This window comes from Neofelis nebulosa, chromosome 2 (assembly GCF_028018385.1).
Source record: "Neofelis nebulosa isolate mNeoNeb1 chromosome 2, mNeoNeb1.pri, whole genome shotgun sequence".
NCBI classification, from domain to species: domain Eukaryota; kingdom Metazoa; phylum Chordata; class Mammalia; order Carnivora; family Felidae; genus Neofelis; species Neofelis nebulosa.
Genome location: NC_080783.1, coordinates 187,151,719 through 187,602,691, shown reverse-complemented (window position 1 = coordinate 187,602,691; position 450,973 = coordinate 187,151,719). Strand labels below are relative to the sequence as shown.

Sequence of the window (450,973 nt, the reverse complement as noted above, 5' to 3'; positions counted from 1 at the left end):
CACCAGATCCAATCATGTTGATATCACCATGCTGATGGAGCAAGCCCAGAAGGAACATTGCAGAAGAAGCCCCTGGGATTTATGAAGAAAGCTGTGCACTGTTTGGCAAATAACTGATCTTCCTTGGAGAAACAGCTTTATCTTACTATGGGGTCCTGATAGACACTGAATGCTTGTCCATGGAACAATCAGGTGACCTTGCAAACTGAACTGCCCAACACGGCCTGCAAACTATTTGGTCCACTATAAAGTCCTTAGTGTCCATAGCATTCATCCTCAAGAAGAAAGGATATAAATGAGTCCAGATCTAAGCTCGTTCTTTTTTGCTACCCATCTTTTGGCCAACACCTATGGTCTCAGGAGGCAGAGATTGTCTGAATGGATGAAAAAGAGCAAAACTCAAATATCTGCTATGTATAAGAGATGCACTTAAAATGTAAACAAACTGGGGTGCCCGGCTGACTCAGTTGGTAGAACATGTGACTCAATCTCAGGGTCATGAGTTCAAGCCCCACATTGGGCGTGGAGTCTATTGAGGAAAAAATTAAAATGTAAACATACCAAAAAGATGAAAGAAAACAGAAGGAAAAGATATACCATGAAACAGCAAGCTTGTGAAGGCTGGAGTGGCTATAATATCAAATAAAGTATAAGACAAAGACTCTTACCAGAGATAAAGATATTTCATAATAATAAATGGGTCAATTCACCAGAGAGATATAACAATTATAAATGTGTATATGCCTAATAACAGAGATTCAAAATACATGGAACAAAAAAAGGACAGAATTAAAGGAAGAAACAGATGATTCCACAATCATAGTTAGAGATTTTAATCCCCTCTCAGCAACTGATACAATAGACAAAAAAATCAATAAAAGCAGATTATTTAAACAATACTGTCAATCATCTTGACCTAATTAATATTTACAGAACTCTATACCAAACTGTGAGACACACGTTTTTTAAGGTATACATGGTATGTTCACCAATGGACCATATGCTGGGCCATAAAACAAATCTCAATAAATTTAAAAGGATTAAAATTATATAGAACATGTTCTCTGGCCACTGTGGAATTAAATTAGATATCAATGATCATAAGAGACCTAGAAAACTCTCCAATATTTGGAAATATAGTAAGCCACAGAGTTCTAAATAATCCATGGATCAAAGAAGCAATCAAAGGGAAATTAGAATGATAATGAAAATGGAACATAATTTGCAGGATGCAGCTAAAGCAATATTATGGTGAAACTTACAACATCAGGTATTAAGAATGGAAAACCCCTTACATTTTATCATGGAATGCTGACTTGCATCCCCACCTTTATGGTTCAGGGAATGGGATCATTCTCAGTTCATGTCAGGCAGTTCCAGTCTCATAGTTAGGTTTCGTGGTCAGGCATTCAGTTTCTACGAGGCCCAGGTGTAAGCCAGAAACTTCTTCGCAAGTGGCGGCCAGTCATTTGCAGTCGGGATCACAGCCTTACTTCAGAATCCTGGGTGCCCAGGCTCTGATTCTCCTACTGGGATTGCTTGAAGGTATATATAAGATCTTTGTCACAAAATACTTCCCAGACCATTGGGTCTGTTGAATAGTCAGGCCCAATTGCTCACACAGCTTGCACTGCAAACTGGATCCACTGGAGAACCCCCTTTTTGAGCCAGGATCCTCTCTAAACTTCCAGGTTACCTGGTAAATGAGCCAGAGCAACATGCCCAAATGTCGTACATGTGGCCTCCAAACCCAAAGAGGACTGCCGAGCTTTGTAACCCTTTCTTTGAGGTGGGTGGTACAAGGTGTGATGTCTTGCCTCTGACTTTGATTCTGATTTTTTTATTTAGTTAATTTAGAAAAGCAAAAGAGTTGACTCGCAAAGAAGTTTGTAAAGGACTCCAGACTTTAGAAGGACTGGCTCGCCAATACAAACATCTATCTATCTATCTATCTATCTATCTATGTACTTTTAAGTTTTATTTTATTTATTTTGAGAGAGAGAAAGAGAGAAAGTGGGGGAGAGGCAGAGAGAAGGAGAGAGAGAATCCCAAGCAGGGATTCAGGGCTTGATCTCATGACCATGGGATCATGACCTGAGCCGAAATCAAGAGTCAGACACTTAACCCACTGTGCCACCCAGGCACCCCCAAACATGTATTTAAAAGAATAAAAATGTCTTAGATTGAGCGGTTATAGCAGAACTACTACAGACTTGGTGGTTTAAACAGAAACTTATTTTATCACAGTTCTGGGAAGACTGCTTTGCCAAAAAACAAAAAACAAAAAACACACAAAAAAACCAGAACCTTATCATAGTTGTGGGAAGACTGCTCTGCCAAAAAAAAAAAAAAAAAAAAAAAAAAGAATTAGAAGCCAAATGGCATCAAACAGTCTGGAGTGACAGAGTGAGAGTGGAGTGAGGGAAGGAGCCAGGAATACACTCTGGAAAGCTGATAACTGTCGGTAGGAAACCCGCCAGGGAAGGAGAAGAGAGATGCATGCAAGAGTGAGAATTCCAAAAAAGTTGAAATGGTGAGGGGAGAGAACTCCCGAGAGACCTGGAGTATGTGGAGGTGAGGGGGCCAACAGCAGTCTTTTCCTTTGTGGCAGATGGGGCAGGAGTGCCCACTCAGCTGCAGGTCTGGAGACTCAGTGCTGGGGATTTGGGGGCTGCCCAGAGAGCCCCCCAAGAAGGCCTCACTCCAGAATCAGACTGCTTGGTGTTGGTGTGGCTTGTGTCCTTCAGCCATTCTCAGAAGAAGTCTTCATCTTTCTTGATCACAAAACTGGTCAGGGACCACACAGTCTCCATCACAGCCCCTGTCCCCCAGCTTCTTGCCCCAGACTTCCTGGTCCCAGCCAGTTCCCCACGGGCTTCCCCCCCCAGTGGCTCTGCCTGAAGTCTTGGTGCCTTAGGAAGGCAGCATCTTGATCAGGCCTAAATGCCAGCTCCAGTTCCTATCTACTTTGTTTCTTCTTATTGAGGAATAACTTTCGTACAACAAAGTGCACAGTTTTGTTTTGTTTTGTTTTGTTTTTTTGAGAGAGAGAAAGAGAGAGAGAGAGAGAGAGAGAGAGAGAGAGAGAGAGAGAGAGAGCTGGTGCGTGCAAGCACCCAAGGAATGGGGTTGGAGGGAGGGGAAGATTCAGAGGGAGAGAGAGAATCCCAAGCAGACTCTGAGATGTCAGCGCAGAACCTGAACAGGGCTCAATCTCACAAACCACGAGATGATGACCTGAGCCGAAATCAAGAGTCAGATGCTTAACTGACTGAGCCACCCAGGCATGCCCAGGCGTGCCCAGGCTCACCGAAGTGCTCAATTCTTAAAGGTACCAGCTGAAGGCAGCAATTACGTTTGTCTTTACTGTAGTATACTCAGGGCTAGCACAGGGCCTGGCTAGAGGGCTGCACTTCTTCCTTTTCTTTTTCTTTTTTTTTAAGTTTTATTTATTTGAGTCATCTCTACACCCAACATGGGGCTCAAACTCACAACCCTGAGATCAAGAGTCGCATGCTCTTCCGCCTGAGCCAGCCACGCACCTCGAGTACCACACTTCTAAGTGGCTTACAGTAAGCACTAAACAATTTGTTGAGTGAATTAATGAACAAAGCTGAATCAATTTACATTCTCATCAACAGGGTAGGCTGGTGGCCATTTCAGTAATACCCTTGTCAAGAACAGGTATCACAAGTATTATTTTATGGTTTTACCCTACCTAATAGGCAAAAACTGGGTATCTCATTACAGTTTTTGATTTTTCATTTATTTGAATACCAGTGATAATGCATGTTTAGCTGTCCATTTATTGGCGGTAGCACTTCTGTGACTTTCCTAATCACGTTCTTTGCCCATTTTAAAAAGTGGAAAATTTTTTAATGAAAAAGACTGAAATCTTACCATTTGCAACAAGGTGGATGGAACTAGAACGTATTATGCTAAGCGAAATAAGTCAGTCAGAGAAAGACAAATATATGATTTCACTCATATGTGGAATTTAAGAAACAAAACAGATGAACCTAGGGAAAGGGAAGCAAAAATAAGTTAAAAACAGAGGAGAAAAACCCTAAGAGACTCTTGAATACAGAGAATGAACTGAGGGTTGCTTGTGGGGTATTGGGTGGGAGGGTGGGCTAAATGGGCGATGGCCATTAAGAAAGGCACTTGTTGGGGCGCCTGGGTGGCTCAGTCGGTTAAGCGTCCGACTTTTCAGCTCAGGTCACCATCTCGCGGTCCGTGAGTTTGAGCCCCGAGTCAGGCTCTGGGCTGATGGCTCAGAGCCTGGAGCCTGCTTCGGATTCTGTGTCTCCCTCTCTCTCTGCCCCTCCCCCATTCATGCTCTGTCTCTCTCTGTCTCAAAAACAAATAAACGTTAAAAAAAATTAAAAAGAAGGGCACTAGTTGGGATGAGCACTGGGTGTTATATGTAAGTGATGAATCACTGGGTTCTACTCCTGAAATTATTATTACACTATATGTTAACCAACTTGGATTTAAATTTTTTAAAAAGTGGGAAAGTTTGTCCTTATAATAAAATATATTATATATAACATATTATATGTAATAATATAATAAAACTGGGAAGATATTCTTTATAATTAACCTGAGCAAGACCAGGCCAGATTGAGATGTTCTGGATCTTGATCACATCACATACAGACTGCCTCCCCTCTCCCAGTTTCTTTTGTTTGTTTGTCTGAAGTTTATTTTATTTTGAGAGAGAGAGAGAGAAAGAGAGAGAATCCCAAGCAGGCTCTGCATTAAAAAAAAAAAAAAAAATCTAGGCTGTGGCCAAGAAAGGATGATATTTGATTGCCCATAGGATAAAACCTAAACTCCTTTCTATGGACCACGATGCTTACCTCTGATTTCAAGTCTTCCTATTCTCCCACTCCTCACTCATCACCCAACACAGCGGACTTTTTTGTTTTTTCTTTTTAAGTTTATTTATTTTGAGAGAGACAGCACGAGTGGGGGAGGGGCAGAGAGAGAGAGAGGGAGAGAGAGAATCCCCAGCAGGCTCCATGTTGTCAGTGCAGAGCCCGACACAGGGCTCTAATTCACGAAGCCACAAGATCATGACCTGAACAAAAACCAAGAGTCAGAGGCTTAACTGACCGAGCCACCCAGGCACCCCTGGACTTTTTTATGGGCTTTTTACATATAGAGTTCCTTCCATTTTAGGGATGCGAGACTTGTTATTCCTCCTGTCTGAAACATTCCTTCCCCAGGTATGCTGTGGCTATTTCCATCATTTAAACCTCAGCTCAGATTTCAAGTTTCCAGAGGAACCTTCCCTGACCGTACTACATAAAGTAGTCCCTCATCCTATTACCCTATTTTATTTTTTTCATAGCTCCTGTCACCATCAAAATTTACACCGTTTCATTGTTTATATGCTCAGTGTTTCTCTTCTTTCACTAGATATAAGCCCTACCATGAGCCATTTGTATCTCATTCACCCACTGCATCCCTAGAGCCTAGAACAATGCCTGATACATACATACATTTATGTACCACGATTCTCATAGAAATAAATCTATCAGAGGAGCTAGATATTAAACAAATAATTACACAACCAACTACAAGCAGAGTCAAGTGAGGCAGAGGTGTAGGACTCCTTCCCATTGCTCTTTCCACTTCTGGCTCCAAGGGCTATTCCCTTCCCTGTGGGCAATTTCTGCAGCAGGACCCTGGCTTCTTCTAGACACTGTTTAGAGCCCAGAGGATTCACCCAGAAATCAGGTCTCAGGAAAAGGGTAAAGTTTCTACCTCCAGACCCAGTTCTCCATAGTTCTGGGGTCTAGGTAGGCTTGAGGCTGCAACTGCTACACCCCTGTCCCCTCCAAGCCAGAACAGGCTACCACACTGATAGCTAACTTGTGCAGGCTGTCTGCTCCTCTAGTCCCTGCTGGGTTCTTTGTCAGGCCTTGGCTTGGAGTTTGGTTTCCTTAATGTCTTACCAGGCCCTGACTCCACCCTCCATGCTCATTGGCCACGTGTCTTCCATGTTTGCAGGCTGGTTTGCAGAGGCTGAAGTTGGGAGCTGTTTACCCTGTCCCTTCCGCCCTTCCTGAGGGCCTCCAGTTCTAGATGTCTCTCTCTCCAGGGAGATTAGTAAGTTTCTTACTTTGAGAGAGAATTCTTCCAGCTGCTCCCTGCTCAGGGCCATATTCTTGGGCCTTTTGGTAACCCAGTCTAGTGCAGTTAGCTCCCGGGCTGGTGATGTTCTAGGGAGTTGGCTCCAGGAAATCCCCACGAGAGGGGAGCTCCATCAGAGGAGGTGCAAGTGAGGGTCCAGACCTCACTCCATCTTGGAAGCCATCCTGGGATGCTCCACCTTGACTAGTTTATCTCTTCATCTCCGACGTTTAGCACAGTGCCTGGTGTGTACTTAGGAACAAGGGCCATTAATACCACTAATTAATTTAATACAAAAAAATTAAACGTGCCAGGCAATTTGCTGTTCTGCAAGGGTTATCGGTGCTTCATTTAAGCAGGTCCCATTACAATTTCCATTTTACAAATGAAGAAATGGGTTCAAAGGAATTAAGCGACTTCCAAGGGACAAAGCTCTGCGCTGTTTTTATAGCCCGAGATGCAACAGAGCAACATAGAGGGCAAATGCCAGAATGCAGGCAGCATCCGAACACTGGCCACCCCGTGGGAGCCAAGGCCGGTGATGAACCACCCCCTTCCCCGGGCTTTCACACTGGGATGCCAGCCGGCTCCATTTCTGCTCAGCACATACCGGAAGTGTTCCTGCCGGCCGCGTTTCGAATGCGCACGACCGGAAGTTTCTGTCCGCGGCTCATCGGGGCTAGGGGAGCAGCGGCAGCGGCAGCTGGGGAATCCGGGTGTGGAGGTGCTGGGGCTTAGGAGGCAGACGGGGCCGTAAGGGAGACCCAGGTGGCAGGACGCAGGCGGAACCCCGATCGGACCCGGACTACTTTCCTCCTAGCGGCCCGCCCCTTCACCCCGCCCTGCTTGGGGCTGGAGTGGCTCCGCCTCCTGATCTGAGCTGTGTCCCTTCTCAGGCACTGACCCTTGACCTCGGGGCGCTCCTCCATCTCTCAGACACGATGGCTACAGGCGCGGATGTGCGGGACATTCTAGAACTTGGGGGTCCAGAGGGGGATGCAGCCTCCGGGACCATCAGCAAGAAGGACATTATCAACCCGGACAAGGTAGCAGGGGCGCCTGAGAGCCTTGGGTATTGCGAGTGAAGTGGTGGGGAGGAGTGACAATGGGAGAGAGATGAGGGAGATGGTGGGGTGCTGCACTTCTAGTGAGATGGGCGGTAAAAGGTGTGACATAGGGGGCAGAGACTTTATGACATGGGGCAGAGATGGTAGGACACCCATGGGAAATGGTGGGGACCAAGAGAGTGTGGCACTTATAAGAGATGGGAGACCACACAAGAGTGTGACGCTTGTAGGATACTGGGGGGGGGGGGGCAGTGGCACCAAGTCAGCGTGACATTCTGAGAGATGATGGGAAAGTATTTTCTATTCTGACAGATCGGGGATCTACTCAGGTGAGGAGGTGGGGTTGGGGACAGGAATGACTTGCTCCAACTAAGGGTGCCCCTGTGAGTGGGTTTCTCTGCTTTCATAGTGTGTCATTGTACCTGTAGGTGCTGTTTGGTTCAGGGATTGAGCTGAGCTAAGGAATTTTAAGGGAAGGGAGTCTAGGTTGTGGTTTCTATCTTGTGGTTTCCATTCTCAGAAAAAGTCCAAGAAGTCCTCTGAGACACTGACGTTCAAGAGACCCGAGGGCATGCACCGAGAGGTCTATGCACTGCTCTACTCTGACAAGAAGCAAGTATTAGAATCCCAAGTCCCCCAGGCTCTGGTTCCCGACCTATCTGCATGTCCCGATCCGTCTGCATGGTTTTCTCTGCCAGTTCTCTCTCCAGCTGCCCTCCCCAGCCAGGGCTCCTGCTTACTTAGTAGGATGCAGGATTTGCTCCGACTGGTCATTCTAGGACGTGACTTCCTTGCTGTAGGGTAGATCAGCTTGGTCCCAAAGGCTCTCTACACACTTTCTTACTCTGACTTCTCATCTCTCTGAACCTTGCTGCAGGGATGCACCCCCACTGCTACCCAGTGACACTGGTCAAGGTTACCGCACAGTGAAAGCCAAGTTGGGCTCTAAGAAGGTGCGGCCCTGGAAGTGGATGCCCTTCACCAACCCAGCCCGCAAGGATGGAGCTATGTTCTTCCACTGGCGACGGGCAGCTGAGGAGGGCAAGGATTACCCCTTTGCCAGGTTCAATAAGGTGAGCCACCACCATATGGACATAGGCCAAGATTGCTCACCCACTCTGAGCTACTCACATGACCTTTCAGCCTCCTGGGGTTGGCTCCAGAGGCACATTCAGTCTTTGTTTCAACCATCGTTACCCACTCAGTCCACGTGGCAAATACCTGCAGGGTGAGATTTCGTGGGTCTCTTCTGCCTGTGGGATCCTGTCCCTTCCTGGACCTGATCTGGTTTTTGGTGGCTGCTCTTGGCCCTTCAAATGTCACTGTTCCTCAGCTGTGTCCTTGTCTCTCTATACTTTCTCCCTAGTGTATCTCATTTTCTTTGAGGCTCCAGTTGCCTGCTGTATACCATTGATCCCACTTAATATCTCCAGTTCAGAGCGATATCCAATCATTTACTTAACGTCTCTCCCTGAAAGCCCCACAGGTACTTCAGATCAAGTAGGTACCCTTGAGCAGAACTCATCTATTTCCTGTCTTTCTCACCCCAAACCCATATCAGTTAATGGCACCACTATCCACCCAGTTGCTTGGGAATGGGAAGTTTCCCACCCAGAAACTTGGGAATCATCCTTGACTTCCCCTGTATATTCTCCAATTATTTCAGTCAACAATAGGACAGGGAGGTAGGGAAAGACAGATAGCGAACATGTAAGCAAATAAATTCGATTCTTTCAGATTTGGGCCATCAGTAAATTGAAACCAGGATATGAATGGGGTATGAAATGAATTAAAGAGTGAACTTATAGGCATAGGGGAGGCCTAATTTAGATAAGGTGGTCAGGTTGGGCCTCTCTGAGAAGGTGACATTTGAACTAGATCTCAGTGATACATTTAATCATTGAGTCCTGCTGATTTTGTTTCCATAATAAACCACGTTTGCCTTTGTTCTTCATCCTCTGTGCTAGCACCCTAGTCCAAGCTGAATCATCTGTGGTCTAGATTACTGAAGCTCAGAGCAGGGCCTTACCCACACTCCACCGGCCAGTGAGAGGCAGCCGGGATAGGCTAGGATTTCCTAAGCTGTTATTCAGGCCAGTATACAATATAGTGTCACAGTCCCTGCAGCCTGGAGCAGCCTAGATTTGGGGCCTAAAAGCACTAAGGGCCTAATCCCAGGACTTCAAGTCCCAGCTTCTTCCCCCTCAGCCCAGTGTAGCCAACTGTACCTGGACAACTCTGCCTGAATGGCTCACAGGCTTCTTAGACTGAGCACATCTGGGTGTGACCTATCATTCTTGCTTCCCCCTTCCCCCCAGGAGATCTGATTTTCTTCCATCTCACCAACATCTCAGCCCCCCGCCTCCCCCTCCCAACCCCCCACCCCAGGTCTGGTGGAGAGAGAGGCTGGAAGTGTAGGATTGAGAAGGGACAACCAAGAGGTGAGGTGTTGAGGTGATGGGTGGGAAGGTTGGATGAGATAATTTGAGGAGAAGACAAGAATGTTCATTTTGTATTTGATAAATGCTGCTCCATGCCAAGTTAAGCCCTGCGCATTGAGGACACAGAAATGCACCAGAAACCATATCTGCCCTCAGGAAACTCTGCATATTGTTGGGGAGGACATGAGGAGAGGCACAGGCAGTTACAGTTTGGTGGGATATGTGCTATTTTGGGAGGACCTGAAGGCCATGGAAACTTCCTGGAGAACTTAGAGCTGGAATTGAGTCTTAAAGGACGTCACCAGGCAATATTAGGAAAGGAGTGCAGTGACTTTTTCAGGCAGAGGGGCCAGCATGAGCAAAGGCATATATAAAAAACCAGTGATATGCATGGCATGCTGTAGGCATTTCCCTGTTGGTGAAGCCCAAAGCCCAGGGTAGGACATGGTGGAAGGTGAGGCCTGAGAGGTCAGCAGGGCCAGGCCAGGCAGGGCTTGGCAGCCAGGCTCAGGACTCTGGGCTTTGCCCTGATATCTTTGAGTAGCTGCTGACAGGGACAGAATGCAAGTTGGGGAAAGGGGCAAAGGGGGAGAAAGAGAATCCCAAGTAGGCTCCATGCTCAGTGAGGAGCCTGATGTGGGGCTCGATCACAGAACTCTGGGATCATGACCTGAGCTGAAATCCAGAATTGGACACTCAACTGACTGGCAACCCAGGTGCCCTGATACTGACAAAGTTTTAAGTAGAGTAGTGTGAGGATCTGATTTGATGCTTAGAAAGATCATGGTGACTACAGATGGAGAGGGAAGCAGAGTAAGGTGAACTAATGGTGTTCCCTCCAGTACTGCCAGTTGCTGGGGTCCACTCTCAGTCCGTGGCTCTCCAGCTGCTCTCTTACTCACGCCCAAAACAGGAGTGAGCGTCTTTCCTCATCCCTCACATCCAGTTGCCGAGTCCTGTGGTTTTTAACCTAAAATTACATCTGTGCCCTTTTCTTTACCTTCCACTGGTGCTGTTTTAGTTCAGTCCTCTTCACTTCTCACCTGGATTATTTCCAAAACCTGTCAGCAGGTCTTTCAGGCTCTTGTTTAATCCTGTCTGTCCTAAATGCTGCAAGAGTGGTCTTTATAAAAGAGAATCGTGGTCATTTCACTGTTCTCTTTCAAAGTAACCTTATTGTCTCCTGTGACCTCTTCCCTGACCAGTGTTTGTCCCCACGCTGGATCAGATGTCACTCACTACATTCTAGGCATATCTTTGTCATCAAACTCTCCACACTGGACTAAATTATTTTTTTCAGCTGAACTGTGAGCGCTGAGAAGGTAAGGCCACTGTCTATCTTATTCAGCACTGTGTTCCCAGCATAGGTCTAGCGGGCCCATGATAAATATTTATTGAATGAATGAATGTCTCCCTCACTTGACTGTGAGCTCCTTGGAAGCAGGCCTGCATACACAGTTCCTACGGATTTTTTTCTTTTTTTAATTAAATGTAATTAAAATACATAGGAGAGATATACTTAAGCAAGCCTGGGAAATGAGAGAGACTTCCCAGAGGAAAAGATCGAAAGGATGAGAAGTTATCTTCATAGAGGAAGGAATGTGGAACTGGGGATGCATTTCAGGCAAGAACAGCAAAGACTGAGGGGGAGAGCCTAGCAATGTTCCTGACATTGCTAGTCACTTATTTGAAACTTTGGATGCATGAGGGACAGTAGCTGCAGAGAGAGGCCGGGTCATCTACATGTGTTTATTGGTTGATTCTGTAAATATTCATTGATACTTAACAGTGTGCCTGGCCCTGTGCTGAACCCCAAAGATAGGAAATAAACCAGACAACCCTTGTTCTTGAGGAGTTTGTGACTTATCTAGAAGGCATTTTTATCTTAGTTTATGGAGAGCTTTTGAGAGGCTTAGTACGAGGTAGTTGGGTGACATGATTGATACATATTCTAGAATAGTGCTTCTCAAATTATCTGTGATGAAGAACTTTAAGAAAATATTTACAATCCATCAGAGTCTGATAAAGATAGTAAAATTACAAGAAAAGACAAAATACAAGTCCACGTTTCTTCATACTAGGTTCAGTAGCATGTGACTTCTGTGAAATTGTTATAAAGGTTTCTAAATGCCGACTCTTGATTTCCATACTTACATAGACTAGTGGGACCAGTTTGCAAACAGCACAGGTTTGCAGGCTGTCCTCTAAGCAGTATTGGTCAGAGAGATCACATCTTGGCTGCTGATGGAGAATTGCTTGGGGGAGGATTGAATAGAGGCAGAGAGGTCAGCGGGGAGGCTGTTTTTCTGATTCAGGCAGTGGTAGTGGTGGTCTAGACTGCGATCTGGCTGTGAAGATAGAGATTCTGGAGGTAAAATCCACAGATTTGTGGAAGGGGAGGGGTCAAGGGTAAAGATGGGAATTAAAAATGCTTTCTAGGCTTCTGGCTTGGACACCTGTGTTGGCTGATGGTGACATTGACTGAGAACTGAACTGGAAGAGATAGGAGTTTGAGGGAAGGTGATGAGCTCGGTACTGAACACATGTATATATTTTTATTGAGTTATAATCAATATGTACTGTTCATTTCAGGTGTACAACATGGTTCATATTTGTATATACTGCAAAATGATCACCACAATTAGTCTGGCTAACACCCATCACCCGAACATATTCAGTTTGAGGTGTATGTGGGACATCCAGTAGGATAAGTGCAAGAGGCAGCTGCATATAGTGTCTTGAGAGCAGGTTCAGAGCCAGTGTGGTTTTTGATTAGAGAAAAGGGACTTCCCTAGTCCAGCCTAACATTGACTCCTTCCTGGGGAAGGAGTGGCGGTGGTCCTTTTTGTCCCTGAAAAAGGTCTGGAGGTTGGGCTATGGCAGAGGGGAGGCAGGGGCATGTACAGGGGTGCATCTGTTGGGAGAAAGATTCAGGCCCCTTTTCCTAGAGGTAAGTGACCTTTGGCCTGCTCTGGGGGAGCTGCAAGTCTCATTGTCACCACTGGGTGGCAGGAATGCTTCAGACAAATGTTCCAGTGGACCAGGGGATCCTGGGCCTTTCTCCGTAGCTCTCTGCTCTACTCCAAAGTTAACCTTTGGACTCCACAGAAGCACTTACATGTGGGCCCCTCCCCTTAACCATGAGGACAGGAACATGCATCCTGTTACCGGGGCTCTGGTGCTGAAGGCATGGTGAAGCTGCTTTGGGACTGAATCCAGAGGTAGGCTGCCATCTTAGAGCCTGGCGAGTTCTAGTCGAGCAGTTTGTTTCCTCACTTGGAAACATCATTTCCAGGCTGCCCTGTGCAGGGGCCTAGGAAGAGTGTTTTGCTTCGGTCCAGCTTAGAGACTGGCAATAAACAGGAGGGGCTGTGGCAATAAACAGGAGGGGCTGTGACCACAGGAGGCTGGAGCCCACTGGACGTGACATGACGTGTCCTCCCTCTGTCCCTCTGTGCCAGTAGACTGTGCAGGTTCCTGTGTATTCAGAGCAGGAGTACCAGCTCTACCTTCACGATGACGCTTGGACTAAGGCAGAAACGGATCACCTCTTTGACCTCAGCCGCCGCTTTGACTTACGTTTTGTAGTTATCCATGACCGGTATGACCACCAGCAGTTCAAGGTGAGCTGGTGTCATGCATTTGCATGTGTGTCCAGACCCTGGGCCTGGAAGGCCCACTGCCTTTATGCTACGCCTTCCATATGCTTCTGGGTCTTCATCCTCCCTTCCTGCCATGTCTTTATCCTCAGAAGCGTTCTGTGGAGGACTTGAAGGAGCGGTACTACCACATCTGTGCCAAGCTTGCCAACGTGCGGGCTGTGCCAGGCACAGACCTCAAGATACCAGTATTTGATGCTGGGCATGAGCGGCGGAGGAAGGAACAGCTAGAGCGCCTCTACAACCGGACCCCTGAGCAGGTCGGCCCTGAGCCTCACTGCCTCTCTTCCAGGTCCTGAAGCCCTTTGCCTCTGTCCTGCATGCCCTCATTTCCCTCTTCTGCAGGTTCCCTGCTTCCTCACCTATCCTCCCTCAGGAGCCTCTGTCCCTGCTTTTATAGCTTTTCCCCTCCCTCATGGTCCCTTTCCTCTCAGAGTCCCTTACAGACAGCTCAGTGCCCCTGCGCCTCACTCCCCTGGGCACCTGCACACACTTCACGGCATCTCGCTTTCCCAGGTGGCAGAGGAGGAGTATCTGCTGCAGGAGCTACGCAAGATCGAAGCCCGGAAGAAGGAGCGGGAGAAGCGCAGCCAGGACCTGCAGAAGCTGATAACAGCAGCAGACACCACTGCAGAGCAGCGGCGCACGGAACGCAAGGCCCCCAAGAAGAAGCTACCCCAGAAAAAGGAGGCCGAGAAACCGGTATGGAGATGGAGTCCAGCCCAGGGTGGGAGGGCTCTGAGAGCACCTAGAGCTAGCAGGGTGTTGGGACTAACACTGGGCCCTTTCCCTGCCACGCCTTGGTCTCCATGACTTCTTCTCTCCCAGGCTGTTCCTGAGACCGCAGGCATCAAGTTTCCAGACTTCAAGTCCGCAGGCGTCACGCTGCGGAGCCAGCGGGTACGTGCCACTTCCATCATGGTGCTTGGGCCCTGGGCTCTCCACAGCCCACTTGCTGCAGCCATGGGGCTGGAGCACCAGGCGGGGCTGTGCCATGTGCTGCGGAGAGAGATCGCGGGGACGTGGCCGGGCTGAGGTCAAAGCACTTGCGCCCTTGCTATATTCCACTTGCCAGCTATTTCCTTTTCTGATGCAGAGCTCCCTTCCCGGGGTTAACTTCTCTTCCACTCCCCTTTGCCTTTGGTTCTCCCTCATCCTTAGCTACTTGTGGGGGAGAGGGCTTAGCAGTCTGGGTCATTGCAGATGAAACTGCCAAGCTCTGTGGGACAGAAGAAGATCAAGGCCCTGGAGCAGATGCTGCTGGAGCTTGGTGTGGGTGAGTGGGGGCTGAGCCTGCAGGACCTACCCACCCAAGGCTGCCAATCAAGGCTGGGCAGGGGAGGGCATTTTCTGTTGCTGGCCTTCCCGCCGCACACACTGGCTCTGCCTGTGCCTTCTACCCACCGCCTGCAGAGCTGAGCCCGACACCCACGGAGGAGCTGGTGCACATGTTCAACGAGCTACGGAGCGACCTGGTGCTGCTCTATGAGCTCAAGCAGGCCTGCGCCAACTGCGAGTATGAGCTACAGATGCTGAGGCACCGGCATGAGGCCCTGGCCCGGGCTGGCGTCCTAGGGGGCCCTGCCACGCCAGCATCAGGCCCGGCCCCAGCCTCTGCTGAGCCAGCAGTAGCTGAACCTGGTCTTGGCCCCGACCCCACCAAGGACACCATCATTGATGTGGTGGGCGCACCCCTCACGCCCAACTCGGTAAGAGCCTAGATGGGCAGTGGGGAGCATGAACAGGCCCTGCACGTGAGCGAACACACGAGTGTGTACAGACCTGCTCCCTCTAGTGCCCGCAATGGGAGTGGTTACTCCGATGGGTTCTGAGACTGAGGGTAGGAGTGGGTGGCCAGTGGGCATCGCCTTCCCTGAGAGTGTGAAACACATGCACCGAGTGTGAATAGAGACTTGGGAGCCATTGACCCCAACACCTTCTGTGTCTTCTCAGAGGAAGCGACGGGAATCGGCCTCCAGCTCCTCTTCTGTGAAGAAAGCCAAGAAGCCATGAGAGGCCACACGGGGTGTGGGTGATGCTGCTGTGTAAATAGAGCTGCTGAGTTGGACTGGGCTGCTTCCTTTTCCTTCCCACCACTTGTGATGCCCCTGGTTGGGAGGGTGGGCAGGAGGGGTCACCTCACCCACTCCACGGAGTGGCATTGGGACTTGCCACTATTGAGGCCCTTAGCAGCCCTCTAACCACTGCGGTTTTATCCCAACAAATGTACTTGGTTCTCTACTCAAGATGGTTCACACACAGCAGTGGCCTCAGATACCAGCAACTTCAAACATTGTCGTGTGCTCAGACAGCCCCTGTAGCCCTGTGACTATTCAGTGAGGGTCTCACAGGTGCTCCAGTGATTGCCATCCACACTGGTGGCCTTGAGCAGAGCAGCCCAGAACATGCTCTAACCTTTGTACGTATTTTGACAGCATCAGGCACAGCAGCACCTGGTCCACACACACCCAGAGCCTCGTTTCCCCGACTTTATTCAGTGGCACGTTCACAGCGGGGATGGGGGTAGACACAAGGTGGGGCCTGATCTGTCCTGGAGCCCTGGGGGCACCACACACCATGCACTACAGATGGGAGGGGGCACAGGGGGGCTTGGTGGCCCCGGCAGAAGCCTGTGTACCAGGGAGGAGGCGGTGAGTGCCTGGGTCCCCCTAGCCCAGGCCCACAATGGGAGGGGCTAATACTGGGCTGAGGTTGGGGGGTTGGGGTGGGGGCCACAAAGTGTCTGCTCCAGAGGGGCCAAGTGGCCAAGCCCTTACCCCGGGCACAAGCCCACAGGGCAGGCTGGGGGACACTCTGGATGTAGAGCTGTGCCACTCTCCCTTTTCCCCTCTGGTGAGGGAAAGGAGGGTTCTGGGCTGGGCCAAGCAGCTACCCTGTCCTGCCCCATCCCGTCCTCGGCCAATCAGAACGGCTTCGATGTCTGCTTGAAGATGAAGCCTTGATACGCAAGTGTCTTCATGATGTTGGCAATGTTCTTGCAGTCATCTAAGAAGAAGAAGAGAAGACATTTAGATGGGCTTCAGGTCATTTCCCTCTGTGCCCATAGGTGCCCTTACATGGGTGGCGATGGGGAGCAGGGTCAGACTCAAGAGCCACAGGCTCCAAAAGAGGGAGGGGGGTCCTGTCCCCTGGTGGCAGCATCTCCAGCCTCAGGCTGGGCTGGGTGATACTGGGCCGGCGGGAAGCCTGGTCTCAATGCTGCTCAGTCCCATAATTCATGCTGGAAATTGGCCGGCATGTCCCGCCCCGGCCCCAGCGGTGATGTATGGGCGCCGTCGCAGTAAGAAAAAGGCAGAGTAAATGTGTAATTTCTCCCTTGACGGCCCCCGGCCGCTGGGCGATCCTTCTTGTTGCCGCCGCGTGGGGACGGCCCGTCCGCCACACTCCGTCTTCCCGCCACCCGCCTTGATGTCTCCATTTCATTACTGTGCGGCCATTCATCACGCCCACGGCCAGGGTGACTTTGCCGGCACTTGCGTGTGTGAGAGAGATGTGGCCTGGGCCATAATCACTGGTAACAAGGCACAAGTCTTGGCACTTTTGAGCTGGGGCCCTGGGAGACCTGCTCTGGGGCCCAGGCTTGTGTGCTCCAACAGCAACTTGCCTGGGCACTTGCTCCTGTGCAGCCAGTGGAGAGGGCCAGCTTTGTGGTCCTTTGATACTCTGGCCAGCGATCTTCTACTAGACATGCATGTGTACTCAATCTAAACCCTGCCTCTAGCTGTATCTAAATGTCTGCACCTGCCAGACCCTGTCACAGCAGTTTCTCCAGTACTGGTCCCTGTAAGAAACTCCATGCTCAAAACTCCTAGAACCGTGGCAGCTGCAGGAGCAGGTACTCCAGGGCTTCAGGATCATGGACATGGGCCAGGACTTGTTTTAACACCACCAGCAGGAGGTGCAGCTGCCCAACACTTGTCCCTCTACATAAAGCCAAGGACACAAATGGCCCAAGTTGCCCAGGGTTTTTCTGTTCCATTGCTCAGAGCAGCAGCCAGATCCCCATCCCTTCCACCTGCTTCTCCCCGCATACTTCTCCCACCTCCCATAGATGCTCCTGGGCCATAACCAGGACCTCAGCCGCTACCAGCCCTCATGGGATCGATGCTGTGATTGCAGAAACATACTTCGATGTCATCATCAGGTGTGGGGCTGTGATAAGGTCAAGGTGGGGTCAGAAGGCCTCAGCATCTGTCAAGGGCCAACCCCTTTCATTAAGCACCTCCAGCCTGCCTTTACTAGAACCTTAGACTAGGAAATGGGGCCCAAAAAAGCTAGAAAAGGACTGTGGGAATGGGAGTCTTGGTCAGCCTGGGGCCTGTGTCACTAGTCAGACATGACTCTGTAGGCCCTATTTAGAGCAGAGAAGTCACACAGGGTCCCATCACATAAGACCTCAACATGAATGTACCCATGGGGGATGTGGGCATGGAAAGGTGACACAGGCCTCAGACACCTTTTCCCTCCAGGGACTCAGGAAACCATGAGGGCTGGTCTGAGGCAGGACAGTGGGAAGACGGATGGGTGGATAGTGGCGGCCATGGCAACTCCAGACGTGACCCATCCCCGTGGTTTATGGGCCGGACACGCACCCCGCTCTGCTGAGGCCCCGTCATTTGTCTCCCTTAGTGTGTATGCCTGTGCTGGGGGGGGGGGGGGGGGGGGGGGAGGGGCTGTGATAGGAGGAGTGAGGCAGCTGACAGAAGGGGAAGGGGGCAGGAAGATCTGGATAGGAGGGGCAGGGTGGAGATGGGGCAGGAAGGGCCCCAGGAACAGGAGGGTTTATGATAGGGTCCAGAGGCTATGACGGTACTGTCAAAAGGGCTATGATAGGGTGCTTTTCTTTCCAAAGAAGTCTGGCCTTGTCAGGGCACCTCCAATCCTTCCTGTCTCCTGCACTCTGGGGACCATGGCCGCTGTGCATATTAAGAATAAGTCCCCTCGTTATCTGCAATTACCCAGCGGCCACACACCTCATTTCTTCCAGCAGAAAAGAAAATTAGTTTTCTATTGACTTCATCTGGCTCCTCCCTCATTGCTGGACAAATTGCTCAATCTGCCTCCCCTGGCCCAAGTGATGTGCCCAGCCCCTCCCCCCAGGCCACCAGCCATACAGTGGGCAAGCACTAACCTCCCACCTGTGCTGGGCCCCAGTCTGTCCTTGACCTCCCCACACTTGACACACTCACTGGCTGGCTTCATCCACCCCTGAAGATCGCTGTTTCCAGCCTACACCTCTCCTGAGTTCTGGAACATCTCTTTCTAGATATCCATACAAACTCAAAATGTTCAGTAATGAACGAATTTCCTTCACCACATGTCTTCACTATCCCAAGAAACCTGAAAATCAGGCTTGACACTTTGCCCTCTCTCTCCCCAAATCTCAAGTATAAACTGTGGATTTTATCTTCTTGTTCTGTCTAATCATCTACTTCCCTTCATTCTGGCAGCCACCCCCCAGTGTAGACCCCCTCCATCTCTTGCTCTTGCACAGCCTGTCTTCTTTTTTCCCCCTCTAATCCATCCGCTTGTAGCCCAAGTGATCTTTCTTACACAAATCTGATCACATCCTTGTCTCTTTAAATCCCTTCAGTGGCTCCCCCTGCCCTCAGGTTCAAAGCTCTACTCTTTAATATGACTTAAAGGTAAAGGCCCTGTAAAAACGGGTCCCTGCTCTCGCTGGTCTTACCCCTGCCATTCTCTACCCCCAATCCCTGTTCCAATCTCAAGGAACCACTGTTGTCTGAACATGACAAAGTGGGTTTTGGAATCAGAGACCTGTTTCTAGTCTAAACTTTGCTCACTGGTTGTGTGCCTGCGGCAAGTGCTTAGTTTCTTTGAACTTCAGGTTCCCCTTACTAGGGGTGATCATGGGCTACCTTTGTTAATTGTGAGTACTGAGCAGGTGATACTCACCCCCCCCCCCCCCACGTCTTTGTACATGCTTTATGTTTGGAATATCTCCTCTTCTTGAAGGGAAGGCAAGGATGCTAGTTTCCTGGATGACCCAATGGTGAGAAGGTATACACTGTACAATCTATGGCACAGATGACATAGGAGCCAGCGCACTTGATGAAAGCAATTGTCATTCACTCCACAGACTCTGACTGACTACTGACCCTGTTTACTGAGGATTCTGGAGTCTAACTTGTTGTAACTGGTCCACTACAACAAAGAAAAAGAGATCCAGATTGGGGAGGACGCTTGTTTCAGTTCACCAAGTCAGTAGTATGGCAGTTATTGGCTTCCAGCCCAGGCTCTTTTTCTAGCCCTTGAAGCCTTTCTAAGAGCCAGTGCAACCTCCTGATCAGTTTAAAAAGTCAGTAGTACAGGTAGAAAATGAGGAAATGGGGCAGAAGCTAAGAGACAGATCTGGGGTTTTTGTTTTTAGAGAGAGAGGGGGCACAAGTGAGCAAAGGCAGAGAAAGAAAGAGAGAGAATCCCAGAAGGGGCAGAGAGAGACAAGTGAGGCTTGCGCTCACCTGATGAGGGATTCGAACTCACGAACTGTGAGATCATGACCTGAGCTGAAGTCAGATGTGTAACCGATTGAGCCACCCAGATGCCCAAGTCTGGTGCTTTTAACAGGCCAGGAGTTCAGCAAGAGACAGCAGCAGGGTGAGGCTGATGACAACATGGCCTCTAGGAGAGTCCTTAGCTTGAAGCCCTGGGGCCACCTGGGTCAGCAGCACCCCCTTCTGGCTCCTCTCACTGAGGTGAGCTAATGAGGCCAGCCTAAAGCTGTTATGATAAGGGGTTGGGGTGGAGGGGACACAGTCTTGTGCCCACAGTGGAGGCCTCCAAAGTAGGTTTTCCTTACCTCCAAATTCTAGAAGCCTAACCTGTTTTTATGTTCCTGTGAGATCATCAGCTTGTGACAAGATGATCTTCTGTTTTGGGCATTAACATTCCTTTTTTTTTTTTTTTTTTTTTGAAGTTTATTTTTGAGAGAGATTGAGAGAGAGAGAGAGAAGTGAATAGAGAGGGGGGCAGAGAGAGAGGGAGAGAGAATCCCAAGCAGGCTCTGAGCTGTCAGCGCACAGCCTGACATGCGACTCAGTCTCACAAATGGTGAGGCTGTGACCTGAGCCGAAATCAAGAAGAGTCAGACACTTAACCGAATGAGTCACCTAGGAGCCCCTTGGGCATTAATATTCTTAATTTTTTAAATGTTTATTTATTTTTGAGATAGAGACAGAGCATGAGCAGGGGAGGGGCAGAGAGGGAGACACAGAATCCAAAGCAGGCTCCAGGCTCTGAGCTGTCAGCACAGAGCCTGACACAGGGCTCGAACCCACGAACCATGAGATCCTGACCTGAGCTGAAGTCGAATGCTTAACCGACTGAGCCACCCAGGCACCCCAGACATTAATATTCTTAATGCTGGAAATACTTTTATATTTCCAAGACTATAAGGTGAGATGTGCAGCAGCTTAAATCCCTCAGGGAGGTGAGTGGGCGAGTACCTAACAAAGGATAAGCTTGCTGCCTGGGCTCAAAGGTAGTCAAATATCTGCTTGGCAAAGCTGCTAGTGGAAGGGTGGCTCAGATGATTTAGGACATCTAGTGAGAGCTTACACAGGGCAATGACCTGAGGCTGACATGCTCCAGTTAGCTGCAGTTGTCTGGGAATTGAACAGTAGAGGGCAGGAAGTAGGGCCTGGGCCAGGGCCACCCTCAGGAGGGAAGGGGCCCTGTTCAAGGAGTTTATTCATATACTCATTCGTTCAGCAAATACACACTGACATTTCTGTGTGCTGGGCACACACAGGCCATGCTGAGTCACAGGACTGGCTGCACAGACTCACTTGCTCCCTGCCCTCAAGGAGCTCAGAGACAGACCTGTAAGTGGTGGGGTGTGAGCAGTGCTAAGGGAAAGGCAGCACAGAAAAGGCACTAAGAATCAAGAAAGGGTTCCTGGGAGGATAAAGCTAGGCAGAAGTAGGAGGCATGTGGGAGGCACTTGCCAGCAACCTGGGGTTGAAGTGGGGAGGTAGTCTTGAATAGTGAATAGCACGGGCACACTGCTGGAGGGGAAACATAGAGTGTCCCAAAAAACTTAAGTGGGCAGGTGGGGATGACGAAGAATAAGAGGCAGGAGAATGGCAAGAGCTGAAGCTGGCAAGGTTAGCAGTGACTGGCCAGAAGAGACCCTGGAGACTAGATGGCAAGCTAAAGAGCTTGAGTTTATTATTCTGGGAATGATGGGGAAATACTAACATGCTTGAGGAAGAGGAAGACAGGGTTAACTCTGAAGGCATAGACACCAATTAGCAGACTGTACTATGTCCAGACCAGAAATGGTGGCCCAGAGTCAGGCCAGCAGCAGTGGAGATAGAGGTGGGGATATATCCATGATATGGAGAAGTGGACAGAGGCAAGAGAGTTTTAGGAAACAGAATGAATGAGCAAGCCTTGATGAGGGAATCAGGATGTAGGGGTGCAGGGGGGTGAGTCTAGGATCTTAGTGCCATTCATGGAGAGAAGGCAAACCAGAAGTGGTATAGGTTTAGAACAGTGATGACTTTAGTGTTAAATCTTGAGATTCCTATGGGACATCTAAATGTACTGGGCATTTCCTTTACAGCTTCTAGGCTTTGTATCTCGCTTAAAAAGGCCTTCCCTATCCCAGTGCTATTAGAAAACTATCATATATTTTCTTCTAATACTTTGTTTTTATATTTAACTTTTTAATCTGTCTGGAATTTACTTTCGTATATGGTGAGAAATAGAAGATCTAACTTTACTTTTTTCCCTAGTGGTCAGCCGCTGTCCTATCACCATTGATTGAACTGTCTACACTTTCCCCACCCTTCTGAAATGATGCCTCTATTATATATACAATTCCCATACGTGAGTCTGTTGGAGCTAGGAAAGAGAATGAACACGAAATGATCAAAGAGGCAAAATGGAGTGGGAGACATCAGGGGCAACAGGGTGACAAGCTGCTGACCTTATAAGGCTGCAATGCAGTGTGGCCTAAAGGAAGATTCAGACAAACCTGAGGCCTCCTGTCTAAAAAGCTCAGCCTGGTAACACACTTTATTAGTGATCTCCAGGAGCTGGTGAGGAATGGGGCCAGAGACCATGGAGCAGGGACCAACAAAGACAGGGTGGGGAGAATAGAACTGGGAGCAGGAATCTTGGTAAGGATGAGAGAGCAAGAACCCTGGTGTATTGATCTTCTAGAACCTCATTTTGCCACGACATCCTTCTGTTTGGACATCTTGGCAAGCATCATGCCTGGCAAGCATCAAGCAAAGGGCTAATGGGGTCAATGCTGGGCCTGCTTGACACAGGACTGTGAGATTAATAAGTCCTCAGCCCCAGATGGGACATACTTATACTAAAAAAGTATTTGTTGTTTGCCTGAAATTCAAATTTAATTGGTGTCCTATATTTTTATTTGCTAACTGGGCAACTCTATGCTGGGGGCCAGCATCTCAAGCTACAGCTGGGTACAATTCAGGTTACAACAGCAAATGGTAGTTTAGAAGGAAGATAGGAGCCAAGGCAGTGAATTTAGGACTGAACCAGAAGAGGGCCCCTGAATATCCTTAGATTCTGGGTTCGAATTCAAACTCCATCACTTTAAAACTATGAACTTGAGGGGTGCATGGATGGCTATTGGTTAAGTGTCCGAGTCTTGGTTTTGGCTCAGGTCATGATCTCACAGTTTGTGGGTTTGAGCCTCCCGTCTGGCTCTGTGCTGACAGTGCAGGGCCTGCTTGGGATTCTCTCTCTCCCCCTCTCTTGCTTGTGCTATCTCCCCACTCCCCCCAAATAAATAAATAAACCCCCAAAAAAGTAACTGTGAACTTGAGCAAGTTACCATACTTTTATTTCACCTCTCTGTGTCTTGGTTTCTTCTTTTCTAAAATGGGAACAATAATGATAATTATAGTAACTACGTCCCTCAAAGGGTTGTTGAAAAGATGAAATGAGTTTTTATTTGTGAAGTACTTAAAACAGTGGCTGGGTTAGTGATTATTATTGTGGTTGCTATTCCAATAATACCCAATAATAATGTTATTCCAGCAGTAATACTGATATCCCACAACCCCCTGTTCCTTGTCCCAGACATGGCCCACATAGTCCCCTGGGAGCCCAGACAGGGCTACCTTGGCCCACCCGACACCACTCCCAGATATATACTCCTCTCCCCACAGACACGGCTCCCATACCTCCCTCTGCTTCCCGCAAGGCAGGGCCCTTATAGCCTCAACTCCAAAGTGACCCCTTCTTCCAGCCCCTCCCTGCTGCCCCCTCCACCCCACCGAGGTGCCTGGAGGTGCCACAGGGCTGATGGTGAAGGATGACGGTGGTTCCACAATAAGGGGAAAAGGCAATTTCATCTTGATTAGCAGGCGATTTCTCTCTCCGTAATAAGCGCGCTCCAAATAATTAGCGTGTTTTACGTAATAATGAAATTACAGAAATGCAGTCCACTTATTCAAACAACTCACCATTACCATATTTTTAAATATTAGACTTAATTAGAGTTTATCACTTCAGAGAAGTATGCGGACCGAAGATGTTTTTAAAAAAATCCTCATAAAGTGTTTATTAAGCGCTGGTAAAGCTGGGATAATGATGTGTTTGGAAATTAAGGCAATCAAACACTTACCGCCGCTCCTGGAGGCCGGGCATGGAAATGAGGCCATTACACGCCCATTACCCGCCAGCTCACAGCCACTTGGGGGGCGGGGAGAGGATGCGCCTGGCCGAGAGGGCATAGTGCCCGGAAATGCTTGTGCCAACATCCCACAACAGCCTGGCCAGTAAGCAGGCATCAAAGCCCTTATGTCACTTACATCACATTTGGCTACTAGGAGCCCAACTCACACTTGGCCAGGCAAATGGACTGGATTGATTCCAAATGCCAAAGAAGACACCCAAGACCAAATCTTATCCAGACTCCCGGGCCAGGCAGGACCTGTCACCTCCATTCAAACCCTAGTGCAGAGTGGGGACAGGGCCAGCTTGGGTAGCCAAGACAGGTCAGTGAGAGGCAGAGCCTGAGGAAGCTACAGATCCAAAGCAGTTGACCACTCCCAACTATGGGCCACACAGGAAAGGGTAGCTATAGTCCACGGTCTAGGAGGGAGCTAGGGAAATGTGTCAGGAGCCAAAGATACAGAGGAGCAGGGGTCAGGCCCAGGAACACACCTGGGGACAGACCTTCATCAGGGAAAGCAGGCAAGAAGGGTGGTGGGAGAGGGGCTGGTGGCTCTAGGCCCCATTTATCGCAGTGAATAACTAATTCCAGAATTTATAGTGCTGGGTTTTTGTTCTGTGGCCATTTATATCTGCGAGGGGAGGAAATGAAGAGGCAGCACGGACGCCACATCTTTCTGTGTTATTGCTTGTCTGCCATTTGCAAATCATTATTAATTGTGGGCCCTGGTGGCGGGCTGGGTGGGGGCCGGGCTGGGTACATCCACATAGCTCTTCATCAAGGACCCCAGCCGCTGCCCCAGAGAGCCAATTACCCCGCCCTGATTGGGATCAGATAAAGAGGGAATTTTTACAAATTAGGGAATAAATAGAATTTCCACACAGGGCGCGGGCAGGACCTGAGAGGCTGTAATGAAAAACCATCCGTCACCATCAGCGCGGCCTGGGCACGCAGCCCCGGCACTCCCTCCCCTTGTGGGCCCGCCCTAATGCTCAGGGGCCTGGGCGTACAGGTCTAAGGACATCGCTACTCCCCTACCCCGGGCCCAGAAGCAAGGAGAGGACTTCTCTGTTGGGGCGTCTCTACATGCTTTGGGCTGAAGAGGCCTAGGCCCCAGCTCTGACACTGTCCCTACTGCCTCCTCTTCCTTTCCCTGTCTGCCTCTCCCTCTGGATCTTAACAAGGAAGAGTCTCAGGTGGTCATGAGACAGGCCAGAGTTGGGGACCACAGGGCAGAGACCACGTCCATGCCCCTACAGCTATGGCAGCCCTAGGGCAGAGCCCCAGCCCTGTGGACCACTCACTCTGGGCTCCCATTAGCGCTCCTCCCCTTGGATCATTAAATATGTATATCTTATTACACGCCTTGTTAGAGTATCGAGCTCTATTGACTGATGATAAATCCTGAGCCTCGTCCTGGCCATAAATTTATCTGGAGATGATGAAGACTCAATAATCTAGTCAGGCAGATAATATCATCGGGCCTTAAAAAAGATCATTACATTATATGTCAGAATTAAAAGTGAAATACGCCAGAGTAACAGGGCGGCTGTTCTGGCCATGACAACGGGTGCCCGCCTCCCCCACTCATTCCCAGCCAAGGCCCCATCCAGACAGAGGGGCTGAGAAGCCTCACCCTCCTTCTGACTCTGGAATACTACAGCTGGAAGTGCCAGAGGGTAGTCAGATAACAGCCAAGTGAAGGGGACCTGGATGGGGAGGGGCAAGGAGAAGAGGCAGCTACTGAGAATAGTTGAGCACATCTGCCATTACTGGCAGCCATCTCTGCCCCAACCAAGCTTCCATCTTACCCTGTCCCTAGGGGTCTCCTGAGGGACTATCTTCTGAAGGTCCCTGAGTGGCTTTAATAGGAAGGTGATGGCCTTACCCCTTTCCAGAGTGGCCTGACCAACCAGGGTAGATTTTTTTTTTTCCAAAATGGGAACATTGGGATACAGAGAGGTTAGGCTATTTGCCAGTATTGCCCCAGGCACCTGTGACCTGGCCCCAGACCTGTGTGCCAGCAGCCTATGTGAAACCTTACTTGTGAGCATGTGCTATCAATCCAGACCCTGGCTACCTCCTTCCCAAGAGACCTGCTTGTCCTAGCCTCTATAACCTGTCATTTGAGAAACTTGCTGCCAGTCTCTTGGTTCTTTGACCTCAGCACTAATGACCATTTCTACTGTATCTTATTTCCACTCATTTCCACAGTTACACCCTCTACCTTTTTAACATCCTCCACTGCTCGTCCTTTGAAATATTAAATTCAAATCTTCCTAGTTACTGGCAATAATACACTTTTCTTTCATCTCACTGGAACCTTGAAACATTAATACCTCTACTCTTTCCAGATAAACCACCCACCTCCTCTCTTCACTTTCTTCCCTACTTTTGACTGCTCACCCAATAGCATTCCCTTTCTGCCAACCTGGCAGAACTCACTCCTCCCTCACACGACCAGGGTGAATCTTCTGTGTCTGAGCCACTTGTGGAGATCCTATCCCTCTTGCCGGTCATTGGTTTAGGGGTGGCCTTGGGTTCTGGCTACTGAGATGTGAGGGTAAGTTTGCTGAAAGACCTTCAAGGAAAACTTCACTCTTATGAAGAGAAACATGAGGAGGAAATAGTCCTTTATATTCTGCTGGATGTTTTCATGTCTGCACATAATGTCTGGGACTGCAGAAGCCATCTTCCAACCGTGAGGGGAGTTAGCCTGCGAAGAACATGTTGAAGATAAAAGAACAGAAAAATGGAAAAAATCTGGGTCCTTTATGACATTGCTGAGATGCTGAATTAACTAACCCTAGCATCACCTTATGTCTAAACTTTTGTGAGGTAATAAATCCTATTATTTAAGGTATCTTGCACTGGGTTTTCTTTTTCTTGTAGCCAGAAGCATAGTAACTGATATAGAAGGTACAGACAGGAAAGAGAATGATATAACAAATGCACCTTATAACATAAACTTAGCTAAAGGGAGGAGGGAGGGCAAAGGGCAATGAGGGCGCTGTCATTTCAAGCCAGGAAGTTGGTTACTCCTGTTATGCTCTCTTGAAACATATGACCAAATTGTTTCCTGTTATATCTCAAGACACAGGCCATGTTACTACTAAAAAGGCTAAAAGAGTCAAGTTTTGATGGGAACCCACGTGAAAACAGAGAGGCGAAGAACATACAACTCAATGAAGAAAAATTTTTTATGTCTGTGGCTTGAAATCTAAGGTGACTAAAAGTCCTACAGCTCCACAGAGTCATCAGGGGCTCAGACTTCTTTCTGCCCCTTTCAGCATGTTGCTTCCAATTTCTAGGTTATCATATGGTCCAAAATGGTTGCAGGTGCTCCAAGCATCACATCCACATTTTAGGAAAGAGGAGGAAGGAAACAGCAAGAATAATGTACTTCCTGACTGAGTCACTTCCTCTTAAGTACTGTTCCTGAAGGTCCCACACAACGCTTTTCCTTCTATCTCACTGGCCAGAACTCAGGGACATAACCCTATCTAGCTGTATGAGGAATTAAAAAAATAGCGTTTTAACTGGGTACACACTACTGCCCCTACAAGGGCTCCTTCATTCAGTGAGGAAGGAACACAACGGATATTAGGTATGTACTAAGCAGTTTCTGTCCTAGCAATGTAACTGACACACCTCACGCAGGACCTTGGAGTCCATGGTCCGTCATCTCAATCCTTTCTTTCTCCCTTTTCCTTCCATCACTCTTGCCTGGAAAAAACTCAAACCACCTTCTCTATGTTTGCACTGGGCTAAATGTGACTAGAGAACACTGCAACCATATAGAGTAGGGACACTCATAAAATCATAGTCCTCAACCTCAACTGGGTATATAAAACTGCCCAGCCGATCTCCTATGTTCCTGATCAGTGTGCATTCTCTTTCTCTCCATTCTCTACTTTCTGCCATTCTCAAGTCCCCCTCCCCTTCCCTTCCCCCACTCCCATCCCTCTCCTGCCTTTGTGCCTTACTTCACAGGAAACACAGGAGGCGCTCTCCTCTCACCTGTTAAGAGAGAGGGTACCTCCCAGCCAGCACTTCTAAAGCCCACCCTCACTCCACCTGGGTTCTCCACTCCTCTTCCTTTTCGGGGGCCTTATGTGATGAGCAATCCCCTTTCTCTCTGATATAGTCTCTACTGTTTTTCTGCACTGCTTTCTTCACATAAGCATGAAAATATACCAAATCTCCCCCATCTTTAAAATTTTTTTTAAGTTTATTCATTTATTTTCAGAGAGACAGAGACAGTAAGAGTGGGGGAGGGGCAGAGAGAGAGAGAGAGAGAGAGAGAGAGAGAATCCCAAGCAGGCTCTGCACTGGTAGTGCAGAGCCCGATGCGGGGCTTGAACCCATGAAGCCGTGAGATCACGACCTGAGCTGAAACCAAGAGTCGGTTGCTTAACTGACCGAGCCACTCAGGCGTCCCAAATCTCTCCCATCTTTAAAAACAACTTTGCCTTAACTCCTTTTTCCACGTGGCTGGTACCCAATCTCTCCTCCTTTTCACAACCAAAGTTTCCAGTTAAGCCTCAAGGTCTCATTACCCAATCTCTCCTCCTTTTCATGGCCAAACTTTCTGGCTAACCAGGTTAACCACCGCTCAAAGTCTTCCTCATTTCCCACCCTGCAAATCTGATTTCCCCACCTGAGTCTTACTGAACCGCTTTCTCTAATGATCCTTACGACCTCACAGGGCTGAAGTCCAATAGCAGCTTTTCAGGTTTCAACTGCCCCTTACTCACACCCTGAAACTCTTCTCCCTTGGCTTTAGCGATAGCACCTTCCCTCTCTATCCAACTCCTCCCGCTTCTCTGTACTCCTCTTTCGTCTGATCATCCCTACAAAGTGGGTGTTAGAGCTGCCACTGGCCCTCTTCTCTTGCCACTTTCTACTCTCAACCTGGGCAAACTTATCCAGCCCTAAGCTTTATCCACCATATATTTCCCAGTGATTTCTAAACCTATATTCCCACTACCACCACCGTGGTCCAGGGTACCACCACCTCTCACCTAGGAGACAGCAGTGCCCCCGCCAATCTCCTCCATGGTGTCCTTCTAAGCCACAAATCTGGTCATTTCACTCCCTGTCTTAAAACCCTTCAATGATCCTGGAACAGAAAAAGGACAGCATTGGAAACACTGGTGAAATCCAAGTAAGACCTTCAGTTTAGCTAACAGTATAGTACACATGTTCATCTCCTGGTGCTAGTAATTGTACTGTGATTATGTAAGCTAGTTAACATTAGGGGAAACTAGGTAAGAGATGCACAGAAACTTTCTGTAATGTAAAATCAGTTCAAAGTAAAAAGTTCAAGAGTTCATAATTAAAACAACAACTACCTCCAACAGCAGCACCTCTCAGCTCTCAGGACAGTGTCCCAACTTCTTTATAAAGTTCCAGAGGAAAAAAAAAAAAAAAATAAAGTTCCAGAGATCTGCCCAGGTTTCCCTCTAAGGCCTCATCTTACCCACTCTCCTGCTCGACCCCCAAGTTCAGGCTCTTTTGCTTCTCAGCTTTTTCACATGCTCTTCCTTTTGTCTGGAAAGCCCCAACCCCTGCTATCATTTTCTGAAGTGCCTTACCTGGGCCCTCATGTTTGTGTTAGGAATCCTTCTATGTGTTTTCACAGCACCCAATGTTCCTCCACTGTGATAGCCTGTCACCTCCTGCTAGACCACAAACCCAAGGGCACTGATGTTTCCTGTGCAGAGGCCCTCAGTAAACATGTATTAAGTGGAAGAAAGGAAGAACTGGAAGAAAAAGAGGGAAGCTGGGAGACAAGATCACAGGTGAACCTACTCCAGCCCTGACATGTTGCCTGAGGCCTCGACATGCCCAGGTCCTGAAAACTAGTCAAGGTTTTTGTTCCCAGCTTCCAAAGTGCTGAGGGCTTCAGCCTCTTCCCCACTGCCACTCCTTCCAAGTATCTTGCTTTCCTTAAGACCTGCTGGGCCAGGAGACTGGCTGGGACCTGAGTTCTCAGCAGTCCAGCCACCAGTCTGTTCAGCAAACCAAGGCATCTGGGGGTGGTAGTAGTGGTGTTGGGGCTCCCCAGTCCTAGCCAATGATGCCCTGGAGAAGGGCCTGGCTGTGCCTGGGGACTCTGAAAGGGGGGCTGTCCTCCCTAAGCCCAGTCCCACCTGGTAAATATTTCATCCTCAAGCTGCTCAGCTAATCCCTATTAATTTCAATACCGCCGCCTTGCCTGGCTCAGCTCCCAATGCATTATTTATCCCCTTTGTTTGTTTGTCGCTAACAGGTGGGCCCCAGCGGAGGCGCTGACTGGGGACAAGCCCACTCCATCACAGTGTGGCTGTGAATTAATCATGAGGACTAATGGGAAGCACCTCGGCTCCAGGCACTGCCCTAGCTGCCTCCCCCTGCCCTGGCACCCAGGGGTGGGCCAGGGCCACCCCAGCTCTACTTAATTCAAAACAACACATTTTATTTACTATCTGCCTACATGAGTCAGACTCAAGGTTACCCTTTGGGGATATAAGCTGAACAAACAGATATAAATTCCTGCCCTCAGGAAACTTACAATCCAGTTGGGGAGAGAGGCGTTAAACGACTATTTATTTGGACTGTGAGGAAATGCTGTGCAGGGAGAGTGCTAGGTGTTAGGAAGCTGTGCACAGGGGAGGACCTGACCAAGTCTAGGGGTCAGGGAAGGCTTCCCTGGGGAAGCAAACTTTGAGCTGTGCTCTGAAGGATGAGCAGGAGTTAATCAAGACAAGGGATGGGAATGAGGGGCTCCCAAGGACAAAAAAGCCATGTGGGAAGGCCCTGAGGTGAGAGAAGGAATGGCAGTTTCCAGAAAGTGGGGGAGGACCTTGTGCTGGAGTGCGGGGGCATGAGGAAAGTGGCCTGAGAATGGCCAACAAGGCCCAGCTTGGGATGCTCTTCTCCCTAAATGACCAGCGTTTGTCCTGGTGGATTACCATGGACTCATCCTGAACACTTGATACATGCACTCACACCACCTCTGCTGACTTGAGCAACATCTGATTTCTTGACCTTCTGCTTATGGCTCCTGAGAGACGGTCAAGATCATTAATGCTCAATTGCATAGACTAGGAAACTCAGGTGAGCATTCACCCTGGGGCTTATAAGAAGGCCTGTATGGGCATCACAGCTCAGGTGTGCCCATGGCAGGACAGGGCTGGATCTGGCCTATTGACTTTGTGTGGGGACCAGGTACAGGGCTGGGAACACTGACCTGCCTCAGCCACAAGTGCTCACATCACCTCCCTCACCTCTGAAACCCAGCACTGGACTGGGTACCCAGACCTCAGCAAGTATCTTCCGAATGAATGGCTGATCAAAAGTAAACACCCCACCATCCCCCACAAAGATCTTTTTCCCAGACACTCCCTTTTAAACTTTTCCAGAGATTTAAAATAGACTCAGGCTTTATAGTAAGCCTGGGAGGTAGAAGCCATCATCAATCCCGTTTTAAAGAGGAAGAGACAGAGGGCTGGGGTAGTGAATGTCTTACCCAGGACCACCCAGCCAGGAAGTGATAAGCCCAAACTAGAACAAGGTCATCCTGTTTCCAGGCTCCTGGCTCCAGCACATCCATAGGTCTGCCCCTCTGTGGGCATCTCCCCAGGAATCTTCCTTGGTGGCTCCAGGAATCCTAGCTCTCAAGAATGACCTCAAAAGGCACCTTGTTTATGAACCAAGTGTAGCTCTGCCAGGGCAGAGCCCTCACTATGCACATGGTCAGGGTTTGTAATTCTATTCAAAGTGGCCGCTTTGAAAATCCATATGTCTCCAGGCTCCCTGTACATCATGGTGTCAAGTCCCGGAGCAGAGGCATCCATCAGCACCTCCCGATGCCATGGTCTGTGTGCCCACATACCTGTTCCCACCCACGTGCCTGTCCTTGGCTCCTGGCTGCTCTGGCGGCACTGCCCCACTCCGTGCAAAGGCTCATGCTGGCCTGCCTGCTTGGCCTAGCCATACCATTACCTTCAGACTAGTCTGGCTAGCTGCTGGGCCCCACCCCAGCCCTAAATGTGTCCTCTGCTCTGCCTGGTTCTCTGCTCTCTTGGAGCCAGGCAGCCAGCACGGAGGCAGCCTCGATAACTCGCTAACGTGCTGCCCATGCTGTTCTTAAAAATTTATGACTGTGCAACATGAAAAATCCGGCTGAGGAGCCGTCATTAGCGGCGCTGCCTCCTTCCCCCACCAGAGCCGCCCTCGTAAATTGAGATTTATGGCTGCAGCAGGCGGGGTGGGGGCGTGTGCAGGCGGTGAGGATGTTGTGGGGTAGACAGGGAGACCGATGGATGAGACAGTGGTGGGGCCAGGGGCTCCCCCCTGCGGCAGCTCCAGTTTATCACAGTCTGCGGTGATACCCACGGAGAGTAAGGTCTGGCCTGGGGTGTCAGCCTGGCACTGATGCTGGAATCAGCTTAGCAGTGGGACTGGAGGGGGAGGGGCCTATCCTGTGCCAATCACTGGCTCCTTCAGGTATAGGACCAGATCCTGAGGTCCAGGTGCCAAGCAAAGGCCTCACAGGAAGATATTTGAGGAGGGTCATCCTTGCTGGAGTCACAAGACTGGGGCCCCCAGAGCCAGCTTCTCCAACTGTAAGCATGTAGGTTGGGCAATGATTGTGGCATCCCAACCAGAGAACTGGAGGAGAGGTAGGAAGGGAGCAGAAGGGTGCCAGCAGTCTTCCCTTCCCTCTCCTCTCTCTGGTAAGAAGGGCCAGTGGAGAGGACGTTAGAGTTGGGAGTGCAAGTACCAGACCCTGTCACAGAGTGTCCCCAGACAGAGGCCAGACTGGGGCTGAAGAGAAAAGGTGATCCCACAAGCCCCCCCACCCCAAACCCCCCGCATATCCCCCCACAGGCCCTCCCTATTACCTCCCTGCTGCCTCCTCCCCTGCTCACTTAGCCCTGTCAGCCAGGCCATTATGAAATTGGGGTTTCATTTACAGACTAATTAAACATTACAGCTTGTTCACAATTACAACGCGGGGATGAGGGAGTAACTAATTACGGAAGAAATGAGCTAACATTTATCTCTGCTCCCACCCTCCCTCTCCCTACTGCCCCCCCCCCCCCAATCTGGCTTCCTCCTACTCTCTGGTCAGTACCTACTCTCTAGGCTTATTTTCAGGATGGGGGACTGGAAGGGCTCAGCACCCACCCACCCACCCTGGACACAAATTCCGACTGCTGCTCCCAGACACTCTGGGGAGGGGTGAAGTTCCCAGGGCCCTGATGCAGGAGACAGGGCTTTTGTGCAAGACCTTGGGTGTGACTAAAGTATGGAACCCTGTGATGGTATGTGTGACTATTACATGGGGGGTGGGGGGAACACTCCACTGTGGTGTGTGAGTGTGACAGTTCTGTAAGGCTGTGTGGCTCTCTGTATCTTTATCTTGCAGGGCAAGGTTTTGGTGTGATTGCTGCAGACAACTATTTATGAGACGGGGTATGTGTGTGAATGAACCACACCTTCACCCTCAAGCCCTAGACACAAAAGAAAAGAACTGGGTGGCTGCAGGAGGTGATGGTCAAAGCAGCCCTGGGCCCAAATCTCCACTGCGCAGCCCTACTCATTCCTGCCTCCCAAGCAAGAAAGGGAGCAAGGTTACCCTGTTCTGGGGGCTCAGCTCATCCCTGCCCTCAGGTTGGTCTTGGCTTCTGGCCAGATGCCCCTGGGGCCCAAGAAGCCTCCTGGGGGCCTGGGGTGCCCCCTGTGGGCAGGAGTCCTGGGGTCTGGCTGGCCTGCTGCAGAGTTTAATAATAGTAACAGTGAGAGTAAGCGTTTCCATCCTTCCTGCCTTTGGGCAGAAGAAGAAAGGAAAGAGGAGGGAGAGGAGGGAGTGGAGGGAGCGGGCTGAAGGGAGGCTTTGAGGCCTCAGAACTCACATCAAACGGCCGGATCTGGGCCTAATTGTCTGACCCCTGCCCCTGCCTTCAATCAGCTCTGCGGCTCCCCGCCCGCCCCTCGCCTAACTAGCAGCCATGTTCTCCTCATTAGGACAAGCTCCCCTTGCACACGTGTCCCCGGACATGTCCCTAGCACTCCCAGCTCCCAACCCTGCCTGGTGGGAGGGTACAATGGGGACCCAGTTTTGGAGGGGCCCCTGGGACAGCTATACCCTCTGCCACCACAGCTGCCTGGACTGAGCTGATCAGCCCCTCTCCTTGAGCTGCAGGGGCCTGGATGCCACATGTGGTGACATATTCCTGGGCTGGCTCAGCCGCTGGGTGCGTTCTGTCCTCTGTGCGTCCTTCTTGCTACAGCCCGACTGTCTGAGACACACTGCTCCTGAGGGTGGATGTGTTTGAACCCTCCCTTTTGGTCTGGCTCAGCCAGGCAGGGGGCCTGGTCTGGGTCAGGGTCTGTGTTGAGAGGCCAGGAGCGGAAGGAACGTGTCTGCCCGCTGTACAAGGGTGGTTCCTTTCAACGGACCCAGGCATGCTGAGGTGTGAGTGGCTGCGGCTGCAGCCACTGCAGTGAAGCAGCAGAGCTTGGTGGTGAAGAGCTCTGACCTTAGAGAGATGTATGTTTAAATTCCAGCTCTCCCACATCCTTCTCTGCAGCCTTGGGTGAACGATAATCTTCTTGAGCTTCAGCTTCCTCACACACAGTAGTGGTGACAGCCCCTGTCTCACAGGGTTTGGGAAGTCAATGAGATAACACATGTAAACTCCTCTGTGCTACATGTGGCACTCAGCAAATGTGGACAGATGCTGGTGTTGATGGGCAATTCAGACCAAGTTGCCCTCTCCACAGGCCATAGCCCAACTTTGCTCTGGTGGGGTCTGGGCCCTGGGCCCTGGTCAACAGTGTCAAGGACAGAAGGAGCTGTGGGGAAGGCTCCAGAGCCCTGTAGAAGAGGAGAGCAGCTCCCAGGGGCACAGCTAATATCAGGGGCAGAAGCACCTAGGCTGGAGCCTACGCTTAGGGGCAGGGATGTTACACAGCAGCTTCAGGTGGCAAGGGCAGGGCCCAGCTGAAAGACTGCCAGGTAGCCTTAGGTCAGCTGAGTGGGTCTGGGGCTGGTCCATGAGGCGGGGCCCATCCCAGGAGTGTTCTGGGTCTGGGAGGAGGAATGCTGTGAACACCACAAGAGTGAAGGCTGTCTGGCTACTCATGGCGCTCATTTTCAGGATACCAGACCTGTATGTGATTGGGGGAGGGGCTGGCCTGGTCTGGGCCCTGACATTGTCTCTCACCTTAAACCAGTGGTAATGACTTGCAAATATTGATGAAAACGCAAACTACAGAGATTGTGTTTTTCGGGGAGTGAAGGTGGGGAGCCGGGATAAGGAGGAAAATAAACTGAAATGAAGTCCAGTTATCTCTCATCTGTGGCTGCTCCTAATCCCCCAGCCCAAAGGAATCCAATGCAGCCCCTTATCTGCCCTGTCAATCACTCCATCACCGCCCAGTGCTTGGTGGGCACCACACACCCTCACACACTCAAGCACATGCTCACACATGCACATACACGCACACACTCACTCCACCGACTCTTGCTCTAACACTCCCGTGCACCCCCAGCCCATTACTCCTCTGAGTAGAAACAGCCAGCACGCAGGTCCTGCCAGATGGATGCAATTTGCATAATATCAGCAGTGGAGGCTGCAAGATCACCAGGGGTCAGGGCGCTGACATCCCCGCACAGTCTATCTGCAAGTGCTAATTTGGCCGGCATTGATCTGTCTTTCTGATTTCTTTGTCATTTACGTCTGCGATGGTTTGACAGGAGATACAGAGAGAGACAAGGGGAGGCCAGGCCGGGGCCCGGGGCTAGGAAGGTAGGGAAACAAAGATTGTACTTCCCAGTGCATCACACACACAGAACATATACATACATACACCAGAACCTTCCCCCTTCCATCCATCAGTTCACTTGTCCATCTGTCTACCCGTTTTTCCATCTGTGGTTGTTACGGAAGACTAGAGCCTGGTGTCTGGCAAGGACCAATTCCTCAGATGTCCTGGGGGCTCTAGAGTGTCAGCTCAGGAAGGAAGGAGTGAGTACCCCTCCAGGTAAATACTACCTCCAGGCAGGCCAGTGGAGCCCCTGTCAATGCCTGGAGAGTTATCATCCCTTCTCATGGCCATCCATGCCCCATCTGCTCACTTTCTCTGGGCCGTACCAGAAAGAACCAGACAGGAGTGGGGGGTGGGGGTGGGGGTAGTGCCAAGGAAGCACATACTCCAGCTGTCTCTGGCCCCCTCTCTATAAAGCAGCTGTGCTAACTCCTCCTGTCCCAGCCCTGAAGATGGCCAGAGAGGGCAGGTGTGTGTGTGTGTGTGTGTGTGTGTGTGTGTGTGTGTGTGTGTATGCAGCACCCCTCTCTGCCTCTCTGGGACAGCCAGGGAGAGAGCTACTAGGTCTGCAGGGGACTTATATCAGTACTTCACTACCCTCAGGTCATCCGAAGCCCAGACTGGCCTCTAGCTGATTCTGAAGCCCTCTAGCTCAGCCAGAAAGTCTTAAATTAGATCTAAATGTTACCCACTGAACCCTTGGCCACTGTCCCCACATTCTGCCATGCTGTGGGAGAAGCATTCCGGATAGGGATGGGGACACTGCCTGGGTAGATGTCACGGGGAAAGGGAAAGGGAGGATAAGATCACAACTCTGGAAAGAAAGAGCCCACTGCAGAGAAGTAGACATGGTCACTCTGTCAAGAGAGGCAGAGGGGCTTGAGCCTTCCAAGGGTGAAAGCCCCCTCCCTGCCAGCCACAGTGGCTCTGTCTTGGCCCCACCTCCTTTCCCTTGCTGATGGTAGCAGAGCAGGGTGATCAGAAGGAACTCCCTGCTGGGCAAGAGGGGGGCTGGCGTTTGGTGTGTGCTAATCCCGGGCCTGAGGTCTTCAGAGGGACCTGGGGAACTTCAAGGAGGGGAAGGCAAAGCTGTACTGTAGACGAGCTCATTAGCCAGCACCCCCACCCCCCCACGAGGAGGAGGGCGGGCGGCCCAGGGAGCGTGGCGGCAGAGGCGGCAGAGAAAAGGCTGTCACTGTCCTTTCTTCCTTTTGGTACAAGCGTCTCCCTGAGCCGACGATTCTCCTGCAGTGACACCTCTCACGGGAGCTAATGAGATCCGTGTCACAGAGCTAATGCGCTCTGACTGGACTCTTGATAGACACCCTACTCCTTCAGGGGAGACCACAGGCCAGTACTGCCCCCCTGGGCCAGATCCCCACCTTGCCACCTGCCAGCCCAGCTCTTTTGCCAAACCCTACTGGGCAACAAGCTCCTGAGAGTCCACTTGATGTCTGGCCATCCCTCTTTACCATGAGCCTCACAGGGACCCTCCTCAGGCCCTGAACAGAGGGGCTATGGAACTAGGAAGACAGGACCACCCAGCCAGGCATCAGGGAAGGTCCAGTTATTCTCCTAGCCAGCTGAAACCACCAATCTGTGGGGCCTCCATATCCCAACAACAGGTGAAATTTTACTGACATTTCCTGTGCAGATTTCCAAAAAGGAAAAAGGGAAGAAGGCCTGGGTCCTGCTGTTAGGGAGATCAAGTATGTAGGGCCTGAACATCACCCCCAACAAACCAGAAGAGAGGTCCAAGGGTGTATTCTGTACATTCACACTAGGAAGGCCAGGCAAGATTCTCAGAAAAGGTGGCCCCTGGAAAATGGGTGGGATTCCCCTGGTCCATGAAGTAGAGAGCAAACAAATCAGAGTAAGAACTGTCAGAGTCTGAAGGAGGTCAAAAGCCAAGAGTTGCTGGGCTCTGGCTCTGATGGCGACTGTAGCAGGGGTGAAAGGGTGGCAATGTCTCCTTTCCTTTCTTCCTCAGCTGCTGCTACCAAGGCTTTGTCAAGGCCTGCATGTTCCACATTAACTGAGGGAAATGATGGAAGTGAGCTTGTATTCTTCCTCAACATCTCTGTTGAGAGCACAAAGCCTGACACCAAAAAGGTGCTTCCTGGTTCAACATAGTGGTAAGAACACAGACTCTGCACTCAGATGGACCCGGGTTTGAGTCCTGGCTCTCCAATTCAACTGGCTGTGAGACCTCAGGTGAGTCACTTAACTGAGTCTCAGCTTCCTAATCTATAAAATGGGAATGATAATGCCTGTCTTCCATAAAACTGGTGGGAAAATTATATTAATAAAAAGTACCCCCAAATAATGTGAGTCCCCTGTTGACCCTTTCTATGTACATGCAGTCCCTCTTCGCCCACAACCCGCCCCACACCACCCTGTTCACCAGGCTCCCAAGGCCAAATCCACCACCCCTGAAGGAAGTATCCATCTCCCGACTAAGAGGCCGTGCTGACAGCCCCCCACACCCTCTTTCTGCCTGGAGCTCTACTGCCTCCATCCCTGAACCTACCTCTCCCTTAGTTGCCAGGGCCAACTGTATCTGTATTGACGACAGTACCTGTGAGCTCTGTGGGGGGACAGGCACTCTGTCATCTTCACCAATACGTCTATCACAGTTCCTGACATATAATAGGTGCAAAGTAAACATACACTGACCTGGTCCTCTACTTCCATTCCCATGGCTACTGCTGGCTCTGAATTAACCATCACCTCCATGCACTTTACTGAACCTTCCCCTCTGCAGTTTCTCCTTGCTAGTCCTCCCTGTACAAACTCTCAGTCTGCTCTAATTGAAGCCCAACTCTGACCAGGTCACTCCTCTGCCAGGAGGCTCTCACAGCTCCTCCTCAAATAGCTCAGCCACAAACATCCATCCCAGTGGGCCCTCTCCCCTCCTACAGCCTACCCCACAGCTCCAGGCCATCTGCGTCACCCTCCAGCATACCTGCCCCTTGCTCTCTCAGGGCCACCACCACCCAGAACTCAGCAGGAGTCCCCACCAGGTAGGTCCAACAAACTCTCCCTACCACACGTACCTTAGAAAGAGGCTCAGGAGATCTCTCTAGGGCTAGAGAAAAATTGGCGATTTGCACACAGAGACATTGCCCGCCCCCCTCCCCCTAACACAGCACTGTGGGAGAGCCAAACACATCCCAGAGATGACTGAGCTCTGGGTTCTGAGGGACCCTTGCCCAGCATCACCAATGCTGCCCCCCCCCCCACCAATATGCATACCACTCCCCACTCCAGGCTGGCAGCTCCTCACGCAGTTAATTAGCACTATGTCACTGAGGACCAGCCTGAGTGGCCAGTGACAGGAGCTGACCCTTGACCCCAGGGCTGGGAAACAGTCCACATCAAACTCTTACAGCGCGACCCTTTTAGCACGCACAGTAACTCGGGGCACCGCCAGCTGAAGCTCATTAAAGCTGTCTCTTTGGCGCGAGGGCCATTAACCTCACTGCTTAAAACCAACGCCTCCCCTCCCCGCCTCTCCCAGCCCAATTAATGCCCTGCATCCTCCCTCCCCTCCAAGCACCCTCACCCACACCTCAGAGCCAGCTAGGAGCTGGCAGGGCAGCCCTCTACATTCAAAGATACAAAGACCCTGTGCCAGGAACCCCTGGCACCCTAGGGAGGCCCTGGTGTTGTCAGGGCCACAGATGAGGGGGCTCCTTGAGCACCCACTGTGTGCCAGGCCAGGCACTGCATGAGTCCTTTACACTGACAGCTTTACTGAACCTCTCCAATAGCCCTGAGAGGCACTGGCATTATCCCTTGTCTAAGGGCACAGGGCTCTGGTTGGTAGAGCCAGAACTTCCTTTGGCTCCAAAGCCCTTAGTCCATTATGACTCGTATCTTTGGACTGTCCCGTGTGGCCCAACCAGATAGAAAAACCTTCTTTCCTGAAGAGGGAAGGAACATCTCAGGAGTTGTAATAACAGAGTGGGAAGAAGGAACTTCTTCCTCTCACAAATACACCCTGGAACACATCCACAGAAGCAGGGCAATCCCACTGACCCAGTCCCACTGGTCCCTCCTACCACCCAGACTCCATTATTTGTAGCCCCTCCCTGCCTGGGCCAGCACAAGTCTTCTTACTGATCCTCATTCCCTGGTTCCTCCCTTTCCCATCCCATTGATTCATCTACTCACTTGTTCATTCAGCACCCCCCCCCCCAAAGAGTTTACTAAGCATCTACTAAGAAATAGTTTGTGCAGCACATACTGCCTCATCAATTCTGAGTAAGAGCTTTGATAGTGTTGTTCTCTCACAAACCTCCTGTCTCCTCAAAACCTCATGAAAGAGCCAACCCTTTAACCTGGCATTCAAGACCTGCTTATTTCCCCATTTCTTTTCCAGCTGTTCCCTAACCCAAATGTCCCTCCTGCTCCAATCACAGGAAACTGCTTGTAGGTGTCTAACTTGTTTTCAACATGCCTTTTTATGCTTTTGTACGTACAGTTGCTCCTAAGTAGAAAACCCTTCCCCCATTTTTCTACCTATAAAACTCCTATTCATCCTTCAAGGATCTCCTGACTCAAATGTTTTCTTCTTTAGGAAACTCCCTGCTGGCCTCCCAAGCATATCACCTTGCTAGGTTTGGGGTCTTCTCTAGGTTGTATGGAATAGCTCTTATGGAAGGGAACAGCAGCTGCTGTGGGGAATCCCCAATTCTCTAGGTGTGTTGACTGCTTCCTCTTTCCCTCAGGACCCACAAGAGCCTTGGGGTGTCCCAGCAAGAATGATAAGGAGTATCCCTGAAGTCAGTGAGATGTAAATAAAGAAGTAGAAGTCACTTTGGCACCTGAGGACAGGGGAATCCTCCTTTGGGGCAGCCTAAGTGTTCCTATCACATCCCTCAGTACCCTGGGTACCCAGTTCAATCTCTGTCTCCTCCTTGGATATGACCTCCTTGAGGACAAGCACTTCCACTCAGCATGCCCAGCACCCACTAGGCACCAGTGATGTCCGTGGAAAGGATGAAGGGCTAGTCTGTAACAGGTGACTGGGTCCTTTTGGTATACCTTACCAGTCCCCTCCACCACCATAGCTCCCCAAAGGTATACAGGTTATGATAATGTCATAGCACCTCCCAGGAATACTCCCCCATCCCCCGCCACTCCTCCCCACTTGGAACAAAGCCTATGCTTGTCAAATACCCTGCTTGAGGGGCGCCTGGGTGGCTCAGTCGGTTAAGCGGCCGACTTCGGCTCAGGTCATGATCTCGTGGTCTGTGAGTTCGAGCCCCGTGTCGGGCTCTGTGCTGACAGCTCAGAGCCTGGAGCCTGTTTCAGATTCTGTGTCTCCCTCTCTCTGACCCTCCCCCGTTCATGCTTTGTCTCTCTCTGTCTCAAAAATAAATAAACGTTAAAAAAAAATTAAAAAAAAAATACCCTGCTTGAAAGCATTTGCATGACGTGTGCTCACACACACAAAATCAGATACACAGAAATGAACGGACTTTCTGGTGGATACACACACAGGCTGATGGTTACTTCCATATACAGACACATGCCCTCAGGAAAATGTACAGATATATTGTTACACACACACACACACACACACACACACACACACATACACACCAAACCCATACTGATATATCAGAAGCAGAGCCTCCAATGCTTAGAACCAGAGTCACTCCAGCTCCTTCCCAGGCAGGAATCCCTCTGAGGGTGCACACACGCTTGGTACCCCAAGTGGCCCCTCCCAACCCAGGCAGCGCTCAATGGAGGCTGCTGCTCCTGCGGGGGAGTCAATACCCTGTGGACGGAGCCATCGGTCAGAAGGACCCCGACTAATTAAAAGCTGGTGAGGTTTAAATAATTCATCTCCTTAACTCCCATTGATCGCCCAGTTTAGTAGCCACAGACTTGAAACAATATTAAACAGTCTCCTCTAGCTCCATGGGGGGTGGGTAAGCTGACATGTGCCCACCCCTCTGAGGACATCACCCACCAGAGATGCAGGAGGGGTCAGGGATATCTCGGCCTGAATCCAAGGACACCTGTGACCCACCCAAAGACCAGATCCCAGTCTCCTCCTGAATAGTGTTTTGAGAGATTTTTTCCAATGGTCTGGTTCCACTCTCCCCTCACTCCACCCTCCTTCCCCACTCCCCCCAGCTATGGAAAGCACCCCATTAGAGCACAGAATGAGCCAAAGAACCCCTCTGTGTGCCAAGGGACTGGGGCATGCGGGCACGGGACTGACTGAGCTGCCAGGGGTATATGTGGAGGGACTGACCAATGCCGCTGTGGGGCCGGCCTATGTGTTGCAGGCTGAGGCCCTTGTTCATGTCTAGAAGTCCATTCTTGGGCCAGCAGCCCATGGCGAAGCTGTAAGCCTGGAAGACAGGAGGCAAGAATGGTTAACAGAGGCCCTGGTCCCGGATACTTACCACCTCCACCCTCCAGCCAAATCGTCCCACTAAGGGCTTACTCTCATCATGTCACTTCATGAGAGTCCCCTCATGGAGGCCCCTTTCCTCCAGGACCCCCACCAGAAAACCCCTTCTTCTTTCAGAGCTCCTTTTGTCCTAGGTATCTCCCATCAGAGACTCCCAACCCCCACTGGGTGCCCCCTTGCCAGGCTCCTCTAGAGAGCTCCCATTTACTAAGACCCTCCTTTATCAGGACCATCCTGGGGCACCTGGGTGGCTCAGTCGGTTAAGTGTCCGAGTTCGGCTCAGGTCATGATCTCACAGTTTGTGAGTTCGAGCCCCACATCGGGCTCTGTGCTGACAGCTTAGAGCCTGGAGCCTGCTTCAAATTCTGTGTCTCCCTCTCTGTCTGCTCCTCCCCCGCTCACTCTCTGTCTCTCTCCTTCAAAAAAAAAAAAAACGTTAAAGAAAAAAATTTATCAGGACCATCCTGTCAACAGGGCACCCCCTTCACCAGGCAGCCCTATTAGATTCTGCCTTTCCAGACTACCCAGCACTCTGCTGGGCCCCTCCCCACAGTATTGCTGGTCATAAAGCCTGGTGTCAGAAAGGACCTAGGAGACTAACATATCTAAACTTCACTCTACAGATAGGAACACTGAAGTGAGAGGGGGCCAACCACCTGCCCATGGTCTAATTGCTTTAGACTGAGAGGCAGGCCAGGTTATGGAAGGCTAGGTTCCATGTGTGGGCTCAACTGAGGAGGGGTAAGGTCTCAAGCAGCTGTGATGGGAATATATGAAGAGACTGTGTGTGTGTGTGTGTGTGTGTGTGTGTGTGTGTGTGTGAGAGAGAGAGAGAGAGAGAGAGAGAGAGAGAGAGAGACAGAGAGAGAGACAGAGAGAGAGAGAGACAGAGAGACAGAGAGAGAGAGAGAGAGAGAGAGAGAGACTGTGTGTGGTTGGGGGAACAGATCTCTGCTGAAGGTCAAGTGCTCACTTATGCATATTCAAAGCGGCCACCCATCGATCTGTACTTAATTGTTTTCCTGGGGTTGGGGAAGGAAGTGCTGGGGGCATCGATCTGCTCAGGCCCCTAGCACTTCATTGCCCCCCTCCGTCCCCTACTCTGCGCCACCTGGCCGCACCAACCTCCGTGGTGGGGGGTGGTACATGGTAGAACAGGGATGGCACTTTTTCTCACAGCCCCTTACAGGCACAACTGACTCGATAGCACAGATGAGGAAACTGAGGCCCAGAAAGAAGAGACTTACAAGGGTTAGAATGTTATTAAGTGACCCAGTGGGAATTTAATTCCTGCTCAGCCCAACAAGGGGGTACCCACTGGGGGTTGGGAGTCTCTGATGGGAAGCAAAGTCCTGGGCTTCTATCAGAGGGCTGTATAGCTGGATGGCCCTTCAAACATTACCCATCCCTCACCTTTGAAGTCCTGGAACCCTAGGCTGCCCTTCTCCCAGGGGCAGAAAGCAAATGGGATGTGGTCATTGGGAATGTAGCTTGGCTGAGTTGCCAGAAGCTAGGTGGTGGAGCCACTGGTGGAATGGAACTAAGGTGAAGGCAGCCACGGTCAGACAGGCACTGTAGTGTGCCCACCCATCCCTGGGCCCAGAGGTCCCCATCCCATCACAGACCCCCTCATGGTGAGGAAGGTCCAACACGGGGTCAGGAGGCTGGACAGAGTCGGTGCTAAGGCCAAGGGGCTGGGCAGAGGGCAGGTACCTTTCCTTCTCAGCTGCAGGAACCAAGCTTCAGCCCTGTGGGTGCTTCAACCTCAGCACCCTCCCGAAGCCATTTTCCTTGACATGGAGGTACCAGCCACAACTCAACTTCCCAGTCAACCCTCCCACGTTTTCCCAGGCCACAGCTGAACCCACAAATCGGGGGCTGAGTGTGAGGCACAAGGACAGGGGAGAGAACGCTGGCTTGGAGCCAGGGCAGAGCCGGGGGAACGCAGGCAGAAGCGAGGGAAAGCAGCCAGTGGGTGGTGCACAGCTGGAAGAGCTGCTGAGCGTGGTCAGGGCCATGGCTGGAGCGCAGTGGGCCAGAGAGCAGTGGCGGGCCGGCTTTCAAGTACTTTAAAATCACTTACAAAGGCCGGATTAAACGATCAGAAATTCCATTTAATAGGACAAATAAAGAAATAACAATCTACCCTATCAGCCTGGAGAAGGCGAGCTGGATGGGTTTTTTTTCCCCTCTAAAAAGGAAAAAGGGAAGGAAGGGGGAAAAAAGAAGGATAATGTGTGTTTACTCAAGCAAAGAAAAAAATATTTAAGTGATGTCGGGGAGAAGATTGCAGTAACTAGTGAAGAATAACATCGTCTACTTTGCTGTCAAATCACACCCGAATTTCAGTAATAGATTCTCGGCTGACACTCAATTCAATTCGAAGGTGATCCTGCTTTATCCCAGCCCATCAAATATTAAACACTTGCATTAGCAGGTGCTGCCGCTTCCCGGCTTAAAGCGGCGGGCGGGCAGCGGGCTGCTGAGGCCCCTCTGCTCTGCTCACGGCTTGGGGACAGGGCAGCTCAACGTTATCTGCACGTCATCCCGAGTCTTATCGCAGCTAAGCGGGAAGACCACTTCAGATAACATTAGACGCTTGCCCTGACGCGTCACCGTGATTAGATTATTATTATAATTATGACTCCCCAAGATCTTCCCTAGACTGGGACATGTGGAAAGGGGGCGGTGGGTGGCAGAGCCCAGGAGGGCCGGGCTGGGCCTGGCTGGACCAGGGCAAGCTGGAGCCCAGGCAGGAAAACAGAGGCAGCAGGCAAGGCAGAGGCCCCGGTCCCGCCTGACGGATGCCTTTCAGGAAGGGCAGTCTGGCTTGTCAGAGCGAGGGCGAGATGAATTGGCGTCTCCAGCGTGGCCGCGGGTGTCATGCGCACAGTTTCCTATTCCTAGATAAGGCATGATAACCAATTGCTGCCGTGACATGGCCTCATCCAGTTCTTCCTCAGGGGGGCACGGGCGGGGGAGGGGGGCAGCACGTGCACATGGGTCTGCCAAGCTCCTAATAAGAGGGATTTAATTTTTACAAATGCTGCTTCCAGCGGGGCCTTCACATACCAGCCAAAGTCCAAAATGATATTAAAAATGGTTAATTAAAACTGCTCTCCTTCAGCCTGGGCTCTCCCCCTGCTGCCCCTGCTGAGAACCCTGGCATGTCTCCCCCAGGCACTACCATACACCCCTGCAGAGCTGAACCTTCCGAAGTGACCACCAGCCTCAAGGAATCCCCACAGGCACAGCACCACAAGCTCCCTCCGGCTCCTACATCTAAGGTACCCCTCAGCCACAGACAACAGACAGAGCCACCCAGAGAACACAGGTCCTACAGCAATCTGTGTTCCTACCAACGTGTGGTCTGGATCCTCACACCTGCTGGCCCTCTATGTCTGTACGCACATGCCCACCACCCCCAGCACTAACTTCTTAAGTCCCTCCCCATCAGATACATAACCATCAAGTGTGCATACCCACACAGGCACCAAACTCCCCCTCGGCACATCCTTCCACTCCCGACTCCTTCCAGACATCCTCTGGGAGATTACATCCCTCTATGAACCTGAACAGAGCCTGCCCAGGAACCCAGCTTAGAACAAGGTGACATGGGCTGTGTCTCAGAGATTCTGGCTGAGAAGTCAAGGCTGGGACCTAGGGAACCATTAGAATAGGAGGATCAGGGAGGCTGTCCCCTGTGGTTGCCCACAGGGACAATGGAGACAAGCAGGCCTGTGTGGGTTTGGAGGCAGCTAGGAAAGCTTCCTGGACAGAGTGGTAGTGGAGGGCTGGAGCGGGGGTGGGGGGGGGGGGGGCGCTAGGTTTGACAACATTCCAGGCGGGAGACACAGCAAGGACAAAGGAGAACGGCAGGAGCAAGCTTGGTGAGAGCACAGGCAAGGGCTTGGGTGTGGCTGGGGAAGCCAACAAGGACAGAAAGAGCCATATCTTGAGGTGCTGCTTCCCAGCTCTGTGTTCCAATGGCAACACTGGCATCAATCAAGGGGCCTAATTATCGTCCATCCCCTTTCTCCCGCCTGCATCCTATCCCCACTTCCTCCCTCTTTCCTGCCAGCCTGCAGCATGCGGAGGTAAAGGACCCAGAAGCTTTCTGACTTTGCTGGGGCAGGAATGTGTCATAAGAGCTCTCACCAACAGCCTATGCCCAAGTCCCTTTCCAAATTCTTGGGGTGCCACTTCTCCAGCTGTACCTGCCCAGCTGTGGCTTCCTGGCCAAAGAGTGGGGCAGATGGAACGATGACTGAGGAGCCCCTGAGTCTATCCAAAGCAGGTGGAGCTGGGGTGAAAGATGCCGGGTCTACCAAACCACAACATCGCAGCCCTGTGCCAGGAAGGCACACACACTTCCCTTCCCCTGGGCTGCTGTAATTTCCATGCGCGGGGAAGCAGGTGCCGAGCTGTTCCCGGCTGGCTCTCCTCTCTCGCGGCTCTGCCCGCCTTGGCTGCTGCCCCATTAGCTTAGTGGCCAGCCATCTGCGACGGGCCTGCCGCGCAGCCCTGCTGTAGGCGCGGCGGGTGGCCCCCTGTGTAACAGGGAGCTTTGCCATTAGCGCCTTTAATATTCTGACACCTCAGCACAGCCTGCTATTACATGCAAACGCTGATCGCCCTGTGAAATTACATTGCTGGGCCTGCGAAATGGAATCGTGTATAATCAGCCTCCTCCATGCACTGTCAGTCCCATCACAAACACGGCGCCCGGCGGCTTACAGGGGCTTAGCAGCTGCGACAAGTGTATTGGGTTTAATAGATGAAGTAGCCCTCATCGGCAGCAGCATCAGATCCTTCAAAAAGGAAGGAAGAGGCATTGATGGCTGCTAGGGTGTCTCTGCCCACCCATTCACTACCTGCGAGGTCCCTGAGGGTGGGGTGGCTACTGAGTGGGCAGGGCAGTGGTTGGTGTTAGAACCCAGCTCAGAGTGCAGACAGAAGCACAGACTGCTCTGTAACTTCCAGAAAACCCAGATCTTCCAAGCTAGAACCAGCACATCAAACCTATCCAGCTTCCCCATGAAGTGGGGAGGAGCAGACCTTTAACCAGACCTGTAGGTGACATGTCACCTGGTGGACCTAAACCCAATGGGTCATTTCCCAAGAGGAGCAACCAAATCAAATCACCCGCCATCTCCACAAACACCCAATGGATGAAGTTGTAAAGGTGATACTCTGAAGGATGGGGGAGAGAAAGCCTGACACACATAACTACCTAATTCTTTATTTAATTGGCCAACACTTCCATAGCTGGTGAACCAAGTACTAAGGACACAGGTAAACATGAGGATGGCAGATCCAGCAGCCCAGGCTTCAGAGGAAGGCAGTGTGGTCAGGCTCAGGAGTCAGACAAACACGGATTTCGTTCCCAGTTCTGCCAGTTATTAGCACTATCACTTTGGAGGAGTTATCAAAGCTCTCTGAGCCTCAGTCTCCCACACTACAAAATGGGATGATCGTTCTTTCCCCAGGTATACCTGAGGTCACTCAGGAGCACCCACTCCCATTATTATCTCCAGATATTCTTGGTGCCATCACCCAAAATGCACACTGACTTTGAGGATGCTGCTCCCTCTCCTTTTCTGGGCTCAGCCTAGCACCAATTGTGGCAGACTGTATTTTTCAGTGATGGCTGCAACACTATCTCCCATCTCACATGTTCTTCTTACAATGTGACTTTGATATACCTCTTATCTACAGAGGGAGTCTATGTCCCTCTCTTTGAAACAGAGTAGGCTTTTGTGACTATTCTAACTAACAGAGTAATGCAGAAGTGATGCTGTCTGACTTCAAGGCTATTTCAGAAACGCTGAGGCAGCTTCCTCCTCATTCACTGGAACACTTTCCCTGGAGCCTGAGCTGTTCTGTTAGTAGTCAGACTGTTCCAAGGCAGCCATCTTGCTAGGAAGCCCAAACTAGTCCATGCAGGGACCACAAACAGAAGCCACTGAACCAGGCAAAGAAAGAGCCAGCCAGCTGCTGCTATTCCAGTCACACCCTGTGCCAGCTTCAAGGACTAACTACAAACGAATGAGAGAAGCTGAGCTAGAAACACCTTACTGAGCCCTTCCTGAATTCCTGACCCACAGAAACCATGAGATATAATAAGATAGCTGCTGTTAAGTCACTAAATTTTGGGGTGATTAATTATGTAGTAATACTAACTAGGAAACGAAAACCTACTCACTTCTGGATATACTCTGCCAATACCTTCAACTTCTTGCTGCTTGGAGACTATTCTTCCTCTCTCTCTCTGGGACTGCATTCCAGGTCATCATCACACTGGGTAACTTCAGTATCTACAGGATAGCCCACCCATGAACCTTGCCTTTCAGTTTCTCAACTTCCTGTGCTCTAATGACCTTCTCCTCCTCTACCTATTTCAGCCATCCATCCCTATGGCCACACCCGGGGCCTTATTATCACCCAGAACTGCTCTCTCTCAGAAATCTTAACAAAGACACATTCCACTCTGACCCCAGCCTCCTATCCTTCAGCTTTTGTACCCTTTACTCTTGCTCTTTTCTCAGCCTGCCCATCCCCTTCTGGCCTCAATCCTTTCTCTACCTGGCCTGTGGCCCTGGGGTCTATCATTTCAACCACTCATTCCCCAGTCTTCAACTCCTTGCCCACTTACCCTACTACACCTTCCCTGAAAAAAACCCAACCATGACTCCATCCCTCTACACCTGTGCTTGAGCTGAGTGATGCTGGAAAGTCACTCTTCTGCATAGGAAGTGGATACTGTGGGTACCACCTGAGCAATTCTCAGTGGTATGCAACAATCCTACTCTTCTCTTTCATAAAGATAATAAAGCTGTGGCACAGAATTCTTTCAACTACATGCCCCTCATCTACACATGCATCTGTATCCTTCCCCGCCTGCTCCTCTGCCAATGTTGTTCTAACAGAAGGGACACCTCACTTCTTGTCTAAGACCAATACTGTACCTGTGCTTTACACCTCGCCTTTCTCCCACCTGCTTAGTTCTGCTCCATCTGGGACCCCCTTTCTTTCTAAATTCTTAACCTCCCCCTCTCTGCAGGTTCCTTTCCACCAGCATTCTAGCAAATGCTTGACTCTCTATCAACTTCACACTACTTCTTATGTCTCAGGTTCCTCTTTGTAAAATAGAGGTAACAGTTCCTACTGAAGAGAGTTGATGTGAGCGTTAAATGAATTATTATGTGTAAAGCGTTTAAAACAGGGGCGCCTGGGTGGCTCAGTTGGTTGCGTGTCCGACTTCAGCCTAGGTCATGATCTCATTGTTCCTGAGTTCGAGCCCCACATCAGGGTCTCTCTGCGGACAGCTCAGAGCCTGGAGCCTGTTTAGGATTCTGTGTGTCTCTTTCTCTCTCTGCCCCTCCCCGACTCGTGCTCGGTCTCTCAAAAATAAATAAAGCATTAAAAAAAAATTTTTTTTTTAAATAAAGTGTTTAAAACAATGCCTGGCCCTCTAAAAATTATGACAGTGTTAGATTATTATTTTTAAAGCCCTCCCTTCACTCCACATCCCCATTGGGTGACTGTTCTCCTATTAATAATAACCAAACTTCCCAAGTTTGTCTTCACTCGGCTCCACTTACCTCCCCCATCACTCCTTAGCCCTTTGCAGTCTGGTTTCTGGCCTTACCGCGGTGCTCTGCTTCTGTTAAAGTCTATGGTCCTCACCACACCACCCACACCTAGGGACACTTTCAGGGTCTTGCTGTCTCCTCTACTCTGTGGCCTGCTTCAGCTTTGAAACCCTTCTCCTTTGGTTATGTTTGAGTTTTCTTATCTCTCTGCCCTGCCATTTTCCTCACAATCTCCCTGCAATCTTTTCTGTGTATTGCCATCCTCTGCATGCGCTCAGGTGCTTTTCGCTTCCTGTTTTGGTCTACACTCAACCACTCTCCCTGGGTGCCTTTTTCAACTTCCTTGTCTTCCAACTCTCCAAGTTCCGATTTGATACTCTTTGCCACTACTTGAGTATCAAACATATATACTCTATTGCCTACCTGACATTTCCACCTGGATTTCACTCAGGTACTTCATCTCAAACTTAAAAAACAAAAAACAAAAAACCCGTTTCAACATCTCCTCTCCAAAGTGCTCCTTCTCTTGGGTTCCCAAATCCCAGTGAAAGCCATTACCATCTCTGTGGTAGATCAGAAATGTTGGTTCAACTGTGCTTCCCTTCCTTCTTCTTTACTGCCCCCTGAGTCCTGGGATTGCTGTTTCATGCCTCCAAGACTTGAGCAGTTCCTTCAGCCTGCCTAGAATGCCCTCTGCCTTCTCCCACTTTTTGTCCTAGTGAACACATACTCTTCTTTCACCACGAACTCAAAGTACCTTCCTTTCCCAAGATTTCCCCGACTCATCCCTTTTTTAACTCCCCCCCACCCCATACTCTGAATAGCATCTGTAACACCAGATTTGTTTACATAACTGTTACCACGATGCTGGGAGATTCTTAAGGGGAGGGGCTGTATCTGCTTTTTCTCTAAATGGTCTCCATTGAGGGAAGGGAAAACCAAACATCTCTTTGGGTCTCATTTTGCCAAGGAGGAAGGCCTGGTTTTCAGAGTTACTACTCCTGTTGACCCTATCCAGTCTCCTTCTAGAATCACTGTTATTCTTGCCCAGCAGACCAGCAATCCCCCCACAGCCAACCTTACAACTGGGGTCTCAGCTGCCTGTTTTAGGAGAGAAGAGGAGATGGTTTCTGCCCCCCTTCTCTTTTTCTGAGCTCTTTGGCTTTATGGATAGCTCCCCCTCCATTCCTGTGGCCCAGCAGCGGCTTGGCCAGCACAAGTATAGTAGCAAAAGGACGGACACTCATATCAGGTGACAAAATCCATCCTCTCTACCCCTAGCGGATAGTTCTACAAGTTCATTAGTGTTCCCCAGCTACCAACACACTTGAGGGTCCCCAGAGCTGCTGCTGCTTCTTTTTCCATCAACAGAACTTGAGCGGGATAATTACGGTCTCTGTGTGCTTAGTCTTCCTGCTCACGGCCCACAACAGGACGGCTGCCTCTACTGTACTGGACCATCATTACAGCAAAGGCAGGAGCTACACCACAGGTCCAGGGTCCACAACATTTGGAGGATAGCTGCCAAGTCAGTTGGATCTCATGAGGGGCCTGAGTCTATTCTCAGGTGGAGTAATCCAGAGCCCTTGCTTCATTGCTGAGTCAGAGGGGATGTGGAGGCACCAAGGCTTCTGAGGTGAGAACCAGACAAGAGGAGCTCCTGAGCCATGCTGCCTGAAACCCCACAGAAGAGGATGGCCTCTCTGGGGCTCCACCTGCACTGTCACAGAGTTGAAGGTCTCAGCCAGCTGCCCAGGGTGAGAGCTACCTTGTGAGTTTTCTTTGTTTTCATTACAATTTCCTCTCCCATTGCTTCTTTTTAGCCAGCCCTTTCCTCCCCGGGGTGCTGGGGATTGAATGAAACACCACCCCCGGCTCCAATAAGTGTATTTCAATTACATCTGTCACTGCATAACGATATAATGATATATCATGTGATATTAAATCCATGGTAATCATATCAGGGATTTTTTTTAATCGTGCACTAATCGCATTATTACATCTCTATAATTAACAACAGGAGGTATGGAAATTCAGTTAAGGCAGAGGCTCAATGTACTCCCCTCACCCCATCCCGCCCTAGCTTCCCCAGATTAGGGCCCGAGTAGGAGTTGGGAACTGCAGGGCACTAGCAGGATGGGCCAAAGCTCCCACCTCCCAGTGCCTCAGCCATGGGCAGAGCCTTCAGCATCCAGGGCTAGCAAAGAGAGGCCAGACTGAGACCAGGGTGCTGTTTTGTGGATGCTCAGGAAAGAGCCTGGGATAGAGACCACACAGAGAGGCCCAATGACAAGGCTGAGCTGGGCCTTCCAGACCTCCTGTCATTACAGCACTAAATCTTCTCCATGGGGAGGGGAGTTTCCTTTTCTTCAAACCAGCAAGGCCAATGCTTTTAAAGCGTAAGGCAAATTCCTGCCTCATAGTCTCCTGATCAGAATTCTTCTTGCTACTGCTACACATATTCCCTCTCTCTGACCTAGCCCTCTGTGGTGGCAGCTCTTAACATCACCAGGTCCAGCAGCCGTGATGTCTCTGCTTCTTGGTCCTAAAATCCCTGAGCTGAACAAACCCAATGGTTCCTGGGTCCCTTCCTCCCCAGTTCTCTCTCTGAAGTCTGGTCCTTCATATTGCATGACAAGTGGGTTTTTGATAACCACTGGAGTTGTTCCCCTTTCCCCCCAAATGGTCCAAGTTGTTATGTCCTCCTACTCAGACCTATATGGAGATGGGAGGGGCCTGGGACTGCAGCCTGAACTATGTCAAATGACCCTGTCTCTCCCACCCCCCTTCCTGATACTGAGCTGTTAGGGCTAATCCCCTCAGGGGTGTCAGAACCAGTCTGCAAAGCAGAATTTTGTGTTTCAAGTCCAAAGCTTTGAACTTGGCATGTAACTAGTCCTCAGTGAGGGGCAGGCATTTTGCTAAGTTTGACTCTCAGAAGTTGGACAGGCCTGAAGATAAAAGAGAAAAATCATGTCCTTTTTCCTAATAAAAAGGAGACACTAATAGCAGTCAGCACTTAGGCAAAGCACTTTAAGTTTCTAAAGTGCTTTCCAAATTAAAATATAATCCTTTATTGAACATGTGACACCACCAACCCCACACACACACACACGAAAGCATGTGCCTGCTTGTACACAGCACATACACCTTCACTTTCTTTCTCCCTGGGAAAAATGAAAAGGCTGTTCAAAACCTTCACCCCAGACCTCCCTCCATCTTCATTGGCTTGCTCATGTAACACACACTTATTATTGAGCAACTACCACGTGCCAAGCTCTGTGCTAAGTTGTAGAGACACACAAATCAAGTAGACTAGGCCACTGCCTTCAAGGAGCTTCCAAGCTAGAAGAAGAAACACATAAACTCACATGCAGTGGGGGGCTGAGATCCTGCCAGAAGGGCCCTGAGGCAGAAACCCTAACCAGGTCTGGAGGGAAATCACCAAGAAGACTGAGGTCGGCTTCAGTAGGACACCGAAGGGGGGCGGTGGCGGGGCGGGGTGCCTGGGGAAGGTGGATATGTGTGCCAGGAGCTCAGTTCAGAGGTCTGAGCTGAGACAATAAAGTCCTAAAAATGTGTATGAGTGGCACATGAACAGGGAAGATCACCCAGAAAGAGAATAAAAAAGCCGTTAGGGTCAGAAGAGGCCCTTCTCTTTTCTGATGTTTGGAGGGAAAAGAGAAAAGCCAAGAGATGGAAGGCTGAAACACTACAGCCTCTAGAACCAAGGCCCAAAGAGCCTCCTGTCTGGGCACACCCACCATCCTGGCCCCCGTACCGCCCTTGTCACAGCCACCTTTACTCCACTTAGATGTGGTACGATGGAAGAGCAGGCTTTGTAATCATACTGACTCACTCATGACAAACATACTGACAGCCTATTACATGCCAGGCCACATGCACACGTTAGCAATACAGACACAGTACTGTCCTCAGACAGCTTCATAGTCTATTGGAGAAAGCGGATATTAAATAAACAGCAACATAAATAATCACTAAGTTATACCTATAGTAGGGGCTCAAAGAAGAAATGTAGGCTGTTAGGACAGGACAGGAGAGAGGAACCCGACCTGGTTGGGGAATGGTTCCCTGAGGACAGGTAAGCAGAAACCGATGGACTAAGAGGGGGAGAGGTTTGGGGTCAATGAAATGATGCATGCTAAGGCCTTTAGGCAAACTACAACAGTACTTGGAAGGAGTCAAGCCAAGGCTGGTATCCTTGGAGCACAGGAGGCAAATATGAGATGTGGCTAATGAGGAAGGCAGGAGATGCCAGACCATGTAGGGCCTCAGAGAACACAATAAAGGGTTTCATATTGTTTCCTAAGGCAATGGGAAGCCATGCAAGGGTCTACCACTGTCAGGCAATGTGAACTTACGGTGCTGTATGAAAGTCACCTTTGCACACCTACCCCTCCCTGTTCCTAAGGGTAGTCAGGCCTGGGAAATGCTAATAGAGGACCAAGGCCATTTTCTTCTGGAAGGAGAGAGAGAAACTGCACAAGCAGCTGAACTCATTCATTCATTCATTCATTGAAGACTCACATATTTGGGGAAGGCCTGCCAGACCCTGGCAACTCAACTGAATTACATGTAGACGTTGCCCTCAAGAACTCACAGCCCTTTGTAGGGAAATGAATACAGATGCTAGGAAGTGCCCAGTCACCGTATCAAAGCCATCAGTGAGAACTGTAGCAGCATTCATTATGAAGGAGAAAAGTGCTCAGGCCCAGAGGCATATGGAGCCCGGGATAGGTGTGCTGCCTCCTGGTCCCCTCCTCACTGCTCAAGCAGCAATGGGCTGGCTGGAACAAACACTCTGACACAGACTGCGGACTGGGCTGGGGGTAGGGTGTGAGGAGGACCCTGAGCCAGGGCTCCTGGGAAAGGGCTGGAGACCAAGCAGCAATGAACTCGAGCCAGGATCTCCTAATGGTAAAGATGAAGGTTGGAAGGATGTGACCAAAGCTACAGAAGGCAGAAGAGGGAAAGGCTCACTGTATCATCCCAGGATGACGGAAGGGGCACCTTTAGAACAACTAACAGGACTTAAATAGGAAATCAGTTCAGGAAATGGCAAATCTAGTCCCCAGGCCTGTTTCCTCTTTGGAAAGTGAAGGGCTTAATTACTTGACTTCTTAGGTCTCTTCCTGATCTGAAATTCACTGGAACTGAGGTGAATTTCCCACAAGAAAGAGTCCAGCTTATTTCTGATTCCACACCTTTGCTTATGCTATTTCACCCCTGAAACACTAGCCTTCCTCCACCCTCTCCAAATCCTACTTGTCTGCCAGGATACCACTTTCAGGAAGCCTTTCCTGATTTCTCTTCCTCCCTCCCCTAAGTCCCATCCAGACCTCCATGGTTCATACTATGGTTCTCCCTATAGCACTTTGTTTAATTACATATTACACAGGGTCTGGTTCTCTTACCTGATTGGTCTGGGGACTGTCTTATCTCTCCCTGACCCCTGACATCCATTTCAGGGGCAGGAGGGGAGCTCCACTCTCTCAGGCCCTAGAAGCAGGCAGAAGTCTGGGTCCCCACTCCCTCTGCCCACAGTCCTTTGAGAACTCAACAGGGCTCTACTTGAAAAGGGTGCTAAAAGCAATGATGTCTCCAAGTGCGATGGGAGATATTTGTGTCTGCTTTACCCTTGGCTTTTTGCTCCGGTTCAGGTAGGAGCGGGGTGGGCCGGCTGGCAGATCTGAGAGCGCGGCACGCCCCAGCGGGCAGGGCGCACAGCGCGGGGAAGGCGCGAGTCAGTCTGGAGTGCTCCCCATTTATCAAGCTCACGCAGGCCGCCAGCCGAGCGAGTCTTTCTATCATTACACCTCTCAAAATCCGATTCATACCACTAATCCTGCCTTCATTCTCCCAGATTAATAACATCTCTTTCAACCTTCACAGTGTGATAAATAGACAAAGAGAGAACAAAAGGAGAGACAGAAGAGAGAGAAAGAGCTGGAGCAAGTCCCCATAATAGAGAGAGCCGAGAAAGAGGAGAGGGAAAAAAGGAGAGCGAGCGAGAGCAGGCAGCGGCCGGAGACTACAGCTACCTCAGAGAGCCGCTGAGGAGAGCGGGCCGCTGCGCCCCGCTATGCGCTCCGCTCCGTCCCTGAAGAGAAAGAAAGGCTCGTTAACAGCTCCTTCCTGCCTGCACTTTTGTTCAGATTCTTTTCTTCCCTTCCAATCCTGCTTTAGGTCAAATTCCAGTGAAAATGAGTTCCCGGTTTCATGGGCTCCTCCCAGCCTCCCTACCAGGCTCAGGAACCAATTGGGCCCCTGGCAGCCGGGCTGGATCTAGGCCCAGGCAGGGCTGGAAACAGGTTTACCAAGGGTGGGGCAAGCTGGCCTAAAGCTTCCTCAGAGCTGGTTCCTTAGCCTGGTCCCCTGCCTTGCTCTTTAGGCTGAACAGAAGAGGAAACAGAGCAGAGGGAGGGCTTGGGGTCTATTTCCTAAGGCTCTGTCCTGTACATCTCTCTGACTTAAAGCCCTGGCAGGTGCAATCCAAGGCCCTTAGCACCCAGCAGCCTAGCTAGCTGGTGAAAGTAGGCACCACCCAGGCTTGCTAAAACTGAGGTGTGCCCCATACCATCAAATTATGATGGAGAAGTGTGCCCGGGAAAATAAATCCCACTGGGTCCCAGCCCTAGCCTTAACACAACTGATCTGTGACTCTTCTCCTTGTTCTCTCTGCCCAGAGGCTCACCCATGCTTGTCTCCATAGCATACTCCCTATCCTCCTCACAGACTCAGTTTGAGGCCCCACTTCTGGATGCCTGTCTGAGCTCTTCCAGAAGAATTCAGGCACTCCCTCTTCTGGGCTTTGGAAAGCAACATCATTTACATCACCCTGTAGTGACGATCTGTGTCTCTTACTCCACTGGGAGTCTATCAGAATTCTGAGTTCTCTATTCCCAGGCCCACACGGCCAAGGTACTTCCATTCTTGCCCACACTAGCCCTAGAAGAAGACTAAGCCAAACAAGGGTGGACCCTCCCTCCTAACTGCAAAGAACTCCTACGCAGCCAGCAAGCCTAGCTCAGTGGCAGAGGCAGAGGCACTCTGCCCTGGGAAGCCCTCTTCTGGGTGCCTACTCCCTTCACAATCCATCACAATGGGGCAAAGTGGATTTTTTTTTTTTTTAATATTCTAAAAACTTTATTGACTTGAACCTGATTTGAATATGTCAGATGAGGGGCACTGGGATAGCTCAGTTGGTTGAGCATCTGACTCTTGATTTCAGCTCAGGTCATGATCCCAGAGTCATGGGATTGCGCCCTAGATCAGACTCCACGCTGAGCATGGAGCCTACTTAAGATTCTTTCTCTCTCTCTCTCTCTCTCTCTGCCCTTCTCCCCAGCTTGTGCATGCTCTCTCTCTCTGAAAAAAGAAAAGAAGAGAAAAAAAAAAAAGAATATGTCAGATGAGAATATTGTACAGCAAGTTGTACAGAATTTCTTACATAGAAAACTTTACATCTGTAAAGAACACAGCCCTCCTTTTTGATCAAAATGGCTGCTACCAACTCCCACCACTCATTCCTAAGAGATCCCATCGCTTCCAGCCCCAATCCTCACATTTGGTGAAACCCTCTGCTTAGGGAAGGAACTTGAAAGCTCAAGAGAAATGGAAGCTTCATAGGGCCAAGTAAAAGAGTAAAGTGGGTAGAGGGTAGTCCTTGGGATCCTATCCCCTCTCACAAAAAATCCAGAAAATCTGTTAACCTTCCTTCAGCACTGTATCAGAACTCTCCACCCTCACCTGCTCCACCAGGCCTCCAATATCAGACACCTACAATAGAGAGGGTGAAAGAATGACAGCAACTGACATTTGTCCATGAGTCCAAGTGACCCAAGGGCATGGGTAAGAGAGAGAATGATACAGTCTCAGTGAAGGACAATGGTCCTCCTTACAACCAACCTAGCCCACTGGTACTCTGATCTTCAGGGCAGGCTAGGTGCAACTGGCACATAGGCCCATACTGCTTTCAAGCCCACAGCCACAGGAGAATTCCAGAAGCATGGATCCCAGCCCCTTCCTTCCCTAAGAGCACACATTATTGGCAGATCAGACAGCCTCAGCCAGTCGACCCTGCAGCCCTCTAGACACAGGCAGCCAGCAGGCCCAGACACCCTAAAACTTGCTCTAACCAGCTTCCATGCTCTAAACTCCCAGGTAACTTCCTTGACAACTTCCCCAGGGGTTCAGAGAGATGCTCTAGCCCTTGTAGCCCCATGCGAGACAGGAGGACAATCCTAGGCTCTGAGAAGAGAAGTCATGGCAGCCCTTCCATCCTCTGCCTCTATTGCCAATCTTTACTCAATGCATAGACTCAGCGCCCACCCCTTAGGTAAGCCTCCACCAAGTCATCCAACTCTGAGGGATGAACCTCATGCCTTCAGGGGTTTGACGCCTCAATTAAGAGGGACCACCTAGACCCCAGTAAGGGACCTGTCTGGTGAGTAGATAGAAGGAAGTCAGCCAGACACAACAGGGTCTCTGTCAGGTCATGAAGCCAGATTCCAGTGATGTTTTCCCCCTAAATCAGACTCTGAAAGCTCGCTCCCTGAGTATCTAGTTCTAGAGCCCACTCCTCCAGGCAGCCAGTGGCATAGAGCGGGGAAGAAGTTGGGTCCTAATGTGTAAAAAGCTCCAGCAAAGCAAAATCATTTACTCTTCGGTGTGACTGCTCAGCAGAGCTAATAAATCTTGCATGAGCAGGGCCGATTCTAATTTCCTAATATGAAAAGGCATTTGGATTGAGAGAGAGGGGGAGATAAAAGTGATTGAATCTCCAATAGTCCAGGTTACTGACAAGAAACATCCTGCTCAGCCCTGAGAGAAGGATGGCAGCGCCCGCCCGCCTGCACACACCCATCCGTTCTGCCCCCCTCTTGGCGCGATACATCTCAGTCTCGTCTATTGACAGGACGTGGCTTTAAACACAGTTACACAAGTTATCATTTCTGCCTTCTGATCAATCTGAATTTTCAGGACAATTACCCTCTTAATCAATGATTGCTATCAGCAGCCCTGCGCCTGGACGGATTTCTCAGCAAGGTAATCATGCCGCCAGGCTGGACGGCGCGTGCATAGGCAATGAAGCTCCGGGTGGGGTCTCCTCCCTCCCTCCTGAGTCCCCCATATCCCAGTGCTGCCGCCAGTATCGAGGACAAGGACGGCAAAGTGTGAAGGCCACTTCAAGGAGTGATGGGAATAGAAGGAAGGGAGGGGAGGGGGCCCAGCCACCCAGTCAGTCTTTCAGACCACCTGATTATGGAACAAACCTATTAAAACCCTAGATTTACTGCCCACCACCCTGATGCATCTCCACATGTCCTCCTGCCATCATTCCTACCTCCTAATTAGCCTAATAAAGCCCAATTCTAATTATGGGCTCAAACTATTAGGGTGAGTAAGTGCAAAGAAAAGAGAAATATTGGTTTTACTAATCTCTCAGAGGCTACTGGTTCTAGAAATTCCTTTTTCTTTTACAGACCTGGTTCATATGGACTACTAACTGGAATGGTAGGGGCAACCTCTTCTCCTTCTCTGATGCCTAGGTGTCTGGAGCTATCACAAAGCCAGCCTGGCCTAGAGCCAGGAAGCCACCCATTTCAACATTTCCCCCAGGGCCTTTCTGCCCTCTTTGTATAAGTTTTTCCCTCCTTGTATAAAACAATCCAGGGTCTCTCAGGAGAAGAGGGAAGCGGGGGTGGGGGTGGGGGGTTAGGGTAGAGTTAGTCTCTGCCTCAGTGTTGAGTTAGCCAGAAACCTTACTGACCTTACTTGCCATCAAGGGGGCAACTCAGGAAAGCTTCTCAGATCAGTTATTGTTGGGCTAAGGACTTACACCAGAGAGGCCAATAGTGGAATGGGAAGGGCATGGTCCAGAACACTGATGAATGAACTTACACCTCAGCATGGGTGGCAGATATATGAATAGTTATACTGGGGGCAGAGTGGCTTGGGGGATTTGCTATTATATCCCAAGGGGAAGAGAATTAGAAAGCATGCATGTATTCATTCACTGACACTTACTGAGTGCTAACCATGAGCTAAGTGGTGGGAATATAGCAATGAACAGTATAGAAGTGACGCTTACTCTCAGGAGCTCACAATCTACTCAGAAAGACAGACAGGTGTAAAACAAACAAAATATATGCAAAAATAGTAAGTGAACTTGTACACAAATATTCATAGCAGCATTATTCATAACAAACAGCCAAAAAGAGGATGCAATCCAAATGTCCACCAATCAATGAGTGGATAAATAAAATGTGGTATATCCATACAATGGAGTATTATTCAGCAATGAAAAGAAATGAAGTGTTGATTTATGGTACCACATGGATGAACCTTGGAAATGATGCGAAGTGAAAGAAGCCCATCACAAAAGACCACATACAAGAAATTCACAGGAGTATAAGAATAGGCATATTTATAGAGCCCAAAAGTAGATTAGCGGTTGGTTAGGGCTGGGGCACTTTGGAGAAACGGGAAGCGACTGCTAACAGAGTTTCTTTTAGTGGGAGACAAAAATGTGCTAAACTCAGATGGTGATGATGGTTGCACTACCCCAGGAATATACTAAGAAATACTGAAAATGGTACACTTTAAATGGGTAAATTATATGATATGTGAATTATAGGTCAACAACACTACCACAGAAGTGCAGAGAGCCCACACAGCAGGCCCACCTAAGTGAACAAAGCCAGGAAGCTCTACCACGGTACATAGGCACTTAATATAGGTGTCTGAAGGAGAAGGAAGTTCCCAATGGGAAACTCAAAGTCATCACAGAGGACGCAGAGTTAAGTCTTGAAGGGTAAGTAGTTCACTAGGCAAGAATGCAGCAAAGGGCATTCCCGGTAAATGGAACAAATGTGAATAAGGCCTGGGGGTGACCATGCAGGCTATCTTGGTATAGTTGAAAACCCACAGGGGTTTCAAGACACAGGCTAGAGAGCTTGGATTTCACACAGCAGACATCAAGATTTTTCAAGTAGAGAAGTTAGATAATCAGTACAGGATAGCTTGGGGTTTGACAGCTTAGGCACGGGAAACAACATGCCACAGTTGAAAGGCCATGGTCTTTGGAGTTACAAAGCCAGGGTTTAAATCCTTCAATTTTTCTTCCAATAAACTTGAATGACCAATGAGGGCTGGAATTTTTTCTTTTGCTCCCTATCTTATCCTCAGTGCTTGGCGGAGTGCCTTATCTAGTAGGTGGTCAACAACCATTTACCGAATGAAAATGAAGGAATGAATGACCACGTTGAATTCAGTCCCCTTTGACAAACCTTGATTTAACATCTACTGTGAAGCAGGCATTCTGGTTACATAGCACCAGTTCTTGATGGGCAGGGTCCCTGTCCGATCTCTGATTTCTGTCTCAGTGACTTATGTAGGTTCTGTTTGGCACAGGGCAAGTGTTTGAATTGTATTAATTCCCTTCCCTCTCCTGGTCTAGGAGGTTTCCCTAAGTGAATCTTGGATAGGTGTGGCATGAGCAAGTTGTAGTGACTAGCAAGAAAAGGGGAGCTGAAGCCATAGGGGCGGGGGGCTTCAGGAGCAGGTGGTAGTATCCAAGGTATTTGTCCCAAAGAAAGTCATGGTGCTCCAGGAAGCCAGCAAGCAATTCCAGTTATCAAAGCCGGTGAAGACCTGAGTGGGAATGAGAGACGATTCCCACAGCCCACTCACAGAACCCTCTGCAGACTGCCTTGCACCCAAGGCAGTGGGCCTACCTGCAGGGAGGAGGCCAGCATAGAGGTAGGGTGGGAACACAAGCTACAGGATGTACAGGTAGATGAAGAGGGGAAGGTCTGGGCCTTACTTCCTAAGCACCCTGTCCTGGCTCCAGAGACCTGTCATTTCCACTTCTCTCCTCTGGTCAAGAGAGACCTTCAGCTCACAGCTGACCACCATACAAAGGGGGCTCCTCAGTCTCCCAGCCCCCAATTCCTGTAGGGCCTCCTCTCCCCTCCCTCATCTTCCCTCCCTTTCCTTCCTGCAGAGCTTCCCTTGAGCCATAAAAATAAAATAAAACACAAACACCCACAGTCCAGGAGGAGGGCGTCAGACAGATAATGGGCATTTTATATCTTTTTATGACACTCCCCATAGGCAGCTTGGCAATCACAGCGCAATAAAGGCAGGCATGCAGCTTGCATAGTTAAACAACTGCCGGGTAATTAGGCACAGCAAACACACCATTGGGGAGGCCTCAGGGTTGCCCTGGGATCTGCCTGCAGCCTGTCCTCCTGCCAGCAGCCAAGTAGGTGCAAAGCCCAGGTCTAGCACCGTAAGACCTGGTCATGGTGCTGAAGACAGACCACTGGCTGCTGCCCTATGCACACTTGGGCTCATGCCTATGCACACTCACAGGCACACCTATCTACACTGACATATAAGCACTTCCCAAGCAGCTAGCCTGGATCTCATCTTCCCAGAAGGACCACTCATCTTTACCAAGTAGGGCAGCCTAGTGTCTCTTGAGGGCCCTGCTTTAAGGCTCTTGAAAAAGTCACTGGCCTGGCTACAGCCAGGACTAGCTCATCTGAGTAGCTCTGAGCTTATCAAATCACACAGGCAGGGGACATATAAGCACAAAAACATGCTTACAGGGACTCTTCTCTTTTGTGAATTCTAACTCAGGACAAAGCTGAATTCAAAATAAATTATGTTTAAAAACACAACTAAACACACAAGTCCTATTACTATACCTAATTACCTCTATTGTACTTTTTCCCATTTGCCTTGACCCACCCATCTTCCCTGCTAGACCCGGAGCTCTGTATAGGTAGACTAGACCTGATTCATCTCGGAGTCTAAACGTCCCGATGCACAGGGCTTTACTGAGTGACTGGTGGTTGAATGTGAATTTAGAGGTCCTGGTACAGGCAGAGCACAAGTCACTGGCTACCTGAGGCCTAGGTCCAGGCTGATCAACCTACAGACAGATGTCCTAACCAGCACTAAGGACACTGCACTATGAGTCCACACAGTGCCCATTCCCTCTCTAGTGACCCCAGCCAAATTGAGAAATTTCAGGGAACTGACGGCTAATTCATGGGACAGAATAGACAAAACCTTGGCTATAACTCCATCTGAAGACTGAGACAGCCAAAGGTCCCATATCTGGGAGCCACCCAAATCAGCTTTGAGGAATCAGCCAGGGAAAATTAGCATCCAACCCTAAGCCACTCTTCCCCCAAGAGAGCTGACAGCAGGCCAACAGAGCTAACACAAAGACCTTGGGCTGAACCAGCACAGTCCCATATGAATGTGAACATATGTCCACATTCTTGTCCACCATACTTGTTCTGGTCTCCAGGTGACCTTCACTCTGCACCTGCCTTGACAATCAACAGAGGGGACTTAAGGCCAAAAGAAGGGTCTGTGCTTCACCCTGCCTTTAGGATAGTGAGAGGCCTAAAGAAGCTGTGAGACAACAAGTTTTGCCTCACCCCATATTCTCACGGAGAAGCCCAAAGCCTCAAGGCCATTCAATCTAGTCCAGGCCACCCCAAACTGTGACAGGACCAGCTATCCAAACCCTTCTTCATTATCTGAGCCCCAGTTCTCCTGACCTGATGCCAGGCAATGCTCTGCATTCCCCAGACCTTTAACTTTTCCCAATGGGATAGTGGAGTAGTCCCAAGGCTCAAGATCAAAGTAGATAAAGGTTTAAGGGGAACTTCTCTCACCTTCCTTACATCTGTCTCATTTTCTCCTGAGAACAAACAAGAGGATACCTAAGGTACCATGAGTGCTCTCAGAATGGCAAAGGTAGAAGAGATGGCCTTGTCCAGCTCCCTTATTTGTTAGATGAGGAAACCTAAGGCTCAGAAAAGGCAAGTGACCCAACACCAGAGCCCGTATCTTTTATTTTCCAGCTTCAAGTTCAGCCCAGGTTCTTTGTATTGTACTGTGCTGTTCTCTGGAGATGAGGGTCTCATCTGCCCACCTCCAGGTAGGTACATATTTCCACAGACTCCATACATACACCCTTACCCATATTCCTAGATGTGGGCATGTGCAAATACCTGAGTGGACACAGAAAGCTCCCACATGGAGAAATACACTTCATTTTTTTTTTTTTAAGTTTATTTATTTATTTATTTTGAGAGAAAGAGAGAAAGAGGGAGAGAAAGAATCCCAAGCAGGCTCTGCACTGTTAGCGCAGAGCCCAAAGTGGGGCTCCATCTCAGGACTATCACATCATGACCTGAGCAGAAATCAAGACTCAGATGCTTAACCAACTGAGCCACCCAGGATCTCCTGAAATACACTTTTTAAAACACAAATAGACATCCATTTACACCTGGTGCACCCTCGTACACACACAGACAGATCCCCATTAAATAGGTGTCACTCCCAAGAGACCTGGAGTGTGAGGCCAATCCCTATCCTTCCCCCATCACTGACTTTCATTGACCATACAACTAGTAATGGCTGGTATGTGTTTGCCTCAGCCTCCTGCTCCAACCAGGCCAGACCAGAGGAACTGCCTTCAGGTGGTATCTGCTATGGGACAAGTGACAAGAAAGAAGCCAGGAAAGGAGAAAACCTGAATTTACATCCTGGTCATGTGGCCTTGAGCAAGCTTCTTAGTCTCCATTTCAGCACCCATAAAACAGGGACAACAGCTCCCTCCTTGCTGAGTAGCTGTGAAGATGAAATGTAATAAGTGTGTAAAGCACCTAGCACAGAGACTGGCACCAAGTGGGGCTCAAAATGCTGGTGCTCTATTATAGATACTGACAGATGAGGTCTGCTTCCCAGAGTGGCAGCAGGGCAATGTGGGAAGGAGAAGGGAGGCAGGGCTGTGACTCCTGCCTTCAAACAAGTCTCTTTGTCCTTTCCTCTCCTTTTCTGTAACTCCTTCTGGGTTCCGGGGTCCAGAGAAGCAGTAACAATAACAACAACAAAACAAAACAAAACACAAAAAGAAAAAAATGAAACAAAACAAAAGCCTGGGAGAAGGCAGAGTAACTCATGGTTCCTTTACTTCTCTCAGACTTAACACTGAGTGTTAACGGGTCAACCTCTCCCTTGCCTCGCCTCTCTCCCCAACTGCCCTCAGCTCTTCCACAGTATCTCTATGCCTCTACTTATTCCTGACATCCCCTCTGCTCGTCTGACTCTGTGGATTGGGAATTCTGGTGGATTCAAGAATGAGATCTAGTCCCTATTCTCAAGTGGCTCGTGGTCCTGCACAAGGACAGACCAGGCCACACAAAATAACCAAGAGGTGTGGACCTTGGGCTACTCTGGGCCCTAGAAGCTAGCCCAAGGGTTAGAGTATAGGCTCTAGGGGTGCCTGGGTGGCTCAGTCAATTAAACATCCAACTTCAGCTCAGGTCATGATCTCATGGTTCCTGAGTTCAAGCCCCACGTCGGGCTCTGTGTTGACAACTTAGAGCCTGGAGCCTGCTTTGGATTCTGTTTCTCCCCCTCTCTCTGCTCTTCCTTTGCTCTCTCTCTCTCTCTCTCTCAAAAATAAATAAACATTAAAAAAATATAAAAAAAGAGAGTACCGGCTCTATAGTCAGGATGCCTAGGCTTAAATCCAAGCCCCAAACAGACCCAGGAGAGCTCACACACTCTCTTGTTCTCAGAATCCACTTCCTCAAGGACACAAGAGAAAGACAGAGGAAGGCCCACGGTGGGACCAGGAGAAAGAGGCAGCCTCACTTGACAGGGCGCAGACTCTGAGCAGCAATCAGCAAGAGGCAGACAGATCACGCAGCGGGCCTTGTTGCAAAGACCTGCCATGAAGGACACTGCAAGCATTCCAGAGTAGAGGTCGACTTGAAGCAGCGGCAGGGAACTTCACGGAGGACCCCAGCTGCCATGAGCTGAATGCTTCATCTGCTCCATTTCCCCTTGTGGCCACTCTTACCAGGGATGCAGAACAAGGTGGGCTAGCTCCCTGGCCAAGAGGGTGCTAGGTTACCCACCCACACATCAAGTGTCAGCACTTGACAGCTAAAAGCTTTACAAACATGACCTAATGGATTCTTCACATTTGCAATTTGCCACGTTTTGCCGTAAGGATGTGGAGGTCTTCTGGCACAGCAGTGTTGGACTGCCCAGTGCCAAAAATGCTACAAGGCATGGTGCCCTCTTTCCCTCCCTGCTATCCTGGGCCCATAGGTTCTTTCTTCCCTCACATGGACACGAACATGGCAGTTTTCTGGAGTGACTGCCCCATTCTTAGAAGGCAGCTTAGGCTGTATCCATCTAGCATCGGGCAATGGTACCTTACTGTGCTAGCTTGCTGTCATTTCTCTGGGAGAAGGCATACACATGGTGGGCCCACATCAGTAGCTTAAAAAACCTGAAAACTACGGTACACAGTTCTCCAATCCAGCAAGCTGCCGCACCCCTCCCAGCCTTTGTTTATACTGCTCCCTCCGCCTGGAGTGCCCTTCCCACCCTGTCTCCTGAAAACTCTCATGGCCCAAGTCAAATGTTTCAGTGACATCTTTGTTGACTTTCTCTCCTACACCCCAGAGGAGATACACCTCCCTCCTCTGCACTGGAGGCAACAAGAGCAATAAGAGCACTGTATCTGGAGTCTACTGCCTAGACTCGGGTACCTGTTCCATCACTCACTAGCTGCTGAACCTTGTGAAAGGTACTTTACCTGTCTGGATGTCAGTTTCCTCATCTGTAAGATGCTAATAATACTACTTATCTCACAGAACTGAGAATTAGTGAGTGACTTCCTATAAAGCATTTAGAGCAGTTACTACTTCATTATTGTTAATTATCTCTACTGTACAAAGGAGGAAACCAAGGTTCTGAAAAAGCAAGTAGCTTGTCTAAGGTCATACAGAGCCAAGAACTGTCTGAAGGTAAGTGTGACTTTGCACTCCACTGGACAGCAGCCATGCTGATGGCAGCTGGAGTCAAGAACATGAGATGGTCAACTCTGCTCACTACCTTCACACTAAGGGTAAGCTAGTCCACAGATGGCATGAGGCTCTTCCTCGCTGGTGCTCACGCGAATTCTGCTGGGGGAGCCTCTTTTTCCTAGCTCCTACACACAAAGTCTTCTATATCTACCTTGCACTCCTCTCTCCTTCACCCCTATAGCCTAGTCACATCAGTCCTGGTGGTCAGTACGAGGACAGGGGAAGAGCAGAGGCCCAAGACAACTCTAAGAATGGGTACTGTTTTTCCTGTTCTACAAAGAATGATACTGAAGCTGAAAGAAGTAACTTTCCCAAAACCCCACAGCCAGTTAAATGCAGTCAAGATTCTAAATCATACCTCCTGGACTCCAGAGTCTACATTCTGTGTGTCAGGTATTAGTCAGATCTTTTGTAGGTTCAGAGAGGTTAAGGAATTTGCTCCAGGTCACACAGCTTAGTTGGTAGCAATGTTAGAAGTTTGAGCCAGACTCGTCTGGTTCTAAAGTTCTCTCTCTTGCATTAATGGTCTCCAGCCTATGAGCTACATCCCCAGGGGCCGGTGGACACACCAAGCACCACCTGAAGACTAAGTGAAGGGCATATCTCACATATAGCCATACCACTAATTTATGCAGGTTTATGCAGATAGTGTTGTAATTAACAAAATACAAATCCACTTGAAAGCCAACCAAATTCACTGCAGCTTTTCTATTATGTACTTCCCTTATCTTACCTCTAAACACCCAAACCCAAGTTCCACCAAGTGCTGAAGGGGAAAGGGAATGTCTGTGAAGTTTTCTGACATAACTAAGAGCTCCATGTACTCTGCCTGCCTACCTCCCTAAGAGCTCTCCGAAACCACAAGTAGGCACCTTTCTTAAGGTACTTTCCTGATCCTTAGTTACAAATGCACAGTAGAGAAGTGTCTTTGTGTGGAATAATTGTCCAAAGGTCATTAGCAGTAACAGGAGGCACAATACCCCAGGACTTGTGACACATGAATGTTAAGAACCAATGCCATCTCTAGCAAAGAGGACTCAAGTCTTGAGCTATGAAAGGAAGGAGTCAGGTTAGTGGGTTTCTGTCTTTCCAACCTTGGCCTCCAACTCCTTCACTGCCCACCTGCCTAAGATATATGGTCTGGCGAAAAGAATACTCCTAGTAGGGTTCAAATCCTAGCTTTACCTCTTCCTGGCTACGTGCCCTTGGGCAAGTTACTTAACTTCCTTAAGCCTATTTGTTTGAGAAATCTGGCAGGGGAATAGGCATCTGGACTCTGGAGCTCATTAGTCCAGCCCTGTATTCAGTGTGAGTTCAGTTGGTTCTTGTTGATACCTAGTGTGTGCCAAGTCCAGTGCTGAGTACTCGAAATACAGAGATAGATGCCATGTAGACCCCAAAGAGTTCACTCTAGCAGGAAATACAAACATGGAAGCAGATAATTACAAGTGGATGTGATACACTCATTATAAAAAGTACTGAAACCATACAAAGGTGATTGACTATTTCTACCAGGGGTGGGAGAACGTCAGAGAAGCCTTCACAGAAGAGGGTTTTGAAGGATGAACAGGAGTTTTCCCAACACACCAAAAAAAGGGGGGGAAGGCAATGTAAGCAAAGGCAACAGAATGAGCAAAGGGAAGCGAAACAGTCCCTTTGAAGAGTATACTTGAAGAATGGCAAGAAGTTTGATATGGCCAGAATGTTAAGAGGGACAGGAGATACAAAGATAGGGATGCTGCAGTGAGATAAACTTCATCCAGGGCCTTGGGTACTTTGCTCAAGAGAAGGGATGGGCCACAGCCTTCCATACCTACCCACTTGGCTCCAGTGCTCTTCCTGTCAAAACAAGCACACTGCAATCCCACCCTTTCCTGTGCCTTTGATTTAAGAGTTCCTCTCCTGGCCCTGACAGTAAGGCATTTCTGTCCCACAGATTATAACTCACTCTGGGCTATTATTCAGCTCCCCAGCCCTGGCCCTGCTGCAGTTAGTCCAAACATAATATCCTTCATGCATATATTATCTGTCTCCCTATTATCTGGAATCATTTCGGAATTAAATTTCAGTCCTGCAATATTGGCTTCAGGAGCGGCGCGCTTTATGGGCTAGTCAAAGGTTAGAATACCAATCAAAATAACAGTGCCGATGCAGCGAGACATTTTAATATTCCAAAACCCGGTAATTGTAAAAGGACATAATATTTTTTCCCTGATTACCCCAAAGGCAACACATGTTAACAAGGCGAGGGAAGGAGTGAAAGAAATTTCAGAGTTCAGACAGCTGTAAGACATATTTAAAGGAAAAGCCAGGCAGGGCACTACACCATGGGGGCAGGGAGATAAGAAAGGAGACATTCTCTCTAGCTCCAGCTGCCCCTGATTCCAAATACAGCACTATTCCCCCTGCTACCCTAACTATATCCCAAGAGCTCATTCCCAAGGGCAGATGTTGCAGAGGGGAGGAAGAAAGGAGAAAGAGCTCAGGATGTGAAGTCTTGAGGCCTGGGTTCTAGTTTTGGCTCTACAATCTAGGTGCCTCTAGCCCCCAAGACCAGCCCCTCCAGGACCTGAGCATCAAATCCAGCAGCAAGCACTCCAGGCTGCTCTCCCACTCACCTCTCTTTGTCCCATGCTTGTGTCCTCACCTCTCCCTCATTTATACCTGGTGCTCTGTGTCCTGTCTTCTGTACACATATTTCTTCCCAAAGACAGCTAGAGGCCCTGATCTACCTGGCTGAGAGCGGGCTCTCCCACTAGGATAGCGGCCCATAATTGTCCCATGGACAATGCTCTGTACTTTGGATGATGCCAAAGACCTGGCCATGGTCTGTCTGGTTCTGACCATTACTGGTCCGGAAGCATGTGTCTTGTTACAGCCCTCTCGCCCTCCAAAATAAAAACAAACACCTTGTAGGGACTCCAGACCTCCACACCCCTCTCTTGGTTTTCGGGGGTTTTTTGTTCTTGTTTTTTGCAAATTACCTTTGAATAGCCCCAATGGAGGGGTTCTGCAGCTGGCACCATGTAGCCACCATTCCATAAAGAGTCCTAGCCTCTGTCAAGCTGCCTATAACTTGACCAGCTTTATCCCCTTGGCTCCAAAATAGTGACCTGACCAACAGACTTTCAGATCTGTTCACTCCTGATGGCTTCCCAGCTGACTGAGCCCACTCGCTGGAGCCTCCAATCTGCATCATCCCGACCTGCTGACCTGCCTATGGCCCCCAGCAAAGAACTTCATTAAGGCCAAGAATTTATTCCTCCATAAGCCCTTAATTTATTACTGCACTGATTGGGACTCTGAATGCTCCAAGGTCAGGAAAAGTCGCACTCAATCGTAGACACCAACCTTCCCTTCAGCAGTTTTTCCTGCTGTCTGCTCTCAGGGGAGGGGGGTGGGGGAGACAGAAATGCTTCTTGGAGGAATGCTTCTCCTTTTTGGAGGGATCCAAGAAGGTCTCCTCCTCCTTATTCTCTCTTTCACAGCTGGTCCCCACCCCATCCTCTTCAGAGCACCCAGAAATGACAACCAGGTAGATAGCACAGATGGCAGAGGAAAAGTAGAGCAGCAAGCACCATACCTGGTATATCCGAGTCTGTTAAATTCTAGGTGACGCCTCCCTACAACTTCTGAGCATGACTGCCTGGGCCCTGTCTGCCAGGACTGACTCAGAATCCTCCTAAGACTGTCTGCCTGCTTTCCCAAAAGCCCACCTGAACAGGCCCGGGGGGAATTCCAGACCAAATGTGACTGTATGTATATGCATGCACTTGCATGGTTTGGTCTGAATGCACATGAACTACATATGTATACGTGGAGGCATATATTTGTATATATACTTATCCCTATGTGTCCATGCATATGCAGTGAGAATGTATACATTATGCGTGCACGTGTGTATACACATACTCACTTCCTTATGGAAGTCTCATCTGAGTTACCCATTTCTTGACCTCTTATTTGCACTAACATTTTCCTCCACCCAATCTTAGTTACTCACTCCCACGGGCACACCTTGGAACCTGCCAACACCAAGAACTGCCCCATCTCTGAAATCACTAATTCAGATAGCCTACTCTAATCATAATCTCCTATCTTTCCATGTGGCATGCTCGACTACACCTGATACACCTTTCCTCGTCGTCATACAGGGACCCAGCTACTTTTTCCATATCCGTCAGGCCCCCTGCTATTTTCTCTTTCCTCGGCATCCAGCTGAGATCTCATAGTTCATCCTGGCAGTATCTTCAACAACTCCTTTGTTCCTTTCATCACACTTCTTGGGAAAGTCTCCACCCTGGATGAATCTAAATGTATGCTCTCGGCATCCCTACAGACAGGCAGCGGAGCTCTGCTAAAGAAAAGTCCTACAACTGAATGGAGTGGTTCCACTAGGAATTAATGCCATCAACCTAGACGGGACTCTCAACACTGCCTAGAAATCCTACTATACTTCTCAAGTCGGCTCACACTTCTTTCCTTTACTAAAACTACAGCAATCCTTCTGACTTTCTACAAACCTTCCCAGTCCTCTGTTATTAGTTACCAGCAAATGACTCATCTACTTCACAGAGAAAAATAAAAGCCATCAGATGGGAACTACTTCAACTTGCCATCAAATCTGCCAACCTTCTGCATCTACCGCATCCATCTTCTCCTTCCCCCTCACAAGACAAGGGGGTCCTTCCTCCTGCAGACAGGCAGTTTCCATACCACCGTTTTCTCCATCCCATCTTCTCTCAACATCTCTCACTCCTATATCTTCAAACTTTCCTAATAGTGCCTACAAACAAGCACATGTCTCCCATCTTAAAACGTGTCACCTGCCTCAACCCCACACTTGCCCCCTCGTGGTTCTTGTCCTTTCTCTCTCCTTCAAAGCCACATTTCTAAAAAGGTTAAAATTTCTCTGTCACCTCATTTACTCCCCAATTCACTCCAATTTGGCTCCTGTCCCTCTTACACCATCAAGCGTTTTCACCAAGGTCACCAAGGTCCTTGTGTCTCAGTCTGGTGCTTGTATTTCAGTCTTTGTTATGCGGCTCTCCGAGAGATGACCAGTCCCCTTGTCCTGAAAATTCTTTCTTTCTGTGGTTTCTGTGGCACCACACTCTCCTGGTCTACCTCTTCTCTATCACTCTTTACTCTCTCCTTTTTACCCTGTTTACTCTCCTTAGCACAAAGAGTCAGGCAAAACTAAATTTAAGTTCTACCTCTGCCATGTCGTGGGACACTGAGCAAGTTTCATCAACACTACCTGCCTGTTTTCTCAACCTTAAACGTGAAAAATAGAGATATGCAAATACCAGATAATCATTTCAACAAGTAATCAGTATAAAAATTAATGAACTGTTGTGTATTTAAGTGTGCAATTGACACTTACAATACATCTCAATTCAAATGCTAAATCATTATCAGAAATACTAGATCTGTATTTAGATTTTAAACAGTTAACAGTTGAAAACGTAAATTCACCAACCCAGGTTGTTCTAAATATACTTCAAAGTACTTCAAGAAAGTGTAGTTACATTTAAGTTAATGAAACTGAAATAAAATGAAAAATGTGGCAATTATACCGGACAATACAGGTCTAGCACACAAGACGCGATCAATAAACAAGAACTTTTACCACTGCTATCGGTGACCACTCCTTCTTCTCTATGTCTGATTCTTCCTCCTCTATCTATCAAGTGTAGGTATCTCTCAGTGCTCATTCTTGGCTTTGCTCTCTTCTCACTCTGTATACTCCACTCCCATGGCTTCAATGATCACTCATCCACCAAGAGATCCCCTGAATCTGTACCTCTTAGCCAGACCTTATCCCTGAATCCCGTATCTTTATATTCAACTACCTCCTCAACAGCTTCACAAGAATGTCTGAAAAGCATCTAAACTCTGCATGTCCCAATTCATCTTCTCTTTTAATCTATAAACTTCTCCTTCTTCCATGACATCAGTACATTCATTCCAATTCATCCAGTTCCTCAAATCATAAACCTTAGAGTCACTGTGGTTTCCTCCTCCATCATCAACCTTCACAGCCAATCAATCACCATTCTGCATCTATTGTATAGTCAGTTTTGCTATAATACTAGTTTTAAAAGAGCAAATTCACTCCAATGCAATGTATTAGTAAACAGTTGAGCATAATGCAAATTTTGCATTTGTTTATGTGTGATTTTGTCCATATGCTATAAACACAGGAAAGTATACCCAACTAAAGAGAGCTGTGTAAGAATATGCAAAATATTGGGGCGCCTGGGTGGCGCAGTCGGTTAAGCGTCCGACTTCAGCCAGGTCACGATCTCGCGGTCCGTGAGTTCGAGCCCCGCGTCAGGCTCTGGGCTGATGCTCGGAGCCTGGAGCCTGTTTCCGATTCTGTGTCTCCCTCTCTCTCTGCCCCTCCCCCGTTCATGCTCTGTTTCTCTCTGTCCCAAAAATAAATAAAAAACGTTGAAAAAAAAAATTAAAAAAAAAAAAAGAATATGCAAAATATACACATGCTTACACTTCAAACAGATAGCAGCTTCCTAGATTGCCACATGTATTATACACTGCATCCATCTGGCTACAACTTTCCAACTGATTCCAGAGAACTCTCTTTCCACCACTTCATAATAACTCCCAAGTTGCAACCTTTCTCATGCCCACTGCCAAGCAAACCTCAGGGTTTTTTCAAAGTAGAGTGCCATATTTATTGTAGTATTTATGTATTCCTTAACCACGTAACATGTGTAAAATTATGCTACCATTTTTTTTAGATTCCTATCTTTTTCATATGTCACTGATGAAGTTTCTGAGTATTATGCTCCTAACCCCATTTTTATTGCAACTTTTTCTTACAACTTTTCATAACATGGTGATTCTTAAAAAGGTCTATGTTGCACTATAGCAGAACTGACTATACCATTTAACACTGTAAAATCAATCCATGTCTCTACATTTCCACTGCTATAAGTTTAATCCCAATAATTATCAACTTTCACCTGGACTATATAGCAATGGTCTAATTCTGTGGTTCTCAACTAGGGGACAGTGCCTCCCCATTCCCACCCCTGTCTAGGCCCCTGGAAATGTATGTGTACATGGCAGGGAGGGAATGTTTTTGGTTGTCACAATGACTTGGTGAAAGGCACTACTAGCATTCAGTGAACTGGGGGAACAGAGATGCTATAAGCTCAGCAATGTTGCCCATACAATGATTTGCCATCCTAACATGCCAACTATAACCCCATTAAGAGAAACCAGTACTAATCCCCCCATATCAACTCTTAGCGCTCTCTATACTGTATCCAGAAAGAGCTTTTTCAAAATGCAAATCAGATGATACCTTTCTTATGTTTAGTGTCCTTTAATAGTTTCCCATTACCCTAAGGATAAGGATCAAAATCTAAAGTGTGACCTACAAGCCCCTGCCTCCTCCTCTAGTTTCATCCCATGCAGCTCTCCTCTCTTCCTCACACTCACTATGCTCCAGACTATCATTCATTCAAAAAATAATGATTAAACATCTACTGTGTGCCAGGAACTTTTCAAAGTGATGAGGACAGGGGTGCCTGAGTGGCTCAGTTGGTTAAGCATCCGACTCCTGACTTCAGCTCAGGTCACGATCTCACAGTTTGTGGATTCGAGCCCTATGTTGGGCACTGTGCTGATAGCACAGAGCCTGTTGGGATTCTCTCTCTGACCCACCACCACTTGCGTGCACTCTCTCTCTCTCAAAATAAATAAATAAACATTAAAAAAAGTGATCAGGACAGAACAGTGAACAGAGGAGACAAAAATTCTCCATTCTCATGGCACTTACATTCTAGTCCCATGAAGCTGCCAGGCTTCTCCTTATCTCAGGGCCTTGCCACATGCTTAGCTAATTCCTACTCATCCTTCAGATCTCAGCTGAGACACCCTTCCTCAGGAAACCATTCTCTGACTGTGACCCCCTAAATCAGGCCCCCTTATCAAATGATAACACGACTCAGGACTTACAACACAATTAGAATTATTTAATATCCATCTTTTCTGTTATATCTCCAGGCCTGGTACAGTACCTAGAACACAGAGGGCACTCAAGAATATGTGTTTACTGATGAAGATGGGTATGTTTATATATACATATGCATGTGTCTTAATGCTTTATGAATAGGAATGTATAAGTGTATTTGTACCTGTGTATATTGCCATGTATTTCTGAAGGTGACTATGTGAATATATATACACACCCATTTGTATGAATGGAAACATACATACAATTTTGGGTATGCCTCCTTGGGTATATTCATCCACGAGTAAACATGTGTATGTTTATGCATGCGTGCATGCGTGTTTGTGTATGTGTGTGTGTATTCTTCTGGCTCCTCAGTGACAGCTCTGACCTCCTGGAGGGAGCTGGGAGCAGGGCCCCAAGTCTTCTCTAAGCTGACAGTTCAATAAGAGTATAAGATCATTCAATGACACTCCAAATGTCAGCAAACATTGGCTTGCTCCACTCTGCTACAGGGGAAGTAGGTGGAGGAGGGAGATGTGGAAACCTGGCTGCTGAAAAACTGTTCTTTCCTGATGCAATGCACACCATTTCTGGACAGGAGAGGCCTTTGGAAATGGGGATAGTGAATTCAGTCCCAGTTCACTCACTGGGCAAGTCTTGGTGACCAAGACCGTCCCTACTTTTTCCATGAGCAAAGTTCTGCTATTGGGAGTTGAGCAGGAGAGGGGAAGGAAGGAAAGTAGGGAGGAAAGAGTAAGATCAAGTACAGGAGAGGGCCCTGTAGACAGCCAGGGCCTGGGTCACACAGGGGGAAAGAAAGCATAGAATAATACACTGCATAGTACCCATACAACCCTGGCAATGCCCTCTCTGGCTTACTCTTATTGTTACTCTTTTTAAGGGAGCAGGAATCTTTGTGTGGCCTGTACTAACTCATGTAGTATAAAGGTCAGACATGCAGCCTCTCTGTCCTGAATGGCCGCTCACAAGGACTGGCCCAGAGTTTGTAATTAAGTCATCTTTCCTGCTGGATCCTGTGGCACAGCTGGAACATGATATGGCTAGAGGGCTGAGAAGAAGGGGTTAGACCCCTCTATTGCCACTCTCCTCATGCCACTCTTATTTTTCCTAGACCTGCTCAGTTGACCTACCAAGAAGCAATCACAAGGCCAACTGGGAACAGAGTCCAGTTTCCACTTGTACCCATTTCCCCCTCTATGGCTCAGCACAGTCTGGCAGAGAACCAAGCGGAACAGGCTCAGGACAGCCTGCCTCCAACCCCAGCAGCATCAAGGTAGCCCTGAGTGGCAATGTTAACACACGGGTCGGCTGTTTTCCTGCCTCTCTGCCAAGGAACCTGGAGGCAGGGAGCTATCCAGACACCAAAAAGTCTAGTGAACTTCACAGAGCAATTGTTCAGGTCAGCGCCTGCCTCGCCTGGCCGGGCCTTCACATTGCATTTGCTGAGGCCAGCAAGCAGCCTCAGATGCACTCTGACAGCTGGCATGCTATCTTCAGGAGCACAGGCCTAGCCACACCTTCATGCATAGCCCGCCAAGCCCTGCATGAGAGGGCCTCTGTGGAGCCAGCTCTCAAAGATCAGTCAGCCAGCCAGCAACTATTCACTGAGCACATACTCTGTACCCACCACTGACCTGGCTACTGCAGACACAGAAAGGAGCCAGCCTCAGTCTCTATGCTCCAGACGGACATGTCTACAAGGAAACATATTTGGACTCAGTTTCAACACTCAAAGATCACAGGTATCCAAAGGGTCAAGGAGTCTCAAGATAAAAGACTGACTGCTGAGCTTCCCAGAAGAGGTGATACCTGAGCTGAATCTTCAAGAAGAGGGAATGTGCCCAATGAAAATGACTAAGGGGCACTTCAGACAAAGATAAGGCCACAGGCCAAGACCTGAAGGTAGGACAGAGCCTGGTCCCCTCAGCCAAAGATGGAAGTTAGTAAGTAGCTGCTGCTCAGGCCCAAGAGACATCAGCTGGAGAGGTGGGTAAGTGTCAAAATACAAACAAGCCAAGGACCAGGTGTAAAGGACCTGAGTACCAGGGGAAAGCAAAGGAGTTCACAATGTTGCCACAAAGAATGGCTGCCCTGAGACCTATGGAACTAAGTCCAAGGTCATTCTCTTCTACTGTTCCTCCACATGCTCACTTAGCTCCAGCCCATACACACACCAAAAGAATGCTGTTCCTCCTGCTGGAAAGTCTTCTCTCCTCTTCAGACCCATATTCCACCTTCCTTGAATGCCCAGTTCAAGACCCAAATCCTCACAACACCTAGTTTTACCCTTCACTGGCTTCTCTCTTCTCTAAGGCCCCCTGGGAGCCACTACTCTGATCTCTGGTGTGTTCTCTCTTCTCTGATTTCCTGGGAGTCACTAAGCTAACCAGCAACATGGGGTCCCTGAGGCGTTCAGGGCTGTTGTCCTTACTTCAGAAGGATTTATGGGTGTGAGTCTCCCTAGTGGACTGGGCCTCCTGGAGAAAGGATGCCAACAGAGCAGAGATCTTGGGAGTCTATTCCTGTACCTTCTTTCTTCTGCTTACCTAGTGTAGCACACACTAGGAAAGTAGTTTTCTGGGTAATTCAACCTCTGCCAGGCCCCCAACTTCATAGCTACACAGGGTTTCTCCCAGCCCACAGCCCCAGCACCCACTCCCCAGATACTTGGTGTTGTATTAGTGTCAGTCTCCTTCCTCAAATTCAAAGGGAACTGGGCTCTGTTGTGCACAGTCCTTCTCACATGACCAAGGCTCTGCCAGGGCTAGGCAGGACCACAGCCAGCCTGAACCAACTCTACCTCTCAACCACATGGAGATACCAGGGCCAGTCAGGAGGGTCAGAGACCATACTCATGACCACATCAAATACGTATACTTTCCCAAAGGCTTAGCTAGTGCCACATCTCTCCTAAAGGAAATGTAGCTCATCTCAGTGATTTAGTTTTGAGCAAGAATCTAGAAAATTCCCTTCACTGGGACTTCTCTGCATACCTGGATGACACCACATAGGGCAGTATCATACTCTACCCCTCGGCCTGGTCCCCAAGCAACTCCCCACTCCCAGAAAGGGCCCACAACCTTACAGTGCATGTTAACTAGGGAAGAGGAAGGAAGGACGTTGAGAAAAGAGAAGAACAGAAAGAAAAGGAAAGCGATGACAACAAAAAGAGAAGAATAGAGATGTGTAAAGAAAGCAAGAGGGGACAGGATCTGATGCACAGGAAATCCAGAGGAAGCACCAGAGTGGGGCTCAGACACAGTACCTTTTTCAGATTAATCCACTGCTTGAAGTAGTCCGCCACTGGCAAGCCCAAGTACTGGCACTGACCTGGGAGCCTACAAGAAAGGGAAAAGAGAACAAGTTGGGCACACCCATTGTCCCAGGCATGGAGTCTGAATCTAGGAAATGCAAATAGACCTCAGAAGGCTACCCCATTAGTCACGGGTCCTACCCTGCCCAAGAAAGGCTCCCCACCTCTAGCACCCTAGACACTGGGCTCCAGATCTAAATGTGAAAACTTGGGAGACTCTATTCAAAATACAAGCAGCTACTATTTTCTGATGGCCTACAATATGCTAAGGATCTTACTTACAGTTTCACATGATTCTTCAGAACGACGTTATGAGGTAGCTATTGTTGCCTACATTTTACAGATGAGAAAATGAGATTCAGAGGGGTTACCTAAGGTCCCAAAGCTAAAAAATGACAGTGCCAAGAAACGAACCCAGGTCTGTCTCACCCCAAAGCCTATGTTCTTTCCAATGCACCAGTTTGTAGCTGTTTTGTTACAACAGAGAGGCAGGGATATAAGACAAGAGGAAAGAGAAAAGGAACACGTGGAGCTGGCTACACAGGGGCTTCAGTTCACCCTTAAGTCTCTAGCAATAGGCTTTCTGCAGATAGAGCAAACCATGCAAAAGGATAAGAGCTCAGAATTTAACCCAAGAGCCTGTTATTTTTTCTTTAAATTATAATTTATAAATGGTCTTTCCCTCTAGATATAATGTTTACCCACATAAATCCATTCAACCATTTACTGATGTTTAATAATAAACAGGCACTTAAAGCTCAAAAAGTTAAGAATTAGCCACTGCCTGTAAGGGGCTCACAATTTGTTCAATGGAATGGACAATAAAAGAAATAGACTAAACAGCCTTAAGTTGGAGCACTGGGGTACGTGAAAAGATGGAGGAAGATACCAAAAATATTAGCTGGGAAAGATCACAGAACTTTCTTGCTAAGCTTGGCCATAGGCAATAGAGAGGCTCTGAATAGTTGCGATTTACATAGATTTTTCTGGGGCCAGCAAAAACAATACACTAAAAAAGCTGGGTAGTAACTCAGAGACTAGACAACAGCTGTAGAGGTAATAAGCAAGGAACAGATAGAAGAGACGTAAAGGAGGCCTTGGCCATCAAGTGGGATGCAAGGCCCAATGAGAAGTGGTAGAGCCCAATTCAAAGGCTTATGGCTTGGCTGGTTTCATTCTACTCAGAATCAGACAAAAAGAATGAGGCAGGGGCATAGAGAGGATATCTGACACCCAGAGCAGACCAGTATTTAGTCATCATTTTTATTACTGTTTTTAAATTCTCTGCCTAAATCACAGTGACTGCTTACTACTTCACCTCCAAATACCACAGAAGGAGGCACAAGTTTGGGAATGCAGTTTTACATACATGCATGGCACATGGCAAGCACTCAATATCTACTGAGTTCAAAGTGTTCAGGAGACATGTGGCAGTGGGATGACATCTAAAGGGGCAGCTGGATATCCACTTTGAGGAGAGGTCTGGATTGGAGATATAAATTGCTGAATCATTAATGTAATTTAAATGAAATTAAAGCCATGAGAGTAGATGAGAGAGCAGGGAAGAGTATGGTGGGAGATGGCCCAGATTAATGTCTCATAAGTTCTACTGAGCTAAAATGGAAATCAAGACCACTGTCACACACATGGAACCCACTACACGCACCAGCCAGCTCTAATTTTGGACTCCCTCAATTCTAAAATTTTTTAATGTTTGTTTATTTTTGAGAGAGAGAGAGAGAGAGAGAGAGAGAGAGACCAAACATGAGTGGGGGACGGTCAGAGAGAGAGGGAGACACAGAATTCGAAGCAGGCTCCAGCCTCCGAACTGTCAGCACAGAGCCTGACGTGGGGCTTGAACTCACAGACCACGAGATCATGACCCAAGCCGAAGTCGGATGCCCAACTGACTGAGCCACCCAGGCGCCCCAGCAAGGTTTTTGAAAGATGAAAGATAGCCTTAGGAGCTAAAATGTGGTTGCCTAAGGAGAACTATATTGTTTGGATAACTTTCTTATTTCCTTCAATTTTTCTTTTGTGTTCTTATCTTGTTATTTGTGAAAATGCTTGCTGAGCTCAGCTATTTTTGAAAAATCACATTAAGGCCTGTGAGTGAAGGGGGGGCAACCAGAAGCAGCAGAATCTGCAAAGGAACAGGTCAAGAGGTCTGGCCAGGAAAAAGCAAGAATCGGGCCACCTATCATATTCACCCTTAGCCATTCCCAGTGTCCCCATTCTTTTAGATGACATGGATCAGGAGTCCTATTGGCTGGGCTAGCCCTGGCAGCAGGGTGGGTAGGAGGCTCCCTCTTCAGCAAGATTTCAAAGGTAGACATTTCTACCCAGGTAGGAAGGGTCTAGCACAGTAGGATCTTGCCTGATCTTCTAGGGGGAGGATCTGTACCAGAGGGGCTACATCTAAGACAGACTAGACAGACTGTCAGGCTGGATAGTCAGCCTCAGATATGGCTCAGCAGCAACCCTGAGTGCTATCTGTACCCCATGACTGACTAAAGCAGAGGAGGATGGGACTATAATTCTCACCCAGGCTCTAGTCACTTGCAGATACACATGAAGTTTGCAGACTCACAGGCATTCAGGTTGTTGAGTCCTCCAGTTTGTGGGTGGTCCTAGCCCTGTGACTCCAGGACATGAGCAGTAGAAATGTAGCAGGTCCAGGCCCATCTTCACAGAGCCACAGAGCCATATGCCAGAACTTGAAATTCCAGATGGGAGTTTCACGGGAAGACAGCTACACATTTCTAAGACAGAACCCTACCCAGCTTAGAGAACACCAAGAGAAACCCTGTGAGAAAGGTAGGTCAGAGTAGTAGCCATCTCCTACATAAAATAGGACACTGATGTCCAAAGAAGAAAAGGATTTGCTCGATCACACAACAATCCAAGGGAGAACTAGAAATGGGATCTCAGCCTTCTGACTGTACAAGGCATCAGTCATGCACATGCGCTCAGAGTTCTTTACAGTCCCTGGAAAGGAAAGGTTTGGGGCTTTAGAGAGGCAGACAGCATGGTGGTTACTGCTCAAGGTCACACCTGGGTCCAAGGTTCTTAGGAGCCTAAGGCTAGGATCAGTGGGTACCAGTGGGTACACGGTTCCACTAATTTGGAAAGTAAAAGGGCAAAAGTCCCCCTGGCACAAAGGGTCTGAATACTGAGTTCCCACCAGATACTGATCCCAGGAAAAGAGCCACTGGCAGTGGGCCCTGGACTAGCCTGCGGGCATGAACGTGCAGGCAGGTTTATGGTGCCCAGGTCTCCATGCAGCTGGAATCACTGGGCACAGAGCTCCTCAACTGCCCAAACATCATCTGGCCATGCTTATTACTGTTGCCCAATGAAATTTTATGCACCGAGTCCACAGGTGTGATTTCCCCTTCTTTATGAGGGTCGGAATGACATCACCGATGGCCAATAGAAAAGAGCCAATTATGTCCAGGCCATAAAAAGGAATGAGATTTTTTCAACCAAATCAAAACTTCCTTCAGCTTCACGAACGTAAGGGGCCCCCTTTAAGGAAGGGCCCCCAGCCCTGCCATGGGCTCTAAACTGAGGGATATAATCAGTTTCCAAGTACTATCAGACCTAGGGCTAGAGAGGGGCTCCGTCTTCAGCATTCACCATGTGACACTGCTCTCATCACACTGGGCCCCTAGGGTCATCAAAACAGAACATCAAACCCTCCTCAAAGATGCCTGACTAGCTCCTTGCTACTCCATCCAGGCAGGAGTTAGAAAAGATGGGGTATTTCTCAAGTTCCCTTCCTACTCCTTCTAAATAACAAAAAAGAAAGCAGAGAGCCTTCCTCCACTTAGAAAGAAAAGAGTGTGGGAGGAAGAGGGGTGCAGGAAACTCCCCCCTCCCACCCCCCCCGCAAAAGCATAGGGCACAAAGCATAAGGAACCCGGCCCTCCCTACCCACCCCTCATCCAGCCCCACCACCTGCAGCCCAGTGCTTGGGCTGGGCCCAGACAGCCCTGATGGCAAACAGGTGTGACCAGCTCGGCGCCAGCCAAGGCAGGGGACTAGCTCATTAAGGGAACACCACCCTCGCTAATGGGTAGGGGCAGGATGAAGCCATTGTGAACAGGAGCTCAGCTTTGAAGATTAGCTGGAGCAGAGCTGGGGGGCTCTACTAGAACTGCTAGGCTTGAGTTGAGGAGGCCAGCAGCATCCACGGAGGTCTGAGCGACAGACTGACAGACACCATCAGCCAGGAGCAGCAGGAGTGCAGGCACCAGTGCTGGCAAAGGTTATGCACACTCTTCCTTCTGTGCTTTTCTCTCTCTGTAAATCTTAGGGGCAACTCCAAATCAGGGAGATATATGTCACTCTCAGTTTTAGCACACTCGAGCCCTTAAAGAGCAGGAGGCCAGCTGAATCTGGAGCCATATGTGATCCCTTTCTGCCTCTCTGTGAAAGCCATGAGACCCGGATCTTGAAGTGATGTAGGCTGTCAATCCTGGTACCCAAAAGCTTGAGGATGCACATACAGCTCACCTGCAAGGGCGAACTATTTTGCCCCATCTGATATGTAGAAAAAGGAGAGTACTAAGGAGCAAAGGAAAGAGTAGGGAGAAAGGTTCGGTCTTCTTCAAAGTCACAGTTACACCATGGAGGGATAGAAGGCCCAGTATGGGGAAGGAGTAGGCCAACAGACCCAGCCAATCAGCCAGATGTATGCTCCTGCCAAAGGGACACCTATAAGGGGCAGTGAGGCTCATGGTCATGTTGGGTTTCTATGCTTGTCCATTCCGAAACGAACACGCGTGCACAATGTTGTTGCTGGCTGTCCTGTGTTTCAGAACTGCCAGGTTTCCTAGACCTCAGGAAAGGTCCCATTCCCACTGGGTCCCAGCCTGGGAGGTGCACCTAGTCAGAGACTCCACAGCCAGTGTGATGAGTCTGCACCCAGCATCAGCAGACTATCCCAGCCAAGGCAGCACTTGGCTGGGGACACAGCTCTTTGTCTCTCCTGTTTCCGTTCCCCCCACCAGAGGAGATAAACAGACCCTGGGTGATAAACGGCCCGCCTTTCAAGATCACTTTTCCTCAAGTTGAGGAGAGTAGCTAGTGATGGATGGGCTGGAATTTGGTTATCGGGAAGGGCTGTCAGCCAGAGGTGCCTATCTCCTCCCCCACTACGCAGGGCATCATTACACTGTGGCATCGAGGTAAAATATGAGCAAGGGGAGGGAAGGAAGAAAGAAGGGAAGGCTGGGCTTCCACACGGAGCAAATTGAGCTACAATGAGAGCGGGTGTAAGGCTGGGACGTTAGTTATCTGCCGCGACACCTTTATCTCTGCGCAAATTGGTCCTTCCTCCCCCACCACATCCTCTTGTACAAACAGAGGCAGGCACAATGTGTCACCACTGCAATAGCGTGGCAATTTAACCCGAATTAGTGAGGGGGTCAAGCTAGGAAATAGGGGTTTCTCATTTCAACAGGTTCCTTAGTCTCTGCTGTGAACCACCACACTGGGGGGAGGAGGGTGGACAGAAAGCAGACTCATAATTGAATTCACTCACTTGGCCACCGCTGATGTATAAAAAATTAATGCTCAAGCCTCCTACTTATTAAAGCTGGTTAGTTTCTGTCTCACCTGCAAGATGCACCATGGCAGAAGACACGGCCTGGGCCACCCCGGGCAGGCTGAGCCCTCAGTGCTTTCAGGCAATGCAGGGATCAGTAAGGTCAGGAAGAGAGACAAAGGTGCTGCCTGAGACAGCAGCCCCACGCCAGCAACCCCTCCTAGAAGCCTACAGGATAGAGTGTAGGGTGGGGTTAAGGATGGAGGCCAGGGGGAGGGGTTGTAGAAGGTGATCACATTAGAGATGATCCTGGTCAGTTCAAGAATACACTTCAGTCTACAGATAGAAGCAGCATTCTGGCTTTACTCTCTACCCTGAGATGTCCAGGGTTTTTAGAGGGGTGTCCAGTAACCCCTCTCTGCCGCCCAGACAGGCAGACAGACACACACACACAGTTGTGCTGAAACTGAGGAAGCCAATGGCAGCACTGATGACAATGACAAGGCTAAAAAAGCCAGGTGTAGAGGAGTCAGGCCCATTCCCCAATGGCTCCCCCACTGCAGACCCCGGAGCTAGAAGGGCCCTGATGGTGGAGGGGAGAGGGAGAGTACAGTAGAACCCCCCATCCAGCACACAGCTCTGCTGTACTAAGAGACAACTTGGTCAAGTGCCCATGTGTCCTTGGGCAAGTTACGTCACCTCCGTGCCCTGCTCTGTGAAGGTTGCAGGAGCCAGCCAAGGGAAACATATTCATACATAAACACTCACAGAAGGGATTCTGGCTAAAAGGAGATCAGCTGTGACCAATGCTGCAACAGCCTTTGGAGAGGCTTCCAGGCCACCTGCCTTGAGAAGACAGTGCCTTAGGCATGAAAAATATACTGGAGAAGCTTTGCTGGGGATGACACAGAAAGGGGAAGTTCCAAAAACACTCATCAACTACAGAAAATGAATTCCAAGAAGCTTTGGGGTAAGAAGAAGAGTTGTGCATGGAAGAGGCACTTGGGATTCATTCTCCAAATCTAAAGAATCAGCGCACAAATAGGAGGGAGGGAGCAAAAGTCAAGGCCCCAGTCTAGACACAAAATGGGAAAACTTTCTACCTCAATTGCCAACACATACTTTGGGTATCACTGAGACTCAGGACCCTCAGGGACAGAGGCCAATCAAACCTGATTCCTAGACTCAGGGAGCTTCCAAGGCCACCCAGAAGATAATCACAGCATGAAACATAATGATCACTCCAGGAGAGAAGACTAAGAAAGGGCCATCCCATTTCTGGTGATGGGAAAGCACTGCTGGGGAGCACTTACGCTCTGCTTCGGTCCTCTCTGCTTGAACACGCGTGCGCGCGCGCGCACACACACACACACACACACACACACACACACACTCTGTCCCTCCATTCTTCTCTGCCTGCCCACAACCCTGAGAGAGTGCCGACTTCTCAGCCCATTTTGCTCCCACACTTGCCCCCATCCTCTGGGACAGCTGCAGGTTACAATTCCAACCACAGACTTCAGAAAGATGATACACTTGCTGGAGCCTGCAAAGGGTCAGGAGAGAGTACTGTTTGAAATACCAGCGTGACAGCTGGCTCCTTGTCTGTCTCTTCCTCCCCCACTCCCCTCCCCAAACTTGTCATGGTACAAGAAGTCTATAAGCAGCCCATCAGCTTTAAATATCAGTGTGCGTGAAGCAGGAGCACGAGAGCGAGGGAGCGGGAAGCAGACAGCGAGTGCCTCTGTCGCCACTGCCTGTCAGGGAACACTAATGAATTTCACCACCAGCAGCCATGCTTCAGATGGGGTGGGGGGTGGTGGTGGTGGGGGTAGGGAGTTTTCTAGGGAGAACCTTACAGTATTAAAACATCTTTTCCCAAAGCCCTGTTAATAAATGTCATTGCAGAGCTGAGAACTACGGCCCACAGCTAGGACTTCAAGGCAAGGGAGGGGTTGGGACAAGCCCCAAGGTCCTCCCAACACAAGGAGAGTGCAAGTGTGAGGCTGGAGGGGGCCCCCTCTGAGCCCTGCAATTGGGAGGGTGACCACCATGACCCATGCTCATCTCATAAAGGCCGTGGGCTGCCTAGCTCAGCCGACCAGGACCAGAAGGAAAGGCCTCTGATGAGGGGAGATCACCAGCTGTGCCTTCTGGGCCAGACTTAAGTCCACCCCACTTCCCATCAACTTCAGCCATCTCACTTCACAGGGAGGCCCACAGGCAAGGGGCTCCAGGCCATCCTTCCAGATCTAGGGCGAAAGCAGTGGTGAGGAAACTCTGACACCAGTCCAAAAGGAAGTACTTCCCCACAGATGGCAGGAGTCAGAGCTTATCATAATCTCCGTTGTACAGATGAGGACATGGAGGTAGAGTAGGAATGTGACTTTCCCAAATCCTACAACTAGTAAGTAGTGGAGTCAGGATTGGAACCCAAGTCTCTTAATTCTAAACAGCATGCAGCTTCTCTCAGGAAGGGCTGATCACCTCACTGTCTCCTGTGTGTCCTCTACTGTCAGGCCCTGCCCCTCCCCTCCATTCTCTCCCACTGGTACACACACACCTCTGGTCTGGCATAGGCCACAGCTGCCATGTAGCACAGGGCTGGGCTCCAGGCCAGGGTGAACCCAGCCTGGCAGAGAAAGCCCTGGGAATGAGCCAGGCCATCACCTGGGAGTCTCCACAGCTCAGAGGGCATGGTTGCAGGCATAAGCTTTCCCTGGGGTACCCTCTGCACAGCTCTGATCAGCAGTGTCTGATCTGGCAGCGACCTGCTGTGCAGGGGGCAAATGACATTTAATTTCCTCTTGGTTTCCCTATGGTACAGACGAAAGGCCGTCACCTGCGTCTGGGTCTGGCGGCACAGCTGGAAGTGTTCCCAGACATGCTGCTCTGGAGAGTTCCCAAACAGAAACCAGAATACAGGCAGAGCAGAGGGATGCCCCATAGGCCAGGCTGCCAGTCCTCCCTGAGAGAACCAACCTCAAATCCCCATTGCCGAGCAGTTGCTCAAAGCCTCTGAAAGGTACTGATATGTAAACAGCACTTCCCTGCTCCACTGCTTGCTGGTCCACTTGCCAACCATTTGTCCCCCACAGAGCCCACAAAAATGACCACAAGAAGCACACCAGGTGTCCTGATCAGCTGGTGCCACAAACACCCTGTGGAACAGTAGAATATGCACTTTCCCAATGCTGCAAATAGTTTAGGAAGTCAAATACCTTCTATCTCCCCAGACCCTCTCCAGTGAAACAATAAGACAAGCATCTCTCCGGAGTCTCCCCAATGACAATTTGTCCAAGGAAAGGGCACAGTGCCCCACCTGTGGTGACTGTGGGAAGTGTCGGAGCTGCCACCAGGACCTGGCTAGAGCTCTTTCCCAGAGGGAATGGCAGAGGCAGCAGCAGGGAGTAGGGTAGGGGGAGGAGGGGGAGCTGCTGACAAGAGGTTCTCAGAGCACTTTGGCCAGTGTCTCAGCTGATGAGCTATTCTTTTTGGCCAAGGAAATCAAGAGCTCCTTAGCAATTTGAGCTGTTTCCAAGATAGCTCACTCATCCCCCCAATTATAGTCTCCACCTGGCCTATGGCCATCTTGACCCTTTGCCTGAGCTGCCTTTGTGTGGCCTACGATGCCCTCTGGAGGCTCCACAGAGAGGCATCCTGCAAGCGGTCAGGTTCTGGGATGTAGACTGCTCTCTGCTCCAGTATACTCAAGGACACAACTGTTCCCCTTACCCTGTCTGTGACCGATCTCCTCTGCCCTGATCCCAGCTCCCTTGACTCCTTCAAGACATGTACGCACTTGGCCTACACAAAGTCACCCTTCGGGGTAGGCATTAGAACGGGCTAGTGGTTTTTAAACTGAGCTCAGTGGGGTTCTGGGGTTCTAGGATTCTAGAAGGGACATCAGGCTACTTTGAGGACTGGGGGAACAGGAGGAAGAATGGCAGGGCCTCACCCCAGCTTCAACCAGAGCAGCTCAACCCTTATATACTTTGTAATATTGGGCTTTCTTTAGTATTTTTTAAAACAAAATTTCCTGCTAAAAAATACTCCCCATTCAGTCTCTCTACTGTGCTCCTCTGGGTTCTCATGGCATTTGTTTTGTATCTTCTCTGTAGCCTTCTCAGACTCCACCTTACTCAGCCTGTAGTTAGTTATGCACGTGCTGCTCTTTCTGTCCTGATCACTTGGTGCTCCTTATAGTCCCGAGCATAGGACTTCCTGGCCCAGAGCAGCTCTCAACAGGGGCTAACTTTAGGCTACTGCTGGAATACCAGCACTTCCAGCATACACAGTGGTCAGCACCTTCGATGGCAGTTTCCATAAGAATTCCTTGGAAGAGAAGAGTTGCAGTGAAGCATAACTGACGTTTACAAGAAGGTCCTAGTGAGGACATGTGGCATATGCCACTCTTAAGTCACCAAATGAGGTACACCTGCTACCATCATCAATCACTTAAATCGACCTCCAAGGGACCAAAGAGACTTTTCCATCTGGCCAATCTCTGGGCAAAATGCAGATATTCCAACAGGAAATATCACTCATTAGAAGTTTCCAAACCCTGCACGTAAGACCATTCATGGCAACACAAGATGATGCTCATCAGATGAGTACTCAAGGGTCTGTTGCCTTGCAGAAGAGTCACCAGTCCCACAATTCTGCTCAAAGGACTCAAAATGGGTGCAGCTCCATAAACCAAGCCCACTGCCTGGCTTCCTTCTCCAGCCAGCTCTGGGGAAGGAGCAAAAGGGAGGCAGGGGTCTGTGCTCCTCCTAGCTAAAGCCACTTGTTAGTAGGCCCCAGATTCCTTTATCCCCAGGGAAAGGAAGGTAGCAATGAGCCCTATCCCTCCCCACCCTCCCCACCCCCAGTATGCCTCCCAACAGGGCCAGGGAAGAGAGCCATTAGTGTGTGCCTCAGCAGACAATGGGGAGGAGAAGTCTCCAGAGCAAAGGACAACTGCAGCAATTAGAATGCAGGGAGGTTCAGAAGCTATTTAACTGGGTGACCCCTGAGGTCGCTGCATCTGACTCCCATCCCTGGATAAATATTGTATGAGAGGGGAGGGGGGAGGGTGAGGGAGCCCTCAGAGTGCTGCTCCTCCTTCCACTCCATTCCCCACCCCACACGGCTGCCTCCAGCCACACACACCAGGAACATTATTTACAGCCCTGACAGTCAGAGCAATCACTCTGCTAACCAAGAGGGAATGGACAAAGTCGACTTACCAAAAATTGACTATGGCAATTGAAGAAGAAACCAGAGCTGTGGGGGAGGGGAGCTGAGCCAACACTGAGATGCAAGGCTTCCCCCACATTCTGGGCCTAGCTGGAGCAAATATTTCCCATCACCCCAAAACTACTAGTAGGTGAAACTGGTCCCAACTGGCAGAGTAAATCAGGAATGGTGCATCTCTCCACCTTTTGGGGGCTCCATGATCAAAAAACTCCTGGATCTCATCACTACCCAGGTGTTCCTTAGCAAAGATGGGAGTCCTAGCTACCTGCCCAGAGGAAGTGGGACTAGCCACATGTCACTTATCCAGCTGGTTCCTCAAGCCACAAGCAGGAGAGTCAGCCATAGCAGAAAGGGGTCAGGCTGAGGGAAGAAGAGGAGAGCGTCTGAGTGCAGGCTGCGTCTCGGCCCCCACATGTGCCGCTCCTCCAGTCCTGCTCTAATGCACCCTGACATGCCTCTGAAGACAGAGAGCTGTTTGCAGTCAGCACCGTGATTTGTTAGTAATTATTTCCATGGTGTCACATTGCTGTCACTCTGTTAACAAAGAGACAGGCTGCCTCGGGCTGCCTGCAAGAAAGAATCGCAGAGAAAAAGGCCTGTCAGGCTCCCGGGATTCTCTGGGCTGGCTGGCTTTCTTCCCCAAACCAAAATCCTTGCAGGCTTTGGAAGAAACAGTTTTACAGAACTATCAAGTCTGAGTATGTCACCCTTTAGCCAGGGACACTGAAAATTTATCCCACCCACTCACAGCCATCCTTCCCGAGTTCTACTGAGCTAAGCCCCCAAAGTCCATAGATCATTCAGGCATGGGCCACTACGCCAGCTGCAGCCCTGAGTTCTCCAGCCCTCACCTTCCAAGACCGCTGCTTCCTGACTCCTCTTCCTCACTGGGGTGTTTGCAGCCTCTCATGCGCTCTTAGGAGTCTAACATAGGAAACCTATTTCAGACCAAACTGAAGCAGCCGCCCCGCTGGCACAGATGGTGGTCAAAGAGAATATGATGGCAGGGCATCTTCTCTTCTTGAATCTGCCAACCGCAGTTCAGGGCCAAAGCTGCTCAGGTGTGGATGCCCCTGTAGTCTCTCGATGCCTGTGCACCTGTGAGGAGATCATCAGACTGCTCCGTCGTTCCCAGTGCCTGGATTGGTACAACATCCACTGTGGTTTGCTTTAGCACAAAGTAATGTCTCCATTACCCTGGCTGGGAGTGAGAGGACAGATTGGCAACGCTGACAAAACAGAGGTCACTCACCTTACAGGCACGGAAAGTTGGAGATTAATTCTCTCCTCTCATGGAGGGAATCAGACTCCTGGATAGTGGAAGGGAAGCACCAATATCGAGACACCCTTTCATTGCCAAGCAGCAGCAGCAAGAGAGGGACACTAAAGCCCATAAGCCCTACAGAGGCCTTGTCAATGTGGCAACGGCCACTGGCACCCAGTTCCTGCAGAATCCCACAGGACAGAGGAGCCTGGACAAAACCAAGATTCTTCTGGCATCAGGGTCCAAGGGGCCAGAGGGCAGTGCTGGCTATATGAACTGGAATGTAAAGTCCATGAAGGCAGGAGGTTTTAGAAGTTTTATCTCTTTGTTCACTGCTATGTCCTCAATACCTAGAATAGTGTGAGACACACGGTGGGTATTCAATCAACATCTGATGAAAATATAATTAAATGGGTCGGTATGGCTCAAAGGCCACTTCCACAGGCCTGGGGCCAGGCTCTCCCTATCACAGGAGTTCAGAGAAAAGGGAAGCCAGTGCAGGTTCCAGAAAAGACAGGTAGACCACATATCCAAAGGACTGGAATTAGGTTTTAAAGGATGAGGGAGATTCTCATATCAGACTGAACATTTACATACTCATTTGACAAACATGTATCGGAGAGGTAAAGAAAAACTGTAGTCCAACAAAAGGAGAAGAGATAAAGCACAGTATGGAAATACAATGGAAAACTATACAGCAATGAAAAGGCCAACTACTAATATACACAACAACCATGGAGGACTCTCTCATATGTCATGTTGAGCAAAGGAAGGCAGACATAAAAGAGTACATTTTGTATGGTTCTACGTATTAAAAGTCCAGAACAGGCAAAGTGAACCAAAAGTAATAGAAGTCAGAACAGTGGTCATCTGGTAGGCAGAGGGCATTACTGACTGAGAAGGGACACAAAACGTTTTCTAGGATGATGGAAAAGGTTCTTGACCTTGATCTGGGTGGTGGCTGCACACGTGCATGCTTGTATAAAAATATATGAAGCTATACACTTCACATCTGTATACTTTATGTACCCTAACATGCCTACTTCATACCTTGGTTTCTAAAAAAAATAGAAAAAAAAAGTTGGGTCTCAAGAGTCACACAAAGAGGTTTTTTTTCAAAAAAAAAAACACAAAACTATCTCACCCAAAGTAAAATATTTTCCAGGAGCAAACTCCTTCTCCTTGGAGTTCAGGGGACAAGCCCTCCAATCTTCAGTCCCTATCTGCCAGAGGACAGAGGAGCCCAAATAAGTGGCCAAGGCCTGGGAAGGTCCAGAAATGTTCAAAACACAAAGGAGTGCAGACTGAGTCCCAGGTCTAGGAAGCAGTGACAGCCTTTATTCTGTACCAGGTGAGCTGTGGGGAAGCAGAGATGGAACATATGGTCAAGCCATGCCACCAGCTCGTTCTGAGGCCCTCTGAAGCAGCCTGTCAGATTCTGCCATAGAATCAGACTTCCAGAGACGGTCCTGAAGAGCCATAGGACCAATTTGTCTTCCTGACAAGCTAGACAGACATTGGCTGAGCTACCCCAACTCTGGGCTATGCAAAGGTCTCAGTGCCTACAGCCCCTCCTGCCAGCAAACAGGAGACAATAAGACCCTCACAGAGGGTCAAGGGGAGTATAAGAGTATAACTCCAGGGGCTACTACTTAGGCAGCAACACTTGCCTCACAATGAAGCAGTAAAGAGACATCCATCTAGTCAGTGGCTCTATAGCAGGCCAAAACATGAGACTCCCACCACTGCCATAAACATCTCAAAGCCTGATCAGTTACTACACAAACGTCTTGATCTTTTATCGGGATTTTAACGAAGCAAAACTTCCATTCCAGGAGTTCCAAAAATCACTAAAGTGCTTTAGACTCTGTTACCTTCCTAGTGGATGAGATGAAGCCAACGTTATAGCCCCCCATTCAGGCTCAAAAGTACCCAGAATGTGGAACACCAGAGGCTCTGCCTACCAAGGAGGGACTGTACTTACTGATCAGATAACAGAGCTTCTCCCCAGTGCCCCCCAGGTCCAAAGTCCTTCCAGAGCAGACCAACTACCCCAAACCCAGGCTCCAAGGCAAGGACACAAGCTGAGTTGTCTGCTGACCTGCGGCTCCAGGACCACAAGCAGAAGAGAGGAAAAGGGATGCAGGCAGGGACCTAGGAGTCCCCATGGACTCCACGGAAACCTGTTCTTGCTCTAGGGTCTGCCCACAGGAAATGGATTATCCCACCAGGCCCATACTCAGGAGCCCTTTACCACTAGTGCCAGGCCCCAGGACGTGTGTCGGAAGGAACTCTCAGGTCTCTGTGAGTAGGCTGGCCCCAGAGACCTGCAAGCTCTGGGGGGAGGCGGGGCACCCCTCGCTCCTCAGAGCCCAAGAACTCTCGGCCCAAGGAGCTGTCAGGCTAACGAGGCTACCCCACCGCCACTCCATCTGAGCGTGGCAGCCTGCACTGCACGACTGGCTTCAGGTGGCTCTTCTTTAATTAATGGCATCCCAGGCTCTGCAGGGAGCTTCACCCTACAATGAATGGCCCTCTCTCATTAGAGGCAGGCCTGCCATGATGTATTCAGGGCGAGGGCCAGGATTCATTTCCCTGTCTGTGGGTTGGGGATGGGAGGGAGGGGAGAGGCAGCAGGGAGAGATTTATATCGAGTGACTTGGATTAGCTGCAGCTGAAACATGACCCCATCAACTCAAGCTGCCTTCTTGGGGCTAACCCGATGCACCTCTGCTGACGAGAGGGCTCTAGGGAAGCTGAAGGGAGGGCAGAAGGTCTGGTTCTTGTTCTCTCTGGGCTTAGGCTACAGCTCAAAGGCCCAGAATTCCTATACAACCTCCAGAATCCCCTCCCCACCTGCCACACACACTCAGTGTGCACTGGCAGCCTGGTCTGGACTCTGAGCCAATCTTGCCCACCGAGAGCCTCTTCATGGCCAGGAAGCTGACCCACTGTCCTCCAAGCTATAGGACTGACCATGGCTGGCAGCTGGCTTTCGTCACTACTTTCTTTGGGAAGTACCCTCCCTCCCTACCTCAGGGAAGGAGTCCATACCATAGTAATGCCTCCATATCTGCTGTCTGGAGAGGACAGCACCCAAGTACATTCTGCCACAGAGCATCTCAGACCACAGACTACCCGGCGCTAGGGAAAAGGCAGGCATTAGTCTGACATGAAAACACCCTGTCAGCTATCACCTCACTAGACTGAGTCATTAGACTGAACCCCTACCTCTACGGTGGGGAGATTCTGTGTAATACTACTTCTTCCCTCCACCTCCCCTTGAGGCCATCTCATAGGGATCACAAGACTGAACAGGGGAAACTGGGGTCTTTGGGCAAAAAGTTGTCTTAGAAAGAAAGCTGCTCTGGCACCTTGCTAGCCACACAGGTGATTTTAGGCCTGGGGGCTAGGTAGGATCAGGCTGGCAGCAAATAGCACACAGCCCTACAAACTCCCTCTGTAGACCCCAGTGAATTAGACATTCAGTTTTGCTTGTGCTTGGGATAAGAATCATACATCAGAGTCTATCTTCTATCCATCCTCAACCCTCTTAGAATGCCCAATTCACTAAGAGAGCTGGAGAGTCGGCCTTCACCTACCCCTGCCAGCCAATCAGAAGGCTGCTCTGCAGGCTTCCTGTGTCCCTAAGAGGGCCAGGGCAGAATGCCTATCATGTGTACACACACCCACTCCATGTCATCCACGCTTCTCCCTGGCCCTTGTGGAAGAGCATTCATTTACCCTTCCTTCCCTACTCAGAAAGAGATGTAGCTCAGTTCCGCTTTGCTAAGCCCTATTTGGCAATGTGTCTAAACACATGCAAACTTAATTAGTTCAGGAGGGGAGCCCAAGCACTTGCAGTGACAGATAAAAGTATCAGGGAAATGAGACAAGTCAGGACTGCCAGGGAGTTCTTAGTCAAGCCCCTTCCCCCAGCAGGCTGCTAATCAAAGGTGATGCAGCTCAGAGCTGGGACCAACTGGCACACCCATGGGCAAGGGCAAGGCTTTCATAAGCTTAGTGACATGATGAGATTCCCCCACGTGCTTCCAAACATACTATAGGATAGAGTATCCAAAATGATACTGGCAGTGGTTTCCTTAAAACAGATCTGAGGACTCATTCATTTGTAGCTCATCAAGGAGGCTCTCAGCCCCAAATCATCCTTTACCACACCTCCTGGCCAACTACGCCCGCACAGCAAAACAAAAATAACAGTACAGACCTCCACCAACACCAGATCAGGTACCAGCAGCCTAGGGTGTCAGAGAACATCTGCCACTCAGTGCAAACAAAGGAAAGAAAGGCATTCCCACCATATCACAAAGCCATGGGCCATGAAAGACAAAAGCAGATGGTCAGATGGCATAGTGGTTAAACACATGGTTTCTAGAGTCAGAATGCCTAGGTTCAAATCCCTGCCACAAACTTGTATGAGGCCTTGACAAATAACTTACCTCTCTGGGCTGCAGTTTCCTCATCATTTATTTAAGGGAAAAAAAAAAGGGTTATAAAAAGAATTTATTCCTTAAGATTGTGGTAGAATTAAATGAGATTGTGTAAATAGCAGAGCAGAACTTCTGGTATATAATAAGTGCTCAATAAATGCTGACTATCTTTATTATCTAATATAAAACTTCCGGAGCAATCCCAGCCCTCAGTCTTGGAAGGCACAAATCTCTCAGAGAAAGCCCTTCACCCTGCTCCTAAGACCAAACTCCTCCATGGCCCAGGCCTATGGGCCATCTTACCCAGTACCCACCATGGAGGGAGGACCCAACACCCACTACTGGCAGTGAGAAAATCCAGGAACAACTTGCATTAACAGCACAGTTCAACCCTTCACACTGCAGGAAGGCCCAAGATTTCTTCTTCTGTTCCATTCTCCCTGAATCTACCTTCCATCGATCCTCTGTCATTCTTCCTAAGTACGGATTCCATAGGCCCACTCCATTACTTAGCTGTCATTTATTCAACAAATATTTATTGAAATACTACATGTCAAACATTGTCCAAAGTTATAATGGTGCCCACAATCTAGTGAAAGATACAGATAAGTAGAATTTATACAATTCCATGTATAAGTAAATACATTCCAGAAACACACAGGAAGGCACCTAGAAAATGTCGTTAAGATGGATCCTACGGGGGATGCCTGGTGGCTCAGTCGGTTAAGCGTCCAACTTCGGCTCAGGTCATGATCTCACAGTTCGTGGGTTTGAGCCCCGTGTTGGGCTCTGTGCTGACAGTTCAGAGCCTGGAGCCTGCTTTTGATTCTGTGTCTCCCTTTCTCTCTGTCCCTCCCCTGCTCATGCTCTCTCTCTCTCTCTCTCTCTCTTAAAAATAAATAAACATTAAAAAAATTTTTTTAAAGATGGATCCTAAGGAACTGGCTAGCTAGAGCATCTGACTGGGGTCAGGGAGATGAGGTTAGAGAAGTAAGCAAGAGCCTTGAGGCCTCAATAAACTGTGTGACTTTGCCGTAAGGGCAAGAGGAAGCCTTGAAGGTATTGCGCGGAGGCGTGACATAATTTGCTGCAATTAGGAGAATGGCACAAAAGAAGTAAAACTGGGGTCAGAAAGACTAGAGCACTTTTGTATTCCAAAAAGAATATGATGACCTGAACTAGGGCAGTGGTAGCAGGGATGGAAAGAAGGCAATGACTTTGAGAAACCTCTGGCAAGAAGAATCAACAAGAGTTGGCAATTAATTGGTTGTGACTAGAGAAAAGGAATCAAGGATGAGTCTCGGGTTTCTGACAGAAATACCAGGTAGAGGTTCCAGTCACAACTTGAGAGCAAGTTGGAGGACTAGGTGTTGGGAGAAAGATGACACCTGAGCTTTAAGGGGACTGTGGGCACCTAGGTGGAGAAACGGAATCAGTAGCTGGATGTGAAAGCTTGGAGTTCAGATGGCAGATAAAGCAGATTGCTTTTCTCCAGCAGGATCTCTGCTGCCATGTCAAAGCTGGAACCTACAGAGGCATTCCCTGCCTGGGTAGGCAGAGAAGACAGAAAATTGGTGAAAGAACACTAAACCCCATGAGGAGCTTCAAGAACCATGAGGTAAGGCAAAGGAAAGGTAGGTCAGGTAGGGAGGCAAGCTGACCAAGGGTCGAAGCCATAACAAGTGTCATTTCTTAAACAAGTTGAGAAGGAAAATTAAATCCATGCCCACTAAATTAAAACCCACCTCGGCAGGATCTGTGACTACAGCATCAAAGCCCACAGAGTATCAACTCATCTGGCTTTGACAAAAGATGGACACAAAATGATTCTGTCGGGACAGGAGCAGATTTCTTTTCTCCAGTGGGATTTCCGCTGCCACTTCAGTTCCCATTTCTCAGTGCCTCACTAATCAGGCCCTTTCCAACAAAAGTGATGTGAAGCTGGTTGGGGGTGGGTGCTGGGAGAGAGGGGAAGGGCAGCAATGAGAAGGAGCCATGGCTCCAGAAAACTAGAGTGGGAAATGAAAATATTTTCTGAATTCCTTAGACTTAGTTAAGTCTGAAAATGGATGTCAAAATAAGAAGTAAGCCACATACTAACAAGTTGCGGGTGTCAATTTAACACCACCCTTGTCAGGCTCATCAGCAGCCTTTACCAGGCGCATAAAAAGGTGATGGCTCTGATGAGAGCCATCTGACGAGAGGTTCCAGGAACACCGATAAGCTGTGCACTGTCACGCAGCACTACTTAGGTTTCCTCTCTGGCTGTTTTTATTTTGTTACACATTTAATTAAGAGCCTTCCCAGCAGTTATGCGGAGTCCTGCTTCTAAAAGGCAGCCACAAAGCTCTCCTCCCCCCAACTCCTGCCACCTGACATCTGCTTCCCTCTTGCACATTCTTTTTCAGAGCTTCACTGGCCTTTTCAATACAAACCCAAACCAGCTACCAAAGTCTCCGCAACCCATCTCTTTTAGAAGCAACATGGCCTTAGAGTTCAATTCTGTGTAGCTATGAATCTCTACCATTTTGGGCCTCAGGTGTAAATACTATTTTGTGTTTTGCCTCTATAAAAGGGAGATACCACCTTCTACCAGGGAAGATAGTTAGAAGGACTGAATGAGATATGGTACATGCTCATTAAAATTTGGTTTGTTTTCCTGTATGTTTGGATTCAATAACCCAATCCCTCTTCTTGATTATATCATTTTTTGTGAAGATTCAAAGCAGCCTCCTGAGACACCAAAATCTGTTCTGGGCCCACTGGGCTAAACTGGTGCTGCAGGCCAGAATGGGCCAAAGAAGACAACATCCTCTGAAATTCCCTCTTCTTCTTATGGAGAAACCAACTCCAAGCTTAGGAGGGCCGGCCAGATAGTCCCTGCATGCATGCACAGGGAAGTTTTCATATACACATGTATGCACGTGCCATTCACAGTTAATGCAGAACATTCTGAAATGAAATGTGGGTGCCTGGGATATGAACACACCAAAGAGTGAAAACCACTGGAAGAGTGGGAGTCCTGGGAGGTTATCTGGAGAAACTAGGCCTCTGGACTAGGCTACATGAGCCCCAGATGCTAGGTATCAGCCTGAACCTTGCCACCCCAAATAGCTTCTCTTGTGCTGCTGAAATCCACCTAAATCCCTTCTCTGCTTCAAGTGCTCAGAGCTTTCCAAGATGCCATAAATAAGAACAACAGCCTTCCTCCTCCTCACCTTCTCCATGGAACCCTCCCCTCATTCATATCTGCTTCCAGATCCAGCCTCCATAATTTCCCTGACACATGAGTGTCATCTGGGAGCACAAAGATCCTTTGGAGCTCTGGGAGTCATGTGCACACACCTAGACGTATGCGGTCAATGTGTGTACATGACCTAAAGGATATGGAGATGAGGTGTGTGGGTGTATATGTGATCTGGGCTTGTTCCTCTTCCTGTCTCACTTAGGGAGTTGGTGTCCTGTAGCAGTCTTGACATCCACCTGAATGCATAACTTCACCTCAATACCTAGCATCCAAAAGGCATAAAGAAGGACCTAGTTAAGAGGATAATACCTAATTTGCTAGGAAATGTTACTCCAGAGCCACTATTCCCCACCCCCCACCAATACCCCACCCTATGCACGAAGCTTGTGTGCACACGCGTACACACACATGCATGCGCGCGCGCACACACACACACACACACACACCCAGAATGCTTGCTATTGCCTTCGGTCACAAAGAACACAGAGGTATCGATTCTATCAATCCTCAGCAAACAGTACCCCCACCACCTCCACCCCGCTTTAGCTCCCTGGGGGCTGTCTGAAGCCAGGTATCCATAAGGATAGACAAGAGGCAAAAGTGTCAACCCGGCAAAGGAACCAGTTCTGTCTTCTATAACCAGGGCAGGACTGAGAGACAAAGGATAAAAAGCAGTGAGGACAAAGGAGGGACAAGGAGGCTGGGGACTTGGAGAGCTCCCTATAAGCAGCCCTCTCTCATTCCACCACTGGGCCCTCAGTTGAATCATCAGGGCTTTGTATTCCAGATAAAAGGGTAGGATGGCATAATGGCTAAAAGAAAGGACCCTGGAGTCAGGTTGCCTGGGTTTGAATCCTGGCTCTGTGTGTTCTTGGGTAAGTTACTTAACCACTCTGTGCCTTAATTTTCTTATCCATAAAACAGGAATAAGAGTACCAGCGTTTATTAATGAGTTACTATTTCTAAAGCACTAAGAGTAGTAAATGCTATATATTTGGTTTAAAAAAAAAAAAGGATCTGGGGCACCTTGATGGCTCAGTCAGTTAAGCACCTAATTCTTGATTTCAGCTCAGGTCATGATCTCATGGTTGTGAGATTGAGCCCCACATTGGGCTCCATGCTGGACCTAAGGCCTGCTTAAGATTCTCTCTCTCTCTCTCTCTCTCTCTCAAAAAAAAAAAGAAAAGAAAAAGAATCTTCTTTTAACCCCTTCCTCTCCTCCCCTTCCTTCCTTCCTTCCTTCCTTCCTTCCTTCCTGGACAATAAGTAACCCCACAACTGGAAGGGCTGTCCTGAGCAGTGGGACCTGGCAAAGGCCAGAAGGCCCCGACAACAGCAATCCCAGTAGGGTCCTTGACTTGTCTACTATTCCTTGTTCCAGAGGCAGAAGGCATGGCTCCCAGCCATCTTCCCACCTTGGCAGCCCCAAAGATCCAGACACTCCCTGACTCAGCTGCCCTGTAGGCTTGGATGTGTAAGCCTGTGAAAGGAAGACCTGGCCCCACAGATTCCAAGCCCTGACAGCAAAGTAGTCCTTCTTGTACTCACATGACTTTCAAGTCCCAGTCTCCACAGGTGACAAAAATTGACTTGACGTTTGGATCTAAGAGGCCTTCCTTCGCCATCCACTCATCGACCCTCTGAAAAGTACACAACAAGAACAGATGAGATTTCCCTCTTTTTTTCTTCCTGAGTCTGTGAAGAGCCACAACAGTGAAACGCAGATAAGCTGCTTGTAATCAGAGCAGGAAAAATCTGTAATCTTATCCAGCCATGGCTCTGCTCTGGGCTCTCAGCCTTGGCTCAGGGCTGTGGGGGCACAGGGAGGACAATCCCTGCAGGAAGATCCACAAGCCCAAGTGGGGGGAAGAGGGAGTCTCTCCACTGTCCCACTGCCTGCTCCAGACAGGATAAGGACATATCCCAGTAGGCTGGTCCTCAAAAGCAGAGCCTAGCACAGACACAGGTTGCCCTGGGCCATGAGAACAGGCTGGAAGGAGGCCTCAAGGAGGGACTCCAATCCACAGGTTTCTTCATTCACTCACTCATTTCATCCTCCTACCAAACGTTCATTAACCACATTTATGAATTTGGTGATTCCCCCCAATGAAAGTAAAGTTAATCTTCACCGTGAGTCTAGCAAAAAAAGCTCCCTTGCTGGGCTGGAACCCCTTCTTGATCTCTGGGATAGCACTGCCTGCTTTAGTTACTAAAAGCTCATAAACTGGCCCCAGACTTCATGTTTCTCCTCTCCTGGTTGAGGATTCAGATTCAGATTCAAATTCAAATTCGGTGGACTCTACTGAAGGCTGAGCTCAATTCCTAGACAGAGATAAAAACTGTTCCTAAACATGCTATAAGTATTTCTTTCCCTTCATCCCTTTGATCAGTTTTATTATTTGCACTCACATTGCAAGTACAAACATTAAAATCAGTATATAATGAGAGAATTATCATAAAGAATTCATGAAATACTGCCTATTTTTCAGAAGATCCCAGGCATGGGGTGAGAGTATAGCAGATCACCATTGCTCCACTCATGCAGAAGGATTAGTTTTTAAAGGCAAAGAAGCTAGAAACATAGGATTGAAAGTCAGACACATCTGGGTTCTAACCCCGACTCTTCCATATCCTGGCTGTGTCACTGATGGGAAGTCATTTAAAAGTCATTTAATCTCTCTGAACTTCAGTTTCCTTCATCTATAAAATGAAGCAGATGACTAACCTTACAGGGTTGTTTTGAGAATTAAATGTAATAAGGTATTAAGTGCCTACCACAAAACAGACAGTAGGCTGAGAAGGCAAGAAAGGCAGATCATCATAATACAATATAATAGATGCAACCATGGAGAAGTGAACAGAATGCTATAGGACCAAGAGGACGAAGTGGCTAGCTCTATCTTTTACAGGGTAAAGAGTCAGAAAGGAAGGCTTCACAAAGAAGACAACTGAACTTGGGATTCTGTGGTTGGGTTTGCTTGACAGGATGGAACACAGGAAAAGATGCTACAGGCAGAGGCAAAGGCACACGCACAATCATTTTGTATTTGAGAAGCAATTATGTGCTTAATGTCTGCCCTCCCCACCAGACTATAAACACCATGAAGGCAGGGACTCTTATTTGTCTTATTCACTGTCTTAATCCCTAATCTACTGCAGTACCTTCTCACAAGATACCTACTGATTTACTGAAATATGAGTAGGGAATAGTGTGACCAATTTCTACAGTGTGTAGAAAGAATGGACAGGAAATGAGGCTGGGGGCTAGGTTAAGCCAGACTGTGAAGACTCCAGCAAGTAATGGAGAGTCCATGGAAATCTTGAAGTAAGATGACTTCTAGCAGGTATAGGCTGGCTCCCCAGACATCTCAGAGATCCTGGAGGCCTGGTCCACACTGACACAGTCTTTGAGTAGGGCCAAGGATCCTATGTGGTTCCATGGCTAGAGCAGTCCCACTCCCAGGAGGTCAGAGCTGCTCCCTGAGCCAGACTGTGCTGATCCTCTTCATAGTCTGTACACCAGAGAATCCCTCTCGGGCCAAGAGTCTCTGCAGCAAGCTACATTCTGGACCTTCCACTGCTGAATGGCTTGTCTCCCCATCCAGTATGGCCCACTTGCACAGATGAACACGCACACTTGTATACCCTTTCCCAAGACTTTACAGAAGAGGTAAGGCAAACCTGGAGCTCCCTATGTCAGCTAACCTTGTTCCAGCTCACTGGCCTTAAATCCCCAAGGGAAGTGCCCCATCTTCCAGGGGGGCTCTCCAATGCCCCAACTCCTGCACAGTGCTCTTAGATAAGAGCAAGACAGGACTGTCAGGAGCCAATGCTCAGCAAGACCAAGCCTTCCCCATGAGAAGCACTTAATACTCACAGGGGGTCCTTCAGAAGCTTAGGACGTAGGCCATTCACTCATGTGATAGATACTTAGTGAAAACATTCCACTGTGAGCCTGTCCAGGGAAGAGATACTACATTTGGAATAAAGTCTGCCCTTTTCCTTCCCCCTATGCTTGAATGGATAAAGAGCTAGAGGAACCACTGAGAAGACCCCCAATCAGCTGGGCTAGCCCTCCCAGCTACAGAAGGTCTAGCTTGAGTCCTACTTGGACCAAATTAGTCAGGCAAACATCTAGCTGGCCACCTGCTCAGGGACTTGGTTAGGACAAGAAGTTAGCTTTTTAGCTGTGTGACCAACTCAGGGCTAGTGGGACAAAGCAGAGCCTATTCTAGTCTCCTTGCCAGAGACTCCCTATTCAGGCTGATGCCAGGAATCTTCCCTCTTTACCCACACAGTGTGCTGAAGTAGCTTCCTGGGTGAGACTCAGAATCCTCTGAGCACCCTGCTCCAGGCTGGCCTGGGGTTAGCAGGAAGAAGCCTCCTGAAGACCACAGGTCCCTGGCAACCAGCACCACTGAAGAAAAAAAATCCCGTAATTTCAACAGCCCTAGTTTGGTGCTGGCCTACAGCAGGCATCTTCCTTTTAGGATCCTGGCCAGAGACATTCCAAGAAAAAAAAGCTGCCTGCTCTCTGGCCTCCGTCAGATGCTAGGCCCTGGCTGGGACACAGGAAAGGATGGGTCCCCTTTTTCTCCTTGAATCCGGTCTTACAGGGTGCAATCCATGCTAAGGGGCCCCCTCAATCATAGGAGTTAATCTCTCCTGAAAAAAAGAGGGTCAGTGGGGCTGGGGGACACCTCAGAGCTCATCTTATTTTCTCCCAATCTATTGCAGGTACCCTAATGCTGACCCTACCCAGAGCTTGACCAGTCACAGAGCCTAGGCTTATACACTCCCAGGAACAGAGAGCACACCTGCCAGTAGGTAAGCCTAAATCTGACTCCATCCTGAGGAGCCCCAGGAAATTCAGTCTGCATTTCTCTTTCCCATGGGGCAGAATCTCTTGGCTAAATAAAGAGATCTTCCTCCCTCTCCCTGCCACCATCCAACTTCCTCTAGGCTGCCTACCTCCAATGCAGATGTGCCCTGCTATCCCCCCAACACTCTGCTTTCTCTTGTGCTTTGATAGGGGCTAAGCTTTGGGTTTATTGGTCTTAAAGATAAATAAAGCACCAAATGAGATCCACAGGCTTTTTCTCTTCTCCCCTCCCTCTAGAGAGGAGGGAGGGGGAGGGGGACCTTCTCCCTTGGTGAAAACCCCCAGGCCAGAAGGGGTGGGAGACTAGCTGAGGCCAAGCATAGCCCTTCTTTATTCCCTCAGGCTGGAGCACAAGAAGCAGCATCTTAACCTTTTCCAGCTCCCCGAGGAGAACATCCTAGAAGTGTGGTCTCTGCCAAGGGTTCTAAAGCCTTTAATTTGATTTCCCTCACATAGGCAATTGTTGTAATTATTCTGATTAGGAATCATTACCCAGTGCAGCCTCTGCACCCCTGACAGGCACAACGCATCCAGCGGCAAGCTGCAGTGGGGCAGGCGGGCCCAGCCGCACCTCCTGGAGGAGCTGACAGCAAACAAAAGCCATCGATGGGGAGTTCTGGGTGAGTTAATGAAGTGCTCACATGCCACAGGAAGCCCACACTAAAGCTAAACAAAAACACCTCCAGTCCCCAGGGCTAGTCCTGCAGTGCCACAGCTCAGCCCCCCCACTCCCTGACCCGCCCAGCACAGGCTGCCAATGCCGCCCAGCAGAGGGCCAGGGACCAGGAGGGGGTGGGGAGCCCTGTGAGGATCTCAGGGCAGCACTCGGACATCTTGCCAGTAACCCTGATGGGAACAGCTGGAGATGACAGATCAATGGTTCAATACTCTCAACAGCATGTCACTGATGTGACAGCAAATGTTATTCTAATCAAGCCATAATCATAGTCAAATTACACGGCTATATTCTCAGGAGGGGAGGGAGAGAAAGGCAGCAGGAAAGGGTCAGAGGTCAGGAATTAAAGGTCATTCAACCTACCTCCAGTACTTGCTGCAGGCTTGGCTGACCATCCACCATAGCTTGAATAATCCCGGTGAGCTGAAAGGAAAGAGAAATAGCCAATAGGTGGAACTGGAGGGCATAGGGTTTCAAAACTGGACTGGATCCTTTCTTTCTGTTTTTCTCCTTCTACTGTAAAAGATTCTGGTGTGCACTGCTTTAGGCTCAGAATCTGACAGAAGCCTTGGGAATAAAGTCCCAGGATACAAGGTGAATTCCCCCTGCCCTGAGAGGGGGATACACACCTACATACTGACCACAGGGCGTGTTTCATACCTATTTCAGCTTTTACTTTGAAAAAAACCTGATTTTATATATCTTTTGTATTCAATAGGCTCAATAACTCCCTACAAATTACAGTCTAAAGTCAATTCACCTCCAAGCTTCACAGAAGTTCCCAGAGAACTTGGAGAATACTTGCACAGGACAGCCATACTTGGGTTCTGATGTCCAGCATTTCCCCCTGTAACATCAGTGAAGAGCCAGGGGAGCCCCACAGGCATCTACCCTTCACCCTAAATACCTGGGCCCTCAACACCAACTAGGCAAGTAAGAAATAGACACCTTTAACTTAATGCAGATGAAAAGGCCTAATGTATGAATCTGCTCTAGAGAATTTCTGACTCACGAGCCTATGCTACACCCAGGTCAGGCCTAGCTTCAAACAAGCTTGTTGCTTTGCATTGTTTGGAAGTGAAAATATCCCTCGGACACAGACTAGGACAGACTGCCTCAGGGATCTGAGGCAGGAGGCCCCTATCCATAGACTTGGATCCAGCAGGAAATCACCATGCCCAATGTGCCCCTGGCTACTTCCACAGAGAGCAGCATCTCAGGCTTGCTTGGGAACTTCTTTTTTTTTTTTTTTGTAAGTGTTGGGGGGGGGGGGATTAAACTCCAATTAAACTATAATTACGTTTAATGAATATCAAATACCCAAATCACAGGAACCGCTGGCTCTAAGAGGGAAGGTTATTTTCTCGTAGCGACTTACATGGAATGGTAATACACACCTTTTAGGGAAGAAATTTTCATTTTAAGAACGCTGAGTTCCTCTAGGTGGGTTTCTGTAGTTCATCAAGTCATTATTAGGTGGTATTTTAAGGAAGTGTAAGGACACAGCCACTCTATTTTATATTCCAGAAACTGTTTTTATATTAATCTGTATTTTAATTGGGTAACAGCTGCTGCCTACAGACTTCCCATGGTCTAAAAGGAAAATAAATTAGAAAGATTAACTACACTGTTGTTTCGCAAGGCTTTAACCCACAGCATGCCCACCCGGCTGGCACCTCCACACCCTTTCCTTGCTTGGGAGACCAAAGAACTGCCCAGCAGAGGGAGGGCCTGAGCCAAAAACAAGAAGAGTTGGTCTGCTGAGGGGTGAGAGTGGAGGGTTAGGGTGAGGAAGAGCTCTGGGTCAGCAGCTTTCATCTTAGAGTGCCAAGACTCCTCCATTTATTTAGTCAACAGCTATTCATGGACAGCCTACAATGTGCCAGACTCCATTCTAAGAACTAGGAATCCAGCCATGAGGAAAAACATGAAAACCCTGCCCTCATGGAATCTGTGTTCTTCTTGGCAGCCCCTCCTCTTCCCAGTCCAGCCAGCACCCAGAGCCACACATTCAGCAGGCAGTTGCCCTGTGTTTTGCCTCAGGCACACAGGGGCCAGAGCCCAGAGTAGGCTTGTTGCCAACTCCAGGTCCAACATCCAGATGACTGACTAGCACCCATGCATCCACTGCTCTTCTTTCTGGTCCAGCTTCTCTCCTGCTTGGTTCTTCTAGAGCCAAGTCACGTCCTCAAGCTTGGAGCTGGGACTTAGGGTCAGGACTATCCTGGAAAACCTACAGCCACTCTTACTTCTTGGAAAGCTCTGGGGTCTGTGTGCCAGTCTCATGTCTAGTCTGAGTCTTCTGGGACAAGGTTAGGTCTACGACTTCTGACTCCTACCAAGGGTCACTCAGATGAGGTGAATACTGAAGGGCTTCCAGAAGGACTCGCAGAAGAAACCAATGGGTACCCTTGCCAAGAGCCCTCCCTCCTTGGAAATGGGATTTAGGTCAGCATCTATGTACTCTACAAGCACCTGCTCTGGGCCCAGGAAAATCACTAATGCGGAGAGAGAAAATCACTCTACTATAAAGGAAAACCAGGGCACTGCTCTCCAGGATCTCCCTCTATAGGCTAGGCCCGCCTCTTCAACCCTGGTGGTAGTGGGTAGGGCTCCAGGGTCCTGGGGCTTTCTCACACTCCTATCCGGTGGTCAGTAGTCCTAGAATCATCAGCCTGAGGGGGGCCTAGTGAGCTCAGCTCCCTCTCTATCTGGGTGTTTCTAGAGCACTTGTGGTTCAGCAAGACATGGCTTACAGCTGAATTCCTAAAGGGCATGAACTCACCCCCAGAGACACAGGGTCTTGAGCTATTGGTTCAGCTAGAGGCATCTTTCCAGGAGGAGGCCTCACTCCTCTGTATTAATGCTTCTAAGGATGGACTACATCTTATCAGCTCTACCAAGGCACTAGATGAAGAGACTGTGGAATTAGGAACATTAGTCCATGCACCTGACAACCTATAAGACATCTCTAAGACCTACACGAGAAGCCATGAGGGAGAGAGCCAATTTAATACAAATAAATATTGGAAAGTTCTACCTTAGGCATAACTTAAATCCTTCCTGTTGCAGTTTAAACCCAATCTCACTTGGGTTAATATATATTTGTAAAAAGCTTTCACATCCTCACAATGAAAGGTACTAGAGCAAAGCCAAGTATTATTAAGCTGAGAACCAGGGCTCACAGGCTAAACAGAGCTCAGAGACCTTAACCACTTAAAGCTGGAGAGGTGAGAGGAAGAATTAATGTGTGCTCTGTGGCTCCTTTCACCAAGGGATTACAGATTAACTCCCGCTTCTCCAGACTCGGAAACCACAAGGCGAGGGCTTTTGACCCTGACTGATAACATGACTGGTTACTGAGATCCCCTACCACACAAGGGCTTTGTCCAGGAACAAGCTGGCTTCATCATAAACACTGGCAACTACAGGAAGCAGCCCAGGCCACTCAGTGCCAATAGAATGTCAGCATCCAGCCTTTCTCCTTTCACAGTTTATCTCCAACACAATCGTATTCTGACACCAAGACAGTTTGTTGATTACATAAGCACTTGTCTCTGGTGTGCAATCTGATAATCAAACCCACTCTTTCTCCTCAGACAAAGAGACCAATAAATCTCAGCCTTTATAAGTACAGGTGCAAGACAAAGCCCTTTACTGGCATTTAGCAAAATGGGTATTTTTTCTAGTTGTTTTTTTTTTTTTTTTTTTCTTTCCCAAGACAATGACAACAACAACAAAAAAGACTACACATGGTCAGGGACTGTGCAGCAGCCCAGCTGCTAGAGGCAGAGATCTGATGAACTGGAGCAGATTTTAGAGGTGGCAGGGAAAGGGCTTGGGAAGGAATGAAACATGTCTCATCCTGTCTCTATCAGAAATAAGTCTCCAGGCAGACTATCAACGGGTACTAAGAAAGAATCTCAAGCAGGCTAATAACATGTCCATTACACAGAGCAGTAAGAGTGTCTATATGTGGGCTACAGACCCACTCAAAGCAGAATGCCTCTTCCTGCCGAGCCTGTCTCTCCCCCCACACAAGCATGTGCTCATGTGTACTCACGTGTCACAGGCATGCATGCATGCACACACACATGCACACAGACCAGGGTTCTTAAGAACTTCTTGTGCACAAGAGAAAATCCTACTAGAGGAACTGCTGAGGCACAATCCACAGGTTTTGAGTTGTTCCTTACACTTACTAAGGAAAAAATTTCCTCTGATTATGATGATCTCTATCTCTACCCCAAAGGCAGCTACTGCCATGCTGGATTAGGCCCCACAATGATGGCTCCCATCCTTTGTCCATGCCTCTCTCTACATTACAACTCCATCTGGTATGGAGACAGAGCAACATTTGGATGATCTGAGGTTTTCCAAAGAAGACTTCACTTACTCAAAAGAGAGTCAGCAGTACAGTTACTTGGGGTCAGGGGTGGCAGGGAGAAAGGTGTGGCTGAATAGCTCTTTAATAATATTCATTCATTTAAGGAACATGTGTCAAGTGTTTACTTGGCACCAGGCCCTAATGATGGGACAGAGATGGATCAGATCTGGTTCTTGCCCTCAAGGAACTCACAACCTAGTGGGGAGACAGATAAGTATATACAGTTTAATGCATCTGATCAGCACTTTGTGTAGTGGGATCAGCCAGGGGCTCAGGGGAGGCTCCCCAGAGAAGGTGACCCTGAGCAAAGTCCTAGAGGACAAGAAGGGGGGTGGGTGGAGAGTGGGAGCAGCATACAGGCAGGAGGAGCATCATGTGCAGAGGCACACTGTGAGGGGGTAACCTTGAGTGAGGGAAGTGAGGGGGTGTGAAGCAGGGAGATGTGAGACTGGACAAAAAGGCAGGGACCAGGTCAGGGAGAATTGGGGGCTCTGGAGGCCTGAGGTGAAATGGTACACTTGTTGCCACAGCACAGCCATATCTTCATTTTCAGATAAGGCTTCAGAACAATGGTCCCAACCCACCGTGCTTTCTGCCCTCCAAATTACGTATTTGTGTCTTGGGGTGAAACTTTCTAGAAAAAAGAAAAATATCTCCCATCACAATCTCACAATCCCCCCTCCCTTACCTCCCCAAAGAAGCAGTAGCAGTCCTGATTCCAAAAGATCCCTTTTTCCATTACTCTCAAGCATCCACTCCTGCCCAGAGATGAGCTTCCACAGTGCTGTTCCATCCCTAAACAGCCAGCAACCTTTCTCAAATTTGGGCCTGCCCCACTGCACCAGGCAGCCTAGCTGCAGCTGAAGCCCCCAAGGGGCAATCTGCACACAGAGAGGAGGAAGAGAAGGACAAGAGGACACTGCACTTTCAGGCTAGTGGAGGCTCAGGTAACTGGCTTGTTTTAGGAAACTCTTCCCTTCCCATATGGAATGGGATTTTTGCCATCATTAAAATTTGATTTTTTTCCAAAAGGGGCAAAAAGAACAGATTAGCGCCCCTTGGTGGTACAGGTAATTCCCAGGGGCAAGGGTTGTGGGGGCGGGGATGTAGATCCCAGAGGGAGTAAGAATCTCAACATCATTACTGGAAACAACAAAAGGCATGAGAGACTAGACACCTTGGCAGATGGATACCTGCACCAAAAGGCCCACCTGGGTTGGGCGGCAAACACTGGCATCAAGCCCAGGAGCGACCCTCAGACTTTGTATCTGGGCTGAGTCAACCTCAGAGCCCATGCGGCCTTCCCACCAGTGGCAGGCAGGCCCTTTCCCAGCATTCTCCACACCAAGACGATTGTTTTGGGATCACTTAAGAACTCCTTTCCTCATGTTTCACTCATACTTAGCAAGTAGATCTCTAAAAGAAGGCACAAAGTCTCGAATATACCCTAGCCCCCAAATTCTTAAAAAGATTCCAGGAACACTCATGTTTTCCCGTTACCTTCTGCTGCCATACATACTTGGCCCATGATTCCACCACAGCCTGTGGCTACCGCAGAGTTTATAACACAACACATCACAGAGGAAAGCAGCCACAGGAAGCTTTTCCATACAGGCCGGAGAATGAGAATTCTTCAGGGGTACCTCCTCTCTGTTCCTAGCAGCTCTTTTGAGCTGCATCAAGCATCAAGATCTCAGTTAGTCCCAGTTTCACAATCTGTAAAATGGGGCAAATACTAACCTGCTGGCAAGGTGGTGGAATATAACACCAGCACAGGGTAAGGATAAGGATAAGAATATTTCAGCCTTGTCCAGGCTGTCCTCATACCCCACTTGGACTGCCCTTCTCTTTCCTTGATGATACAGTTTTGCTTCCCACTAAACCAACACTTCACACAGGACCACTTTGCTCAAGGACAGAAAAGCATCACCAGAAAGCTAAGACAGCCTGAATACAACCTCTCCCTCCAAGAAGCTGAAATCTTCACATCTTGTCAAGCGGCCCCAACGGAAATGGAACTGAAAAGAAGCTGAATCCCAAGGGGCGCCTGCGTGGCTCAGTCAGTTAAGCACCCACTTTGGCTCAGGACATGATCTCATAGTTCGTGAGTTTGAGCCCCGTGTTGGGCTCTGTGCTAACAGCTCAGAGCCTGGAGCCTGCTTTGGATACTGTGTCTCCCTCTCTCTCTGCCCCTCTTTGCTCACTCTCTCTCTCTCTCTCTCTCAAAAATAAAAGAAACACTAAAATAATTTTAAAATTTAAAAAAAAAAGCCGAATCCCAAAAGCACCACCCTAGAGTGGCATACCACTCCAAATGCCTCAACACCAGGAGGAGTAGGGATGATAAGGAAGAGAAAATATTAGGGAAGCTGGGATAGATTGTGCCCTCCTTGGGTCCCCAATGACCACAGTTGTGCAAGTGGAGTGGCAGACTTTATAAAAACTGCTGAATCCAATATGCACCTGCCTTAGCCACTGATAAAACTTAAGCTGTCCCTAAGCGGCATGTACAGAGCACCAGTGACCCATAAGCTCCCGTCCCAGCAGCCCCTGCTGCCCAGCTCCAGGGCCCTTACCTCTGTACAGAAGGGAGTAAGCTGTGGATGGACTACAGGCTGGACATACATGTGAAAGGTAGACTCAATCTCCATGGTTCGACCATTTAGCTTCAGGATGGGGAACTCGATAATTTCCTGGAATGGCAAAGATACAGAAAAAAAAGAATATGTTTTTTTAACCAACCATTTCATAACTCAGAGTCAAGAATGAGGGAATGTTTTGGACTCATTAGCTCCTGCCAGGCCAGACCCAAGACTGAGTGTAACGGTGCCAGCTCAGTTCTTATTCTAACCTTCCCACTGTTAACACCCTCACAGGTGGCCAGGACTAGACACATGCCCCATCCCTGCTGTCTCTGGAAAGGGGAAAGAAGACAGTAGTATAAGCTGCCCAGTTTCCCCAACTGGTTCTCTGCCAGAGGCTTGTTCACTGGAGGCCATGAAAATAGCCCCACTCCTCCCCCTTGCCTAGGCCTCTGCCCTGATGGGCCTGGATCTCCAGCCACAGGACCAATCACAGCCCTCTACATTTAAAGTTAAGCAGAACCGATGAGTTTCTTCATTCATTAAAAAAAAAAAAAAAAAAGAAAAGATAAATAATAAATAAAGCCAAAGGGGATACTAAAGAGAAGAAGAAAACTGAGTAAGAGTAATAGGAGCTAGTGCCTCCCACCTTTCTTTCAGGCAGTACACCCTCCCCCAGCCTGCTCCCCCCAATCACTTAGCCAGCCCTTCCCAGTCCACTGGAACGTAATGGAAGAGAAGGAGGAGGAGTGACAATTTGTTTGGTGTCTCTAAGATTAATTTGTCTCCGTTATTTAATAGAGATGCACAGCACCAAGGTCCTGGTGTGCAAACAGGCTTGCAGAACGCTGGCTGTGCAGCACGCCTCATACATCGCTCCTGGGAAGGGAGGAATGCACCAGAGGGGGGAGAGGGCAGGAGAGCACACACGCACCAGAGAGAAGAGGGAAAGCGAGGAGAGAGAATAAAAAAAATTATTGCTTTTTAATATTCAAAAACAGTTTGCAAAATTTAATCAAAGCAGAGGAAAAGCTAACATTTTTACCACTTTGACATTTTTATTAGCGCTTTCATAAATTTTTAAAACATGAATGGAATTAGTTTACAACACAAAAAAACTGCCCTGAAAACATCTGGAAGAGACAAATAGGAAATAATAAAAAAAATAAATAAAAAGCAAAATCCTCCGAGTAAAATTAGCATGTGGAAAAGACCTCCACTGCAGAGAGAGAAGGGGAGCTTTGCCCCCTCCGTGGTCCCAGCAGTCAGCTCCAGCAGCATCCCTACCCCAGGTCCCCAGTTTTGGAGGGGACCTTTCTCGTATCACTAAAATCAAGGCAAACTGGTTCTCTCCGGGGACAGCCTGGAGGAGCAGCACAGAAGCTGTGGACACCTGACTGCATGCAGGACAAGGACGAGATGGAAGATGGAAGAAATGGCCGATCTCCTTGATATCCCAGGGCAGCCAGGTAGCCTCTTCCTCAAACACACGTAATACCACCACGCTTGTTTTTAAAGCATCTATTTTTATCCAACACATAAAAGCAGGACTGAAGACCAAATCAAGGCAGTCAGATTTCATAACAGAGAAATTCAAAGGTTCTGCTTGCCTGGTCTCCCCGCGCTGATCCCCAAAGATGGGGAAGCTAACAGGAGCCCCTGGAGATAGGAAGGGCAGCAAGGCTGAGGCAGAGGGGGCACAGCAAGGAGGCCCTAGCTGCTGCTCAGATTAGGTGGTATCTTTCCTCCCAACTCGAAGAGAGGGGGGTACTCATCCCAATTCCCCGGGCCTCTCATTCCTCACAAAGCACTACTAAGCAGAGATGGGAGAGGAGAATTTCGTGCTGAAAAATAAAACTGAGGCACACATACAAGCAAAATACACATTGGTTCCCCTGAAAAATCAGAAATCAAAGATTTCCAAGCGCTAACTCTGAGGTGGGGCTCATCTGACACCCGAATTTCTGATCTATCCTCCCACTGTGTGGGAGCAGCACTTCCCCAACAGGGGCTCCACAGCCTGGTGAGTTTGGCTGCCCTGGTGTCTAAAGAAACAAATACAGCCAGCTCCTCACTAACAATGTTAGCTGGGCCCACAATGAAATTTAACCTGTGACACAACTGTACTTTTCATTTAAACTTTCATTTGGAGAGAAGCAGTGTTTGGAGACCTGCAGTTTGTCCTGCTAATAAAGACAAGTGTTGGGACCTTTAAGGATGCCATTCATCTCTGGCTTTTATTAAATTCAATTTTCTTAAGCCCATGATACATTATGAAATTAGGAGTTGACATTCCTCTGGAAACAAAAAATATCTATCAAACATAAATAGAAAAAAAACCCTCTATTACCAAGAATTTATGGCTTAAAGTTGATCTCTTTCCACTTTTTTACAAGCACATGGTTTGTTTCAGATATCTGAAATGTTATTATAGATCTAGAATTTCATTAGTATTTATTATAAAATAGTAAGCGTTTCAGCTCCTGCTTTGACTAGCACCAAGTCAGCATCCCCAGTAGATTCTCTGAAAACTTAGCCTTTGGTTTCCCCACTGCACCTCTGTCTTCAAACTGTCCTGCTGCTGGCTTCCTTGCCCCTAGGGAAATGGAGCCAACCTGTGCTCACACTCAGGATCACCCTCCCAGACAGGAGGAACAAGCCAGTCTAGGCTCCAAGCAAAAAGAAGAGTAGATCCCTGAAATGCCTGGGGACCAGGGACTTGGTGGATTGGACCTATCATAAATACACCTGCCCAGTGTTACTAGCCCATCAGCCAGGCCTTCTTCCTAAGATCAAGAAGAGGGACTTTCAAGAGCCAATCTCAGAACATGACTTTGCACAGGCCCTTTCTCAGCACCATCAGCTATTGTAACAATGACCTTGCACACAGGCATATTCATTTAAGCCAATGAGGATGCAAAGAGAAGCTGAGAGATAGAAGACCCCATGAGGAGTCAGCAGAAAGGCTTTCACTTAGGTACTTCTTACCTTCCAAGATTGCCCAACCAAGCCCAGAACCTCAAAATACTGGCACCAACAGTCCATTTAGGAGAGCGGAACTCTAATCTCTACCAAGTTGACATGACTCTGCAGCCAGTGCACCTGGGGCATGCCAAACACTTCAACAGTTTTTAGCTCATAATGATCAGAAAGGGAATGCTAAAGTTACAGGTTTAGTAACTTCCAACCCAGGAGCTTATGAAGATGTGCCTAAGTACTAGCTTCTGGAGGCAATTGCTCTGATAAAGACACTGTTATTCCTGCCTCTCCTTTTCCCTCCATCTCCTCATTACCCTGGGAAAAGTTTTTAGGAGTAGATGAGTGTCTGTTTGTGTGGAGGTAGCACCAGGAAGGAAAGAACCAGTATGTATTTACCAGTCCTTTATTCTTCCCCTAAGAATAGTTCCACGATTCCTTACAACTGTATGTCATTTACATTCAATTAAACTACCTGAGTAGCACCTACTGTGTGCAGGGCACTGTACAGGTGTTGCAGTGGGATTCAGAGAGATGTATCTCTGCTTTGGAGAGGTGCACAGACTAGTGAGCAGAAAAGACACTGAGCAAATAATGAAGAATGCACTATGATAAGTATCTTAGCGGAGGGACATACTGAGCATTAGGACTTTCAATTTATAGTATACTTGCAAATACATTTTCTTTATCTTACCCTTATTAATCCTGGAAGATAGGTCATAGCAGCAGCAGCAGCAGCAGCTCATAAACCAACACTATTAAGCACCTACTATTTACCAGGCAGGGGCTGGGTGTGGACATAGAGACAAATACAAGAAGATGTGGCTCCTCTCTCTGAGGTGCTTGGAGTCTGGGCAAGGGGTAGAGAGGAGCTGGCTCCGACACCCTCGGGACACTTGGGAAATGGAATCATTTCATTCCTTCTATTTGTTGTTTACTACATGGCAGACACTCTGCTAAATGCTTAACAGGAACGACCTCATTGAAACCTCTTAACAACAATTGTTATGATCCCTGTTTTACAGATAAACTAAGGCCCAAAAAAGAAGTGGTCTCTTGCTCAAGGCTTCACACTTTGTGAGGGGCAGAAGTGGGACTCCAAATGGGGAAATAAGACGTAGAACAGGACTCACAGCTTTCAAAATCTGAAGGGTCAAGAGCTGATTCTTCCAGTCTGAAAGGTTGTCTTTAGTGAGCTTGGTCTGTCTCCTAGGAAGAGAGGCTGCTCTCAAGGTACAAGAGACCGTGGACTATGCGGGCAGAGAGTCCTGGAGGACCGCTGCTGCATAGGCTCCACTGCAACTGGAGTGATGCAGACGGTGCTATGCTCGGGGCTCGGGGAGGGTGGGAGCCAGGAGCCCTAGGTTTGCTTCGCCAGCACAAGCTCTGTTCTCGCATGCAAACCTCGCTCTCTCCACTTTTGGTAAGTAACATGTGAAAAGGGAGGATAAACAGCAAGATAAAAGCCAAGCACACGGCTCTAACAGAGATCTCTGCTTTTACAGAGCTCTCCACAGGAACAGGGAGGTGATGTGATCTACTGAAGGTGACAAACATGGTAGGTGGTGGAGTGAGGATTCAAATCCAGACAGAGAACACCCCAAAGCATTTCCTGTCTCTCATCTTTAAGTGGCCTCCCATCCTCCCTTCACTGCTACAAACCACCAATGTCTCAGTTTTCTGTCTGTCCAGACCAAGGGTTTCCTGGAACACAGAACTTTCAGAGCTAAAACTGGAATAGCTAGTCACCCTACACTGTCCACAAGCTACCTGCACCACTAGGTTGTCCAAAGGTAGAGCATGATAGATTCAGAAAGCTGGTCTGCTGATGGTGGATGGGAACTAGCCACAACTTGACAACTCAAGACAGAAGCCTCAGAATTTGGATTTTTGTAAGTATCCATGGTTTCAAACCCACTCTATCTGCTGTCTCCCTCAATAAAATGACAACAGCAAACCTTTCTTTGTTTTTTTAAGGGGAGGAAAGACACATAAAAAGGAAGCACCAAGTAAATATTTGTCTCAGGACAAAACTGCAATAGTGGTCTAAATGAAATTTCACACCTACAATCAGTAGATTACAAGAAATAAATGTGTAGGTTGCTTTCAGGGTATTCAAATTCCCTTCAACTAAATTGTCCTCAGTGATAAGATTGTATTTGAAGATAGAACAACAACAAAAGGATTTTAAGCAGAAGGGACTTAGGTTGGACTGCTGGAATTTCTTGACAATGGGACAGAAGTTTTAATAGTATAGTGTTCTTACAGACCCTTTTTTTTTTTTTTTTTTTTCAAAGCACAAGTTCTCCTTTGCCTGAGCTGATGGTTCTATGGTCCTGTATGAAATAAGGGAATCAGCAGATCATTTCTCATGGCTTCCTCCTCTCAACCTAGGAACTGGCATTCCTTCGATTTAGAAATGGTAACAACTAATCTATACCTTCCCTCTATCCTATGAAGAAAATTCCAGAATGTGCACAGAAAGGTTTGATAAATCCAAAAACAACATCACACCACGAGGTAGAAAAAGCAGTATGTGGCAAAATCATGAGTTTTATGCAAATACTTCGTTTTGGGCTACAAATCCCATGCAAAGGCAGGCTTTCCTCCAAGGGATCAAGGTACCTCCTGGCCACAGGGAAGAGGAGAAGTTGAGAGGGGGAAGTGAGGGCTGCACTGGGCAACGGAACAGGGCACAGTTTGCTTAACAGTTTCTCCCTTGGGGGGAAAAAAAAGACATTTTATGCACAAGGAGCTTATTTCTTAAACAAACACTCGTGGTTTTGATTTACACCACAGCCTGCTCCTAAATAATTTATGGCGGGTTAAATTTATTGCCGAGCCCTGGCTGGCTGCAAATTCGAATTGCCAAATAATTAGATTTTAGGGCAAAGCTTATAAATTACCCGTCGATTTGTCCGGACTTGTTTGTCAGTTGCTTTGTGCTTCGGGTCATCTTTGGCATTTGGCTGTTTGGGTTTTAATTGCTGATTTACACTTTGACAGATGAGAGCTGATGCTCGAAGTTTCAGGACAAGGAAGGGTAAAAAATCAGAGCTTTAAAAGGCTGATTTTTCACCTACATGTCCCTTTTCACTATCCCCATAGACCCCAAAGCAATTAAAATGTAGAAAAGAGGCTGAAAATAGACACTGCTATTCTTTATTGGGGGGGGGGGGGGGGGAGTGTGCGGAGTGATGTATAATTTGCTTTTATTGAAATCTGAATTAAAAAAAAAACATAATACAATAAATTGAGATCAAAAGTTTTCAAAACTGCATCTTCACCCAGTAGTGTGCATCTATGTGTCTACCTTACATGACTGTGGATCAGCCCCAGTTCAAGCATTTTTACATACTCAATTGTAAATAACTGTAGATATTAGTGGCCTCTGTGAAGCTGACCCTTTAGGGTAGCAAACGACCAAACGATTTCTTTGTAGCTACCTGTATACGTATTTGTCATAAAATTAATTGAAGCAAATCTTGGGGTTGTACGCAGTATTGGCCCACCAGAGGCAGCACTAAGGGAAGTCATGGAAATGGAAAGTCTCAAGTCTAACTTACCATTCCAGTGGAGGAAAAAAAAAATCTCTCTGGGTGGTGCCTAAGCTCTACCTACTATGTTGATAGAGGGCCTAAAGGCTTTCTCTACGCTTCCCAAAGCAGGGCCTGCTTCCCAGCCACCCGCTATTCCCCAATACCTTGCAATGAAGCCATGAGTAAGAATACTACTAGTGCTAATTCTACTCGTAAGAGATAACTCCTATAGCTATTACATGCCAGGCACTGTTCTAAGCACCTATATCTCATCCTCCCAACAGTCCTGAGACTGGTGCTAATATATATTTTTTCATATATTTTTAAATGTTTGTTTATTTTTGAGAGAGTGAGAAAAAGAGGGGCAGAGAGGGAGAAAGAGGATCCAAAGCAGGCTCTGCACTGAGAGCAGAGAGCCCAATGCAGGGCTTGAACTCACGAACCCTGAGATCATGACCTGAGCCGCAATCAAGAGTAGCATGTTTAACCGATGGAGCCACCCAGGCACCCCAAGATTGGTGCTATTAACCCCTTTTTGGCAACAGGGCAACTGAGGCATAAAAAGTACAACTAACTTGCCCAAGGCAAGTCATACCATTAGTAGGTGGTGGAGTCTAGGCTCAAATCCAGAGTCCAGCTCTGGATCATTCTATGCTCTGAACCATTATGCTATATTACTTCTTATCAGAAGAACCTCTACCTTAGTTTCCCTCACTCTGGAGGTCCAGAGTACACATTATGGGACTTGGCCACATGCACCCAATGCCTGTTCATTTAATCAACCAGTAAGGTGAGGGAAAGTCATGTAATGTACTCAGTATCACAAGATAAAATCAGAGGCTTGGTTAGACAAAGGACATTTTCCCAATCAGCACAAATACTGCACTAAAGATCCACTACCCTGGGATAACAGGTGATCAAGACAGGACCAGGCTGCCTCACCAGAAAGAGGCTCTGGTAGGCAACTTGGGTAGGAGACCTCAGAAGCTGACTGGGCTTCAGGAGGACCCGCTCCTGAAGGGACTACTAGTCTCTCCACAGAAGACTGTATTCCCATGGGGTGCTTCACAGATTTCCTGTTCTCTGACCATTGCTGCTGGCCAGAAGCCAGGACAGGGAAACAGTTGTGCTGGCATGACAGATTTTTAAAATCACTGACCATGGAGCAGGCAATACACAGATTGACATCCTGCCTACGATGAACTGAATACTTTTCTCACACATTGGCTCATTTGATCCTGTATCTCTGTAAGGCAGGCAGGAATCACTGTCTTATTTTACAGACGAAAAAGCTAGGGAGGTCAGTGGTTCTCAAAGCCTGTTCCCTCACAGGGAGTATCCCCTCACTTGGGAGTTTATTAGAAATGCAAATTCCTGGCCTCTGCCCCAGACTCTGGATCAGAAACCCTGAGGGTGGGACCAGCAATCTGTGGCCAGCTTTCCAGATGATTCTGATCACAATTCTGATTGCTAAAGTTTGAGAACCATTGGTTTAGACTAGAGCAGTGTTTCTCAGACTTCAAGTTATCCAAAACTCTTGTCAAATTACAGATTGTATTTAGTGTTGGATTAGGGCCTGATATTTCTAACAAGCATTTCTAACAAGCTCCTAGATGATGAGGATGCTGCTGGCTGTTAGACCACACTTTGAATAACAAAGATATAGTCTAGAACATTTATGAAACTACCTCCTGATCACAGATATACTGACCAAGTGAGAATCTGAGCCACAGGTGTCAGTTCCTTTCTCACATCAAACCCTTACTTGGCCCACTTTCAAGCACCTGGGACAAGCCCTTTAGATCTCCCAACCACTCCTGGTTCTTGCCATCAGAAACTTCATTCTCCTTGCTGCCACAATCCAGGGGAGAAAAATTGGCATGTCACATCCCAGAACATCCCAGAACTTTATTGAGGAAGTTGGCACCTCTCTGTTAGGGAACTAGCAAGAGGTCTTCTTTCACGACAATGCTTGCTCCCTTAACAAATATTGTCAAGATCGGGGCATCAGCTACCCACAGAGCACTCACACTATGCTCTCCAGAAAATTACCTTCCTTCTGTCCAAATGAATCAAAAAGCAGGACTGGATACTTCTCCTATGAAGACTTCTTGAGAAAGACCTAACTTTGGCCACAGATCTGGAACAGGATCACAGTCAATTCTCACAAGATCCTGAGGCACCACGCTAAGGATTCCTTACCAACATCAACCAACTACCATGAACTTCCTTTTAAGGCCTACCCTGGCCTTGTTTCTCTAGTCACTTACCTTTCTAGTAAAAGTATACCTGATCAAAATGGCATGTTTCATATGCCATTCTTCAGTCCCTAGTTCCGCCATCCCCAACTAACTACCAATCCCTTCCAGTCTATTAGTTGGCCTTTCATTCAAATGCTACTAGCACTGGGGAAAACAAAACAAAACAAAAAAACCTGTCAACAATGCAGACAGAGTCCCTGGACTCCATTTCCAAACACCACACTCTTAAGCCGTGGCTCTCAGTTCTATCACACTTTTGGAGAACAAGGTTCCAAGCTTTCTTTCCGGTTATCATCCAATTACCTAATCATTACTACCTACCTCCCTTAGGTAGGACCAAACAAGGATCAAAAAGATCCTACTGGCTCAGTTGGTTAAGCGTCCGACTTTGGCTCAGGTCATGATCTCACAGTTTGTGAGTTCGAGCCTTGAGTCAGGCTCTGTGCTGACCGCTTGCTCAGACCCTGGAGGCTGCTCCGGCTTTGGTCTCCCTTTCTCTCTGCCCCTCCCCACTCACACTCTGTCTCTCTCAAAAATAAATAAACGTTAAAAAAAAATGTTTTTTAAAAGATCCTACATGGGGCGCCTGGGTGGCGCAGTCGGTTAAGCATCCGACTTCAACCAGGTCACGATCTCGCGGTCCGTGAGTTCGAGCCCCGCGTCAGGCTCTGGGCTGATGGCTCGGAGCCTGGAGCCTGTTTCCGATTCTGTGTCTCCCTCTCTCTCTGCCCCTCCCCCGTTCATGCTCTGTCTCTCTCTGTCCCAAAAATAAATAAAAAACGTTGAAAAAAAATTTTTTTTAAATAAAAAAATTAAAAAAAAAAGATCCTACTTATATCACCACTACAGAACTCGCCTTATCAGATCTCCTTAGTATAGATCTTCAGTTCAGAGCACCCCATTTACAACAATCATAGGTTCCATCTTTACCCTTGCCAAATCTCTTAGTACCACTGACTCTTAGGAGCCCACCAGTATCCAAATGAGCTACAAGCTACTTCAAAGCATGGTTCTCAAGCTCATTTCCCCCCCCCCCCCCCCGAGCACATCTAAAAGCTACAACACATAATTTCTTCTCTCCATCCCTACCATCACTGCCTTAGTCTAACCTACTAACATCACTTTCAAATAATGCCTCCTAATCAGGTTCCCCACGTCCATTTTTAACCCCTTAGAACACTTTCACTCCATTCCCATGAACCCTGGCTTGCAACATCTGTTTCTTCTATTCCATTCAACAACACCTTCACACTTCCTCTTCTGGCTCACCAACTTTGCCTCCCAGCCTCACTGTGGACTTGGTACGCTCCTTTCCTTTCAGCAACATCAGCAGCTCCACATAAGAACTTCTGCCAGCATTTAGACTTTAGACCAAACCTTGGCTAAAAGGGCCTCCCTAGGACTAGATACTCAGCACTGGATACCACAGCACTGGAACACGTACTACCAGATACTACCACTGGATACTAGATACCACAGCACTGGAACAGAACTGCACTGCTCATGTAACAGATCTGTTTTGCTGCCCACAGACCAAGATCTCCCATTAGCCACTACATACAGGGATAGGACCAAAACAGCAACCTATTCCAAGGTACGTGTACATCAAATTAAAAGCTTCGCTGATGTTTGTCTCTCCCTCCAGAGTCTACTTACCTTCTTTCTGATTCTCTCAGCACCTAACAGGGCTTTGCCCGTGGCAGCACTCTATACACACAAACCCTTCTCTGCCTGTTCCAGCCTGCTCACCCTTCTGCTGCAGACCTGCCAGGCTGGGGAGCTAGTGTCAATCTGGGAATACTCTTGTTTCAGGCTTTTAGGCTAAGACTCAATTTTCACAGCTAGAGCTCAAAACTCATCACATAAATGTATAGCTGTGGGGTTTTTTTAAGTATTGTGAACACCCAGAATAAGAGAATAAAAAATAGTTACCCCAATGGCATCTTAATCAAAATGATGCAGGATCCTTTTCCCCAACAAGACAAAGAGATGGAAAAGGCATCTCCTAATATCAGTTTCCTCATGTCAAACAACTGGGATCAGTCTACAAAGCAAGAAATGTAATCAATATTGGGGGAGAAGAAAAACAAGACAGGATGGAGGCAGGGAGAAGTGAAGCCTATGGACTTACCCTGGATTTCACATCTCCACTACCTGCTTTTTTTCTATGGCTGTGTATCTGTTGCTGCTGCTCAGAGGGAGAGCTCACCACCCCCTACAACCTTATGCCCTCCAGGCACCTCTGCTCTAGCACATCTTCTCTTGTCACCCAGGTCTATTTCTTCATTAATCCTTCCATCTCATCCCTCAATGTTAGTCAGCCAGCTCTTTATCTGTTTGAAGGGTCTAAACCTCCATGGTCTATGGAAGGTGGGTCTTCCCAAGGGATGTCTAGCAGATCCAAATCCGAACTGCCAATACTTTTGGAGGTCAGAGGGAGGTGCCATGTCATTCTCCAGCCCTTGCTTCCCCCAAAAGGCCAAGTAGCCCAACCCTGTGCTACCTTCAATAGCAGTTGGATTAACTTCCCCTGACAATGATTCAGGGCCTCAGCTTATGTATTTTTTTTCTCTCAGTTTACATATTTTTATGCTGACCCTTACATTTTGGCCCATACTTTATTGGCTAAAATTCTCTCAAACCTCTTCTGGCCTTTACACTCTCACAACATCCCAATAAGACCTGTGTGCTAGCTTGAATGTGAGAAGCACCATATAACCAATACAGATAATCCTACTAACCAAACAGTGAAATATTTGCCACGTACAAAGTCTTCATTCTCCCTCTTCCTCATCTTCAGCACTCCCACACACGACCCTGCAATCCAGGTTAGTTTTTCAGACTTAGGCCAATTCATCGTGGCTTACTCTGTGAGCACCTTCTTTCATTCCTGCTGTAAAAGTTCTGAGAGGCCACAGGCCGACTTGGCCTCTTAAATCTCCTAAATTTCTCTTAACATGAAGCCCATGTGACTTCTCCTCCACATTGTGAGCAGGGTTGATCATTCTTTGAGTCCCCACTGCACCAAGTACTTAACTACGTGATATAATCAAATACTTAACAGTGGTTACATGTAGGTTTACCCTCCTAGACTATGAGCTCCTTGAGGGTAGGAATCATTTCTTACTTATTTCTATGTCCCCAGCATCTAATACAGAGCTTGAAGTTACTAACCCAAGAGTAAAGAGAGGCCTTTGCATTGCCTCTAAGGTAGTTACAGAGAATAAGGTCCTCCCCATTCCTTTGCTTACTTGATTAAAGGGCAGCTCAGTGTCACTGTTCATTTACAGTCCCTGATTTCATTCATCATTTATCAATGGCTCTATTCTTTAGAACTCTTCCCCACCACCAACCTTAGCCCAGTGTCTAACAAAATCTGCATTCCAACAGCTGTGTCAGCCCTGGGGAGGCCACCAGGATAATAAGAGGCTAGGGGGAGGTTTCTTGATTTGTACTAAATTATGTGGTGATTTTGTTACCAATGACCCAATGCTCCCCAAGGAAAGTTCCTGGTCCCACCCCCAGGCAACTCCATAGCCCTAACTACACACCACAGCAGCTTGAAGGTATAAACCCTGAGGAAGATAGAGAAGCAGGCTGAATAGAGCAAATAAACCCACTTCGATCTGTACCTCTGCTATGCCAAACACATAAGGCAGCACCACCATGCATCAGTGCTCCACTCCCTGGGATGTATATTTTACTTCTACATTGCTATGTCTGCTCCAAATAAAGAAGGGCCCCTTCAGCTCTCACGTGAAGTTACAACAGGGCCAAAACCTGAACACAGCAAATGCTTGTTCCCATTTGGGGAGTGGTTGTGAGGAGCTACAGTGACAGTCAAAGAAAAGGGACAGCGGGGAGGTGGGGACGGGGGAGGGGGGTCCCTATGAGGGACCACCAGGAAACAGCAGCCCGTGAAGGGGGGGGGCTTTTGGAGATGGAGGGGGAAGCACCACTTTTATGGAGGCAGCAACAAAAGGGACAAAAGGGCCTAGTGGGCTGTCCCATTCCTACCACCATCACTGGCCACCAATAGAGGAATTCATTTATGGTGACCCTGGAAGAAGGGCGTGTTAAAGCAGAGATATAAGTAAAAAGAAAGGCAATAATTGGTCTGATGGGCAAGGGAAAAATTATACCAGGAGTCGGGAGCCTGTGCAAGAACACTTACAGCTCACACAGTCGTCATAACTCAGCCCCCTCAAGCATTTTGTGCTCTGCTTATGGTGTTAACTTTAATGTCTTAACATATAACACCATCCGCACTAACACAAAATACTACACACGCCAGATGAGGCTGAGTTATAGTTGCTGTGGGAAGCATAACTTTGAATTTCCTGATTTTGGTGCATTTAATCTCAACCATAATGTTACATTAACGTCGGTTTTGCATTTCATTTCCCAGTTTAGAAGAATAGCGTCAGCGCCTTTGCCTGTCTGTACAGAAAAAAATGCAGGCTGACTTGGGGCCACAGGCAGATGGACCACAACCCAACAACCGGGCCCTTGCAATAAAAACCCTGGCCAGACCCCTCCTACTTGGAGGGGCTGTGACTAGGACAAGTGAATGGGGAGGGAAGAGTGGGTTCTTTCTCTAGGGAACTGCCTTTCTGTCCACTTGGGAGTATACAGGAACCAAGGTAGCACACGGTAAGAGCGGTGTGCATGTGTGCACACTGGATGGGGGAGGGGGTAGGTGGTAGGGGGATTCTGCCTTTCAGCCCTAAATAAAGGAGAGAATCGATATAGTTTGATTTGTAGGGACCTTAACCAATTTCCTGTAAAGTTTTCCAAAATGTCTCTCTCACAAAGGACTAATAATGATGTACCAGCTCTAAGTCATACTGAAATCCTCCAAATGCCTCTCTTCTATATTATTCCTTCTCCTGTCACTATGAAACTTCCCCCACCCCCCCTCCCCAAATAACCCAGCATCTGGACAATTTTCTATAAAAAAGAAACTCCTTTACTCATGGTTCTAACTCAAAATGCAGATGGAGTTTCTTCAAGGTTTCCTAAAAAAAAAAAAAAAAAAAAAAAGCCCCTGTGGACAAAGACCAAACACTAGAAAACCTCAACCCCAAAGGTCATTTTTCTCCCAAGTTATGGGCACTTGAATACAGATGAGAAGGAAAACAGTCGGCAGGGCTGCTGCAGATCAGTGAGAAAAAAGACTACACCCCAGAACCTGATGCCCAGCCAGAGGGCACTCAGGGAGGCAGGGCAGGCAGCAGCTAGGACATGGCTCCCCAGATAAGGAGAGCTGGGCTACCTTCTCCTTGGCCATCCGGATAGCTGAGGTTACTTCTTTTCTCCTTGTGCTGTGGCCTATACCTCATTGTCCTCACTTACATTTGCTTTTGTTCCTTTCTAAATACTAAGGTGGTGAAAGAACCTGCCCCCAGGTTAAAGATGGACAATTAAAGATCCCACCAAAGCTTTCAGGCTGCTTCCTGGGCCTTAGGGTCACAACCACCATTATTCCATGCACATCCACACCAAAATGAGCGACATGAACTCCTGCTAGCCAGGACAAAGGAGTCAGGATTCTTCTAAACCAGATAAAAACCTACTTCCCTATCAGGAAATGATTCCTAAAGCAAGAAAGGAATTGTATTTCTCAAATTGAGAGTCTCTAAAGCAACTTAAACCACCTAAATTAACATTTAAGTGAAAAAATGTTTTCAAATGTAAAAGTCTCATATTCAGCCAATATCTATCATGTTAATCTGAATCAAAACGTAAAACAAAGAGTGCAAAAACCAGAAAGTGAAGCCTTTTACAGGCAAACAGACCACTCCAGTTTCACCTAGCTGAACAAAGTGCAAGAATAAACAGCAAAAATGATGATAAATGGAAAATACCAGATGTTTTACCATGTTTATAACCAATACTGTTACTCACCCAAGTATAACAGAGCTTACACTTGTTAGTTTTCACAACGCCATTCCTTTAGGACAGTCCCAATAAGCTGATTCAGGGACTTCTGAAGATCAGAGACAGATCAGAAAAATGAACCCCATGCCAAGCATCCAGAAAGATCCTGGCCCCAAACTTGTTTCTGCCTCTTCTACCCCCAAGGGGTAATGGCACACTCCCATAAGGATCAGAAATGTACAATGCAGAGGACTCGAGTATTTGAAAGCAACTGGGAGCTAGGCAGGAGGAGAGCTGGGATGATCTGATTCAGTCCCAAGTCCATCCCCAGGAGGCATGCAGCCCTTGCCCATAAAGTGTCTCTGCCAAGTGGGTAGCCCATTCTGAAAGAACACTAGGGAGGGCTGATTCAACTTGCAGCCCATCTTCTAGTCCTTTTCCTGTCTCTTGTTAAGAGTTCATTTTCATTCTCATCCAAAATCTCAATCTTTCTGTTTTCCATTTAAATTCATTTCTTTTTGGGGGCGCCTGGGTGGCTCAGTTGGTTGAGCAACCAACTCTTGATTTCCGCTCGGGTTGTGATCTTGCAGTCTGTGGGATCAAGCCTTAAATTGTGCTGGGTCCGTTCAGCGCTGACAGAGTGGAGTCTGCTTGGGATTCTCTCTCTCCCTCTCTCTCTATCCCTCCCCAACTCGTGTTTGCTCGCTCTCTTTCCCTCTCAAAATAAATGCATAAACACTAAAAAACAAACAAAAAATAAATAAATACATTTCTTTTTTTTAATCCTTATTAAAATAAGGAGCAAGTTATTATTATACTCCTTGGAACAACTACTTCCCGTATGATGAATTTATTTAGTCTGGACAAGAAATCAGTCACCAAAACCATATTCTATTTCTTTTCTAAGTCCTATTTTTGTGCCCCTAATGATTTGTTTTCCCTCTTTTCCTGAGCTTTTCCAATTTCTCCACTGCCCCTGCTGACTGAAAGACCTAAACAGCACAGAGGCTCTAATGATGACCTCAGTAGAAGGATGACCTCAGGGGAAGGATGCTGTCCTATGTAGGACTGTTACCTTCTCCACTGCATCTTCCAAAATTTCCCTGAATCCTATCAGGATCCTGCTACCTGCAAACTTTATAGAAGATTTTTTTTTAAGAGACAGAGAGGCTCTAAGCTGCCACAAACAACAAGTTTCAAATCACTCCTGAACTACCCATTCCTTTCCTGAAAATGGTCCAATGGGTAGTCCAACAGAGCTGCCTGGCCCCAAACTCACCTTCCTACCTGTTGATCACAGCATTGTGGAGGCTTAATGAAGTAGAGATGCATTACATTTATCACTTACCCCAGATCCACTCAAATCCATCACTATGTCACAGCAAGAAGTTAGATTGATCTGACAGGATTTGCTCTTCTTCGCAAACCCATGTAGGTTATTACTCAGTACCCTATGCTCTTCTAGCTGTTTGCTGATTGATTATCTGACGATCAGGTCAAGTATCTTCTCTGGAATCACAGTAAACTAACGGGTCTATAATTTCCAAGATCATTCGTATTCCCCTTTTAAAGATAAGCAAGACAGCAAATGCTTCTCTCTGAATTCTCTAAAGCAACAGCTAATGCTTTCTAATAATGAACCAGGGCAGCCAATTCTTTAAGTGCCCTTGGAATCACATCATCAGGGTTCATTGATTCTGGAGATAATCTTTAATCAGGCCCAGATCCTGGTAAACGGCATGGAGTCCTACCTCAGCCTAGGTCAGAAAGGCTGTGGTGCCTAAGTCTGGGTGGGAAGTTGGTGATACGTGGGATTTAAATCTATATTGCATTATATCTTCGGCATTGCAATAAATAAATAAGTAGAACAATGCCCTTGAAAGAGAGATGAAAGGTGATACTGACAGACCAAATTCAGGCATAAATCAGGCTTCACCTTGAGCAACATTGACAGGACCCTCTGTAGGACAAGAGAACAGAGCTACATAATTATCTGGGCTTATAATCTAACTGAAAAATGCAGAAATAAACATACATAGGCATGTGCCAGAAAGCAGAACGCAGAAAAAGCCATCAAGGAAGTGCCAAGTGATCATGAGAGTTCAGAGAAGGGATGAATCATACGCAATACGGATGTCTTGGATTTTGGACCCCCATCCCATTAGGGGTTACTCAGTAATTGGAATGTACATCAGTAAGGGAAATAATATGGTATGTTAGGATACGGATCCCTGATTCCTAACCCGAGAGAACGTATGTAACCCAAATTCCCACCCCATCTCCCAGGCACACCCACCACAGAATCTCCAATAGTTTGGGGAGGCAGAAAAGACTCCACAGCATGGGCAGGAGCAAGACGCTAAAAAAGTTAAGGGTGGCTCAGGTAGCACCCAAACCACATTCCTTCCCTTTTGTACAAAGGTCTTTCCCTCGGGACATTCTCCTCATCCTGCTCCTGTCTTCCCAAGCCTCCACAGGCCTGATTCCGATACTCCCAAAGACAGACCACTACTTGACAGTAGAACAGGAAAGAGGAGAGAGAAAGAGGAAGGTAGAAGTGTGGTGGCATCTGCTTTATGGAAAATAATCTACTATTCTAAAGATAGAACCTCTTGATGGGAAAAAAAACAACCATGAGAAATGAACCCAGTATCTCTGAATGGACCCCACTCCTCCAGTCTCCCAAGTGCCTGATGTTATAGTCCCCTTTTCTCCCTCCACCCTACCACTGAAAGCTTTTCCCAGACTAACATGTCTACACATCCCAAAATTACTCACCTAATAGCCCAGCCCCATAGGGAAGAGTTACAGTCCTAGAGCTGGGCATACTCAAGGTTCCCACACTACAATGAACTGTCACATCAGCTCCCAATCATTCCCCAAAAACTAACAGCAAGCACAGGTACCTCTCTGCTGCTAAACCAAGCTTCCTAGTAGCACTACCTTAAAAGTTTGTGAAAAGTCTCTGAACACAGTTGATGACTAAGAAAAAAAAAGGAAGCAAAGAAATTTTCCTAACAGACCAACAGTTGTACTTCTTCAGGTTATCTAATGCTGCAAAACACATCATCCCCAAACTCATTGGTTCAAAACATCACTAATCATTTCTTATCTCTCACAGTTTCTGCAAACCAAGAATTCAGGAATGGCTCAGCTGACCAGCCTGGCCCAGGGTCTCTCCTGAGGTTGAAGTCAGATGTCCACTGGGGCTGGTGGATTCACTTCCAAGACGGCACCAAGACACACAACTGGCAAGCTGGTACTGGTTTTTAGCTAAGAACCTCAGTTCCTGTACACCCATGCCTCTCCATAGGCTGTCTGAGAGTCCTCAATGCATGGCAGCTGGCTTCCTACAGAGTGAGCGATCCAAAAGAGCAAGGTGAACTATAGTGCTTTTTATGGCTTGGCCTCAGAAATCACACAATGTCCTTTCCACTGTGTTCTATTGGTTATACACGGCTAGCTCTGATGTGTGGGAGAGAAACTACCAAGGGTATGAATATCAGGAGGCAAGGATCATCGGGTGCCATCTTGAGGCTGACTACCACAGTATTCCTTAAAAGAACATGCAGCAATAGCAGGAGAAGGAAGGAGGGAAGGGAAAGGAGAGAGAAAGGATGGGACCAAAGGAAATATTTTGATTCCCAAAGGCTGAGACCAGAGAGAAACAATATGCCCAGTTCTCTCCAGAGACTTCTCAGGTCTACCTTACCCTAGCATGCCTGAACCAAGTCCGGTTTCCCAGGCAGGAACTCCAGATGAGTAGCTAAAAGCCAGGAAGACATGAGAAAGTTCCTCTGGAACCCAAAATGCAAGACTATCCTCCCTCCCTCCTTGCCCACCCCACCTTTTCTGAAGCAATGATGCAACAGTTACCTGAGGATGAATCTGTGGCTTGTCGCACGTGGCCTCAAAGTCCAGCACTAAAAAGTAGTGATACCTCTGGGGAGGAAAGGGCACCATTGCCGCCATGGATGCGCCAAAGCCGTGGGCCGCCAGTTTTCTGGTGGATATGGAGCAGAACTCCGGAACACCACAGGGAGAAAATAAGTGGGAGCCCAGCACTTTTCTTGCTCTTGAAAGTAAATATGAAGAAAATCGAGCTGCTCCAGTCTGTAAAGGTGCTAGCATTGAACATCCAGAAGCATCTAAAACTTAGGGGAGGAAAGTTTAAAAAAAAAAAAAAGAAAGAAAGAAAGAAAGAAAAAAAAAAAAGAACAAAGAGCCTGGGTTACTCCCCTCCCACTGTGGCCCTGTTCCATCTGGTCTTCAGGAATAGTCACACAACATGAACCACTCCCCAGTGTTTCTGGGCCCCTTTTCTAAATCAACAGTATTTATTACTGAAGTTCAAGACCCTAATACTGGCCGCTGCAGCATTATGACAGCTCTGAGTCTCCAAGATCATTCTCAAAACAACCTGCAACGCTGGCCTTCATCTTTAAACGGAGCTCTAAAGTTCAAAAGAGAAGAGAGAAAAAAATTCTGTGGTCATTTCTCAGGTGGCAACAGTTAACATAGAGCTAAGGTTCCCAAAGTAACATGAGGTGACCCAGCTGCACAATCAGTCCTGGGAGCTAAGGAGACTCAGACAAACAGTGGAAAACGCCCAAGATTCTCTCCTCAGCTCCATTACAAACCATTTGCCCCTGGCCTTCCAGCCTGTCTCACATCTCCACATATCCTCCTCCCTTCTCCCAAGGTGAAATGGAACACAGCCAATCACAGGGGAGCTTGCTGGTGACTCCCCAGCCCCCACACCAGTAAGTGGCACCCTGGGGGAATGAATGACGCCTGGAGAGCACAGCTGGCAACAGCCTCAGGCCTTCACATTTGCTGCCTTTAGACATACTCACTACTAGAGGCCCTGAATGACTGTGGGATTTTTTTTTTTTTTTTTTAAATAGGGAAGAAAAAGAGAAAACCCAGATGTGGCAGTAATGGGAGCATTGCTTAAAAAAAAAAAAAAAAAAAAAAAAGTCTAGTAAAGTTTTCTGAGTGAACATGTGCAAAAAAAAAAAAAAAATCCAAATCACTTTTCAAGTTTTCCCTTAAAATTTGCAGAATGTCTGTTCCTTAGAGGGTTAACTAAATATAAAAATCAAAGCCTAAGTTTTACTCACAAATAACTCAAACTTCCTTAAAATAAAAAGGAACAAAGAAGAAATTTTGTGTTTACCCCTCTTACACCCAACATTCAAATTCCGTCAACTTTAATCCTCAAAGTCAAACAAGAAATCTCACTGCTCAATGCAGAAATGGCCATAGTTTATGCCTTCTGAAGCCCCATTCTAATAGAGCCAAAAGCTTGCCTCTGAAAGGCCACAAATGGGCACTGGCCCCCTCCTGCAGGGTTGAGGGGGTAGTAGCCTGTGAAGTCCAGAGCATACTCAGAAGCAATGAGGTCACTACTACCTGAGCGGGCCTGGACAATGGCAAGTATCACTCCACCTCCTGGCTCTCCCCTGACTCACTGAATGACCTACCATAACTTGCCTGCATATTTATTAGGAGACATGCTAGTGTGGGTCCTCAATTTCCCCATCCCTGTAGTTAGATTCCATGAGGATTCAGAGGGTCTAAGACTGAAAAGTGAAAAGTATTTTAAGTTCTTCGTGGATCCTACAGAGCACAGCGCCTGCTTTACACCATGGCTTTACAGCATTTCCAAAACACAGTCCAAACCCCTCAGCTCAGGGTAGACAAAGGCTAGCTTGGATTTCACTACAGAATCCCTTGGAAAGGCAAAGAGGCCAATATCCCTTTGAAAGCGAGAATCCAAAATAACTTCACATCACCTACCCCGAACAATACTGGGGGCCTTGCTGAGATGGGAGACACCAGTCTGCTCAGATTATGCATTAGAATTTGGATCCAAAGTCCCTCAGAGCCTTAGAACTCTTCTCTAACTCCCTGAAGTCAGACTAGGGATAAGGACTTTAGAGAGTCCTAATGTCTGGCAATATGTATATATAGTATATATAGTATATACAGTCAACCAGACCCCATCTGCCAAATACTATAGGCAATTAAGCATCGTGATTAAGTAGGGCTTCCAGGTTTGAATCCTGGCTTAGCCACTTATTTGCCATGGAACCTTGGGCAAGCTCTGTTCTTCAAACCCTCACCTGTAAAATGACAAATATAATAGCTCTTACTCAAGTGAGAATGAAATGAGAGGACAGATGTAAAGCACTAGGAGCATTGTCTGGCACATAAGGGCTCAATAAATATTAGCCTACTAGTATTACTACTAGTAAGTAGTAGTTACCACTAGAGTTACCACTGTATTGAGCTATGCCCACCTGGCCAAGCCCAGATCCTCATACTTGGGGCCTATAAATCCAATGATGCATAAGGCAATCTCAGAGAGTAACATCAAAATCTCCTGCATGCCCAGGATGCTCTAGACCCCCCATACATCATACTGTCTGTGTCCTATCCCTTCAACGAACAACACATTGATGACCAAAAGCCTCTTGCCTGCAGGCCTTGCCTTCTCACCTGATTTCACCCACATCAACAAGTTTTTCTTGTAGCAAGTCTTGAGAATAGACAACAGGAGACCAGGCCTCCATTTATCAGTAATCACTGGATTCCATACTTCCCTTACTTCTAAAAACCAAGTCCAACTTGAGTCAAGAAACAAAGAGCAGCTCTTCCTTTTCCTTTCCTGAAAAATTCAATCTAATGGTTTTAGAGCCATTAGTTGTGGCAGAGGAAGACAGGTATCTACAAGTTGAGGTGGGGGGAGCAGAAGAGTCTGGGGTGAGGGGGGGGGGGGTATCAGAGCCCAAGCAGAGTAAGGAAGGCAACTATACAGAGGCAGGAAGGTGTGATGTAGCATGTCAGAGCCCATGTGGGGTGTGGAGGGCATGGCAAGGGGTCAGGAGATGGTGGCAAGTCTGATGCAGGGAGTCATGGGCAGGGTAAAAGAGGCAGTCAAGAGAGGGAAAGAGCAATGGCAACAATGGGAGACTGGTTACATACAGAGGGATTGATCAAAGAAGGATGTGTATTAAGGGTAATGAGAACCAGGTTTCTCATGGCTAGAGGATGTAATTCAAGTAGGGAAAGAGGAAAAAATCCAAGGTGTCAAATTGAAATTGAAGGAAACAGTGTGAAACTCATGGTATCAGACATATATAACACATAAGAATAAAGCTAAATGTAAATATGAGTATGAATATATAAATATACACACACATATATTTTTTAGCTCTGTCTCCTGAAGGGCCAGGGAGCAGCAACACTCCAGCAGCAATGAGCACACCTAGCACCCAGTTGCCTTCCAAACAACATTCTTCAGTGGAAGAACCAGAGCTCTTTGGAGAAATGGTTGATTCTGTGGCAGGGAAAGTACAAGATGAATCTGGAACATCTTGTTTTAGGGCCAAAAAGCAAGGAAATGCTCAAAGAATGAAGGCAACTTATCAAAAGGATGCAGAGGCCAGCTTGAAGGGACTCCTACTGGCAAATAAATAATGATATTAATAGATACTGCATTGAATTAAAAAGGAAACCATGAGTCTATAATGCACAAATTAATTAACTAATTAAAGTTTGATGAGGGATATTCACATAGTTTCAAACTATCTCCTCACAGAATGCTTATTAATCATAACAGGAAGTATACAATGAAGAAACCGGGCAGACATCACCTTAATCAAGTGATCAAAATGAACATTATCAATAGTGGGATAAATGAAAACAGTGCACCACATGATAGGATGCAATGAGATGAAAGCATCATTTCTGTGATATTCCTGTCAAAGATGCATAATCTAAGTCTAACATGAGAAAATATTCAACAAACCCTAATTGAAGGGCAGTCTACACAATAACTAGCCTGTAATCTTCAAAAGTGTCAAGGTTATGAATGTAAAGGAACTTTTACTGAGCAAAGTCTAAAGGAGGTTAAAGGGACTTGGTAACTAAACGCAATGTACATTCTGAACTGGATCAGTTTGCTACAAAAGAACATTACTGGGACAATTGGCAAACTGGAATGGGGTTTGACAATTAGAATGAGGTAAGGTACCAATATTAATTTCCTGATTTTGCTGGTTGTATTGTGGTTAGGTAAGAAAATGTCCTTGCATGGAGGAAATACACCCAAAGCATTCAGGGTGATGGGGCATTAGGTCAGCATTAACTGTCAAGCAGTTCCACAAAAAATTCTTTGTACTCTAACTCCAACTTTTATGTAAATTTGGCCTATTTGAGACTTTTTAAAAATGATTTTAATCTATATGCTGCAATGTGGTTTAAAAGAGGGAGAGAGAACAGACGGTACGTGAGGGTGCAATCTCTCCACATTGCCCATGGAAGGTAGGCTATATGCTCTCCTTCAGCAGGGAGGCCAGCAAAAGCCAGCCCTTAATGCATCAAGTCTCCATGATAAGAGCTCCCACTCAATGGCCCCTCACTGGGCACTCCTGCCACCATTAGAGCCTTCTTAGGAAACACCCCTGCACACCCTGCAGAGGCATCCCATCGGTCTTGCACCCTCTGGCATCTTAGGGATTCCCCTTTCCTATTGCTGTGTTTATACTTCAGTCACAAGTTTGTAGAGTATAAGCCTGTAACTCGTATCATCAATTGGGACTTTGAGTATCTAGTCAAGGGGCAGAACTCAAAAGATCAGTTTATGATTCTATGTATTTGATACCATCTTTCATCAGAGACCAAGATTTAAACACATTTATTCTCAGACACCCTTTTTCTTCTCCTAGCAATAAAAGTAGTAAGTAGCCTATGGCAAGGAGGAAAATAAATGATTCCCTCCTCAAAATGAAAGGACCAGCCCCCCAATGGGGACAGGACAGTGGCAAACAGGGACTGCCATGGGGCCAGCCGGATTTGGAGAAACAGGTCTGCGCCACAGCCCCTGGAGGATGGTCTCTGTGCAGAGTATTTACACAACAGACACCAACGGCTCCTCTGCAGCCATTACTGTCGGTCAGGTAAATAACGCATGTGCCAAAACACACATTTAATGAGGGAAATAATATGCCTTTATAAAAAGCCTCAATCTGTATTTACCTGAGAGACCAGAGAAGCACCAAATCACCAGATTAGTGGAACCACAGAGGAGTCATTCTGGTGTCTTGGGTAAATAGACATTTTATAGCCTTCCATTACTGAGGGGGGAAGAGAGAGCAAAGGGAGGGGGCCCATTCTTTAACATCCACATACACAGGCCACAGGAACCTGGGGGATAGGAAAGTAGAGAAGGCTATCATGAAATATGTGGTCTACTCCCACCCCATCTCCCCAACTGCAAATACAGTTGATCTTTGAACAACACAGGAGATGGGGGCACCAATTCCCCCTGCCCCCACGCAGTGGAAAATCTGCCTATAACTTTTGAATCTCCAAAAACTTAACTACGAAGAGTAGTTGACCAGAAGCCTTACCAATAACATAAACAGTTGACTAATGCATATTTTATATATGTAATCTATATGTTATTTGTACAATAAAGATAAAGATGTTAAGAAAATTGTAAGGAAGAGAAAATATATTTAAGTATATTTACAGTACTGTACTGTATTTATGGGGGAAAAAAATCTACCGTTAAGTGGATCTGTGCAGTTCAAACCCGTGTTGTTCAAGGGTCACCTGTATTTGGAATCTCTGAGGAGGGTATACATAGGCTTATACCATCTCTGGATTCAATCCATTCCATCGAAAACCAGACTGGGAGGCAGGAGTACATTCCAGAGAAACTCTAAGGCACTAGAGGCAGACTCTGAGTCCAGCTGACTATAAGCACCTGAGACAGCTGCAGCTTCCCCAGTTCCTAGTCCTAGGGTAAGTCCCTGTCCCAAACTGACCTTTAGTATCACAAGTGCTCAGGCACCTGAGTCACAGAGGCATCAACAGAGAACACGGTAATACCTGTCTGGAACCTGCTCAGTCACAGGCTCTGTATTAGGCAGATAAAAATAGCCTGGGAAAAATATAAATAAACTGCTTGCCTTCAAAAGTCATAATCTTCAATCTAATGAATGCATCTTTGCTGCCAGAGCACTTTCTGTGAAAATCACAGATTGTCCAAGGTGAAAGAAAACCTAATGGGAGACACAGTACAGCCACCTAGGGAAAATGAGCTCCAGGAAGAGAAAAGGGCTGCCCAAGACTCACATAGGAAGCAACAACATAACCCAAGGCTCCCAACTCCCATACCAGGGTTTCAGACCAATGCCCCAACACAAGGAACAGACCTCACCACCCAACCCCCAAGCTTCTCTGCAGTCTCACAGTGGAGACCAAGGTCCTGAGGGCTTGGTCTAGTCTGCTGAAAGCTACAGGTTGAGGCAGAACAAAGCTTGACATGCCTTAGAACCTTTGCACCACTTTTGATGGCACCAAAGTGGAATGGAAGCAAGAACTGTAAAGCTAGGTCCTCACCTCAACAAAACACTCTCCTCCTCTCTACAACCTGTCACTCCCTCAGCCTGTAGCTACAGCTGCTTCTGCTCCAAAGCAGGGCTGGGGAGACCATTCCCAACCTCGGAAGAAGCTGCTAACCCCAAATTAACAGGAGAGCTATAGTCACTATAGTCCTGGAGACCTTCAGGAACACCAAATTCTGATGGCAATGTCACAGGCCACAGGAGGCTTACTCTCCTCTTCAATTAGCTATCTCAGCAGCTCAAGGCAGCACATAAAAAGAAGTGACTGATTTGCCTGTTGTTTGCTAACTTACCAGCCACACCCAGTAGTTTGGGCCAACTCCTTCAGGGGGCCAAAGCTGGGAAACATTTCTTTGCAAAGTCCTACAAGTCAGTTGTGACATCCATCGCACATGAGAAGGGCAAAGGTTTGTTTCCTAAAACACCATAAATAGGACAGAAATGGAGGAAGGGCATAGTATGTACTCGTATCCCTTTAAGTACCTCCCACACTTGTAGACAGCATCTGACACCAGAAGAGAGGTACTAAGAACCTCCCATATCCTGTTTGGAAACAGGGGTAGAGAAACAAGGAGTCTGGTTGTTTAAACACTGGAATTAGACAAGTCTAGGTTGAAATCCTGACTCTACTACATATTCTTTTTTTTTTTCTTTTTTTTTTTTTTTTAAAGTAGGCTCCACATCTAACATGGGGCTCAAACTCATGACTCCAAGATCAAGAGTTGCATGCCCTACCAACTAAGCCAACCAGGCACCTCTCTACCATACATTCTTAGTAACAATAACTATAATAATGAATAATGATACCTATCTGTTTGGGGTTCAGTTCAACCACACAATGTATATAAAGCACTTGGTGTGTTGAAAGTATGCAATAGAAGGGAGCTAATATTGTTAAGGCATGAGAAAGAGGAAAGGAAAACAGGATTTTCTGAAAAATCTATTATAAGCCAGGCACTGTGTTAGTCATCTACATATTTCATGTCATTCAGCCCTCCCAACTCTCAGGCAAAGTGGGGAACAGTATTCCCATTTTACATGCAAGAAAACTAAGCCTCAGAGACACTCAGTTCTTCAGGGCCCTATTCCCTCTCCCATGTTTGAGGGCCCACATTCCCTACTTGATTGAGTCCCAGATCATCCAAAGGGCTAAAAATGCATATCAACTTCAGTTTTTCCTTTGAGTTAAGGTGTGGCTTTAACTAAAAGTAACTCAACCATAAGCAATGATAAGTCTGTCCAAAATCACCCAAATTTGTTATCATAATACATTTATTACATTTTAACAAGAAAAACAAATTGCAGCCTTGGGTACAAAAAACAGAAACAGGAAGTGGTGCCTTGGATTAAAACAACTGTAGCACAAGAAACTCAAAGCCTCTTCTCAAACGCAATTCCAGAGGAGGAGCAGAGGAACTGGCAGGGGCAGGGTGACAACCAGAACTTGCTCAGGTCCCCAGATGTGATGTTTCCTTTTACAAATCTGTGCCTTGGCAAATGCTACTTTCCCTCCTTTGGAATGTTACTTCCATTTTCACCAGGCAAATTATTGCTCCTTCTTCAAAATGCAGCCCAAAATTTCCTTTTAGTAGCTTTCTCTGACACTCCATCAGAAAGCTAACTGTTTAAATGTGATCCAGTAACACATTCTGCTCCTATTTCATAACTTTTGTTTCACTATATTGTAAAATTTTAGTTAATCTATTTCTCCTACTATAATTTTCAGAGTTAGGTGAGAAGGATGTAAGATAGCAGGTATAGGTATGTGTATGTGTGCATATGTGTGTAAAAAAGCATAATTTCTTTGACTTGTTTCTTGTCAGACCTTTTAATGCATTTTAAAATTTCAAGTAGCATTAAAGAAAAGCATAAGATTTTTTTTTTCCACCTTAATAGTGCAGGAGTTTAAAAACTCTAAGAAATGGGGCACCTGGGTGGCTCAGTTGGGTAAGTGTCTGACTTTGACTCAGGTCATGATCTCACACTTGGTGAGTTTGAGCCCTGCATCCGGCTCTGAGCTGACAGCTGCTTGCTGACAGAGCCTGCTTCGGATTCTGTGACTCCCTCTCTCTCTGCTCCTCCCCTGCTTGTGTGCGCACACATGTGCACGTGCACTCTCTCTCTCTCAAAAATAAATAAACTTAAAAAAAAAATCTAAGAAACACAGAGATAGACACAGATCCTTAAGGGCAAGGACCACATTTTACTCATTTTTGTATTCCCAGCACCCAGCACAGGACCAGGAACGAAGTTAGTGTGAATCAATGTTTGTTGAATGAATATGCCCAAATTTTTCAAGTGCTCTGGAATCAGAACATGTTAGAACAGAGCATACCCTAAGCCCCAAGCAAAGCTTCTTTTTTCTCTTTCTCCTTCTTCCTAGCCCACCCTATTCTGTCCTCCCCAGTTAAAGACAGAGAGAGACACCACATTGCCTTAGTGCTGGAATACTATTAAAAGGATTAATTTAGGGACCGGTGTTTGGACTGTCACATCCAATCACTACCCACAGATCTACAGCTTCCCAAATCAAGCTCATGCAAAGAGGAATCAATTGCAAGGACACAGAGGGTCTGAACAGGCATACTAATGGCCTCCTGAGGTGCCAGCGGCCAGCTCTGACACTCCCATAAATTATCTGCCTTTTGATTTTACCTGTAGCTGTGGGGCACAAGGCACAATTTTGAACATATCAAAGCAATCTCCTGTAACCCAAGGCTCCCCCAAGAATGTCCCCAAAGAGGGAGGGGCTAAAAACAATGACCCAAAGGGACTCTGCTTTCCTGGTCCAAGCAGTCATCAATTAAAACCCAACAGGACCAAGTGGATAAAGTGGGACCCAAATCATTTCTAGCACATCTGGACAAAGCATGCATCAGTCTGCAGTTCTGCAATGACTACATATCTCTCACTTGAAGGAAGAGAAATCACAGCAATAAACTAACACAATTTCATCTGGAGGCAAATCTGCACTAGCTCTGACAGTACCTTATAGCATGACCTTGGGCAACACACTTAACCTTCATGGGCCTCAGTTTCCTCACAAGGGTAGCAGAGACAATAATACTGACCACCTGATTCATTCCTAGAGTGATGGTGAAAAGTAATAAAAAACATTCAAGAGGCACTTTGCGAAGATGTAGGGCCACAAGGGTGGAAACACTAATAAATGACCCTAACCAAATGGGAGAAATGACTGGTCACACTTTGGTGAATTTCTTTCAGGTAGCTGCTCACTCAATTCACTTCACTGATGGTACTGGGGCTAAGGTCTACCCTGAAGAAAGTTCTGATTTTCTGGACTCCTGATGTCTGAAAATTTTCCATTATGAAGAGTGGCCCCCTTGCATTAGTTATAACTTCCTCCTGTCTACTGGCTGCCATCACCAGTGGTTATGTTTCTATCATATGGCCTTAATGACAACTGTGAGGCCCCCAAACATACTAAGCCAAAGGCCAACTCACCCTATTGTAGGGCTGCTTTTTAAAAAAATTATTAATTGTGTCAAATACTATTAGTGACAAAAGTTATTAAAACACTGTGCTAAGAACCTTACATACATTAGCTCATTAAATCCTTTAACAAACCCTATTAAGTCCCATTATCTGCATTTTACAGATAGGAAAGTAAAGCTCAGAGAGATAAGTCACTTGCCCAAGGTCACCTAAACACCATAATATAGGCTTTCAGAAACCTACAAACTTCCTTCCAGCAATGCAAGCAGGCTTATAGAAGGAGAAAGACAATTCATTGGGCACTCAACAGATACTTTATTTGGCTCCTGTGCCTGGCATATACCATCATATCTGAACCAGGAGACAGTCCCCAAAACAGAAAAAGGTCATCAGTCTGCTACAAGCAAGGAAAGGAAAGATTGAGTACGACATATAACAAAATGAGGACAATTCCCTAGAAAGCTTAGGAAAATGGGTCCTTCTTTGTATAGTTCAAAAAGTTTAAAGCAACTGACATTAAGCTATGAGCCCTAAGACCAACATCCCTACCAGGGTTCCATTTATTCCCTACTTCTTGGATTAGAAAAGACTTCCCCAAACCTTTTCACTCATTCTACACCTACTTCCCCTTCCTACATCTTTTCTAGTCTGTCAAATAGGAGCTGGTATCACCAACTCCTTTGGTAGACATGCTTTAAGCTCTAGTCAATGGCCAGGAAATTAATAAAGAGAACCAGTATATACATTATGCAAAAATTCAGTTGTACCCAATTTTTAAGTGTCAAAATACTGCCTCAAAGGGGTAAATATAAAATGCTGCCCACGTAACTATCACAGGCTCCTTACTGGTCTCTGCCTTCAGTATCATCTCCTTCAGTCCATTGTTAACGCTGAAATCAGAGCAAATGTTCTAAAACACAAATCTATTTATCATCAGTACACAGCTTAAAACTGTTTAATGGCTTCTTACTGCTCTTATGATAGTCTGATCCAGGTGTTGGCAAACTGTGTTCCATGGGCCAAATCCAGCTGCCACCTGTTTTTATCAAGTTTTACTGGAACATAGCCATGCTCATTCATTTTCATACTATGCTTTCATGCCGTAACGGCAGAGTCGAATGGAACTGAATAGTTGTGACAGAGACCCATGAAACCTAAATAGTTACTATCTGGTCCTTTACAGAAAAAGGACCTACTCTTTTCCTGACTAGTCTAACTTTTTCTCCATCCATCACCTAATCCTAAAAGTTTAAAAGGCCTTGGCCTCTGCTTACCTTTCCTGCTTCATTTCTCATCATATTCTCCAACTTCTTGCCCACTGAGTATGCTACGTTTTAATCACACTGAAATTCAGTTTCTCAAACCCAACAAAACTCTGACCTTCTTTCACACTTGGTCCCTCATGTCTTCATCTAATTCTAGATGAGGGGGTTCTTTCCTCTGAGAAGCCTTCCCTGAGCCTACAGGTCTGGGTTGAGGACCTTTCTGAGTACTCCAAAAGCACCCAAACTTACTCTACCATAGCACTCCCAGAGTGTATCATAACTGCTTCTTTACTATCTATCTCTCCCCAGAATTTGTAAGCCCTGTGGCATCAGAGACAGCAGCTGTCTTGTTTACTACAATTCCAGGACCTAGCAAAGCACCTGGCCCTTCATTATTGAACAAATAGCTTCTGATATCCTGGATATCAATCATCAGAGTCTGCCTTTTTAGTCAGTCCTGATCCTTATAAAATGGATAGACTGGGATTAACCATTCACCCAACAATGACTCTCAATCCAAATCAAACCAAGATCCCAAAGGCCTTGGTCAAATGCATTATCAAAGCCAAATGAATGTGTTCCTCCCTATTATCTTAAGCTGTGTATTTCTCAGGATGAAAGACTGTTCTGGCTGTATTCAACCTTCCTGAACCTAAAGTAGGCACTCATGCAATGCCCACAAAGAAATCATGACAGAACTGGAGTCTGGATAGCCCACCTCCAACTATCACCACTTTATAGACTTTTGGTACATTTCAGTAGTCTTTGAGCACATGGCGTCTTATCAAAGAAAGCTACAGAAAAAAACAGTCTGCACCAACCACCATCCCCTCACCCTCCAAACCCAAATACTCATAAGAAAGAAGTCAAGCCAAATTTGACCATGCAACAGGATTCTCACCTCTCCTTACTTCGAGGATGCCAAGACTGCCAGCTGGGGATGCTGAAGGTTCTGTGAGAGCTGGAAAGCCCCAATGCTGTGGATAAATACACATCTCTGCAACAAGTCTATTTCAGTATAAAGGATCAAATCCCCAGGGGGCTGCTGCTGTTTGAAACAATTTAAGGGTCCAAATCTCAAGCCCCTAAACTCAAAACTACTTTGGGATAAGTTATCTATATGGAAGAACAATGCCTGAACAGAGCTTTTGGAAGCTATATATATAGTACCATATATTTTCGGAATGATGAATTTCATGTTCTCTGGTAGCATACTTCTCTTCAAGGCGAAAGATTTATACGATCTGAAGAGAAACCAGAGTATAGCATACTTCTCTTCATAAGGAGGTTATCTCCTAGAAACACTAAACATTTATAATATCTGAGCTTGGACTGAGAAAGATGGCCATGAAGTGGTGTCTCTCAGGATAACACCAGAATCCTAGTCTACTCGAGGATGGGTAACTGGTAAGGTTGATAATATTCAGAACTCAGGAACTGAGGCCAGGATTGGAGGAGGGGCTGTTTGCCACAAACCCACAGGTCTTACTGCAAATGGCCAAATAGACCATTAAATACTTGCAGGATACCTCCAGGTCTGCCTCAAGTCCTAAGAAATTCAAAGTGTAACCAAACCCTAAGTCAAATCATTAACGGACACCTGTCATACTCATCACCTAATTTAGATCTTTCAGAAGATTAGAAGCTGCAGAGGTGCTCCTGTAAGTGGGCAATGCCCTTTGCACAAAGAAACACTTAGGTTTGGAACCAATCTATTCCTGTCTACCACTCTACACATTTAAGACTTTAGTCTACTCAAATCCCTTAGGAAAGACCACTCACCAACCTAACCGACCACAAAGAATACACTTTTCAAAATGAAAGAGAATAAAGGCACTTTTATTTGGAAATTTCAAGTTGGAAGGAGAGCTCTCAGCCAAGCTCTAGGACCTAGCTAACCGATTATTTACAGGATCTTTGGGCAGGAATTGTTAACGAGCTTTTAATTTGGAGTGCTTAAGTTGCCAAAGTGCTCTGAGCTCCAGTGAAGCACCACAGAATCCATAAAGGAAACCTTATCAATCACTTCCCGGCAGCTCCCTTCCCCCACACCCCACCTCTCTGAGGAAAGGCAGCCAAGTGGGTTTCTAACCAAGATCACAGACACACACATTAGTGGAGTCACACTCCAAGTCCCTGTTTATAAATTGGCTTTTAAATGGTAGGGGATTCAGGTATAATATACTTAAGCTCCAGGAACGAACCCACTAAAACAAGGCATGCCATGTATGATAAAGTCAGAATAAAGCAGAATTTGATGAAGCCAATTTCTGGTAGAAACGCTACAATCAAGAACCAATTCAGCCAATCACAACCTACTATAGTTCAAATAGCGTGTAGTTTTTAACCAATGGGATTCGTGTTTTTTTGCCCCTCAGCTCACAGAATGATAAAATGTCTGATAAGAGCTAATACCATAGAGGTGGCCAGAGACCTAGAGCAGAGACAACGATGGGCATTATCAATTTGCAAAATCCAACCCTAAGGGCAGAATCCAAACCCCCCATAAGGGGCCACATTCAGCATCTTCCAAGTCAACTAGGAGCAGTTACATTTTGCAAGAACTCGCAGTCAAGCCCTAATCCAAGTTCATGCTTTTTTTGTTTTAAGAAAACACCTGTTGCTGGAACATTTGCAGGAAAAGCAAACAGAAAGCTAGCTAGGTTAGGCCCCTTATTCACTCCTACCATCGCTACTACCACTGCTACAGATTTACAAATAGGTAAAATGCTAACACCGTGTGTGTGCTGGAGAGGGAAGAATGGGTTACTCTATCTACCACCTCTTTACTGAGTTATGTCCTCTGTGGTCAAACCTCTTGCTCTTCCCTAGTAGCCCTAAGTAAGAAGTTAGCACCCTTAATCACCTCACCCAGTCGGTCTTGCAAAGCCCTGCCCCGCTCCCTCTCAGCCCGAACGTTATTCAGTAGATCATGCATCCAGGGTGAGCACATGGGCTAGCACCCCAGGTTGCACATAGTGTGCGCGCCGCGACCCTCACCCCGCATGCATTAACCAGGGCCCAATCTGGGGGCCTCTCCCCATCACCCACCCCAGGGTGTTGCCCCCAACTCGGACCCATCCAAGTCCAGGGGAGAGTAAGGGGAGGGGCAGGGGGCCAGGAGACCAGCCCTCCTTCCCAGGGCCGCCCCCGCCCCCCGTCAGCGGCGGGAGAGGCTGTCGCCATGGCAACGCCCCCTCCTCGGGGCCAGCGCGGCAGGCTCCCTCCAGGTGCAGGCCCCGACGTCTCCCTCGGCCTCAGCAGGCGCTCGGGGCAGTTTACGGCGGCGGGCGCGGCCCGCGCCGACTGCGGCGCCAGCCAGGCAGAGGCAAGGCCAGCTCCGCCCGCTCCCCACCGCCCGTTCCCGGCCGCCTCAACAGCGGCAGCCAGCACCACGAGTCCACAACACACCGACTCACCTCCGCGCACTCTGACCCCGGCCGACGCGACTGACGGGCGGGCGCGGTGGCCAACCACTGAGCCCGCCGCTTGCTTCTCCGACCAATGGGCTGCAGGGGGGCGGGGCTTCTTCTCCCCAAATGCTTGCTCTCCCGCCGACATGCGCGCTAAGGTCTGTCAAGATGGTGACTCCCCGCGTCCGATCTTATGGGACTTGTAGTTTTGAGGTTGCACGTACTCAGAAGAGAGTGAAGGGGGAGTTCACTTCCGAGCTGTGAAAGAAATTTTTTAAATAACAAAAATTTTCTAAGACCTAGAGCGACCCAGGTCCCCCATTTCCGTTTTCCCATTTCCCAATATACTCATGAGGTGAGTATAGGCTCATAAAATGACGTGTTGTATTTAGATGACTGCTCGTGATTAGTTCATTCAACAAGTCATTATTATCATCCATATTCTGAGGTGGGTCTGGGGAGAGCTGAGAGGAGGGAGAATTTAGGCTAAGAATAAAATTCTCAGATTTTTGAAGGGCCTTCCTACGGAAGAGGGAACTGACTTGTTCAGGTTGGTTCCCGTGGAACATCAGAGTTAAAAGAATTCTGGCCTCAACTATAGGGAGCTACCACAGAGAGTCTTTTCTGTAATCTGGAGGGAAGTGTGGCCAAAGCCTGAGACGTGTTTCTTCATCTTGGTTGTGGCTCTTTGGGAAGCCATGGGTAACAGGTTCTGAAGTGGGAAACCTGGGCCTTGGCCAACGATGGCTTTGATAGCCTCCCAGTCAGCCAGGAACCATCTTCTGGGACCAGCTTGGTCACCAAGCCCTCTGTCTGCCATTTGCATATTTTCACTTAAGAAAATGATGTAATTTCTGGGCCCTACTACCTCTGTGAAATCTGACCTTTAACATAATGGTTCCTGCCTGAACTGGGAATGCCTAGTAATACCCCTATCAGGGAATGTCTTCCTTAATCCTGCATAATAGGTTAAGTGATTCTACTCTGCACTTACAGAATTTATTGCATTGTTTTATAATTGTCTATTTCCCTGTCTCTCCCCCAGGCCTGTAAATTCACTTAAGGTAAGCATTATTTCTATATTGTTTATCAGTAATACCCAGCACAGTTCCAAATATAAAGCAGGAATCTGGTAAATGTTTGTGGACAAATGAGGAAACAAACATCAGCAGGGACAGATGTCACTTAACCCAAGGTCGGTAAAGTGGATGCACATCTTCCTAACCTTTGATTCTTAGAGCTGGAATTGAGTCTTCTTCCTCCCGTTGATGTCACCGAGACATTAATCCCAGTTGATTAGTCAGTCAATACATATTTAAGTGTCAGGCACTGTTTCTGTTGCTAAGGATTCATTGTTGAATAAGACACATAAAACCTGTATCCTTGAGAAGCCTTTATATTAGGGAGGAGAAAAGAGAGGCAGAACAAACAATAAACAGATAAGTAAATAGACAAATGAGAGGCCCTGAGATGGTCTCTCCTGTCCTTGGCTTTGTTATGTCCTGAGTCTGGCCTAAGAATAGGGCACAGCCAACCTTCTTGGCTGTAAGAATGAAGTACACCTACTGTCTATAGATTGGAGGCTTCTTTTAAGGCCCAGCACCAGTATCCTCCAAGGAGCCATCCATGGTCCCCTCAACTTCTCCAGAATGTGCTCTTTCCTACTTGGTACTCTAGAGCTCACCTTTACAGCTTCCAGAACTTTACCAGACTATAAGCTCTTTTTGAACAAAGACCAGGCAAAATGTATTCAAATAATACAACAGTTTAAGAGCTAAGTATATACGTGGTGCCTTACACCGCTGCCAACCCAGCATTTGGCTCCCTCAAGCCTTTGGCTCTGTTGTGATTCCCTCTGTTTTATGGTTTCCCAGAAAACAGCCTGAGTAAAGCTTATTGTGGTAAAACTTCATTGGGAAATACAAGCCCTGGGCAGCAAGAGTTGAGGAGGCAAAGGGAAGTGAGGCAGAGAAGAAAAGAAAGAAAATACAAGGTTGTGTATTATGAAGTTGACCAGAGCTTCAAAAGAAACACGACTAGTTGCTCTCTTATTTAGGCCATATAAAACCATCACTTATCAGGGAGAAAGGGAGAGTTGTGTTACCCCACTACTCCGGTAGCCACAGGGGACACCAGATCCCACACCCTAAAGCACAGTGGTTCAACAGACTAGAAATGATGAGAGGAGTCATAGCCCCTGGTTTGGCCAAATTAGGCCCACTGCAGTCCCATCACTGTGGGCACATTGGAGGCTCTGTCCAAACCTAACCCTTATCCCTGAGGAGGCTAAGACAACCAGATGTGTTAGTAAATGAGGTGACCGTAATGGCAGCTGGGCTGCCCAAAAACCCAAGTGGCCAAAGCCCTGGTGTGGGGGTATAGATGGGGCAAGTGAATTTTTGGAGGCAGATGAACTGAGTCCAATACACAGACACAGATATACCTTGGGCAGCCTCCGGGCTTCTGGATTAAGCGACTGAGCTAAAGTGAACACTGAGAGCAGGAGCTAAAGAGACCAAGTTGGTTCTTCTGCTGCCCTTTGAAACCACAAGGGCGGCCAGCAATTGTAGGGCTTACCAAGCAATGGAAGGGCAGAGAACCCAAGGACCCCAAGAACAGTGCATGACAGCTCCCAAACTTGGCACAGCTGAGACAACCCAGGCTGGGTCTGAAACTATTTTATCTAAGAACTGGGAAAGCTGCTTCTGCTGTTCACAGTCCCTGTAAGCTGCATAAGTCAGCATAGTGTGGTTACAAGGAGTATGAGCTCAGAGAAAACCTGTTCAGGTTTGAGTCCTGGCTCTATCTGTAGCAAGCCACTACCTCTCTGAGGCTCCATTTCTTCATCTCTAGAGTGGAGATAATACTAGTACCTACTTAGTAGAATTAAATACAAACATGCTTAGCATGGCATCCAGCATAAGGCATAAAGAGTTCAGTAAATATTGGCTCTTATTACTATTATTCTCGCCCCTCCTCCACACTTCTCTCCAACTCTTCTTCCCACCATGACCACCACCACCACCCCACCTTCTCACCCCCCACCCTACTGCCCACAGTCTCTGCCGCAGAAGCTGTGGGAGCTGGACCTGGTCATGCCTTCTTCACCCTGCTTTTCCCCAGGGCTGTTCCCCATGAGCCTGAGCCATTCATCTCCCTGGTGACCTGAATCTGAACTAAGAGATGGATGTGGGGTGGCTGAGGCCAGGGTGGTAATGTGCTCCCTTATCTCTATGCCCCTCACTGGGGCCTAGTTAATTTTCCCTTTGATTTTAATATAGATTTATTGAAAGTTTCAGTTATCAAAACAAACTGCAGCAGCAAATTGGTGTTCTTTGCAGGCCTACAAGTGCCTATAAAGCTGCCATGCTCGGGAACGAATGGCGCTCTCCGGGAGGTCAGTCATGGCAACAGGAAGTCCCTGGGGACACACACACTGCAGTTTAATATTTTTCTTATTAGCCTTTTTCTTCTTGGCCATCTAAGCCTCCCCTTTAAATCGGAAATCAAATGGAGCCACCTGCCCAGGGAAGCTCTCTTGCCCAAGCTGTTCCACTTTGCCTTCCCTGTCCTAGCCTCTTCAGCTCTCATTCTCTGATTTCTCCCTGCCTTGCCCACTGTTCAGAGAGTGTGGTGATTCACATGCCCCAGAGATGTGGCTCACAGTCCTACCCCAACTATGGAAGATTGGCTTGGGCTATCTAGCCACTCTAGTCAGCAGAGGCAAAGCATTAGAAAAGATTGGGGCCCCAGGCCTCTTCTAGATCTGGTGCTCAGAGGGGAGAAAAAAGACAAGGTTTTAAAGCAAAAGAGTTGTTTGGGGGCACCTGGCTGTCAGAAAAGAGTATGACTTTTGATTGCAGGGTCATGGGTTTGAGCCCCATGTTGACTATAGAGATTACTTAAATAAATAAAACAAGAAGGAAGGAAGGAAGGAAGAAAGAAAGTTGTTTTTAAAAGGCAGACAATCCTGTCAGGATCTATTGAGCTCAACAGAAGCAAAAAGGAGATGATGATCCTAGAGACTGGGCAAGTTTTCCTTCCAGCCCCAAAATTATCTGATTTCATTCCCATTTCCCCACTGCCACTCCCAATATAGCCTCTCCTCTCAATTGCAACTTGATTTTTGAGACCCTCCGTTCTTTGGTCCCAATGTGCCTCTCTAAGAACCAGCCTGGTTTCTTGCCTCCATTGCCTTCTATAACTAAAACCACACACTGCCACCTCTAGGCTCTGGAATCAGTCCTACCCTAGGGGAGGGCCTCCGTGACCTGGTAACCTTGAGGGCACCATCATCTCTTCTGGACCTGAGCTGCTGCTGGGTCACCTGTACAGGCCACATCTCAATTCCCATTGTCCTCTTCTTGCTCTTAAAAATTTCCTGCCAGTTGGGGCGCCTGGGTGGCTCAGTCAGTTAAGCGTCCGACTTTGGCTCAGGTCACGATCTCGCGGTATGTGAGTTCGAGCCCCGCGTCGGGCTCTGTGCTGACTGCTCAGAGCCTGGAGCCTGTTTCAGATTCTGTGTCTCCCTCTCTCTCTCTGACCCTCCCCCATTCATGCTCTGTCTCTCTGTCTCAAAAATAAATAAATGTTAAAAAAAAAAATTAAAAAAAAAATTTCCTGCCAGCATCAAGGGCTACACCCTTCCTCAGAACTTGGACTCTGACAACTATTGCTGTGTGGCTAGAGTGGTGGAAGGTGCTAAGGTTTGAATCCAGACAATCCAGGAATTGATTCCTGGCTCTGACATTTACTGACTCTGTGACTTGGGAAACATCTTTGTGGTGTCATTGCACCTTGTGCTTATGCCTGCCCTTGTCTGCCTCTGTATCTTTCACCTACAATATTCTGTGGTCCTCAAAGAAGAGGACTGTGTTTTAATCATCTTTATATTCCAAGTATGTATATTTGATGAATAAGCAGTCACCTTATCTTGGCCTGTTTCCTCCACTGTGAAGTGGAGATAATATCTGCATAACCCAAAAAGTGAAGAAAGCATCTACCACAGTACCCACCCTTCTCCTGAGGTTGGTCATCAGCCACCAGTGCTCCCACCTTTTGCCTGTTCCCATCACAGCTTCAAGTTCAACTCTCTCCTACTGCCTGTTAGAGCTTCCTATCACTGATCAGATGTCTGCATTCACCCTGGACCCTTTGGAGTGGTACTGATGTCTCTTCTCCACCAAACCGGGCTCCCTCAATTTTTCCAAACACACTCATGAACTGCTGCCTCCTGGTGGCTCTGTTTCTATTCCATAGACTGCCTTGTAGTTTGTCTGTAGCATTGCAGATTTTCCCTACCATCTATTGCAGCTAGTAGCATCAAGGAGTTTATGTTAACATTAATACACCAGTCTTGCTAATTCTAGACCTCTACCTGCTCCTATAGAAATAACAATCCCTAGCAATGTTTCTTTAAAAAGCTTCAGTTGTGCCCATGGATCAATCAAAGCTACTGTGCTCCACTGGTTTCTGTCACTAAGTGCACCATGGATGCTGGCCTTGAATGCCTCTGCCTGATATGCTGAATTCTCATGGTATCATGACCATGTGAGAGCACAGCACTCTCTCACAAAGTAAGAAGAATCCCTCCATATTTCATTTAGCTAAGAGGATGTGAAGCCCTACAGCAGAATGTTTGAGCTCTTAAGTGTTTCAGAGACAGCTCTTTCCACTTATTTAACTCATTCTGCATGAGAGTAGCTGGGATAGGGTGAGTTTATGTAAGAACCATCACAAAGAACCAGAGCCATGGTCCTCTTCAACCATCAGTCTTACTGTGGAAATTGGCTCCTCTTCCAGACTCCTCCCTCCTCTATCATTAAGCCTCTCTCTCCCAAGCTCTGCTGGCCCTTCTAGCAATCTGGTGTTCATTGTGTTGTTCACATACCCCTACTCTAATCATGTTGGTGTATACTGGCCAGGTTTGGTTCAAATTTATTTTTTTCTGAGAGGCTTTGTACCCCCATGTAAAACAGTAGATTCAAATAGATGTTTAGGTCAGGGGATATTGCCTAACTCCTCACAGTGGATGTAGCCCAGTATCAGCCCCAACCCACTAGGACCCCCATTACACTGCATATTTCCCCCAAGATTTAGTGAATAAACTTGTACTGCCTGCTACTTTCCTTGATCTTCCTAGACTAATACAGCCTTGTTCTTCCACTGGACCCCTTGTGATTTCATAGTTCTTCCTTCCTGGTCTTGACCTGGCCTTCAAGTGCTTTACAACTCAGGCTCCAACCTACATTTCCAGCCTTATTTCCTAGTAGTTCTTTACCTCCCCCTCTCTTCCAGGACAAAAGGACTAACTATTACTCATCAAGGTGCTTTGTATTTCCTTACCTCCAAGACTTTCTTTGCTGGTGGTGCTCTCTCAACTAGGAGTAACCTCCCCATTTTCAACTCTACCACTGAACCCCCAGAGAAATGTGCTCTGCCCCAGGAAGCATTTCCTGATCCTCAAGTGATTGTTCCTTCCCCTCTCTGAGCCCCAAACCCCATCTGTGTGTCCTGTGCAGCATGGCATCCACAGGACCAGGGTCTTGCTCAGTGTTCTTTTTTTTTTTTTTTTTTTTTTTTAGTTGACTCCACATCCAACATGGGGCTTGAACTCACACCCCTGAGATGGGGAATCATGTGCTATACTGACTGAGCCAGCCAGGAGCCCCTTGGCATTTTTAATCTATAGGCAGTGCCTGACCACACCCCTCAGGACCTGAAAATGCTGTGGGGCTTTTAGGAGGCATCTGAAGCCTTCAGGGGGATCTCCTCCAACAACCTCAACTAAACTAAGAGCTTGAGCCCACTCTTCTTAAAGTGTGTAATTTTTCAAGATTCAACAACATTCTTTGAATACCTGCTTTGTGTTAGGCTCCTTGAAAGCACTGGACAAGAGCATGAGCAATAGACACAGTTCCTGCCCTCGTAAAGCTTACACTATAATGAGGGAGACACTGGTAAAGAAATGTGTCACTTCAGAGTGATAACTGTGATCATAGAGACAGACCACTTACAATGAAAGTTTGAAAAGGAGGCACTAATCACAGCTGGAAAGGTTTAACATTGAAGTCCAGTGTGTTTTGAGTAGTAATTTCCCAGACCAAGGAGTGGGGGGAAGACAAGAGTGAAGAAGACAGGGCATTCCAGGCAATGGGAATAACATGAGCAAAGTCATGAGGCAAAGAAATGGCCTACATGTGGATGGGAAGAAACTCAGTGCTATGGGAGCAGAACATGTGACAGAGCCAGTGGTGAAAGAGGAGTTTGAAGTAGGCAAGGGTTAGATCATGCCTAGTTTTTTTTTAAAAAAAATTTTAAGGTGTTTATTTATTCTTGAGAGAGAAGGGGACAGAGCATGAGAGGAGAAGGGTCAGAGAGAGGGAGACACAGAATCCGAAGCAGGCTCCAGGCTCTGAGCTATCAGCACAGAGCCTGACGTAGGGCTTGAACTCAAGAACCATAAGACCTGACCCAAAGTCGGCGCTTAACCAACCAAGCCACCCAGGAGCCCAAGATCATGCCTGGTTTTAAAGTAAACCTTCTTAATGGGTTTGGACTTGAGCTTGAGTGTGTTAGAAAGCCACTGACAGGTTTGAAGCAGAGCAGTGCCTAGGTCTGTGCTGTGTTAGAGCAGTGCTTCTCAAACTTTAGTGTGCATTCCAGTCACCTGGGAATCTTGTTAAAATGCAAACTGATTATGGGGTCTGGGAAAGGCCTAGATTCTGCATTTCTAACAGATTTCCTTAGTGATGTTGATGCTGCTGGTCCCCAGGCCTCACATGGAGTAGCAATCCCTCTGGCCCATCTTCCCTAAATGCATCCACTTACATCTGCAAGCACAGAACATTCTTTCTGCTGAATATGGTCCAAGGCTGCTGTGGCTCTTCGCTTTTAAGAAGTGCCTATCTTTTAGAAGCTGTTTATTGAATATGTATTTGCTATATGTCCGTCTAGCAGAGGACCAGGGGCAGGGCTGGGGGGCTGAGAGAAAACAAAAAGCAATACATTTTCCTGCCCAAAAGTATTTGGTATCATCTCCGAAGAGGCAGCTTTCCCTGAGCTGTCCTCTGCCAGACCTGTCATAAACATGGTAAATGAGGCCTGTCTCAGTGGTACTCCCTGGGGCCCCCACCACTTCTGCAGCCCCATCCAGAAATGAGCCTGTTTATCCCTAACGGTTGTCTCTGACCTCTAAATCAATTCCCTATCTGATACAAAAACTCCAATCCTCCCAACCAGCCTCCCAATCCTCGACTCTGACAGTTTTTAAGACTGGAGGTGGTATATGATGACAGCCATTCCCAGCCCAGGCTCTGAAGTCAAACTGCCTGGATTCATAGCCCAGCTATACTACACATTAGCTGGGTGACCTTGGGCAAGTGGCTTAACTTCTCTAAGCTTCAGTCTTCTCACCTGTAAATTGGGGATAATAATTATTTCTGCATCATGAGGTTGTTGTGAGAATCAGTATGTCAATGCATGTAAAGCATAGCCTCTGAAACATGCAGAGAACACCCAATAACTGCTAGCTATTATTTTCATAAATATGAAAACTTGTGTGTGTAGAAGCTTATCAAAGCCCTTTTGGAAGCCTGTATAAACAAAAGTCCCTGTCATCCCTTATCTACCTATGATGGCTTTTCCTGCTGGCATTAGCCCCTCTCTAATGCTGGGGAGCCCGAGGCAGCCTTGGAGGTCAGTGCAGAGAAGCCTTGCCCTTGGGAGGAGGCAGTCCTTGGGGCCACTTTTGGGACAGGAGGCTTCAGCCTACGAAAACTGAGGCTCTGTGTTGGAGAGGGATCTTTTGTGGATCCCCTCCTACCTCACCCTCATCCCCGCAGTGTCCCCTCTGTCCGGGGTCACCCAGGCTGCCCCTCCTTCTGGCTGCAAGGAAAGAGGCAGCTTCAATCATTCATCTTAATGTCTCTATTAAGCAGGGTTATGACCAGGACGAGACAAGAAACAAGGTCTTTTAGTGTAAAAACATGGCTCCCAGGGCTTGGCCTCAGGGGACTCCTCCCCTGCACTGCTGCTGCTCCCAGATACCACTGCTGGAGGGCCAGTTGAGGCCCCAGATTGAACAAAATGATTCTGCCCTGAGTTCTCTTTCTCCCTTTCCTTCCTGGATCCTTCTATGGGGCTGCCCAGAGTTTTCTTTTCCAAAGAGAAGAACGATGACTTGGCGTTTAGAGGCAGCCACGAGGGTCTTGAAGCTATCTGTTTAGGCCTGCACCCAGACTTGGGATCACTATTCTCATCACCTTCTCATCTCTTGCCAGCAATGTGGAAGCAGTTACAGCCTTAGCCACTAGGCCCTGGGCACAACAGGGCCTCACCTGGAGTCTGGGCTCAGAGCCTAGGGGATAACAGGAGTATTCCTGATTACGGAAAGATCTTAAAAAGACCATACCATAAGTCCCCATCACTCATATTAGAAGTTTAGGAGCTACTGGTGGAGTCAGCATATGCTGGGACCTGGGGCCTGGGTTCTAGGGCAGTAGCTGTCCTCCTGAGGAGCCCCGCGCTTACTGATTCTTACTTACACCCATGCACAGGCAGGGATTTGTGAGCAACAGCAGGATCAACCCCCTCACCTGGGAAGAAGGGCTGAGTCTCCTAGAGAACTAGAATCAAAAGGCCTCAAAAAGAGCATGTGCACAGATCCAGCCTTCAGAGGCATAGAAAGAGTCCCCAGATAACTACTCCCATAGTTAGTAATGTCCCCGTTAGAACACAAGTCCTTTAGCTAACCGGTGCTGGAGGGTAAGAAAGTAGAACACAGAGAGGTCAGGTACCAAAGAAGGAGACAGGTCCTTCTCAGCAACACTCCTTGCTGACCACAGCCCTCCTAATCCTCGGGCCACTGACTTCTATTTCCCACTGTGCTGCTGCCTTCTCACTGGTCCTGGAATTTCCCTCTCTATCACTACTTACCCTAAACGTGACCTTTCTCTGCGAGCTTCCCTGAATTGGCCTTCCCTGAGGTGGGCTGGCAAAGATGAAACGCCCTAGCGTGGGGCCAGGTAAAAACGCGTTCACATCCAGGCCCTACCTTGTGACCCTGTGCAAGTCAGCGCTGCTCCCTGAGCTTTAGTCTGCTCTTTTGTTCTTAAGATTTTGAGGAGTCAATGAGACAGCATGCATGCATTTGTTTGGCTTAGTGTAGAACCAGGAACACTGTGGAAAGGGAGAAGGGATGGAAGAGAGAACTGGGAGTCTCACTCAGGGTGTGTGGGTGAAGGGGTCTTGACTAAGGATGGCTGCAAGAGCAGGGGGGCTGTGGAGGGAATGCCAGAGCAGCTGAGGGCAGCACAAAGTCAGAGTGAGTTAGCGCTGGTCCCAGGGGCTGCATGAGCCAGGCAGGCTTTTACAGAGATATCCAGGGAACAAGAAATACCAGCAAGGAAGTTGCCCCATTAATAAATAAGAAGGTGGGAAATTAATGATGGTCTGAAAATGGCTGAGCTACTGAACTCGTTCTTTAAATCTGTCTTTAACAAGAAAAATAAAGAAAAGAGATTTGGCCAATTAGGAGGTAATGAAGACATTGTAGAAATAGCACCTGACAAAAGCACACGTGGTGGTGGGGGTGTTGCTGGGTGAATATCCAATGGCTTTGACCCTGCTCCCTTCAAAAGGAGAATGCCAGAGAAGCAGGGGGGCGGGGGGGGGGGGGACAGCCATCACTGCAGGGCCTGGGAAGGGGTAGGGAGGAAACTAGGGGTGGGGGCAGGATACTGTCTCCTGAGGAGGCTGGAATGAAGGTGAGAATGGGGGGTGGAGGGGACAGTTAGAGGTATAAGAGGGGGCCCAGAGAGGAGAGATCTCTAAGGGCAGAGAAAACCAGAAGGACCCTGATTAGAACTACAAAAGAGCTAGGTCCCTTTTAGGGAGTCTATGCCTATAAATGGGAGAAGGGAAGAGGAGAGGGGGCATGGGAGGGAAGGAAAGAGAAGTCAGGGGGGCCTGAGGGAGAGAGGGAAAGGTAACTGCACAGAGAAAGGAAGATTAAAGATGGTACTTGGGCAGGGCTTAGAGAAGCAGCTGGGGTGGAGGGTGGGAGGAAAAGGGGCCCTTTTGCTAAGTCGAGGAAAACCACATTGCTAGCCAGTTCTAGCCCTCCACTGAGGTGTCGGTGATCCACCCAGGGAGCAGAATGGCAGCCTCTGTGACAGGTGGCAAAAGGATAGAGGGCTCACAGGTTGAGTTTACTTAAGCAGGGGAGCTCAAGAAGTAAAGGAAGGGGAAGCTAGAAAGATGAGGGTGAGAAAGGAGTCTCAGAGCAGCTTTACCACTGTGGGGGAGCTTTTGGGGGAAGGAGTGTGAGGGCAGCATAAAATCAGAATGAGTTAGCACTGGTCCCAGGGGCTGCATGAGCCAGGCAGGCTTTTACAGAGATATCCAGGAAACCACCCAGGGTCACTGCTGTAGCAGTCCTCATCCTAGCCACGCTCTATGAGGAGGTAAGAAAGGATGGGTGCCTATGAGACCAGCAGTGCCACAGAGAAGGCCATTTAAAGGAAGGCTCTTGGGAAGATCTAGGCAGGGAGGGAGTGCAAGGCCTTGAAGGAAGGAAGGAAGGAAGGAAGGAAGGAAGGAAGGAAGGAAGGAAGGAAGGAAGAAAGGAGAATACAGATCCATCTACTCTAGCCACCCTTCCCCTCTCCTGCACAGAAATAAAGGCAGTCCTATAGCTAGGAAGGGAGCCTTCTGCTCCCTTAGCCCTCGCATCCTTTTCCAGGCCAGAGACTCCCTCTCCTGTAGCCACTGGATCCTACCTTTGGACTAACCTCCCTCCACCCCCACCCAGGGAAGCCAAGACCCACAGCTCCCCAGGGACAGATGTGGTCTGGTCTAGGAAACTTACCAGCTCCAGAATCTGTCCTGAATCTGCATCCGGAATTCAACCCAAAGTGGCTGGGCTATAACAACACTGACACCGTCTGCATGGGGGCATAGGGGGTAGGAGCAATGAAACTGCAGGAGAAGGAGAGGGCAGCCAGTGATGAATAGGGGCAGCCAGAGCCTCGTTAGAGGGGGGTGTGGAGAGGCTGGCCGCTGCAGGGATGAGCCCTGGGCCTGATTTATCATCTTCAGAGCTGATCTGAGCGAGAGGGGTTAAGTAGCAAGTTAATGAAATCCACAGATGCCGCTAAATGGGGAGAGCGGGGAGCACCAGGCTAGAAGGGGTCCAGGAGGGAGGCAGGCAGGCAGGCTGGCCACTGAAGAGGGGATTCATCTGGAGGGGAGAGAAGATAGACATGTTCCCGCTGAGGGGGATCCTCTCATAGTCTCTGAAATCCAGTTTGGGCCAGCCAGAGAGAAAGAGGTTAGACAGACAGCAGGGATTCAGGGAGAACCCAGGTCCCATCCCAGGGACATCCTCAGTCAAACTTCACAGCCCCCTGCTCCAGTCCCAGTGGGCTTCAGCAAACACTTACTGGGCGGCCCCTGAGCCCCTGAGACCAGGAGGTGAATCAGAACAGGTCTCTGCCTCTCTTTCCCCCAGGCTGATTGGTGAAACAAGTAACTACAGTTCGCTGTGATAAGTGCAGTTGAGCAACACAAAAGGAGGGAGCAATTAATTCTGACAGGGGAGGGCAGGGAGGTCAGGATGACATTAAAGCAAGGCTTGAAAAATAAGGGTTTTACCAGGCAGAAAAAGGAAAAGTGGGATTCTGGGCAGAAGGAACAGCATGAGCCAAGGCCAGGAAAAGCACAAAGGAAGCCAAGGGAAAGGGAGCTGACCTGGCAGAGATGCCTGTTCAGGGAAGGGAAGGGGCAAGGGGAATGCTACCAAAAGGCCTGTGTGTTCTACCACAGGGCTCTCAGCTGGGGGCGCTGGGTGTTGTAAGGCCAGCGGGTCCAGATCCTATGGTGGTCCTGTAGTGGTCTGAATGCACAGGACAGACACAGGAGCAGCACAATCCTGGCCAAAAGAGCCCCTTCTGCATGCTGACCTCATGCTCTGTCTCCAACAGTAAGCCTGGACCTCCATTCTAGGGCTGACACAGAATTAAATAAAGTCATCCATAGAGCTTTTGGCACAGGCCTGGCACACAGTACATGCTTACTAAATGTAAATTATTATTTTGGTAGTTAATATTACCAGGCTTAACTAAAAACAAAAACCAAAAACAAAACTGGGTTAGTGTAGGACTGCAGCTCCAAAATGCACCTAGGGGACAGGAAGACACGTGGTTACTTAATAGGTAAAACTTGGGCCCATGGGGCAGAAAGTAATCAATCACTTTAATGATACAGTGGGACAGAGTACTGCAGACCTCAAGACTGAGATCCCCAAGAAGGGGAAGATGACATATAGGCTATAACTAAAGGAACTCTGAGGACCAGACCATCAACACTTCCGTCCAGACCCAAGAGGGGCAGCTTTGGGAAGCAGAGGAGAGCAGTTTGCATCTTAGGGCCAAATAGCCAAGACATCTTATTCCTCTTTCAGCCCACAGAGCTACCTGGGCAAATGAGTGCAGCCTTTTCTGTTGATATCCTCCCTTTCCTACCCTTGTCCTGAGCAGCAACACTGCCCTTATAGAAGAACCTCCCTAAGAGAAGTGGCAAGGGTATAGCAGCAAGACATCTGGTTCACTCATTTTTATCCTATAGTAATTAGGTATTCACTGAATGTTTGTTGGATGAAGGAATGGATGAGCTAGTAAAAATCTTGAAGCTCTTCAGCAGAGCACAGCACAGCCATAGTGAAAAACCTCCCCCTGCCCACCATACACACACACACACACACACACAACTCTTTCCTCATTCCTCATTCTATCTCATGGCAGCTGGCATGAAGAGATTGGCTGATAGTGTGGCTATTTAAAGATTAGGCCTTGGAGTCAGACAGTCCTGGAATTCAGACTTTGTTCTTAAGGAGCACCAACTCTGTGCTCCTTAAGAAGTTACTTAACCTCCCTACATCTCAGCTTCTTCTGTAAAATGGGAATAATAATAATAGTGCCTACTTCATATGTAGTATAGATTAAATTAATAATTCATAACAGTTTGTGTGAAGAACTTAGTACAGTGCCTGGAACAGAAGAAGTAATTTACACAGATGGAATAGGATTTAATCAAATTAAAACAGTAGTAGAGAAAACATCTTAATTCCCCTTCACCTCCACTTTATCCCTTCAGATCTTCTCTGGGTGCCTGTACTCCCTCTGCTGCTGCATGGTTTTTCAGGCAGGTCTTATAACTTCATCCTCTCACTAAAACTGAATTCTGAGATCCGCTGAGTCGTGAGGTTACTCGGGCCCAGTGACAGTCCATCCTAAGATAGAAGAGCTACATGTGAGGTCTTGTATGGGTAGAACTGGAGGGCACAAGCAAGCCGCAGCGCAGTATCACAGGCTCCCATGTCATCTACCACCGGTGCAGCCAGTGCCTCTCATCTGCACATCTAACTTGTACAGAGGGCTTCCTTATGACCAGAAAATAGGAGGGAAAAGCCCCACCTTAGTTCACGGGCGGGTTGATGCAGTATGTGAGTATAAGCTGAAATGGACAGTGGCTATACTGAAAGACAGTGGAGAGGGAAGATCCTCCCAATGGGCAGGGCCCCTAGTCGTTTACTTTATGTAAAAAGCAAAGGGATTCAAGGATAGAATATTTATGGACTCATGGGCAGTGGTAATGACTGTGCTAACTGGAAGGGGCAAGACTGGAAGGTCACAGACAAGGAGGCCTGGGGTAGTAGCCAGTGAACAGATATATGAGAATGGGCACAAAGTGTGAAGATCTTTGTATTACATGTTAGTGCCCACTAGTGAGTATCCACCATGGGAGGGAATTAAACCATTAAGTAAATAAAATGACTCAGCCCACTGATACCAGTCAGCTTCTATCATTGGCTACCCCAGTCTCAGCATGATGAATGCATGGATAAAGTAACTATGATGGCAGGGATTTTGGAAGTTATGCACAGGCCCAAGAGCATGAGTTCCCACTTACCAGGGCTGGCCTAGCTACTGCCACTGTGGAATGTTCAATCTGCTAGTCACAGAGACCAATGCAGAGTCCCCAGGATGGCACCATCCATTGAGGCGATCAATCAGCCAGTTGATGGCAAGTTGATTATTTTGGGCCCTTTCCATTTTGGAAGAAGTGGAAATTCACTCAGGAATAGATCTATATTCTGGTTATGAGTTTGTGTTTCCTGCCTACAGGGCTATAGCCAGTGCCATCAAAAGAAAGCTTATAAAGTGCTTGATCCATCAGCATACAATCTTATATGCTACCTACCATATCATACCAGTGGATCTACTTTATAGCAATGGAGGTGCAAGAGTGAGCCCATAACATAAGGTCCATTGGTTGTGTCACATGCTACAGCACCTGGAAGCTGCTAACCTAATCGAACAATGCAATGGCCTATTAAAGGCACAGCTGAACCACCAGCTAGGAGATGATACTCTATGAGAATGGGGCACCATCTTTTTGGATACTGACTCTCAACTGGGGACAGTTTTGCCTCCTAGGGCAATTGGGTAATGTCTGGAGACATTTTTCATTTTCTCCACTGGAGGAGGGGAGAAGGAGAGGTAGTGCTACTGGTATACAGTAGGTAGAAGTCAGAGGTGTGCATCCTACGGTGCATAGGACAGTCCTGTCCCTCTCCTCCCCACCCCCAAATAAAGAATCATCCAGCCCCAAATGTCAATAGTGCTAAGATTGAGAAACTCTGTTGTGGGACACAGCATGCATTTTAAATCAAAGACCTTTATATGTAGATGTGTCCCCATTGGGGTCCAGAAACCAAGGTCTCATTATAATTACTCCCAGTGATCCACTTGTGGAATATGTTATGCTGGGCTTTGCAAATTTAGAATAGCTGATTCCCAAAGGGGAGCATTTCTGTTAGAAGACACAGCAAGAGTCCCACTAAACTATATGAGATGGCTGCGTCCTGGCTTCTTCAGGTTCTTCATGCCAAGGACACAGGCAAGAAGAAAAGTCACTATATCTTGGCAGAGGTAATTGGCTTAGATCATCAGGAGGCAGTAGGGCTGCTGTTACACAATGGGAGCAGCCATGTGATTCATGTGACACTTGATCTGTTAGTACTCCCTTCTCCTAATTTAATGGTATAGGGACAAGTGCAACAACCCCAGCCTGAGAAGGGCATGGTAACCAGTCTGAGATCCCTCAAGGATGTGAATCTGCATCATGCCACAAACCAAACTACCATGACCAACAGATGTGCTAGCTGAAGGTGAAAGGAATCTGGCATTGTGAACAGAGAAGGAGTGAAATGGATAAAAGCTGTGACCCTGAGATCAGCTCCAATAGTGGGGTCTGTAGTCATTCTTCAAACCTTCCTCTTCTGTAAGTTTCCCCTGGGAAGAGAGGCCCACTGAAATCCTGGAGGATGTGCTCTCAGAACTAATATGAAAAAGTGAATCCAAGTGGTACCAGGGTAGATTACAATGAATGCAGTGATCTGCTGCCTCTAGGAATGAAGGACCAGTTCCTTCAGTTGCTGGGAGTGCTGCTAGCAGCCTTCAACTGTTAGCCTTGTTGGGGGATGGCTGCTGAAGAAAATTTCTTTGTTCAAGGTCCTATCTCCTTCTAAGGACAATTTGCATCAATGACTGATCAATACTGAGACATAAAGATCCACCCGACTTGTCCCAACTCTGGATGACTCTGAAAGACCATCCCAGCTCCAGGACTTCCTATGGGACTAGCTGAGGACTTTGTTGGGACTGCTTCACAATTCAGCTTCTCCCTCTGCCTAATCAGGCTTCCTTCTATTGGTGTTGACCCCAAGAGCAGTCTATTAAACATCTTGTATGCTAATCTTTGTCCCGGAATCTGCTTTCTAGGGAACACAACACATGACAGTCAAAAACAAAATAAGACCTCTATTCATATTGAGGTTACATTCTGGGGTGCGGGGGAGGAAGCAGGCAAAAAACCATAAGCAAATAAGTAAGTTAATCATTAAGTATGTTGGAAGATGATAATTGTGATAAGTTCTAAGGAATAAAGAATAAGTAGAACAGAGTAAGGAGATCAGTAGTGCCTGGGTATAGGAGTTGGCAGACAGGATGCAGTATTAAATCAGATGCCAAAGCAGGCCTCATTGAGAAGATGAGATTTCAGCAAAATTTAAAGGAAGTAAGAGAGTTGAACAAGTGGGTATCTGGAGACATTCTAGATAAAGAAAAGAGCAAGAGCAAAGATCCTAAGGCAGGACCAATGTGTTTCAGAAGCACCCAGAAAGCCAACGGAGGTAGAGTGGGGTGAGCAACAGGGGAATACAATGACAGGAATAGAATTTAGGAAGACAATGTGAGAATAGAGGGTCAGATTATGTAGGGTGATCTTAAGGGTGATGATTTTTGCTGTGAATAAAATGAGAACAGTATCTGACTCATCTTCCTCCAAGAAGCCCTCCCTGACTGTCTCTGGCTAGATGTACTCTTTCTGGCGCCTCCTCTGTGCTCTCATAGCCTCCTGGGCTTTTGCCGTAGTTGTGTTTATCACACTCTGTTGTAATTGCCTTATTGTCTGTCTGTGTTACCCACTTAATCGTGTTGGTAATAGGGGATCATTGTGAGGATATAGAAAGAAATAAGGAAGTCAAGACATAGCCACACCATGGGACTTCACAGAGCCTATTGAAACTCTGAGAACTCTGTTGTTCAGGACGCAGTGTAGTGCTAGAAATTAGGTGTTTTCATTACTGCCTCTGAGTGAGCATTCATTGATCTCCACTCTTGAATTTCACCAGTATAGTCACTTAGTACTCTGCCCTTGCTTCAGCAGCACCTAACACTTATAATTAACATGAGTTTATATTTTCCAAGAAAAAGGATCTAATTGACTTGGCCACATCCCAGTCAGTAACTCTGTTGGGCAAATTTCTTGCTAGGCCACTTCATGGACTCCTGGCCACTGAATAGATTGGCTGTCTTGGGTCACGTGTCTATCCCTGATCCAGTTAGGTGTGGCCAGAGTAGTAAAGTCACTTGATACAGGGCATGGTCATCTGTGCATAAGGAAACACCCAGAGCCTCCTTTCCTAGCATGGAGCTATAGATGTAGCAGTTATTCACTCTCCAGTACAAATGACTCGCCAGTAAAACTTAGAACAGTGACTGGCAAATAGGAAACATCAATCAATCAATCATACTTATATAGTATCCATCCCTCCCAAGGGCCCAGCACAGTGCCCGGCACCGAATGGATAATTATTATTTTGGAATGGAAGGCCAGTGCGTGCAGACAGCACAGCACAGAAAGAGGCAGTACAGAGTAGTGGTTTTGCATGTGGACTCTTGCCATAGACTGCTTGAGTTCAGATCCCAGATCTGCTACCCAGCAACCATATGACTTTAAGCAAACTACTTAACCTCTCTATAAATTAATTCTTGCATCTGTAAAATGAAGCCACAAATGGCACCAATGACATAGGAGAATTGGGTGAATTGAAGGAGACAATGTACATAAAGTACTTTTCTATAGACCCTAGCACATGGTGATGCCTCAATAATAGTGATGTTGTTATTTTCTTTTGTGAGACTCATGCTAATGAGCATGGAGCTCTAGGCTAAATACAGGTCTGGAAGGTAGTAGTCATATCCCTCCCTCAACTGAGTGGGGCAGGGTCCTACCACACAGAGAGCTGCCTAAGCACACACTGATTCTGAGATTGGCAAGGCTGTGGTCAGCTGGCTGGACTCACTGCCTTCCCTGTGCCCCCACCCACCAGGTTACAAGAAACCTGGTGTTTATGGGTCATCTGGGCAGCTATTGCTGATTTTAGCAAAGAAAGCCACTATGAAGGATATATTCCAAACTTTTCTGGGTCTGTAGTAAATATATATATTTTTTAATGTTTTTATTTATTTTTGAGACAGAGAGAGACAGAGGATGAGCAGGGGAGGGGCAGAAAGAGAGAGAGACACAGAATCCAAAGCAGGCTCCAGGCTCTGAGCTGTCAGCACAGAGCCCTACACGGGGCTCGAACCCATGGACTGTTGAGATCATGACCTGAGCCAAAGTCGGACGCTTAACCGACTGAGCCACCCAGGTGCCCCTATAGTAAATATATTAGTTACTGGGCAAGCATGTTGCTATACCCTCAGTCTCTTGAAGTGACAGGTATGTCTAGCAGAAAACAGGGGGAGAGAAGAGAGAGAAAAAGAGAGAGAAAGAGAGTGCACTGACCAAAGTCAAGGATTCAAGGATTCTGTATTCTCACTCAGTATCTCGCCAAGCCAGTCTTAATATTTCCAGTATGGAGAAGCCTTCTGGTCATCACCTCTAGGCACACAGAAATCAATGAGGTGGTCAAGATGGAGATAGCAGTCTGTGCATATATGTGACAGTGGACATGTTTGAGATTGAGGGCTCATTCAGGGCAAGGTAAGGCCAGCCTTAACAAGACCCTCTTGAACCCTGCGTCAGGCTGGCATATAGACTGGGACTGAGAGCTGATAGAAGATGAGGTTCTGCTTTGGAACCTACTTAACCACAAAGGGCTCCCCATGGAAGAGATTATAAGAAGGTTTGGGGAAAGGAGTGAGAGTAGTTGCCTTGGCTCAGGGTATGTTGAGGAGGCAGAGGGTGGTAGGCAGGGAGAAGGAATATAGAGAGCAGAGGGAAGATGGAGACACTGCTGCAAGCTGGCCTCGGTAGACTGGGCAAAGAGCAACGAGAGTTCCTCTCTCCACAGAGCTCCATAGTGGCCAGCACTGAGGGTGGAAGCCTGCACAGTCTCCCTTTGGGGCTTTCTGGGGCAATATGGATGGGCCTCTTGGTTCACTCTAGGTGCTCCAGCTGCTACAAAACCTGCTATGCTGGCCCCCAAGGAGCACCACACAGCAACGCCAACTCCCCTTTTACTCTGCATAGCACCCGATGGCCTTGAGACACACTTGCTAAGGGAGAAGTCTCTATTAGGAGATCAATTTTCTCTTTTCCCCCACAAATTCAGCTATGAATTTCCTTTGAGGAAATGGTGGTAACTCAGACACCACCAGGGGGCACTAGGGCCTCTAGGCACCAGGGGCCAAGGGAGATGAAATCCCTGAAGTGTGGAGGCCCAGGTCCAGCTGCTGAGCCCCTGCAGCAGCCCCCTCCAGCAGGACCTTGATGTAGTTGATCAGGGAGACTGTGTTGCTGGCTTATCTAACGTGAAACGAGAGGACTGGGCCAAAGAGCCCTATTTCTGTCCAGCCCTACACTACCTGCCATAAAATTAAATGATCACAATGAGTACATTAATTACCTGACACGAATGCTTTAACATAACAAAATTATTAGCCATTTTAGATTTAGTGTTTGTACAGCACTTTATATTTGCAAGGGCGTTGCAATAACTTACCCTGCTGAGGGTGCATTTCAGGCCCTGAACGACATCCTAAAGGGTTTCTTCTGGCCAGCCAGCTGTCTGGCCTCTACCACAGCTGGTCTCCTGCCTTTCTTGCCTGCACTGACTGCTTCTCTTCTTCTCCAGCTGCCACCTGGCATCTCCTCCTGGCAGCCCCCTCATCTGTTCACTGAATCCCTTTTTTCATAGAGCCATGAGACAGTTTCTTCACTTGTGCTCAGGTTACCTACCTGATCCTGCATCAGAATTAAAGGGCCCAGGGGCAACAGCCCTGGGTAGGGCTGGCCTTGGTGTCCAGCAATTGTCTCTCTTGTCCTGGCTATAGCAGCAAATATGGACACCTGATGGGTTCTGCCCTAGTGGGAACTCTGAGTTTGGGGCCTGATGTTGCTCAGACTCCCCAGAAATTGACTACATGTCCTGTCCTATCATTTGCCAAGTGTTCACTGTACCCACACCAGAGCAAGCGCTAGGCCGTTGGGGGGCATGGCATTGAGGGGACTCACCACTGTACAGATTCAGTTCCAGACTGGACGGGATATTACAGGAAACTTTACTAGTCAAACTTGTTGCAGTTGGCTTGGGTGTGAAATCTGCTTCCCCAGGCAGATCAAAAGCTCAGTTGATGGATGTCTGTGTACCCAGCTCTCCTTGCTTGCTTTCATCTTCCTTCCAGAAAGAGGAGTAAACATTCAGTCAGCTAGTGAGCACTGCAGGTGTTCCCTTGAGGAGTGGAGAGGAATATCATTGAGAGCAGACAAGACCACTAATCACAGTGTCCACAGGATATGAAGGGTCTCAAGAAGGAACAAAATGAAGGACAGTTGCAGCAGCAGTTCCAGAATTTCTGGATAGGAAGGTCTTTGGGGAAGCAGCAATTTGATTGGAAGGCTGCTGGAGGACTTAACTTGAAGATGAATTTGTGTAGCTTATACAACACAGATCAATAATATTTCCTAACATGTTTTTAGTCACACTTTACAAAAGTGGAGAAAACATGAGTTTTCTATGTAAAGTTTATCTTGGTGCATAGTATAGAGGTTAAGTAACTCTGGATCTGTATTGCTTGGGTTCAAACTTTAGCTTCACCATTAACCATCGAGGTGATCTCAGGCAAGGGCTTTAGCTTCTCTGTGACCTAATTTCCTCATCTATAAAATATGGATAACTATAGTGACTACCTCACAGACTTATGAAGATTGAATGAGTTAATCCATATAAAGTGTTTAACACATAGTAAGTCCTCTTTAAGGGTTTGCTACTGTTACTCATCGGGAAGAGACTCAAGAGGGCATAGGGGTGGCTATGGTGCTCAAACTGGGTGTTTGGAAGTCAATTGCTAAGTCATTCAAAGTGGAGTGGAGGTGAGAAGAGGGACTCAAGATTTAGGCGAGGAATGCGTGTGGTATGTATGGTGTGTACGGTGGGGTGCCGAAGAGACTCCTGGTAAAGTCAAGACAATTCCGTCTCCATAGGGGTCATGGAAGGGGAAGGGCTGGGTTTCAAGTCATTGAAGACCCACAGCTTTTCAGTGTGCACTAAGTAGCGGGGGCTGCCTGGCACCCTCTTTGACAAAACTAGATGTTACACCTACGAGTGGTAGGGGAAATGATGTATTCTCTTGCCCTTCTGAGCAGTCTGGGAAACCTGTGGAAGGGAGTACAGAATGGGAGGGAGGAGGGTACAGGCTGAGCCAGGGGAGTGGGAAGAGTGGGGTTGCAGGGGAGCGGGAGGGGTGGGCAGGTGGCTCCAAACCCCTGCCTTGCCCCTGCCTGACTGTCCGGGCCTTGGAGGGAGAGTGTTTCTCATGGATAATCACAGTGACTGGCTAATTTGCTGGTCTCCTCCTGCCCTCCCTGCTGCCTCCAGGCTCTGAGCCTCCTAGAAACTCAAGGGGAATGGAGGGGCAGTGACCATTCCAGGGAATGGGGGACATCCTGTTTCCTGGCCCTGACCCAAAGAGGTAATGGGATAGAGAGGAGCTCAGCAGGTGAGGAAACCTGGCCTCTGGCTGGGTCCTGAAAAGCCCCCCAGTTGGGGGCCTTGTGCACCTCACCTCACATCTCCCTCTAAAGTGAAACAAGGGACTCTGACAAGCTTCCCCTAAGAGACTGTTTCATCAACAAGCTTATCTGAGATTCTGTCTCTTCTTGTGGTTGCAAACAGGAAAGTGAGGGAGCAGACCTGAGTTCTATGGTCTTCTGAGCTCTGGAACCTTAAAGCTGAGATGAACAGGCCAAAACCCTGGTCCTCCCCCACGCTCCAGAGACAGAGTAGGCTCACCCACCACAGCAGTGAACAAAAAGACCCACATGTCCATGTTTTTTCCTTGGAAAAGCATTCTCAGGAAGACTCTGGATTAAGAATTAGAGAGCCGGGGAGCCTGGGTGGCTCAGTCGGTTAAGCGACTGACTTTAGCTCAGGTCATGATTCGCGGTCCGTGAGTTCGAGCCCCGCGTTGGGCTCTGTGCTGACAGCTCAGAGCCTGGAGCCTGTTTCAGATTCTGTGTCTCCCTCTCTCTGACCCTCCCCTGTTCATGCTCTGTCTCTCTCTGCCTCAAAAATAAATAAACGTTAAAAAAAAAATTTTTTTTTAAACAATTAGAGAGTCATGGGGCGCCTGGGTGGCTCAGTCGGTTAAGCATCCGACTTCAGCTCAGGTCATGAATCTCATGGCTCATGAGTTCGAGCCCTGTGTTGGGCTGTATGCTGTCAGTTCAGAGCCTGGAGCCTGCTTCGGATTCTGTGTTTCCCTGTCTCTCTCTGCGCTTCCCCCGCTCACACTCTGTGTGTGTGTGTGTGTGTGTGTGTGTGTGTGTGTGTGTGTGTGTCTCAAAAATAAGTAAACATTAAAAAATTAAAAAAAAAAAGAATTAGAGAGTAAGCTAGAAAACTTCTGACCCTGTTAACTTGAGGGGGTCCTCTAGTCTAGGGATCTTCAAAGGTGATTCCTTAGGTCAGGAGGAAAATATCAGAATGTATATGTATTTTAATGTAAGAAAGAAATAAATTGGGTTTTACTGATATTTGGCATACACATTGGGACAGGCACCCTACTTGGTAAGTCACCTGGCCACTTGTCATGAAGGGACATGATGGATCCTGACGGAACCTGGGAATTTGACAACATTGGAGGATTGACAGTGGTTCTTATAACATGTTGCGGATAATGTGTATCCAGTTGAGGGATTTACTGGTTATATTAACTAGTTTTAGCTAAACATCTTCATAGAATGGACAGATGGTTTAAAAGATTCCTGCAGGGGCGCCTGGGTGGCTCAGTCGGTTAAGCGGCCGACTTCGGCTCAGGTCACGATCTCGCGGTCCGTGAGTTCGAGCCCCACGTCGGGCTCTGGGCTGACAGCTCAGAGCCTGGAGCCTGCTTCAGATTCTGTGTCTCACTCTCGTTCTGACCCTCGCCCATTCATGCTCTGTCTCTCTCTGTCTCAAAAATAAATAAAACATTAAAAAAATTTTTTTTAAATAAAAGATTCCTACAAAGACAACATGACTTTTAAATAATACCCAAAAATGCAAGCACAATCAATCGCTTCTACTCCTAGTGGGAGCTTTTAGACAGATTATCAGATAGAAACAATTGTAAGCTAATCATATCTGACAAGAAGTCAGCAAAAACTTTTTGAAATTATTAAGTAGTGTATTTGAAATATGGATTTACATGCATTTTAATTAATTCTGCCCGAAGTATATATTGTACCTTTAGATATTAGCCGATGGTAGTAATTTAGAAATAAGTATACCTATGTTGGAAGAGTGTGTACTTTTTGTTTTTTAAATGTTTATTTATTTTTTGAGAGAGAGAGACAGAGTGTGAGCAGAAGAGGGGCAGAGAAAGAGGGAGACACAGAATTTGAAGCAGGCTCCAGGCTCTGAGCTGTCAGCACAGAGCCTGATGTGGGGCTCAAACTCACAAACAATGAGATCATGACCTGAGCTGAAGTTGGACGCTTAACAACTGAGCCACCCAGGCGCTCCAAGAGTGTGTACTTTTTTACTGATAAGTGTGCATGGTCAAGAAATTTGGAGACCACTATGTTAGCTTCTCTGTGGCTCAAGTTTTGTCAAAAATAATTATTGGGGCACCTGTGTGGCTCAGTCGGTTGGGCGGCTGACTTTGGCTCAGGTCATAATCTCGCAGTTCGGGAGTTTGAGCCCCGCATTGGGCTCTGTGCTGACAGCTCAGAGCCTGGAGCCAGCTTCACATTCTGTGTCTCCCTCTCTCTCTACCTCTCCCCCCTCATGCTCTGTCTCCCTCTGTCTCAAAAATAAATAAATGTCAAAAAATTAAAACAAAAACAATTATTGTTTTCCAGAAAAGTGATAAGATAAAATTTCACTTCTCTTAACATATGATATGCTATTTGGTGTCTGGACTCTCATTTTCTATCTGTGAAACCTTGTACAGGTGTCTTAAAACTCTCTGAACCTTGCTTTGTTTATCTGTAAGTCATTACAGCATTGTTATAGGATTATATAAAAATGTTTATATGTCTGCCACACTGTGGACCCTTGATAAATGGTTGATATTATTACAAAGAAAGGTATTGTTAAGCCAAATTAAGAGGATTCATAAATTAGTAGGATAAACTATTTTTGTGCAACATTTTTAAAGTACCTGAAGGGTTCCAGTTCACTTTGGGCTAAGGGCTGAGGATACAGAGGTGGATTTGGTGGAGACTCTGTAGTCTAGAATTCGGAGCTGACATTGTCTAGATCCCTACAACAGCCTCCTGACTGGTGCCCCTGCCTTCCCTGCCTTCATTGTCCCCCGCTGTTCCCCCGCTCTAGCTTTCACCTTCATGTGACTGGCAAACCAGTCCTCCCCATCACTTTCATCAGTCACTCCCATGTGCAAAGACCTTCAATAACTCCCTTGTAGTACACAATTCTCTGTTGTATACAGTCTTGAATTGTTCAGTAATTTTTCTTCAATTCAGACTTCTCTTCCCAGATAAACCTGTTGTAGTTAGGACTTAGAACTTACAAATAAGGAAGATAAGGTTGCCCCTGAGAGAATTTAACTTAATCAGCAGGTGATGAAAGGAACCCAAAGTCTCCTAGGCCCTTGGGAACGGTTACTTGACTACTAATCAGTGGTATTAACACATCTAAGGAAAGAGAGCTTCAGTGTGGTCTGCAGTACAACTCAAAATAGAGGAAAGCCACAGAGATAAACTTTAGCTGAATGCATCCAGCACTGCCCATGGGACAAAGATATTGGAAATAGGAGAACCTGAACCTTTCAATCATGAGTCTTCAAGGCTATTTATTGCCTCTGGCCAGGAGAGATCTTCCTCCATTGTACATTATACGTCTCTGGTAAAGATACTCAGCATTCTTGTCATCTTTGATCTCCCGGATGAAATATTCCCCCTTTTTAATTACTAGGTCTGGAAATACTATCAGGATACTGATTTACTAATTCTAATTCTCAGGTATTTACAGAATGAGATGGGGAACCTCTTACAGGGTGTCAAGCATTCTGGTCAATTGAAAAATTATATCTTTATTGTTTATATGAGTCTGACAATCTTAGCTTATGTGAATCTGATAATTAAGTAAAGATCTAAGTGAAAAAGATGAAACTTATGAGGCAGGAGAAATACAGCAGAATATGTTTTTTTTTTAATCACGTGGTTGAAATGCTCCTTTTAAGTAAGACATACCATCTAGAACCTACAAAAGAAAAGATTTAACTAAGTAAAAAACTTAACCTCAATACAAAGAAAAACACTATAAGCAAACTTGAAAGACATGATGGACTAGGATCACATATTTGCAAGTTACATAATAAGTAAAGGATTGATATCGACACTATATGAAGAGAACCTAAGAATGAGTAAGGAAAAGACAACCCAACAGAAAAATGGGTAAAGGATATGAATTAGGAAAGTTACAGAAAATATGTCTAATAATAATGTCTCACAAACTTTTGAAAATGGTTCAAGTTCACTTTTAACTAAGGAAATGAAATTAAAATAACAGTGATATACCCCTTCCATAAGATTGCTATAGTTTTTAAAAGATACATGAGATACATTGAAAAATTGATAGTGTCTTTAATATAACTGATGAGGGTGTGGGAAAACAGATGTTTCAAATATTAATGGGATATATGTTGGCACAGTTTCTTTTGGAGGATCACTTGGAAGTTTCTATCAAAATCTGACTATTGCTATTATATAGGCACACCTTAGAGATATTGCAGGTTAGGTTCCAGGCCACCCCAATAAAGCAAACATCACAATAAAGCGAATGTCGCCATAAAGCCAGTCAAATGAATTTTTTGATTTCCCAGTGCATACAAAAGTTACATTTACACTACACTGTAGTCTATTACGTGTGCGATAACATTATGTCTAAAAAAAAACCACATACCTTAGTTTAAAAATACTTTATTGCCAAAAAATGGTAACCATCAACTGAACTTTCAGTGACCCATAATCTTTTTGTTGTTGGAGGGTCTTGCCTTGATGTTGATGGCTAGCTGACTGGTCAGGGTGGTGGTTGTTGAAGGCGGGGCTGGCTGTAGCAATTTCCTAAAATAAGACAACAGTGCCGTGTGTCTCATTGATTGACTCTTCCTTCCACACAAGATTTCTCTGTAGCATGCAATGCTGCTTGATAACATTTTACCCACAGTAAAACTCCTTTCAAAATTGGGAGTTAATCCTTCCAAACTTTATCAACTCAGTTTATGTGATATCCTAAATCCTTTGTTGTCATTTCAATAGTCTTAACAGCATCTTCACCAGGAGGAGATTCCATCCCAAGAAACCACTTTCTTTGTTCATCCCTAAGAAGCAACTCCTCATCTGTTCCAGAGTTATCATGAGATTGAAGCAATTCAGCCACGTTTGAGGTTCCACTTGTAATTCTACTTCTCTTGCTCTTTCTACCCCAGGTGCAGTTACTTCCTCCACTAACATTTTGAACCCCTCAAAGCCATCCATGAGGGCTGGAATCAACTTCCTCCAAACTCCTGTTAGCCTCTTCTCATGAATCACAAATGTTTTTAATGGCATCTAGAATGGTGAATCCTTTCCAGAAGGTTTTCAATGTACTTTGCCCAGATTGTCAGAGGAATCACTATCTGTGGCATCTATAACCTTACAAAATGTATTTCTTAAATCATAAGACTTGAAAGTTGAAATTACTCCTTATCCACAGGCTGCAGAATGGATGCTGTGTTAGTAGGCAAGAAAATAACATCCATCTCATGGTATTTCGCCATCAGAGCTTTGGGTGACCAGGTGCATTGTCAATGAGCAACAATATTTTGAAAGGAATCTATTTTCCTGAGCAGTAGTTCTCAATAGTGGGCTTAAAATATTCAGTGAACCATGTTGTAAACAGAATGGTCAATGAGCATTGACTTCAGCTTCAAATCGCCAGCTGCATTAACCTCCAACAAGAGAGTCTGCCTGCCCTTTGATGATTTGAAGTCAGGCATTGACTTCTCCTCTCTAGCTATGCAAGTTTTAGATGGCATCTTCTTCCAATATAAGGCTGCTCTGTCTATGTTGAAAATCTGTTGTTTCATGCAGCCACCTTCATTAATGATCTCAGATCTGGGTAACTTGCTGCAGCTTCTACATTGCCACTTGCTGCTTCACCTTGTACTTTTTTGTTATGAAGATGGCTCCTTTCCTCAAACCTCATGAACCCCTCTCCACTAGCTTCCGATTTTTCTTCTGTAGCTTCCTTGCCTCTCTCAACCTTCATAGAATTGAACAGACTTGGGGCCTTGCTCTGGATTAGGTTTGGCTTAAGGGAGTGTTGTTGCTGGTTTGATCTTCTATCCAGACCACTCAAACTTTTCCCATATCAGCAATAAGGCTGTTTTGTTTTCTGCCTGAGCCAACCTGAAGGTGGTGTTTTCACCTTATTCATGTGCTCACTGGAGTAGCACTCTTAATTTCCTTCAAGAACTTTTCCTTTGCATTCTCAACTTGACTAACTATTTGGCTTAAGAAGGCTAGCTTTTGGTCTGTCTCAGCTTTTGACACGCCTTCCTCACTATGTTTAATAATTTCGAGCTTTTGATTTAAAGAGAGATGTGCAGCTCTTCCTTTTGATCAAACACTTAGAGGCCAGTGTAGGGTTATTAACTGGCCTAATTTCAATATTGTTGTGTCTCAGGGAACAGCAGGGGCCCAAGGAGAGGGAGAGAGACCAGGGTAACTGCCAATTGGTGGAGAGTTAGAACACATAAAACATTTATGGATTAAGCCATCTTGTATGGGCACAGTTCATGGTGCCCCAAAGCGATTACAAAGTAACATCAAAGACCACTGATCACAGATCACCATAACAAATATAATAATAATGAAAAAGTTTGAAATATTGCAAGAACTACCAAAATGTGACACTGACACACAAAATGAGCAAATGCTGTTGGAAAAATGGTGCAATAGACTTGCTTGATGCAGGGTTACTACAATTTATTTAAAAAACTATGAAGTGCAGTAAAACGAAGTGCAGTAAAATGAGGTATGCTCATTGTTTTTCTGATGTTGAATGTTGCTTTACTCTTACCCCAGCATTTCCATCCATCTCTTGGTTAGTTTGATTTCACCCCAAGTTGTTTTTTCAAGAAGGGATTGCATGTTATTTACTCCCCAAGTTCTTGTTTGAGAATGTGTGTTGTTGGCTTGTTTACCTAAATGAAAACCTGACCAGGTATTATATTCTTGGGCTCACTTTATTTCCCTAGAAACTTTGCAGCCACCGAATGCTGCCATGGAGAAGTCTGAGACTAGCCTGATTCTTCCTTCTTGTAAGTGATCTGCTTTTTCTGCCTGTGTGACTAAAGAATTCCCTCTTCATCCTGAGAGCTGAAGAACTTAATCAGGATATATCTTTATTTCAACTGTTCCTTCTTGGCTTTTCTTGCAACATGTCCTTTTAATGTTTGATTCAGTCCTCCATAGCTCTTCACATCAGGAAAAATTTCTTCTGTTATATATTAAAACACCTTTTCTTTTTAATTTGTTGCATTCTTACACCTGGTTTTATGTTTTCAAAGCATTTTTCACTATTTGAAGGTATCTTGTTTATTAGTTTAATGTCTTTCTAACCCACAAAATGTAAACTCCATGAGAAAAGGAACTTTATCTCTCTGTTGTAATTTCTGTAGCCCCAGTATCATGAACAGGGCCAAAGAAGATCATTGCTGTTTCAGTAAATATTTATTTTCGATTTTACAAAGTATGCAGTGAACTTTCTCAGCATAGATCTTTTTGAACCATTTAAGTGATCTCCTTAAAGTAAATTTCTGTAAGTGGGATTACTATATGAAGAGGTAAGCACGTTTAATATTATGTTCCCCATTGCCAAACTATTTCCAGAGAGATTGTTCAAATATATGCTCCACCAAAAGTGCAGGTGAGTGCCCGTTTCACAGAATGTAGTCTATTTTTCCAATCTCTGCCAACCTATAGGTAAAACTTAATAGCTTATTGTTTTATTTCTATTTTCTTTAGGCTATTAGACAACTTGCAGACCTTAGACTGTGAATTTTCTATTTATGCAGCTTGACCTGTTTCTAGTGTTGTTAATATTTTCTTATTGATATAGGAGCTAGTTAGATATTTGTTATTAACTCTTTTTAATTAAGTATTATAAATATTCTCACTATTTGTTATTTGTCTTCTGGTCTTATGTATGGCCTTTCTTGCTATGCAGAATGTTTACATTTGTATGTGGTTACTATTTTCTCTTTGTGGCTTCTAACTTTTGGGACATGTTTTGAAAGGCTTTCTTCAACTCTAAGATTATACAAATATTTTCCCATGTTTTCTTCAAGTATTTTTATGGTTTCATTCCCCCCATATATTTTGGCTCTAAGGAGTGAGGTTGGGATAAAATTGTATTTTTTCTGAATGGCTGGCCAGTTACTCCAAAATCATTTACTGAATTATTCAACATATATCCACTGATTAGCATTTATCAACTATCATGTGCCAGACCCTAAGTCCTTTACATACGTAATCTAGTGTAATCCTTTCATCAAGAGATGACAAAATCAGTTTTACATTTTGTTTGTTTTTATTTTTACTTGCATTTATTTTATGCAGAATTTATTCCCGGGCCATAAGTTTTTGTTTCTTCAGTTTTTTCGGGGATATCTTTTTTTTCTGTGCAGCTTCCTCTTCTGGTTTAGGAACAATCTGCTCTTTTTCAGTAAGGATCATCTCAATGTGGCAGGGAGAACTCACGTATGGATTAATCTGACCATGAGCCCTGTAAATTCTATGCCACATTTTGGGGTCTTTGTTCACCTGGATGTGCCTAATGACTAGAGAATCTACATCTAAACTCTTAAGTTCAGCATTACTCTCTGCATTTTTAAGCATATGCAGTAAAAATTCGGCACTCTTTTTGGGCCACCGACTCTGTGTCCAGCCCCACTGTTTGGCCTGGTCACACCCACACCTACCAACTCCACCCTTGGGGTGACAAAATGGCACACACTGCTTCTACAAAGTTACATTTTCAGATATATATATCCTTGATGGCCTGGGAAATTTCACGTGTATTCTTAAAGTGAACATGAATATCTGAACCTCTTAATTTGCATGATTTTGTCGGGTTTTCTGGGTCAAGTGAATAGCAAACCATTTTCAGAGATCACCTCAGGCCACTTACGGGAAGAGAAAATCAGATTTACGTTTAAACAAAACAAAACAAGAACATTGTTTCCAATGTGGAAAATAGACTAGAAGGGGAGAAAAGGAATTCAATGTAACCAGTTATTTAAGTGATCCAGGCAAAAGGCTCCTTTGCAGCTGTATATTCTAGCACTTACAGGTCATGGCACATGGTAGATATTGAGTAAATACTTACTGAACAAAAAATGATAGTGACTTGGACCAAAGAGGTGGCAGTAGAGATGGAGAAAAGTGGACAAATTTTGAGAAATGCTTTGGAGATAGAATTAACAAATCGTATTTAAATATGGGGAGATTATTTAAATATGGCAAGATGTAAGAGAGGGAGTCAAAAGTGACTCAGGTTTCTGGAAGGAATAGATTTAATGGGAAAGTGATGAGTTTACTTTTGAACACGCTGAGCTGGAGGTACCTTGGAGATAATTCATTTGAAGATGTCAGGTAAGCAGTTAGGTATATCAATCTGGAGCTCAAACAACAAACTGAACTCGGGTATGAATTTGAGGAGCATATGCACACTGATGGTAATTGAACCCATGGGAAGAGTTATGATTACTTAAGGAAAGGGTATTGAATGAAAAGAGAAAATCCCCTAGGACAGATCCCTGAAATACTCTGATATTTAAAGGTTTAGTAATAGAAGAGGGAGGAGCCAGTAAAAAATGTCTGTGAAGGGCTGCCAGACAAATAAGAGAAACTGGGAGAGTGATGTCTTTGAAGACAAGGAAAGAGTGTATTCAAGGAGAGAGTTCAGGGTAATTCTAAGAGCGAGTGAAATGATGGACCATGAACGCTAAGCTATATAAACAGAGAAGTAAAGACAGGAAGGGGGTAATAGAAAGGAAGTGAAGTGATCAATAATCTTTTCAAACAAAGGGAAGGACAGTTGCAGTCAGGCTGGTTTAATAAGTGAGTTGGAAAGATAGGTGATTGTGGTCAGAAAGTGGACTGTTAGAGTTAGTTATTTTATTTTATTTTATTTTATTTTATTTTATTTTATGCATGAGTGGGGGAGAGGAATAGAGGTAGGGAGAAAGAGAATCTTAAGTAGCCTCCACACTCAGCATGGAGCCCAACACAGGGCTCTATCCCACGACCCTGGCTGGTATCATGACAAAGCCAAAAATCAGAAGTCCGACACTCAACCAACTGAGCCACCCAGGAGCCCTAGAATTAGTGATTTTAGAAATAGAGAAAGTAGAGGAGCTTTAGGTGATGATGACCAGGTCCAGGTAGTGACTGTAGGGGGCAAGTGTCAAGTAGCTTTGGAGAAGAACATTGGAGATTAGGTGGGTCTTTCACGAGGACTTTAAACTCACTTAGGACGATGGCAGGACTTGCAGTATAAAAAACACAGTAATCGAGTACCAGTATCTTCTGTGAACAATGCGCACACAGGAGGCAGGTAGATTACAGTGACCAATCAGGGAGAGGATAGCAGGGGTTTTACAAAAGGGTGGGGAAGAAGTGGACTCTGACTAGCACTGAGGAGTATCCTGGTCTCCTGATACTAAATAGGTGTGAAAATATGAGCAGACCTCACTGGAGAGAGTAGCAGGGAAAGTGGCCTAGAGAAGGCCAGGTTTAAATTGTCTTTTTTTTTTTTTAACGTTTATTTACTTTTGAGAGAAAGAGAGACAGTGTGAGCTGGGGAGGGGCAGAGAGGAGAGGGAGACATAGAATCCGAAGCAGGATCCAGGCTCTGAGCTGTCAGCACAGAGCCCGATGCGGGGCTCATACTCACAAGCCATGAAGTTATGACCTGAGCCAAAGTCGGATGCTTAAGTAACTGAGCCATCCAGGCGCCCTGAGAAGGCCAGGTTTAAATAAGTACAGAAGTGGAAGGAACATTCAAGGAAATGATTGGGTGTGTTGAGGAGCTGGTTTCCAGAGGGCAATTGGAAGGTGTGCACAGGGAGAGAAGGGGATTTCATTAGGCTTAAGGAAATACAGAGCATTTTAGGAATGACAGTTCCGTAGAGGACAAATCTGGGAGGAGATCAGGTAATTCTGTGTGGGGCTTTGACCTATGAAAATCGGAATGAAGCTTGGCAGGTTTAGTCACAGCTGACTCTTGGAGAACAGTGGACATAAAGGCTTAATAAAAGTCAGCTGTGGTCTGGAAGGTCCTGCAAGTATTTGTTTTCATGCAGAAGTGTGATTAGTCACAGTAGATGCAGCAGAGGACAGTAGTGGGAGCTAAAAAGCATGAAGTTCAAGATTCTTTGAGGGGAGGAAGGAACAGTGGCCCTAAGATTAAATTTAGGTTGCAGCATCAACTGGCATCCTCTTTAATCAGGGTTTGGAGGTCGTGGTACTTACAGCTCCCAGTGGGGTGTGGGGAAAAAGGGACTTAGTAGTAGTCCAGGAATCGAGCCTCGAACTACAGATGCAGATACAGTTTAGCACTTCCACTGGAGAGGGGCGCCTGGGTGCCTCAAGTAGGTTAAGTGTCTGACTTCGCTTGACATGCTCTCATGGTTTGTGAATTTGAGCCCCGCGTTGGGCTCTCTGCTGTCAGCACAGAGCCCACTTCAGATCCTCTGTCCCCCTTTTTCTCTGCCCTTCCCCCTCTTGTGTGCATCCTCTCTCTCTCAAAAATAAATAAACGTTAAAAAAAAAGAACATTTAAAGAACTTCCACTGGAGAACAAATTTTTTGTTTTCACTCTCTGAGTATGGCAATGATGCCAAAACTATTATTTCCAAGTACTTTCACTTGTCGTTACAGGCTCAAATTTTAAATGATTTGGAATATTTCCCCCGTTTCCTTCTTATTTTAGCAAAGTTTGTCTTTGCTTAATTCGTAATTTACATAACTGTTGGTAAGTTAAATTTTCCAACACAAGAGAGATCATGGTTTCAGGTTGGTAGGACTACAGAATTCAGAAGTCTTAACAAAACTTGAAGTCACATCTAAGGAGGGGAAATGTAAATGTTAGTTTTTAATTTGTTATTTTCTTGCCAACCTTTATAAAACTGATAGAAAATACATTAGCAGAACTAGGTCAGTGTCATACACAGTACATCTTCCTCACCCCCCTCAGCTCCTTGTGACTTCTTGTTGCACTAAACTTCTGAGATGCTTTTTCATCTCTAACCCTCTTTTGGTACTATTATGGATATATTCTATTTTTTCACTGCAGAAGCTCTTTGTTTTTTACCCACATATAAGCAGTTATTTTTGTTATTTTTAAAGGTTTTTTTTGAATTTTTAAAATGTATATTTATTTTTGAGAGAGAGCGAGCAAGCATGAGCATGAGCGGGGGAGGGGCAAAAAGAGACTGAGACACAGAATCCAAAGCAGGCTCCAGGCTCTGAGCTGTCTGCCCAGAACCCAGTGTGGGGCTCGAACTCACGAGCTATGAGATCATGACCTGAGCCAAAGTGAGCCACCCAGGTGTCCCAATTTATTTTTGAGAGAGAGAGAGTGCTCTCATGAGCAGGAAGGGGGCAGAGAGAGAGAGAATCCCAAGCAGGCTCTGTGCTGACAGCCCAATGTGGGGCTTTTTCTCATGCACCCCAAGGTCATTACCAACAAGAGGTGAACACTTAACCAAATGATCCACCCAGGCTTCCCTTTATTTATTTATTTTTTTTATAATCACCTCTTAGATGCATATTTTTCCATGTTTTAACAGCTCAGAAATTGAGATACTTCTTATAACCCAAACTGTCTTTGATTTGATGAAATCTAGTACTTTGTGTCACTCCCTTCCCACAGCCTAACATAATTTCTGATACACAGGAAGCACTGAACAAATGTTTGCTTGCTTATTGATTGACTAATATGTAAGTTAAGAAGAGGCTGTACAAGTTGAATTCTTCCTTCCTTCCTTCCTTCCTTCCTTCCTTCCTTCCTTCCTTCCTTCTTTCTTTCCTTCCTTTCTTAAAAGATTTTGTTTTGAGGGCTCCTTGGTGGCTCAATTGGTTAAGCATCCTACTTCAGCTTGGGTCATGACCTTACAGTTCATGAGTTTGAGCACCACATGGGCTCTCTGCTCTCAGCACAGAGCCCACTTTGGATCCTCTGTCTCCCCCTCCCTCTGCCCCTCCCCTGTTCTCTCTCTATGTCTCAAAAATAAATAAAAACATTAAAAAAATAAATTTAAAAAGATTTTATTTTTAAGTAATCTCTATACCCAACATGGGACTCGAACTCACAGCTCCAAAATCAAGAGTCACAAGCTCCACTGACTGAGCCAGCCAGGTACTCCAAGTTGAATTATTTCTTAAATACCAACTTTGACTTGACTTCCAGCATTTATTCAAACTCTTAAGTTTCATAAGTCTTTATTCAATAAAATGTTAGGTTATTACAAAAATAGAGGAAAGGAATAAAGAAAGTGTAATAATTTACCTGCTTTTATAATGATTTTAAAATGGATTTAATAAGCATTCCTTAACAATAATAATAATTCCTTAATAAAGCATTCCTTAACAATACCTACCTTACTTTTTTTTAATGTTCATTTATTTATTTTGAAATGGGGGGAGGGGCACAAAGAGGAGGAAAGAGAATCCCAAGCAGGCTCCACTCCCAGCATGGAGCTCAATGTTACAACTGTGAGATCATGACCTAAACCAAAATCAAGAGAAGGACACTTAACCAACTGAGCCACCCAGGAAGCCCCCCCTATTTTACTTTTGTGTAGAATTTGTCACCTCCCCCCCAAAAAAACAACATGTAGTATTGATAGAAAAAAATGACTATTAGAATCAGAGAGGGGCACCTGTCTGGCTTAGTCCATAAAGCATGTGACTTGGTCTCAGGGTCGTGAGTTTGAGTCCCATGTTGGGCGTAGAGATTACTTAAAAAAAAAAAAAAAGGGGGGTGCCTGGGTGGCTCAGTCGGTTGAGCGGCCGACTTCAGCTCAGGTCATGATCTCGCGGTCCGTGAGTTCGAGCCCCACGTCAGGCTCTGTGCTGACAGCTCAGAGCCTGGAACCTGTTTCAGATTCTGTGTCTCCCTCTCTCTCTGCCCCTCCCCTGTTCATTCTCTGTCTCTCTGTCTCAAAAATAAATAAACATTAAAAAAATTAAAAAAAAAAAAAAAGACCATTCACTTGGTGGGGCACCTGGCTGACTCAGTGTTGTAAGTTTGAGCCTCAGGTGTAGAGATTACTTAAATAAATAAATAAAAATAGAGAAAGTATGTCATTTACCTAAGTTCCACAACTAAGCTAAGCAGTCTTGGTTTCTTGGTTTGTAGTACTTGTTCTTTATGATGGGCTGAGTCATTCCATGGAAAGACAGATGTACCAAAACTATTCTTAAATGCAGTGCATTTTTGCAAAGTGCTTCTTAAAACTGATGGCCTTGAAGTGAAATTCTAACTGAATATGTGCTGTTGCATCCATTTCTTTCTAGCCTTCAAAAGCAGGGATAAAGGGGAAAGGGAAAAGAAGCAGCAGAGCTGAAGTATAATTGCCTAGTAGGCACCGTTCAATGACAGAGGCAGTAAAAAGTGAAACTCCTGTTATTACATAGTAAAGAACACCTTATTTAGCTCTTGGGAAAGATTGAAGGATATTTACTGCTAAAATGCAATTTTCACTCACTTTGAAGGAATCATCACAACTGTCAACTCTTTTTCTAACTTAGAACCTTTAAGTCATTCTCATGAAATGTTTGTATTCCTTTGTCTTACCTTTTCTGCACATGCCTCCATGGCATCACTCCATTGCTTAGCTTTGATTTGACTTTCGGAGTTATTTTCTCTTCTAAACAGAAATTTCCAGGCGCTCCTTAGGTTATCCCTTTCTTGCTTTTGCTTTCATTGCAATGCTATCTTATCTGACATTCATTTTAGCCAAGATTAACTTTCTTTGCCCCGGAATATATGATTTTTCTTCACCTACAAGCTTGTTTGAAGCCAGGTGTGTCCCAGTGTAGAAGTGTCCGTTTTCCATTTCATTGAAGTTACTTCCTGGAATTACTTCTCTCTTGGGAAATGAAGGGTGGCTTTCAGTGAAGCTCACAACTCCAGAAAATAGTGAGCACTGATTTTGCAAGTTACAGTGAGGGATCTTGATAGTAGTGGTTGCCCTCCCTTATGGGGATGGCATCATATCGATGCCTTATTTCTCCCTTCCTACTCAGAGTGCTTCCAAAGTATCAAAGAAGGGACCTCTCATGACTTCCAGATATTTCGCCCTTTGATTTCTTTTTTCAATTATTTGTTTATATTTAGTTAGTTTTGCTTTCTAGCTATGTTTTACTTATTTTTTTTTAAACAAGCTCTGATCAATTTTATTAAAGAAAAATTTTGCATGTTTTACTTTTCACCAGTCTGTTCTGGCATGCTTCTAATGATATCAGAATCACCTGGATCAACGATAGCCAGTGTGCATACTCCACAGTATTTTCCACGTTCTATGCCCAATTCAATACTATTGCCCCTGTAGTGATAGACACCAGTTTTGGCTAACATGACATAATACTCTATTTCAGGTTTCTTCAAGGCTGGGCCGTTGTTGGTCAGGATGACCAGTTTCGCTTTGCCATGTCTGATCATTTTCCAAGTCTGCTTGGTACTTTCCCCTTTTCTTTCTTTCTTTTTTTAAAAAATTTCTTAAATGTTTATTTTTGAGGCAGGGAGGGGCAAAGAGAGAGGGAGACACAGGATCTGAAGCAGGCTCCAGGTTCTGAGTTGTCAGCACAGAGCCCGACGCGGGGGCTCAAACTCATGAACCGTGAGATCATGACCTGAGCTGAAGTTGGAGGCTTAACTGATTGAGCCACCCAGGTGCCCCCACTTTCCCCTTTTCATAATGAGTTGGAGCCCAGAGTAGATTGACTACAGCAGCTTTTTCATCTTCATTGCAGCCACCATCTTCTCACCTTAGGTGCAGGCTGGCCCCAACCAGGAGTAGCCACCAAGATGGACAGGAGTGAGAAAAAGGTGCTATGTCTTACTTTTTAAGCTATGTTTTAGCTAACTTTTTGAGTGGGTTATTTAATCTAAGCTTAAATTATTTTGTCTATAAAATATGGATGAAAATGCCTACCAATCAGGGTTTTTGTGACATTGCTCATCTAAAAGTGGCTAGGTGGTTCATTTCATAGCTCTTTATAAAATGTCATTCAGTTCAGTACATTCCTTCACTATCTGCAACTTGAAATCATTCTAATTGCTTGCTATGCTCTTGTCCTAAATGTTCTTGCCCTTAACTCACTTAACTTCTCCAAATTCATGTGGTCTTCTTGTAGGCTGGTCATATAATTTATTTAGACACTTTTTTTTTAACATGGGGGTTGAATTCAAGACCCCAAGATTAAGAGTTGCATGCTCTACCAACTAAGCCAGCCAAGCACCCCTGATTTACTTGGACACTTTTGAGAGTACAAGGGGGCAGGCCCATCAATTATTATGCTAGGACAATAGGTGCAAACACATTAACCCTCTCCTGGCTGTAGAAGACTGCTTCCTACCCTGGGAATTATCTTCATGTTGCCATTTCAGGACTTCATTGCTTTACTGACCTGTATAAATTCTTCCCTCTGTCACTACTGCTATCAGAACTGCATGTATTTACTTTCTAAACCACCCTCCTTTACTAACTTTTCCATTTCTGTTAAAAGCTAGTCTATACTTCGGAGTTTATCTTTGACTTTCTATATTCCTTCAGAGCTCATATCCAGCCACTCGACAAAGTTCGTTAGTTCAATTTTTTTAAGTTTATTTATTTATTCTGAGAGAGACAGACATTGTGAGTGGGGGAGGGGCAGAGAGAGAGAGAGAAAGAGAGAGAATCCCAAGCAGGCTCTGCACTCCCCAGGCAGAGCCCAACGTGGGGCTTGAACTCAACGAAACTGTGAGATCATCACCTGAGCTGAAACCAAGAGTCGGATGCTTAATCAACTGAGCCAGCCAGGTGTCCCTCCTAGTTCAAATCTGTAAGCCTATATTGAGCATGCACTTTGTTCCAGACACCAAGTGAAGTGCTAGGGATACAAAGAGAAATAAGATAGATAGATAGTATCTTGGTATAGTGGTGATATTAACATGGAAGTTATCAAATATGCTTGACTGATTCAAGGAAGACTTTGCAGAAAATAAAGGTGAAGCCAACCTGCCACTTACTATGTGAATGAACTAATATATATTTTATTACCTAAATTTGCTAGACACTATGCTATGCACTAGGAATACATTGATAAGCATGCTGGGTATGGCCCCTGTCCTCTTGTATAAAAGTGAGAAATGTTAGAAAGGAGAAGAATGGGCATAATATGAATGTATAAAGGGAGAACTAACCAACTCTGCTTTCAGGTAAGCTGAAACCTGAAAAGATGAATAGGGGTAGTTAGGTGAAGGGTAGAGATTGATAGGAGAGGGGAAGAGAGAAAGGTGTGGAAGAGGAGAGAGTATGATGCATTGAAGCACTGATGGGAGCCTAGCATGTCTGCAGAGGAGATAGAAGTGGGAAAAGGCACATGGAGTGAAGGTGGAAGCACAGGCAGGGAGGGGTAAGAACATATAAGACCTTAGAGACCATATTAAGGATTTTGACTTTATCCTTGGGACAGCCATAATATAAGCGTTGACAGTGATATAAACAGATTTGCCCTTTTTAAAAGGAGCTGTTGCAGTGGCTTAGATAAGAGATGGTAAAAATGGAGAAAAAGATGGTTTTCAGAATATCTAGAAAGTATAACGACAAAATTAGTAATTGATTTGTAATGAATGGTGAAGAAGGAATGGTTGGGGATGACACTCAAAGCATCTGATACTATCATTTACTGAGTTGAGAAACACAGAGGACCAGGTGTGGGAATGAAGATGCTAAGCGAGGTGCTAGTGAAACACTCAGGTAGAGGGCTTATGTAGGCAGTTGGATATGTGGGTCTGGAGCTATAGATTTGTGAGTTGTAGGTATATCAATGGTCATAAAGCTGTGGGAATGGATCCATTTACCTTAGGAAAAAGCCAAAGTAGGAAGAGACCTGTGCATTAGAACAGAATGGGAAAAACATTCAGTGGTCACACAAAGGAAGATTTGTCAAAGATGGTCAGAAAGGAACATCGAGAGAAGAAAGAAGAAAATCAGAAATGTGTGATATCACAGAAGTTAGAGGAAGAAAGCATTTCAAACAGGGAATGGTCAAGTAAAATGAGAAATAAAAATTGATGATCTTACTGAGGCAGTTTTTTGAAGAATGGCAGGCGCAAATTCTAGCTTGGTGGGGTTGAGGAGTAAGAGGTAGGTAATAAAATAAAGGCAGAGTCTGTGGGTAACCCTTTCCACAAGTTTGGGAAGGAGGGGAGGGAGAAAGAGCATAAGAGCTGGAAAAGGATGTGGATGAAGGACTAAGGAGGATTTATCTTTTTTCTTTTAATGTTTATTCACTTTTTGAGAGACAGAGACAGAATGTGAGCAAGGCAGGGGGCAGAGAGAGAGGGAGACACAGAATCCAAAGCAGGCTCCAGGCTCTGAACTGTCAGCACAGAACCCGATGCGGGGCTTGAACTCATTAACTGTGCGATCATGTCCTGAGCTGAAGTTGGATGCTTAACCGACTGAGCCACCCAGGCGCCCCCTTTTTTTTTCTTTTAAGGAGAGATACTTGAGTATGTTTAAATGTTGAATAGAAAGGAACCATTAAAGACGAAGAGGTTGGAAACAGGAAAGAGACAATACTAGTGCAAAGACCCCCAATGAAAGCCAGGGCTCTAAAGCACAGATGGAGAGTGCAGTCTTTAAAAAGAGGAGGGGCAGGGAGCCTTAGTGGCTCAGTCGGTTAGGCATCGGACTCAATTTCAGCCCTGGTCATGATCTCATGGTTGGTGAGTTCGAACCCCGCACTGGGCTGCACATTGATGGTGCAGACCCTGCTTGTGATTCTCTGTCTCCCTCTCTCTCTGCCCCTTCAGTGTGCATGCTCTCTCTCTCTCAAAATAAATAAATGAACTTTAAAAAAAAAAAAAAAAGGAGGAGGGGCTCTTCTTCCCTCTCTGGAACAGGAGAGAACAAGGAAAGGGAATTACAGGTGCAAGTAGGAGGTAGGAAGTGAAGTAGTTTCCCCTTGATGGCTTTTCATCTTTCAAGAACAGGTACTCAATAAATATTTATTAAATCAATCAATGAATAAATGCAAGTAACACAAATCTGAAATCACACAGTTTCTTCTTTTCATCCAGAAGCATTCTGTTGTCTAAAAAAGCACGGAGATGATAGTGGAGGTGAGCGGGATTAAGAGTATTTTTGGAGAGTGCCTGGGTGGCTCAGTTGGTTAAGCATCCGACTTCGGCTCAGGTCATGACCTCGCGGTCTGTGAGTTCAAGCCCCACATCAGGCTCTGTGCTGACAGCTCAGAGCCTGGAGCCTGCTTCAGACCTGCACCTCCCTCTCTCTCTGCCCCTCTCCTGCTCACACTCTGTCTCTGTCTCTCAAAAATAAATAAATGTTAAAAAAAGTTTGGTTTTTTTTTTAAAGAGTATTTTTGGAAAGAGTGCCTTTCAGAAGGAAAACACTGCTATATTGGATGAATTGAAAGTAAAAAGCTGCCTATCTGTTCTATACAGATTTGTTTTGTTCTATACTTTTAGTTAAAAAAATTTTTCAATCCCTAGAAGTTTCAGGCCACAAACTCAGACTCTAAGGGGAGATCATGGAACTGTCACCTACTGAGCACTTATTTGTCAAGAACTCTGGAGAGTAACTTTCATTTTACTTTTGTACTGACTTTATGAGGTAGGTGTAATTAATACTGTCTCCATTTTAAGATGGTGGAAACAGCTTCAGAGAGGATAAATATGACAAGGCCACTCAACCATTAAGTGGTAGAAACAGGATTCAGACCCAAATATGCCTTCAGTTGTTCTTAACTATGGTACTGTAGGTCCATCTCAGATTTTTTTTTTAATGTTTATTTATTTTTGAGAGAGAGAGACAGAGACAGAGCATGAGTCGGGGAGGGGCAGAGAGAGAGGGAGACACAGAATCTGAAGCAAGCTCCAGGCTCTGAACACAGAGCCTGAAACGGGGCTTGAACCCACAGACTGTGAGATCATGACCTGAGCTGAAGTCAGACACGTAACTGACTGAGCCACCCAGGTGCCCCAAGTCCATCTCAGATTTTAACTCTTACCACTATAGACACTCTTCGTGGTGCCGTTATGAATAAAATGTTCCCCAACATGCTTTATTCTTGTGATATTTCCCATTCATCAAGATTCAAATCCTATCTCCTCTAATGCCCTACTTAAATCCTACTTTCTCCCAAAACACTTCAGGACACCTCAAACCCTGATGGTTTCTCAGTGCTTTGAAATTCTACAGCGGTTTGCCTGTGTTACTCATTTGATGAGTCTTTTCTGCACTGTAGTTAAGAATATTTAACCTTTCTTAGAATTTTCTTATAGTTATGACTTAACACCATAATTCCACAAACTTCTTAGGAAGTAGGAAGTGCATCTTATGTTCTTTTTTTTCTTTTTCCTTTCTTTCTTTGCTCCTTCCTTCCCTTCTTCCTCTCTTTCTTTCTTTTTTTCTTGACAGCTTTTAAAACTTCTTCCTAATGCCTTGTCCATATAGTTTGTAGTCCGTATTTGTTGCTAATGAGATGAAATGGGATTTCTGGGTCAATCTAATCATTGATACTGGTTGAATGTCTCTGAGAACTGTCTGCAACTACTTCAGAAAGTTTCTTGATGATGTCAATCTGAGAAATGGAGGATTTATTACTATTTCTGCTGTAGATTTAATTTTTATTTTTTGGTTACAAAACTGGGAATCTCAAAAAGTTTATTGGTTTGTATGTGTATGTGTGTATTGGGAGGGGGTTCTTTTTGAAAGGGACTGTAGAAAAGCAGACTTTTTATTTTGTCAAGGTTTTTTTGCAGCTTACAAGTTCTCATGAAAAAAAGTCCAAATTGGTTGAACTTGAAGTTCCCCTCCTCCTTTCTCCTTCTTCAGAGCCTTTTTCTAAACCTACTTCCCTTAAAATGACTTTTATTGATTTTCACTCAATGAGAGTTATTCTTCAGAATGAGGATGGAGGGGTCAGAGAGAGAAATTTACCCTGTGTTACCTGTGGAATAGGTGTACCTCCGTATCTAGTCTTGTTTTATTTGTTCTGTTTCCTGTATCCAGAAACCTGCACACTAGGGATCATTAGGTCCTCTGTGTCTTGGTCAGAGCTTGAGTACAGTATACTAATAGATCAATTTATGTGTTCATTCATTCAGCAAACATTTATTGAGCAGGCATGTCCTAGACATTGGAGATACTAAGATGAATAAGATGTAGTCACTGCCCTCAATGACCTCCAGATGTACATGAAGGCACCAACTTGGTGGGGGTTGGGGTCAGGGAAGGCTTCCTAAATGAGGTAACTGAATATCTTCCCTTAGGGAATCCTAACAGACTAAAGAGGTCAGCCTTGTAAAATACATATAAACATCTAATCAAATTAGCCAATTAGAAAGACATTTATTAAGAAAGGACAGTCTTTTACCGGTATGCCCTATTTCTTTTTCAATTTTTTTCCTAATATCTTTGTCTCCAGTCTTATCCCTATCCAGCCTGCATTTAAAATTGCCTCCAAAGGTATTTTTCTAAACCTTGATCTGATCATCTCATTCCTGTCTTGAGAATTTTTTTTAAAGTTTATTTATTTTATTTGGGGGGGGGGGCAGAGAGAGGGAGAGAGGCTAAGCAGGCTCTGCACCATCAGCCCATGGGGCTCAAACTCATGAACCATGAGATCATGACCTCAGCTGAAATCAAGAGTCCAAAAGAGTTGGACGCTTAACCAACTGAGTCACCCAGGTGCCCCTGTCAGGAGAATTTTTAATGGGTACTCATTCATTCATTCTATATAATCATCAATCACCTACTGTGTTGTTAAGTATTTGGGATGCAATGGTAAGCAAACAGTTCTTCTTCAAGAAGCTTATAGCCTAGACCAAGTAAGCAGACAGTTCATACAGTTTCATAGTTTCATACTAGCTTTGACAGGGTAAGCACACAATTCTGTGGGAGTATATAGAGGAGCACCTGTCCTATCTTGGGAAGTCGGGTAGTGCTTCCTGAATCTTGTGCTCAGATTTAAATCAATTCAATCTTCTAACAGATACTAGTATCTGTTGTGCTAAGTCCTATGCAAAACAACTGCTTTTAAGCAGATCATAGTCTAGTGGAGGTGCCTGTAAACTTAATCGATAATTCCAGCACAATGTGGTAAGTGGATAGATAAATGCATTGGATGCTAGGACAACAGTGGTTGAGGAAAAGAGAGGACTGGTTGAGCCTAAGAGAGAAGTCTAAGGCCTAAGCAGGGTCTTGAAGTATAAATACAAGTTGTCTACATATTAGATCATCCATATCCATAACAGACAAACAAAACCCTTCACAATCCATTGATCTACTTTTCCAATGCACCCTTTTATCTTCTATACCTTTGTTTTTCAAATTAGAAACAAGAACCCCTGAGTTATTTAGTGTTACACATGGGATATGAGAAAGTACTGGATAAATGTGGTGCATCTTTCTGGAGCATCAGTTTTATCAGCTGATAAATAATTGAGAACATTGTGGGGGTTTTTTTTGTTTGTTTGTTTTTTTTAATTTTTTTTAACGTTTATTTATTTTTGAGACAGAGAGAGACAGAGCATGAACGGGGGAGGGTCAGATAGAGGGAGACACAGAATCTGAAACAGGCTCCAGGCTCTGAGCTGTCAGCACAGAGCCCGACGCGGGGCTCGAACTCATGGACCGCGATGATCATGACCTGAGCCGAAGTCGGCCGTTTAACCGACTGAGCCACCCAGGCGCCCCGAGAACATTGTTTTATATTCAAACATAATATATTTGTGGGTTGAAGGCAAAATTCCCATGAATTTTTTCAAGATAAAACAGGATACATAAATTCCAAGCTAGTGGCAAGCCATTTCAGGCTTGCCCTTAGACACCACCCTCCACCATCACCCCTTTCTTGTGGAAAGTTTGAAATTTACTATCTGAATGTGCCAGGAACTTTCATGTCTCTGTGCCTTAGCATATACTGTTCCCTCATCGTAGAGTGCTCATCCTACTTTTCTCCCTAGGCAATTTCATGCTTCAAAGCCCAACTTAAATGTCAACCCATAATAGTCATTCTTTTTTGTTGTTGTTAAGTTTATTTATTTTGAGAGGGTGGGGAGGAGAGGCAGAGAAAAGAGGGAGAGAGAAAGAATCCCAAGCAGGCTCTGCACTGTCAGTGCAGAGCTGGATTGCGGGGCTCGAACTCACAAACTGCGAGATCATGACCTGAGCCAAAGTCGGATGCTTAACTGACTGAGCCCCCCAGGTAGCCCCCATAATAGTTATTCTTAATATAATTTCAATGTCATCCCATATAATAGTTATTTTTTTGAACACCCACTCCTGTCTCTGCCTCCTTTCCTGGTAGCTCCAGGCAGAGTTAGCACCTCCCTCTTTTGTGTTCCCACCACCCTTTACTCAGAATTTCCATTACAGCACTGCTCACATTGTACAGCACCGCCCACTATCTGCTTCTGTATCTGTCTCTGCTGCTGAACTGTAAGCTTCTCTAGGGCAGGGATGGACTATTTTAAAATTTATCTTTGTGTCCTTAGTATCTGGCACAATAAATGTCTGTTGAATGTTGTATTTATGGACCATTCCTTATTCTGCATCACCTCTGCTCTTACTTAAAGTAATATCTCCTTTACTTCTCATTTTCAGGGAATGATGTGTTCCATGAAAGTATATTTCCCAGACAACTGAAATTTACTTCCTAAGGTATCAGAATCTGCTTTTGGTGGGAATTAATTTTTCTAAGTTTTTACATACTTGCTTGCTCTCATAACTAAAATATACTAAGCATAATGTGTTCCCTGATGACTTACCCCTGAAAGCATTAGGGTTATGCTGGTTTGGAATTTGTGACATCCTCTGGGGCCACTGATGGGATAGGGCGTTTTGCCTCCACACCGTAGAACTCCATTCCCTTCTGGTTTTTGAGTTCTTGTGCTTGCTTCTTTTATATTGGTCACCACTTCTGGCTGTGAGCATGCTTGCTCTAACCACATTGCCCTTTGCTCTTTTTATGTGCTTTTTAATGGATATTAAAATTACAAAACTAATATATGGTCACTGAAACACAAACAAACAGAAGCATTTGAAGTAAAAAGTCTCTTCTTCATTTCTGGCTCCCCCCTTCCCCCCCACCCCAGCACTCACCCACATCCACACTCCCACTCTCTGGCATAACCATTGTTGGCAGTTTAATGTAGGTCCCTACAGGCCATTTCTGTCAATATGTGTGTATACTCGGGGACATACAAAGATCCAGTCTTATTGTACGCGCTGTTATATGACTTGCTTTTCTTCCCACTCGACAACATACAATAGGTATCTTTGCATGTCAGTATATCCAAGTCTATCTCATCCTTTTTAATGGCTGCCCCCTTTTAATTTGACAATCTTAATCAGCTGTGAATGGGAAAGCCAAATAATCAAGCTTATTAGAATTGTACCTAAGAAAGAGTAAATCGGCTCTGAGTGAAGGCTTGAGGAATTCTCCTAGGGGTAAAATGTGTTAACTTTAGTACAAGGACTTTGTAATGTTTATTTTGGCTATTCTGGGACCCTTTTTGCTTATTTCCTGGTCCATTGTGTTTTGGATAGCTGAGGTTGCTGGACAATGACCTGTGAATTAGTGAGGTATTACATATTCAATATTACATTATATAATTTTGCTATGATTTTGTGCACTAAATTTTTTCATTATTCCATCTAATTATTTAGTACTTACATCATAGTGCAGAGCATTGAATATGGTAGCAGTTAAAAAATGGTTGGCTTGATGATTGACATTGGGCTTTTTATCTATATCATCTACCTGTGAGAATGTCCACTGGATTTATGAGAACTCTAGAAGCTGATCTGAGGAAGCCTTTTACTACTAATGAACATTAAAGTACTGATAGTATCTTCCTAAAAATAATAAAATCCTATTTTGTATATCTGTAAGTTCTTCCTTCCACTATATCTACCATAGAAAGTGGCTAAATCCTGTTTTCTTTCTTTCTTTCTTTCTTTCTTTCTTTCTTTCTTTCTTTCTTTCTTTCTTTCTTTCTTTCTTTCTTTCTTTCTTTCTTTCTTTCTTTCTTTCTTTCTAATCTCTATACCCAATGTGGGGCTCAAACTTACAACACCAAGATCAAGAGTTGCATGTTCTACTGACTGAGCCAGCCAGGTGCCCCTAAATCCTTTCTTTTTTTTTTTTTTTTAAATTTTTTTTTTCAACGTTTTTTATTTATTTTTGGGACAGAGAGAGACAGAGCATGAACGGGGGAGGGGCAGAGAGAGAGGGAGACACAGAATCGGAAACAGGCTCCAGGCTCCGAGCCATCAGCCCAGAGCCTGACGCGGGGCTCGAACTCACGGACCGCGAGATCGTGACCTGGCTGAAGTCGGACGCTTAACCGACTGCGCCACCCAGGCGCCCCCCTAAATCCTTTCGATTCCACCTTTTAGATCTCACTGTAATATGTTCCCTCTTCTCCATTCACTGCTTCAGTAACTTGGTTCAGGCCCTACTAGATCCCAACTGAATTACCTGTAATAAACTTCTTAATTGGTCTTCTTGCCTCTTGTCTAACCTCCACCATGCTCATCCAGTAACTATCTAGTGCTCTTTTTAAGAGAAGTTTTACCATGTCACATCCCTGAAAAACCCTCTGTGAGTTTCTCATCAGCTTTAGGATGAAGTCCACTTTCCTTAACTTAGTACACATAGTCTTTTGTGATCTGCCCCACTTGTCCTGATTATCTCTTGCTGCTCAATGCCTCATACTTCAAGTTCTAAGGAAATCAAGTGACTTATATAGTTCCTTGAACATAGAGAATTCTCAACAAATGCTCGTTAAATGAATGGATGAAACACCTCTTGGCTCAGGATGGTCCCTGTTCACACCACCTATCTCAGCATAATTATTAATAGTGCCCCTTTTCACTATCAGACCTGTCTCAGACCAATAAATGACCTGGTCATCCTAATTATAGCAGGCATTGAAATTGTTTTCTACCTCTAGTCTCCTCTACCAGATGGTGAGCTCTGTGGGGACAAATTTTGTTTGTTCGTTTTACTTCTCTATCTTCATTTATTCATTCAACTAAGAGACTGCCACTGTTAGATACTGAGGATATAATGTTGAATAAAACAAAAATGGTTCTTGCCCTCAGGAAGCTTACAATCCAGCAGGAAAGAATAATCTAAATGGGAAGAATAGCACTTAATACAATAAATGCTGCTGTGAATGAATGACTAACTGTAGATTAAGATTTAGAGGTTCCTAAACAAACAACCCTAATCCCATGAATTACAGATACAGAAATAGTCATAACCATAGAACTCTAGGTTGATCAACCATTATAGAGTTGCTAATTAAAATTTTGAAATACAAGCCACACATGTACACCTAAACACACATGACATTTAGATGCTGCCTTAATGTTAAACATAAAAAATGACCATGGAAAAGTAGCAAGAATGAGACTTTTCAGGGGTCTGTGTTTTTAGAGAGACAGTTTGTAACCCCATGTGGTTCTTTGCTTGAGTGGATTATCAGTATGTACCCTACCTACCCCCCCTACTTTTTTTTTTTCAGATGAGAAATCTGAGGTTTCAGAAACTGAGCCACAAACAAAGGAATGATTTTTTTAAACCAGGATTAGACTTTGGTTGGGCTTTGCTTTCAGAGCTAGGACTACCTCTTACCCTGGACTTGTTAACCATGTTCCATGGGCAAACTGTAAAATGCTTTCAACCTCAGTTTCCTATTTTATATATAAAATAATGACAGTGTTATCTCCAGAATTAATCTAAGGATTAAATGAGGTTATGTAAAGACATTTAGTCCTGTAACCTGGCTCTTAGAAAGCACTCAGGGAATGTTAGTTCTCCATCCATTTCCCCCTATTTATCTTTCTGTCCTTCATATTTAAAAAATGATATAAAATGATTTGAAAAAAAGAACTGTAATATAAATACTGATAAAATTTTTAATTTTTGATTCTGGGTGCTAAACTAGGCCCTCTCCACCATCTCTAAAAGTTGCAGTTTTATTTGTATTAATTTGTTATCTTATTATTATAGGCAAAGACCCTGAGAAGCATTCCAGGAGCAAAACAGTAGGTAAGATTTTTCTGGAAAAGCAGAGTTTATGAGGGACCCAGGATTTGGGGATCATTTAGCTGCAGTGGGTGTCAGCATTAAAGATGTACCCACTTATTCTTGGTCACTTTTGGTTCAAGAAAGGAAGAAGAGCACCAAACCATTCATTGAGGTCTCTCGGGGCAGGATGAAGGGGAAATGTGAACAAAAGCAACAGCTCTCTTCAGTTTCCACAATGTCCGGCGACCCCAAGACTTTCGAGCTCTTTCTTGAGGGCCAGCAGGTCTGTTCTCCAGGAGTGCCCTGGGTCTGGACTCCATTTCCCAGAGTCCCTTAGTGCCCTAATGTATTCAGTGCTCAGAGTGCCTGTATGTGTGTGAGTGTGAGAGAATGTGTGCGTGTGTGTGCGTGCGTGTGTGTGTGTGTGTGTGTGTCTCCGAGTCCCTGGGAGAGTGGAGGCTCATTCACTGATTAGAGCCAGCGCTGAGAGGCAGCACTGCTCCTTCTCTCACACCAACCGAGTCTCTTGATCTGTACATGCAATCCCAGGCAGCTCGCGAACACAAACCCGGGGCCAGCCGCCTACTGCTGCTGCTGCCGCTGCCGCCGCCGCCGCCACCGCTGCCTCCGCCGGCTCTGCGCACCCGGGACTTTTCATGCACCACACTCACCGCCTCCTTCCCTCCGTGTCCTGAAAAGTGCGACCGTTCTCCCAAGGAATTTCTACGGCAAGTATGGAGACCAGAATGGGGTGTGGGTGTGTGCGCATACACAGAGGGGTGGGTGTGAGAGCCGCGGGTTGCTCGGGAACCTAACTTTCCGGGTCCGTTTCCTAGGGATTCGGGCGGCTCCTCCCGACAGGGGCAGGGGCTGGGACCTGGGCTGGCGCGTCTCAGATCTTCGCGACGGTGCCTCCCGGCACCGGTGCCCTGCGCACTCTGTGCGCGCTGCCTCGCTCAAACTTTCCGTCTAGAGTTTTCCTTAATGTGTTTTATTTGGGGGGTGTGAGGGGGAGGGACCAGACGCGGGAATTGAACAAGTAGGGAGGGTGAGGGGACAGCCAGGGAAGGGAGCAGGACTTCTTTTCTCTATCTTTTAATAAGCCCCGTTCGGACTTTGTTTGGGTCGATGGGGAGAATGCCCAGTCGCCGGGCTCCCCCATGTACCCCGTGGTGATTTCCGGCAGGGCCCGGCCCGGGCGGTGCTCAGTGGGGAGCCTGAGGCGGCGGGCAGGATGGAGAAGGAGAAATCCTAGGGTCCCCACCGCCCTCACACAGCACACAACCAGCCCCGTGGGGTACCCGCGCACGGCTGGGAGCGTCGGGCCCGCGGGTGCTCGGCTCACTTTTTCCCAGCGGGGGCGGGTGTGAAGGGCGTGGAGGGAGGTGGGGGTGGGGTGGGGGGAGTCGCGGCGCGCAGGAAGGAGGCAGGTGCTGGCACTGAGGTGGACCGTTCGAAACGCAACCGGTAAACTCCCTGCTCCGCCCGGCTGGACCGGCCTGGCCTTAGAGCAACCCGACCCGTGGGGGGTCTCCCGGGATTTTCGGGGTCGGGACTCTCGCCCGGCGGTTCTATGGAGCGGGGCGGGAGGACAACCTTACAGACAGCGGCGCGTGGCTCTTTGAGGTTTTATTTTTATTTTAGAACTACCTTAAACTGAGTAACAATTTCTCTTCCTCCGACTTGAGAACAAAACTTTTCAGCGAGCACGCAGGTCGCTGCAGTCCTGCGGCCACCACCGCGGTGCTCGTCGGCCCCCGCGGAGCGACCTTCTCCGCCCGTAGCCGGGCCCCGCCACCGCGCTCCTGAGCCTCCGGTCGGCCCCCCTCCCCAGCCTCGGGCTTTTCAGGGCTCGGCCTGGGCGTTTCGCCTTTGTGCTTTGTAAGGGAAAGCCTTTTCTTCCAGGGCACAACAAACTTGGGCGGAGAGCTTCCGTGTGGCCCCCCGGGCGAGGCCGCCCACGGTGGTGAGACTATCCGAGGGGATGCCCGGTCCGTCCTCTGCTCCACGAGCCCCTCCAAGAGCTCGAGGCCCAGGTGGACCCAGGCCGGCGAGGTCGCGCGGGAGCCCCGAAGGAGCGGGGACTCCGGCTGCCCGGAGGCAGAGGAAGAGCTCTCGTTTCCCGTTCAGAACGCGCTGCTTTTTTGGGCCCTGGCCGCGGCTCCAGCGGAGGGCCAGGGCCCTGGCCCCGAGCCGGGCGCGCGTCGCACCGGATGGGTGCTTGGGGCGGGGGCGCTCACTGTGGGGCCCAGCCCTGCCTGGCGTGGCCGGGCCGTCCGGGGTCTGTGGCCTGCGTCGCCTCCCTGCCCTGGGAGCAGCAGAGAGGGAGGACTCTGGCGCTCTCTGCCCGCGATGCCCACCAGCCATGTCTCTCCTCTAGCCTCCGCTCTGGACTCGGCTTGAGGGGCAAAGGGGAAAGAAAGGAAAAATAAAGAGAAAAAAGGGCGGGCAGTGAGGAAGCCGCGGGGCAGGCTGGTGGGAGCAGACCGACCAGGGGTGCCCGGCCTCCTTCTCTGCGGGTCTCGGGGTTCTTGCCGAAAATGCAAAATGAGCCGTGTGGGGAAGGCAGAAAGAGCGTCGAGTAAGAGATGCGGGCGTCTTCCGTTCCCATCCCTCCTGGCCCGCGGAAACCCGGCAGAAGTGGTGTGAGTTCACTCGCTGCGATCCGGGACGAGGTGGGGGAAGGCCGAGGACTGGGCGGCGCCGCCCCGCTGGTGACCTACGGGGCCGGGGCCGGGCGCCCAGCGAACGGGGACACACCTGTTCTGTGAGCTGCGTCGTGTGTGGCGGCCGGACGGCAGCGGCGCGAAAGGCAGAACCCTCCCTCCCTCGCCCCAGGCCTGCAGTCCCGGAACCGGGAGGGCCTGGCTGCCCCGCATTTACTGGAGCGCCAGAATCCATGAGCCCGGTGGCTGTCCGCCGAAGCGGTGGCGCGCGGCGATGAGACCCGGGTGACCGCGGGGCGGGGTTGTTCTGGGGCACGAGGTCCTTGGACGTTGATCGAAGGCAGCCTGCCCCCAGCTCCTGTCCCGCGGGCCTTGCCAGGCTGTGGACCAGGGCCCCTCGCACTTGTCCGTTCTTCCCTGGCCGGCGCCCTCGTTCCCCAAAGTTACAAGCAGCTTGTTCCGTGCAGAGGTTGTTGGGACCTAAAGTATTCTTTGTGCAATGGCAGCCGAGAGCTGGAGGGAGAGGTCTGGCCAAGGAGTGGTGGGCTCCGCTCTGTGTTGGCCCCAAGTTTTTGTAGGTTTCGCCTTCACCTCTTCTTCTTCCGTTTTCCCTAAAAGAGTTGGTTTTCCCCGGTTAAGACTCCTACCGGCTGAATTCTGCACCCGCTCAACTGAGCTGGCAGCCTCGTAGCCCCGCACTCTTCCACAGGCCGGGCTGTTTCGGATTCTCACCCGTTGGCCAAGCCGGGCCTGGGTCGGGGTCCAAATCTGGGACCGATACCCGGCCACGTCTGAATCACAGGCGTTGGCCCCAGCCGGTGGAATCGTGTTAAGCTTATGCTTCCTGAGCTCTTGCATATGGTGGTAAAATTTCTGTTAGAGCGGTGTTTCCAAATACCCCCTGGGCATTTGGTGTGCGGGAATTCTCTTCAAGCGGAGAAGTCTGTGAACTTAAAAAAAAAATTCTTTCCTGAGTTCTTCACAACCCCCCACTACCCTGGCCCCATTTCCCATTGTTCTTTGCTTTTTAAGTTGCCTGTTAATTTTTTAAAAGTTTATTTATGCAAAGGAAAAATATCGTTTAATTTGTTCTATTATTTTAATTCCTGGCTTTTGGAAACGGTTCAGAGACCACAAAAATGTCACCTGTTGTAATAAGCAGGGGAGTGTTGTGTGTGCGTTTTAATTGCCAGCAGAGTCGTAGTTTGGTGGGCGTTCAGAGCTAGGGCTCCGGGAAAGAGGCTTTGCAGCTTTTCTTTGTGGCAGTCATTTGCAAGTGGGTTTGGCTCCCAGCAGCGGCAGCAGCGCCGCTTCCTTCTACGCCGATCCCGGCGCGGGTCAGGAAGCCCAGACCCTGGACAGGGATGGTCAGAGGCTGGGGTGGGAGATTGCCGACGCTCTGAGACTTTCTTTCTGGCTTTCGATTTTTCAGTGCGAAAGTGGCTAGTTCGCGCCGGAGAGCGCGGAGCGCTGCGCATCAGCCCAGCTTCAGACATTTTCACGTTCCGAACGCCAGCTTCTTCGTTTCATTTGTCTTGGTTCTGGCATGTTTAACCACGCAATTAGTAATCTCACTAATTATTCAGTTAGCTGGCGTTGTGCAATCACTTTAAACCAGGGTCGGGTGTGTGATTTAACAAACAAACAAACTCCCACGCATACAGACCTGAACCAAACCCTTCACGTCAAGGATTTGAAATTTTTAAAACTCAATATTTGTTGGTCCCTCCGTCCAACCTCACTGCCTGCCAGACAATTTATTTAGCTTCGTGAATTGATCCCTCCTCCTTGTTTAGTTAATTCAACAAAGACTTTTTGCAATCTGTTTGGAGTTTGTCTGATGCCGTGGAAAAGTAGCTGATGATTTATTTGGTTGCTTTTCGATTTCTGTCTTCAGCCCTTCTTTCTCCTCCTTTCAGCGGGGATGTCAGCTGTTATTACTTCCTATTGATCCCTTTGCAAAGTGAGAAGTGAACTAAAATTAATGTCAATTCCACTGCTCGGATCAATAGCTGGAGTTATTTTAATCTGGATTTGCACGAAGTGCTAAATTAAAAAAAATCAGCATAGAGGCAGAAAAGTAACAGTTACTTACTTTCCCTTTGCCTGGTTCTTTACAGTCACCCAAATGCTCCATCAAGCTGATTATCTTACAATCCATATTTTTTTAATTAAGAGGGTCAGTTAGTTTTCTTATTTTGGGTTCTGTGTTTAAACCCATGACATTTTGACATTGGGAGTGTATTAACTATAGATTTTCATAATGACTGTGGTCTGCTGAAGCCTCATCTATACAAGTTGTTAATGTGAGGAGGGGGTAAGAAAGAAAAAGAAAAAGAAAAAGAAAACACTCCTCCTTCCCCCACAGAGACCAACGCCCACACAGTGGAGTAAAAGAGATGTGGCCTGGAAAAATATTGTTGATTTATTTTCAGTATAATGAAGTTTCAAATGAATAACCAGGTTTGAGTGATTCACCGTGTTCTGTTGAAGTGTCCGGTGCTGTCGCCAGATTACTAATTTATGAAACTCATTTAACATAATGAGGTGATCCAGGAAGTAAAAATAGAAAGTGAATTCTCTGGGCAATTGGTTATTTGGGGGGAAAACATTTGTCTCCTCACCCCAGTGTATTATGTTCGTCCTCTTCTCCTGCTTGCCTCATGTAGTACTGCTTGTTGAGAGAGAAGTAGTTATTTCTGTTACGAAGAGCTGCTTAGAACCCTTGGAACAGCCCTAGACCCACTTTTAGAGCGTCCATGTTGTGTGACCATTAATCTGACTCGAAAACAGCCAAGAACAGGATTCCCAGACCAGACTCGTCAGGCTAACTGGCTATCCTTGGCAGATCATTCCCTGCACTGTTATAACTTGACAGGAAAGTTATTTAAAATTTGGAAGAGAGAAAAATCCGTTAATGTGAGATACATAATCTGGTAATTTAGCAATGATGTCTATAAGGAGAGATGCCAAATGAGGAAGCAGTCTGATGGTGTGCACTCATCTTCCCAATTAATAACAGTCATTGACACGTCTGCTACAGGATGAGAGAAGGAAATACTCTCTTTGCACTGCATTAAGCCAAGGGGATTCATCTGCAGTTTCACTGAGGCTTCTCTATTTGAGGGAATACCAAAGATACTCCATTATTTAGGTGTGTGTGTGTGTGTGTGTGTGTGTGTGTGTGTGTGTGTGTGTCTTAAGGGAGGGGGTAAATTCTTATTTGAGACATGATTCTCAATTTAAAGGTTTTAAGTTGTAGCAGATGGTGGCTTTTGGTTTACACTTTGAGTTTCATTAAGTTTCTATCTAGTGTATATTTTTGAAGCTAATAAATTCTAGTATTCGTCTTATGTTGTTCTGACTTCTGACGTATAGCCCTTCTCCCATGCCTCAGCCCCCTACTCAAAATAAATTTTGAAATGGAATCAGTGGCTATAGAAATGCATAACCTAAATTTAAAAGAGAAATTGAAAGAAGTCTCTCCGAACTCCAATTTGTTCCAGGGACCTTTATCAGACATCAACTCTGACTGGGCCAATAAGCTGAGCAAAATAAGTCAGAAATTTTGTTAACATTTTGCTCCAAATGTTAATGGCAAATTCAAGGCTGTTTACAAATCTACTTAAGAGCAAGTGCATTAGTAACTAAAATTACCGATCCGCTCTTTGCTGCCCCTGGAAGACAGCCGCTTCTAGAGAACATACGCCAAAGGCACCCATTATGGTTTTAAATATTGTCAGAGATGCCAGGCATTTTATTGATGAAGGTTTTGTTCCTTCTCAGAAAAGAGAAAACCTGTATGATTAGAGAAAGGGTGTGCATCAAAAATAATATTGCTGTTGTTTCTTCACATAGCACTTCTTTCTGGAAACAGTCTTAGATGATACATGAAGATGTGTGTTTATGTATGTGCCAATGTGTGTGATTTATCCACATGTACAATTTGTAACAGCTAACACGTACAGATGGTCTAGATGTGCTTGATTTAAGAATTTTTCAGCACCAGGGCATTGTTAGGGGAGATGAAGAGAGGATGTGTTTTTTTGGAGGGGGGTCGTCTAGGTAGAACCTCGCCTCTCTTTGAACATCAGGCCAGCTATGGGTGGTGTATGCAGGGGGAAGCCCTTTAAAACATAGACCCCACCCAATCTACTGGGTGACTTGGCCTTCCAAAGCTCATTTGCTCAGGGAATATTGTATTTGGTGGTTTTATGATTTTTTTTTTCCTTTGCTGGGCTCAGGCGCATTTCACCCGGAACGTGTAGGGACCAAAGTCAGCTACGCGTACATCACAGTAAGTTGTCTATTGATTTTCCTGAATGAAAATGGTCTGATGCTGCTGCCCACTGGCTCCTAAAGCCTGTGGTGTCTCTTGCCCGAGCATCTGTAAGCCAGAAGGATGGTGTTTCGATCACTTGGGGTTTCCCTTTTTTTTTCTCCCCCTGACCTTCCTCCCCCTTCTTTTTTTCTCTTTGCTGTTTCCGCAGGTCTTAGAAGGGGATGATTCCCCAGTAATATTCCCTGCCCTGATCCAAGGTGCCGCTTGGCCTCCCTCCCGGGGAAGACTGCTTCTTGTGTGACACCAGCCATAGAAAGAGACTCCGATGGACTTACACCGGGCAGCCTTCAAGATGGAGAACTCATCCTACCTCCCCAACCCACTGGCATCCCCAGCACTGATGGTCCTGGCGTCCACGGCTGAGGCCAGCCGCGATGCTTCCATCCCTTGTCAGCAGCCACGACCCTTTGGTGTACCTGTCTCAGTAGACAAGGACGTGCATATTCCATTCACCAACGGTTCCTACACCTTTGCCTCTATGTACCATCGGCAAGGTGGGGTGCCGGGCACTTTTGCCAATCGTGATTTTCCCCCTTCTTTACTACACCTCCACCCTCAGTTTGCTCCCCCGAATCTAGATTGCACCCCAATCAGTATGCTGAATCATAGTGGGGTGGGGGCTTTCCGTCCCTTTGCTTCCACTGAGGACCGGGAGAGTTATCAGTCAGCCTTTACGCCAGCCAAACGACTTAAGAACTGCCATGACACAGAGTCTCCCCACTTGCGCTTCTCAGATGCAGATGGCAAGGAATATGACTTTGGGACACAGCTGCCATCTAGCTCCCCCGGTTCACTTAAGGTTGATGATACTGGGAAGAAGATTTTTGCTGTCTCTGGCCTCATTTCGGATCGGGAAGCTTCATCTAGCCCAGAGGATCGGAATGACAGATGTAAGTACTTTGGTGCAAGCCCTCCCTACCCCCACCAAGCCCTGCCTTACAGTAGTGTTCAACAGGTCGGTGGCAGTTTTCATGCTCCTAGTAATGGGAAGGGCCAACTACTTCCCACTCAATGGCTGTGGAGTGTGAACATTTACTTGTCTGTTGTCAATGAGCATTGACAGTTCTGGTAGGAAATGTTTTTCTGAAGGTAGCCAGAGGCGAGTTGGCCTCCACACTGCCTCTCTCCAGGGGACTCTGGAGTGAAGAGGGGTGCCATATATATACTGGAGTGACTATCATTTTACTAGAAAGCATAGGTTTCTACGAAATTTGGGGGACCTGAAGAAATTCATCCATCCCTCCTCTCTTTGCTGTCCTTGTTTTGTTTCTCCGATCTTGGTATATTATTTTTTAGCTTTTCCATTGTATCACATCTAGTGGACTCCACGTGATTTTATTTTCCCAACTCTCAGCCCTGCTCCACATTAGGCTTTTTTTTCAGAGAAGGACAAAGGTGTCGTCAATCACCATAAAGCATTTCAAACAGCTGTGTTTTCCTTGTGATCGCAAGGCTAGAAAGCCGACTTCTCGTGGGATTTAACAGGTTTGCTGGATGCTTATCCTTGGGCTCACTTTTAGGACTAGACACGGTTGACCTGTGTGACTGCTCCATATTTGATGTTCACAACTATTATTAATTTCTGCTTATGGAACAGCTTTCTTGTGTTCTCCAAGTGCCTTGTTGAGCTTTGGCTACCCTTGGTAATAGTTGGAACTAAACCTTTATTTGGAACTTGTAGACCAGGAGTGCTGAACCCTACAATCTTCTCCTCTAATAGAATCAGAAAATAATTGTGTTCTGATGCTTTTGGGCTGTGGGTAGGCAGAGCAGTTTTCTTCAAGCCTGGTGAGAATTTATGAACTGAGGGTGTTTTTCCACCCAACCCTTTGTTCTGAGATTTGCTTCATTTTATTTTCTTAAGAAAACTACATCTGAGGTTTGCTTTCCCCTCTTCTGTATTTTTTGTGCTCCTGTCCTCTCTATAACCACCAACCCGAATACCATTTTTTCTTCTCTTCTCTTTATGATGCCGAGGAGAGTAATAGAGACATTGCAGCTCTCTCCCCTGTCGGCACTGCTTCCTCAGGCTGTCTCCTTGAATTAGGCACTGTGTTAACTTTCCTGCGCTAAAAGGCATCTGCCTAAACCCAGCGTACCTTTTCAATAAAAGTCATCATAAAATCAACCTGCCTTGTAAATCCATCGCCCTTTGGTTTTGAAATATGTTGCAAGTGTGTCTTTTATGTCAGCGTCTGTAAGCCCGAGACCTCCCCACTTAAGGGAGAAGCTGCTGTATGCCAGCACAAGTGCCCGTGTGTTCTCACTTCCCTTCAGCTCCTTCCACCGGCTCCCCTTCTGGACAGCTGATGTGTGTGTTACCATCTTGCTTTTTGGGTATACCTCCCGAACGTGCTGGCTTTGTGTTGCTCTGTTTTGTTTTACTTCAGCGCAGTTTTCATTTGTCAATGTGCAAGTGATCAAGGCTAGCTGTAATCTGACCTCTGGCTAAAGCTGCCCTGGGTGAGGTTGTGACAGATTCTGCCCCCTTTTTCTCCAAATACAAGTTGAAAATGAAATCCTCTCAAAACTAATATGCTACAAAGTAACATCTGGAGATCAAGATTCCTTTCTTCTCTCCTAACAAATCCAGCTTGTCTCCATTTTTCTCTCTTTTTAGCCCAAACCTGTGTCAGACCCCCAGAGCAGGAGGAAGCTTGTTAGTCAAGTCAGAACTCATAGATGTGGCTATCCATTCCCTTTCCGAGTGTCAAAGCCATAACTCTTCTGTTTGCCTGGTTTGCATTGTGTGGTGGTGCCATCCCCCATGGAGATGGATCCCTCACACAGGAATACGCCTGGGTGGAGAAAAATTAAATGAGTCTATCTCCCAAAGTGAAATGGAATTCTGACCTTGAAATTAATGAGATTCTGATCAGAAGGGTGGGGAAACTTCTTTATTTGAAACTGTAGTATTATATAAATTGGAGCCCTTTCCCCTTTTATTTGTTTAAAATATTCTTCCTTTAGAGAGTACTTTGTGTTCTCTTTTCTCTATCACACAAACATAAAACCTCTAGGCGTGTCTGTGAGTGTAGGGCGTTTGCACACCCACCTTATTATCGAGAGTTGCATTCGTGACTAATCTTCAACAAGAAACAAAGATGCAAAATGAACAGGAGCCTCTTAGCCTGTGATCCAGGGCTCCTTCCTCCTTTTCTTCCCTTAGGTGGCATAGCAGCCCTCCCAGGGTTGTACTGGGTAGCATTTGTGCTTTTGATTTTGAGTTTTGGGAAGGTGGGAGAAACAGTTTTCTGTAGGGAAGGGCTGAAGAGGCACTGGGACAAAGTCTGCAGCAGCTTTCTTGGTTCCTGTCATATGCTGACGTGTGTCAGAATATTTATGGTCTGTTTTATGTAAATACATATTTAAGGGCCGTTAGAAGGCCTGATTATTCCCACTAGATGCCTTTCAGGTCCTCCCTACAGAACCGTTTTGAAATAAGTAATATTTCTCAGATAATCGAGTGACAGTGTACAAGACTGCTTCCAAAAGGAGAGCTTAAGGGGCAGATGGGGCAGTGAGGGGGATGGGAAGGCAAGAAGAGAGGATAGAAGGTATTGGAAAGAGCAAAGTAATAGGATGCAGTGGCTTTTGGTCAGATTGCCAAAATTAACCATGTATATTCTGGTTTTTTATTCTTAAAACTTAGAGTTAATTTCTGATGTGGTGACTTATTTTTCAGTTCTCTTCATATAAATAAATTTTCTCATAAAATGTAAAAAAAATGTTTTAATTAAATACAACAGTAAACCTCCTAAATAGGCACTTAGCTTTAGGGGTTTTTTTCAGGGGCAGGGTTTTTTTTTCAGTATGGGGATGTGTGTGTGTGTGTCCTTTACTTAGAGTAGAAGTTTTATGACTGAGTTTTAGGTCAATGAAAAATCAGTTTTACAGTGGAAACACTGACAGTTTTTACTGTCGCAGCCACCCCCTGCTCACACACTGCATCCATATGCAGATATGTCCACATGTGAGAGCATTTGAAAGAGGGGCCTGCAGACATGGTGTAATGCACACGTGTGCTTGCCTTAAATCTGGGTACTGATAGGCAGGATTTCTTTTGTGATTAAATATGCATTTTTGTACTGAAATGTAGCTATTTGGGTAAAGTATTGTTTCTCTTAGTAGATGATTCCGGTTTGCTTGCCTGTTCATCTACCTGGCATCACAGGTGATTCATGAGGTAGGTGTTGGGGTCTATGGAGAAAGGAAGCCTTGACTCGACAGGACTAACTTATTTGCCCTGGAAAAAGGGAGACGTGTTTTGTGAGAAGCTATTCATGGAGGATGCATAATTCCCCAGGATGGGAACTGAGGTAACTCCTGTTTATTGTCACTCCCTGAACCAGTCTCCAAGGCTTCTTGTCCAGGGAAATGATGCTAAAATTTATGGACCAATTACGAATAGTCCACGTGTGTCTTACATATGAAGTGTCTACAGATATGTTTCCCAGGGCTTTTAAAATAAACATTTCCTCATTAAGGAAACTTTACAACAAAAGGGAAGATAAGTATTGTCTGCTGCCTTGTGCTAGAATCTATACATTTATTACCCCCTCAGTGCCCTGGCTCTTACCATGTGCATTTCCCGATTGTTCTCTGTAGCCACCCCCCCTCATGCCCAGATTCTTGCCTGGGTGACACAGGTTTTTTTGGCCAGCCTGCCAGTCATTCCACTCAGCCCAAATTGGAGGTGGCTAGTATGCATGCTCACCAGAGAGCTGAGAGGAACCAGAACTGCACCAGTTAGAGCAGTGACTGGCCCTGCCTTCTGATTTACCTCAGGGACATGCAATGGGCAATGACCCTAAAGTGTCCCTGCTTCCCTGGCCCTTCCCTGTGTCAGGCAGATTTCACAGGTAGGTAGGAAACCTGGTGGCTCACAGCAGTTCTTGGATGTTCTGCTTTGCTCTCATCTTTGATGTATTTGAAAAGTCATTCTTGGGCCCCAAAAGCCCTGAATAGTAGATGGTATTTTGTACCCTGAGAATGTGTCTTTATGAAGGCATGTATCATTGAAGACCCTGTGTCCTAAGAATCATTCAGCTGAGCCCATGTAGGCCCAAGGGCAGCCTGGAATGAGGAGTCCTGGCTACATTGTGGGGGTAGGATTAAGGGGGATACTTCCCAAGGCTCTGGGATTGGGGTGGCCAGGGACCCTAAACTGGGCTTTTAGGAGGATTGTTCTTGCTGGGGCAGTTGTCACCAGGCTCAACTTCTGGATTGTAGCTGGAGCAGATGACCACTGTGAAAGGGCCAGCAAATCACCAGAGGAGGTGGGTCAGATGGTTCCATCCGTACTGAGTTGCCCAGACCTAGCCTGGTTGTTGCTCAGCTGCTCCCCAGTTTCTCCCTGAGCCCCTTTTCTCCTCCCTCTGGGGGTGGAGGGCAAGAACTCCCTGTGATGTGTGGTTGTTTCTGGTTGTTCACTCCCAGCACAGTCATGGAGACTCCTTTTCATGCTGCTGGGTTTAATTGTCTTGTTGGGATAAAGAAATGTTTGCACAGCTAAAGTGGGGCCGGGCTGGACGGGAGCAGTCCCTGATGGCTGCAGAGCCATCTGGCCTGGCTTGGCTTGGCTCAGCGCGCCGCTCGCCCGCCGCCCGCCCGCCCGGCGGCTGGGCTCGCTCCCGCTCCTGCTCTCTTCCCCTGTCCTCGCTCCACACCGCGCCGCTCTGGTCGGCGGCTGCCTCCTCGCGCGGCCGGAATGCCTAATCACCATGGTGAGAAAACGGACACCGCAGCCGTCCTCCCTCCTCGCCTCGCGCCCTCCCTCCCATCAATTGTCATGCAGAAGTGATCCGGGCTGCCGTTTCCTCGCGGCCGCCAGCCAGCCCCTCGCCGCTCCCGGCAGAAGGGTGGCTGGTAATTGATCGTTTGGGGGAGGGGGCGCGGAGAGGCGCGAGGCCCGGCCAGGGGGCTGGAAGGACCACAGAGCGGGCACCGTTGGCTCACTTGGAAAGGACTCCCTAGCCTCCGCCACTGAGATGGCTTTTAAGTGGTTTGAGAAATGTTGGTGACCTCGCCGTCGCTCGGCCGGACTCGGAGACTGCGGGAGAACTCCCGGCGCTGCCCCAGGGCCGGGCGAGCCCCGCGCTACCACCGCAGCCGCAGGCTGCGGCCGGGGTGGGACCCCGCGGGCCGGCCTGGTCCCCCACCCCCGCCCCGCCCTCCACGTCGCGCGTCCCCAGGTCGCACTAGGAACCGAACCCTCGGTCGGTTTCCTGTACAGCGGTCTGAGCCGCAGAGTGTGGAGACGGGGTGAGGGGACACTGAGCGAGTGTGACCCGGGAAAGGGGCACGCCCACGCGGGTGTCGGGCTGACACGGGACAGGGCGGGAGGTGCACGTGGGCGGGTGGCGGAGTGAGGAGGCGAGGGGACCCCGCGCGGTCGTTGGGTGCCCTGCGTGCGGGGAGGGGGGCTGGGGGACTGGAGGGGGTGGAGTGGGAGTGGGAGGAGGGCGTGGAGAGGGCGCTGGGGCGCGTCGATGAGGAGGGATGTGTGTACACGCGCATCAGGAGCTAGCATTTCCCTCGGCACCCGAGGACTTTGAGGTTTCTCCTGTAGATTCGAAATGTTTTTCCCGTCTTGCTTTTCAAATCTGTAAAACGTTCCAGGGAATGTTTCCCAAAGTCCAGGGGTTCGTGAATCCGCAGGATAGCTGGTATTCGGGCGAGGCGAGTCTTGGTCGCCTCTGACCGTCTGAGTCTCGCAGCCAGCACAGCGGGGCTTGTTAAAGTCCGGGCAATTTCTGGAACTCTTCCCACGGGAAGTTTTCCGGGGCTGCCTTCCGGTCAGCGGCCCTAGGTTGATTATTTGGTGGCCCTTTTTTGTTTGAAAACAAAAAACACACATTGTGTCCTAATAACAAAAGTTGCTCTCCTTCCCCATCCCCTTTCCTCATTAGGCAGGGAAGAGGAAACTGAAAAAATAGAATTATATTTTTATATTAGTTTTTGTTATTTTTAACCCTTGTTAACTACATCCATCTGATTAATAAATATTAGCACACATTGAAATGTATTCTTAGTAAATATTCGGCATTTAGAGAGTTTATAACATTTAATAGAGTTATATTTTCATAATGGTTTTTCATATTTTTAACTCTTATTAACCACATCCGGAATGTACTCCTTATAAACACTTGGGATTTGGGGTGATGATACATTTTAAGTGTAAAATCCACAGGATTTGAACACCAAAGCTACAATAATTTATGGATTTGAATTTTCTCTTCCAACAGTTTAACAGCATTTCCCAGTGCCATTTTACTCCTCTTAAAGACAGATGAACTGCAGACTTAAGGATAACTTATTGCTGTATAGCAACTAAAATGCCTTCACATTTTAAAAAATACCATTTAAATTGTGGCATTTGTGGCTGAACAGAGTCTATTTTTATCCTGTATAACCTAAAAGTGTGTGCTGCAGGTGCAAATTTGTAAATATTTCTTTATGGGCAAGGAGGAGATTTTTCTGCAAAAGAACTTTCACCTACTCAGTCTCTTTCTTATGCCTTTTCCAGGAAAAGATCCTGATTTGGGACTATGGGTTTAGGCCTGGAGAAATGATAGGCTGTGGTATGAATCAGTTAACCTGGTAGATGCTTACATAAATGGGAGGAATTCATTCACTTCCATTTTTACCCAATGGATTTGACTTTTCTATTATCTTAACTACAGCTTAGTTTTAGTGCTAAAAAAATTTTTTTTTTGGCATTGTTGCCAATCACATCGAAGGGTTCAGTAAGTGTTAGTGGAGTATTGAATAAATTAATGGTGGTAACTATAATCTAATGTTTCCTCCAAGTTTTCCTCAGTTTGCCACTCTTCAGCATTGCTCTGGATAATATCTATAAGACTGTGCTATCCCAAAGGTGTAGAGGTTTGAGGAAAGAAAGGAAGAATTTATTTATGCCTTGGGGTATCATAATGACCAAAGTAGGTAGGGAGTTTTTTAAGAGATATGTGAAATTACCTTTCTCAAACATAGACCTATTGTGTTGATTATTTGGGGTGCCAAAAAAATCTTTCATAGCTTAACAAATAATTTAAAATTTGCTTTTCTCACCTAACTCTCTAGAAACCTAGGATCAGAGGCTATCCCCTTCCCAAATGTTTTCTCACAGCATTACATCCCCTATCATGAAGTCCACAAATGCTGATCTGCTTTTGATGTGTATTTTAGAAAAACAAGTTCCTACCCAGGTCCTGGTTGAAGCTGGAAGCAGACAAGTGGTGTGGGGGTTTTGTAGACACATACAACCATCTGGCAATTCAGACATTTGACCGTCAATTTTCTCCGTGGAATGTGTTCTGATTGAAGATGACCTAGAGGAAATGAAAGTTGTGTTTTGGGGGAAAGACATGGTGCTGCGTCCCGGACATTCTGTTCAGCAGACATAGAGCTTTAGGAAAGTCTAGAGCTGTATGTGTGAAGAAGGAACCTTTGGTACAGTCTCATGAGAAATCAAGCCCAGTAAGCCCGAGTGTGAGTCACCAGATGAGGGTTGTCTTTTTCCACTGAAATTCATTTGCAGGCTGAGACTTATGGCTTTGCATCCATCTTAGAGCAGCAGACAGTGAGAAAGCTGTAGGGAGGGGGCAAGGGCCAGCCCTGGAGAGACCTTTGGTTTATTTTCGGGTATATGATTCCCATTTAGGTGCCAGCTAATCCTATAGTGCTCTCATTTGGCCTTGCTTTTTGGGGTGTGATTTATACCAAGTCAGAGTGGCCTAGCATAATAAATACCTGTTAGAGGAATAAATGTTGTGGTGACCCCTTTGAGCCTCACCCTGGAGGTGTTTCAAGTTAAAGGTGGGGAGACAATATAACATAGTAGTTACGAGTTCAGCCTCTGGAGTAAGATCCTGACCTTTTAGCTTACTTACTCTGTGTCCCTGGGCACATTACTTGGCCTCCCTGGGCCTTGGTATTCTCACCTGTAAAATGGGAATTATAACCTTAAAGGATTGTTGTGAAGGACTGAATGAGATTAAGTACATAGATAATGCTTAGAACAGTTCCTCATACATAATAAGCCTTCCATACGTAATGACTTATTGCAAGGATAATCTGGTGGCATAATCTTCATTGTCAGAAGCACCAATATAGCCAAACACATGGTCATTAACAACTAGCATATATGCAGGATCCTTTCACACACTCATGCCTTATGGCACTGTGGAAAAAGGGAGAGTCTCAGAGCCCTTTTCTATGATAGCCAGCTGCTTCACCTCCCTTCATTATTACCCACCCACCAGGATTAGCCCTGGTGGCCCTCTGACCTCTTTCTCCCTCCATTTTATTTAGAAGCGAGACAATATTAGAGTTAAAGAAACCAAGTCTGAGTAAGGAAGGGACTTGACCAGGGTTAGGTATCTAGGCAGTGGCCCAGGTCAGGGTATCTAGATCTCATCATATTTTCTTATTCTGGAACTTGGTATTATCAGATACTGCTTGAAATAAATGGGCCATTAGAATTTGTTTGTGGTAGAAATTTGGACTATATGTAATCAGATTTTCTGTAATGGTATTTGACTAGTATTAGAATTCAAAGTACCAGAGTTTCTAGTATGTCGCTAGATTTTAAGTTATACAGGCACTTTTACCCTCTTGCCTGTGTGAGAGAAATCTGTGAACCTTCCCCCATCTGTGTGTGTCACAGTCCCACAGCATGATGGATTGTCTCTGCTTGGGGGAGGCTTAGGACGGGGCTTGAAGGGGCCTTGTAGGTCAGGAGAGAAATACAGCAGCAGGACTGAGCTGGGGGAGCTGCTGGGGAAGGATTAGCAGGGGAAGGGGAGGGCAGGGTTGGGCGGGGATAGGCCTCTTCCATGGTGTCTGTGTGCATTTTCCTAGGACTAAAAGAGGGCTGTCCATTACCCTGAGTGCACAAATAAACTCAATGTTTTCTTCTTTGTAGAAAGAAAGCCCCATGGGGCTTGGGAATATCAGAGAATGATTCTGTATGTCAGTGGGAGAGGTGGGGAGTAGGGGGATGGGAGTGGGCAAGACTGACCTTCTGCCTGAGGACCTTGGATTTGAGTCTGTTATTTAAATATAGTTGCTTGTATTTGAAGTCTTCTGTTCACATATGTATGTAGCAGGAGTAGCCACTGGAGACCAGTGGAGACTGACACCTCAATCCTTATCAGTTCCTTCGTGGCTCCATTGAAGAGAAGGGATTCAGATCACTGTTGGTGGTGAAGAGCACCCACTTCTCCTCTCTCCCTATCCTCAGTCCTTTCCACATAGAGACAAAAGAATACGGGAGGTAGGAAGGGAAATGCTCAACATTCTTAATTTTCAGTTGTTAAAAGAAGGGGGAAGGTCTGAGATTTAGGCCCAAATGCCAAAGTCATTGTAAGGAAGGAATTCCAGAAAAGAGAAGAGTTGGATCCAAGAGGTAGTTGGAGAGGTAAAGGCATAGCGCATGCTAGGGCAAGTAATCAGCAGGACTGCAGTTAGGGCCTAGGCTTTGGCTTCCTTCCTGAGCAGTAAAATTAAAAAAAAAAAATCCTTAGAACAACAAAAGTCTGGACGCATGGGCTTCCTTCCTGACAGGCCAACCTGGTGGGGCTTCATTCAGCCTGAGCAGCAGTCAAGGCTGATTTACTGGTAAGAGATCCCAGACAGACGTTTGAGCTTAACCCTTTCCTAACTGCAGAGATGCCTCACTGCAAATACTTCCCTCTTCTCCCAACTTCCCATCATGGTGTGGGTAGCTTTTCACTGTCATTTGTTCTTTATTTAAAGAAAGTACCTGCTCCGGAAAGGCCAAATACCCTCTTCATGAGAAAGCTGGATCTATGAGAAGTTGAATGACTTGAAAGAGATCTTACCATCAAGTCATGACAGGGCTGGCATTGTGGTTTATGGCCGGTTTAACTGTCAGGCTCTAGGTGACATTATATTGACTTTGGAGCATTGAATCCATCTTTGGTCATGGAAAGTGCCTTCTGGAGTCTGTATCAGGGGGATCCTGTGAGCCACAGTTCCACCTCCATACAGTCTGGCAGCGTAGAAGGAATAATGCTGCTTGTCTTAGGTGTTTATTGGTGCATTATGGATAAAACTGGCAGAGTACGTGAGGCATGATTCAGTTTCCATCTCGCTAGTATGATGCATTCATTTATTCACATAATTATTCAATCAGTATTTACTAAGTACCTGCCTTGTTCCAGGTACTGTGCTAGGTGCTGGGGATACAATAATGAGCAAAACAGATTATAGTCCCAGCCTTACTAGAGCTTAAGGTTTAGCAAGCAATTGCAAGATGTAGTGAAAAGTACTATCATAAGGGAAGTATAAAATGCCGTGGATTAGAAGCAGGAGCACCTAATCTTGTCTATGAGTCAGGATAACCTTCTGGAGCAAGTGACCTTTAGCTGATATCTGGAAATCAAAAAGGAGTTACTTATTCAAAGGGGCTAGGTGTGGCAGTTTGCTTTTCTGGACAAAGTATAGCATCTAAGAGTGGAAGAAAGAACTCCAGAGCTGCCAAGGATTGCTCACAATAAGGTAAAAATAGAATTTTTGTCTGCCAGGACCTGAGACATGACCTCAGATGTCTACAGTACTTCATCCTATAGCCAGTCATTCTTGAGAAGGTACATTTGGTGCTTATGTGGTTCTGAAGCCCAACATCATATAGGGGCTTGCTTTTAAAGTAACTTTGTTTTGTTGTGTTTGTTTGTTTGCTTTATTGAAGCATAATTAACATAACAGTATTACATTAGTATCAGGCATACAATATAATAATTCAAAATTCTATACATTCCTCAGTGCTCATCAAGAAAAGTGTCCTCTTAATGCCCTTCACCTATTTCACCCAGACCCCCACTCACTTCCCCTCTGGTAACCACCAGTTTATTCTCTGTATTTGAGAGTCTGGTTTTTTGTCTCTTTTTTTCTTTGTTTGTTTTGTTTCTTTAACTCCACATATGAGTAAAATCGTATGGTATTTATCTTTCTCTCACTGACTTAACATTTTACCCTCTAGCACCCTACATGTTGTTGCAAATGGCAAGATCTCATTCTTTTTTTTATGGCTGAATAATATTCCATTATATATATATATGTATATATATATATGTACATATATACACACACATACATACATGTATCAATACATATATAGATACATATATCAATATTTTCTTTGTCCGTTCATCTACAGATATACACTTGAGTTGCTTGCATATCTTGGCTATTGTAAATAATGCTATAATAAACATAGGGGTGCATGTATCTTTTCAAATTAGTGTTTTTATTTTCTTTGGGTAAATACACAGTAGTGGAATTATGGGATCATATGGTAATTCTAGTTTTAATTTTTTGAGAATAATCCATACTATTTTCCACAGTGGCTGCACCAATTCGTATTCTTACCAACAGTGCACTTTTCCTCCACATCCTAGCCAACACTTGTTATTTTTTGTGTTTTTGATTCTAGCCATTCTGACAGGTATAAGGTAATATCTCACTGTAGTTTTTATTTGCATTTCCCTGATGATTTGCGGTGTTGAGCATGTTTTCATGTGTCTGTCACCCATCTGTATGTCCTCTTTGGAAAAATGTCTATTCAGGTCCTTTGCCCACTTTTCATCAGATCATTTGTTGTTGTGTTTTTTGTTTTTGTTTTTGTATCGACTTGTATAAGTGCTCTATATATTTTGGATATTAACCCCCCATCAGATATGTCATTTGCAAATATCTTCTCCCATTCAGCAGATTGCTGTTTTGTTGGTGGTTTCCTTTGCTGTGCAAACAAAAACAAAAACAAGTAACTTTCTAAAGATAAGTCACTATAGAATACTTTCTGCTGACATATGACATCTTAAGACCCACAAGCACCCAGAACCATGCTTGGCCCAAAGTACTCTGGAAATATTTGTTGAGTATGGAAGACCATTATTATTACCCTGATGATCTTTAGGGGGATAGATCATAGGTCCTGGTCTTTTTACTCAAGTTCATGCTCAGCTGTATACTTTGCTTGCACAGAGACCTGATAGGTCTCAAGATCTAGAATACTCCCTGACTGTTTAAACTAAGCCACATAGCACCCAGGATTCTTGGCAAGATTTCTTGGCAAAGTTTCCTATGGGAGGTGCTTTGCTCAGGCGCGACTTTCATGAGGGAGGTTAGGTGTGTAGTGCCAAGACTATTGAAGAAAGGAAAAAAGAAGGCAAGGCAAACCGTTGTCCCAGCCTGGCCCGCATCAGCATACTAACAACAGTTCCCTTCAGCAGGGGCCTCGGTGCTCTGCCATCCCTGCTGTGGTTTTCCTTCCCTTGGCCTCTTATCATTGTCACTGCTCAACATCCACAGTGTTTCCTGTAGAGTGCTGTGCTCAGGGCTGTTTGCAGAGGAGTCAAAAAAGTAGATGATACTTCCTCTTCTTGAGAGCCTTATGGTTAAGGTGAGTGGTTAAGATGTATATATGAAAAAAATGATAATATGAGATAACAGACAACAAGGGCTCTGGGATTTCAGGAGGAGTCATTCCCAAGGCTAGGTTTCTTAAAGTGTGATCTAAGAACCACGAGCTTCCCTACCATTTGTGGTGGTGGAAGAGGGGGTGGCTTGGGGTTGGGGTGGAAATATTATTTATAATGCAGATTCCCTAGGCCCACTCCAGACCTCCTACTCAGAATCACAGGGAATGTGGCCTGGCAATGTGTATATTTAGCAAGCAGGTGATTCTTAGACTCCTTAAAGTATATGCATCACTCACCAAGGGTGAGAGTCTCAGAGGGAAGCTTTCACAAAGGAGTACAGCTTTGAAGGAAGGGAACTCAGGTTAGGCAAGTAGAGAGGAGGAAGAGGCTGGGATTCGGCCCAGAAGCCTGGACTGGTAGGAGTGAAGATTGAGGCTCTGCTCCTGACAGTTCTTATTCTGTTGTGGGTACGATCTGTCCAACTGCCTCTAGTTGCCCCCTTGGCCTTTGCTCCTCCTCAGGTTGTTTCCCTTTTCCTCCCTTATTGCCCACCAGCTGATTGTACACGCTCAGACAGCCCCTTTCTTGGTGTAATATTGTAGTTATAAGGTGGCCCAGTGGAGGGGCTCACAGTGCTTAGCCAGATGTGAGGGAGCCAGTGTGCGCTTTGGTGCTTCTTGGGCTCCAGCCAGCTTGGCTTCTCACTGCTGTTATACTGCCGAGTTGGGGCTAGAGGGGGGTTTTGCCAGCCTCCTCTCTCCCCTTCCCCAGCCCTTAAGCTTTCTTCTTATGCTAAAATGCTCATTTGTAAAGAAATAAGGGTTAGTGGAGGGTTGGAGGGTTAGAGGAATCTCTCAGAGGCTGAATTAGTCACAAACACCTGCAGATTGGCTCTCTGCTTCAAGCTTTAACACTGCTGGGGACAGCTGCCAGTGGAAAGAAGGTTAAATGAACCGTGAGTAGGGGCTTGGTCTGAGGTTCAGGTGGTTCAGACACCTGTACATTAGTGGATACTCTCATCAACTTTGCTCATGGACTTCGGGGGGTGTATCCTTTTCCCAACATACCCTCCCCTTTTAAAATATCCGTCACATTGTAATGTAATTATTTGCCTAATTATCCCTCCTCCATGGGCCCATGTCTATCTCCTTGTGTGATTCTATCCAGTGTTTCTCCCCATGTAGCACCTGGCTCAATAAATATTTGTTGTGAGAATAAGTGAACCCAGGGTCACTGTTTCCTCGGCTGTGTTATGCTGAGTGTTGCCAGCTGGCTGTACCCACTCTGACATAGTCTGAAGGACCACACAGGATCCACCGCAGGGCTGGGCACCCCCTGGCACATTTACAAGTGGGAAGTGATGACTAGAAATAGAAGCTTTGGAAACAGCTCAGTGACAGGGCAAGCTCACAGAGCCAGAAGCTCCGGCTTCTCATTTACTAGCTGTGTACCTTTGGGTAAATCACTGTCTCTTTGAGCCCCAGAGCCTCGTATATAAAATGAAAGGTGGCAAAAAAAAATCCTTGCCCTACCTTACAGGGCTGTTGAATCAGAAAAGATAACACAGATGTGTTTTGTAATCTAAAAGTAACCTAAATGGCACACACACACATAGACCACAGATAGCACATACACATACACTGTATAATCTATTTATTCCCTTCTGAGAACATCTGTCTAAAGGAGCAGCATGGTCTTGGGAGGCTAACGTAGTTTATGAAATACCTGAGTGTTCAACCTAGAGGGAGCCCTCCTACATGCAGTTTCATCCTTGAAGTTGGACTCTAGAAGAAATGCATTCCCTGCCGCTGGCTGCAGCATTATTTTCCTAGGTGGTTTGGGACAAAAGTTTTGTAGACTCTTTGTGAGTGGAGGTTGGTAGGCCACTTCCTACACAGATCTGTGACATCTGAGCTGAAATATTATTTTGCCAGATTCCCACTGAAACAAATTCACCTTCTGCCTTTCTTCTCAGCAAAGTTCGGAGCACCTTTATTTTTTCAGTTCCCAGGGCCCATGACTCTGTTCCTACTCTGTGGACGGAAATATTTTGGCTTACAGGCGTAATGGCTTTACCCAAGGAATGATAGGCAGAATTGAGGTGATGAGGCTTTCTGTCCCAGAGACCTTGCCTAGGCTGCAAGAATAGCCATGCTTTACAGGCGAGTGTGATAAGATGAAGAGGGTCATCAGATTTGGAAGGATTTGGTAGAACTTGCCCTTTAGGCAAGATCTTTAGAAGTCTGAGCTGGGCCAGAAGGATTGGAAAGAGCAAGCATTTGAAAAAGGCTTTACTTGTGCGGTAAACTTCATTGTGTGATTATTTAATAGACCATTAACAAGCAGATTCATTAACAAGATCTTAATTAACAAGTTCCAGGGTTATTCCTCCAACTTCCCAGGGGAACTGTTCTCCTCCTATTTAGTCCCAGAGACTTCCTATCCTCCTTAAACTAACCATACCAGATGCATTTAAATTCAGTCTTTTTATTGCAAGTAAAATGACTGCAGGCAAAGGCAGGCACAGAGCACTACTCTTCATAAGAAGAGCTAACACCTTTGAGTGCTTTCCACCAGTCAGACACTATTCTGCATGCTTTACAAGTAATCATGTATTTAATCCTCATAAATTCCCTGATAGGTATGGTTATCATCTCCATTTTACAGATGAGGACACTGAGGCCCAGAGCATTTAAGAAATACACCCACTGTCACGAAAGAAAGGGATAGCAGAGATGAGATTCAAACGCAGGCAATCTGGCTCCAGAGCCAATGGGAAGAAGGAAAACCCCCAGGGGAGGGAAGCCTATGGGTCAGATTCCTGAGTTAATAAGAATAATGCTTGTGTCTACTCTCTGTGTGCCAGACACTTCTCAGAACCTCACGTCTGTATGCCAGGTTGTGTCCATACTGGAAAAAATTGTGGGAGTCCTTTGTAGTGAGGCAGCCCTTGGGCACAATTTATTTTGGCCCACTCACAGGCCTTTGTCACCCTACCTGCAACTGTGAGTTCCTTGGTAGGGACTGTCTTACTCACCTCTGTTCTCAGTACCTAATGTGTTGCCTGGAGCTTACTAGTTATGATCCAAAACAAAACAAAAACCAGTTTGTCAAACATACCCCTGATGGGAGAGAGGGGGAGATGGTTTGGCATCTGCTAACTCCTAATGCTCTTTGTGGTGCAGAGCCCGCCTTTGGCATGCTCTGCGCTTCACAGCCAGAGCAGTTCAAGAAGAGCTAACTCTGAGATAGGACAGATGGGTCTAGTCTTTCTGTGCCTCAGTTTCCTCAGGGTAAAGTGGGACTGGTACTAGTACTAGTCTCCTAGGGTTGTTCTAAGGATTAAGTGAGTTCATATAAAATACAAATAAAGTCCTAAGAATAGTGCCTGGCGCAAAGTAGACCTTTAATACATGTTAGATATAATCACTATTCCAAGGGCCCAGCGACAGATCTGAAGTCTCTTGAACCAGATTCTTTCCCCCTTAGCCTCCATTCTTGATTACATTATGGGGGCAGTGACGGTGAGCCCTGATCTCTTATGGGTTTGTGCAGTTTGTGACAGATCTTTCTATAGCTGAAAAAAATTCCCAGTTGACATTAAGGGGTTGGTACCTATAATGTTGTCTTTTCTTCTTGGCTCCAGTTAAATGAGGGCTGGAGCAAGGAGGACTAGAGCTCACCTGATGATCTCCACCCCCCGCGCCCACCTTTATCCTAAAAAGCATAAGGTGGAAATAAGCAGAATTCCATACTAAACTCCTGCCTGGGGAAGGCCAGTGAGCCATCATGACTTTATTTTGGGATAAAGGGTTTGGTTAGTTTTGTTCCTGCCCTCTACACTGCCAACCTTTCAGATAGCGAGACTGTGGACTCTGCCAGCTATACTGGGGAGAGGATAAGGAAGTGGCAGAATGCCAGAAATCTTTGGGAAATTGACCTAGGAAGGAACTGTTGCTGGTTGCTTTATTTTTCTTACTCTCTGATTACTTACATGGAGCTTATGTGAAGCCATGTTTTCCCCTTTATCCTAAGAAAACAATTATTTCTTCTCCAGATTCTCATCCCATTTGTAGATTCTGCAGATACCCTTCTCCTCTGTCTCAGCTTGAAGACCTACAAGAGCACCTGTTCTCACACTGGCTGCTTTTGCTCCCACTCTAGTATCCACCGCCTGCCCCATCATCTTTCGCTAATGATAAGTGCTCATAAACCCCCACACTGGCCTCCCTCTTCGCAACTTAGCATCCTTGTGTTCTCTCTAAGTAGCTTGGCCATAATATCACTTTCTTTAGCAGCATTCTAACTTCTAAGAAGCTTAATAGGCAAGGAGATTGTGGGGTCTTTGACTTTCTCTGAGCCTCAGCCCTAAGTGGTTTATTCTATTAAGCTGATTCTTGGTGGTGGAGCTTTGCTGGATAAGAAGTTGGGGGTGAGGAGGGGGTTGTAGTTTGAGGAATAGGATACTTTCACTCCCTCTTTCACTGTTCCCCACCCTCCAACCCATTCCTGCACTAGGATCCTGTTTTCAGAGCTCAGGAATGAAAGGGGTGGTGATGGAGCCAAAGTAAAGAACTTTTCTTTAAGGACTTAAGTTGGCTTTTTTTTTTTTTTTTTTTTTTTTTTGAGTTGTGTTTTGCCTCTTTACCTCTACTCTTCCTGCCCATTTGTTCCTCTTCTTCAATCAGCCACTTTTGGATTTTTCCTTTCTTTCCTTCCACCCTTACTTTTGCCTCCTCTCCAATTCTAGCTACAAAAACAAAGAGTAATTAATAAAAATTATGAACTATTGATTCAAAGAGAGGAAATCCAGGAGTGGAATGTAGGGGGAAAAGTAACAGATTCAATTTTAACAAAGGAAACAATTCAGAATTCTTCTCAATGTTCTTTTTCTTTAGAGTTACACCAAGATGGATTCATTCCTTCTGATATTTTGGCCCCGATTAAAGATCTTCAGGTTTCCCTATTAACATTCTCTCTTGGTTTAGGAGTGCCAGAAGGTTGGGAAAACAGGGCAGGAGTGGAGTTTTTTGGTTGTTGTTGAATCCTGTTGAGCTGCATAAAAACTATAAGGGAAATTTGTGAGCAGGAAAAACAAGGTTGCTGGAGAAGTGAGGAAAGGAAATTAAGAGTGTAAGTGTAGAAAAAAAGTACAGCGAGACGAGTGAAGGGGGTTAAGAGGTACAGACTTCTAGTTATACAATAAATAAGTCATGGAGGTGAAAAGTGAAACATAGGGAAGATAGTAATATTGTAATAAGATTATATGTAATGTGTAATAAGTAACATGTAATAAGGCGGTGGCTACATTTATCATGATGAACCTGTGTAGTGTAGAGAATTGTTGAATCATTATGTTGTACATCTGAAACTAATATAATATTGTATGTCAGCTATACTTCAGTAATAAATTTTTTTTTTAAAAAGTACAGAACAGGGGCGCCTGGGTGGCTTAGTTGGTTAAGTGTCCAACTTTGGCTCAGGTCATGATCTCGCAGTTCATGAGTTCAAGCCCTGCGTTGGGCTCTGTGCTGACAGCTCAGAGCCTGGAACCTCTTTAGATTCTCTCTCTGTCTCTGTCTCTGTCTCTCTCTCTCTCTGCCCCTCCCCCGCTTGCACTCTGTCTCTCTCTCTCAAAAATAAATAAACATTAAAAAAAAAAAAAACTATAGAACAGTCTCCTCAGAGGGGGCAGGAAGAAAACCAAAAGTGACCAGAAAGCTAAAAAGAAGGAAATACCTGAAGCTGGAGGCAGGAAGACAATGACACATCTGAAGCATTTCATTGAATTATGAACAATTTGTTTCATAATGTACCTGTTATTTTTTTTTAATTTTTTTAATGTTTATTATTGAGAGACAGAGACAGAGCATGAGCAGGGGAGGGGCTGAGAGATGGGGAGACACAGAACGTGAAGCAGGCTCCAGGCTCCGAGCTGTCAGCACAGAGCCTGACGTGGGGCTCGAACTCACAAACTGTGATATCATGACCGGCTGAGCCACCCAGGTGCCCCATAATGTACCCATTATTGATGAAGGTGCGGGGCACCCGGCCCTGTACACATGGTTGGTGGGAGTGTAAAGTGGTGTAGTCTCTTTGGAGGGCAATTTGGCAATATCTATGAAACTTTTATTTATTTATTTAGAAAATTTTTAAATGTTAATTTTGAGAGAGAGAGAGACAGAACACGAGTGGGGGAGGGGCAGACAGAGAGGGAGACAGAACCTGAAGCAGGCTCTCAGCTGTGCTGACAGCTCAGAGCCCGATGCCAGGCTCGAACCCACAGACCATGAGATCATGACCTAAGCTGAAGTCCAATGCTCAACCAACTGAGCCACCCAGACACCCCTTTAAAAAAAATGTTTAATGCTTATTTATTTTTGAGAGAGAGAGTGCAAGTGGGGTAGAGGCAGAGAGAGAGGGAGACACAGAATCTGAAGCAGTCTCCAGGCTCTGAGCTGTCAGCACTGTGAGATCATGATCTGAGCCAAAATCAAGAGTCGGCAGCTTAACCGACTGAGCCACCCAGGCACCCATCTATGAAAATTTTAAATGCGAATATCCTTTGATGCAGTTCAACTGTAGGCATTTATCCTACATGTGTTTGGTCAAGTACATAAAGATGTATGTACTTTATAGTATGATTTGTAATTTGAAAAACCAGAAGCAGCCTAAATGTACACTAATAGGAAATTAGTAAATTATGACACATCTCTATAGTAGAATACTATGTAGTGGTTTTAAAAGTAAGTTAGGGCCCTATGTGCTTATATGTAAAACAAGCTACAGAGAAGGGCACCTGGGTGGGTCAGTCGGTTAAGCATTCAACTCTTGATTTTGGCTCAGGTCATGATCTCACGGTTTGTGAGATTGAGCCCTACATCAGGCTCTGTGCTGACCAGAGCATGGAGTCTGCTTGGGATCCTCTCTCCCCCAATCTTTCTGTCACTCTGTCCACTCTCTCTCTCTTTCTCTCAAAATAAATAAACATTAAAAAAACCAAAAAAACAAAAAAACAAGGTTCAGAGGGGCTCCTGGGTGGCTCAGTCGGTGGTTAAGTGTCCAACTTCAGCTCAGGTCATGATCTTGCAGTTTGTGAGTTTGAGTCCCGCATCAGGCTCTGTGGTGACAGCTCAGAGCCTGGAGCCTGCTCCAGATTCTGTGTCTTCTCTCTCTCTGCCCCTCCCTGCTCGTGCTCTGTCTCTCTCTTTTTCTCTCAAAAATAAATATTTAAAATAAATAAATAAATAAATAAATAAATAAGATTGAATCTTAGATGATTGGATAAAACTGGGGCATTTCTCTAGTTCTAGAACTAATTGCTGATTGGTTCCATGTCTTCCAAATGGCACAGTGTGATGGTATGTGTAGTCACAACTGCTGTGAAAGTGTCTGATTTTGTTGTTGTTGTTGTTGTTGTTGTTGTTGTTTACAAAATTAATTTTCTGAATTAGTTTACAAAAAGGCTAAATTGGCTGATGGTTGTTTTTGTTTCACCATCCAAAAAGTACAGACTGATCCAGGAGGTATACAGTGAAGAGAGTTTAAAAATGAAAAGACACTTAAAGGTGGTCACATACTTGCTACTTTCTTCAAGTGAGCAAGATGGGGTAAACAGAGAACAGATGTGAGGACTAATGGTATCCCACTTAACCAGCTCTGTTTGTACCCAATTGTATGAGATTTTCCCCACAAGTTGGCACTATGACCAAGTAGATGCAGGGCAGAAGACTATCCCTAAGCCATCCTCTCAGTGGGCTCTCTTCCTTCCTCATGCACTGGTCAGGGTTGGTGGTGGCCATTGGCTGAGGTCTTGGTAGGATTCGAGTCTAGAGAACACAGATCTGCCATTGGCTCAATATGATACGTGCTCTTCTATCTTTCTGCCTTTGATGCTAAAAACTGGTTAAGAGCAAATATAAGAAGTTTTCCCTTTGAATTAATTTACATGCCAGCCAGAGGAAGGTAGAGTTGATTTTACCTTTCACATAGTAAAGGGAGATCTCTAAGCCTTGCTCCCAGTTGGCCCTGGTACCCAATTCAGAGGAGGGATCCTTTGTAGTATTGGATACAACCGTTGACTTCATCCTTCTTGGATTTCCCATTCCCTTGGCTTCTGGGACATTATACCTCCACTGTTCTTCTCCTACTCCTTTGACCCTGTTCCGTTCTCACAATACCTGTGTTTCCCCATATAACAGCACTTACAACTTTTTTACTGTGATAGAGTGTAGTGTGCACTGGTGAGGGGAGTAGAGTGCTATGTTAGTCTGTAGAGGAATTTTAAAACAAAAGTCAACTAAAGTTGGTTTGCTTTTTAATGTCATCATGTGCTAGCAGTTTTAAACAACATCAGTTTTAATATATTTCTCCCTGAAAATATCTTTTGTTGGTCTAAGTTCTAAAAATTTGCTGTGGTTACTCTTGAGTTTTACTAATATATGTGTAAAGTTTTAAAGTAGCACATTTTAAATTTTATTCTTTAATAAGCATTATATTCTATAAGGAAGAACTGAGAGAACTTTTAGTTATATTGTGGACCCATGACACCTGCAGACTTGGTTTGCTTTGAGAGCAAGTGTCTAGCAGTTCAGAAGCAGTTGGGCTCACTTAGGACTCCAGCTCCTGTGATATTGCACACTCCTGCATGTAAATGGTAGATTCAAAATAAACAGCGAGAGCACATTAATTATAAAGATAAAGAAACATAAATTGAGTCATTTCAGTCTGCCATTCTTTTTGACCTCTTGGAGTTCTTATTTGCATTTAAATTTTGAAACAGTGAAACAAACTGTGAAATGGGGGTGTGACATTTTTGTTTAGTATTTGCACATTTTAGTTCATCTAATAAAAGTTTACTAAATTAGAATGTCTTAAAAACATTTTTTAATGTTTATTATTTGTCTTTGAAAGAAAGAGACAGAGAGAGACAGAGCACAAGCGGGGGAGGGGCAGAGAGAGGGGGAGACACAGAATCCGAAGCAGGCTCCAGGCTCTGAGCTGTCAGCACAGAGCCCGATGCGGGACTCAAACCCACAAACTGTGAAATCATGACCTGAGCCAAAGTTGGACGCTTAACTGACTAAGCCACCCAGGTGCTCCAAATTAGATTATCTTTAAAAATAAACTATTATTTTTGGGGCACCTGGGTGGCTTAGTCGATTGAGCATCCGGCTTTGGCTCAGGTCATGATCTCACAGTTCGTGAGTTCGAGCCCCGTGTCAGGCTCTGTGCTGACGGCTTAGAGCCTGGAGCCTGCTTTGAATTCTGTGTCTCCCTCTCTCTGCTCCTCTCCTGCTCATGCGCGCTCTCTCTCTCTCTCTCTCAGAAATAAAGAAACTTAAAAAAAATTATAAAATAAAAATAAACTATTATTTTTATTTTTTTAATGTTTATTTATTTTTGAGAATCTCAATTGTCAAAAGGTCCCAAGTGTTCCTGATATCCCAAGGAACACCAGAGCAGGGTAGAAGCAGAGAGAGAGGGGAACAGATGATCTGAAGTGGGCTCTGTGCTGACAGCAGAGAGTCTGATGCAGAGTCAAACTCACGAACCGTGAGATCATGACCTGAGCTGAAGTTGGACGCTTAACCCACTGAACCACCCAGGTGCCCCTAAAACCATTATTTTTAAATTATTAATCACTTATGTTAAACTGAAGAATCAATCAGGAAAATAATTATCATGATTGATTGTGACATGATTATTTATTTGTCATAAAAAATGATCCTCTGTGTCCAATGTGCCGGGTATGCCCCGGGAGGTGATGTTTGGATTAAAATATGAATGGTGAGCAAGCACATATGGGTTTGGGAGAAGGGTGTCCTGGTACATTTGAGGGATAGACAGGTCTGAGGGCTAGGATGGGGTGAACTTGGGCGAATACAGCAGAAGATGAAAGAAAGAGCAGCCAGATCTACATGAATCTTTTAGATCATAGAGAGTTTGGATTTTATTCTCTAGACAATGGGAAGCTACAGAGTGTTTTAAATGGAGAAATACCATGTTGTGATTTATCATTTAAAAGATGACAATGGCTGCTTTGTGAATAATGGATTGAAATAGGGTCAGTGTTAGTAAAAAAAGATCATTGTAAAAAGGCTATTGCAGTAGTCACAGTGAGAGAGGGGGAAGGAATAGTGTCTTACACTTTTTGAAATATTCACAATTCCCATTAAGTAGGTACTCAATAAATACTAAGTAAATAAATTTATAGAACACTAAATGCTTTTTTAAAAAACCCAAAACTGCAACAAAGCAGGTGCTGAACAGCGTGGTGTTAAGCCAAGAACACTGACTTTGGAGTTCAACAGATTGGGCTTTAGCTGCAGCTCAGGCACTTACTAGATGTGCTGCTTTGAGGCAGGTAATTTAAGCTCTTTGAGCCTCAGTTTCCTTGTCTGCAAAATAGGAATGAGCTGACTCATCTTTTTGTTTTATTGAAATATTATATTTATTTTTAGCCTAGTGCCTGATCCACAGTGGCCACTCAGTAAATGGTGACTGTTACAGTTAGCAGGACATGAGACAGTGGTCAGTGAAGCTTTGGTATGTTTATAGCCATAGGGAAAGGGCATCTGATGTTCCTTGAGATATCAGGAACACCTGGGACCTTTTGACAATTGAGATTCTGCCTCCTAAATCTAAACTTATGCTGGCCTTTGAGTAACTGTGTTTGTGAGTCTTAAGAGGAAAAAATATAAGAAGAGACCTTTGGAAAGAGACAGGGTTGGCATATTCTCTGTCAGCTCCTGATTTGGGGAGGAGTCAGATCTCCTGTCCCTTCATTTCCAAGTTGAACAGTGAAGTCCTAAGATATGTGCTTCCTTTACACACAAAATAGCTATCCTCTGAAACAAGTTTCCAGTTTTCTCTGCAAAAGCTGCCTGGGGCACAGGAAGCTTGAGTCTTGTACCTAGTTAAATACCTCAATTAAGGATGCAATCATAGCTGTTTGGCTCTGTATATCATTTGACCCTCACCTAAAGCAGCCCAGGCCTCTGGGGCCGCAGCAGTGATCATTCTGAATCTGTGAGGACAGGGTGGAGCTGGAGACGTCTTTTATCCTTAGTGGGGAGATAGCCACTTCTTTGGGGGTGATAAAGTTTTCTTTTTCTTAAGATTTTCTTGCCAAGATGTGTGTGTGTGTGTGTGTGTGTGTGTGTGTGTGTGTGTGTGTGAAAGAGAGAGAGAGAGAATAAAAAGAAAGAAAAAAAAGGCCCAACAGTGCACAGAAACTGTTAGCACAAAGGCCAGGGGAGGGACTTGCAGGGGAAGACAAGGAAGTGATTTTGCCCAGTTTAAATCCCACTTGAACCGTGTGGTTTCTGAGTCCTGAACCTTTTGAGGTTCAAGTTGAGTGCACTCTTGACAAAACGTGATTTTCTGGTTCACATCAAAAAGGCTTTAAAAGACTTCGAAGTCTTTTCCTTGGGACATCAAACAGTCCTCAACAAAGCAGGGTGCTGATGAGATGCCTGCAAATGAACAGATTAAATTCTCCCGTGAGGATTAGATTCTCCTTAAGAAGCATGCAAAGTTGGAAACACGGGAGCCGAGGCTGTGCCCAAACACACTCACACGCGGGACCCCAGAGTGCCCTCACGCCTGTTTACCCACAGTCCCTCCCTCAGCCTAGGGGGCTGACCTTATTTGTTATAAGGTTCACACAGGAGTACCCAGGGAATTAGAAACTGAAAACAAACTCTTCTGTATTCTCTATGTTGCCTAAGGCAACACTTATGTTCCCCAATAAAAGGTGTAAATTAACTTAGAAAAGATAGGTCATTCCTTTGAAAAATTGTCAGTTGTCTTGGTGGCTTAGAGCAGAATTTTGCTTATTGAACCAGCCTCAATCTTTAGAGAAATAAGGACCTAAATGTCTGCTGCCTTATGGTAAATGGACTAGCAGATTTGAGGATTGGTGTAGCAAACCAACCAGCGCAGTCGGATTTCTGTTAGTAAGCAAACCCCTGGAGCGAAAGTTGACTGCGTAGACACAGCTGTGGGTGGGTCAGCTGCGAAGAGCAGTTTGTGAGCTGAGCAGCTAAAATATTAATGATTAGCTTTGAGGAGGAGCAACTCTGACTGAGGCCACTCTCTTGAAGAAACCATATTTAGCAATTAAAATATATTTTAAAAACTGTTCCAACCAACAGTTTCTAAATAAATGTCACTGCTGATTGAACTTGTTTTATTTTCCTGTGTTTTTTCTTATCATTTTTCCCCCTGCATAACTTACAACCCTGTAAATGCTCAGTGGCTGTTAATATGATTCTGTCAATACGTTTACCATGGTGACTTGGGCTGTATTTGGCGAGCATTTGAAGAAATCAGTCACTGGTTGGAGGGAGGAAAGACAAGCTGTCGATATCCAGGGAAAAATGCTAATAACCCTGGTGACAAATCGTCCTCAGGATTCTCCAAGGGTTAAGAAAAAGCACCTCTTAGACGTGGGAGCTCCAGGCTAAGTGATAGTGACTCGTTAGGAAGCACAGACGTTAGCTGTCACAGAACTGCAATGTCCTTTTCATTGTCATACTTCACACCTTTCAAGCCACAGATGAGTTTTTCAGAGACAAGCAGGCCTGGATTTGGATCCTGATTCCCCTGCTTTTTAACTGTGTGACCTTGATCACCAAACCTTCATTTTCTCATCTGTGAGTTAGAGGTTGTAATACGTAGTCTCATAAGCGGGTGGGAGAGGCCTTGCACAGAGACATTATTCACTGTTTCTCAAACTCTTCTGGGAAAGCACACAAATGATAAAATAAAATGAACTTCTAGCCCACAGCATTATAATGGTATGTAAGAAATATAACATATTTGGGAGTCTTGTATTATCTTAAATTTTTGTGGATTTTATATTCTGGGTTTAATTTATCAAAACAATGTTTACTTATGCTTATCATTAGGTATAATTGGGGCTCTGATACATTTCATTAATTTAATGCATATTTGTTGAATGCCTACTATGTGCCAAGCAATTCAAGACACCAGGGATACCGCAGTAAATAAGATTGGTAGGGTCCATGCTCCCAGTGACTCACAGCTGCATCAACCAGGAAACCTAGTATTGGATGTTTCTTAGGTTCCCTGTGACTCATCTGAGGGGATACCAAAGCCCACACCTGAGAATCCTGGGGAGGACCTCACACTGGCTAACTGCCATAAGTTTAAGTGGGGAAAGAGAATCATTAATATTTTGGTGTATGTCCTTCCACATTCCTTTTTATGAGTTGATAGATAAGAAAGCTGACAAATATTTTTTATGTAAGTAGGATCATGCTAACATGCTTGCTTTTTCACTTTTTCATTTATTATAGATAATGCTTCATGTTAATAAATACAGATCTATATCACCACCTTTAAATAGCTATTTAGTGTTCCATCGCAGAGATGTATTTTATTTAAAAAGTATCTGGTTGTCTATTTAGGTTTTCCCAGTATTATAAACAGTGCTGCAGAGAACATCCTTGTAAATTCACCTTTGACAGCTATCTGAGTATTTTCTTAGGATATATTCGTAAAAGTAGAATTGTTTAATAAAAAGTATACATATTTAAATTTTTATGCTTATTGCCAGATTACCTATTTCTTTATACTTTTATCAATATATTATAAAACATTTTCATTTTTGTCAATTTAATAGACAAAAAATGGTATTTTGTTTATTTTATCTGCATTCTTTAGTTACTAATGACATTAATCATTTTAAAAATGTTTATTGACATTAGTTTGTCTTTTTTGAATTGCCTGTTCATATCCCTTATCCATCTTTCTCTTATTGATTTTAAGAGCTCTTTTTATTTAACTATTTTTAATTTTTTTAGTGTTTATTTTTGAGAGAGAGAGACAAGAGTGTGAGCAGAGGAAGGGCAGAGAAAGAGAGAGACACAGAATCTGAAGCAGGCTCCAAACTCTAAAGCTGTCCACACAGAGCCCAACGTGGGGCTTGAACTCATGAACCACAAGAGCATGACCTGAGCCAAAGTCAGACGCTTGACTGACTGAGCCACCCAGGCGCCCCAAGAGCTCTTTTTATAAGAAGGATATTCATCCTTTTTTTCAAATCTATCATATATGTTGCACATTTTTTCCCAGTTATCATTTATCTTGACATATTAAGATGGTGGTGTTTTGTTGTTTATATTGCATACAGAAGTTTTTCATTTTTAATGTTATTTTATAGTTCCTTTCCTTTTTAGTTTCTGACTTGGGCTTATCCTTAGAAAGGTACAAAGCCACTTCTAATCAATCCCTAAAGCTATTCAAACATGCTGTAGTTATCTCAAAGGTAATGGTTCCCAACTTGGAAAAAGTCTAAATCCTAAGCTCCTGTGGATGTCCACTAAAAGGGAAGATAAGAGGCACCCAGATCCATGAGGTAGTCCATAGATAAGATAACTGAAGAAGTTCACAACCTAATGGAAAATACAGGCAATAATTAAAATAAAATATGATAAGTGATATAATAGAAGTATAGAGGATGCTTGGAAGGTAACAAAGGGGAAACCTAACAGGGTCCAGAGTCCCAGGACACACATCCTGGAAGAATAGATGTTCAAGTTGAGATTTTAAGCCTGAGTAGAAGTTAGCTAGATAAAGAGTGGGGAAATATGTTTCATGCAGGGAAATGGCAAACTCAAAGACCTATAGTCTAAAACTGTAAATTGTTAGCCACCAGGTATGGGGGCTGTTTAAATTTAATTAAATATTTTTTCTCAGTCCCACTTAGCTACAATTCAAGTGCTTGACTACCCACATGTGACTAATGGCTTTTATGGTGAACAGCTCAGGTACAGAACTTTTTCATTATTTAGAAAGTTGTATTGAACAGCACTGTGGAGAAAGAGCTTTATGTATTCAGGGAACTGAAAAGAGTTCTCTCTAGCAGGTACATAGTGTGCAAAGGAGAGGGTGGCAAAAGATGAAGAGTACATGGGAAAGAGTGGAGGGACTTAGTCAAAGCTGACCCTGATATTGGGGCCAATGTTCCTAGCCTGTTAGAGAGGAAGTGGAAGGGAAACAGGAGAATAAATTTAAGTTTTATTATATATCAATCTCTCATGAAATGGTAGATTTCATCTCCATTTTACAGACAATGCAGCAGAGACTGAGAGAACTTGAGACATTTGACCAATGCATACCTAGTTAGTGGCAGAGCTGGGATTCAAAGACAGACCTGTCTGATGCCAAAAACCTGTACTCTTTCTGTCACTTCAGTTGACTAAGGAAAGCTCTACTGAGTGGTCTGTTGGATCAGAATGGAAGAGATTCTCTTTTGGAACAGATCCCTTCTCAATTTGATACTCTACTGTGGGAGTATTGCTCATGGGTGAGTTTGGGACCCAGACTAGAAGTCCAAGAGAGAGAGTTTAGAGGCAGAGCTTCCTTTGGATCCCTGAGTCTCCCAAGAGAAATTCCTTCACCTGCCCAGGAGGGGCAGACATTACCGTGGAGACCGTGACATTAGCCAAATTCAGGGGGGAGCTCTGGCCAGGGCCTGACTCTTAGAACCAAGACTACATTGCCAAAAAGAGCAACTGGCTTGAAGGACCCCATCTGAAACCTGTCAGAGGCGCTCTTGGGTATCAGAATATACGACTTGGTTCATCCCTGACCTAGAATCGACTGAGGTGGCCACTTCCAAGTCTATTATCTTTGGAAAGGAAGAGTGATTGCTAGCTAAAGAGAGAAGTCCTTGCCTTAGTACAAAGCCCATCTAGTCAACAGTTGAGAGGAGCACAGGCCATGTCTGCTCCAGTCCTAAGCAGTCATAGGGACTGACGCTTTTAATTTGCTGTCATAGCACCAAAAATTTTCTGAGCCAATGAAAGTCATGCCTGGCAGGATATATTAAAGAGAATATTACTAACAGAATGTGAACTCTACATTAGTCTGTTTCCTAAGTCTAGTATTTTCTAGGGTGAGTATGTTACCTTCACATTGCCTGAGCTTGTATGAGTGAATGAAGGGGAAGATAAAATATGTGATCATACAGATCGGGAATAATGAAAGATGCAAATCTGAGAAGTGCAAGAGATACAGTTAAGGTGATAGATAAAAGGGTTAGCTTTGGAGATGAGCAGGAAATCTAAGAAGAGTGATAGAAGAGAAAATTCAAAATGGATGAGGAGGAAGATGCCATGGCTTCTACCTTTAAAGTAGGAAGCAGGATACTTTGTGAAGAACCGTGGAGGAAAGGATGGAGTAGCAGTTAGAAACATAGTATGTAGAGGTTTCTGATCTCTGTCGAATGTCGTGCAGAGATTACTCGAGACTAGTAAGAGGAGTGAGTAGCATGTCATCATTCATTCATTCATTACACAAATATATTGAGTACCTGCTATATGCCATGAGCCATTAAGCCATCAGAATCCAGTGTAGGGACACCAGGGTGGCTCAGTCAGTTGAGCGTCCGACTTTGGCTCAGGTCATGATTTCATGGTTTGTGTGTTCAAGCTCCACATTGGGCTTGCTGCTGTCAACCTGTCAGTGCAGAGCCCTCTTTGGATCCTCTGTCCCCCTCTCTCTGCTCTTCCCCCACTTGTGCTGTCTGTAAAATAAAATAAATATTAAAAAAAAAAAAGAATCCAGTGTAAACAAGATCAGGTTCTTCCTTCAAGCAGCTTATAGTTCTTGTGGGGAACACAGATATATAAACAGCTCAATACATTACATTAAGGTAAGTATTTTAGAAGAGATAAGTACATAGTGTAGTTCACAGTAATAACACTCAGCCCAGAATTAGGTTAGGGAATCTCTCTCTCTCTCTCTCTCTGCCTCTCTCTCTCTCTGTCTCTCTCTCTGTCTCTCTCTCTTTCAGTTTTATAACTTTGTCAGTTCTCATCCACATTGTAGAATTTTGAAAGTGGTGAGAGGTACGTAAGTAACGAACATATAGAGCTTGTTCGGTGAATCTTTATCCTCATTACATTTTCTGGACAACTGCACACAGGAACAGACATTCCTTATCCCTTTGGCCCAGACAGCTTTGTTGAGCCTGGTTAACATCTGGACTTCCCATCTTCTTCATGGCAATTTCTGGATGTCTTTGAGTGCCTGAGGGGTATACTTCTTGAAGCCCACTCCATGGATGCACTTGTAAATATTGATGGTATGCTCCTAGGCCACCAATTCATTGATGGCAGATTAGCCCTTCTTCTTACCATCTTTACTTGCGGGAACCATTCTGCTGGACCCAGGTTGGAAAGCAGGGAATCCTTAAATACTGTCTTTATACAAATGGAACCAAAAAATTATAATTCCAACTGTGACCTTGTCCTCTAAACTTCACACTGGTCTACATAATTGCCTACCTGATGTCTTCAATTGGAGGTCTAAGAGAGATTTCAAGCATAATGTCTAAAAAAGACTAAAGGAGAGCTCTTGATTCTCTTTCCCTCTCTAAAAACAAGAACAATTTAAAATACCCTTGTGGGGGGGGCGCCTGGGTGGCGCAGTCGGTTAAGCGTCCGACTTCAGCCAGGTCACGATCTCGCAGTCCGTGAGTTCGAGCCCCGCGTCAGGCTCTGGGCTGATGGCTCGGAGCCTGGAGCCTGTTTCCGATTCTGTGTCTCCCTCTCTCTCTGCCCCTCCCCCGTTCATGCTCTGTCTCTCTCTGTCCCAAAAATAAAAAATAAATAAAAAATAAAAAAGTTGGAAAAAAAACTATAAAATACCCTTGTGGGGTGTCTAGGTGGCTCAGTCAGCTAAGCGTCTGACTTTGGCTCAGGTAATGATCTTGCAGTTTGAGCCCTGCATCAGGCACTGTGCTGACAGCTCAGAGCCTGTAGCCTGCTTCAGATTCTGTGTCTCCCTCTCTCTCTGCTCCTCCCCCGCTCATGCTCTGTTTCTCTGTCTCTCAGAAATAAATAAACATTAAAAAAAATACCCTTGCTTCTTCACTAGTTTTTCCCATCTCAGGTGATGACATCACCATTAACCAGTTGCTCTGGCCAGAGAGTTACGAATCATCCCTGTTTCCTCTCTACCATCACACCCAAGTATGCTCTTACTCTACTCTTTGCTCAGTGAAAGCAAGACATCTCAAATTGATGGTGGCTCAAATTACATTGAAGTATTTAACAATTTTGAGACCAAGTATCTCTGTTGCTGGGCTTCATATGTGTATATCTAGCTGCCTTGTAACAGGCTTTTGTGCTTGGGTCTCCAACAGCACTTCCAGCTCATTAAGACCAAACTGAACTTAACCATCTTGTTGCACCAAACCTACTTCTCCCCCTGCATTACCTATCTTGATTTATCATGCTAACAGTTATTCAAACTAGAAACTTAGGATCTCTTTATTGCTTCACCCTTTACTTCTAATCAATCTCCATGGCCTAAAAATTCTACTTATTAAATACCTCTGTCTGTCCGTTCTTCCTTCTCCCTAGTCCATGCTCTCACAATGTCTTACCAAACTATTCCAACAGGCTCTCAACATTCTCTGGCTTTAGTGTTCTCTCTCTTCCAATCCATTCCCATAGACTGCCAACGAGGATCTAACAAGCAAGCCCTTTGTGTTGTCCTCATCCCTAATACTCATTCCTATCACAAAGAATCCAAGACTCTTCATCCTCCCTTTCCAGGCTTTTTCTTAACGGTTCTCCTTCTCTCTCTCTTTTTTGAATGTTTATTTATTTATTTTGAGAGAGAGAAAGAAAGCGCACGTGCGGAGGCGGGGCAGAGAGAGAATCCCAAGCAGGCTCCACACTGTCAGCACAGAGCCCAACACAGGGCTCAATCTCATGACCATGAGATCATGACCTGAGCTGAAAACGAGTCGGATGTTTAACTGACTGAGCCACCTAGGTGCCCCGCATTCTCCTTGTCTTAACTTCTATCTTAGTCGTATAAAGTATTGCCATTTTCCTTGTTATGCTCTGTTCTGTCATACTTCCATGGATTTTTGGACATACTATTTTCCCTCCATGGAATCCCTTTTTTTCCTTTATTGGCTGGGCAAATTCCAGCCAATCCTTTATGTTTCAACTCACATGTGTCTTCTATGTGAAGTCTTCTCTGATTTGTTTTTTATTTTCAACAAAAATAGTTTTTCATTTATAAAAACATCTAGCAGTACAGAGCTGTTAATGTGCTTTTTGTTTTCTCCCCAAGTACATTCATTTTTTATCTTTTTATTCTCAAATATAACACACATAAAGAGAATGGTACACAAAACATATTGTATGGTTAAATAATTCTATGGTGAACATTCATAAAACCACATCAGTTCAAGACACAGAACATTTCCAGCACCCTAGACCCCCTTGTGTGCTTCTCCTTGATCACAGCCTGTCCCTCCCTTACTTGAGTAATTACTATCTTGACTTTTACCATGATTATTTTCCTGATTTTCTTTATAATTGTATCACCTATGTATGCATCCCTTAACAGTATAGTTTAGCATTTTTGAATGTTTACCTAGGTGAAATAACTTTTTTGTACTGTTTGTATTTTGTTTCTTCTGTTCATCACTACGTTTGTAGGATTCAACCATATTATTGCATGTAGCTAGAGTTCATTTTTTTTAAATTTATTTTTGAGTAGGGGGGAAGAGAGAGGGAGGGAGAGAATGAGTGGGGGAGGGGCAGAGAGAGAGGAGACAGAGAATCCCAAGCAGGCTTGGCACTGATGCGGGGCTCCAACTCAACAAACCACGAGATCATAACAACCACGAGATCATGACCTGAGCAGAAATCAAGAGTCCGACGCTTAGCCGACTGAGCCACCCAGGCACCCCTAGAGTTCATTCATTTTTATTGCTGTGTTATAATAGTCCATTATATGACTATACCCTGATTTGTATTTCCATTCTTTTAAAAAAAAAAATTTAATGTTTGCTTATTTTTGAGAGAGAGAGAGAGAGAGAGAGAGTGGGGGAGAGAGAGAAGGAGACACAGAATCTGAAGCAGGCTCCAGGCTGTGAGCTGTCAGCATGGAGCCCCACGTAGGGCTCAAACTCATGAACTGAGAGATCATGACCTGAGCCGAAGCTGGACGGTTAACCGACTGAGCCACCCAGGAGCCCGTATTTCCATTCTAATAGTGATACACATTTGAGTTATTTCCAATTTTTGGTTCTTATGAAGAATGCTACTCTAAACATTCTTTATATGTATCCTGGTATATAGGGCATAAATTTCTTTAGGGTAGAGATCCAGAAGTAGAATTGCCAGGTCCAGGAGTAAGGGCTTCTTCAATTTTACTATTTTAAAAAAAAAATTTTTAAATGTTTGTTTATTTTTGAGAGAGAGAGAGAGAGAGAGACAGAGTGTGAGCAGGGGAGGGGCAGAGAGAAAGGGGGAGACACAGAATCCGAAGTAGGCTCCAGACTCTGAGCCGTCAGCACAGAGCCCCAATGAGGGGCTCCAACTCACGAATGTGAGATCATGACCTGAGCCAAAGTTGGACACTTAACCAACTGAGCCACCCAGGTGGCCTGGCTAACATCGTTTTTTAAAAGAGCTTCTACTGATTTATTCTACTGCCAGCAGTGCATGGGAATTTTTATTCCTCCACATTCTCCCCAATACTTGGTATTATGAGACCTTTTAAATTTTGCCAGCCTTGTGGATATATAATGATTTCTTAGTGTGGTTCTTACTTACATTTCTCTGATTTCTGATAAGCTAGAGCACCTTTTCATATTTATTGGCCATTTAATTTTCTCTTTGTGAAGTGCCTGTTCAGAGTTTTGTCCATTTTTCTACTGGGTTGTTTCTTCCCTTATTTCTTCAGGGAAATCAGGGTCTATTCAACCATTGCTCCTTTTGAATATCACCTATAACTATAGCCTATATATTCCTTTTTTTAAGCCTATATATTCTTATTGATCTCATTATTTCTAAACTCAGACCCTTTCATTCCATCTTCTTCATAGCCACTAGAGTTCTGTTTCTAAGACAAACCTTGTTCTCATCATTCCCATGCCTGGAGCCCTTCAGTGTCTCCCCATGGCCTCATGGACAACATAGCATGTAAGGCCTCCATCTGCCTGAAAAGCCTCAGCTTTTGCTGGATCCTCTCAGCCCCCTCCTTCATCTTTATTTACTGTAACATCCATCTCTACCAAACTGCTTGCAGTTCCTTAAACACATAAAACTGTTTTATACCTGCCTTTGCCAGAGTTACCCTTTTTTTCCCCTTTGTCTTTAATTTGGAGAATACCTACTCATCTTTTTTAAACTCAGTTTCAAGGTCACTCCTATAAGACCTTTCCAACGCTCCTTCTCATCCCTCATTAACGTCACCATCTGTTGTCCTTCTACTAAATACACTATTATTATTTCTAGCAGGACACCTGGTTATTCTACTGCATATACTGGTTAATATACCTGTCTTTCCCACTAGACTGTACATAAGCCCTCCAAAGGCATGGGAAGCCCCTTGAATGGAGGCATTTTTCTTATTTCTCTCTTTAGTTTTGGGGCCTACCACAGTGTCTGGCACAGAGCAGGTAGCGGTAAATGGTAGAAATTGTCATTAGTGTTATTAGTGTTATTGTGAGTACATATCCACCTGTTTCCTTATAAGATTGTGAATTCCTTGAAGGCCTGGCACTGGAGTGGCATGCAATGACATTTGTTGAATGAATGAGTACCTTTAAAAACTTCTGAAAACAACGATTGCTTTAAAGTGGTATTTGGAGTAGGAATATAGAAGCCATGTGTATTAAATATGCAGAGAAAGAAATTTGATTTACATTCATTTCACGACGTTGAAATTTCTCATCTCAAATTCAAAGCAAAATTTTATAAGAACAAATGTAAAAGTTTATGCTTGGGTTAAAAATTTAAGCTGCAAAAGTGGGAAAAGCCTAACTTGTCAGTTCCTGTGGAAAAGGAGCTGAAATCTATTATATGATATTATCCTCCATCTAGAAAGATTAAGTTTTGCAACAGATTATGATTTGTATGTGAGTGTGACCGGAAGATTATCCTTTGGTTAGCACCTATGCCTACTGTCTGAAGAACTTGTCACTGTTACAGTGAAGTCTTGTAGATGGCCCAGCTAAGACTTTCTTTGATCAGAAAGAATGCCTCTTCCCCAGAGTAACTATTCTTAAACTATTTTCGTCTCCACACAGTGGATGAAGTTCACATGCATGGTAATCTGTCATAGACAAATCTGTAGTGATGTGTAATTTCTGCTCCATGAGCTCTGCCTCCTCCTCTTTGTCTCCCCCTCAAGAAGGCATATCATAATGGAAGTGTACAATCATGACATTATTTATTATAGTGATAACCTTGATCTGCTCCAAGTTATATTTTCCAAAAACTCAATCATTTCCCTAAACTTCAATACTTTAATTATTAGTGGTAAGAAATTAGTATATTCCTCACAGTTGACATCTTGGTTGAGAACCAAGATAGGAACAGTGGTATATTTTATTTGTAGAAAGATGAGAGACTTTGGAGTCGTACCAATTGTGATTCATTTTGCAGTGCAGTCACTGCCATGGGATCCTGAGCTAGTTGCTTAATATCTCTGACTTCCATCTGAAAAATGGGCTACTTTGTAAATTGCTGTCAGGACTATAAATAATTATGTAAAACACCCAGCATAGTACCTACCTCCTAAATATCTTTCAAATCTGTATACATATCTCTCCGCAGTCCCTACCCCACACCAGCTGTATCCTTGTTTTGAGCCACGAGTATCTGTGTTCTGGATTTCTGCAGAAGCCTTCTTACTAGTCTTTTGCCCCCACTCTTACTTGCTCTGTTTTGTTCAAAGCAAATATTCTGAAAGGCTGACTTGAACCCTTAATATGTATGTCCCTGGTGTGGAGATGGATGTAGCTGCCATTTATTGAGTGCCTATCACACGAGAGGATGGTCTAGCATTTTATGCATGATCTCACTTAATTCTCAAAATAAGCCTGAGAAGTAGGTATCATCATTCACCTTTTAAAAACAAGTCTGGAGAGATTGAGTGACTTGCCCACAGCCACTCTGCTAGGAAGTGAGGAGCTCTGTGTGTTCCAGGTTAATCTGATTCCAGAGTTTATGTTCTGACCCTGTTTCATGCTGCCTCTGCATTGGGTTATCAGTGACTGGTGCTTTTAAACATCCTGATCCTATTACTAACTCCCTGTGTGCTGATTCTGAGTTTACCATAGGGTCTTCTAATAATTTGGCTTTGCACATCACTTGGCTATAGGGGTATGATGTTGGATGCAAATATCTGGCCGTATATTAATAAACTGACACTCTAGTTTTGTATGTCAGATTTTTATGACTTAGTGAATGTGCATGTGCCTCCCTGTGTTCTCTCAACCAACAAGATTATATTTCTGGACGAGCAAAGCCAAAGGCCAGATTCTGGACTTGGATAAATTTGCAAAGGGAAATATCCCTTGGTAGGAGTCTTCTGGCAACCAGCCTACTGTTCCAAGCTACAATTTTCTGATGCCTATCATTAACCTTGATGACATTGATGAAAAATCTTTTATTTGGTTTGAAACCTGACTGCCTCTATAGACTTTTAGATGGTAACAGAGATGGAGACTCTCTACGCTTGGTTTGCCAAGACTTAGGCTAGCCTTCGTGAATGGCTGCTTATTTCTTAATGTTTTCTCAAGCATTCAGTCGACAAACATGTTTTGGTTTTTATTGACATACATGTTTTGAGCCTTATAACAAGGGGAATACAAGAAATTTAATATTTTAAGACACTTCCTGGTGCAATTGGGAGCATTAGACATGAAAAAAGAAATGACCAACAATTAAAAATACCAGATCTGGGTGCCTGGGTGGCTCTTTTGATTAAGCATCCAACTCTTGACTTCAGCTCAGATCATGATCTCCACACTGAGCATGGAGCCTGTTTGGGATTCTCTCTCTCCCTCTCTCTCTCAAAATAAATAAAACATTTTTAAAAATACCAGATCATAGCACTTTCACATAGTAAGCATCCTATGAATCAAATGGGTTTGAAGTGAATGTTTGATATCATATGTTCCTGGAACTAATATGGCAGCTCAGTAAATATTTATTGAATGATTATTGAATGTTGACCTCCCAGATACCACTCTCCCATAGACAAGTTCCAATCCATATCTCTAGCTCTGACCTCTCTACAAAGCTGCAGACTTGTGATATCCAGCCGCTCCCTGGACTGCTCTACCTCAATGAATATCCCATTAGCATCTCAATCACAACATGTCAAAATTGATTTTATTAACTTTCCATCTTTAGAGAGGCAGTATAACCTCAGGATTAAGAGCATGGAATCTCAGATATTGGTCTGAATTGCAGCTCCTGCACTTAATGGCTGCATGACCTTGGGAAAGTCTCTTAACCCTTCTTTTCTTATGTGAGGTTGTTCTTAGGAGTCAATGAGATAATGATAATGGTTACAAAGCATTTAGCACAGTATCTGCACATAGTCAGTGATCATTAAATTTAGCTATTGTCATAATTTCCCCCAAACTTCCTATTTTTTTTTAACTTGGTAATGACAGCATTACCCACTCCAATCCTTTCCTTTACCCCGTCTCATCTACTTACTTAGTCAAAACTGTATGTTCTACCTTTTTGTTATCTTCCAGATTATGATTCATTCTACATACACTTACTCAATATCTGCTGAATGCCAAACCCATTGTTAGGCACCAAAGACACAGAGATGAATACTTATCAGTTTGTGTTTGCGAAGGCAGATACATACATAGTTGCAGTCTTTAAGTGATCCCTTTAATGGAAATGCACAAAGTGAGTTAAAAAGAGCCTGGGAGAGATACTTCTTCCTCCTTTCAAAACCAATGTTCTCATTAAAGCCTGTATCACCTCTTAACTGTGGATATTTCAGGAATAATTCTTCTTCCTCCTCCTCCTCCTCCTCCTCCTCCTCCTCCTCCTCCTCTTCCTCTTCTCCTTCTTCTCCTCTTCCTCCTTCCTCTTCCTCCTCTTCTTCCTCCTTCTCCCCCTTTTCCTCACCTCTTCCTCCCCTCCTCTTCCGTTTCTTCTTCTCCTTCTCCTCTTCCTCCTCCTCTCCCCCTCTTCCTCCCCTTTTCCTCCCCTCCTCCTCCTTCTTATTGATTTTGAAAACATACAGGTAAAACAGAAATACATGCTCATTGAAAAAAAATAAGTTGCAGAATAAGTACAAAGTAAAAGTCTCTTTTACTCCACTTCTGTAATCCTACTTCCATCCATAAGGGTAAACACTATTTACAGTTCAGTTTGTACCCTCTTTAGACCTTCTCCTATTTATAGATGTATATGCTTATATAGATATATACTTAAATGTAGGTAAAAAATATTTTGTACACAAATGTGTTCATACCGTAAACATATTTCTTGCTTTTTTAACTTAATATATCCTTAATCTTTTTTCATGTCAGTACATAATAGAATTACCTTATTCTTCTAACCCCTAATGCTATTCCATATTTTGTAACTATCATAATTTATTTAGTTGTTTCCCTATTCGAAGCCTTTTAGTTGCTTCGTTTTTCACTATTACAAGCAAGCAGCAGTGAACTTTTTACACATATGTTTTTATGGACATATGCAATTGTTTCTGCACGTGAGTTTCTAGTGGTGGAAGGGCTGAGATAAGAGATGTGAGAATTAAAATTTTTGTTTGAGTGTGCTCCCATCTCACAGTGAATGAGAATACTCATTCACATACTCCCACACTGGCTATCATCAGTCCTTCAGTTTATGCAAATCTATTGAGTAAAAAAGCTGTATTATAAACTTTTACAGATTTGTATTTCTGTGGTTACTAATGAATTAGAGCATGCTTCCATATATTTATTGATCATATGTATTTCTTCTGTGAATTGCCTGTCTATATTATATGCCTATTCTCTATTAGATTGTTGTCTTTTTCTTATTGATTTGAAGGCATGCATCATTACATTTGATATTAATTCTTTCTCTGTTATATACGTTACAGATATTTTTTTCCAAGTCTATTGCTTGTCTTTTTTTTGGCTGTCTTTATATACACTGCCTTACATGACACAAAAGGTTTTCTTATGTAGTAAACCCTGCCAGTCTTTTTCTGTTATGGCTTCTGAGTTTTGTGTTTGGCTTGGAATGCTATTCCTACTTTCAGGAGATTTTATACATATATATAATCTTTTTCTTTTTAATACTTTCACAGTTTTGTTGTCAAGTTAGATCTTCAATACAATAAAAATAAATCTTTATCGATAGTATGAATTAGGATTATAATTTTGGTTTTTCTAAAGTAATTTCCAATTGTCCCAACACAATTAATTAAATACTCTACCTTTCCCCAACTGATTTGAGATGCCAAGTTGTACACAGGTCTGCTTCTGGATTCTATCCTGTTTTCTTGATTTTTTTTTTTTTTTGTGGTCCATTTTTGTGCCCTCACCGCTCACTTTCAATTATTGTAGCATTATAGGACATTTTTATGCCTTAGGGGACCCAAAACTGCGTATTCTACCTTTTTATTATGTTTCTCTTTTTTTTTTGTCACATGGGTTTTTTTTTTTCTCATAATTTTCTTGACTGCTTTTGTACATTTCCTCTACCAAGTGAACTTTGGAATCAATTTGCCAAGTTCCATAAAATATCCTATAAGTATTTTGATTGGAATTTCATTAAATTTATAGTTTAATTTGAGTTTCATCCAAGAACATGATGTATTCTTCATTTATTTTTGTCTTCTTTTAATGTCTTTCAATAAAGTTTACAGTTTCTTCATATAAATCTTGGACACACTGGTGAGTTTAGTCACATGTATCTTATAATTTGCTTGCTATTATAAATAAGATATTTTCCAATATATGTTTCTATTTGGTTTTAGTTGGTGTGTAGGAAAAGGAGTTGTTGATTATCTTTTATCATGCTTTTACTGAAATCTAATATTTGTTTTGAATTTTTACAGTGAATTTTTAGATTTGCTAAGTTGAAAATTAAATCACTTATGAATTGTGACTGTTTTATGTATGACTTTGTAATACTCCTATTTCTTTTTCCTGTCTTATTGGAGCAGCTAGGATCTTCTGTGCCATGTTCAGTAGTTACAATGATAGCAGTGAAAGCAGGCATCTTTTTCTTGTTCCTGACTTTAATGGGAATAGTAAATGCCCTTTATCAAATGAAAGAAGTTTCCTTCTATTACTGGCTTGTCAAGAGTTTTTAAGATTTTTGTTTTGTTTTTCATTTGTTTGTTTGTTTTTGCTTGCCTCTTAAAATCAGAAATGGAAATTAAAATATATCACTTTTTAAAGTATCTTTTTGTGTGGTGATCACAGCATTTTTCTTCTTGAATCTATTGATGTAATGGATTATATTAGTAGATTCCCTAATGGAGAATCAGCCCTTATACTTTTGGGTAAATCTTATCTATTAGTCATGAAAAAAGTTTTTTAGAACAATTAAGTTTAAGATACTTGTATTGATGTTCTTAAGTAACAGATTGTTTTCTTGTCTGTTTTTCATGTTAGAGTAATATTAATTTAGTACAATGTTTCTCAAATTTTTCTGTCTCAGGACCCATTTACACTCTTAAAAATGATTGAGGAACCTCAAAGAACTTTTGGTTGTGTGTTTCTTGTCAATATTAGAAATTAAAATGGAGCAAATTTTAAAACACAAGAATGTACGAGCACACTTTTCATTAATTGTCAGAACAATGATATCATTACACAGTATTCCATTAGTCTCTAGAAAATGCCACCTACACTTGTGTGAAAGAATGAAAATGAAGAAGTCAAAACATCTTGCTATTGTTATCAAAATATTTTAGACCATATGGACTCCCAGAAAAAGCCCCAGGGCTCTTGAGGGATCCCTAGTCCACACTTTGGGAACCGTTGGCTAGCAGAATGAGTTGCAAAATTTCCAGTTTTTTCCTATACTATATAAATAACATAGAAATTATTTGTTTCTTGAAGTAGAACTCATCTGTAAATTATTTGGAACTGATGGTTTTTGGAATGTTATAGCTTTGTCTACTATTTTAATTTTTCATATGATTATTGGCCTACTCAGGTTCTATACCCCTCCTTGAGTCAGTATATACATTCATGTTTACCTAGAAAAACATGCAATTTCATGTAGATTTTTATTTTTTATATATAAGTTATACTTAAATTACAATTTTTAGATTTTCTTTGTATGAAAATTAAATCCACTTTTTTATTTCCAATATTGTTTGCCTGTGTGTTTTCTCTTTTATTCTCATTTGGGTTTGCTAAAATGTTTTCTATTTTATTGCTGTGTGTTGGTGTATTTTTTTTTTTTTTTAATTTTTTTTTTTTTTCAACGTTTTTTATTTATTTTTGGGACAGAGAGAGACAGAGCATGAACGGGGGAGGGGCAGAGAGAGAGGGAGACACAGAATCGGAAACAGGCTCCAGGCTCCGAGCCATCAGCCCAGAGCCTGACGCGGGGCTCGAACTCACAGACAGCGAGATCGTGACCTGGTTGAAGTCGGACGCTTAACCGACTGCGCCATCCAGGCGCCCCTGTGTTGGTGTATTTTAAAGAACCTGTTTTTTGTATTGTTTATCAGGTTTATTTTTTGCTTATTTCTGCATCTCTCTTTATTAATTCTTTTCTTTTATTTTGGTGGATTTATTTTTTAAAGTCATATATATTGAGATCTAATTTACACATAGTAATGTGAATTTATACTATAAATTCACTCTTTATGGTGTATAGTTCTAAGTGTTTTGACAAATGCATACAATCCAGTAACCACTAGCCCAATCAGGATACAGAAAAGTTCTGCTATCCTCAAAAATTCCTTCGTTCTCCTTTGCAGTCAGCTTCCCCTTGATCCTCAGTTTCTGGCATCACATTTCCTGTTTTAGTAATTCTTCTTTTTTTTTTTTTCTTCCGAGTGATATTCCATTATATGGATGCATCACAGTTTTATCCATTCACCAGTTGAAGGATATATGGGTTGTTTCCAGTTTGGGGCAATTATGAATAAAGCCACTATCAACATTTGTGGATATGTTTTTGTATAAATTTTAGTTTTTGTTTTTCTGGAATAAATAACCTAGAAGTGGAATTTCTAGGTCATATGATAAGTATATGTTTGACTTTATAAAAAATGCCAAATCGTTTTCCTGTCATTCTCAGTTTACTGGATTTGTATTTGTTTTGTTCTTTCTTTTGCTTCTGTCAAATCTGTCTTTTTAGAATGTGAGTTTGATCTCCTCATGCTGATTCACCTTAGCAAGGGCATAGGGTACACCACAGTGCCTCAAGGATAAAACATGAGGGAGGATACCTCAGTGATAAGACTTGGGAAGTGGTTGAGCAAGATGATATTGAGTTTTCCCAAGTGAGACCACCCATGAGGTCATAGGAGGGAGAGGAAGAAAATGGGAAAGATGAAAAAGGAGAGCAAAAGAAAGGGAAGGAAAGAAATGAAAATAGAAGTGCTACCTTGTAATACCTTAATGTTACATCAATGTGTCATGGCAGACTAGAGCACTGGCCTTGAGGGCAGTAGAATAGGGGAGATAGGCCAGGAGCCACAAATGCAGATCCTGAAAGTCTGTAGTTCCAAGGTTCGATCTGAGTAGAGAGGTAAGCCACTGCAGGCTTTGGAAAAGGGGAATGTTCTGATCCCAGTGACTGTTGTGAAGAGATTGGGGTTTGGGAAAAGGAGAGAGGCTGAAGATGGGGCCAGCAGTGAGGCTACTTTAAGAGTCTTAGCCGGGGGTGGGGGGAGGGGGGAGTCATGGTGCTATCAAAGGAATGAGAAATTTGTGGGATGGAAAATGTGGTAGGTATTCAACAAATACTTGCTTAATTAACTAATTAAAAAACTTGTTATTTTAAGTTGGTTGCAGGAAATAAAGGTTTTTTAGAACTGCAAATGAATGGAGAGGTGAAAGCATTAAGAACAGTATGAAAAGATGAGTAAGTTGAGAGGGGAAAGAATTCTGATAACTAATTTAATGGTCTAGGGTATGGGAAGGAGTTGGCAACAGATACTTAAAGCTGTGAATATTACACAGACTTTCTGAATAAACATGGAAACATAGTGAAGATCAAGGATGACTTTCTGAGTTCTCTGGCTCTAGCACCTGCCACCTGTCCTTGGTTGATGCCTGAGCTTGTCTGAGGATACCCTGAGGTCAGGCAGCCAAGTGATGAGAAGGAATGTTACTGAGGGGTTTAAGCTTTGGGGTGGGGGTGAGGGATAGATGACATGACTCTGAAGAACTTTACTAGCCTTAGGGTCTTGTGATTGTAGTGAAAATACTACTCAAATATCATAGTCCCAGAATAAGAACTCTCTTGACTTGGAGACAAGGCCCTAAGACCTTCAGGAGGAAAGAACAAATAAAAGCTATTGGGTAATCCAAATCAAGCCAATTATCATTCATCTCTGGAGGTGTTTAACTTAGGAGAGAAGGAAGCTCTTTTGTACTGCAGAATCTGTGGAGTTTTTTTGTCCAGTGCTTCCATGATGAGACATGGTTACTCCATATTGTAAGAGAAGGAAAAAAAAACAGGTGACAAATATCCTCTCCCTTCAGATTATATGATTTTTTTTTTCACACCTTTAACCATGCATTAAGTAGGACTTTAGTTTCCCTTTTACAAGAAAGGTCATTTACGTTTCGGAGCACTGGAAAAGCTCCATGGAGATGAGATCCTTCCTGTGTACAAAAATCATTACAGTGTAGTGTGAGAAATGACATCATAAAGTGGCATTATTTAGATAACATTTATTAGGAGCCTACTAAGGGCTGGGTGCTGTTTTAGGCACTGAGGATACAACAGTGAAGAAACAGACCAAGGCCTTGCCCTCAAGAAGCTTCTCAGTTTTGGTGGGAACACATGGGAGAAAGCATTAAGTCCACTTAACTGGCCATACTCCCAATCTGTTCTCTACATGGCAGCCAGAAAGAACTTTTAAAAATCACAAGCCTGAAAACACTATTCCTTTGCTGAGTCTCACCAATGGCTTCTCTTTGCTTTTCTGATAAAGATCCACGTCATGTTAGCAAGGCCTTTAGGGCCCTGAGGACCTGGCCTCATCCTCCTGTAGTCTCCCTTATGCTCTGGCAATCCTGCATCCTCACCTTGTCCCACCCTCTGCCTCTGGGTCTTGGCACCTGCTGTTCCCTTGAATCTGGATCCTCCTACACCACCTCTTTGCCCCTATGCACCCCTGCCTCCAACCCACTTTGCCCAGTTAGTCCTACCTATCCCTCAGATCTCAGCTCCAAAGTGAATTCCTCAGTTTTCCTGACCAGTCCCCTTTTCCTGTAAGCCACATATGCCCAACTTGTGCCCACCCTGCTTTCCTCTGTTTTCCTTCTCCTCTTCTCCTTCCCTCAGGTATCAAACAAATGAACACAAAAATAAATAGAAAATGGGAAATTTTGATAAGTGCTTTGAAGGAAAAAAACAGCTTATCATACATTTCAGGAAGGATATATAAATATATATTACATATATTAATTCATTATTCACACAAATAGATGTCCAGAATTATTTGTTGAATAAATGAATGAAGATCAATTTTGAATAAGATATCTCAAGTTGGAAAATATAATAAGAGAATTCCAGGTAAATAGTATGGCATGTGAGGTTGCCTGGATGGCACAGTTGGTTAAGTGTCAGACTTAATTTCTGCTCAGGTCATGATCTCACAGTTCATGAGATCAAGCCTTGCATCAGGCTCTGTGCTGAGCGTGGAGCCTGTTTGGGATTCTCTCCCCACCTCCCTCTCTGCCCCTCTCCTGCTTATGCTCTCTCTCTCTCTCAAAAGAAATAAAAATAAACATTTTTTAAAAAAGTATGACATGTGAAAAGGTACAGAAGCATGAATGGGCATGAAGTATAGGCACGACTTGGAGATGTAGTGGGTTCGGTTCCAGACTACACCAAAAAAAAAGCAAATATGGCACTAAAGTGAGTCAGATAAATTTCTTGGTTTCCCAGGGCATATAAAAGTTATGTTTACACTATACTGTATTCTATTAAGTATACAGTAGCATTGTGCATAAAAAATCAATGTACATACCTTAATTTAAAAATACTTTAGGGGCACCTGGGTGGCTCAGTCAGTTAAACTTCCAACTCTTAATTTTGGCTCAGGTCATGATCTCACGTTTCATGAGATAGAGTACCACATGCTGAGCATGGAACCTGCTTAAGATTCTCTCCTTCTCCCTCACTTTGCCCCTCCCCCATGTGCACACGTGCATTTATGATCTCTCTGTCTCAAAAAAGTAAAAATTAATTAGTTAATTTTTAAAAAGTAAAACTACTTTATTGCTGGGACTCCTGGCTGGCTCAGTTGGTAAAGCATGTGACTCTTGATCTCGGGCTCATGAGTTCAAGCTTTACATTGGGTGTGGAGTTTACTTAAAATAAACAAACAGATAGCTAGCTAGATAGCTGGATAATAAATAAGTGAAATTAAAAAAAAATACTTTATTGTTGGGGGCACCTGGGTGGCTCAGTCAGTTAAGCGTCCGACTTGGGCTCAGGTCATGATCTCGTGGTTAGTGAATTTGAGCCCCGTGTCGGGCTCTGCTGACAGCTCAGAGCCTGGAGCCTGCTTTAGATTCTGTGTCTCCCTCTCTCCCTGCCCCTCCCTCACTTGTGCTCTGTCTCTCAAAAATGAATAAATGTTAAAAAAAAAAAATTTTAATACTTTATTGCTAAAAAATGCTAAACATCATCTGAGCTTTCAGCAAGTCATAATCTTTTTGCTGTTGGAGGGTCTTGCCTTGATGTTGATGGCTGCTGACTGGTCAGGGTGGTGGTTGCTGAAGGCAAGGGTGGCTGTGGCAATTTCCTAAAATAAGACAACAGTGCAGTTTGTCTCATTGATTGACTCTTCCTTTCACAAACAATTTCTCTGTAGCATGCAATACTCTTTGATAGCATTTTGCTCACAGCGGAATTTATTTCAAAATTGGAGTTAATCCTTTCAAACGCTGCTGCTGCTTTATCGACTAAGTTTATGCAATATTCTAAATCCTTTGTTGTCATTTCAGTAATCTTCATAGCATCTTCACCAGCAGTAGATTCTATCTCAAGAAACCACTTTCTTTGCTCATCCGTAAGAAGTAACCCCATTCAAGTGTTATCATGAGATTGTAGCAATTCAGTCCCATCTTCAGGCTCCACTTTTAAACCTAGTTCTCTTGCTCTTTCTACCCCATCTGTACTTACTTCTTCCACTGAAGTGCTGAACCCCTCAAAGTCACCCATAAGGATTAGAATCAACTTCCTCCAAACTCCTGTTCATGTTGCTATTTTTGACTTCTTCCCGTGAATCATAAATGTTCTTAATGGCATCTAGAATGGTGAATCTTTTGCAGAAGATTTTCAATATACTTTGCCCAGATACATCAGAGGAATCACTCTCTATGGCAGCCTATAACCTTACAAAATGTATTTCTTAAATAACAGACTTGAAAGTCGAAATTACTCTTTGATCCATGGGCTGCAGAATGGATAATATATTAGCAGGCCTGTAAACAACATTAATTTCATTGTATATCTCCATTAGAGCTCTTGGGTGACCAGGTGCATTGCCAATGAGCGGCAATATTTTGAAAGGAATCTTTTTTCTGAGTAGTATGTCTCAATAGTGGGCTTAAAATATTCAGTAAACCATGTTGTAAATAGAATGGTAAATGAGCATTGGCTTCAACTTAAAATCACCGGCTGCATTATTAGCCTCCAGCAAGAGAGTCAGGCTGTCCTTTGAAGTTGTGAAACCAGGCATTGACTTCTCTCTAGTTATGAAAATCCTAGATGGCATCTTTTTCCAATATAAGGGTGTTTCGAAAAATCCGTCGTTTAGTGTAGCCACTTTCATTAATGATCTTAGCTAGATCTGGATAATTTGCTGGAGCCTCTATATCAGCACTTGCTTACTTTAGACTTGTATGTTACAGAGATGACTTCCTCATCCAACCTCGTGAACCTACCTCTGCTAGCTTCCAACTTTTCTTCTGCAGCTTCCTTACCTCTTTCAGTCTTCATATATTGAAAGAGAGTCAGGGTCTTACTCTGGATTAATTAAGCTTTGGCTTAAAGGAGTGTTGTGGCTGGTTTGATCTTCTATCCAGACCACTCAAACTTTCTCCATATCATCAATAAAGTTTTTTTGCTTTCTTATCATTCATGCATTCACTGGAGTAGCACTTTTAATCTCCCTTAAGAACTTTGTGGGTGCCTGGGTGGCTCAGTCGGTTAAGTATCAGACTTCTGCTCAGGTCATGATCTCCTGGTTTGTGGGTTTGAGCCCCATGTCAGGCTCTGTGTTAACAGCTTGGAGCCTGGAACCTGTTTTGGATTCTGTGTCTCCCTCTCTGCCTCTCCCCTGCTTGCGAGCTCTCTCTCTCTCTGTCTCTCAAAAATAAATAAACATTTAAAAAAATTTTTTAAAAAGAACTTTTCCTCTGCATTTGCAATGTGGCTGTTTGGCACAAGAAGCCTAGCTTTTGGCCTGTCTTGGCCTTCCACATTTCTTCCTTGCTAAACTTAATCATTTCTAGTTTTTGATTTAAAGTGAAAGATGAGCAACTCTTCACTCGAACACTTAGAGGCCATTGTAAGGTTATTCATTGGCTTAATTTCACTATTGCGTCTCCACAGAACTGAGAGGCCTGAGGAGAGGGAGAGACACCAAAGGAACTTCTGGTTAGTGGAACAGTCAGAATACACACAACATTTATCTGTTAGGTTCACTGTCTTATGTAGGCGGGGTTCATGGCACCCCAAAATAATTGCAATAGTAACGTCAAAAATCACTGATCACAGATCGCCGTAATAAATATAATAATGAAAAAGTTTGAAATATTGCATGAATTACCAAAATATGACTCAGAGACACAAAGCAAGCAAATGCTGTTGGAAAAATGGCACAAATAGACTTGCACAACACAGGGTTGCCACAAACCTTCAATTTGTAAAAAACGCAGTATCTCTGAAGCACAGTAAAATGAGGTATGCCTGTAATTGGCAAATGACTAGAAATATGAGTAAGGGTACTGGCTGGAGATAAAATCATAAAGGTAAGGAAGATCCTGTTTGTATCTTTGGATTTTTTCCCAGCTGGGAGTGGGCAGAGCTGGTGGAAATCAAAGGCTTTTAATTTTAAGCAAGGGAGTATTATATTCATATCTGTATTTTCAGAAGTTAACTGATTCTTCATCTATTGCTATTCCATCTCCAAAATTTTAGATTCCAAAACAGAGAAGTCCTACTCATTCAGCATTGTTACTAGGTTCATTAAGCAAAATCAGCTAAAGTAGGAAATCATAAAAAGTACCACATATATATGTTCAACATTTTATTCTAATTTAGAATGTATAAATGTACATCCACCACCTAATCTTCAGGTAGTGTAGAGTCCTTTATTCTTTTTTTTTTTTTACGTTTATTATTTACCTTTGAGAGAGATAAGAGAGAGAGACAGAGCACAAATGGGAGAGGGGCAGAAAGAGGAGACACAGAACCTGAAGCAGGTTCCAGGCTCTGAGCTGTCAGCACAGAGTCCAATGTGGGACTTGAACTCACGACCTGTGAGATCATGACCTAAGCCAAAGTTGGATGCTTAACCGACTGAGCCACCCAGGCACCCCTGGAGTCCTTTATTCTTGAATGACTGCACCCATACTGAATCATCTATGGATTTTACCTTCAACTTCTTTAAATTTTTTTTAATGTTATTTATTTTTGAGAGAGACAGAGACAGAGGAGCAAGGGAAGGGCAGAGAGAGAGGGAGACACAGAATCTGCAGCAGGTTCCAGGCTCTGAGCTGTTCCCGATGCAGGGCTCCAGCCCAGGAACCGGGAGATCATGACCTGAGCAAAAGCCAGATGGTTAACTGACTGAGTCACCCAGGCGCCCCAGCTTCAACTTCCTTAAAGCAGAACAAGAAACTTAAATATTTCTTGTAAAATAACCTGAGATTCTGTTGCTATGATTTTTCTGGTTTTTTACATGATAGCATCATAATGATTAAGAGCACAGTCTCTCAAGCCAGACTGCCTGGGTAACAAATCCTGAATGTACTGCTTCCTAATTCAGGCAGATTGCTTAGTTTCTTTGTGCTTCAGTTTCCTCAATACTCACTTCAGAGAGTCATTATGAAGATCATATAGATATTTTATATAAAGCCTTTCTGTGGTGCCTGACACATAGTAAACATTTGATAGATATTAACTATTTTCCAGTTGTCCTACCCATACCCAATTCAACAGCATTTTAAAAAGGAAATTTACCTTTTATTGAGACATTACAAAGCATTTGGTTTTGTGTTCTTAGAAGCAACAATTCTTTCTTTTTGCACTGCTGGTTTACGTAATATTTAATTAAATTATATGAATTCAGTAACCATTACCATTGGCATAAACAAATTTTGGAACAATCACAATGACTTACACTCAACTGGTAGAAGCAGACATGGATATGCCAGAGTGTAGCTGACTCACCAGGAACATTCAAGGTGCAGTGATCATTAAGTAGTGCGTGTTACAGTGAGAATGAAAAATTATAACAAACCCAGTAGGTCATTAAAGACGAGGTCAGTTAAGAGAGCATCTAATCTTGGATGGCAACCTCTATCCTTCCAGCATCCTCTCTCCCTTGCTCCTGTTTTATCTATATTTTAATTTCATCAACTTCCTAGACCCAGGCCAGACCTTTAATCTTCCTAAGCACCAGAAAAGAGAATGCTCCCCTATGGAATTTAAAATAAAAACAATACTAACTTGTAAAATAAGCATAAGGAAGTCCAATAAAGTTCTGACTTTTCCCCTGGTGATTATTTCAGTGCTTTCTTTTTTTTTTTTTTTTTAATTTCAAATTCTTTCCCAAAAAATGTTGTAGGTGGTCCCTTTGCTTTGCTGGTGCCCTGAGAATATGTGTATCTGTAGGGTAATTCAGCACTGCCTTTGACTCTTCCAATTTTTTTGCCAATCTCTCAGCCTCCCCCCAGAATCACTTCTCTCCTTTTTGAGCCTAGATCCTGTGGTCCATCACTTAAAAAAAAATTAATGTTTATTTTTGAGAGAAAGAGAGAGACAGAATGCAAGCAGAGGAGGGGCAGAGGGAGAGGGAGACACACAATCCAAAGCGGGCTCCAGGCTCTGAGCTGTCAGTACAGAGCCCGATGTGGGGCTTGAACCCACAGCCTATAAGATCTTGACCTGAGCCGAAGTCACACACTTAACCAAATGAGCCACCTAGGCACCCCATCACTTTTTTTTAAGAGTTGATTTATTTATTTTAAGAAAGAGAGAGAGCACAAGTTGGGAGGGCCAGAGAGAGAAGGAGAGAGAGAATCCCCAGCAGGCTCCATGCCATCAGCATGGAGCCCCATAAGGGGCTTGATCTCACGAACCATGAGATCATGACCTGAGCCAAAATCAAGAGTCAGATGCTTAATCGACTGAGCCACCCAGGTGCCCCTGATCAGTCACTTGACTTTCTTGCCAGTATCTTCTACCCCATTTCCTTACATACTTGTCTTTGCACAGAACCCATCCAATAACCCCTCAAATACTGGATATATTGAATTTGAAGTGACTTTGCAGCTTCTGGGTAAAAATGTCCAATGGGCAATTGAACATGAAAGTCTAGAATGCAGGAGAGAGTAAAAATAGATAAAGAGATTTGGAAATCTTGAGTAAATAAATGGGATATGACCCTATGTGAATATGTCACATCACTAAAAATGGGGATGTCAAGTGGGAAGAGCAGTGGCTGAGCAGAGAGCTCAAGGGAATATCATTGTGTAAGGGGTAAGTGGAACAGGAGCTGCTGATGAAAGGGGGAAGCCTGAATCCAAGGAAAGAGGGCTTCAAGAAGGAATGGTTACCAATATCAAATGTAACAAAGAGGTGAGGTAAGATTAGACAGTGCCCAACACATAGTAGGTACTCATTGCATACTGGTTAACCGACTAATTAATTAGGACTAAAATAATTAGGATGTTGGTGGTGATCTTGGTGCTAGGTTTGGGTTTCCCTAGAAGCAGCCTCTGAGATAAGGATTAGTGTATTTGGAAGATGAAGGAACACAAGTAGGAGGTGGAAAAAAGTGAAACAAGCCTGGGGTACAGCCAGTAAAGGATGAGTTATCAAGCCAGCAACCATTGCGAGCAGTTAGAGTTTAATCTCACAGGGAAAGCTCTGGAAGTCAGTGCAGAACACCCAGTTATCCCTCTCAAGGGATGAGGGATCTGGAGTATTTATATACCAACTCCTACAGGTTATTGGTTGAGAGCTGATCAGAGAGGGCATTGATTTATTGACATTTCCAGCCTGCTGCTTGGGCAACAAAACAGACCTTGGTTGTACAAGGAAGCAAGTGAATGCAGATACTGGCAGTTGGAAGTCTGGTGTGCACTCTAGTAATAAGTGCAGGAATATGGACAGGGCAGCAAGAGCACCTGTAACTCTTCAGATCTGCAGTTTCAGTAGTAGAAGCTGGATTTTTGGGATTGGTAGTAGATTGGAGGTGAGAAGTGGAGATAAGGAATGTAGATATCTATTTTAAGAGGCTTAGCTGAAAAATGAAGGTAAAAGATATCTCAGCAGGCTGACTCTGCAGAGAGGAGGAAAGAAGGGCAGGGTATAATGGAAGATCAGAACCTCCTCGTGATGTTCACTGAAGAAATTCACCACATTTTCCCATTTTTAGTTAGGATGAGACATACTTAGCTGCACTAACTACTACTCGCCTCAGGGTCCTTCTTCAGCTTCCTCGGACCAGCATCCAGAGTTTTCTCTGCTGGGCTTTGGGACCTGTGTTCCCCTGCTGGAGAAGCCCTGCTGAACTAGCCTTTTCTAGCCTCAAGGTCCCAGAGGAAGAGACTGACTGTAGTGCCAAGCTGATTGTGGCAGGTGTGGAGCCCTGGCCAGTGGCCAGACTGGGAGTCCACAGAGAACTACAAGGTCAGAGGAGAGCTGCTCCTGAGGGGTCTTCCACTAAGTAGCTCCTTGCTTTTTGCTTTCCTGGCCTTCCCCTCTCATGTCCATAAATCGCAATAAGTGGTTTCGTTGGGGCATAACAGGTATAATGTTGAAAGAAATATTCTTGTGACATTGATCTGAAGAATGGCTCTTTATTTGATTGATGTCTATCTCTTAGCTAAAGCATAAGTTCATGAGGGATTGTATTCGTTTTAGCCACATCCTACCCCTAGTGCCTGGCACATAGTCAGTATTCGATAAATATTTGCTTAATGGGGAAAAAAACCCACAAATACTGCTGTCTATTGATGGTGCCTAGACCAAGAAAAAGCTGAGATTTTTATCTCCCTAGAAGTAGATTTTCTATGAAGCTAATGAAATTTAAACTTACAAGGGCCCCTAACTTGTAGAGCTCCTTTCAAGACCCTGGGAGAGGCCTTAGCAATATTTTTCCATGGTCACATTTTTCAAATTTACAAAAATAAAATAGCTTAAAGTTAAGTTAGATCACTGTTTCTGTTCAGACTTCACACATCCCTTCCTGTGGAGTGGCTTTGGAGTGGTTGTGGGTATTTGGGGGACCTGGTGAAGGGAAGTTGAATTGGGAATATATTTAGTTTATTTGGATTCAATGGGATCTATTTATGTGGTTTGCAGTCTCTTCTGTGCTGAGTCAACTTACTACCGGCTGTCCCAGTGTATGGCTGTCAGGAATACCGCTCCTGCCCACTATGCTGACTCACTGGGTGTCAGGACATGAAGGCGCATGGCCAGAGCTTGTAGGGAACATGAATGTGCCCCATGGCTCCCTGTAATAGAAGAGAAACAAGGCTTAAAATGCATGGATCCATAAAGTAGTCATCACATATGTAAAACGGTAACTGGACATTTTTATTTTTAGTGATGCCTGGTCAAAACAGAACCTTTCACCCATTGGAAATATACTTCTTAATGCAGTATCTACAATGATATACAGTGATAAAGTGTGTGTGTGTGTGTGTGTGTAGGATTTTTTTAATGGGAATCACTTAATAAGATAGTATTTGTTAAAATTTCTGTTTAGGGGTGCCTTGGTGGCTCAGTTGGTTGAGCGTCTGACTCTTGATCTTAGCTGAAGTCATAATCTCACAGTGTGTGAGTTTGAGCCCCACGTCAGGCTCTGCAATGACAGTGTGGAACCTGCTTGGGATTCTCTCTCTCTCTCTCTCTCTCTCTCTCTCTCTTCCTCTTTCTCTCTCTCTCCTTCTCTCTCCCTCTCCCTCTCTCTCTACCCCTACCCCACTTGTGTGCTCTGTCTCTCTCAAAATAAATAAACTTTAAAAAATTATAGGGCATAATTTTTAATAATTGTTTATGTTTATAGGGCATAAATGTATACTATTAATAATGAGTGCATTCTTATGTGAAGTTATATATTTTACTTATCTCCAGAATACTGACATCACCAAAAGCAACATGAAATTCCTAGTATGCCATTATAGCTAGGACATCAATAATAAACTGGTAAAAGAATGTCAATAAAGAGTATTCAGAAAAATTTGAAATGCACTGAAACCTTACAATTCCTATATGAAAGAAACTTGGTAGATGTTTCCCAAATTTCACAATAATCCTAAATGATTTATATAACAATAGGGAGTTTTGCAGCTAAATTATAAGTAATAAAGTTTGATCAACAATGGTAGAAGACTGAATTATATTTCTATTCTCCATAGAAAGTGACAATATTGTTCATTTGAAGAGTCAGTCAAAAAACCTGCAGCCCAAAAATTGTAGGAAATAATCACTTAGGGGTGTGTCAGACAATTAATTTCAAAATTATATTAAAAAATTTTTGTGATGTTTATGGTCAACTTTAAATTTTTTGTAATCTGTTGTATTATCATTTGTCATGCTTAATAAATACTCACATTGAACCTAAATTTATACTTGTAATTTTGTTTCTTTTTCTTTTTTTTTTTTTTAAGAGTGCCCTCAAAGTTGTATATGCTAAGCTTCAGATGCCACAAAATATTAATCTGCCCCTAATCCTCCTTTATCTTCCTGGCATTAGGTGGTTTTGGATAAAAATCAGTATCATCTTTAGAGTCCCAGCTGCACATAATTGGTGTATGACTAGTTTCCATGCAGACATTTTAGATGGCTCCTGGCCTTCTTTTTTGGTTTATAGAATAAGTTGAGTTTCTAGAATTAACCAGGAGTTGAGGACTACTCCCTTCTGATTCATTCATGGAGTTTGAGTTTGAATCTCTTAATCCTAAAGTCTCTTTGAGCCCAGGCCCTAAGGACAGCTTTCTTCTTCCTTTGCCATTTGTCTGGCTCTTGAATGGAAGCAGAGTTGAAGGGAGGAGGGAGAAGAGGGCCTCAGGCATGTGGAATTCTAATTTGATGACTTTTGGAGAATGCCTCCTAATTGGTCCCAGGTGGTATATCTTGCTGAGAAAGGAGAAGGCATATGAATGACCAGTGGAAGGAAGTAAAGATATTTAGCCTAGAGAAGAGATACCTCTGTTGGACAGCTATATTCACAGCTCTTGCCACATTGCATAACAAACCACTCAAAACTTGGTGCTAGAAGGTGGTGGATATTCATTTCTTGAATGCACAGGTATTTGGATCAGCTGAAGTTCAGCTGATCTAGGCTGGGCTCAGCCAGGCTTGGCACCACTGTGGGTAAGGTCCAAATCTGCTGCATGTGTCCTTTATCTTCCTTCAACCAGCAGCTACCAGAGGCATGATTTTTCTCATGGTGAAAGGCAGGAGACCAAGAGACCAAGCCCAACTTTGCAAGCACATTTCAAGCTTCTGCTTGCATAATATCTGTTAACATTCCACTGGATGAAGCACATCAATAGCCAAGCCCAAATTCAAGGATAGAAAAATCACTCCACCCTGCTTTGAAGACAAAGCAAGCCATATGGGCAAGGCAACATGAGTGGAGCAGGGAAGATGGAAGTGGAGGAATGGAAGGAATGAACATTTTGATGAACAACCTTCTGATATGCCTCAAGAGCTGTCATATCCAAGAAAGAGCAGATTTCCTCACCTCTCAGTCTTCAATGCACTACAGTCTACTCACATTCCCTGCTTTTACCAAAATCACTAAGTCTTACTTATTTTGTCTCATTGTATACAATCTGGTTCTTCTTCATTCTCACTGAATTGCTTGCCTAGGTTGCTGCTACAGCCTGCTAGCTGCTCTCCTCGTCTCTCGTCTTGTCCTTTCCCAATCCATCATCCACAGAGCTGCCAGCTATTATCACTATCTCATCAAGATCAGCGGCGTCATTATTGTTATGTGGTTTGCATTACACTTACTGGTTTATGTGCCTTGCTCCTTCATCATATTGAGAGCTTCTGGATGGCAAGAACTGTGTTTTACATATCTTTGCATCTCCAGCATCCTGCACTGGGCCTTCCACCTTGTAAAACTTCAATAAGTAAATAAGGAAAGAAGGAAGATGGTATTCCAATTTAAGTCTGTATGACCTTAAAGCCTAAACTCTTTCTACTCTACCATAAAGTAGCCTTAGTCACAGATGTGTTACTGAAAAAAATAAGGATAAAGCTCAAACTCTCCCACTGCTATACCAGTGGAAAAGTAGGTACTAGATCTAGATTAACTAAAATCCTTTCTCCAATAATCCCAGTTATCCTTCCTAATCCTAACTCTTGGGAAGTGGAAAGGTCTTGAAGCCATAAAAAAATTTTTAATGGCCATCAGCACTTTAAATATATGAAAAGATGCTCACCTTCACTCTTAGAGAAATACAGATGCCATTTTTTTACCTATCAGGTTGGCAGGGATCAAAAAAATTTTAACATTGTATTGGTGAAGGGTGTGGAAAGAGGCATTCACATGTGTTGCGAATGGGGTATAAATCGGTTCACCCTCTACAGAAAGCAATTGGGCAATGTCTATCAGCTCTTTATGTACTGATACAGGGAGGTCTCCAACACACCCTGTGTTGTAAGTAAAAAAGGAAGTTGAAGAACACGGGGTACATGGCTACCTTCTGTGTGTTTGGGGGAAAAACAGATGTACCTGTATATTGTTATTGTTCAGGCAAGCTCTGGAAAAATATCTAAGACACTCTTAATAGCACTTGCCTTTGGGAGGGGAATTGAGCTAGAGGACAAGGGTGAGAGGAAAATTTCTTTTTCTTTGTGTATTCTTTTGTATCTTTTACATTTTGTTCCATTTAGAATAGAATTGTTTAGATGGCATAAACTATATCAGAAGATCAACAAACTGGAAAACATAGTTGCAACATAATATGGCAAAGGGCTAATTTCCTTAATCTATAGAGTTTATAAATCAGTTAAATTAAGGCACAGGGAGAAGCGGGTAAGGGATATAAGCACTAGTTTTAGAAAGAAATACAAGAGGCCAATAATTACATGAAAAAGATGCTTAATTCATACATTATTAAAGAAAATAAAGGAAAAATCGGAAGGAATCCTTCATAGAAGAATTGTGAGCTTTATCATTAGATATGTTTAAGTAGAGACCAAGTGATTGGTTATTAAGGTTGCTGTTGAGTTTCTTTTAAGAAAAGGAAAGGAAAAAGCAAAGCAAAGATTTCTGGCATTTGAAGGAGTGAATTCATTCCAATCCCTAGAGGCCTTAATTCCTTATGGTACCCAGTGGAGGGGTGTTCACAAGGCCTATGTTAAGAGAAGGAAAAGGAAAATAATGAAAAGTCACCTAGAAAGCACAAAATCTCAGAAATGGAAGGGAACCTCCTACCTAATACTTCGTCTCTTGGGACACAGTCCTAGATTTGCCACTTAAGAACATTGGGTAAGTTTATTACTACATCATTGCTTCAATAAATATTTATTCAGTTCCTTATGTGTGTCAGGCATAGCCCCTGTCCTCATGGAAACAGACATTAATCAAATATGTATTCAAACAAATGTAAAATTGCAACTGTGACAGACTCTGTAAGTCTAAGGGTAAGCTGTGACCCAGAAAGGGATTTTAGGAAAGTTGAACAGGAGTTTAACGAGGCGACAAGGAGAAGGGAAACGTGTTAGGCGGAGGCAGTAGCGTGTGCAAAGGCCCCATCAGGAGGGCTCACAACAAGGTCTAGGAGGGAAAAAATTGGAAATGGCGATGACCATGTGGTATGAGGCAGGGCTGAGGAGATAGGTGTCTGACCCTTAAGGAGCTCATTCAGAACCCAAGAGCAATGGAAACCCTTCAGAGGGCTTGGGTATGAAGAAGAAGGGGACCAGGGTCTAGATCAGATTCACATTTTTAAACTATTACTCTGGCTACAGAGGGGAGAGAGAATTGGAAGGAGCCAAGAGCAGATTGCCCAGGTGAGGTAGGAGGGCGAGAGGCTGGTTGGTTGCTCAGGTTACAGTGCTGGAGTGCAGGTGGAGCAATCTGGACCAATGTAAAAGAGTCCTAGGAAGTAAAATTGACAAGACTCTCTGATGGATTCGATCTGAAGAGTGACAGAGAGGAAGGACAAATGTCTATAATGCTTCCTGACTGGATAGATGATGGTACCGTTCACAGACAGAAAACAATGGGAGAGAACAAAGTTTAGGAGGAAATGTCAGAGATCAGTTTAGAAATATGAGATGCTTTTGAGAGGACACATCAGTCAGTCAGCAGCATTTATTTGTGGAGTGTGCACTGTGCAGCTGGCAGTGGAATATATGGGTTTGTTTATTTGTAATAAAGGGGACAAAGGGATAAACACAATACCCCCTTTGAGGCCCCTTCTGTTCCACTCTTCTGTTGTCTATTCCTTCTTCCTTCTGTCATTTGCCTGTTTTCTGGCTCTCTTCTCTCCTCCTTATTTGCTGGATGGAATGATCCAATACCTTACATTTATAGTTTCTTGGCCTATTAACTTCTAAAGACCTTTATCACCACTCCCGTCACTGTCTAGTCCCATGGCCACACTGTGAACCTTATCATTCAGAACTCATCAACCTTAAACTTCTTGCACTAACAGAGCTCTCCTGTCCTTCCGGCTGTTTCCACTCTGTGTACATGTCCTCCTCCATTTGCTGTCCTGTTTCTTTCCTTCCCATTATTTCCAAACCTCCCAGAAAGATCTCCTCCCTATCATAACCTGACACATAATAGACATTCAATAAATATTTGTTGAGAGAAAGATTGTCTCCACTTCCTTAACCAACCGCTTGGAGTTCAGTGTTGACCTCCATCACTGCATTAGTAGGCCAGTAGGGCTACCTAATTACCAAATCCAGTGGGTACTTTTCAGCCTTGATTTTATCAGATGCCCCTCATTGTTGCTGGCATTGTTGCCTTCCTTTTCACACTCTACATTTCCTTGAATTCTGTATTTTTTGCCTCTCTGGCTGCTTTTTATTTGCCTCTTTTGAGAAATTCTAACCCTCAAGGATTGTCTTCAGCCTTCTTCATGCCTCAACCTACCCATTTTGCCTAAATGATCCTATCCATTCTCTTATGTTGTGAATCCCAAACTACGTCCAGCTCAGAACTCTCTATCAAACTCCGAAAATGTGTTTCTACCTGCCTACTGGATATTCGCACCAGACACCTAGTAGGTATTCATTAAATACTGGTTGAATGAATGAAGCACCTATAAGCTCCCATAAGCACTTCACAATTACCATGTCTAAAAAAGGAATCATCTTTTCCTTCCAACCCACTCCTCCTCTTTTTTTATTTCCTATTCTGGTTAATGGTAGCAATGCCCATCTAGCCATCCCAACTCCTCACATTAAGCATTAAGATCTGATTATTTTTACCCCTAAATATGTTTAAATCTGTATCTTCCTCTACCCCCACTACTGCTATCTTAGTCCAGTCCCTCATCACATCCCTACTGGTTTTTCCTTTCTTACTATTATAACTCACCTAGATTATTTGAATAGGTATCTAAACTAGTCTCTCTGGCCTTTATCTTGCTTCTTTCCAGTCTTTTTTTAAAATTAAAGATAAAATTCATCATTTTAATCATTTGTAAGTGTACAACTTGGTGGTTTTCAGTATATTAACAATGATGTGCAGCCATCACCATTATCTAATTCCAGAATTTTCCCATCACCCCAAAAAAGAAGACTTGTGCTTCCCAACTCCTCCCTACCCCCATCTCTTGGCAACCACTAATCTACTTTCTGAATTTGTGGATTTTTGCATTCTGGACAATGTACCTAAATGGAATCATACAATATGTGGCTTTTTGTGTTTGGCTTTTTTCACTTAGCATAACATTTTTGAAGTTCATTCACATTATAGCATATATCAGGACTTCGTTCTTTTTTTATGGCTGAATAATATTCCACCACACGGATAGCTACATCAGATTTTGCTTATCCATTCATCAGTTAATGGACATTTGAGTTGTGTCCCTTTTTTGGCTATTTTGAATAATGCTGCTGTGAGCATCAGTGTAGTTTTTTATGTGGACATGTATTTTCATTTCTCTTGGGTATAAACCTAGGAGTGGAATTGCAGGGTCATATGTTCACTCTGTGTTTAACATTTTGAGGAACTGCCACACAGTTTTCCATTATGGCTGCACAATTGACAGCCACCATTCCCATTGGTAGTGTATGAGGGTTCCAGGTTCTCCACATCCTGGCCAACACTTGCTATTTTCTGGTTGGTTAGTTGGCTTATCTGTTTTTCATAACCATCTTCCTGGGTGTGGAGTGGCATCTAATTGTGGTTTTGATTTGCATCTCTCTAATGACTGATGATATTGAGCATCTTTTCATTTTTTGGCCATTTGTATATTTTCTTTGGATGGAGAGAGTCTTTTTTTTTTTTTTTTAAGCAATTTCATCATGGTACTTCAGTACTGAAAAACTTTAATCACTCCCTATTGTCTAAATAATAAAATCAAAATTTCTCAGTGTGTCATTCAAGGCCCTTCAAGATCTGGCCTCAGCCATTTGCTCAACATCTTCTATTACTCTCCTCCTCCGACTTGATGTTTTTAACCATGTTGAACTGAGGAGAAGAAGGAGGGTTGTACTTTTGTTTCCCTTTTTTGCCAACTCAGTCTCTAATGATACAGGATGCTCAACCAGAGTTAAGGGAGAGTCATCTGAGCAGTGAGGTGATGAGGTGGGTTTAGGATATCTGCGAGCCTGCTGGTGTTTTCTTTCTTACTCTTTTTCTCTTGGCAGCACTCACTTTGCCCTCACCAGGCCATGTAAGTGCTGGACAGGACTATATTCATGTCTCTAGACCTTACTGAAAGGCTCTAGCTTAGGTCTTCCTGGGCAACAAGGTGTGTGTTTCTTCATGTCCCTACACATCCTGGAACTCTTCAACCCAGGAGGAGGCAGTTGGGCAGAGGATAGTGGCAATTTGTTCTGTAGACCCCTTCCCTCTCTTGTCTTGACTGCAAAGGGCTGGAAACTCAGCTTCTATTGTGATTAAGTTATAATTTAAGGCAGTGAACATGTGCTCTGCTGGCGGCTATAAAGATTCAAATCATAAAGTTTTACAGTGGAACGGTTTCTGTAAAAGCATCGTTAGGAAGTGGGAACCATGCCTTTAATTCTTATGACATATGGGACTGCCTGGTTTGTTTTGGTTTCAGTGGAGTTTAGTAGGGTGATGGTCTGACTAATTAAAGTCAGACCTTCTTCTTCGCCGCAGTGCTCTGCCCTGTCAGAGGACAATGTAGAAAGGTGGAACTTTCTCTCTACTTCTGTTCCTATCTCAATTTAATTTATTAGGGACAAGGAACTCTTAGAAATCAAGAGTAACCCTTCAATAACCGAGTATTTTTTTTTAATTTTTTTTTCAACGTTTTTTACTTATTTTTGGGACAGAGAGAGACAGAGCATGAACGGGGGAGGGGCAGAGAGAGAGGGAGACACAGAATCGGAAACAGGCTCCAGGCTCCGAGCCATCAGCCCAGAGCCTGACGCGGGGCTCGAACTCACGGACCGCGAGATCGTGACCTGGCTGAAGTCGGACGCTTAACCGACTGCGCCACCCAGGCGCCCCAATAACTGAGTATTTTAAAATCTCCTCCAACCTTCCAGGCTTCATTCCTTGGGGAGTCCCTTTCTTCTTCTGTACCTTACTGGCCAAGGGGCAAACCTAGACAATGAACCAAGCCTAACATGATTATCAGGGGGATCAGCTGAGGAGATAGGTGGGCCTTGTAACTCTATCAACAGTAGAAACAAAGAGAATAATGAGAGTAGTTCTCTTAACCAACTTTCATTTAACTTACTTGCCTGGTTAACCAACACTCTCTATACCCTGTGTAAAATGTACTGATGCCTACAATATACTCTCAGGTGATGGTTGCTCTTCATTTTGCTGTTATACAATATGTCCTGTCACTGCTACTCCCACCAGCTGACCTATATGCTTACCAGGATTCAGCTATACTTGTCCCAAAGCCTGTTCATGCCAGAGGTAGTTGCTATTACAACTGCCTGATTTCATTAAATATTTTATAAACTCAACAATAAAATCAGAAGGAGAGATGTTTTTTGTTGTTTTATGAAAGCCGAGTTGAAAACTCAGGTGAGTTCTTAAAATAATGGTTGCCAAAAGAGCTGTAATACTGATTGAGGGGAAACATTACAACAATCTAGGAATCTGCACTCTAATTTCTTTAATTTATTTTTCTACAATTAAAAAAAAAACTAAAACCAAGAATGGTAGACAACGTATTACTGGTGTGATTTATGCAGGAAAGATCTGGAAAGCCAGTTAGCAGACACATTCCTTGGCCTTACATCAAAAAATTGGAGGATGAATCTACATTTGTATATTTTAAGTTAAAACAAAATGTTTGAGGTAAGTATATGTCTTTTTAAATGATATTTTGCTTTACAGGACTTTTTAGATAATCAACCAGTGCATTGGGTGAGAGGGTTTCTCTGTAATAGGATTCATCATTTATTGGTGTCATGATTGAGTGTGTTAAATCTTTGCAGAGAAAGGCATTGCTATCCCCATTTTATAAGTGAGGAAACTGAGGCTTAGAATAGTTCAACTTGTGCTAGTTCACACAGAGAGGGTGACCATTCGAGGTCTGTTAGCTATAGAGCCAAGAAGAAGAAAATGAAAAGTCTTATGTGGAATACATGAGCAAATGGACAAGGAAAGAGGTGTTTGTGTTTGATCAAAACATTAGTAAATAATAATAATAATAATAATAATAATAATAATAATAATAAATGTTCCCAGCACTTCATAGGCTGCTGGGAATATCAACTGGTATCAACACTTTGGAAAACATAGCATTATCTTCATTTATTCATTCAATAACTATTGAGTCACCTACCCTGTGCCAAGCACTGTTGTAGACTTTAGGGACATGGCAATAAACAAAATAGACAGAAAACACAGACCCTATGCATTGTAGCTTACATTCTTGTAGAGCTGAACATGTATATATCATATGCCTTAGCACTTCCATTCTTTGGTATAATCCCTAGAGAAACTCTTGTTCATATACCCCAAGAGATGTGTATCAAAGAACGTTCGTGGCAGAATTGTTCATAATAGCAACAAAACAAAGCCTGTAAATAACCTCTATGTCCATTAACAGGAGAATGGATTAACAGATTGTGGTATATGCATATAGCTGAATATTATATAGGTGAAAATGAAAACACTATAATCGTATGAATCAACGCAAGGAACTCTTAGAAATATAATATTGAAAGGACAAAAAGCCAGTTGCAAAAGAATACACACAGTGTGAGTATGGACTGAGGGGAGAAAAAGTTTGGGGAAGGATGAGGGAGGTAGGGAGATGGGATCAAGAAGGAGCACATAACTATTAGCAATTATGTTCTATTTCTTAAGTTTGGAAGATGGCTCACATGTTTGTTTTATTATTATAAATAATAAATATAATGTTCATATGCATTCATAGTTTCATGTCCTTATGTCATATCTTCGTATCATATAAGATATTTTCATATCATATACCTCATACAATATTTAATAAAATGTTAGTGCCTTGAAGAAGGAAAAGAAAGTAGAAAAGTATAGAGATTAAAGTCAAAGATCTTGGAGCACCTGGCTGGTTCAGTCAGTAGAACATATGACTCTAGATCTCAGGGTTGTGAGTTCAAGCCCCACATTGGGCATAGAGCTTACTTCAAAAAAAAAAAAAAAAAAAAAAAGGTTGGGGCACCTGGGTGGCTCAGTCGGTTAAGTGTCCTACTTTGGCTCAGGTCATGATCTCACCGCTCATGGGTTCGAGTCCCGTGTGGGGCTCTGTGCTGACAGCTCAGAGCCTGGAGCCTGCTTCAGATTCTGTGTCTCCCTCTCTCTCTGCTTCTCCCCAGCTTGCACTCTGTCTCTCAAAAATAAATAAGCTTTAAAAACAAAGTCAAAATCCTTGACTTGGAGAGGTGGGGTTAGAAAAGCTAGAAAGCCAGACTCCCAGAAACAATTCATCTAGCTTGTACCAGGATCCAGGCCCTGTTTTTAATTTCTACCCCTCCCTTATAGGAGGGTCTTCATGCTCTGGAACCCCTGTGTTTCTCCATACTATGTGGTCTATGGCTTCAGAAACGTTGTTGAGACTGACATTGGGACCTTGCAGCAGGGACAGCAAATGCTACAGGGAGGAAGCTATTGGTAGCTTGGGGAAAGTATATGTTAGAGTTGCCAGGCTATGGGCTTGAAGTCATCAGGCTGAAGGTAGAAGATATCTTTCGACTTCAGGTTTCTACCATAGTCTTGAACCAAGCTCTGTGTGTCTGCATGTGTTTTTTGTGGGTGTACTTATGTTTTTAGAGTGGATGGAATACACCAACCAAGCTTGGTGAAAAAATTTGCTCTGACTTTGGCAGAACAGCAGATGGCCTGATCTGCCTCTTTGACCCCCAAGTCCTAATATTTGTCCTAAAGCAATCAGGTATAGTGTAAAGAAGGAGCCCATTCGTTATGTATTTTAGCTGGGTTTGTTGGTTTGGTTACCAAAAAGACAACCTAATTCCTTGGGAAGTATAGCTCATTAAGAAGGGGAAAAAGCAGTTACTCTTAAAAATATGAAGAAGAATGGAAATAAATTGAATTACACTTTCTAAATCTGTCTTCTGAGTAGCCCAAAGAACATTCCAAGTGTTTCCCACTTTAGGTTCATTCCCTCACTTTAAAAATTCCTTTATTCAGGGCGCCTGGGTGGCTCAGTCAGTTAAGCATCCAGCTTTGGCTCAGGTCATGATCTCATGGTTGGTGAGTTTGAGCCCCACCTCGGGCTCTCTGTTGTCAGTGCAGAGCCTGCTTCAGATCCTCTGTCTCCTTCACTTTCTGCCCCTCCCCTGCTTGCATTCTCTCACTCCCTCTCTCTCAAAAAGAAATAAACATTTAAAAAAATAAAAAAATAAAAGTTCCCTTTATTCAGCAAATATGTACTGGTAAGCCTATTATGCACTAGTATTAATCCTAGACTTTGAAAATGCATTAATGAATAAGTGGATATGGTCCTTCCCCTTACAAGGCCTATAGTCCAGTGGGGAAAGCAAACAAACCTAAATATTTATTATTACACATGGGGATGAATGCTACGAAATAAATTAATTGCACAATAATATAGAATAATTGGGTAATTTCTGAAGAAATGCTTCAGGTCTATAAAGACCTGAAGTGAAGGCCTTCAATGAGCAAGGCCATGTTCAAAAAGAAAGAACAGGTTATTTCAATAGTCTTGAAGCAGGAAAGTGCTCATTGCATTTGAAGACTGAGAAAGAAGCAGTTAGCAATTGCTATGTAACAAACAACCACAAAAATCTCAGTTGCATACAACAGTAGCACTTACTTCTTGTGTATCTATAAATCAGCTAATCTAGCTTCAGCGTGGCCAGACATCTTTGCTCCTTGAAAGTGGGTTGAGCTCTAGTCTGATCCCTTGATATTCATTCTGCAGCTTGGGCTGAAGAGTAGCAGCTACCACGGGAGGATTTCTCTTCAAGAGGGCCAACCACATAAGTACATTTCAACCCATGCTTGGGACATATCTGACTCCATGTATTATTAGCCAAAACAATCACATAATTAAGCCAAAAGCCAAAAGTTCTCCATGGAGGTAGCAGGGGAGTAAACGTTCTTGGATGATAATCTAATCTAGCACAGTCTACCTGTTGTTCATGAATTCACTTCCTCTCACCTACAAAATACACTCACCTACAATCCCAAGTCTCCCCCAAATTTTATCTAAATCATGGCACCTGGTGGTAAACTCCCAAGATCATATCATCTCTATATCAGGACTAAATATAATTTCTCTTGATCTGGAGATCTAAAAACCAAAATAAAAAAAATAAACCAGGGGTGCCTGGCAGGCTCAGTCAGTTAAGCTTCTGACTTATGCTCAGGTCATGATCTCATGGCTAGTGAGTTCGAGCCCCACATCAGGCTCTGTGCTGACAGCTCAGAGCCTGGAGCCTGCTTCAGATTCTGTGTCTCCCTCTCTCTGTGTCCCTCCCGTGCTCGTGCTCTGTCTCTCTCTGTCTCTCAACAGTAAGTAAATGTTAAAAAAACTAAAAAAAAAGTTAAACCATTATCTCCCCTCCCACTGCCACCACTTAATATACAGTGGTGGAATAGGTACAAGATAACAGCAATCAACTACTCCATTCAAAAAAAGGGAAGAACTAGATGCATATAGAAACCACAATCCATATAAATTCTGAAATTCCACTAGGCAAGTATTGGCAGGTCCCACCATCCTGGTAGTTGGGAATTCTTTGGTTAGTCCTTGGTTCTGTTTTCTGGGAGTGGATCTCCAATCCATTGTTCTCTATGGCTCTTTGTTCTCATCCTCTAGAAGTCCTTCCTTTTCCATCAGCCTGGGATGCTTCTAAAGAAGGCATTAAATAATAATGCCTTTTTGGTAGCTGAACAACTTTTTCTGTCTACTGCCTGACTGTAGAAATTTGGGGACTCAGAGATCTTTTTACATCTTGAACACTCTCAGTTTTTTCAGTTGATGCTGGCAGTGCTTTTGCCAATACAACTCTTTCACAAACGTTATGGGTTTTCTATGTATTTGATACTGGTCTACTCTATGTGCCACAAGCTACACCTCAAATTTTTGCAAGACATGATCTATACAGACTTAATTACTGGCAGTCTGGGCATGCCATGCTGCTGGAGAACCACACCCATAAGCTTTCTAAGAGCTTTTTTTCCCAGCTGAAAGAACCTACTAGATGCTACCTTATAGCCCTCAGAGCTTACTGAAGACCCTTGATTTTGACTTCACCTTGAAATGATCTCTTCTGGCAGCATCCTGAATTTGATCTTTAGCCCCAGGATGGATCTGAATTTGAAAATCTTTTACTGGAGAGGCTGGAATTTAGAATGTTTTATGTTTCAACTCATGAAGTTTTGAGTTCTTTATATTTCCACTGAGCTCTGCTTCCAGACTAGCCAGTTCTTTTCTAAGTTACCTCTTTCTTGTTAGTGCCTTATCAAAGGCAGCTAAAAGGAACCAGCTCATGATCTCAATATTTTGCCAGAAGGTCTCCTCCAACTGGACTAGTTCATTAGATACATTTCCTGTCTTCCAGATTATTATTGTTGAGCCAAATGTTTACCTCTATATAATACAAGTTGCTACTATTCTGGTCTTTTATATCCACTTCCTTGCAGCTCTGTCTAGTTCCAAAGCCAGTGTCCCATATTGCAGATGTTTTGTTGTTTTGTTAGAACATCATCTCAATATTTAAAGTGATTGGAAAAGATGAAATCACCAAGGCAATTGTGTTAAAAGAAAATAAAAGGGCACAGATCCAACCCCCTGAGAATAACATTTAAAGATTTAGTAGTAGTAGTAGTAGTAGTAGTAGTAGTAGTAGTAGTAGAAGGAGAAAGAGAAGAAGAAAGGAGTCTAAAAAGGATGGTAAAACCAAAAACAGAAGGGGAAGTGTTTTAGGAAAAGAGTAAATGGGGAGCTATGTTAGGTGCCACTGAGTGATCAAGTAAAGGGATGTGTCTGCAGGATTTGGCAATATGGAGGGTGATTGGTAGCCTTGAGAGCCATTTCAGTGGAGTGACAGGGCAAATTCAAATTGTCATGAATTGAAGAGTTAATGAGAGGTGAGAAAAGGTACACAACATATGTAGACAACACTGGGGATGTTTGGCTATAAAGAAGAGCATGAAAATATGATGGCAAGCACAGAGATGTGAGGTTAAGTGAGGGATTTTTTTTAGTAGAGGAGACTAGTACATATGTGGCTGCTGATGGAAATGATTCAGACAAAGAAAAAGACTGATAATGTAAGAAAAATAGATGATGATTAATGACATGGTTTTTAAAAAGCAAGAAGCACATGTAAAGGACTAGACTTTAATAGAAAGAGGATTTTTGTTCTCATCGGGAAAACGGGTGCTACTCCAGAGATCGGAAGCCAAAACAATGATAGCTAACATGTCCTGGATGCCTGTTATTTGTCAGGCATTGTGCCAAATGTTTTGCATGCAATACAAAGTCCTGTGAACTTGAGTTTTTTCACCCCCATTTTACAGACAAGAAAACAGAGGCTTAAAGAGGTTAAGTAGTTTTCCTAAGATTTCTCCATGTAATAAGTGGCAGAACTAGAACTTGAACCCAATCAATCTGACTCTGAACCCACACTCTTCTATTCCAAACTGAATCAAATCATTTTTCCATAAAGGGATAATATTTTTTAAATGAGATAAAACCAAGCCAGACCAGAGCTGGTCTAGACAAGATCTCTGCAGTCTCCCTTCTCAAGTGGGCGGCATGAGGAGGGTGGAGGAGGGAGAAAGGGCCACAGTAAAGACATTTGAAGGAAGGAGGGAGATCAGACTCATGCTTATCCTGATGTGTTCCCCTTTTATACACTGCATATTTTTTCAAAGCATTTTTGTATTCCTTCTCTCAGTTTGTAATGACTAGCTTATATGGAGCTAGCTACAGTCTTTCTGTAGGAAGAAAAGGAGATCTTTTCTGGTGGCCATGAGGTACTTGAGTACTAGGGGATCTGAAATGGGATTCTTCACATTTCACATTGCTAGCCGTTGGCATAGCCTGTGGCTAATTCAACCACAGTGTTCACTAACATACACCTTTCAAGTAGATGAGTTCCATCTCCTTGTGGGCCAGTTAGCTCTGCTCCATGCTGCTCAATGCCACAGCCCAGCTTGCAGATACTTGCTCTCCATCAGAAAGAAAGCTGAAAGGAAGTATGGGGGAGGAACTATCTCCAGTGTCACAGCACTACATTAGAAAACACCTCCATGTGTAGAGTAAGGAGAGGGAGGAATGCCATGCCTGTATCAGAAAATATACTCATCACATTGGGTGCAATGTTTTGTACCCATTCATTCAGCAGATATTGAGCTGGTCCTGGGTTGCAAGCTTTGTGCTGACTAAAGGGGTGTAGAGGGAAATGAGGCTCTTCTGACCTTGAAAAGCTACCAAGCTTGTGGACAAGCAGATTACTTTGAGAAGGTGTTTGATGAAGATATGTCCAAGGAGCTGTGAGAACCAGCAATAGACAAGGAACCAGATCCAGAGAGGACCAAAAGGTGTAGTGTAAGCAGTGATGCAGCTTGATCTGATTTATTATGATTTTTAGTTTGCTTTCATATACATGTTTATTATTCTGTTTGAATTAGATTTTCAGACTTCCCCTCATTACCTTTTCTCCCTTGAGCCTTCCAAAGCCTCATCAGAATGAAATTGTCAGGTATGTGAGGGACCAAGAAACCCCCAAAGCTGTGAATTCCCTTTTTCAGGTCAAGAGTCTGTGCCCATAGCTGGCCTCTGTTCTCCTAAAACACGTATCCTATCCAAGCACTGAACTATCTTCAAAATCTGTTTTCCCAGCCTTGGACTCCATATTCTCCTTTCTTACCCATCCTTCACATGCTGTCTGAGGAAGGGGCTTGGTCATCTCACTTTCAGAGTTTATTAGTCAGGATAAGGTAATTACTACACCAAGCAAACCCTGTTCAGAAGGCGGCTTCATAATGGTGATTTTGGAATTGAGGTTTGTCAACCCCTAGAGTTCAGAATCCTCTGCTGGATCTTCTAGCTGCCGTATGAGAAAAGAAAGCATAAAGGATCAAGTAGGAGATCTTTATTGGTCCAGGGAAATAGCATAGCATATGCTACCTTCACCTACAGCCCAATGACTGGTATTCAGACATCTCTAACTGCAAGGGAAGCTAGCAAAGGCCATCTAGCTGTGTGCCCAGGAAGAAGAAACGGGTTTCAGTGGGCACACAGTAGACTCTGCCACACGATAGGTAGAACTGACAGAGAGAGTAGACTGCTGAGCTCTGGTAATGATGTTGACAGTGAAGCAGCAACAGAATACCCCAGTGTCCATGTCTAAAGACCAAGAATATTCTAGTTCAGGTTTTAGATGGGATGGCAGGCAGAGGTACTATCCACTGTATTAATAAAAGGATGTCTGCATGAGGGGATGAGTGAGACCTGCTTTGAATGGGATGGCGGCTGACTCGTGTGGCCTGGAAGAGGGTTCTCTGGTGGGCTCTCTGAGTAATGCTGTAACTGAGTCTGTCTGTAAGCCTTTTCAGTCAGGGTAAGCACAAATGCCCTAAGCCATCCCTTCAACCCAATTAGCTTCTCTCATATGCATTTAGAATATACTGTTTAGATGCACTAATTGTACCATCCTTGGGAGAACTAAGAAAAGAGTTACTCAAGTAATTTTTCTGTCCCCAAGGTTCAGATGAGGGACCCTGGTTGAGAACCATAGCCTCTGAAGATGAAGACAGCATTTTGTATTTGAAGCAAATGCTCTGGACTCCTTTCCCCCTTCCCCCAATCTCCTGCCCCCTGAAAGGAAACAAACTGATGTCATGAGAAATTCCTTTCTAATAACAAAAACAAATGGGAGGTCTCAGGGGATTGTCTGTATGGAGAGACAGTGGTCGTTTAAGAATGAGAAAATGGTGACTCCTGCTCAGAGTTCTGGTTAAGTATCAGGTAGAATTTTTCCAACATCATTCTGAATCAAGAGAGGCAGTGAAATCACTTTAGTAAAATCTTGGAGTGGGAAAAATGTAAAGAAAACAAAATCCAACTAAGGCTGCTTTTCCCCAGGAAAGGCATTAGTCAGGCAGCCGTTGGAGCCAGCCGCCTCTCAAGAGCCTGTTTTTCAGTGTCACTACGGTGACTCTCCATGCTCTGGGTTTTAATTCTAGCCTCTAATCTCAGTTGCTTCTGTGATAAATTAATTGTAATGATAGAGGCCCCAGTTACGAGGTCTGCACCGTTTGCTTGTAATGTGAGCGACAGGTTTAGGACCTGCTTTATTTAAGATGCTGGGGTAATTACATGGGAGTTAGCATATGCAGGCAGAGATATGATTCATTCTTCCAGCCACAAGCATGACACAGCTGTTTGCGGGATAAAATAGGGGAACCGTGTTGTTACAAAATGTTCCCCTTATTATACCTCATTAAAAACAAGGCTGTGATAAGTCAGGACTGGCAATGAAGAAAATCTATTACCCCTCTGTAAAACCTGATAGGAGAGAGACTCAGAGCTGTGCTGTGTCATTTTATTTTTTATTTATTTTTATTTTTTTTATTTTTTTGTCCTTTCTCTGACTCTTCTCCCTGTTATTTAGCAACTCACCGAATACTTGGGGAAGGAACAGTCTCCCAGAACCTCTTCCTTTCTTCTAATGAAATAGGGTCTGCCCTTTCCCTTTCTTAGATAAAGCTGAGGATTTTCAGAAAAAGAGAGCATTCACTGAGAACAAAGGATAGGGGTCTTTTTGGTGACCTGGCCCAATTTTGTCCTCATCACCTTCAACAGGAGCACGTGGGCTGTGAGAGCGCCCAGAGCAGAGAGAGCTCGGAGGCTCCAGCAGGAAGCAGAGCTTCAAAGTCAGAGAAAACCATGGGCAAGAGACAGAGGCTCGTTCCTTTCAAGAGACAGATATATGCTGTCTTCCCCCATCATCTTGCTTTTTAAAAATAACTTTAAAAATGGAAATGCATTTTTGGCCTCATTTTCCTTCTTTTCTCTCTGTCCAAGGGAACTAGTGAGAGTCTAAACCAACCTGCAGATTAACACTGAACTTCAGACCCAGGGCCAAATAAATTAGGCTATTCTTTATCAAAATGGATGGTTAGGAAAGATAGGAGCTACAGGATAGAAAATATTCTTCAGGAAATAGCTACTGAAGCCCATCCCAGAAGAGTTGTTCCTTGAGACATGCATGTGTCTGTCCAACAGTGAAGCCCGCTTGAGAAGCCATAGATCTTATGGTTAACAGCATGGGCTGGAACTCTAGACTACACAGGTCCAAACTTTAGCTCCACCACTTCTAGCTACGTGGCCTTGGGAAAGTTGAGTTAATACATGTGTGCCTCAATCTTCCCAGTCTACAAAATGAAATTGGCAATAATATTACCTACCTCTAGGGTAATTATAAGGAGTAAATATGATAATACATGTAAAGAGCTTAGATGCCTGACAAACACCAGGTGCCAAATAAGTGCTAACTATTATTATAAGTAGTAACACAACTAACAGCAGCAAACTGCTGTGAGCCAGGTTGTATGTTAGATATGAAAGGATAGTTTTGTTCTGTTTTGTTTTATAATGTTGTTGCTGCAACAGAATTAAGGACTCTAACCTGATTTGTGATCCTTCTTCAGAGTTTGGGCTTGGGGACAAAGTCTCAAAATCTGGGCTAGAGATACAGGGAGAGAAGTTTGTGGGCGTTCTTAGTTGTTTGAATAATAAACCAAAGACCTGCTCACTTGTAATATGGGTTTCTTAGAGTAGTGGCCTTCAAACTTTGCACACTATGATTTACATTAAAAAAAATGTTTTACAGTGCAACTCAGTACACACACTCACCAACTGAAACAAAAATTTCACAAAGACAGTACTATCCTTTATGTGATGCACTCTTACTCTATTCTATTGTATTTCATTTAAAAGTGCTCATGATCACTGTTAAGTTGATATTAACCTCCACTAACAGTTCTCACTTTGTAAGTGGTGGGCACTTGGTTAATTCTCAAAAAGTGCTCGTTGAATTGAGCTGAAGTATTCTGGAAAGGGGGTTAGAATATGAGGACAGAAACAAGTGTGCATGACACTTTAAAGTTTTAAAATATTGCTGAAGTGATAAAAGTTGATGCTGAAGGGGTAGTCAATGGCCAGATAATATAAAATCAGATAGATAGATAGATAGATAGATAGATAGATGATAGATAGATATCTTAAGTAGTTAGGATCAGAAAAACATTAGATACTAAGAGAACAGATAATGCAGATTTATAGATACCTATACTATGAAACAAACATGGTAAACCATAAGAACAATTCTGAGAAGTTGTGGGAATTCAGAGGAAGATAAGATGGCTTTCAGCTGGGATTCCTGGTACTCCTCAGAATTCTGTTCTACACGTTGTTCATTCTTTCATTTGTTCAATGAATATTTTTTGAGTCATGTGCCAGACACTTCCCGTTGGCTCTCATCCATCTCCCTAGTTTCAACTACGTGAGGATAACTTGGGTTTTTAGCTATTCATTAGGCATTTTCCAGCATGGAAAGGCAAATCATTTTTCTCAAAATCCCAGTTGAAGTCCCAGTGCCTGCTTTTAGCTTTGACTTGTGCCATCTTGAACCAATCACCTTGGCCAGGGCAACATAATGCTCTGATTATCTTATGCCTGTTCATACCCATCATCGTGGAGTGAAGGGTAAGAATGTGCTTCACCAGAATCTCATAGACTGAGGATGGGGGAAAGGATGGTCTTGAATGCCATATTTAGAATTGTGAAACTCTAAGTCTACACTTACTGTTTCCACATCCTGGGAAATGGTCTTTCATAATTTTGCCTAACTAATGAGTTACTATATGTCCTTAAAAAACCCTGCTCAGTAATTATCTCTATTGTAAGACTTACTTTGCTAAAAAGAGCTAATTACTTTCTTTTCTATGTTCTTTTGTACTTTGAAAGTAAGTCTGTCATTGAATTTATCAACCTATAATTGTCTGTTTCAGGATCATCTCTCCCACTGTACTGTGAATTACTTCAGTTCAGAAACTGTCTTAAACATTTTTATATTCCCAAACCTGAGCTTGAACATAGTAGGTATGCAACAAATGTGTATTAAACTAGATTGTTCTTCATGAGACTATTTGGGCAACAAAGTGTAATATCAACTAGAAAGGGAGATACTGGGTATGTTTCCTAGGGACAGTTAAAGATAAATAATGAGGTATCAAAGAAGAAATCAAAAGGGAGATTAGAAATTGAGATGAAAGAAAATGAAAACACAGCACACCAAAACTTAAGAGATGCAGCTAAAGCAGTGCTCAGAGGAAAATTTATAGCTTTAAACACCTCCATTTTAAAAAGAAGAAATATCTCAGATTGATATCCTAAACTTTCAACTTAAACTAGAAAAAAGAAAGCAAACTAAACCCAAAGGAAACAGAAAGAAGGAAATAATAAATATTAGAGAATAAAATAAATGAAATATGGAATAAAAAACAAAGGAGAATATCAATAAAACCAAAAATTGATTCTTTGGAAAGATCAACAAATGAACAAACCTTTAGCTAGACTGAATAAGAAAAAAATAGAGAATATTCAAGTTACCAAAATCTAGGAATGAAAGACATCCCTACCAGCCTTGCAGAAATAAAAAAGCTTTATGAGGGAATACAGTAAATAACTGTATGACAAAAAAGATAGATAACTTAGATAAAATAGACAAGTTTCTGGAAAAGTACGAACTACCAAAAGTGACTCAAAAAGAAAGAAATTCTGAGTAGACTTATAACAAGGAAAGAAATTGAAGTAGTAATTTTAAAACTTCCCACAAAGAAAAGCCCAAATCCAGATGGCTTGACTGGTGAATTCTACCAAACTTAAAGAACAATTAATACCAATCCTTCACAAACTCTTCCAAAACATAGAAGAGGAGGGAATCCTTTCCAAGTCATTTTGTGAAGATAATATTACTGTAATACCAAAACCAGGCAAATGTACCACCAGAAAATAAAACTACAGATCCCTTATGAACATATGTGCAAAAATCCCCAATAAATTATAATAAGCAAAATCCAGCAACATCTAAAAACGATTATGCACCATAACCAAACAGGAATGCAAAGTTGGTTTAACATTTGAAATAAATCAATGTAATACACCATATTAATAGAGGACAGAAGCCATACAATCATCTCAATAGATGCAAAAAAAAAAAAACGTATTTGACAAATTCATCAGCACTTCACTATAAAAACACTCAACAAACTAGGAATAGAAGGGAACTTCCTCAAAGATGAAAGATTGGGAGTATCAAGAACAAGACAAGAAGTCTAGTCTCACTACTTATGTTCAACATTGTACTCAAGAGTCTAGCCAGAGGAATTGGGCAAGAAAATGAAATAAAAGGCATCCAGATTGGAAAGAAAGAAGTAAACTCAATAATAAAAAGAATAACTCAATATTAAAATGGACAAAGGATTTGAATAGCTATTTCTGTAAAGATATATGAAAACTCAATAAACACATGAAAAGATGCTCAATATCATTAGTTATCAGGGAAATGCAAATCGAAACCACAGTGAGATTCTACTTTACATCCAGTAGGGTGGCTATAATCAAAAAGTCAGATAACAAGTGTTGGTGAGGATGTGGAGAATTAGAACATTTATAAACTCCTATTGGGAATGTAAAACGTGCTCACTTTGGCAGCACATATACTAAAATTGGAGCAATACAGAGAAGATTATCCTGGCCCCCATGCAGGGGAATGTAAAATGGTGCAACCACTTTGGAAAACAGTCCGACAGTTCCCCAAAAAGTTAAACATAGAGTTACCATTTGACCCAGCAATTCTAACTCCTAAATATATACCCCAAAGAACTGAAAACATATGTCCACACAAAAATGTGTACACAAATGTTCATAGAAGCATTATTCATAGTAGCCAAAAGGTGGAAACAACCCAAATATTCATCAAGTGATTAATGGATAAACAAAATGTGATTTATCCACACAGTGAAATAGTGTTCAGCCAAAAAATGGCTGGCACATGAAGTAACAAACATTTCAAGAAACATTAATACCAGTCTTTCTCAAACTCCTCCCAAAAACTCAAAGAGGAGAAACACTCTCAAACTCATTTCACAAAGTCACCACTACCTTGATGCCAAAGCCAGATAAGGATACTATAAGAAAAGAAAACTATAAGCCAATATCCTTGATGAATATAGATGCAAAAATTCTCAACAAAATATTCGCAAACTGAATTCAACAGCACATTTGAAAAAAGGATGATACACCATGATCAAGTGGAATTTATCCCTGGGATATGAAGATGGTTCAACATATGCAAATCAATAAATCTGATACACTATATTAATAGATTAAAAATCATATAATCATCTCAACTGATTCAGAAAAGCTTTTGACAACATACAGTATTCTTTAATGATAAAAATTGTCAACAAATTGAGTATAACAGAAATATACCTCAACATAATAAAGGCCACATGACAAGCTCACAGCTAACATCATACTCAATGGTGAAAGATTCAAAGCTTCTCTAAGATCAGGAATGAGACAGGGTGCCCACCCTCACCCCTCTATTCAACATCATACTGAAAGTCTTAGCTAGAACATTCAGGCAAGAAAAAGAAATAAAAAACATCCAACTCAGAAAGGAAGAATAAAATTGTCTGTTTGCAGATGATATGATCTTAGAGAAAATCCTGAAGACTCCACCAAAAAAAAAAAAAAAAAAAAACTGAACAAATCAAAAAATTCAGTAAGGTTATAAGATACAAAATCAACATACAGAAATCATTTGTGTTTCTATACACTCACAATGAAATATATGAAAAAGAAATAAAGAAAATAATTCCATTCACAATAGCATCAAAAACAATAAAATACTTAAGAATAACTTTAACCAAGAGGTGAAAGAGCTGTACACTGAGAACTCTAAGACTTTGATGAAAGAAATTGAAGAAGACACAAATAAATGGAAAGATATCCCATGTTTATGGATCATAAGAATTAATATGTTAGAATGTCCATACTACACAAAGCCACCTAGACATTCAGTGCAATCCTCATCAAAATTCCAATGACATTTTTCAGAGAAATAGAACAAATAATCCTAAAATTTGTATTAAACCACCAAAGACACTGAGTAGTCAAAGCAATCTTGAGAAAGAACAGAGCTGGAGGCATCACACTTCCTGATTTCAAACTATCTACAAAGCTATAACAATCCAAACTGTATGGTACTGGTATGAAAATAGACATACAGAGCAATGAAACAGAACTGAGAGCCCAGAAATAAACCCTCACATATACAGTCAACTAATATTTGACAAGGGAGCTCAGAATCCTCAATGGAGAAAGTTTCTTAAATAAACAGTAGTGGGGAAACTGGAGAATCACATGCAAAAAAAAAATGAAATTGAACCCCTATCTTAACACCACTCACAAATTTTAACTATAAATGGATTAAAGATTTAAATATAAGATCTGAAACCATAAAACTCCAGGGAGAAAACAGAAAAAGCTCCTTTAGGGGCACCTGGGTGGCTCAGTCTGTTAAGCATCTGACTCTTGGTTTTAGATCAGATCATGATCTCTTGACTTTGTGGGTTGAGCCCCATATTGGGCTCTGCACTGGCAGCACAGAGCCTACTTGGGATTCTCTCTCTCCCTCTCTTTCTACCTCTCCCTCCACTTGTGCTGTCTCTGTCTCTCTCAAAATAAGTAAATAAACTTTAAAAAAGAAAAAGACTGCTTGACATTGGTCTTGACAACAATTTTTTAGGTATGACACCAAAAGCACAAGCAACAAAAGCAAAAATAAGTAAGTAGGACTACATCAAACTAAAAGTTACTGCACAGCAAAAGAAACAGTCAACAAAATGAAAAGACAACATACTGAATAGGAGAAGATATTTGCAAATCATATATTGTTAAGGGGTTAACATCCAAAATATATAAAGAACTCTTACAACTTAATAGCCAAAAAAAAGTCTGATTAAAAATTGAACAGAGGAGGATCGCCTGAGTAGTTCAGTCGGTTAAGTATCTGACTTTGGTTCAGGTCATGATCTTGCTGCTCGTGGGTTTGAGCCCCTGTCCAGCTCTGTCATGACAGCTGGAGCCTGCTTTAGATTCTCTTTTTCAGATTCCCTCTCTCTTTCCCCCTCCACCACTCACATTCTGTCTCTCTCTCTCTCAAAAATAAATAAACATTAAAAAATTGTTTTTCAGTTGAGCAGAGGATCTGAACATTTTTCCAAAGAAAACATAGAAATGTCCAATAAGTTCATGAAATGTACTCAACATTACTAATCATCAGGGAAATGCAAATTAAAACCACAATGAGATATCATCTCACACCTATTAGAATGACTATCATCAAAAAGACAGGAGATAACAAGTGTTGGTGAGGATGTAGAGAAAAACGAACCCTTTGGCACTGTTGGTGAGAAAGTGAATTGGTACAGCTACTACAGAAAACAGTTTGGAGGTTCCTCAAAAAATTAAAAATACAACTGCCATATGATCCAGCAATTCCACTTTGGGGTATATAGCCAAAGGAAATGAAATCAGGATCTCAAAGAGATATCTGCACTCTCATGTTTATTACAGCATTGTTCATAATAGCCAAGACATAGAAACAACCTGTCCATCAGCAGATGAATGGATAAACAAAATGTGCTGAATATATATACAATGCAATAGTATTCAACCATAAAAAAGGAAGGAAATCCTGTCATTTGCAATAACATGGATGGACTTTGAGAGCATGATGCTAAGTGAAATAAGTCAGACAGAGAAAGATAAATACTGTATGATATCATTTATATGTGGAATCTAAAAAGCCAAACTCAGGGGCGCCTGGCTGTTCAGTCAGTAGAGTATGCGACTCTTGATCTTGGGGTCATGAGTTCAAGCCCCACGTTGTGGGTAGAGGTGACTTAAACAGAAATAAAAATAAAAATAATTAAAAAGCAAAACTCAGAAACAAGACAGTAGAATTGTGGTTTCCAGGAGCTGCTAGGTAGGGGAAATGGAGAGATATTGATCAAAAGGTACAAACATCCAGTTATAAGATGAATAAATTGGGGTGCCTGGGTGGCTCAGTTGGTTAAGTGCTGGCTTCAGCTCAGGTTGTGAACTCGTGGTTCATGAGTTCAAGCCCCTAATCGGGCTCTATGCTGACAGCACAGAGCCTGCTTCAGATCTTATGTCACCCCCTCTCTTCCTCTCTTTCTCTCTCAAAAATAAATAAACATTTTTTTAAAAGATGAATAAATTCTGGGGATCTAATGTACAGCATGGTGATTATAGTTAACAATACTCTATTATATGCTTGAAAGTTGCTAAGGGAGTAAGTCTTAAGTGTTCTCACCACAGAAAAAGAAATGGTAATTATGTGAGGTGATGGAAATGTTGACTAACCCTACTGTGGTAATTATTTTGTAATACGTGTGTATCAAATTAACACAATGTGCATCTTAAATTTATGCAATGTTCTGTGTCAATTATATCTCAATAAAGATGGAAAAAAACAGGGATGGATTACTGATACATGCTATAACATGGATGAACCTTAAATACATCATGCTAAGTAAAAGAAACCAGACACAAGAGGCCATGTATTATTTGATTCCATTTATTTATTTTTTTTTTCAACGTTTTTTTATTTATTTTTGGGACAGAGAGAGACAGAGCATGAACGGGGGAGGGGCAGAGAGAGAGGGAGACACAGAATCGGAAACAGGCTCCAGGCTCCGAGCCATCAGCCCAGAGCCTGACGCGGGGCTCGAACTCACGGACCGCGAGATCGTGACCTGGCTGAAGTCGGACGCTTAACCGACTGCGCCACCCAGGCGCCCCTATTTGATTCCATTTATATGAAAGGTCCAGAATAGGCAAACCTGTAGAGACAGAAAGTAGATTAGTAGTAGGGCTGTGGGGCATAAGGGGATTGGGGGTGATAACTCTAAGGTATGGCTTTTGTGGGGGGTGGGTGACAAAAATGTTCTAAAATTCACTGTGGTGATAGCTGCACAACTCTCTGAATATACCCAAATCATTGCATTTTACACTTTAAATGAGTCTATTATGTGCTATGTAAATTACACCTCAATAAAGACATATAAAAAAAAGACAAGAGGGGCGCCTGGATGGCTCAGTCTATTAAGCATCTGACTTCTGCTCAGGTCATGATCTCACAGTTCCTGAGTTCGAGTCCCACATAAGGCTCTCTGCCGTCAGCACCAAACCCATTTTGGATTCTCTGTCCCCCCTCTCTGCCCCTCCCCCACTTGTCCTCTCTCTCATTCTCTCACTCTCTCTCTCAAAAATAAATAAAATAAACATTTTTTTTTAAAAAAAAGGGACATCCAGGTGGCTCAGTCAGTTGAGCATCTGACGTTGGTTCAGGTCATGATGTCAAAGTTTACTAGTTGGAGCCCAGCAGTAGGCTGTCTGCTGTCAGCCAGAGCCCTCTTCAGATCCTATCCCTGTCTCTCTCTGCCCATCCCCCGCTCATTCTCTCTCTGTCTCTCTCTCTCTTTCAAAAATAAATAAACATTTTTCAAAAAATGAAAACATTTAAAATTTTTTTCAAAAGACAAGAAATCTGAGGACTTGAACTGGAACAGTAATAGAATAAAAAAGAGGGAGATAAACTAAAGACATTACAGAGCTACAGGATCTATTGGATTTAGCTAAGATTTTGATTTATGGACAAGTGAGAAGAAATACATTCATGATCAAGTTTCTAAGTTGGGTGCCTGGGCACAATGGGTAACACCATTAATAAGAACAGAATATAAAATATTTTTAAAGAAGAGTATGTTTGGGGGCTCCTGGCTGGCTCAGCCAATACAGCATGCAACTCTTAATCTCAAGAGTTGTGAGTTCAAACCCCATGTTGGGCATGGAGCCTACTTTAAACAAAACAAAACAAAACAAAACAACAACAACAACAACAACAAAAATATGTATATATATATATATATATATATGATTTAGAAAATAAAGGAGAGTATGTTTGGATGGCAAGATAAATATTCTCAGACTTCCCCACAATGCTTGGCATGGAACAGGTGATAATTAAATATCTACTTAATTAACTCAACAATGCTAGGCACTAAGGATACAAGATAATGTCGAAAATTGCCTTCAAAGAATGTATAGTCTCATGGCAATATAAACAACTTAAAAAGCAGTTAAAATAAAACGTGGTGAGTGCTTTGATAGGGCTGGTACAAGTTGCTTTAGAACCGTGTAGTTAGGGGAACCTAACCTAGTCTGGAGAATGAGAGAGACCTAAATGATGAGTAGGGGTTAGCTAAGCAAGGAGGAACTGGAACAGGGAGATTTCTGGTAGAAGGAAGACAATGAGCTTTCTAGGCAGTGTACGCTTTGTATATACTGGCCCAGAGGTGAGAGGGGAACAGAAAGTAAATCAGGATAGCCAGCGCTCCAGGATGGAGATCCATTTTTTTCCCTGCTGTATTCCAGCAGTTAGAATACTGTCTGGCACATAGTAAGCCCTCAGTAAATGTTCACTGAATGAATGGATAAATGAAACAGTGACAAGAGATTATGCTGGAGAGATAGGCAAGAGCCATCCATGTGGGGTGGACCAAATCCTGAAGACAATGGGAAACCATTGAAGAGTTTTAAGTTTTAGGAAACACGGCAGATTTGTACTTTAAAAAGAATAGTATGGCTATGAGTGGAGAATAAAGAGTAACTCTGGGATAGATTAGGTGAACAGAAGGCCATCCATTGAGATGGAAGGACAAATTAATGTGAAGGGGAGAATATATGAGTTCAGCTTTTGACATATTGAATTTCAGGTGCCTGTGGGGAATCCTGGTGATGTTGGGGATGCGGGTAGTTTTAGCAAGATGGAATTCAGAAGAAGGGTCTGGGCAGGTGATAGAGCTAGAGTCACTAAAGCTGTGGAAGTAGATGAGTTATCACTGGAAGAGAGATGAAATGGCATGAGAATGAATGAGTGAATGAATGAATGAATGAGTGAAATGCAAAAACCTGCCCTGAACAGCTTTAGCTAAAAACCTGCAGGATGAGGAATGTTGTGGGAAGAAGGGAAGGTGTAAATGAATGAGTCAGTGCCCCCTCACAACCCCATGCTGCAGAGCTGGCGTAAGAGAAGAAAGGTGTGCACCATGGAGGAGGCAAGGGTGATTTGCCACATCAGCAGCTCCTACTTTTCACCCTTGCCTTTTGTCACCTCCCTAGCGCCATGTGGTGCTGCTGTGTAATAGATTTGTATGATGTGGGCTGATGGTCCAGAGCCCAGCTATTATTCTAGCTCTTCCTTCTCCACACCCCACCCCCAACAATGAAACAGTGTCCCCTGTTCACCTAGCAGGTTGCTAAAATTAAAACTTAATCAAGCATATTCACTTTGGAATGCTGAGTAAGTTTGTAGCCAGCCCTAGAGCATAAGGAACTGCTAGGGCTGAGAATTATAGCATGACAGCCGCAAAAGGTGCCTCCACTTTCCTGTGGTCCCCCCTCCAAACTCCTGATGAACAGAAAGACAGTGCACCTGCCTCCTGCCCACTTGCCTGTTGCTTCAAAGGTGACGCGTCCTGGCCAGTAACGTCTCCTGGCCTGAGGAGGGAGGGCAGGATCTTCAGGACAATTTCTCCTCTGGCCACTTCTGCCCTTTCCTTGGATGCAGAACAAGAGTTACATTAGTGTCACTTTTCAAATAAATTCCAAGTCTTATAGTTCAGAATTCCTGAAGTACCTCTGGAGGTTCCTTTAAAAACAGTGCTGTTATGACCAACATATTGCATGTGTCTGTTTCCTCCTTTCTGGTTGTGTCCACCTTATCCACAGTCTGGGTATGTTCTCAAGTGTCTTATTGGTTTTGGGCACGTATGTACTTGATAATTCCTTCTGTCCCCACCCCCCACATCACCAGTATTCTACCCTATGCTTAGAGACCAAGCTCTTGCTATATAAAATCACCTGTCCTTTATGCCCTTGGACCCTAACACACCTGTGTGGGATAATGTAAAATCTTGAGTGAACATCAGGTCTCCCTCCCCAGGGTGTGATCAGACTCCAGTGCATGGCAATTCCTCACCTGTGTATGATAATCCCTTATTGTCCCATCACCACCATGTAATAATCCTTCTCTTTGGCCTTAGTGTTGTTTTATTATATGAGATAATCTCCAACAGTCAAGTCTTCCTCCATAAAGACCAGACTTCATGAATATATGATCATCCTTACTCCCTTTCCCCAGTACACGATAATCTCCCCCATTCCCCCAAATTCAATATTTCTCCTCATTCCTGAGTTTATTATCTTTTTATTAAGCACGTATTATACTGCTGTCAAGACACCCCCTTTCCATGTCCCCCTTTTTTCTGTTAAAAGTTGCCTCCTAAATTCTTAGGGTACATCTTTCTCCAAAGCTAATGATGTTCCTTCTCTTATCTGAACTCCCAAGGCATCTGGACTGGACCTGGAGGCCAAGATGCCTGACACATGAAAAGTTTCTTGTGGTTCCATGAGAACAAAAACCAACTGAGTAAATCTTGGTGTGCCAGGAGCTCACTGGTTGGAATTAGTGAATCAGCAGAGACCTTGCCATAACTTGGATCAGACAGTGCTTGCTTCTCTAGATCTGGGCATGCCCAAAGAAAGCCGGCATTTACCATGGAGTGTATTTGGTAGGCAGTGAACATCCCTATTTCTTTCATTTATAGATCTGTCCTCCCAACATTTCTTCTGGGTTTCCAGAAGAGAAAGACATATTGGCAGGTATAAAGTAGAAATTCTGGAGGTCCACATGCTGCTGATAATACTGTCACAACTTCAGTGCCAGCACAACCAGTCTCACCACCACATTCTGCCCCAGAGTCTACCTGAACCAATGTCATCATGCTTTCTGTTTACTTCACTCACCACAAAAGCCCCCTGGCTCCCAGGACACCTTTGTCATCTGGACCATATGGGACTATATGTCCCATAATCTAGTGGTTCTCAACCTTACCTGTATATTGGAATCACAAGACAAACTTTTTAAAATACTGGTATCCTCAGGCACCTGGGTGACTTGTCAGTTAAGTGTCCCACTCTTGATTTCAGCTCAGGTCGTGATCTCACGGTTGGTGAGTTTGAGCCCCACATCAGGCTCCACGCTGACAGTGCAGAACCTTCTCTCTCCCTTTCTCTCCCTCTCTGTCCCTCCCCTGCTCTCTGTCTCTCAAAAATAAATGAATAAATGAATAAATAAATAAATAAATAAATAAATAAATAAATAAATATAAAATACTGATATCTTCAAGGTCCCCATCCCTGACAGATTATAATTTCATTAACTCTAAAATACAGCCTGGGTACTAGGATTTTTAGAGCTCTCCTGGTGATTGTAATGTTGTGTGACCATGGTTGAGAACTACTCCCCTAATCTGACCCTACTCTCACCACCCCCCTTCAATTCCCACAATCCATCAAAATCCACTATACCAGTAATTCTCCAACTTTAACATCATCAAATCATCCAGGAGGGCTGGAGGGCTGGGCCATACCCTCCAAGTTTCTAATCATGTAAGTCTTGAGTACAGCCCAAAGATTTGTGTTTCTAACAAGTTCACAAGTATTACTGGTGCTGCTGGTCCAAGGACCCCACTTTGAGAACCATTTCCAATTTAATGCTACCTCGGCTCTTACACCTTCTTTCTTCCAATAGTCTTGTCTTCCATCCTACCTCAGTCAGGGACTCTGAAGTTCATCCCAAAACCTTGTCATTACCAATAACTGTACCCCTTTGTAATATCCATTTTAAGCATCCTTCCCACAAGCCACTAATTCACTCCTTCTAAATGCCCCAATACTCACCCCAGTGGGACAATACTACATAGGTCCCATAGGACAGCTTTTCAGTGTCCCTCACTACATCATGCCCTAACTTCTCTCCGAACCTAGCTTAGATTTCATGGCCCACTGTCATTTTTACTGCCTTGTATGTACCCTCAGCCAATTCCCTTACCCATCTCTCTTTCATTATACTCTCCTAGCTAACCTCCAACCCTGGCCGAGTCCACCTCTTGCCTTCTCTCTGCTTAATTCTTGCCTCTCATTTAATTAGCCTCTTGCTTAATTGAAAATGGAGCAATTGGAAGATAATTTCTACCTGTTACAACCTGTTACAACCATCTCATGTACCACATCTCATTGGTGTCTGCACCCATTTTGTAGCTTTCTCTCCTATTCCTATGGGTGACTTATCATGCTTCTCTAGAAGAACTCCTACACTTATGCTCTGGATCCCAGTCCCTCCACTTAAGGATGTTCACTGTCCCAGCAGTTGTCCACTGTCCATCTCATCATCAGATTTTCTCTCTCTGCTGGATCATTCCTGTCAACATATAAACATGTGGTAATATTGACCACTGCCTAAAGAACCCTTCCATTGGTCCCATTCCCCTTTATGTCTACACTTGTTGTCACCCTTCTCTCCTTTCATTTTCACTCAAACCCTGTCTAGTCAGATTTTCCCCAGTCTTTCCTCTGAAATGACTTTTTGTCAGGGTCACTAGTGACTTCTCCTATTGCCAAATCCAATGGACCAATCCTCAGTCCACAACACACTCAACCTACCATTCCCTGCTCCCAGCCTTTCTTCACTTAGCTTTTGGGACACCGCTTTCCCTTAGTTCTCCTACCTCACTGCTTGCTCCTCTTTTGCTTGTTCCTCCTCCTCTCTCTGATCTCTAAACTTTGGGGTACCCGTGGACTTGGCCCACAGATATCTTCTCTTTTCTATCTACACTCCCATCCCAGGCAGTGTCATCCAGTCTCATGACTTTAATACCAGATTTGTGCTGGTGACTCTTAGATGTACATCTGTAGCCCAGACCTCTCCCCTGAACTTCAAATCCATGTACCCAGTTGCTTACTGGACATCTCTAGTTAAATGTCTAATAGGCAGCTCAGATTTATAAGCCCAGAACTTAACTCATGCTTCTAACTGCGCAGGCCCAAACAAGTATCCCCTTTATCTCTGCCATATCAGTAAATGGTGACTTCAGTCTCCCATTTGGATCAGGCCCCAAACTCTGAAGTCATCCTTGATTCCATCCTCTGACACCTTGCATTAAACCAACCAGCAAATCCTGTTGGCTCTACCACCAGGATATATCCGAAATCTGGCCACTTCTCTCCATTTCTACCACAGTCCCTGGTCCAAGCCACCATCATCTCTCACCCAGGTAATTGCAACAGTCTCCTGATAAGGTCTCCCCATTTCTGGGTTCGCCCTGGGAACTTTTAAAACATAAATCAAATTATCTGACCCCTCTGGCTTCCCACTCATTCAGAGTAAAATCCAAACCCCTTATCAAGGCTTAAGAGACCCTACATTATCTGGCCTCCCTGTTCCCCTCTAATCTCAAGCTTACAGTGTTCCTTTGATCTCATGGCTTCAGCCTTTCTCTTCCTTAATCAATAATTTAGGGCCTTTGCTCTTGCTGTTCCCTGAGGCTGGGATCCTCCTTTCCCAGACACTTCCTCCAGGTAGGTCTCTGGCTGAATTCTGACTGTATCAGGAGGCCTGCCTTCATTACACACTCTCCCCTCCCCTCATGTAATGTAACTCCCACCTGGCATTCTCTAGCCCTTTTTCTTGCTCTATTTTTCTATATAGACTTATATCTGAATATTATGTATTGATTCAATTTGTTGATTGTCTCTCTCCCACTAGGATGTAGTAAGCTCTGCAAGGAGGGACTTTATTTTGTTCAATGCCATTTCCCCAATGAGCATATGATTATATGATAAATGCTCAATAAATACTTGTTGAAGTAATTAATTAAATGAAAATTGTTTAGGTTTTTCCTCCCCCACCCCCTTGGCTGCCACTCTGCTCAGGGAGGTGTCCCCAGGCTGCCTTTCTCCATTCTCTAATAGCCTCCTGGCTACCACCTGGGCCCCCTCCCCTCTCCAGAGCCTGCCAGACCATTCTAATCGCTCTTGCAGCAGAGGGAGGGAGTAAGTCTCTAAAGAGGAAGGAGGGAGGGAGGATCTCCATCTGGTGTCCAGGAAAACAAGGGAGCAAGCTTGGGTCTGCTGTTCTAGGTTCACCCTCAAGCCTAGGATATGTAGCTAGGGAGCTATGGGGCCAGGCCCCCTTTTGGCCTAGACTTGCTCTTGGCTCTTTTTCCTTTCGTCAGAGGGTGGGCCTTGAGCCTCCATAGAGGCCCCAACTTCTCTTGGTTTGGTCAACTAAACTGGGCCCAGCGTTAGGCCTCCAAGCTGCAGAAGGCAGTGGGGGTGGGGGTGGGGGTAGCCAGAGACAATGGAGAGCCCAGAGCCAGCTCTCCTTTTCCACCAGCCTCAAGTGATACAATGATACAAAGGGAGAGTCTTGTGCTTGGGGAAAAGGGGTGGGAGAGCCCTTTGTCTCTCTATTTTATGCATTACTGGGGGGGTGAAGGGTTGGAAGGTTGGGATGGGGGGGGGGGGGGGCTGGTGACCGGCTGTCAATATGGGGAGGAGTAGAGAGTAGTGCTGAGGCCCTGGAAAGTTTTTGAATTTCAATCAGATTGGCTTTGAAAGAGTTTGGCTTTTGTTATAGGAGAGAGAAAGGTTAATGCTAAAGTCGAGGGGGAGGGGGTGGGTTCTGAAGATGAAGTCCTGCTTGCAGGCCAGTCAGCTGTGGGACACCCAGGCTGGCAGAAAGGCTGGGATAGGAGAGCAGAAAAGCGCAGGAGTCCCATCTCCCTCCATTGGAAGCGGATTGAGGAGTGCAGGGCAGAGAAGAATCAGGGCTATTGACTGGGAAGAAGCAGAAGAACCTGGTCGGCAGGGAAGCACTGCAGGGCAGGGCAGTCTGTGACATCTCATTCCTTTTGCAAGCCTTATGGAGCCTTTGACTTATTTTAAGCCACCAAAGAATGAAGTTCCCTCCCTCTCCCCCTCCCCCACCCCCAATCACCCTGAGGCAGCGCCTTTGCTAGGACTGACTCTGTGACTTGTGCAGGCTTAGGTTAAGGGGGAGGGTGGTTTAGGACCTCCTGGTGGTCAAGAACCAGCTGTTTTCCCTGCTCTGGGCCTCCCTTGACCCTCCCTGGCATCCTAACTCCTCCAAAAATAAAACATAAAAACATGGAACTGTAGTAGTCTTTGGAGCAGCAAGAAAAGAGAAAGAATGAGGGAGCCCTGGCTACAAAACAGGCTGCAGCTCAGAGTAGGGTGTGGGGGCCAGCCATTCCCCAGCTCAGCACCTTGGGGAAGACAGACAGGCAAGGTCCTCAGGTCTTCCCCTTCCCTGAATTTGTGACAGAAGTACACACACACACACACACACACACACACTTTATAAGGCTCTTGGCTAAGGTTGCAGCATGATCTGGTGTTCTGGGAATCCTTGTGGAGAAATCTAACGGGATGGTCAGTTCTCCAAATGGTACCACTCTGTGCTCTGAGCTCCACAGGTTACGGACCTGCCAATGATACCCCCAGACTAATCCCTGAGCTCCAGCCTGGAAATATTTGAGAGGAAAAGGGCCTGAAGAAGAAAGAAGGAGAATTGGGTCAATGGACTTATTCTCATTTTTACATTTAATAAACATGTACACGGTATTAGGCCTCTTCCTCATGGAACAGATATTGGTTAATTAAATATCTGTTAAACATTCCTGTGTTAAACATTATACCAACCCCTTGGAGACAGGAGGGAATAAGAACTGTCCCTTGCCCTCAAGGAGCTCACCTTCTAGAACAGAAAAACATTAACAAAATAATTATAATCCAATGAGATAATATCACCGCACCATACAACACATTGTAACATAAATCACATCTAATTTCATGTAACAGAAGAATACTACAGAACTATGTGTGAATTAGTTTTTTTAAGATTACATTCACGTTTTTGTCTTTGATTCTGGCACATTTGAAATGTTTACAAAGGAAAACCATTCCAGAGATGAAAACTCACCCCGGGGAACAAGAAGAGGCTTGGACTCCAAATCCTGACTCAAGAAAATAAAAGAGGAATGTACCCATTTTTTGTATGCACACAAATTTGCGTGTTAAAAGATGTCCATAACTGTGCTGCCCTTCATCTGATGACACACAGAAAAGTATTTTTCTGATTTAATTCTCCATCTGGTTTGCAGCCAAAAAATAATCCCAGACCCCTCAGCACCAACCTCCATCCCCACCTCCACCATCTGTCAGGACCAGGCCTGAGGTGAAGAGAGGGCACTGGGAAAGTTAAGCAGAGGCAGATTTCTAGGCCAGTATTCTCAAAGCCTGGTCCCTGGACCAGGAGTGTCAGCCATCACCTGGGAATTTAGAAATGCGAATCCTCAGGCCCCACTCCAGACCTACTAAAGCAAAAACTCTGGGTTTGGGCCCACAATCTGTGTTTTGACAAGCTCTCCAACTGATTCTGATGCTCCCTAACATTCTAAGCATGCTGATCAACATTGTTTCTCTTAGATAATCCTGATGTGCCTCAAAAATAACCCCCTCTGAGTAGAAGCCAAGACAGTGGGCCAGTCCAGCCCAGCACCTGTCTTTGGGTTAGGTCATGGGCTCATCCGCCCAAGGGTATGAACATGAATGGCTGTCATACAGAAGCTCTAAGGACCACGTAATTGTGACTACCTGGGGCCCAGGCCCTTCTGATCCTCACTGGCCTCCTGTGCTCACATTTGGAGAATAGGGCCTGGCAGAAGGAGGAGGAGCTGGCAGAGGCGCAGAGTGGCGACTCAGTGTGGCTGGTTCCTTTGAGATTCCTGTCAGGAATCCAGGCTGTAATAACACCTAATGCAGTGTGATTCTCTGGGGTTCTGGATGGACACGGGTTATGAAGAGCTGGTTAGAATGGGACAGGGGAAAGGGCAAACTCCCCTCTTCCATATTTGATTTTGCAGATAGTCTGTGACATCTCAGGAATGAGGCTTAAGAGCCCCCGGTGCCTGCATCTCTTTGGTGTCAGTATGTTTCTCAGCATAGATTGACAGTTTCTCTTTGGAGGCCACGTGACCATTGCTGCCTCAAGAAGGTTAGCATCTAGCCTTTTATCCAATCTGTCTCTTTGGCCTCTTTACCCACTCCCAGCTTTCCCTTTTACCTTGAGCTAGAAACTTTTGGCATCCTCAGGACCATTTCAGATTGCTTTAATCCCATGACCAGTCTTAATTTATAAAAGTGAAGCTAAGAATTCCTTTCAGAGGGAAAGAAAAATCAACATTAAGTAGATGTTAAGTGCAAAGCACCGTGCTCTCTGCTTTACATTCATTTCCTTTATTTTCAAGGCAACCCCTGAAACTACATGTTATTTCCCCCGTTTTATCTCTAAGGAAACCGGAGTTTGTGCAGGGTCCACTAGCTTTTGAGTAACAGCAGGATTTGAACCCAGATCTGACTGGCCTCAGAGCTCATGTTCGTTCCTCTTTACCACACCATTTCAACGGAGTTCCTCTAGGTGCTGGATCCCTCCCAGGCAAACATCAAGGAAACAGGACTCTGGCCAAGTCCATGAGCCACATCAGTTCTGGCTGGATTCCCTCTTGGTTAGGCTCAGTGTCAGGCTTTACCTAATTTCTCTCCTTCCCTTCTGGCTTGCTGTGCCATGTGCCCTCTTGACTCTTCATGGGCTCCTGGGGGAGAGGGCAGAGTGAGGCCTAGACAGGTTGCTGTAAGTGTCCCTTCCATCGTCTGTTAACCCCTGCGGCTGGCCCACAGCAGGGAAGCCTCCTTGCCCGGCTCTGCACAGACTGCTCGCCTGCCTGAGTTTGCATTATTTATTTAATGTCTTGTACCGTAAATAATGGTAACTTTATGGTTATTAGGAACGGGTTAAGGTACATGCGGGTAGCACCAGGCTGCCTTCAAAAGGAACAGTCCTGGCATAAAATGTTGCGATAATTGCTTTACTGCTGAGTGTTGGTCTTTATTTTGTGTCTGATTTGTCCCTTAAGCCAGCGTAACATTCTCCCCACGGCAGGAGAATGCAGAGAGCAAATTGAAGGGCTGAGCATGAACAATGCGACATGGCGCACTGCTGGGTTTTTCTTTTTTCCTCTTTCTTCGTTTCTCCCTTGACCTCCCTCCAATCCTCTCCGCTCCCCTCCCCCCATGCCCTGCCCAGTCTCCGCCCTACTCTGGTTGGTAGAATCATTTTCCCCCACCCTTGACACCTCAGGAAGGTATCCCATATTACCCCCTTATTTTGAAAATTAGGAGAAAAGAGCACTCTTATCCCTTACCTCTTCTCTGGGCAGCAAACAAGACAGAACAAAAGAATAGACACAAACACTAAGGCTTCCTCTGCATGGATCCAGTGCCCAAGCAATGCCTGGGCATCAGAGCCCAGAGGTGGTTGTCCCTTCATTTCTTACATGGAGGCAAGGGACTGGCACCAACCAGGACACTCAGCTCCTTAAGGCCCACCTCATCAACTTGACAGTCCTGCCCGGCATTGCAGTGGTCAGAGAGGGCAGGTGTGCAGGAAGACCGGGTCTGCCAGTGACTTCCTGATAGTGGGATAGGGGATGGTCTCCAGTGGCCACTGGGACTCTTCCTCTTCTCCTCATGCCATACACCAAGGCAGGCAGGCTGAGGGCATTGTACTACCCATGTTTCCCTGGTCCTCCCAGGAAGACTGTCATCATAGGCAAGGGAATGGAGAAGGAGGGCAAGTGCCATGGGGCCCTTAGTTTGGGACAGACTTTTGCTTTCCCAGAGGTGGGTGCTCCCAGCCTTCATCTGTTGGCCCCCAGGGTTATCACTCAGCCTCTGGCAATGCCCTACAAGCTGGGATGGTCCAAGTAAAACCTCCACCCCCTCTCCCCAAAGAGCAAGCCCAGAATCCCTGGAAAGGGTGCTGCAGCTTAACTTTGGGCCTCTCTGACATTCCTGGAGTTTGGCTGGGGGAGAACACTGGAGTAGGAGTCAGGAGGCCTGGGTTCTTGTCTTAGTTTTTCCACTGACTTGCCCAATGGTAGTAAACGTGTGATGATGGAAGTTCCTTGGAATCTTTCCATCTCAATTTCATCTGTAAAGTGAAGGCAAAAATATCTGCCTTGTGAGCTTTTGAAGATCAAAAAGGAGATAACAGATTACTGCAAACCCCAGAACCAGTGTTGTGGGTTTATCATGGAGGCTCCAATGCCTCATCATGCTCTTTAGCCAAAGGCAAGTGGCTAATTCTGGGCAAGGAAGAGAAGGTGGGAGTGGGGGAGATTTGGGGTGATACAAAGAGGGGGAGATGAGCGAGGCAGAGCCCCCTCATCCAGCTCCCAAGGCTCCCCTTGGGGAAGGAAATCACTGTCGCTCTTCTCCACATAGCTGGTCATCAGGGCAGACCACAGGGCTGCGCCTGGCATAGCAGGACACCATTCAACCAGCAGCCAGGATAGCCTCTCACCCTCAGGCCTACTCCCTTCTCCTTCTTTGGCTCCCTTGCCTCAAGCTCCTTTTCCTCCCTCCTAGGGTTTCTCCCTCTTGGCTATAAAGGACAACAGAGTCCAAGCATGTTGACAGCCAGCACTTTAAGGTACAGGAGGCTGAGGAGATTTGTACTTCTCTCCACTCACCCCACCTCTCCAGAGCCTAGTAACTCATCAATAGCGGAAATTTGAACAAAGTGGAGAACCTGGGATGAAAGGAGAAATGCTGCGGTGATTGGGGTGGGGGGGAAGGGGGCAGGGGGATGGCTTTAATTAGGGCTTCTTGGCCTCTTTAGTCCTGGGGCTGGTTGGGGTAATCCAGTTAGAGTCCTCGCCTTTCATCTCAGCTGGCTGGCCTCTCTGGGGCCCTGTCAGAGCCTTTAGGGGGCAACAAGTAGCGGAGTGGGGGAGAGGGGTGGGGGTTGGTACCGCACTCATTTCCAGCTGGACGCAGAGGGGGGTGCGGAATGAAGCCCAGCCAGCACAGCAGTTGGTGGTGGGCAGTGAAGTGGCCTGTGCGGGGCGGCTTGGGCGCTGGGCGGCTGTCTCCTGACACCAGAAACTCTCTTTATGAAAGGATCAAGTCAGGAGCATTGTTCCCTAGGCCAGGGAACCAAGGGCTCAGAATGCTCTTTTGTGTGGAGGTGCCCCCCCACCACACACTCCCCCTTCTTTTTTTCTCCCTTTGAGCCACTGCTGGCTGCGCCTCTGCCCCCATGCCTGGGAGGGGGGAAGCAATGGAGTGGTGGAGATGGGCTCGGGACAGACAGTCCTGGGGGAGCCATCTGTGCTGGGGTAGGATCCACTGGAGCTGAAAAATTAAACAGCATTTTCAATTAACTTTTCCTCTCTTGTTTGGGGGTGGGCGTGAGGGGGGTGGTGGAGCAGGCTGGTTGAATTTAACCTTTGAAAAGCTGCTGTGGAGACCAAGGAGGAGGGAGTGACCTTTCTTCCTGAGGCAGGGTTGGGCGGGGGTGGAGAGCAGTGAGATTGTTTCCTTAGGCCAGGCAGGGACCCTCTCCTCTGGCGAATATGCTGAGAAGCTCTTGGTATCCTTGGCCTGAGGCCCCACCTGTGTAGATTGGGTTTGTGCATGTATCCCCAGAGGGCACACACTAAGGAGAGATGGGGGGAACTGCATGGGGTCAGCAGGTGGAGTACAGACTCACTGCTGGGCAGTGAGAACCTTTTTTACCCTTTAATTGCCCTTCTTAATGGCTATCCCTGTTTCTCTACACATCTCCCCTTCTTTTCCTCAAGAAGTCTTGCTTTTTTAGTTTCAGCTCTTGGGACAGGTGCCCCAGAACATAGAAGAGCACTTGTAGAAGAGATTGTGTTCATGTGGTGTTTGACGTAGATGTGCCCAAAGGCTTTTTCAAGCCTGTTCCGGCGGCAACGTAAGACTATACGTTATATCTAGACTATAACATGGCTGGAAGTCATAGTCCAAGAGTCCAAGTTGTACCATTCTCACATCCCCAATGCTGCATCCCATGTCCTGTTCCTTCATCCATCTTCCTGAGGCTCTGGGAACAGATCTTCCTCAGGCTTTGCTGTTCTCTTCCTCCCTCTAGGCCACATAGCAACTATAGGACCCCCAGCTCTTCCTGGGTCTGCCTAGTGAAGACTTCTCTCACCATTCTGACTACTAGTACCTGAAGACCACTCTGTAGTTTTCAAGACTCATGTGAGTCTTCTTTTAATCTGTGAGGATAGGTGGATAAGGTTAATCCCTTTTATGTGATAAGGAAACTGGGATTCAAGAGAGGTTAATTTTGAAAAATTAACCCTTGGATGGTACATCAGCATCACCTAGGGGGCTCTTACAAATTGCCCATCCATCTCCAAAGATCCCAAAACTTTCATTCCTCCTACCCTTACCTTCTCTCCAGAGTAGAATTGTTTCATGAAATTGTATCTTTTGCAATTTTCTTTAACTAAGTATAGAGTCCCACTTACAAGTGAGAAAATCAGGAAGGTCACTTGAGTTAGCTAAGGCAAAAGAGAGAATAAATCCAATGGTTTCATTTTATTTTTTTCCCAGCCCTGGTTTTCATCAGAGCAATAGGGTACATGATATTAGAATATTTCAAAATTTTGGAAATGAGTTGTCCTTCAACTCTTCTAGGGCTCAGTGGAGCATAATTTTCTTTCCTGGGCCTGTTCCTTGTCTTGAATTTCATGCTCAGTTTAGGACACTATTCTCTGGCCTCAGCTCAGGGCGTTCTCCCCTACCCTGTAGGCAGTCAACTACTTTTCCTTTGGTTCACCAAACACTCCAACTTTCCTTTTCAGCATCTTAGCGTATACTTCATCCAGCTCTTACCCATCCTTCCCATCTCTGTGAATTTTACTGCTTAACGTAGCCTTCCTTGTCCTCCCAATGTAAATTTTGTCCTCCAGTCTTACTTTCTCATAGCACTCAGAGAGTATTTAATGTGTCTCCTCCACTGGACCTTAAGAACTGTGAGAGCAGGTATCCTGCCATTTTGTTCATTACTCCATCCCCAGTGCTTGTGGTAGGCACTCAAGGACTTAATACATGTTGAATGAATGAACAAATGACTGAATGAAAGGAGAAAGGGGAAAGGTCACAACTCACAGACAAAATGAGCAAAATGAAAGCCAAGTCTTTCCAAAGGTAAAAGTGAGGACTGAGTATTGCTTTGACATCTAGAAAATTTCTTTAGAACCCCATAATGGAAGCCAGATAGGCTGAATGGTGCAGAGAACGCTTTCAGGGAAGGGATAGGAGAAAATGGGAATGACGGTTGAGGTCTTTTAGGTGAGGCAGGGAAAGCAGGTAGCCAACTTCTGATTTTCCCCTATATTCCAAGATGCCAGTCCAGTTTTGGAGCCCTGAGAAGGAGAAGGCTGGAAGAATGCTAAGAACTGCAGCCAGTTCTGACACAGAATAAGAGAAAAAGAAAGGTTTTGCCTGCTAGAATAGCTTTGGGTGAGGTCACCCTAGCATTCAGCAAAATAAAAGGGTTGTCTTTGGTAGACAGCAGAGGAGAGATCCTGGGGACTGTAGGCAAGAGAACAAACCAGAAGAGGTGGAGAGAAACTTGAACTAATGAAGAGTTAAAGCAAGTAAACATGTTTTGCAATATATTGAGGGTGAGGGGAAGGGAAAGGTGGGGGAAAGACCAGTGAGCATATAGACCCTTAATAAATGAGGAGAAGTGGGAGATTCATCTTACCTCCTACAGGGCAGAGATACTCAGCTCATTTTTTAGATCAGTCTTTAAAAAGAAAAATGACAAAAAGGAATTTGGATAATTAGGAAGTAAATGCAGACTGTGCAAAAATCGTTACTGATAGAAAGCAGGTAGGAGAATACTCAGAAAATGTAAAGGTTTCACAAATCAGCAAGCCAGGATGACATCCATCATGAGGTATTAAGGCTAGTGTTCTGGGAACATGCTAAGCGGGGAGCTGATTGAACCACTTATAATTATGTCTGGAAAATCATAGAAAGTAAAAGGGGCCATCAGGAGCCTGGGGAAGTGAAACGGATGTGACTTCTAAAAAATGGTACAACAGTCCTCACAATGTTCATCCAGTTAGTTTGGAGCTAGATACAGTGAAAAGGGGAGAGAATCTGTCATCTTCAGGAGGAAAATAGAACTAAGAGCAGTACGTGCGTGTGTGCGTGTGTGTGTGTAAGTGTGCCTAAGGGCCAAACCACACCAAACAGAATAATACTAAGTGATCAAATTGGAAACAGAACAACAGATGTGTTGTAACGGGTGTATCACAAGTGGCTGTTGTTAAAACAGGTTCAGGTTTTTGCCAGGGGTGTAGTCATGTCGGTAAAGTCTGCACAGAAAGGAAAAATTGGAGGCAGAGAATCCATTCAGGGAGAAGGATACCCTCCCAATGAACAGAAGATCCTGAACCCATTGACAAGGTCTCACTTTGGACCCAGGAGGGTGGTGGGGAAACTGTGTGCACTGAAGAAACTTATAGGTAGATGTGGCTGAGGATAACACAGGAGCCTGAAGAAGTCATCAGCGTGAGCACCTACATATGTGTGTGTGGTGGGGACCAGATCGACTCCAACAAATGAATTTCCGGGGGAAACTACCCCTCCTCTTCCAAGAGAGTCATAGGAAGGCGCTGGAAGCTACCTAGCTTTGGGGGCTACCTGCACAAAGTTTGGGTGCATAGCTCTCAGGCCTAGAGGGGAGGTGACAGTCTGGTGTGGCTTCAGAAAGAGTGGGGAAGGCCCCTACCAGGCGGCTGAGAGGGAGTGGCCTCTCATGGTAATGATCCTAACTGACTCCACAGCCCCAGCGCCCTGCACGCTTTTACAAGGTTAAAGCAACAGCTTGAACCTGTATGGGGTGAGCATTTGTTTCCTTTCCAGATTGCCAGCTAATGAGGAAAGATTAAAGGAGCTAAATCTGTTTAGCTTGGCTAAGTGACGACTGAGGCGGCGGGAGTGGAGTGGCGTGCTGGGCCTGCCTGGCCAGGCTGGGGGTGTGATAACTGTCTGCAGATTTCGGAAAGGTGGAATATTCCTGTGCAGGAGGAGCAGCTGTCTCAGGTGGTGCGTGGGCCCTGGCTTCTTCCCATGGAGGGAGATGAAGAGACAGTTTCCCAATAGTGAGTACGGTGCTCCTGGAGTAGTCAGTTGACCCGAGGAGAAGAGTGTGTGCAGAATGTCCCCGCTGAGCTAAGGGAAGGACCGAGCCAACCGCATTCTTAGCAGGACTGTCCCAATGGACCAGCTTTCATGTTACTTTCTGCTAACAGCTTCTTCAGTGTTCCTGAGGGTCCTCTCTGGCCCACTGCCCCCACCACAGCCAGTGACATAGGAGGGTTGGAGCCCAAAAAGATTACCCCTCTTCCTTGCCTGTGACCTTAGTAGCGTTCTGGTAGTTCAATATAGTCAGGTCAGTCTCTCAGGATGTCTTCAGATGGAGTCTTCAAGCTGTGAGATCAGCACCTGTGAGAAGAGCTCTTCTGGGAGTAGAAAGAACTCCAAAAAGGGGGACAAGGCCCAGTGGTCCCCAAGCCTGGACCCTTAGGAGTGCTGAGCTTCCTCTCACCATGCTTCCTGTTGGCAGTCTCATGGTTAAACACTTAAACAATCTTTCTTTCTCCTCTTCTCTTTCTCCCCCTCTCTCTCTCTCTTCTTTTCAGAGTTGACAGGGGCCAAATAAAGGCCCTTTTAAAAAAAACACACAAAACAATTTTGTTCCTTCTGAAAGTGATGGAGCGAAAGTGAGTGCAGATTATAGGCCTGTGAGGCGAGGGCCTTCCTGACGGGGAAGAAGCAGTGACATGATGGGAACCTAATGGCAGTAATTGGCCCTGGCTTTGACAGGGCCCATATCACAGCTCAGGAAAAGAGAGATGTTTAAAGTAAAAATTTACACAAAATTATATGTTTTCGGGGTGAAAAAGACTGTTTGGATTTCATTTTTTTTCCTCCTCTTCCTCCCCCTCAGGGCATGTTTCATGGGTTTTCTTTTGCTGGTGTGTGTGTGTGTGTGTACATGTGTATGCACACATGGCCATGCATCTGTCTGCACAGGTACATGTGCATTTTATACCTGCATTGTCAATGCCTTCTATTTTCTCCCTTACTCATTTAGAGGCACTGGTTAGCTTTGGAAGTTTCTCTTTCAGAAGTAGAAGGAACCTACAAGAAGGCAGGAAAAGGGAGTCATTCGGCCACCCTTAACAATTTTGCCTTAGCATTGCTTGTTCAGACCCAATATATAGTCAGCTAGCATCTTGTATTTATCCTTGTAGCACTTCATCCTAAATATAACCAAGTAATAGATTGGGTAATTATATTTGTTTAGTGTCTGACTCCCACTCCTCCAGACTGTGAGCCCTTTGAATGAAGGACTTTGTTTATCTTGTTCAGTGCCATAATCCCAGCACCCAGCACAGTGCCCAGTATACAGCGGTCTTTCAGTATTTGTTCAATGGGTGGCCCAGAATCACAGAATTATATTGAGACAGTAGCTGTGTTGGAAGACCACACCTTCCTGAGTATAAAATGCTGAGAAATAAGACTTTTGTCTTGGGTACTAAAACATTCAGATAATTGATTCTTCATTGCTCATTGGAAATGTGGCCTGACAGGAAGACTTCTGAGGTGGCAATGAAACTAGAACATTAGGTGTTCATCCCTTATTCGGAGTAGTTAAGACTTTCTCCATTGGGAACTGTACTAGAAACTCTATAGTCAAACTCCAATCAACTCTTTAATGCTAATGACCATTTCCAGTGTAGACTGGTCCAGTTGGGGCTTGCAAGATAGACTGCAGCTCCCTGTTTAAGCATAATGTATGGGCTAAGCTGAGAACTAGTCAGCTATCTGTCTACTTTTTAGATTTTCAAAAAATATATACCCTTTGGCTAAAGTAGTAATGAGATGCACAAATGAAACTAAATCAAATGTTTTCTTCAGGTGAGCTCAAGGTGAAGTACCAGAATCTCAGAATCTCAGACTGGGGAACAGCATTAGAGGTTCTGAAGTCTATCATTTTTGCTGGTTGTATGCACGACCTCTACAATAACCTCCCAAGCTCCAGAGGCAAAGATTGGCATGTCCAACAAGAGTCAAGAAATGAAGGAGCTAGGAAATGTGCTGGGCAAGAACCTGTCCTTGGGAATGGGTCAGTCGTGGGAACAAAGTTAGAAAGGGAAGACCTAGCAAGGACTGTGCTGGGGAGTTGCTGTGGAGGTGGGAGCCAATTCTGAAAGGAGAGTCCAGAAGACTGGGATAGAGGGGGGATGTATAGGTACCAGCAACAGAGACCAGGCAATATTCTATGTCCTTTCCATTTTACCTTAATTAATTGAAGAAAATTTCAACCCAGGCAAAGTAGAGGTTCCAAGACCAGAAGGGGAATCTGGGCATTGCAGTGGGGTAGGAGAAAGGCAGCAGAGGCTAGAATCTAGAGCTGTGGCAGTCACTGAGATGACAACTGATGATGAGTCAATACAATTCAGTGGACGGTTCTTGAATAATATAGGGTATGGTACATGTGCTCAGTACAGTAATAATAGCAAGTGATGTAAATGATTCATAAGATTCATGTGCTCTAGGAGCAGAGAGGATGAAGTGATTATTTATGGTCAGAGTACAGGTTCTAAAAGAAAAACTGAGGCATTTGGGGTTTTAGAACCATTTATTTGTACCAATATTTATGGAATGGCTACTCTACTCCAGGCATCCTGTTTGGTCAAATCCTTTCAGACATAACTATTTAAGTCATTTCCCTTTTATTTTCCCTTTATATGCTGAGTTGAGATTGTTAGTAAAGGAAAAAATGGCTGGCATCCATCAAGGAAAAATCACAAAATATGAGAAGTCTCTCTTGGCAACCTCAGGGTTCTCCAAGCTCTGTAGATCCTCCAAGAGTCCAGGGAAATAGTTGCAGCTTACAGAACTTTCCTTCTTTGACATTTAGCACAGAGATGATAACCTTGTCCTCCTATATTACCTCTGTGTAGGACTACTAAAATTATAAATTACATGCATTTTCCTAAAATAGAGTCCTTTCACTAGGATCTGGAATAATGACTTGGCTGCAGGTGCCTCTCAGTACCACTCGGCTTGCCAGTCAACGCAGCACGTTGATCTAAAGATGAGATGCCAAAACCTACTAGCCTGATTCCCTTGGACGTGATCTTAGCTGTTACAGCATACCCTCCTAAAAGGATAGCAAAGGAGCTGTGGGTGGTGCTTGCTTTTTCACTCATCTAAACTTTTTGCTTAAAATTATGGAATCTCAGAGCCTTCGAGGTCATGCAACATTTTTTAATAGACTGCCTACTCTAAGTTAAATGCTAGAGATACAGAGGTTTAAAAACAGTTCCTGCCTGGGGCACCTGAGTGGCTTAGTTGGTTGAGTGTCTGACTTTGGGTCAGGTCATGATCTCGCAGTGTGTGAGTTCGAGCCCCACATCGGGCTCACTGCTGTCAGCTTGTCAGCACAGAGCCCACTTCAAATCCTCTGCCCCCTCTCTCTGCCTGTCCCCTGCTTGCGCTCTCCCAAAAATAAATAAATATTAAAAAAAAAAGTTTCTGCTTAAAGGAATTCATAGTCCACAGAGGAGACAGCACAGCTAAAGAGCTAAAGAGACCATTTCACTCCACTATGGTAAGTTCCAAAATGGATGTATGAGCAAGTTGCAGCACCACCTAGAAGAAGCAAGCACCCAAATCAGCTAGAGACCTCGGAAAGACGTCACAGAGTTGGCAAAACTGGAAATGGTTCGTTAGGGAGAACAGAAGTTTGCTAAGCAGCGGAAGAGCAAAGGGAAGGGTGTTCCAAGCAGATGGCAGAGCATAATTGTTGGAAGCGTGAATTTTAAGTCGACTAATCCTGGCCCTAAGTTCCTTCGCAGTTTCTAAGAAGTTCACTCTCCTCACCTTTGTGACAATTGTGCGCAATGTATAGGGACAGTGAGAAAGGGAAAGGGCTTGATGAGCCACTAAGAGGAAAAGTGGGAATAAATTAGAGGGAAAGAAGAAGAGAAAGGAAAGAAACCAGTATTTATTGAGTGCCTATTATGGGCCAGGTGGTTTTTACATTGTCTCATTTCATGTGACTGCTCCCACTCTAGAAGAGGAGAAAATGTGGTTCAGAGAGATGAATGAATTCCTTCACCCTCCCTTTACTCCTCAGTCCTCTCCCACCCCCCACTCCCCGCTGTCCCCCCCGCTCCTCCCACTGCAAGTCTACCTCAGACCCTTCTTTGAAGCCCTCATCTGCCACTTAGATCTCTGACAGACACTCTGACCTACCTGTTCAGAATTCTGCCAATAATTCACCTCCCTTACTCCCAAATCGGCTCCTTCTCCATTATTCCCATGCCATCTCCCCATCTACTTGCTTGCACAGGAAACCAGAAACATTCTTGACCTTTCCCTCTTGCTCAGCCCCATATTTGACACATCACTCAATCCCAACCATGTTATCTCTAAAACTTATCTCAAATACATGCACTTCTACCCTGCTTCTCTGGCACCTCCCCCAACTAGGCCGTCAGCACCTATCCTCTGTTACTGCTGAAATAGTCTTATTTGATTTCTCTCTTCCATTCTTTCCACCTCCCAATTCAGCCTCTCTGCCAAGCAACCCAGAAATCTCCTTAAGATGCATGGTCCCTAGAGTCAAGCTCATGATCCTTAACCCAGCAAGACTTGCTCCCTGTCTGCTCTGACTCTCCACTCACTTTGAGGTCTTTGCATCCCACCCACCTCTTCACATGGCTATGTCCTTATGCTTCAGATCTTAGCTTAAATGCCATTTCCCCAGAGAACCCTTCCCAGTCTAATAAAAATGGCCCCTATTTTTCTATTTATTATCTTTATCTTTAAGTGTTTATGATGAATTGTAGTGATATGTTTATCTTGTGTGTTTGTTTAATGTCTGCTTCTCCACTAAGCATAGGTTCTGTGAAGGTAGTATGATGTCTCATTTGTTCAACACTGAGTCATTGACACCTTGTGCAACACCAAGCACTGAGTAGGCATTTCATGTTATATTTTAAAATATTATATATTTTGTTAAGGAGGAACATTAAATGAAACTGGTTCAGCATAAAGAAGAGCTTGGATTTAAGCCCACCTCTTCCTGACACCAAAGCCTTGGCACTTTCTTCTCCACCATCCTGCCCTCCTGTGGGTGAGATCCAGCATGGATGGGCAGGCAGCATGTGGTCTTCCTACAGTTCTTTTCAGAGATGGGATGAAGAGCCACCAGAAAGTTAATCCTGATTGGACAGTGAACTCTATGAAACCAGGGGCCATGTCCTCACTGTTTAGCAAAGTGCCTGGCACAGAGCAGGTGCTCAATGAATGATGAATGAACAAATGAACCATGAGAAACTCTCAAGTTTCTAGTAGGAGCCAGTGGGCAGAGGTACCATTTACTGAGGTGGATACAGGAGAGGAGGAGGAAGAGATTTACTGGTGGGTGGGGAGGAGTAGGGAAAAATGAAGAGTTTAGTTTTGGAATGACATACAGAGAAGGCACAGTCATTGATACACATGTGTTTCAGGAACAATGAAAAATTTACTCATTTGTTTGGTCATTCATTGAATAGACAAATGCTACATGCTTAACATAAGACAATAAATCAGATAAAGGCAAACAAGGGAAATGGATAAGAAAACAGATTAAAATGTAGAGTGGTTATGCCATTATAAAAATGAGCACATAGTTCTGTGGAACTTCAGAAGTGGAGGCAAAAAGACTTTCTGGAGAAAGTAACACCTTGCTTGCATCCTGAAAACTGGAGGAAGTAGGTGCCAGCCTGACTAAAAGCCAGAGAAATGGTGTTCAAAGCAAAGGAAGTAGCATGTGCAAAAGCCCAGTGGCAAAGGAAAGAAAAGCATTCAGGGAACTATAAATAATTCAGCAAGTGGGAATCATGGTGTTGGGAGCAGGGTGCTCCATGGAAAGTAGTTATGAGATCCAAGCTGTGGACCTCTTCAACATCCCTCCTTTCTGTCTCCCCATTCAGAGAGATTAGATAATGCTGAAAGTCAAGTGCAGATGTTAGTAAGTCACTGTGGCTCACAGTGACGTGTGTGAGGGGAAAGTGAGGAGAAAGTGGGGTTGGCATCATTAGCTTGGACCAAACTGATAAGAGCCTTATTTGCCATAATAAAGAGTATGACTTCTAGGGGCAATTGGTAATTGAAAGTTTTAAATCAAGAAGGGAGTGGTAGTGATCTAATCTGATACATACCTTAGAAAGATAACTCATAACTAGTGTGAAAAATGGATTAACAGAGATATAACCCAGAAGCCACTTTCCATCATATTTTCTGTCAAGAAGACATTCTTCAGATTGAAAAAAAAAAAAAGGAATGGTAAGAAAATACCAAAGTCCAGGGGCACCTGGGTGGCTCAGTTAGTTGAGAGTCTGACTCTGATCAGGTCATGATCTCACCATTCGTGAAATCGAGCCAGGCGTCTGGCTCTCTGCTGACAGCACAGAGCCTAGTTGGGATTCTCTCTCTCCCCCTCTCTCTGCCTCTCCCCTGCTCGCTCTCTTTCTCAAAACAAATAAACTTAAAAAAAGAAAATAACATGGGGCGCCTGGGTGGCGCAGTCGGTTAAGCGTCCGACTTCAGCCAGGTCACGATCTCGCGCTCCGTGAGTTCGAGCCCCGCGTCAGGCTCTGGGCTGATGGCTCCGAGCCTGGAGCCTGTTTCCGATTCTCTGTCTCCCTCTCTCTCTGCCCCTCCCCCGTTCATGCTCTGTCTCTCTCTGTCCCAAAAATAAATAAAAGACGTTGAAAAAAAAAAATTTAAAAAATAAAAAAAAAAAAAAAAAAAAAAAAAGAAAATAACGAAGTCCAAGATAATGTGGGGTGGGGTGTGGGGCGTGTGTGTGTGTGTGTGTGTGTGTGTGTGTGTGTGATTGTAAGAAGCTATCTGCAGGAGCCCTGTTCTGACCCTCACAAGTCATCTACACTACTTATTTATTTGTCTCACATATCCTGGGTTTGCCTCCATGCCCAAACACATTTTGCCTCCTCTTCTTGAAAGGTCCTCCCTGCCTCTTATCCATCTTAAACTAAAACTGTGAGTCTCTAGTTCAAGCCTTCCCTACCATTCCTCTCCAAGTCTGATTTAACAGTTCCATTCTCTGAACATAACAACTGTTCTAGAACTACTGGTTTTCTTATCTGTCTCCCAAACTAGACTATCAGCTCCTCAAGGGTTAAGACTGTGAGAGTTTCTTTGTATCCCCAACATCAAGTGCATTCAGGGTAAACAGTAGATACTCTAAATATGAGATGGATTGAAACGTAATGGAATGCTAGTAACTGGGGTGGTCTAATGTGAAACTTAATAAATGCAAATTCCTGTGCTTGGATCCAAAACCATCTGCACCAGTATAGGACGGGAAAGAAATGATGTTTCATTTAGCAAGTATCTATTGAATATCAAGGGACTGTGTTTGACACTGGACATAAAGCAGGCAACCAGGGAGACACATTCTTTGCCCTCATGGAGTTTACAGTCTATTGGGAGGACAGATTTTAAACAAGCAATTAATGTAAGTGAAACACTATAGAGAAGAATATGGAGAGCAATGGAGACCTCACCTCGTCTGGAGGATCAAGGAAGACTCTAGGAGGAGGTGCTATATAAGCTGACCTGAAAGACTGCTGGAGCTTTCTAGACAAAATCAAGGATTGGTAGAGCCTGGCAGCGGGGTTTGGGGTAGGAAATGTGGTTCTCAGCAGATCTCAGCTCTTATTATTACTTCTGTAGGTCAGCTTTCCCTGACCTTCTTGACAAGATCACACTTCCTGCAGCAACATGGATTGCTCTTGCAGAACTTATCTCTGTCGCAGACTCATGTGTATTTCTGTCATTACTGAAGGAATGCCCATCACCCCCCTAGACTGGATGCACAGTGAAGAGACTTGTCTCTTTTTGTTCACCAGTGTATTCCTAGTGACTACCACACCTGGCATATAGTAGGCTCTCAACTGACGTTTATTGAAAGAATGAAAGAGTAAATGAAGGAATTAGCGAGAGAATGAATGAGGAGGTGGGTGTTCCAGACAGAGGGAACAAACACCAAAGACCAATGTGTCTAGGAATATAGTGAGGGAGAGACCAAGAGTCTGAGAAAATCTGAGGGTTTGGTTGACTGTCAGCTATACATGAAACAACAAAGTAAGATAGATGGCTGCAAACTTAGGCTTCATAAGAAAAATCTCTCTACTCTGCCCTGGCTAGACTAAACCTAGGGTGTTACTTTCTTTCCTGGGGGGCCACACTTCAGAAAGGACTGTGACAAATATTTGCAAAACATTTCCATGTGGGAAGCTCCATCACATACTGGAAAGATCATGGGATTTCTGATTCAGACAGACCTGAGTGTGAATTCCAGCTCTCCCATTTGCTCGCTGGATTGGATGAATCACTTAACTTCCCAGAGCCTTTTTTCTTGTCTATAAAATAGAAATAATAATATCCAGAGCTCTGAAACCTGAATAAAATAACATGTAAAATGCCTAACATGGTACCTGGCACCCAAGAGGCACCTAATAAATGTGAGCCCCCTCATCTATTAGAAGAACTCTGGGCTATTTCAGTTAAGGAAAGCTTCTTCAAGGGGGCAAAATCTGAGCAGGTCACTTAAACACTGGGGGATTCTATTTTATTAAAGAAAAGAGACAGGCCTTGTTGAGGGGGTGGGCGATTACTGAACATGGCACTATGCTAGGCTCTGTGCATGGACAGAGAACCAAGTAGAGCCCATTCCAAACTCCAGACCAAGAATTTCCCTTCTGGGCAGCGACCTTCTATCCTTCATCTCACCTTCCCAACAGGAAGATAATGCCCCAGAAACATTTCTGACTAGTGTACCAGTTTTGGAAAGTAGGGAACCTACAGTCTGGTTCAGGGTTTGCTCCCAAACTCAGGCAGAACCTCTGAGAACATGTACTCTTTGAGCTTATGTAGTACATGCACTCCACTGATGGAGCTTTGAGTAAGTGTGTGCATGTATGTGTGCAGGTGTGTGTGCACACACGCACATGCACACACCAAAGTATGAAGCCAAGCCAAAACAAAACAGGCTACTCACACCGGAGCTTGGCCGTAATAACCAACAGCAGCCCATCTAGAGGGTAGCTTTGGGTATGGAAGGACTAGTGAGGGAGAAGGGAGGCGAGAGATGGGAAAGAACATATGTTCAAAAATAAACACTGCCTCCTGCTAAATGGTCTAGAAAGCATCTGTAAGAGGGGCTCTGGGCTGTGGGGTTTCCGAGGATGGTTAGTGCGGGAATGTTTTGTCTGTACAGTTGGGGTTGGGGGCTTCCACATCCTGCCCCACTGCCACATCTGGGAAAGTCATCTGTGCTGGGCTGATGGCTCCCCGAGCACTCCTATTTTAATGGCTCGTGGTGCCGCAAGAAGTGGCCCTGGAATGGCCATTCCAGGTCACCCTGGGGAAGGGTCTGGGGCAGGCCCCAGGCAGCCTGTTTGCTTTTCTCCCACCCCAACCCATCTACCACCTTTCAGCCCCTTTTTGCCCAGGTGAGCTGGCCTGCATCCTGGTTGGGATCCTCCAACTGCCTGCAGGGTGACTGTGGAACAAGAGGACTTTGGCATTCAAGAATGGGGAAAGGACTTGGCCCTGCTCTCCTGGACTGCCATCCCCTTGATGAGGCACTGGCTCCTACATCCATCACGGCTTGCTTTCTTCTTTTGATGCAGCTCTGTCTCATCTCTTTGCAAAAGAGGGAGGTTCAGGGTTATGGGGTCACTTCCAAGACCAAGTGGTGCAGAAAGGGCAGGCACAGCACATTTTGAAAGAAGTGCTTCTTTCTGTGAAGCATGGTATTAGGGAGAGAAATGAAAAGAGCAAAGCAGAGAGATGTGCTAAGGGCTCCTGCCTCTGCTGTCCCCTAAGGTCTTAAGAGGACCCCCTAGTAATTTCTGCCCTCATGCTCCAGTGCAGCCCCATCCTATAGACAGTCCCTCAGCCTGAGACAGATAACTGCAGGTGTAGACAAAGCTGCTCACCAGAGAACTCTGGGATGGCATAGTTTAATGGCACAGCCTCCTTGCCTTGCTGCCAGCCCTGGAGAATTACCTGGAGGACCCCAGAGAATGAGCATTGCCTGCAGAGATACCTGCAGGTTGCAAGGATTGTGTAATGGGCCATGGCTTCAGCAAGGGTGAGGACCCCCCCCCCACACACACACCGTGGTGCCCACACAGCAGCCTGGCTCAAGTGGGAGCCCACAGTGTATGGGGAGAAGCTGGAAGGGGCAGAGGAGAGGGGAGGGTTTGCGCTCCTCTCGGCAAGGGCTCGTAAAGCTGCAGGTGTGAGATGTTGTTATTTAGTCTAGAGCCTGGTATGTGACAGCCCGGGCCCTCTCTCCTGTGACTGCCCCCGCCACCGCCTCTGCTGGCCAGATAATTAGTCCATTACGACTCTCCCACCTCGGGTGGGTGGGGGCAGGGCGAGAGCCCACCCTCAGACTCCTTGTAATTCAACTTCCTGTGTTTTATGGAAGCGGGCTGTTGGGGGCAGAGAGTGAAAGGCCCTCCCTAGGCTTGGCCAACCCCTTGCTCAGCTCCCAGCCCCCACCTCTCTCCTTCCACCCAAACCCAGTTGCTGTGGTGACCAAAGGTTATTTCCCAGCTTCGTATTCAAACTAATTTGTAAAAGTTTTTCTACATCTCTTACCTGCCGAAAACATGAATACAAGACGGGTATATCTCGTCCCGCGTCTTGCTCTGCCTGTCTCTCTTCCTCTGCATCTCTTCTCTGTCTCTCTCTATTTTTATTACACGCTTATCGCCTTTTTCCCTCCTGCTTTTGAAATTGATTTCCTTTCCTTTCTCCCCCTATTCAGGACCTAAACGCTGAATGTTCGATATTTCATTTGAGACCGCTAATCGCATTACTGCCCTTGACGTTTTACAGATATCATATTATGGGCGCAAATTTGGCAAATTATTAGCGCTGTAATGTATAGCTTGTCAGAGGTATTTAAGACGCTAAGAGCCCAAGGCTTATCGGGGTTAGCAGAGAGCTCTCGTTGAGCTTTTGAAATGCAGAGAGCCAGTTATAAAACACACTGTGACTCTCTCTTCAGCTGGTGAAAAAAAGGAAAAGAGAAAAAGAGAAAGAGAAAGAAAAAAAATGTCACCCGTCTATCAGAGGCTTCCAGGGCTGATAACAAGCAAAATTCTTCTCTGTGGGTTTCACTGGAAATGTGAGAAGCTTTTAAAACATTTCTCAAGCTGTCTGGAAAAGAAAAAAAAATCTTTATTGAAAGGATGTAGCAATCTTTTTTACTGTGGCCTATTTATCTCTGGGGAAAAAGCTGTAACAAGAAGATCCCCTACTGGCCATCAGCCGTGTCAGGGCCTGCCTGGCTTTGGTGGCAGGACTTTGGTGTGGGGGGCTTGCTGAGAGAGAGTGGGGCCACCTTTGGCAAAAGGAGGAAAGGCTGCCGGTTCTAGTGCATTCCTCTGGCAGAGGTAGCCTAAGCGCAACAGCTAGTGCAGTGCTCAGCCCTCATCAGACACATCTCATCAAATCCCTTTTGAATGAATGGGCGATTGAACCAGCCAACAAAATAAACAGAGCCTTGAAGCTGCTGCCCCTCCTTTGGCTGGCTTAACTGTGCCCCAAACATGTTGGCCCCTAGTACTGTCAGCAGTGATACCTCTGTGTCCACTGAGGTGCTCTTTCCCCCCTCCTACAACCAGCCCTGCTCTCTGAGGCTCTGCCAGCTTCTTCACCTTCCTGCCACCGCCATCTGCTGACGACATATCCCCTCCATTCACGGTGAACTTTGGCGCTTGGCTCAGTATCTCCCTGGCCTCTGTTCCTGCCTTCATCCTGGGAGTTTCAACACCCACAGGGACCATCCAAATCCTGGATTCTCTACTCCAGTCTCCTTCACTCCTACAGCAGAAGTCCAGAGGAATGTGGCCCCGCCCTCTGTCTGAACATCCCCAGAATTTCTTTGCCGGAGAAATCCCACGTTCTGATCAGACCCTTTACACCTGTGCTACTTCCTCACTCCCACTGAGACTGGTTTTTGACCTTACTTAGACCCTTGATCCTTGGACCATTCCTAATTTAACAAGCCCATCATTCCCTCCTAGCTTCACTTTCTTTCTTACTCAACCTTGACCCTTTGATCAATCTCTTTAAAGAATCTCTTGGTTCAGTTTCCTTACCCCTTTGCCTTTCTGCCTGTCTCAAGTCCAACTCCATAGAAGCATTTGCTTTGTCCTCTACCTCTGCCCTGCAATGCTTGACTAAAAAATCACACAACCATTCTGCCTGCTATGAACTTTAGCCGGGCCCTGAATGGTTCTCACTGCTCCTCCGGCTTGGCCTGTCATCAATTCCCTTTTCCATTTCCCACAGCAGTTGCTTTAAGCCTTTCCTTCTCTCAAAAAATTTCCTTCCTTGCCTCTATTTACCACATTCTCCCTGGATGACTTCATTTCCTGCTGTACAGAGAGACTTGAGGCCAATAAGTTCAACTTTTCTCCCCTCCTAACCTTACCCTTAACCCTGGGGGTCATCTTCACAGCCTGACATCCTGACTCAGTACTAATCCTCTGCCTGTGCCCTGGTGCCCAGCACCGCTGCTCCTTGAGACCTCACACCACCATGTCTTCTTCACTGTCCCTCTTCCTACCAGTGCCTGTCCCTCTACCTTCGAGAGCCCTCGTGTCTCCCCTTTAAACCTTGTTCTAATGCTCTCATTCAAGCACGTTACTGCCCATCTGCCTCTTTCTCTTTACTGATAAACTTGTTCGAAAGCAGTCTTAACTCGTGTGTGTCCATGGGGACACTCACTGCAGACTGTGTTCTATCTCATACTTTATGGTTATTCTGGTCACCTTTTCCATCCTCAAATTCTCTTTTTCCTTAGCTTCTCCAACCCATTTCTTTGGATTTTATCTACTCCTTCTTGTTCTCATTCCCTAGCCTCTCCTCCTTTGTATGCCCCTTCAACATGGTTGCTGCCCAGAATATCTTCACTCGTCTCTGTTTACACATCTGCCCTGGGTGAGTTCATCATCCATGCTGTGGTGCCACTTGCTGTCTAAATACTGATGACTCCATGTCTACAACTTCAGCCTCAACCTCTCTCCTGAGTTTCATGCCCATATTCCAACTGCCAACTCACTATCTCCCCTTGGACCCTTGCAGGACACCTCATATTCAACATATTCAAAAGTGACATCATTGTATTTTTTTCCATCTGGCAACTTAAATGATCCTTAAGCACCATCCAACCAAACACACAAGGAAAACTTGGTTCAATCTAGATTCTTCCCTCTTTCCCTGCCCTTTATGTGTCCTCCTTCACCTAAAAAGAAAAGAAATATTGGAAAGTAGCAAAGGAGCTACTCCTTGCCTTGTACCTCATATTAAAATAAGTTCCAGATGAATTAAAAAGTTAACACAGACGGGGCGCCTGGATGGCTTAGTTGGTTGAGCTTCTGACTTTTGGTTTTGGCTCAGGTCATGATCTCACATTTCATGGGATGGAGCCCCCAGGTTCCACGCTGACAGAATGGAGCCTACTTGGGATTCTCTCTCTCCCTCTCTTTCTGCCCCTTGTGTGCACACATGCGCACTCTCTCTCAAAATAAATAAACTTTTTTTAAAAGATCTATAAAAAATATATATAGTTAAATACAGAGGATAAAGCCATAGCTAGATCTGTTTCAAATGTGGATATGTATCTGGTTACAGAAGGACCTTCTTAGCATAAACACAATGGAAGAAGTCACCAAAGCTTTTAGATTTCTATACAACAACAAAGAAATCCCCACCACAAACAAAAGTAAAAAGCAGATACCAAAATGCCACCTGAAAAATAAAGATTTCCTGTAAACATGGCAGAATATTTGATATTCCTAATATATAAAGAGCTCTTACAAATCAATAAAAAATATTACTAGCTCAATATAAAATGAACTAAGGCATGAACAAAAAGTTTGCAAAAGAAATATGAAAATCTTCAAATTAATATAGCTAGCATAAATTAAATAAGAAAACACTTTGCCTATACAAACTGACAACTTTTAAAATTATAAAGTTCAGTGTTAATAAGGGTGGAGTTAGATAGGCATTTTTACATACTGTTACTAAAAGCACATATTTGTATAACCTGTCTGGAAGCAATTTTGTAATGTGTAGCAAAAGCCTTAAAATATTCATGTCCTTTATTTTAGTAATTCCCTTTTTGGAATCTATTCTAAGAAAATAACTGGAAATGTGCTCAACAATTTATGCATAAGAATAACTATTTCAGTATTATTTATAGCAGAGAATATATGAAAATAACCTAAGTATTCAACAACAAAGGAATGGTTACATAAATTATAGTGAAATCATATGATGGAATATTGTGCAGCTATTTAAAAAAATCAAGTTCTTGAAGAATATTTCAGCAGAGATCCGAAAATAATGTTAAAACTATGCATAGAAAAAAATAAAAGGAATTACACCAACCTTTATACTGGGTGGCGGGATTATAGGTCACTGAGTTTCCTTCTTTAGAGTTTTCTTGATTTTCTAAGTTTTCTATAGTGGGCATATGTTACATTTACAATTAGAAAAAAATTCTTAAAAATTTCTGAGCATATAGTCACCAATCATCCATGCTTGTGCTTCCCTTTCTGTAGCCTTCTTCCATTTCAGTCCTTCCTTACAGCCCATTACAGTGATCATTTTTAAACACAGGTGGTTGGGGGGTGGGGGGGAGCGCCAGGGTGGCTCAGTGTCTGACTCTTGATTTCGGTTCAGGTCATGATCTCATGGTTTCTGAGTTCGAGCCCTGCATCGGGCTCTGTGCTGACAGTGTGGAGCATACTTGGGATTCTCTTTCTGCATCTCTCTCTTCCCCTTCCTTCCCCCAAAATAAATAAATGAAACAAACCTTGAAAAAAAATCTTTAAACACAGGGGGACTGTGTCACCGTTTTTAGATCCCTCCCATGCTTCCTGTAACCCTTAAGGTACATTTGAACTCCTCAGTACGTTATACTAAGTGCTTCACAGTTTACCCCAATCTATTTGTTTCCACATACCTCATCTTCCCTAAACGTGTTCTGCTTGTCCACAGTTCCGTGGCTTTGCACATCTTGTCCCTTCTACCTGTCGTACTCTTAACCTCCCTTTTCCATCTGATAAACGTCTTTCTTCAAAACTCAGCACGAGGACTCCCAGTACTTAGTTATTCTTTGGCGTGAGCCCAAGCACTCTACCAGATTTCAGTCACACACAGCAGTTAGCCCTATTAGACTGCAAGAGCTCTGAGGCCAAAGTCTTTTCCTTATTTTTGTGTATTTTCTCAGCAATCTAGCACAATGCCTGGCATGTAATAGACATTAATGAATATCAGAATTGTGATCAATTTGAAGATTTCTGACTCTCCCCCCCTCCCCCGCACCCCTGAACTTGGTGATAGAGAACAAGAGGAAGAGAGCCCCTGTAGCCATGATATTTCAGGGCCAGGAGAGCTCTGGTCCCAACTTCTCTGTTTGAATTCCCTCTGTTAGGACCAACTAACATCAACCAACCTCTGCTTGGGTACCTCTTATGAGAGGGAGCTTATCACTTTTCAAAGCAGTCCTTGTCTAGATATCTTAGATTGTTAGAAAATACTTTTCTTAAAAAGAGCCTGAATCTGAGGAGTCTAAATCAGCTTTCAGTTTCCTCACAGGGGACATACAGGAATCAGCTTCCTCTGCCTTTATCAGCCTCCTTTTTACAAACTGATGTTTCCCCTTTCTTTCTATGGTGTTGAGTCCCCTACCCTGCCTTGTAGTACTGTTTGCTCCCCTCTGAAGTCACTACAGATTATCTCTACCTCACTCATTAATATGCAGCTGATGGTTCATGATAGTGCTTTCCATGTGTAAAACAGCTATGGTTTACAGTAGGCCTTCACATATATGGTTGGCTGGGGCTCTTAGAAAACTGTGCCCAGACCTGCCCTACCCAAGGCAGCTGACGCAGGGTAAAGCAGGGTGAGCCTGTCATTGCTTTGTGAATGCAGCAGGATCTCTCATTAGCTGCTGACTCTGCTTGTGCTGGTTACCAATCCAAATCCCAGTATCTTCATTGCTGAGTCCCATCTCTTTCACCCTATTCTATGCTGTTGGATTTTTAGATCCAAATTCAGGCCTTTACATTTATTATAATTAGTGTTATTATTCTCATTATCATTATCATCATCATCATCATCTTGTACTGTTTATTGAGTCCCTACTGTATACCAGGGGTAGACACTTCAGATATATGCATATATTGATATCTTTTGTCATATGTTTCATTCCTTATTAAAATTATAGGTGGGCTTTATTATTTCCATCTTATAGGTAGGAAAATGGGAGCTGAGAAAGCTACACAGTTTTCCCAAGGTTGCATGAATAGCTTAGAAGAGACAGAAGTGTTTTCGGACTTCAAAGCCTGTGTTCTTTTTCTCCCCCCCTTCTTCTGCTTCTCATTATAACAGTGTGCCTTTCAAAGGGGAAGAAGAACCAGGACAGTATGACTTCAGTGTTCGTTGTGTGACTGACACAGTGTTGGGAGCGCTGCATCAATGATCTCAGTTAATCTCCATAACGATTCTGGGAAAGGCATCAGTTGCCTGCTTCCTGTACACCTAAGGCTCCTGCAAATGGAGCCCAAAGCAGAGAGGGCTCCTGGGGTTTTCTGTGGGACAGCCCCTGAAGACCCACTGACTACCGCATGGGAGGAACAGGGAGCTTCCAGAGTCCTCAGGGAGTGGGAGTGGTGGTCTACCTGGCACAATAGGACTGAGCCACAGTGGAACTGTCCAGGGACATCTGGTCAGTCACTCCCTGTGCCTTTAAGGACTGAATTCAAAGGAAGGAGAAAGTAGATGACAATGAGGTAAAAGGCTTTCATTACCATGGAAGCAGGGGTTCGCCCTTCTCTCTGGTTTTGGAGGGGATTGCTGGGCTCTGAGTGCCTAATGCATGCTGGATTCATGGTTGTTACCTAGAAAGTAAACAAAAGGCCACTGAAGGCTCTGTCTGGTTTGGGATGCTGGTGTGAGTTTAAAGCTCCAGGCAAAGTTGGTTTGCTCAAACTACGATAAGTAAAAACATGTACTAAGTGCTTGGTCTGGGCCAGCCTCTATGCTAGGTGCTGGGACTGTAAAGAAAAAGACACCTGCCCTGTAGAGATTGACACTGAGACAGAGGTAAGTACAGGCACATAAGGGCACATAAAGGGTCACCTAGATCAGACTAGAGATGGAGTATTACAAAAAACTTCTGTAAGAGATAATACCCAACCCAAGGTATGAAGAGTTGGCAGTGGAAAAAAGTAGATGGGCATTCCAAGCAGAGGGATCAGAATGAGCAAAAGCAGAGAGGTACAAGAAAACCTCCTTTGTTAGGGGGAACTAGACCCAATTCAGCATTTCAGGGGCATTGGGGTGAGGGGTAGAGCACAGAAGATGGGTTGAAGAGGGAGGCAGGTACCAGTTCACAGAAGACCTTGCAGCCTCTGCTGCAGAACTTGAATTCACATAACAATTGCCCATATCCCAAATACCATTTATTCACTGTCAGACTCTGCCAGAACAGAGTATGGTATGTAGTCTATTCTAGAGACACGAATCACCCTTCAGCCCACTGTTCTCCCCTTGGATATGGGGACTGTCAGATGTCAGAATGAGGTGGTCATTTCTTTATCATCATTGCCATCATCATTATTGTGGTTATCATAATAACTGAATAATAAAGTGGAATTGCATATGAGAGAGAATTGTGATCCTCTACGTAAAGTCTATGTTACATGAAAGCATGCCTCTGGCACTAGAAAAGAGCCAAATGGAAAAAAAGAAGAAAATAGTCAAATGGTCACTTTTCTGGCCATTTGTAGTCTGGTTGATGCAAACATTTAAAGGGTATAGAGAATTAAGACAACAAAGGACATATCTAGAACAGAAAGTTTTGACATTATAAAGCTCTTCAAGTGGAGATGTTAGTCATAGTGGAGAAGGTGAACTATTGAGTTGTCCACAGGGTATTTACAGCATGTATGTACATATACAAATACAGCACATATGGCATGTATATGACCAGGGAGGTAGTTACAGCATGGCCTCTTGTTAGGAGGAGTAAAACCTTCTGGTTTCATGAGGGTGGTGGCCGTGTAGACTGAATAGCTTCATTCCATTCCTTTCATCCTCGTGGGGAGGGGCTTCCAAAATCCCCTCCCTTCAGGAGGCTGCTTCTTCTGAGAATTTAGTGGAACTCCTACTGGTATTGCCTTGTCTTGTTTACCATTGGGGTTCTTTGGGGTTTTTTCCTTTTTTTTTTTTAATGTTTATTTATTTTTGAAAGAGAGACAGAGCATGAGCAGGAGAGGGGCAAAGAAAGGGAGACACAGAATCCAAAGCAGGCTCCAGGTTCTGAGCTGTCAGCACAGAGCCTGACACAGGGCTCGAACTCACAAACTGTGAGATCATGACCTGAGCCAAAGTTGGACACCTAACCGACTGAGCCACCAGGCGCCCCTACCACTGGGGTTCTTTGGAAGGAGCCCAGAGTCTAGGACAGATATGTTCAAAGTTTGAATTTAATATGTGAATTAGCAGATCTACCATGGATCAAGAAAGGGAGTATGGCTGCTTGGGGTACATCCCCAGCTTTTGAAGTTGACATCCATTTCCTGGAACCTATATGCATCCTTTGGTACTTCAAGACAGCACGTGCAAGACAGAACTGACTCATAGTTCTGCTATAGCTCCTGGGGAACTACTAAAGCTGATGTCCCCTTGCAGGTCTGGGAGGACACACAGAGCCTAGTTAAGACTTCTGGTCAGAAGGCTCCCTTTTAAAAACTAGCTTCTTTGATCCTCTGGCCCATTCCTGACAGTGAGGCTGGCAGGAGCTGGCTATGTGCTGTGGGTGCAGACAGTTCACAGGAGACCTTGATAGGAAAGCAAGTGAGAGCCCTGCAATCCTCTTGCAGCCTGGGGAGAAGTGGGAAGGGGTGGCAGAGCCCCAGAGCCTCCTCCTGCTTCATCACTAAATAAGGGAGCGCTTAAAATCTAACAGAAAAACTGAGAAGAGGGCCTCTCTGTTTCCCAATCCCAGCACCACTATGGGCCTCTCCTGTGTCTGCTGGTGATGATGGAGTAGAGTGACCCTAAGAGGTGTGGCTTGGGCCCAGTGGACTGGCTGGAAAAGTTGGGGGTTCCCTCACTTGCTCTTGGCTTCTCCTATGGAGCGGGGAACTGGGTTTTAAGAGTGCCTTGAGGGCACTGAGGCAGAAAGCAACTCTTCATAAGAACCACTGATCTCTGGAACATCTTCCCCAAACAAGGCTGCTTTGGCTAGAAGTCATTCAATAAGCAGCACTTTGGGGTAAGGCAATGGGGGCGAAGTGTTGCTTTGAACTGAGTTACTGGAGCCACCACTCTGGAAGGTTGGAAAGTAAGTGGTACAGATTTACAAGGTCTCATTAAACAGCCTGTGAGACTGATACAGGACTCTGTCCTTGGAGGTTCTGTGCTGTCCAAAGGGCTATGCGCACTGTGCCTCTGGATCCGGAACTGTGGCCCTGCAGCCTTCTTCAGTGCTCACCCTCCTTGCTTTCCCCCTGAGCTGCCGAGGTGGGGAAGGATGGGATCTCGTTGCTTCACTCTCATGAAATGGCGCATCAGTAAGTGCTACTTAAGAAAACACATGGTCTGCCCCTCGAAAAGGCCCCCCTCTGCTGCCGCCGCCACCAACACCTTTCTTTATTCCGCCCAAACCTCACCAAGGGGAATTCGAAACAACTGTGGTGATAAATCCGCCTGCAGATAATTGGCAAGAAAACAACACTTGTGCAGTATATAACGTTTTATGGTTGTTTCATGTACTTTATTATAATACTAATGAGCAGTTATATATCAGGAGCTAACTGCACGCCGGATTAGCTTGTTAGCATGATATGAAATGGCAGAGCAAACAGTCCAGGCCCCTCGCTCCCTGCATGCCTCCCCCACCCTCCCTCCCTACCCCTCAGTCCCATTTGCACTCAGTAATTAGTATGCAAATTAGGCCCCGGGACCACACAAGTTCTAGTATATTACAAGGGCTTTATTATGCTCTTGTGAGTACATGATGGAAACGGCCCATGACAGTGTTTATCTCAGTACCTCTGTCTTGCCTTCTCCTTTATCTCTCTCTCTTTCTCTACCCTTCTGCGCGCGCGCACACGCATACACACACACACACACACACACACACACACACACACCTTGCTTTGCATGGTCTACAACCAACCTCTTCCTGAAATAGAGCTCCAAACTTGATAGAGGTTTAACTAGGTCTTTCTGGCTCTATTTCTCCCTCCATCTAGTAATGGGAAGCCTGCTCCTTCTGGAAGCCATAGTTCCATTCCAATTGTCATATTTGAGAGACAATTCTCCCTTTTTTTAAGGTTGTTAGTGTGTGTGTGTGTGTGTGTGTGTGTCACAGACCCCTTTAAAAATTTGTTGAAAGTCATGGACCCCGTACATATTCACATATACACAACACTTTATATTCAAGTTTAGGAGTCCTAAAACCCATGCATAAAGGGGGAGCTATAGACTCCTTACCTCATATTAAGCCAAAAATTTGTTTGCCTTTATTTAATTCTCACCCTGGGATTAAAGTTCTGCCCTTTGAATCACTTCGGAAGAAATCTCTTCTTTACCATATGACAAACTGGCAAGTGTTTAAGAATTCCTATCACATTTCTCAAATTCTTCTTTCCCCAACTTCCTAAACCATTGATCACAAATCACGGTTTCAAGACACCTTTCCACCCTGACCGAATGTGCCCTGGTGATCCAGGGCCCACTAGCTGTATGAAGCCCAAATTGGAGCAGAATGTCTCCACTGTGCAGTGATGTGGCCAGCCTTCCTTTGTTCTGTCCACTGTACCTCACTAATGTGGCCAAAGTCTTCAGAAGTCTTTTGGCAAATGTAAATTCACCTAGAACTTCCAGGTCTTCTTCCCATGAATTATTCTCAAGGCATAACTCCTCCAACCTACACTTTCTCAGATTTTATATGTTTTTTTAGCTTACATGTAGAATGCTTGCTCTTTTCTATTAAATTTCACTTGTGTTCAAACTTGCAGAAGTGACTTTTGAATCCTGATTCTGTACTCCATCTTGTTAGCTGTCTTTAGCCTTGTCTCACTTATACGTTTATTTAGCCTTATTGTTTGTGATTCAAGTTGTTGATAAAAATGCTGAATAGAGCAAAGGACATAATCCTGCTGTATGTCACTGAAGACTGATCGATATTCTTTGGGCATGGTTATCCAGTGAGCTCTGGATCTCCCTTTCTCCTATATGTGTGTCACTTCTTTTTTTACCCTCTTTTTTGTTTGGTTTTACCCTACAAATGTTTTTGAAACCCTCCCCCTTCCTGAAAACATCTCCCTTGATCCTGTACTTCTCCTGAAGTACACCTATTTTTCACATTCCCTTCTGAGCTATATTCTTTTTTTTTTTTTTTTTTTTTTTGTTTTTGGGACAGAGAGAGACAGAGCATGAACGGGGGAGGGGCAGAGAGAGAGGGAGACACAGAATCGGAAACAGGCTCCAGGCTCCGAGCCATCAGCCCAGAGCCTGATGCGGGGCTTGAACTCACGGACCGCGAGATCGTGACCTGGCTGAAGTCGGACGCTTAACCGACTGCGCCACCCAGGCGCCCCTGAGCTATATTCTTAAAAGAGGAGTCCACACTTTCTCACTTCCCATCCAGAAGTGAACTGACTGGTCTGGCTTCTGCCCGTACTCACTCCAATTAAACTGCTCTCACAAAGATCACTAACAACCCCTGAATTTCCAAATCTTATGGACACTTTTCTCTCTTTGACTTATTTAATTTCACTTTTGCATGTGGCACCAAAATCACTACCTTCTTCTTAAAAAGCTCTCTATTCCCATGACTTGCCATGACATGACTCTCATAGATTTATCCTAACTCTGAGCACTCCTTCTCAGTCTCCTTGGGTGGCTCCTGTTCTTTTACCTAACCCCTAAGCCCCTCAGCTCTCTACCTCTAGTTATGTTTTCCCCCTTCTTTTTATTTGTTCATTTGTTTGCTTATTCAAAATAAGTATCTCTGAGTAAGTCTATGTGCCAGGCACGTATTAGATGGTAAGATTCAAGGATTCTTATAGCACAGGCCCTACCCTCAAGGAGCTCAAGATAATAGTTATAATACAATGTGATGAGTGTTTGAAGGGAGGAGAGGTATGAGAAAGCTACTATAGGAGCCAAGAGGAATGGGTGAGCCAATCTGGAGAGGGTGGAAATGATTTCACAGCAAAGGTAATATTAAAATCAGTCTTAAAGAATGAGTAGGGGGTTACTAAGCTGTCCTAAAAATCCCTCATTTCTGAATCCACTACTTTATTCTGTTTCATCATATCACTGCAACACTCTTCCATAATTTCCTGATTCCCATCTCATTCCTCGCTCCCTTCCACCTGCATGAGTCCCCAGTCTATTCTCCACACTCATCATGAGACTCTAAAATGTAAATCTGATTCTTTGTAAAAGACTTTATTGACTCCCTTTGCCTATAAGATAAACTCCAAACTCTTCACCATGGTATGCACAATCTCTCTTACAAATCTAGCCTCTGTTAACATGTCAACTCTCTTTGGGTGCTTTTTGTTTGGCAAGTGTCTTGCCTGCTCTGATAGGTTCCATCACAGTTGGCCATGAGAAATCCAGCCTATAAAAGGCATTCTCTCACATAGCTTCAGTTGAACTTTGAAGAATCCTCCTCCACCCACCCAAGCTCAAAGTCTACTCCTGAAGACCTCCCACAGATATCTCCAAGCCACCTTCCTCTCCCACTGCCCACCTCTCTTTCCCAGGCTGCAGCAGAGCCCTTCAGTATAAGCAGGAGGAGAGAACAGGGCATTGCTGGCCAAAGGAGAAAGACAGAAAGGAAGAATCTGTAAAGCAGGAGCACAGAATAATGGGCTTCATGAATACTTAGCATAAGGAAGAGAGGGAAAAAAAATCTGTGTAGCAGGCAGTTTTTGTAAAGCGTTGAACTGTACCACACATCACCCCCTGACAGGCCCTGATGTTAGCTCCTGGAATGGATCACAAGAGACTCATTAGAAAAAACAAATATTATCGCACGCTGAAATGATTTATGGAGAAAAATGAAAAATTTTGTGTTGTTGCGTTCCCTCTCACTCACTCCCCCTCGCCTCTGCCTTCTTATGGGGAAGTTATTTATGGCTCCAGACCCTTAACAAGAGAACAGCAAAGCTCTGAGCTGATCACTCCTGCAAACTGCCTACATTTGATTTTTATTAGTGACTTAAAGCTTCCTTTTTTTTCTTTATTGTCCTGGGTGAACCAAAATGCATTTTAATGCCTGCTATTCAGGCCAGATAAGAAATGTGTATATGCCTCACACACAAACCAGCCACTACAACGTCTCTGCCCAGAATCAAGGGTGATGCTGAAGTGGGGAGGGAGAAAGATCAAACTCTTTGAGAGGGCAAGCCAGGTGCCATGAATGGGGCACTGAAGACATCTCCCCCTTGCATGGTGACCACGAGGTACAACAAACTGGATTTCCTTGTTGAGGTAGAGACCGAACCAGGTAAGTTTCAGACAAGGAAAAGAGACAGTAATTAACAGTTATTGTGGTATTTGCTATAAACCAGGCATTATTCTAGGTGTTTTTACTTAGATTGTTTCACTTAATCTTCCTAACAACCAGGAGTTAAGGATCCTTATGCCTATTTTATGGAAGAGGAAACTGAACCTCAAAAAAGTCAACTAACTTATCCAAAGTCACATGGCTAGTAATCAACTGAGCTGGGATTCCAATCCAGGTCCATCTCATACCATTGTCTGGATTTTTTCCTCTGTACACATTGTCTCCTAGATTGAATCATGAAGTCTCTAGGAATGTAACTTCTGAGCACTAATTGGAAGATTCCTCAGAGACCTATTTCATAGTCCCATCCTTTGCCTGCCATAGAATCTTCCCCTTTTCTGTCCTGGATAGGTGTCACCAAGCCCCTGCTGGAGGGTGTTGTTTTTCAAGCCAGCCCAGGGCATTGTGGAACAGTTCTAGGTGACCCCAAGTGCTCCTCACACTAAACAGTGATCTGAACATCTCCAGTTTGGTCCATTGCTTCCCCATTCTGGTCACTTCACTCTGGAACAGGGCAACTGTTAAATCCTTCTTACCATGCATCTCTTGGCTATAGTTAAATTTACAAGATGAAATATTGAGAAATTCCTCTTGAGAAAAATTTTAGCATTTGAAAGTCCCCAGGTAGAAGGTAGTCCTTGCTTTCCTCACTGTGGCAACCAGGACCTGTGCTACAGGAGAGTCTGGGCTTGATGTAACTAAAGCTGATCTGCCTGGCTGTCATGACCTTTGACCTCTGTCTTTGCACTCTGGTTTTCTAAGGCCCTAGAGTCTCTCTAGCTGCTTCTCATATAAATGATGGCAGCACTGGGCCAAGAACAGCGTGAGTACCAGCACAGACCCCTGTGGGCCCTCAAGATATGTTTACAGTTGGGGCGCCTGGGTGGCTTGGTTGGTTGAGCGTTTGACTTCGGCTCAGGTCATGATCTCACAGTCCGTGAGTTCGAGCCCCGCGTCGGGCTCTGTGCTGACAGCTCAGAGCCTGGAGCCTGTTTCCGATTCTGTGTTTCCCTCTCTCTGCCCCTCCCCTGTTCATGCTCTGTCTCTCTCTGTCTCAAAGATAAATAAACGTTAAAAAAAATTTAAAAAAAAAATCTCTAAAAAAAAAAAAAAGAGATATGTTTACAGTTAACCACCATTTTTTCTTTTCCTAGTTATTTTCATTCTGATGCAGCAAATAGTGAGCTTTTATCCTGAAACAGTTAACTAAGAAATCTCAGCAGGGAGAAGCTGACCAAGTCTTTCATTTGTATGTGGGTGCTGCTATTCCAAGGTCGTGGTCTCTCTAAGGACAGTGAGTGGTGGGTTACAGACTGAGCCCCCAGTGACTAGCCTTGGGAAATGCCCTGCTAATGCCTCTGTGCTTCAGATTGTCTCTGAAGTGGTCTCTGGAGAAGTGGTCAACAGGAAGTAAGGAACTACTGGAGAGTTGGTTTGGGAGTACAACCCAGCTAATCCTAATCTGTGCTCTCCCCTCCTCAGTTTGTCGCAGGGGAAGCTAGGGTCCTAAGAGAGAGGACAGTGGTATCAGCACCACGGGCCTGGGAGCCCCAGATGAAAGGCCACTGGGGCTGCACTTCAGTGTGATCTGTAACTCACTCTGACATCCGAACAGAAGGAAGGGCCACTGACTGAGAAGCAGCCCATCCCCCTACCCTCCCTCCCCCACCACCACCAGCTTTCTTTTAATCCCCAGGAGAACTGGCAGCCCAGCTGGGACATTGCTAGCAGTTCCTCCCAAGCACCAAGTTCTCTTTTGGCAAATTGGGTTGGGCCAAAGAAGCCTAGAGATGGGAGCATAAGAGTGTTAGAGAAAGTAGGGGTGACAGAGCAGCTTGGAGTCTGGAGGGTCTGAGCCTCCCTGCCCTGCCCCGGCCCTTCCCGGGCCTACTCTAGGGCCAGCCACACGGGGCCTCATTCCTGCAGGGCCCCGTCTCTCAGCAGTGTTGCTAGGTGCGGTGAGCCCCGGCGCCTGCCACCGGCTGGCCAAGGCTCTGCCTGGAGACCACTGGGGAGGCTGGGAAGAAGGAGCTGCATTATTTGGTTGATCCCTCCCTCCCTCCCCCAGCCTCAGCACAGTGAGCTTTCCGGAGGGATGGTTATGAGCCAGCCCATCCCCAGGCCTTCCTCTTTGTGCAGAGACCTCCCCGTCAGACCCCCCACCTTCGTGCACTACCCCCTCCCCCTTCCCTCCGGTTCAGCAGAGCCAGAGTTAAGCCCGGGGTTAATGCCCAGTGACACCTGCAGGTTGGCTAGTGTTGTTGACATGGGGGTGGGGGGGAGGGGAGGGGTGATGGGGGAGATCGTTGGTGGCTTTATTATGGAGAACTCAGCAGGCCTGGGGCCTTCTATTGTCCAAGTGGCAAATAAATAAATAGGAGAAAGTAAGTCTTCCCCATGGCTTACCGACGGGAGGTTAACAGCTGGACATGACATGACAAATTGGGCATTTTTCTTTGGGGACTGATCCTTACAGCAGCTAGCAGGGAGAATGAGAGAGAGAGAGAGGGAGGGGGAGTTGAGAGAGAGAGAGAGAGAGAAAGAGAAAGCCGGAGCACAGACCCAGCTAGTTACCGAAGTCAATGTTGAAGCCGCATGTGCATGGACAGGGGTACATGAACATGGCATCATATTTTGGACATTTGGAAAAAAGCATACACAAGCATCTTGCATGACTGCCTCAGGAGTGAATCCCAGAGCCCCAGAGGCTGGGTATCTGGCTGTGGGGGGAGATAGTTCTGGGATCTGTCTCCTTGGACCCCAATCCTGCCAAATGGAAAACCAAAAGGCCAACCTTGGCTCCAATACTAAAGGATCTCCTCCCTCCGGATGGGTGGAATGTTGACAATGGTGGAGCCTATCTTCCAAGCCTGAGAGTGCAGAGGTGTACCCAGTTGGCTGGAACTGGTCCCAGCTGGGCAGCAGAGCATCCCACTTGTACCTGTAGCTGGGGTCAGGGAGCAGCAGCTGTCCCCTGGCCCCAATCCACCTTCTCTCTCTTCCCCTAGGAGTGCCCAGCAGGAAGGCTGGAGACCCAGAGGCGATTACCTCTCTCAGACCATCTCAGTTGCCCAATGTAAATCGAAGCCAGGGTGGGGTGTGGGGAGGGGAAGAAGCAGAGCAGAGCAGAAGCAGATGGAGAATGCTTGATCTCTGCCAGGGCCTCGGAACTATTCAAGCCAAGGACTGGTCTCCACCTTTTTCTGAGGCAGCAGAGATGTGTTGGTTAATAGCTTGTTCTTAAGCCAGACAGATCTGGTGTCCCATGCTATTCCTTTTCTTCTTGGCCCTGTGATGTTCACATGTTATTTAACCTTTCTAAGCCTTGGTTTCCTTATAGGTAAAATGGGGATAATACTAGACCTTCCAAATAGGAAGATGCAAAGTTTAAGTGGGTTAATGCATGAAGTGTTGAGTGTAGAGTATGGCATACAACAAATTCTTTATAGACGCTACCTAGCACTATTCTGGGGCTGGCCAATCTTTTTCTCCCTTTTGCCCTATAGTTTAAGATTGACCAGGGGGTGGGAGCTCTATGGAACTGTCTTCTAGAGAGGGCAGGAAGTGCATATCCAGTCCACATCCACAAAAGTTACATCTCCACTATCTTCAAAGGCCGGGTGTGGATTAGTCTAGAGCCTTGCCTGCAAGAATCACCCCTTTCCCTTCATCCTTCCAAAACTCACGTTTCTACTAGTGGGTTGCAAGGAGAATCCTTGCTGGCAGTGATTATGCTATGCTCCCTGCCCACTCCATGGGGGAAGCCTGGCCAACATTTCAAGGACATTTCAAGGGAAGAGAACATTCCTGACTTTCAGGAGGGTTTGCAGTTTGTTTTTCTAGAGGGCAAACATCCATTCTCTTTCTAGAACCAGAGAAAAACTGCAGGGAAATGGTAAGAGAAACTGAAGCGATTGATTCCTTTAAGAAAATACTTATTGAACACTTACCAAGTGTCAAGCGCTGCTCTAGACACTGGGAATAGAGCCAGAAACAAAGTAGGCAAAAATCTCTGCCCTCGGGAAGTTTACCTCCCAAGTCTCTAAGAAAGGCACCTCGGTGTTGGGACACCTCAGAGTTGCTTCCACCCCTTACACGGGCTTTCCAGTGTGGCCTTGGCCTATTGTGGTCTTTGATGCTCTTCCTGTTGGATGCAGGCCCACAGGAAAGCCAGTCACAAAGGAGCCTGGGAGATGTGCAGGACGTGAGCAAAGAGCTGATGGAACATCTGGCACCTTTGGTTGCACAGAGGGCAGTTTCTGACAATTAGCAGAAGCTTTATCGAAGGGAGGTTTCAGAGGAGGGGGAGAACCGTGGAAAAGGAAACTAGAGCATATTGTGAACTTATTCCATGCCGGAACATCAGGCACTTTACGTACATTGTCCGATCTCACCTCATAGCTCCTCTGCAAGGCAGTTAATATTATTCTCCCCCTCCCCCACCCCAGGTAAGGACACTGAGAGTCAGAGGAGAATGTGACTTGTCCAAGACCCAAAGCTGGTATGCGACAAGAACTGGATTTGAATCCAGACCTGTGGTTCTTTCCTCTGCCCTGTAATGCCCCACATTGGTTTGCAGGTGAGAGCCTGTCAGAGGGTTCAAAGGCAACAACTGTGGAAGAGAAAGAGGTCGGGAGAGCCAGAGTTTCGAGTGTTAAAACGGCAAAGGAGAGGAGAAGCCTAGGGGGACCCCAAGAGCAGAGGAGACCTCAGCCTCCCTAAAACATCAGCCCCTTCATCCTTTCAAAGTTACAGTCCCTATGCCCTGACCCTACTGCAAATCTTTCTGTACTAGGTGAGGAACAATCTGAACCTGAGCAAGAGAGAGGGACAAGCTCTCTAAAGATCACTGACAGACCATAGAACAAAAGGGGTAGGAATCTAACAGGAAGGAGATTTGAAAGCTGTAGGCCCTTCACGTGTTGCAAAAATAGGAAATACACCTTGGTGGCTCTTGCACATCGTCAGGTGGGTGACTTGTGGGAGGCTTGGGGGAACTCACTCCCAGCCTTGGTTGTTCTGACCATTCAGCCTCCTTACAGCCAGTACCAAAGGCTGAATCCCTTGTCCTCCTCCCCAAGCCCAGAGCCTTGGTTCAGGGACCCCTGGGCCCAGCCCAAGAGTCCCAAGGGTCAGGCTTTCTACCTGGAGAATCACTTCCGCTGCCAGGATCTGAGACCAGGAGCCACACAGGAGTGCTCATCTTCCAGGAAGCCCTTCCCCCAACCCCCGCTACTCACTCCCCTATATAATATTCCACGTTAGAGCTCATAAATGCTGCTGCGGGTCCCCAGCCTGATTGAATTTGGAAGCCATTGTTTACAGACGTCTGGCTGTACAGGGGGATTTATTGAATTTTCCATGAAATGTTGCTCCCCTAATGCTGTAAAAGGCAAGCAGCCCACATCAGAGGAGCCCTGCGTTACAGGATCATGTTACCCCGAGATGGAGTGCCTGCTTCAGCTCTGGCTGTGAGCAGGCAAGAGAGGCCTTGGGGCTCACTCCTGACCCTGCCACACTGGCACCCCAATGCTGCAACTTCTGAGGCGACATCTGTCCCTCTTTTCCCCTCAGCCCTCTTCCAGTCAGTCTCAAAGGCCTGGAGTCTCTGTCTCAAACACAGTCCTTAGAGCCACCCTCCCTCTCCCACACCTGCTCCTGCCTACTTCAGACAGCTTACTGCTGCGGCCTGGCCTGCCCCCCTGCCATGCTTCCCCTCTCAGCCCTATTGTGCCCCCTAACGCAGATGATATGAAATAGGTGTTCAGTAAATGTTTGTTTCACAAAGGAAGAGGAGGAGTCGGGGCAGAAAGAAGGGAGGAATGCATCAAGGTGTTCATGAGTGTCACAGATGGAAGGGGACCCTTCCTCCAGGGATCACTGGCACACTGGCCCTAGGGATCTATGAACACAAGAGGTCCCAGGACAGGGGAAGGGCAATGCAACAGCCCCATGAGACAACTAAAGTAGAGATGTGTCCTTGTGTGCATCATAAAAATGCAACTGGGCCAAGTCTTCCGCCATTTTATTTTATTTTATTTTATTTTATTTTATTTTATTTTATGAGAGAGAGAGAACACAGCGGGAAAGCAGAGGAGGGGCAGAGAGAGAGAATCCCATGAAGGCTCCATGCCCAATACAGAGGTGTTGTAGGGCTCCATCTCATGACTGTGAGATCATGACCTGAGCCAAAATCAAGAGTCAGACACTCAACTGAATGAGCCACCCAGGTGCCCCATGTCTTCCGCATTTAAAATATCTGTACCCTTCACTATCTCATGGCTCAAAGGGTTGTTTATAACTTAACCATCTTCACTTCTCAGCACTGGCTCATTTCTGCCATCATCCGTTCATCTTTCTTCATTGGATCTGTTCTCTTAAAGGTCATGCATCTGAATCCCTAAGTCTATCTTAGTCCTTGCCTTTCTCAGCACCTCTTCAGCTAACCTGCTGGCCACCTTTTGGAAACTCTTCTCTCTAGTACCATACTCCTGATTCTTGCAGACAGCTCCTTCTCTGGCTTTTTGCCCTCCTCCCGCCCTAAATAAAAGTAGGTGTTTTCCAGTGTTCTGTCTTTGACCCTCTGCTCTCCGTATATACTTGAATCTGATGATCTCATCCGCTCTGCAGCTGCAGCCATCATCTTTATTTAGAGGACTTCTGAATATAAAGCTCCAAATCTGACCTCTAGCTGCTCTGATCCCATTTTTCCAACTGCCTGGTGAATATCTTCAGTGCTATGTCCCATAGACATTGCAGAATTCAATCCATCATCTAGCCACACCCCCATCATAATTCACCTTCAGTGGTCCTTATTTCTGTTGATGACATTATCATCCTTTCAATTACCCAGTCATGAAATCCTGGAGTGATCTTTGGTACAGAGGCTGTAGATCCATAAACCCACTGCATACTGAATATCCCCACTTGGACCAAAGCTCAGTCTCCACTCAGCATTATGACACCTCAACATGCACACACATACACACACAACTTGTTCTCTTTCCTTTATGTCTCTCTCAGCATGAACAGCACCACACACCTCCCAGGGAATGTAAGCCAGAAACCTAGGCATCCTCACTGTCTTCTCTCTTGGCCTTATATCTCCCATGTTCCATCAGTCACTAAATCCTATGGATTCCTTATCATCCCTTATGTATGCCCCCTCATCTCTAGCCCCTGCTACCAACTTAGCTCAGTATGGGGTCTTCAGTATGTCTCACTTATATTATCTAAAAATCCTCCCAACTCGGTTGTTCACCATTCAGTCTTTCTTTCCCCCACCAATCCTCTACCCTGCTGGTAGCACAATGCTGCTAGAATCCCACTCTAATACCTGCCTAAAGCCCTCCAAGTGCTCCTCATTGCTCCAGGATAATCTCCAAGCCCTCCAAGTCTCCAAGCATTCTCACACACCCTTTACCTGGCATGCTGTCGTCTACCCAAGCGCCTCCCCACCCCCCACCGCCGACTCCTTTATTCGGCCTCCATCAGTACACTCCTGATCATTCTTTAAGACCTAGCTCAGAGGTCCTCTCCTCTGTGAAGTTTTCCAACCCTTCTAGGCATAAATGAGCCCTTCTTCCCAATAGGCACTTGGTTCACTGCCACCTTCAGAAAAGACACAATGTAGCTTTATCATGCTTAGTATATGTGTATGGCTGTCTTCTCTAGCTAGGCCATATCTTGTTAGTTTCTAGCCCCAGCAGCTAGCACAGCACCTTACAATCTAGGAGGATCTCTGTGAATCATTGCTAAAGACAGGTCAAATTTAAGTAAAAGAGGCACAGCATCTTTATCTATGGTGGGATTTTTTTTTCTCTCCAACTTTTCTGTAGTTCTCAAAAGGGGCAGATTCCAAAAGGGATAATCTCTCTCTTGCATCACATTGTTCCCAGGCTGATCCTGGTGTGTTCAGGAGGCATTCACCAGCCTCAAGTCTCTAAAGTCTAGGAACTACCTCCCTCTCCCCCAGCTTCAACCAGCCTGATCTGTCATCCCTCCCAGTTCTGCCTCCCCAATCTCACAACCCCCTTCCTCTTCCTTTCCCCGCCTCTTAGCTGGGGAACACCTGGCCTCTCCCATTCTGACTGAAGGACCTCAGAGAGAAAACAATGATCCTCCAGAGACATGTGTTCACCACGTTAAGAAAACACACCACACTACGGGGGCCAGCCTAAAGGAGGGGGTCTCTAGCCAGGGACAAGGAGAGTCCCCACACCAGTTTCTTAGCTCTCAGACAGACCCAACCTCAGTCTGACTCAGGGGGTGAGCAGTGGTTCTGGAGAGAAGTAGCAGGACATTGTTTTCTCAGATTTAATTGGTTTATTTATCCTATGCCTGGGCTCCATCTGTCCAACCTCCAAAAAGAGAAGCAGCAAGGGCTCCAAGCCACCATAGGAGCCCTGTCCTCAGCCTATAGCTCTGCAGGGACTTGGAGCCAGCTGAGAAGTTTGGAGTTTGTCCTCTGCAGGGCAAAAGCCAGGAAGGCCTTCAGGCCCTAAGGGCCTATTGCCCAAAAAGAGAGCAAATTGATCAAGGAGAGAACATAGAGAGCCTAAGTGCACACCTGAACCTTCCTGACTGCTGACTGGTGTCCTCTGTGGTCCCCTTATCAAGGCCAGGAAGTCCATGGGGTTTTAGAAAGGTCGCCAAAGGCTGACCCAGAGAAAAAACCCAGAGGGCCCAGGTCTGACCTCTCCTACCTGCTGCTGTGTGAGGCAGGTGTGATGCGGAGGCAGGTGGAGGTATTTAGGATTAGATAGACATCCCCTGGGGGGAACCCACTCTGTGCCAGTCTTGGGGTGCATTAGCTGGGAAAGCCATTGAGTGCCAACAGCTGCCCTTGATTTTGCAGCATTCTGGCAGCATTCATGTCCCCAAACTCATGGAAAACAAGGGTAAAACTCCTCCCTCGGTGCCTAGGGAGAATCTGAGGGCTTGTCATTAATGATGAGCTGATGGGAGGAAAAAGAAATGGGGAAATCAGGAGAGCCTGAGATTCTAAACAGATGCAGAAAAATCGCTTTTCCACCTTTAGGAGCAGGAACCTCTCCAGAAAGCAAAATTGTATCCGCGAGGATTTGCCCAAGATAGGTGCTCTGCCTTGTCCCAGCCCCAAGATTAGGCTGCAGGAGATGTACCAAAGTATATCATAAGCTTGTATTGTATGGATCGTAAGCATAACATAAGCCTGTGATCAGCTTCAGTGGCAACTTATCGGAGACACTCAGGAAATTCTTGACCCTCCCTGCAATGCTTCCCTGGTTGGGTTGGTCCCATTCATGTCATCCTCACCCTCCACCCCTGAATGTGTGCCTCCTCCCAGTGTTACATAGCACACTTAACCCATGGTTCCCAGAACCATGGGGACCCTGAGGCAGGCCTTGACCTCCCACTCAGGTTGTTCATGGAACTTTGGATATCCCATAGTACCTTTATGCCAGCAGAGCAGAAGCCAAAGTCATTGTTTTCCCCAGCGCCCACCAAAACTGGCCCCCTCTCTGGAAGTAACACCAAAATGTGCTACCGTCTTCAATTCTTGACTTTATCACCCATGCGTCATCAGATGGGAAGTCCTATCCTTTCTTTCCCCTATCCTTTTTCTTCCCACAACAGCCCCCAAGGGGGAAGAAAGGAAACGTGATTCCACCTTCCAGAGATAGCCACGATTAACCATTTGGCACTGCATTTCTTTTTTTCAATGAAGAATTGAAATAGCACAGACCTTAGAGTCAAGAATATCTGAATTTGAATCCTGGCCATATTACTTAAAATCTGTATGACTTTGAGCCTCTGGTTCTTCATCTGTAAAATGGGCTTTAATAGTACCTACCACATAAGATAGTAATGAGGATTAAAGGGAATATTATAAGGAAGGTAGGTAGTTTATACAATGCCTGATGTGTAGTAAGCTTCAAAAAATGTTAGCTACTGCACACCTGGTATTTCAGTTGGGTAAGCATCTGACTTTGGCTCAGGTCATGATCTCACGGTCCATGGGTTTGAGCCCCACGTTGGGCTCTGTGCTGACAGCTCAGAGCCTGGAGCCTGCTTCAGATTCTGTGTCTCCCTCTCTCTCTCTGTCCCTCTCCCATTCATGCTTTGTCTCTTTCTCTCTCACACACACAAAAATAAACATTAAAAAAAGTTAGCTACAGATTAACAGAAAAATTACAAAAATGATATAAATTGTTCCTATATACCCCTCATCCAGCTTCCCCAATGTTAACATCTTAGATCACCATCTTATATTTGTTGGAACTAAGAATTAGTTAATATTGGTACAATGTTATTATTAACTAAACTATTAAGCTATAGCTACAGACTATATTTGGATTTCCATAGTTTTTCCACCAATATCTTTTTTCTGTTCCAGGATTCAATCCAGGATACTAAATTTCATTTGTATCATGATTTTACCACTTATCACTCTATTGCAAGCATTTTCTAATTCTATTTAAATATGCTTCCAACCCCTTTTTTCCCAATGATGTTAAAACATTTATTTTCTTTATTTCCTTGCATTTTAATTTATTGAACCCTTCTCCCTTCGATGAATTCTTAGATGATTCTTTCTTTCTTTCTGTCTTTCTTTTTTTTCTTTCTTTCTTTTGCTATTATTAATAACACACTGATGAACATCTTTGAGCATACATATTTTTGAATTTCTGATAATTACCTTAGGTTATATTCCTAGCAAAGAAATTATTGTGTCAGATGGTATGAACTTTTAAAAAGTTGTTGATACATAGTGATAGACAGCTTTCCAAAAATGTTATACCAATTCACAATCTCCTCAGCAGTGAATGACTATACCCATTTTCTTAAACCATCACCCACATTATCAATTTTTAAATCTTTACTAATTTGGTTAGCATTAGAAAACCCCCATACAGAAAAAAAAAGCCACTTTCTACATTATTATAACAACCTCCCCATTGGTCCCCTTACCTCCGATTCACCTTACACATCACCACCAGTTTACACATCATAAGGCTACAATTTCACCATAGTCCTTCTCTGCTCAGAATCCTCATTCCTGCTCCCTACTCCATAATGCAGAGCTCCTCAGGCTGACATTCCACAAGCCAAGCCAAGCCATATATTTTGTTTCCTCCTGACATGCACCTCCATCTTACCTCCTTATGGGAGATGGATGGGAGCCCTGTGGGGCCCTGACCCAGAGTTGGAACTGGTTTGATGTATGCAAGCAGAAGCCAGTGCCCCTCCAGTGCTGGGAGATGCCATCAAAGAACAGGCAGCAGGCTATTGAAACAGGAAGTATGGAAGCTGCTTGGTGGTTCTGATAAACCTCACCCAAGACAATTTTGGGATACTCAGAGAAAGGAGCTCAGTAGCAGACTTAGAACTTGTGAACATGGAAACTCCAGATCCCTGTAACTGGCTTCCTTTAGGCTATACTCAGACATGCCATCTCAACATCTCTTCAAGAATGGAAATGAAACACACCTTCAACCTCCTGTCAGACCTGCTCCTCCCCTCTTTCTTATTTATGTCCCCTCTCCACAGACACTAAGTCAGAAATGGGAGCAGTCCCTGACTCTTCTGTCTTCCTCCCTCTCCCCATGCAATCACTAACCAGTCCATATTCTATGAAGTCTCACTGTCTCTGTTCCTGTCCCTGTCCCAGCCTCCAAGATGGCCCCCTGGTCCTATCTTGCCTCTTCCAACCACAGTACAACCAGCTACTTCAATACAAAACTGATTGTGTTCATTCTCTACTTAAAAACCACCAGTGGCTCCCCATTGCTCTCAGAACAAAGTCCAAACTCTTTAATACAGTCTAGAAGGCTATATATGATCTGGTCTACCACCTTTCCAGACTAATCTCTCACCACTCTACCCCTGACCTACAACTCCAGTCATACTGACTTACTTTCAGCCTTCCAACACACCAGGTTCCAACTCCTCACCTTTGCACATGCTGTTCCCTCCTTCCCCCCAACTCTTCACTCCTGTCAACTCCCAAGATTTCCTTCAGATCATAGCTTAGACTCACTTCCTCTGGAAAGCCTTCTGTGTCCCACCTCCGAAGATTAGGATAAGTGCCACATTTGTGTATTTCCACTTCACCCCATACACACCCCTCTAATAAGGTTATCTTATTATAATTGCCTAATTACTCCTTTGTTTCTCCAACAAAATCACATGCACGGTGAGACCAAGATTGTATTTTGTTTACTGTTTGTTGAATCCATGGTACGTAGCATGGTGTCTAGAACATGGTAAGTGCTCTACAACTATTTGCTAACTATAAGAATGAATGAATGCTTCAAACCACCCACCTTCCCAGTTCTGACATTTTCTGTGTCTCAGTTTAACTTCTATTTTTATTTATTTATTTTTTTTAAGAGGGTGAGCAGGGGGAAAGGGCAGAGGCAGAGAGAGAGAGAGAGAGAGAGAGAGAGAGAGAGAGAGAGAATCTTAAGCAGGCTCCATGCTCATCTCCATGCTCAGCTCACCATGGAGCTCAGCCCGAGGTGGGGTTTGATCCCATGACCCTTGGATCATGACCTGATCTGAAATCAAAAGTTGGATGCTCAACCAACTGAGCCACCCAGGTGCCCCAGCTTCTTTTTAGCCATTGTACTCTCTGCAAAGCTATAGGAATGAACATCTAAGTAAAGTTATATGAGAAGCTGCCCAGGCCAACAGCATGGAATAAAACTTGTTTGGTTTCTCTACAGTTTGCCCATCAGCCCAGAAAGGAGTGGCATTTACTAATACAATCCCAAAAAGTCCATGATAGACAAAGTAGGATGGAACTGAAAAGAACTTGCTAGAACAAATATGTCTAGCTAGTGTGATACATCTGAGGATGCCTGCAGTATTAGAGTTCTAGGGGAAAACAGAGGTCCACAAATGGTGTAACTGAGGAACATCTGAGGAAGGGACTATTTGCAAAGAGAAGGTGAAGTGCAGCAGGGGAGCTGTTACCACTCCTTGGCCTGAGGGAGCATGTGCCAAATCCCAGACAGAGCTGTGGCTACAACTACGGCTGTGCTTAGGAGCTGTGACCTTCAGTAGAGGAAGAAGGAGCCAGGATAATATTATCCCAACTGCCTCTCTCCTCCTGTTCACTAATGTCCTCTATGTGTCAAACCCAGTAAGAATCCTGAAGGCAAGGGAGCTTGCTTGAGGCAGTCCATTGTGGTCAGCTTCCTGGGCATAGGATAGGATGGAGAAGGGTGGTACGTAGAACTGGAAGGGCAAACAGATTCTGCCAGCCCCTGCTCCTAAAATGGAGGCAGGATGGAGATGAGGAAGGCTGGATCTCCTTGTCCACTCAGGCTTACCAGAACAAAGAGCAAGAGTCTCTGAAGAGGCAAAGCCTAGAATGTAGGGAGCTGACAGCCTGGTGGGCACTGAGAAGAGACTTAGGCCAAAAAGTGAGAACCTCTTATCACTGCATAGGGAGTGTCCTTCTCCCTCGCCCTACTCCTCTCCTGATTCACTCCCTGAGTACAGTATCGGGCCCCAAGCTAAGCAGAGTAGGAATCCTGACATGTGTCTCAAGATTACACTCCCTGGTCTATCCATGCTCAACAAAGCTGTCTGTCCTGTAGAGCCAAAAACCATCCTAATAGCTTCTTCAGTGTGCAGAAGGAAGCGCTTCGATGTTAGATTCAAGAATAGGAAACAGGCTGGGATAGGAGTGGGGCATTGATCAGGGGCCCAGAATCAAATGACAGGAGAATGGAATGGCAAAAAGATCTATCTTTTGCCCAGAAATCATCTTAGGCAAACCTGTGGGGCCAAGCCACCCAATGCTCCATAACGGAGCAGGTCCTTGCATGCAGCCAGGTGGAGAACTAGTCTAGGTCCTGGCTGGAATTTCACAGCAAGCAGGTAGAAGGCAATGGCCTTCCCGGCTTACCCTCCCCACTCACCTCTTCACTCTGTTTGATCTCTTCCTCTTTATTCCCACTGTTTCCCTGTTCCATTGTTCTAGCTGAGACCTCTCATCCTTTCTCCTGGATTTTTGCCATAGCTCCTTCGCAGTCTCCCTGCCAATAATTCTGATTCTTTAATTTCTCCACACTGTTTCAAGAGTGATATTTCTTTTTTTTTTTTTTAACATTTATTCATTTTTTGAGAGACAGCAGCATCAGCAGGGGAGGGGCAAAGAGAGAGGGAGACACAGCATCTGAAGCAGGCTCCAGGCTCTGAGCTATCAGCACAGAACCCAACGCAGCCCAAAGTGGGGCTGGAACTCACAAACTATGAGATCATGACCTGAGCCACCCAGGCGCCTGAGAGTGATATTTCTATACTGCAAATCCAATCATGCCTCACCTCTTCCTTAACTCCCTCAATGGCTCCTTTTTGCCTACAGGATCAAGTCCAGACTCGTTAGTACAGCATTTAAAGCCCTTTATGAGCTGACCCCACCCATCTCCCCAGTCTCAGCCCTTATGGCGCCTCCATGCATACCCTAAATTCCAGCCATATTGAAGTACTTCCTTTGCAAATACCAATTTATTTTTACCTCCTTGACTACACATACCCTTCCCTCTCCCATGAATGCGCTCTATCCCTTCATCCACCTGTTGAACTCCTACTCATGTTCCAAGATGCAGCTCAAGTGACATATCTTCCTTAAAGCCTTCCTTAATGTTGCTGACCATTCCCCCCTTTGTACCTACCCAGAACTTACTTTTCTAACCACACCATTTTCTAATGATCTGTCCATATGTTTTTCTTCCCTACCAGACTTTTAGCTTCTTTTTTTTTAAATTTTTTTTTCTTAACGTTTATTTATTTTTGAGACAGAGAGAGAGAAAGCATGAACAGGGGAGGGTCAAAGAAAGAGGAAGACACAGAACCTGAAACAGGCTCCAGGCTCTGAGCTGTCAGCACAGAGCCCGACGCGGGGTTCGAACCCACGGACCGCGAGATCATGACCTGAGCCGAAGTCGGACGCTTAACCGACTGAGCCACCCAGGCGCCCCCAGACTTTTAGCTTCTTAAAGACAGCTACTGTATTTCCTTGGATCTAGTACAGTGCCTGGCACATACAACATGCTCCATAAATTGCTAGTTAATAACAACCTGAGTGAACTAATGACTCCCTTCTGTGTCCTAAGATTTGGCCACTGTCCTCTGGTAAACCTACCTTCTTTTTATTGCAACCCGCCCCCCTCCCCCCCCCCCACCACATACACACTGGTGGACCTATTTAGGATATCTCCTTTCCTCTCTTATCTCTTCCTGGCTGCTCCTAATGTTCATTTTTAATCAAAGTTCCCCTCTGTACAAATGTTACTGGACAGGGAGGGAGTACCCAGGGAGCTCACAATGCAACTGGGCTCAATGTTCTTGCTCACTAAGAACCCCAGGAGGCCAGAAATGGCAAAGACAATCTCTGTGCTAATGGGGAACCATGGGACCTCATTCTGCATCTCTCTGGGGGCTGAGCTGAAGGAGCTTCTTTCTGCTTAGCTCTGAAATCTACCGGTTATTTTGAGTCTTAAATTTAAGAACTACCCTAATCTCTGTCTGCTCCTTTCCATCTCAGGGCCTGATTGTCATAGGATCTGGAAGATCTTGCCTTGGGAATTCTGACTCTGCTTTTTTACTCCCTATAGGGCAGCGCAGACTTTCCTTTGCTATTGGACTGACACTATTCTGTTCTAAGTATCTCTCTCACTCCCTATTTCCCTCCTCCCCACCCCTTCTTACTATGCTTATTATCAGTACTTAAACATATTCTTTTATTTTTTCACCTCCAAATCTTGGAACTTGTCATTTCCTTGTTCTGGGATACCTTTATTTCCTTATCACCTACTCCATAAAATCTTTTTTGATCCCTTTTCTAAACCTTACAGAATTTCTCCCTTCTGTGAGTGCCCATGGTCTCATGCATTTTTCTTACAGCACTCACTGTGTTCTCCCTGTGTTGACACTGTTCTTTCTAATCCTCTTATAAAAGTGTAAGCTTCTAGATAGAAACTGTTCAGGTTTACATCCTGCACGATGCTTTGTCATAGTAGGTACTCCATGAATATTTATTGTATTGAATTGAAATACCTTGAAAACCAGGATCATTCATATTCATTGGTTCATTCACTGAACAAACCCTGATTAAAGAGGCATATATGACTGTCTTTCATAAATTTGTCCGAATACTTTTTGATTCATTTATGTTTTCTGCTAGACCCACCACTTGGGCTAATGAATTTAAGTTTACTGGCCACTGTGTTAAATAGCAATCACCTTTGTTCAACTCAAATGTGCTCAAGCTTCCAAAGCAAACCCACTTGCTTAGGGTTTCAGGATTTCATGAGTAAGTCTTTAATCACCTTCTCTACACTGTTTGTGATTTCCTGTACATCCCCCAGCAGCCTTCAGCTTTGCAGACTTGAGAGTAAGTCATTTAACCTTTCCTAGTAAGGAAGTTTCGCACCTCCTGGATCTTCTCTAGGACAGGACAGATTGACACAGCAGAGCCCTGCAGATAGGACTGCTCCAGCTGGACACCTCAAGAAGTATGTTCTCCTTCTTCTTTAATATCTTATTCACGGCTCTCTTAGTCTTTTAGCCAACAGCCTCGGGGAACTGTCTAAATGAAGAAGGATTTCCAGGTCCTTTGCCAGAACCGTGGCTGACCATGCAGAGTTGAACACTGGAGAGGGAATTTTGATGTGTTTATCACAAAAGGCGCTGCCTCGCACTTGCTCACATTTAATTGAGTCTGTGCCCTTTTGCCCTGAAGTCTTCCTGCCAACTAGATCCAGAAGGATCCTGGAACACAGCATCCCATGGCCCATCCCCCACCATATATGCACATATACTCCAAGGGTCATGCCTTTCTTTGGCTGGATGCCTGGTGCTCTTTTCTGGGAGAGTCCTTGCACCATGTGAAATAGCTATCTCTTCCCATTCTGTCTAATCAGACACAAAACCTGTAAGACTTTGTCTAAGCTTTCAAGGACCTCTTGGTAGACTAAGGGGGGAAAATAGATGCATATGATAATACTATTAGTAGTAGCATCTACTGCTTATTGAGCATGTCCTACATGCCAGGTACTTTATACATTCTTTACAATGAGGATCAAGTTTAACCTTTACAAGAGTCCTGCAAAGTGGGTGCTTTAACCCCATTTTACAGATGAAGACACGACGGCATAGAAAGGTTAACTAACTTCCCCAAAATCACACAACTAGTAAATTCACAGCTAGAATTCATATATAGGTGTGTCTTACTCCAAAGTCTGTGTCCTTTGCCACTACATTATGTGGTCTCAACACGTAACAATTACACAACATGTAACTGGTGGAAGTGAGCAGTTATTGGGCTATTCTGGTCTCTCCTGAGTTACCTGTCACCTGTCTCAACCAGTCATTTTCAGACCTTAGCTTAAACCTCATTTCCTAAGGGAAGCTTTCCCCAGTCCCCATTGTTTATTACCATAACACCTGTCATTGTCCCTCACGGACCTTATTTAGGAAATTATTTGTTGAATGTTTTTGTTTCCTGCTGGAAAGCAAGTCCATGAGGGCAGGGCCTATAATTTTGTTCCCCATTCTGTCCTTAGCACCTAGCATAGTTCCTAGCATATAGTAGATGTTCATTAAACATACCTTTCTCAGAATGTCTCCCTCACAGAGCTTCACTGGTTTGCAACCCCACCTCATCCCCAGTTTGGAGCAGGATACCCCAGGTTGGCTGTGGGGTGCCATATCCACTTGCCTCTAGAACTTCCTTCAAAGGTGGTGGCTCTGACACCCCCGGCCTCTGGCCTTAGCCTTCCTGTCTCTTGGCTACCATGAGTTTATTTGCATTTTCATGCTTTTCTGTGGAAGCAGGGCATCCCCTCAGCCCCAGCAGGGAAGGGTGCTGACAGGAGCAGCCAATAGCCAGGATACCAGGTTTCCCTTTGCTAAGCTTTTTCCTAGGAGTGATTTAAGGCCCTGAACAGATAAGTGAAGAGCAAAGCCGCAATGAAGTCAGCACTCTGCTTATTAAGTGGAAAAAGCTGTGCTCGGCTTATTGAAATGTTCATTAGACAGATATATAGAGATGAAAAGGAGGAAGGGGGGGCAGGCAGCACCACAGGATCAGACCAAGCTCATGTAGGTGAGGCAGGGGGCACCTCAGGGGAGACCTCTGTCTAGCCCAGAAGGAAAAGGAGTTGGGGCTGGAGCAGGTGGGTGGTGCCCGGGAGGCAGAGGGGCCACAGCTCTGACTCATGGAAAGCAGAGCAAAGTTGGGGAGAGCTGTGCCCACTGAAACTGCTCTCAATCCAGGGTGGTAGATGGAGGGACTTGGCCCTAGGGCGTCAAGGCATCTTGGCCCACTTTTGAGGATGCTCGCTTCTCTACATCAAATGCCATTCCCTTTGCCCTGGGCAGATAATTTCCAAAGACCCCTGACCCTGTTCACTTGCCTGCTTTGGAGGCAAGAGGGTGACCTGTGCTTTGTGAGGGAGAATGGGCCTATACAGAGAAGTGTGGTGAAGTGGCCCCATACTGCCTCCTCTGAGGGCGCCTCCTCTCTGGCAGAGCCCCCCCTTCCCCACCTACTGTTCCATCAGCCCTGAGCTCCCTCCAGGAAGGGCTGTTCCTGGGGTGGGAGCTGAGGCTTGCTGGGCCCCCTCAGACCAGGCTGAGTCATAGCTCATTTAGGACCCTCCACACTCCCTGGTTTCTGTCCTCTTTAGTGCCCACCCAGATAGCACCAGCAGAGCTCAGGGCTCCGGAGCGGGGCGGCCTTTAAAAAGGCTGTAGCCACTTGCTAACTGTATCACCTCCTGAGACATGGTGAGAACCTGTGGTGAGCAAGAACTTGTCCGATGGTTCTATGTCCCCAGCACTAGCACAGAGCCCAGGGCCAGAGAAGGGCATCTTCCATATAAGGTTGAGTTGAGGGCCAATTGAGTCAGTGAAAATTCTGCACCCCTCTCTCACCTCTCAGATACCAGAAGAGGGAAGAACCATGATGTGACTAGAGGAGCAGGTGCAGTTTCTAAACAGGAAAAATAGCTTCAAGATTTTCCAGCATCTTCAGATTCCTTTCTTGCCTTCATCAGTTTGGGTCCCGGAGAACAGAGGTGGTGGTAACCAAATAAGAAAAAGGACACTGGCAAGATATGTGTGGGAACAGAACAATGAAAACAGTATCTTTAGAGTCTGAGTGTTTTCACACACATTATCTCATTTAATCCTCATTGACTTATTTAATTAATAATTGAACTCCTATTCAACTCCTGTACCTAGCAAGTCAGCAAGCTGTGTTCAAACCTCCTCTGAAGCCATCTGATCCATCCCTGCCCCTCCTTCCCAGTGCCACTGCCCTGGTCAGACACACCATCTCTCGCTCAGCCCAGGGATCCGGCGTCACTGCCTTGCCCCTACACTTGTGCCACTGCCCCTACCCTTGTGTAGCGAGTGGCTCTGCAGAATGCAAACTTCAAGACACTTCTCCATTCATTCTTTCACTCAGCAAACCATGATACCAAGCCAGACTCCTGGGGATGGAGAAATGAATCAGACATGAATCCTGCCCTAGAGAAGTTTATACTCTATGAAGCACTTGTACAAAGAATCACGATTATCAAACAGTGTGATTGATGAATGCATTGAGAGGTCAGGGAAGCCTTCCTGAAGATGTCTGAGCTGTGTCCTTAAAAAAGAGCATATGTGGGGCGCCTGGGTGGCGCAGTCGGTTAAGCGTCCGACTTCAGCCAGGTCACGATCTCGCAGTCCGTGAGTTCGAGGCCCGCGTCGGGCTCTGGGCTGATGGCTTGGAGCCTGGAGCCTGTTTCCGATTCTGTGTCTCCCTCTCTCTCTGCCCCTCCCCCGTTCATGCTCTGTCTCTCTCTGTCCCAAAAATAAATAAAAAACGTTGAAAAAAAAATTAAAAAAAAAAAAGAGCATATGTTTACCAAGCATTTGGGGAGAAGGAATTTCTTGGCAGATAGTACATGGATTTGGGGGGAGACTCTAATTGTTTGGCCTTGGTGGGAAATAGTGGAAAATTGTGTTAAAGATCAAGGAAGGGTGCAAGCCTTGAAGGAATGTCCATGCTCTATCAAGGAATTAGACCCATTCTGGAGGCAACTAGAGGTCACTGAAGAGGGAGGATCACCCCAGGAGCAGTGGGAGAGGTTGTCTAGAGGGGCCGACCAAAGGCAGGGCCTTTGGGAGGCCATCTAGATGGACCAAGTAAGAGATGATGCATCTGACCAGAGCAGTGGCACTGGGAGGAGGAGCAGGGATGGGTCTGTAGCTTCAGAGGAGGTTTGAACTCAGCATAGTGACCTACTAGATACGGGAATGAATGAGGGAGTTTCCGTTTCACAAGGTGGGAGAACGCTGGGGTAGTGCCCCATCCAGGTGGACCCAGAGCAGGGTGAGGAGTCCAGGATGCTGCAGGGAGCTGGGGCCACCTCAGCCCACCGGGCCATCTCTGCCTCTGATGCTGAGGCAGCTGACACCTGCTCCCAGGCCCTGATGACTCCATTTCCCAGCTCCAACCCCCCCTCTGCCTCGCTGACTTTGGAGGTGATTAGTAATAAAACTTTAACAAGCATCCATAGGTGCGTCTCCCTGTCACTTTTATGAGGCCATTTCCTGAGCAAAGATATAGGAGCGCCTTCAGCCTCTCCCGGCCATGTCGTTGCTGCCACTGTTTCAATCTCCGCCTCAGACTCAGCAGGTCCCAGACAACCACAGGGGCTAAGTGGGTGTCTGGAGGGAACTGGAACATGCTCAGCTCAAGGAAACCCTAAAAGGCAGGCACAAGCTCCTTATATGCCCCCAAAAGTTTCTTCCTAAGGACTGGAAACTGTTGCTAGAAAGCCTGGGGCCATTTGCACTGCTTGGGCCGTTATGAATCACAAAGGGCCTCATTTCTCCTACCTTCCCCTCCTCCACCCCACATGTCTCCTTCCAGCCTTGTCCTAGAGTTTCTTGATTCATTCCATCAATGTGTATTTATCCAACACCACCACAGAAGGATGTCGGGGATCCAGTCAAGAATCATACTCGCCCCCTGCCCTTGGGCTGCTGGTGACCTGAGTGGGGCTGAGAATAACAGACACCTACCAGGTAACTGAAATATACCGTGATCAAGTTCTCACAGGCCTGAGTAAAGAGCTATGGTGGGAATCCAGAGAAGAGAGCACTTCGTGAGGCCAGGGCCATGGGGAATAGCTTCAGGATATTTCACCAAGAAGGGGACAATGGGCCAGGGCCTTACCAAATTAGAAGGGTTTTGTGAACTGGGGAGGAGGGAGGCAGCCCCTTCTCTCCCAGCACCGTCCTAGGGACACAGGGGTAAGGCCAGGCTGGGCCCCTCCAAGCTGAGCATGCTCTAACTGGGCTGAGCTGAAGCTCAGGCACAGCCCCCACCCCCAACCAATCTGCCTGTTGGCCGCCTGCTGTGGGAGGCGGCTGAAGTGGCACAGTTGATTGTGGACAAAGGGGTTCTATCCAAAAAAGCTGAGGACTTGAGGGGTGCCTTGCTTTCCTCCCAGCCCTGATGGCACCTGTTCCAAGGCCATCCAGGAAAGTGGGGCCAGGTAAACAGGAAGAGGGGAGGCTGCTGCATTTGATACTGTTGGCTCCTTCCTCATCCTTGAAATTCCCTGTCACTGGGCTCTGTGACCCTTTTGTGTCCTATAGTATGCCATAGTGCAAAGATGCCTTAGATTGGACAGACCTGGTTTCACATCTTAGCTCCCAAATTTGGGTCCCCTCACAACACCTGAGCTGAGTTACACTCTCGGACCCTGGATCTCCATCTGTAAAATAGAGACAGAGCGCCTCCTTCAAAAGGTTGTGAAGTCCAAATTCAGTGATAATGGCTGGACACCCAGGACAGCATCGCAGGGAAAGCTGGCTACTTGGTTTATTCCTTCCTCCACAACCCCTTTTTCTGCCTCTCTGGTTGTCCTTCTGTCTCTTTTCCGCACTTCTTTTCTTCCACAAGCCCCTTGGTCTTCCCCAGGGCTAGTGTCCCCCCAGTCTGTGTTTTCTCCTCACATCTGTCTCCTCAGCTGGGGACCCACACTTCTAGGTGCCCACTAGTCAGTTCAGTTCAGGATCTATTAGGTGTCTATCCTGTGAGAGCTCCACTGACCCCTGTGAATTCAGAACTGCTGCCTGCCTGTAAGGACTTCCAGTCCTGCAGAGTTTTACCTGATGGCCTCAGTTTCTTCTGTGAAGTCATGATTGAGGTCATATGAGACGAATGGTGGGAGTATTGGTTAAATGGGAGACCAGATAGTGTGACCAGTTAGAAACAGCTGCAAGAGAAACAGTTCTCAAATTTCCTCTCCCTTCCATCCACATTATTGCTACCCTTGTGTGGATCACTATCTTTTCCTGCCTGGACTATTGCAGTAGACATCTAATTCACTGGTTTTCAACCTTGGCTCCAGGACATTGGAATCTCCTGATGGGGTAGGGCTTTTTAAAATCTGATGCCTGGATCTCTCCCTGGAGATTCGTATTTAATTGATCTCTGTGTGGCCTGAGCATTATCATTTTTTTTAACCTTTATTTTTGAGACAGAAAGAGACAGAGCATGAACGGGAGAGGGTCAGAGAGAGGGAGACACAGAATCTGAAACAGGCTCCAGGCTCTGAGCTGTCAGCACAGAGCTCGATGCGGGGCTCAAACCCACAGATCGCGAGATCACGACCTGAGCTGAAGTCAGACGCTTAACCGACTGAGCCACCCAGGCGCCCCTGAGCATCATCATTTTTAAGCTCCCCAGTTAATTCTATTGTATAGCCAGGGTTGAGAACTACCATGCTGCTTTCCCATCTCTGCTCCCATCCCCATTCATCCATTCTCCACCCTGTAGGGACAAGTCTGGTTGTGCTGCTCCCTTGCTTACCTGCCCTTCAATCTTAAGTTCCTCCAGGACAGGGAATGTACCTGAATTAGCTCAGTATCCTCAGTACCCAGCCTAGGGCCCTCAGTAGAGTGTTCAGTCAGCACAGTGGATGAGTGAACGAATTAATGAATCAGTAACCAACGAACTGATAGCTGTTGGTTCTGTTCCTAGTAATATGTTGGTGAATGATAGCAGTTTATTACTGAGCCAGGAGAATAAGGCCAGTTGGGTACAGATCTGGAAGCCTGGGGAGGAGGTGGGAGGTGGGGTGGGAGCGGGAATGGGGGAGGAGGTGATGAGAGGTCAGAAAGGCAGAGTTTCCTGAGAGGTGAATTATCAGTGGGACCACCACGGGTCGGGTAAGCACCTCAGCCTGGGAGTAATGGAGTTAGGGGAGGAAGGCCCAGGCAGAGCCAGGGAGAGCGATGGGCGCAGCTTAATCTGCCCCCAGGAAGTGCAGGCTGGGGACAAACAGGCAGGAGGCAGCAGGCCATTCCTCAACGGCTAATGCCCCCAGCCTAACCCAATTCCTTCTCTCTTAGCCCAGGCAAGGGGGAGGTTGCATGGAGGGCAAGCATGCCCCGCAGCTGGGAGGGTGGGGGCACTGCTAGAAATCCAATCAGGAGTTCCACTTCTGCATCAGTCTGTGCTACCCGATTCAGCTGGCGGGGCTGGCAAAGAGTCTGGGTTGGAGCTGGGGCAGAGACGCTGCTGGGAAGCCTTTGAAGCCCTCATTCCAGGCCCTCCCTGGGCACCACTGGGACTTGATCTGGAGACTCCTATCCAGTCCTCACGGCCAGCAGCCTTACCTCTTCTCTGAAGCCACTATGCCACCTCGGGGTTTGCCCCCAATGCTGCTCCTCACTCCCCCGCCACAGCCTCTCACCCTCCCTCTCTGCTCCACATTGATATAAATGGAGGCTTCGGCTGCCTTTAAATAGTCCGATCTATCAGAGGGGCACACGCTGCCCATAAATCTGCCGGGGCTGATGGCTCCCTAAGTGGACTGATGGGAGCTATTTCCGGCAAGGTGTTCAGTTACTGTGCCCCTCCCATCCCTCCCCCCAGCTTGCCCTTCCCCAGGGGCAGGGACCCTTTTTGTCATCTGGTAATTGGCGTTTTTTCACTTGCACTTGGTCCTACAGAGGGAGTGCAGCGCCCTAGCCTGGCCCCTAACCCGATTAGCATTGGCTTTCAGAGAAGGCCCCTCTGGAGTCAACCTTCCTGTTCAAGAGATCAAGATCGAGCTGTTGGTCCAACAAGGAAGTGGGCCAAAATGGGAGGAGGGTGCCCAGGGGAGCCAAGACTAAGTGTTGGGGGGTGGGGTGTGGATCAAGTCCTAACCCCTCTCTAGCTAAACCTGCCTGTTTCCCAGACTCTGGCTGGCCTGTAGGGTATGGAAGGGACCAGAAGATAGGCTTTAGAGTTGGGGACTTAACACTCTGATTGCCAGATCGATCTCCCCCTCCCCATTAAGGCTGCTTTGAGCTAGTCTTGAGCTTTCCTTGTCTAGAAGTGACCCGGTATTGAATAGAGGAAGGGGTCTCTCTGGACAAGTGGTATGGATCTGAAACAGAGCTGGAGAAGCCTCAGGGCTGACTGTTATACTGTAGGGGGTCTATGCAGGAGCACATACATTACCCTAATTTGGAGGGCAACTACTAATGGACAGATTTCCCTGGGGGAAGAGAAAAGACCTCTGGAACTCTGCCTGGCCTCCTGGCTCCAGGGCCCTGCTTGGGGAGACATAGAGGTGCCCTTGGAGGTCACCCTGGTGGCCTCTGGTCAAGAGGTCACTATGTCAGTCAGAGAACATCACTAACATAGCTCTGTTTCCCACCCTGTCCTCACTGTTTTCGAAGGAGAGAGCTAAGCCATCCCAGTTATATAGGCCTCAACCCTTGCCCCTGCCAAGGACTACTAGAATATTCCTAAGGTTTTTGTGTCTAAAGAGGAAAAACCAGAGATGGTAAAGGGCAGGGAAGAACTGGTAGGGAATTATCCTGGAATATGTCCATAGAGCATTTATCAGGGTTCTCTCTTGAAATCTGGGTTCTTGGGAATGGGTTTGTGTTCTTTATCAGGGTGCACGAGGCTGGATGTTCCTGCTATGGACTCTGGTTTATGGAACCAGGAAGAGTCCAAACAGAAGGCTTAGAAAAATATTATTTTGAACAAAACAAGGTTTTCCCATTATAGTGGCCCCATTTCTGTCCAGTCACTGGGGATTTAGACATAGCAAGAAGGTGAAGGGAAGGGCATATGATGAGATTTCCAGCTGGGTGGGATCCTGGGGCAGTTGAGTCAACACAAGTTGACCATATAGCCCCCAGCCAGAGTTTGGAACCTGAAGGGGACCTTTTCTCCTGCTCCAAGGAAGGGCCAAGCACTCATAGCAGTGACAGACTGAGCCCTATGAATGACATCAGGAATGCCCAACATCATGGCAATTGTTAAGGTCATCAATAGCATTTCTCACGTGATCTTTCAGGACACTGGGAGAGAGCCTGCCCTTTCTTGGGTGGAGATGGGGGTGGGGGGTTTAGAGCAATCCAGAAAGATTCTATGGTGCCCCCAAGACCACAGGTCATGCCTCACAGAGCATAAGCATTGCCTCCCCTCCCTCCCTTCCTCCCTCCCTTCCTTCCATCCTTCCTTCATTCATTCATTCATTTGCTCATTCAGTGCACTCTTGCCATCAGCAACTGCATACCCTGCCCTGTGCTGGTGACCAAAGGAGGAAAAATTAACCAGTCCCAGTTCTTGCCCCAAGGAGCTTAAGTCTAGTAGAGAGAATAAACTTGTAAACACAGATGATGAAATCCAATGTGCAAGGAACTGTGTGAGCCCAGAGGCCACTGACTGAAACCAGCCTATAGAGCCCAACCTCACCCTGTCACTCCAGATTCCACCTAGGCCCCTGGACATTCCCACTTGTTTGACCCTCATACTCCTCAGATTCAGCTTGTCCAAAATTGAGCTTATCTTCTGTCCCCTAGTTGGCTCCCCCTTCAGTGTCTCTAACTCAGTGAATGACACCACAGTGAACAGGCACTGAGTCACTGTAGCCAAAATTCCAAATCATCCTAGATTCCCTCCTCGCCCTCAACCTCCACATCCAACTAGTGATCCATTAGGGTGTTCTTTTTAACAGTGTAGGTAACACTGTGCCACTCCTTTGCTGAGAATCCTCCAGTGACTGTCCTTCTCGCTCAGGATGAAATCCTTACTGTGGTCACAAGGTACTGCAGGATCTACCTCTCCTCCCCTCACTCTACTCCAGCCACACTGGCTGCCTGGCAGTTCCTCAAACATTCAATAATAATTAAACACTTGCTATGAAATAAGCATGTGTTATCTCACATAGGTGTTTGTGTGCCTGTTACTGTCTTTCCCACTTGTGATCTTGAGGACACCAAATTTATCTTAATTCTTGTTGGATACATTCATCTTTGTAACCCTGGTACCTGGCACAGTGCCTGGCACATGGTAGATGTTTAATGAATGAATGGGAAAATGTATAGTGGGATATCCCTGAATGGAGAGAGACCTTGAAGAAATGCACTGGTCTAACCACTCTGCAGAACTTGGAAGTGTTTCTCTACAGCCCTTGCCTTCCTGGAGCTCTGTCCAGACCCGTGACAATCCTAAACAGAAGTCAAGGCCACATGACTAAGACCAAAGCACATGAGACCACCTACTCATTGTAGGTGCTCCACATTTGAGCTGGGTCTTGACAGGTGAGGAGGATGCCCAGGCTGGGGCCCCACAAGCATGAAGCTGAAGACAGGAGAGGCTTGGAGGCTGTCCACATGCAGAGGCATGTGGAAGGTCCCTTTGGCTGAGCCCCTGCTTTCCTGAAAACTCACTGTGTAGCATAGAATAACCCATCCCCACTCTCCACCCTTTTTTCCCTTTCATTGATAAACAGGGATGGGTGAATTAGATGGAAAGACTTCTGAGGGCCATTCCTTCTTGAATATTCTAGGGTGCTACAAAAATGGTTTGGGTCCAGGCTGATTAGACCTGGAAGCTCAGCAGAGGAGTCTGGCTTCGGTCTTGTCATCAGAACGGTTTCTAGGCAGAAAAGTTTTTCTTCAGAACTTGGTCCATTTGAGGACCAGAAGCAAAACTTCCTTCCTGCCCTCCAAACAGACCTTGAGGTTTTTGGAAAATTAATGAAGAACAAAGACTTCACTTGCAGGCGGTCTGGGGCACGTGGAGCTAAAGAGAGGTGGCTGTGGCAAAGGTGTTGTCCCCCCAGGGAGACTTGGGAAGGGGGCTTTTGTCTGTTTTTAGACTAGCCTCTCTCCCCGCCACACTCTCCCCAAAAATTATTATAAAGAATTATTGCCATTAGTACGTCTTTCCTACTGAAAGGAGAAAATCGCCTCATTCATAATTTATACCCTCAATTACTATTAATAAAGAAATATTTCAGCAGAAAATCGCCTGGGAAAATTACACGTAACATTGCATTAACATTCTATTTGAACATTTTCATCACATTTGTTATAGAGTTAATAAGAGGGATACGGTCCCCTGACTTCTTCATGAAATTATGGGCTGACGATGATAGTTTAATCTTTTAGACTTTATATAATATATTCACTTTACTAATTGAGCTATCCAAGGAGCAGTTAGAGATGTTCTTAAACGTGGAGACAGAGGAGTCAGGGCCATGACTTTGCTGCCAGAGGCACCGCCTGTCAGGGTGGGGCTGTGGGCGAAGCCTGCTGAGTTAGGCTGGCTAGCCTAGACCTCACCCGGGCAGAGCCCAGGATCTTTGCACTACCTCCAGGGGCAGCAGCTGGCCAGGACCCTATGGGAAGGTGTGGGGGGCTGCTGAGAGACAGCAAGAGAAAGGGAGAAGGGAGGCCATGGGGAGATGAGAGAAGAAAAGGAGATGAAAGGGGCATTCCTTTCTAGACCATTCCTTCAAAAGTCATTTACTTAGATGCCTTCTGCTTTCTGTCCTGGACCCCAAGGGGAGCTCAGCCCCATGATGATGATTTGTGGGATGGCACTTGGTGGTAGTTCTAGATACCTAGAGCTCCTGGAAGATCTGGCATCTTTGGAATAATCCTGTGAATCCTGTGAATCCTAGAGACAGGTGCTGGAGAAGGTGGTGCCCCTAAGCACCATCCCAGCACACAGGAAGGAGTTGTGGGTTTGTTTGTTTTTTCAGGTCTAAACAGAAATGATGGGTGTATATTTTGGGTGGAGACCTGAGCCAAGTTAAGACAATCATTTTTAACTGCTTTCGTCAGCGTGCTTTTCCATTCATTGTCCTAGTGAACACCCAACAAAGCTGGGAGGCAGACCCAGCGAGGGGTGCAGTTCCCACACATGACTCAGGTCCAATGTCACCTCCACAGGGGCTTTTCTTACACATCTCCCCTTTCCTCGTCACTTTCTCTGACATACGCTGACTGGTTATTTGGTAATGTTTATTACTTCCTAAGTTGCTTATTTTCTTTCCTACTGGAATTTAAGCTGTTAGGCTCAGCACCTAGAACAGGGGCTACATACCATAGGCACTCCATACATATTTGTTGGACTAATGAAAGTGAAGTATAGGATGGAAAAGTATAGGAAAGTGAAGTATAGGATAGTGAAGTATATACCTGAGACCACAGAGTTAGAGCAGAGCAGAGCAGACTAAATCTGAAGTCTCCTTTCAAATTCTACTGTGATTCTTGGCATCTCTTCTTACCTTCTTTATCCAATGTATCAGCCAATGGGAATGTGTTCAGACTACTTCTCACCATCTTCATTGCTTATATGGTAATACAGGGCACCATTTCTCACTCTACTAGTGCAATAGTCTCCTGCTTCCTTTCTTGTCTTCCAACAATCTGTCCTCCACCCTAGCAGCCACAGTAATCCTTTACGACGTAAGTCAGATTATATTACTCCCTGCTGCAAAGTTTTCCAGGCCTTCCTGTCACACATAGAAGAAAATCCAGTGTCCTCATCCTGGCCTACAGGACCCCACGGTCTGGCCCCTGGCTTCTTTCCACCCTCATTTCCTGCTCCTCTCCCACATGCTCTCTGCACTCCAGCCACATCAGCCCTGCTGCTCCTTAATACACCAACTATATCTTGCATCAGGGCCTTTGACCTTGTTTCCTCTGACCGAAACACTCTTCCCACAGATTTCCATGAGTCTCTTACTCACTTCATTCAGATGTTTGCTCAAATGTCACTTCTTCAGAGAGCCTTTCCCTCACCGCCTACCATCAGTCTGCACCTCTGTAGCCTGCTTTATTTTTCTTCATTGCAACTATCCCTTTCTGACTTCCTATTGTATTTGTAGTTGTCCGTTGTCTGCTTCCACCAGTAGAAGGTAAGTTCCATGTTCACTGGTGTATTTCCAGCACCTGGAACAGTACCTGGAACATGGTAAGTGCTCACTAAATTTATTGAATGAATGAATGAATGAATGAATGAAATTTTGTTCTGTTTTTCTCTGCACACAGCCTGTCTGGGTGATCTAATCCACCTGCATGTAAATGCTACTCCAATATGCCAGTGGCTTCCACTTCTCAACTTCAATCCGGGTCAACCTCCTGAGCTCCCAAATCACTTTCCAGTCACCCACTGGACATCTCTCCATGAAGATACCTAAAGTACAATACATATCATTTTTCTCCCTCTTTTCATTCCCATCTCATTAAATGACACCACAATCTTAGATGTCCAATCCAGAAACCTGGGATCATTTTTTAAAAGATTTTCTTTTTAAGTAATCTCTACACCCAACATGGGGCTTGAACTCACAACCCAGAGCTCAAGAGTCACATGCTCTACCAACTGAGCCAGCCAGGCACCCAGCCCTGGGATCATTTTGGACTCCTCCTTCTTTCTCACTGGTATATCCATTCAGTCTCCCATTGGATCATCAATTCAAATTCTGTTAATCCTACTCTTAAATATCTCTCAGCTCTAGCCACCTCTCTCAGTCTCCAAGGTTCCTTGCCTAATTTAGGCCAGCGGCATTACCTCTCCCCTGAATTACTGCATCAGCCTTCAGCCAGTCTCCCTGCCTTCAGTTTCCTTTCCCTCTAATCCATCCTCTACAGGATGTTTTATGTTTTATCTAAAACATAAATCTTGGGGCGCCTGGGTGGCTCAGTCGGTTAAGCGTCCAACTTCGGCTCAGGTCACGATCTCGCGGTCTGTGAGTTCAAGCCCCGCGTCGGGCTCTGGGCTGATGGCTCAGAGCCTGGAGCCTGCTTCCGATTCTGTGTCTCCCTCTCTCTCTGCCCCTCCCCCGTTCATGCTGTGTCTCTCTCTGTCTCAAAAATAAATAAACGTTAAAAAAATAAAATAAAATAAAATAAAATAAAAAAATAAAAAATAAATAAAAAAAATAAAAAAATAAAACATAAATCTTGGAGTCAGAGATAATGTCCAAGCTTCTAGCTTGAGGAATTAAATGATAATGAGTCCTATCACATTAAATGGAAGAGGAGGCAGTCTGGAGACATGTGACATTTGACTGCCTTAGTGGCATTTTTTTAGCTTGGTTGTCTCCTCCCACTAGGTGGCAGAGATCATCTCATTCATCTCTGTCTTCTGTGTCCTCAGCACCCAGCACAGTGCCTGACACAGAGCAGGTGCTCATGAATATTCATTACATGTAATTGTCACCCTGAAATTCATTAAGGGACTCTTTTTTAAATCCATGTCTCAGTGGCACCCCCCCCCCACTGCTATTATGATACTTATCACATTGTACTGTAATTTCTGTTTACTTGTCTGATTCCTTACTAAACAACGAGCCCCCTTTCATAGCCAAATCTTCTGCACAAAGTGGGTGCCCAATAATATTTGCTAACTAAACGACAGATTGAGTCTCTCCCCAGTACCTTGCAGCATCCTACTTACTGGTTCTTCTACTCCTCCTGACCAGCCAGCCTTCACAGCAGAAAGGCCAGCCATTCTGTGGGGCTCATTTTCTCTGGCTCAGCCACTTCTCAGCTCTCTGGGTGTCTGTGACTCACTGCCTCAGGGTAGCTTTTTGATCTCTACCATCAGCTACTGCCACTAAGGATTTGGGTCATTGTCACCCCTTCTCTCTACAATACCACATAACTATTGCTAAGAGAAATGTGTGTCTGTAGAATTTTGCTCTGCTGCTCTACTTGTGGATAGATGCTCATGAGGAAGGATGATGGGGAGTTGATCAAGTAAACAATAAACAAGCCTAGGGTCCTCCAGGATGAAATGAGTTTGGATGAAATGGATGAGGACATAAAGGCTTGAAAGAGGAGTTCTCTCAGAGCACATGGAAGAATGAGTGGAGGAGAATGGCACAAAAGGAGAATGAAGAGGAAGATGGGCAGCACAATGTAGGTTGGAGGGAGCTTAGAAGATGATTACAACATGATGTATTATTAAATCATTATGTTAGTAATCATAGCTATTAATTGAATTCCCCAAATGTCCCAGGTGGTGTGCCAAATGCTTTACGTGCATTATCTCATTTATCCTTCACTAGAAGTCTGTGAGTTAGGTGCTAAGGAGTTTGAACTTTCATCTTGTTTACCCTGAGGGCATGGGGATCCATTGAAGACTTTGAAGGAGGGGAGTTGCATGGTCAGATTTGTGTAGGGCCTGCATGTGGAATGCTGCATACAAAAAAGGGAGATGACGGAATCAGGAAAACCATGGGGTGGGTACTGACCTATCAGTCCCTGGGACACCAGGACAGAAAGAAGAGAGGAGGCCAGAATCTATGGAAGGAAGTTAAAGACAGGCATCATGGAAAGCAGACCTGAACCAGGGCAGAGGCCTGAGCTAGGATTAAGAATAAGTTTGGGGGGCGCCTGGGTGGCTCAGTTGGTTAGGCAACTGACTTCGGCTCAGTTCATGATCTCGGAGTTTGTGAGTTTGAGCCCCACGTCGGGCTCTATGCTGACAGCTCAGAGCCTGGAGCCTACTTCGGATTCTGTGTCTACCCCTCTCCTGCTCATGCTCTGTGTCTCTCTGTCTCTCAAAATTAAATAAACATTAAAATTTTTTTTTAAAAAGAATAAGTTTGGAAGGAGACCAGGAGGAGTTTCTATTGGATAGTTTGACTTTCAGGCGTTTACATCCACTGACAGTTGGATATGAGAATCTGATAGTCCCAGGAGAGCTCCAGGGTAAAGATACAAATTTAAAATCAACAGAATGTAGATGGCAGTTGATTCCATGGAAATGTATTCCCATTCAGGACAAAGATCTGGGCTTACTAGGCCCTTCATCAGCCAGCCCTTGCTTACCTCTCAGGAATCATCCCTCAGTGTTCCCCCAGAGTTAGTCTCCCCTCTGGCCATACTGTAATTCTTGGATCTCCTCAGCTAGATCTTGCTGGCCCACCTGCAGGCCGTTTCTTGGGCTCTCCCCACTAGTTCTAGTTTAGAACTCTCTCTTCCCTACCTTCTTCTACTTGGCTAACTCCTACTTGTCTGTCAGATCATATTTAAAGATCAAGCTTTAAATACTTGCTGTTGAGAAGGTTGATGCACTAAGTCCAGGAGAACATATAGCTATCCTGTGCTTCCTGCAGCCCACAGGTACACCATCACTTTCCTCTTCCTGCTCCAGTTGAAGAAGATTGGATAACAGGGACAAAAGCTTGCCAAGGCTTCACGTGATTCTTTAATAAATTTACTTAGGCAAGCCAGATCCAGACAGTTCTCTGGCCTCAGGGCCTAAAAGCCTCAAACCAGGCCCTTTCAGTACTATTTTGGGAGGACAAAGGGGTAAAGAGAGATCACCCAAGTCACCCTGCCCCTGCACTAGCATTAGGGATTCTGCACATTCATTCTTTCTTCATTTAATAAGCACATTTGTCCACTGTATCTTAGATGGTGTTACCTCAGAGAAGCCTTCCCTGACCTCCAGGCTGGGAAAGATGTGTCCTGTGTGCTTGCTCGGATCCTGTGCTCATTCCTGTCCGATCATTGCTCACGCTATGTTTTTATTACCTGTCTCTCCCACTAGTCTGATAGTTTCTTGAGAAGTATTTGTTTAATAAATGAAATAATTGTGCCCCCACTGTGTGTCATGCTCCACAATGGGCCCTGAGGCTACCAAGTTGATGAGGATAAAGGCCCTACCTTGAACAGCTGCCAATCTAGGACTGGAGATCATCTGTTTCATTTCAATGAATTACCATAGATCATTTCATCATAGTAACAAGTGCTTTTTAAGTCTTGGCATACACATAATTTCCTTTGATCCTCAGAGCAGCCTTGAGGGAGGTGGCAGATAAGGCAGAGATTAGTTCCCAGACCTTAGCTACCAGGAAGAATGGGGGTGGGGGGAAGGGGGCTGCCATCTTTGTGTCACAAGTTCACCACCTGAAAGAACAGAGACAGAGGCCATGGGATTCCAGGTCTTCCTTCTCTGGGATTCCTAAGGGGCAGAAGTTTGCCTGTGGGGCCAAGTCTTCATTCTTACTCCATCTTGAGGTCAGTGCCCTCCTTGGCCATTGGGCATGTAGGATCCCCCAGACCTATTGCTCCCCAGCCTGAGAAAGAGACTGAGAAGGTCTGGGCTAGGAGAGGCCACTGGCTGGGCTCTGACTTGAGCTCCCAGCCCAGCCAGGACAGGATGGGCCCCAGTGTAAACCGGATTCGCCTTGTAAACAGCTGAGCAGCTGGGCTCCATCTTGGCGGGGGAGCCCCAGCAACAACCCAGCAGGACAGCCCCAGCCCAGCAGGGCATTGTCCAAAGAAAAAGGTGGGGAAAAAGCTGAGTAAACAAAGAAGGCTGGCCAGTTTTTCAGTCTCTGACTTGTTATTTCAGCCGGACAGTGGCTGTGCTGACTGTGAGGCTCAGCTGGGCTGGGCCGACCTAAAGTCTGAGTAATCTTCCTCACCACATCTCCTCTCTTCTCCCTCACCTCATCTCACTCTGCCTTCTCTACTCTAGGCTCATTTCCAGGAAAGGGGCTAAAGATGGAGACTGCAAACCAGTGAAGGCAGGCTCCAGGAGCTGATGGGAGGGTAAGGAATTGGGCATTTGCCAAGTTTCCTAGCATCCATGGGGGTGTGTCCAAGGTGCTGCAGGAGCATAAAGCAGGGATCCAACCAGTCAAGTCAGCTTCAACCACATTGTCTTGGATTGTCATTGTCAACCACTCTAGCTCTGCAAAGCAAGATCACCCTAACCTTGCAGTGATCTTGATCCCAAGGTTCCATTTGGAACCCTAGAACTGTCCTTCCTATCAGGTGTCACATCTCAGCCATCCCCAGTCACTGCCCAAGTACAAGCCCCTACAGTCTTCTCCCCAGTGTTTCCATGCCAAATTACTATACACCCCTCTCCTTACCCACTGCCACCCCTCCTTCCAGCTTTTCCCTGCCACCTGAAGCCACCAATAAATTCTACACAACCCACACTTCTGAATATTCCCTCTACTTTCCACCCTGCCTGAAATGCAGCTCTCTGCAAAGGCCTCATCTATGGGTCTACAGCTCTTGTCAGCAGAGGCCACCCACTCTCCCAGATTCCAGCTTCATGCTCCTCTTCTGTGCCATTTCCAGGCTGTCTCTACTCTACCCCCATGCAAAGAGAAAATCCCCTTCAAGCTCTTGACATTTCATCAGACCACTTACCTTTGCTACCTATGCCGTCTACTGGCTTCTTTGTTGTTCCCTACATGTATACCTGTATCAGTCTTCTCTCCCCCACTTCCTTCTCTCATCTTAGGGGATCTCAGGACCCATGAAATGATGAACTACCCAGCCACCCCCCCAGTTCTTGGGGCTTGCCACCTCAGCTTCACTGATTTTTACCACCACTTAATTTGTCCATCCCTGATTCCATGTCATTCATTCAACATGTGTTTATTAAGTGCCTACTCTGTGTTCTCAACACTACAGATAGAGTACTGTACAAAACCTTGTTGTTATCAGAAAGCTTTGGTTTTTGAGGTAGGAAACAAACATGAAAAAATACCAAGTAATTAGAGTGATCAATACCATGAAGGAAATAAACAGCATGCTAAGATGGGGAGTCATAGTGGGAGGGACTCCTCTATATAGAATGGTCAGGGAAAGGATTCCTCCACATGTAAGCTCAGAACCGATGGGTGAAATGGAGTCAGACATGCAAAGAAGGGTCCCAAGAAAGGAAAGAAGTGGGAGTAATCAAGGACCTGATAAGGAGGCCAGAGTAGCTAGAACGTATTAGGGGGGATACAAGAAGAAGTCAGAGAGGCAGGAAAGGGCCAGGATATGTAGAGCCTTGTAGCCTGTGGCAAGAAGTTTGGGTATACTCTAAGTACAGTGGGAAGCTATTTGAATGTTAGGTCAACGGATAAAACTGCATTACCTCTGAAAATATCCACTACAGCCACCTATAGTTCCCTGTCTCTCACACCCAGACTCCCACTTCACCTCCTACCCTCCTGCCACTGGAGGGGCAAAGACAGCATCCACCAGGTTCCACCCCTGTATCCCTGGCCCATGGTTGGCTCCCAATAAGTGTTGTCTGCATAAGGGAGTGAATAATCAAATAAATTACAGTTGAATATCTCCCCTTTGACCTCATCAAGACGTCCCATACCCAATTCTAACATTTTCTCCCAGTGTATCAGCACACCCTGCTCATTATTTCTTTACTCTGACTCAACCCCTGCCCTCTTTTCTCACCAATACTCCTCAAGTCCTGTGCACCTGTCCTAGGACACTACTTAGCAAAACCCTAACTCTAGATCATTTCTACAGTCTATCTCTACACCCATGGCTGAGAGCTGGTAAACAAAATGACACACCTCTGCACCATCTGTGTGTCGGTATTGACTCTCTTCTATCCTTCTACCACTCTTCCTATTTTACCTAGAAAACAGGGATACCTGCCCCCAAAGTTGAGGGCAACTTTGAGCCTCTCCCTTCAACTCCACTCAAACCCTTTCTTCTCCCCTTCTCTCTTCCAGAGGCTGGCTCCCTCTTGTTTCAAACCAAGCTTCTCTGCCTGCATCCAAGTCACCCTGTTATCTGATTTCTACCTTTCCCTTCTCATCTCCCTTCTTCCTATGCCTTCTCCTTTAACACCAAACCATGCTATACCCAGTAGCCAACATAGCTAATGTTTATTGAGACCTAATTCCATATCTGTTTCAGTGGTAAGCACTTGATGTGTTAACTCATTTCATTATCACCATGACCATATTACACTGTATTACTCTCTACTCTAAAGCACTATATTATGAATACTATGCTATAACTCTCCCCATTTTGCAGATGAAGAAATTGAGGCACAGAGAGGCTCAGTAACTTACCAAAGTCACATAGCCAGTACATGGTAGATTTAGGATTCAAATCTGGACAGTCTGACTACAGAGTTCATGCTTTCTGCTCTAATATTTTTCTGCTGAGCACACTATTTGCCTCTACTTCTTTGCCTAATTTCTACTCATCCATGAAGACTAAGCTCAAGAATGATTTGCTCCAGGGAATGTTCCTTTACCATCCTTCCCCAATCTTTCTCCCAGCCCTCTAGTTCTACGCTACCAATACTTAGCATGTAGTAGATGCCTGATAAATTTTTTAAAAACAGCATTATTCAGTTATAATTCGCATACCATATAATTTAAAGTGTACAGTTTAATTTAATTGGGTTTTTTAAGTGTATTCACAGGGCTGTGCAACTGTCACCAGAGTCTAATTTTAGAACACTTTGTCCCGCCTAAAAGAAACTCCATTAGTAGGCAATTTCCGTCCTCCCCCACCCCAACCCTAAGCAACCACTAAACTACTGTCTCTATAAATTTGCCTATTCGTATCAATGGAATTCTTTAATAATATATAGGCTTTTTTTTGTGACTGGCTTCTTTCATTTAGCATGTTTTCAGTTTATCCATGCTGTAGCATGTGTCAGTACTTCCTTTTTATGACCAAATTATATTCCGTTGTATGGATCTAACACATTTTATTTACTGGTTCATCAGTTGAAGGCATTTGGGTTGTTTCCACTTTTTGGCTCTGATGAATAATGCTGCTATGAACATCCACATAAATGTTTTTGTGTGGAAGGATGTCTTCTATTCTCTTGTGTATATACCTCAGAGTGGAATTGCTCTCTCTTATGGTAACTCCGTATTTAATATTTTTTAGAAACTGCCAAACTGTCTTTCAAAGCAACTGCACCATTTTACATTCCCAACAGCAAATAATGAGGGCTCCAGTCCCTCTGCATTCTCACCAACACTTGGTATAGTCTCTTTGGTTGTAGCCTTCTTAGTGAGTATAAAGTATTCTGACAAATATTTTTTAAGCTAAATATTAGTCCAGGGTTCTTAAGGAAGGTTGACACTGGAGTTAGGTCCCAAAGGGCGAGAATGAATTTACCAGGTAAACTAGAAGGACTTGAGACAGCTGGCTGCCAGGCAAAGGGGATGTTTTCTCTCTTCTGGCTCTGAACTATGGAATTTCACAAAAGACCTAAAACCATATTGATGAGACCTGCACAAGACACAACTCTAGGAGGAAAAATGACTGAATCAGTGTATCAAGTGATCTTGATTGGCTCGAATAATGGGTAGCGACTTCCAGCCAGATGAAGTGCAACCAGGATAAATATTTGATTTTGAGTACATGCAGAGGGAAGGGAGGCAAAGCTAGAGAAGCTCTGGGGAATCTCTGATAGTAAATTCAGAAGAATCCAGCAAGTGCTATACCTTACCCCTAAGTATCTGGTATCATTTAGATCCCATACCAATTGAGGGGACAGTTATGCTCCACTTCGCACTGATCAGACCAACCTGGAGGCCTATGCCCAATGCAGGAAAATAGGCAGTTGATAATTCGAATCACCCCCATAGGACACAGAGCTTGATTGTTTGCCAAGAATGATATGTTTCTATTATTTAGCACCCATGACCTTCACAACTGTCCTAGGAGTGGGATAATAATAATAGCCAATATTTATTGAGTGCTCACAGTGTGCTCAACTTTCTTTGTTCTGTTTTACATTATAACATCACATAATACTTGCAACAACTCTGAAGTAGGTAAATTATCTGCATATTTCAGATGAAGAAACAGGTACAGAGGGTTAAGTAACTTGGCCAAGGTCACACAATTAGTGAGCCGTTAGACCAAGATTCAAACCCAGGTAACAGAAGAGTCTGAGCAAGCCAAAGAGACTCTCTGGGAATCAGCACTAGTTGCCACGCAGGCAGTGCAAGGCTGGGTCTTATCTGTCTAGACTTGGGGAGCCCCACTCTGAGCCGAGATACTTGAGTTCTGATGCTGTGGGGCCTAAGAAGGGGATGGCTCTTGGGGCACCTGGGTGGCTCAGTCAGTTAAGGGTCCAACCTCGGCTCAGGTCATGATCTCACAGTCCCTGAGTTCGAGCCCCATGTCGGGCTCTGTGCTGACAGCTCAGAGCCTGAAGCCTGCTTCAGATTCTCTCTCTCTCTCCCTCCCCCACTCACACTCTGTCTCCCTCTCTCTCTCAAAAAATAAACATTAAAAAAAAAAGAAGGGGGTGGCTCCCTCACTGAGACAAGCAGTCTCTTACATGTGGGCTTGTTTGTCAGAGCATGAAGGGCAAAAATGGAGGTAGACTGTATGCTTGAAGCTTTTTACTAGGATTTGGGGCACTTAGTTCTGGGCACTCATCTGGGACGAGGAGCTATTTGTGGACAGTGTATACTTTTTCTGCCCTTCATCCTACAACCTCTGCTGATCTCCTCTGACTGAGCAGGTCTCCACTGAGGTCCTGGCCTATCCTTGGACCACATCCTGAAGAAGCTGTTCCAATGAGGAAGTTGTTGCTTCATCTAGTGTTATGATAAAGAAACTGAATCTCAAAAAGGTGAAGTACCTTATCCAAATTCATGTCACTATTAAATAATGAGGCCAGGATTTTGAAACTTGGGCTCCGACTCGGGATGCTTGCCCTTTTCCCCTTTATCACACAGATTCCCTTTGCCCATGATGACAATAGAAAATGGGCATAACGTCCTCAGTGGAACAGAACTGGAGTGCCTATGGGTCATTATATGTGAAGTTGGGTCACACTGGGAATCATCAAATGGACTAGAAATGCTCAGCCTGGAGAAAAGAAGACTCCAGGGAACATTGTTAGTGTTTTCAGATTCCCAAAAGGCTATTGTGTAAAACAGAGATCAAACCTCTTCTGTCTGAGGCCAAGGGGTTAAACACAGACCAGTAGGTGGAACTTTCAGGGAAACAGATTTTAGTTCAAGCTGTGTGTGAACTTTCTAAACAGCCAAAGCTCTCCAGAGCAGAAATGCTTCCTGGGGATGTCTGGAGTCTCCTGGCCTTGGAGGTGTTTAGGCAGGCCACCTGTCAGGAATATTGTAGAGATAAGCTAGACCATGGGAACTATGAGGATTTAAACAGAAGAGTCTGGGGTTCTTGGCTCCAAGTCCAGCCTCTCCTGGCCTTCAGAGCTCTGGAGGCCTCTGAGCATCACACTTGCCACCTGGCCTGCTCTTTCTGGTTATGTGTCCTTCCTTCCCGAAGTGTCCTCTGGCTTCTTCCAAGGGGAAGAAGCAGAGTCCAAGGGGAGGAGACAAAGGGGAAGAGACCAGTATGCCTAGGGCCTGTGTCTACAGGACATCAGCTTCTGGATGGCTGCCTCCTCCAGGTCTTGCTTTTCCTCTGATGCTGGGTAGAACTTCCTAGACCAGGAAGTGGAGCCAAGGCCAGGTCTAGAGCCAGGGTCTGAGCCAGGGAAACTTTGTGACAGAAAAGTTTATCTGTGTTCAAGAGCTAAGGTCTGGGGCCAAACCCTGGCCAAGAGAGGGAGTGTCCTAAAGGACTGCCTATCTAGGGCTGAGGAGGAAAGGCTCATTTGATGACATCTTCATTAGGATTTTCCTCTCGTCATACCGACTCTGCACCACACTCACACACATATATAACTATTGGAAAAACGATTTTAATACCCATGGCACATTGTCCTTGTGTGATATAAAATCCAATGACATGTGGCATTTGGAAAAGGTCACTTCTCCCATCAGGATTCATTAGCCTGTTTCAGCCTCTACGCCTGCAGGACGGGTCCCAGCTGCCTGTCCCCTGCAGTAGGGCCAGCTGGACAGGTGGAGCCCACAGGGACCCTCCTTGGAGAGCAAAAGGACTCCCCAGGGTGCTAGCCAAGGAATCCTTGCTTTGGCCTAGCTCTTTCCCACACATGCCTGAGGAGGAGGGAGGGGTCATATCCAGAGAAAATGAAGTCTCTGGCCAGGCAACCATGACTTCCAGGTCTGGAGTACATGGAGAGGGGAAAGACAGAACCAAAGCCTCAATGTTTTCCTAATGTATCATTCCTAATGTATACATTTCCAATGTATCATCCTTTGGGCAGAGGGAAGGAAACTCGAGGAGCTCTGCAGAGAGAGAGAGCTGGGGATATAGAGTGGATGCTCTGAGGAAATGTGGGGGAAGAAAGAAGCCTGGGAGGCCACAGTGAGCAGGATCCTGGGCCTTGCTTTGAGGGTCTGGATCAAACCTGGGATCTCCTGGTATTCATCCATTCCCCTTTGACAAAGCTGGGGCCCAAGACTGGTCTCCTTATATCATGCTTGTATTCTTTATGTTCTTGGATTTCATCTCTAGAATGAAGCAGCTGGGCCCAATGGGCAGGTGCATGGGAGCAGGCAGTATCCATCAGTGCTGGCATTGGGGGGACCAAGGGATAAGCCAGTTGGCACCGGCGTTTGTGCCTCCTCTGCTCCCTGCATTTGACCCCTGCCGGTGCTGCATCTGCATGAAACACCCAGCACTCACCTTGGGAGGCCATCTCCTTACCTAAGCTAATGAGAGCTGCCTGATCCCTGGTCTCTGGGGTGGTTTGTTTGTAGGGAGCTACCAACAGATCACAGAGGAGGAACTCTAGTTTCAGAGTAGAAGCATGAGGACAGTCAGAGAGACAACTTTGAAAACACTGGAACTGGGGGCCAGTGAGCTAGGATCAGGGGAACTGGAAGGAGATACTCCCTGACAGAAAGCCTGAGAAACTAGCACCCTAGCATAAGCAGAGGGGGTTGGAGCCTGGACTTTGTGTCGGTTCATTCACACACTCATGTGCACCTTCTTAAGTATCCATCCTTGCACTGCAGTATTTAGAGGATGGGAAAAGGTGGAACCTCCAGCAAAGTGACTAAGAAGGAATGTCCAGGGGAGGCAAGAAGAAAACAGGAGAGCATGTTGTGGCAGAAATCAAGTAAAATAAGCCTTTGGGGAGGAAGGAGTGAGCTACTGTGCTAAAGTTGCTGCCAGAAGACGGCGAGGGTGACTGAGACCTAACCGTGTGAACTGGCAAATGGGATGACACTGGCCATCCTGGGAAGAGCACACTCGAGAGAGGATGGGAGAGAAGGAAGAGAAAATGATAAATATGGACGACTCTTTTGAGGAGTTGTGCTCCCAGAAGCAGATATATACATGTACACAAAGAATCATTTGTTCATCTGAGAAACATTTATTGAGGCCCTAATTTCTATGAGCTTCCATACTAGGCCCTATATACCCAGATGGAAGCAGCACAACCCTTGACCTTGGCAACCTCACAGAGTCACGCGTGAACAGACGAGATGAAGCCTCGGTTCTCTCACTGATGATTTTAGCTTCATTTTCCTAACTGTTCAAATAGAGATACTGAAATCCCTGCCCTCTCTGCTTACGGAACTTGGCATGTCACAGACTTTTTAAACAGCCCGAGTTCAAAATGTTTTGACCTGCTGTCACACCAGGTGGTCACACTGGGTTCTAATTTTTTATTTAGAAAATGTGGTCATTATGGGATTGTCGTGAGGATCAAACGAATGAATCACATGGCAGTATTCTGTGACCTGCCGTGTGCTATGTCAGGACAAGACATTATTCAAAGTGGCTTAGACCAGACAGGCAGGCCTGGCCACTCCTTTCTTTGTGCTTCCAGAGTAATGCGCACATCCCTCCTTCCCAGCACTGGTCTTCCTGCATTTTCAGTGTGTGTGAAGGTCTGTGCCTCTCACACCAAATTGTGTGTGACACAGGGCCTGGCACACAGTGTAATTTCTCAATGACGATTTATTGGATTTCTGAATGAATGGACAAATGGCGAAAGGACATAGACGAATAAACAGCAAATTATGATGTAAGACAGAAGAAAATGATAATTACTGTAGCTATCACTTATTGAGGACTAATGCTGATTTCTTCACATGTGTTACCTCACATCTTTTTCACAGCTACACTAAAGGGTAGATGGTATCCTCCCTCTCTTACAGATGAGGCTGCAAGATATTAAATGACTTGCCCAAGACACAAAGATCCTGAGAGCCTGGGGACTTCGGCTCACTCCAGCCTAATGGGGGGTTACAGAAAGGGTCCTTTGGCCCCTGGATTGTCCCTCCTCCGGTCCTCTCAATTCAGAGCCCAGACAACTGGCCGTGAACCCACCACTTAAATCTTCTCCCCTCCTTCACCAGGGCAGGCCAGGCCAGGCTAGTCTAACCCTAAGCAGCCGCTAGGGAAGGAGCTGCCCAGAGTATTCATTCCTCTTTTACAGCCCTTGTCAAACTCCAAAGCAAGTCGTAAATTCATTAACCTCGAACGGATTAAGCTGTACAGCTTACTTAGCACCATAAACAAGATCATTGGGATGTTGATTTTCCCCTTTTATTGCTTCACTCAAGGAAAGCATAGCTGGCCCCAGCTCTGGAAATAGGGGTTGGCTCCCCCGGTCAGGGTGTAGGATGCTGGGGAAATGCCAGCTGGCTGTCCCTTACTAGTTGCTGGTACCCAGCAAGGCAAGACTCGGACTTAGGGCTCAGGTATGTGTAGCCCAAGAGTTGCCCTCCCCCACCTCCGGCTTGTCCTGGTACAGCCAGAAGTGGCTATTTCTAATCCAGCCACCCAAGCCCCTCTTTATGGAGCTGGCCCTAAGCATTCTGAGGGAAAGCTCAGGAAAGAAGCTCAAATGTCCACCCTCCAGGTCACTGGCTGTCCCAGCAAAGATGGTATTAAGGAGGCATCTCCTCCCAGCTCTCCAACCCCTGGGGTTTCCTCCAGCTCAGCCCTGCCCTAGTGAGGCTGCCATTATCTGTTTAACTCAGATCTCTCTCTCCAACAGAGTAATGTCCTTCCTGGCCAGGAATTGTCCCCTCTCCTGGGGCTTGGGATCCTATTTCCTCCTGTCCTCTCTGAGGCCTGGCTTCAGCAATGGTGCTCCTTCCTGGAGTCCCAACCCTTTTCCATGCACTAAAACAAAACACACATTAGTCGTTATCCAGACTCTGTGCCCCCTCTCTCCTCCCTTCAAGTTCTTGAATGGGTTGTCCACACCTGACACCTATCTAGCCTCCTTCTCTCCCATTCACTCCTTAGACCACTGCAGCTTTCCTTATGGCCTCTTCCTGGACCCTGCTTTTGCCAAGGTCAGCAACTACTCTGTCAAATCCAGCAGGTGCATTTTAGCCATTTATTTGTACTCCTTTACTCAACGGATACTTTATGGTTTCCTAGATGCTGGTGACAATAGGAAGCAAAACAGAGTAAAACTAAGACCCTAAGAGGTTAAATATAGCAAAGTGGCTTTAAGTACAGACTGCCTTCCTGCCTGGGTTCATTCTTTGGCTCTGCCACTTACTGACCTATGTGACCTTGGGCAAATTTCTTAACCTCTCTGTGTCTGTTTTTCCGATCTCTAAAATGGCATAATTGTAGTAATACTGTGGTGGTTGTGCAGATAAAGTGGATTATAAAGGTAAGGCCTCTAAGTCAGTGCAAGGCAAATAGGAAGTGCTCTGTGTTCACTTTAACTTGCCTAGGAGCACGGGACACCTGGGTGGCTCAGTCGGTTATGTGTCCAACTTCAGCTCACGTCATGATCTCAACAGCTCGTTGACTTTGAGCCCCGCATCAGGCTCTGTGCTGATAGCTCAGAGCCTGGAGCCTGCTTCAGATTCTGTCCCCCTCTCTGTCTTCCTCTCTCTCTCTCTCTCTCTCTCTCTCAAAAATAAATGAACAAAAAAAATTAAGTAATTTGCCTAATATCACATGGTCAGCAAGCAGTGATGGGGCCAGACTTTGAGCCTGAATCTACCTGATTCCAGAGCCTTCATTCCTGGTGGCACCACACTACTCCATGTTTGTCCTGCCTCCCATCTCCACCTCCACCACCCTGGGCTATTTGGGCTTTGCACATGATAGTCACCTGGAAAATATTTGCTCAATATATTAATTTAATCAGTGGATCGGGTGTTTGGGGAGGCTAGGCAACCAGAACAATAGCTATTTTACGGATAGAAATGAGGTGGAGGAAAATGAGCCGTTTTGAAGAAAAGGTGATGATGTCCAATTTGCGTGTTTCATCTGAAATGAAAGTAGAGCATCTAAACGGTTCTGTCCTTTGGACAGTTGACAGCTCAGGGTGGGAGTTCAGGAAAAACACCAAATTAGAGGCAGCTTTGGGAGTCACATAGAAGAGGGGGAAAGTTGAAGTCCCCGAGGGTAAGAAGACAAATTCTCTAAGAGGAAAGAGCACAGGAGTGAGCCTTGAGTCAGGAGGAGGAGACACGATACTGGCCTGAGATCAGCCGAGGAGGAGGGAGTGACAGGGAGGGGAGGGACCACAGAGGTGAGGTGAGGTGGCAGAGCAGGGGCATGAGGAAAAGCTACAGGTGCTGTGAGAAGGAGCCCACAGAGGACCTAGGGTCATGGATTCCATGGGGCTCCAGTGAGTGGCTGAGGGTGAGGCCATGGTAGTGACACCAGCAATGATGGGCACTCCATCCCGGAGGGTGAAGGCCTTTCCTCCAGGAAGCAGATTAGAAGACAGAAAAAACTTAGGAAAGAGGTATAAGAATTAACAAGGTCAAGGGAAGGGCTGGCCATGGTAAGAGAGAAGTTACACACACGTTGGAAGACAGAGGAGAAAGGACTAATCTAGGGGGGCAAAAGCGCAAGAGTGAGAGGAACGGACATGAGGATGAGCTCCATGCTGAGGACTGAGAGAACTGGCCCTAAAAGACAGTAGGCACCGGCTTTGGAGAAAAGGCAGAAATTCTGAGACTTGAGAAAATGGGAAGAACCAACTAGAGGCAAATGGTACATGAGCCGAAAAGAGAAGTGGCAAACTCCTTTTACTTGGTCTTCCCAGTAAAAGTACAGCAATAAGAACAAGAATGACAACGATGATAATACATTAGCCAGTTCATTGAGTAGCTCAACTTGGGAGGCACAAATATGAAATCTTTTCCCTCTCTACCAACTATACCTTCTCACATACCCTTTCTCGGATGGGTAGTTGATCCCTTAACAACATGGGCAGATTCTTCCCTAATTCCCAACAACTTCTGATTTTTAAACGTTTGGGTAGTTTTCAATCCCAATCTCATATCTGGTTAAGGCATTCCTCTCTTGGTTTTTAGTCTCCCTTCTAGCACTTTGCAGGGGGCCCAAGGGACAGGTCTGCCTCTGAAACATTCCCTCCCACTCTGAACCAGCCTCAAGCTGCTCTGATGGGGAAGAGGGAAGAGGGTGGGATGGCCTCTCTTACCCCTGCCCCCCAGGCTTCTGTAGCACCCATTCTCTGATAGATTTAGTGTTTCCCTGGCCAAGAGCCGGGGCACTGGGGCTCTCTGTAGAGCTCGAGTAATTTAACCTGCCTGAGCCTTAGTTTGCTTCCTCTCCTATAAAATGAATAACACTGCTTCAACCTTACAGGATTGGCGTTAAGGATTAGACAGATGCCTGTAAAGCACCTAATACACAGTACTTGTTCCACAAACAGAACTCCCATTGCCAAAGGCCTGAGCAGGATAGCTCCTGGGCATGAATGTGCGTTTGTGTCGCTGTCGAGATGTGTGCATGTGTACCTGTGTGTGCAAAAGAGAGTTATGTGTGGGCTGGAAATGGGGCACCCTTGTGAGTCAGCTATTGTGTGTGTCATTGCCTACAGCTGACCCCAGAGCTGTAAATCCTGCCTCAATGCCGGCTACAGTGAACACTTTATAGCCGAAGGTCAGGCCCATGAATCATAAGTGGGGCTGGCAGGAAGCAATCAGACCAGGCTGGGTGGGGCCAGGCCAGGGTGGGGAGCTGGGCTGGAGGAGTTCCCAGTATCAAGACCACTTGGAGAAAGGCCTGAGCATATCCTTCAATCCCAGATCTCTGGGAGCCCAGAGGTCCCCAGCAGTTTCCCTGGACCCTCCACTGTCAGGGGGCCCTTCTCTAGATGGCACCACCCAAACTGGGGCTGTGAGCTGAAGTCCTGCTTTCCCAGGACAGGCCTCTTCTGTCTTCTGTGGGGGGTGGTGAGCTATACTTCAGGCTTTGGGGGATGTGGGTCCTGAGACCTGGACTCTCAGCTTAGTGGATGGGGAGCACCCGGCCCTTTGAGCCAGATGCTTTTATTTCTTCTTTTCCTTTCCAATCTGTCTTGGGGAAAGTGGCCCCAATAAGGCAGCCCTTTCACTCTGAAACCTTTTTATGACTCCAGCCATAATTAACTTGAGTAATAAAATTTTTCAAATCCAAATAGATATAATTAACATTTAATGCCCCTGGTTGGTGCTGGTGGCTGGGCCCATTAAGAGCGCAGTATTGATTGAGAAGGTGAGCCAGCTGGGCCTGCTGCCGGGCCAGGGGGCAGAGGTAGCTGGGGGCAGAGGGCTGCCCATGGGTTGGGCCCCAGCCCAGGTGTGAGGAGGGTGGCAGGTGGCCAGTCCCCACTCCTGCCTGCGGAACCAGGTTATGAAGAGTACCAAGCCTGGGCCGACTCGTCTCTGCCATCCTTCTCTTGTGGCTCTCCCGCCTTCAGACCCTGTGTCTCAAACCTCCTTTACCATCATGCCCTTCTACCCAGCCCACCTGCTGCCTTTCCTTGTGCCTGCGGCCTGCCTCCTCTCCAGAATTTATCAGGCTCTCAGAAGACAAGGCCATGTCTTCTCCCTGAGGAACCACCCTGGCTTCAGGCATGCTTCTCCCCATTATTTCTCCTTTCGGATTTACCCTGCGAGGCTGTGTGCTTCAGGCTGAACTCCACACCCCACTGGTCAGATAAGAACCTTATCTGACTCCCCTACTTGACTTACATATCCATACCTGCAACCAAACTTCACATTCCCACCCCCAGGAAGCTGGAGAGTAGCAGAGAGGAGGAGAGGATTCCTTTGAATCCCAGCCCCTCCACTTTCCTGCTGTGTGACCTTGCACAAGTCCCCAAGCTTCTCTGAGTCCCACTGTGCTTAATAGAAATAATAGAGATAAGAATATCCACCCCCTAAAGGTGGACTAATGCCAATCTTACACTTCCCAAGCATCCCAGGTGATGGAGATTACTGTCTCCATTTTACATGTAACAAAACAGGCTTAAGGGAGGCAAAACCCCCATCCCTGTTTCTTATACTTTTGGCTCTCCCAGTAGTTAAATTTAACATATATTTATAAACAACACATAGGCTGGGAACGAGATGATTCTAAAGCAGAGCCCCTGCATTCAGGAAGCTTCTAGTCTGGAGGGGGCAAAGCCAGGTGTGAGTACAGAGGGACTGGGACAGGGCACACTGGGACTGGTGTGTGTGGCTCTGTGACCATGGCCACAGTCTGGTCCTCAGAGAATGCATTATCTGTGGTAAGCCCTGAGCTGGGGAGCAGGCACCTGGTGTCAGGATTCACAGGTATAGTTTATAACATCCCAGTTCATCCACTCAGCACGTTAGAAGGACCAGTGTCCTGGGCAATCACCCACATGGTGCCCTTTGGTGAGGTAGGCAGTCTGGGCCCTGCTGGGCAAGGAGAATCTAGGTAGGGGGCTGAATTCCTTCCTCTGCCCGTCTCTGCTCCCACTCATCTGCCTGCTCCTAGGCTTACAGTCCCTGTGTTCTGTCCTGGTGGCTCAGTCATAGGCCAGGTCTCCCAGGGCCAGGGCTGGGCTCAAGATATGGAATAGGAGTAAGGAGGGTGGAACATGCGTTCTGGCGTCAGAGAAATCTGGTCTTGAAACCTGCCTGAGCATTACTAGCCATGCATCCTTTGGGCAAGTGCCTTACTCTTGCTCTCCATGAAGTATGGCGTTCCCCATTCTTCAAGGGCTCTCTGCTCAAAAGCACCTTTCCAGCCTTCAGGAGCCCCGTGTTTCCTTGAAGGTTCACAAGGGCCCGCTTCAGGCAAGGTCTTGCACTAACTTAAATTCAAGTAAATCTCTGCTTTCTCCAGTGCTTTGTTCCTGGCAGGCCCAGGGCCATCCTCAGCACCTCCTGTGTTCCTTGAGCCCAGGTGCCCACCCTCCATGTGAAGCAACACTGCTGAGACCGCAGCCAGCATAGGAAGGCTGGGACGGGCAGAAGCTCACCTCTCTACCCGTCCGTTCATTTGGCATCACTCACTGTGTCAGGCCCTGCTGAGAAAATAGACAAGAAAAGTGTAATTACAATGTGATGGGTAAGGCTTGGAGGCTTTGGGGACACATATTCTAGCCTAAAGATTCGAGTCGTCCCACTTACCAGAAGAGTTCACCTTGAAGTTCACCATCTAGGCAGAGGGAACGACATATGTAAAGGCCCCAAGGTGAGAGAATATGGCCCATTTGAGAAACTGAAAGAATTCGGTGTGGCCAGAAGCATGGTGTACACGGCAGGAAGTGGGAAGGGACAAGGCTGGCTGGCAAACAGTGGTGTATACATAAATGCCCATGCAGGCCTTGCTAAGGAAGCCAACCTTGCAAGTCCCAGCTCCATTATGTGCTGCTGTGGGACTTCAGGTATCTCCCCTGACTCCTCTCACTCCCTCATCAATAAAATGGGGATAATAACCCCAGCTACGTCCACCATGTGCAAGGATCAAACTGCTTCATGCTGGGTCAGGGCTTGCCTTGTGAGAGTTACAGACATGTCAGTCTTCCCAGCTCTGAAATGCCAAGGCCATGTTCTTCCCTGGCTCACAACACATCCTTAGCTCCTGATGCCTACAGAATGAAGGCCCAAGGGAGTCCCCCCACCCCAGCCTGTATCACCCAGGCCCATTACCCCCTCCATCTTCCCCTACTCCAGCATACTCTCCGGCTCTGCTGGACTGTCTCCCCACCTCTGTCTTGGTTATTGTTCCACCCTTCCTTCTCTTGCCATCCATCCTACACTCCAGACTTCTGGTGCTCCCTCCTCCAGGAAGCACTCTCCTCCTCTGAGTTCCAAACCCATTCTCCTCCTCTGTCTTCCCACATCAGCCTTGCAGTAGGATCTTCTGTGCCCGGCCCTGGAGCCTGGGCTGCTCTTCTTTCCACCCCCCTAAGCATTGGTGCCCCAAACTTTGAGGGTATTCCAGGAAGTTTGGAATAGATTGTGATAAAATTGAAAGAAAAGGGAGAAAGGGACAGACGGACCAGTGGACAGAGGGAGAGAGAGCAGAGGGCAGGCTCTCCCTTGAGCCAACCCAGCCTGAGCTATGGTAGACTTCACTGGATTCCTTTTCCTTTCCCACTCCACAATTAGAACTGAGAACTAAGACTCAGGAGCCCAGGGCTGGTGACTTTCAGCTAGGGGGTGCTGGTGGTGGCAGGACTTAGAGCCCCAGGGTGCAGCTGGTAACAGGCTGTGCCTGGCCAAGCCTCCCAGCTGCCCCTGCCTCAGGTCCTCTTTCCACATAACCTTCAGCCCAACCCCCCACACAGCTGCCTTCCTCATGACACAGGCCTGTGTTGTCCCGATGACCACTGACCACTCTGTCCTGGGGGAGGGCTAGGCCTGCGTGGAAGGAAGAACTCTAGAGCCTGTGGGCAAAACCTCCCCAAGCCTCCCAGGCTGTCAGCCTGGTCCCCCTGCACTCCCAGGCCTCCAGCAACCCCACCACCCCCATTTCCCAGCAGGGCAGGAAGGCATGCCAACACCTACTCAGTGCAAGCCTTTGTGCTTCAGTCGATGCACACTCATTTGTTTGTTAAAGCAACCTGGGAGGTCAGTATTATTATCCTCAGTCTCTGGGTTTGAGGAAATGAAGACTCACATAGAGCAAGGCACTTGCCCAAAGGATGCATGGCTAGTAATGCTAAGGTAGGTTTCAAGACAGATCTCCCTGACTCTAAAACTCATGTTCCACCTTCCTTACTCCTATTCCGTACCTTCAGCCCAGCCCTGGCCCTGGGAGACCTGGCCTATGACTGAGCCACCAGGACAGAACGCAGGGAGTGTGGGTGGAGGGAGTGTACCAGTGCCAAAATGAAAAAGAGCCTGGAGGGGAAAGGCTCTGTTTCTGGTCAGGGGATTGGGTCCAGATCTGCCATGGTTAAGCGTCATCACTCTAGCTGTCTCTCCAGGTCATGGAAGCCCAGCCGGCAACCACAGAACAGATCCAGCAGCAGAGCCTACCCAGTCTCCTGCCCCCACTCAGACCCCCCATCAGTTCCCACAGCTCAACAAGGGGGAGGTGAGCCTTCCTCCTCTGTTCCTTCCCATGCCCTAGACCCAGCAGAGGGCAGGGGACTCTTGGACCTACCCTCCTACCCAGTCAGTCTTTACTTCCTGATACAGATTGCTCTGGCCAGATGTTTTTAGTGTGGTAGAACACAGCACTAGACTGTAGATGCCAAGTGTTTTATTTTTAAACTTACTAGCAACAGACTTGGGACAAATACTTTTACCTACCCCTATCTAAAGAAACTACCCTGGGGCGCCTGGGTGACTCAGTCAGTTAAGCACCCGACTTCAGCTCAGGTCATGATCTCATGGTTCATGGATTCGAGCCCCGCATCAGGCTCTGTCCTGACAGCTCAGAGCCTGGAGCCTGCTTTGGATTCTGTCTCCCTCTCTGCCTCTCCCCAGCTCTCTCACTCTCTCTCTCTCTCAAAAATAAATAAACATTAAAAAATTTTTAAAGAAACTTCCCCTAGGTGCTAAATATCCCACGATATTAGTAATAACAACAACAGCAATAATAATAACAACTACTTGACATAAAGGACTTATATGTGCCAGGTACTATTCAAATAACCTTATGTATAATCCTGTGAAGTAGCTACTTCTATTCTTTCCATTTTACAGATGAGAAGATTGAGGCACAGGGAAGTAAAGTAACTTTTCCAAGGTATTCAAGAGGATCTTTTTATTTAAATGGTTGCTGAGAAGTGATTTGTAAAACTAGAGAGCTATTTTGTAAATATGGAGGTGCTCTCTAAAGGCAAAGGTAGTTTTCCTAAATGGAGCTATTTATAAATGGAGAAGGGGAGTGCTTTTTAAAGGCAGAAGTGTTTGGCACACGCAAGGGCATTTTTTATTACACGGTGCCTCACAGTGTGAGAGATGGTTCTCTGATTGGACCCATCTTCTGCCTTCCAGAGTTGGGGAGTTGTCACAGTGCATAGCTCACCAGGGCAAAAACAAATTATTCCTATTTAAAATTGCATTCCTTCTTTAAAATCACAAAATGTCAGGCTAGGAAGGGGCAAATTCTTCTAACTTATCACCCCTGCAAGAATCAGCCTCTGTCGTGCCCAGGAGGGCCAGATAGTAGACAAGGCTAGGAAAAGAGGAGGGTCCCTCAGAAAAACCTTTATTTGGGGGGGGGGGGGGGGGAAGGCCATTGAAGGTGCTTTGCTTACTTCACCCCCCAAAACTCACACACGCACATACACACACACATACCCTCGTTTTTCACCTGCAATCAGGCCTGAGCTAATAGATATGCTTCCTCCCTGCCTTCTGCACATCCTTAAAAATGGAACCTTTAGGACAGAGGAGAACACAGAATAAGGACAAGACTCGCCCCTTTCCCCGGCAGAAAGGGGCCTTCCAGAAAGCGTGTGGGAATGCCTAGTCTCAGCTAGACTGCCAGATTGCTTTTTCCCCTCTGCCTGGGGCAAATGCCTAAATTCTGCTGCTAAGGCCTGGACCAGCTTGATGAGGCAAATGTTCTCAGATCCTACTGCCCCATTGTCCTGACTCAAACTGGTATTGAGAAGAAAGTTTGGCAGAGGACCAGAAAGATTATCAGAGAGGCTAAGGGAGCATTTATTGAGCAGGACTGAAGCAATGGATACTACAACTGTTGGACTTAAGGGGGCACAAGAGTTGGGCTGAGGTTGGTATCGGGATGTAGCTCTGAGGGTGGGAACTGAGGTTATTTGGGGAAATTGGGATTGGATTCAGGTTTAGATTTAAATTTAGAATCTGAGCTAGGTGGTAGGGCTGAGTTGGCTCAGAGGAGCGGAGGTAGGTTTTGCTTCAGAGCTTCCCTAGAAAATGCCTGCTTCATGCTGGTGTCCAAAAAGAAGGGGTTCCGTGACAGTTACCCATGGCCTCTGGTCTGGAAGCTTTACTGAGGAACTAGGAGTGAAGGTGAGTGTTGGCTCTGGAAGGGAGTGCAATGTCCCCCAGCCAGGGAGCCGTCCAGGCTACAACCTTCCCACCTCAAAGAGTGGTCCACAGAACAGCAGCATTAGCTTCACCTCTGAACTCTGTAGAAATGCAAAATCTTTGGGACCCAACCCAGAGCTACCAAATCAGAATCCACATTTTAACACGAACTTCTAAGGGCTCTGGACACTTGAAGTTTGAGAAGCACTGGGGAGGATTTCCTGGCAGAAAAGCCTGAGGGGAGGGCAGGGAGGCCAAAGGGCATCCAGCCCCTGGGCCTACTCCAGGGCCCCTGCCTTACACCCCCTCCCAGTGCTGGAGCCACAGCGACACCTACTGGCCATGGGTGCCTAGATCACCCCCTCCAGGACATCTGGACCCTACCGTCCTGCCCTGCCTGGCCTCTACCCGGAAGCTGGCATTCCTGAGTTCTGGATCTCTGGCTTCCCCAGCTAGGCTGGAGCAGGTGTAGGATGGCCCAGAGCCTCAGCGTGGGGGCAAGGCTGCGTACAGTCTAGCGCTCTGAGGCCTCAATGTGAAGAAAGCAAGACAAGTAAGCAGGTGTCCTCTCAGCACAGAGTTCAGGACACATCCCTGTCCCTGGTGTTCTCGCCACACTCAGCAGCACGGAGCACATGTTTGTCTGCTCTCTTCACTGAGGGCTTCAGCCAAGACAGACAGAGTGCAGCTTCCCGTCCCAACCAGCATGTATCAGACGCTCCTCGAGGAGGTGGCATTTGAACCTATGTCTGAACAACTCTTCCTGAAAGCGGACTTTTAAGAACTACAGTTGAGAAGCAACTCAGGGAAGGAGAACAGCTAGGGTATTTCTGGTCCAGGGTGGTAGTTGCTGGAGACTGAATTCCCGTGACAGAATTCTAAGTCAAAAGGAATTCCCAAATCCCAGTTATTGTTGACACACACCCCGCCCCCTGCCGTCTGCTCTCAACTATGAGAAGGGGTTTGCCTGGGAAGGAAATGATTGTGATTGCCCACCAGTGTCTGCCATTAGTGGTGATTAGTTAAAACATCAGAGTCTAAACAGTCAATTGGTTCTAATAATTAATACTATGGCTCAGCTGTGACTGAGAGAGAGTGAGAGGCAAGACAGAAAAAGAAGAGAGAAAGGCAAACAGGATTGATAGGGAAGCCCTAGTTGTCTAGCTACCATTTCTTGACCCACACACCAGGGGCTGTGCCAGAGTGACCCCAGCTCCTAATTCTATGTGCTCACAAGTCATTTTAATACATTCCATCACTGAGTTCTCATACTTGCCCCGTTAGTCTCCGCTTTCCAGGTTAGAAAAATGAGGCACAGAAAGGAAAAGCCAGTAAATGCTCAGTAACAGTTGGATGAATGAATGGATAAGTAAATGAATGCAGTACCCAAAACTGAAATTCAAACCCAGGGTAGCCTGAGTCCAGAAACTCTGGGAGGAGAAAGATGGGAGAAATTGCAGAGACAAAGAAAAACAGAGAAAGTACACACCAACCCTTCTCTGTCACCTCATCTCCTTTTATACAACCTCCCTCTTGCACACTCACTCCCCTCTCTAGCACCTGACACACAGATCTCCTCTGTGCTCCCCTTACCGAGGGCCCTATTCATGCACAGTGTGTCCTCTCAACCCCATCTACACACCCACGCTGTCACACACACCCGCTTCACACAAGTGTCCCCTAGATGCTCCCTTACACTTGCCTGTCTCTCTCTCCCTGCTCACACACAGACTTCCCTCTGCCTTTCCTCTGAACCTCTCCCTCTCCACTCCTGTGTTCACACCTCTCTTTCTCTCTCTCACCGCCAACCGCTCGCTTTCATTTCTCTCTCACATGCTTCTTCCTCTTTCTCTCACACACACACCCCACCTCTTTCTCGGGGCCCTGTCTGTCCTCTTCTATGCTGTATTTCCAGCTCTTAGAATATCACTTGGCCCATAGTAAGCACTCAAAGAGTGTTTGGGAAATGAAATAAACACACCCACTGCTCTCTCCCTCCTACACACACACATCTCTCATACACACAGGCATACACTTTGGGCCTTATCCTAGAACCAGCCCCCATCATGCGCTCCTGCTATCTCACCCCTCCCAGGAGTCAGGCCCCAGAGGCCTCTAGCTGGGCTGTCCCAGTCTGGGCCTGCTCATCTCTGGACTGTCCCCAGATCTGGAAGAACCGCAGGGACTTCCCTCTCCGGCGGGGAGGGGAGGGGGTGTTGGGGGGGCCTCTAGCCCAGACCCCTTAGTTACCCTAGATCAGGCTCAGCCACTCCCCACCCCCTCCCCAGGTCACACGCAGCAGCAGAGCGGCCAGCGAGCAGGATGGCTGTGTGTGCATTGCTATTAATCACCCCTCCTGGTCCGCTAACGAGGCTAATGCGGTAAGTGACAATAGCCCATCTTGGTTCCTGATTTAGGGGCTCAGGACGGAAGCTGGGCTCCTGGGAGTGAAGACGTGAATTCTCCACGACACTAAACCTTCAAATAAATCTCCTCCAGTCAGAGAAGCCCAGGGCACTAAATCCCATGCGCCGGTAATTGAAACCCTTAGAGCTTTCTTGGGTAGGGAAATTGCTGAGAGAGAGAGCAGCTTAGGGGTTCCACGTGGGGTGGTGGGCTAGCAGGCCCGCAGAGGGCTCTGTGATGGGGGAGGCTACTGAAGACCCTCTGTGAGCACGCGGGTATCTGTCCGTCCTGGTGGGTATGTCTGTCAGTGGTTTTTAGGCATGGGATTTTACTGTCCAGCTGTGTTCACGTGGTCACTGCCCACCTTCTTCTCACCAGGTCTGTGGACACTGGCATTTTTCTAGGACAGCTAGAGCATTCGTCTTTCAAGGGCTTCTACCTTTTGAAGTCCTTGGGGCTTCTCCCTCTCACTGACCATGAAACCAGGCTCTATTTAAACTATAGGCTTGACAACATTACCTCGATTGCTTCCTTCCCCTCTTCCTTCACCCCCACCCCTCCACCACCTACCTACTCCACCATTCACTGTCTTTTCAGACGTTCTCCTGCAGTCCCATCAAGTTCCCCTCCCATTGACTTGGCCACTGAATCATTCAACAGTCACTACCAGCCACTCTGTGCCAGACCCCGTGTGGGGTCCTCTGTGTACCAGGCGAATCAGAGAACCTCCCAGCCCTCAAGGAGCTCAGAGTCTACCAGGGGAGACCGATGTATAAACAGATAATTGCAGTATTAGAGGTATAGACATAAGAAATAGCATGACAGAGTACTTAATATCAGGGAAAGCTTCAAAGAGGAAATACTGTCGGAGTGTGGTCTTAAAGAATAAATAGGAGGTATAGGTTGCCCATGGGAAGATGGATGTCACAGGCACCGTTGGCAGTGAGAACACGTGAAGAGCTGGGACTCGTCCAGCCATAGCATACAGCATTGCCGGAGGGGTAAGAGGCTGGAGAGGGACTTGCACGATAAGGAATTCGGAATTTATGCTGTGGGCTTTGAGAGCCAAGGAAAGGCCTTAAGTGGCCAAATGATAGGATCCCGTTTGTGTTTTAGGAAGACCCTGCTGGCTGTAGAGATAGAAATGGATTAGAGGGGGACAGAGATGTGTTAGGAGACTTGACAGTAAAGACTGGAGATGATGTCTGAACTAAAGCAATGGAGAAAAGAGGTATATAAACAGCTAAGATGTAAACCTACTGGGTGTAGGGGCCAGAGTAAAGAGTAAGCGTCCCGATTGCTGGTGGAGGGAAGTCTGCGGATGGTGGTGGCACTCACTGAACTAGAAAAAGCAGGACAAGGGCAGGTCTAGAGAAAGGTAAGTCCCATTTAGGCACACTGAGCTTGAAGAGCCTGCGAGACATCCGAGCGGAGGATCCGGTACGCAGTGATACAGGACTGGAGGTGAGAATTGAGGAAGAGAGTGTGCAGAGAGAGGAGTGGCTGAAGACAAGGTAATGGCTGACATCCGAGGGGGCAGAGCGGAAGGATTAAGAGCAGGGGCTCTGGTATTGCCCTACCGGGGTTGAAAGTCCAGCACCACCACTTACCTGGGCAAGTTACAGAGCGTCTCCATGCCTGTTTCCTCACTTATGAAATAGGGAAGTGCTTGGCACAGAGGAAGTATTTGGTCAGTGTTATCCCTTCCCTTCCTCCTCATCTATTCAACTCGTACTTATCCCTCACATTTCAGCTTGTGTCTCGTCCTCAGGGAGGCCTTTCTGGATTCCTCTGGGCAGGGCAACTCTGCATTTATAGGTTCCCACAGCACTGTTCGCCTCTCTTTGGCACGACTGCAATTTTACAGTTGTTTGTATGCTCTTATTGTATCTGTTTCCTCACTACTTTGTAAGCTCCGTAAAGACTTGGAGTTTATTGTATCCTTAGACCTTGGTGCCGTGCCTAGCACATGGAAGACCCTCAATACATATTTACAGAGTTAATGAATAAATGAATATAGCTGGAGTATACATTATGTTTGGTGAATGATGACCATCCAGGATCTGACTGAGCACAGTCTGACTGACAGTGGGGCGATGGGGAGGCAGACTGCGGTGAGGCAAGAAGTGCTTAGGAGACAAAGGAGTATGGACAGCAAGCAAGCACAACTCTGGAGCATCTTAGGATAAAAAGGGAAGAAGGAGAAGGCGTTAGCTACAAGGCAGAGATGAGTTGTTGAAATTTTTGCAATGGAGCCGACTCCAAGCACGTAGATTCTGATGGAGGGAAGCATGAGGAGGGAAAGGAGAAGGCACAAGAGAGAGGGGGCCCACGTAGGGAACATAGGCAGGAACGGGATTCTACATCCAGGATTTAGAACATAGGCAGGAATGGGATTCTAAATCCAGGAGAAAGATTCTAAACCCATCTAGAACAGGAGGATGAATACCTCTTCCACTAAAACTGGAAGAAGAAAAAAGGAGGCAGGTGTGGATCTGGAAGTCGAGGGAATTCATACCTAAGGACTTCAGTTTTCTGAGCGAAGTGGGAAGCAAGGCCACCCAGTAAGACAGAGGGGGACAGAAGATGGGGTGGGGGACTCCAAATAGTAAAATATGGATTGTCTCTGTGGGAAAAGGGAGACAGAGCTGACCAAGGGCATGTTAAAGGATTGCTTAGTAGTGCTGAGATTGGAAACTGTGAATTTTTATTGGCACATATCTGCGTGGTTTTGTGATTTTCCCCCAGCTGCTTTTAGCTGTCTGTGTGTCTGAAACAAAAAGGAGAACAGTTGGATTGTGGAGAAGGCAAAGGAAGCAAGAGGGTGTTGAAGCGATGTGCCCTAGGATTCGGGCTAGAATCCATGAGTAAGTGGTGTCTCAGGAGATGGGAGGACAGAGCAGGAAGCAAGTATGATGGGTGCAAGGCTGTAGGAAGGTTGGGTGAGAGGGAGTTCTATCAGAGAGGAATTCAAGTTGTTGACAAGGGCCTCCAGGAGGAAGTGAGTACAGGAAAAGATAACAGTTGCTGAGGAGGTCAGTGATGGGGCTTGGGGTATACAAGTGAGAATCAAAGTCCTCCATGACTATGGAGAATGGAGGATGACAGTGATGAGAGATGCAGGGTAGCACTTGACCGCAGAGCCCATCGGGTGGGAGAAACAGTGGTCTGGAAGTGGCAGTGAGCACAAGGAAGACACTGACCTCACCTCCTGGCCTGAGGAACCTGGAGTTGGGAGAATAAACAGCCTGCACTGGAGAGGATTTCAGGGAGTGGTGTCTGCAGGGGAGGTGCCGGTTTCCAGGAAAGTAATGAGAGAAAGTAAAGGAAGTATCTAGGGACCAAGGAAGGAGAGTTTATTGGCATGGTACTCTGTCCCAGAGGGCATGATGGGAAGATGGTAAAGAGACATCAGTGGAGCCACCTCCACCCCCTCACTCCCCGGCATCTCTCTCAGGACTGTCGGCCTCTCCAGCCCCCTTCCCCCAACTTGACATCTCCTCCTGCACCGTCTACTCCGCACCCCACCTCCCACACGTATGTTCCCCATGTTCCCCCACCTCCTCCCCAGGCCCTCCCCCTGCCCTGCCCCACCCCAGCCGGCCTGAGCGAGCAGGAACCCCTGCACCTTCATTTCTCAGGTCACTGCTTGGCTAATGGGCTATTAATTTGCTCAATCGTCCCCTGTGAGGCAAACTCAATTTCTGCCAGCCAGTCGTCCCTCCCTGTCGACAGCGTGATTGATTGGAGGAACAGCTGTCACCGCCCGGCTGCCTGCTCCTTGCCTCCTTTCCTGCGAGTCCTCACTACCCCTCCTCCTCGGGCCGCTGCCCCGCGCCCACAGAGGCAGCGCACCCCTGCCACCTGCCCAAGGATCTGTCGCCAGCAATGAAAAATGACAGAAATATTTAAGGACAAATAAGGTTTCCCAACGCAATTGAAAATGATTACAGGCAGCTACAGATGGGGCCAATCTGATGCGCAGCAGCAAATCAAATCGAATTTCCTTATCGGCGTATTATTTTAGGCGTTATCTGGCACGTTGATGCAGTTATCAATTCAATTTCAGCCGCCGGTCCGCTGTTTACTGTCTCGCCTTTGCTGGGAAAAGGTAAACATGCTCAGCCCAGCAAATTAATTTCTGGCTGAAGCCAGAGGCTGCGAAGGACTGCGATGCAGGACCCACGGCCCCCACCTTGGCCTTGGGCTAGTGGGCCAGGCTGGCTGGGCCCGGGGCAGGCAGGAGCTTGCCCAGGGAACAGAAGCCCCGCTAACTGCCTGTCCTGGCCCCGCCCCGGCCTCGAGCAGGATTCAGGGCTCCTAGGAGGCTGAGGTGACCGCTGTTGGCTCCGCGGCTGCTGCCAGGGAGAGGTGAAGGTCTCCCATTAATTCCCAGCTAAAAATGACAAATTCATCTTGGACGACAATTAAATGAAGTCAGTAATTGATGCTAATTGATCTCCAGATGCGAGGGCTCCCCTCAGCCTCAGCAGCACGTGCCTGTCTTGCTCACTCTCCCCACCCCAGTCCTCTCCTCCCCTACTTGTCTCTACTTCTCTCTCGGTCCTCCCTCACCGCCTAGGGCTCTGGGTCTCTTGACCCCGCAGGTCTGTGGAAGACAGCTGGCCTGGGCAGAGCTAGCAGGCAGGGCCTGAGGCCGAGCAGCTGGCCGGGTGCCCACCCAGCCCCGCAGGCACTTGTAATCAGTGCCCCGAGTCCCAGCCATGAGCCCAGAAGGCAGGTAACATGCCCTCCTCGGTGGTTCAGGATTTATTGCCCGCAGCTGTAGAGGTTCCCACTTCATTTTTATAAGCCCATAGTCAGAGCCAGCAGGGGGTAAAGCACACTTGGATTTACTTTACTTTAAACAGTACAGTCCTAGCATTTTGGCTCCATGGCAAGGAAGGCATTGGGGGAGAGTGAAGTGTGTGGGCATGATGGGGAGAGTATATAGGTATACTCAGTCTATACTCGCAGATATGTATGCATACGTGCTCAGGTGTGTTTGTCTAGATGTGAAAAAATGCCCACACTTGTGTGAGCACCTGTGTGTGCCAGTGCCCTCACGTGCACGCGTGTGTCCAGACATTTGAGAGGATATGTGTGCATGTCCATATGCGGATATTTTCCTGAATCGGGCCCTTTGCCACAGTCAGTAATGGCTAATCCCAGAGAACTCTGCGAGGCTCCACCTGCCCCGCCTACCATTGGCCCAGCCCAGCACAGGGCACTGTCTGGAAGTTATTAGCTAAGGGAGGCGGGGAGCTGAATTGTGTACCTCTAGAAGGGGAGAGAGCCTGCAGTTACGTTTGGGACAGCCAAGATCAGGGATATGAAATAGCTGTGACCCCTGAAGCTCCACCAGTCTCTAAACAGGTTGGCTGGTATACTCGGTGGAGCAAAGGCCGGTGGGGCCAACAGTTGGGGTTCTATGCCCCAGGCTCAGTGAGCTTGATCGTGACTTGGCCCAGAGCCCTTGGCTCCAGTTTGAGCCCAAGTCTGAGCCTAAACCTGCCCACAGGGTGACTGACCTCCACCTGGCCGTCCTGCATATGTTTGCCTTTGGCCACCCAGGAGACATGCCTGGGCTCAAACCAGACCCCCTCTACTGCTAGAGACAGCAAATAGCATCACAGTAGGTCAGGGCACCAGCCAGGCTCTTGTTTCACAAGAACCTGGAGCTGTCAGGAGGCCACAGAGAGTGGGCAGTGCCACTCTGAGCTTTTGCAGGCTGAGATGGGAAAAGGGAAGATGGCATGCGGGCATGACTATGTCACCCTGTGTATTATATCTGTGTATAAATGTCACATGTACGGAACCTGGTGCTGTGAGGAGTCTGTACTTCTTAAGGAAGGAAGAGGAGAAAATGAAGGAAAAAGCATATATAGGAGAGATGACCAGACCAGACCCTAAATAAGGGTCAGAGTGGAGGCAAGGAATCAGAGAAAACTCCCACGACGTCCCTCAGCTAACCTCTGCATTTTGGGGGGGAGTTTGGCAAGGTCAATGGTCATTTTTTCATTTGTTCATTCAAAGAATATTTATTGATTTCTACTATTACTATTATGATTTTCTTACTTTGGGCTATGTCCTCTGCCCGATGCCACAGTCTAGGGGTGCCTGGGTGGCTCAGTTGGTTAAGCGTCCAACTTCAGCTCCACAGTTCATGAGTTTGAGCCCCACATGAGGCTCTGTGCTAACAGTTCGGAACCTAGAGCCTGCTTCAGATTCTGTGTCTCCCTCTCTCTCTGCCCCTCCCCTGCTCGCACTGTCTCTCTGTCTCTCTGTCTCTCTCTCTCTCTCTGTCTCTCTCTCTCTCAAAAATAAATGGACATTAAAAACAATTTTTTAGGGGCGCCTGGGTGGCGCAGTCGGTTAAGCGGCCGACTTCAGCCAGGTCACGATCTCGCGGTCCGTGAGTTCGAGCCCCGCGTCGGGCTCTGTGCTGACAGCTCGGAGCCTGGAGCCTGTTTCGGATTCTGTGTCTCCCTCTCTCTCTGCCCCTCCCCCGTTCATGCTTTGTCTCTCTCTGTCCCAAAAATAAATAAAAAACGTTGAAAAAAAAAAACAATTTTTTAAAAGAAATTTGCAGTCTAAAGAAGGTGACAGACACAGAATAGGCGATTGTAACATGGTGTCACTAGAGGTGGCACAAGAGGCTTTGGGAACACAGAGAAGGCACCTAGTACAGTCTGGAGGAGTCAGGGAAAGCTCCCCAGAGGAAGGAGTTCTGAGTCCTTTAGAGTGAGAGTAAGAGCCAGCTTGAGCAAGTGGCCCCTGCCATAACTATCTTTTTGGTTGTTTGGCAAGCCCAAAGCAAAGGCAAATAGGCCTATTTGGTTCCAGGTGACTCAGGAACTGCTGAAAATGTCGCCTCTGCCCCCCGAGCACCAGCCATTGCCCTGGAGTCTGGGCAGGAGGGTATACAGTGGTTTTCAGGGCATCCCTGGGTACTGGCAGATAAATATGGGCAGTAGCTAAATACACGTCTCTCCTCTGCCTGCCCCACCCCCACCTCCTCGACCAGGGATGCCTATTAATCCTGACAAATGATGACTTACGAACATGTAATGCAAACTGATTCATCATACATTCAAATCCGCCGCCCCGCCCCAGCGGGAGGCCCCAGCCAGACAAGTGTATTACACGGATAATGTATTTGACGTATTAATAAAACCAGCCGCATTGCTCTGGCGCAGGGACTGGGGAATGCCAATATACGATGACAGATCACATATTGATGAAATCCAGATGTTTGGAATCATAGTCTTGGGGCCTTGTTCATATTGACTGAAGGTAAAAAATGCCATCTGTCAGCATGTTAACTCTTCCTGTCCCACACTCAGCAGAGGCACCAATCGTGGTTCTCTGGAGGGAAGAGAAGGAGAAAGGGGAGGAGTGAGAGGGGGGAGGATGAGTATGTAGGTGGTCTGGATGGTGATGGATGGATGAAGTTGGGGTATATGGCTGTACTGTGGATACAATAGGTGGAGGGGACATTTTCATGCCTTACGTTCTTGACCTCTCAGCAGCATGTGACCCTATCAGTGACAGCCCCCTCCTCGAAACTCTTCCCTTCCTGGCTTTGACGATACCATGCTTATTTTCATCCTCCTGTTGACTGTTCTTTCTTAGTCTTTGATGACTTAAACTTCTTCTACCTGTTGGAGTTATTCAGGGTTCTGTTCCAGCCTCTTCTCACTGTATACTCGCTCCCTAGGTGATCTCACCTACTCTTAACTTCAGTCACTGATTTATTCATTCAGTGAATGTTTACTGGGTATTTACTATATGCCAGACATTGTGCCAGGCACAGAGGAAGCCTGAGTGAACTTTAGCTCTTACCTATATGTCAATGTCTCCAACTCCATAATTCTGACTCCAGTTCCCATAGAGTGCCCAGAAAGCATTTTCATGTGGATGTCTTAACAGTTCCTCAGAGTAAGTACTACATCCAAACTGAACTCATTTTTTTCCTCACCAAGCCTGCTGCCCCTCCTCCTATTGTACAATGCAGTAAATGGTCTACCACCCAGCAGTTCTCAAGCCAGAAACCACGGAATCACTGTTGGCTCCTTTCAGTCCCTTAACCCCCAGATCCAACCTGTCCCTTTCAGTTCACCTCCATCATCATCGTCATCATCATCATCATCATCATCATCATCATCATTATGCTCCAGCAAGGCACCATCATGCCTCCCCTGAATTAGTGAGATCACCTTCTAAAGAGTCTTTCTGCATTCTCTACTTTGCCCCCTCAGACCGTTCTGTACTTTGCAGTTAGAATGATCTTTTAAAAAAATTTTTTAATATGTATTTATATTTGAGAGAGAACGAGACAGTGTGTGAGCAGGGGAGCAGCAAAGAGAGACAGAGACAGAGTCTGAAGCAGGCTTCAGGCTCTGAATTGTCAGCACAGAGCCCGATACGGGGCTCGAACTCATGAACCATGAGATCATGACCTGAGCCGAAGTCAGACGCTTAGCCAACGGATCCACCAGGAGCCCCAGCATGATCTTTTTTAAATGCAAGTCTGATATGTCTCTCTCCTGCTTAAAACTCTTCGATGACTTCTCACTGTATGTTAAAAACAACAACAACAGGGGTGCCTGAGTGGCTCAGTCAGTTAAGCATCCAGCTCTTGATTTCAGCTCAGGTCATGATCTCAGCTTGTGAAATCGAGCCCAGCTTCTGGCTCTGCACTGATAGGGAGGAGCCTGCTTTCGATTCTCTGTCTCCCTCTCTCTCTGCCCCTCCCCAGCTCACACATACTCTCTAACTCTCTCTTGCTTGCTTGCTTGCTCTCTGAAAAAAAAAAAAAACAACTAAATATACATTAAAAAAAATCATTAACGTAATTAAAAAGTCCTCCAGGATCTGGCCTCTCTGTCATTCTCATACTCTGTCCATCACTCTTTCTGTTCCAGCCACACTGGACACTCTTCACTTCTTCCGTTGGGCTGTCTTCCCTCTGTACCTTCAAACATGCTATTTTGTACCTAGAACACCACTTCTCCACAATCATTGCCTGACCAGTTCCCTCTGATCCTTCACACCTTTGTTTGGATGTCACTTCCTTCACCTCCCAGGCCAGCTGATATACTCCCACAGTTCCGTGCACTTACCTTTTTCTAAAACCACTCTGGGGACATTTGTTTAATGTCTCTATCTGCAACCAGTTCCTAAGCTCCTCGAGGGCAGAGAATGTACCTGTCTTGTTCATTATTGCATGGCATCCATACGGTAGCAGACCCATCATCACTATCCAGCTGCCATTGGTTGGATACTATCAAATTATTGCCTAAGTGAGTGGAAAAGGAGGTAAGTAGCTGGGTATTATTCAGTAGTTAAGAGCACTAGCACTAGTAGCTGTGTCATTTCATTGTTCTGAACCCCATTTTTTTCATCAGTGTGATTGCAATAATAATACCTACCTCACAGGACTGTTGTAAAGATTAAATGAGATAAACTATGTGCAACATTAAACCTACAGCCTAACATATAATAACACTCAATAAACAGTTATTATTATTAATAGACAGATAGTGGATAAATGGTTAGATGGATGGACAGATGCATATAGTGGCATACAAACCAATCAATAGATACATGCATGTGGATGGATAGGAAGAAGGAACTCCATGGAGGCCAGAAGGGCCAGGACCAGAGTACCTACTGAATGGGACACAATCTTGACCGTAGCAGAGAAGAAGGCCAGATACAGGGCAAGGCCGGGCCCTGTCAGAAGGGGATGGATACAGGCACAAACAACAAACTGTGCTAGTGTCCTACTAGAGATGATAATGAGCCATCACTTTGTAGAGAGCACTGGTTTAATTGAATCCTCACAAAAGTCCTGGAAGTTAGATATTATCATACCTGTTTAACACGAGGAAAAACTAAAGCTCAGAAGTGTTAAGTGATTTGCCCAAGGTCTCACAGCTAATAAGAGACAACTCTGTTGAATTCTGCTTGAAGCCTCCTCTGTGCCTTGGTCACCAGGAAATGGAAGCCGTTCTACTGGGGGGTCGGGGAAGGGAAGGGTGGGGCACATATGTGTGTACACACAAACACACACACACACACACACACACACACACACACACATTCTCTTAAAAGGCCCCACCTCTCTTGCCATTTGTCATTAGCGGTACCCTCACCCTCACTTAAACCCTGCTCCTTCTTAAATCAGACACCAGGCAGTCAAACCCTGCCTTTTGTGGTCTGCAGAGCCAAAGTTCATCAAGATGGGATTTGAACAGAGAGGGAAGAATGGAAGCCACAGGCAACAGAACTAGGACACAACCAAACAGACCAAGCCCAAGAAGCAATCCCACAGCAGGCGTGTGGCAGGGTCAGACGTGAGTTAGTGATCCAAGAAGGGAAGGCTTTCCCTTTGAAAGAATCCCCATCCTCCAGTGTCCAAGTCTGCACCTGTCTTCACTCCCTGGGATGGCAGAGATGGAGCAGCTTGGTGGGCCTTTGAGTCACCCGCCCCCGATGGTCAGCACTTCCCAACAGAGGGGGGCAGCAGAGGGCTGATCTGGGACCCCAGGTGCCTGCGGCCCAGTTCCAAGGCCTGATGGCTGCACTGGTTGGAGCCTGGCCCAGGCAAGGCAAAGGCTACTTGGTTTAACTGCTCCTCTCTCCTCAGCCTGCCTATCGGTCCTCACAGCCTGCAGTCACTTGTGGTGGAGCGTGGCTGTTCTGGGTGTGGAGTATTCTAAGCAGCTCAGAAAGGGAAAGGGGCCTTCTGGAGGCCACACAGCTAGGGAACCTGAGCCCGCAATCACCTCTGGCTCTTTGAGCTCGAGGTGCCCCGCGTAAGGCTGAGGACAGGGTCAGGCCCCTCGGCTCCCTGCTCTCCTGCTTCAGGGGATACCTGCAGCAGGCAGAAACGTGGAGGTGGCAGGCGCTGTGGTGGCGGTGGCGGTGGCGGTGGCGGGAGGGAGGTGCGGTAATGAATGTGGACGGGAGGCGGAATGAGCGATCCATCTTTGCATGGGAGGGGAGGGGGCCGCAGGCGTTCCCCCCACACACTCACACACTCAATCAGGCGCTGTCAGACCTCCGGCCGCCTGGCATTTTGGTGAAGAATCTCTCAGCTAAAAATTGTTGTCAGTCCCATTTCCTCGTTATCAGTGCAAGGGCTGAGGCAGCGCCCGGGGATTAACAGGAGCGGCGAGCGCCCGCACCGCCATCCACCGCCGATAACACCAGGCCTCCCGCCTCACCTCCCCCATTCATCATCTTTAGCACTGACAGCCCGTCCCAGTCCCTGTCCCCAGTCCCTCATGCTTCCCACGTCTCCCCACTGTGCTGCTCAGCCTGCCTCCTGACCTCCCTGGGGAGCTAGGCCTCCTGAAGAAGTACAAGATTCAACCTAGGCCCACATGACCTGGACCCACCTGTGGCAAAGGGCCTGGCCAGCCGTGGGGTGGGGCACAGGGGCAGGAGTGAGGAGTGCTCAACGAGAAGATGCTTCCTGACAGCCTGCCTCTGGGGGGCTCCGTCAGCCTACCTGTGATGCCGGCTTTGGCATTGGAGAAGGAACTCCTACATCAGAGGGGCAGCTGGACTAGGGATTTCCAGAGGTCTCTCCGGCCTGAGAAGGACTCTTAGATTCTCGGAACTGTGGCAGAGAAGAGCCAGAGGATGTCTACTCCCAGGCTTAGGAAGAGTTGGGGGTTGAGGACTTCGTTCCCACCCCCACAAGACCACAGCCCCCTCCTCTTGGCCATTCCCAGTGGTTTTATGGCCCGTTTTATGGCCACTGTAATGGCCCAGGTCAAAAGCTTCAGGGAGCTGTATTCTGGGAATTATGCAAACGAGGAGCAGGCCCAGGGCCAGAGTATGGATTTTGTCATTAAACCTGGGCAGGCCATGTCGTTAGTGCAGTAAAACCCACGTCATGACCACAGGTCTCAATATAAAATTATAGGGAACACAGCGGGGGAGGGGAAGCAGGGGGCCCATGGCCAGGCTGACACCTGCCACTCTAACCCCTGAGAAAATGGGGGTGGGATGGAGGGCATAGGCTGCAGGGACCCTCTGCTGATCCCTGTCAGTGCTGTACCTAAAGCTGGGAGTCAGGAAGAGGACCCATTGTCTCAGTAGAGAAACTGAGGCCAAGCTCAGAAAAGTAGATCTCTGTGGCAGCAAAGCAAACAGACTGAGAACAAGCATGTGGGAATGCTGATTCCTGGTCCCAGCCTTGAAGGGAAGACTCTGGGCTCCAGGAATCCCTAAGAGCCAGAGTTGGTATCCCAGGCTACTGGGCAGAAACCCTGATATTTCTACCTCAGCATAGACCCCATGCCCTGAATCCTCCCCTTTCATAGGTCTCCTCTCTTACCATTTCCCCGCTATGCCCCAGGCCCTGCCTCGATGACCCATTTCAACAGCCTTGTCAACTCTCCCTTATTCATCCTTCATGCCTTCCATCAAGTATTGCCTTTCCCTGGACCCTACCAACCATCTACCAACCATCTTCGGGCCACTCCTGCCTCGATCCTGGGGTGGCCATTCGTGCCTCCCTCAGCCCTGGTCAGGGCTGTACGGACTGGATCCGCTGACTCTTCTTTGGCTTTCCTATTAGTTTGTGATCTCCTTCCGGCCAAGAATGTGTTTTATTTATCTCTGAACTCCAGTTTCTCCTAGAATAATGCCTGACGTAAAAGAATTGTTTAATAAATGTTTTGCTGAGTGAATAAGTAAATGAAGTGATGAGATCATGAGCTGAGTACAGGGGTCACTATCCAGTTCTGAGCCTTACTTTCCCCATCCTTAAAACAAGGTAATGGCCTACAGAATTTCTAGGGTCTCCCTCACCTGGGTGATTCTCTGACTGAATGAAGTTAGAGTCACAGCTGAGACTAGAATCCTCGGCTCCCATCTTCCAGACCGGGCCACACCCGCTTCTTTTACTCACACCTTCCAGCTGTCCTCCAAGCATCTAAGGCATAGCCACCAAGGCACATGATCAGCAGGGCCCCTTTGCCTCCTCAGACACCTGACCGCACAGACTGGAGCCACACCCACCCCACCCTGTCACACACAAAGCCTCCACAGTGGACATCCCAGCTCTGCAAAGATCATCTGGCTTCTAGGACAATCCGATCTTCATTCCTATCCCCTTTCCCTTTCCTCTTTTCTCCTCCCATTATTCATTATTGCTTCTTTATTGCCCATCAAGTCAATGCCAGGTCTGTTTTCAATTGTCTATAAATATAAAGTTAGATAAGAAATGGCCCCTGCCCACAAGAAACTCACAGCTCATTCATTTACTCCTGTTCTCTGCCTGGAACACTTCTAAGATGCAACTTAAATTTCATTTCTTTGGTTAAGACTTTTCTATTTTCACTCCCCTAAACATGCAGCCAGAATGAACTACTCCCTCCTTTGAGCTCTCAGATGACTCAGTCTGGACATCCAGGAGAGCTGTGACCATCCTCAATCTTGTGTCAAAGGGAGGTGGGTTCTTGTGCTCAGCCTGAACTGGAAGCTCCTTCAGGCATGGGGCGCTAGAGTTAGCAAATGAAAATATATGATGCCCAAGTAAATTTGACTTTCAGAAAAACAGTGAGTAACTTTTAGCATAAGTATGTGCCATGCAATATTTGGGACATACTTACACTAAAAAAGTATTCATTATTTGCCTGGAATTCAGTTTTACCTGAGCATCTTATATTTAATTTGGTAACCCAACACAACCACCTTGGTCATCACTAGCATGGCCTTTATCTCTCTGAAAGCTAATTTTGACTCTCTCAGGACAAAAGTGGGAAGAAGAAGCAGGGAGGAAGATCTTGGCTTAAGCTAAAGAAGTCTTTCTACAGGCATGCCTTGGTGGCTCAGTTGGTTGAGTGTCCAACTGCAGCTCAGGTTATGATCTCACATTCGTAGGCTTGAGCCCCGCATTGGGCTCTGCACTGACAGCTCGGAGACTGGAGCCTGCTTTGGATTCTGTGTCTCCCTCTCTCTCTGCCCCTCCTCTGCTTGTGCTCTGTCTCTCTCTGTCTCTAAAAAAATGACATAAAAATTTTAAAAACTAAAAAAAAAGTCTCTCTACGGAGTTTACATAGATAGGCAAGGATATATCTGGATAAACAGGCCTCCTCAATTCCACACCTTAAGCAGAGGCCAGAAGAGCACTGGGTGGAGAGAGTGGCAAGGGAGGGGGCTTAGGCTCCTCAAAAGACGTGCATTAAGCAACCTTCAGGCTCCTTCCTAGCATAGTGTGCTCTGGTTACCATCAGCAACAGAGACAGTGACAGAGCTGGGACAGAGTGGGAACAGAGTTCAGGTTCCCAGCTGGCCCCCAAACCAACGGAGCCAGCAAAATACCCACTTGGGCTCCCATACAATTTGAAGGATATTTTGGAGGGGGAAACCCAGACTCTGTTAGATTCACAAGAGGCCAATAATGTTATCCAAGTGAGAGGTGGTGAGACCCAAACAGGAAGAATATAGATTCCAGGAATCCTGTAGAAGCAGAACGAACAGGACTTGGTGGTTTAATGAATGTGGGAGGGACAGTAAGGCATGAGAAGGGGCCTCGGGGGAGGCATAGGTTCCCGGCTGGGGTAACCAGGTGAACATTGGTGTCATTAACTAAGAGGGCACTGCTGAACAGGGAGCAGGGGTGAAGACGCTGAAGAACTTGTTTTTGGATCATTGAGTTTCAGATTCTTGGGGGACACCCAGGCATTGATATCCATTAGGTGCTTGGATAGAGGGGCTGAGAGAACCAGGGAGCGATCTGGGGCAGAGATACAGATTCTGGAGTCTACAAAGCACAGGTGGGAGTTAGGGCCATAAGAAGGAAGAAGATGATCCAGCATACAGAATAGGGAGAGAAGAGGCTACGGGAAGAACCCTGGGAAGGTGAGGAACTGGAAGAAAACACTACCCCAGAAGTCAGGCAGATCCTTTTTGGTCTTTCCCACTCAACTGTGAGGGCCTCAAAGGCAGGGACTAGATCTGATTATATGCTGTGGCCCCACTGCTCTGCACTAGGGCTAGTTCAGAGTAGACCTCAGACGATGTTTGTTGAATGACAACAGGAATGCAGGAATGAGTCCTCTTTCTCCCTCTTTTCTTCCTTCTCCAGATTTGGAGAATATAAAAACAGTAAGGAAAGGAGAGACAGAGGGGTCACTGGATATTCTGAGTGATGGTATGATTAAACCAAGACCTTCCCTAACCTGTATGAAATGAAGTGATCCAGGTTTGATTACACAGAGCATTGACTGTGTCCCAATAGATTTCCCACAGGGGCGGCCGGCTAAGGAGGCACCGTTCATGGCCCCTGGAGCCACAGAGAAGAGTGAATGGTCATGGGCTCTGAGACCCTTGGGCTCAACCCCTCTCTAGGCCAGTAAGCCCTAGGAGGCAGCAGCACGCTTGCATTGGAGGATTGGGACACTGGGTTTCTATATGTCCACAGACAAGCCCAGCTTATCTGTCTGTCTCTTCTTCTTCCCTCTCCAGGTAAGAAAAAGGCAGCAGCATTGTTTGACAGCCAGGCCCCTATTTGCCCTATCTGCCAGGTCCTGCTAAGGCCCAGTGAGTTGCAGGAACATATGGAGCAAGAACTGGAACAGCTGGCCCAGCTGCCTGCCAGGTAAGCCACCAGCTGGGGGAGCCTGCCTGCCAGAGGGTTCCACTCAGTGTTCTGGACACCAGGTCCCAGGAACCTGGCCCACACTCCATCCTCTAGGTAGAAGTAAGGCCCTACTGTTGTTCTCCTCTACTCTGCTTTCAATCCTCAGATCCTGCAGCTAAATGGTGATGCATTTCCCTTCTTGCTGTATTTTCAGAGATGGGAGGAGAGTGACCCTCTCTTCAGGCCTCAGCCTCAAAAGGGCACAAGAGGAGCTGGAAAGGGGATGAGCCACTGCCACAGGCCTGTACTGCCATGCTAAGCCTCAGGGTTAGGGTACCGGAAGCAGGGACTGGGCCTGCCAGCCTAACCAGGAGTGCAGCTTCGTGCTGCCATCCAGGGGAGTAAGCACTACCTTCTCTATCAGTCTCAGGGTCTGAAAGGTGACAATCAAGCTTAGCCATGCCCTGCTGCTCTACCCTACCTCCCTTCTCCCTGCCTGAAGGACCAGGTGGAGTCTTCTTGAGGGCCTTATGGAGGAGCCAGGTTATCAAAGGGACAGAGGAGAGGTATAACAAATCACCCCAAACCTTAGCAATTCAAAGTAGCCACTTCATTATACTCATGGCATCTGTGGCTTCAGGAATCCAGACAGAGCACAGAGGGATGGCCTGTGTCTGCTCCAGGATGTCTGGGGCCCCAGCTGGGAAGACTCGATGGCTGGGAGCTGGGATCCTCTGGAGCCCCCTTCACTCACATGTCTGGTGGCTGATTCTGGCTATCAGCTGGGACCTCAGCTGGAGCTGGGACCAAAGCACCTACACTTGGCTTCTCCACGTGGTCTGGACCTTCTTATAGCATGGCAGCCTCCAGGTAGCTGGACTTTTTATGTGGCAGCTTAGGGTACTAAAGCAAATGTTCCAGCCAAAGAGATGGGAGCTGGATCACCTTTTACAACCTAGCCTCAGAAGTCACTTAATGTCAGTTCTGCTGTACTCTATTGGTCGAGGCAGTGTCAGCCCAGCCAGACTGAAGGGGAAAAGATATACACCCCACTTTTTGATGGGAGAGTGGCAGGGTCATATTATAGAAGAGCACGTGGAATGGGAGACATGGGTGGTTGCAGCCATCTCTGGAAAATATGGTCTGCTACAGGGGAATAGCCTGTCCCACCTCTCCCAACCCCACCCTACCCCTTGTTCAGTCCAAGTCACCAGACCTGACTGATCTCCTTCCATCTACCCACACCTAATCCCCCATGCAGGGTGCAGGTGACCCAAAGGTAAACCAGAACTGGTCCCACTCCCAGAAGCTCACTACATGAGAGTAAGGAGAGCTGGGCCATGAAACCCCAAGGGATAGGGGCTGCTCTATGGGAAGAACTGTGGGGCATGGAAAAAGCACCAACCCAGCACAGAGCAAAGACCTCCTAAGGGAGGTGAGGCCTGAGCTGAATTTTGAAGGAAGAAGTATTAGTTATCTAGCACTGTGTTACAAATTACCCTCAAACCTAGTGGCTTGAAATAACAAACATTTATTACCCACAGTGTCTATGGACCATCAGTTCAGGAACAACTTAGTTGGGCAGTTGTGGGTAGTTGTGGCTTTCGGCTCAGTCTCTCATGAGGCTGCAGTCAAGATGTCAGCCAAGACAGTCATCTGAAGGTCTGACTGGGACTATGGGAGCCATTCCCAAGATGGCTTCTCCACACATGGGTCTCTCCATAAGACAGCTTGAGTTTCCCTATGACATGGTGGCTGACTTCCCACAGAGGAAGTGAGCCAAGAGAGAAACTAAGTGGGAAGCCACAATGCCTTTTATGATCTAGTCTCCGAAGTCATACACTGTTGCTTCTAGCGTATTCTATTCTCTTCATTAGAAGCAAGTCACCAAGTCCAGCCCACACCAAGAGAGGAGAATTAAACTCTATAAACTCTACTTCTTGACAGGAAGAATATCAAAGAATTTGTGAAAATACTTAAAACTGCCACAGAAGACTATACAAATGATAAAAATAATAATCTGTATGAACCTTCGCTATATGCCAAGCACTTTACATTGCATTAATTTATTTACTCTTCACAACCATCTAGGTAGGCAATAATTATTAAGTCCATTTTACAGATTAGGAAACTGAGGTACAGAGGGGTTAAGTGACTTTTCTAAGGTTGCACAGCCTGTAAAGTGGTAAAGATAAGATTCAAATCCAAGCAGTCTGACTGTGGTGCCATGCTCTTAACCCACCCCCCATCCCCCGCCCCTGGGCGCGCGCGCACACACACACACACACACACACACACTCCTGGGACTAGCCTAGAAGGGGCAGAGCATGAAAGAAATATCCTTCCGCAGATGAGTTCTACTCCTTAGCTGTCTGGGAGAGTGTCTGGGTAATAGAGGACTTCCCTCAACAAGAAGAGGAATAGAGACAGAGATGTGTGTGGAGGGCCCCGCAGGGCCCTGTAAAAGCAGTGTACCCCTAAGGGTCTGGGAAATGGGGGCCCAAGCTCTCCTTCTGCCTCCTCAGTGGGGGCCACACTAGAGCCTCATCTTCTTGGCCCCAAACCTGCACTGCCCAGGGCATCCACATCTAGCCACAGAAGTGCCCCCCCCCCAGCCATGATTCTGCACCAATCCCCCGCCCGCATATTTTCTCAGGGCACCCCCTGCTTCCACACCCTAATCCCCATGTCCATTTCCCCACCCAGAGCCCCCACATCTGCTCCGCTCCTCACGGCTGTGTCTTGCGTCCCCCACTTCTGTGCCCCTCACGTCCAGGCCCCGCCCAGCACCCCCTAACCCCTGGCATGCCCCCCCCCCCACTCGGTCTGACAGCCGGACAGCGGGATCTGCACAGCAAGTGAAATTCCCGTCGGATCGATAAAGCCGAAGCGCTGGCGGCGACGGGTCGATGGTTTTATCTGTCTCGGCCCCGCCGCGCCCGGCGCGCTGACAGTCCGACCGGCCGGCAAAGGCGTTCAAGGGCAGCCGCGCCCGCCGCCCCCTCCCCTCCCCTCTCTCGCCCTCCCCTCCCTGCGGCCGCTGCGCGCACCGGACTGCAGGCTGGACCGGCCGCTGCCGCCCTCGTGATTTATCTGGATTTTTAATTGGAAAAAATTTGCGAATTAATTGATTTCAGGAACTTGCCAATTAACATTGTAATTGGGTGCGTGATAAATTCCCAAGGAGCGTGTCAGCTCCCTCCGGGCTGAGGGCGCCGCAGAGCCCGGGTAGCGCTCGGGGAGGGCCCCAGCCTTGGCTGCCCTTGCCCCGCCCCTGCCCGCTGTCTGGGAGACCTGAGGAGAGCAGAGGAAGTTGGGAAAAGATGTGGCACCTGGACTCCTGACACCCCTGAGACTCCTCCCTCCTCTCTCCCGCCGCCCGCAGCTCCAGGAGCTGAACGGAAACTTTGACCAGCCATTTCACAGATGGGGAAACTGAATCCTGCAGGAGGACACTAATCCTGTGTGTGCCTGGGCACATCCCAAAGGAGGGCATTCCCCCATCCATGACCTGTGGCCAGAGCCTTTCTCCACAGCTCTCCAGTCTTCCCCTTTCCCTTCCACTTCACGTTCCCTCTCTCTTCTCCCTTCTCCCTGCTTCCCTGCCTTCTTCTCTTCTTCTCTCCAGTTTTCTCCCTCCCTCTCTTACCCTGCCTTTGCCTCTTTTGCTCTCCCCCCCGCCCCCCCAGCTTAGCCAGCTCTGGAGCCTGTAGATGCTGCTTCAGGGTGGCTCTCCATCGCCTGGGGGGCCTCCCTTCCTCCCACACGGCTGCTTCCCCAGAAGTTCTTCAGGATGGGCCTGCGTTCAAGGGCCCATCTGCCTCCTTTGTGCCTTCTGTCTCCCTTTGCCCAACAGCACAGAACAGGCCTCCCTGGGGGCAGGCTGCTATTTCAGACACACCTAAGGACTCGCACAGAGAAACAGGGGGGTGGTGGTGCGGGGACCTCCCAGCTCCCAAACTAGGGCTGGCTACTTTTCAGAGACACAGGCAAACATGCATACATAACATACAGGCACACGCACACCCCCACATTCCAACACACATAGATGTGCTCACCACACACACACACACACACACACACACACTGAAAGAACCACTTCCAACACATGCTCATTCCCACAGGTACATGGGCACACAGACACCTACAGGAAGAAGAGTCAGAACTCCTGTTGGCAAAGCGTTTATACTTTTCAAAGTACTTTTACATTTGGGATCAGAGGCTATGGCCATATACCCTCCCTCACCCCTCCCTTTCTCAGTCCTGCACTGGAGCACCAGTAGACCCCAGGACTAAGTTAGTTCGAATAAGGGGGCTAAAGTTAGATTGAGGACAGGTTGGAGGGGGCTTTCAGGGCTGAAAGGTTGTCCTAGCTGTGGTGGGGGAGCTAGAACATTGGTGGGTCTCAGGAAGTTTGATCACATTGCAGAACTGTAGGAGAATCACTCTGGAGGCCAGTGCAGAGCATGAATTGGGGGTTGAAGGGGGGCAGGTGAGGAGGTTGGGCAGGGTCCAAGGGACAGATGATGAGGCTGACCTGGGACAGTGGCAGTGGGAATGGAGAAGAGGGAATGATGAGAGACTGGTGGAGGAAGAAGCAAGAAGGGAGCAGGGTACTTACTAGGAAGAGCTTTCTGACCTGGGTGATGGGAAAGGTGATGATGGCGAGGAAGCAAATTTCTGAGGAAAGGAGGAAATAATGGATGGCGCTCTGGGCACACTAAGCCTAAGATGTCTCTGGGATGGTGATGGGGTGGAAACTGGATGTGTACAGACAAGCAGCAACATAGATGGGGGCTGAAGATTGGAGGGTGGTGGAGAGCAGCCCCCAGACTTGTGAGGCTTACCTTGGTGAGGCCTGAGCCCAGAGGCCTTTTCTGGGAGACTTCCAAAGCCACTTTTAGATCTGGCCTGTAGGATAGGAAGCCAGCTCTGTGGTCAGTGCTTTCAAAGGGCTGGAAGGAGCCACAGGGAGGCTGGGTGACTCTAGAGAGGCGGGGTATGGAGATGGCAGTGCCCCCACCCCCACTTAAGCCTTATTTAAGGCCGGCCTCGGTGTTTGGTTGGGTAATGAACTAGATAAACAATTCCCCAAATAGATTAAAACGAAGTGTAACTTACAAAGGCGGCTGGTGATGATGGTTTATTCCCGGGCAGCACACCATTTCTTTATTTCCAAGGATAATTCAGTGTAAATCACCTTAATTAAAAGTGTCAGCCCAGCCCATGAATATTGTACTTAGGAACGCGTTTCCTGGGTCCCAGTTATAATTTAAAACCCATGGATCACTAGGCAGCGAGTGACTGAGAAGGGAGGAAATCGTTGGGGGTGGGCTGTGGAAACAGGGAAGGACGGAAGGCAGAGGAGCCGATGGGCTGGGCAGGATCCAGTCTGCCTGTAGCTCTGGGGCTCAGACCTCTCCTTTTGGAGGCAGGCTTTTCACCAGACTCCCCTCTCTGGGGGACCAAGCACACTTGGTGGTGATCAGGTTGTTGGAAGAAAGGTGGGGTAGGGTGGGAACACTTGCTCAGAGAGAGGGCGGGAGCTTGAGGTAGTACCAGTCTGACTTAAGGGAAAGGTAAGAGTACTGGCAAAGGGAGAGCCTGGACATTCTCACCCTAGATGTCCTCATTTCTATTCACCAGCCGAGGAAACTAAAGCCCAGAGTCAGTAGGATGCTCCCCAAAGTGGAGAGAGAAAAAGAACTCCAAGCTCTGTCCTCCATCCTAACCCCTGAGTAGCTTTAGGAAATCAGTGTGGGCAACTGAAAAGCAGCACTTTGGACTCGGTCAAACATGAACTCAAACCCTACATGGGCTGTGTGAACGTAGAGGTGTCAGTCAACCTCCATTGGTCAACTTTGTAAAGTTTTTGTGAAGATTAAAGAGAGAACACATATAAAGTACCCGACCCATACCTGTCACGTGTGGTTGATGCACAATCATTGTTCACTCTTTCCTTTTCTGTCCCAACCTGATCCTGCTCAGATAAAGCTCAAACCTCAGGCCAGCAAGAATGCTGTCGCACAGTAGATGCCTCATTTCTGTACCTGTCCAGGCACGGTGCCGGGCACAATGGGATGTCAGTACTTGTTGACTGAGTGAAGGAATGCTAAAAGTAATGAACTCAAACTAGTTGCTCCTCAAGAGCAGCTCAGTTTCCTCTCTGTATCCCCATTGCCTAGATCAGGGCCTGACAGGGAGCAGGAATACAGGGACTGTTTAAGAACCAAATGTAACTGAATGGAACCTGGTCTGGTTGTCCTTCCCAGTCTGTGATGCCCACACTCTGTAATCAGCCAGGCAAACAGTTCTGTGTTTACATTCAGATCTGTGATGTGTGTATCTATGTGGGTGTGTGTCCACGTGTGTCTGCATTTGTGGATGTGTAAGTATCTGGGTGTGTGTTGGTGCATGTGGGTGTACCTGTGCATGTGTTTATGTAGATGTTGGTGCCCGAGCAGCTCTTCACAGTCTGGGTGACTGTTGTGAATGTGTCTGTATTTACAACATGTTTGAGCCAGTGGGTGTGACCACATGTGTCTGAGTGACTGTTGACAGAATTATGGACAGTGGATATGTGTGTATCTGCCTTTATACCAGGGTTTCTCAACCTCAGCACTATTGACATTTTGGGCCAGATAATTCTTTTTTGTGAGGGGCTGTCCCATATACTGTATGTTGGTTAATATCCTCTACCCACCAGATGCCAGTAGCAAACTCCCTACCCCCATCTGTGATGACCAGAAAGGTCCCCAGACATTGCCAAATGTGCCCCAATGGACAGCCGCTACTTTATCTGAATCTATGTCTTTGCTCACGTATTGGGGTACCTATGTCTGACCCTATGGGTGATTCCTGTGTATACGCCCTGAGTCCGTGCGTGTCCTATGCACTCTGCCTTGGGTATGTGTCTTTTGTGCTTTATGGACATCTCTGTGGGCATGCTCTACCTGAATAGCTTGTATGGGTGTCTGTGCAGGGACCCTATGTGAATGGGCTGTGTCTGCCTCCTGCACATATCAGCCAGCGCCTCTGCGTGCATGTATTTGTATGTATGTGTGAGTGCACGTGCGTGAATGTGTGAGCACAGATGTGGTGAGCACAGTGGGGGCAGCAGGGAGGGAGGGACAGGAACAGGGATATTAATGTTTCTGAAGTGGATCTGATTTGATACGTCTTGTTCCATTGTCAGCATCTGTTTAGCAGGGATTTGTAATACTTTGTGGCTCTGGATCACTCATGCTTAGCGCAGGATGTGGCCTTGCATACCAATTTTGTTATTAAACACAGTCCTCGCCTCCCCCACAGCCCATCCATCACCTCCCACCCCCGCCCCCGCCTGCTCCGAGCCGCCCACCATATTTCAGGGCCCAGCTCCCGCCCGCCTGCCGCGCCCGATGCCGGAGGGCCTGGGGCTGACAAATTGAATCAGGGGGAGATCATTCCTGGCCTAACGCAGTTTGCAGTGTGTTGGAGGGAGAATTGACAAGAGCCATGTCAGCTCCATCACCCCCAATCCCATAGGAGCTAAGAGCAGGCTGGGGACAGGAGGTGGAGGGAAGGGGGCATCCAGGACAAGCAGAACCCTCAGGGCTGATACCAGGAGTCAGGTAAAGCCCCTTTCCTCAGATTCATGGGGGAGCCTACCATGCCTACTGTCTCTGTCCCCCTCCCAGGAGCCAGCTGTTGCCACTGGCCCCTGATGGAGGCTGAGCTAGTCAGGGCCAGCTGAGGTTGAAAGGCCTTGGTAGAGCTTGGCTGAACAGGGCTGGGCTAAGCTGGCTATGCCTTCTCTTTTTGGGGTTTTCTTGCTATTCTCTTGCATGCCCTGGGCAGCAAGTGGGATAGTCACCCTGTTCTCTTCTTTCTTGGCAGCAAGAATTCCCTTCTGAAGGATGCCATGGCTCCAGGCACCCCCAAGGTAGGTGGACAATTGTGTGTTTTCCTCCTACCCATCCTAACCTAGGCTTCCCCATAACTGATTCCTCTTGAGGAAAAGGAGCTCTTCCTGGATCCCCAACTGTCTCCAGGGTTTGATCGTCAGCCTGAGGCCTAAGGCTTCCCTGTGTGCTTGAGAGAGAGAGAGAGAGAGAGAGAGAGAGAGAGAGAGAGAGAATGTAATCTGAGTATGAGCCAGAATATGCTCATCTGACTTCTTCCTTTTCCAGTCAGAACAGGAATCAAAGCTAAGAATGACATGGGGGCATGGGGGACCCAGACACTAAGGCTGGGGAGACTCCAAGAAGGAAGGTGAGCTGTAGCAGGTAAATAAAAATATAGAAGTGCTGGTCAAGACAGATAGTACACAGGCCTTAGAAGACACACCATGGGGTGTGTGTGTGTGTGTGTGTGTGTGTGTGTGTGTGTGCATGAGTATGTGTATACTTTGTCCTGAGGGCAGCGGAGAGCCAGGGAGGATGTTGGACTCATCTGGGAAGACAGTCTGCCCCTCTAAACAGATACCATGGGAGAGAGGTTTGGGAGCATCAGATGGAGAAAGGAAAAATGAAGGGCAAGTAGCTGGCTCAAAGGAGGGGCCAGAGAGACCTCAGCACAATGATGTGATTTGTATCAAGAACTCCCATAGATGGCCACAGATGGTACTGCTTTCCCAAAGGTGATGATTTTGAGGAAGTGGGGACCTGGGGAGGAGAACTAAACCCTACTCACTAAACCCTTCCTCACCCTTGGCAAGGCAACATATTTTGTTAAAAGTTCTCACAATGACTCTTAAAGGCAGGAATCCCTGGCCCTTTTTATAGGGAGTGAGGAATGAGTGTTGAAGCTTCCAAAATGGATGGAATCAGTCAGGAGGACTGCACAGAGAAATCAAAGAAAAAGCCAGGAAGAGTATCTGGGGACCTCTATGGGCGGGGGGGGGGGGGGTCAAGATAAGGTACAGGCACCAGGAAGGGGCCAGAGGAGGAACAGTCATACATCGGGATGGGTACAGGAAAGCATGGTATCCCAGACTCCTAGGGGAGAAAAGTTCCAAAACATATGGGGTGGTCAGCAGTCAAAGAGAGAAAGTCTGGAGAAGGGGGCCATTGTGTTGAGAAATCTTAAAGCCACTGGTGACCTCTGAGGGGGCAGTTTGGAGAAAAGGAGCCAGAGTGATAATATTACCTCCAGGGGTTGGCCCAACTCCCCTGCAGACCTTTAAAAAGGGTGGGAGTGGATTTTGCACCTTCGCTCAGGAAATCACTCGACACAGAAAGTTGGACAGAGGAGGGGCAGGGAGGCTGGTCCAGTCTTAGATGGGTGCAGGCCCTGACCAAGGTAGCAAAGCCCTCCTGCCTAAAGAGAAAAGGTGGGGGTTGCCAGGCAGCCGTGGATCATACAGGTAGGGAGCCACACTCACAGAGCTTGGCCCGGCCTGCAGCATTCAGTGGTTGTGGTTAAGGAAGGTAGGCCATGGACAAGCTGCCAGGTCAGCCACCGCCACAACCACAGACACCCGACACCTGAGTGTGGCTGTCAGGGCTGGGGATTGGACCACAGTGAGGCCAGTGCTCTAAGGATAAACACAGATACAATCCACACCCATACCTAGTCCCCCGCATACGCAGATGCACACACACCGAGGTCAGAATACTCACACAGGAAGTCCTAAAACACATGCAGATCCTCCAACTGCCGACACAGGCATATTGATAATTAGGCAAGGACCCCTGCTCGCCCAATTCCAGATTCACACTTATGCCCCCAAAGCTGACCATTTCAACCCCCAAAGCTGACCATCCCCTGCCTGTGGCTGAGGCTTTAGGGGAGCAGGTCATGGGTGGAAGAGGCATGAGGTAGAAGGTTCAAGCAAGAAACTGAGAGGACAGGGAGAAGGAGGGAGGGAGGGAGAGGAGAGGGCGAGGGGGCCTTAGACAAGATTGATGGCCTCATTGCCATTAAGAAAAAAATTAGCCGGTGGCGGCTATCATATTAAAGGGTGAAGAAGCCGTGAATTATTTTCTTAAAGATCTTATCGCTTACAATGATAATTTTACCTTCCAAAAGGCCACTTTTAATGAGGCGAAGAGCCAGGCAAAAAGTCATGATTTAATGCCGGGATTTTTTTTTTCAAAACACATTTTACTGCTTTTTGGTCCATGTTTAAAAAGCGCCAGTGACCTTTTTTTATTCTGCTTGCCCCAGGTGTAATGCTGGGGCCTCTCAGGGCTTCTAACCCAGAGAGAATGAGAGAGAGAGACAGAGAGAGAGACAGAAAGCAAGCATACAAGAGCAAGCTTTCTCATGGTGGGGGGCAGGGACGCCACTTTGTTTCCCCTCCTCAGCATCTTCCCTGGGACCAGAGAAGGCAAAGGACATTGCCTGAAAGACCACCTCAGTCTGGAGTGGGGGCTTAGTCACCCACTAGGCCTCCCCCTGGGCCTGGCTGGGTGAAAAAAGGGCTCCGAGTTGCAGGCCCTTCCCAGCCTCTTTCCTCCACCAGCTTTGGGGGGCCAGGCTGAGTCAGGGAGCCCTGCCAGACCAGCAGCTGCCCCTCCCTTCCCAGGGCCCTTGCCTGAGGATGTGCAGCATGGCCACCGCATGCGGGTCACATCCTAAGGCTCGGTCGGAGATGAAGGATAAATGGCTGCTCCATCTTTCCCAAATTGCTTTCTTTGGGCTGTCACTGGTGATTTGGCATGGTTTCTCGGCTGGGGAGGCCTCCTAGGGGCTTGTATGCTTCCGGCTCAGAGCTGTGCAAACTGGAAAGGGTGGGAGAAGGAAGTAGGGATTGCTTTCAGGCCTCCAGGCCCCCAGGTTGCAGCTGAACAGGCCTTGGCAAGAGCCAGCAAGAGCAGGCTGAACGTGCCATGTAGTATTTAGGATTGTGGCGCTCACACACAATGTAAAGCGGACAGTTTATTAATCTACACTGCAGGCGCACGTAGGAGAGGCCATGCGGGACTGACGTGGGGGGGTTAGTTCTCCTAGGGTTCTCGCTGGGGTCATTGCCGCAGCGCAGGGATAAATGGACCCAGCGTACATCCCTAGCTGCATGCAGGAAACTCATACATACTATTTAATTTACTGTCTCCATAGCAGGGCTGCCTTCAGCCCGTATTAGGGGCAGGCAGGGCAGCAGGTATGCGGCTTTACCCCCAATCCTTCAGAACAGTCCCAGAGTCTCTGCTTGTGAAAGGAGAACAAAGCATGTATTATCTCATCCAACTGGGAGTGGGCAGGGAGTCCTGCCCCACTGGGACAGAGATTACCTGGGGTCCACGAGGTTTGGACCCTCTCAGAGGTCTCTACCCATCCCTGAAATCAAGCCATCCTCTCCCACAACCACATCCTCAGGGCCTCAAAGCCTGCCTTCCGGATCTCAAGAGTGGTTCCTCTATCCCTCTGCCTCCCTCCATGGCCCTCTCCCAAAAGTTCTGTTGGACTGGGAACCCTAGGGGACTGACCGACTGCAGGTCTCATTTGGCCTGAGGCGACATGTCCTTTTTCTTCTTCCAGTCCCTCCTGTTGTCTGCTTCCATCAAGAGGGAAGGAGAGTCTCCAACAGCATCACCACACTCCTCTGCCACTGATGACCTGCACCATTCAGACAGATACCAGGTGAGGAGGGAGTGCGTGAGCGTGAGATGGAAGCTCCTGTGGTGAAAGCTTAGAGGGGCATGCTGGTGCTGATTCCTCCCCTCCTTGGGAGGTGAGAAGAGAAGCCAGAACTGTATTTGGTTCCCTCTGTGTCTAGTGCCCCTAACTGAAACCAGAAGGCACACGTGTCAGGGAATGGGCCTTAAACAGATAGGTTTTAAGGAGCAATGCAAGGTCACCTGGGTTCTGGTGGGCTGTAAGCACTTCTGAAGCCATCAAGAGGTATCCCATGTGGTTTGGTTTCATGAGGGACCCAGAGGCATAGCCCCAAATCCCCTGAAGACTTCAGACTTCCAAACCAGGATCCCTTGAGCAAATAACTATTCAATCCTGCCAAACCTTCATATCAGACCCAGAATGAGACAAGAAGACACTGCCTGAGTGCCTTGAGCAAACAGGAAAGGAGTAATCACAGTCCTAAAAGATCACAGCAAGACGGGGGCCTAAGGGTAACATCCTAGCTCTAAATGGGTCTCCTTTATGGTAGAAAGAGAAAGAACTGCCCCAGAAACTTCTGTCTGGGGAGAGACAGAGCCCTGCCCTTGGGAGCCCCAATCAGATGGAAAAAACAGGGCCCTGCTCTAAGAAACATTGGTCTCAATGGCAAAAGGGCTTCTTGGGGAGCCCAGTACGAAAGGAGAAAACAGCCCTGACTCAGAAGCCCTGATCTGATATGGAGACAGGCAGCAGGGACCTACAATTCTGGGTGGAGAGCCTGGGTCACTGCCCCGGCATACAGGAACTCTTTGTTGGAATTAGAGATGTTCCCCTTGGGCCCCCTTTCCTCCCAACTGACACAGCCCGGCATCAGGGTGCGAGCTTAGAGAAGGGAGTGGACACCGGCCTCCACTGGCACCTCCTCTGCTGGGTGCTTCGGTACTGGGACTCAAACTGCATAGCCCTAAGTGTGAGCCCCAGGGAGGGATCCCCCTCTCATAAACCCTGGTTCAAGACAGGCAGCCCAGTCCGGCCCCTGAAAAACACTGCTATTACCCAGACAACCCTAACATAGGTGGAGAAATGACCCAACCTCAGGGAATTCTGGTCTGATAGGGAGACAAGGCTCTGTAACAGAAAGTTCCACTCCAAAGGGATGGACAGAGCCCTGCCCTTAGGGTGCATCCTGCCACCCTCTCTACTTCAGTCACAGCATTCAGCCTCAGCACCTGCTGAGCTAAGAACTACCATCAGGCACAGGCACAGGCACGGCCTGCTAAGACATGGCACCAAGGTCTTCTGTGATTTAGGTTCAACCCGTATTTCCATTGCTAATACTTCCATTCCTAATACTGCCCTCCAGGAATCCTCTGAGCTATCCTCACAGAATTAATGCTCACTACTCCCTGACTGTGCCATTCCTTTCTTGCCTGCACACTTTTACGCATGCTGTTTTCTTTTAATGGGACTATTTTACCCCATCCCATCACATTTCTATTTATATTTCAACAACTTGCCCAAATACCATCTCCAGGAAGCCTTTCTGGATTAGCTATCTCTTCTCACAAACCCTATATGTCCCTATGATTACCCTTATCATCCTATATTGTGATCACCTGTTTATCTATGTTTCCATTATTTACTGACATATAACCAGCCATCCCAAAACTTAGTGGCTTAACACAATTTGTTATTTCTCATGATTTTTTCAGTTGACTGGGCCTTTCCTCATTTTTGCAGCTCATTCAGCTAGATGACTGACTAGGCTGGAAAGCCTCACATTCTGGGAGATCAGGGTGCCTTGGTTCTCTTCCATGTGGCCTCTGGTAGGTTAGACCGGCTTCCTTACTTGGCAGCCTCAGGGCAGTGTCACACCAAGGGGACGAAGGCCAAAAGTGCAAAGCCTCTTGAGGCCTAGAATCTGGAACTCACACATCACTTGACAAAGCAAGTCCCAAAGCTACCCCATAATCGAGGGATGAGGATTCTGTCCTCTTGACAGAAGGAGCTGCAAAGAATTATGGCTGCATTTAATCTATCACAATGAGCATGACTGTTTCACTAAACTGGGAGCTCCTCCAAGGCAAGGACGTTGTCCCATCCTTCTATACTCCCTTCCTGTACTCACACATGCCCGGCCCAGTGTCCTTGCCTTCAAGGGGTTAGATTTGCAAATAAATAATTATAGCCCAGTGTTTAAGTGCTGTAACAGTTATAAATAACTTTCTGGGATAGTCCAGTGTAAAGAGGGGGTTTATCAGAGCAAGTTTCACAGAGAGGTAATGAATGAACACGGTTTCAGAACACAAGTAGTTCACTTTGATGAACAAGGAAGATTCTTCGTCTGCCATTTCAAGGCAACGCTGTGTAAAGAGCATAGAGGTGTAACACAGAATGATGTATTTGGGGACTTGCTAGCAGTTCACTTTTGTTAGCATGTAAAACCCAAGGGGAATTAGCAGGAGGTGAAGCTGGAAACCCCAGGGACTAGCTGGATATCCCATCCCCTGATCTTTACACAATGCCTGGCATGTACTAGTTGGTTGGTTATGTTGGATTTTTTTTTAAAAAACCATCAGTGTAGGTCTTGAAAGCAGGGAGTGTTGGTTTCTGGTTTGGATTCCCATTTACTTAGCCCCTGCTGGGTTAGCCCTCTTAACCATTCCTCATTTTATCCTCATAGCAACTGTGAAGGCTAGGATTCATTGTCCCCCATTTACTGCTAAGGAAACAGGCCTGGAGAGGGGGTGTGACTTTTTGGGGAACACATAAATTATGAGGAACAGAGTCAGAATTTGACCTGGGATCTGTCTGGCCCTGAATCCTAAACTGTTTCCCAGCCCTGCACCGGGCTCAGGGAGTTCCATTGTAAATATCCTTCTCCCATTACCACTGATATCTCCTGCATGCTAGGCCCTGTGCTGGGTGACTGGATACTGGAGAGATATCATCACCACCACCACCACCAGCCCCCACCGTAGAAGGGACACATAGGTAATCACCATATGCAAGATCAGAGGGAAGCCAAGGGATGGTGAAAACTCAGAGGAGGCAACAAACCCAACCTCGGGGGGGGGGGGGGGGGGGGGGGGGGGGAAGTGAAGCTTTCTCAGAGTCCTGAAGGGAGGAACAACCGTTAACCAAGCAGGGGATATGGAAGCAGCAGGATAATCTAGCCCAGAGTCCAGAGCATGAAGTGCTCAAAGAACTATATATAGTTAGCTCTATAGAGCTGAGTGTGGAGATGGCAAGGGGAGAGCGCAAGAGTGGTAGAAGTCTGAAGACAAAAACAGGTCAAATAAGGCCTGTGTGCCATGCTACAGATCTTCTAGGTGGAGAACCACTAAAGGATTTAAAGAAGTGGGGGAGAGGGAGAGAGGGTCGATTTTGCATGATACAAAGATTACACTATCTGTTGTCTGAAGTATGGTCAGGGAGAGAAACTGAAGACCAGAAGGCCAGATGAGAGGCAAATTTTGAAAGCTCACACGATTATGAACCAGAGCAGTGACATCCAAGACAGGTATAGTCATAGAAGAAACACTCAGGGATGTCTTGCCTATGCCAAGCGCTATGCGGGGACTCTGGGTTCACCTGTATGACTCAGACATGACCCCAACCCTACAGTGGTCAGCCCACCGTACAAATTTGTATGAGCTATAATGAGGGTAGAGATGGAAGCACTCTAACGGGAGGAAAAGAAAAGTATTTTTGCTTAGGTCTGGAAAGATGAGTACGAAATGCGCAGAAGTGGAGATGAGAACATTTAAGAGACCTTTAAAGACAGACTTCCTGGAATCTAAAGTTGGACTGAGTATGAGGAATGAAGGAGGGTGGGGCCAACGACACCTCTAAAGTTTCCGGTGTGGGCACACCTGAGTGGATGGTGGTATCCCCTTACGAACTGAGCACCCAGGAGAAAAGCGGCTGCTTGCGGGATGTTGAGTTCCACGTTGGCTGTGTGGGTGTAAGGTACCCGTGAAAGCTCCAGGGGCTGTCCAGCAGACAGCAGAAATGGGAATCCTCTAAGAACGGGACTACAGAAAGGCTAGGGGTTGGGGCGGGACAATTTGGGACACTCGGTGGGACCGCCCAGAGACGACCCGGAATCCAAACGCCTCCTCCCCAGCAAAGCGCCAGCAGCAGGGCCGGGGTCCGGGCTGAGGCTCTGGGACTGAAGGAGCTCCGCGCGGGCAGGGCGCGTGGAGCGGGGTGGGAGGACCCGGCAGTGTCTAAAACTGGGGCTGGTAGGCTTTGGGTGCGGTGGGAGGGACCCCAGGGCGGCCCCAGCCAGTTACTACCGGAGTAAGAGCAGCTGTTTCCTGGTCCTGGTCCGGCCGCCCCCCCACCCCCCCATCGTGAACTTTCACCCCGGCGCGCGACGGCAGTGGGTCACGTGATCAGGGCCAACATGGCCGCCGCCGCCGGTGGGAGCTGAGGTGCCGCCGCCGCCGGGCAGCCGGGGGGAATCCGCCCGCATCGCCGCCCTCGCCGGCCGGGCGGCCGCAGGGCCCGGAGCGCCGGAGACCGGGGTTGGGGCGGCACCGTGCGGCGGCCACGGGGTCCCGTTAGAGCATCCCCCGGCGGCTATGCCGAGGGCCCGGAACGGCCGGCGGAGCAGGGGGGCCGGCGGGAGGGAGGAAGTAGGTTTGTTTACGGGCTGTTTGGGGCGGGGCAGCCCGGGACCGGGGTCCAGTGCTGGGGCGGGGGTCAGGGCTCCAGGCCGCGCCTGACGCTCTCTTTTTTTTGCTTCTGCCCGGGATCTTCTCCCAGACCTTCCTGCGAGTGCGAGCCAACCGGCAGACCCGACTGAATGGTGAGTCTTGCCCGGCCCCTCCCTCCGCCCCACCCCCGGCCTCCTCCCTCCCTCACTGCCTGAAGCTCCGGGCTTGCCTGGGTCTCTTCGACTTTGGGGCCATTTGGCTTCGTCGCAGTCACAGCGCCTGAGAATGTGCTAACCAAGGTGGCCGCCCTCAGTTTCCCCGTCTGTCTAATGGAGGTTATGGTTCCAGCTCTTGCCCACGCCTCTCTGAAGGCCTTCAAGAACCCTGGCGGGCAATAAGTACCAGAGAATGAGGAACAAGCTACACAATTCCACTCGGGAGCTCAGCTTTGAATTTGCAAACTGCTGGGACCTCACTGTACAAGCCGGCAGGGCGCTGAGAATGTTTTTCTTCCAGTTTTTAATCAGTGCCCAGTAGTGTGAATACAGCCTCTCTGCTGAGACTTGACAATGCAGTGAGATCTGGAGTTCCCACGGCAACAGGAACTAACTCATCCCAGGGCTCTTTGAGTTATCAGTCGGCCCACATTTCACAAAGGTGATCAGCGTGGGCTCGACAGCTCTTAGAGGCCTTCTCTGAAAGCACGTCGTGTATGCACTACCTGGCGCCCCCCCTTTTGGATTCAAACCTCTGGAGCATTGCTGTTTGCTGAACACAATTGGATGATCCTAGCTTTTTGTGCTGACATGGGTGTGGTATATCTGGGTGTTAGCTGTAAGGGGCTTTAGGGTCTCTGGCCAGCTCCTGCCACTTGGTTTCTGCTGCCTGGCTGAACTCCAATCTGGGAACGGGAAAGCATTCATTATGGGCTGACCCCATGTTAAGCATCATTATCACAACACTTCTGAGAGGGAAGTGGTAACACATTTTGTAGATAAGGAAACTGAGGCTGGGAGAGGGGAAGGTGATTTGTTTAAAAACACACAGCTGGGATGTAACTGAACCATGATTTAAACTGAAGTTTACCTTCAAAGCTTGTGCTTCTGTGACCGTGCTGTGTTACCTCCTTAAGCAAATACAGACCTTTCCCTACCTACATTTTAGTAAGCTTAGTTCAGGATTTAGAAGGTGAATGGTGAGTTCATTCATCAGCAAGACAATGCCTTGAGAATTTTCAGGTGTTGTCTAACCCCAACAGGGTGCTTTCCTGGGATTACAAGGGATCTTCTGTCCTGGGTGGCTTGGGCAAGAACAATGTCCAGTATCACGCCCTCCTTGGCAATTCTGTAAGATTCATTTCTTTATTCAGTCATCAGTGTCTATGATAGGCCCTTTGTATTGGCACACTGCTCAATACAGGCTTCAAGAACCACCAGGGCCCCTTGCCTTTCTGATATCTAGTATTCCTTCTCCATCCCAGTCATGGCTGTAGGGTGCCAAGGTCACTCAAGTCTGAAATTCCAAGCGTTAGGACAGTCAGGGTGAGGGGATCTAGATCTTTGTCCACAAAATCAAGGACGACACTGGAACATAGTCACCTCTCCTGGGTAAGAGCACAGGAAGTTGAAGATGAGGGCCAGGCTACTGACCAAGATGTCTCAAACTTCATGCCAACCCTGGTGGGATGATGGCTTTCCTGTTGGTTTAGGTCTTTCTAGAGTTACTAGTTTGGAGTTGGAATAGCTCCCTGCCTCAGACTCTCAATAGGCAAGAGCTAGGTCCCCAAGTGCATGTTCTTGCTGCCCTGGCACACTCACAGATCAGTCTTTGTTGCTGCTATCAGTCAGTGGGGAGATTCTTAGGACAGGAGAGCATTCTGACCTATGGAGTCAGGCTTGATTTCTTATCCTGCCTTTGCCGCTTTTTAGCTACTTGGACAAGTATCTAGTTCTCGCTGAGCCTTGAGTTTCTTCTGTTAAAATGGATAATACAGCCTTGCTTCAGGTTGAATGTAGAATTAAATGTAGCTACTTTGTGTAAGGTATTTGATGCTGAGCCTGATACACAGCTGAAGCTCTAAATTGTAACATCACCTTTCACCTGTGTCCCCCCCACCTAAACTGCATTCATGAGTTTCCCACCAGGATCAATATCCATGAGAAAGTTTTTCCTGGCCCTGCAATGGGGAACATTTTTCTCCCCGATTGTCTTGCTACTCCAATCACTCTGGTCTCAGAGTGGCTAGCTCTACTTCTGCTATTGCAGAGGGAGGGGGGCAGTCCCTTGTTTTGACCCCTTCCTGCTTCAGTGACAGGAGGGCTGCAGAGAGGGATTAGTGAGCTAATTAGAAATGATTGCATCTCTCAGCATTAATTAGCAGTGCTGTGGGCTTGCAGTGTGCACTTTGGAATTGAGCCCCCTGCGGGACAGCGTGGCAGGCAGCCGTCTGCCTCAGGGGCCTGCCAGCCCCCTGCACTGATTAGAAATGATAGAACAGGTTTGGGTAGGCACAGTAAAATCTGCCCTCTCAAAGTACTGTGGGCTCTCTGATTCAGATCCTCTATACCTGTATGACTGGGCCTCAGTCTCCTCTTCTGTAAAATGGGACCAGTGGAGTGCTTATTTCAGCAGCACATATACTAAAATTGGAATGATACAGAGAAGATTAGTATGACTCCTGCACAAAGATGATATGCAAATTCATAAAGCATCCCATATATATATATATGTGTGTATATATATATATATATATATTTTTTTTTTTTTTTTTTTTTTTTAATGGTATCTGGACATGAGAGAAAATCTTCCTGAGGGATTCTAGGTAGGATACTAAGGGCTATACCTCAGGGCCCTTGGCCCTGGAACAAAAAAAAGGGTGATGAGTGAACAGCAGGCCAAATCAGGCCCCTGGAGGGACCTTGGGTTCTAGCCAAGAGATGTTCTTTAAGAGAGCCCATGGTCTTGGGTTTCTGGGTAGATATCTAGCAACTTGGAATGTCTTTGCTCACTGGACTTACTGAAGGCTGCAGGTAGGGGAGTATGGATTGAACTTGAGCCAGCTGTGGCCAGAGTGGACACTTTACTGGCCTACCACCAGCCTCCTCCCCAGGTGCTCTTGGTAAGGCTCGGTCCCCAAAGGAGCAGAAGGCGCTGCATAATGAGGGCCAGATCAGGCACTGAACAAAAGGGCTAATGGCTGGCAAGGGGTCAGGATGTGTCAGCTCCACTGGGACCAGGGGAGCTACAGTGACCGTTCGCCTGTTCTGTGCTTTGTTTTCGGTTTCTCCATGCAGCTCGGATTGGGAAAATGAAACGGAGGAAGCAAGATGAAGGGCAGGTATGTCCCCTGTGCAACCGCCCCCTGGCAGGATCGGAGCAGGAGATGAGTAGGCATGTGGAGCATTGCCTTTCTAAGGTAGAGGGGCCATCACTACCTACCTCTTCATCCCTTCCTCCCTCCCTTCCCCTACACTAGCTGCTGACTACCCCCAGATTTATGGGCTGTGTTGGGGTCTCCATGTGGTCTCAGCAGCTTTTTCCTCTCTGTTCTTTGCCCTCTTCCTTTGCTTTCATTCTTCCGCTCCTCCCCTGGGGCTCCAATGGAAAATAATTGGGAAGAGGCCCAGGTCTTCGACCTCCAGATTGGTTTATGTGAAAGGGACCCTAGATCTGGAGGCCCATCTGGCTCACCAAAGCTGGAGGTTAGGGCTATGCCCTCCTCGTAGACCCTGGGGAGCAGGTAGTGGTGGCCTGGGACCCACATGATCCTACTCTGCTCTTCACAGAGGGAAGGCTCCTGTGTGGCCGAGGACGATGCTGTGGACATCGAGCATGAGAATAGCAACCGCTTTGAGGAATATGAGTGGTGCGGGCAGAAGCGGATACGGGCCACCACTCTCCTGGAAGGTGGTTTCCGAGGTACAAGCAGCTGACACATAAGCAGTGGCATTCTGGCGGCCAGGCCTCTGCTGGGTATCCATCTGTTGGGAGCCAAGAGGCCAGGGCTGGTGGCTGGTCATCCGTTCCACCACGTGGGAACTGCTGCTGGCGGGGCTCCTTTGTGACCGTGCTGCCTGCCTGTGATGTGCATATTAAAATGGATGTATTTGGGTGGGGAAATGGAATTGTGAGGCTGCAAGCTAGGAATGACGAGGGGGGCTCTCAGCCTCGGGTGATGCATTGAAGGTGACAGCCAAGCCGCGTTAGCACCTGCATAAAATATTAAAGGGACGGTTATGCATTTATCACTCCATCCCTCTTAAGGCTGATAAATGAGAATCCAGCAACCTGCTGTACACCTCCAGCACTGGGGGCCCTCAGGGCTTCCAGGCAAACACATTGGATTTTCCTCCTCCTCCTCAACCCCACGTCAGGGAAATCAGTTACAGAGGAGAGAGTGAGTTATGGCAAAATTTGACCTCCCCTGAGCTTCATTGGTGAATCTAATTTTAGCTCTGATCCCATCCCTTCTCCCTGGGTGCCCTCTGCCCTAAAGCAAGAGGGGCCTGGGCCCAGCTGCTCCTTGCTTCCCTTGGGCTCCCCAGTTGCTGCAGAGGGGTCTACAGGGCTTTGCACAGCTCCATTACCCTCCCAGCTCCTTGGAGGGATATGACTTCGCTCAGTGGAAGTCTCCCACCCCTCACCAGGTCAAACAGTACACAGGTTGGATGCCCAGGGTCGTGTCCTCTTGTCAGACTCCTCTGCTTTGGGCAGGAGGAAAGGGAAGCAGTTTGCCTCCTGGCCTCCGGCTCTCTGTGCACAAGCACAGCTGGCTCTGCACCTTACAATCATTAAGTGAACCAATCTGCTTCCCATCTGCCTCCAATTCTCTGGGCAACACCCTTGGGAGCCCTGGTGTGTTTAGTCCCCGGGGAATCTCACAGCAGCTGGGAAGAGGGTGTCTGACTTATGGGGGCTTTGCTGCATGGGCTGGTTTTGAGGAGTGGTTTCCATAGTGCCGTGCAGTGCAGACTGGATACGTGAAGGGGCGGCAAGCCCAGGTGGGGCATTATGCTTCTGGGTTTCTCTCATTCTCCAAGCATTTGGGGCAAGCCAGAGTGTAAATCAGGAAGGTAAATCAGCCCAAACCATTGCCCGAGCCTGAGTGGAGAGTTCATTTGCCACTTCGCTGTTGTCCTGTCCCAGAGTTTTAGAGTGCCTTAGGCCCTGAGAAGATGAGCGGCAAAGACCAGGATCCTGGGAATGGTACACGCAGGTGTCTGGTGACAGCCCATGCAGGGTCAGTTGCAGGATGCTGCTCTGGGTTCGCTCTGTTGGCAGCTGGAAATACTCACGCCTTCTATTACTGTGGCAACTTCTTAGGTTTCTTGGCACAGATCTGGACCTGATGGTTTCTGGGCACCAGACAAGGCTTACAGGGGATAAAGCTGCATAAGGCCTGCTGATTTGACAGTATTTCCCCGCGCTGGGATGCACTTGGAGAGCCGGTGTGCGGTGCTCTTAGGCCCTGGGCGGGTGTCAGTTTTCTCTGAGTGTTTACACTATGAGGTTGTTCCTTTCAAGAATTCCTGAGGGGAGTTCAAAGGGGGCTTTTCTTTGAGCGATTTGGAGAGCGAGAATGAGAGTGAGGCTTGAAGAGGGAGCAGGGCCGGAGGTGCCTTTATCTGCAGAGAATGGTTCCAGCTTGCCTGATAGAAGCCGCTGCTGCCTCTTAAACAGCTTAGTGCAGTCAAAAGACAGGCAGACTTGAAAGGCTGTTTTACAGCAAGATCAGCGGGGGCCACGAGGCAGAGAGCGGGGCACAGTGGAGCAGAGGAGGCTGAGGCTCCTCAGTGGGGGGGGCATCAAAGGAGGCCCTGGTTGATCCCGACTGCCTCTGCCCCCTGAAACCCTGTCTGCAGAAACTGGCCATCTGTCAGTCTACACTCCCTGGCCAGGACTGGTAGGCCCCAACTCTTGGGGGGTTGGGTGTGGCCCCGCCAGGCGGGCTGGTGTCAGTGTGGTGCATTGATCGCCCGCCGGGCGGGCCGGGCCGCAAGCCGGGCAGCGCGTGCTTAATGTGATTGAAAGGCAGTTAAAATGGCGGTGACCTTTTCAGGAGGAATTAGATTGCCTGCCAAGACCGGTTAGAGGGAGTGATAACGCCGGCTGAAGAAGCTGCCCAGCCGACTTCAGAGAGAGGGAGCAGAGGCAGGATGAGCGGGCGAGCAGTGAGGCCCATTTAAGCTGCGCTGTGCGTGCTGACAGAACAGAGATTGCTGTCCTTGTTAGATATGAAAGAATTGAAGAATTGCAGATAAGTTCCTGTATCCGATCATCCCCTATTCCTTCCCCCAGACCAGGGCCCCTTCGTCATCCTCAGCAAAGCTTCCCACCAGGCCCACTGGGAACTGGTTTGATGGAGCAGATCTGTTACCTTGAACGTAATCTGCTGTGGAGCCAGTGAACAAGCGAGAGTTTTGGTGGAGACACTTGACTGAGGGGAACGGGCCTTGCAGTTGGACCTATGGCTATTGAGGGCAAGACCGGATAGCTCAGGCCCAGGAGTGTTTGGCATTGGGACTTTAGAACAAAATGAAGGACCAGACAGAACAGGTAAGCACCAAGATAGGTCCAGCTGGACATAGATCTTTAAGAGGCTAAAGGAAATAAAGATTTCAAGAGAGTAGGTTGGAAGACCTAAAACTTTCAGTGTCTAGGAAATACTGTGGCCTTCTTAGTTCTCAGAAATTCTGGACTGTGTGCCTAAGCTGTTGGACCTCTCAGTACCTTAGGTTTGCTAACCTGCTACTGCTGTTTCCTCCCACCCAGCATTATAGTTGCATAGAGGGTGGCACAGGGCCTAGTGCTTCACCAACATTCCCCTGAGAGAGTTCAGCAGCTAGGAGTAAAAGATACTCTTCTGGGGTACCATGCCAGCCCTGAGCAGAGCAAGAAGCCTCTGGGCTAGAGTAGCAGGCCCCAGGGAAAACCTAATCATACAGCCCTTGAGGACAAACGTACTCCAATCTGTAGTCAAGAAGGTATGTGACAGACAAACCACACCTTTCCTCATTTTCTATCTCCAGTCCTGGGTCCTAGAGAAGAGACTCATGTTGAGCTTTGATCCCTCCCCTGGATTGGTTGCCAGTGAAAGTTCACCCAGCTGGATTTGGGGAGCCTGGAGCCCACTATATCTGGAGTGGACAGGCTGGAGAGAGGACATAGGAATGGTTGATTTCAGATAAGGTGACAGTGATGTGGCAGGCACAAGAGTGGCAAGATGGAAAAATTTCCCAGGAGGCTGCACAGGAAATAGAAGGTGCTGCAGCTGTCTCTCTGAGCCCTGGCGGGGAAACACATTACTAGAATCCAGCACTGAGCCCCTTTGAAGCAAACAGGTGGAGGGGAGGGAGACTATGGGGACTAAGAGAACTGCTCTTCAGGCCTCTGCCCTGCCCAGATCCTAGCCTAGGGACTGCATCTTTCTCAGGTTCCTGTCTTGGATTTAGGCTGCTTCCAAGTAGTCTGGGATGAGATCTCATGGAGAGGACAGGCAGGGTAGCTGTGGCACAGATTTTTTAACTGGCTGTTGCTTGCTAAAACTTCACGAGATTCTGAGTCAGGGAATGAGAGGTTTTGTGAGTCCAAGGGCACAGAGAAGTAGGCCTTCCCCTAGCCCCTGCTCCCTTTGGCATGTTAGTTCCCAGAAGGTGGGAGCCCCAGCTGCTAAAAATGTTCCCCAGTGCAGCCGTGCTGCCTTGTCTGGTCAGTGACAGGTGTTGGAACAGCCGACTGCTGGAGGCAGTCTTGATATGGAGAGGGTTAGGGCTGCTGCCTTCCAGCTCCCTACCACCTTTAGTTATAACTGTCGCCTGGTGGGAGGGGTGAGAAGAGGTGGCAAAGAGCAGGGCACCTCCGTCCCCTGTGGCGACTGACGGGGATTTAATCGCCTTTTGGAACACAATTGTTAAGCTGGGACAGAGGGAGTGCAAGCAGAAGGAGCAAGTATCAATGGTTTTAAACGGCGTCTGTCTCTCTGCGTCTCTCCTGACGTGAGGCAGTGAAACGCGTTATTGAGGAGGCCCGGAAAGTGGCTAAGTGCGTTTGACACACGCCAACTCCCTGCCTCCACACTGGATAATTGCATTGTCAACTGTTCAGCGAGGTGGCAGGTGACACTGCAGGCCGATTGATTGTCCCGCATCGCAGCTCCCCAGACTGTCAGCTCCCCAATCGATGGCGTTTACACAAGACACCGTAACTGCATCTGTAACTAATTCCAGTGTAAAACTCTCCGGAAGCTGCTGCCCCTGTCTCTTCCCCACACACACAACCCCCCCGCCCCCGCCACAAGAGCACAGCCTCTGGAGGGCCCCAAGACTTTCCTTTCTCCCTGGGCTCTGGTTTTGTTAGGAGCAGCAGGTGAGGAAATTGATGGCTCCTTTTTTTTGTGGTTTCAGGTTCCAGGACGTTAGTGCCCCCAGTAAACGGGCATCTCCAGTTTCTCAATCGATCACCTAATCGATTGATTAAATTAACACTGATTTTTTTTTTTTTTTCCTTCTCCTCAATGAGCCAGGAAGAAATGAGTTTATGGGAGAGGGGTCATTTTTATAAAATTTAGACTTGCTTATCATTTCTGTACCGAATCCTCTTTTTCTCTGTTGCCAAGTACTCATTTGCAGGGAAGGGATTTTTCACACTGCCCACCCTCCCAGAACCCACTCTGCTGAGTGTCATTGACCATCAGGCTCAGTTTGCTTATAGACAGCAGCCCAACACATTGTGCTACTTTAGGTGGGGCTGAGCCATAGCAAGGGGCCTCCCCTGCTGACTAAAGGGTACTCCAGGTCATCTTGGAGGTCCAGGGAGCTGAGTCTCTTCCCTGGATAGCAGCAGCAGGAGTGGCAGCTTGCTTGTTATCCCCAGAGCTATACAGAACAGGAGCCAGAGGCTTGGAAAGGAGCTCTGTGTGCCATCTTGCCTCTGAGTACTGGCTTGGGATGTGCCAGCAGCTGAGAACATAAAATGACTGTGGAGCTTTCCTCTCAAACCGGGGAAGCGGGGGGGGGGGGGGGGGCAAGCTGGTGGGGGCGCTGTCTGCGTAAAATGGCTTTATGGCCGTTTCTTTTTATTATGATTCTGCCAGAAGTCAGCAAGTGACATTTCATTAAGAAAATAAAGTTTAATGTGCTGGGAAGGAGGTTGGAGCAGGCTGGGGCAGCATAAGAGGGAAATTGGCAGTGGCAGCCCGTTCTGAACACCTGTGGGGGTAGGAAGAAGTTCCCAACATCTGTCTCCACTGCAGGATGGGGTCAGGGTCAGAATGAACTGCTCAGACCAGAGACAGGCCTTTTCCTTGGCAGATAAGATGTGCCATGCTCTCTGTCCTGCCTGGCTGGTCAGAGGAGCAGGAGGTTACCACCCAGCTGGGGGAAGCTGATAGGGAAGGTTGTATCCTGAGTGGCTTCACACCTCAGCCTCCTTTCTGACGCAGGGCTCTCAGCACTTCATAGAACAGTATCATCAGTGGTTAGTCACTTCTGCTGGGGTGTCTTGTATAGCACCTGCTCTGGGCCTGGCCAGGTCTGCTGGATGGTGCTGAGATCACAGTAGTGAGTCAGACCTGGGCTTTCAGTCGGTGAGGGACCATGACAATACATGTAATGACTTTGGAGTTCCATAGGAGTCCATGTGGACACCAAGGAAAGGACACCTATCTGTATAGAAATACCTGGGGAAGTCTCCACACTGAGCACCTTAAGGGTGGGGATCAGATCTTGAAATTCTTTGTCTCCAATGCCAACCCAGGCAGAGGATGAGCTCAGTAAAGGCTGAAAGAATATTCCTGAGGTGAGTTCATTGCGGAAGTATTTCTGGAGCAGCTATGCATATAGGCACTGTGAGTTCCTAACAGGAAGCGTGGTTGAGCTAGGTCAGACTTGCAGAACAAGCAGGCATCTGTTTTGTAGACCAGGAGGGAGAAGAGGTAATAAGATGTACAAAAGCACAGGAACACGAGCAAACACGTAGGGTTGGGGAAAGCACAGTAGCTATGCTCTGCTGGAGTATGAGTCCTGTTCTAGGCCTGTCAGAGGAGAGGACTTCAGGCCATAGGGCTACTTTCTGTGTTGAGAAACTGGGACCTTTCCTGGCATCTTTGGGGTACCCTGTTTTATCAGCTTTGCCATGGATTCTTTGCTTTCCTTTTTGTCCACTTACCAGGCAGGGCTGGGCAGGGCCAGGCTGAGGCAAAGATGGGAGGCTGACTGCTGAGCTGCATGTACGTGGGGGCGGGGGCGTTGGCAGGGTTCGGGGGCACAGGCTGTAAGTGAACCTGATAGCTACATTCTGATTGATGGCAGAGTTTGTCTCCCAAACTGTCAGAGGGTTTATAGAGGTGCCACTCACCCACAAGGAGGGAATTGCTTGTCAGGACACCTGGCTGTGAACAGGAGACAGAGCTGTAACTTGGTGTTTTCTCAGCTTAATGGCCCTGCTGCTGACCTGCCTGCTGCCTCGAGTTTGTTGATGCCTCAGTGTAGAGGGGGAAATGAGGATTGTCGGGGAGGGGTGGAGCCTAGGCAGTGCCTAGCTTCTCTCTTTCCCTTGTGCTGTTTGCCTTTGGGATGGATGGAGCCTTTGTGAGACCAGAGACCAGAGGTGTAGATGGGAGAAGAAAGATCAGGAAGAAAATGCTTTGGAAATGGACTTGAAAGATGGAGAACGTTCCACATGGAGTGAATAGCACAAGCTAAAGTCTCAAGAACAGGATATACAGGGTTTTCTGAAGAGCAGTAAATAGCGTATCTGTAGGCATCTGGCTTATGGAGTAAAATGAGAAAAAGAGCAAAGGTGGAGAAGTAGGTGCATCCACATCTTGACGGATCTGGCTGAGAAGATTTTGTATGCAGTGGGAAGCCATAGCTGGTTTTGGAGCTGGGAAAGGAATGGTCAGAGCCATATGGTAAGCAGGATAAAGGAATAGACAAGAGGCTCGAGGACCCGTTATAAGATTGTCATCCTGATGAGAGTGGAAAGAATGGATAAGAAGAAATTTATGAGATTATCAGACAGAACCCTGAGCTGCTTCCTCATCTCTTTGATGATTTCCTTGCTGCTTCTACTTGCCACAGATTCCATCGTTTTCATCTCTCTCTGTCCTGACATGGTTGCTATGCTGGCCAATATGGTATGGTCTCAGTCCACTGAGAGGAGTCAGAGGCAGGGAGGGAGAAGCAATCGGCTTTGTGGCCCCTGACCCTGGCCATCAGGAAGGGTGGTCCTGGGTGTCAGAGCACATAGCAGGTAAGGGGGCCTAATGTGACTTCAGCAGCTCCCCCACTCCCCATTGGCCAGGGGTCTACCAGTGGCTTGGCCAAGCACACCTTGGTAGGGACAGCCACCTGCCTGGCCAACGGCCCTGTGTCCACCCAGCCTGCTTGTCTTCATGGATTGCTTTCAGAAGCAGGTGTGCGTGCTTCCTCCCTCATCTGTCCCTTCCTAATCCCTTTATAACTGCACTTGTCCAGGAATCTGGGCTGAGTGAGGTGGAGATGAATAATTAATGTCAGGCGCTTCAGACACCAAATATTTGAACAGCTGCCTGGTGTTTTTGCTGGCAAGGACCTGGCGGCCAAAATCAGGACATTGGCTGGGGGTCTTGCTGTGTGCCTCTGACTGGCCCTAGCCAGTTTGCTCTTCCCTCTGATGGACTGTCAGGCTGGACCATGGGACACAGGGGGATGCCCAGGTCCTGGTTGGGGATAGCCTTGCAGACCTGAATTTCTGTGTCTTCTTCCTGCTCTTCCTAGACCTAGAAGACAGGTGGGCAGCAGGGCTAGCTTGGGTGTCTCCTGAGGACCTAACATAGTGTATGAATGGTCTAGTTTATGAGCAGAGACCACTAGGAGCAGCAGGAAGTGGCAGAGAAGGATGAGGTACGCAGAGTGAAAGGGATTGGAATGTCAGAGCCACGAGTACCTAAGTAATTGGCTTTCTATGTTCCAGGCCCAAATTTCTGAGCCTTACCTGGCCCAAAACCTGACCCCTACCTAGGGAGAACAGAAAGGGCACTCTTGGCCTAGGCTTGCTGGCCCCTGGCCCTCCTCACATCCTGCTTCCCACAGGCTCTGGCTTCGTCATGTGCAGCGGCAAGGAGAATCCGGACAGTGATGCTGACCTGGATGTGGATGGGGATGACACTCTGGAGTATGGGAAGCCACAGTATCCTTGGGGCACTGTGGGACAAGGTGGGGCTGGTGGGACAGGTCAAAGGGAATTTAAAAAGTAGCTAGCACCTCTGGTACTTGCCCATACCATCCACACCCCACCCCCACTTTGGGGTCAGTGTCTGAGCTTTAACTAGGATTCAACCTTCATGGCCTACTGTAAACTAGGATCTGTTGTCCTTGACCACCATGCCAGATACACAGAAGCTGACGTCATCCCCTGCACAGGCGAGGAGCCTGGTGAAGCCAAGGAGAGAGAGGCACTCCGGGGTGCAGTCCTAAAGCAAGTGTGGGCACAGGCTTGGGTGGGTGGGAGGGATAGAGGGGTGGGAAGTCCTGAGGCAGGGGTCAGCCTAGTACCCACTCTCAGGGCTCCCTCACCTGCCTTTAGAGCTCACTTTGTTCTTTTCTTCTCCTTTCCCTAGTGGCGGCCCTCCCAGCACACGCATCACGCCCGAGTTCTCTAAATGGGCCAGTGATGGTAAGTCCTGACCCACCACAGGAGTAATTAATGGGTAGAGGAGACCTCTTTGGGTGGTGGTGACTGACTCAAGCCCAGCCCCTCACCTGTGCTGCCCAGTCTGGCCAGAGTATGAGTTGCCCCTCTGTCCCAGCAGAGATGCCATCTACCAGCAACGGTGAGAGCAGCAAGCAGGAAGCCATGCAGAAGACCTGCAAGAATAGTGACATCGAGAAGTGAGTGTCTGGCCAGGAGGGGGGCCTCTGGAATGGCAGTTCAGAGGGAGGGGGGAGAGAGGGGCTCTTTGCTAGCAGGAAGGCCTGCTGCTAAGGCTCCTGGCCTCCAGAACGCGACTTAATCCTGCAGCCCTGGGCACACGACGGGCATTGGGGCCCAGCTGGTGCTAAGCATGACTCTGTGAATTGATCACTGGGCCACGGCCCTGGGAGTCTTGGCGGAGGGAGGAGTAGTCCGCCTGCCTGCCTGCCCGCTGCGGCGGCCTCCGCCCGGGAATGTGATGTATGGCCGCCCAGCCCAGCCGGCGCACTTGATTCATCTCCAGTTTCTGTTTCTTAATCGGGAGCTAAATTGGTTTCATTTTTCTTGTCCCGGGTGGCGCTTGCAGTGGGTTTTAGGCAGGAGCATTGGGTCTCATCACTTCTGGTAGGAATTTTTGGCCTAGGTTCTCTGGCAGGGGAAAAGGGGATCTGTTAGCACTTCACATGGGGCTGGGCAGCCCCTGGCCTGGATCCCCAGGAGCCACAAGCAAATCAGTTGGGCATCTTACTGTCTTTCCAGAAGCCCATGCAAGGCCAGTTCTGGCCCCAAGAGGTGGTATTGTCCAGCTCTGGCTGCCTGGAGTTGCTGCTGTTGGCCATTGCTTAACTCCCCGCACCCCACCCCTCTCTCTGCTGGAGGCTAGGTTGCCTGAGGTTAAAAGGCAGCCTCTTCATTCCAGGGCCAGTGTTCTATCTTGCCTCCTGCCAGGAGAGTGGATTGCAGGCCGGTGCAGGGCTGGGTCGGTGGCCCAGGGTCACCTCCCATTTGTTTCCCTCCATTTTGTGTTGTCATAAATTCATTCCAGCCCGTTGTGGTTGATCAGTTTATCTCGGCCGGGGCCGCGAGTGCTGCTGGCATGATGTATGGGCCGCGGCTCGGGGCCCGGCTGCCCATGAATCACCGCAGCTGCTCCGTGTCAGTGCTGGAGCGGGCCGCACGGGTTCGGCGCAACCAGCATAGGGGGGTGGGGGGGGGGGAGGAATGACGTATGGATGTTTATTTAATAATTCTCTCCTACTCCAGCTGAGCGGGGCGGGCGGGGCCATAAGGGGCGCCCACCCTCGTCTGGAGGGGCTGCTCATAAATCAGAAAGACAAGATCATTAATCAGGGATGGCGCCCGAGGGGGAGGTGGGGGCCAGAGCTAGTGGCCATCCATGAAGGTACTACCCACCCAAGGCTGGAGAAAGTTGAGACTTCTGTCCCACCTGTGTGAGCACAGGAACCAGTCGGCAGGGTTCTCTGGGATGCGTCATAGACACTCAGTCATATGCAGAGATCTCCACTGGGTCTGGATCTGCCCAGATTGGGACCCTTCAGTCCCTATGGCTTCTCTCTTCCTCGTATACAACATAGGTTCCTGTCCTAGATCTTATTCACCACCTAGGGGAAGCAGGAAGGTAGGATGCCATAGTTTCTTCCAGGAAATTCTCCACTCCATGCCTTGGAGGGTCTCAGGAATAACTCAGAAGCAGCCTGGATCAGGAGCTAGAGAATTGGGTATTACACCAGAGCAGAGATTAGAGGTCAGGTGTATGCTGAGCAAATCCACAATAAGGTGGGCTCTGGAATTGGATGTGGCCTTGGAGCTTTTGGATATAAAGGGGGAGATGGCTTCATTCTCTCTTGGCCCCATCCTGTTTGCTTTGTATATCTAACTCCTCTGATTTGGGGTTTGAGAGTGCTCAGCTCTGGGGTAGCCCTGTGCCCCCAACTCCAGGCCTTTGTTTCCCAATTTTCAAAATAACTACATAGGACCAGGCAAATGCCCAGCATGGTCGTTGGGAGAGAAAGAGAGCACAGCTACCCATCCTTGTCTCCTTGTCAAGAATTTACCAGCAGATGGGGTGGCACATATGGCATTGGGCAAAATGCCAGGGGAAGAGCCAGCTGTGCTGGTGATAGTAAGGGTAGAGGGAGTGGTGAAGGCTTCCAGATCTGGAAAGTTGAATGGACACTTCCAGAGAATCAGCCAATGCCAGAGGAAATGGAGTCAAGCCCTTTGCAGCTTCCCTGGAGAGACGTAGGGCAGAGAGGGAGTCACAGACCTATGGATAATAGATCTAGGGCATCTCTGGCATAGGGACACAGCCATCGAGAAGTCATATTCTGTGTTTCTGCTAAGAAATTCGAATTCAAATTCTGTATTTCTGCCCTAAGAGAGAAAGGTCAGAGATCAAAGTTTGTTGTTGCCCGTGGAATGTTACCCACCATCCTCCCTGTGCCCCCCAGTACCACTTACGCCCAGCAGGGAAAGACCATCTGTAAGCTTTCAGGCTTTCTGAACTGATTATCTGCTCCAAGCTAGCAGAACAGCTCACCCTAGGAGAACATCTCTGCCACACTGCACCACACTTACAATTCCCCCTCAGTCCGCTCTTTCTCCTGATTGAATACATCTTGTAGCCTCAGCTCTTCAGCTCTTACCCTGTCACAGCCCTCCTCCAACACCCCCAGCAACTTCCCATTGCCTGTGAGATAAACTTCACTTTCTGATTGTTCCTCTGAAGTCTTTTCTGATAGAATCTCCTTGCCCACTTTAGCATTGTCTACTTACCCACAGGTGAGCCTTAAACAGCCACGTGGGTCTCTTGGGCCTCTTAGCCTGTGTTCCTACTGGTCCCTAGACCTGGAGACCCAGCTCCTCCTGGGTATTTCCAGTGTTGTAATGTTAGTCATGTAGTTCTTGGTTGATCACAGCATCTGTCTTTGGGGTTTGAATCCCACCTCCCCCATTCTGTGTGAACCATAAGCAAGCTATTTAATGTTCCTTTGCTGCTTTAGTTTCTTCATATGTAAAATGGGAATATTCGAATCTCCTCATGGGGTTTTGTGAGGTGTAAATAAAATAATAATTTTCAATCCCTCAGTACAGGCCCTGGCATTCAGTAAGCACTTAATAAATGTTGGCTCTTTTATTTGCATTACCATCATTGTTATTCCCTAACGCCCATCTCTAGTAGCGTCTTCTCCAAGAAGCATTCTTCTCCCTCGGTGAGCTCCTCTGGGTTCTGTCCACTTGTTTTAGGAGGGGTAGGAGGGATCAGTCCTCAGGATAGTCCTAGCTATTCACTAGCTAGTTCAGTACTGCAGCCCAAAGAGTCTTCAAGAAGTTACAGGGGACCTTCACGGGCAGGACTTGAACAGCAGACGAGGACTCTCAGGCCATCTGATGTGCCTGCCCAGGAAGAAACAACAAGGAGCCCTTGAGGTAGGCAGGCCTGTGGCCCAGGACTGGATTCTGTGGGACTCACGCAGTCCCCACATCTCTGACTGTTCCAGGAGTGAGACTGGCTTTTCGGTCAACTAAGATTTACTCATACTCACGTGCCTGCCAGGGGGCTGACGTTCGTAGTCAGTATTGGTGGCATGGGCAGCTTGCCCTTGGAAAACTACGCCTCGTACAGGAGACAAGGACGTTTGCAGTTGTGTTGCTGTGGTGGAGTCCGGTGCAGGGTGCTATAGAGTACAGAAGAGCAGCCACCGGCAGTGGTGCTGTCAGGAGGGTTGGAAAAGGCTTCTGGTGAGTTAGGAGGTAGGGTGGCCCAGAGGAGGCAGAAAGTGCCGCAGGAAGCCAAGGGAATGAAAAATGGTGGAGCGTGTGGAGAGGCTTTATAGTTTGGTGTGGATAGAGCATCAAGTGTGGCACAGTGCTGAAGGATGCAGGCTGGGGCTAGACCAAGGAGTCCCCGGTCTCAGTTTATGAGGAGTTTAGTAGAGCTTTATTCTGAGGGAAACATTGAGATGTTAGAAGTAGAAACAGTCAAATTTGCAAAATTCTAGGTGCTGGGAGAATGGAATGAGGGATCTGGAGGCAGAGGGGCCATTCAGGTCAGTGGAGGGATCGTAGAAGTCATGAGGGCCTGGACTAGTGGTAGCGGTGGAGAGACTACAGATACTAGGAGCTAGATGACAGATTGTGGGTGCCGAGGGTGACTGGGAAGCAATGGTTTGAGAATGGTTCCTACGTATCTGGTTTGGAAATTGACCAGGATGGAGGTGGAAGAACAAGGAGGATGAGGAGTTCAATTCCAGAAGATGGAGTTTACAAATATAGAATATGGGCAGGTGGGGGGCGGGGATATCCGGGAGACATTTATATATGCAGTTCTGGAATTTAAGGGTGGTGTGGGCTGGAGGTTCAGATTAGAGATGTCAGCCTGCTGCCTGCCCAACCATGCTGTCCTCTTCACAGAATCACCGAAGATTCAGCTGTGACCACGTTTGAGGCCCTGAAGGCTCGGGTCAGGGAACTTGAACGGCAGCTATCCCGTGGGGACCGTTACAAATGCCTCATCTGTATGGTGAGAGAAAGGGAACCTGGGATGCCTTTGGTCAGGCTTCAGTGCCCTCTGGGGGTTGGAAAGGGCCTCTGCACTGTGATCTGAGCTCTTTAGAGGGTAGACCAGCCTCAGAGTGACCCCGCCCCCCCTTCTCTGCCCACCTCCTCCCTAGGACTCATACTCGATGCCCCTAACGTCCATCCAGTGTTGGCATGTGCACTGCGAGGAGTGCTGGCTGCGGACCCTGGTGAGGTGGCATGGGGGTTGGGGAGTGGGTGGCTACTTCCGGTGCTACCCACATGTCCATGCTTACGCTTGAGCCTGCTTGAGGGGAGGGAGGTGCAAGGGCAGGGGAGAGCACAAGCATCAAACACAGCAGCAGGAAACCAGGATGTTCACCCCCCCAAACTCCCCCCATTCTTGTCTCCACCACCAGCTTTATTAAATTCTCTCCCTCCATGGGTTCACTGCCTGCTCTGCCCACCCCCAGGGCCCACTGTATCACATGTATTGGTGTGATCCCAGGTCAGGAGGAGGCTGGGTGTGGATAAGCAGGACTAGGGCCTCAGCCCCTCCCCCTGCCATTACTAAGCTCCTTCTGCTCCTGCCCCTGTTCTTCGCTCGGGAGCAGCCATTAAAATGTCGCCCGGAGACAGCAATAAAAGGCCCGGACGTGGGCTCTGTGTCCTGATCAAAGGCCGCATGTAATCTCGTTAGGGCCGAGGCAGCCACAGCTGGACCCAGCCTTGTTCTCATTACCGGGGCTCCCGCTGCGGGGCTGGCCAGGCGGTTTGATCCTGGCGTCCCCCCAACACAGGAGCATGCCTGCCTGCTTGCAGAGGCTGCCCATGCATCCCCAGCCTGGGCTGACAGGACCAAGGTGCCAGCATACAACTGGTGCAGGGGGACATGGCTGTGGGCCCAGGTGCTCTCATGAGCAAGTATGCAGCATAGTGTGCATAACCAGAGCCCTCCCTGTTTTCCCTGCAGGGTGCCAAGAAGCTCTGCCCTCAGTGCAACACCATCACAGCGCCCGGAGACCTGCGGAGAATCTACTTGTGAGCTAGCCACCCCCAGCAGGCCTTGCCTGGAGCAGCCCCACCTGCCCGCCTCTGTGACGTGACCCTCCCCCTTGTACATATTTGCACACAGGTTCCCCATGTACATACATGTGCACACACACGTGCACATTCGTGTGCGTGCACACACACACACATACACACACACACACACGCACACACGACTCTGGAGCCAGAGTGGAGGCTGAGACCCAGGCCTTGCCTGCTGGTTCCCACCAAAACTGAGGACCATACTGCTGTTTGGGGTTTTGTTCCCAAGGTGGGGCAAGGAGGTGGGAGTGAAGGGGAATAGTTGGGCAAGGCTCCTGAGATACAGCCCCCAGACTGACAGACGGACAGACAGACATGCAAACACCAGACTGAAGCACATGTAATATAGACTGTGTATGTTTACAATGTTGTGTATAAATGGGACAACCCCTCGCCCCCCACTCCACCCTCACCCCTTTGGTTGTATGATTTTCTTCTTTTTTTAAGAACACCTGGAAGCAGTGCCCCCTTCAGGGCTGGCTGGGGGCTCGGCCCATCCACCTGTCAGGGTGCCTGCCTCTCTCTCTCTCCCATGGTATCCCTTCCCTCTCCCACGTGCTCGGTGTTCAGTGGTGTATATTTCTTCCCCCAGACATGGGGCACATGCCTCAAGGGACACGATCCTCTCCTTAGTCTTAGCTCCTGGGGCTCTTTATAAGGAGTTGGGGGAGAGGGGAGACAGGAAATGGGAACCGAGCTGAAGCAGGGGCTGAGATTGGGGCTGGATGAGTATGCTCCTGGCTGCCCAGCCTTCTACCAAGAACCATTCCTGGGATTAGAACTGCTGTTCCCAGGGAAAGTGGTCTCCTCCGCCCCTCCTGTGGGCCCCACGGTGTGATGCTGTGTCTGTATATTCTATACAAAGGTACTTGTCCTTTCCCTTTGTAAACTACATTTGACATGGATTAAACCAATATAAACAGCTGCTGCCTGTGTGTATGTGTGCAGGAAGGGGTAGGTGATGGGGTGGTATGGACAGAGGTAGTTAAGGAGTTAATTCCTGGCAGCAGTGTGGGGAAGAGGACTTGGATGTCCCTGTGAAGCAGAAGCAGTGCAGGGTTGGTCCACTGGGGGTGGGGGGCCTGAAGCACTCCCATCAGGGGTGGGGGTGGAGCTGGGGACCTGGACTCCTGACTATTGATGGGTAGGGGCTCCAGGTTAATTCCTTATCGATGCAGAATCGTCAGCTCATTAATCACAGAAGAGGTCAGAGCTTGGGGGTACAGAGAGGATGCAAGCTCTATCCCCCAATCTAGAGCAGAAGCAGCTATGAGCTTGGGTAAAGACAAGCCTCAAGCCCCTATACCTTTCTAATGCCCAGAAATGAGCCAGGGACCAAATGGAACAAGCATCTTGGTCTCTGCGACCTTTTTTCTAGTGACCAGCACCCCAGTATAGCTACTCCCTAGATTCTCAAATAGCTACCGTAGAAACCCCAGTTATCCAAGGTGGACCTTCATGTCAGGGAACTGAAGCTGGCCAGCTAGCACCAGAGATTGCACTCTATCAAATCATCCCCAAGGCTACCCACTGCCAGTGAGTAATCCACATCCTGGGCGCTCTGGCAGGTGCTCACAACTGCAGATGAGTCCTTTCCTTTACACATTCTCACACACCAGGCCCGTCGTCCACCTTTCCAAATTCTCCACCTTAGACACACCGATCTCTGGGTGCCTGCGATGCATATACTACAGAAAAGGATCCCGTTGGCAGCTCCTGCCTCTTGGTTAGAGCCTAGTGAAGGCCCTGCAAAGACCCGCGCCCAGCTTGATGGCATCGAGTATCCTAAATAGGAGAAACCTGGGGCCCAAGATTCCGGGGAATGTAAGTGTCCTGCCAAAGCAGGGCGGCCCCAGTAATGGCTGGTTTTGGAAGAGAGGTGGATAATGTCCAGTTCACATCGGGCTGGCTGCTTTCAGGTCTCAACTCTCCCCTCTCCTTGTCTTGGACTCAGCAGGTCCCTGATGGCTGGTTACTCTCACCCTAGGGGCCATATGCTCTCAAATAGGGGACGTTAACCCTGCATGAGGGCACGAAGCCCACTCTGCCACGGGATCCTTAAGCTTGGTCTCATGGCCCAGGCAGCACTGCCACCTGTTGGCCATGGCTAGGAATGCAACCACACAGCACCGGGATTGGAGGCAACTGTCCCAGAGGTCCCAGAGGGCTGACAGATGCAAATTGAGCTCAGCTCTTGAGACAGAGTCCATCAGCCCTGAGAATATCAAGGGTTAGCTGCCACCCAGAACTTGGCCAGCCATCTCCTTCACTGTCAAATTATCAAAGCCCATTCCTGCCCCACCAAGTCCCTTGAATACCACAGCAAGCTCATCCAATCAACAGATATTTACTGAGTACCTACTACGTGCCAGCATTGTGCAGCGGTGACTTATAGAATGAGAGATGATACAGAACTCTAAGGCTGAAGCCCCCTCTCCTGCCTGGAGATGATCCAAGTGCATCTCTCAAGAAGATGGAGTTGATTGTTTTAGTCAAATGGCCCCCAGCCCTGGTTCTGATCTTCAGGGCTACTGAGTTTGTCCCAGCTCCTGTATGGCGCTACTGTCTTCCTGGTCCCCACTCCACCTGCCTGTTACACACCTTGCAGCTTTCCTGAACCAGTGGCTTCCTGGCAGTGTGACAGACCCAGGCGGGCCTGCCACCTCTGCATCCTCAGCTCCCCATCTGGCTCAGGCTCCCCGACAGTGAGCACAGAGAAGCCTCTCTTGGTGAACTATTAAGTGGGATCTAGGCGGATGGTGCTTCATGCTGCAGGGGTTTGCCCTTCTGGGGCCTTGGGGTAGGGACATCATAGCCCCTGCCCCGGCCTGACCCTCCTTTCCGGCACCTCCCACAAAGCTCACCTTCCCTTCAAGAAGTCAAAGATCAACCCTGGGGTTCATCAGCAATCCCACCCTCCCCACTTTGATAACCCTACACAGCCTAACTGCCACAGAAATTAGCAGCCTCACTTACACTTGTCCAAACACAGCTGCTGCAAGACTCCTACAGAGACCTGTCCAGGCACTCCCACCCGCCAGGATCCTGGGATAAACAGACCACCACAGTCCCTGGGGTAGAGGCTGCTAAAATTCAATGGGGATTCTCTATTTGCGGGACCACAAAGTCCCAGAGGGCTGTAAGGGAGGTGAAGCAGAAGAGGACCCCACTCGTGGATATAGGTTGTGGGGAGGTGTCAGGCATTTATTTCTGGAGTAGGGGTAAGTTGGGTGGGTGTTGGGTGGGGAAGGAGCTCAGCAGTGGACACAGCTGCGCATGAAGTTGACACAGAGGCTTGTGTAGTAAGCAGGGTAGTCGCGGAGGTGGCTGACATGTGCAGATGACACAAAGTCCACAGAGCGCACCAGGACCCGGTGTGCCAAGCGTGCCTCCACCATGCGTTCCACATCCCTGGCCAGGACCACCTCGTCGGCCCTCGAGTAGAGGTAGAGCTCAGGCCAGCGAGAGGCTGCATCGAGTAGCCTGTCATAGAAGTGGGTGTGGAAGAGGGCAGTGAGTGGAGCGAGCAGGACATGGAACAGGATTGCCACCAGGGCGAAGGCCACCAGGAGCAGCAGGCGCAGCACAGCAGGCCGGTGCTCCAGGATGGCTGCCAGGGCCCGCAGAGCCCCCACCAGGTTGCTATCACCAGGACCGCTGTCAAAGATGGTGCCCACCACACGCAGGTGGCAGAAGCGCCGATGGGTCTGCAGGAGCTCCAGCACGTATCGGTACAGCATGACACCAGCATTGCTGAAGACATGGAAGAGCAGGGGCTCCTTCTCAATCTCGTAATCAAAGAGTAGCTCAAGTAGCTTCTGGGCCAAAACACGAAGTGAAGGGATGCCCAGGGACTCGGAGAAGAAGACCATGTGCCATGGGGCTGTGTATCGGATCACGATGCAGCCCTGGGGAGAGGAGAGAGGCCTGGTCGGTCCTCGGGGATGGGGGTAGGGGTAGGGGAGTACCGCTAGGTCAGAGATGTCCAGAAGCTCCAAATGCCAGAGGCCCACAGGCCTAGCAGTGTCCAGGCACCAGCTCACCATTCACAGATGCGGGTGCCTTCCAGAGTGGAAGGTACACTCAAGGCCCATTTATGGAATAATCACTTCATGCTGGCCAAGGCCACTCAGCCTGGCACGGTACGTGAGGCTTGGAGCTCGCTTTGGAGATATCTAAGCTGACCAGAAGAAAGTCTCACTCTGGCCCACACCCTGTCTCCCTCCCAACCTCCCCCTTACACCCTCATCTGCTCAACTCTGACATATTTACGGCCTCACTGCTTGGCTACATCTTGCTGCAGTGACTCAGCTCAGCACTATCCCCACGCTCCCAGGCCCAAGGAGGACCATCCAACACCCCACCCCATAAAGACCCAACGCAGGAGCTATAGCCTGCAGGCCCCAGTCTTGACCACCAGAGGCCACTCGTGAGCTAGACCCCGCATCGTGTCAGTCTCTGGCCACTGCCACCTTCCAGCAGGGCCTTGAGAGCAGAGTCCATACTCTCTGGCACAGGAGCCTGGCACCCAAATCTATCTGGTTCCAAGGCCCGGAATCACTCCTCCCACTCGCCCTGAAATTGCAAATATAGTAAACACTGTTGTTCCTCAAATTCTAAAATCTGAGCCAAACTCTTAGGCTTCTGTACCTCGCAATGCCTGGGTCAAGTATGCCTCAAAATCTCCAGATAGATCCTCTTCTAGGTCAGTTAGAAAAGGCAGCCAAAGCCATGAGCCTGCATCCTAATCCCCTCTCGTTGTCCTGTTCCAGAGACAAAGGGCCCTTTGTCAGGGGAATCTGTTAGGTGGGCTCTGGGGTCATACAGGTCTGGGTTCAATTCCTGGCACCACTTCTTAACAGCACGAGCAAAAAGAAGTCTCCTTCATCTTCCCAAGTCTGTGTTTCCAACTGTAAACTAGGATGACATCCATCTCACAGGGCTATGAAGATTGAATGACAAAATGCATCTTAAGTGCCCAAAACAGCACCTGGCACAAAGTAAACAGTAGCAGCAATCAGTAATGGTAGGAGTGATAATGAGAACATCATACGGCCACGGTACTTGAATGACCTATAGCTCAACGCAATGGTCGGCTGAAATAATCCTGCCATTAGCCCCCTAACTTCACCCCTCCCGCTGACTCCAATCTGACATCTGCCCCAACTCCTCCTGACTGTTCTTACCAAGGCCCTGGCATGCCTAAGCCCCCTTTCTGAGACTCTGCAGAGGGGCTCACCAATGCCACCTGCCCCCTCAGGCTCTGGGAAACTTCACAAAGTGCTCTGTTCTGACTTCCCAGTGGGATGTGAAACGTCTTCCCCCCTATGCGACACACAGCATTGCCCACAAATGCAAACACACTCCCACATCATACCACCACACATGTGCAACTCCTAGGACTAAACAAAGCCCACCCACATCGCCATCCCACAGAGGCAGACACACGCGGCACCCACCACTCACTCACGTGCACCTACCATACCATCAGTGAGTGCACAAAAATGCAATAGCCAGCTGTACACACCCACAAGCACCCACACCACTGGCGGGGACACACTTGCCTGCTGCACTCCCTTCAAGAGTATACACACACACACACACACACTCTCCCCTGCTGGAGGCTTCACATGCAGAACTACCTGGTGGTGCAGACACAAACAGCAACTCCTGTGAACACGCCATCTATGAGGATACGCACGGCATGTGCCCTCCAACTGCGTGTCACCTGTGAGCACACACACAGAGCACACAACCTCCACCCCCCGTGAAGGGCATGACATGCCAAGCTTCCCCGCTCGTGGGTCTGGGCCTCACTTCAAGGTTTCCCAGGTGCCTGGCATCTCTGCTGCCAACTCCCCAATCCGATGCTCCTAGAAGTCCCTGCACATCAGATCCCAGTGTCCCCCCGCCCCTCCAGCCAAGCATTTCTCCATCTCTGTGCACACTCGGCCCCAGGGCCTTGCTGAGGGTCCCTGCCTCCCTCTCCTGTATTTTTAGTCTCTTCTCTCTAGATTCCTAGCAAACCAACCTCATTAAAAAAAAAATCCTCTGCAGTTTCATTGTGTCCCCCTCTAACTCTATCCCACCCTCTCTCTCCACCTTCCTAGACGGTCTTTGACACCTTCCCTCTCCGCTTCACCCCTTCCCACTGGCTCCCCTACACTACTCTCACGAAGGTCGCCCATGCTCTCCCAAATGGTCAAACCCCATGATAGCTTTTAGCGCCCATCGTACTTTCCTTCCAGCACCTTTGGGATCACGCACTCGCCCCACATTAGGTGTAAGAAATTACTTAAAAATAAAATCTTAAAAAATAAAATAAGGAGCGCTTGGGTGGATCAGTCAGTTGAGTGTCCGGCTCTTGATTTCAGCTCAGGTCATGATGCCAGGGTCATGAGATCAACCCCCACATGGTGCTCCATGCTCAGCATGGAGCCTGTTTAGGATTCTCTCTCTCTCTCTCTCTCTCTCTCTCTCTCCCTCTGCCCCTCTCCCCTACTCGTGCTCTCTCTCTCTCTCTAAAAAAGTTAATTAATTAAATAAGACCTTTAAAAAAATAAAAGAGCCTTAAGGAACAAAATAACTAGATGCCATGGGTGATCCTGGATTGGATCCTGGTTTGGGCAAATCAGCTATAAAAGACATTCTGGGGACTGCGGAAGAACCTGAATACAGACTGGGAACTAGAAGAGATAAAAACAGATTAACATGGGAAGGTGGGGATCATGATCTGAAAAAAGGCAAGATGCAAAATAGTGTAGTCAACAGATGTGGTTTAGGTAAAGAAAAGATACAGAGAAAAGCTGAAAGGATGGGCACTAACGAGCAGATAAAGGTCATCTCTATGTGTAGATGCAGTATTTTTCTTTTCTTTTAAATAATAAAGTATTAGAAGTATGGGTTTGGAAAATCTTTTTCTCCATACCCATCCTGTCCTGACCCCCTTCCTTTCCCAGACAACCCCTCCACCAGCTTGCCAACTCAACCCCACTGCCTTCCCTGGGATCTAACATCACCCCTCTGCTTAAATCCCCCCAGGACCCTCCCAGCCTCGTCTCTTGACACCTGCCCTTTCTTTCATTCTCTGTTCTGGCCACACTCACCTATTCCTATTCTTCCACCTGCCCTCAGGGATCTTAGTCCACTGGAGAAGCCAGACAAACCAGCCTGGCCCAGTAAGTGGAATTCAGAAGTAGCTAAAACTACCCACAGAGCAAGGCCATTCATAAACAGCAATGCCTGAGGACCAGCCTTGTTGGTGGGGGAAGGCCTCAAGCTCAGAACTACATGTTTCCCCCAACCCTTCTCCCATTCCAGGGCCACCATCTACTTCATGCACAGTGCAGACAAAGGTCAGTGGAGAGAGGCTGAGGCAGGGGGCAGAGGGTACTGCCTGGCCTTTCTCCCAGGAGATTCCCCACTCCTCAGCCCAGGGCTTCCAGGTGGCACCTAGGGCTGTCCGCACTGGTGTCTCCCTGCTTTGGGAGGTCTGGGCCGAGGAAGACAGGGCCAGGCCAGAAGCCAAAGATGTGAAAGGGGCTTCCAAAACATAACCCAGCCCTCCTAAGCCTCTCTCCAGTTACCAGTAGCTCTATATCCAACTCTTGGGGTAGCTTAAGAAGAAGCAAGAACCTCCAGCCTGAATCACTTTTCCAAGAGGCCCTTCTACTATGGGAATGTGAAGGTCCATGGTCAACCTAAGACAGAAACTCACCTGGTCAGAAAAGGAGAAAATTCCCAGCACACTCGGCCCAGGCTTTTGCTGCCCATCAGGGCAACAACAGACTTGAGGTCTGGGCTGACTCCACAGCTGGGAGCACATCAGGGCTGGGCTGCTGTGGGGTTTGAGGAGGAGGAAGGGGAAGCAGGTCAGGGGGCTGAGGGAGACAGACCAGGCAACAGAGCTGGCAGCATCAAGAAGGGATAATCCTGCCAAAATGCCCATGACCCCAACATCTTCCTCACAGGCTGTTCTTCGTGCCATTCCCAGGCCTGCCACACTGCAGCCCAGGGATGAGGGCAGCCAAGGCTGAGTTCCCCACAGAGGGGCCACAGGGGGCAGCGCCCCAATGGGCTGGGTGTCCGCAAGCCTGCAGTACTCACCCTTTTGTGGTAGATGGCGCTGTACTTGGCAAGGTTCTTGTCGGTGCAGCCACCCCAGCCCAAGAGAATCACCAAAGGCTGTCGTGTCCCCACCTCCTTCCCGCCTTGGTTGGGGCTGTTCTCTGAAACACAGACACAGTGGGACTGTCAGCACCGAGCTGTCATGTGGGGTGAGGGTGACTGGCCAGTCCAGAGCCGGCACCACTCTAGCTGTAGGCAGGGAACCAACAGGTGCCAGACCTAGGCATCCTGCCAGCCCCTGGGCCTCTGATTCCCATGGGGCTCGCTCCTCTGTCCTGCCTCAAGTGGCATTTAAGCCTCTTAGGAGGCACTACAGGGTCACTGGAAAAACCCACAAGAGGGCACCTTTCTTTAGTAACTCAAAGACATAGCCCAGGTGAGAAAAGTAAGTGAGGACTTTCTCCATGCAATTTAACCTTCTAATCCAGATGTCAGCAAATTACAAGTCATGGGCCAATTGTGACACGTGGTCTGTTTTTATATAAACCGCAGGCTAAAAATGATTGTTGTTATATTTTTAAATAGTTTAAAAAATAAAAAGAGAATCGTATTTTGTGACATATGACTTATATGAAATTCAAATTTGACTGTCCACAATAAAGTTTTATTGGAACACAGCCATACTCATTTACTTAGTGTATGTAGCTGCTTTCTTGCTAAAACAGCAGAGCTGAGTAGTTGCAACAGAGATCGTGTGGTTCACAAAGCCTAAAATACTTACTGGCCCTTTACAGAAAAAGTTTGTCAGCCCTGTCCTAATTTCACGAGCACATGGAAGAAGAGGATTTTTTAAGTACAGTTCACGCCCAATGCAGAGCTTGAACTCACAACCTCTTGAGCTCAAGACCTGAGCTAAGATCAAGAGTCAAACATTTAACTGACTGAACCACCCAGGAGCCCCAGGAAGAAGAGGATCTTAAAAGGAGAAATGGCTAGGACAGCACCAACAGGGAGGTGAAGCAGACTGACTCTGAGGGCCCATGCCAATCCACCCATCCTGTCCTGCCAGTGAATAATAATCGCCAATATTTATTGAGATTTAACCCTCCTAACAACACTAGGAGGCATATTATTGCAGATGAGGAAACTGAGGCACAGAGTGCTTAAGTAACTGGTCTAAGGTCACACTGGAAGTACACAGCTGGCAATTTGGCCCTTGCTCCCCATCCTAACTAAGCCACTTGAGACCTCCTGTGCCACGAGCACCACCCACAACTAGAAGCATGTCTCCTTCGGTGATATGCTAAGGCACAAAGCCAGCTGTTTCTTCTACAGCTGCTTTCAAAGAGGCCTCCCTGCAACCTTGTTGGTCAGAACTCATCTCATTCCCCCTGCCAAGCCAGCACCCGCCCAGTCAGGGGGACTTTCGTGCGGGGACTGTCTGTTACTAGCTATCTGCCCTCCCAAAAGGGCCAGGGTGTGCCCTTCCAAGTATCAAGCCACTTGGCAATACTCAGCTGCCACCTCGAGATTTATGGATGCCAGCGGTGACCCGGCAACAGTAAATTTCAAGGCTAGTTAAGAGGATGGTAAATATAAATCACTAACCTTTGGACAAAAGGAAGACAACAATTTCCTGTGGAAATTAATGTGATTGAAAAGTTCAATGTGCCTGCTCTCCAGCAGTGGTGACTCTGGCCTTCAGAGATTAACTACCCGCCCCCATGGGGATCCCAGGCTGGGTCGCAACTCAGCCTGGAGCAGGAGCTGCCAGTGCCTCAGTCCCTTCTGATGCCTGCCAGCGCTCCCAGGCTCCCCTGATGCTGGCCTGACCTCTGATAAGGGAGAAGGTCCTACACCAGGCCACTCCAAAAATTCTCACCACCTTTCCCAGCCTGGTGTCCCCACCCCCTGCCAGGGCAGCTCTTCGACTGCCCTGGCCCTTCTGGTGGAGAAGCCATATCTGGGGAGGACTTGCTGGGGATGACTCCCCATGAAGCTCAGGCTACAGCAGTCTCAGGGGTAGCAATCAACAGCCACCCATTTGGATATGCCTTTGAATCTCTGAGACCCAGGAACTAGATGTCTGAGACCTGCCCCAGGGAGGCCCCCTTACCTCTGTGCAACTGTCTGAGCATAGGCTCCCCTCCCCCAGCCTATAGCGGTCCCCTCCTAGGCCACCACCAAGACACCAGCAAAGGGCCTTGGCATTTATCTCAAATACAGAGAGGGCAGCCAAGGGATGTCACACCCCCTGGTGGCCTCCTGAAGTTAAGGCCAGCCCCCACCAGTGGCACTGGTGCATTCCCAGTTGGACAAGGTTCAAACAGCCTCTCCTGGGCCTCTGACCTGCCCCCTCCCAAAGCTGGATGTGAAACTCCATTCTGCTCCACCAGGTTTTACAGGTTCCCTTGGCTTCACCAACTCAGGTAGGGATGACCCTTCCCCTAGATAGGCATTTCCATGAAGAAACTCTCAGAATACGGACACCCTGAACACACTGCCTATGGCCAGAGCCCAGCCTTTCCGTACTACTCCTAATGGGAGGCAACTGGCCCCTCCCCTCAAGCCAGGCCCTCGAGGCTGCCCCTGAGCCACAGGTGCCCTTCCTGTCTGCAGGCATCCCCACTCCCCCCCGCACAATCTCCTCCTGTGACCCATTCCTAACTGGAGCCTTCACCCTGACCTCCTCCCACCAGAGCCATGGTGCCCCTTCTGATTCTATATTTCAAGTGCTACAACCCAGAGAGGTCCAAGGTGCTTTGGCAACATGGCTGAGAGTGACGGAGACTGGGAAAGATCTCCCGAAGGAAGACACATTTGTTGTGCTGGCCCTGAGGCCCGTTAGGAGCTGCCAGGTGGAGAGAGGGCATGAGGCTTTGGAGATGCTGCAGTTGGTCTGAGGCCCAGCAAGCAGTCCTGGGGGGTGGGGGTGGGGGGGTGGGAGGGCTAGAAGCCTGGGTGAGGAGAAGCAGTGGTTGGGAGAGCTGCCAGGAGCAGGTCTGGGGGCCCAATCCTGCAAGGCCTTTCAAGCCATGCACACGAGTTGGGATTTTATTCCACAGCAGTAGAGAACAAATGATGATCCTGGAATTAGGGAAGCGGCACAATCCAATCTGTATTAATAACTCGCACAATTATATAATGTCTATCTCTCCCTTTAGCTGGCAGGCTCTGTGAAGGGGGGCACTGAGTGTGTCGTGTTTATCCCCATATCCCCCAGTGCCCAGCCCTGTAGCTGGCCCATTCAGGCACTCGGGAGACACGTGCTGGAATGAACATGTGGCTGCAAAGTGAAGGATGGATCCAAGGAGAAAGAGCTGGCATTCTTCTTGTTACCCATTGCCCTTTCCAGAGTAATAAAAGTAATTGTTATGGCTATTGTTATTTATTGCCACATCCAGATCATGATTCCTCCATCCTCCTATAAAAGCCCCTGTTCCTTTTATGCTCATTCCACTGGCCGTATCACCCTCTCCCCGCCGTGGCTGCTGCCCCCAGGGCCAAGACTCAAGCACTGGCTCCATCTCTCATTTATACTCCAGGACTTCCCATGACCCTGCAGAGGCAATCAAATCCACCTGGTTCCTAAACCATCACAGACCTCTCTGAATTCCACATCTCCCTCCAGCTCCTACCTCCCCCTCTTTCCCATCACAAAGAAAAACAATAATGATAACAGGAAAAGAGCATTATATGTCAAGCACTCTCTAAGCACTTTATTATCAACTCATTTAATCTTTACAACAATCCCATGAACAATGTACTGTTACTATTCTCATTTCACTGATGGAAAACTAAGCCACAAAGATAATAAATGACTTGCTCAGGGTTACACAATAATCAGTGAAACTAGAATCCAAACCCAAGTGGTCTAGAGACCAGCTTGTCACCACTATCCCAGCCGGCACGCTGGGTAAGAAAATCCAAGCCCCCAGTCTGTTTGTCTGTATTTATTTATTTGGTTCTTTATGTTTGAGAGAACACAAGCAGGGAAGGGGCAGAGAAAGGGGGACAGAGGATCCAAAGCGGGCTCGGCGCTGACAGCAGTAAGCCTGATGTGGGGCTTGAACTCACAAACCACGAGATCATGACCTGAGCCAAAGTCAGACGGTCAACTGACTGAGCCACCCAGGTGCCCCCCAATCCCCTAGCCTTAACCAAATCTCTATTACCTCAGCTCCAAACGTGTACACATAGCTCCCTCTGTACATCAACAGATCCAATGCTGACCTCTTCCACCTGCTTCTCCTCAGGGACTGGCTACCCCAACCAGAACCCCAACATATGGGGCTTCATTTGGTCCTGCAATCATCCTAGAAGTTAGTTACTAATGTCCCCATTTTACAGAAGGGAAAACTAAAACACAGAAAAGCAAGTCCCTCTCCCCAAGAACATGGAGCCAAGAAGTGGCAGAGTCAATGTCCATCTCTCTGGACCACCATGCCACCCTGCCCCGCCCCGCTCCAGGACCTTGCACATGCTCCTCGTTCCCCAGCCCAGGATGCTGATGCTCCATGTTCATGCTTTGCTAATGCCCACTCCACTTGCTGAGTCAGCTCACTGTTTGCTTCCAGGAAGTCTCCCTTGATGTCTTCCTCAACCCCTTTTCATCCTCCACCCCAAATCACCAGACTGGTTAGATGCCCCTCTTCTGTTCTGTCACAGCACCTGTCATCACCATGCCACCACACTTATCACACTGCATGGGCAGTGCTCATTAGGAACAGACAGAAGGCTGCTGTAACGTGCAAGGCAAGAGATGGCAGAAGCCTGAACCAGAACAGTGGAAGCCAGGTGGGAGGGCAGAGGGAAATGACAGGGACAAGAGCAATTTTGGAACCTGTATCAAAAGTCTCAAAAACATTCGATCTTTGACATAGCAACTCCACTTCTAAGAAAGAAAAGTGTTTAATCATATGAAAATACTCAATAATACCTTAAGAAAATCAGAAACATTAACGTAGGAGCTAAAACTATAGAAAACATAGGAGTCAATTTTTGTGGCCTTGCGCTAGGCAATGGTTTCTCGGACATGTACAAAAGTACAAGGAATAAAAGAAAAAAAAATAGATAAATTGGGACTTCATCCAAATTAAAAACATGTGTACTTCAAAGGGCACTATCGGGGCGCCTGGGTGGCTCAGTCGGTTAAGCAGCCGACTTCGGCTCAGGTCATGATCTCGCGGTCCGTGAGTTCGAGCCCCGCGTCGGGCTCTGTGCTGCCAGCTCAGAGCCTGGAGCCTGTTTCAGATTCTGTGTCTCCCTCTCTCTGACCCTCCCCCATTCATGCTCTGTCTCTCTCTGTCTCAAAAATAAATAAACATTAAAAAAAAATTCAAAGGGCACTATCAAAGAAGTGAAAATACAAGGGATGCTTGGGTGGCCCAGTCGGTTAAGCATCTGACTCTTGATTTCGGCTCAGGTCATAATCTCACAGTTCATGAATTCAGCCCCACAGCGGGCTCTGTGCTGACAGTGCAGGGCCTGCTTGGGATTCTCTCTCCCTCTCTCACTGCCCCACCCCTACTCACTCTCACTCTCTCAAGAAATAATAAATCAACATTTTTAAGTGAAAATCAAAGCCCCAGAATGGGAGAAAATATTTGCAAATCATATATCTGATAGGGGAATTGTATCTGGCATATACAAGAAAACTCTTACAACTCAACAATAAAAAGACAACCCAATTAAGATGGGCAAAGGATTTGCAGGGTGCCTGTGTGGCTCAATCGGTTAAGCAACCGACTCTTGATTTCAGCTCAGGTCACGATCTCACGGTTGTGAGATCAAGTCCCCTGTCTGGCTCCCCACTGGGCGTGGAGCCTGCTTAAGATTCTCTCTCCCTCTCCCTCTCCCTCTGCCCCTGCCCCAGTCATATATGCGTGCACGTGTGCACATTCTCCCTCTCTCTCTTTCTCTCTCTTTCAAGGTAAATAATTAAATAATTTGGTATATCCATACAATGAAATACTATTTGGTCATAAAAAGCAATGAAGTATTGGTACAGGCTACAAGTCACAGATGAACCTTGAAAATATATGCTAAGTGAAAGAAGCCAGACATGAAAGACTATATATTGTATGATTCCATTTATATGAAATGTCCAGAATAGGTAAATCCATAGAGAAGTAAATTAGTAGTTGCCAGGAGCTAAAGGAAGGGGGGAATGAGGAGGGACTACTAATAGGTATAGGGTGTCTTTTGAGGTGATGAAAATGTTCTGTAGTGGTGATGGCTGCACAATTCTGTGAATATACTCAAACCCAATGAATTGTACATCTTCAAAGGGTGAGTTTTATGGTATGTGAATTATATCTCAATAATGCTATTATTTTTAAAAATTAATAGTAATAGGGATGCCTGACTGGCTCAGTCAGTAGACCATGCAATTCTTGATCTTAAGGTTGTAAGTTTGAGCCTCACATTGGGTGTAGAGATTACTTGAAAAAAAATTTTTTTAATTAATAGTACATTAAGTGAAAAAGCAAGTTGAAAAGCAGCATATACAACAGAATACACACACACACACACACACACACACACACACACACACACACATATTTATGCATAGAAAAAAACACATCAAGGGGCACCTGGGTGGCTCAGTTGGTTAAGTGACCAACTTCAGCTCAGGTCATGATCTCATGGTTCATGAGTTTGAGCCCCGTGTCAGGCTCTGTGCTGACAGCTCAGAGCCTGGAGCCTGCTTCAGATTCTTTGTCTCCTCTCTCTGCCCCTCCCCAGCTCACGCTCGCTCCCTCTCTCTCTCTCTCCCTCTCAAAAAATAAATAAATATTTTTTAAAAATTTAAAGAAAACAGAAAAAACACATCAAATATTAATAGCAATTATTTCTGGGATTAGAGGCAATTGGTTTTTCCTGATATTTTTTACCCATTTTCTAAAATCAGTATGTATCATTTTTGCAATGAGAGTTAAAATGTTACTTTAGCCCAGGGGCCCCTGGGTGGCTCAGTCAGTTAAGCGTCTCTGACTTCAGCTCAGGTCATGATCTCACAGTTTGTGGGCTCAAGCCCCACATCAGGCTCTGGCCTGTTTCAAAGTCTGTGTCTCCCTCTCTCTCTGTCCCTGCCCTGCTTGTGCTCTCTCTCTCAAAAATAAATAAATGACCACTAAAAAAATGTTACTTAAGCCTCTTGGCAAAGGCAGAAGTATTCTTTTCAACCCTGGCACTTCTTGAGCACCCACAAAACAATTTAATCTCACAGGCTCCCTGTCCTCTAGAACTCAACAAAACAACACTGACACCAATAATACAAGAATTACAAATATATATATTGTACAACAGTCCAAGTGATAAAATTAAAGCATAAATTAGATTGTGTCTATCCCAGGGGCATGTGGAGAAGACAAAGGAAAGGCTGATAAGGCATAAGGGTCTGTGACACAATATGTGCTTTTTCTCTGTAAGCCAGAATCAAAAGGCAAAGAACCTGTTTTCTTTTTAAAATGCAAAGAACAAAAGATCCTCGGTTTCTTCTGCTTCCCCAGAAATACCTTCTAAATTCTCACAGTCCTGATATATATTTTTTAAAGAAACCGTACCCCAACATGGGACTCGAACTCATGACCCCAAGATCAAGAATCACATGACAGGGGTGCCTGGGTGGCTCAGTCAGTTAAGCATCCAACTCTTGATTTCGGCTCAAGTCATGATCTCACGGTTTGTGGGATCGAGGCCCACATAGGGCTCTGCACTGACAGCTCAGAGCCCGCTTGAGATTCTCTCTTGCTTCCTCTGCCCCCTCCCCACTTGCATGTGTTCTCTCTCTCCAAAAAAATAGTAATAATAATAATTAATTTTTTAAAAAAAGAGTACTTACTATATAAAATCATATCTGAATTCAAGAGAGAAAGACAAACCAAGAAACAAACTCTTAACTATAGAGAACAAACTGATGGTTGCCAGAGGGGAGGTGGCTGGGGGGATGGGGGAACTGGGTGATGGGGATTAAGGAGGGCACATGTCCTGATGAGCACCAGGTGTTGTATGGAATTGCTGAATCACTATATTGTACACCTGAAACTAATATAACACTGTATGTTAACTAACTAGAATTAAAATAAAAACTTTAAAAAAATACAAATAAAACCTTATCTGAGTTTAAATCTGTGGCTCTGCCACAAATAACTGTGAAACAGACCTTCAGCAAGTTCTCTAAACTTCAATTTCCTTATCTGTGAAATGGGGCTAATTAATACAAAGATTAAATATAATAATGACGATAGAGGGCTTAGCATGGTAGCTGGCACAAAGAAAGAGTTCAATAAATCAAAGATACTATCCCTTCACGAGGAGCACATCCTTACTGTAGAAAAGGAGAAAATGAATATCTAATAAAAATGGCATCAGTTTTGTAATCTGCTTTCTTCCATTTAGCAATATATTGTGAACATCTCTCCCTGTCAGTTTATATTTTTCTACACCACTCTTTTTAGTGGCTACAGAGCGACTGTAAAATATTTCATAATTTGTGGTGAACAATCTCCCATTATTGGACATGATATTTCCAATTTTTGCTGTTATAAAAAGACTTTATTGGACACCTCTTTCTTTGTGTGTGTGTGTCCTTAATTGTTTTCTAGAAATGGAACTGTATTCAAACAACACTTACTAATGGCAACTGAAATCTGCATGCACTAGCTTAGGAGTGGAGCTCCAGAGTTGAAAGCTGGGATAACTTGGGGTAAGATACTTGAGTTCCCCCAGGTTTCTGTTCCTCATTTGTAAATCGGCGTAAGAGCACCCCCTGCTTCACAAGGTGGTTGTGATTAATAAAATCATGAGAAGTGCTCCTGGCAGGCCTGGCACGCGAGCAGGACATGGTCAACAGTGTAAGTACAACAGCAACCCTGGAGACCTCAGAGAAGGGAAGCTTGTAAAGGGTCCACCAGGTCTGGAGTTCAAATCCAGAGCCTAGCACAGCACCTGGTACAGAGCAGACAAATTAGAAAGGGTTTTATGAATGTGTGAAAGAGACTATGATTCAAAAAATATAGGCATACCTTGGAGATATTGCAGGCTCATTTCCAGACAACCCCAATAAAGCAAATGTCACAATTAAGTGAGTCAAGTGAATTTTTTGGTTTCTCAGTCCATACAAAAGTTGTGTTTATACTATACTGTAGTCTAGTAAGTGTGCACTAACATTATGTCTTAAAAAAAACAATGTACATACCTTAATTTAAAAATACTTTATTGCTGGGGCACCTGGCTGGCTCAGTTGTAGAGCATGTGACCCTTGATCTCAGGGTCGTGGGTTCGAGCCCCACATTGGGGGTACAGGTTACTTTTAAAAAATAAATAAAATCTTTAAGAATACATTATTGCTAAAAAATGCTAACCATCATCTGAAATCTGAGCTTTCAGTGAATCATAATCTTTTCGATGGTGGAGGGTCTTGCCTCAGAGTTTATGGCTGCTGACTGGTCAGGGTGGTGGTTGCTGAAGGCTGAGGTGGCTGTGGCAATTTCCTAAAATAAGACAAGGAAGTTTGCTGCATCTGTTGATGCTTCCTTTCACGAAAGATTTCTCTGTAGCATGCAATGCTGTTTGATGGCATTTTACCTCACAAGGGAACTTCTTTCAGAATTGAAGCCAATCCTCTCATACCCTGACACTGCTTTACCAACTCAGTTTATGTGATATCCTAAATCCTTTGTTGTCATTTCAACAATCTTCACAGTATCTTCACCAGGAGGAGATTCCATCCCAAGAAACCACATTCTTTGCTCTTCCATAACAAGCAACTCCTCATCGGTTCAGGTTTTATCAGTGAGATTGCAGCCATTCAGTCACACCTTCAGGCTCTACTTGTAATTCTAGTTCTCTTGCTCTTTCTACCCCATGCGCAGTTACTTCCTCCACTGAAGTCTTGAACCCCTCAAAGTCATCCATGAGGGTTGGAATCAACTTCTTCCCAAGTCCTGTTAATGTTGCTATTTTGACCTTTTCCCATGAATCACAAATATTCTTAATGGCATCTAGAATGGTGAATCGTTTCTAGAAGATTTTCAATTTACTTTGCCCAGATCCATCAGAGGAATCACTGTCTGTGGCAACTATAAACTTACTAACCGCATTTCTTAAATAATGGTATGTGAAAGTTGAAATTACTCCTTGATCTATGAGCTACAGAATAGATGTTGTGTTATCAAGTCATGAAAACAATATCAATCTCATTGTACATCTCCATCAGAGCTCTTGGGTAACCAGGTACATTGTCAATGAGCAGTAATATTTTGAAAAGAATCTTTTTTTCTGAGCAGCAGGTCTCTACAGTGAGCTTAGACTATCAGTAAACCATGTTGTAAACAGATGTGCTGTCATCCAGGCTTTGTTAAATTTACAAAGCACAGGAAGAGTAGACTCATCATAATTCTTAAGGGTCCTAGAATTTTTGGAATGGTAAATGAGCATTGGCTTCAACCTAAAGTCACCGGCCGCCTTAGCCTCCAACAAAAGTCAGCCTGTCCTTGGAAGCTTTGAGGCTAGGCACTGACTTCTCTGTAGCTATGGGAGTCCAAAATGGTATCTTCTTCCAATATAAGGCTGTTTCATCTACGTTGAAAATCTGTTGTTTAGTGTAGCCACCTTCATTAATTATCTTAGCCAAGTCTTCTGGATGACTTTGTTGTGGCTTCTACATCAGTACTTGCTGCTTCCCCTTACACTTTGATGTTATGGAGATGGATTCTTTCCTCAAAACTCATGAACCTGCCTCTGCTAGCTTCAAACTTTTCTTCTGCAGCTTTCTCACCTCGCTCAGCCTTCACAGAATTGAAGAGAGTTAGTATCTTGCTCTGGATTAGGCTTTGGCTTAAGGGAGTGTTGTGGCTGGTTTAATCTTCTATTCAGACCACTCAAACTTTCTCTGTATCCACAATAAGGCTGTTTTCTTATCATTTGTGTGTTCACTGGAGTAGCGCGTTTCATTTCCTTCAAGAACTTTTCCTTTGCATTCATAACTTGGTTGTTTGGCTTATGCCAAACATAGTGTTCGGCCTATCCCAGCTTTCCACATTGTCCTTCCTTAATAAGCTTAATAATTTCTAGCTTTTGATTTAAAGTGAGAGTCTCGTAACTCTTCCTTTCACTTGAACACTTAGAGGCCACTGTAGGGTTATTAACTGGCCTAATTTCAATAATGTGTCTCAGGGAATAAGGAGGCCCAAAGGGAGGGAGAGAGAAGGTGGAATGGTGGTCAGTAGAGCAGTTGAACACGCACAACATTCATCTTATATAGGTGGGGTCTGTGGAGCCCCAAAACAATTACAATAGTAACATCAAAGATCACTGATCACAGATCACCAAAAATATATATAATAATGATGAAAATTTTGAAATATTATGAGAATTGGGGCACCTGGGTGGCTCAGTCAGTTAAGCATTTGACTTCAGCTCAGGTCATGATCTCGTGGTGTGTGGGTTCAAGCCCCGTGTCAGGCTCTGTGCTGACAGCGCAGAGCCTGGAGCCTGCTTCGAATTCTGTGTCTCCCCTCTCTCTGTCCCTCCCCTGCTCACACTCTGTATCTCTGTCTCTCAATAATAAATGGACGTTTAAAAAATTTTTTGAAATATTATGGGAATTGCCAAAATGCAACACAGACACAAAGTGAGCAAATGCTGTTGGCAAAATGGAACCCAGAGACTTGCTTGATGCAAGGTTGCAGCAAACCTTCAATCTGTAAAAAAAAAAAAAAAAAAAAAAAAAAAAACACCCACATCTGCGAAGGGTAATAAAGCAAAGCAATAATAAATAAGACAGGGTATGTCTGTAAATAAACTCCCCTGTTCAAAAAAAAAAAAAAAAAAATGCCTTTAGGAGGCCGGCAGGCAAGGAGAGGATCAAGTCCCAACTCAGTCTTCACCTGGGCCTCCGAGGCCTCTCTGGTGTGACAGCTCAGGCCACCTCAGGCCTCTCCAGCGCTCTTACTTCCGCACTCCCTTTGCTCACCATCGGCTCTGTGAAGCTTTTGGTCACCTTGGGCCACTGTTCTCCAGGAAGCCACCTCAATGCCTGGAGCCCACCATGGTGTTCAAAACCACTCCGGACTGTTTCCCAGGGCCAGTGAAAGCTTCCTGAGGGTTAATTGGCCATTTTTGGGACACACTTTTTTTTTTTTTTTTTGCTACTGCTGACAGAAGACCAGGTTCACAGTAAAGCCTAGGCTTACAATACACCTGTCACTTCCCCTCTCTGTGACCTCCGAAGGCCTTCCTTGTATTCTAAGATGAGCCCTTGTCCAGACCCTGTGAACCAATCATTTCTGAAAATGTTTACTGAACATGAGAGCAATATAGTGCTCCCAGCAAGCCGAGGGGGGGCCCTGGGGCAGGACTTGGCTGACCATTCTCTGGCTGGGAGGAGGGGCAGCATAGCCTCGGCCTGGAATGTCAAGAGCATCTCTGGCTCAGGCCCACAGAACTGCCAAGTGACTCCATTCAGCCTAGTTGGCACCTCATCCTTGCCAGCCCCTAACAACAGTGAGCAAAACCGTCAAAAGCACTATGACAGGGATCCCTGCTACGAGAACCAGAGAACAGAACCTTCTCCAAGGAAACGAGATAGGAGCAGAGTATTAGGAGGGGGAGGGGATCACTGGTCAGAGAACCAGGATGCAGGGAGACACCAGGGCAAGGGAGCAGCTTCAGCAAAGGACCGGGCGGACTATCCTCCCAGCATGGGCAACCACAGACACTGGCTGGTGGGATTCCCGGCAGAAGGATCCTGGGCTGCCCAGCCTGGGCTCTGAACAATTGCAGGTGTGCAGCTGCCTTCTAGCTAACTGATATGCCAGTAGCAGCTGCTCGCCTGTCACTCACCGCAGTGCCAGGCACTGCAGTTTTGATGTTTAAATACAGGGAAAAGATATTCTGGAAACCAAATATAACTGTCCTATACACTTCTCCACCACTAAACAATAACTGCAAAAGAAAGACAATCTCCAGGATCCCCACAGAGTATCCCTGTGTGAAGCCATGTCGGCCTGGAAAGAGCTCTCTGCAGACAGATTCAGGGGATCATGGTGCTGTGACCTCCTTCTGCGGTCCCACGTTCCAGCTCAGCTCTAGGGCATGCGCTCTAAGAGGGAAAGGCATGATGAACTGAAGCCAATCCAGAGGGGCCATCAGAAGGAGGAGGTTCTTAGGACCACATCAGAGGAGTGACAGCTGAAGGCCCTACAGGTATTTCTCTAAGAGAAGAGAGATGTGAGGAAGGCATGAGCTGACCTCTTTTTTTTTTTTTTTTAAGTGTTTATTTTTGAGAGAGAGAGGGAGAGAGAGAGAGCGCCTGAGTGGGGCAGAGTCAGAGAGAGAGGGGGACAGAGGATTTGAAGCAGGCCCTCCACCAACAGCAGAGAGCCTGATGTGGGGCTCAAACTCACAAACCATGAGATCATGACCTGAGCCAAAGTCGGATGCTCAATCGATTAAGCCACCCAAGCAACCCCTGAGCTGACCTCTTGAAGACAGACGAAGAGAGACTACCTTGCTGTGTTGTACCCACCACGACCCTCGAGCCCTGCAGTTATCACATCATTGTGAAACCACCTGCTTATAAACCCTCACTCCTCCCCCAAACCACAGCTCCCTGAATGGAGCCTTTGCCTGAGTCACTTCTGAGGCACCAATAACTAACCCGTGGCCAGGACACAACAAATGCTGAACTGAAAGCAGAAATGACAGGAAGGCCTGTTGTGGCTCAAGAAAGGGAAGTGCTTTCTAACAATCCCAGTTACCGACAGCAGTCCAGGATGTTTGAGAGGAAGCATCCTATCAGGGAAGGGTCTTGAAGCAACAGAACACCCTCATGCTAGTAGAAGGACGCAGTACTAAATGGCCCCCTAGGACCCAGCTTCCTCAAGCAGTGAGGGGAGCCACAAATAGAGGAAACACACAGACATGCCAGGCACACACACCCAGTCCCTACCTTGTAAGCCCTCACAATTTCATGATGCAGACACTATTACAATTCCCATTTTACAGTGGAGGAATCTGAGGCCAAGGAAGGCTCAGTCACTTGCCAAAGCCATAGAACCAGCAGGAGGTAGAAGTGAACTGTGAACCAAGACCAGCAGGCTGCCCACCTGGGCTGAGGGAGAACACCTGCCCTACCACGGCAGCTCTACCCCTTCTGGTGGCTGGTGGCTCTCCAAGGGCAATAATATTAACTGGCTTCACCTCCCCCTGATGCCAAAACCTTTCAAAAGCATTTTTACATCTGTAAGCTCAAGAGCCCTATACCAACATACCCAGCTCTAAGGAAATACATCTGGTCTAGAGCCATCTGTCCTGTAGGAGCCTAGCGGCTGCCCTCTCCTCCTAGACCCCAACCAAGTAAAACAGATGCCATGGGAGGGGATGGGAAGGCTCTCCTGAAGGAGGCAACATCTGAGCTAAGCCTTCAATGATGAAACGGACAAGGACAAGGGAGGGGTGGTGTGGGGCAGCAGAGGGGAAAGGGCATTCCAGACAGAGGAAACAGCAGAAGCAAAGGCAGAGAAGCAAGAAGTGTGTGGAGAATCACAAGCAGTTTGTGTTGCCAGAACATAAAACTTAAATTGAACAGTGGAAGGACACAGTGATCTAAGTGATAAGCAGGGGCTGATAAACTACGAAGGACTTTGAATGCCACGTTAAGGACCCTGGACTTGATTTATCCTGAGGGCAGTAAGGAGCCACTGAAGGGTTTTAGGCAGACCAGTGATAAAAGCAAACCTCTACATTAAGAAAGATCACTGTGGTAACCATACAAGAGGCTGAGCTGCTGGCAGTGAGACTGGAGGGCGGAAAGGCCATGTGAACTAATGCAGGGAGAGACATGCTGGGCTCAGTACTTCAAGCCTCCTCTCTTAAAATTCCCAATCGAGGCCAGACTTTCCATTCTCTGGGGCCCCAATTCAACTCTCACTGCAAGGATCCAGGCCTGCTCTACAGGCTACTCATTTTGTGGAGCCTCCCACACACCACTCTTTAATGATATGACTCTAGGGAGGAGTAATGCTAATCACTATACTTACTTCATGCCAGACACTATGCTGGGTCCTTTACACAAATTACCTCAGTTGTGTAACCAACAGCCCTGGGAGGGAGGTTACTATCGGTAGCCTCATTTTGCACATGAGGAAACTGCCAAAGGTCACCCAACTACAAAAAGGGAGGATCTGAACCGACTTCTACCTGACAGCAGAGACTGCTCGGTTAGCCACTGTGAAGGACAGTGGGAGGGATGAGTCCTGTGTCCCGGGCTTCTGCAAGGACCCCCGGGGAAAACAGTGGGTGGAAAATAACGGGTGGGTCCTCCAGCCACAACCACCGAAGAGAGGCTGGAAGTGGGAAGCCTGACCCCAAACAAACGAATCAGGACAACCCCTGTCCTAGGCAGCTCTCAGCTGCGAGAGAAAAGAGGGCACAGACCGGAGATCTCCAACCGAAAAGACAGAAAAATCCCTCAACAAAGCCCAGGCCGCAGGGAAGGGGCGGGGCTCGGACCCGGAGACGACTCCGGGGGCGGGGATTGTACAGGGGCGGGGCTCTGTGGGCCCGACAAAGTCTAGGACCTGCGGGACCCCGTGAGGGGGCGGGTCGCGAGAGGGCGGGGCCGCGAGAGGGGAGGAGCCACAGCTATGCTTGCGACCCACAGACTCGCCCGGTTACCTCCCCACGATTGGACCCAACCGTCGTTCCATACCCTGGCTCCAGCAGGGCTGATCCGGGATCTCGATGGTGTAGTCCAGCTCAGACGAGGCCATGGCGAAGGCGCCAGCACTCAGCACGGGCCTCCGCCGGAACTCCCGCTCGCGCGCCCGCGCCTCACCCGCAGCCTCTCGGGCACCGCCCAATCACCACCCACCTCTCCCGTCGCTGCCCAATCCCTGAGCCGCGCTCTGTGACCTCCCGTCCTAGCAACCGCCGAGTCTCTCTCGGAGCCTCTCGCTGCACCCCACCAGTAGACCCTAGCAACCATGCCCCGCCCCGTCTATCTCTGCTTCTCAGCCATTGGCTGAATCTCCTGATCTGGGTCCACTATTGGTCAGCCGGGACGCCAGTCGGAAAGAGGCCCCACCCGCCAGTGTAGGTAAGAGGGTCTGCGGGAGATTTGCGGTATTCTGGAAATGGGAAGGTTTCCCTTCCCGGTCGTGTCTTGTCCTACGAGGTGGACGGCAGTGCCCTTTGACTTACATCATCTCCTACCTCTACCATCCTTTACCAGACGCAGCTCCGAGGGCTGGAGGTAGAAAACCGTACAAAATGGCCTAGGACGCGTGCCGGCCATCCTCTACCCAGTGGGTTCAGGCATATTCTGGCTGGTGGGGTGAGTGGTAGACAGGGGAGTGGTGTCTTAAGGGGGAGACTCTAGAGAATGCTCTGTTCATGGGGGGCACAAAGGAGCTAGCGAGTACAGTTTTCTTGCATTTATCCATGCATTTAACAAATATTTATTGAGCACCTGTTATGTAGGTGGGCTCTAGGGAGGATTAAGCTTTTGGCCCTGACTTCCATACATCTTAAAAGGAGAGGGAAAAAAACCATGCATGAACCAACTGTAATTCTGTGTGAGGGATAAATACTATAGAAGGGTAGGCCCTAAGGATTTTAGGGGCTCAGAAAGTATTGAAGGGACATTTATGGCAATGGGGATGTCTCTTGAGCTGGGCCTTGAAAGACTGTGGAGATAGGGAAGACAAAAGACTCCTTCCTCAAAGAGAGGAAACTGAGGGGTGAGTGCCAGAAATCTTGAGCATCTTCTGGCCAGAGGAGATACTAATGTGAAAACCTTGGAAGAACAGTTAGGTCCCAATCCTGGAGGGTCTTTGATGCCACACTCAGCTCTGAGCTTATAGGTAGATGATAAAAATTTTCCAGTGTGTTTTATAGCCACAAGCACAAGAGTTCAGACTTTATCCTGAGGACAGTGGGGAGTCATTGAAGGGCTTTAAACAACAGAGTAACAATCAGATTTGTGTTTTAGAAAGATCAATGCAGAGAATGAATTGGGGATTGGGAGAAGGAGGGAGACCAGTTAGGAAGTTGTTTCAGTAATGGGAAAAGATTATGGTGGCCTAAAGAATGAAGAGGAGGGGATGGATTCCTTAGACACTTGTGAGCTAAAAAGAACCAGACCTGGTGCTTGATGGGGCAAGTAGAAGTGAAGAATGACTTCTAAATTCCTGGCTGGAGCACACAGAAAGAAGAGATAGCAAAGTTTTTAGGAGAGGGTAAGTTTTGGGACTAATGAGTCCAGTGGGACATCCAAGTGGAAGTGTTGAGGCAGCAGTGAAATATGCCTGACTGGAGCTTGCAAGATTTCTAGTTTAGACTAGTCGAAATGTGGTGGTCTGTAGTGCCTTGTAGACATCAGCCACACGGGTGGATGGATTTGTTGGGCTTTCCAGACAGTATATACAGGAGTAAGAAGAGAAGAAGGCCTAGGACATAGTCCTGAGAAGCCCCTGAGTCTGAGGGTCTACAAGGGAGGATGAACTTGCAAAGTCAATGGAGATGAAGTATCCTAAATGGTAAGATAATCAGTGGTAGAACGTGCTGTTTGAGAAGCCAAGGCAGGAAAGTGTTGAAGGCTGATGACTAATCAAGTAAAATAAAGTCTGAAAAAATCCACTGGATTTAGAAACAAGGAAGTCGTTGGTGGCCTTTGCAAACGCAGTTTCAGTGGAAGTGATAGGAAGAGAGGTCAAATTACCGTGAGGCGAGAAGTGGGTGTGAAGGTGCGGCAGTGAAGACTGTACAATACATTTTCAAGACATTTGGCTCTTTCCAAGAAAAAAGAGAGAAGGCAATAGGAAGGAGGCAAAGATTTTTATTCAGATGAGAAAATGCTTTTGGCGTGGATCCAGCAAGAGGAATAAAAGGCAAATTTACAGAGATAAGTGAGAAAGTAGCACCCCCAGAAAAGGAATAGGAGGGAATCCAAAGCATTGGTGGAGAAATTCACTTGGAAAAGCAGAGGGACATTTGCACTGTGACAAGAAGGAAGCATGAGAGATTAGTACATTAGTAGGTTTCATGGCAGGAAGTTGAGGAAATTGTTGTTTGGTGGTGTCTAGTTTCTCTGTGAAATGGGGACATGATATCAGCCAGTGAGAGTGGGATGGGAGATGGTATGCAAGGTCTGAGAAGAGCAGAGAAAGATTGAACTAGCCTCAGTGAGTGAACAATGGCAGCAAGATGACTGAGGCAGCATACAGATTTCTGGGCAGTTATGAGGCCTCTTGAGGTCCGTGACCATTCATTGTAGCAGCAGCAGTCTGCATGGTTGTGTGATAAGCATTTTTCCCCAACAGTATTCAGCCATCTAGTGGAGAGGTTAGTTCAATCGGTCCAGGTTTGGGTTTC

At 46.5% G+C, this 450,973-nt stretch overlaps 4 protein-coding genes, 2 long non-coding RNA genes, 1 other non-coding gene and 1 pseudogene across 22 annotated transcripts; 4 read left to right on the top strand and 4 right to left on the bottom strand.

The window, feature by feature from the left end:
* The first annotated feature begins 6,783 nt into the window (after window positions 1–6,783).
* On the top strand, window positions 6,784–15,376 carry DMAP1 (DNA methyltransferase 1 associated protein 1). Its single transcript, XM_058717667.1, has 11 exons — window positions 6,784–6,865; window positions 7,038–7,187; window positions 7,729–7,820; window positions 8,086–8,281; window positions 13,114–13,272; window positions 13,401–13,568; window positions 13,825–14,010; window positions 14,137–14,208; window positions 14,512–14,584; window positions 14,722–15,017; window positions 15,262–15,376. Exons 2-11 carry the CDS (start codon window positions 7,083–7,085, stop codon window positions 15,319–15,321), a joined length of 1,407 nt encoding a protein of 468 aa, XP_058573650.1. The 5' UTR covers window positions 6,784–6,865; window positions 7,038–7,082; the 3' UTR covers window positions 15,322–15,376.
* Window positions 15,377–15,783: 407 nt separating this feature from the next.
* On the bottom strand, window positions 15,784–143,688 carry ERI3 (ERI1 exoribonuclease family member 3). Of its 10 annotated transcripts, XM_058717673.1 has the most exons (10): window positions 143,247–143,575; window positions 141,097–141,172; window positions 128,930–129,207; window positions 110,392–110,508; window positions 103,792–103,851; window positions 99,419–99,510; window positions 78,069–78,141; window positions 42,102–42,201; window positions 29,032–29,129; window positions 19,707–26,723 (listed from the first exon to the last, which is right to left on the bottom strand). In XM_058717673.1, exons 1-9 carry the CDS (start codon window positions 143,379–143,381, stop codon window positions 29,077–29,079), a joined length of 984 nt encoding a protein of 327 aa, XP_058573656.1. In that variant the 5' UTR covers window positions 143,382–143,575; the 3' UTR covers window positions 19,707–26,723; window positions 29,032–29,076. The 10 variants fall into 10 exon arrangements, with proteins under 10 accessions (XP_058573660.1, XP_058573654.1, XP_058573655.1 ...); XM_058717677.1 differs by lacking the exons at window positions 19,707–26,723; window positions 29,032–29,129; window positions 143,247–143,575 and adding exons at window positions 15,784–16,314; window positions 143,615–143,661; XM_058717671.1 differs by lacking the exons at window positions 19,707–26,723; window positions 29,032–29,129 and adding an exon at window positions 15,784–16,314 and having other exon boundaries at window positions 143,247–143,572.
* A 50-nt stretch (window positions 143,689–143,738) lies between these two features.
* Window positions 143,739–160,426, top strand: LOC131504850 (uncharacterized). Its single transcript, XR_009258167.1, has 3 exons — window positions 143,739–143,963; window positions 144,654–144,672; window positions 159,718–160,426. It is a non-coding gene; the product is annotated as an uncharacterized LOC131504850 (long non-coding RNA).
* A 13,554-nt stretch (window positions 160,427–173,980) lies between these two features.
* On the bottom strand, window positions 173,981–174,621 carry LOC131504848 (large ribosomal subunit protein uL22-like; annotated as a pseudogene).
* A 25,325-nt stretch (window positions 174,622–199,946) lies between these two features.
* Window positions 199,947–425,450, top strand: RNF220 (ring finger protein 220). Of its 5 annotated transcripts, none has more exons than XM_058717664.1 (14): window positions 199,947–200,688; window positions 389,903–390,035; window positions 397,896–397,941; window positions 401,481–401,582; window positions 406,332–406,374; window positions 409,516–409,559; window positions 410,008–410,140; window positions 418,294–418,416; window positions 418,564–418,678; window positions 418,821–418,876; window positions 419,013–419,091; window positions 423,329–423,437; window positions 423,589–423,663; window positions 424,407–425,450. In XM_058717664.1, the coding sequence occupies exons 1-14, from the start codon at window positions 200,064–200,066 to the stop codon at window positions 424,476–424,478; spliced, it is 1,755 nt and encodes a 584-aa protein (XP_058573647.1). In that variant the 5' UTR covers window positions 199,947–200,063; the 3' UTR covers window positions 424,479–425,450. The 5 variants fall into 5 exon arrangements, with proteins under 5 accessions (XP_058573647.1, XP_058573646.1, XP_058573645.1 ...); XM_058717663.1 differs by having other exon boundaries at window positions 409,516–409,637; window positions 418,294–418,390; window positions 418,592–418,678; XM_058717662.1 differs by having other exon boundaries at window positions 409,516–409,637.
* LOC131504849 (uncharacterized) lies at window positions 381,549–405,902 on the bottom strand. 2 transcript variants are annotated; one of them, XR_009258166.1, is made up of 3 exons: window positions 405,860–405,902; window positions 401,429–401,558; window positions 381,549–381,778 (listed from the first exon to the last, which is right to left on the bottom strand). It is a non-coding gene; the product is annotated as an uncharacterized LOC131504849 (long non-coding RNA). The 2 variants fall into 2 exon arrangements; XR_009258165.1 differs by lacking the exon at window positions 405,860–405,902 and adding an exon at window positions 405,434–405,844.
* LOC131505782 (U6 spliceosomal RNA) lies at window positions 408,838–408,944 on the top strand. Its single transcript, XR_009258557.1, has one exon. It is a non-coding gene; the product is annotated as a U6 spliceosomal RNA (small nuclear RNA).
* A 2,254-nt stretch (window positions 425,451–427,704) lies between the features above and the next one.
* Window positions 427,705–448,444, bottom strand: TMEM53 (transmembrane protein 53). 2 transcript variants are annotated; one of them, XM_058717681.1, is made up of 3 exons: window positions 448,311–448,444; window positions 432,632–432,753; window positions 427,705–428,433 (listed from the first exon to the last, which is right to left on the bottom strand). In XM_058717681.1, exons 1-3 carry the CDS (start codon window positions 448,369–448,371, stop codon window positions 427,780–427,782), a joined length of 837 nt encoding a protein of 278 aa, XP_058573664.1. In that variant the 5' UTR covers window positions 448,372–448,444; the 3' UTR covers window positions 427,705–427,779. The 2 variants fall into 2 exon arrangements, with proteins under 2 accessions (XP_058573664.1, XP_058573665.1); XM_058717682.1 differs by lacking the exon at window positions 448,311–448,444 and adding an exon at window positions 432,243–432,363 and having other exon boundaries at window positions 432,632–432,747.
* Window positions 448,445–450,973: the final 2,529 nt, after the last annotated feature.

Bases quoted from the DNA above. Each gene is read 5' to 3' on its own strand.
- TMEM53 (XM_058717681.1), bottom strand. From the start codon at position 448,371: ATGGCCTCGTCTGAGCTGGACTACACCATCGAGATCCCGGATCAGCCC. The intron at 432,754-448,310 runs GTATGGAACGAC...TCTGTGTTTCAG, and splicing joins TCAGCCCTGCTGGAGCCAGG to AGAACAGCCCCAACCAAGGC. The intron at 428,434-432,631 runs GTGAGTACTGCA...TCCTCTCCCCAG, and splicing joins GCGCCATCTACCACAAAAGG to GGCTGCATCGTGATCCGATA.
- DMAP1 (XM_058717667.1), top strand. From the start codon at position 7,083: ATGGCTACAGGCGCGGATGTGCGGGACATTCTAGAACTTGGGGGTCCA. The intron at 13,273-13,400 runs GTGAGCTGGTGT...CTTTATCCTCAG, and splicing joins ATGACCACCAGCAGTTCAAG to AAGCGTTCTGTGGAGGACTT. The intron at 14,011-14,136 runs GTATGGAGATGG...CTTCTCTCCCAG, and splicing joins AAAAGGAGGCCGAGAAACCG to GCTGTTCCTGAGACCGCAGG.
- ERI3 (XM_058717671.1), bottom strand. From the start codon at position 143,381: ATGGCGACAGCCTCTCCCGCCGCTGACGGGGGGCGGGGGCGGCCCTGG. The intron at 99,511-103,791 runs GTAGGTTGAATG...TGTACTTTTCAG, and splicing joins GCCTGCAGCAAGTACTGGAG to AGGGTCGATGAGTGGATGGC. The intron at 42,202-78,068 runs GTACTGTGTCTG...CCTGTCTTCCAG, and splicing joins AGTGGATTAATCTGAAAAAG to GCTTACAGCTTCGCCATGGG.
- RNF220 (XM_058717662.1), top strand. From the start codon at position 200,064: ATGGACTTACACCGGGCAGCCTTCAAGATGGAGAACTCATCCTACCTC. The intron at 397,942-401,480 runs GTAGGTGGACAA...TTCTTCTTCCAG, and splicing joins TGGCTCCAGGCACCCCCAAG to TCCCTCCTGTTGTCTGCTTC. The intron at 419,092-423,328 runs GTGAGTGTCTGG...TCCTCTTCACAG, and splicing joins AAGAATAGTGACATCGAGAA to AATCACCGAAGATTCAGCTG.